At 43.1% G+C, this 511,868-nt stretch overlaps 12 protein-coding genes and 2 non-coding genes across 45 annotated transcripts; 8 read left to right on the forward strand and 6 right to left on the reverse strand.

Annotated features, from left to right (window-relative positions):
* Positions 1-15,177: 15,177 nt before the first annotated feature.
* COL6A3 (collagen type VI alpha 3 chain) lies at positions 15,178-76,562 on the reverse strand. Of its 7 annotated transcripts, none has more exons than XM_030454184.1 (45): positions 76,295-76,562; positions 68,270-68,418; positions 62,414-63,016; positions 55,878-56,480; positions 52,545-53,144; positions 50,737-51,303; positions 47,572-48,189; positions 45,837-46,436; positions 44,636-45,238; positions 43,626-44,228; positions 41,732-42,078; positions 41,252-41,330; positions 40,764-40,909; positions 39,603-39,695; positions 39,149-39,202; positions 37,938-38,009; positions 36,940-36,966; positions 36,801-36,845; positions 36,642-36,695; positions 36,399-36,461; positions 35,952-36,017; positions 35,205-35,258; positions 34,529-34,564; positions 33,963-34,025; positions 33,587-33,649; positions 32,845-32,907; positions 31,874-31,936; positions 31,549-31,599; positions 30,999-31,034; positions 30,832-30,894; positions 30,629-30,691; positions 29,947-29,979; positions 29,808-29,844; positions 29,691-29,702; positions 29,035-29,528; positions 28,314-28,413; positions 27,116-27,814; positions 25,899-26,007; positions 24,872-25,155; positions 23,379-23,639; positions 22,601-22,675; positions 20,362-20,541; positions 20,201-20,251; positions 15,965-16,135; positions 15,178-15,764 (listed from the first exon to the last, which is right to left on the reverse strand). In XM_030454184.1, the coding sequence occupies exons 2-45, from the start codon at positions 68,355-68,357 to the stop codon at positions 15,724-15,726; spliced, it is 9,033 nt and encodes a 3,010-aa protein (XP_030310044.1). In that variant the 5' UTR covers positions 68,358-68,418; positions 76,295-76,562; the 3' UTR covers positions 15,178-15,723. The 7 variants fall into 7 exon arrangements, with proteins under 7 accessions (XP_030310044.1, XP_030310043.1, XP_030310046.1 ...); XM_030454183.1 differs by having other exon boundaries at positions 20,201-20,254; XM_030454186.1 differs by lacking the exon at positions 20,362-20,541 and having other exon boundaries at positions 20,201-20,254.
* Positions 76,563-97,270: 20,708 nt separating this feature from the next.
* MLPH (melanophilin) lies at positions 97,271-123,737 on the forward strand. 8 transcript variants are annotated; one of them, XM_030454134.1, is made up of 16 exons: positions 97,271-97,529; positions 101,429-101,650; positions 101,853-101,989; positions 103,580-103,618; positions 105,659-105,750; positions 106,649-106,777; positions 108,160-108,352; positions 109,656-109,816; positions 114,114-114,197; positions 115,938-116,084; positions 119,117-119,272; positions 119,385-119,489; positions 119,926-119,991; positions 120,182-120,239; positions 121,400-121,497; positions 121,923-123,737. In XM_030454134.1, exons 1-16 carry the CDS (start codon positions 97,420-97,422, stop codon positions 121,947-121,949), a joined length of 1,824 nt encoding a protein of 607 aa, XP_030309994.1. In that variant the 5' UTR covers positions 97,271-97,419; the 3' UTR covers positions 121,950-123,737. The 8 variants fall into 8 exon arrangements, with proteins under 8 accessions (XP_030309994.1, XP_030309996.1, XP_030309998.1 ...); XM_030454136.1 differs by having other exon boundaries at positions 97,272-97,529; positions 119,385-119,477; XM_030454135.1 differs by having other exon boundaries at positions 97,382-97,529; positions 101,401-101,650.
* Positions 123,738-125,999: 2,262 nt separating this feature from the next.
* On the forward strand, positions 126,000-126,555 carry PRLH (prolactin releasing hormone). The gene is given in 3 exon segments (XM_030454668.1): positions 126,000-126,099; positions 126,388-126,512; positions 126,514-126,555. Coding segments are annotated over 3 exon segments (267 nt in total).
* An 18,417-nt stretch (positions 126,556-144,972) lies between these two features.
* On the forward strand, positions 144,973-247,426 carry LRRFIP1 (LRR binding FLII interacting protein 1). Of its 10 annotated transcripts, XM_030453910.1 has the most exons (23): positions 144,973-145,130; positions 190,752-190,838; positions 197,818-197,835; positions 201,463-201,510; positions 202,974-203,018; positions 203,519-203,569; positions 205,294-205,326; positions 209,442-209,498; positions 210,705-210,785; positions 215,853-215,930; positions 222,427-222,459; positions 223,301-223,426; positions 224,804-224,875; positions 226,929-227,099; positions 227,930-228,022; positions 228,491-228,583; positions 229,721-229,813; positions 230,295-230,436; positions 240,312-240,358; positions 241,171-241,288; positions 241,729-241,808; positions 242,448-242,552; positions 244,626-247,426. In XM_030453910.1, the coding sequence occupies exons 1-23, from the start codon at positions 145,041-145,043 to the stop codon at positions 244,734-244,736; spliced, it is 1,872 nt and encodes a 623-aa protein (XP_030309770.1). In that variant the 5' UTR covers positions 144,973-145,040; the 3' UTR covers positions 244,737-247,426. The 10 variants fall into 10 exon arrangements, with proteins under 10 accessions (XP_030309770.1, XP_030309771.1, XP_030309763.1 ...); XM_030453911.1 differs by lacking the exons at positions 241,171-241,288; positions 244,626-247,426 and having other exon boundaries at positions 242,448-242,536; XM_030453903.1 differs by lacking the exons at positions 240,312-240,358; positions 241,171-241,288; positions 241,729-241,808; positions 242,448-242,552; positions 244,626-247,426 and adding an exon at positions 232,063-235,969.
* Positions 247,427-249,948: 2,522 nt separating this feature from the next.
* RBM44 (RNA binding motif protein 44) lies at positions 249,949-259,499 on the forward strand. Its single transcript, XM_030454669.1, is given in 20 exon segments — positions 249,949-249,991; positions 249,994-250,053; positions 250,056-250,173; positions 250,175-250,216; positions 250,218-250,273; positions 250,276-250,802; positions 250,805-250,869; positions 250,871-251,417; positions 251,545-251,597; positions 252,746-252,922; positions 253,606-253,780; positions 253,864-253,889; positions 254,672-254,744; positions 255,053-255,155; positions 255,470-255,598; positions 257,361-257,434; positions 257,549-257,622; positions 257,940-258,306; positions 259,090-259,271; positions 259,376-259,499. Coding segments are annotated over 20 exon segments (3,015 nt in total).
* Positions 259,500-265,575: 6,076 nt separating this feature from the next.
* On the forward strand, positions 265,576-294,805 carry RAMP1 (receptor activity modifying protein 1). Its single transcript, XM_030454283.1, has 3 exons — positions 265,576-265,783; positions 280,052-280,190; positions 293,845-294,805. The coding sequence occupies exons 1-3, from the start codon at positions 265,744-265,746 to the stop codon at positions 294,098-294,100; spliced, it is 435 nt and encodes a 144-aa protein (XP_030310143.1). The 5' UTR covers positions 265,576-265,743; the 3' UTR covers positions 294,101-294,805.
* Positions 294,806-296,189: 1,384 nt separating this feature from the next.
* Positions 296,190-360,934, reverse strand: UBE2F (ubiquitin conjugating enzyme E2 F (putative)). Of its 4 annotated transcripts, XM_030454560.1 has the most exons (10): positions 360,812-360,926; positions 358,411-358,544; positions 353,745-353,774; positions 351,363-351,428; positions 344,448-344,515; positions 343,164-343,234; positions 337,177-337,234; positions 321,682-321,714; positions 319,295-319,357; positions 296,190-297,542 (listed from the first exon to the last, which is right to left on the reverse strand). In XM_030454560.1, the coding sequence occupies exons 2-10, from the start codon at positions 358,526-358,528 to the stop codon at positions 297,492-297,494; spliced, it is 558 nt and encodes a 185-aa protein (XP_030310420.1). In that variant the 5' UTR covers positions 358,529-358,544; positions 360,812-360,926; the 3' UTR covers positions 296,190-297,491. The 4 variants fall into 4 exon arrangements, with proteins under 4 accessions (XP_030310420.1, XP_030310421.1, XP_030310422.1 ...); XM_030454561.1 differs by lacking the exon at positions 353,745-353,774 and having other exon boundaries at positions 360,812-360,934; XM_030454562.1 differs by lacking the exon at positions 321,682-321,714 and having other exon boundaries at positions 360,812-360,927.
* Positions 360,935-372,303: 11,369 nt separating this feature from the next.
* Positions 372,304-383,663, reverse strand: ZDBF2 (zinc finger DBF-type containing 2). 2 transcript variants are annotated; one of them, XM_030454743.1, is made up of 6 exons: positions 383,594-383,663; positions 381,074-381,125; positions 380,490-380,541; positions 379,847-379,940; positions 378,958-379,085; positions 372,304-375,142 (listed from the first exon to the last, which is right to left on the reverse strand). In XM_030454743.1, exons 1-6 carry the CDS (start codon positions 383,600-383,602, stop codon positions 372,316-372,318), a joined length of 3,162 nt encoding a protein of 1,053 aa, XP_030310603.1. In that variant the 5' UTR covers positions 383,603-383,663; the 3' UTR covers positions 372,304-372,315. The 2 variants fall into 2 exon arrangements, with proteins under 2 accessions (XP_030310603.1, XP_030310604.1); XM_030454744.1 differs by having other exon boundaries at positions 378,958-379,041; positions 383,594-383,624.
* Positions 383,664-392,756: 9,093 nt separating this feature from the next.
* GPR1 (G protein-coupled receptor 1) lies at positions 392,757-402,727 on the forward strand. Its single transcript, XM_008495039.2, has 2 exons — positions 392,757-392,800; positions 401,527-402,727. Exon 2 carries the CDS (start codon positions 401,543-401,545, stop codon positions 402,593-402,595), a length of 1,053 nt encoding a protein of 350 aa, XP_008493261.1. The 5' UTR covers positions 392,757-392,800; positions 401,527-401,542; the 3' UTR covers positions 402,596-402,727.
* Positions 402,728-407,636: 4,909 nt separating this feature from the next.
* Positions 407,637-412,882, reverse strand: EEF1B2 (eukaryotic translation elongation factor 1 beta 2). Its single transcript, XM_030453871.1, has 6 exons — positions 412,685-412,882; positions 412,203-412,325; positions 410,776-410,899; positions 410,329-410,395; positions 408,344-408,469; positions 407,637-407,865 (listed from the first exon to the last, which is right to left on the reverse strand). The coding sequence occupies exons 1-6, from the start codon at positions 412,762-412,764 to the stop codon at positions 407,711-407,713; spliced, it is 675 nt and encodes a 224-aa protein (XP_030309731.1). The 5' UTR covers positions 412,765-412,882; the 3' UTR covers positions 407,637-407,710.
* LOC115598613 lies at positions 409,882-410,015 on the reverse strand. The gene has a single exon (XR_003987777.1). It is a non-coding gene; the product is annotated as a small nucleolar RNA SNORA41 (small nucleolar RNA).
* Positions 410,468-410,547, reverse strand: LOC115598610. The gene has a single exon (XR_003987774.1). It is a non-coding gene; the product is annotated as a small nucleolar RNA SNORD51 (small nucleolar RNA).
* A 48-nt stretch (positions 412,883-412,930) lies between the features above and the next one.
* NDUFS1 (NADH:ubiquinone oxidoreductase core subunit S1) lies at positions 412,931-428,907 on the forward strand. Of its 2 annotated transcripts, none has more exons than XM_030453870.1 (19): positions 412,931-413,124; positions 414,146-414,213; positions 414,486-414,577; positions 417,124-417,231; positions 418,602-418,678; positions 418,772-418,853; positions 418,961-419,091; positions 419,721-419,906; positions 420,388-420,522; positions 420,985-421,099; positions 422,065-422,210; positions 422,822-422,950; positions 424,164-424,293; positions 424,777-424,937; positions 426,172-426,326; positions 426,883-427,058; positions 427,804-427,938; positions 428,173-428,245; positions 428,566-428,907. In XM_030453870.1, the coding sequence occupies exons 2-19, from the start codon at positions 414,150-414,152 to the stop codon at positions 428,655-428,657; spliced, it is 2,187 nt and encodes a 728-aa protein (XP_030309730.1). In that variant the 5' UTR covers positions 412,931-413,124; positions 414,146-414,149; the 3' UTR covers positions 428,658-428,907. The 2 variants fall into 2 exon arrangements, with proteins under 2 accessions (XP_030309730.1, XP_030309729.1); XM_030453869.1 differs by having other exon boundaries at positions 412,967-413,433.
* A 10,349-nt stretch (positions 428,908-439,256) lies between these two features.
* On the forward strand, positions 439,257-472,709 carry INO80D (INO80 complex subunit D). Of its 5 annotated transcripts, none has more exons than XM_030454611.1 (13): positions 440,259-440,288; positions 440,917-440,986; positions 442,783-442,847; positions 448,157-448,252; positions 448,367-448,613; positions 454,634-455,388; positions 458,756-458,864; positions 463,722-463,946; positions 466,012-466,121; positions 467,954-468,087; positions 469,352-469,569; positions 469,949-470,106; positions 471,071-472,709. In XM_030454611.1, exons 5-13 carry the CDS (start codon positions 448,396-448,398, stop codon positions 472,237-472,239), a joined length of 3,096 nt encoding a protein of 1,031 aa, XP_030310471.1. In that variant the 5' UTR covers positions 440,259-440,288; positions 440,917-440,986; positions 442,783-442,847; positions 448,157-448,252; positions 448,367-448,395; the 3' UTR covers positions 472,240-472,709. The 5 variants fall into 5 exon arrangements, with proteins under 5 accessions (XP_030310472.1, XP_030310471.1, XP_030310470.1 ...); XM_030454610.1 differs by lacking the exon at positions 440,259-440,288 and adding an exon at positions 440,378-440,421; XM_030454608.1 differs by lacking the exon at positions 440,259-440,288 and having other exon boundaries at positions 440,688-440,986.
* The last annotated feature ends 39,159 nt before the right edge of the window (positions 472,710-511,868 follow it).

Consider the following 511,868-nt stretch of genomic DNA (forward strand, 5'->3'; position numbering starts at 1 on the left):
AGGATGGAGCCAGGTGGGGGTTGGTCTCTTTTCCCAGGCAACTCTCAGTAAGACAAGAGGGCATGGTCTTAAATTGTGCTGGGGGAAGTTCAGATTGGATATTAGAAAGAATTTTTTCACAGAAAGGGTGATCAGACATTGGAACGGGCTGCCTGGGGAGGTGGTGGACTCTTTGTCCCTGGAGACATTTAAAAAGCAACTCGATATGGCACTCGGTGCCATAGTCTAGTGACTGTGGCGGTAGTAGATCAAGGGTTGGACTCAATGATCTCTGAGGTCCCTTCCAACCCAGCCTATTCTATGATTCTATGAAAACTTCTGCTGGAGCTTTTCTTGTGATGTAGCAGTCTTCCCTTGTGTGTTGGGGGGAAGAGCATCATCATGTGGGCTCATCACATTGTGTGTCCTGTTGCTGCCACTCTCCTAGAAGTGACACCCTGTTGGGTGGCCAAGCACCGATGGTGTTTGGGCAGCCCTGGTAATTAATCCAGTGTGGTAGGAGAGCTCTGCCAGATTTCTTGCCCCACAACGTTGGTTTATTCATTTAATGTTAGCTGGGGCCCAGCTGTTTGCATGAAGCCAGGTTTTGGTGGGTCATGTCTGCAAGAAGAAACCCTTGTCACAGTGCCCCTTCCTTTGCATCCTTGGTGAAACTCTGCATACGGTTGTGGCCACAGAGAAGAGCAGAGCTGTGTGCTGCTGCACCCTTGGTCAGGGAAGCTGCATGTGGGCTCTGCAAGGTGACAACTTCTGTCCAGCCATGCAGCATTGCAAAGCAAAGCAGAAGTGGAATAAATTGAATATATGGCAAAAATTATCTGGTTGCCTCCTTGATGAAGTGAAGACCTAGAGGGTTGGGCTGACCTGGACTGGTCATACACATGGTTTTCCTGGTTCATATTTCTTTGAGTTTGGAGCTGCTGCAGCTGCCATTCAGACACAGCCCTACCCTGGTGTTCTTTGCTGTCCCTCACCCTCCAGAGGGATGGGGAGTTTGTGAGCTTGTTGAGGGACCATTCTTCTGTACACTGTGTCTTGTGGTTGCTTGCTTAAATGTTATGTTGTGAAGCTCAGAACAAAGCCATGTCACTTAGAAACATAGAATCACAGAATCATTTTGGTTGGAAAAGACCTTTGGGATCATCCAGTACAAGTGTTAGCCCAGAACTTCCAAGGCCACCACTAAAGGTGGTGGGTAAGGTAAGGTAAGGTAAGGTAAGGTAAGGTAAGGTAAGGTAAGGTAAGGCAAGGCAAGGAAACAGCAGCAGGGGTGTCAGGATCAACAAGGAGCACGTGACTGCTTTCACACACAGTTGTTCCACTTATTTTAAGATCAGAGATCTGGTCCCAGGAAAAAAAAATCAGTGGAGTCATTCCTGCCCATCCAACCCTGATTACTGAAGTTAGTCTATGAGTTAACATGTTTCCAGGTGTTGATAGATATGCACACACATCTATAAAGTCAGAGGGGCCCTTCAGCAGAAAAAAGGGGCAAAGTCTTGCCCTGATTCATACCATGAACATTTGCAGCCATGATAGGTGTGGAGCTGGAGGGTGGAGGATTGAGGTGCAGTGTTAGGAGGTCTGAATTTCAGCTGGATTTCAGTAGACACTGCTTCAGGTGGAGTCAGCAGCCAAACTGGAGCTTGGCTTTCACTGCTTTAAAAACAAGGGGAGTATTTTGTGTGGGGTTTTTTGGTTTTGTTTTTGGTGTTGTTTTTTTTATTATTATTCCTTATTATGTCTTTCAGAAACTGGAAAAATTACATTGAAAGCCACAGCAGTCACTAAGATTGTGGACCTGCCTGCTTTTGGCATAGAATCTTCAGGTCCAAGGTCTGCCCTGAGGCTCCAGCTCACAAGACTGGACTTGCAGAATAACTCCTGGGGAAGGACTCACAGGGAAACTTCAGTATCAAAATTCTAAGGACCCCAGAATAAGAGAAACCAAGATGACAACCAATTTTTCTTTAAAAAACATGGCTTCTAAGGTAATATCAGAATTTTCCTGAGGTTTGACTCTTTTTTTTTTTGAAGGGCTGCAGGAGGCAGAGAAGTTCTCCAGCACTGGCTGAAGCAGGGAGGGAGGATCACCCCATGCCATCGAGGCAGAGCTCAGCTCTTGATGATACAAACTTCTCAAAGTCCTTACCTGTGGATTTTACTTTTTTGTCCACTGGCCTGAAAGCTTAAGTTTTTTTGGAATCAGATGTTCCTTTTATTTAACTGAGAAAAAGGTGGAGTGGTTAATGAATGCTCTCTTGCCTGGTATAGATTCCTAGGGCAGTATCTCTGTAGCTTGTCAGCTCTGAGCTGGGATTCAGTCCAATGACTTCGAATGTGGTTGTTTTAATTTCTGTCCTTGGCCCAGGAGAAAGATAGAGCATGACTAAACTTTTCTGGCTTTGGTTCCAATGCAGTCATGTGAGAGCTTTGGGGGCTAAAGGAAATGCTGAAGAACCTTATTGGAAATGGAAGAGCTTTTTGCACATCACGCTGCAGATGAAAACGAGCAACTTTGGGCAAAATGGAGGGAAAAGATGGTTCTCTTCAGCAGGCCAGAAACCATCCAGCACTTTCCAGTAATGGCAAATGCAAAGGGAAAATGCAAAGAGCATTTGCAACCTTTCTGCTGGGGTGGCCTAGAAACCTCTGCCCTGATCCCCCAGCCCTGGCTGGCCCATCATGAGAGGGTGGGAGCCCCAAGGGATGCAGCAAGGTGGTTGTTTAAGGACTGTTGCAGAGAGGTTACATGGGCTCAGGGAAATGCCTGCTGGTTTTAAGCTGCTCAGGTCATCTGGGTGTTCTCTTAGAGCTGCTTGGTCAACAAACCCTGCAATCTGAGTTCTGCAGGAACTGCCAGGCCAGGAGCTCCCAGATGTGTCACAGCAGTGCAGGCATGGGAGGCTTCAGCAGCAACCTGGAAACGAAGAAAGGGCTGGAACTGACAGTGAAATCATGGGGATAACAAAGTAGATATCCCACTTCTGCTAGTGGCTGTAGGGATAGCTGATCAAGACACTATATAGATATATAAATTTTAAAAGTACAGCACTTACACTCCAGTCACGAACCCCAGAGGCACTGGCAGTAGTCACCCTCCCTTTGAGCAATTAACACGGGCATGGCTCAAAGCTGTCAGTAATGCTGGATTCTTCTTTGTGCTCTTGCTAATAATGCTGATTTTTGCCCTGGGTGTAATTTCACTTGCTGTATGTGTTCCCTTTTCTGTCCCAGGAGGGAAAGGGGGTGTTGCTCTTTGGTGGGAAGCACTGGAGCAGCCCAAGGCCAGTGCAGAAACCTACCTGCAGGACAAGGAGCCAAAAACCTGCAGCAGGTCAGTGCTTGGACCCAGGTGATGGACCTAACAAAATAAAGAATTTTAAATGCCCTGCTGTTTTTCTCCCTGGTGCTGCACACAGGTCAGCCTGAGAGAAGCAGAGCCACTGTCCCTTGGGCACATCGAGAGGGATGCTGGGGAATGCCAGAGCAGTAAGGTGACTGTGTCCTCATTTGCACCCTGATGGCCTTCCTAGGACTCAGGACTCCTGACCTCCTCTAGAGTCCTTTTCAAGGTAAGAGGGGGAACATGTGGTGCATGTTCACAGTCCTTGGAACCAGCCCAACACCTGCTGTCACTCCTCTCTGCCTTTTCAAGTTTTCCTTCAAACCAGTGTAAGGCCTGTAAAAATGCTGCCCTGGGGGTTTCATGTTAAACAAGGTCACACCTCTGCATCTTCCAGGGGCTTGGCTCCAGCTGAGCTCAGCACAGGTGGCAACAAATGCTGCCCAGCTTTGTTGAAAGAAAGGGAAAAAGGGGAAAATGAGGGGCCAAGCTTCACCTCATTTCCTCTTAATCCAGGGAGCTGGTCCTAAGGGGCCCAGTAAATCCATGTCATCCCACTCCTAGCTCATCCCCTGCCTCCCTGCTTAACTTATTCTCTGCTCCCAATACCTTAAAGGATGGAGGCTGAGGTGGGGGAATGTTTCTTGCCTTGCTTATCTGGTCACCACACCACCAGCAGCACTGTGGTCCTGCTGTGTCCGTAGCCAAATCTCACTACCTACCTCATGCACTGTGGTTTTCCCTTTTGGTGTCTGCATGGCTGTCAGTCATTTAAAGGAGTTATACAGCTGTCTGATAGTACCACAATCCAGCCCTGTCACCTCTCCCATCTCACTGACAGAGGGCAGGCTTTTTGTTAGTCCTGGGGCCCTGCCAGCCACCAGCCTGGCTGTCTCCGTGCCCACTTGGGGCAGCAAATAGTCCCTACTCTTGTTTGAAGCTGTTTTGACTGGAACCTGGGCAGTACTTCCATGATTACTGAGACAGACTGGGGCAGTGGGCTAACAGGGACTTGATGAAGTTCAGTGTAGAGAAGTGCAAGGTCTTGCACTTGGGAACAGGAGTGAAGTTCAGACTGAGATCCACTTGGCTAGAGAGCAGCCTTGTGGAAAGGGACATTAGGGCTTAGAAATCCTCCTTTTTGCTCTTTTCTTCCTCTTGTTGTCCCCTCTCTGGGCACAAGAGCCTGATCCTCCACCTTTGGCATGAGCAAGGGTTGCAGTGTCCCATGCTAGCAGGAAAGAAAAGGGAACCCCAAAGCACCCCACATAAGCACTGGCATTATTGTCTCCACTTGCTCAGACAAACTGTTAAAAGCCTTAATTCAGAGGCATCTCAAGGGAGAAGTTTTCAGCCAGCATATAAATCAAAAGTTCACCTGACTTTTTAGCCTCCCATTTGTACCAGTGTTTTAATTCTGTTGGATTTGGCACCCTGTGTTCATTTTCAAAATATTGAAAGACTGAATTAAATAATAAAATATTTTCCTTTGCAGACTTCATTCCCTGGTTTGTGGCCATATTCATACTGGGATAGGAGACCAGTTGCTTCTTTCAGCAAGAAAAGCACACAGCAAACAGTGAGCTAGCTTCTAGGTGATCAGCCATCCTCACTGGTACACGTTTTCTCATTCCTTGTGTGCCTAGAGAAGAATGTGCCCCAAATTTAGGGTCCCCAGTCCCAGCAGAGGGATGTGGACCACAGAGCCAGCTGCAGCATCTGAGGCATTAAATGTGGGTTGGGCCCAGGGTGTACGTCCAAGGAGTGAACTCTCCAAAGCATATAGAAAACTGACTTCTGCTTCATGTCATTTTTTATTTTTAATGGACCACTGTAGTATTTTTAATCCCCTGTAGTATTTTCACCCCATAACAGAGCTGTTTCTGAGCACAGAGGAGGTTCCTTTGTCCATTGTTCAAGGGCTCCTCTGTCACAGCAGTGAGGTGCCACATCACTGTCCCCAGCAGGGGCACAGGGAGTTCCTGCGTTACACCCATCCCCATCCCCCCCTCTGACAGCACACCCAGCCCACTCCAGCCAACCACCTCAGTGATCCACACCACCTCTCTGGGGTATTAAACTTTTATCCTGGTGAGTTTCCCCTTGCCAATATGACATCAGGCTCTTGCCCACAGAAATTAATTTCCTTTTATCGTTGCTGCTACTGATGATTGTGTCAGTGAAGATGAAGGTGTAGCTGCTGGACATACAAGAAAGCGGGATGATTAAAAGAAAATGATAAAAAGAGGCATCAGGAGGGAAACTTTGGCTCTCACATGATATTTTGAGTCAAAGCCTGATGTGTTTCAGCAAACCTAATCAGCCCTGTCTTAGTAGGTGCCCTGTGAATGTGGAGCCGAGCAGCACCTGTGTGGCTCCTCCTCTGGGGATTTTAATGAATTTTAGAGAACTTTCCTGAACCGTAGCACCTTGTTACACACTTGGTGACATTACAGCTGGGCTCAGTAAGCCTGAGTCTATCCCAAAAAGCAGAGAATGCAACCCCAGTTTTGCAGTGCTATGGCACAGGCTCTTTTGTACTGGTAGGAAGGGATGTGTGCATCGAGAGTGGTATTTAGGCATACAGTATTTAGGCTTTCACAGGGGTTTTCTTTTGCTTTTAATTTTTAGACTTGCTTTCTCCTGTCCAGAAGGTTAGAGGAAGGAGGATTGAGGATTTCAGCTTTGAATCAGTTCAGAAGTAGGACAGGGTCCTTTTTTCCAGGGCAGCCCAGCAGCGTGTGGTTACCTGCCAGCTTCACGCCCCAAGCGGCTGCCAGGAAAATCGGGCTGCTCTGCCTGCTTTTAATTTGCTGTAAAATGTTCTCCTGGACGTCTCTTTTGAAAAATGACAGGGAAAACAGCCAAATAAGAAAGCCTTTGAGGACATGTTTGCAGCCTGGCAGTCAACTCTGTGCCTCTGAGAGGTGGAGGAAGGGTTTTGGACAAGCAAAGGGTTTTGCCTTTTCTTTTAATGTGGCAAAGTCCTCAGGAAATCAGGGAGGGTAAAGTTAAAGTGAAATTCGAAGTTTTTCTCATGTTAGGAGATTAAGGTGTTACTAGAAAGCCCTGAGTTTCTTTAAACCCAACTTGAACAGTTGGTTGTTGTTTCAAGAAGATGTTTGGCCATCCCTGTAAAACACGAGCAGCCATGGTAAAGCTTTCTGCAGAAAACTGTGTAAATGAGTTAAAGGAAAAAGATACTACTTGGAGGAAAATATTTGAAATTCTGCCTTGGATCAGCTGATAGCAACCCCTGAGTTTCTGGAAATGATCAAAGCCAAGGGCTCAGAGTGCTCAATGAGTTATTGTCTTATTTTTACCTTTTTCTGAGGATTAGCCACGTTGGTAGGGCTGCAGTGTGTGTGCAGTGTGGGACTCTATCAAAGCTCAGTTAGTGCTTAATGACCAGCATGGTAGGAGCACACTGTGAGTTAAAAAAAAAAAAACGACCACATGTAATTATTGCAAATAGCTTCCCAAAAGCAGCTTCTGTCCAGGAAAAGAGACTTCTGGATAAAACGAATGGTAGCCATTGAACCACTTGGAGCTCCAACAGCCTCATATGTTTTTCTCTTTTCAAAGAGAAGTAACTTAGGGCTGCCTTGGAGAAAGGTGCATCTCGTGGGTGTCCTTGGGGTGCTGGATAGGGAGGGTCATGATTTAGGGGGGTCTGAATCCATCTGGGTCTGCATTGGCTGCACCTGAGCTGTAAGAAGTTTTCATCCCTCCCAAGCACTCATCTGTTTCCCAGCATTTTGACACCTAAAAGCTTCCCCAGAGGCCAAGAGCCCTACAAAGACCAGACACTGACTGTGCAGAAAACAGTCTAGGGCTTTGCTGCTGCCCTTTCCCCTCCAAAAAGTCAGTCTGCAGAAGCTGTAAGGATGTAGTAGGGATTTGGTAGTGAGCCTCCAGCAGCATCTGCCCTTGAAAGAAAGGGTTGTAAAATATTTTTCATTTTAGACAAAGTTCCTCCTCCAACAAGACTTCACTTTCTCTGTACTGTGAGGAGATGATCATGGACTTTCAGTGCTGCCTTGTGAACCTTTGACCCTTTCCAGAGAATAACTACCTCCATTGTCTCTATACCAAGAATATACAAAGCCATCAGCTACAAACAAAAAGCCCTCAAAATGCTTTGCCACCCAAGCAAAAGCTGCTTTTGGCATGGTGGTTGCCCTCCAAAAAAAACCCAGGCCCTGGGACCTGCCTCAGCCCCTCCACTACCAGGGAGTGGAGCCTGCAGGAGGGTGCTGAGTGTGAGTACAAACCTGTTCTGCTATTATTTCAATATACTCTGAGAAAAGTAGTTGCCTTTTTGCCCAAAGAGTGTTGGGAACTCTTTGAGGTAAAGATGTGACCAGGAGGAAGCCTGGAAGCTACCCTCTCCTTCTTTGTCCAGCCCTGCATATGTTCAGCTTCCTTGAGTTGGACCTTCAGAGGCAATTCATGACCCATGGAGAATTCCCTGTTCTTTGTGCTGTCCAGCACTGGACTGAGGATTCACGCCATGGTGTTCACTGGGAAGCTGGCTGGAAGATCCTCCTTGGGCACCATGGCATCATCTTTCCAGCTCTTCCAAAGTCCACTATGGGCCACTAGTGACATTCCAAGGGCTTTAAAACTGGGAAATAACAGTGACCTCCAGAGAGAGCCTGATGTCACAGGATTTTTCAGCTTGATTTCCAGAGCAGTGGTTTGGATATGCGTCAAACTTCTGACTGCTTTTTCCAAGTGGAATTGTTGCTTGGGATTTTTTGTCTTTTTTTTTGCCTTTCTGGACTCTCCCTTCCCCCGCACTTCGACCCTCTTGTGCAATAGATGTCCCTTTGCAGATACATCTGTGAAAAATGCAGAGATTTCCTGAGAGCAGTGCAGTGGAAATTCCTGTGACTTCTGGTGTAGACAGACATGTAGGGAGATGAGGAGGAGGAGGAGGGGGCAGCAGTTTGGGAGAAGACTTCTCTGCAGAAACCAATCCTCTCAACTCATCCTCTCCAATCTGTACCTACAAAAGGGTTATTCAACACATTTGAAACCAGACTTGTAGATAGACTCGAACACTTTTGTGCTTCTGGCAGGCTGGAGACTTGCAAGTGGGTCTTGAACCTCTCCACGTTTGGATTCAGCCAGCCCTGACCATGCATACTGCTTTCTGAATTGCAGATGTTCTCCCAAGCTTCCAAACATCCAGGTGATGGAAAAAATGAATAATTTGGGTTGGAAAAGACCTTTAAGATCAACAAGTCCAACCATTAACTTCCAAGGCCACCACTACACCATGTCCCTCAGCACCACATCTACAGCGCTTTAAAATTCCTCTAGGGATGGGGACTCCCCTGATCAGCCTGTGCCAGGGCCTGAGAACCCTTTCAGGGAAGAAATACTTCCTAACATCCAATCCAAACCTTCTGAGGCCATTTCCTCTTGTTTATCACCCGTTCCTTGGGAGAAGATTCCCTTGCATGTCTGAGAAAAGCCAAAGGAGTGAAGGCATGATGGAAGCTCATTGGCAGTCCTGGCTTTTAGTGGCACTTGGCTGCCACCACTTGTGCCAGCTTCTTTCATACAAGAAACTCACCACATGCAGCTTGTCATACGCCTGGAAGAACCCCGTGGGATGCCCAGCTGGGGTTGTGCAGCACCTAGGGGTAGTGAGGAAGGCTTTGCAAACCCATCCATGGTGAGGAGCTGCCCCTATAGAGGGAAACTCCTCTGGGAAAAGGCTTGAGCCCATGGCTTTGAGAAGAGGAGCTGGGACCATGGGCACCTGGGGGCAGCACAGAATTGGGTGGAATGTGCTTGAGTCCCCTGCAGGAAAGAGTTGAGTTCATGGAAACAGGCTGTCAAAGAAAATATGGGAGAGGGGATGTTCTCCCCATCCTTACGTGACTACCAGCATTTGGCAGCCCCACAATGGAACACAGCTGTAGGGACACTGCACAGGGCTGAGCCAAGCACAGCCTCCACTTATGCAATGCGTTTGGCTCCAGATTACTAACAAAAAATGCTTTTTCATTCCCCAAAATAAAATAAAATAAATAAATAATAAAAGAGGCAGCATTCTAGCAGCTGCCTCTTGCAGTGGCAGAAGAAGAGAAATGGGAACTAGGTGCCATTTTCAGTGAGCTCCTTTCTAATCAAGAGACACCAAAAACTGAGTTCTCAAACTGGGGGCTTCGTATGGAACAGGTGAAATGGGCCAGGGACACCTTAAAGGGATTAAAACCACTACTGAATGACACCTAACTTGGGGGAAAACACCCTCTGGAGTCTTAAATGGAGACATCCCAGTGATGATCACTGCTTCCCCATGCCATGGGTTGCTGCAAGCCTATTTGGAAACTGTCCCGATCCATTTTCCCTAGGGGGAAAGTGCTAAAAATGGGAGGGAGCCCTCAAATCAGGCTCTTTAGGCTGGTTAGTCACATCCCTGAGTCTATGCAGGCAGGCTGCCCAGCTTCCCTCCTAGCCTCTCACTTTCAGTGTGAAGTTGCTTTCCATACCAAGCACTTCAGCGCTCACTGAAATCTTCCAAACAGCAGAAATGTTTCTAGCACTAATGAGGCTTTTGCACTTGGCTGCTAAACCCAGGTGATTCACCCTGTCCTGCTGGGAAGGGGGAAAAGGGGCATTTCAGGTTGCCTTGTGAGGATGTTCTGATCAGTTCTATTCCACGAAATAACCTCCCTTGGGAGTGGAATTGCAGTTCCTCTTGCAGGAAGAATTGTCACATATTTCCTGCAGCTATGGGCAACATGCAGACACCACCTCATGTGGCTACCACCAATGCTAAGGTGCCCCAGCTGCACTTAGTCTGGGTTATACCACAGTGCAACAAGTTGTTACTGTTCCCAGAGACCTTGTGGGCTTGCCCACTGCAGTTTTTCAGGGTAGCATTTGCATTTTTAAGTTCCCCTTTGGGCAATCTGCTGCTTTTAGTCCCAGATGGACACCTACAACCTGCTCTGCATCAGCTGAAGATGCTCTTCTGCACTCCTTTGGTGCAGAACTCCAGCTTCAGAGCTCTTGGAGGTGCCTCTCTTCCCTTCTCCCTTGGCTCCTTCCAACCTCCAGAAAAAATACCATTCAATAAAAGAGCTGAGCCCAGTCCCCTGCAGGGACCCAGCACCCCAAGCAGGAGCAGGGGGCCAAGCTCGATGGCTTTTCCAAAATAATTTCTGGTTTTCTAGCAGCCTTAAAAAAATGAGCTGGGGCAAAATGCAGTGCCATGAGAGCAGCAGAGCTGTGGGTTGATGGGAATTGTCAGGCTCCCTGTATTTAATCCTCCTGCTGCAAAAATGCCTCTTTTCAACCACTGATCATCTTTTGCTTAGAAAACCATGCTTGCCACAAAATTTGACAGATTTCCGGGGGAAAAAAAGTGTGAGTACTGAGGGAACATATATAACTTTCCTGTCCAAATGGCATTTGTTTAAACTTCTTGGTTGCTAGACAGTAAGCAGTAATGCTGTCATCTGAGATTTATGTGCAGCTAAACTATGCTGTAATGGCTGGAGCAGGGGAGAAGCATCAAGCAGGGCAGGGGAGCCCAAAACATGGATACACAGAGGGGCAGCCACAGCTGCCCAGTTGGTTCTAAAACTGCATATATAGCAGTCAATCTAATGCAATACACACTTTTTTTTCATTAACTTGCAATGAAACCTCACCATCTGCAGAATTAATCACTGCTAGGACTGAGACAAGTATCACAGGAAAAAATAAAGTACTGCTTTCATCCCTAGAAACTTTTATTCTGGTTTGTCAGTGCCCACCATGCTCACAACTTTACAGATTCCATTTCCAGGCTATATATATTAATTGCTTACACTCTTAAAAATTTTCTACACTTTTTTCAAGAGTGAAAGCTTATTTGGTCTTCGCCCACTAGGATATCCTAAAATTGAGATTCTTGTGTCTCAGATGAGATTCCCAGCAGCACACAGGGGTTCCTCCACCCACCTCAGCTGGGTTTGATGGAATCAAGAGTTGTATTACTTTCCTGGGTATTTCCCTGCCTAAGAGTCTCTGGGAATTTCCATTGCTTACTTCAGGCAGTGAAACCACTCCATGAGGTTTCCCTTCAGCAGGGCCTTCCAAAAGCTGTTCATCACAAGTGGCCAGAAGATGCCTCATCCCCAGAAAGAACCTGGACAAGGCAGAGGCCATCTCTGTCCCACACATTGCTTGCTCCCTGGGTGGTAAAAATTTCCAGAAGATGGGTGCCTTGGCCTCATTCCCCCTATAACTGCTCTTCCCCAGGCCCACTTTCCTGGAGACCACAGCAAAAGCCATCTCTATATGCAACTCTTCAACCATCTGCCCAGGTTCTATCTTTATAATATCAGATTTCAATAGAGTAACAGAGTGAGGTCATTACAGGGGGGCTGCACTTTTATTTCTAAAAGGTCACTGTAGCAGCAAAGGTTGAAGCAAAACATATATTTCACCAAAGCAAATTTTCCTGGCTGCTGGGACTCATTTTTCTTTAGGAGCTGACTTTGGAAGACAGCAAAGTAGCAGGCAATAGAAATGGAACGTCTTTCTCTTTGCCCTGTCTGCTCCACCATCTCTGCAACACTCGAGATAGAAGTTGGACATCTGGTTCAGATCTGCTTTAAGCAGAGAGAGAAAGGCTGCTCTTGCTCCCTCATAAATCACTCCACAGATGGAGCAAAGTCCCAGCCATTTCCCAGGGCTCTTTCCCCTCCTATGGAGACTTTCTCCATAGGTTTTGTGTTGGGAAGGGCTGCACCACCAGCGAGCTGCCTGCTGCCATTTGGGGAGCAGTGCCCGGCTGCAGGGCTGAGGCTGTGGGTGAGTGGCAAGGGCTGAGAAATTATTGTGGTCTGAAAATTGTCTCAGGCTTAAAGCCCTGGGGATGCTGGTGTCAGTGGTAGGAACACCAGCACTTGCTTGCTGTGAGCTCCTTGCAAGATGCAGCTCCCTGGCAGCCAGCACCATCCCCCCGGGGGACTTTTGGGCAAAGAGGAGCTGTAGCATGTGGGCAGAGAGCAAACAAGCACCTACATATTCTAGCACCTTCCAAATCCCCAGATCTCAACTTGCCATCTCCTTGCTACCCAGAGGTTTCCTGCTTTTAGGGTAGGGAGATGTTTTGTTCCCATAGCAGAAGCAGGAGGTTGAACTTTCTGAACCAGCAGTAGCTGCACAGAAACCTGTGGCTGAGGAAATGCCCACACCTATGTCTCAGTTATCTAAAGGTTCTTTTCTCCAGGCTCAAATACTTCAAATTTACCTGCATCTATGCTGAAGAACTTGGATATGCTCCTAATTTCCAGGAACACCTGGTACCAAACACAACCTTTCCCTGAAAATCTTGGCCTTGCACTGACCACATGTGAAGTTCGGGCATTGCTTTGATGTGGTCCTGCTGGAAAACCCACTTTAACTGAAAGGAGTTCTGCAGGTACATGTGCACATTTACATATTTAGTCTGGCTTCTTTTACTGATGTTTTAAACTTAATACTGGCTAATAAAATCTGTGAGAACCACTTTGCCTCTCCTTGTAAAGGTTTCTCAAGAAGTTATGATTAAATGCAAAGCATTAACCAAGCATCAGATGGTGGTGCTATCCTAAATTTAAGGGTCTGGCTGCAATGGTCTGCAACATGCTGTAGTCTTCATTTGTGTGTTACCATATGTATTGAAAATGTCTGTGTTCTGGTGGTGAACCCTGTGATGTTTCACTACCAGACTCGTAGCTCACTTGCATCAAAGAGCAGCCTGTTCATCCAAGCCCCTCCAGGTTTCAATGACAGCGAGATTTGGGACTGGCTATTGCTTTCTGGGAACAGGTTAGACAAACCTTTGCAGGGCTCATGTAGGTCAGGTAGACCCTGTCTGGGACACCCACAGAAAGTCCAAGAGAGTCTTGGATTTAATGCTTTATCTTCAAGTATCAGTGCTAGTTCTGTTCCAGACAGCAAAGCCACCAGACTTTATTTTACCAGTGGCCCTTCTCACAAAGTATTTCACACTAAGGTTGCCACAACCTTACATCCCCTCCTGGCAGCCATCAGAAGATGTAGATGGGATGTCTGCGTAAGAAGTGATGCTTAGAGGACTGTGTCCTCTGGATGACAGCACATACATCTATAACTTCCGTCTTGAGTTCATAAATCCAGTGTCTGTATTTCTTTTAGGATGCTGTTAAGAAATGGTTTCACAAGGGGGTGGGAATTCTTTAGCCAGAGCTGATTTGGCTGGAAAAAAGAATAAACCACATTAGGAGGGAAACCTCCTCCACTAACAGGGTGGGGCTTGGCAACTGGAGGAATGCCAGCTGGACCCATAGCACCAAGGTGCTAATAATTGGTGGTGGGAGATGGCAAAGGCCACCCCAAAAGCAGCAGGGCACAATGTCAGGGCTGCCCATCAGCAGCCAGGAGTGGAGCATACTGCTCGAGGCTCTACTGGCCCATGCTGAGCTATTTTTATTCCTGGTCTGGTCCCGCAGCAACTCAGGCAGATGCTCTCCCAGCTGCAGATGACTTCCATGTGTAACCACTTGTGGCTGCTGGCTGGGGGCCCAGCCATAACGTGCTTCCTTAAAAGGCCTGGGAGAAGCAACTCCAACACCCACGGCCCCAGTGATGGGAGGGGATCGGGGGCCCCTCCCCAAGCCACCCGCTCCACCCAGCAGGCTCTGAAAACACCAGCTGTGCCTTCGGATCCAGAGAGCTGCACGGGCCCTCAAAAGCAGCTTTCCCAAGAAATGGAGGCAACCCTGGAATTGGGAAAATCCCTCCCATGCTGCAGAGGGGTGGGAGGCCAGAGGGAAGAATGATGTGTGGGTCACACCAACCCGACTGTAACTTTTATATGGTGTGAGAGAGGAAAAAAAGGGGACTTTGATCTGCCCCCATACACAGTGAAGTGCAGGGCAGGCAGACAGCAGAACATGGACAGTGCAAGATCTAACTATGTAGTGAAATGAGGCAATCAGGTTTTGCTAATTACAAGGTGGGAGGTGTGAGCTGAGCTTGCATTTGGAAGCTCACCTTTTATTGGCCCCCCAATCCTGCTCATGCGCAGCTGGGGTCAGCCCTAGTTGGGCACAGGTGGGCTTAACACAAGCTCACACCTCCCACCTCATAATTAGCCACACCTGATTGCCTCATTTCACTACATAACTATGATAATAAATTTTTAAGAAGTCAGCCATGCCCTCCTTTTTAATGAAGCCCTTGAAATGTACTTGAGAGGGTGCCATATAACCAGCACAGCTTCTCAAGTGAAGCTGCCCAGGCTTGGTTCAGTCCCAACCAAGCAGTGTCCCTGCCATCTCCAGCCCAGGGGAGTTGTCTTGGCACTGATGGGCATTCTGAAGAGCTGGGTGAAAGAGACACACAAAAATCACTGGGAGCTGGATGGGACCTCCAAGTGCCTTGATCCAACAGTCTGCCCAAAGTGTGGCAGCTGAGGACAGGTCACTCTGCACCATGTACAGCTGAGTTAAAATTTCTCTAGGATGGAGATTTCACTGCCAGCTCCCAAGACATCCTAGTTTCCACCTTTTTTCCAAGCTGGAAAACTCCAGGTTACCAGAAGCATCTCAGTGATGTTCCCCTAAATATCCTACTACATCCATTCTCCCCTTAAGGACCCCAATGGGATTTCCTTCCAAGTAAGTACTTTCCAGACCCTGGAAAATGACTGCACTAATGCCCACTATGGCTTAGAGAAAAAACATGAGTTTCTCAAAACCTCCATTAGATTTTATTTAAAAGATCTTTTTATAGACTTCCTCACATGGAATCCACAATAAAAATAAAATCCCCTCCCACCCACCACTGCCCCTTCCCAGATTTCTTTAATTTGTATTTTATAAAACATACAACATCAGAGGAATGCCAGGGACATCCTACACCACAATTTAAAAATTTGTTAACCGAGGCCTTGGTCCCAGCAGTGCATTTGCACTGTAAAGTTATGCTCAGTTATGAGAACAACAAAAGCAAGCATGTAACAGCTGCAGTGACATTATTAGAGGGGTTTTTTTGTCTCATTTTCATGCTGCCTTGGATAGGCAGACTGCCGGAATTGGAATGAAAGGGCACTTTGGAGATGTGTTGGGAGACAATGACAGCTGCACTTAGGTAAATATTAGGTAATGTTGAAGCTATACAATAAAACCTGGACACACGTAGCACTCAGTCCACAAACAGTTTAGCACCATGTTGATAGGTCATGCAGCAAAACACTTTCTTCAAGGTTTGCTTGGAAATTAAAAGCATGAAATAGTACAGTGCAAGGTCATCTAATACCCTTAGCTTCTATAGGGGTAAGGTGGCAACGGTGGATGCTCCTGGCTATCTCAGAGGTATATGTTGTCAGGGTGCTGGCTCTATGTTCCTATCATCGTCACCATGCCAGGCTTGATGTTACCTGAAAGGGATTGATGGAGAAAGAGAAAATAAAAGAGGTTATGCCATGCATGGGAAGCCATGAAGTTTATCAAAGGAGGATAAACGGAGTTCATTGCAATGGAGTCCGAGCCCCAGAAGCAAGCACACAACAGCCATGCCCCTGGCTGGGAGTGCCAGGGAATTGGCCAGCCCCTCTCCCACCAGGTGGGTGCTGCTTACCAGGGACACAAACTTTTTCACATTCTTTCTGTGTGTTAAATCTGTTCTCGTTGCCTCCACAGCCACCGTACCAGAACCGGGCGCAGCTCTTGGTCTTGGGATCATAGTACCATTTCAGCATAAATTCCCTGCAGGTCCCCTCATCTTTTTGCAGCTGGCAGATATCTGTGACTGTGAATAAAAGCAGGAGCAAGAAGTCAGCAGTCTCACTCCTGGCTGCAGCATGGCCTCTCTGAATGTATTTGCATGGCAAAGTGATGCCCGTGAGCAGGACTGGCATGCACTGGCATGCAAGGTGTGAAAAGGCAACCACAGCAGAGACTTTGCAAGTCTCCTATGACTGAGTCCAATCTCTTTGTTTGTAGTGAGAAGTCTGTCTTTGGAAATAGCACCCATCCACAAACCCTCATGCACATTGCTGCAGAGAGGTGCTGAGATGGCAGAAGAGCACTGCAGGTCAGTGGTTGTCTCCAGATCCCCTATATTTGCAGGAAAGGAGTTAGTAGGTCTCAGAATTGTGAGAGGACTGGGTGGGCTGCAAGGGAAAAAGTATTGGTGCCATCATTTTCCCTTTAAAAACCCTGGCTTCCTCTTGAAAAAGAAACCTTAGATGTGAAGATACTCCCAGACCTGCCACACACTGCCCCCTGGCATCCTGCATCCCTTGCTTGGTCAGCAGGCAACAAAATAACAAAATATTTGGATGGGCTAAAATGGAATTGCCAGATCAAATTTTAAAAATCAAGTGAAATCCCCTGCTATTAACAACCTGTTCACCATCAAGTCACAAAAAAGGCACCCCTTGCACACAGGGATGCAGAGGCAGCTCATGCCAGCTCTGCCCCCCACACAATTATCATCATTCATTGCTGTTTGTCCTGTTTGTTACCGTAGCCCTGAGTCAGGCAGATCCCAAAATTTTCTGGTATCAACCTCATTGCTGCCATTTAACAGTGGTACAGCTTCAAGCTGCTGGTGTCCAGCCTTGGGCATGAATAAAGACTGTAAGTAATCAGTCAAACAATGAAATCAGTAACACAACCAGCAGTGAAAAAATGAGTGGGGTCAAGGGGGAGTCACACAGACAAAGCATGGAGTTCCTCTTTGCTAGAGAGGTATTTGCAATGGGGAGCCTTTTAGTAAATTAAGAAAAAAATGTCTTTTACCTTCTTTTTTTAAATTAATTTTTTTCCAAAAGCAAAGCTAAACTAATGTATACAAAGTACACTGCTGGGGAAAATCAGGGCTTGAAGTTATCTTCTGATAATCCTATCTTAGGATCACACCTTTGTGAACCTTAGGTGCCAGAAATGGAGCTACTTAAAGGACTAACAGCCCCAAGTCTTCTGCAGTCCTCTTGTAACCACTTGGGACCCCCAGGAATAGCTCTTTGGTGACAGCAAAGATGCTTGAACTGGCTGTGAGCCTCCGAAACTCACATGGAGTCAGGATTTTCCAAAGTAGAGAGCTCAATGCTGGTAAAAAATAATATTGTATTCACTTTTCTATAATTCTGCCTGCTCCAAGCAATAAGAAAAAGCAATTAGTAACAAATTGGAAGGGGCTGAGAGATCTTAACCAGGTTTCATCCTACCAGAACCAGAGGCCCAACAAACCAGAGCCCCATTCATACTTACAAATTAATACAGGAAAGAATATAGAGGTACAGGGTAAATATGTATTAAGGTGAACTTGCACCAGGTTTGTTTGGGACCTGATGAAAGGAAAAGTATATTAAACCCTTCTAAAGTTTTTTTAAGGTTTCATGGGAAGAAGGGCACAGAGGATTATCTGTGAAATCCTCATTAGAAAGCAGAAAACAGACCCCAGGCAATAAGAGAGCCCCAGCAGGATTCACTTTGCAGGAAGTTGTGGCCGGTGCTGGAGGCTCCCAGAGCCCAGAACTGCTGCAACCGAACTGGGATGCTCCCAGGATGGACATAAAAATGCCCAAATCAGTGCCACCAACCTTGGTCCTCAGCCACAGGTGTGCAGAGCAGACCCTGCCAAACATGTCAACCTTTTTCTGCCCTCTTGCTTTAATTGTATTTTTTCCCTTCTTCTGGGTGCAGGAGTCCCCCTATGTCCTAAGCCACTGAACAGCTACTGCCAAAGCCCCTCTGTGGGCACAGAGCTCAGTCTCAAGTGGTCCAAGTGGTTATGATGGACACTGCAGGGTTAGCTGGAGCCATCAGGTTCCTGTTTAGATAGGAGGAGTTGGAGGAAGGAGGAGGAGGAGCCATGGGAGGAGCCATGTCTGAAAGGGATGCTTCTGCCCATCACCTTGCTCTAAATGCAGCGTTTCAAAGAAGATTTTCTTTTTAAACCTCCAGTTTTCCTTGGGTTTTGAAATTAATATTGACCTTCCATTTCAGCTTTGCTTTTGGGCTCCTACAGCCAAAAGCTTCCCCAGGCCTTTGGCAGGCTCTTTGCCTTTTTATATTCAGATATTGTTATTTTTTTCAAAGTCCATCTCCCTTCTTCCCTGCCTTCCAAAAGACTGGAGACCAGCAGATAGGAATTTAAGAATGCCTGAGACCTGTACAGCACTTTAGGAATCCAACCATTCATCAAAACATTCAGTTGGTGGTACAGTCATTATAGAATACAATTTTTTTTTCTGCAGAATGGGTGCCAGGCAGCCCAGCTTTCCTCCTTTCATCCTCTTTGAGAGTGGAAGCAGCCTTCAGCACCAGCAGAGGATAGTTCAGCCATCCCTTCAGAGGCAGATCTGGCTTCAGGAAAAAGTTATATGACTGTGTAGTTTGCCCTAGCATCCACCCCACGGTGGTCTGTGCTGCTATCCACTTTCAGAGCACCTTTCAACACCATCTAGTAACTCCTCTGGCTGAAACAGTGGATGGCATTTTAACTGAAACCACCTCCCCTACCAAATACCTCAAGCCCAAAACACAGCAAATGAACTAAAACTTAACCAGAAATTTCAAAGAATGAATGAAGAACAAGAACTAGGGAGCTAAAATGTGATGTAAGCTGGCTCTGGCAGGTTCAAAACATGGAGACAGCCACCATAAAGCAAGTTTTTAATTCATCCCACAGAGAAAATGTGCCTGGGTTGCCTCAGCTATGCTCATCACAGAATTGCAGAATGTTTTAGGTTGGAAGAGACCTCCAACATCATCCAGTCCAACCTTTGACTAACACCATAAGCTAACTACTAAACCATGTCCTTAAGGACTAGGTCCAAATGTCTATTAAATACTTCCAGGGATGATGACTCCACCACTGTCCTGGGTAGGACATTCCAATGCCTGACAGCCCTCTCAGTGAAAAAATGTTTCCTAACATCTTCCCTAAACCTCCCCTGGTGCAGCTGACATCCTCTGCTCCTATCCATGAAGGAGAAGAGGCTGCTCCACTGCTAGTGAGAAGAATTTCCAAGTCAAATTTACGGAGCCTAAAAATACACCTGGCGAAAATCAAATGGGTGGGAGAGGTCCTTAGCCTGCCCTTTCAAACCCTGTTATACCCCTACAGGGATTAAAATACTTCCATTAGTTTCAAAAGCTTGCTTTACTCTGAGGTTTCCTTCCCAACTCTGCAAAGAGCCCTGGAACACCACTAGAAGGAGAGGCCTGGCAAGGTTTCCCTGGAATCAAGATCCTGTCCCAGCCCTTTGCTGAACCAGCACAGATGATTGCAAAGCTCCACTTCCTTCCCAGGTCCTGAAGAGGTTTGCAAATACAAGCCCTTAATCTCAGAAACATTTTGAGGACAGTAGGTCATAGTCTTTTTTCTTTTCTTCCCCTCTTCAATCAAATAAAATTTTGATTTTTATCTTTCTTTGCACACAAGATCCAAACCCTGTGGAGTCATTTTCCATCAAATGTTTTGGTTAGAGGCATCTCAGCAAAGGCACACTGCTGAGCAGTGGAAATAGTCAGTCAGCAAGAACAGAAACTACTTTGGGAGCATGCTGTGCTCCAGTTCAGCAACTCCACAGTCCCCATGAAATGCAAAGTGTGATTTTGCCATACAGCTGTGCTGTGCACTCAGGTTCTGCAACCACAACATGTCCTGGTGTGACAACTTGCATGCAAGGTGACTTGGTCATGCAAAGCAGATGGTAGGAGCAATGTCAAGGAGCAAACAAAAACCACATCTATACTACTGGTGGCCTCATACTGGACAAGCCTGGATGCAAGATGTGAAACGGCCATTGTGAAATAACAGATTTGCTTTGGTTGGTGATTATTATTTTATTCTGGGTGTTACCTGATGATAATCTTTTCTCAAGGGGTGGCTGCTGCATGGCTTTCTCAGCTGCTGCTGAAGGAAAAAGTGTGTGGGTTTGGATTTAAAATGATGTTTTCTCTCTGATCCAAACATTATTTGACAGTAAAATACAAAAGGATTAATTCCCCAATGGTACTTACATGGTTTTAAGCATTTGCTAAGGCATTCAGCTTCAGCCTCAAATCTATTGGCATTACCACCACAGCCACCATACCAACCCTGGCTGCAGATCTTGTTTTTGTAGTCAAAGAACCACACAATCTGATAGTCCTTGCACTGCATGCCCATGTCAAAGTCCAGCAAGCAAGGGTCTGGCCAATCTGCATGGCAAAAGGTGCAAAGGTTAAGGGACTCTGAAAGGGTTAAAAGCTGAAAAAGCAAAGAGATTGAAAATAAAAAGGAAAAAAAAAGGCTGGTAAAGGTCTGGTGGCATTGCCTTGCCATGTGATTCCCTTGCTGAATGCGAACTGTCACGAGCCTCCAGCTTGCCTCTCCCCAATGTTGATTTCATTGCACATCCAAGCCCAAGTCCCTCAGCCCAGTGGTGGCAGCCCCTTCCACCTTGCTGGTACAAGAAGGATCAGGCCCTCACACAGCTTCCCCCACCAGTTTTCAAATTCATTTGTCCTGGCGGCAACTTCGGATCATTCAGTGTGTTTATTTTCTCTCTCAAGGCAAGCTGCAGCTGGTAGACTTTAAGGCTTGATGAGGATTTAAACATCTGTTCCTTCCCTTCCCAGAAATGATAGTTTGGGTCCAAATGCCAGAGGTTTTATTAGCAAAGACAGGCTGTCCATGGTAGCAACTGCTTTGCTGCAGAGTTTGTGTCTTTCTCCAAGGTCCATCAGATTTACACGTGGGTCTCTCCTGTTGTACAGAGAACTAGAGAAGACTCAACTAAACAACTCATCCCATCCCACCCCCCCTGCCCTGATTACTGTCTTTAGGCTTGAAAAACTTCAGGTTAGCATCTCTTGAGAATGTTTCCCCCTAATTGTCAGCTGCCATAAATCCTGGGGCAGGGACATTTGCTGACAAGAGGAGCTGAGACTGAGAGGTCTGCCTTGAAGCAGAGAGTGATCACACAAGCACATCCATTTTCCCTTGGGCAGATGGACCTACAAGAACCTAAACACTTTGGCACACAAGGAATTAAACAAAGCCATAGGGCTGCATGTCCCCTGGTGGGGACAAGCCAAGTGAAGTCTTCAGAGGGGACACGAGAGCCAGGGAGGGGGACTAAATGAGTGGGAATGCATAGGAAGGGTGGGATGATAAGATACGCAGCAAGGCAGATGTTAGACGGCCCTTACCAATCCCCTTGGCTGCAGCAGGTCCAGGTGGTGCCACCAGCCATGCTCATCCCTTTCAGTGTGAGCACCCAGACCCTGACAGCAGTTTTGCAACTCTTGCTGGCTGAGTGCACTGAGCAGCAGCAGCAGCTCCCCATGCTCCAGAGGAAGAAAATGAGCCAGAGTGCAAGCAAAATGCTTAAAGAAAATCATGGGAGTCATGATCTGGGGATGAATTTTGGAGACCAGGTCCATAGCTGGTTCCTGCAACAGAGGGCTATGCTACTTCATGAAAGTAATGAGATGGCACATACATATATATGCGTATATATATATATATATATATACACACAGAGATAATGGGTTATTAACACTGGGTAATGGGATTAACCACACACAGAGTAGGATCTGACAGCATTTCACTACACACACTGCTGGTGGTAGACAGACAGGGAAGGGCAGATGGATTAAACTGGAGGGAGGCTGCTAATTATCCAGATTTATGCATATGTTTGACACTAATTGCCCTGCCATCCCTGGCTGTTGGTCAAACCCTTCCTGAGAGTCATTACCTATTCTCTGCCCCAAATCAGGAGCAAGGGCACAAACAATCATGAGGTGATGTTCTACATCTACACCTCCCTCTACTTGTGCCAGAGTAGAGGCTATCCCTGGAGACCAACCAGTGCTTGGGCCTTGGCTCATGTCCCACCCTTGCAATGGAAAGGAGTCTGCTTTGAGTCCCCCATGAAGATCATAGCAACTTCAGGGGACTCCAGATCCAGCATGGGGGCAGAGACCCCAGTACTGGGCTCAGACCTGCATGACCAAGGATGCCACGGCAGGGGGGTTGGAGCTGGATGATCTTTAAGGTCCCTTCTGACCCAAACCACTTGGTTATTTCACAATGTGGGTCACGATGTTGGCTCTGCAAAGCAAAGGACTCACAGATCTTCTAATCCTAATGGAGCTGTGAGAAAGGTTTGGTTTGGTACCAGGTAGGGGAAGACTGGTGCAAACACCAAGCTCTCAGTGGGGGTCCTGGAAGTGTCCCCAGCCCAGCACTCCCACCGTGGCTCATACTCACTGCTCTCAGGCCCTTCCAGTGGCTCAGCACTGAGCATCATGTTGGCCAGGGACACCTTGGGCTGCGCCGGAGTCTCTGTGGAGAAGAAGCAGTGGGGTCAGGCAAGGGGAAGGGGATCTGCAGCAGTGCTCTGCCTACATCAAAAGTTTTGGTGATGTTTACATGTGATCTGTACACTTGGATCCCCAAAGGACTAAACTCTCTGTTTAATATCCTCTTTGTGGTTTTTTGTTTGTTTGTTTTGTTTCAATTTATATTTTTTTTTTATAAAACAGTATGTGAACCAGGTAGGTAACTGTGTAAATGGTGATTGGAAAAGCAGCTTTTCTTGTATATTTTGCAGGTCAGGCAGGACTGAATTTACTCAGTGTTAACCTAGCTTGACTTTTATTATTAATTTGACTCTTATTATTAATTATAGCAATGCTGGCTGAACCCCACCAAGACCCATTGTGCAAAGCCTCCTGCATGAACAATAAGACAGCCACCCCTGGATCTGGCTTTAGTTCTCCCACAATCTGTATTGATTTAACACCACTGAAGTGTCAACTTGCTTCTGCCAAAGAAACACATTTGCAGAATTTCATAAATGGGCCCTGCTGCTGGGCAAGAGGATGACAGACATGCAGTGACACAACTGAGCTTTGCCAATGGGATCATTGGTAACAACTGATTCCCCACCCCTTATGTGCTTTATTCCTTTTTTTTTTTTTTGGTCTATTTTACAAAAAAAAAAAAAAAAAAAAAAGTTTGTTTCTTTCCCCTTAGAAGTACTCACTTGTGCTGAATGACCCTGCATAGGTTACTTTGGGTTGGGATTTCTGGTAGCCAGTAATGACAACAAGGTATTTCTGTCCACTTCTGAGTCCTCGGATGAGAAGCTCAGTGCCAGTCAGGTTTTGCTTCTGCACCAGAGAGTGGTCGTGTGCCAAGGTGATCGTGACATCAAAAACAAAGTTGTTGTGTGACTCGGGGCTGGCCCAGTGCAGCCGGGCACTGTTCTCGGTGACATCTGTGATCTGAATGTCGTGGGCCTTTGCTGCAATGCAAAAATCAGGACAGGCATTTAGCCAGGACTTTTTAAGAGGGAAGATCTCAAGGAAGAAGTATCTCAATGCTGTAGGATCTCCTTTCCAGTCCACAGAATATCAATTTGTCTGCAGACAGTTATGGCATGGAAAAACCAGGCTGTGACTTTGCCATCTCAGATGCCCAATCCAGCACACTGCTGCAAGGCTATTTTTCATAGCCTAGATGATAGACTAAGTGGTTTATTTATTTTCTAGTAATCTGCTGCAATCAAGCAAATCAAAGCAATTTTAAAAATAATATTTACATAGCCTACAATACGATTCCCAGCAGAATTTCCCCAACAACTATAGATGTGTCCAGCCAGATCCTTCTCTAGGGTGCAATGGATTCACTAAACTGTTGCCAACCCTCAAGAAAGAGATCCAGCATGAACTTGGACAAGTGAAAGAAGCTCTCCTGCTATGGCAGAGCATTGGATGAGACCTTTATAAACACTGCTTGGAAGCAACAGTAGAACTAAAAAGAGTCAGAAATATTTGCTCCCAAAGACCTGATGAAATCACTGACTTTGCAAAGCTGACTGCTTTTATTTATTGCTTTTTATTTATTATTTACATGGACAGATGCATTCATTGACCAAGCATCCTCAGGCTTTTACATGTGATCTTTTTTACTTGCTTAGCTAGCACAGAGCTGCCTGCACTCCCTTGCAAAAACACGTGGGAAAGCTCCTTTACTTGAACCGTGCTCACATGAAACACCTTTAATGTTCCCAGAGAGACCTCAGCACAGATTCAGGGGTAATTATTGATATTAAATGATGGAGACAACCCTTTTGTATGAAGCACCATAGATAGAAGAACTCAGCCAAGGGGTATTTCTGCAAAGGAAATACAGAAGGCAAATGAGCCACACCAGGAAGTGCTCTGCAGTTGTACTACTGGGCTTGGTGGCATCTGCTGATGTATTGTCCCACGTTTAGATGCCCTGCTTGTGTTTTGCCTAAAGGCAGCCTGCCCTACACCCAGTTTTGCACCAAATTCTCAATGTAGAATTGGCAAAGCCTCAATCTCCCCCGGTGCAGATTTCCAGTTTTGCACCTAGAAGCTTGTTTCTGCAAGCACAAAGCTTGGCCACTTAGTTACATTTCCCAGAAGTATAATCCTCTCAGGGAGGAAGGAAAGCCATGACCCACTGTGTCACAGACAAGAGAAGCAAGAGGGAAATCCTTTCACTTACCACCTTGTCTTTTCCTGCCTCCTGCCACCGTCGCCACGGTGCTGTTGCTGGCACGGCCGACGGTTTTGGCATGGGCACCAGTGCTTGCTGCACGCTGGGTGGTGGCATTAACCTGGATGAGAGTGCTGGCTGAGGTCTGGTTGGTGTCTCTGGTCTGGGCTGTGGTGCTTGAGATGGTGGTTCTGGCACGTTCTGTGCTGATGCTCTCAACAGGCTTGATGCTCACGCTGACTGTTGTGCTGGTACCTAGGGTTTGGCTCACGGTCGTGTTGGGAGCCATGTACCTGTCAAAGCACAAGCAGATGATATGTGGGTTTTTCCCCTCCCAATATAAGAATAATTTTGGAAGTGGAGAGGAGCTATTATAGAAACCATTGGGCTGAGCCCCCCTGAGGTCAATAGACTTTGCTGGGTTTAGGTATGCCCTCAGCCAAGCAGTGAGAAGTGCTGTTTACTCCTGCCCATCACCTGGGGCACAATCTGTGCACCAACTTTACACACTCTGGAGGGAGTTCAGCAGTCTGATCTCAAAGGGATCAACATTCTAAAGACAGGATAGGTCTGGGCCAGCAATGAGGTACTTTTGGTGGCACAAGTTTTCACTTCTCTTCAGAAAATATTAAGATGTATTCTATGATGGATCCTGAATCACCTAGTCCAGGGCAACCCAGCCTCTCAAAGTAGTTCATTGAGTGGAAAACCCCATACTAATTAGAATTTCTGGAATTCCTGACCTGAATGGTGAAAGTACCATATACCTCCTTCATATCCTTTATACATACATCAATATGAAATAGAATACAATTTTAAAATTATATGTACACTTGACTACCCTTCTCTAGTAGATATATCTGTTGCTCTTTTGACAAAGTACTAAAGGAACTAGGAAAATTATGATAATCCTGATTGTTAGCATTGAAGTTGCCTTTTTCTTTATTTTTTCCAAACAGGGACTGGGCAGTGAAGGCTTCTCCCTGAGACAGGCTGTAAGCAAAGCTCGTTCTCTCACAGGCAAAACACTACTTACACTACTTTTTGCCCATCCTGCCTGGGGCTCTGGCTCTTGGCTTGCTGATCACTCTGGAGCCTCTCGCACTGTTTCCTTATCTCTGGAGACAGGTAGAAAGCAAACTCACCTAGAGACAGCGAGAGCCTGGCATTAGACACTGGTGTTGCAGATGGTGGTTACTTACCAACAACACATCACATACATTTCTTCTTGAGCTAAATAAACCTCTTCTTGCTTGCTCTGATCAAAGGTTTGGAGTATCTCTTGATGGTGTTGTGGTTACTGCATTATCCTGGGATGGGAGATTTGTTATTCCAATTTACAAACATGAGAGCCATAACTACAGGACCAGAGGACTGTATGTCTTAGCCTGACACATATAAACAGCTTTCTTCTAACAAGGCATTTCTAACCACATAGTTCATGTTTTTTTTCAAGAGTTAGAAGTTTCCAGGACCCCTGGAGTAAGAGGCAAATGGAAAAAGCAAACAGAAAACCTAAACATTTATTTCCAGGGAAAGATATGCTCATTTGCTCCCTGTTTAGTCCAAGACATGCCTGAATCATGGGTTTATTAGCCAAGTAGACTAATTTTCAGGATTTTTAAATAAAATTAGTTTTCCTAGAAAAGGCCCACTTTTTGTCCTTTTTATCCCGGTCTGTTTAGGATCTCTGGCAGCTGGCTCCAGCTGGAGACCCAGCCTGAAGTCTCCAGCTAAGCTAAGATGCAGATTTTCAAGGCACAATCTGCACATCCCAAACACTGGCATTGGCAGTGGCATTGTTTAACTCTGAGCAAAGAATCCCATTCATCTGTTTTTTCAATCTGCATACAGCAACTGCAGATCTCAGCCTGAGCCATCCAAATGCCTGCTAAACCTGATGCTTCTGCTGAAGTTGGGAGGAAAGAGTTGCTGGGTGTTGAGAGACCCCAGGAGTTCTGGCAGGCTGCAGAGGGCCAAGAGCCCCAGCAGGACCAGGGATGGGCTGGTGAGGCTAAGGAGAGCAAAACCCAGACATATTCAACCAGGCAGAGCTATGAGCTGCAGCAAAACTGACCAGACAGTACAGAACATATAGAGATTGCCATTCATCAGCCCCACTGCCCGAAGAAGTGGTCAGGCTACAGCCTACCCAGCTAACAAAGCAAGTAGACCAAACCTGGCAGGTTAACCCCTCTGAGATCACATCACCTCTTCCATAATATATATGAATCTGCAAGATGCTATACTTACTTCTGATAAAAGATGGCAGCAGTCTCCCAAAGCGTAGCAAGGGGTCTTCATTAAACTCTCCTGGTTTATCGACCACTTTGAAGAACACATCATTTGGCTCACTAGCTAGGCTATAGATATTCTTGGCATTCACTTTCCTGCCAATGCTGAAGATAACAAAGAAGTACCCTTTGCATTTTGCATCCATAACAACCTTCTGCAGGTGCTCCAGTTCCTGTTTATTCACTTTTCCAGTCATCATCAGAACTATGACTTTTAGATCCCGAGGGCTTGGTGCACGTTCAAAAATATGAGTTATTGTGTGTTCAATTGCACTTCCCATGGCTCTTGTGCCATGGAGCTGGGTCATTTGGTTGTGAAGGTAATTAATTATCTTCTCTTTGGATCCATAATCAGTTAGTGAAAATTCAGTTTTCACTGGTGGGAAGCTTGCGTTGGTTTCATATTCATAAGGAGCTTGCTGCAGAACTGCTACTCTTGCATGGTGCTGAGATACCTTTGGCTCAGAGCTTATTTCCAGGTTATTCACGAGGTGGGAAATGTACTTCTTCATCTCACTGAACTGCAGAGGGGTGGTGGACTCTGAGCTATCCATGATGAAGGCAATGTCAGTGTCTACATCTGTTGGCGCTGCCCTTCTGTCTCTAAATGCAGGTCTCTGACTCCCAAGACCACAGGTGGGATCAGGGTCACACACATCTAGGAAAGAAATACAGTGGGTTTCACCTGGAGAAACTGAAGACGACTCTTCCTTGTCACTGTGAAAATCTTGTGTCATATGAAATATTACTATCAAGACATGAACTCGCTCATTACTTGATACCAAAGAAATTTCATCCCAAAACACATTTTGTTAGCATTTTTATGTATTCCTTAGTCCAAAGGGATACTTCAAGTGCTCTGTCATAAATGGCAGAAGGCCTTACTTCAAAGTTCTTGGCTACCATTATTTGGGCTGTACAAATGAGAACAAGCCAAAAATGAAGTTTCTCATTACAATGTAGAGAATGCCCATAATAAACAGCCAGTCTCATTCACAATTCCAGAATCTTCTGCACAGCCTAAAAATATGAATTCTTTGTCTCCAGCAGGAGAAGGGCTGACTCCCAATTGAGCTTCCCTTCCACATCACTGACAACCAACTGCTGTACAATCGGAAGGATTTGGCACTGTCTAGAAGAGAAATTGTATGCTTTACCCAGACAAATGTGACAAGTCAAGAGCCTCCTGATAGTTTCATTCAGCTGACTGCCACTGGCTGGAAGAACAATTGCAAGCCCAACCACTGTGTTGTTGATCTGGTGAGGTGCAAAGAGAAAAATATGGTGTTAGTCACGCTGCCTTCTGTCATTTTCAGCTCAGAGAAGGAGAGGGCAATCCACAACTCTGGAAAAGGGATTCTCTATTCAGCATGCTGCATTTGTTGGATCCCCTTTGGAGGAGCCTACTGCCCCTAACATCAGTTAGTAGAACTGAGATGCAAAATCCAACAAAAGCGTCAAGCACTTGAACCAGTGCTCAGCTGCCTAATCTGGGGCGCCTTTTTTTTTTTTTTTTTTTTTTTTTTTGCTTTAAAGTTCTGTATTTCCACTCTCTCTGTACCTTCCCACCCTTTGCCTTTCTGTCTCAATCAGACCTTTCTCACTAGGGGGACAGTCTTCTTCTGCACCATGCTACACCTGGCATCCCTGGAAACTTGTTTTGGGAAACAAATGCCTTATCATAAACTCAACTGGAGTTTCACAGCATGTACCATGTTTCAGATTTCTCTCCTAACACACATGCTGGATGAGTACTCAGAGTACTTGAAAGGTCTATGAAAGTCAAACACCACCTATAGGAGCCAATGGCATCACTCTTCCCAGCAAACCAGACTAAGATCACGAGCAGGAAAGGAAAGAATTGTAAAGAACTCCAACCTCCAGGGCTCGGGTGAGAACTGGATCCTGCCTGCTGGTGAGGAACACAGGAGTGACTCCGGCATCATAGAGCTTCAGCACAGCATTGTTGAGCTGTGAGGAAGCTCTCGTTTCCCCATTGCTGAAAAAGACAGCCACCTTCCTCATAAGGAAGCCACTTCGGGCACGCTTGAAGGTATTCCTGGCCACAAAGGACATGGCGGTCTCCAGGCTGCGTGGCTTTGTGGTCAGGGTTGCCTGGAAATTTTGGATCTGCTGGAGGAGGCTTGACTTCTTCTTGGCATCAGCAAAACGTATCTCAGTGGTGACCTCATTGTTGTAGGTGACGAGGGCCACCCGGGCACCCCGAGGGCAATTGCTTTCAGCGATGGTTAAGTTGTTGACCACTCTTAGCACGGTTTGCTTCATCCTGTTGAAAACCTCCCTCACGACACCAGAGGAGGTGTCAATAGCAAAAGCCAGCTCGGTTGGAAAGACAGGACACTCCTTGGGACCTGCCAGAAATATGCATTGAGAACAAACAGTGCCCCAAGGAGTTGTCAAGGTGCGAGGAGCACGTCCTCAAAAGGGATAAGTCATTCAGACCATGTCCATGAGGAGAGAAACCATTCTGGCACATGGTCCCACTGGGGATTAAAGAACAGAAGGTGACTTACCATAGCAGCAAACTGTGATAAGATGGAAAAAAAAGCAGCTTGGTCAGTGCCATTCATATATGTTGATGGACATACAAGGGTAGTGACAGGGAATCAGCAAAGCACTGATGTACTCACGGCATTTGTCCTTGATGTTCCGCACAAGCGCACATTGCTTCAGAAAATAAAACAAAGGGGGAGAGAAAGGGGAAAAAAAGAGGTATGTGATGTGAAACAGCCAATAAAAGAGTTTTTCAAAGCAAGAGACAATACTTACATCTCTGGATTCTCCTTTATCGCCTTTGAGCCCCTGTTTAAAAAATAAAATAAAACTAAGTGCAATGTTTATTTGCAGAGTGCCCCATGAACCCAACTGGAATGACTATTTAACCACGGGTTGTGCACAAGCTAAGGGGAAACCTCCTTGGTTTTATAGTTGTATTTCCAGCAAAAGGAAAAAATGTTTTGCTCTGTGAGGAGTAAACCCAGCTGAAACCAAACAAAAGGGTTAGTTAGGATGGTCCATGTTCATGTGAAAAGCAAGCCAAGTCATCTTGGCCTTTCTAGGGTGCTCTGTGCTAGTAAAATTTGGTCATGGACCATATCCTCTGTGGACTGATAAATGCTAAAGAGCTGAGAACTTCCTAGAGGGAGTTTTAAGTGGCATATTGCCATAGGGAACTTATCCTAGTGCTTGATAAGAGCCTGTGTTTTGCCTTTTTCCTTCTTGTTGTGTATTGTGGTTTGAGCACAGGTTATCATTTATCAATGGTAAGCAGCTAGTTAGGGATTTACAATGACGCATTCCAGACAAATGAAGAGGACTTTTCCCAGGTTGAAATTAGTAGAAGATGGAGGTGGGCATATTTTTCAACCCCTAACACATTTTTCAGTGAGGCAATAAGGACGCTTTCTGGGTGGAAGTCAGAGGCTCCATCAGCAACACAGTGAACACTTACAGATGGTCCAGGGTATCCAACCTCTCCTTTCTGACCAGGTGTCCCAGGATCTCCTGCATTTCCCTAGAAAGAGAGAACGAATCAATCTTCTCCACAACCATCTGCAGGAGGACTGACATGAGCATGGGTCAGCACTTAGTGGGAAAAGATGAGCACACCTATCATGCCATTCATGGAGAGGGGAAAAACTCTGTCCCACTTACTCTGCGACCCCTGTTCCCTACAGGGCCGGGGCCTCCAGCAACACCACGGTCACCAGGTCCACCCTGGGTGAGGAAAGACACACAATGTAGCTCTTAATCTGCACAGAACAATAGGTTATGACTACATTGCTTGGAAAATGAATGCATAGCTCATGGCTGCACCATACCTTGGGCCCTGGGTATCCAATGAAGCCACGTTCTCCCTGAAACAACATAAGGTTTTATTTGAGTATAGGGTATTAGAAGATGAACCTGATACTGCAGGCAGATCTATAGCAACTTAAAGGATTAAATGATATAGAGAAAAGAGGGACTGCAAATTAATTTTGCAATTTTTTTCCTCATATAAATAACAAAAATCATACATCTACTCTCTTTAAGGTCTGATTACTCCTCTAAGGCTAATTTCAACTGTAAAGAAGCTGTCAGAGATGCTTGTATGGAGCTTTCATGGAGCTTTCTGGCTAAAAGGTACAAAAACATTCTGTCTCCTCCTCAGAGAAGCTGGTTTCCATAGACAATACCAAGACATAGGCAGAGGGGGAAGGTCTGAAAAGTCTTACCTGATTTTCTCCCCAGGGTACACATAGGGTGGATTCCTGTTCCTGTACAAAGCCTCTCTGACTTCACCCAGGCCCCTCACCCATCTGCATTTGAGACCTTGGCAACTTTCTAGTCCTTGATAACTCACATTGGCCATGCTGAGCATACCCCTACCTTTCTGCCCTTAGGACCTGGGCCACCAATTCCATCTCGTCCATCATCACCCTAAAATTGGAAAGACACATTCATTAATATGCAGCCACAGCTGAATAGCTTAAACTTCACGGGTCCAGTGACACCAATAGAAAGAATCCACTGGGAGGCCACAGGCTCTTGAGAAATCCTCCTATAGATGAAATTATCAAAAACTGGTGCTAAAACTACAAATCTAGTTTAAGACTTGCTTAGCATAGACACACAGTATGTGTATACAGGTGGAAGTGAGCAATGAGAAGCAGGTTAGGAAGAGATGCCCCAAGTCAGCCAAGGCCAAACTCACCATTTCTCCTCGTGGTCCCTGCTGTCCATTTGGCCCTTTGGGTCCTGGATTTCCAGGCTCACCCTGAAAACAGGAGCATCTGTTAAAGTATGTGCTGAAATTCCAGGTAACACTGAGCCCTTCCCACTCCATCACCACTGGTTTCTTTACTTAGACCAACCTGCAGTGCTCCTTGCAGCAAAAAGTCATGGCTGGATCTACATGGTCAGCAACACTACAAAAGTGCTTGGTGTTTAGTGGCACCTTTAGTGATTTTGTAGTGAAAGAAGGCAACCAGGTGCCAGTAATTGCCAGGTAGTGAGCGTGAGCTTGTGTTAAGCCCACCTGTGCCTGATTAGGGCGGGCCCTCACTGCGCATGAGCAGGACCAGGGGGCCAATAAAAGGGCTTAACACAAGCTCACACCCACTACCTGGCAATCAGTGGCACCTGGTTGCCTTATTTCACTACATGATTTCAAGAAACTCAGCTTTTTTAACATGGGAGAGCTTTCTTGGACACGGGAGACCAGGCAGCTCTCACTAAAGGATGGTGCTATTGGTGTTTGCTTTTTATAAGCACTGCAAAAAAACTTAGCTCCTAGGTTCTGATTTTGTCAGCGCAAATGGGCAATGAAGAAGCCATGAAAATGAAACTGTGTGAGTGAATCTGCAGAGATAAAAATATGTGTAAGGGTCTGGAGAAATTCAGCACAGTCACTTTTCCATGTGGGCATCAGCTGAGAGTCTGCCCTGAAAAATTACTTGAGAATCTAATTTACTCAAGTACTTTTGCTTCTTTGTTCAACAAAATGGTAACCAAATGAAACAACCAGAGCACAGACTTTGCTTTACTCCACCCTGTGCAATCTAGTGAAGATGAACTAATTTCACTCCAAGATGTTCATCTCCAGTATTTTTTTAAGCTCACTCTTATCTGGAAGCCTTTTATTGCAGTTGTAATTGCTGATGCCCCTTGCCTGTGAAGACATACCTTTTGTCCCAAAGGACCAATCCTGCCCCTCTCTCCTGGGGTTCCTGGTGGTCCACCACCCGCCTGGAACAGAAACAGGGAGAGAGGTATGTTGGCAACATGTCAGTAAAAATGTTTGCCAGAAACTAGGGGATGGGTGACTGTGAAATCACGTGCTACCAAGGCTGGTGCCTTTCAAACCACCTTACAGAATCCACAAGTCTAATTCATGGTTGGGGAGAGCTGAAGAACCAGGTCAGCTGAATTCAAATATCATCAGCAACCTATACTGTCTCCAGAGAAATCCCCTGGGAAAGGTGTAAGTAGGAAGGGAAAAGTCTTGCTCAGGATGGGGAAATATGTGTCTGGCTTTATGGCCATGAGTTTTGCTGGGGTATGCAGATGAGGGGAGAAAGCCATGCATGGGGGGCTCCCAGTAAGAATATGAGATAGTCATGCTCTGGCCTCAGAGACTGAGGCATCATGGAGGATGCCCTGCCAGTCATTCAGGGTTCTTCTTTAAATCTGAGACAATGCAAAATATAATGGACCAAACACTGGAGTCCTGATGCCTCTGTGCATGCTTCTAACTCCTTCTCTTTTTTAACTCCTGATCAAGTAATCTTTAGCATAAGTTGGGAAGAGGATTGTACTGAAAGAGTGAGTTGTAAGAGAGTAAAAATAGTTCGAGTCCTAGAGATGGCAACAAGAGGATACAGTAGCACTGTTGGGTCAATGACTGAGAAGCAGCAGAAGGGTTTACCCTGGGTCCAGGAACACCCTGCTCTCCTCTTATGCCTGGTGTGCCGAGCTGGCCAGGTGGACCCTGTGTGGGGAGAAAAAGAGACTCTGTCAAAGCATAAGCACATAAACACACCAGTGCTACAAGAGATCGTAAGGGTAGAAAGGCTACAGTGCCTGAGAGATGGTTTTCAAACATGTCACACCTTGGGTGGTATGAATGCAATGGTAGGCTTGATGTCCTGGGCAAGGACAGCCAGGCCACGGCGCACCCAAAAATAACCACGTCCTGACAGTCCTCACTCCTGGGACTCTTTGAGAGAGCAATTGTGATGACACAACAGCATCATGAAAGAAGACCTTTACTTTTGCCTTCTCAGGCCCATAAGCTCACTGACCTGTGGCCCTCTCATGCCTTGTTCTCCTGCTGGTCCCTCTTGACCAAGAGCGCCCTTGGTACCCTTGAAATGCAAAATAGGACAACATAGGTTAGCATGGGGGCACGTGGTCAGTACCAGGTGTGGGAAAGGAGATCTCAGGGCATGGGACACTGCTTTACTGCTGCATAAAGAGTGGGGAAGAACAGTTATGTTATTGCAGAACATTATTATAGCAGAGAATGAGCACCAAACTGGTGGGGTAATTTGCATCCTGCAATCAACAGGGACCAATCTCCTTTATGCTTTGGCCCCATTACACTTCTCCAGCAGTCCACAGAGATGAAGCAACTGAGCAAGGAATGCTGCAGAGAACAGGCAGCCCCAGGCATGTGGATGGATGAGACCAGGAAAGAGCTTACAGGGAGATGAGCCTGTGGAGGGAAATGGAAATTTGGAGGAGAGAGGAGGCAGAGAGAAAGAGCAAAGCCCATGTGTCTGTTCTCTTTGCACATTCCTCTGGATGCTGTGGCTGCCTGGCCAGCATCATAGCAGGAGCCCCAGCTGTCAAATACATCAACACTTACTTTTGGTCCTATTGGTCCCCTTCGTCCTGTCATACCCTGTGAAAAAAAGAAACAATGAGACTTGTTATGCAAGTATGCAAGGACTCATTTCTCTATTGCTTTTATATCCATGTATCACTGTTTCTCGTAGTCCAAAATTACATTTGAATAGTTTAATTTTCTCTACTTGGGAGAGAGAGAGAAAGAAAGACACATGGTTAGCTCTCTGAAATCAAACTGACATGTTTTCTCCTTCCTTGCATAACCCAACTCCCCACAACATAGGTGGACAGTTGCCTCACATATGCAGGAGCATGCCACAGCCTCTGGGCCTCATTCCCTGAGGGGGAGCAGCAGGGAAGGCACCCCCAGATTTCCCTGCAACACCAGCTCCCATTTGGTTTTGCCTTTTAAAAACCAGCAGCCAAATGAAGATGGATATGCCAGATTAGATCAGGTGTAGCTCCACTGATCTGATCACTGAGTTACTTCCATGGGAATAAATTTAGGATCAGATCTTTAAAGTCTACACAAGGCAGAAAGCCATCAGGCATTTTTTCTGTTGAGTTTCTTTTGCTTTGTTTCTTTTGTGTTGAACTCCTGGTGTTTGTGAAACAAAGCACATGGCAAGGTAGGAGGGGAAAAGTTATTGTCAATCTAAGCTCAGGTTCCACTGACTGTAAGAGTGGCAGCTCACCTTCCTCCCGACTCCACCGTCCTGGCCATCCACCCCCACTGGTCCTGGTTCTCCCTAAAGGAAAAGCAAATCTCTGGTGAGAGGCCTGAGATGGGCAGGCACTAGGAAAATAAGTTCATTTCTCACAGAATGGATCCTTTTGCCCTCTCACAAAAGTTACTCAATATTCCCACATTAGTGGAAATCCTAACGACTCATGGAGACTTTCCATCAAGTTTCTCAGATAACATAAGGTGACATTTCCAGTCTTTGGAAATGCCTTCTGACATTTTAAGGCATATTTAAGACACAGTCTGAGCTGATAAAAAACAAATGGCTTTGGAAATTTTCCAAGGAGAGTGAGGGCTTTTTTCCCAAAGGTTTCAAGTGAACCAAGACATTCAGATTTGGTATCATCTTAACTGTTTTTGGCTTTTGCATTATGACCCACAAGAACATACGAAGTTAATTTCCAAGTACAAAGTTGTTTTCAGTGACAATATCCCAAAAGGCATTGTAGGATAATAAAAATATTTTTTAAAAAACACTTCTAACACAAAACATCTTCTAAACTGATATATTCCTACAGGAAGTTTTGGTTGCAAAACAAAAGCATTTTCTAGAGGAAAAATATTTTATCTGACAAAGCACGATATGTTTAAGAAACTTTCACTTTTTTGGCAGCATCCTTTTTTCATACTTTTTTCTGTTGCATCCTATTTTAAACCCATCCAAAAACAACAAAAGAAAAAAAAAAAGACACTTTACCATTGGCCCAATTTCACCCTTTTGGCCTCTGGATCCCCGCTGAGTATTATCAGCTCCCGAATCTCCCTGAAAGCAAGAGAGCAATGAGAAACATCTAAGTGAGACTTGTAAGTCAGACATGCAAAACAGCTCTGAACCAACATTTTGGTTTTTTCTTTTTTCACAGAATTAGATGAAGAATTATGGGTGTTTTCAGACAGACACAGGTTTTTAACTGAGAAATTATTATTTTAAAGGGAAGGAGGGGAATTTTAATATAATGGAACACTGATTGGCAGGTTGGTATCAAGAGACACGTTACCCACATGTTACCTCTAAGTCCTTGCTCTATCACTGAACATGCCACTGTCAAGCTGCATTTAGTAAGCATGAGTACCTGCTTGCTTATGATCCCCAGAACTGGTGGAAGTGGGTGAAAAATCAAGAAGATGTCTTAGCTATATTTACCGGGTCCCCACGGAGCCCACGGTCACCTCGTTCTCCTCGTTCACCTTTAACTCCTTTATCACCCTGTGAAGAGACAGAGAATTAGGAAGAGCAGTCCTTGCCTGCTGAAAGCATCTCTACTGCTGCACACCTCTGCCTGGGTCTTCAGCCTCAAGGGGAACATGGTGACTTTGCTACCTCCCATGGTTCAAAGATACCTATTCCCCATGCCTTAGTCCTGCCACAAATGTGAAAAAAGCCTACCCTCCTGCCAGAGTATCCCTTCTCTCCAGAGGAGCCAGGCAGGCCCTTGTCTCCCTAAAAAATAAAAATATTTTAGAATATTTTTCAATTTCAAGGTGCTTCTTAGATACTTCACTGAAGCATCTCATCACAAAGAGAGAAGCAATCAGTATGACCGACCTCTTCTCCATCAATGCCATCCAGACCCATTTCTCCCAGTTCACCCTGCAGAAGAGAAGTGAGGGGCAAATGTTCACTGGGGCTACTGATACATCCATACACACACTTACCATCGTGGCATGAGGAAATAACTCCATACCTTCTCTCCTGGGAATCCCCGAGAGCCCTAGACAGATCAGAAAAGGGAGTTACTCTGGTTTTGACTAATTCATCTCCATGGGAAGTAGTGGGGAAGAGGAGCTGTGCTTGGTGGCAGACCCAGAGCCAGAACCAGGGGAGGACAGACCAGACAGGGCTTGCTGCACCAGGGTTTGACTGTTCCTTTTTTCTCTGATGTTAATCTTCTTCAGTTTTGAGAAGGAAGCTGATATCATGTCAAGATAAAATATGTGCATCATGGGATTTAGCCAGCTGATCCAGTGAAATAGCCTACTCCTTAGCCACAACTCTTTCTCCACTGACTTTCTTTCCTCCCTGCACCCACTTTTAAATGACTTCCAGATTCATTCTCAGTGCCTTTGTCCAAGGCCAGACAGCTTTCTGAAGAGCCTCAGTAGCTCAGCTGCAACTGATGGGCTTGGTTCATGCACTCCTCTGCTCCCTGCCAGATGTTCCTGTGGCCAAAGCAGATGGTAGGAAACATCTTCTCAGTACCACAGAGTATGCCCCGTAAATAATATGTTTCACCACCTTCTCTGGCTTGTGGCACAGCTGCTGTCCTGAACCATTTGCTCCAGGTTCCTCTTTAAAGCAGTGTCCATAGCTCACTTTTCTCCCTCCTACACAACAGCAGATTTCCATCCACATGCCCTGGCCCAAGACATGCACGCACCACTTCTTAGTGTGAAGGAAAAAATCCATCTCTTCTCACATCTTCCCCCTGGAGCCAGATTGCAGAAAATAAATCAGCCTTGTCTGCAGATTGAGCCTGGGTCACTGAGCTGCCCTTTTGCTCCTCATAGCAACACTAAAGCTGTGACGCCTGCTGAATGCCTTGGTGCTTGGCCAGGGGGACACCATCACTTCACTGTGTTTGGCAGCTGTTTTCTGAGATCCTAAAGCAGCAGGAGTTGTCCCCAGTGGACTCCCACCAGCTGGACTCTGGGTCTGCTCTGTGCAGGCTTCTTCCACACATACCTTAGTTCCTCTGTGCCCAGGGCATCCCTGGAAACCTTGTGTCCCATTCATCCCCGGTGGTCCACGCTCACCCTGTTGCATGGAGGAGAAAATGGTTTGGGTTTGCCAGGGTTTGGTTTGCCAAGTGGTTTGCCTTTGTCAAGGTTTGCCTGCTAAGCATGTTGCTTCAACTAGCTGCATACACTGAGGCCTTGAGCAACCTTGTCTCGGTGAGAGACATCCCTGCCCATGGCAGGGAGTTTGGAGTAGATGGTCTCTGGCTGGGATCCCTTCCAACCTAAGCCATTCTATGATTCCATGCATCAGTAAGTGCAGGAGGTGGCTTGGAAGTGCAGAAGAAAACAGAGCTTTCAGGTTTTGAAAGACCAACCCCTGGCCACACCACCATGTCCTGCCCACAGCCTCCCCATGCAGAGACCAACTGAAAGGCTTTGTCACTGAGAGAGAAACATCCTTTCCAAACTCTCATCTATGAAAGAGCTTTATAAAACTTCTTCAAAAATAAAATTACAAGATGAAATACTCAGCCCTGTCTAATTCCATCCTGACCTTACAGCCCCAGGAAAACTTTGCATTGCATGCAACATCTGAGAGCAGCCTTTGGTCCCTGGCCTGTGGGAAAAGCAATGAGCACTGCCACCCCCCTGGCCTCAGCTTCACCTCTGTGTGTGATGCATGAGGAGTTGTTTATTCCACGGGTGATGTGAGACAGATGAAGTAAGTGTCTGGATTAAACTTTGCTACTAAGAAGTCAGAGGACTCGTGTTGTCTTTCCCTCTGATGGAGAGAAACACCCCTTCTTGATACCATTCTTGGACTAACTCAAATCTTTCAGCTGCATTTGGTACAGATAACTCTGGCACAGCCTGCAGCTTTAACAAAGTTGGGGATTTTATTACGTTCAAAAGCACCCTGCACTGTTTGGGACCAGCTACTATCATTCCCACCTTGGAGGAATAGCACAGAGCTGGCTCACATCAAATAACAGGATTAATTCTCCCTGCCATGCCTTCTACAGCTCTCATGGAACTCCTTACTGACCTTCTCCCAGGAGCAGCTGGGAACAGCCATCAGTGGAATCACAAATTTCTGCTTGCTTTCTCATCTAATCCCCACTTATATTTCCAATATTTGTTGAAAAAGCCTCCAAATGCTTGGCTACTATGAGGTCCCTAATTTGAGCAGTACCAAGAGAGGGGGCAGTCACTTACCGGTCCTCCTTCATCACCAGGATAACCTCCATAGCCAAGATCACCTGTGGCACCCTAGAAGACAACAGAGAGGATTCTGCATCGCTTTCATAGTTCTGGGATCTCCCTCTAAATTAATATTCTAGATTTACTTAGATATGGACAAAGCAACTGTTTGGTCATCCTTGTATACAAGTTAGTGACAGAATCTCTCCCTTTGACAGCCCTAAATAGTTTCACAAGACACTTCAGCACTCCCTTCCATCCCCTTTGGTTGTGAAATAGTGAAGAAGAGCAGCTCTCAACCACTGTGCATGGTCCAGGGCCAGTTTTAAAATGGGGAGTAAGAGGAGATGATGTCCCCATTAGCATTATTCCTTACAACATATGCAGCCTGCATGTCACCCACCCATCACCACTGTGGGGAACACTCACCTTGAACAGGAACCTTTTATCCTCAGGTGAAGTGACCTACCTTTGGTCCTATGGGGCCAGGCACACCTCTGTCTCCTCCCTGCCCTGAGCACTTGCATGGGACCTTGCAGCACGTCCTCTCTGCAATGTTGTCCTGTAGAAAAACACATGACCCAAATTGGAAGTTAGGAACCTGGCAGAGCCTAAACCCCATAATTCCTGCAAGCCCTTGAGTCTGTGCAATTGCTTCTGGGCCAAGTATAACGTTGGGCTGGCAATATTTTGGGATTGTTCTGCCTTGAATCACCCACGACAGCAGGAGAAAGAGGTGTGTGTTGGCAGACTGTTTAGGTTGCATGGTTAGGAAGGAGCAGTTAACATTATCTTTTGCACATCAGAGGCAACTGTGTGGGGCAGAATTTGTAGAGCGCATTTAGTAGGAAATCTGTCCCCAGAGTGATGCCTGATGAGAGGAATCTCATCTCCAGAGAAAAAAATCCAGGTTGTGAAGCAGGCTGTGCCAAAGTCACTGCAATGAGTAGCTCACCAGCAGCCTGCAGGCTGAGAACAATTTGCAAAAACACAGGAAAAAAAAAAAAAAAGTAAAGAAAAGAAAAAAGAGATACAGAGTCAGAAAAATCACAGCTTGGTTTTGCATCATCCAAGGGAAAGAAAAAAAAAATCACTTTCTTTGCCAAGTAAATTGTTGGCTGCAAATGTTTCCTGCTAGCTTTGCACATTTCCATGTTGAAAGGATTTTCCTAGGCAGCCGAATTACTTGGGGATGGGCTGAAGACTAGCTTTCATCCCAAATACCAAGGTTCACTCTCAAGTGGCTCCACTTTCATTTGCAGAGAAGGGCCCAGCAAAGTTACCACAAGGATCAGTGGTTAAGCCAAATTTTATTGAGTCTACTGGAAAAGGAGCTTAAGGATGCTGGTAGCAGATGTGAAGTTGGGAGGAACTAGACATAGCAAATTAACTCTAGGAACTCAAGAGTGACTACATACAAAGGAGGGAACTAAATTTACTAAGAAGAAAGGTTACTCTTTCATCTGGAAAAGGCATGTCTGAAATACAGGCAGGGAATCAACATGGGGAAAAAAACCTAGAAAGCAATGCTTGTTCAAGAAATTCAGCCATGGTTCATCCCTGCAGGAGATCCAGCTGTCAGCTTTCCTCTAGCATTACAAGGCAGCACTGCCTGTGCCCAGTTACTTACAAGCTGCTCTGCCAGCTCAAAATCCAAGTCCAGCAGATTAATTCTCAGTGGCCTGTTGTAGGTGAACCCACGACCAAACTCCAGCTGCATCACTTTGTCAAAATTGCTCACTCGGTCCAGACCAACAAAGATGAGAGCATTGACACCTGAGAGGGAAGGAAGCAGAAGGGGCTGTGTAATGGGATGTTTGAGGGGTTCTGCACACCCTCTCCTGTATTGGTCATTATCTGCCCCTCTGATGGCAAACAGAGCTTATTCAAGAGAGAACAAGCATCTTCAAGCACAATCAGTGCAAGGTACCCACATGCCTACCTGCTATCAGGCCACTAAATATCACAGCAAGGCGATGTAGAACAGCAAATGCATATAGTAACTATAAAATCCTTATTCATAAGAATCCAAAGCTGGTGGATTCATAAGAGATGGTTGTAATATGGTCCACATGTTAAGATGTACTATTACCACTGCCTCGAAGAATAAAAAATTACCTTCTGTATGCAAAGCAGATGAAGCAGCCTCCAACTGATCTAATGAGTCATCTGCACCATCAGTAAAATGGATTACGACCTGGAAGAGAATCAATTTTATGTCAGGACCCAGAATACTCCAGGTGTAAAACAATCAATGTGCAAGCTGAAAGGCCTTCTTTCAAGGGACGTCTCATCTGAGATGAGATGGGGGAATTGCTATGCCCTTTCTAGGCCACAAACTGTTGGATTTCCATGCTAGATCTTGGTACACCGTACCATACAGGTGTTTGTTCCTGAAGCACAAACAGGGAAAATCTGGGAAGCAATAGTTCACAGCCAAGCAGTGTCCGTGGGCACCAGCTGCAATGAATGTATTTATTTAATGAATAAATTTATTTAATTAATTTCTCATGAATTTACAGTTGCTTGCCAATACTAGGATCCAAAGTCATTTTTCCTGGCCAACATCGTGTCAAAGTGGCTTTGGTCTTGATTTACCTTGGTGCTGCCTGAGGGCAGGGATCTGAATTTGTTCAGGTAGGACTTCAGTGTCTCCGCTGTGAGAACATAGGGCCCGCGGGTGCGCATGCCTTGGAACCTCTCAAAGAACTCAGGCTGGTACTTGGAGAAGTCCAGTCCCTCCACGGGTCCCCCCCGAGTCTGGGCCATGATGGCCACCCTGACATTGGGTGCCTGGTTGCCAGTGCAGCTGATCTTCTGCATTTGCATTATTCTGTTCAGCACAGACTCAACTCTGGACTCCAGAGCTCTCTGGGAATTAAATATATTTTGACCAGCTCCAACATCTGTGACATCAAAACCAAGGATCACATCTATGTCACAATCTGAAAGGGAAATGCAGAAAGAGAAGACCATCACTGTTCAGCACAAAGGAAAAAAAATTCCTAGTTATTCTCTTAGTTGCTAGAGATGAGACTCTGCACTGATCACTGCCACAGTTTTATACACAGAAAGCCTTGGGTTTTCTTTCATCACAGGCATAAAAATCTGAGAAAATCTGCATGTTGTTTTTTTTGTTATTTTTGTTCAATTGTTGCTTAGCATTTGGAAGAACTGATTAAACTGAATCCAATAGAAATCTGTGTTTTCATCAGGCAGCCAAAACTTCTTTCTCTCCTCTGCATGAAAACCTGTTGCAATGCTGTGCAATTACCTTCTACTTGTGCTTGAAAAATCATCCTCCAGTCCTGGGGACATAGAGGCAAAAAACAGATAACTGATGTCAAGTCCTGAAAGATGTAGCTAGGGTTTCTATGGGATAACTGGGAATTAGGGCAGAAAAAAGCACTGAAGTTGCTCAGCTCACACCTACAAGGCAATACATGGTTTGCATTTCTGCAGAGCCACCCTATAGCCCCCGAGTTGCCTGTTGGGTCTAGAGCACAGGAGACCAGGCTGCTGGCCACCTTTTGTCTGGATGTAATATCTCCTCTGCCCACACAGGCTTTCAAGCAGGGAGATGTTTGAAATGTCTTTGCTATTCATCACACTGGTGCTGCACTCAGGAACCACTAAGGGTAATGACCAGCAGTGGTTTGCTTTGCCCTGTACCCAGTTTGTTTTCATCTCAGCTGGAGCTGTTGCTCAGCTCAGAGCAGCTTTTGCTCTCCTTCAGCTTCTGCAGAGCTTTGGGAGATGCCTCTGCTCAACATCCAGAGGGCTGAGCCATGATCAGTTGTGAGTAGTTATGAGAGTAGGATTTGCCATATTGTAGTAAGTTAAACCAGCTGCAGGGAGTCTGCTCTGACGGCAATACCTTGCTCACTCACCCCAGCTACCCTTGCTTAGCTGCTGAAGTAGCCAAATCTTGGGATCTTTTCTTACGGCAATTTTACCTTAAAATGCAAGCACTCTCACCCTAGCTTTTTCTGATATACCTGACATGAGACCTTGGATGACCTGGCAGGAGAAATACTGATACTCATCACATCATGTGTGCCAGGGACTGAACAGCCATGGAGTCCAACTGGTTTGTTATAAATGCATCAGGCTTAACAAGGACCATCACTTTGGATGGTTGGCCTGCCACCACGCTACTGGCTTCAAGTGCCTACACATCTGGAGGGTGAGGTAGGTAGACTTAGTCCAAAGGCAGCTAATTAAAGCCCCCCTATTGATGTGGTAGCACAAGGTCAGTGATTTAGTGTCTGCTTGTCATATCTGAAATTCTTCCACCACATTGTCACCTCTGTAGCAATGAGGTGACACAGGCACACATCAACAGGCAGCTCTCATACCAAGGGCTTGCAGCCTTCCATGTGCTTATGGAGGAGTTCTAAGCCCATGCTGCACCTCAGGCTATGGACAACAAAAGCAGGCTGGACAAGTCCATCAGAACCCACTGGTCATATGATGAAAAGATCACACTTACCTCTTGTAATGTCTGTCGTTCCTGGGCACAGTTTCTCCTCCATAGCAGCTTCAAGTGTAACCAGGACCTGCTCATTCAGCTCAGACAGCTCCTGGGCCGTGGATGCTCTGAAACTTGTGGCACTTTCACTGGCCAGCCTGCTGACTTCCTTCAAGTCAATGTTTTTCACACCAACTGCAAACACCTTGACCCCTTTCTGTGCAATTTCTGAGGAGGCACTTGGCCCATCATCTGCAGATTTCCCACCTGTGACGATGAAGGCAATCTGGGGCACCCTCTGGTCAATTCGGCTGCCGGACTCCTTCACAAAGTGTTTTGCCTGGATGTGTTTGATGGCTGCACCAGTGTTGGCCACTAGACCACCTTTGTAGATGACTTTATTAATAGCATCTAAAATCTGAGGTTTGGTGGAATAATCCTTGAGGAAAAACTCATCAGTGACATCGGAGTTGTACTGGGCCAGTCCTACCTGGATAGAGTCGCCATCCCTATAAATGGCATCCACCACAGAGTAGACAAACTGGAGAACTTCTTGGAAGTTATCCCTCCCCAAATTGATGGAGCCATCCAGCAAAAACACAATGTCAGCCTGCTTTTTACCTCCTGAAAAGATTACAAAGAAAACACAGTTGTTAATAATTGTTTGTGGTGTCTCTAATATTAAAAATGTTTAGTGTATTGTGAAGTGGCTTTGTGTTTCCCCTCCTTTCTATCTTTTTAGTTTGTTCTGTGGCATGATTCTACATCTGTACAAGAATAAATGTTTTATAAAATGTATTTATTATACTTGACACAACATTATTTGTTTTTGTTACAGGTACCCTCATTTCAAATTTAATTTTTTCTTATGCTCAACTAGCTCTTCAAAGTCTTCTTTAAAGAAATGTGAGTAAACAGTTGGGAATAAAAAGGTGTTATTATGTTGAGCATAAGATAGAATCATTTCCACATAATTCAAATTCTATCTGTGCTCTGTCCAGAAAAGCCTCTAGGGTGAACAGCAGACTTACCAGGCCCTAAAAATCCAGGGGTTTCAGTTGTAGGTATTGGAAGCTCTTCAAGAATACTCTGCACCTTCTTTTCCAAAGATGGGAGTGCCGTGAAGTCCTGGACCACAAGCACACGCTCGGGATCATTGGTGATGATCTGCAGCTGGCTCCTGTCCACATTCCTGGCTCCAACACCCAGGGGTTTAATGCTGGTTGAAGTGATCACATTAGCAGGCCTGTTCACATCATCCTGGGACCGGTCTCCTAGGATGACAACTAGGTGCTGGGGCACTCCATCTTCTATCCTGCTTCCTGCAGACTTGATGAAGTAGTTCTTCACCACGTAGTCTAGGGCTTTGCCAGCATTCATAGGGGACCCCCCTCTATGCCTCAAGCGGCGGATGGCTTGAAGGACAGCATTTTTGGACTTGTGGGTCTTCAGGTAAAACTCCGGGAAGACATTGTTGCTGAACTGCACTACCCCGATTCGCACTTTGCTTGGCCCGACTTCCAGCTGCTGAACAATCCTGCTGATGAAATCCCGGATGTGAGCGAGTCCATCGGGCCTAACACTGTCAGAGCTGTCAATGAGGAAGACTATGTCCTTTTCATCACCAGAAATATCTGCAGGGAAGCAAGGAGAGAGGAAATCACTTGTGCGTCAAGACTTTGCCTAAGCTTTTCTGGAGGATTTCTGTTCTCTCTGCTCTCACATGGTGTAAAGCTGTGCAGTATTTTATTTGTATATTTTAGCCAACTTTAGGCATGGTGCTGCAGGGAGCCTCTCCAATAAGGCTCATGTGCAACTGTGCATGCATGTGATAACATTCTACCTAACACTCAAATCATGCGTTATTCAGGGCCTTATCTCTTCTATTCATTAATGCCCTTTGGATTTCTTAGTGTTCCCGGCTTCAAGTTGCCCCAGATTTCTGTGTCATTCCTAGAGAGCTGATAAATGGGAATAAGTGGTCATTTGACTTGAAAATCAAAATATGTAATATATTTAGGTACTTGACTTGCAAATCAAAGTAATAATGTATTTAGGTACTTGGGTATAATTTCTACATATCTTGAAGTTTTAAGAGAAAACTTTACATGTTCTACACCTTTGCTTTTAGTTAAAGAAAACCTCAATTTAGAGATGGAAAGTTATTTACATATTTGGGCAGCATTCTCTTGAATAGCAACCTAGAAGCAGCCCGTGTTGACAGTGCCTTACCTATGGGGGTTTGCACATCTCCCAGCAGACGTCTGATTTGGTCCCCAGTCAGGGTTTCAATTGGAGTCAGCAATTTTTGCTCAAGGCTGGGCAGCTCCTGGAAACTGGAGACTTGGAATACATAATCAGGACTAAGGGAAATCTGCACCATCTCCTCGGGATCCATGCTCTTTGCTACCACCAAGGGTGCCACACCTACTTGCTTGACTTGGAGTGAGGGGTTCTCTAAGTCATCATCAGACTTGCGGGAGGAGAGGATGATCAAAAACTGAGGGACCCCCTCCTCGATGCGGCTCCCGGAGGGCCGAGTGAAGATGGTTTTTGCCACAAAATCAAGGGCCTCCCCCATGTTCACCTGCTGACCACCCTGTGGCCGCAGCCGCCTCACGGCATTCTGCACCTCATCCTTGGTGGAGTGGGCATTAAGCAGGAACTCCACGTGGGGATGCTCACTGAACTGGACCACTGAAATCCGGGTGGTGTCAAAGCCCACGTCCAGGTTGTCCACTATCCTCTCAATGAGATCACGGACCAGGTAGAACTCCTGGGCGGCATAGCGGGAGCCATCAACCATGAACACAACATCCCTCTTCACACCTCCTGCAGGAAAAAAGGCAGCAATCAGAAGACACATCAGGCATTGCTTATGTAGAGCAGCTAAGCTCACCATCTACATTAGTGACCCTGGCCTTTGGCCATGGGGAAGTTATTCATCCATTTGTTCCCTGGGATATCTCCTGGAAGCCCCAGCAGGCAGCAGAGACAAGACCAGTTTTCTAGGCACATCCCCAGGCAGTGCAAGAACAACAGCTTCCAGAGCAAAGGAAGCAAGAGGGAGCAGGAGAAACCTGGAATAATAATTCCTCATGGATCTTTCCCCATAAGGAAATGTATTCTGGTGATGCTCCTTACTCAGGGCAGGTTGTCAGGCAGCTTGGGATTGTTTTATGCTCTGTACCACCCCATCTTTATTTGGCTTTGTCCTATAAGACAGCTTCTATCTTATTATTCTCTCAGCTTCTGTCTTTCCAGGATGACTTTTTTCTTCCCAGTCAAGCCTTTTTTGCAGTGGTAATTCAGGTCAGAACGTTAATTTTCACACTGAATATCACACTGATAAATGAGGATAGAGGAAAGCAGGCTTGCTCTGAAGGGAAGGAATAGAGAGAGATAGATGGTGAAATTCAAAGGGCCTGATCTGGAGTGCATACCCTTCATGCCAGGTATGCACTGCCTGTATTTCCAAAAAAGACCAGAAATGGAAGATCTGATCCTTTTCCTGATACCTGCTTCCAAGTTTCCTATCCCCAGGGTGAAGAGTGAGGGTGACAAATACAAGACACATCAGCAGGTCTTACATTTAGCAGAAAGCTGACCTTGATTTATAGTGGTGTGAAGGTGTCCCTGTCTCATTAAATGACTCAATTCCATTCCAGGAGGAATAGCATGGACTCAAAATTTATCAATTTGAAATAAGATTAATCATTCACTTTGTGGGTCTTCCATGTGGATACAACATGGACCACCTCAAGGGACTGGGCTTAAAGGTGGCTCAGCTGAATTATAGAGCTCCTGCCAACCCTAAGTACATCAAAAAAATACATCAGCAGAGAAACCAAGATGAACCTGGAGTCTTAGCTGTGACCATTCTTGCTTTTCTTAGTTTGTGCTAGAACCATGATGTAACTAAACATCATTTTTTTGGCTTTCAGTGCAGACACAAATATCTTCTCACCTGGGCTGGGTGATGCAAAAACCAGATCAGGGGCAAGTGACTGTATCTCTTTCTTGGTCAGCTGGATGACTCTGTTTGAGATGACCTGCTGCACCGTGTCCAGCTCGCTGAAATCAGGCACAGAGATAGCAAATTCTGGGAGGAAGGAAATTGTCTGCAGCTCTGTAAGGTCAGCATTTCCAATCCCAACACCAAAGGGTACCGTGCCACTCGTCTTCAGGACCACTGAGGGCCTCCTCACATCATCCTGGGACCGGTCAGCAGTCAGCAGAATCAGGAACTGAGGGACATTCTCTGCTATCCTGCTGCCACTTGACACTGTGAAAACATTCTTGATGAGATAGTCGAGGGCTGCTCCAGTGTTCAGAGGAGACCCTCCCATAACCTTCAGCTCCTGGATGGCACTGATGAGATCTGCTTTGTCTTCATGGGTGTCGAGTAAGAACTCAGGTTGTATGACATTGCTGTACTGAGCAACAGCCACACGGACCTTGTCACGACCAATATCCAGGCTTTCAACAACTCTTTGGACAAAGGTCTTCAGTAGAGGGAAACCACTTCTGACGCCATCTGAACCATCAAGTAGAAACACCACGTCCTTCTTCTCACTTCTCTCAGCTACAGTTTGAGACAAGTAAGGGAAGTAAGTGAGATTGTCTTTTGCAGTGATTATTATCCACCTAATACATTGAACCAAAGGAATACAAAATCCTGAGAAAGGGACAGCAAGCTGTCAGGATGAGTGGTTTGGTTCCTTTGTGATCAGATGCAGTCCCTGGTGAAGAGGCAGATGGGCAGAATTCAGTGGAAACCACAGTGCAACATGTGCCATGCCTTAACCACTGAACCACAGAGTCATAGACCCATAAGAAAGAGGGAGTCAAGGGACTCTGGGTGCCATCTCCTACCTGAGGCTGGGAGAAGCCATCCACTACCCAGGGCATGGGAAGCTGGAACATGGCTTTGCAATATGTAACAAGAGTCTGGGGCATTGGGTATTTTTTGCTCTCAGAGAAAACTGAGTTTCTGCAGGAAATGTCATTCTGCAAAGAGGGTGCTCACAAGGTGCTGGTGAAGAGAGAGAGAAAATCTTTTCTGAAGCATCACTAAACTCAGAAATAAACAATGCTGCACATGCTCAGACAAAATAAATATTTGCTGGCCCAGACATCCAACTGAAAATGCTGAAATGCTTTTCTAAAATGCTAGACACTGATGTTCTGGTTTTGCTGTTTTACTAACTTCAACCACAAAACAGTGCTCATTGTAACCAAATACTCTTTCTTTAAAAAAACAAAACTCTAAAATGCCAAGGATCAGAGAACTGTCCTTGTGTTCTCCTATTGAGTAACAGAACTGCAAAGCTTTGTCTCAGTCATGCAGAAAACATTCCTGCCACTCAAACACAGCAACTGATGAATGGTATCCCTAAAATTGCTGTTGGCTTTTTTATAACAGGGCCAAGTGGGACAAGCAGGTACATGATCTGTCCCTCTGAAGAAATCTGAAATATCTGCTTTTGAATGTTGGACACAGAAAGAGTTAACAAGAACAGCTGAAGCCTTAATGCAGATTTCAGATCAAGTTTATTATTTAGGAGGAATGTTGGAAACTTGTTTAGTTGATGCATAGGGCCAGAATATCAATAAAGCTTGTAGAGCAATAGAGGTAGGAAAAGGGAGTAGACATTGCCTGGTGTATCCCAGTTTCATACACTCCCTCTGAATTTCAGGGCCAGGGAAAAAGAGTACTAACAAAAGTGACTGGGTAGCAGATACAGAAGAAAAAATATGGGTACTCTTATGAGGTGGCTCTCTTCTAGCCAGGAATATTAGGAAAATTAGGTGGATGCAGCTATTGGTGAAGAGTTAGCACCGCTATTTGCAATACTTGGGGACCAAAGGGATTTAAAGTGATCTTGACAAGACAGCAAAAGTTTGAAAAGGGAGGATGCAATTCAAGAGCAAGAGTTGCTGTTGGTCTGTGTTGAGGCAGAACATGTACCAGTGCAGGAAGGGCAACAAACCCACATGGAAAGAATGAGGTAAGAGATGACCAGGGGATACCAGGGGATTGTTTTGCTCTGTCCATTTGAAGCAGGGTGATGCTGGACACACAAGGGTGAAAATGTAGAAAGCCTGCAAGATCAACAAGTGACCTGGTGACACAAGGATCAGGACAAGATGTACATGGAAAGCTTAAAGCAATTGAAGGGCTGTAACACAAACCAGAAGTATCTAGCATCTGTATCCTGGAGCTGAAATAGATGGGAAAGGCTTAAACCATGACTATGAAGGCAGAGCTTTGTCACTGAGGGAAACTGCCTATGGATGAGCCTAAAAGCAACTGAACAGATCGATCATGGAGGCTGGGCAAATCTCCACTGGAGTGTTTTCAGCCCAGACCACACCAATGTCAGCTGTTTCTGGACATGAAGATCCTGTTGGACACTAGGGTAGGTAGCAGATGGCACCCTCAGTTCCCTTCCAACCCTGTATGTTTTTTTTTAGTTTCTGTGATTCTAAGTCCATCTGCCCAGGACTTTTACAGAGAGATGACATGGATATCATTACATTTTTCCTTGTCCCCACCTGCTCTTGGGAGACAGGTTAATTCTCAAATTAAGGATGCATCAGGAAATCACACAGCTGGACACGGACTATTTACAATAAAGGAGTGTCAATTTATAATTGTGGCTGTGTGATTCTTTTTATAATTTTTAAAATTATACAATACAAATATATATACAATATAAACAATGGAGCAAGGGTGAATCCAGCCTGTTACAGTGCTGCTTACTCCCTGCCACTCCTCCAGAAAAGGGAAGATGGAAGAGGAATTGAGACAAATACTTCTATCCCTTTCCCAGTACTGCACATCAATTTATGCAAGATCTTTTTTCCTATGTTTTACACATTAGTAATAGTACCTACTGCAGCTCTTGCAGCCAGACATATGACTTTTTCCTCACTCATCTTTAAAATTCAGTTTGGACCTTAATGCTTTGCTGGATCAGTGTCTGACTAGAGGTAAATCCAAGTACAAGAGTAGTTTCTACATAATAATTTTAAACATCACCAGACACAATTGCCCCAGTTACCAAATTGAGGGAGGGCATGTAGGTGCTGTCTTTCAGCCTGTTGGGAAGCCTGGGGGTTCCTGTACCTGTTGGCTGAAGCTGGATAGTTTTCAACAGGTTGACTATGTTTGGCTGAAGCTCTGAAATCCGAGAGAGGGAGTCGACGTTCAGGATGAACTGCGGGGCATAAACTATCCTCTCGAGCTCCACAGGGTCAGCATTTCTGGCTTTGATAGCAAAGGTCACAACTCCAGCCTCCTTCAGAGCATCTGATGGTTGTTCCACATCATCAGATGATCTCCCAGCAGCAAGGAGGACTAAAAACTGAGGAACTCCTTCTTCGAGCCTGCTTCCAGCTTCCTTCACAAACAGCCTCCTTATAGCTTCATCTAGCGCAGCTCCGATGTTCAGTTGCTTCCCTGTTTTTATTTTCATCCTTTTCACTTTCAGTAGGATGTCTTGCTTAGATGGGAGTTCAGCAAAGTCAAATTCAACTTGGACAGTGTCACTGAATTGAGCCACAGCTACTCTCGTGGCATCGGGACCCACGTTCAGGTCAGAAATTACTCTGTGTAAAAAGTCCCGGACAGCAGGAAAGGTACCCAAGAGGTTGGCTGAGCCATCAATCAGGAATAAAATATCTTTCTTGCTTTCTAGAACAAATTCACAAATGGAAAGAAGGGAAAAAAGACATATGAAGGCGTTTTTCTTCTTAAACATCACCCTAGAAATTTCTTTGCAAATTAGCTGCGTTTCAATATGCAAAGCAAGTAATTTTCATTTGCCAAACTACTTAGGCCATAGGACTGAAAGTAGCTTTGATTTGTTTATCTGAGAAGGAAAGGGAAGCAAGGACAAATCTCGACTAAGACTCAATAAACTGAGGCACCATACAGTTGTATTATACATTGTATCACATCAGATTAGTCATATCATAAACTGGCTGTTTCAGACTAGGCCAGTGATGTTTGTGTTCTAGCACTGTGCCAATAATACAGGAATAAGTAAAACAGCAATGGAAGTTTCTTTCTATTTAAAAGCTTAGTAGATAACAAACAGATGTTAGTTCATACATACACAAAGCATTTTCTGTATTCTCTTAGAGTACTTCTCCCAGCTGCAACACGAGGCATCTAAATCCATAGGTAAATTAGGATTTTGAAAGGAGAAAAATCCTTTTACCTGTTTCTGTTTGATGCCCTTTAAATCTCACTGAATACCTAAGGCAAAACCAAGCACCCATATTTTTGTGTCTTAACATCTTTGATATTCATCTTTATGATCTCCTTTCCATAACAAGAAATCCTGGTTGGTTTTATGGCTTCGTATACACTTAGCTACAATAAGAGAATTATTGAGCAAATACCTGTTTAAAAATGTCTAAACTTGCCAAAAGCTTTGCAGTTTAATGTGGGAGGATATACTCTGAAAACCTGGAGTTAAATTCAGCCTGATAACAGCACTTTAGAAGAGTGGCCCTGCCACTATTAAGCCACCTGTACCTGGCTAGACCTTTGCTCCTTTATGCTCTTTGGCATAACTTCAACATTTCCACACTTTCCACAGCACTTCTTGTGCCCAAAAGTGCATGTTCAGAGGTTGTGACATGGCAACTGATTTGGAACACCTGAGCTAGTCACTGGTGTGCACAGACTCACTCAGATCCTCCTTCAGTCCTGACCTGTCAAAAGTGCTGTCTTTGAAATGTGCTAGCAATGACCTGACCAAAATTAAGAGCTGATTTTGCCAAGTCATGTATTTAAGGTTAAGTACAGCCCTAACTGCTTCGATGACTTAGGGTCTCGGGCAGATGTGAAGGTGTACATTTGGAACAAACAGTCAAGAGAAACAAAATTAACTTAATGCAGTCAACATGAAGAAAGATAGGTATTACCTGTTGGGCTGAGTGGAACCTCTTCCACACCTCCACTAACATATGTTGTTATAGGCTTATTTAATTCTTGGGGTAAAGCTGCCAGAGCACTGAAATCATCCATAAAATAAACCATTCTTGGATTAAAGGCAATCTGTTCAAGTTCTGCCTTATCCGCACTCCTAACTCCAACAGCAAAAGTCAGCACTCCGGCACGAGCTAATTCATTGGAAACTTGCAAGAAGGGATCTGCAGACCTCCCTGCTGTGACCAGGACTAGGACCTGCGGCACTTGTTCATTTATCCTGCTCCCACCGGCTTCCGTGAAGTGATTGGAAAGCACAAAGTTCAGTGCGGAGCCGGTGTTCAGCACCGACCCCCCCTTGGGCCTCAGCTGCCCCATGTGGTGGATTATGTCTGATCTGGTTTGGTAGGAGTATAGAAAGAACTCGGTTTTAGGAGTGTCACTAAATTGCACTAAGCCAACTCGGATTTTGTCAGTGCCGACATCAAAGCTGTTAACTAGGGTGGCAACAAAGTCCCGCACATAGGGGAAGTTGGCATTTCCAACGCTGAGTGATCCATCCAAAAGAAAGATGATATCCCTTTTGGTTACTTGAACTGCAGTGGAGCAGAGAAAATAACATGAAACATCACAGAAAACAAAAGTAGATTTTTTAATTTTTTTTTTTTTCATGTGTGCACGCAGCATGTGCCATACACACATGTAAACATTGTTAGGAGAAAGGGGGAAGAAAAAGAGAAGAGCATGATCAGCACAAATGTAACAAGGACCTTGCTGGAAATAACTGGGTTGGGCAGGGCACTTTTCTGCCTCTAACTGAAAAGTCTTTTAAAGGTCAGATTGATCAATAGGGCTCAGATTCTTTCACAGCAGATGTTTTCTATGGCTTCTAGTGCCAGAGTTGCATCGTCTGGGCCACATCCTCAGCTGGCAAAAGGCAGCTTCACTGGGTTTGGTGGAACACCACTTAATTATGCCTGCAGGCATCTTGCTGCTCTGCAAGTCACCACGCATCTACTTGTGACTTTCCAACAGACCTTTAGGGACACTTTCTGCTTTCTGGCACCCAAAGTGTGTACTGATACCCTGGGCTATCACCCCATTATTAAGCAATCCCCCATTCCACAGGGGTGATCCCATGCATCCTCAGATGTAGAGGAACTTTCCATGACTGTCCTGCAGCCTGGAGTGAGGCCCCACTTGCTTGGGAAAACACTTCTGCCAAGTAACCAGTTTGGTTGGTATTTTGAGTGGGTATTAAAAATAGTTTTTAATAGGCTTATAAAAGCTGATCCAGATGAGGTTACAGTGGCTGCCTGAGACACTTGCCTTTGTGATATCTGTATTTGAGGTGGAAAAATGCATTTTTATGTCAGATATTCATTTTGCAGGCTGCTGAAGAGGGTATACATTTCCCACTTCTGGTATAACCAGCCAGTTCTCAGTTCCTTTTTTGAGGTTAAATCCTTTCCAGGCTGTCTACCAGCATCTGAGTCCTGCAACATCTCCCCAAAGACACTACAGTATCAGCTCCCTGTACTTTCTGCTCTAAACATGTCATGCCCAGATGACAGACCAAAATGCCAAAACTTTAAATAATATCTCAGAGAGCTGATGAGTGGGCTCATCCAATGCATCCTCTGGATGTCTTCCTCCAAATAAGTTATTAAAAATATATATTTATGCCCATTGCTAATTCTGTTCAATAACTTTCAACTTAAAGCATTTACCTATGAATACATGGCTATATTAATCCATCTTTCCAGCTTGCCTTACCCCTGCAAGCTTGCTGTTCTATATATAAAATATATAAATACTGAAATATTAAAATCAAAAGGGAGAAAAGGACTCTTTTAAGTCCAGGCATTCCTTTCCAGTTTTACAGACTGTTTTGGCTTTCTGTGGTTCTAACTTTTCCCAGAAAAGTGCCATTCAAGACCCATTGTGAGACAATCTCTAGCTGAAATGTAACAGAATGCCCAGTGTCAAAGCCACTTATGTTACATTAGTAACATAAACCAGCCATTTTCTGGAGTAGGATAGGCTTACTAGCTTACTTTATATCTGAATAGATGTGAGTACAGTAGAGCAAAAGGAGTGGGGCAAAAAAAAAAAAAGCAGGTACATGAACGAACTTAAAAGAACAAGGCAGTTTAGAAACATTTTTAATTTACTCTGAAATATAAAAATGTCAGGCTTGGTGTATAGCCATGCAAAACTGTATTAGCTGGAAACACATTTTGAAAAATAAAGATTATTAAGTGGTAAGTCCTGTGATATTAATCTTAATTAAGGATAAGTATTGGCAAATTATTTTAAAATGTCTGCTCTTTATTTTGAGGATCCTTTAAAAAAACTCAGCTTCTTTTGTGCTTTAGTTTACAATATTAAATTACTTGGAGAAACTAGAAAAAATGTGGAGAAGGTTTGACACCCACATAAACCAGTGGGAGTCTCACTGGGAGCTGGAAAAAGCCCTATTTTTCCAAAGTTCATATGCCAGGGGACAGAAATGTAAGGCTCAGATATGATCTAGCACAGCAACAATTCAACCTCAAGCATCTCTTCTGGGAAGAAATCCTGAGAAATTGGGTACAAAATTACTATGTAGCTGGAACACATCCTGAAATGCAAGGGAAACTGCCTTAGAAGACATGACAAGTGATCGGATTGATTGCAAAGTCTATTGGTGTCAATGGCAAGACCTGGTAAAAAGAATCCATCTGCTTCACAGGGCTTTGGACCATCTTCTAGAAAGGTTAAAATAAAACCAACACTGCAATAGTCTCATGATAGGACTTGATAAGAAAACCCTGTTCTTAAAGGGTGCCTTTCAGTCCCAGTGTCTAATCTAGCTTTCTCTGAACATCTCCATGAACCAACTTGCTTATTTTCTTTACACTCAGAGGAAACTTCAAAGCTTTCTTGAGCAAATATTCACTACTGGTGATTTTCAAAGTGGGGAAGAGACTGTAATAGTGTGTTTTGTTCATAGGTTACACAAACTCTAAGTGAGAGAAAAAGACTCCACTAAATGATTTCAGTACCTAACTAGTAGAGCACTTCTTTCACATTTGGGCCTTTAAGTGCTGGAGAAAAACATTGAATGGGACTAAAATCTCCAGGAAGGAAGGACAAAGCTGTAACATCAAGCACACTACAAAATTCACTGATCTGTCCACACACATTTTGCAAATCAAAGAGAAAACACTTAGCTATGCTGACACACGTGCTTGATGCTTTTCCCTTGTTATCTCTTCATGTCATAGAATAAGAGCTGGCAAACATACAAACCATATCTCCTTAATTAGAAAAAGATAATTAATTACCTGGTGGTGTTTCTTGGATAATCATTCCTCCAGAGAGGGTCCGGATAGGTGACAGCACTTCAGAAAGAATGGCTTGCATGAACTGGAGGCGGAAGTCATTAGGATTGAATACAAAATCTCTCTCATGGGCTATTTCCTGAAGTTCTGCCATGTCAGCATTTTTTGACCCAATGGCAAGGGTCACGATCCGGTTCCTTTTCATCTCTGCTGCTGCTTCGTCAATGGCATCCCTGGACTTACCACCAGTGATGAGCACCAGCATTGGGAGAACTCCTTCCTCCATCCTGTAACCAGCAGCGTTGGTGAAGAAGTTGTTTCTCACGAAGTCGAGAGCTGAGCCGGTGTTGAGTGTCGTACCACCCATGAGTTTCATTCTCTTCACATTCGCCATCACATCCTTTTTGCTCTGGTGGGTGTTAAAATAAAACTCTGGCTTCACCGTGTCAGCATACTGTGCCACTGCAACTTGGATCAGGTCAGGCCCAACCTCCAGCTTTTGGACAATTTTGGAAACGAAATCACGGATTGCGTTAAAGGGGCCAGTCCCCAGAGCAGTTGAGCCATCTATCAGGAAGACTATATCCTTTTTGTTCACTTCAATAACTGCAAGTAACACATGAACATAGCATTCATTAGGTGAAGCCTTCACCCCACTCTGTGCATCAATTCTACAGCAACAGGTAGTCAACATTTAGGACTTCTTGTTTGTTTGAAGTGCTGCTACTCTTGATACCTCGAAAAAGATCTTGCTTTCAAACAGGATTAATTTTTAGGTTTTAGCAGATGGCTAATTAGAAATTCAATCAAATGTTTCCCCTTTCTAAAACACAAAAGAGTTTCAAGAATTGCATTGTTTATAACATTTAACACTGAAATTCACATATGTGTCAAAACAAGAAAGACAGGTAAACAACCAGGAGAAATCTTGGCACTCAGCTGGCATGTGAGATAAAATAAGCAGGTGATGCTCCCTGCCTCTGCAGAGGAGCCACCTGAATGGTGCCAGAGAGTGGTTTGGTCTCAGAAGAATTTGATTCCCAAGAGCAATGACACAAGAACAGTCCCTGCTTACTCAACACACTTGGACTTTGGGTCTTCACATCCTACATCTTATTCCTTATCTAACAAAAACTATAATTTTTCTTGGTATAGCTAAGGCAGTCATGAAAGAGTTGAATTATATTATGGTCACCACATCTTTAACAAAACAGGTCCTCTAGGTTGTAATCTCTGAAACTTCATGATTGATAATTGCAGAGGACACAGAAAGAGCACAGTTAGCTTTCGAGTTTCCTGGCTGAAGGAAGACAGTTCAGGAAAAAAAACCAAATAAAGAACTGTTGTGTGGCATTAGAACCAAATCACCATCATACTTAATGCAGCAAATTTAGATTTAACAAGAGCTGTAGCATTATAATAAAAGCATTATAGGTGATCATTATGGGAGATAATCTTAACACCATCTTTTAGACAACACTCATTTATTCTTTAAAGCAGTGAGCCATGGCCAATATTGTGAAGAATCCCATTCACACCATCACCTCCCTGGTTTCATGACATTGAAGTGAAAAGGAAACCTGTGTTGCTCCCAGGGTTCACTGGAGAATTATACATCAATATGTTATGCTGTCAGAGTTCTTAAACTGCCCACCCACATAAGAGCTCCTGAGATGGGATCAGGATCCAAGGCAGTAGATCCATCACCTCCCCAGATTGCTGCTACACCCAGCTCACAGCCTAGGGAAGGGGAGAGCCAGAATTATTGGTGTCTCACACCCTTCAGGAGCAAATGGTAGCAAACACTCACTTGTCCTGCTCCGGTGGAAAGGGGCAGTCCCTGAGCTAATCTGAGTCTTCATGCATGAAGACTATTTACTTTGGATTTGAGCAAAGAACAAAGCCTTGGCTGCAGTCCTCCTTGGCCAGACACCAGCTGGCCCTGGAAAGCAGTGCTCCCAAAGGCTGGTCTCCATCAAGTTTCTCATTAGGGGTAAGTGACAGGAGACTGAGTTACCCCAAGGAGTAAATCACTCCTGTAGATGACATCTAGATCTCAGCTGTCTCCTCTACACTTGGACCCCAAGAGATCTGCCTCCAACAGAACGTGTGAACCTTTGCAAAAACCTTTGGCAGTGTCTTGCTAGAAATTGATTAAGGACCAGTTGTCAAAATTTGAAGCTTCAAATAACCTGTTGTGGGGCTGTTGGGCACAAAATTATGAGAACCTGCATGAAGCAAATGTGGTGGTACCCTCTCCAAGACACAACCTTACATGAGCTGCCAATGTCTTGCAGCTGACTGTCCAGGCTATCAAAACAGAGTTACTCACAAAGCAACAAGGAGTTGTTTAAATTCTCCCCTTGCCAGAGCTGTGAGATTTCCAGCACTTATCCACACAACCAAGTTTTTTTCCTCATCAGTTATTTGGAGAAGGAAAGGACTGAAACCAAGAAACTTTCCAAAGGGATAACAAGGGCTGAAATCTCTGGTTTTTATCACCCAGAACAGATGTCCAATGTACCTTCGTAGCTTGTCTGCAGCTAGATACCCAAAAATGGAGACCCTAGAAACTTTTGACTTTATATAGAGGTTTGTGGGAAACACTGAACGGGCTTTGCAGACGAGGGAGTTTGGGAAGAAATAGCTCCCTCTTCTATTCATCCCTCATGTAGCTCTCAAACCCTGCTGTACGTTTCCTTGGAGAAGAGTAATGCAAGAACCAAACCAAAACCACAGGAAGCCACAGCCCATGGTGCTAATTTCATGGACACAATTAAAGCAAAAGCATTTAAGCAAGGCTGTACACAACTCATAGGGTTTGATTGCCAAGAGGGCCAATGGTATCTAGGATGCATCAGGAAAAATGTGTCCAGCAGATCTGGGGAGGTTCTTCTCTCCCTCTGCTCTGCCCTGGTGAGACCACACCTGGAATACTGTATCTTTTGGGCTCTCCAGTTCACTAGAGAAAGGGATCCAGTGGAGAGAGTTTAATGGGGAGCTATGAGGATGATTAAGGGACTTGAACATCTCTCCTATGAAGAAAGAGAGAACTGGGGCTGTTAGAGAAAAGAAGGCTGAGAGGGGATCTTATTAATGTCTATAAAAATCTGAGGGGTGGGTGTCAAGAGGATGAGGCCAAACTCTTTTCAGCAGTGCTTAGTAACAGGACAAGGAATAATGGATTTAAACTAGAACAAAGAAAGTTTCACCTCAATATGAGGAGAAACTTCTTTACTGCGAGGTGGATGGAGCACTGGAACAGGCTGCCCAGAAAAGTTGTGGAGTCTCCTTCTCTGGAAACTTTCAGAACCTGCCTGGATATGTTCCTGTGTGCCTACCCTAGGTTATACCTCTTTAGTTGAAGAGGGCTGGAGCAGCTCTCCTCTGAAGACAGACAGAGAGAGTTGGGGGTTATTCAGTCTGGAGAGAGAAGGCTCTGAGGAGACCTTATAGAGGTCTTCCAGCATCTGAAGGGGCTACAGGAAAGCTGGGGAGGGACTTTTTAGGCTGACAGGTAGTGATAGGACATGGGGGAATGGGTTCAAACTAGAGGTGGGTAGATTTAGATTGGATATTAGGAAGTTCTTCATCATGAGGGTGGTGAGACACTGGCACAGGTTGCCCAGAGAGGTGGTGGAAGCCCCATCCTTGGAAGTTTTTCAGGCCAGGCTGGATGGGGCTCTGAGCAACCTGATCCAGTGGGAGGTGTCCCTGCCCATGGCAGGGGGGTTGGAACTATATGAACTTAAAGATCCCTTCCAACCCTGAAAATTCTATGATTCTATTGAAAATTCTATCATGTCATGGTCAGTGTGCCCAAGACAAACTCTGCTCACTACACCTTCCATCAGCCCTTCCCTGTTCATAAACAGTAGGGCTAGCAGGGTACTACCCCAGGTAGGCTCACTTACCAGGTGTAACAGGAAGTTGTCATCCATACATTCCAGAAACTCCCTGGACTGCCCCCTTTCTGCTGTGTTATACTTCCAGCAGACATCTGCTGAGTTGAAGTCCCCCACAAGAACAAGGGCCAGTGAACATGAGATATCTCTGAGTTGTTGGAAAAATGTCTGCTCAGTGTCTTTATCCTGGGCAGGTGGTCTGTAGCAGGCTCCCACTAGGATATCTGCCTCACTGGCCTTCCCTTTTACCCATAAACATTCTACTTTGTTGTGCCTAACATTGTGTTCCAGGCAGCCAAAACACTCCTGAACATATAACACAACCCCACTACCCCTCTTCCTTTGCCTATCCCTTCTAAAGAGCCTGTAGCCATCCACTCCAGCCATGCGAATCATCCCACCTCGTTTCTGTGATGGCAATTACATCATGCACAACAGCTGCACAACAGTTTCTAACTCCTCCTAATCATTCCCCATGTGATGAGCATTGGCATATATGCAATTGAGCTGTGGTACAGCTATTGCCTTCAATACCTGAACACCATGCTGAGGCTTGTCCTTGACAGTCCTGAGTTCATCCCCTCCCCCTCTGATTCTAGTTAAAAGCCCTCCCTCTGAGGATCCTTATCCCATGCTGGGATAGCTGTACTCCATCTCTTGCCAGCAGACTTGGTGAGGTATAAACCAATCCATGGTCAAAGAAGCCAGACTTTTGTCAGTGGCACCAGCCCTGGAGCCAGGTATTAATCTCTGAGATTCTCCAGTTTCTTCCTTCATCACTTCCCGCACCTTGCAGGATGGAAGACAAGATTACTTGGGCTCCTGAATCCCTGATTAACCTCCCCAGCACCCTGAAGGAATTCTTGATTTCCCTTAGAGTTTTTGTAGCAATTTCCTCACTACCCACCCAAAAGATGGGTAATGCGTAGTAGTCAGGGGGGTGTGCTAGGTTAGACACCTACTGGGGTGACACCTCAACTCAGCGAGGCATCCTTCCCTCTGGGTCAGGTCTGGTCAGCAAACAGGGCCCTCCATTCCTCTGAGGAGGGAGTCACCAATGACAACTGCTCTTCCCTTTTTATTAACAGAAGATGCTGTCATGTGAGCAGGCCAACTCACCTGGGGCTGCTCCTCCATTCCAGATGGCCTATAATCTACCTTGCCAAGTTGTGGCACCCTTTCAGCAATGTCACGGATCTTTGCACCTGGGAGGCAGCAAACTTCACATGATTCTTTGTGAGGTTGGCAGGTGGGTGTCTCAGTGCCCTTTAACAGACTCCCCCTCTACAATCACCTGTTGCTCCTTTTTGTGATAACCTAGGAGTGTTTCTGGTAGAGCTTCACTACATTGTACATGTTCATGACTGTCTTGAGACTCTAAAGCATTATATCTGTTGTTGATACTGAGACTAGGGAGTGGGGGACTGCATTTGGTCTTGCTTTTGTGGGTAACCAGGGTCCAAGGTGTCTCATTGTCAGTGGTGTTTTGTAAAGTGTGAGGAATTTTGATCTGTTTTTCTATATCCACCTCAGCTCCTCTAATGCTGTGTAGGTTTTCTGTTTCTTGTTGCTCAGCCACCTGAAACAACACATCCTGATGGCAGTAGGATAGGAAACTTTTGCTTCCTGTGGAGTCTCCAACTCCTGCAGTTGCCTCAGGGATGTTAGGGTGTGGCTCCTCCATACCATCTCCCTCTCACACCCCTCAGCCTTTCTACTTCCTCTTTAAGCTCTGTAACCACATTCATCTGATCACAGCCTCACACAGGCAGTCTCTCTGCCTCCCCCACCATGAACAACAAGCTCAATCACTCACTGCAGCTGGAGACCTGGACACCTGTGTGGCACCTCCATTTGGGTCACCACATTCCTCCTGGCAGCAGCTTTCACGAGAGTGGAAACCATTATTCTCCTGGGAGAGTTACAACCACTGGTTAAGGCAGCCTCTGGAGCCAGGAAGCGCCGCGCTCCCTCAGGGATGCTCTGGTACGCGATGGAGCTGGGCCTCAGCCACTCTGACCCACGCAGGGTCAGAGCCATCCCCGATTGCTCAGGAGCTGTCTCTTCCCACTCAGGGCAAGGTTCCCTCTCCCTCTCCCTGCATATTTTTTTTTTTTTTTTTCCTGGATGCCTCAGCAGAGATCTTGTCCCCCATCACCATCCTCCATGGATCCCTCTGCTTGGGTGACTGCCAGGCTGATGCTAGCTGCACAGGTTGGTGCTACTGGTAGTGATTACTGTCTATAGCTGAGCTGGCATTTCAACTGATTTATAATGTGAGCTTACATGATGTAAGTGTTTATAAAACCGACAGTGCTGCATCTACCTCAAAGTGCGTAGACACCACAATGAGGTTATATGAGCTTTTTTATACTCTGTTCACGTTCTTTAAAACTCACGTCATGCCAGATATGTACAAAAAGAACTTCAAAATTTTCCAAAAATCACCCACTGGCCAAAAGAGTTTCTGCACGTTAGCCTCAGGACTATGTGTCTTCTCCATAATCAAACCAGAAAGATGCATTGCAAAATTAAAAAAAAAAAAAATAAAAAAAAATTAAACCTTTTTAAAGCGTGCAAAAGGTCATTCATTCATCGATTCATCCAAATGCAAGTCTAGAAAGGCATACATACCTTCAGTCACAATGGTTGGGGCCTCTAACAAAATGAGCCTTTGGGCCACTCCAACAATGTTGGGCAGTATTAATTCTCGAAGAGCATCGAGGTTACGGGTATCCAGGGCAGTAAACGCGAAGTTTCCATCAGTAGCAATCTGCTGCAGCTCTGCACTGTCAGCATTCAGGACCCCAATGCTAAATGAAAATATACTAGCTTGCTTCACCGCTAACAAGCCCTGCCGTATATCATCACTAGACTCTCCACCACTTATCAGCACTAAAATTTGAGGCACCGCTTCCTCTATCCTGCTGCCTCCCGCCTGGGTGAAGAGGTTCTCCACCACAAACTCCAGTGCTGCACCAATGTTTGCTTCCTCGCCACCGTGGAAGCTGAGTGCCCTCACGGCATCCAGAACATCCCCTTTGGTGGAGTAGCTGTTCAAAGGGAACTCGGTTCTGGGCTGGTCGCTATACTGCACCACCCCAATGTGTATCTGCTGAGCTCCAACTCTGAGGCTTTCGATCAAATTAACAAGGAAGTCACGTATGGCTTGGAAATTGACACTTCCGATGTTGTTTGATCCATCAATAAGGAAAATAAGGTCAGCAGACTCTTGAGCTTTAAAAAAAGAAATGCAAAATGTGAAAGCATTAAAATGGGTGATTACATGCTGCTCTACAGTGTTCTGATGTTTCTTGGCAAACTGGTAAGAGACACGAAAATGAGAAAACAAAACACATGTTCACTGAGCAGGTGATGTTTGCCTCTCGGTTCTGCATTCTGATTGAATATGAGTTTGACATAGACACAACCTGAGCTATTGGCCCATAAAGAGAAAACTCATTAAGATGTAATTTTTGGAATCCAAATCCATTCCATCAGTGGCCAGTACTATCCAAGTATTTAGACAGAGCCAAGAGAACTAGGTGGATTTTATTTTTAGGAAGATTTTCTCATTACCTTTTAATCTTTTTTTTTTTTTTTTTTTTTTTTTTTTTTTTTTTTTTAAAGAAAGGAAAAAGACATTTACTAGATGCAGGGAAAGTTTCAGCCTCTCTGGTGCAATTCTTCTCATTTGCTGGTTAAAAATGGTGGCTGAATATATTGGCTTCTCCCACCATGAATGATTATTATTTGTAATGTTCTTGTTAGAAACAATTGGAAATGCTTTGGTTATTATTCTTGCTCTGTAACTCTGTTACCAACTGTCCAGAATACACAAAATGGTATTTCTGCAGCAAGCTGACCAGCACAATTGTCAATCTGTGCCACATATAGATTGTTTTTCAGTTATTATTTTGCACCAAGATGCACTTGATTATTGATAAAGGGATCTGGTCTGTATTTTTCATATGGACTCTGGATATTCAATCAGGGAATGCAGAATCATGTTAAAATAGGGTGATGAAGTCAGTACGACACAATTATCCAACTCTGTTTGTTGTACCCAGATGATCACAAGTATCTGCTGAGAATATACACACACCAAACAAAACTTTTATATGGCATTAACATGATTGCTGAGCAGAAGCATTTTTGCTGTGAAACTTACCAAAGCAGACCCAAAATGCCCTGATGTCTGCTCTTAGTCCTTTTGCTCAAGTAGTTTTACCTTCCATGTGACCAAGAACTGTATGCATGCAAAAAGGGGGGGGAGAAGACCCCGAAGTATGCTGAGATGTTTCCATGCTATTACTCTCCAATCTTGTTACCAAGTCAACTTTCAGACTGTTTGCAAATGAACAAGCAATATTTGGAAATCCCACCCAGCTCCCACCTTCTGAAAGTTGAAGGCAAAACCAGTAGCAAAACTGGCATGTAGTGGAGCAACACCGGGAATAAACCTGTGGTCTTTGCTATTAACAAGTAGTGCCAATTTTTTAATTTTTTTTTTTTTTTTGAGAGGACAGGTTTTTTTCTAGTAAATGTTTTCATACATCACAATGCCACAAAGATATTCAAATAACTCTGCAATTGTACTGACAAAAGAGAAAGTCTTCAGCGAGGGCATCATCACTTCTCTCAGCCAACTCAATAGCCAGTGTAGGCTTGAAGAACATCAGCGTGGTTCAAAATTGCAAAGGGCTCCAGGATTTATTTTTCCATCATTAAGTAAAAATTTAGGGGTCCTTAGGGTTGTCTTTACTGTGCCATTTTCAGTTGGAATGTACATGTTCTGCTTCATCATACAAATGAAATCTCAAAGCAGTTATACCCAGAGCTGCTTTAGATACCCTGGACATCTTTTTTTAGGAATGAGATTTCAGACACCAGTGAGTGTCATCACAGCAGCCTGGGAGGCTCCCACAGGAGAGAAAGCAGATAGGAAACAGATGTGTTGGATAATTTGTCTTCACTGTAATAAACCTTGTATTTCAGTGCACATTTATGAACAAGCTGGTGCTGGAGAACAAATAAAAGCATGCTTGTTACACAACTAAGCAAGGAGGGTTAGATGAGACAGACAGATAAGGTTTAACAAATACATCAGGGCAAACTTGGGGCTGACTTTCATACTTAATGCTGGTCAGCCCTGGAGACTGCCACAGACCAACAGCTTTGGTACTATGTACTCTGTATACTATGGGATTGAGGGGTTTTTTTACATTTTTACTTTATTTTAGGGCTCATTTCTAGCCTAGCAGCCATGGCATTCTTAAACATTTTAATGTTACATGGAGTTATCAGATGAATTAATGACTTCTTATACTTCTATGCAGTTCTTTGTATCATTCAAGCATTTGCATACTATTATCATCTGATGCTTAGGACCTGTAACATGTTTTCCCATGTTTAATGATACTCTCTAGGTCACCCATGCAAGTCACACAGGCAAAACAATAATAGAATTGGCTTAAATTCATGTTATGGGTGGGGAAGGAAATGATTGCAAAAAATGTCTTTGAGTAGAAATGAACTTGGAATTCCCTGATATGCATGAAGCAGGAATTTGCTGTAAAAGGTTTTAAAGAAATGTCTGTGACTCCAGATGTTTATGTACTATGGGGTAAAGTGGTGGCATGCCCCAGAGGAGAACAGCCAGTCACCAAAGCACAACTTCCCAATTGATTTCCACAGGGAAGCACTGGGGTCATGCATGGTGAAGATGCTGAACAGCTGTTGCAGTGCTGTCAGCAGGTGGGGCATGACATTGATTTTCCACATATATTTACATAATGTTCTTAGAATTGATGAACATTATGTCACCTTTCTGAGGCAGCTGCTTTTCCTCCCTGTGGCTTTCACATGATCTGGATATTTGCCCTGTCAAGAACCTTGCACAATAAAAAACACATGTGAGCACAGCCTTTTGTTGTTGCTCGGTGTCATGCAGTGATGGAGAGAACCCAGTGGTGCTGGCGTGAAGGTTAATCTGACAAGACAACACAGGGGGATTAATATTTCCCTGCCTCATTACGCTGCCATTGCCTTACGTCATCCAACCAGATAGTGACCTTCAGATGGAGTCTCAGGAATACAAAAAGAAAGGTTTGATCTCTGAGGCTTCTGTTTTGAAACACAACAAAACTGCTCAGATGGCCCTTTCCACACTGAGGAGAAATTTCGCAGAGGAGGGATTCCAGGAGTTTCTTATTTATCTCAGGACAAACTGGATCTCCAGCTTGTGGCCAGAACAGATCCACCGAAGCCAAGGCAGTTTGCAAAGAAGTTTCAGTTGTAGAAAGGGTCCAGCACTCCAGCAGGTGGAAGCCATTGGCTTGTAAAGGCATTGGAATGGCATCACAAAATAAAGTTCTCCAATCACACACCTTCTCCAGGCAGATGAGGACAGAGGCTAAGGGCCATCTCAGGGAAGGGGTTTTATCAAGTTCTCCACCAAACTGCTTTTTCTGTCTTCATCCAAGCAAGTGACTTTTTTGAGCAGCACATTGCCTATCCCACCCACTAGCTGCAAGCTCAGACTCCACAGCCAGCAGCAACTTTCTTGGTCTCCACAGTATTTTGGGCAGGGGTTCAAGGAGTCCCCATCAAGGCTGGTGTGTTCATCCCCTATTTTCCTTCCTCAGGACTGATTGGGATGGGGCAATTTAATAATTTTGCAGAGCTCCCTTTGTTTGCATTTCCATGCCATAAACACAAGGGTGGTCACAAGGGGCTGCTGCCCATTCAAGGGCTACCGTGCTACCCTCCAGCACAGCCAGCAGGGATAACAACTTGGTCTGCAAGCAACTGCATTCTCAATAGCTACAAACACAGGGCTGCACACTTCAGGCCTTTGTTTTCAAACCTCTGAATGCCCATCTCAGTCTTGCCCCTACAAAGGCTTAAACCAGGGCAATGCCAGCAGATACCATGGTGATGGGAGCCATCAACAGTCAGCCAGTACCTGTGATGTCTTTAACAAGTCCTTTGGCATCAGCCTTTTCTGAAGTCATGGATGAATGGACACTCACCTCTAAATCTGACTGTAGAGAGCAGTAAAATTCTCTAGGTTGAAAAATTTGTATTGGAGGGGTTGCAAAGTATTTCATTTACCTCCCCTTCCACTGCATCCTGCATGCCAACCACAAGCGTGTTTACATGGGCAGGTTTAAGGACAGATGATGGCAGAGCCTCATCATCCTGGGACAGTCCATCTGATAACACTATAATGACCTGGGGGACACCTTCTTCGGCTCTGCTTCCAGCAGCTTTAGTAAGATGGTTCTCAATTAGGTTCTCTAATACCTTTCCATCCTTGATGCCGCCCCCCATGTAAGGCATGTTGGCAATATGGGACAGGACATCTCAGGTAGAGGGGTAGGTATTTAACTGGAGCTCTTTGTAGGGGTTTCTGCTGAGCTGGACCAAGGCAAAGTGAAAATTGTTCCCTCTCACATCAGAGGTTTTTACAACATCATACAGAAACTCTTGAACAAGTTGGGAAAGTTCCTTCCCCGTGCTCCAAGAGGAATCCACTAGAAAAACTCTATCAGCCATGGGAACCATTTTGACGGCTTTAAAAGCATAGATGGGGGTTTAGGATTTTCTATCAGTCAGCACAAGCGTGCTGCCTCCTCCTCACCCAAATGACTGACTGCCTCTTTTGCAAGGTAAAAGTGAAGTGGAGCTTCCCCTTATCAGCTGTAGCACAGTGAGAGGCATTGGAGGAAAACCAGGCAGCCATCAGTGCCCTGACACTGCACACACTGGGGGACAGAAGAGGATGGCATGTGACCTACCCTTCCTGAGGAGGGAGAGGCAAGATGCTTCTCCCATCCTGAACCCTCAGCTTTAGACTGGGTTAGACACCACCCTGAGCCAGACAAAGATACCTACAGCTTCACGTGTGAATTTAGCCTTGCTCAACTTCTAGCTGTCCATGGTTTCCTGTACATTTTTTGGAGACTCCGGGTTTTCCTGGCTCTGTGGCAGTGCTGGAGAAAGGAAGAGCTGCCCTGTGTTCTGGCATAAGTTTTTCATATTATTCTTGCTGCTAATACCCCCTGCTCCTCGTGACACCACCTCTAGTACTAACGGCATCTGTCCCTCCTCTTAAAAGAACCAAACTGTTCTGTAGGTCAGTGGCAGTGCTGCTCTCACTGCAAAAAGCCCTCCTACACATGCAAGGAGGGAAAAGCAACTCTCTCCAGGAGAAAAACCGATCAGAGCCACCCTGAGTGCATATCCCACAACCCTGTCCCCTGCAGAGCATCCCCTCAAAGGCACGCCACCACCCAGCAACATGCTCAGGGAGGTATCATGCACATTGGCCAAGGTCTGGGTCCAAAAGGACCCCCATCCAAGTGGGAGCTGAGGAGTAGAAGGTAAACCACAATCTACCATCAACATGCACGTTAAAAACCACATAGTGCAAACCAAGGGCATGTTTATATGACGATGAAGTAGGGTAAAGCAGTCTGATCTTACCTGCTTGCTGCTGGGCACGAAGTGAGCAAAAGCCTGAGAGTAGGAAGCAAAACATGGCTGCAAAAGGCAAATGTCTGGGTTTCCTCATTTTGGTCTTTTATCTGAGTTTTCCCTTTATTCTCTTTGTTTCAAAGCACCCAATGGGAGACCTAATGAAAGAAGAGAAGAACAGTGAGAAACAGCAGCAGTGCTGCCCAGGCTCAGATGAGCCATAAGATAGAAAAGCCAAATCATGTGGTTTTGCATGCTTTTGTGTCATTTTGGTGGGAAAAACTTAATTTCAGCATTGGCCAGATTCTGGATCGTAGCAAAAATTTCTTTGGAAGAGGAATCATCACTCACATATTTGGCATTTAACACCCCTCAGGCCCCTCTCCCCCCGTCTCCTCTTGTGGACTCGGATGGCTTTGTCCTTGCCTATACTGCCCCAAGTAATACCTAATACCTAGGGAAATGCCAAGGTTTCTGCCACTAACCCTCAAAATATATGGTGGTGTCTCACCTGTCCTACATGGATGACCATCTGAAGGATCCTGGCCAACACATTCTCTCCTGCTGTTGCCCTTTCTAACTTATTTTTTAAAAGCACCAGAGTAATAATTGCCCTGGAAGTCCCTCTTTGCCTCAGCTCATCTTTTCTGTTGTTCCAAACATATAAATGGAAATTTAACTACTTCAGCCCCAAGTGAGGCCCATAGTCTCTATGTACAGTAAAAAGCCCTTGGATTCCTCAAGCTCACAGCCCTGGCAGTGGAAGCGCTTGTGCCAGCTGACAAGGCTGCCTTTGGAAAGGCACCAAGAATAATATTTTACAAGTTGTAGCCAAAAATATGATTTATGCATGTTTCTTATCTGTGATCCACCTGGCAAGCCTTCTGAACCAAAATTTCCTTCAAGAAAGCTGTGTATCTGTTGCCATAGAGATGGCTAATTTATTTTTTAATCTTCATTTCCAAGAGTACAGAGGAGAAACCATTAAATCTTGCTTAATGGAGAAAATATCCTCCCAAAAGGGAGTGCATTCCCCAAAAGGAGCAGTTATTCAAATCAGCCAAAAGTGATTCAAATACATCAAGCTATTAACTGGGCCATCAGAAAAATAAATATTTTTTTAAATCTATTTTCTTATTACTATCCTGCCCAACTCCATAAATTCAGAGAGGTATGACCAGCACAAGAGCCAAAGAGAGGTAGAGAGAAGACAAATCTGCTCTTTAAGGAAAGCTGTGGTTGTTACAGAGATGTCCATGGTTGGCTGATCCAGAAGAAGAACCAAGTGTCAGAAAACAGGGAAAACTTAGAAATAAACACCAGAAAAGCTGATCCCTCTTCCACTGAAGAGACATTCCTCAGGGCTAGGAGAGTGGGACACACATGGATGGGAAAGCTGAGCTCTGCTTGCCCAGGGCTGAAGGGTTTGCCTTGGGTTTGTCCTCTGAGCACACAAATGAGGTGTCAGTCCCAGACCTGAGGTTTGGAAGAAGCATTGAGCTTGAGACAGCCCCACCAGAGCATCTCTCCTCTGGGCAAAAGAGGAAGAGCTGCAAGTTTTTTGAGATGGGCTTTCCTTGCAGCATCCCCTGGGAATAAAAATGTTGTCAGAAATGAATGAAAAATGTGAAATAAAATGCAGGCCACAGAAAAACCAGTCTGTTACTAGAATGTACACCATAAATTTGCTAGCATTTATTTTCCAAAACATAGAAGTTATGTAATCATTCTGTTTATTAGCTGCTGGAGCCCCATCCCTCTGAAGTCACAACAGCTGGGAGTGAACACAGCATCAAGGTAAACCAGTCAAACTTAATTTCTTGCCAGCAAATAAATGACAGCACCAAAGCAAACATTCCATTTGTGTATTTTTGTTTGTTTCAATGTTATGCAGCTGCAGAGTACCTTATGGGGCTGTTCAGAGCCATGAAATACAGCAGAAAAGCAAATTACCCCAGTACTACAAAGTGGCAGGCAAAGTACTGCAGTGGCAGACAACTGGACTTGACATTGTATGGGTTTTCCAGACTCAGTGGTGGATCTACATCAGCTTTGGATTGGAAGACCTGGAAGAACCACCTTGCCCATGTTCCAACAAGGAGTCTGGAAGAGAATCAAGGCTGAGCACACCTCTGTTAGGTCACTTGGGTCACAGTTCAGCCCCAGAGCCTTGCAGCAGAGAAACCATGGCCTGGATTTGATGTACCTCTATCCTTGCAAACCCAAATGGCTCCAAGTCATGAGTCAGCCCTTAGGGAACCATAACATAAGCCTGGATATCATGGTGTACTGAAAGACAGCCTCACCTTTGGTTTATTTGCCCTGGACAGCTGGGAAATACACTGCCTTTTTCAAGATCTTTTTGGTCATCTGCTTTTCTGGCTTTACCTTTATGAGGCCTCTGGATCTATCTCCATCTTTCTCTGGGACATCCATCATGGTATTTTTAGTTATATGAAAGCAGAAGGACTTGTTAGAATCACGGGGTTTTTTTGGTTGGGGGGGAAGGGCTTTTGTTACCCCTGAGTCTGGAGAACCCTGGAGCCACCGCTCCAACCTAAAAATCAGAGAGGCTGAGATGAGCCCCGAGAGGAAAGCAGCAGCCTAAGCAGAAAAGGTGGCTGGTGTCTGTGTGAGACAGAACATCATCATGCCTGCAAATGTTCAGAAATGAGGAGAATTCAACACTAACTCTTGTTCCTATCTTTTTTATAGCCCCTTGTTAGCTCAGGAGGAGGAGCTGGATGCCCACAGGAAGGGGTGGCCCAGAAGAAAAGAAGGGAGGACAGCAGTAATAAACAAGAACTCAGCTGAGGTCTGGTTGCTCTGAGCAGAGAGTGGCTGCATGGTGAGGTGAGCTCCTGGCATGGCAGAAACCTGCTCTGATCCATGCCTGATGCTTCTCTGTGTCCCAAACCACCACTGCCCAGAGCAGCTGGAGGTGGCACAAGCTTGCAGGGGGTGGAGGGTAACACTGGGGATGGTTGTCAACTTAGACTAATTCACTTTAATTCTTAATTATGGCAAGTATCTGTTTTGCAACTTTATCCTCCTGGATTGTTGTAATTTTCAATATTGCACTTTCAGTAAGGTAATTTTGTCCTGGATTATCTTTTTTATTTTTTTAATAACCACTGAAAGCTGGAAAAATATGCTGGAAAAACTGGCTACTGAGTGCCTTTATAAAAGGAAGGCATTTGCCTGAATTGTTAAGAATTAGCACGAGACCCTGGGGGACAGACTCTTAATAATTCATGTGCTAAAAGAGTAACTCATGTAGTCTTCAATAACCTGAAGTTCTTATCTCTGTCTAGAGATGATATTGTGTGGTGACCTCTTCATACTTCAGTATCTCCTGCATTTCATGAGAAGATATTAGTAACAACATCTGTTACTAATAATATTTTCAATAGACAATAATTTCTATTACTAACGCAATGAAGTGATTTCCTTAAATATTTTCCCCAGGAGCTATTTTTTTGCATATTGCATACTTCTCTGGGCATAAAGTTTGACATTTCACATATTTTTTTTATTTCAGTGGATGTTCCAAATCCACTTTCTAAGCAATCAGTTGGTTGTGTGTGTTTTTCCACTAGAGTATAGTTGAAATAAAATCTGTAAAAGTGCAAAGCAGATGAGTAGACTTTTGAAAGCACAACATAAAAGGCAGGAAAAATTATTGCAGCTGTTATATATCACTCTGATTCATCACATATGCCTGTCAGCTGGACTGGCTGGCTTTGAGAAGGAGGGAAAGTATCAAAGGCTTTGTTATGAGTAAAAATGTGATATGTGTCATGTGTAAGTGGGGATGGGTGCTATGGCAAGAAGAGGGAATAATTAATTTTGTTGTAAAATACCTCTTTAAATCTGAACTTCCAGCTGGGCAGTGCTTCAGACACTGATGTCACCTATTGCACTGGACTGTAAGAGAAACCAGAGGGGTTTTCTATACTAGTGTTTTGCAGTTGCCTGATGCTTTTCTTCAAGGCTAAAGGACTGAGTGGAGCAGAACTGACTCTTGGGGTGGGATAACCATGAAATCTGGGATTAGGGATTTATTAGTGAGATCTGTTCAGCTGTCAGTAAGAGAGTGTAAGACATTGCTGCTGCAGGGAAGTGAGCAGCCTCTGGGAAAGGACAGAGAACCCAAAGCATGGCAGGCAGAGCCATGACTTGCATGTGTTTCTGGGGACAAGTGACCTGGGTTCAGGCTTGGCCTTAGAAAGCTTGTGCAGACATACTAGGGGTACTTTGGGATGCCTCACCACTCCAGACCATGGTTCCTGTGGTCCAATTTTCCTGCCCAGCTCCAGGGGTAGTCCCCCTAAATAGCTTGAACAGAAGATTGTGAAGCAACTGTGACCCTAAATTCCATTCATACGTGGGGTGGGTCATCTTGTACTGGGAGAAAGATGTTGGTTTGCACCTAGGTTCCAAGAGGTTTTCTGCAAGGGGTACAGACAGGACAAGAGGAAGGGCAGAGCATCATTCTGTAGATGGTATGGGAGATGAGGTGCAGTGAGCATCTTCCAACTGCTCTAAAACTCTGCTCTGTGGGGATGACAGGATCAAAACCAAGGACACTCTGTCTTCATTTGCACTTGCCCTGCAGAGATCTCCCTGTGTCTCATCATCATCCTCCTTCCCAACCAAATTGCTCAGCCTGAAACCCCCTTGACTTGGCTGCTCTCTGCTATATGCATGTCCCAGCAGCGAAGCCACAAGGCTGCAGTAATACTTGCCAGCAGTTTGAAAGTGGATACCAGACACCCAGAACAACTATGTGCAGCCCCAGCAGTGGGATTTACATCCAGTTTTGGCTGTGGAGGAGAGGAGGAGGAGAAACAGGGAGGAGAAACAGCTCCCAAAATCACTGTGTGGTGCCAGGCGGGCACAGACTGCCCTCTGGAGCTAATGTGTGCTCCTTGGCTGGATGAATCCCCCCTTATATTTCTCTGCACTGCTGAAAGCTCTGAGCTTGGCAAAATATTAGCCAGAGGTCACTTCCAGAAGTGATTTGGGCACCTGTGAGGCTAAATACCAGGAATTTTTTCTCTGTAAAACAGCTCAGTTTCTTTTAGAAAAGATTGTGTCCCAAGCATCTAGACACCTGACACTCTTCATGATATGGCACCAAATCTTATGCAGCCTTCAGGGGAAAATGAGGGTAATTCTAGAGACTTGGGATGAGACACATCATTGCTCCAAGACATTGAGTGGAGCTGTGTCAGTTTGCACAAGCTCTTTTGAGGGGTTTCCATTAACATTGCTGCCATCTGGCACTGGTGGCACTGGGAAGGTGAGGGCTGTTGGGCTGAGGGCTGCTCCTGAACACATTTCTTCCTGCAAAGGTAGATCTGAGCTTTAATAGCAAAGAAGCCTAAAACAGTGGAAAATCTTCCTGCTTTTTCAAGCCACTTGAGCCCTGCTTTTGAAAACAAGCATTCATAGAGCAACAGAGTTGTGTTACACTTCTATCCTACCTGGGCATGTTCCCCAGGAGCTAGAATTTAGTATAAATAACACATCCATTTCAGTCTTTATAATCATGATGTTGGCTTAAAATCTGGATGTTTTCTTCATCTGAAGACTGAGACTAAAATAAAATAGTTAATAAGAGGAAAGGGAATATTTGCTCTAAAAAAAGAGGAAACTCCATCAAAGATCAATTACTCTTTTTGTATACTAACCTAAGCCTCCCAGTGCCTCTCCACCCAAACAAATTGGCTCCTTAAGGTTGAAAACCAATAACTTTAGAAGGTGGAAAAATTGATGGGCCCATGAAGCCGTAAGGTTGGCTGTGATTCCCATCAGGAAGCAGGGATGCAATGCCACCTGCAGCCAGCCCTGCTATCCTGCACACCCAGCATGGGGCAGGTTTGTCTCCTTGCTGCAAATCAAATGCATCCAGGCTGAGAAAATACAGTCCAAGGCTTGCAAGGCTGTGCAGTTACCAGAGTTTGCACAGTTGGAAGGAATAAGATGTTCCTTTCCCTCCTGTTCCCGGACAGGCACGTAGCAAAAGTTAGAGGAGGAACAACACTTTTTCTCTACATGTGGGAATACAGCAGGAGCTGACTGAGATCACCCTGAAACCAGGGGAAGTTAATGCATTGAATAGACAGTTGTAAAGACATTTGAAAACTGGACAGACTGCTGAAAAATGGAAAATGAATGAATGAATGAATGAATGAATGACAAGTGGTGGCAGCAAATTGTGTGCTGCCCTGTGCTCATGTCCTGGAAACAGCATTTCAGCCCTGGTCATGGTCAACCTCTCTGCAAAGACCAGGGTGGCATCTTAGTGTAAGGTCAGGGATGGAAAGTCCATTTTCCTGAGCTCTGAGAGCTGTGTAGGTATATCTCTGATACTACTAAATCAAGAAATGGCACCAGAGATATGTAGGGTTGCATCTGTGCTCTGCCACTGCTTTCCTACATGACCTTGGAGAAGTCCTCCTTCTCCCTGATACAACCTCTGGATGGAGGCATGTCCCTGGCCTCCACAAAGTCCTTAGACTGGACAGCTGTGCCCCAGAAGCAGCACTACAAAAACATAGTAATGATCCAACCATAAATACTGACTACTTCTTCTTTAAACCAGTAAATAGAATCACAGAATGGTTTGGGTTGGAAGGGACCTTAAAGATCATCCAGTTCCAACTCCCCTGCATGGGCAGGGACATCTCCCACCAGACCAGGTTGCTCAGGACCCCATCCAACCTGGCCTTAAACACGTCTTCCTTGGGCAACCTGTTCCAGTGTCTTACCACTCTCACAGGAAAGAATTTCTTCCTAATGTCTAATCTAAATCTCCCTTCTTCAAGTTTGAAACCATTTCCCCTTGTCCTCTCACTACACGCCCATGTAAAAAGCCCAACCTCAGCTTTCTTGTAGGCCCCCTTCAGATATTGGAAAGTAATAGGGTAAAGCCAGACTTTTGAAAAATGCAAGATTCCTCCCCTGAGACCAAACATGAATCATTGCAGCAACCAGAAATGAGACAAAGTTTCCCCCTCAACCCACTGGAACCAGAGCGGCTTTGGCTACCTCTGCTCCAGCCAGTTTTGGCCTCCGTGCCTGGTCAGGAAACCAATTTGGCCACAAACATTACCCTCTACAGGCTCTGTTTGGGAAGGAAGGGCTTTGCTGAGCCAAAAGGGACAGTGGTAGAGTGTCTCCATGATTAGTCATAGCCTCCCCCGTGGCAAGAGCCACCCTGGGGAGCTGAAGATGACTGGGTCTAGGGGGGGAAAGGGCTGGGAAAGGCAGGAGGCAGCGGGGATGGGGGCTGTGGAGAGGGGAGTGGCTTCATGCAAGGCTGGAGAGACATTTCCAAGAAAAGGTCTGACATTTGGCCAGTTTTCCTCTCTGGATGACCACAGGAGGATGAGGATTCTCCCTGGCACCACAACGGTGCTGGCCCACCCTGGATCAGTGGGGATGTGCCCAGCAGCAGGACCTGTCTGGGATGGACAAGCATTTCCAGACAGTTCATCCCAGCTCTCCTTGAGGCTGGAAGCTGGAGGGGTGCTGTCAAACAAGCCCCAGCCCCTGAGGAGCAGGACGGGACAGTGAGACACCCCTTTAGCAAGACCCCTTGCAGGGTCCCATTCTTGCACCCACTCCTTGTGCAGCTCCCCAAACCACTAAATGCCCTCTTTGGGGCACCCACTCCACCACTTCCCCAGACATTCCATTCTCATCCCACAAGGCTGCAAGGCACCAAAGGCAAACGCTGTTACTCAAGAGCAGGGGGAAAAAAGCCCTGCTTGGTTCTTTTGAATGAATTTCATTCCCCTGCACCAGTGGGGCCAAGAGCATCCCAGTGCTTCAGCTCGGGATGGCAGCTCCTGCAGCAAGCAACCCAGCTGCATCGCTCCGTGCTTCCAAATGTGCTGTAAACCTGGGATGCGTTTTATCCAAAATGCCTTGAAAATTCCCCAAACACCCAACCGAGGAAGGGAAACACAGCGCAACATCTGCTGAGCCTCGGCTCAGGGCTCCCGCGTGGAAAGCGACACTTACCCCTGAGTGAACCCCCGAAAGAAACTCCTTATTCTGGGATTTTCCACTCCGGAGTCCCTCTCACCCTTTCTGCATGGTGTGGAGCCGCTGCTCAGCCCTCAGGGTTCGGAGGCAGAGGATTTGTGAGTGAGCTGGAGGTGCGCTGGTCCTTGTGGAGCAGCTGCCGCGGGTCTGAGCGAGGTCGGAGGAGGCGGCGGCCACGGCAGTGCCGGGGGGCCGGGCGATCAGGAGTCGCAAATGGGATCCAGATGGTTGGTCCTGGCTCTCCCAGGGCTGAGATCAGAGCTGCTCATCACATAAAAGTCCTGGCCTCCCCTCACCCCACGCTCCAGGGGATGCCTCCAAGCTGTGTGGCTTCCCCTTCCCTCGCTGGCCCCACTGTCTCAAAAGAAAAAAAAAACCTCCTTCCTATTATCAATGAGAAAAATACTCTGAAAAAAAAAATAAAAGAAAAAAAACCCGAAAAGAAGTCCCTGCCCCTGATTTAACGATTCCTTTTGGTCAGAGAGGGCTGGGCTTGGAAGTTTGCAGGAGCCAGGACGTGCCAAGGATTGTACTAATTTATGTAGGGCTCCAGCAAAGAGCTTTTTGGATATGCTCAAGGCTGCAGAAAGCTCGGCTGCTCTCCCTGCACAGTTCCTAGCATCAGCCAAGGGGGAGAGAGTCTCTTCTAAACTCAGTTCCCTATCTACATGTAACAGGATTTGGGGGTTTTTTTATGTGCCCAGCTGGGGGGGATTATGTTATAGCATAACTTCCAAGTGAAAGTTAGTCTGTTAGGGTAAGGACAAATATCTTAGTGGAAAATTTAATGTAAAATTTTGAAAGCCCTGGCATGATTTTTAATTTTTTTTTTAAAAACCTGTGCACTGTGAAGAAAAAAACCCTTAACTGTGTATTAGGCAGAATTGGGGGGGCTGATTTTATTCCTCTGCCTTGAGCAATACATATCACTGGTCAAAGCTAAACATTTCAGTCTGGACTGGGTTGTGTTTTGTCAGAAATTACAGAAACATTAATTCTTATCTCTTGCCTTATCTCTTGCCTTTGACTACTTTTGACCAAGTAGTCAAATTCCCTTTGGTTCAAATGGGGATTTATTATGTTTGCTCTAGGTTTGGTGCTATTTGAAAGACTAGCCACATGAAGAAATATCTGGAATGCTTCAGGGAAGTGCTGAGCTCTTCAACTGATGCAGTAGCACGTTTTAGAAATGGTGCTTGGCTTGATGCTTGCAGAGCCTGAGCGCTGACCTCGCAGAGGGATCCAGCACAAGCACCCCCAGACACAGGCCCAAAAGCAAACAGGGTGTCCCCCTCCTCAAATCTGGAGAGCTGGAGCTCAAAGCCAGGGTGTTCCCAAATAATAAATTTCCTTGGCAAAAGGATGCTGCAGTTCCTTGCTGGGTGTTGGCAGGCAGCTGAGCTGGGGATGGATGAAACCAGGCCCACTGGGAAGTAATGGAAAACACTTGACAGTGGACAAGGTGGGTGAGGGAAGCTGCTAAAAGATAAAATACAATGGAGTTAGTTGCACTTTGATGACAGAAGTGTCCAAACCAAACTATTTTCTTGTATAAATTTCCCATTGTCAGGGGAAGTGCCCAATTGGAATGGTGGAGAGGCACCAGGACAATCCCATAAAGCAGCAGGACATGGCCATGGGCACCCTCAGCCTCTTGCCAGCCTACTACTGACCAGACAGGTTGCAGACCATATGCTGCCCTGCATCTTCTCCTGCCTTTCAGGCTCTCACCTCTCCTGCACATCTCAGCCCTGCTGTCACCTGTATGATGAACTCAGAATTATGTCCACAGAGTGGGGTCCAGCAATTCGGTTTGCTGCCACCAGTAGAAACCAGTATGGTTGGTCATGTGAGCTCAATAGCAACTGGGATGTGTATTGTGTTCAGATATTCAGAGTTTTCTGTGTGGCAGCGAAGGAACATGGGAAAACAGTGTTAAATGACTGCCAAAACCAAAATAATAAAACACAGGAAAGCTCCAGCCACCTCAGAACAGTTGGAGATAAATAATATAACAATTTTGGCAAAACACATATGACCTGTTCTGTGTGCCTATTGCATCTTGAAGGAGAACACATTTAACTTGGAGGTTAGAATGTAATCTTTTCACAGAGTAGAATTTGTCTTAATATGGTCTTAATATTGAAGTGACTTTTACTAAGTGCTCCAATAATTAAAAGAGACCCCAAGAGGGCTTAAATTCCCATATGAATGCCTTTAAGAACTAAGTTGAAAGTTTTTTCTTTCTAAAAAGGGGCTTTGTACATGGCACAGAGTGGGAGAGCAGCCAGGCAGGATGCTGAGTGTGTTTTGGGGTGGGGTTATGGTTTTTTTACCCCCTTCCACTCACAGTCCTTTCCAGACCTTCATTTAACAGTTCCCTGTATATTTGCATTGGTGACACCCTGTAAATCAGTCTGCAAACTCCATGGGAGCCATGTGGAGAACCTGGACACATCCCACTGCAACATCCCAGAGAGTAGCAAAAGCCCTAGGGAAGGGGTGAGATCTGCAGGGACAGACTTATTTCTGTCCCCAGGCACCAAACAAACCCTCTCTGATAATTAATACAAGACTGAATCACATCACATTGGTAATTTCTAGAAACAGATGGGACTAAGTTTAGCAGGATTCCCTCCCTGGTGTCTTAATAACTAGACATGATTAATGCTAAGTGACTCATAGGAATTCTCTTTATACTCACAGAAAAAAAGCTTTGTGTGCTCCTCGTCTGAATGCAAGAAGGACCTTGATGTCCTCATGTTCCTGGAATAAAGGTCTTGGCTTGGGGCTTTTAAACCAAATTCAGTGAAGTGGCCAGAGTGGTGTAACTTCTTCATGTAATTTTGTGTAATCTCTTCTGTATGTAGATGCACTTCAGCTGGGCCATTTCTACCCCCAGTTTAAGAAATACTCTGTGGGGTTCCCCAGTGTGATTCCCACAAGCATTCTGCAGCCAGCTCTGGGTCCTGTGCATGTGAGGACACCCAGGAGCATCCTACATTGGCTCCATCCTTGAGCACCATCTGCTGGCTTTTCTCCCAGGGACTGCTCAGGCATCCACCAAATGCAAGGTCACCATCTTCCCCTCAAATAAAATCTGGTCCTGCAAGACAGTGACACCGTTTACTCTGAAATTAGGGGGTACCCCCAAAACTGATGGTTGTTGCACTCTTTCTCCATGGCCAGCCTGTTCTTCTGTGCAGTGAGGTCTGGCCATGGCTCTCATGCTCCTGTTTCAAAGCTCACAAGCTCTTTCTCCTGCTTGTAAAGCAAAGCAGAGAGCTGCTCTGTTGAAGCAAGGGTGGGGTACAGCAGAAAAAGAAAATTTTCATTTTCCTCACGATAGATGGTTTTCATTAGTTCAAAAGGCTTTGCCATTGCTTTCGTCCAAATCCATCCCCACTACCAGCAGCCCAGTTAGGAAGTGGTCAAGGAAATATTTTCTGAAGCTTTTATTCATTCTGCTTTTCTCCTCCATTTGTCTCTCTGGCTCTGCACAAATGTCTCTCAGTGTATTTGTGTTGCTTTCAATATCACCCTTGAGCTGGGATCAGCCAGGAGGAAAAGGCAGGAGCCTCTCTAGAGCATGAAGGGCGAGTGGGGAGAAAGGGAGCTAGGCAGGGCAGGGTCATATTTAAAGCCACACTGCTCTACCTCTCCCATCTTGTAGCCCTGGCAAAGTAATTAAATTTACCCTCCAAATTACCCTCTCATCCTTGAGGACGAAGTTTTGACAGCAAATTCCAGGCAGGCTGCACTAGGAGGGGGCTTGGGAAAGCTGTAGGGATGCTCTGAGCATCCCAGCAACCTGGGTTTAAGTGCAGTCCAGGGCAGACTTCCAAATTGGCACCAGAGGAGGGAAGTTTGTGGCCCAGCACAGGTCAGTAGGTTTGGGTATTGGTGTGTTCCCAGGGCTCCTTGGGATAGTGTTGGGAACTCTGCCCTGTCTCAGCTCCTTAGCTGTCAGGGCTTTGCCTCCCTGGCTGATGTGAAGGGCCAAAAGTGGGAATCAGTTCAACTGCTGCAAGGGAAAGACCTTGGGAGGCTGGGAAAAGCAGCAGTAGGAAAAACCTTAAGAATAAATAAAAAATTTCAGCATCTTTGAGAGAACTGGGAGAAAAGCCCTCCAGGGAGGAGAAATGGTCTAGAGCCAATTAAAAAGGTGTTTCCTTCCTTTCTTCCCTTTTCCTAAGTGTTACCATGTAATACCAAAGGTGCAAGAAAAGCTTTACCTAGTCAGGCATGGTAGAAGTTATTCTTATTAGTTTAATTATTTATTCATACATATTATTATTAGAGTTACTGAAATGCACTGCATTGTGTCTCTTCTTTTTTTTTCTTTTTTTTTCTTTTTTTTCCCCAAATCAGAGCTTTCAAAAATCTCCACATATACTAGGAAACATTTTTCTTTTTATAAACCACTGATCTCTTAAAAGGATGCCTGTTAAGCTATAACATTTCTGAGGCTAATGGTGTTAATAAATCACAGCAACAGGATAGCCCCAGAAGAAGCAATAAAAGCAAAGCTACACCAGGGCCACATATATTATTGTCACAGCTTAGCACTGTGTATATATATTCTTAATCTATGGTCTGTAGGAGATATTTGAACTCAAAGGCACTTGAAGCCCTGACCACCTTCATCCTGCAGAAAGCCTTCCAGCTGGAAGGGCTTTTCAGCACCTGTGATGACAAGGAACAAACTATTGTAAAAAATGTAAATAATGCAAATATTTTCCCCTCTAACACAACATGCAGCTTGTGGGCCAGTGTGAACCATGATGCTCAACTTCTAGGAGCTGAGCTCTTGTTCTGTGTAAAAGATAAAGCAGAGAGATACACGAGATGTGTTTCAGCCAGTGCTGACATAGTCAGACATTGCTTTGGGTTACTCCAGGTTGCTTCTGTTTTCTTGCATTAGATACTTCCAGGTGATACCTTGCACAGGGGGCTAAAAAAAAAAAAGCCAGCTTTCCAAGTCTTGGCCTCCATGTCTTGTGGCAGCTTTGAAATCCTGTGCTGCCAAAAAAAAAAAAAAAAAAAAAAGAAAAAAAGAAAAGCTGTTTGAAATGGGATGAATTTCAGTGATTCAGTAAAACTTCCCATTTGCAAATGACTTACTGACTGCTGGGGAGTGGGAAGAGGTGGCAAGAGGGATGGTTAGGGCAGAGCTACAGTCAGGGAGAAGCCACAAATACTGTCCACGTGGACAGAATGAACAGCAGACAAGCCAAAGAGGAATTATAGAGAATTATTCATCCCCATGAATGAGTGCTATGTTAGTTTGGAAGACCTGAGGGTTTGCTGTAGCCAGTTCATTGGAAACCTGTGGTCATTGTGCACCAGTGGTGAAGAGAAAAAATTGTGTGCTGTGCTCAGAGGGAAAGGAAAGCACAGGAAATTTAAAGCTCTGTGCTGATGTACATCCCAGTCCCCAAGAGGTATGTTCTTGTCAGGGTTCCATATTAAAGGAATAAGAATAGGTATTTTTATCTTGCCCACATAGGTTTTTCCATGATAGATGAAGTTTTCCATGAGCAGTTCTTGCTTGTGGGTAGGGTGAAAACAAAGCCAGGGGAGCAGCAGTGCTGGAGCCTGAAACACCCCTTGGGGATGGGGACCCACACCCCAACTTCACCAGGACTGTTGCTTCTCCTGGGGGGCACCAGGTCCTTTATCAGCCCCAGCCATGGTTTCCTGCCAGGTTGAAACATCATTGCTTTTTGGTCTTCATAGCCAATGCTTAGATGAACAGGTTTAATTCAGCTGTGAAAAGTGGGGCCACTTCCCTGAATTGAAAAGAACTGCAAATTAAGAGGAAAAAAAATCCCACATTTCGCTCAAAGAGATCACATGGAACTGAGCAGGGATGAATCCCCACTACCTTTTGTATCTCTCACGTCACTCAGCTTCTTGCTTTCTTCCCTGGGCTTTGCTCCCTCACCTTCATCCCACACCTGGTAGTCCCCCTGGTGTTTCTTGGGCCTTAAATATAGGACTTTTATTCTCTTTTCTGAAGGTCTGAGTGGCTGTAGGAGCTGGCAGGGCACCAGCAGCAAAGCGTGGGGAAAGTTGTGGTGGGAAGAGGTGGCTGCTGCTCCCCAAGGCATCCCAGATCTGCTTCAACAGAGAGAGTGACACTGTATTTCCCTGTGATAACAAAAGGTACCTTTAGTTATTGAGCATCCTCACATTGCATTCATCCTGGCATTGCTGTTGCTAAAGATACTCAGGGTAGGACATGCTTGTTTGTCCTCCATGAAGGGGTCCCTCTTGTCCCCAGCTGTGTGACACCAGGCTGCTCGTGTCAGGGAGTGCCCCTAGGATTGCACAGGGATCCAGGCTGCATAATCTTGCTCTCTTCTTTATAAACATCCTTGGTGGGGAGCTAATATAAACAGCATATCCACACTGAGGCTGTGTTGTTTGTAATTAGAGTTAAAAAAAAAATCCAGGAAATGACATGGATGTATCTATCCCTCAGGGTTTTATCTGTGATTCCTACCAAACATATGGAACAAGTTGTGCTTGAGATGTTTGTGTCTGAGAGGCATCTGGAGATGCTGAATTTCTAACAAGGTGGTAAAACTGAGTTGTTTCTCCTGTGCCCCTCAGTGCTGTGGGTGGAGCTGATGAGGAATCATTTGAGAGATGCTGAATTTTCCCTTGTAAATGGCTGGAGCTTGTTTAGAAGCCAGAAAACCAAGGAGGTTTTTTGCCCAAATCAATCTGGAGACCTACCTGAAGTGTAAGTGTGATTCTGGCTGGTCAAGGCAATTTTTAGAGCAATGTATTTCTCTGCATGAGAGCTGCATCCATCCTTTGGAGAGGTTTTTCTTTAAGCAAATACCAGTTCCTCAGCACTGGCAGGTTATTCACACACAACCAAATGCAAATTAGTAATAAAATGAAAAATAACATCAGTGCCAAATGAAGGTCTCACATGTGTGGAAAAAAGGACCAAATTAATCTGGCAAATATGCACAAATGAGCAGATGTAAGCTCCTGCTTAAAACCTGACTACAAGGGTTAAAAAAAACACAAAACCCCACACATTAGCAAATTATTTTCCTGGGGAAAAGTATGCTATTTTAGTCAAGTTTGTAGGTTTGGCAAGAGAATTTGTTGTTTGTCGAGCTTTTTGCTGAGGAAGCCAAGCTGCTTTGCAGAGCCAAAGGAGAAGTTGAGTCCTATTTGCTCTGTAGCTCAGTTTTGGGGAGCAAATATTAACTGCAGAGGCTCAGAAGGTTACAGAAACATCTTCCCTCTACTGGACAAACCCAGTGGCCTGCAAATTTAGGTATCTCTTTGGAAAACTGTCTCCTCCCTCTGTGACTGAGCTGTGCTGCAGCCCCTGGGCAGGGGATGTCCTTGCCTGTTAAAAATCAACCTATCCCATTCAGGAAGAGGTGGGGATTGCTTTGCATGGTTACTGTTGCTGTTTATCACCCTTTCCAACCACTCATGGCAGAAACCATTGGAAAAAAAGCCTTCAGCACTCCTTATAAAGCTTAAAACCAGCAGGCTTGCAAGCCTGACTGATGTGTCCACTGTCAAACGTCTCATTCATTCATTCTGCAGGAGGGACATTTATAAATCACATCATTTCCTCAGGGCAGAACAATAGCACTCTTGTCCCTAAAAAATGCCCACCCTACCTAGCAGCAAGTCACCTGTCAACCACCAGCAAGCTGGAACAGGGCTAAGACCCTATGTGAGTAACAGAGGAGGAGCCAGCCTGAAAGCCAGCAAAGCCTGATAGAGTTGTTCTGGCTCCCTGTGGTACATAAGTAATGTGGCCAGGCTGTGGTGCTGCAGCATCCTTGCTCCCTCTTCACCTCCAAATCCTGGCATCAAACACCCCCAGCTAAAGGGAGAGTGCTGGGGCAGAGAGCAGCCAGCTGTGGAGCTAACCCTGAAGCATTTTTGTAGATCTGAAGCACCAGTTGAGTAATTTGACCTCCTCCTCCTCCTCTGCAATGCAGCAGGGAGGCTTTGGTGGAGCAGGAACGTGCAGTGATGTACTGAGTACAGCATGTACATTGCTCAGGCTGACAGCAGCATGTTCTCACTAATTCCCCCATCCATCTATATGCTGAAGCAAGCAAGGCTGCCACTAACAGCCTTCTCACCATGCAACAGAAGAGCAAAAGCCTCCTCAGAAAACATCTGGTCATCCAGTCCTGCCAGCTCTCTGCTCTTCAGGTCCCTGGATCAATTTATGTGCTCAATGGGCTGCATGAAAAGCCATTGTAATTGAAATAATCCCTTGCCAAGGCTCGTGTCTCCTATCAGTGCAGGCAGGAGGGGTGTCTTGAGGGTGCTGAAGTTTCCTTTTTCCCTGGAAGGGCTGACTGGCCAGTGCCTTAACAGCAGGAGGGACATTTCTGGCAAGAAGATGCAGTAACCAGACACCTGAAAGAGTAAGTATCTCCCTGCACTACAGCATCATTCTGGCAGCTGGATAAATACCCCCCAAAAGGGAAGAAGCTTACATGGTGTTCAGGGATCACCTCTGTGTCCAAAATCTCCCAAGAGCTGCTGGCTCTTGTGATGTTCTGGGGGCTTGGGGTGAATTACGTGTCTTTAAGCTGACCCATATGGCCGTAGGGATATGAGGTCCTGTATCAAGGCATGCCTCAGAGGCAGTGGCTTCCTCCAGCTGGGCATTGGTGGAGCCCACTGGTTTGGTCCAAGGTGTTGTACAAACAGAGGGCAGGAAACAGCCTTGGTCCTCAGGGTGCAAAGACAAGACCAAAGAAGTCAATGGCACAAAGAGAAGAGCAAAACACTCCTTTTCCCCCCGAACCAAGCATTTCCACATCACAGACTGGTGGCTCACAGGCATCACAACAAAGTTGGCTATAAGGTTTTTAATGGGGAGGGAAGGGGTTGTGGTGTATTTATAGGATGATGCTGCAAGGCGGTCTAGATGTACAGAAAACAAGGGTCAGCTCTTCCTTGGTCTTTAACAGCAGGAGCAATTTTTACAAAAATGACCTGAAACACTTCACAGAAATGTCGATTTGGCATATATCCAACTAGGATGAGGAATACGAGAAAGGAAAGGAGATTTGTTTTTCCCTCATAAGAGACCAGCCCTAACCAAACTTAGCCAGTCATGGGATACCAGCTGGAATTTTCCTTCTCTACCAGAAGGAGGAACAGGGAGACAAAAAAGGCAATTGTAAACTCTTCCCAAAGGTTGGAAGAACTTTCCACAGGTAAAAACAGTAATAAGAGGGACTCACCCTTAGAGATGATATTTGTTTCTTTTCCATGGTTTAAACTTTTAGGAGGACACCTTTCCACAGACAGTACCTGGCAGGAAAGCTGTGAAAAGCTTGTTTATGAAAGAGAGTTCAGTGTCTTTAGTTATAGACAAAAATGTTATAGTGACTCCATGCCCAGTCCCAAGGTGGGGCAGTGCAGCACACAGAATGTGTCCAGGCTGAGGAGCCCAGGCTGAGCTGCTCCTGGGCATCATTTTGACAGAGAGTGGGGTTTTCTGATGTTGCAAAGGGGGTTTCCATAGAGGTCCCTTAGAAAGGAGGCCCTGGATCTGCTTGATAGGAAGAAAGTGGGCTGAGGGTGGGCTGAGCTGTTTGGTGGTGTCCAATTTTGTGCATGAACACTGTGCCCCCAGCCTCAGAGCTTGTTTTTTATAGAAAGTCAGCTTGGAAGGGACCTCAAAGATCACCTGGTCCAACCCTTCTAATATTATTGCTTATATGAGATGTCTCAGCACCCCATTGAACTTAAAACTTTCCAAAGTGGGGGAATCAACTACTTCTCCTGAGAGGCCATTCCAATGTCTGTGTGTCCTCATGGTGAACAATTTACCTCTTCTGCCCAATCAGAATCTCCCCAGGGTAGTGGATCTTCTTACCCGACTCCTTGGGTTTTCTGCTAATGGTAGTTTGCACCAGGCTGGCTGCCTTTCTTCTGATTCATCTGAGCACGGGCTAGATCGAGGTCTATGCCCGCATTCTCCACCAGACATAGCAAGATGAACCTCTTTTAGGGCATGGTGCTTCAAGGTCCAACCAGGTGCTCCAGCAGAGACTCACAAATAGTGCTCTGAGCCTATAGCCCTCAGGACTGGTCAGCCTGGCTCGGTGCTACTGCTCCACCTTCAACCAACCTCTCTGCTGGCTTGCTCAGGACTGAGCTGAGCCTGTGCTTCAAGCCTCACCTTTTATTGGCCCCCTAATCCTGCTCATGTGCAGTTGGGGCCCACCCTAACCAGGCACAGGTGGGCTTAACACAAGCTCATGCCCACTGCCTGGCAATTAGTGGCACCTGGTTGCCTCATTTCACTACACCCCAGGATCAACTTGTGTCCATTGCCCCTTGTCTTATCCATGTGACTCCTTGTAAACAGGGAGTCTCCATTTTCTTTGTAGCTGTTCTTTAAGTATTGCAACATCATAATAAGGTCTCCTCTAAGCCTTCGCTTCTCAAGGCTGAACAGACCCAGTTTTCTCAGCCTCTCCTCATATAGCAGGTGCTCCAGTCCTCTGATCATCATCGTGGCTCTTCTCTGGACCCTCTCCAGCCTCTCCACATCCTTTTTGTACAGCAGGGACCACAACTGGATGCAATACTCCACATACAGTCTGAGAAGCACTGAATAGAGCAGGATGATGACTTCTTTGTCTCTGCTGGTGATGCCCCTGGTGGAACCCAGCATCCTGCTGGCTTTCTTTGCTGCTGCAGCACACTCTTCATTGTTCCAGAGGGAAGCATCAAGATGCTGATGGCCCAGAGTTGATTTCTTTAAACAGACTAAGTGGGTGGCTTCAGCATCCAGAGCTGAAGCAAACAACCTCCATCCTCAAGGTATCATTTGGGTTGCTGGGGTTAATATACCCACCAGATAGCTATTCTCACTGCTGGAATAAGTGGGAAGGCATCGGGATGTACATCAGATTTCACTCAGGGTTAATGCACGGATCAGAATCAGTGCACTCAACTTGGAATCAGTAAAAAAACCAAAAATGCTGCTTTTGCAAAGCAACATCCTTTTTGATACTCGAAGTCCCTTTTCATGTGCTGGCTTCCCCGTGCTTGCTGCCTGTATTTTTTCTGGACTCCACAAGGTGGCACAAGGAAACTGCTCTCTCCAGAGGAGCATCCCTAGAGTTTCGGGCTCCCGAACCTGCACCTTTCAGCACTGGCCCTGCCCTAACAACTGGTTGGAAGGCTTCAGCTCTAGACTGCAGCAGAACTGGAGAAGTCCTATGTGGGGGTTATTCCTTCTTAGCTGAAGCATTATTATACTGGGTGCCCAGAGAGGACATGTGGAGCAAGGTTACATGCAGCACGATGCTTTTTGTTGTTTTGGGGAGCTTGCAAAACAAGTAAGGAAGGGGACTGGTTGTATTTGGACTCATTCATCCAGGTGGAAATATCTCCCTGTCATGATAGCTGGTCACAGGGGCCCTTCTGGTACAGAAGCCCCTGGCCCTGGGTGCACCCCTGCATGAAGTCTGAATTACACCAGAAGAAGCTACAAGAAGGTGGGCCTGGCATTGTCTGGAGCTTTGTCAGAAATGACAAAGTGAAGATGGAAAAAGATGCCCCTCTTGCTGGCAATCCAAGTACTGCAGGCAAGACAGCTGTGGCTGTCCTGCTGCTTGCTGCTTTGGTTCTTTCTCATGTCTGGAGTCATTCATGTCACGGCCTGCCAAGCCTTTTGTGTCTCAAAGACCATCCTTTTCCCCTCCAGCAAAGTATTTCTGGGTGGCAATTCTCCTCTCCAGACTGAGCCAAGTCAAGCCACCAGAAATCAGACACTTCAATTTCCCATCTCCCTTTGAAAGAAAAGACACTGATTGCCATTTTGAACCATGCCACAAATGCCTTTCCTGCACAGCTCTCACCAAGGCTGTTATTCCCAGGCAAACCAGGATTGAATAGGGGGGGACAGGACTCATATGATTCACCCAAACCACACAAAAGCAGCCAGGCTGCTGGTTTCCCCTCCAACTTGCTTGGCCTGGCTCAGTAGCTGAAGGAAAAGAAAAGAAGCTTAGATTCATTTATTACTGGGTGTTGTCTACAAGAGGGTGTTGATAAGCAGATGGCTTATCCAAGCATCTCCAGCAGCCAAGTGAGATGAGCTGTATCCTGCAGAGTCATTGATGGTTTGTGGGTTTAGAGGGTTTTGCTGGGGGATGTTTCATGCCAGGTTGCTTCTGTCTCTTGCTCAGTGCTCTGCAAGTTGCTACAAACATGTTCATCCCTATGAAGCCAAGGAATGGAGTTGCTGAGGGTTGGGTTTTTTTTTTAGTTTTTTTTTAGTGACAAGGCTTGCAGAGGCTCTAGAGAGGTGTCTGGCATTTCAGACTGTGAGGCACCTAAAACTGGCAGGAGCAAAGGCCTCCTGATTTTCCCACGTGGCAAAGGTTGTACAGTGGCCATAGGTAAGGACCTGAGCTGGGAGACCTTGGTGTAGAGCTGTTGCTGGGGTGTTAGCTGGGAGCTTTGTGTGTGATGGACAGGGGGAGGATCTCTACCACTCATCCCATGCTGCAGCAGGGTGCTGATCTCAGGTATGATCCCACAGGAGCAGGAGGGGCAGGGAGAGCCCCCCACATCTCCTGCAGCTCCCTTTGCACCTATGTCATGCACAGACATCCCTGTCCCAGACAGAAATGGGATGCAGCACAGAGCCTTAGGACCCAGTGAGTCTGCAAAGATGCTATGTTGCACTGCCATTGCATCATATATATATGTATACATATATAATATATATGTAATATTGTACAATGTGTAAATCCTTCCATGATGCAAGTGACTCTGGCTCCAGCTGGGCAAGCAGCACCCCAGTGTGGTTGCCTGCAGGGGTGAGCTGTGAGCACTGGGACAAGGAAAAAGGCTGAAGTTGGCTTCATGACTTGGAGGAACAGTGGTGAAAAGCACCACATAAGGAGCTGGACCCTAGATTGAACCCACTCATCAGACATTTGTCAGATCAGCAGGGAGCAACCCTCCAGCCTGTTGCATTCCCAGGGATGGCAGATGCCAAGACTCTGGGATGCACTTGGCCTTCCCTTCATTGCACCAAGCAGCAGTAGTAAGTCAAGGCAGCACAAGGAGTGGCAGCTTTCTGTATTCAGGGAGCTGATAATTGCCAGAAGGATGTTTTCTTCACCCTTCCCCCTCTGCAGCCTCTTTGTACTTGCAAGAACAACTCTTCCCACCCCCTGCCTGCTCTAAGCTCTGGTGAGCAGCCACTTCATCCCAGCAAGGCAATGGGAGCCAGCACCACGTTCAAAAGAGGACAGGAATAATGGTGCTCTCTGGCAGTACATGGCAGAGATGGATGTGTGGAAACTCATTAGACAGCAGATCGACCAGCGTCGCTCTCCTTAGGTGACCTTGCTGGGAGCACTTCCATGGCACTGAGGCTGCCAGCTGCCTCCCACCAGTCCTTCCCATCCCCCCAGCATAGCATCTGGTGGGGAGAAAAGCAACGTGCTATGTCTCTTCTAGCTGGAAGGTGTCTTACATCTTGAACAAGAAGGGCAATAAAACACTGGGAGAGTTTCAGGAGGGACCAGGGAGCCTTCTGGAAGCTGGAGCTCCTAAACAGAGCCTAAGGCAGATCAGTGGGCTGGAACAGGCTATAGATGAAAAGAAATCCCATGGCTGGTGCCCAAGCCAGCAAAGGCTGCTGCCACCCAAGAGCCTGAGAAGACTGGTGTTGGGATGGCTGCCAAGGCAGGCATGGCCAGGAGGTGCCCTGGTCTGGGTGGCAAGGATGAAGCAGGTCTGTTTTGAGGGCAAACCATGACAGGGAGCTTCTTCAGGCTCTCTTGCTGGTCAGTCCACACCCAAGCCACAGCAGGTGTCATGTGAAATGGTACAAATATGTGTGGTTATAGAGAAGACAGTTTTTGGTTGGACATACATGGAACCGTAGGTCACAGGGTTGAGCCAAAGGCACCGCCAATCTGCTAAAATCAGCCTATGCTGGGACATCTCCATGCTCTGCATCTTTACTTCCTTGTCCATATCTGCTCCAGAGTATTCCTACCCAAACTGTCTCCAGCCCAAGCCTTGCCTTCCTGCTTGGAGGAAAGGAGGAGCCACCTCTGAATAGGACACACCTGGGCAGATCTGGGAGTGCTGAAGCACAGCCTCACAGCAGAGCAGGTTACTGGGAGGTAAAGAGAAAAAAAGATAATTATCTGCTTCTAAGTTTGTTAGAAATAAATAGAGCAATAGTCTGAAAAGATCTCCCAGTGTGGGAATGCACCTGCAGCCAGTCAGGCACAATGAGGCAACATAGACCTAACAGATTAACTCTGAACAACTTTCAGCCTCTAGAGGGGAAAAAAAAATAAGGCCAATAGGCAGGGTGAGGGAAGTAGAGTGCCAAGGTGACTGGCCCCAGTTCCTTCTCTCTGGCTCTTCCTTTCAACCCCTCCTGTATAAAATATGCTTATTTTCTACTTAATGGCTCTAGAAGTCTTGTCTCCCTCCTGGTCAAATATTAGATGGAGCTTATCTCTGCCCCTCCACTACATGACATGATGCATATCAGGGGACTGAGAAATGCTGAGTAAAATGATAAGTAAAAATGTTAAGATTTTCATCTTAGCTCTGTGTGTGGATTTGCAGCTGTCTGGATGCTGTTTCCAACATTTGAGTACTGAAGGCAAGAGGAGAGTGACTTCATTTTCAACCTGGTGCCTGGGAGCAGCCCCTGGGGAGCAGAACCCAAGCAAGCTCTAGACCTGGTTCCTGTGCACTGCAAACACCCTGTTCAGTGAGGTAAGGGCACAGGGGTTTCCAGAGGGGAAACAGAATCATGGAATAACAGAATTATTGAGGCTGGAAAAGACCTTTGAGATCATCAGGTCCAGCCTGTGACCTAACGCCACCACATCAGCAGAACCATGGCACTGTGTGCTACATCCAGCCTTCCTTTAAACACCTCCAGGGATGGGTGACTCCACCACTTCCCTGGGCAGTCCATTCCAGTTCCTGATCACCCTCTCCATGAGGAAGTGCTCTCTGATATCCAACCTAAACCTCCCCTGGTGCAGCTTCAGGCCATCACCTCTTGTCCTGTCAAACCATACCCCCTGGCCTTGAAGAGGATGTGGTTTAGTCTGTGGGGTCTGCTTTGGGATCATCTGCCTTTCAGGGGCCTCAGGCCTTTCATAGAATCATTGAATGAATCACAGGCTCATAGAATGGTTTGGGTTGGAAGGGACCTTAAAGATCACCCAGTTCCAGCCCCCCTGCATGGGCAGGGACACCTCCCACCAGACCAAGTTGCTCAGAGCCCCATCCAACCTGGCTTTGAGCACTTCCACAACTTCTTTGAGCAGCCACAACTTCCATGGGCAGCCTGTCCCAGTGTCTCACCACCCTCACAGGAAATAATTTTTTTGTAACATCTAACCTAAATCTCCCCTCTTCAAGTTTTAAATCGCTGCCCCTTGTCCTCTTGCTACACATCATTGTGGAAAATGTTGAGCCTCCTCCTGGTACTTTGCCCTGTCCACTGTCTTGGGTGGGTTAAAAAGTCCAAGCTGGCTGTGATTGTTGTTGCATGGGCAGTGATCTGAACCTCCAGGAGGGTTTCTGGTTTGGGGTTTCCCTCCGGTGGGCATTGTCTGTTCTGTTCCCAACTAAGAAGCCTTTTCCAAGCTTTTTGACACCTGTGAATTTTCACTGACCTCCAGGGACTTACCTTTGGTGTCCTTCAGACAAGTTGGAGTCCTTTGCTGTTGTCTGTTTCATTAGGCTGCCTCCCCAACATCACATCTTAACAGGCAGGCACTAGGAAAGGCGAGATATTCAGGGTCTGCTGCTTCTTTGCAGTAATATCAGCCTCTTATCATGGCAGAGACCCCTCTGGGCTCAAGAAAACTATGAATTCAGTGATGATGCCTTCAAACAGCCTGGAGCAAGCACCCGAGACAAACATAAATTGCCTTGTTTCTCAGGCTGGCTCTCTAAACCTGTGTTTGTGTAATTTTTGATCCTGCGAGCTGTCTAAACATGAAGACTGTTCAGAGGAAGTACTCTTGGCCCAGCTGATCAACTGATTGTGGTTGGGATGTATTGAACTGTTGGTGTCTGGCATAACTCCTAAATCCATGTTAAAATAGGTTATGAACTCTACCCGGATGCAAGCTCTGACCTTGAAGTTTTTTTCTTAAATCACATCTCTCAGGCTTCACGTAGGATTCATGTGGTCGGCACAGCCCAAATAGTCCAAAACAGTCTTTGGCTGTTCCAACACTTGAATTCATGTTGGTTAGGAAGGGTTTTGCTTGTTTTTTTTCAGCTACTGTTTACTTCGGTGAATCCTATGAGCTGTTGGTGATGGCCTTTACCAAGTATTTAACTTCCTGCCCAAAGGCAAATGCTTGAATTGTATTTTTTTATCACTGAAAATGACACCTTCCCACAAGACCAAGCTCACCTAGCTCACTTGGGAAGATCCTGGTCCTGTGGAAAAACTTAATTTCTGGTGGGAACTCTATGAAGCAGCTCTGTTAGGGAACAGTCTAGGTTTCTTTTTGTATTAAGAAAGTACTCAGGGAACAGAGGCTGTGGCATTTGTCCCCTTTCAAAGGTGAGATGGCAAAAGAACAGGAACTGTTTGGTCTTGCTTGATTGGTAAAACAGGTGAGGAAAGATAAAATAATTCCTCATGCATGGGAGTATAGGGCTGAGTAATATGAAGACATACAGTGAACATGGATTTGGGTTTGGTGCATAGTCGTCTCTGTAGACAATGTGAAGATGCAGCATTTCTCCAATTGACAGGAAGCTTGTGGCATAACCATCAAACTTATTAGATTCACATTTTTAAAACTGGGTTAGAGAGGAGGAAGGAGAGGACATGTATCCTGCTGTGCCCTCATCCAGATTAAAGCTCTCACATGGTTTGGAAAAATGTCCTTGCACCCTATGAATGAGATTCCACAAACTTTGTTTTCTAGTTGTCCTCGACTGTTGTTTTCTAATTGCAAAAAATATCATAGCATTGTTGTCTATGATCATTAATGTTTCATGAATGTTTTCTTTAAGAGACACTGTTTTGTTCATTCTAAAGATGTTGTCATGCCATAACATCATTAAACAGTCATATTAATAGATGAAACCTATAAGAATCCCTCACAGATCACATACAGAAATAGCATTGTTTATACCTTCCCTGTCCTGTTTGTTGGGTTCCAGCATGATGGAGAAGATAAGAAGCCTTTATAAAACTGCCAAGAAGCTGCAGGGAGAAGGAATGCCACCCCAGCCCTCACAGATCTCATGACTCAGAGATGACTGCCAGGGGGTGAGGGGAGAGGCAGAGGCACCCATGAAATTGCCTCTCCCAGTAGCAGAGGCTTGGTCAAGACCAGAGTGTTTTCAGCTGCCTGGTTTCTTGTTGCTTTTGCTGTCTTCTTGTGAGTAAGGGCCTCGTGTTCTCTCCACCCATGGCTTGCAGGTGGGCTGGAGCTGCTGGTGGTGAATGCTCCTGGTTTGACTCCACTTGGCTTTTGGAAACTCCTGCAGCTTGGCCAGGTGTTTGGAATGACCATAGGGTCATCAGAGGAGCTGATGTAAGCTAAATCAAACCACCCCCTAAGCATAATTTCAGCATCTTATAGCACTCAGTCTGCTGGTTATTGCATGCATGGAAAGACTCAGTTTTCCCTGTGTTCAAGACCAGGCTGGGTGGGACTTTGAGCAGCCTGGTGCAGTGGAGGGTGTCCCTGATGATGGCAGGGAACATACCCTGATGATCTTTGAGGTCCCTTCCAACCTAAACAATTCTCTGATTATATGATTGATGATATGAAACAAACAGCACTGGGTTTGCATGCAGGGTGGTGGGAACCTTGTGGAGGCATCTCTGCCCTCTGCAGCACTCGGGGCAGCTGTCTGGAAAATTAGACATTGTTATACTTGGAGAATTTGTGGGTTTTTTCATTTGGTTTGGCCAAGCAGGATCCTCTGCACCTGGAGGTGCTGGGCTGACAATGAGGACCAGAGACTGAGAGCATTGCCTGGTTTCACTGGAGTTGCACTTGATTGTTTTTGAGCTCTCTGAGTTGTATCTTCATCCATCAGTTTTGTTGAACTCTGATTGCAGAGGACGGGTTTACTTCCAGTTATCAGAAAAAAACACTGTAAAATGGGCAGCTGGAGAAAGCCCAGGTCATTTGTCCTACGTATCAGTTCACAGTTATCTTACAAAAGATTTCCAAGAACCACAAAGATAAAAGTTCATGTGAATACTATTTTTAACAGCAGCCATGCTTCTAGAAGGGCTTATTTCTCTGAAAGACAGTAGCAAAAAAACTCTGCTTACGATTTGGCAAGACTGAAAATCAGAAACTGAGCCAAGGCTCCAGCTGTACCTGGCTTTGCGGGGAAGGCTTAGCCTGTAATGCTTTTTTCTCCTATTTTGCCACCCAGGTGCCTGGATCCTCAGCCTTACTGGACCTGAATTGAACCCTCCAGCTTATATGACTTGCCTCATCCTTTGCCTCTTTGCTCTAAAGTTCCACCCCATGGTCACCACAGGCACTGGTGAACTTCATACAACATCATCTGGCCCTACGTGTCATAGAGTCTGTGTGAGTGTCACTGGGGTTGATTATTTTCCTTTTCATGAGGTCATAAGATTTGGGAGCTTTTTTCATGGTTGGACGATGAGGGAAAGAACTGCAGGCAGGAGGATTTAATTCCTCTCAAAGCAGAGGGTCAGTGGAAGCTGGTGGTTATGGGTCTGTGCCATTACGAAATTCAAAAAACTGCTCTGAAAGAGGAAGAAAAGTCTGTCTTTGCTGGCATATATATACTGCTGAGCTAGGAGAATAGAGCTGTCCTGAAGAAACACAGACCAGGTGGCCAAGAAAGCCAATGGCATCCTGGCCTGTATCCGGAACAGCGTCGCCAGCAGGTCCAAGGAAGTGATTCTGCCCCTGTACTCAGCGCTGGTGAGGCCACACCTTGAGTCCTGTGTCCAGTTCTGGGCCCCTCAGTTTAGGAAAGATATCGAGGTCCTGGAGCAGGTTGCCTGGAGGCAACCAGGCTGGTGAAAGGACTCGAGCACAGACCCTATGAGGAGAGGCTGAGGGAGCTGGGGCTGTTCAGCCTGGAGAAGAGGAGGCTCAGGGGAGACCTCATCGCTGTCTACAACTACCTGAAAGGAGGTTGTAACCGGGTGGATGTTGGTCTCTTTTGCCAGAGGACTTTCAACAAGACAAGAGGGCAGGGTCTTAAGTTGTGCCAGGGGAAATTTAGGTTAGATATTAGAAAGAATTTCTTTACGGAGAGAGTGATCAAGCATTGGAATGGGCTGCCCAGGGAAGTAGTGGATTATCTGTCCCTGGAGATATTTAAAAAGCGACTGGATGTGGCACTCAGTGCCATGGTCTAGCAACCGCAACGGTGGTAAAAGGGTTGGACTTGATGATCTCTGAGGTCCCTTCCAACCCAGCCAATTCTATGATTCCCAGGTAGATACACCAGTTGAAAGCTATTCAGTGGACCCGCACTTATGGCATTTCCCATGCAATGGTTTTCTGGTTAATCCAGCACTTTTTGGGGGTATTGGTGCTGCTGAGCACTTGCATGTTTCACATTTTCATTGCTTAGCACGCCTCCAGTTTTATGCAACCTCCTTTTCCTTTTAGAGGAGAAAGTATTCAGATCCAAACAGCACAATCCTGAACGCTGGAGCTCCTGACATGATTGCACTGGAACAGGGACTTGTTGTGGTGTTAATTAGTGCCTATTGACTCCTGTTTGGATGCAGTGGGGTGCACACAGGCTCTCAAATAAGCTTATGTAAAGAGTGGCTCAACTGATGCCTGGCTTCTGCCAACAAACTAATTGCTTTTGCTGGGGCAGCATCTATGCTGGAAGAGGAGCTAAAAATCAGTTTCTGGCTTCCATCGAAGATCACATGTTCCTGATATGGAGCTCAACATGGCACAAATTTCATCCCAGTATGATTCAGAATAGTTTTCTGGTTCTGTTAATGGAGTTTCATCCGTGTCTCAAATGAGTTACTGGGGTGAATAATTCCCTGTCCCCCTGGGCCAACAGCAGGGGGGCCGGTCCTACCAGGCAGGATGGTTTCCTTTTCAGTTTAGGTACCTGTCAGGGAAGAAAGTGTGGTTAGTGTCAATATTTGCTCTGGTGAAGATGAGAAACAGGTTTCTTTTAACATGGAAAGTGGAGGGAATTCCTGCTTAGAGACACAGGGAGGGTTTTTCTGGGGCAAAGAACAGCGTTGCCAGGTGGGTTATTGTAACATTTATTCCTCCAGGTATGTGATATATTTAACATTTCTCTTAAAATCCTGCCAAACCATCTTTTCTTGCTCGCTGTGGACAAGGGGAGCCCCACGTCCTAATGAAGTTGTTTGCTACAAGCAAAGCTCACCCTGATGGAGGTGAGAGCCGGGAGCTAACACGGGACGCCGGTCCCTGGTGCTGCCACACCGCTGGGGGCAAGCCCGGTGCTGCTTTTTCTTTCTTCCAAAACTGTTGACAGGGAGGGGGAAATTGTTTTAACGAGCTCGGATGCAGAAGAGCGAGCCCTGGAGTGAGCAGCAGAGGAGCAAAGGGTTTCGTTTGATTTCGAGCACCCTGCCTAAAGCAGGCGGCTCAGCTGAAAGCAAACACCTCCTCCAGCCCCAGCCAGGCAGAGGAGGTCAGGAGCTGCTGGTAGCCCGGGGCAGATCCCGGGGGAAAGGCAGAGCTGCCGCCCGGCTCTCAGCTCTCCCCGCAGCATCCAGGCGCCGGGGCAGATCCCGAGGGGAAGGCAGAGCTGCAGAGCTGCCGCCCGGCTCCCGGCTCTCGGCTCTCCCCGCAGCATCCAGGCGCCGCGCCAGCCCTGTTCGACGCCGTCTCCAGGGACAGGCTGGCCCGGCAGAACCGCTGCCAAGAACCGGCGTGCCTGCCCCTAGCCCTGCCTCTGCCCCGGTATATGGGCAGGCGCAGAGGTGGGGCTGAGATTTCCCCCCCTATCCCGCCCCCCCTTCCCATCCTGTGAGCATCCCAGGGCACGGGAGAGGCAGTGTCCCGAGTAACAGACCAGGGTTCCTTCATCTGGAGATGGGGAGGAAGCTGGACCTCTCCAAGCTGACCGATGAAGAGGCCAAGCACGTTTGGGAAGTTGTGCAACGGGATTTTGACCTGCGGAAGAAAGAGGAGGAACGGCTGGAGTGAGTATCTGCTCTGTGGAATGGGAGGCGAGCAAACCGTGAGCCTTGGATCCTTGAGTCTCCCCTTGCATAGGGGTTGTAGGGGAAAAAAGCAACGCATCGAGGAGGAACAGCCAGGATCTGGTTGTTAAGATCAAACTTGGTGGTTAATAGTTGAAGTTATCAGACAAGGTGACACGTTTGTGCTGCAAAGGTGCAGATTGGCACTGGGACATTAGCAGCAATGCAAATCAGTGTCAGGATGGCACTTTATGGGGACAAATATGCAGCCCCTGCTCACAAAATGCCTTTGTGGGGCTTGATGCTGACACTGCCCTTCCAGGGAGACTTTTTCTCAGAGCAAAGAAGGGAATTTGGCTCCCTGGCTTTTGTGTCATGTGATGGTTCTCATGTGTTTATGAGATGAGGGCTATTCAGTGAGTCATGGGAGTCCATAGACTTCTCCAAGATCCTGGAGAAATAGCTGGGAGCTGTACTAAACCAACTGTAGTAGCCTTAAGGATGCTATACAGGCATTGTGGTGTTCTGGAAAAGTTTTAAGGGGCCACAGATTGGGAAAAGATTAAAAATCACTGAAGCAGTAAATGGATGTATCTTTTAATATCTTATAAACAGGGCATTTGACAAAAGTGCTGTTTTAAAAATGCTTAGTCAGATTAGATCAAATTTTGAACACGAGAAATTGTGGAGGGTAGGCCCCCTTATTCATTAACTATGTCAGGCATTGAACTCAATAATTTATTAACTTTATTTTGAAAACCTCCAGTGTCCCTGTTCAGGGACAGGCCATGTTCTCATTAGTATCCTGACAGGCTGGCCCCATGTTCCTGGATTTGGTCAGTGCTGTGCTCCAGCAGAGCCCTCATACCCTCCTAGCTCTGAACATTGTGAGCCTGGGCTGATGCCAGTGAAACAACAATGCTCTAGGGACCTCTTACAAGATCCAAAGGGAAAATTTAGGGGTGGGAGTCATCCTGTTTCATTCTTCTTTTGGGGTATGTGCATCTCAGCTGTGGAGATATCCCCTCAAACTCTGCCATCAGGGGTTTCCACCCAAGGCTGCATGGGAGCTTCTCCATTTACACCACTGAGTAGCCTCAGGAAGCTCTCAGTCACATATTTCTGAACCTCCTGATTATTTTTTTGGCTAAGGATACCCAGCCTGTGTGGGAGGCAGAGATAATTCTATATCATATTCAACTGCCTTCCTCTGCTGGCATCTCTGAAATGTAGGACAAGGGATCAGACAAGATTGTTTTAAAATACTATCACCCTGCAAAGGGTAGATTTCTTCCTTGTGCTGGATTTTAGCTCTGCCTTTAGGAAGGAGGTGGAGACCCATGTTGCTGTGCCCTTCAGCAAAGAAGTGGGTGAGGTGAATTACTTCCCTACATGCCATTGGTGCCAGACCAGCTTATCTGGGTCTGCTCTGATGCCTAGGAGGCTCCCAAACTTAGTGCCCTTGTATGGAAGGTACAAGATAGAAGGAAGATCTTAGGATGCTTCTACCTGGCTGTTGTCTCCCTTAAGCAGTGTTCCCTCTGTCCCTGATGCCACAGCTTTTTTAACTTTTTCTTTAATTTGTGATGTAGTCCTGCCTGTTGGAGGGCTGGCATTAACCCAGTAGTGTCTGGGAATGCTCAGATCCCTAGGGCAGAGCATGTTGCCTGCTGTGAGGCTTGGCTGCCTCTCCGCTGGCTCAGCCACTTCCCAATCTTGTCCATCAGAAGTTTCTGTAATACCTGGCATAGACCAGACCACCAGTCTGGGGGAGTCTGTCATGTTCCTGCATGCCTGCATTTTCTGCCTGTAACAATCTGGGATATGAGATGAGGTTGTGGGAGACTCTGCAGCCATTCACCCCGCTGTGTTCTGACCATCCTCACTTGCTTCTTATTCAGTTGCTTTTCTATTCAACGGGCCTGTCTCAACCTGCAAACCTTGAAGAAATATTCTCCCCCCAAGCTTGGTCATTTTCTTCCTTTTCTGCTACTTCTCTGCATTTTCTTTTTGGCAGCTGCTGTTCACCCACAACAGACAAAGGCTTCAGCTGGCCAGAAACTGCATGGCCATGTGAGGGTAATGCTTTGCCTGAGAGATTAAATAATGGCCACTTTGTGGGGGCTTTCCTTGCTTCTTTCTATAAACCTCCCTGACAGCAATCCCCTCTTTTTGAGACAGCACTCCTGGAGCTCAACTAGACCAACCCCACCATAGTCTGGCATCTCAACAACACTGATTTATTCTGTTGTGAGCAGAGCAGGGAAGGGGGTGGCTTTGTCACTGTCAGCAAGAGGAGACAAGAGGCCTGCAGTCCCTGCAGGATTTTAAACTGGTTTGGCTGAAACTTGTCCTTCCGTTGGCAGAGAGGGGAGGTGAAGAGATCCAACCAGTCTCTGAGAACCAGAAAAAGCAGAAAGATGGCATCCTGCTGCAAACAACCTGAAAGCTGGAAAGCACTGAGCCCAGCCCAAGGGGTTTCTGTTTCGGGGTTTGTTTTTAGTAGCCACGTATAAATTTACTGCTAGACATTTGCTCCAGGTCACTGGAAACATTGCTAGGATGGTGCATAGCTGCACATAAAAACTAAGTGCCCAGTTCAGTCTCCATACTGGTTTTTACACCTCTCAGATCCTCAGTTAATGTAGGTTGGTATTGCTCCAGTGTGACAGTGAACACACTATGGCATGCCAGCAATGACCTGGCAGGAAGTGTCCCCCAGAAAAAAAGAGAGCTGATCCCCAGTGTGCAAACTGATTTGGTTCAACAGAGATCAGCTCCATCCACATTCCTGTCCTTCCCACCAGCAGCCACATCCCTGCTCCCATGGACTTGACAGCGCTGTATCTCCGTGGCAGCAAGGCTCCCACTCAGCATCGGGCCACCTCCCTGAGGGCTGGGGGGCACTGGGACCATCACCAGCAGCCTTGTGGTCCTTCTGAAGCTGCCTCCAGACCTGGTTACTTGAATTTTTTTGGTCCAGGCTGACTTTTGCTCTGGAAAATGCAGTTTCCTCACCCAGCCTAGACAGAAAACAACCTTCTAGGACCCTCCCTGCAAGTCAAACATTGCCTCTCAGCCATAGCCCCAAAGGCAAACATCTGAGGTAGTGTGTGGCCTGGGTAACAAACAGAAAGCCTTTGGGTAGTGCAGCAGGACCTCCTTTTTGGCAGGCTTTTAGCTGGCCCTGCCTGTCACTGAATGTGCAGCCCTGTGCAGGTACCTCCTTGCACAGGGAACTGCTCTAACAGCTGTGCCATGATGAAGTGCCAGGAGAAGGTGCTTTGAGAAAGCACTTGTGCTGTTTGGGCTTTCACAGGACCATCATGAGCATCTCCTTCATCTGCTGAACAGCCAGGACATTGTTGCAGATCACTTCTGCTCTCGGGAAAAGTCTGCTGAATTTAGCAGTGAAGGACCAGATCAAACCCCCTTCTGATCCTTTTTAATCTCAGATTGTTTAGGTTTTAAAACCGAGAATCCCAGAAGGCCTTCAATTCACAGCTGGACTTCAGGCTCAAAGATTGTTGGGATACAGCCAGAGCCTTTGAGAAGAGTATTCTCCTGAGGTTGCTAGGATTTATGATCAATACCCTATGAAGCAAGTGGGATAGATTTTGACACAACCAAAAGTAATCTTAAATTTAACAGCAGCAGACCCTAATGTATAACAACCTGCCATGAATCTGAAGCGTATTTCTTTGTTTATCTTGTTTAACTCCTGATATGTTATTTATTAGATTTGCCCTACAGCTGTTTCCACAAGCTGTGAGACTCAGGACATTCCCTGAAAAAATCATTCCTGAAATGATTGAAGCGTGGCGGGGTTTTTCCATGTGAGAATTCACAGCAAAATGCTAACAAAACCAAGTTCCTGTGCTTTGGAATGTTTTCTGCAGGGAGCTGAAATGCAAGATCGACCAGGAAAGCAGCAAGAGAGAGTTCCTGACAAATCAGTCCCACCTCAATGAAACCCACTGTGTCCACTGCCTCCAGCCCTTCAAGTTCCTGCTGAACAGCAAGAGGCAGTGCCTGGACTGCAGCTTCTACACCTGCAAGAACTGCAGTCGCTACAACAAGAAGGAACAGGGCTGGGTCTGCGATCCCTGCCGCCTCTCCAGGTACCACTCCTGTGATGGAGGGAGAGGGGTCAGGCTCAAGAAGAGTCACCCAAACTGAGCATCACTTTATGCTGGTTAGAAAACAACCAGGGTGGTCAGAAAACAGGCTGTGTTTCTGTGGCAAGGTGGTTTCTAGGTGAAGGTCTGGTCCATGAGTGCAGCTGAGCTGGCTCACCTGTGTGTGCATTCTCTCTTTGGGCAGGATCATGAAGATTGGATCCCTGGAGTGGTATTATGAACACGTGCGATCCCGTTTCAAGAGGTTTGGAAGTGCCAAAGTACTGCAGTCCCTCTGTGGCAGGCTGCAGCCAGGGCAGGGCCTGAACTCCACGTTTCTAGGTGAGGAGGAGCACCAGGGTTTCTCCTGCTCTGCTGCATCAGGGGCTGAGGAGGTGCTGGGATGCACCAAGTGAGGAACATGAGCTGCTCTGAGTACCATGTGATTTTAAGACTGTAAAACATTTTGGGGAGGAAGCAGAGGTTCAGGGTGATGCATTCATACTGGGAGCAGCAGAGCAGATGGTCTCGGTTGATTTATTTTTTTTTCTCTGTTACAGTTTAAGGTTTTACCATAGGCTCAAGAATCATAGAATCATAGAATCGGCTGGGTTGGAAGGGACCTCTGAGTCCAACCCTTGATCCACTGCCGCTGTGGTTCCCAGACCATGGTACCGAGTGCCACATCCAGTCTCTTTTTAAATATCTCCAGGGATAGAGAATCCACTACTTCCCTGGGTAGCCCATTCCAATGTCTGATCACCCTCTCCATAAAGAAATTCTTTCTAATATCCAACCTAAACCTCCCCTGGCACAACTTGAGACCGTGCCCTCTTGTCTTGAAGAATACCTTGTGTTTTAGAATTCTCCTGTCCTGCAGTGCACAAGTATGTAATAGTTGCAGCTCTTGGTTTTCTTTCTTTCTGTCGTGGGAGAGGGCTTGTGAAATAAGCCCAAGTTTAATCTGCAGGTCCAAAACATGTGGCTGACTGGATGAAGCCAGCACTTGTTTTTTCACGGGATGTAATGATTTTTACTGCCTATCAGATGATACTCAGGCACTGACAATGCTATCTCAAAATTAATGAGTTACCTGTTACCATAGCTATGTTCTTCAGAGCTTTATAGATCTTATTTCTGAGATTGTCTGATACTGCATAAACAGACATTAAAATTTGTGGTTAATGCAGTATTGTTTACTGGGTAGCTTTGAGTTGCCATCCGCACAACTGCTGCACAGCTTTGTCTGTTGTCTCAGAAAACCAATGTGTATTTAATTCTCATCTGGACAAGCCACGGAAAAGTTTGCACAAATACCACAGCTCTGAGATGATTCAACTGGTCCAATAGTTCTTTTTTCCAGACCACTCATGGCAGAAATATCAGAGAAAGTGTGGAGATCAGTGGCATTTATGGAGCATTCAGTCTGAAAATGTATCAGACTACACAGAAAGGACAAACCAAGAGAAAAGCAAACCAAGGATGAGGCTAACAGTGCTTTAAGCTTCTTTAAACTGGGATTCTGATGTCGTTTTCAAAAGGAGATGATTTTGTTATTACTTCATTAACAGCAGTGAATTGGCTTGACCTTTGAATGAGCAAGAATCTCCTTGTGGGAGAATGTATCTCTGGTTGCAGGAGGTACAGCAGAATGATGTGAGACCATTGCATTTTGCATGGCCATCTACTACTGACTGTGCCTTCCCCCCTGCTACACTCCCAGGGACTTTGCATTAGGACTGTGGAAGTGGTGGTGACAAACTCTTGGACTTTTAAAAGTCAAGTCCTGTTTTGTTCTGTCTAAAGTGGTTGTGTTTCACGATGTCGGGAAAACAAGAACTCCAGTTAAGAAGCTCTCAGGCTTATTCTCTGTGAGGTACCCAGAGAAAAAAATGTGTTTATTTTTTTTCCACTGTTTTTCTTTTCTTTTAGGTCTTCATGACAGAGTTTACAGTCTGCCAGACATTAACAGTAAGTAAATAAAGAAAATTGCAGCATGTGATTTACAGTCCAAGAGACGTTTCCAATGGTCTTTCCTATTCAAACCATCTGGCCATGGACACTCCAGTGTAGTTTGGTGTAGTGGACCAGGGAGGAAATCTGCACTAGAGGTGGGGCTGTCATGCTCTTCTCTTGCACTGCAGTAGACCTGAGGTCTCCAAGGATAGACTGAAATACAACAGTTACATGCCAAACTTGAAGCTTGAAAGTACTTGGCATCTCAGTGCACCTACATCATATGCTTAAAGCTGGCCATATTCTCAAGGAACCCACAGAATTTGGGGCTACATGTTGCATTCCCTAGGAGCCTTTGTAGGAAAGATAAACTGTACCTTGCCACTTGATACAGGGAAGAGCATTCTGCCTACCTTGACTTGGTGTGGCTTTGTGCTGTTCCCAAAGTACCGCTGGGCTTGGCAGAGGTCTGGGTACAGAGATGTGGAGCCAGAAAGGAAAGGGTCAGGGAGAGGTGATGAAAACTGGTAAAGGTGGAAACCATCAAGAGCAGAAGCAGAACCACGACGGCTCCAGCTGAAGTGCTTTCAAGCACTTGGAAGTCACCCTGAGGGTGGGCCTTAAGGTGTAGTATGTGGTGTGTAGATGCCCTTCATCCTCCTTCAGTGGTCACTTCCATATCTCTGATGGTGTGCAGCTGGAAGTGGAAGCAAGGAGCAAAACTGAGCTTTTGCAATCTCAAGTGCTTAGAGTGGGTACCTCTCTCATCCCAAAGAGCTTCTATATCCTACAGATCTTAAACCATGTTCACTGCAAGCCAGCTGCACCTCTGGGGCTAACTTGATGTATTCCCGACCCTTTTCTGGCCTTTCTCCCTTCACTTTACTTGTGTAACCTCGTGGCCATGGCATGGCATTGATGTGGTTTAGGCCCAGATGGTAACAAAGAACCATGTAGCTGCTCACTCCCTCTCCTCCCACTTTGGGATGTCAAGAAGGAAATTCACTTAAAACCTTGTGGGTCAAGATAAGGACTAGGAAGGTTTCACTCACTAGTTACGGTCATGGGCAAAATGGGTTCAACTTGGGGAAAAATCAGTGTAATTTATCATTAATCAAATCAAAACAGGGCAAAGAGAAAATAAAACCCAGAGCTTAAATAGCTTACCCAATCCCTCCCTTCTTCCCAAGACCAAATTACTTCGTTCCCAGTATCTCAACCTCCCCCCACCCAGTGGCACAGGGGGGCAGGGAGTGGGGTTTGTCACACGTTTCTGCTGCTTCTTCCTCTTCAGGGGGAAGAATTCCTGACAGTCTTCCCCATCTCAAATGTATGGTCCTTTCTGCAGGAGAGAGTCCTTCACAAACCCCTCCAGTATGAGTCCCTCCCATGAGGTACAGCCCCTCGACAGCAAACTCCCACAGAGTCACAGTACAGTCACCTGCCCTGCTCTGGGCTCCTCTACTCCTGCAGGTCCAATTCTGCTCCACCATGGTCCTTCACAGGATGCTCCATCTCCGCGGGCTGCAGGGGGGCAGCTGCCACCCCAGCACAGCCTGCAGGGGAACCTCTGCTTGGGCACCCTCTTCCCTTCATTCCTCACCAACCTTGGTATCTGCTCCAGTATTGCTCTCACCTCTGGTATTGCCCTCTCCTCTGCCCAGAGATCTTAATAGCAACTCATTTCTTGAGAGATGTTAATTCATTTCTTGAATACGTTCACCTCAGAGGTGCATCCATTGTCCCTGATGGACTCAACATTAGCCAGAGGTGGGGCTGGATTTTTGGAGCTTTCAGCAGCTTCTCACAGGACCCAGCCCGGGGGCCCTCCACCACAATAAAACCAGCACCACATCAACCCAGGACAAGTATGCAAAAAATTAAAAGAGGAAAAAAAAAAAACTATGCAGGGCTATCTAATCTAGACCTTTTCAGCCCACCCATGAAGCATGGCCTCATCTACAGCTGCATTGGTGTGACCACCACACTTGGGGTCTGATTTCCCACAGGGTGCAGGAGCTGCCCATGCACAGTGTGCCCTTATCTTCTCTCCAGGTGAATACCACCCCACCAATGGTGGCACTGGGGATGACAGTGATGATGAAGACAGTGTTCTTTGTGGAGCTGAAGCAGAGTGCTACAGCAGAGTAAGTGTTTTGGTCTGGGGCCCTTTCTGCCTCCTTCTGTGCTGTCAGCTGCTGCTGGTCTGCTTTGGGTGGTGGTGGTGGTGCTAGTAGTGGTGATGGGGGCTTTCTGTGCCACTTAAAACCAGGGTCTTGCTCTCTGTTTTTCTCTTCTGAGATGAGCCCCTCTCCCAGTTTGCAGAGAAACAACCAAGCCAGTAAAATCACAAGTACGTGTGACACTCGGGAAGTTCCTGATAAGTACAGAAGTCCCAGCTCCTACCTATGTAAGGAGAAGACATACCTGGTAGAATAGCAAAACACATCATGATCGAGATGATTCCTGGGATTTTCTGGGACTAGGTGTATCAATTGAAATGCAGATTCAGAAGGCTGAGGGGAAGTGTATTTATCCCTGCAGCATGTATGAAATCTGCTAGTGTGTTTGAAATGCTGGGACAGTTACATACGCACTGTTACATAAACACCTGGCTACAGGTATGTGCTACATTTCACACACTTGATACTTCCATTTTTAACTGCCTCATAGTTCTAAGAGGCTTGTCTAAGATGCTCCTGTCCCAAGGCAGCTGATGACCTCCCAAATATCTGGGGAGATCTGCCCAAAGAATCATTCCTCTGAAGATCTGGATCTGTCTCAGAGCTGTAACCTGGCTTTCCATAGTCCCTTCACAAACCAGGGCACAGCATCTGCTTGTGGCCACAGTCCTAATCCAGAGATGGAGGAAATCAGGAACCCACTGTGTGCTTCCAGCATAAGCACTCACTGCCCTATATTCCCCAATTTGGGCTGCGCAGACACAGGCAAACAAAGGAGACAGGGCCCTTCCTCCCCCTTTCTTCAAGGTCAACTGTGGCTCATGGTGAATTTTCCTTTCTTGCCCTCCCTATGCTGACTGAGATGCGCAAGACAAAGCGCCTGCTGTCTGTCCATCCCTTTGATTTTGAACTGGACTCAGAGTACTCTGCACAGTCTCGCCGCCAGTCTGTGCAGCTCTCTCCAGCAGCCAGCAGCCCGGATGTTTTCCAGGTATTGGGAGAGTGCTGGGGGGTTGTTTTCCTCTCTTAATCCTCCTTCCTACCTCTGCTGCCTCCTCCTTTGGCTTGTTTTGAGAGGGGACAGTGCAAATCCTCACTCCTCATAGCCCTGCTTGTTGCCTTTTCTCCCATTTTAAGTCCTTTGCCTCGGGCTGAGTCAGGAGCAGGACATCTGACTGGAGTGAGGATGAGTGATGAGACAGCAAGAGACTTTCTGCAGACTACAGTTTTCTTGTGTTGTTCCAAGGCTATGGAAAACCCCCGTTTCCATCAAGCATTTGTAGGTTTAGTACTCAAGGGATTAAATTAATCCAGACTCCCCTCCCATCATCCTGTCTGGTTTGGGGCTAGTTTTGCTGCATGGTGGCACTGGGGATGTCACTGGCTGATAGCTTCATGGAACACATTACTCTTCTAAGATTGAGAAGATGAATCCTGCAGAGCCAGCATGACTACAGGGATGGTACCTGCAGGGTAGGGGTCCCCCTCAGTCAGAGGAAGACATGGGGAGAACAAAAACTCCATGATCACCAGCTATTTCTATATAGGAAATAGCTCCTTAGTGTCAGGAGCTCCTTACCAGGAGCAGGACCCAGCAACCCTATGACAGCAGCAACTGCAGTGAGCTGCCCTCCATTTGTCCCAGCAAAGGGACATGCCCAGCTTCCAGCCCTGGGGACTGATGCAGACTGATACCAAGCAGCTGCCCTTGGTATGTCAGAAGATCTTCCAGCCTGAGATGCTTCAGGTCAGATCAGATGCTTTTTAGGCTGCTCCAGTTTGCCTTTCCTGTTGACATTTCACTTTGAAAACATTAAACAGTGCTTTCCTTCTAATGATACTGTGATACCTTAAACTGTATTCCTGGGTATAAGTGGTACGTTCTGAGATGCATGACAAAGATTTTAAAAAGAATTGCCACTGTTCCATATCAAACTGTAAGTATTTGGAGCATTTAAGGGGATTCATTCTTTATTTAAGCCCATCCTAATGCAGCAGAATATAAATTGAGTCTAGGGAGGGCTGGCCTCTGTGTAGATCATCCGAGCTGAGTTTATCTCTTGCAGGTTATCTGAGGAGCAGAAGGTGGCTTTTGTTTAAGTGAAAGGGTATTGGCTTTTAAAAGACTTGAGCCTTTTGCAGCCTGAAGGGATGCTCTCTGGTATATATCACCACTGCCACCTGGCAGTGAGGAGCAGTATTGCGCAGATCTCATCAGCAAGATAAAGGCTTTAAAATGGATCATTAGGAGCCAGCATTTATCAAAGAACTGTGTTTATGTATTGGAGGATAAAGCCAGGAGCTGTGATGGAAGGTTGGGAGAGGCAGGGAGTCTTCACAGGCAGCTGCTCAGCAGCAATCCTCGTCTTTCAGTCCTTCTCAGATTTCCCCAACTCAGTGGAAGATGCTTCCCAGGAGTCCAGGATCACAGAAGCAGGTCTGGTCTTCCACCACTTCTTGCAGGAAGAGGGAGCAGGAGTGAGCCCTCCGGAGCAGCATTTCAGCACTGAGGTTCGGCTGACTGTCAATGCACGAAGAAGGAGCCTGGAAAGAAATGCAAAACCTGGTAAGTATCTTTATCCAGGTAGACTCACACCTGAGGAAAAGTGGCTGCATGAGCTGGACCAAAATTAAAATATCTTGAATTTTTTTAGCAACTTCAAAACCACTAAAAGGCTTGGAGGGTCAAGACAAAATAGCCACCTGCACAAGTGATTTTATGTTTTTTCACAAGAGAATCATCTGAAGCTGTTTGGTAATAATGGACTAATTTTGTCCCCAATTAATGTGTTTCTAAAAGCCAAAGGGTTGTTCTTAATGTATCCAGTCCTTTCATATCTGGAAGTCTTGTCTAGAATACAAACTGGGTACCATCAAATGACACTGCTAGAAGCCAGACTAGAAACAACAGAATATGTTTCCTCCTCAGGCAGCAACAGGAATTGAACTCCTTGCCAAAGAATGTGCAGAAATTTTAGAGTTTTAAGGGGATTTCAAGTCTGAACAAGAACTGGAGGCAAGCTAAGTAACATTTTTATAGCTGGGCAGGGTGCCCTGACAGGCTGCAGGATCTGTGGTTTCATGGGGCAGTAAATATGCCAGAAATGATGGTACAGAACTTCCCTTTTTACTACTGTTTTTCCTGATGTTCTAGCAGAGCCAGGAGGGTTATGCACTGCCTTGTGCACATGCAGCTGTAGAATATATATATATATTCTTCTGTGTCTCCAACTGCTTGGTGTTATTTTAATGTGCTTGATTTTCAGGGCCCTGGGAAACCCTGGATAAACCTTACTGTGCACTGTTTAAATCCTACACTGAGCCCCTTTGGAGAGGCACAGCAGCAGGAGGACCCCTGGCTTGTTAATTCCATTTTCTCCTGTTGTTTTTGCCTCATTTGAAATTCTCATTTAAAAAGGAGAAATTCCACTCTTTTGAATGCTCTGTCCTAGGCTAGCACCTCTCTGGCCTGAGAGAAAAGTCTTTTAGAACCTGAACAATGCACGAAGGGCAATGTCCAAACCTTTGGGCCTTAACAAATGTGAGAAGGCACTAGCAGTTTTTTATGAGGAACCTGGTTGTTTGGGGCAAGAGAGAGCAAGGATGATACTCCCTGTGCCCACCCCTATCTCATCAGTGCTGTGTGGGACCCTGCTAAGCCAGGTGCTGTGCAGCCACAGTGGATGGAGCTGCAGCCTTAACCTCAGTCTCTTGAAGAGACATCTTTTTCAGAGGACAAAAAGTGTGACTTGGACTTGAAGAACCAAGGTTTATTATTTGTTTGTCTTAAGGATGGGTCTGATGTCCAGGAAATAACTCAGGGATATGTATCTCTTGCACCTTTGTGCTGAAGCCTTCTCTCTCCAAAGGCAGCCCCTGGAACGAGCAGCCCTGTGCCCGGTACTCTGCAGATGTGGACACATCTGATGAGGACATGAAGGGAGCCCAGTTCCATGCCTACCCACCTCATCACATGAAACACCAGAATAGAGCCTCTTCCCAGGAGAACGTCAGCTCCACTGGGAATCAGGTACCAAACACCTGATGAACCTGTTGGGAGACCAACTCTGTGGTCAAGCCCCTTGTGCCATAAATGCCCCGTGTTATTTGCAAGGTGCAGGGTGATGCAGGGGAGTTCAAAGGAGAAGAGAAGCAATGGTAGTAAACCAAGGGAGTCTCCCAGCCAGGATGCACAGGGGCAGCTTGGTGGCCACATGTCCCATATGTGGATGTAAGAGGAGGCAGAGTGTATCCCAGTGGATATGCACATCTCTGTAGACTAAAGATCCCTCTCTCCTCTTCAGCTCAGGAATTGAAGAAGCTGGAGGTGTAGCCACTTTACGTTACCAGTGCAACACAACGAGCCTGTGGGATGGCCTTGGAGCTGGCTCATCCAGATATCCTGTCAGGGTTGTGTGGCACCATCAAGGTGAATGCCAAGGCCATGTTCTGCCCTCCAGGTTGTGAGGAACCTGCCAAGGTGGTCATGAAGTAAGAGCAGGGCCCAGATCTGAGAAGGTGTGTTTAAGGATCCTTCTTTCATTAATGTCAGGGAAATCACACTTTTCTGTGCACCTTTAGGATGATGCAGAAGTGCTCTGGAGCTCTGTCCTTCCTCTCCCAGGCTCTCCTTCCAGCCCTTCCACTTTTACACCCATGGCAAGGAGAAAATCTGGCACTGTGCTTTACTCTGCCCATGCTACTGTCACGGTAACAAGGCTGCCTTCATTACTGTTAATTTTCCAACCTGTCCCTTACTTACCTGCAAATTGCCTGGTTTTATGTGTTCCCAAAGCAGCTTTCATCAATTGAATATGCCAGTGCTTTATGATCAGATGGAGGTCTGGAGGGGGATGTTTAATAAGTATCAAGATCTCTTTCTTCCTTTGCAGCATGTAGTGTTCCTGCCCCAGAAGGTCTGGGTCGGGACAACCTGTCACATATCTGTCCCAAATGATGGTAACACAGGAACAGTTTAGAGAATGGTGTCTCAAAAGGGCTGCGAGCTTGTGTTATAATTGTGAAGCAAGGACTTGCAGTTCCTGATGCCACCATTGTGAATGGTAGGTGGTGAAAATGGTACAGCATCCCTCAGACCTCTTGAGCAGCAAAATGCAAGGTTGTTTTTGGCTACAGATCCATGGGGAGAGACAGCTGCCAGTCTCTGTTGGCAATGTTGCATGCCCTGGACCCCCTTTGGGTAGTGCGTGGGGGGCTCTGTAATCACAGCTGTCCCTCAGCACCATTCTTCATGTGCCTGCACAGGGACACCTCTCCTTCACCTTTTGCATGTTTTAATTAGTAAATGCCATTCCTTTTTTCAGTCGGCAGTAAATGAAAAAATCCTGGCCTGGGTGTCCCTAATGAGACCATGGCACATTAGGCATGAAATGTGCACCATGCTTTGCAGCAGGGAAATGGGGTCAGGTTCAGATTACTTCCTTCATCATCCAGGCAAGCTCTCTCTTCAGGGCAGTCCAGAATGCTTTGCAGTTTGCTCTGTTTGTCTGTTTGTTACACAGACTGCTGGGCTCATTCTAATGGTTATGAGATGTCTTCTCGCTCCTCATTTAAAACCATTTGCCCTTATGCCAACATCGTTCATTAGTTTAAATAGCTTCTCATCCTTCCTGACCTTTGTGCAGCTGATGTGTTCAGGGCTAGCAACCATCCTCCCACAGAGCCTTTTCCTTTCCCAGCAGGGAGAGACCTAGCTGTGTGCTGGACCATTACCTTCAGGATGATGCCCACGTGCATTGCTGTCACTGTTGGCCAGGGAGAGGCCAGGTCTAAGCCCAAAGAAGAGAGAAGGCAAGAGCATCCAGATTTCAGTCCTAGCCAGCTCTGCTGTACTGGCAGTGCTGGAAGAGGTTCCAAAGAGGCTGGTGTCCATCCTCTGGTCCTCACACTGGAGGAGATGGAGGGGCTGAGGCCAGCAGCAGGGCAGAGGCAGGCCAGCAAGGATTTCAGACAGCAAGCAGCAGATGGCATTCTGCTGAGTAGCAAATGGAGAGCCATGGAATGGCTCTTGAACTGCTTCTAGGCACTCCCAGGGTATGTCACACAGCCTTGCCAGGGCTCCTGGGGTATCCCAACCCCTGATGAGACTTCTCAAGGGACACCAAGGATGGCTGAGTAGGATAGGTCACCTTGGTGCTCCTCTTCTCAGGTGCTGTGCCCTTTGGCAATTCAAGATGTTGACTTGCAGGGTGTCAGGTCCAGAAGCATGTTTGTTAAACCCTGTGTTAAATCCTGTAGCCTGGCCTCAAAAGAACTGTAGACACGCAGTAGACACCTTGTTAGCACCTGAAAGTTTCAAGAATACACTTTCCAGTCCCAACACAAGGAACTTTTCCAGTAACAAAAGCAGAGGGTGTTCCTAGTCCTCTGACTTCAGGAGCTCAGGGTGCTAGAACAGAATTGAGGAAAAAACCTCAGTATTAAAAAAAAAATTTAAACCCAAGGAGGCCTGAAAAGAAGCCCTGAATTGGTAACCATGCCTTTAGTTCTTTAGAAGCCAGGTAGGGAGAGGAACAAGCCATAAGGAATAGCATCAATTCACCAAGTTTCTGCACAAAACCCATTATGCTCTACCTCAAGGAAGCTCAGTGGTTCTGTATTCCTGGAGTTTTGATGCCATGTGGCTCCTCTTCTCTACATAAAGCTCCTGTTATAGGTCTTGGCTATTTGAGAGACTGGAGGCAGCCCCTCTGCTAGAGTAACCAGTTTGTCCTCCCCAGCAGAAAGCAATAATTTGCCCTAACTGATGTTCTCCTTAAGGGCTGTGTTTTAAGTCTCTTCACTTTAAATGTTGGAATACAGAGATGAATTTTCCAGCCTCTGTCATGCAGAGAGCAGTGCAGGCTGTCCCAGACCCATATGGGGATGCACATTAAAACCTTGGACTGAGTTGGAAAGGAGAGTGAAAGCTCTTCAGGTCCTCTCTTGTAGCCCATCAACACTAAGCCCTCTGACCTCTCAAAATCTCTGCATGATGGAAACAGAGTAGTACTGGCAGTGCTCACTTTGTCACCATCTTGTCCTCTGAAGCTGGGGGCCAGTCACAGGCTTCTCATTGTCACCAGGAGTGATGCAAGAGGCAGACCTTAAACAGTGCTGAGAAACCACTTAGAGATGGATGGGATTGCTTCCTGCCTGTGGGTTCAAAGCTGCCTAAAGCAGCATTCAGTTTGGGGTAGTAATTACAGCATTCTGCCCTCCAGAGTGTCAGGTTTTTATATTCATCTTCCCTTAAACAGATGCAATCTCTCCAAGCTGTTGTGAAGACCAGCAAGCACAAAAACTAAGTGAGAGGAGGGAGATGTTCTAAAGACAAAGCCAAGCCCTCGCATCTCTTTGTTGATGCATTTACTTACTGGTTTGCTGCTGGCTCTCCTTTGAATGGGAGGCAGCCACTCAGAGCAGAAGTGATGCAGGTCGTGTTTTATCTGTGTAAAATGGGCAACATTTCCCATCATTTGCATTTCATTTATTTGGATCAAAGGAGAAATCCTTTTTTGAAAAAAAAAAAAAAAAAGGAAAAAAAAACCCCAAAACCAGTTTCTAACAGCTAAAATAGAGTGTCCTTCTATGTTTTCAGTGATTTAGCCACAAAAATTTGTCTTGTCTCTTGAGCATACAAAGCAACTTCTCTGATTTTCAGAATCTTCTTTGCTCTGTACTTCCTGCCCTCTTTTCAGCTGGAAGTCAGAGAGAAAGGAGGGACAAGTGTCTCAGCAAATTAAAGAATGAAGAAGTCAGAAAATTTCAAAGTGCATTGGGACAAACGTTGAGTTTTAGTTTTTCTATGTGGCATTTTTCATGGAAAATTCTTATCTCCTTCCCCCATCCTTTTCAGCACTGTCTTGGCAGGGTGATGATGGGGTAGTAACTGCTCAAAACACATGTTAGTAGGAAGTAAAAGCTGGTTTTGCCTTGAGTTTGGGGCAGCATGCAAACGATGGCAAGATAGATGTTCCAGCCTGGTGCTTTTTTCTGGACAAAGGACACACTGGCAGCCAGCAATGGGGTTTTATGTTCACTGCATCAAAGCTGCTGGTGCTTTGGTGGAAAATGCCACATGCTGTGTACTCAGCATGGATTTGAGTGTTCCAGATTCAAGGAGAGGCTGTGCACCTCCTGGAGCTCGTTGGGGTATCCAGGGCCATATTTTAAAGACATTCTTTTTCTTTTAACTCAGCCCACAGCGGTGCTGTCGCGTCTTTCTGCTTGCTTCCTTCTGCTGGTTGCACTGTTTTCTCACTGTTCCGGCAGTGGTGGCTGGTCTGTTCTCTACTTCTTTTTTCTCTCTCTCTCCTTTCCTCCAGATTCATGAGCTCCACAAACGCATGTCCAAAATTGAACGCATGCTGAACCGCTTGGAGGAAAAAATCCTGGTGCGCTCTGACGAGGTAACCAGGCAGAGCTGGGGCACTGTCTCTGCAGCACTCTCTCTGTGCTGATCCTTCCCCTTGTTAGCAGGGGGGTGCTCGGAAACAGCTGCCCTGCAGGGAGAAAGACGTAGCAAAAGACTCAGATTTCTAGGTTTTAATCCTCTGTCTTGCCCTTGGAGGCTCTTCGCTAGCTTTAGGGGATGGAGAGCCTTAGGAAACTTTGCATGGCAGGGCAGGAACAGAAGCAAATTTAAAATGTGCACACGTGCCTCAAAAGATGTAGTGTCTTCCTTGCCCCCTGTGCAGAAAGAAAATTTGGTATCAGTTTAATACTCTATAAAAGGCTAATTTCAGTAATATTGTTAAATGGGTGTTGGCACATCCTCTGAGTGGTGACAGCTCTTTTGGCATCATGAGAGAATGAATTGGTATATGTGGGGAAGTGACCTCCCAATTGTGAATGGGAGAGCTGAGTCAAGAAGGACCTCTAAGGCTCTTCTGGGCTGCCCTTGTCTTACCATGCCAATAAGCTTAGAAGAAAAGAACTAAATTAAGTCAAAGCTGGACAGTGGTGTAGAACCTGTAAACCTGTTGCTTAACATCGATTTGGGCTTTCTAATTTTAGACTATATATTCTCCTTTTCTTTTGTGTGACTCCATCACCAGGATCTGCTCTGGTGACCGATGGTTCAGTAGAACAGCCAGTGAAGATTACAGAGAAATTCCTTAGGCATAGGTGAAACAGTGTAATTTTTTTATTTTTTTCCGAATTTTATAAGGGGGCTGTCTATGTCTGTAACCATTCAGTGTTTCTGTCAGTAAATCTGACCAAGGGAGCAGGAGATGTGTGAGTTTGCAGGTTCCCATGCTTTGTTCCTGGGTCTAGGGTAGATTGGAGTAAAGGCAACAGGTCAGAGCTGCTGTGGGACAGGTTGAGGTTAACTAGTAAGAAAAGCTTCCTAGCAGAAGGGAGAGCAGAGCCTGAGAAGAGGTTTCCTGGGAGAAAGATTGCCTGCTGCAGATGCCATTATTCAAGGTCATTAAGAATAATTAAAAAAAAACCAACAGGTAAGACACAGATAATTTTATTTCTCTCTTAACGGAAGAGGTAGAGAGTTCAGTAACTTCTGGAGATTCCTTCCTGTGCCTGGGAGTTTACAGAATTCTTCTTCTATTAGGATTGGACCTAATAACAGGGATGGATGGAAATATGCCATCTGTCCTACAAGAATATTTGCTGCAGGTTTTGTCACTGCAAACAGAGCCTAGAGGCTCTGCAAGCTACCTCAAGGAGTTACAGTGAACGTGGCTGCTTCTCTGGGCCTGGTGGACTTTGGGTAACTTCTTTGGGTAACTGCAGACTCTTGGTTTCAGAGCCACTATGGCTCCTGATGAAAATACAGTAATTTTTGTCCCCAGTTTCCCTATGCACACCTTTATAAGGATGGGGAAAAGACAGTTTCCCATGGGATAAAACAAGCAAGCTGGGGGGATGGGAGGGGAATGGATGGGAGGTTCTTTGGATCAAGAGTTTGTGTTGCTTGGTGTAGAACTGGAGCACAACTCACTGAGCTCTGCTGCTCACCTGGGTGGTCTGGCCACTCCTTGTGAAAGTGGGTGTAGAGAAGATGTACAAAGTCCCCTTGACAAGGCCCATCATTCCTCAAGCTTTTTGGTCTTGGTGAGTGTGTCTGGAGCCAGGCATACCCCACTGTCCACCACAGGAGATTCTCACACAGCTCTCTTGTTCTCCTTCAGTCTCCAGCCCCAGGGTCTCCACTTGATCTTGATGCTGAGGAGGAGGAGTTGAAGAGAAAGATGGAGGAGTTAGCCAGAAACATCAGTGACAAAGAACTATCTTCTGAAGAAGAAGACCATGAAGAAAAGAGACCAAGGAATCCTGAGGTTAGTTCATAACATGGCCAGAGATGCCCCAAAGGTAATCTGTGTCCTCCCACCCATACTGTTCTGGGCTCCATCTGCCTTTCCTTCTACTCTTGGCAGCTTATGGTTCACACAATGATAATGTGTCCTTTGTTCTGTTCCACACCTCCACCCTGATACTTCCCAGCACTTTCTGGCTCAGCTGCCTGCTTAACCAGGGTGTTGAGGGACAGGGAATTTCCAGGGTGTTGGATCTTTTAGGATCTCCCAGTAGGCTCTTACAGTTTCATCTAAGAGTCAAAAGCAAAGTCTCTCAGAGGTCTTGAAGGCTATTGCCTGTCATGGAAAAGTATAGAACCTCCACATCTATTTAGAAGGGTATTAGGAGAAGAGCTTGGTGATGATTTCAGTCCTGGCAGCATTTGTCAGGTACCTACTCCAGCTTGAAACATCACTTCCAGACCTGTCTGTGCTCCTGAGTGAGCTGCAAAATCCCTGGTCTAATCCACTCTGTTAGGTTAGCATCTCCTGTACTGACAGCACTATGATGGCTCCTGTCCCCTACTCAGTGGTGGGTGATCCATGGGGACATGGTTCAGGGAGAGGAGGAAGGAGGACAGCATCTATGCCACCTCTTTCCCATCACCCCAGTGCAAGTCTGATTTATTCCCCTGCCCACTGGGTGTGTTTCACAACCCTGCCTTTAACATGGGTGCTGAGCAAAGAGGGACAAAGCTGGGTTGCAACAGCTCGATCAGAATGAAATCTGAGAAGTGAAGCACCATTCATCTTTTTGCATTGAGACAATACTCAGAGTTAAATATCTTCATGCAGAATTGAGTTAGAAATGCCTCTGGTGATACAGGACCACCCTTGCTCAAGGGCTATGGTAGTGTGGAATTTTTTAACAGCGACTTCCCTTATGCCAGATCCAGCCTTAGGTTCTGAGTTTATTCTCATTCAAGTCTCCTCTCCAGTCAGGAGGAAGTCTTCTAACTGGGGAACACTGTGATGAAAACAGATGTTTCTAATGGAAAATGGGAAAACACTGCTCTATCGTAAAGGCACTATAAAATGATAAATACATCAGCTGAACTGTTAGCTGGTTCTCTGAAAGTTATCTTGCCTAGAAATACATGCAGTTGTAAACACAACTGTCTGTTGCAAGTGCATATATCACCCTCATCTCCTTGGTTTCTGGGCAATTACCAGTTGAGAGAGAGAGGGATTATGAGTTTCTTCAGTTTATTTTCATATGTGCTTAGTGCCTCACCAAGCTAAAACCAGCAGCACTTACAAACATTATTGCCATCAGTGCTCCTTGAGGTGGGAAGAGGGGATGTAAGTCCCCAGTTCTGGCAGTGTGGCAATATAATAATTTCATTGGGCGTGGATTTTTTTTTCCCCACAAAATTAAGAAGCTACTTGCATCCATGTTCAGGCCTGCTGAAGTGTAAAGCAATATGATGCAATTAGGCCTTAACTGCTGAGTAACTGAATGGCCTTCAGGTGGCCAAGTGCTGCTGCTGCTGTGGCACAGCTTCCAGTGAGAAACACATCCCTTGGTAACCTCTTCTATGAGCCTTTTAAATGGCTTCTTTTGTGGCAGCCATCCTCTAGAAAGCATGGACTGAGATCAAAGCTCTCAGCCACACATTAGTCTCCACTGGAGAGCCCTTCAAGCACAGCACAAGCCCTTTAATTATCACATCTTCATCTTCCTTCCGGTCCTCAAGATCTGGTGCCCCTTTCACCTGACTCACCCTGTTTTGCACACCATGTTACAATAATGTCCTTATTTTTTCCTCCTTTCCACCCTCTGCTTTGGCTGTGCTTGTTGTTTGCAGAGGTAATAGACTCGGGCTTTGAGCAAAATCATGGCCAAAGTGCTGAAAGCCATAAACACCACAGAGAAAGCAGTGTGTGAATCATTGCACAGGGAGAGCCAGTGGGATGGTGGCTGGGTCATCCCTGCAGGTAAACTTCCCAACATGGGAGATGGCAAGGAGGTGCCTGAAGCATACCACGAGCTTGAAGAAGACCTAAGGCTCATGAGAGTTTTCTGTAAGCAGGGAGAGCAGGAATAAGAATTTAGAGGATCACTCCCCAGTTTCTTGTTTGTGGGAAAGTCAGCAGTCCAAGGATGGACACCACAGAGGAATCAAAGAGTCCAGTCTTGCCTGATGGTGGCCAGGGCTATTTTAAAAGGGAGATGGCACAGCAGCAAGTGTAGGTGCTGTGTCTTGTGTCAGTCCCCAGTTTCCCCAGGCTGAGTGCCAAGGACAGAGCACAAGCACAGCCCCCAGTTTGCTGGACTTTGGCACTACTGTGCTCCAGCTGCAGCTAAACCTTTTGTCCCCTTTGTCTGTGGTTCCTCCCAAGCACTGCATTTCATCAAGGCTTTTAGGAACCAGGATAGAGTGACCTGTCTGTTCACTGGAGCTGACGGGCTTGTGTAGGTGGTAAGTTTACACCTAGAGCATAATCCTCTGCTAGGTTAGTGTGACACTGTGAAGCACTGAAAATTTCTGCATCTGCTGTAAACCCACATGAGTCGATTCCCTGTGGGAAATAGATTGCATCTGCAGTGCCATCTACCAAGCTGCAAAGGAACAGTTCAAAGATGGGGAGAAGAGCTGCATCTCCATCTGGGTGGGTAGGTTTCACTGTCAGAAACATTCTGCAAGGTTCTTACCACGTGCTCTGCAGCTCATCTCTCATCATGGAAATCTTATGTATAAAGCAGGGTGATGCTGGGAGCAGAGTGCACTCAGGAACTGCACCTCCCAGCTGTTTTCTGGCCAAATGTATTCCAAGAGGGATGATGGCATGAAGGTTTTGAGGTTCCCCCTCTCCTGGTAGATGAGGCTGGGAAGTGTGTGAACTTCAGGCTTAGTGCTGCTGCCTTGAGCAGTGGGGCAGCAGGGTGGATAGGCAATGGCCTTGGGAGCTGTGTGCTCATCCTTCTGGTCCCTTGGGGTCCCTGGCTGACTCAGTACTTCAGGAAGGTTAATTCCACAATGTGTTGTGGTTTTTTTATTCTTGTATTTCAGGTGTACCTGACCGATGGGAAGACCTACCAGTTTGAGGAGACCCTGAAGGAGCTTGAGGAAGGCACTCGGCACAGTGTCACTACTGACTCGGAGCTGTCAGAGCTGGAGGACAAAGTGGCCTCAGCAGCTTCACAGGTGCAGCAGGCAGAGAGAGAGGTGAGGCCTTGGCTCTGAGAGCTGTTTAGTCCAGACTGCCATCCAGTGATGGCAGACAAAGCTGGTGATGGATCCTCCAGCCACCAGCTCACTGTGTTTTTTCCTCCTAAAGGTATCGGACATTGAATCTCGAATTGCAGCTCTGTCTGCTGCAGGGCTGACAGTGAAGTCGATGGAAAAGGCGAAGAAGAAGTCAAGTGGGCAGGTGAGCATGGAGGTGAGTGGGAATGAGATGTGCCAGCCCTGAGGGGTACATACTGCCTGGGCTGCTGAGCTGTGCCCAGCTCCCTTGCTGTTGCCTGCCACTCTGCCCTATGGCTCCCAGAGCGGGTGTCTCACTGAGCAGTGCTGATTCCATACATGTATCAGGGGATAATTTTGTATTTGGGGTGCTCTTCCTGGGGCTGCATGGAGGGCACATAGGGCTGATGCTTGCATCACAGCCTGGACTCAACTGCTGCATTCTCACACTGATTTTTATAATTGAAGTACATCAGGCAGAGGTGCTGCCATGGCAGTGCACTGCCTCTTTTGCCCACCCTAGGATCAGACCAGGCTAAATAAACAGGCTTTGGTCTGCAAAGAAAGGCAGACCAAGTCATCTGCCTCCTCTGAAACCCCAGATAAACCTCTTTTTTTTTTTCTCCCCACAGGCTGCCTGTCTCCACTCTCCCAGTCCCACCAGCAGCAGTCTGGGAGAGTCTTCGGATGACATTAAGGTGAGTACATGTGTGACCAGCAAGGTGCCAGCCAGTGCACCTTGCTGGTGTGAATGTGGCACAACATTTAACCTGGGGACATCCAGGGTCTCCCAGGGGCTGCTTTTGAAGTGGTGGCCTCACGGGGGAACTTGGTCCTGCCATCTCCTTCCCCCCAGCAGTCTGCTTCCCTGCTTCCCTTCTCTTACAGGCAATGCCAGGCCTGCAGGGGCTCAGGAGGAAGTTCCATGGTCCCCTCGAAATCCCTGGTAAGCACCACTGCTCTGCCCACAGGAGGTGGGGTCCTGTAGGAGGATGGGCTGGGCTTTGGGGGACACTCAGTTCTCCCTTTCCATCCCCAGCTGTGTGTCTGCCTTGGAGTTACCTTCCCTGTGCTTGTGGCCTTCTGTTAGGACAGCTTCAGGGGAACCCTCTTCTGTGGTGGATATCTTAGAAAGGAAAAGGCAGGTGGTTGGAAGAGGGACAAAGATGGGAGAGCAGAAGTCAAGATGAGGTGACCAGGTGACCAGGACTTTCTCTGCAGCCTGGGCTCCTGACACCCCAGGTTCCACGGCGTTATCTACAGTGTTTCATTTATGGCATCCCATTAGGTATTAGATCTAAAAGTCTCACCTAAGCCCATCATCTCCTCTGATAGCAATTTCTTCCTCGTTTGGCCATCTTGAGGAAGGTATCCTTGAGCTTGCTGCCCACCTGCCTTGGCCACTGGTCTTTGATGGGGTTCAAGAGGCCCTCCACAGCCAATCTATGATAACCAGCAGCTTGGGAGTGCTTTGAAGTAGACTGTGATCTGAAACTTGACAGAGCAGCTTGTGTAGCAGGGGGCAATCTGTATCTGTGAGGCCCATTAGGAAATTACTTTCTTATTTCTCATCTCACCTTGTAAGCTTAAAGGCAGAAGGAATGACTCTACTATCAGGTAACGGAAGATGAAGGGAGAGAAGGGGGCAAAATCATTTAATGCAGAGAAGAAATTGCATTTCCCCTGTGAAAGCAGATGATTAATGGTCACATTTACCCAGGATAAGGCTGGTAAGTTGAGAGCATAACCCCTGTCATGCTGAAGAAGACCCATCTACTGCAAAGGACAGACAGATAAAGGCAGCCCAATGGACACAGCCCTGTGAGGAGATAGAGGGACATGCAGTCAGCACAGACATCACCAGGCAGGTCTAAGCCCCTCTGCCTGGGCTGGGGCTGGGGTGACTCAGTCTCCCAACCCCCTTCCCTGCCAGTCAATTACTGTTGTCAAAAGGGTTCCCACCACCCACCTGGAGAAAGAGGAGGAGTGATGCATTCAATACCACAGTAAGAGGAGGACAATAAAACCTAAGTGGCTTGGTGGGTCACTGAAACCTCTCATGAGGTGGATAGGGACCTGCTTTCCATCTCTCATCTCTGACTCCAGGTCTCGATGACTCCTTTGACCGCAACTCGGTTTACCGGGGCTCCCTGACGCAGAGAAACCCCAATGGGAAGAACAGAAGGGTGGAGAGGCTCTTTGCGGTATGAACCCAGTACCCAGGAGGGTTGCTGGCCAGGATTCTGCATGGACCTGTCTCCCTGGGCTTCTGCAGTGGGACCTCTACCTCCCCATGCCCTCTTTGAGCTGGCAGAGCTCCAGGCTCTCAGCGATGGTCTCACTGTGCTGGCTGTTTGAGAGCAGGCACTCCTGGGCATGGCTTCCAGAGGTCTGGGATGCCATTAGCCTCAGGGCAGGGAAACCCTACAAGATGCACATCTTTGCATTCCCACCTCCTGTGTGCTCCATAGGATGGGGTGGGTCCTCCCAGCCATGGCATGGAGTAGGTCCTCAACCCGTGCAGTGGCAGCTGGAGGGGACAAGGACTGTGCCAGCCTCATCGCCTGGGGTGAATCAGGGTGGCATGGGCACAGCAATGAACTGAGGTTTCTCCCTCTGTGCCTTGCAGAAGCCTGTGATGACCCACCTGTCCTGAGGAGAAGGGGACCCTCCTGCCACCGCATTTCATTGATGATACAAGACCTCAGCACAGACCCTCACCGCCTTCCCCCCAGTGCTTACTTTTCCTTCTTTCATGCTCATCACCCCCTGAAATCCCAGACAGGAGGGAAGTTGAAGGACACGGGCAGGGGGTCCTCCCTGGAGCTTCCAGGGAGAGGACTGGGGTGTGGACATGTGGCCAGGGGCTCTCATGAGAGGATGCAGGATGAGACCCCAGCTTTGGACAGCCAAGGGGACCATAGGGATGCAGAGCAGGAGCCACCTCCTCAGGGGATGCTGGACATCAGCATAGCTTTCCAGTGTGGGGACTTGGGAGCAGTGACATGGCCTTCACCTGGCAACAGCTGTTGCAGCCTCTTCACTGGTCTCTCCCAGACTGGTTCCAAGTGGGACAGGAGCTGATAGCAGGCACGGGATGCCCTTGGGGTACCCATAGAGCAGGGGCCAGGCACCTCAGGGAGGCAAGGCTTGTGGGAAGCAGTGGCAGGAAAGGTAGAAGAAGGCGGCTGGAGGGCTGGATGGGGATCAAATTGTTTTTCCACCTCTCAAAATATTCACTCTTGCCTGCAAGGCTCTTCAGAAGGAACCCAGCAAGCAGAGCATAGGTACTTCTCTGGAGACCACTGCTCTGCAGAGGGAATGACCCATACAGAGGGGCACTTTGTGGAAGAGCATGTTCCCTCTCCCAGTCAGTCGCAATCTCAGTCTCAGTCTCAATATCAAACTCTCTCAATCCCCACCCAATCCTTTGGAGGGGCTGTGATGGCCTTTAGGAGCTATAATGGCCCTGGGGTCCTGCCAGGTGACAGCAGCATTGGTAATTCCCTCCCCCAGAAATCCCAGACTGTTTTCCTCCAACATTTAAATCTGACCCCAGTAGACCAGAGGGCCTGGCTCTGTACCCATATTCAGGGTATCAGGGTGAGGGAAGGTTTGCTTCCTCTTGCACATCAGGTTTATGTTAAAACATTTTGCTGTGTACCTCCTGGTCCCTGTCCTTTACAGCCCCCACCTCCCTCCCTCAGCAGCAGGAGATGCAGGGAGGAGCAGGGGTGTCAGCTGCATGCTGGCAGCTTCACATCAATGGCAACCCAGACTGGACTATTTTAGGCTATTTATGTGCATCTGAACTAAAACCACTTTAATTATGAACAGTAGTGTGAATTCTCATGCAAGTAACATGTATGTTTGGTTTTGGTAGTAATAGAGGCTGCTAGAAATTGGTGCCCCAGTCATCTCAAGAGCAGTCTTGTAAGGCCATAGTCTCAGCTTCCCAGCTGGAAACAAAACCAGTTTCTTATTTTAAAGTGAAATCCTTCTGGCCTGAAGTTCCACAGGGTAAGTGCAAACTGTCTCAGACACCAGAGCCTTGCCAGGTGCAACTCTTGCTGCTCAGTTTGCCTCAGCGCTAAGATGGCAGCTCCTTGGCTGGCAAAAGGAAGCTCCACCAAGACCTGGGCAGTGCCATGGGCTTGCACCTACCCCTCTGGTATCAGAGTCAGCCTTCATCCCAGCTGCACCTCTTGGATCTCTTGCTTCAGCCATAACTCAAGTCCTTCCACACAACCACTCGAATACTTGACCCTCTGAGAAAGTCCTCACCCTATGTCTCAGCAGTGCAAACTCAAGCTCAAGCTGTAGCCACCCAGGTTGTTATTTTACAGCTCTCTGCCCCCTCTGCCTGTGTAGAGATCATATATATGTACAGTAAATCCTGCAATAAAGCCAATTTTGTAGCCAGGACCTCAGAGCCGTTTTGCAGTGTCTGTTCTTTCAAGTTCTTGTCTCTCCCCATCATCTCCTGTAAACACCTGGTGTACCTCTCACTTTGAAATCAGGCAGGTGAGACCAGTGAGGAGCCAAAACAGCAGCACTGAAGCAGGATGGGGGCAATGGTGCTGAATGGTTGGCAACTTGTGTGGTGCTGGTCAGATAGCAGTGGGTGGGATGAGTGTGGGTCAGTGGTATCCAGTGGCAAGGCCAGGTGGGCAAAGGGGATGTGAAACACAGTGCTCTGACTTGTGTGGGAACCCAGGAGCAAATCTGGTAGCTGAAGTGGCTTGAGACACAAGCCCACAACACCGAGGGATTGCTTTAAATCTGTATTAAATAATAGCAAATATTAAATAGAGTGGAGAGCGTCCAGCTGAGCCCAGGGTTTGGTGTTCCTTAGCCTGTGTTTTTTTTGTCTCCTCTGTTCAGCTTTTTCTCTGCCTTTTTCTCTGCCTCTACAGCTGTCACCCTCTGTCCCGTGCTGCTCCCAAACCTGGCTGTTCTGGGGCATTGGAGCTGACTGTGACATGAGACTGACATCTGTCCCAGGGCAATATCCCCACACAGGGGTGGCAGGCAGACCCCATTCCCCTGCCTGTGCCCCATAGCGTCTTTACACCACCAGAAATCTTTCACTGGGGGTGGTTTAATCCATATAAAACAAGAGGTTTGAGGCCCCCACAATGTGAGTACAACCCTGTCTGTGTCTCTTCTTTGCATTTAATTTTCTGATTTCCTTAAAGCAGCTTTTGGAGAGGGGGGGGTGGGGGTCAAAGAAGAAAGGGCAGTGGCACCCAGGTAACTTAAGTGGTGCAACAGGTCTGTGGCAGCAGGGCTGCAGCATTCAGGGCAGCATCACCTCCCACCCTTTAGTATACATAGGGCAAGGGGCTTCTCACAGGCAGTGTGATAGAGCAGAAAAGTTCCCCTTGTCCTGAACAACACGGCTGAGAGCAAGCATTAGCATATTTCCATGCTATTTGCCTCAGCCAGAGGAAGGTAAAATGCTGGTCCCTTCTGAGTCACAAAGATCCCTGTGCTGATTTGACGAGAGGGGACAGTGGGGAGGAGAGATGACCCAGCCTGGTCCCCCACTGGGGCTTGCCTCTGACATCAGCATGAAACCTGCCATAAAAACAGCAGTCAGATGGGGGGTCCAGCTCAGACAGTGGCTGCTCAGCTCAAGAGGACAGTACTGGGCACCTCTCCTTGTTTCCCTGCACTAAGGTAAGCACAGCCCTGGCAGTGAGCAGAGCCACTTTCCTCTCCCTCTTGTGATGCTTTTGTTGCTGGATCATCTCCCCAGTGCTGCTTTGCCTGCCCGTGAGTGTCTTTGTGCCTGTCCAGCCAGCTGGGGGGTTCCAAAAGGGGGGTGTAAAAAGTTGGTGGATGCAGCAAACCTGAGCTTTTGCTGCTAAGTGCTTTCAGGGCTCCTTTGGTGAAGCTTAACAGCTGCAGATGGGCTTCTGTCCAACAGGGTGCAAGCTTCTCCTGTGCTAAAGTCCCTGGAAATAAAGCTGCTGCTGTATCCCTTTCGTGTCCTGCTTAACCCAGCTCTCCTGCTGCTCCTTGCCTCGTTTGCACTTGCAGGTGGCTGCAAAAATCAAGCCCACTGCTCAGCCCACCCTTCCCAGTCCCACTCCTTGCCTTGGTGCCACAAAGGATGTTATGGGGTGCTATCATGTTCTCATTTCAGCAGCCAGGTCTAGGAGTGGGTGCCGAGGGTGCAGAGCTGGCTGTGGTCTATCCATCACCCTGCATCCAGCAACAAAACCCATTTGTGTCTCCAACCCCATGCTGTGGCACTGGCCTCTCTTTCCATCTCCTGGGCTAGGAGATCTTGCCACCATGGGCAGAAAAGGGTTGTTCCAGGCCTGGTCTTATGCACTAGGCTAGGACCAAGACCTATTTTAATTAACATGATGTTTGCACAGCTCATGTTTGCGGGGGAAATGTTCCTCAAGAGTTTTTAGCCCTAGCTCAAACTGCCAGCCCAGGGATGCTGTGATGGGGACGGCAGTGCCATGGCAGCAGCCATTCGGTCACCCCATTCCTTCTGTCACAGCTGTCTCCTCCTGATGGGGGGGGGGTCAACCTTTGAGCATCTAACCCAAGCAGGGTGTCTCTGCCACTGCCAAACCCCTTCACTCCCACAGTCAGACTGCTATACCACCCTTTTTGGGGCAGCATCAGGACGTGCTGGGCCTGAGAGGCTTCGGGACCAAGGCGCTGTGGGCAGAGAGAAAGAGAGATGAAGCTGGGGGCCACCTGCCTCCTCTGCCTGCTGCTCGCCTGCCTGACCCTGCCAGTCACCCACGGCTGCATTCGTGAGCGCTCCATGGAAATCAGGAGTAAGGAGAGCAGGAGTAAGGGTCTATCCCTCACCCCACCAACACCTCTCAGCCCCTTCTGCAACCCCGAGCTGAGCTTCACAGGAGGGGGTGGAGGGCTGGGGGGGGGGTCACTCTGCCAAATAAAAGGTTTGCTGTTGCAGCAGCATTTAAACACGCCTCCCACACACACACTTTTCCCTGTCCCCTGGGGTTCATCGTTCCCTTTCCATGGATGCAATGCCCCGTCCCCCTCCATGACTCTCCCTGCCACCCCCTGACTGCTGCTCTTGGCTTTTTGCCTTGCAGACCCAGACATCGACCCCTCCTGGTACACGGGCCGTGGGATCAGGCCAGTGGGGAGGTTCGGGAGGCAACAAGCCCTGGGCAAGGGTTCCTCTGGCAGGGGGGGCAGCTGGCGGGCAGCTTGTGTGTCCCCCCCACCCACAGGCCTCCCGGCTGCAGCGCAGTCCCTGAGCTGAAGCTCACAATAAAAGCTCTTTGCCTCTCAGCTCCTTGTCTATGTGCCAGCCCGTCTGCTCAGAATCTCAAAAACTCTTCACGGGGGCATTGGGGGTGGGGGGGTGACGTCAAAATTCACCAATCTTACTGTGGTTTTGCAGCCTGCCCCAGCAGAGTGTGGACTTCAGCATGTTCTGGTGTGTTTATCCCCCCCAAAAAGAACATGCTAAAATCATGCCCCTTTCCCGGGCACATTTCAGCACCCATGGGTGCTCCTGACACCTCCATCCCATTTGTCAGGGTCAGAAACACATGGGGAGTGCACAGGGCTGTCTCATGTGCTGCATGTCCCCAAATGTCCCCTGACATGTGTTGAGGGCAGTCCATTCTCCAATCTTTCCAGTCTGGGGTAAAGAAAGGCCAGAGGCAAGTGTGGTATTACCACCCCATCCCTGATCCCTGCCTGGGGTTCCTGGCCTGGCATTGGGGAGGTAGAGCTGTTTGGGAAGGGAAGGGTTAATCTCAGGAGAGAGGGAGCAGATGGGGCAACTAGCACCCTGCTTCCCAGCTGCCCTAAAGAAGGGGATATAGGCAGGAGGAGGCAGCAGGTCTGCTTCCCTCCTGGGAAGGAGCTCCTTCCCTGCCCTGGGGTGGATCAGCCCCAGGGACCCATTGCAGGTGGGTGCCCCTGAGGGAACGGGGGAATCCTCAGGGTGGAGGGCTGCCCTGGTTGTGGGCCTTTTCTCACCATGGACATCTTCAAGGGTGTCTGCTAACTGGTGGTTAAAAACAGCCTGGTATAGCCTTTTCCCAGCCTTGTTCCATGTGCTGACCTTGCCATCATGGAGTGCCTTGGGGCAGGATAAGTGCTGTCACTTGTGGCCCATAATCATGTCAGCATTGCCATGGCTCTGCTGGGAAGGGCAGTATTCCCCTGACCCAACACTGTTCTGGGGTTTTCTGGGCACCAGCTACTTTGGGGATGGAGGAGGTGACAGAGCACCTTGCCAGGTACAAGCAATGACCCTTCTCCCAACCTGGACCAGCTCCTGCTCCTGCTGTGCTGGCATTGCAGCTGGTGAGGGCTGCAGCTGCCCTGTGGCACCTCTCTGCACAGCTCTTCTAGCCAAGGCTCATTCCCTCATCATAACTCATAATTCAGAAAGGGGAGGCTCTGCAAGGCATGGGACACAGTGATGCCCGGGGTTTGCTTTGGCCCTGCTCTGCCCCCAGCTCTTATAATCAATAAACCAATGGTTTATTATGGGGGCTGGCAAGGATGAGGGGAGCACTGGCTCTGATCCTTCTGATCTTCCTGTGGTCTGCCCCTGTGGGCTGACATTCAGACCAGAAATAAAAAAAAACACCTCTAGGGCAATAGTTCCTTTATTTGCAGCCTGGGTGTAAAGCCACAGGAATGCACCTGCATCACTCCTAAAGTTAAACCCTTCCTTTTTGGATGGGAAGGGACATGGAGGACCTGATGTGAAGATGGGGCAGGGGGGACTGTCAGCTGTCAGGGCTGGAGGCAGCAGTTCTGGATGGCCATGCTCCTCTCTGGAAGCTGAAAGTCACTGGAAGATCTCCTGGGCTTTACCTCTGGGATGAAAGCAGAGCTGGAAGGCTGAAAAGGCCCTGAGCCCCAGGATGGGCTCTGACCTCACTCCAAGGGGACAGGTGTCTGGGCTGAGCTGGGCCCATGCTTCTGCATCCTCCCCTGCTTTGTCACTGCTCTTCTTGGAGACCTCATTCAGCCACTGCTGAGGTCCCAGCTGACCCTCCTCATCCTACTCTCCCCCAGGTCCACTGCTGACCAGCTGTGTGGAGACTGGGCCAATGGCTTTTCCTGTTCCCACCACAGGAGCTCTGGGGAAGGAACACAAGGCAAGAAAGGGCTCATTTCCCCTGACAGAACAGCCATTGCATCCCTAGGGGAAACACTGATGGTTGCTGACACTGTCCCATGGTAGCAGTGTTACATCTCTACTGAACAGCTATGCTGGGCACACAGCTACACCTATAGGAAAGCAAAGGAAAACTGGCTTTGGGAGAGGGTCTGACATCCATCTCTGGTGCTAGAGTACCCTGAGATGGATCTAGCTGTCCTTCTGCCTTGAGAGGTGGGACATGTTACGTTGAGACCAGGGACAACTGCAGCTGTGACCCTTTAAGGCCCCAGGTCTGGTGCAAGATGGACCAGTGGAGACCAAACCTTGGTGGCAAGAATAAACAATGAAGGGGGTTAGGTTTGAGGGGGAATAAGAAGGTGTTTGCAGCCTTGAAGCATTTTGCTGTCTAGTTACAAGACCATGGAGTGATGGGATGAGACGGGGAATGGTTTCAAATAGAAAGAGGCCAGATTTAGATGAGATGTTAAGAAGAACGTCCTACCTGTGAGGGTGGGGAGACCCTGCCACAGGCTGCTGAGAGAAGCTGTGGCTGCCCCATCCTTGGAAGTGTTCAAGGCCAGGTTGGATGGGGCTCGGATCTGAAAACCTTGAACATTTGGCTCCTCGGCTGCTCTCCCATTTATTCATTTTTTCCCCATTTCGGCTGCTAACTTCAGAACATTTACACTTGGCTTTCTAACACAATTAAAAAAGGTCTGGTTGCATATAATTTTGCCATAACAGTATTATCAACTCTTCAAGAATACTTAACTGTGAATACTCATAAAGTAATCCACTCCCCTGTTCTTTGTAGTATTTTGTTTTGCAGCCATCACCAGTTTTAGAACCTGGAAGATGAAGCGTTTGCAGACAACACATCCAGAAGCCATTGATTCACTCTCCCAAAAGACTCAGCCCTGAACCCCAAGTGGAGGCTTTTATGCACTTGCCCTGCCCCACCTCTTTTCCACAATCCCCTGGGAAAAACTAAGTTCACCTCATGCCAGTCCAAATTTATCCTAATCCCCATTCCAATTCTAATCCCAATTCTGATTCCAATCAAAACCCTGATCCCAATCCCAGTCTGGATCCTGAATGCAATCCAGATTCCAATCCCAGTCATGATCCCAATCCCTATTCCAATTCCAATCCCAGTTCTGATCCTGATCTCAATCCTGATCCAAATCCCAAGTATCTTTCATGGCCACAGCCCCCTCAGCCGAAATTGGCAACAGTGGGAGAGCTGCCGAGGGGTCAAACGTTTGAGGTTTTAGGTACTAAGAGTGACTTAGGTCACTCTTTGCATTTGAGATCTGCTGGAGAATCTTTGGAAGAAAATGGACATGTGAGCAATTCTGACTACTTAGCATTAGCCAGAGTGAGCTAAGGGCCTTGAGGTCCAGCTGCAAGGTTATTAAAAGATCAGCTACAGGCAAAAGAAAAGGGAGTTGACAGCAGAAAAGAAGAATAACAGAATGGGAAAGCATCACATAGACAGCACATAAACAATTGTATTTAACCAGTTAGATAGTGCCCTGTGGCATATGAAGAATGTGTTGTACCAGTCAGCAATATGCTTATATGATGTTATCAGCCTGACTGTGTATAAAAGGGCTACTGTTACTCTCAATAAATGGCAATACTTTGATTATATTAATCTGCGTGTTGTCCACTGCACTCTTACCGACAGAGGTCCAGGTTTGGATAGTTGGAATTTTGGAGCTGAAAATATCCAGAAGAATGTTACAAATTGGGTTTTGTGTAATCATATATTTTTTAGTTCTAGGGACTTTTTAAATTTTGAAGTCTCTCCAAGGGATATGTGACAGTGCATCATGTTTGCAACTATCTCATTTTGGCCTCCCACACAGTTAGGTAGATGTGCCTAAGCTTAAAATATTGCATACAATTAGTGTGAGGGTTTAGAAATTCATAAAGCTTACATTTCCTAAGACTTTGGGATTGAAATAGGCATGCCAGGGGAAGTATGACACTCCATCAGATTTATACCTTTCTGATTTTGGGCAGCGCCGGTGCCCAAGGTTCAGCCTAAATAACCCATATTATTATGCTCTGAACCTTGTCCCAATCACACTGCTGGAAAGTTCTGATGTGCTTTGGTGAACATTTTCTGGTTCTCTGTGTCCTGAGTTTTTTTGCAGCCCCAGGGGTAAAACTGCAGCTGTGGGCAGGGGGAATGGTGAGAGATAAGGGTGAGGGTTTAGGGTTAGGGTGTGATTTTCTGAGATGGGTTGCAGCTGAGGCTCCTTCATCCCAGGTGGGGACAATCAAGGAGAGGAGCGGTTTTGCCCAGGGGATTGGGGGAAAGAGGTGGGGCAGGACAAGTGCATATAAGCCTCCATTTGGGATTAAGGGTTCAGTCTGCTTGTGAAGAGAATTGGGGGCTTCTGGGCAAGTTGTCTGAACTCTTCGTATTCCAGATTCTAAAACTAATGCTGGCTCTAAAGTAAAATATTACAAAGAGCAGGTGAGTGGATAACTTTATAAATATGCACAGGTGTTAAATATTCTTGAAGAGATAGATAATAAAGTTACAGCAAAATATATACAACCAGACCTTATTTACTTGAGCTAGGAAGCCCAAGTGTAAATGTTCAGAAGTTAGAAGCCGAAGGGGGGAAAATATGAATAAATGGGAGAGCGGTCAAATGTGAAAGGTTTTCAGTACTAATGCAAAGCTGTTGCCAATGGTTGCTGGTGCTGTGGGTAGGGTTCCATGTGGGGGTAAGGGCCAGCAAAAGTTTTCAGCAGTGACTCTTAGAATTTTTTTTTCCAGGCCCGTTGGTGTGGAATTTTAGAGCTGTACTGAGCAACAGTGGGAGCACCAGCATGGGGTTGAATCATCAAGGATTTAGGTACAAAGAAAACACATAGCCCGATTCTTACTATTGCTGTGGATAGGGTTCCATGTGGTGACTTGTGGTGGTTTTTTTCCAGGTGTGTTGGTGTGGAATGTTAGAACCTTATTAAGCAACAGTGGGAGAGCTGCTGTGGGGTCGAATCGTCGAGGTTTTTGGTACTAAAGTAGAAGCATCGTGTGATTGTTGCTGCTGCTGTGGGTAAGGTTCCATGTGGGTGTTCGGGCCAGGGAAAGTTTTCAGTGGTGAGTCTTGGTAGTTTTTTTTTTCAGGCCTGTTGGTGTGGATTTTTGGAGCAGTATTGAGCAGTAGTGGGAGAGCCGCCACGGGGTCAAATCGTTGAGGTTTTTGGTAATAAAGCAGAGGCGTAGCGTAATTTTTGCTGGTGCTGTGCATAGGGTTCCATGTGAGGGTTAGTGCCAGCAAAAGATTTCAGTGGTGACTCTTGGCTCTTTCTTTCCAGGCCTGTTCTTGATTTTTGGAGCCATATTGAGCAACAGTGGCAGAGGCGCCGTGGGATCAAATCATCGAGGTATTTTGTACTAAAGCAGAAGCGTAGCGAGACTGGTGCTGTGGGTTGGATTTCACGTGAGGGTTAGGGCCAGAAACGTTTACAGTGGTGAGTCTTGGCGTTTTTTTTTTCCAGGCCCATTGTTATGGAATTTTGGAGCTGTATTGAGCAACAGTGAGAGAGCCGCCATGGGGTCGAATCGCCAAGGGTTTTGGTACTAAAGCAGAAGCATAGCGCAACTGGTGCTGGTGCTGTGAGTGTAGGATTCTGAATGTGGGTTAGGGAGAACAAACGTTTTCAGTGGTGACTCTTGGCAGTTTTTTTCCAGGCCGGTTAGTGTGGAATTTTGGAGCCATGTGGAGCAACAGTGGGAGAGCCACCATGTGATCGAATCGTCAAGGTTTTTGGTACTAAAGCAAATGCATAGCCCAATTCTTACTATTGCTGTGGGTAGGGCTACATGTGGCAGTTAAGGCCAGCAAAAGATTTCAGTGTTGACTCTTGGCACTTTCTTTCCAGGCCCCTTGGTGTTGAATTTTGGAGCCATAATAAGCCACAGTGGGACAGCTGCCGTGGAGTCGAAGCATCAAGGTTTTTGGTATTAAAAAAGAAGCGTGATGTGATTGTTGCTTGTGCTGTGGGTAGGGTTCCATGTGAGGGTCAGTGCCAGCAAAAGTTCCCAGTGGTGATTCTTGGTGGTTTTTTCCCGGCTTGTTGGTGTGGAGTTTTGTGGCAGTACTGAGCAACAGTGGGAGTGCCGCCATGCGGTTGAATCGTTGAGGTTCTTGGTACTAAAAAAGCGTAGTGTGACTGGTGCTGGTGCTGTGCAAAGGGTTCCATGTGAGGTTAAGGCCCGCAAAAATTTTCAGTGGTGACTTTTGGTGTGGTTTTTTTCCAGGCCCTTTGGTGTGGAATTTTGGAGCTGTATTGAGCAACAGTGGGAGCACGGCTGTGGGGTTGGATCATTGAGGTGTTTTGTACTAAAGCTGAAGTGTAGCACAATTGTTGCTGGTGCTTTGGGTAGGGTTCCATGTGAGGGTTAGGGACAGCAAAAGTTTTCAGTGGTGACTGCTGGTGTTTTTTTGCCAGTCCCATTCATTTGGAGTTTTGGGATCCCTATTGAGGAACAGTGGGAGAGTGGCCACCCCTGAGGGGTGGTATATTTGAGGGTTTTGGTAAAATGTAAACCTGTAGCTTGATTGGCCTGGGTGTGTGTGCTCTGGCATTGCTCTCCTCAGGTGTTGTCCTCTCTTCTGGTGCTCTTGTCTCTCAGTGTGTTGCTTTCTCTCACCTCCCCCTTTTGCTCTGACCTGCTCTTAAGTGAGGAGTGTGGTTGCATCCAAATTGGATGGGATGGATAGAGAAGCTGGAGTGACCTGCACAAAGATAGGGATGCACTTTGCTCAGCTCTGCTTCTGCAGTGAAGGGTTCCTTATCTTAAACTTGTAAAAACTGGGCATTGCTTTTTTTTCTAAGGTTAGGGATTGTATTTAATGTTACGGTTGCCAGATTTAATTATGCCACAAGATTCTGCATGACAGGTCTGACTGCAGGGGTGAAATGGATCCAATAGTCTATAATCTGAGCCCCTAGAACCCTGTTGTAGACCTTTCCCCACTGCTACACCTAAACCTTCTTTGATTTTTAACTCTGAAGGAAATGGTGACATTTTAGTAGGTCATAGGAATGCCAGAACAGGTCAAAATGAAACTCCTAGAGTAAACACGGAAGAATTCATTCCAAATAAGTGCACCACCCTGAGCTGAAAACGAAGACTAAAATCTCAGCTTTGTCATTGGTCTGCTCTCTGTCCATGGGGAGATAAATTTTGTCCCCTCTGACTCATTTCTTCCACTCTCTGTGGCTTGTCCACTAGGTTTATGTGTGCTGCCAGCATGCCCTATGCAGGGCAGTCTGATCTCCAGCCAAACCCTTGTGTTGATCAGAAATTAACTGCTTAGCCCCAGCTTTGGTGGTTTTGGACTTCCAGGATCCTTGAATACCAGGAAGTTGTTTCTAATGGGTCAGTTTTCATCCCAAATGCTCACGTTTCAAGAGTCTGGCTGGGGTCTCAGCAACCCTGCCCAAGATGGGCACCATTTGTACCACTTGCTTGGGCTCCTCCAGGCTCTTGTTTTCCACTCAGATGCCAGCACATCTCCAATATCTCACATTGGAACAGGTGGCTGTGACTCCAGCCACAGACTCCCTGGCATGCTCAACTGTCCATATTATACCATGAGCACTGCATCCATATCACCTCTTACTCTCTGATCAGCTGAAAGAACAAGTGGCTTTTCTTTTTTGTTTTGTTTTTTTTCTTGCTAATGTTGATGTAAGACATGGAGGAGCACAGAAAATGGGCTATTCATGCTTCAAGGGCTTTGCAAAACTTTTCTGGCCCCATTCTCTCTACAGAGATGGGGCTTGCTAGAGCTGTGATCAAGTTAAACCTGTACAGATCAAAGCTGCCACAAAAAGGGTTGAGCAGTATGACCTCAAGTAAGGCCAGTAGATGTGGTGGCTTGAAAATCCTTGTTTGCTATTTCAGAAAGCCACATATTTATACTGCATGTGCACACATATGTGGGCATTTTAGAAATTGTGAGGTGTGTATTGATAGCATCTGAATCGTGCTGTTGTCCTGTGCCACAGTGCAGTGACTTTATGGCTCTGGGCTGTGCTGAGGGCCCACAGTGGCCATGGGTCACTGCTGACCTGATGTAAACCCTCTGTTGCTGCAGATCTCTTCATATACAGGCTCTGATGAGCTGCCTCAGCATCACCAGGCTACCCCAGAGCATTGCCTCCTACTTTGCTGTTGCAAAGCCAACACTGTATCTATTGTGAGCTCTGGCTAGTGAGACAGAAATGAGGTTATGGTCAGATTTAGACAGTGCATGATGGGCATGCTGAGCCCAGAATTAATGGTCACAGAAATATGCCTTTCATTATGACCTGGCCTAAGTGATTTTGGATCTTGGAGCAGCTGTAGGACAGACAACTTGTCTCTGCCCTGTCAGCTTCAAAGGAACCAGTAACTTGCATATACATATGCCTTGCTTTTTTGGGACATAGCTATTTTGGTTTCATTGGTATTGCTGTAAGTGAGCTCACCATCAGTGTCCACTAGGGGTTGTGACCAAGCTCTTGTGGAGCTGCCCTCCTCACTGTGCTCCTTTGAGCAGGACTCTGAAATGCTAAGTGTTGGTCTGGGGAGCTTTGAGAGAGCTGGGTATGCTGTGTCTCACTGAGGAGGACAGCATGGCCCTCCTCAGCAGCCAGCAGATAGAGAACTTCATAAATAGCCTCAGGCTCTTCTATTTTTGAAGCCTATCTGTTTCAAGAAAATACATCTGAAACCACAGAAAGCAAAATGCATTCCAAATAGAGGTCACTACAAACTGTGTCCTCAGAACTGTTCACCATACCTGTGCTGTTACATGTGTAATCCTTCGTTTGCATTATGGCTTTGCTAGAGAGGCCTGGCATGGAATGGAAGTGCTTTTTCTAGGCATCCTGGTATTCGTGGTTTCTCCTTCAGTAATGCCATGAACTGCTGCAGTAAGATGAAGTACAGTTCAATTCCTGAAGCCCAAAGACCCACAGTGGCTTCAAGATGCAGGGTAGTCCAGTAGTGACCATATAGACAACATTTGTCACCACTGCAATGGAGTATTAAAAAAACCCATGTTGTCAGTTTGGAGAGGAGGAAGAGTTGTGCCTTTGTTAATGAGAAGAGATTGGGATCCCCACTGTTGCACTGATGAACAGTTAGGAAATATTTTGGTTGTTCATCATTTTGGTAATGATGAATAGATCATTTATACCAAGGCTTGAAATTGAGCCTGTCATGAACTGCTTCAGGCTTCTAAAATGATGGTCTTCCTATGTTAATTATTAACATTGCTAAAACACTCCAGAGACTGGCTCAGGAACAATAAACAAGTTTAATATTAATGGTTCCCAGATGATAAATGAGAGTGTACATTAGCACATGTTAAAGACCAAGGAGGGAAAAGAACAACTACAGTAGACATTTTAAGTATAGTGGGATCAAAGAATTTAAGTGTGAACAACAAGAAAGGCTTTCCTATAGCATTGCCAGCTACCCATCTGAAGAGACAGGTAATATTGCTTATACCTTTGAAATTACACTTGATGGGTCACACTTAAAGAGTCTTGAAGCACAGAGTTGTGCTGAGGCCAGATGCTTCTGCCACACAGCCCCTTGCTCCTGAGAGGAGCTGTGCTTCAGCTGGAGGCTGCTGCAGGCAGTTGCCTACCCACGTTGGTTACCCACTGGCCACAATCCCTTGCAATTTATAGGGGATTCCTCAAAACTTATGTTAGGGTTGCTACGAACAGTCCCTGCTGAGGGTGCTGGAGGCAGGGTGGAAAGAGGCATGGAAAGTTGTCAGTGTTCCCTCAGTGCACAGAGCTGTTCTTGCCATATGCCTAGTAAGTAAACTGCAGCTTTTGTGAAAAGTATATGTGGCTTTTTCTGGTAAAAATGCATCCATTGAACATTTTCCTTATTTCACACTTCACATTCTCTCTTACTCAGCAGGGCTTGGCCAGGAGGAGCTCCCACCATGAGTCTAGCTCACCCTGCCAAGAGAGCTGTGATGCGGAGACCTCTGGCTCTAGCTTGGGTACACAATTTCAAAGGGAGAGACAGATTCTAAAGGAAATGGAGAGAGTTCTGTGAAATAAGAGGCATCCTTATCTAAGAAGGTTCAGATTTTGCAGCATTTTACCTCATTAAAGCACTTAAGCACTCTCTTCCACAATTGGCTGCCTACCATGAGCTGCTTTTTTTGCCACCGGGAACATCACATTTGGAATGGACCTTGACCTTTCTGATAAATTAGTGGCCAGTTTGCTTCAGTTATTAGTCTGGGACCAGCACATTCCCTGAGGAAGTGAGGCTGAAAATGGCTGCAGGCTGTACCTTTCTATGCAAAGGGCTGTAGAGCAGCTCAGACAGCCAAAAGTTGCTTCCCCAGAAGTGTTTCACCTGTCTGTCACTGCAAGACAGTTGTAACGAATGCAACTAAATATGGTTTGCTGGTGCTTGGCAAAAAATATTTAAGTAATGCTGTCTAGCACAGATTTTAAAAGCTCATGCAGGTGTAAATATAATTAGCTCATCCTCTGGAGTCCCCACCCAGTTTTTGGATGTATAGTGCAGATGTTCCTAGGGTATTTTATAAAGGCTTCTGCCTCTCCAGGCTTTACAGCAGGCCAGTGGCCACATCATCATCCTGCTTTTTCAGGTCATGTCTAAATGTTCTCTACTTTTCAGTTGGTTCTCAGTCTCATGGACTGGGTGTTACAGACAGTGTTTGTAAATGTACAAAAATAGAAATTATTTCATCTGTATGATGCTGAGACACTTCTGGTAGAACAGTAAAGTAGTAATCCATGAAGAGGTGAAATGAGTCATCTGATGCCAAAAAATTACGAAAGAAAAGATGTCTCAGGGGAGGAACCATTATTTGCTGTTACCTAGAGCAACTTCTTTTATAATTGAAAAATGTATTAAAAATTATTTTGGGAATTTCTAATTAGTTGAATTGAGCCAAATAAGTTCTCATGATGTTTCAGAAACTTAAACTAGTAGCTGCCCCAAAAGAGGCCACTGTGGAGAACTCTCCTTCCTGCCTTGTTCCTCTGTCACCACAGCTACAAGGTCAGGGAAGATGAAAACTTTTGTAGAAATTAAGGTTGGGCAACAAAGGCAATGTTTCTCAATCCCTGGGGAGAGGCCTCTTTCTAACAGTGCCCAGCCCTGTGTGACTTAAGGCTAGAAAACCTGCAATAAGTAGTTATAAACTGAGTAGTTATACTTAAGGAAATAAACATCTAGGAAAGGTGGAAGGCAAAAGAAAGAAAAAAGCAGTGACCTTTCTGGTCCTGTCTCCAGCACCTGGTTCCAGCACAGTCCTTGCCAGCCATTCTGCTGACTATGGACAATGGTGGCATCAGATGGAAGCAGAGATTTTGCTTTCTGTCCTGTTTGGCATATTCAGTGTTGTGTTTATTTATTTGTTTGCTTTTATGTGCAGCTGAAAGGAAAGGGTTCTGTGGCAACTCCTTGTGCTTGGGGAAAAAAATTTTGTTTTCGGACTTTCTACAGTCAGAGGGAAGATGAAACACGTGAGAATCTGACAACATTTGCTTGTTTTGGCTCTCTGTTAATGGAGGATTGAGGAGCTAATTCCTTCACCTTCCTACAGGGAAGGATCAGAAAGGTTTTACTGCCATAATAGTTAAGGCTGTGGAAAAGCCTGCAGGCAAATGGAAGTGCATGGGAAGTGAGGCTTGGCTGGGGTGGGTGCAGGATTAGAAAAAGTTGGTTTGGGGGTGCTCAGCCAGGCACAGGGCTGGGAAGTGGCCGTAATGGGTTTTATCCCCACAGAATTTGAGTTAGGGAAGGGGGAGTGTTCTAAGGAAGAGAAGTATGCTATATTTTTAGAAGGGTCTTCTGGAAACAGGCTGGGGCTCTATTAAAACTAAGCCTGATTTACATGGCAGGAGGGAAAGGCTAAGAAGGAGAAACAGCCAGAATTGGCATTTTACTGTGGTGTTGTGACAGGCTGGGAAGAGCAGATAGGAGGACAGATGGCAAAGGACAGAGCAGAAGAGGCTGTCCCAGTAAACCAGGCACAGCAATCGGGCACTGTTCAGCAGCTTGGGATAGGTTTGTCCCCTATAACTCCAGCTGCAGTGAAGGTGGCCTCACTGTGCTACACGGGGAAACATGTCAAGCTGTGCCTTGTCTTCTGCTAATTAGATCAGCCCCACAGAGGCTGTGCTGAGTGAGTTCCCTTTTTTAGCCTGAGATGGGCAGCTTCCAGTGAGCTTGGTGAGAGTTTGCAAACTGCAGGTAAGTTCCCTACTTGGCACAGTAATGGAGAGGTTGCAAGTGTTGGTGTGGCTGAAGGTTGGTTTACATCCTCCAAACAGGAGCAGCAGTTCATAGAATCATTGAATTGGCTGGGTTGGAAGGGACCTCAGAGATCATCAAGTCCAACCCTTGATCCACTACCGCTGTGGTTCCCAGACCATGGCACTGAGTGCCACATCCAGTCTCTTTTTAAATATCTCCAGGGATGGAGAATCCACTACTTCCTGGGGCAGCCCATTCCAATGTCTGATCACCCTCTCTGTAAAGAAATTCTTTCTAATATCCAACCTAAACCTCCCCTGGCACAACTTGAGACCATGCCCTCTTGTCTTGTTGAAAGTCGTCTGGCAAAAGACACCAACCCCCCCCTGGCTCTAACTTCCTTTCAGGGAGTTGTAGAGAGTGATGAGGTCTCCTCTGAGCCTCCTCTTCTCCAGGCTGAACAGCCCCAGCTCCCTCAGCCTCTCCTCATAGGATCTGTGCTCGAGTCCCTTCACCAGCCTGGTTGCCCTCCTTTGGACCAGCTCCAGGACCTCAATCTCCTTCCTGAACTGAGGGGCCCAGAACTGGACACAGTTGGGCCAGAACAACCTCTTGAGCTGTTGCAGTGTCAGCTGTCATGGACTTTCATGTCACAAATTTAGTGGTAGGGCAGAGAGCTCACAGTGTTTGGGCTTGTGCTTGTTGAGTCAGCCAGATTTTTAGTACAGTGCTGACCACAGACCTAACATGCTTCACCCCAGATACCCAAAAACTGCTCTGGGTGCATGTCCAGACCTTGGGCAAGAATCCTCTGATTTCCAGACTACACTTCTACATGTCCTGTTTAGCTGTTTGTGCTCACTTGGCTCTAAGCTTTACACAGAATCATCCTTACCCTTTTTCTTTAAAATAGTTTATAGAAAAGAGATGGTGTTATTCTGCCTTTGGCTAGACTAGCTAACCCCTTCTCATTTCAGGCAAATCTTCATGCTGCTTATCTTTAGGAGCTTTTATAGCTATAATTATGCAAGTCTGAGTTCTTCTTAACATGGAAAAAAAGTAGGCTTGCAGACAATATTTTCAGTAAAGTCTTGTGGCTGGTTGCAGATTGGTCTAAAATATTTCCACTGTTAGACACTTAAGTGAAGTGCTCTAACATTAAATGTAATTATTTTGTGTTTGTGTTTGTGATGGTGGCACACAACCAACCTATGACCTGTTTAAAACCCCAGAACTTCCTCTTCTTCTCTTATTTACAGAGGATGAGATCACAAGTTTAGTTCTTGACCTGATATTTACTGTCTGCTTGATTTCATTCCACTTGATTCTCAAGTCCTTCTCTTCCCATTCTTGTAGGACTTTATTTTTCTTTCTTGGTGATGCTTCATAATACTGTGTCATCAGTGTTATTCCATTAATGCTGTCCTACTTGTGTCAGGGCACTAATGAAAATATGAAATTAAATCAGTTCCAAGTTTAACCTTTGAAAATCTCCCTGCAAAGGAAAAGTCTTCCTCAACCTTGAAAGGGATCCAATTCTGAGACCTTGACATCCCCAAAGTGGCATCTTCAGTGGCCTGTGAAAAATTTACAGATGAAAACATATTTCTCATTGCATGCCAGGGTGACTAGAAGAGGCCAGAAAGTCATTGAGAGTTGTTGTTAAGAAGAAGACATGAGTAAGCCCTCTTCAGAAAAAAATCACATCTTTGGTATAACAAGTAAGTTGTTTGTTAGCAAAAAGGGAACAAGTTAATCAGCTGCTGCTGTTGGGCAATTTTTTTTCCCCCAGTCCTCCTAAAGCCTGATTTGGAACCCCACCACTTCATGGACTGTATTCTCCTTGGTTAGCCCAAGCTCATCAATCTCTTTTCTGGACTGCCTGGAAAAGTAGTTGTTAGTTATGGCTTTGCTCTGAGTTTCTGTGGAACTACAAGCCCCAGGCTAGACACCATGAAGTTAAGTAAGGTTTCCAGCATGCCAGAGTTCCACTGATGCAAATAGTGACTCTGACTTGAAAAGATGAAGCAACAATAATTAATCACATCCCAAAAAAATGCATGGGCGCTACCAATCTCCTGAGCACTGTCTTGACACAGCAACAACATTTGAAAGCTTTTTCCAGAAGGTCTGGTTTCCTGAAGAAGATCATCTTGGGCTCCCTAGGAGGTCTAATAAAGTACAAGCCCTTTAGTTGCACCACTGGTTTTTTTTTCTGCAGCGTTTCAGTGCCAGCACATACTTGTCTGTGATGTAATTTTTTTCCATTTATAAATCCACAGACCATGCTGGCTACCACTGCTGTTATATTTGCAAAATGTTGCAATGCTAGTGTAGTTATGTTTGCTTCATGCATCTTTACCATGTGAAATACTGACCTTCTAAGTGTAGATTCTCCAAGGTATTTAAATGTTCCACTCTCCTTAGAGTAATGGACGTCCTGATAAAACCATCAGACTTCATTTCTGATTTGTCAGATGCTGTGATCTTATGGTGGAGCTAAGAGCTGCCCTTGTGTTTTCTTTGAACACCACCAGCTACCCTCTGTCCCAGGGCTTGCTGCTAATACGGATGTAATCACATTTTGCTGCACAGATTATAAAAACATCTATTTTATTATGTAAAAGTGGTCCATTGAGTATACCACCAGCAGCAGTTTTAACAGTGGATTGCTTGTTTGGATCCTCAAGAGTGAGGTTTGACAAGATGGCTTGGTTTAAGAGCAGCACAGAGGGCAAACTGTGTCTTTGGGGGTGTGCTCTGCATCAAACGATCTCCTTGTACACAGGATATTGAAGAATAAGGTACGTGCTACACTCTTAAAATAGAGCACTTTGAAATTGGAAAGGAGTATTCAGTCTCGTCTCAGTATCATTAATCACAGTTGTGAGGAAGAGGCAAAGTAAGCCTTGACTTTGTGTTGCTTGTTAAAATTAGGAATGTACATTTCAGTGTTTCATTTTTAGCTGCACTGACAGCACTTCATAGTGTAGCCAGAACAAACCTCCTTGAATCATTATTTCACATTTATTTTGACTAACTCTATATGTATCGCAGTTTTTTAACAAGGTGGCTTATTTAAATTATATTTAAAGAAAAAAATTAGAGTAAGTGCCTGAAATGCTAGAAAAAAAATTTCTTACAGTGTGGTTCATATTCAATGAGTGATCTGAAATCTGGCTACAGTCACCCACAGACTTCTTGTCTTCCAGTTTGGTTCATATTCAATGAGTGATCTGAAATCTGGCTACAGTCACCCACAGACTTCTTGTCTTCCAGTTTATTTCCAATTTATTTTTTAAAGTTCTTTCTTTCTGTTTAACAAAGACCTCTCAATATTAGGTTTTCAGGCATAACCTGACTAGCACAAGCCTCAGTTTGGTTGCAAGTTTTCCAGCCAGAAAAGCAAATGTCATTAGTGCAAATCTTACTGCAGCACTGAACTGGAAACTCCCTTTATGGACACAGTGATGCAGCTGCACAGGTGGCTGAAATCCCTGGGTAACATAGACCTAAAAATAAGGCAGCGCCCTACATCTTTAGCCAGAATTCCTCAAAGGGCAGGGGCAAAGGTGAGGAAAAGGGCTCGGAGAACAAGGTATGCAGAGCCTGAAAGGATGACTGTGCTAAGTCAGGTCTGGGGGAGGTGAAGATGGAGCTGTGGTGGCTGATGAAGGGTAGCCTGCAGGATACCTAGGAAAGACAGAGACAGCAAAGCTGTGTCTCCATAGCAGGGTCAGTGCTCACTTTTACAGCCCCTGTGCTGCCTTGCAGAACAGGTACTTTCTTGCCCACTGGTGTGGATTCAGGGTAATTTTGATGCCAAATCTTGGGACATAAGATGCTAAGATAGTAATTTGCTTTTTGTAACGATAAATAATCATAGGAGTGAGAAGCAGTACCGGTGCAATACTGCCAGCCAGTCATCACAAGAGCCCTGGACCCTAAAACAACCATAACACACGTGGTGAATGCACGTACAGTGCAAATGCTGACTGGAAGAAAAGATGGTGTTTGGCTGCTCTAAGAAGGTTGTAGACATTGAATGGAAGCAGAGTGGAGGAAAGGGTGGGCTTTGAGTTCCATCTTGAAAGCAAAGCTAAACAGAAGAAAACTGTCAAAATTGATGGATTCCTGTTAAAGCTTTGGATGCTAGAGCTTTGGTGAGACACTGGAACAGGTTTCCCAGATTGCTGCTGGAAGCCCCATCCCTGGAACTTTTTAAGACCAGGCTGGACAGGGCTCTGAGCAACCTGATCTACTGAGAGGTGTCCCTGCCCATGGCAGGGGGGTTGGAACTATATGATCTTAAAGGTCGCTTCCAGCCCTGAAAATTCTCTGATTCTATGGCTGAGAAACCCAGGGATGAGCTGAGGGAACCTGCCTGGTGAGGGGGCTGACGAGAAGGACTTTGTTAGGAGCACTCAGTTGCTTATCTACTATCAATAAGATGAGCCAGTGGCTGCACCTCAAAGGTCTGCACCATCTCTTGCCAAGCTTGGGGCACAGTGTGTCTGCAAGCTGTGCAGGCTGCAGAGGAGTGGGGGCATTACACTGAGCTGGTAGCTTCAGCACTGGCTATAAATAGGCACGTTGATATTACTCATACAAAAAGCAATATGTGAGAATTAAATAATTTCTGAAGAATAAGGACCAGCCTGGGTCATCTATACCCTTTAAGCAAAAGGGGTACTGCTAAAACTAGGTTTTTTTCTTTTCTTGAAACAGCACCAGTTGCTTTATATTCTGATACAGGTCCCTAGGGGAAGGGATGGTATATTAAAGTGCATGACACGGTTTTGGATTTGAGGATGACTCAAATCTCAAGTCATTGTACATGAAAACTGCCAGACAAACATTGAGCTGAACAATACAGGTGGGTGTTGCACTTTACTTTTATCAAGTTTGAATCACTGGTAAAATTAAGTCAGAAAGATTACATGCAGCTTGCTGGTCTTTGTCTGTAAGGGGGTGGGTAGGGTTTGCAGCCCTTTTCCAGTCACATGTATGTGTAGCACATTTGTTGTCCTGAGCCTGAGAAACTTAGGACTCCTAAGGGATCATTGTGAGAACTGAGGTACAAGGCCTGTGACAGGAATCCCAGACATCGCATTAATGGCTATAGGATTAAACATACATGTTTTTGTTGTAATTGTGAATCTACTTTATATAATGTATACTGGTATGAAATTACATTTTGTGAAACAATGTGCTGTATGAAATCCACATTCTTGGGTAAATAACCACAAAACTATCAGCCAACATCCTGCAGATCCTACCAACAGTAGCCCAGCCCTGCTTGTGTCTCTCCTGAGGACTCCTTTGTGGCACTAAATAATATGATATGGATTTGGGCTCATCTAAGCTCTGTCCAGGCCTTTTGCATGTAAATAGACAGCAAGCTCAGGGAGCTAAGGGTCTTGTAACTGGAAATTGGGTAAGACCAGCTAGACTTGCCCAACATGATGCATGTGTTGAAGAAATTAACGGAAGGACAATACAGGATCAAGTCCTGGAAGATGACCCCCAGTTAGAATGTAAATATTTCCAGGAAATCAGATAAATATTACAATTAGTTCCAGGAAATCTAACGTTTACTACACTGGGTTTTACACACACCTGCTATCACAATGTAAGTCATGTCTGTTGTCACTCATGTGACGCACGACTTTGAGATCTCTCTTGGGCATCCAGAGCTGCACTGAAGAATGCCTGCCTTCTAAAACTTAAAAATGTTAAAGGTTTCTTTATGATATCAGCAGTTCCTTGTCACTGTGAATTAATTAAGCACTGATGTATCTGACTCCGGAATAACTCATGCCCACTTACACTTAAAGAGAGAACTAATGGCTGAAAGGATCCCAAGGGGCTACTGGACGGGTTTGGGGCACAAGGTTTCTGGCTCATTCGCGGAAGAGAACCGCCCCGGGTACACAGCTGCTGCGGTTTCCCCCATTTCAGAGAAATTTTCCTCAGCGTTGCCAACAAGAGGGAGGCCTCGGGAAGTACGTCAGGAAAGCCGGCACTCAGGGGGGCTGTGATGATACGGCGCGGCGAGAATCCCCGCCCGCCCCGCACACCGCTGCGGGAACTGCCGTGGGGAGACAGCGTACGGCAGAACCGAGCCGAACCGAGCCGCCGCAGCCAGCTCCGCCTCAGGGGGCTGCGGATGGGCGTGAGGCGGTGGCAGAGCCGGTGCGGCCCCTTCGAGAGGGAGGTGGCGGCGCATGCGCGCTTGGGGGGGCGGTGGCTATTGGGATCGTCGGGCGGCGACGGCTGGGCCGGGACCGGGAGTGGGACCGGGACGCTGGGAGAGTGGGGCAGCGATGGGCACGCAGGGAGCTGGGAGGAAGCGGCTGCCGAACCGGGAGCGCCTGACAGCGGAGGACGATGCTCTCAATCAGATCGCCCGTGAGGTGAGTGGCGACTCCCCCGTTCGTCCCCTTCAGGCAGCGGGCACGGCGGCGGTTCAAGGGCAGGCTGATGGAGCGTGAAATGAAAGTCGCGTTCATCTTTGCCTGGCTTACGATCCAGCGGCATCGCTTCAGGCTGCAGCGGTTCTTAGTGCTTTATCTGTGAGGGAAAGGGCGGTGCGGTGCGGTGCCCGTCCCGCTGCAGCCCCGCGGCCGGGGGACGGGGATTGTCTGCTGGGGCGGCTGAGAGAGCCCTCGGGATTCCTGGGGCACCTACGAGCGAAAAGCCGTAAACCAGAAGCCTGCAGGATGACGCTAGATGTGGGCATGAGTGTACAATCTGGCTTGGGAACTGGTTGGTATTTATATTTAACGAGTGAGGTTAACACCGCGCTGTGCTTGGTCTGACTTTACGCAGCCAGGACCAGCCGGTCACCCTTTCCCTTCTGCCTCCCTATTGTTGTGCACAGTGGAGTTGGTTCTGTGGTGAATGGGATGGCGTGAATTTGCTCTTTATGTTTATGAAGTTGATATAGGTAGCTCTGCATCCTTCCCCGCACAGTCTTCCAGTGGGGGAGATGGGCAGCCCCAGCTGGAACTGTAGATGAGTGGCCCTGGGGTTGTTCTTTGACATCTCTAAGCTGATCCACTGCTTGCTGATGCTGAAGGTGGCTGTCCTCTTCCCTGCCATGGCTTGTATGCATCTGCTCCCTACCTTGTTGGTCTTGCCCCAGCAGGGGTTCAAAATAAATCACTCCTCTTCTAGAATAGGTCTGAGTCTCTCTTAGTTTCCTTTCAAGAATTGCAGTGGCACAAAATCAGATGAATGCTAACATGCAGCTTATTTTTGATGGCAGCTGTCTTGTGAGTTGTTTTAACATCATGCGCCTTGGATGCTACCAATAACGTGTTCTTGTGTACCATTCTGAAATGGTTTGTAGCATCTGTGGAATACATGCAGTAGACCAATTTCTCTGCGAGCCATTTGGATAGTGTGTTTCCAAAAGTCAAATTGTTTTGTGGTGGTATGATGAAAATACGGGAAAGTTCCCAGGGATGAGGTAGGAGGACGAGAGTGTCTCATGTCATGAATGTAAGATAGCAAATAAGAATAATTGTGCTGTCTGCTAGACTTTAAATCATAATTTTAACATCCCAGGGACTTCTTTATGATGAGGGCTGAAATTCCCCAACTGTCTTCTGGCTGTGCTGTCATTTATCAGTCAGTAACAAGGGGCCTAGGTTGTCCTCTGTTGAACATTACTCTCCTGCATTCACTTTTCTTCAGCTAATGTACTGCTTCAATGTATTGTGAAGTGGTTTGAGACCTTAAATATTGTGTTGTTTTGGGTTTTTGCTTTTGCTGGAATTTTTTTTTGTGTCCATTTGGAGGTTTTTTGTTTATTAGTTGTATCTTTTTTTTGCTCCTTGATATTGTTTAATGGACATCTCCATTTGGTGAAAAAGGCCAAGACAAACGTTTATCTTTCCCTTTGAAATGCTAGAAGTGTGAACTGCCAAGTTCAAGGTTCAGCAGTTTCCCATATTATTTTAACTGTGTTACACTGTCATGGGTTTCATGCACTTATAACAGTTTTGTGGTTGCACTGCCTGTTCTCCATACAGGGGAATCCTGCCATGTGATCTTAAGAACTCTTTAAAATGTAAAGCCTTTTGTCTTCTAATAAAGATGCTGAGAATCCTCACATGGAGGAGGGTACAAGGTTTACTGACATTTTTGGCACTTCCAGCCTTCCTTGCAGGTGTTTAGGCAAATTTGAGACACACATGTTGAATTTGTGCATGGGTTTCACTTTTCTCTCTTCTTTGGTCTTCCTTTGTTATCCAGAAGTGCTTGCAAGTTACTAACAGCTTCTAGGATGAAATTCTGCTCTGTTTAGGTGGGACCCTAAAAGAGCATCCAAACCAGATTTAATCATAGAGGTGCTTTCACCTTGGGATCTCGGGGAGTAAGTTGAAATGACCGCATCTTCTTCTGATTTTCCTCCAAATGGAGTGGGCTGCTTTGACACTTTCCAGTTGTATTTTGTAATTGTCAGAATATCTTGAAAAATGAACAGTCCTTGCAATACTGTATGCTTCTGCCATATTAATATTTTTTATTTATTTATTTTATTTTTTTTATTATTATTTGCAATCAGGACATCATGCTGTGTATGTGGAGTCTTGTGTAACCCGAAAGATCCTCTAGCAGTGAGGAGAGCATTCCTCTCCCCTGGGGGATGCCAGAGCAGACTGAAGAGGAAGAACCTCAGCAAGGGGAAGGAAATTGTTAACAGTGAGGTGTTGGGGTAGCAGCAGGCGTTTAGTAGCATATTACTTATGGTAGGCAGTAGTAGTAAGTTTAAGTGTTTGAGTTTCTGAACTAGATGAGCTGCTTATCACCTTCTCTGGGCCTGTTCAGAGAGGGAGTGGGAGGTGCATTGCTGTCAGGGATGAGTACCACCAAATCTAGCTGCTCAGTTTCTGACTTGCATGGTAATTCAATGGATAGCAAGTATGTAAATCTGGTTAACATAAAAACAGGGTGTGCCGAGTTTCTAAGGGATGCAGATGGCTGCCACTCAAGATGTGCTGTATGCACACCCTTTTTCACTGAGGTTATTTTTTTTCCTGGTGTCAGTTCTTGCAGCTGGGAGTGGAGCTCTCTAGTGATAGGCTTCTCTGCTTGCAAATGGCACTTTTGGGCCATTTTATTTCTCTTCATGAGTAGGTGCCAGCAATGTTTGCAAAATCAAGCAGTTTGATACTCCTGGAGGTGTGTGCCAGCTCAGCCAGATCTATCCTGCGTGCATTGTGCCCAGTCCTCACCCTGGCTTGGGTTAGGTGTGGTAAGTGGAAACACTGACATGGTAAATTGAAACGTTTCATGGGGAGTATTTTTTTTCCTCTAACTTCCTTTCTGCTCTTTTTTTAGCTATAGTAATAGCTCTTCGTTACACGAGAGAAAAGAATTTTGTGCATCTAATGAAGTGCTGTCACCTGTGTAAATGAGACAGTTCTCTTATAGGCAGATAATACGAATTATTATTAAAGAAACTAATGTTATGAGGATATTTAAAATACCTGGCTTGGTTGGTCAGTTTATGGACTGTAAATCTGATTGTTTCACTGGAGTTTTTTGGTTTGGGCATTGACGTACATTCTTGGATTAAAAAGTTGGGATGTTACACCCCTATGGAAAAGCAGAAAGTGTAGGTGATCAGTAATAGCTTAAAATGCAGGTAAAACCAGGCAGGTAGATTTACTGACTATGGTAAGAATGAAGTGTCTTTAAATGCCTAAGTTGGAGTTTCAGGACTAACAAAGAAGTGCAGTAGTCATTGTATGTAGACTCTAAATGCATGACTTTTGAATTGAGGGGATAATTTGGGGGGGGGGTATTTTCTGGTTTAGACAATAATTTGAGTGGGGTGCATAAATAGAGGTGGAAACAATTTGGTTAAAGTTGAAGCTAACTCAATCAAAAAGGATATATATATATGTATATATAAATATATATATACACACAGGAACACAAGCCATGTGCACTTTACTGAACTCTTAGACAAACCAGGATGTTTAAAGGAGTGAGTTCCCTAAGGATATACCAGGTAATGCTTATGTAAAATCTGTGTGCCTCCTCATTATAGTGCTGGAACTTTTTTGAGCAGTATTTGGCATTAAAGAGATGCGTGAAGACTTTTGTTAGCAAGATAAATACTCCAAGAGAAGCTCTTAGAAACACTTGGGTTTATACAACATCAGTTGCTTGGACTGAGGCTTATTTTTCATTTCATTACTTTCTGCCTTTATGAATGTTAAAATATCAGTCCAAGAGAACAAATGGTCTGCAAAAGCCTGTCTGGCTGTATGTTTTGCTTCTAGAACAGAAAGTTAAGAAAGCAAGGGATGCTTATGGAAAGCTTGGCTCAGCCCAGTTGACCTAAATACAAGAAGGAAGGAGGGCTTTGTAGGCAGTGCTTGCCAGTAGGGTGTGGAGAATAATTTAAAAATTTAGGTGACTTTATATTAGCAAATATGTTCTTCTTCATCGAACACTCATCTTTTCCTCATGTTTCTCATCTATAAATAAAACAAATTGCATTGGCTTCTCTTACAGTCCTCCCCAAAAGAAGTGTGTGAAGGAGCAGCTTAGGATGGTTTAAAAAGCGAGACAAAAATCTTCAGACCTATCTTATTTCAGTTAAATGTGTGGCTGTAACCTGTCTCCCAAAGCACCATCTGCCTCACAGTATGCCTATTGCAACTTTAAATAATTAGCTGCCTGTTTTTCTGGGCTTTTTTGTGCTTGTTCCTGGCCCAAATCCTCTTCAGCTGTTCTCTCGCTGTCTGGGGAAACAGCTGTTTAGGAACTGTGGTTCATATTTCAGTCAAGCAAGAGACTGCAGTTGGGATTAACAACCTGGGAAGCCCAGCCTTTTTTTCTTTGCAAGCCCAGATGCTGAGCTTGTCTGCAGGATGTAATACTAATCATTACCTCATCTAGAAGGATGTTTTTCCAGGCCTATTGCTGAATGAAATTGGAGCTTAAGTGTACTTGCAAGGATTTCAACACTACTCAGCTTGGTTTTGTTTTGTTTTTCCATCCTTTGGTTTCAAGGAGCAGAGCATTGTGGGCTTGTGAGACAAGGTATTTGTCCTTCCTGTCAAGGTAGTAGGTTGCCAGGGGCAGTGAATCTGTGTAGCTAGACAGAAGCACTCAGAGGCAAACCTTAAAATAGCAGCTCTGAAATATCAGCTTTTGTCTCTCTTGTGTAAAAATATTTTGGGGGGAACAAGTAGGGGAGGGGAACAGAAGTAAGGCAAAATTCCCTGCAGATTTTTGTTGTTGTTGTTAAATATAGAAGATGCTTCTGAGAGGGTGTCACGGTGGGGAAAGTGGATATAGTTGCACAGGCATTTAATCTTGGAGCTATCTGCTTATGGTGTTATCTGGGGTTCTTGGTCATCTCACAAGTCTGCTGGAGATGGATAGGTGGCCTTGCCTGTAGTTGAAAAATAGCTGTTGTTTAGGCTTTCATTATGCAGCCAAAGAAGAGGGAAGTGCTGCTTAAGGCTTCTTACGGGAAGACATCTGTTATCATCTGCTCCCCAGATGGTCTCCTTTTTACCTTATTTCAGTTAGGGAACAAGAATTAGACTGTAGAACTTCCCCACATAAAGCTGGAAAAAACAACTGAGTATGTGCATTGGAATGAGAACATTAGATCAGGCAAAAATATATTTTAAAAGCATCCATATGGGCAGCCTTGGGTCTGCAGTCTTGCAAGTTCATTTTGGCCACTTCCTGGTAAATGTGTTTTTCATGCCACAGGTAGCTGAGATGAGTTGTTATGGTGCAGATCGATGCTGTTTAAGGTAATTGCAGGATTCCAGCCTCTCACCTTCACACATAATTTTGTTTTAAACTCTTGGAAGGTGAATTGCTGCTGGTGAAAAGCTGCTGTATCCTTTGTCTTCTGCACCGCACGTATTGTAACCTCCTGTGGGAGAATGAGGCTAGCAACTGGAGTCTGTAATCTCTTAAACTGAGTGGCCTGATGTGCTGGAGCTCATTTACAGGTACTCTTAAGATACTTCGAGAACCACCAGTGTTACTGGTGGGTAGCAAGAAATATAAGGCAACTCTCAAAAGCCTGGTGGTAGAAGCTTTCACTGTTGAAATGAAATTTTAGTGTAACATGATAAATACTAAATAAGGCAACACTTCACTGGTGGGAATTAGAAGGTATTAATTGGTAGGACCTGAGGGAATGGTAGGAAGAGGTACCGGGGGAAGTTTAGGTTAGATTTTAGGAAAAAGTTTTTCACCCAGAGGGTGGTCAAGTAGTGGAACAAGCTCCCCAGGGATGTAGTTATACCACCACACCTGCCTGAGTATATAAAGTGTTTGGATGATGGTCTCAGGCACGTGGTGTGATTCTTAGGGTGCCCTACACAGGGACAGGAGTTGGACTTGGTGATCCTGATGGGTCCCTTTCCAATTTGACAGCTGCTGTGATTCTATGAATTACCTCTGACCTGATCTGGTTGCCACACAGTGCTTGCTGTGTAAATGATATCAGGTCAGTGAATGGCTGTGTGACATAACTTGGTTATAAGTGTATAGAAGTTCTGGTTAGGCTGTTTTAAATTGCTGATTTTGGAGGCTACAGAGAGGGTGTGGAAATTGTGTATTGAGAGGTAAGGGAAAAGCATGGAAGTAATGCTTTGGTGTTGGCAGGAATGTGCCCTGTTCTGACCATGGCAGCAGCTGAATGTGCCCTGCTCTGACTGTGGCACCTGAGAGCTCTTTGGGCACAGATAGAGGAGGAAATGCAAGCTAACTGGACTAATGCTGTTCCCAAAACTGAGGGTTGCTTGTTTGGGGACGTGAATGTATGCTTAAACAAGAAGATGAGCAGAAAGGGTGATTAAATGAAGCAGCATCTCCCCAAGCTGGATTTGACTTACACATCAGCATCTAGCCTGCAGTCCTGGTCTCTGCTTCCTCATCCCTTCAACATGCCACATGTTCCTGTGAGGGAATTTCTGTACCCTCTTAGGGGCTGGATTGCTGAACAGGGGATGGTGTCTTTCTTCAGATCCTTTGGAAAATGTTTGGCTTATTGTCAGCTATAAAAAAACTCAGAAGTTTTAACAAAGCCAGCTGTTTCTGGGTTAAGGAAAGATGGATATTTTTAGTATTGAGTATAATTGCATGTAAATGGCACAACTCTGGGCTAAAACTTTTAGTAGCTAATTCTGTCTTGGAAGCTCCGCTGAACAGATTGAAATAACTATTTTTTGATGTAGGGACTTAAGATACTGTTCAGTGCCAATAAAGATGAGTGTCTGAGCTAATTGCTCATTAAAAATTTCTGACCTAGAACCGGAAAGTTGACTTTTTCTTGATGTACTTTCAGTCAGGTACCCTGTGTGTGATCTGAAAGAGGTGGATTTTTTCAGTTCCATCTGCTTTGCCCTTCTGAGTGCCTGTAGCCTGTGAGCAGCAGCTTGGCATGGGCTGTGCTTTTATTCACCTACTGCAGCATTTAAGAGCTGAGCTGGAGAAAGCCAAACCCAAGCTGTGTTCCAGTGTCAGATGTGGTGAATAAGCCTCTTAATCTACTATTGCCTGCAGTTCATTGCTGATCCATTGCAGCTCTTTTCTCCTTTCTGCATGCTGCTTCAGTGCTGTATCTTTTGTAACACAGCTTAAGCCTGACACTATCCTTGCAAAAAACACCAGATGTCTTCTGGTTCTTTAATGCTTTGTGAGCTCCTGTGCTCCTTGAGAAAATATTTAGATTTTTTTTTTCTTTTTTTTTCTTTTTTTTTAAATTATATATTGCTGTACAAGGAGTCAAGAGCCTTTGATAAACCAAAACTGCCAGGTACATCACCACTGCTGTGTTCCTGGTTTTAATACCTGGTCATTAGGTAGGGCAGTGCTTGTTACCATTGGCACATGAAGAAATAGAAGAAATATGAAAAGAAATAGAAGAAATAGAAAAAGGATGGTTAAGTTTTGGAGCACCAATTTTATTTTCCTCTTAGCTGTTAGAAGGTTTGTGTGAATAAGTAGATTATACAATTGGTATTCCAATTTCTGTCAAAGGAACAAGCAAGATGTTATCTCCAGCTGCTTCTGGCTTCCTCAGAAATAGATCTCAGAGTTGTGGGTTTGTTTAGTTTGGTTTGGTTTGGTTTTTTTCTACCATAGTATCATTACTTGCAGGTTTTACTTGTAATTACTGTCAGATTGATTTATCTTTCCTGGAATGGAAAAGCTTGCAGGAAGTGAGTTCCCCAAGAGCAATTTATTAGTGTGTTTAGCAGGTTGGTCAGTGACTTGTGCTTTAATATTGTCTACAATGAAGTGATGATGCCTCTGTCCCCAGCAGTCCCACTGGTGGCTCTTAGCAGAGTGTTCTTGCACACCTACAGATGCCTTGGGCACAGAGCTCTGCACAGAAAACATAAAGGAATGGTTCTTTCCTCTTGGTCTGTGCTCTTGCATACTTGAAATTAGTATCTGATTTAAATGTAATATTTTTTTCCTTTGCCTTCCTCTTTTGAGTACTTGCTAAGCCCCAAAATATCCTTTCTTTAATCCCACATTTGAATGCCAAATTTTACGGAGTCTGCCTCTTCTGTCTGCTTTTGCCAGCCTCTTCCAGTAGGCAGAAACAGAATACAGGAGTATCTGGAATGCTAAAAGCAGGGTCAGGTCTTGAAATTTAGTCCCTCAGGTCAGATGGATTTCAGGTGTCCCCACTTGGGTCTTCTAATTGTGGAGCATTTATCAGCGACACACTAAGGGTGACAGGAGGATAAGGAAAAGCTCTTGGTGTACTTCACATGGAGAAGCATCCCCAGGCTCCAGTATCCTGTGAAACTCTTGTAGCTTCACTTTTTTCCCCTTTCTAAAACACATAGTGAATTAGATTCAAATATTTCAGATTTGGCTGATGATACTGGTGCCAGTGTATTAAGAGTCCTCACATGGAAACTTCATGTGTTTTTAGAAAACAGATAATTTTAAATTTGAATAGTTTTACAATCCCTTTGCTTTGATGTGCAACTGTGCATTGCCCCACTGCTGGTTTTTTTAGAAGTATCTGTTCTCTCATGTGAAATATGTGTGCTAGTCTTGATTTTATTGCTCTGCTGAATGTCTTGCTGAGTTCTAAGAGGATTTACATTGACAAATATGTTGAGTTAAAATCTGTTGAAAATTGAAGTGGGCTTTTGGGACATTTTTTTGTGATACCCAAGGGTCATGCTGTTCCATTGTCTATTAAATATGAAATTTAAAACTGCCCTGATGTGAAATGACTACATGAAACAGTGTTGTGACCTAACCTTTATATGAACTGTGGAGGAATCTCAGGGCTCTGGGAAATAGTCTTTTTTGTATGGGGATACAGGGGATAGTGTTGGTATATATATGGAGGATGTCAGTGTTTTATTTATAGAGGATTACACAGTGTTTTTAATAATATTTGTACATTCTTGTATAATTACCCTGGAAAAATATTATGTCATGAACTTGAGTAAACTAAGAAAGGTTCTCTGTGTGTGCTGGTGAAATGCTTTTGTATCATTGATGGAATTCAATACATTCTGCCAGACTTGAAAACAATTTTTGGGCTAGCTGAAAGGTGTCTGGCAACCCAGAACTTTAATGATGCAATCTACAGATTTATCATTAGAAAGTAAGAATCAGTGGGTTTGTGGTGACCTATGCTCTTACAGCAATTTATTCTAATTTGGGCAGGGGGGAGAAAGGGGAGTGGGGTGTGCTGGAGTTTAAACTATTAACAGAGAAAGGAGTTTGTTAGAGATCTGCTTCATGTGGAGCTGCAGATTCCCTTGTGTAGCTGCTGGTGTTAAGGCTGCTCTTTCAGTCTTTCTGCTGGTTTATCCCATTCTCTCCCTCCTTCTTGTCACATGCCATTTTTCAAACACCACTGCTGCTGACATTAAACCTACTGATTGACACAATTTGAGTGTTAAGTAGACTGTGAGCCTGAGGATAAAGTTATAATTGCATCTGCTGGATGGTAATCACTGCTAGGGAAAGGAAGAGCAACAAAGAAGGGACCTGGCCAGAGCAGGGCTGCTGCTGCATTCCTGGCAGCATTCCCTGATTTCAGGGAATCCAGTAAATAGCCATGAAGGTAATTTTTTTCATACAGCTAAACAAGGTGTGTACAGTCTGGTAGTGTGTTTCAAACTGCACCTGTGTGTTAGGACACAAATTCTCCACATAATCCCTTATATCTGGAACCCAGTTTGGAGGCAGTAATCCTGGTCCACCCCCACACAAAAGCTGTCCAATGGTTTCTTAAACAATGTTGGGTTTTTAGCTTTAATCCGAGCTGATGGATTGTGCAGTGCCATCTCCCTTGGAGCAAGGTGTCTGTAATGTCCTGGCTCTCCCTGAGAATTCATCTTCCCAGGAGGAAATGGGTTGCAGCAGGATAGCAAACATCAGAGGCTAACTCCTGTCCACTGGCCAGGTAAAAGTATCTTGTAGATTAAAAAATTCTGAATTGGTTGTAGTGGTGAGATATGGAGGACAGTGTGATTGATTGATTGATTTATTTTACCTTTTAAATTTCTTTTTTGACAAATTCCTTGAAGGGTGAATTTTAAAAATGTTTCCTCTGCAAAAGTAAAGTGTCCTCTGTGCTTTTTCTGCAAACTGGATATAGAACTTGTTTGAAGTTTGGTGTTTGTGCTTAAAGGACAGAAAATATGGGAAAGCAAGACACAGCAGCAGATGGTATCTGTATTCTGCAGCATACAGTTGTGCTAACAAGAAAACAAAATTTCACCACTAAATTTCTTTAGGTTTTTTCTCTGGATATTCTCTCACTTTTCCTTAAAACAGATTTTGCTCAAGCAGATTTTAATATTTCTTTGGTTGATGTTGCAAATCAAAAATTTCAGATTTGAAGTGCCATGACTCTTCCTTTTGTACAATCTCAAGAATTCTGTGCAACTTTTTCCTTCCTACCTGTCCTCAAACAGTTTTTACTCAGGGCTAACAAGTGAACTGGTGCTTAACTGAAGTATAAAGTAGCAGGGGGGCATGAAACCAAATGACATTTTTTACACTAGTTCTATGTGGTAAATGTGTCTGTATGTTTTATGCATAAAACAAAAGCAATCTTCTCTGATGATGGCTCTTATAGGGTTCTTCATACACTTTTGATCTTCTCTAGTATTTAAAATAACTGTCTCTGGGTCCTGTCTCTAAATTTCAGAGAGATTGAAGAGATATTGAAAGAGATATTGAAGAGATATCTCTTCATATTGAAGAGATAATGAAAAACTGTAGCTTGCAACTTGTAACCATTATACTCCAGTCTGACAAAATATCATATTGTTAACACAATAATAATAAAGCAATCTGTTATCCTTTGCTAACTCTAATCAGTCTAAAGAGCTAAGTTTAATTAAATCTGCTTGTGGATGAAAGCATTTCACCCATGGAAAGGTGCGCTAAAGGTCATCTCCAGTTTTGGATCTTAATGTTACATGTATAAAGCTTCATTTGCTTGAAGCTGTATAGAAATATAGCTTTAAGGAATTTTTAAAATTATTATTAATCTTTATTTGAAGAGGGCTGATCTCCCTGCCTTTTTGTGACAGGGAATATATCTGCACAGCCTGAGGAAATAATTTTGTGTGTTAGATGTGTGTAGTTGTAGATACCTCTTGCTTACTCTTACTGAAAGTGTTGTGTAAAGAAAGATTGAACTCTCTGTTCCCACTTGATACTTGAATGTTTATGTTTTGAACTCCCACCTACTAAAGTAATAAGCTGCAAACTGTATATTCTTTTTATATATATATCCTGAATTCTAGGTCAGCTCTTTCAAGGGAAAAAGGTTCTTAAATGAAGAAGAAGGAGAATGTCAATTTTCAAATACATGGCTGGGAAAGAAAAGTGTCACTGCATACATTTGAAAACATTCTCACTTTGTTGTCTTGGACTTGTCTTTTGATAAGGTGCTCGAGCAGTATTGAGTGTCCACATTTTTGAATGGCTTCTATGGCATCAATCCCTTGTTTAACCATTTTTCAAATTGCATTTTGGAGGTCCGTCAGCTTACATCAAGCATCACAACACACTGATTTTCCTCTTGCAGTGAATAAGATTTAGGATTAGGAATCATAGAATCATAGAGAATCATAGAATGGCTTGGGTTGGAAGGGACCTTAAAGATCATCAAGATCCAACCCCCTGCATGGGCAGGGATCTCTCCCACTAGACCAGGTGTCACAAAGCCTCATCCAACCTGACCTTAAACACTTCCCGGGAAGGGCATCAACAACTTCTCTAGGCAACCTATTCCAGTATCCTGCCACTCTCATGATGAAGAATGTTTTCCTAATATCTAACCTAAATCTATCCCCTTTCAGTTTAAAACCATTACCCCTTGTCCTGTCACTCCTCTCTCTGGTGAAAAGCCCCTCCCCAGCTTTCCTGTAGCCCCTTCATGGACTGGAAGGTTCTCTAAGGCCCCCCCAGAGCCTTCTCTTCTCCAGGCTGAACAGCCCCAACTCTCTCAGCCCATCTTCGTGGCAGAGATGCTCCAGCCCCCTGGTCAGCTGCTTCTCCATTGTGGACATGCAAAGCAGTCACCTGGAAAACAAACTGTCATGAGTGCTTGGTATAGATAACATATTCATTATTTTGACTCCCTGTCCAGTAGTACTGATATCAGCTGTTGGTATAGTGTTCACATAACTGAATTTGATTATGCAGTCTGGTGAAATAAAGCTCTGTCACGAGCTCTGTCAAATGCTTTCTTTAAAAAGCCATCCTGTGTAGCACCTTAGATGAGGACTAATGCTGTGCTATGTGGTTGGTTCTACCTGCTGCTGGATAAAGGTCTGCTGGAGCAGAGAACAGACATGCTGACAACAAGAAACATCAAAATCCTTCCCGTGTCCTTTGTCCAAAGTCTGTACAAAAAATTTTTTTCCCTTGAATTCTTGACATCAGATATTCCAAGAACATCCACCATGAGTATTGAAGGAAACCTTGCCTAACAGCCTTCCAAATGAAAGTGTCACCTTGGGACAGCCTGCAAACTTCCAGGCTGCATCCTGAGTGACTCTGTTTGTGCCTAAATGGGGAGAATCCTTAGGTGTATTTATTTCTGTTTAGGATAAACCCTACACTCTCCGATTAGTAAAGACACTAAGGTTTCTTGGATGCATTTTTAGGTATGTTGTTCTGAAAAAGAAATGGTGGGAAGATGGAGGGGAAGGAAGCAAAGGCCACCTGAGGGAAAGGTCTGAGGCAGGTGTGGAACAAGGAGGCAGCTGCCACTGCTGCTGCTGCAGCTCAGGGCAGTGGGCAGAAGCTCTCTAGGGGGGGGAAACTTGGGAATTGCATGGGTTTTGTCCATTTCTGTGCTTCAGTCTTAATTTCTACTGGTTTGAGTGACGTGCTTTATGAAATGTTTTGCTAACTTGGAGAAATTAAATAATCAAGTAGAACTGGTAGGTGTGATGAGTCTTTCCAAAGACTGGACCTTGTTTGTGTTTCTGTTCTTTGTGCACTCATGTGCCTTGAGAACATTACTCTGGGCTTTGGTCATTTGAAAGTAACTCCAAAGGCAGATTTCTTCTTTGCTTACCCAGGAGAACTTGATGTCAGTACAAGGCAGTCCGTGTTATTCAGACATACTGTACACCAGATAACAAGTTTATATATAGAAGCAACACACTTCCACTACTGTCTCTAATGTACTAAGCTTGACAGAATGCCATCTGAGGTGGAGTGAGTGGTTACTCTGTCTGGATTTGCTTCTGATTAACACTGGGGAAAAGAAGGAAAATACAGTCTAGCAAATAAGGGTAATCCAGATATTTAACATCACAGGCTGAATTGTTTCCTTCAAAATGTTGGTCTTGCTTTAGGGCTAATGCAGTAGTTACATGATTTATTTCTTTAATTATTGTCAGACTGTCTTCAGTTTGCTTTGCTTCGGTTCTTCAACAGGAATACTGGCAGTGGGTGCAATGAGATGTAATATTCCTCCTAATAGTGCCAAACCAGGGCAATTGTATAAGTGGATTTAATTTCCAATTCTGTAGCATTGCAGTGAGTTCTTTCTGAAGTGGGATCTGATTGTACAGGGAGCACCGTGGGAAGTACAAAGATGAGGTTTGGTTTTATATATCATAATGGGTTGGCAGTCTTCTTTTCTCTTAATTATCAATTAGAAATAACTTTCCTTGCATGTAAGTTTCTAAACCAAACCTATTTTTATGTACAAAAAATGCAGGGCGGAAGTTTGCAATAAATACTTTTATTCCCTAAAGCAATGGCTCTTGGCCAACTTCTGCACTATTACTCATCAGCTGCTGGTCTAAATTCTGCTGAATTCAAACTTCATCTCTGAAGAGCAGGAATAACTATTTGTTTATGATTCTTACTCCTGAGTGTTATTTCATTAATGAGATGCTGGAGTCCTTGGTTCTCAAAGGCAATTAGGAGACTTGCTACACCCCTGCCCTATCTGACACTGTGCCACTCAATTGATACACATATTGACTACAAAGTGTCCTTGTTTCTTTCTCAAGGTTATTGAAGACAGAAACCCTGGAAAGATTTTATTGCTGGTAAAGATTCGTCTGATACATTTTTTTTTCTGCAAAAAAATTAAATAACCTTTTTAGGATAAAGGTCTCTTAAATAAAAGATCTCCAAACTGAGGGCTGAGATTTCAATGTGTGGGTTTACCTCCTCATTCTGTTTTGTAGCTTGTGCTGGGAGATTATGCTAAAAAAAGATGAAATTCCAAGAAAAAAAACAAAAAACAACAAAACCAAAACCAAACAAGCAAAAAAAAAGAAGCAAACAAAACCAAAAAACCCACACCAAAAAAAAACCAAACCCACAACAGCCCCAACATACAGCTTCGTATAAGCCTTTTGAGTTTGTCATGCAGTGCTCATTTTAGAAATGGGCTGGTTCAGGAGCATGAGAAAAAATCATGGTGATACCATCAAATGCTTCAGTAGTCAGATGTCAAAGGAGTTGGCATATGTTTTGCTTGAATGCTTTTAATGCTACTGCTTTTAGAAGAGAATCAGTGCTCTGCAACTGCTTTCTCGTTTTCACACATCTGGTGATCAGGTAAGCTCTCTTCTTATGGAATATTCTAAACTCATCAAATAAAAAAAATTTTAGTCTTCTTATGATTACTTTTTAGTGAAGTGTAGAAAAGTACAAGATTTTATTCTGTCCTCTCGTGGCTTTTTCTACTATAGTGTGGCTGGAAACCCAGGGGAAAGTATTATGGCCAGAAGGCAAATGGAGAGTGAACTTTCCTCACTTGGACATTGATTCAAACCAAGAACAAAGTGATCTTGGTGGAGTACAATGGAAAAATCAATGCTTCTGGGACAGTCAAATGCCACGTTTTACTGCTGCAGTGCTTACTCAGCTAGAGGAGAAAAAGAAAAACAAGTTGGTGATCATGCAAAAAGTGGAGGAGAAAAAGGAAGGAGGCACCTTATGCCTTGACATATCTTTGAAAGCAAAGTGGTGGTGTTGATTTTAACAGCTTCATGCAAATTGTGTCACCATTAAGGATGGGCCTTGAAGCTGTAAGGCCGTTTAGTGTACCAGTAAAACAATTATTATTCTGCAAGAAGTGGGGGAAAGGCAGTGCTTCAGTCATAGAATCACTGAATCCTTTTGGCTGGGAAGACCACATCCAACCATTAACCCAACACTGCCCTGGGCAGACTTTTCCTCCAGGGCCTGATAACCCTTTTGGGGAAGAGATTGTTTCTAATACCCAATCTAAGCCTTCCTTTGCACATCTTGAGGTCACTTCCTTTTGTTCTATCACTTCTTCCTTGGACGAAGAGACTGACCACCCACCCACCCACCTACCACAACCTCCTTTCAAGTAGCCTCCTTTAAGTAGGCTGAGTAGCATAATTGTGAGGGCAGAACCCAGTTATGGTGCCTATTTATCCCCTATTTCTTAACTCCCTTTTAGTCACTTCCTTCCCCTCTGTTCCCTGCTGTCTTAGAGGTGAAGCACTGACAGCTTTATCAGGACTTTGGGTTCCACCACCTGTGGTTCAGCCAAGTAGGGTGTCACTGGGTTGAGCTTCCTTCCCTGAGGGTTCTGTCCTCTCCCCCTCCTTGCTGCTGATTCACACTTACAATCAAATGACAAAGTTAACCCCTTAAAAGAGAGAAAGTTCTTGGTAAATGCAGAACATAAGAAACTTTTTTAAGTTTGGTTTTCTTTTCTTTTCCTGTGGAGTTTGTGTTTTGGCTCAGTGTAGGGGACACGTGCTGGACAGTTCAGGATGGACAGGGTCACCACATGAAGTGCCCTCAGCCTCCCCAGCTTGGGTGCTGTGGGCAGGTGACAGGTTGTCTGGGTGAGTGTGTTGCTGGCTAATTGCTGTTCCATGCAGAAATAGAGATCTGTGACCTTTTTTTTTTTTTTTTTTTGGTCAGGGTTAGTTAGAGCACTGTGAGAAAGCCTTTTTCCTTTGTAGAAGACCTGCCTTTTCATCCCTGGATTTGGCAAGATAGGAAGCTAAAACTGAGGGATTCCTAATGAGATGAATTGACTGGTAGAATAACCTTGATGTAGCCAGTCCTACCTCGGTCTCTTTGTTAGGATGTTTTTAATGTAGTGTTGGTCTTCAGCATCTGAAATATAAGTGGTAATGTTGGATGTAATCGTGCTTTAGAGACCATAGCCTGAGTTAAACAAAAATTGCACTGGACTTGTTTATTGTGAGGATTGTGAACTCCCTAGTGCAGTAGGTGTTGTCTTATGATGCCTCTGAAGGACAAGGTGTCTCTTTAGAAGCAATATTGATTTATTAATGAAACCTAGAGAAAATGAACTTTTGTTCTGGGCCATTTTTCTGCTCCTCTACTACATTTTTTTTCCAGTACACATTTGAGAAGTTGTGCCTCCCCACCCCATCTCCCCATGTCTGATAAGTTCAAACTATATAACTTGAAATACTTATCTCAGGAATCAGTAGGATTTACGAGTTAGTGAATGAAGTGAAAGAGTAGGCAGGGCAAGCCAAGAGACTCTTAATACTTCTGTCTCCTCTTGTATATAGTGTATCTTTTATCACTGCACTTAGACTTAAGTAATTTCCTTGCATCCAAGATTTCTGGCATCCTGACTCTTCCCATGATCTGGCTGCAGAGGCTTTAGGCCATAATTCTTTAGCAGCAGTCTCAAAGAGCTTTTTGAAAAGGAGAGCTAGAAAAGCATCATGGTAAAGTTCAGAAGCCATTGGCTTTGTCTGTTCCTCCTTGTTCTTGGAGTGAGTAAGCTGTGTGTGGGAAGCATGTGCAAGCAAAGGGGGCAAGGTCACAGTTCAGCTGCTGGTGACAAAGGTGTGCAGCTCCGAATGGCCTCTGTGTACATTTGCTTCTGGTAAAAACACTAAGTGACAGTGAAAATCTAGATTAGAGCTTTGTTCTGTGATTGAGGTTGTTGTCATCCCCCCCCCCTCCCAGTGCCATGTAAGCTGAAAGCTAAGCTAATTTTATTTACAAGATTGTGTTGTAACCACTTGCCACCTGAAGCTAGAGCTTGTTAAAAAGACATTGAAAGAGACAGAAAAAACTGAAAAAACTCTCACACCTAAAAGAGGAGGGACTTCTTATGCTTGTTGTTCTTTGGATGCTTTTAAGGGCTTCTGCAGGATTCTCTGACAACACCTCCCTGCTTCACAGATGTGATCCTAACATTCCCATTCAGGGCAATACGGTATTTGGTCTGCAAGTTGAGGCTGTCAGATAATTTTGTGAAGTGTGCATGACACTTCAAATCTGTGCAAAACAACTGTAACTGGAGCAGCCTCTGTACCACCAGTTTGAGAGCTCCCAGTGGCCTCCTCTGCAGCTTCAGGTTCTGCTGTTTCTCCTCCTCTTCAGAGGTAACAGCATCCATCTACTTCTCCTTTTACCACAGTCCCCCTGTGGGCCCCTGATGCTTGCAGTCATCAAGTTGTCACTGGAAGCTGGCTCTTTAGCTAAAAACTAGACTTCCTAATTACTACAAAATATCTGCTGAGCTCCAAACACATGTGAAAGTAAGATGATTTATATAAAGCTTAAGAGTAAGTCAGTTCTTTCTGATGCTTTCTCAAAAGTCCATTTCATATCTTCAAGTGAATTATGGGATTTGATGAAACAGGAGGGGAACATAGGCTTGTATTTGGATGCTAATGTTTGTCTACAAAGTGTTTGTGTTTGTTTCAGCTACTCATTGTATTGAGTGAAGTAGCTCCATCATCCTGAGCAGTTCTCAGTATGATAGATTCTCAAATAGATTCTCTTAAAAAAAAATAAAAAATTAGTCAGAGCTTTTATTCATACTGGTATTTACTGCTGAAGACCTCTCTGACTCTTGTATAGAATATTTTCAGAATAGAAAATATGTTTGGTGTGTTTACTTATGCAAATAATCTTGAATTTCTGGAGTGTAAACAATAATATTCAGATAAACTCACCTCATCTTGGTAAAACTGTAGCTTTTTAGTGTCCTAATGTGACCATTTTTGAGAGTGAAGGCTTCATATGATTGGAAAAAGCAGGAGGTTTTAAGATCCCATATCTTCAGCTAGATTTTTTTGTGATTTACAGAGTGAGTCTTGGAAGTGATTTTCTAAACCCAAACTTTTACACAAAATTCCCTTCTCCCAGTGTGGATGTGGTACATATTTTTCCATAGATATGGACAAGCCAAGTGCCCCCCATTAAAGGGTGTTTGTAGCAGGACTGGTCAAACCACTATCTCCATTCTCTGATTGGATTTGTGAACTCTTGAAGAATAAGCTACTTACGTCACCTTGAACCTGATCCACTGTTTGCCCTTTCCCCTGTTGGAAAGGAAGGGTGAGGGCATGTTTCCCACAGTTGTTCCCTTGCAGGGAAGTGAAGAAATACGGAAGGGTTGTGTTACATGGTGTAGTTACAGGAGATATGCGAGTTGGTAACACCTGCAGCCCTTCTGCTCTAGTGTGAATGGTTTGCTTTTTGTCACACTGCTTATTTTAATGAACTCCAGCTGTAAGTAATGTAGTCCACAATGGAAAGCAGATTGCTGGGCTGGTGATGTCTGCAGGGCTGTATAGATGCTATGAGTCCTCCAGTCTGCTGAGTCGCAGGTGGAGGCTGAAGAACTGTGTAAGGCAAATTCCTGTTGGTTTAGTGCAGAAGAAGGTTCCAAAATGCTGAAATTTTGCCTGGAAAGGAAAGAGATTGTGGGGTGGGAAGATGAGGCAGCAAATGCTTGCAAAGGAGCTGACATTTTCCTGAAATGGTAGCTCTGAAATTTGTTTTTTTTTTTAGTTAAATCCCCTTTTTTTTTTTTTCCATCCAAGGTCATCATGATAGTGACTTACCATTTGGGATTTCCCTGCTATCAAAAATATCTTTTTCCCTGGAGTTTATGGTTTTATTCAGAGAGTTGGTGTAGAAGCTTAATGTCCTGTCCTTCAGGCTTTCACTGAGACAAATGTGACAAAGGAAACAGCAAATGAGGAGAATGAGTTCATTTTAAGGTAAATGCCAGCCAAAGTCAAAGCATTTTTCTTAATAAAAATTGAAATAAGAAAAATAACACAGGGATCAGAGTTTGTTAACAAGACTTAAATGAAGCTATTTTTTAGCTGCAGCTTATTCAGGTAATGTTTCTTCTGCCCAAGTCTAAATATATGAGGTATGGCATTCAAACCCATTGCTGGCTTACAGGGAATGTACGGTGTAGCATATTTTCCTCTTCTGCTGTAGTTAAATATAGATCCTCAAACAGCTTACCATACTGAAAATAAGGCTGTATAAATATCTGAGAACAGGGTAGAAGAAATCTCCTGTTACCACTACATAAGAAATTAGGAATTATTCAGTTTCAGGCATTTAGTGGGGACTCTTAAATAAGGAACAATCCTGTGAACCCAAACATCCAGGTTATGGGCAGATCTCTGGAAAGGAACAAGGCAGTGCCAGCACACATGCTGAGATGACCACTACTGAAGAGTATTTCAGAAATGTTTTTCTGACAGCATGCACTTGCAACAGCTGAAGTTTTTCAGCCAAAAGTCTATGCTAAATTAGGTAACATTTATGTTCCTTTTTTATCTCTTTGTATTCCACTTGCTCCTCCTTAGACTCCTCTGACATGGAGAATGTCTAATTTAATCTCTGATGGTCTAAATGCATACATTAGTCACCTGAGCACTTATAATAAACCAAAAATAATACTGTGGAAGGGAATTAGTGCCTGTGATGGTCATTAGTGGGATCTGTAAACTCTCATGTCTAGTTGTCATCCCCATACTGATGTTCAGGAAGATGCTGTGGCAGTTGGATGCCTGCAGAGACGATTAGGATGGGAGAGATGCAGAAGAACAACTCACCTGATAAACTTGGGATAGTTTGCTGATGGAGGTTTCTTGGTGGGAGGAATTTAGACTCTGTCTGTGCAGTTCTTGTAAGGACTTCAAGCATGTGGCCTGTTGCAGTATTCTTACTGGAATTAGAACAATCTGTCTTCCAGGCAGATCTGTGAGTAAGATGTTTGTTAGTGCTTTCCTGTTAATGAAAAGTTAAGCACCACCTTCTCACTACAAAGCCTATGGAAGCAAGGAAGAGTATTTACTCTGACATAATTAAGAAGGTGATAAAATTCTAGATAGTAAAGGTGTCTCATCCTGTTCCTTAGGTATTTCTTCAATTCAGCTAAATGTTGAGTTTAATGTCCTATTTATCACAATGCAAAATGTTCATGCCTAGATTTTAACCACCAAAAAAAATAGTTGTTGTGCTAGGCTAAGCTTGAGATTCCTTGGTCTGCAGTAGTGTCACTGTTCCTGAAGTCACTTTTCCTGTGTTTCTGTTGCATGAGGAACCAGGAAAACAGCAATCATTTCATTTTTGTACTTCTAAATTCCAGTATTTTCACAGCCCCTCTTTAACAAAACTGGAGCTTCATACTTTGATAGTTTAGTACCAGTAACTCTTCAGTTTCGAGATGGAATTCACACATCATCTGCAGGGCTAATGAGGTGATTAATAAATTGTCATCTCAGTTCTGAGCTTCCCACTTCACTTCTACCAGGGACTGCAGTGCAGTCAGTCCCAAAGAGATACCTGGATTCATGTGGTATTGAGGAAGGGCTGAGAATTAACTGCTAGTTAGTTCTTGGAGCTGATCATATCTTCTTAAGAGTCCCCACAAGTCCTGAATCTACTCTCAAGCTGGTGGGAATTATGCAGAATGTGTAAGACCTGCAATGTTGCAGAGCCTTTATAATACATCTACAGAATGGACCAGGGAGAGAAATTGAAAAATGCATTCAGGCCCTTTACATTCAGTGGAGTTGCTTGTGTCTAGTGTGACTGAGTCTCATTTCATGGAGCAAGTGAAATTTGGGCAGAAGCTGTGAATTCTTCCAGTGAAATCAAGTATACATTGCTGTGGCTCTGACAGGCTTTTTGCAGCATACATGCTTGCATTGCTTCCAGCCCTGAAGCTGAGAATAAAAACCCTCTTTCTGGTGAAATCAAGTGTTCATGAAGAATTTAGCTTGTACGAATTTTGCCTTGTGGGACTGAACTTCTTCCCCAGCTCTCAGGAGCACAGATCTTACCTTCTGCTCAGACAGTTGGATAGGAGCCTGATTTTAGGATCTAGGCTGTTTTCAGGAGCCTGTCCTTTTTCTGTTTTAATAACCAAAGGTATGGGAACACACTGCCAGTGCCAGCTGAGAAACAGAAAAACTAATGTTAAACACAGGATAACAGTTAAGGGGTTTTAGCTGGTTTAACCAGGATTTTACTGGAGAACTGTATTAGAAATTCACTATGTCATATGCTAAGGTTCCTGCCCTGTTGTATTTCCTAAAGTGTTTATAAATCTTTACAAAACTAAAATATTATTAGACTCTGCTTTGCTAATGGTGTAGCTGAGGGGTATTTTCTTTAAATATATTTTTTAAAAACAAATTTTAATGTAGGTGGTTAATGATTTTGGTTCAAGACACTGCCCATTTTAAAATACAATATTCTACAAGTACCTCTGCATTAATACAGCTTAGTAACTTTTTGGTTCATTAGGCCATCTGGAGCAGCACACTTTGATACCTGTCAGCTACAAGTGAATTAGAAATCAAAAGCCTAAGGCACGGATCCATGGAAATATTTTGTTGACTATTTAGGTCTTTGTGACTTCAAAACCACCTTGCACTTACCCTCATCTCTGTAGCTGTCTGCATTTTTTTTCTCATGGTTATGTACTGAGGGTTCAGCCTGCAGAGCTTGGGGCAGGACACTTAGTCAGGATGCCCCTCTCTGGTGCAGCTTCCCTGCATCAGGGCTTGTCTGAGCTTAGCAGACCCACCTCTTGGTTCTTACTTCCAGTAATCAAAGGTTTAATGATGAGAATATTAGATCCTAATCTTGGTTTCTCTGAATGCTTCAGGGAAATTACTTGTAGATTTGTGTCCATGAGCTTGAAAACCTAACTAAAAGTACCTAACTCCAAGGAAAAAGTTAATACCTGAAAGACTGAATCTTATAATTTCCAGCCTGAGGAATAGTTGGTGGCAGGGGTAAGGAGGAGAGAATCAGTGCTTATACTTTAAAATAACAAAAATAAGACCTTATCAACTTGTTTGTTTGTTTGTTCATGGAACTGTTTCAGTTTCTCTTTGGAACAGTTTCCTAGAAATCCCAGTAATGTGTAGATGAACCATTGCTTTGGGAGCTGGGGCTGAGGCTGTGCAGGGGCAGTGCAAGTATGAATCTGGTGGCACAATGGTCTTCTGGTGTTTCAGTGGACACAATAGAAGGATAAAAAGCTCAAGAACTGTGGTCAATGCAGAATAAAATACCCCTGTAGCATAAAAGGTTTAAATGTCACTGAAGAATAAAAGGCTTATTTAAGGATAAAATACTTTTTAATACAGCTTGTGCTTTAGAAGGAAACCAGTTGCAGACTGTCAATTCTTATGCTACTTTAAGATCAGGAATATAATATTGTACTTAGCAGAACTCTGCCTCTGAATAAACACTTGAATATCTGCTTTTATTATGAAGTTCTGCTGGATTGAGAACAGTGCTGGTGTTTTGTGTCACTGAGAGGCTACAAAGTTGGACTTCAGTGCAGTTTATACTCTGACAACATAAAGCCCACTAATGAACCCTGGCAATGAATATCTACTAGACATGAAGAAATCTAGTTTTGGAGGATGATGTATACTGTGAGGAACACTGAGCTGTGGAGAGCCCTGTTTAGGCTGTCATATCATCAGAATGGCATTTGCTAGTAGTAAATGCATTTAAGGAAAGTTACTGTAGAACTATAGGTTAGCACTTAACTTTGTTTTCTCCTTGTTAGTCTCACAATTAGATCAGATCTTAGATTTTGTAATAAACAGGACTTTGAAGTCTCATTTCTTCCCCCTCTGCCAGGTACTGTCACCCGAGTCAGAGAACACTGCTAGTATTGGTTGCACAGCCTGTGGGCTTTATAAGTCAGAATCTGTATTTTAACACTTGAATCATATTTCCAGCAATAGGGTGGTGCTTTTTTTAACTTTCTTACTCAATTTTCCTTTTGTTCCTGATCTTTTGTTTCTGTTGTTAGCAACAGAAATACTGTTGAGCAAATCAGCTATGTTGTCATGGGGGAACTACATCGCATGGGTGTGATGAGAAATGACTAATTTTTAATTTTTTTCTTTTCCTACTGAGATATCCCAGGGGAATGGGCCGAGAAATCATTTCCTTACCACCCTGCTGGGTGGTATGTGAATGGACAAGGAGTGACGGGCAGGCTGTGGTGCTGCTAGTGGGTTTGAGAGCTGAACAAAGGAGAAGGGAACTGTAATCTGTTGTCATCTAAGAGTATCCCTCGGCATCCATCAACAGCCCAACTTGATCTTTTTTTCTGAGTGCCACAGACTTGTGAGGCAGTGTATCTCCCATGGAAAGAAGCACATGGGGAGTATGCTTTAGCCATCTGTCCCTTGTCACTCATAGCCATCTAGTTAAGACCAGCACTGCTCTGGCTCCGGAGGATGGAGCTGGACGGGTGGCAGCTGCTGTGTGCCAGCAGTCTGCGTTAATGCCTTGAGGAGATTGGATCAAGTGGCGCCTGCTCATGAGCTGTGACAGCAGAATGGTGCAGGAGGTGCTGATGCAGCATGGGAGAAATGGGTGAATTCCTCACACGTAAAGGCCAAAGTTTCCACCTCGTGAATATTCAGGTTATGCAGCTGCCTCTCTGGGCTGTGTGTATGTCATTCATCCTATTCATCCTCGGGATAGGGGGTTTATCGGATTGCTAATAATCGGCCTATTTAAAGATCTTTCTGCTGTAGTAAGGTTGAGGTAAGAACATAGCAGAAGTTCAGTCCTGAAAATCATTAAGGGAAAATAAACCTTTTGTCTAGCTTGGTGGTGGTGAGGGATGGCTCTTATTTCAACTGATGCAGTATCATAGCAAAATTTAAAAGGTCAAATAGATACGTTTTCTTATGTGGAGCAAATGACACGTAACATTTACAGGACTAAGAAAAACTACACAAGGAATAAAAGATGCTAACTATTTTGTATGCACTTTAATTTCTCCAAGGAAGAGGCAGCTAGGCAGCAAGCTATATGGTGAGTTTTTTTAAGGAGTTGGGAGTATGTCTTCACAGTGGCAGAATACTTTCTTTTTCCATAGTATTTAAGCCACCTGAGGCTGCATGAAAGTGAGGAATAGCTTCTAGCAGTAGCATGCTAAAGATGTCACCTACTCCACTACCTACGTGCCATTTGGAGAACAAAACCTGAACAGCATGAAACACCTAATATAAAGCAAACAGCATGCTTAATTCTGATCAACTAAGTAATTTATTTTGATGTGGAATATGGATCAGCAAGATAAGTTTGGTGCTATTGATCTGGTAGTGGTATCAGTGTTATACTTGGTCTGCCATCATCCATCACAAGGAAGACATGGTATATAGAATAAATATTTGCACAGGTGAGTTGTGATCTCAGCTGGTCTCTGGATGCCACCAAAACATCAACAGTTTAAAGGTTGAGCAGAAATAAGAGAGCAGAACTAGATACTTATTTGTGGAAAGCAAATATTGCAACAGAACTGTAATGATCTAACCCTAGACCATTACACTTGGTCTAGATGATTTATCTTCAAAGGTGCTAAACCCAAGCCCCCTCAACAAACTAAGGGCAATTTTGGTTTGATCTTTTAAAATTAGTCAGTGGGCTTGTGCTTTTAGCAGGAATATCTTCTGTCAGAGGTAGTCCTCTCATGACAAATAATTTCTGGTTCACAGGAGAGGCAGACTTGTAATCCAACAGCGTGGATGCTCAGAGTGTCTTTTTCCTTTACAGTGATCATGCAGGTGGCTGGGCTTTGCTCTGTGCTTCTATTTAAAAGTGGCACCTCCTAGAACAGCTGCTGTTTAGAAATGTCAGAGAACAGGGGCACTCTTCCCTCCCACCCCTCAAAGGTGGGTTTAGTCTGGAAAAGAGAAGGCTGATCTTAGTAATGCTTACAAATGTCTGAAGGGTGGGTGTTAAGAAGAAGGGGTCAGTCTCTTTTCAGTGGTGCCCTGTTGATAGAACAAGGACAACAGACACAAACTGGAACACAGGAAGTTCCACCTCAACATGAGGAAAAACTTCTTGGTGATGGAGCACCTGAACAGGCTTCCCATAGAGGTTGTGAAGTCTCCTTCTCTGGAGACTTTCAAGATCCACCGGGATGCATCCCTGTGTGACCTGCCCAAGGTGATGCTGCTTTGGCAGGGTGGTTTGACTCCATGATCTCCAGAGGTCCCTTTGAACCCCTACTATTCTGTGATTCTATGAAGGCAGTATTTGGGGGGGCAGAGCCTTAATTGTGGGTTGGAGCAGAGGAACAGGACTGGGAGGAGTGGAGGTTGGTGTAGGGACCCCTGTGGCATCTGGCTATCCTGGCTGTTGTGTACCCAGTGTTCAGTGTTCATGTTCATCATACAGCCTTCCATAAAGCAGATTCTGGTAACCTGTGAAGTGTTACTCCTTCTGAATTGGACACTGCCTAAATTCTTTTAAAAAGAGGCAATTAGCTGTTTCCTCCATAGCTGTTTCCATGGGCATATCATTGTATGTAGGGTTTACTTTGGATGCTAACATGTAATTGCTTGTTTCTTAAGTAATCCATGGATGGATTTTTCTTCTGCTGCTCAGGTAAAAAATAAGGTAAGGTATTTGACACACTTAGAAATATTATTTGACAACCTAATTTCTAGCTACTAAGTGTGGCTTTGATACTAATTGCTCTGTGACCCCTCCTTGTGTATAATGTTTCCTTGTGTCTAGGTGATGCCAGGATATTGGCTGCAGTGTCTTTGTAGGTGTAGGGTGTCAATTCTGGTGATCTGGTAGATGGTCTTTAAGCATGTGAGCATCTCCAAGTAATTTGTTTCAAGAGAATTGTTACAATGGAATTTTTGTCAAAACCTGGGTGGTTTATCATGCTTGTTTCTACTGTATAGCTGGATTTACAGAAGAGCTTCTTGGATTTTAAGAGAATTAGCTTTGCTTTTCCCAGGATGCTCTGGACACTGTCAGATTTGCATTACTGTAGTTGTATGCTCCAATGTTTTTCCAGTCTTTCAGTGGAGCAGACTGCTAGCTGTAGCTCTTGTTGAGCCATTAACATAACTGGGGAATGTCCTCTGAACATTCAGTGTTGTTTTCAGATAACCTTGACATTGCTGGAATTTCAAAAGCCCTATTGAGTTAATAACAATAAAGTTCTACACCCTCTCTTCCCCCTGTATGAATGGAGCAGTAATGAGATTTTGTGCTAATGTCACCTATCACGAGGTAACAGTTTCATTAATTGTGTAGTGGTGTAAAATCCTGCAGGTTTTATTCACAGGTTTTATTCAGAGGAGATCTTAAATGTGCTACTAACTAATGCATTGTGCACTAAGGTGAATGCATTTGTATGCTGACCAGATACGCAGCATCTCAACCTTCTGTCTTTGCTTATTTAAATGTGTTTTTCAGAGTGCATCGCTCTTCGGGTTAACTTTATTTTGCTTGTTCTCTGCTAGCAGCTATATGAACAACTGGATGTGTAGCAGGAACACTACATCTGCTAGAGAGACTGATGCTTGGTGACCTCAAGCAAAACCTTTTTTGGCACTTTTATCTGTGCATATAAATAGGCACAAGTCTGCTCCTCAGCGTTTGCTAGGCCTTAGGTAGTGTGAAATGTTTTTGAGAGGTGAAAGTAGGCTTTCTCAGTTGTGGATGGAGCATATTCAAGCTATATGCTATATTTACACACTTCCCTAACAAGTTTTACTCCAGAAGACTTGCGTGATATCTGTAGTTGCTACAGAGTATTTAAATTGCATCCCTAACAGAAGTGTGCTGAATTTTAAGACAAGTCTTTTCATAATTCATTTTGTATCTAGTGACTGTCAGCATCTCTATCTTAAATTTATTTGTGCAATTTTTAAGGCAGTATTTCTATTCCTAAATCTTTTGAAGAGTTATTTAAAATGGTCAGGCGGTGCTGCTTTCTTCACTGGTGTTTGCTGTGAGTAGCTGCACGTTTGCAATTCATGCCCTTGAGTCTCAACTGATTGATTTTTTGGAATTGAGTTGGCAAGTGTCTGTTTTTATCAGCAAACTGCTTGTAGTGCAGGAGGTAGGAGTGCTTCACAGCTGCATGAAGTACACTGTCGTGATATCCTCCTGTAGCTGCCAGGAAGAGCAGGTGGACAGTCAGAGTTCTGTAAACCAAGGGATTTATCTGCATTTACAAAAGGTTATAAGGATTCTTGGTGACCTTAAAGAGTTGTTCTGCCTTTCAAACAGCATCTCTGGTTTCAAGGAGCTCTAATGCTCCTCTGGTTAATTGGTACTGTTGAGCCATGGAGATTTGCTACCTATTAAAGCATTCTTGCTTCTGGCAGCATATGGAAGGCTTCGAGGTCTTCTCTCCAAATTTTAGTTGGTTTAAACTCTTGAACTGTCTGGCTGTGTGAGCTGATATGGCTGTAAGCATCATTAAAGCTTTGGAGAATTTACTGTGAATTCATTCTGAAATACTACTATCCATGAGATGTGAACTGTTGTCAGAGCTAGGAAAATAAATAGAAGTTATTCTTGTGTATAACTTCCTGTTGTTTTGTTGCTTTTTTTTTCATGGAGTCTAAAATCCTGCCCTAGCTTTCCAAGTCTAGAAGCATGAAGAAAAAGAAACACTACATCAAAGTATTAATTAAAAAATTTTCAGCAATCTCCCCTGTCTATTGCAGTTTATAGTCAAATGTACTCTCTTTATAATTCCCAAGCTTAAATAAGAAAAGGAAATAAATTAAGAGGTCCTGAAACACCAGGCAGGGAGGTGGGAGACAAAGTGAGAGAGAGCTTCAGCCTGTTGAGTCCTCAGCTTCTGCTTTGAGCTCTGAGGTACTCCTACTTAAAAGCCATCTAACCATCAGCAAAGCACACTTCTCTTTTTTTTCTATTCTTTTACTTAAAAACACAGCTGTCATCCTTTTAAAACATCTTAGTACAATTTTTTTCTGTTGTGTTGAAGTGATGCTGAATGCAGAAAGCGTTACCTTTTGAAAGGCTGGTACTTAGCCCAGGTTTTGTAGCTCTTCAAAAGCATGGATGAAAACTAGAGTGAGGGTGCACAATACAAATTACTGGCTAAATAAAGTTAGGTAGAATTTGTGGGGGTTTTGGTGTCTAGGTGATCTAGAAACTTAACCAAACTAAATATCCCCACCCACTGTCACCTTTGTAGGTTTTCTTCTTTAGGTGGTTGAAATACATTTGGTAAGGGTCATAGTTTAAGGAAAGATGAATTACCATGTCCTTGGTAGGAATACAGAAGAGTGTATCTTCTACTGTGATTTCTTATTCTCTTTATTATCTCGAGGTCAGATTGCGAAGTGCTAAGAACTTTTCATCCACATCCTCAATGACTGAATTGCTTTGTAATTCAACATTTATTCCGAAAATCCAGGGATCCTGCTTTGTGTGATGGAAGTACTGTCTTGTTAGAAACACAGGAGATGTTTGCTTTGCTTGATTGCTGCTCCCTCTTGTGGATTTCAGGCCAGTTCAAGCAATTCTTGGTCTTTTTAGAATCAGCAGCACTCCTCTCATCAACTGGACTTGGGTTCATGCAGTGGTGTTCTGGAAGCAGGGAGGCCACAGGGGTGGCTTCTGTGAGAAGCTGCTGGAAGCTCTGCCAGTTCCAGTGCCTGCCCCAGCTCTGCCCAAGGCTGAGCAGATCAGGGAAGCTGGATGTGCCTCTGGGAGTTATATATTCAAGAGCAGGGAAATGAAGCTGCAAAAATACAAAAGAGAGATCTGTAGAGCAGAGGAGAGGAGGAGGTGAAAGAGAAATGCCAGAGAAAAGACACCAAGGTCAGTGAAGAAGGAGGGGTAAAGATGCCTAAGCAGAGATTTCCCCACAGCCCACGGTGAGATGGCAGCTGTGCCCCTGCAGCCCATGGAGGAGCACAGGGGGAGCAGATCCTGAAGAAGCACAGTGGGGCAGTCCCTGAAGGACCAAGGTGGGGTAAATGTGGATTTGTAGCTCCTGAAGTGTCACAGGTGGTAGATGTGAAGCAGCAGCCTGTGGGGGATTGCAGAGAGGGGCAGATGTGGATCTGCAGCTGTGGAGGACCCCGTGTCAGAGGAGGTGACTGTTCCCAAAGCAGCCGTGACTCTGTGGGCAGCCCGGGCTGGAGCAGTTCCTGAGGGACTGCACCTCCTGAGAGGGACTCATCTCAGAGGGGTTTGTGAAGGGCTCTCACATGAGAGGGACCCGGGGTTGGAGCAAGGGAAGGATGTGAGGAGTCCTCCCCCTGAGGAGAGCAGCTGAAACAACGTGTGGTCAGCAGACCCTTAACTCCCTGTCCCTCCTCTGAGGAGGAGGAAGGAGTGAAGTGATCAGGGCCCCAAAGAAGGAATGGGGGTGGAATGTATTAAGATCTCACTGTGTTTTCTCTTTCTGCATTTAGATTAAATTAGTTTGGTTTTTTCCTTCCCAAGTTGAACCTGGTTTTTGCCCGTTACTGTAACTAGGGAATGCAAGTCTCCCTGTCCTTGTCTCCAATTAAGGAGCCTTTGGGTGCATTTTCTCCTCCCTGTCCCACAGTGGGGATGGGGGTGACCGAGGAGAGGCCTGGTCGGTATTGGCTGGGTCTAAACTGTGACAGATACTGACCTAAAATCTTGCTTCAACCTCCAGAAATTAGAACATTCATTTATATCAAGAAGACTAAATGTGTAAGACCATTAATTCACTTTTTTTTTTTTTTTTAGACTGCTGTACTGTACTCTTGGTATATAGTTTGATTTTCTTTTTTTTTTTTTTTTTTTTTGTAAAAGCAGAGAGAATCCTATAACATACATGTGCCAGACTTGGCCAGTGCCAGCTGTGCTGGAAGTGTTACATCTATCAAATCTTCTCTCCTGTAGTCAGCGCTTCTGAGCTGCCCTTTGACACACTGCTCTGGTTTGCAGATAGCTGCTCTAGGGAGCAAGTTGCCCCTGAAAACTGAATTCATAAAAAGAGCCCTTCTTGCATGTGTACCCTTACCTGTATACCCAGTAAATACAAATGCCAAAGTTGTGCAGAAGGATATTTTTTTTCTTGTAGTTTCTTAATTGCTGTACTCACATAAAATCTCTCTATGTAACATGATGTGCTGTGTCCAAAGATTTCAAAATGCTGCTTGCTTTTGTTTTCCTCTGGAGGGAGATAAAATCTCTCTTCTCTGGGCAAGAAGCTGAAGTGCAGCTGAATTGAGAATGACTCCTAATCGGTGGTAAAGACTTGTGCAGCTTCACCAGCCAGTTCTTGGCCTAAAGCTCTTAAAAAAATTCCCATTGAAAGTCAAGAGACAAATTGCTTGGACCTATTGCAAAATGGAAAGATCTCATATTAGTGTGACACTGAAATAGCAATTCACATAATCTAATTCCAATCTTACACTATTTCACAATAATGATGTGGTTTGTCTTAGCACAGGAAGCTGTTCAGTTTCAGTCACTTAACTGACACTGAACTGTTTATACAGGAACTGGAACAGAGCTACTATGAAATCTGGGGTCCCTCAGGCTGTGACAGTTGTTTCTATGGTTTTATTAGCCTGTTTTTTTCCCTGATTTTTTACTTTCACTCGTATATTATTTCCCTGTTTTCTTTTTCTATTGCCCTCATCTGTTTAGCTATATATTTTCTGCATATTCCACTGTGTGCTTTGTTTGGTCTGCAGTATTTTCAGCACCTTTTCCCTTTGTCTTGTCTCTTTTTTTACTTTACATACCTGTTTACATAATGTCTTAATACCATTTAACCTGCATGGCCAGGAACTGGTAATTTCATTAGAGTATAACTGAGTGGCTCCAACTAGTATGTGATAAAATTTGAAATACATTACTACTGCTTCAAGAGTGAATAATCTGAGGGACTGTTCAATAGATTACCTGAAAGTTCTGATCTTCATTTACTTGGCCTTAAAAGAATAAATCAGTCTGAAACTTGCCTGGATGCAGACTGCAGTTCTGGGGAGACCAGCATACTTTCCTGTTGGAGGACACATACTTTCCTGTAAACAAATTTGTTCTTACTGTGATGCAAATAAAGTTAGGGGTTTTGTGTCTTTTTTTTTTCTTCTTCTTCTAAGGTGACTAAAGCAGAAGTCAGGTGTTCTGGATTTGAGAAAAAAAGGAGAACTAAATCTTGTATTTATGCCCTTTCTAAAGCTTTATGCCCTTTACCCTTCTCGTCACAGGGTAATCCCTAGAACAGTATGAGTAACTGCTTATGTCAAAATATATTGATGGTTTTTAATCTCTCTTTATGCTTCCCTCTTGCCTGGTAGTTTGAGCACTGTTTTACAGAGTTGTTTACCTTTGGTGGGAATAAGTGGCAGTGGACCAGCAAGACTCTGGAATAAAATTCAGCTGTCTTCTGTGGTATTGCACTAGTGTATCAAAATAGCAAGACTTATATGGTCATTAAGATGGTAACTTATTTTTAATCTTTTATATTTCACTTTATACTTCCTTTGAGCAAAAGTTACCCAGTTCTTGGTGTTACCAATTCATTTGCACTTCCTGGGTAACACGGGTGCCTGTAGTATACCAAGCATGCTGATTTTTCTCTCCAAAGGAACTCTGAATGCCAAACATACAATTTTTTAAAATAAAAAAATAAAAGTATTTAAATCCTTTTGATGTGTAACTAGGATAGACTTACTGTGAGATCTTACCTCCCTCGGGTGCCCTCTGTTTTGCATACTGCCTCTCTTTCAGCTAGATTGCTTTAAGCTCTCTGAAGTCTGTAGTGAACTCTGTGAGACTTTAGTTACAAAGGTTGTTCTGCAATCATACAGATATTTAAAAAGTACTCTGGAATTCAACCATTATGCTTGCATGTTTTGAGTTTCAGTTTTCTCTAAACCTTAAATAAGGAAAATAGTCTGCAAAACACTGCTGGTTTCTATAAAGAGGGAACTAAAAGGATCAGCGTGGTCACAGAAGAAGAGAAATTTCTCTTTTTTTATTGTAAAGAAGCTTTGTAAAGTAAATGGCAGAAACCATTAAATGCAGCTTCATGCAAATCAGTATTTCAGGAGGCAACACTGGAAAGCTTTGTGTGCTTTTCTTGTGACATTCCAGTTCACATTTGCTGGGTTTGCTGTTTATTTTTTTTTCCTCTTTATAAGGTGTCTTTATATGCTCAACAATTCTGATTCATCTACTTGAACGAGTGATCCAGCTGTTTCCAAGGTCAATATCGACTCACTCAAAACTATTTTACATGAGTAAGTGTTGACCTAAAGTATATGAGTGCATATACTTTATTATATACTTAGTCTAGGGTGTGTAAAATGTGTGGTTTTGTTCTTGAGATAACAGCTGTAGATTGGTATCCAAATTCTTTTCTGCTGGGTGCAGCCACTAAATGAAGAGCTATTTCAAGACAGAACGCCAACTGAAGAAGTGACAGAAGTCTGGTTGGTTGATACTGGGTTTGTCCTCTGCCAGATAAAATACCTGTAGAAAATTGGTCAGGGTTTAAAGCTGTTAACATGCTTCTGCAGAGCTACCAGCAACATCCTGTACTGTTCTTTCCTCCCTGGTTTGTTTTTTCAAGTGCATGGAAAGGAGTCAAGTTATTTGTTGCTAAATAGCAGTGGAAGTGGTATGCCCTGTGTATACAAACTCTGTCAGTTCATGATCCCTTTCCATTTGTAAGCAGTGATCTTCCTATTCCTCAGGCTCTGGAGCTACAGTGCCTGCAAAAATCTGTTTTTACAGGATGAGACTGTCACTCATGAGCTGTCATACTACTTCTCTTCTGAATCCTGCCTCTGAAGCTGCTTTGAACTCCGTGGTGTTTTCTCATGGAGAGGGTTTGTTTGAATTGAAGGAGCTGAATTATTTCCCCTTTCCCTCCTATCAGAATCCCAGTGCATCTTTGTCCAGTTTGCATCTGAGCTGACAGCTTAGTGTGCAAGGAGATCCTGACATTTCAAGAGAGACCACATCAGGGGCAAGCAGCTGGAGAACTTGTTGACAAGCTCTTTATACTAGTGTGCAAGTGTGTTAAGTGTGTTACCAGGTAGGAGAGGAGAAGGGACCATATCCTTCCTGAGTAACTAGTAAATTTATAAATAATACCCCTTTTAAACCCCAAGGGGGAGCGAGAGAGAAGAAAAAAAAAAACATTTACTAAGAGAATAGATACCTCTACAATATTGCCAGGACCTATGGAAATCACTCTAGAATAGCTTACGTTTAACAGTTCTAAGATCAATTCCTTGTGACAAGATTAACTTTGGTAATCCATGCAAGCTCATGACAGAATTCATTTGCTATTGGTACTATTTTTAGCAGCAGTCCCTTGTGACTGGATGGCAATACAATTTATGAAGTAGGATGCACCTCCCTAATTGTCTCTAACACTGTAGAGCTGTACATGCTGTTCACTGCAGTGATTTGCAAAATAAACATTCCTTTTTTATGGGGAAAAAAGTTTACATCAACAGGACTTTCCAGCCTCTGGTCACATGCTTGAGTTATATCTCCAAGATGGGTTTCCTGGCAAACAGATAAGCAAATATTTCTGTGAAGCAGACAATGTTCATGTGTAAAATCCTTATTAGACATGGGTCTTTTTCACTCCTCTTCATAGTCTTTGGCTCAGTATGTTAAGCAACAAGACCAAGAATGCTGAGCCCTTAAACAAAGATAACTCTCAACAGCACCATGGGCATGTCTGAGGGAGTGTTTGCCTGTTCATACTGTTCAATGTCCCTGCTCCTAGTACTTGAGAATAAATGAAGAGAAAAAGCTCTGGTATTCTGTTAAACTTTTAAAACAAAATTGAATGCCTTTGTAAGAAAAGCTTTCCATGAGAAAAAAAAAATCATTTAATCTCCCAGCAAAATTTGGTTATATAGGATTGCAACGGTGTGAATGAGTCTGATTCTCAAAAATAGGCCTAGGTTGCAGTTAGGGTGCTCATGGGAAGCATGGTAACAGTGCTTTTGGATTATTTTCTTCACTTGGTGTCCTTATTTTCCCCTGTGTATGGGAGAACTGGATTCTTCTCAAAGTGAGTTGTTTTTTGCTAAGATGTTTGGTCTTGAGATCCTTCAATCCTTGCAAAGCATCTCAAGGCACAGACATGATTGTTGTACCTTTAGGAGCCATGCTGGTTTATTCTCTGCAGTGAATACAGTAAAATATTTGGGCTGAAACCATAATTACGCTTAGCTTTAATTCTGAATTTTGGGGCTTGGCTTTTACTGTGAATTGGATGTAGGTTGCCTTTCTTTTGGTGTGTTGAGCTGAGAGAGCTAGAAGAGGTAATTCTGATGCTCCCAAGGTTTTCAAATGCTGCTTTTGTTTCCCCACCTCATGCCTCTAATGGGGGTAGGACTGAGGTGCTGAACCTCTGTGTGATATTCTTTGAAATTACTTTTGCCTTTCCAACTTGCAAAACTTGCAGTCATGGTAGAAATGGCTAATGCAGCTGCCAGCTCTGTACAGCTGAATAGATATGAGGCAGAGCCTGGGAGATGGCAAAGACTTATATTGTGGACACACCAGTAGAAAAGCAGTTTTTATATAAGTAAAAATCTCTTAGTGGATCACTTATGTATGGTTTTTTACACATATGTTTTTTTACTTAAGTTCTTGAAAGATGCTCCTAACCAAAGCTGCTTTTGCTTTTTTGATTTTTGGGGGTTTTGGGGGTTTTGTTGTTTGTTTTTTTGTTTTGGTTTGGGTTTTTTTGTTTGGGTTTTTTTTTACTACTTTGGGGTTGGTTTTTTTATTATTAAGCAATGGAGCAGAAAAGTGTAAGAGTAGGTCAGGAATTTATTGGCTTATTGGAACTATGCTTAAATCTGTCTCTTCTAAAATGGAAAGATCACGTAACTATTCATATATTCAGATTACTGATTTCTGAAGCTTTATGCTAGTATCAAGATATTATTACATTCAATCTCAAAATGCTTTTGAGTTTTGAAGTTGAATGATTCCTTGTGCTGGATGAGAACCATGCCGTGTATGGGGCTACCCAAGAGCCACCCAGCTTCCCCACTACATGATTTGGTTTCCCTGACTGCCGGGTGGTGAGAAGCACTTGTGCCTGGTTCAGCAGTTTCCTTCCTCCTTGCTTCCACACTGCCTGGGCTCACCAGAAAAATCTGTTGATACTGGCAGTACATTTTGGTGATGGGATGTGGCACTCAGTGCCATGGTCTAGCAACTGCAACGGTGGTTCAAGGGTTGGACTCGATGATCTCTGAGGTCCCTTCCAACCCAGCCAATTCTATGATTCTATGATTCTATGGGAACTGGACAGTGATTCTTAAGAATCACTCAGTTGTGTATGTTTGAATTAATTGCCTTGGTTACAGTTTACAAGGCAGTTTTGTTAACTTTGCCAGCTGAGCTGCAAGGATGCCAAGATGCCCACAGCACACAGGGACGATGAAGTGAGATTGCATGCATTCCTTCTTTTGTCTTTGTGACTTTAGGTGGGTGTCACTCCATAAACTTTTATAGACTTTCTAAAGATTAGAAGAACAAGGTTACAAATTCAAAAAAAAAATATGGCTTTAGTAACCAAATTCTTCTTTAGTTTGAAAAATTTTTCAGCCTTTTTCTCTACAAAATGAGACTTGCTTTGTCTGTTCCCAGTGTTTGGAAGACCACTAGTAAATGTGATATGGAGGGACATTACTGACATTCTAAGAGATATTACTTGATGAGAATAAAGGAAATACACAATAGGATTTATTTTTAGTTATAAAAGAAATAAGCTGAGGTTACACATGGAAGTGACAGATAGGTAGTGTTGCAAGATGGCTGCTGATACCACTTAAGAATTAATATTGGGGAGGGCTGAACTGGAGCCAGCATGCTCTACACTGTAGTTTTTTCAGTGTTTAAGCCTGTCTGTAAAGGTTTTGAACACTTCATTCTTGATTCAGTCCCTGCTTCCATCCCTCTTAAGCTACCTTGGGCTCAGCAGACCCTGAAGACAGAAACAGTGATTGGGTGCGACCTGTGTTGGAGGCTGAGCTTGCTTAGACTTTTTTTTGCAGTATCATTGATTATAACATACCTTGAAGAAGACTTTATGATCTTTCCCTTTCCTTTGATGAAACTCCTTGGTAGTTATGGGTAAAGGGTTTAGGATTCAGGGCTGAATGCCCTGTGTTAGGGCAGCATGCACTGTGTTGTGTGCAAGCATATGTTGGGGTTTTTTTGTGTATTGGCAAAGGTGAGGTGTGTTCCCCATGGAGAGATAAGGAGACTGTGTCATCAGAAACTGAGCTGCTGTCCTAAGTGCAGTAATTTTTTTCTGCTAGAAGTACTAAAATGAACTTGGAGTTAACCTGCCAGGTTTCTGAATACGTCAGCTGAATTCTTCTTCTCTTTTGTTACTTGCTTTTCTTCTGCTCAGTTGAGCATTGTACTACATGTAATACATATTTCCATTCTCCCTTGATGTCTCCCACAATTGCTGTCACTCTTGCAATCTCCAACTTCAGTCCTGTTTCTGATGGGAAATGCACAGACCCAACAACCCGTGCCCTGAGGTCAAGATATTTAGCAGAGCTTCAGATCCTTAGGGAAGCTATCTGAATACAGAGAGGTGTGACTGAATGGAAATTATCTGCTCTTGGGTTGCCCTGCAGAGGGACAGGAGTTGGACTCGATGATCCTTATGGGTCCCTTGCAACTTGACATATTCTATGATTCTATAATTCTATGTTTTTGAGGGGATAAAAAAGGAAAAGAGAGGCTAATACCTGCTTTCAGTGTTCTCTTGGTGCTGCAAGTACACCTGCTCCCCAATTACATAACAGCAGTTGGAAGGGCAAGGAGTCTGATTTGCCATCAGCTTAAGGATGCCAGATAGCTTTGGAACACAGTCAAGTAAAAAAATGAAGGAATCAATTAAAAAATGTATCACTGTCTCCCTAGACTGTGGCTCAGTACCTGTAGTTACAGAAACATTCACTTCCTTTTTATTAGCAGTGTCTGAAAAGATACAATGGAGATTGGAGCACGAGGAGGGATGAGAAAGAAAGTATACATGTAGGTGTACAGAGAATTCCTATTCTTGGGAAATCTGTCAGGATGGGGTTGGAAATGCAAAGCAGAATGGAGCTCATTACATATAAAATCAATTCTGATGTGTTTTGACTGCTGTCAGCCCAGTGTAACCAAAATATGAAATTTCACTAATATTAAAAAGACCTCCTGATTCTTGAGTTCCTACCTAGCAAGGTAGGAACATAGCAGGTCCATAGCAGTCTTTTGTGTTGTCATCTCCTGTGGTATGAAGTGCTTCCTCAGACCAAATAAAACCAAACATACTGGGTTCTATGTTGATTTAGAAAGTAATTAGAAAAATGTGTGTTGGGAGGTCCTCAGTAATTTATGCCTATTTCTGTGAGTATTTATACTGACATCTCTGGTGTATCTTCCAAGTGACAGATAGTAAAAAAAAAAACTGTACAGCTGTGCCAGTGAATGTAGGGGGAGTTTAATTCTCATTAACCAAGGAAAACAGAACAAATTGTGTGTTTTAAGCTAAGATAAAAATTTGCTTACTTCTTCATGCTGAGTTGTTCTGATGCTTCAGTCAACATCAATTCCCTTTCCTTTCTTTAGCTGTCAAAATGTGCACATACAAGGTAAGACAGTTTTTTCCTGAGGAGGAAACTTCAGTGCCTGGCCTCCAACTACCATGGGGTGAGCTGCTGTAGCCTAGAAGTGCCTTCTTCAGAGCTGGTGATGATATTTGGATTTCTGCAGTGCTTGGTACTGTTCACCATGCCAAAATTAAATGCTGAGAAGCCTCTGGAAATTTGGGCAGCACTTTATCTTGGGCTCCACAGACTGGCTTGCTCGGTGTTGCAGGATAGAGTGGAAAGGCTGCCTGCTCAGAGGCAGGATCATCCCCTGCTTGGGGGCATCTCCAGGGGCAGGAAGCACCTCTGCAGGGCATTGCAGGGGCTTCCCTCAGTTACTGGAGATTCCAGTTGTTCTTTGCTCTTGCTGATGAGAGACAAGGAAAATACAGCAGGCTAGGAACTTTTATCAGCCTTAAGTAACAGGCTTCCAGCTATGTTACGGCACCTGGATAGAAAAGCATTCCCTGATAACCTCTGGTTGGCCTGGTTCCGGACTACAGGATGGGCTGTGCTGAGGGATGAAATGGGTACCTGTTACACACAGATTTATGTTACATGTGCTCTCTGAATGTTTAACTGAATGCCCATGGAGTGTTCTGGGCAGACTATATTGACTGGCTGCCCTTTCCCCTTTCATTTCACATATCTTGCTATGCTCTACCTGTCATACCCTCCAGCCAGCAGGTTTTCCAAGAAGAAATTGAACACAAGCCTGTAGTGTATCATTGTCTCTCCAATTACAGATTTTTAGAGAATCTTATGCTTCACTCCTTCTAATTAAAAATCAATACCTTTGAGGCATGTTTCTGCTTCACGGGAAAGATACATAATTTATCTGTTAGATTTCTTTTTTTTTTTTACAGTGAAGTAGGGTCCTTTACCCTGTAGCAAAGGAAAATACAAATCAACAGAAACACCACTTGTAGGCTGAACATTTGGAGTTTAATGAAAGGTGGAAACTTTGGAGACCTTACTGCAGCTTTTCAGTACTGAAAAGGGGCTTAGAGGAATAATGGAGACTTTTAACCAGGGGATGTAGTGAGAGGACAAGGGGTAACAGTTTTAAACTGAAAGAGGGTGGATTTAAATTAGAACAAGGAAGAAATGTTTTACAATGAGGTTGGTGAGATGCTGGCCCAGTTGTTCCAAGGGAGTTGTGGCAACCCCATCCCTAGAAGTGTTCAAGGCCAGGCTGGATGGGGCTTGGGAGCAACCTGGTCTGGTGGAAGTCCCTGCCCAAGGTGGGGGGATTGGAATGAGGTCATCTTTAAGGTCACTTCCAACTCAGACCAGTTGGTGGTTCTATGACTTCCATAAACCCAGTCTGGTTTACAGATTCAAAACTTCCCCTCAAGCAAGGTTTCTCTCAGGGCCAAGGTGCAAGACAGTCATCTCTTAATGCCTTTTATTTAAAGGAAGTGTGTTGACTTTTCCAGGGACAGTAATACAAGGCTGGGGACCAGGGAATGTCAGTGAATCCAGTTGAAGTTTTGCCCTTAGAATGTCAGATAGTGCCTGTACTTACAAATTAGTTAAAATATTGTCAGCACCATGGCAGCACATGTTCTACTGGTGTGAAAAAATGGATTCTTCATACAGGGCTGGCAGATCATGGGAAAGCTGAGGTCAGCTGCTGAGTGGAGGCTTTGCAGGGTCCCCAGCCTGCAGGGGCTGACCAGAGGGAACAAGAGGCTTTGTTGCTAAGGAGCTCTGCAGCCACAGAAAATCCCATTCCAGGAAGGGGGTGACTCTCCCTGTTTTCTGTTGCTCCTGCTGAAGGATTGCAATGGATAAAATGAGCTGTTTGAGCTGCAGTAATTCTCCCTGCCCTGGTGGTTTCCTCCCTGCCCTCTTGTTCTCTGTGAAGGGGTTAGTGTGTGTGTTTTTCAGGTAGAATGGGGGGAGGGAATTAAGAGGTGGATTTGATGAAATCAGGAGGAATCAAGATGCAATACTAGTTATGATGGAGCTGAGATATCTGCTGAGAGTGTGCCTTGAATTATTCTTGAAATACTGTTCTGTTCAGTGCCATTTGAAAACACTTGTGCCCACCAATCCTTCTGTTTTTTTTTTTTAATCCATCTCATGACAAGAAACCTTTTGTACAGCCACTATTCCTGATTGCTTTTCTGCACCCTGATTCTGCTCTCAGATCCTGATTAGATGCTTTTTTTTGATGTTTTCTGCTTGATTTTCTTTTGCTGTTTTTTACTGCTTAGAGCGTATTGCTCTTTCTTAAAGTATAACATTGACACCAGCATATCCAATGTTGATCACCCATTTTGAGCTCAACTTTACCCAACTCAACACACCATACAGATACAAGTAGAGATATTGGGAATAAATTCTTCTTGTGAGAGTGGGTGAGACGATGGCCCAGGTTGCTCAGGGAAGATGTGGCTGCCTCATGGAAGTGCTCAAGGCCAGGCTGGATGGGGCTTTGAGTAACCTGGTCTGGTGGGAGGTGTCCCTCTCCATGGCAGGGGGCTTGGAAAGAGATTGATCTTTAAGGTTCCTTCTAAGCCCAATCAGTTTGTGATTCTACAATAATTGAAGAGTTGTAGTAAATTTGCAACAGTTCGACAGTTTATTTCCACGATGCAAATCTAGGTTGGTGTGAACATACGGTCTGTTCGAGTGCTTCTGCCCATTACCTTCCAGGGTGCTGGCAGCAGCAGCTGAATATACAGCCCGTGTATCCCGTTTGTTGCTGGGACTGTTTGTCCTCCTCGAGCATAAAAAAGGAGGTTTTGAGCTTTGAAACTGCTCTGAGAATCGCTTTCTCCGATACAGACCGCTTCAGAGAAGCGTATTGCCGGGGTGCGGGGGAGATTTGGGACTAGCAGAAGCTGGGAACACTCCTCAGCGGAGTCAGGCATCTTCCATTCTGCTTCGCATCTCCCCTTGCATCCATCCTGGAGCAACCCCTGGCCTCGCGGCCGGCTCCGGCAGCGCCCGCCCCCGGAGCTCGGTGGGCCGGGCCGGGCCGGAGCTGCCGGCGGCAGCGGCGCCGCAGAGGGGCGGGAGCCATGGAGGAAGCGAGCGGCTGCCTCAGCCGGGCCGCCCGGCAGCAGGTAAGGGGAGCCGGTGGGGGCTCCTGTACCGGCACCGGAGGTGCTGGGTCTCGGCCCGGGCTCCGCTCCCTGCCCCCGAACCTCAGTGGTGGGCAGGCGGCGGTCCGGCCTCACACCGGCCCCTTGTTGGGGAAATGGGCTGGTCTGCGGGCTGAGCAGGGTTTGCAGCGCTCTATAGGGGACCTCGGGGTTCGGAAAGAGCCGGGCTCAGTGGGGTTTGGCCCCGCCCGGGTCTGTGGGCTCGGCCTTTGGAGCTCAGCCCCGCTCACAGCCGGTCTGCAGAGGCTATTCTGGACAGGTTCCTGTCGCTGGCACTGCCAGCCCCACGCCTCAGGTTGGGTGCATCTTCAGAATGCACGGAGCTTTGTCAGGCTTTCTGTTAAAAAAAAAAAAAAAGAGCACTAAAAGGTAAGCTGCTCACTGCGCAGCTCCTGACGGGACCGGATAGGCCAAATGAACTCGGTAAATGTTTTTCCTAAAGTTTCCAAACAGCCTCACGTGCCCGTAAAACTTTAATGGGAGGATTGGTCATCCCTTGGCATGAGCTTTCACCCTACATGAAGGGTCGAGGAGCTGTTGGAGGAGCCTGGTGGCTTCGGTACCGAGGTATTAGGGGGGAATCCTGGTGTCTCAGTGTCAGTTCAGGTTCCTGAACACTGCCTTTTGATACTAGTTTGCATTTAAGAGAAAGGTGAGGAGGTAAGCAGGATGTGGACTGACCGAGCCCTACATGATTCATAGGCTCGTTCTTATATGAGTAGGTGGTGCAAGTTATGTTTATAACTCATGCAGAAAGCATCAGGTAAATATGTTGGTTTGACCTCTAAACTCAGAAGTCAATTATAGACACTCTTGTTTCAGTGCTAAAGAGCACATGATAACTCATGGTGACCTCCTGGAACTTACTGGTTCTGCTCACTTGTTACTCAGGTGGAGGTGGGAAAAATTCTTGCCATGGGTTAGCAATAGTTTTACCTGATAACTGTGTTGGTCAGATGTATTACAGAAATACTGAATATCAGGTACTACTTGTCTAAATAGACTTTAAATTCTGAAGAAGTAAGTACAACAACCTTACCACATTTGTTTTGTCCGATGAAGGTGACTTATCTAAATAGATAGATAATAGATGCAGAATAGATGCAGAATAGAGGAGTGGGACAGCCTCAGTCAGAATTATGCTTGCCCCAAAAGCAACTTTCTGGCTGTATCTTAAGCACATTGGCAAGTTTAAATCAGCCTGAGAATAGTTATTGCAGGAGGACTTCGTAGTAGGTGTATACAGCGAGCAGGTGCAATTTACTTCAGCAGACTTGTGCTTTAAAGGTTCTCTGACAGTGGGATCAGAAAGCTTCATGAGTGTGGTTTGGTGCTGGCAAAAGAAATGATCCTAACTTTGATTACTAGTCTTAGAAGCAGATAATTTTGTGTACACTGGAATTAAGGACTGCTTTGTATAGATTGGAAATTCTTACATATGTACCTGTGTGGCATGTCAACATAGTAATGGTTCACTGCTCGTAAAAGCAGCATGGTTTCCTGTCTCTGTTGGCAGATACTTGGGGCTTCCAAGGCAACAATGAACTCTTGGTCGTTTCATAAGGGAAAAGCTCTCAAAATGCACACCTTTAGGATGTGTGTCGTTGGCCTCTACCTAACCAAGTCACCTAAATAATTCTCTCATCAAAATGATAATTAATGTGCAGCTTCCCTGAGCCTCTGGTCAGGGCCAGGAAGCGATGTCTTCCGTAACCACTGTGCATTACATGCTGGGTGCAGCAGAGGCCAGAATTTGCCTGGGCTGGGTGATTGGTATTGAGACGGGGCGGGGGGGTTGTGGGCAACTTCTCAGCAGCTCCATTTCTCATACTCCCGCTTCTCCCTCTGCTTCATGCTGCACACAGCAGGAGATGCTTCTCACCAGTTCTAGCTGATACCCAACACCCAGCTGGGCTTTTTATTCGGATGCAGTTGTATTTTGGTTGTGAACCAGGTTATAACCTGCTTACTTTTCCCCTGACTGAAGCTGAATGTATTGAACTCCTTAAGGATGGATAAAGATCTGCTGCAGTGTTGGACTGGATTTTTATTTTAAAACAAAAGTGACCCGAAAGCATGGGTGTCCAGCTCAGAGCAAGTGGACCAACAAAAGCAACAAGTGTTTTGCAACAAGCGTTACTTACAACTTGTTTTGCAGCTTAGTGGCTGTAAAGCATTCCGGGCAACTGTAATAAAATGACAAAAATGCAGGATGTGCAGTTGGAGGATTTGAGCAAGTTACTAAAATTAAGGCAATTAGTCTCTACCTGCTGTGACTTTCCATGTTCATCTCAGGAATGTGGTTACCATCTCCCCTGGTTTTGTCCACAGAGCTTTATAGAACCCTCCTCTTGGGAGGTTTTTTTGTGTGGCATGCACAGTACAGCTGAATGTGCCAGTTCTTGTCAGATGAGCAATACTTCATAAAAGGGAAATTACAAAAGCTTTGTAATGAGTGCAATTAGGCTTCATATTTTTTATTGTTCTGTTTTTGCCAGTGATCTGTCACTTTTGATTGAGGCATGTATTGCTCACTCAGTGACTGTTGAATTTTAGATGATTTGACTATTAGTTTCTTCAGTCTTAGTGACTTTTTTCATCTGTTGAATAGTTCTTTTATGCTGGCAACTTGGGACTGTAATTTTAGCTTTTATAGTCTGAATTTCAGAAGTCTGTATGAATTTATTGGTGATTCCATGGCATTCATCTGTGTCTCTTGAAGGGTATGGTGCCTGTCTCTCTCACTGCCTTTGGAGGTGACTTGGGTCTGAGCTCTGCCAGGTGATTGGGCTGGAGGGAGGCCAAAGTCATCCAGGCAAAGCCTGTTTTGTTTTAGTCAGCACAAAAAGAAAAATTTGAAGGTAAAGCTGCTGTTTGCAGGGTATGCAAGAAATCAAGGTATTAGTAGCACAGAATATTAATGTGAAAACAGAGTCCAAGACTTCAGAGTATGGTTTGACAGACTCGGATGAGTAGAATCGTGCTGCTGCTTTTGAGGAAGAGGTCCACAGTGAATCTGACACCCTTCTTGTGTTAGTTTAGAAGTCTGTAGGTGACAGGGGAGGTCATATTATGAACATCATACCATGTGGCTCCTTCTGGCTGTAGGTGAGCTGTGCTTCTGCACAGGAAAGATTGTGTGTAATCCTTCCTGTTTTCTTGCACACTTGCTGCAGAATTTGCTGGAAGTTAGGTTGCTACCAGGCTTTTAGTTTATAAAAATCATACACAGTGTTAGGTGTGGGTTCATCCCAGCCCTGTTTGTTTTACTTCCTCTGAGCTCATGAGGGTTGTCACCAATGTCACCTACAGAATATCAGAAACATTTATTCAGGTTAAGTAACTTTATCAGTTAAAGCATGGTGCAATGGGATTATGAAGGGCACAGGTTGATCATTTAATGACCAGCCTGATGACAGCATAATACACTTCTGCTTTTCTGGAGAACAGCCTCCTCAGCTTTACTCTGAAGCTCTGGCCTATGTTTTCAGCACTGAGGCAGACTTAGAGTAGTGCTTCTTGAGGTACTAACATTAATTTTGAGATAAACAGAAACAGGTTATATCATGTTAATATTACACTTGTTCCAGTGCTGTGTTTTCTTACCTTCAAGCATAATGCTTGGAGCATGTTCACTTAGTGGGTGTCATAAATGATTCCAAATATTGCAGGTAGATCACAACTCTGGTTGGCAGGGATTCTTCCCAGTAATTGCCTAGGAGTGGGGCTGTGTGGTATTTTTAGTCAAACTGCTTCAGAAGTGCTGCAGAAGCCATGATCCCTTGAAAATGCTCATGGCAGCAATGCCTGTGCCTGGAGGCTGCCAGTGTTTGGCTCCATCAGCAGTGGAACCCTTCAGTGGTGAGAGGGGACACGTTTTGGGCACAAGCCAGGGTGACTACCTGAGCCTTTTGCTCCCTGCTGGGCTATTCTGAATGACACTGAGCAGACTGCTTGCAGTTGCACTGTACCAAGCTTGAGCTAATTTTAAATTTTTCTCTGTAAGACTAACTGGTTTTGCCTGGAATTAAAAGCAGAATATTAAAAAATGTTACTGTAGAGCATGATCTGGCACTTCAAGTTGGGGTGAAATGAGGAATCAGTGTAGGTGTCCTGAAGACCTATTACTGGCAGATTTCCACACCAGAGGGGTTTGGATTTGAATATAGATGCCTGGAGACTTGAATTGAGTTGGTACATTTTCTCATGTTCCCTATGCCCTTGCTTCCATCATTTCAGCCCTAGCTGTGCACAGTCTGTTCAGAACAGCAGTGTTTACCTGTGCCCATGTCTGTGTGTGCAGTGTCAGCAGCTATGAAAAATGACATATAATGTGTTTGCTGTTGGTCAAATAAATTCCTCAATAAAAAGTAATGTGTCACACAGGTTAAAAAAAAAAAAAAAGAGGGCAAACCCCATCTTTCTTAAATAAATCTTGTGGTTTCCCCTCTCTCTCCACACAAATAGTAATTAAATAAACTTCCCAACACCCTCTACACAGGGGTGTATTACCTGCCTGTGGAGCATAACAAGTTGTGGAAGGCAGGGCTATTATTTGCAATAGGGAATTCACTCCTACAGATGTGTTTACAGTCTTGCCAAGTCAAGTCTCCTTATTCCATGCCCTACATAACAAGCATGTTTCATGTTGAATTGTCTGGCTTTTGTTTCACTGCTCTGTTCCCATTCACAGGCTGAAGCAAGACTTGCAGCAAAGCGAGCAGCACGGGCAGAGGCACGGGAGATCCGAATGAAAGAACTGGAGAGGCAGCAGAAAGAGGTATGGTCAGGGTTCTGGGGGGGGGTGTTTTGATCACCACCTGTCCTGAGTATAGTCCAGGATACTGGCACAGAGGGTTAATCTGTATTTTGTTGAAAAATTAACAGTCTGTGCAGGGCTAATGTTGGTCGTAAGATTGCAGATAAAATAAACTGGGAAATTGCCATAGATTATGGCAAGAATTTTATCTTGGTGAAGCCAGTGTAATTATTCACAGAAAATACTGATGGTTATTTAGTAATCATTGTTTAATGTTGAGCTTTGAAGTTGCACAGCTTCTGTGTGCATTGGGGGTTGAATTCTTATAACTTCTTCAGAATGTGGAAGTCTTTACCTGGAAGCTGTTTTGTTGCTGTGAAGCTGGCATTGTGGTTGCCTCCACTTGTAAAAATGACAACTTGCTGTTGGCAGAAGGAACAATAGAATCTGAAATTGGGAGAACATTTCCTTCTCCAGAGTGTTTGTGTTGTGTGCCTGGTGGTCTCACCCAAATTCAGGAAGAATTGATTTTATACCTTCGGTAAAGTTACTGTGCCTCTGCTCATGGGAGATAATGGGCTTCCAGTGTCAGATTGTTTGTAAGGGACTATAAGGACCCAAAAGGCTTCTTCTGTTCCTGTTGTTTTTGACAAGCAGGAGCTGTACTAAATGTTATTCTCTCCAAGAACCTGAGAGCACTGTTTGTTTTGAAGCTCTGGAAGCTAGAGCAGTGCTGTTGAAACAGGGCTGCAAGCATGGATTGGCACAAGTGGACTGAACCAGCAGGGCTTAGAGCTGGTATTTGTTGATGTGCATTTAGTGAAACAGCAGAGTAGGCATAATAGGGTCAGCAGGTATTTTTCCAAACAGATCTTGAAGGAAAGAGAAGAAGTAAGGAGTTTGGGAGCAGGGTGTGGGAATATGCAATAAAAATAAGTGTACATCTTTGCTTTATGATGCAGAGAATTACTCGGTTTCAGTTCTGATCAGTGAATTGGGACGTGATAGCAGACTGGTTGTGGTGCAGGCTGCAGTAATCAGCCTGGAACAGGAGTGCTTGAGGAGTCTGCCTGTGCTCAGCTTGTGCTGGAGTATCTTACCTACCTGAGGCATGTTTGGATGTGCCTTAGCACCCTGTAGCCCCAGTGGGTTTTAGATTTCTCTGCAAGCCCACCAGGACTAAGAGTTGTGGGGGAATGTTGCTGCAAGCACAGGGCTTGTGGGAGAGAGGAGCTGTTTTCTGCTGCCGTTGCTGCCTTTTGAAGGATGTTACTTGCAACCTGGACCACAGTCAGAAGGCCTGGACTGCAGATGAGTGTTGGTACTGTCAAGTTGCCTGCTGTTGTCTACAGCCTGGGTGATGGGAGTTGCTGAGCAGCCTTTGGAAGAGCCATGGTAAACAACGACTCAAGTGCTTGTTTGGGCAGCAGACTAAATGCAGGTGTCTTGGCAGCTGGCAGTGTTGTTACTGTTAATTTGCAGATAACTTTAGAGCAGCTGATTACCTCCTTAAAGAGTATAAAAGCTGATGCTGCAATGGGTGTCCTAGTAAATGGAAATGTTGGGTTGAAAACTAAAGCTTGCGTGCGTGCTCCTGCAGTTAATAGCTAAAGAGCCAGAGATCTGAAAACTGTGAAACTGTGAAAACTTCTTTGTATAGAGAAGTCAGAGGTGGTCCGGGGTGTCACTCTGAAATACCAAATCCAGTGAAAGCAAAGCCAAATATTCACTTCAGTCTGTTTTGTAATTCACTGGCATAAATTGCATTCTGTGACTACACATTTATTTGGTATTTTGCAAACTTGGATATTTTGTAATTTTTTTCAGATAGCTTGATCTCAGTCCCCAAGATAGGGCTAGTAATGATGGCTGCAGGAAGTTTTTAATTTCCAAAAGTACAAATACAATAAAAGAAAACACAAACATAGCAAATCCCAAGCAGTGATCCATGAAGGAGATTTGGCACTTACCCCATCCTTGAAGGAGCACTGTGGGGCTGGTGTCTCTATAGCTTGTTGTCTACCATGTTCATTTGCCTTCACAAACTTCTCAGACAGATAAATAGCATATTCCCACTACTGCCATACTAAATAACCATAACTTAAACCACTTACTTTTTACAATTTCCAAAGCCTTTTTAGAGCCAGGTGTAGGAGTTAAAAAGCAATAAATAAATTTATTGCATGACATGTACTTGTTCGTGCTTAAAGCAGTGTACATGCCCTGACAGGCTTATTGTGGAGGATGGATTACTTGAGAATATATTTAAGTTTCCAGATGTTCCCATTACAAGATATACACCTGGCAATATAGCTGTTGCTGGCAGTGAAGGGGTTTTACTATTTGAATTTGGACTGGAAATCATCTCCTTTCCCACCCATTGTTTCTTAAGCTGTGTTTCATTCTCTTAATTTTAAGCTAACTGGCTGACTTTTGCATCATGTGCATACATGTGTGATTTAACTAATGTTTAGTTGCTATTCCAAAAGAAATATCAATTTGAAAGCACCAGGTATTTGAGATTTTTTTCCCTTATAGATGTTTCTGTAGATACAATGAACGTAAACCTCATTAGAAAAAAGAGAAAGACTGTGTGGTGGTTCTGTATGAAGAACCATATGTGAAGAGTGCACCAAGTATTTGGTCACAGCTGTGTAGTAAAGCTCATTGGTAAATGGTGAGTGTTACATCATATCATATGGAACTCTTCTTTTGACAGATATTATTTCATGTAGCACACGTAATTGACAGCACAAGTTGCTGCATAGTCTTTTTTTTTTTAAATTCAAAATTGCATTCATCAGCAGCCACACTCTTGATGAGCTCCTGTCCTTTCAGAAGGAGCTTGTGGCAGGCAGCTGGGCTTTAGGGGATGGTAAGGCCAGTGGACTAAGAATTCTTTAGGAAACGTAGTGTGAAGAAGCATATCACTGTAGCAGAAAAATAGGTGGAGGAATCAAATAGCAGAAATGGATGGACTTGTGAAAGCAAACACACTGAATTGCAGGGTGAGGTGTGAGAAAATTATAGTGGAAGGCTGTGGTGGGGCAGGGCTGCAGGTGTGTTCCAGAGGTGGTAACACCCCATCATGTGGCATCTTCTCTTGCCAGGCAGCAGAACCCAGAAAGAAGGGTAAGGGTGCCAATGTGGATTTTTTCCAGGGAGAGGAAGATAGGAGGAAGAGCTTGAGTGCACGTGCAATAGGAAACTATAAGCCAGGTAAATGAAAAGTGGCTTCTGAAGCTGAAGAAAGAAAATGGGCACAGGAATCATGATTTGCTGTATGTTAATTTATGAAGATAAGGGAGGTGGTCAGTCTTGAATCAGATATATGTTTATGTATTTAGTAGAGGAAGGGCTTCTTGACCTGAGACTCTAATAAAAGCACACATCTAGTAAAAGTAACTACTTGAACATTTCTAACTTCATCTATGCTGCTTTGTTGTTGTTATCCACCAAAGATGTAAATAATAAATCAGGAGATCACAGCAGGTTTTCTGATGGGGTTCCATCCATGGTAAGACAGTACAGGAGAGCTCTCAGGGGAGGCAATGCCACAGCATCTTCATAATATATGACACTTGCACCTTTGCCTGTTTCCAGGTCACTTGTACCCATCCAGCTGGTGGGAGGCAGAACTGTGATGGGTCTTGGTTTTTTTCCCATGCCATGGTGCTGTGGAGTTTAGAAACGTTGTCTTTTACAAAGTCAGTCTGTTTGGCTCTCAGTGCAGAGATGTGCTTGGTACTGAGACAAATTCTTGTGTGAATTCAGATACTTATTTTTGATTCATGTAGAAGAGCAAGTCTGGAGCTGTCAGCTCAGTTTTTTTCTGAGTAGCAAGCTAATTCTCATGGACCTACCAGGTAAAATGGAAAGAATTTTTTTGTATGTATCTTTTTTTTTTTTTCCTGAGAAGTTTGGCATAAGATATATTAAAGCTTTTTTTTCCCAAGAAATCCTTGACAGTAATATTTCAAGACACATAAAAGCTGCAGCTAATTGTAGAGAATGTTTTATGTAGGAGTACCTTCTGTGTGTTCTGCTGGCAACACTTCAAATGTCTTTTTGAGGACTGGCACTTGGAGACCACAATTTAAGCTGATATTAGTGCCAGGAGTGAAAAGAGAATGATCTCCCACTCCTTAATCTGCAGGATAAGGAGGATGAATTTTCACAGCAGATGAGCCTGTACTTTTAGTTCAAAGCAGCTACATTATGCTTGTCTCCTCACTTCATTTTTGGCTCTCACTTTAAGGGCTCAGCACAAAACTTGGCTTTGCTGTTTTGTGAATTCATTCTTTATCAGTATACTCATTTGCATGTACTTTCCCTCCTTTGGAATCATATTCTTTTGGTGTAAAATATGTTACCAGTACTTCCTGTGCTGGGTTTCTTTTTTTCTGTGTTAGTTCCTTGAGCATGTAGTGAACTTAGTAAATGTAATGAAATGTAGTGAATTTAGTAAAAAGCCAACTTAATGTGGGCCAAAGAGTTGCCAACACTCTTGAGCTGCTGACCCATCCTGTTTTGACTGGGACTTGGGCCCCTCCATCCCTTACCAGTATTTGGTGCCCCCAAGTCCAATCTGAGTCAATGTGTCTCATTGGCATCCAGGATTGTCTGAAGCCATTTAAAATCCCAGGTAGTGCAGGAAAAACAACAGAAAAGCAGAATTCTTGTGTCATGAGTGGCAGGACAAAGTCTGACAGAAAACTTGGTGCTTATACACACAGAGAGGAAATTAAGGAGGTTTGCATTGGCTGAGCTGAGTCTTTCTTATACAACTGGTGTAAAGATGCATAGAAAAATTTGGAGAGGAACAATATTGAAGGTGGCTTTAGTAGACTGAATTTCTGCCTTCCAACCATGCTTCACTGGCTTGCTGTGTCATGTTCAAAAGTTACTTCTGTGAAAAACTTTACTTTTGTAGGGAACCTAATATGATTATGAAACCAGGGAAGTAGTCTGCCACAAATACTGTGGAGAAAAAGACATTTTTAATCATATGATAGTGACAGAAAATGCTGTAGAAGGCATTTGTCTGGTGATTGGTCTCTTCACTCTGCTAAGCTCTTTGTAGGGACATACCTGCAATAGACATTACTGTTCAGAAGTGTTTGTTTTCTTCTGTAACATCGTATCTGAGGAGGACAGTACATTGATGAGAGAGCAGTCACTTTGGGGGCAAGCTGTTGTAATGCCTGTTAGCTAATAAATGACAAAAAAATTTCCAAGTTATATAAAACATTTGGACAGTCAGCATGTTGCATCTGGCTTTATCCCTGTGCCGTCCCTGACCAAGGGCCATGTTATCTGTTGGCCGTCAGGGTCCTGGACCAAGACCTCTTGTGTGTCTTGCTTTGCACCCCATGGGAAATCCTGCTACACCAAACCTGAAGCACCAGGGTTTGGAAAACAGAACTTCCATGCTGTTGTCTTGAAGTGTGGATAAGACAAGAGGCATGGGGAAGAGAGAGTTTAAAGGTTGAAGAGCTGTGTGGTAGCTGCCACATGTAAAACAGTGGTGGCTCCTGCATGTGGGTGGAAGGTGCTCAGAATGTGCAAGAGAGAAACCAAGGATCAGTCAGTGTGCCATCTAGGAGCTGTGGGAAGGTTTAGTTCATTTTACATTTCAAGGTTTTCTTAGTAAATATAAGAGAGGTGATCAGTGTGTGTGAATGTTAGCTTTAAATCTAGGTCCTGATCATCCTCCCATGCTTGTAGGAATGGGAATTAATACTTGTGGGCTATGGAGATGAATTTTGCAGTTTGCCTTTGTGAAGGGGAACTTATTTGGGCCGTGGAAACAGGGTCTGAAAGAGGAGTGCTTTGCTTCCCAGTTTTGGCATCTGGGTTCATCAGAGATGGCCCAGGAGAGCAATCGATGGCAGGATCCAGAGAATATCACAAAACAGGGATATAGGCCCTGCAGCCTGTGGACCAGCGGGCAGAATGGAGTCAGAGCAGTGATATTGTTCCTCAGGTTGAAGATCAGAGGGGCTGCTGGTGGTGTGTATTCACTATCACTGCTTTTAAGGCAGCTGAGGGCTTCCAGACCAGAGCTGTGGTAGGTAGCCTACAGTTCAAAGCTGAGTGTTCAGTAGAGAAGTGTAGAGAATGAAGCTGCAATTTCCTTCTGTCTTTGTGTAGCCAGTTAGGTGGTTTTGAACAAGAGGTGTTTATTGCTTTAGAAATGCTAGGAGATGCAAGAAAAAAAAATTCCACATTTTCTATTTTCATATATGTGGATTTATAAAGGTGATCAGTCAGGGGCAGTTCTCCATCTCAAAAAAATTCAGATGTGTTACTGTGGTTGTAATGCTTTTGTATATTATTCAAATGGCTCAAGACTGTAGAACAATTTTGTGGAGTCAACAGTGAATTTATTAGGGCCTGAAAATGGTTTGAACCTCTCTGGAAACACTGAAAAAGCAACCTGCAGAGATCTTGCAAGGGTGACTTCCAACCAGTTGAATATATGCAGTAATTTTTCAGAGGCTTGTAACAGGCTGATATCGTGCTGTACTCATTTGAAAGGTGTTTGACATGGATGCGTTTTTAGCTCTGCTGCCTCAGTTAAGGACAAAATTTGTCCATAAAAGGAAAGCAGATTTTTCTGTAGTTAATGCTGTTTGCTTCTTTGTGATTGTAGATGCACTCCTGTCTTCCCAGGTGAATGTTGAGCATCTGTTACTTTGCAGGGGGGAGGCTGGAAAACTGGGAGGTTCTTGCTGATGGCTGGATGAGGCTGAATGTGCCTCCAGGACCCTGGCAAGCACGGACACAGGGATTGGGGGGGGGGGGCTTAGCTTTTCAGGTGTAGGTAGACTAGAGTGTAAAGGCTGCTGTCGTATGGCCTAACTCCACAGTGCTGTGATGTGAACAATTTGTATCTGTGTTTTCCTATATATTTCCTTTAGACTGAGCTGTGGAGCATTGCATTATTTATTCATTCATGCTAGCTTTTTGTTTCCTTTTTTCTTCCCTTTCCCCCTAGATTTATCAAGTTCAGAAGGTAGGGCTTGCTCTCAGTCATTCTTGTTTGCATGTGTGTGTTCCCATGCATGCAAGTCCTGAAGGTCATCGTGCATGTGAACTGCTGGTACCTGGAATGCAAAATAGCCCCAAGGAGATTTTGCAGTGAGGGAGAGAGCATATATGCCTTCAAGCCTATACTTTTCTACCTGTTTTAATATTTTTTTTCTTTTTTTCTTTTTTTTTTTTTTTCTTTTTTTCTTTTCTTTTTCTTTCCTGGGATGTTTTTATTGCTTGATGAGTGATAAATGTGCTTTAAACCCACAGCCTGTTTGTTTTGTTCTGGCAAGCCAGCTGCACGTTTCACTCGCTTGACCCAGCACTGTGTGTGCTTCTTGGAAATGCTGTTCTCCTCTGGATATGCATGGAAATGCTGTTCACCTCTGGATGTGTGTGTGTGGGTGTGTGTGTGTGTGTGTAGACAGCTACTCAAATCATGTGCTCTGGTATTTAATCCTGACCCCATAAATCTGGTCACAAATGTCTCTTACTCTTGACTTTATTTGAGGAGTTGACTATGTACTGAGTGACTCAAATTGACATCTGCCCATGGATCAACAGGCTTGTTATCAATCTCCTTGATAGCACCTAATTTAATCTTCTGGTGCATACACAGCCCTGTGGGATACAAGGAGGTTGTTTACTGCTGGTGTACTGACATGGATGAGAAGATAAGTGGGTTAGGCTCAGCCTCACGACATCCCTGTGTGAGTTTGCAGGTCTAGCATTTTCACTATCACTTACTGATCTGGAATTCTCTCTCAATGGTAGAAATGTCATCAATTATTTAATTGCAATATCACTTTTCAGGGTAGAAGGCAACTTGAGTCTGGCAAAGTCTAGCTAAAGACCAAGTGAATGTATAAGCAGCATTTCTCCCTTTAACCCTTGCAGCTCCTCAAACCCAGTAGAACAGAATGGGTGGCTTGGTGAAAGAAATGGGGTGTGGATGAGGGGGCAAAACTTCTGAGGCTTCCAAGTGTTGCCTGTTGAGTCCAGCATGAAATGTGGGGTTTATAAGACTAAATTAAAAAATAGTTCTAAAATAAAAAACTAAAAATAGTTTCAGTGCAATTGCATTCATTAACTTCTCTGGTAATTCACCTGTATCAGGAATAGTGTGTGCATCAGGAGAAGGGAAGTGATGGTGCCCCTGTACTCAGCACTGCTGTGGCTGCACCTCAAGTCCTGTGTTCAGCTCTGGGCACCTCGCTGTAAGAGAGACATTGAGGTGTTGGAGAGAGCTCAGAGAAGGGCAACCAAGCTGGTGAAGGGTTTGGAAAACAAGTCCTGTGAGGAGAGGCTGAGGGAACTGGGAATGTTGAGCTTGGAGAAGGCTGAGTGGAGATGTTTCTCCTCTCTACAAAGGAAAGGAGGATGTAGCGAGGTGGATGTTGGCCTCTTCTCTTGAGTAAATCATGATAGGACTACAGGAAATGGCCTGAAGTTCTGGCATGGGAGGTTTAGGGTACATTAAGAAAAACCTCTTTACTGAGAGAGTAGTCAGGCTCTGGAACAGCCCACCCAGGTAGGTGGTGGAATCACTATCCCTGGAAGTATTCACAAAAGGTGTAGATGAGGCACTCTGTAACATGCTCTAGTGGGAGGGTGGTGTTGTGTGTTGTTTGTTGTGTTTTGTTGGTTGGTTTTGATTGTTGGTTTGGGGTTTTTTGGCTGTCTGTTTGGCTGTTTGGTTTTTGGTGTTTTTTGTTTGTTTTGTTCTTTGTTTTTTTGGGGGGGCTGCAGTTGCATGCAGTGATCTTAGAGGTCTTTTACACTATCCTGTAATTTATGTGATTCACTTTTGGGGGATATTAAGCATGTAATTAAATACTTTTAAATGGTGAAGGAAAAGACTTAAGTGGAAATTAACTTATGACATACCTCGTCTTTTAAGGGGTATTTCCACATCTCCCTTTTGCAAGACTGAATTCAGAAGTCTCTGTTAGAGCAGGAAAAGGAAGCAGCAGACCTTAAAATTACCAGCTTGTTTATGAATCCTTCCTACATGTGAGAAAGGATTCTTCATTTTCATAGTGTATATTTTCAGCTGATTTCTAGTATTAGAATGTGTTATACATCTCTTGGGGTGTGGAGGGGCAAACCTTTGTTTACTACAAAGCATGTAATTGGTATGTTCTGGTCACATATATGATCCTGAACAGAGTCCAGATAATTTTGAAGGGTCATTTTCAGGAGATGATGTCCTTAAAAGTTAATTTTACCACAGGCTGTTGTGGGTATTACACTTCTGCCTGGAAGTAACTGCCCTGAGCTCTTACAAGGAAGTGTGTAGTGCTCAAATAAATAGTGGTTCATGTCATGCACTCTAATTCAGCAAAAATTTCATATGTGTGCAATCTGACTTTGTATAGGGGTGTTACATGTACCTGAGCACACACTGAGATGCTTTGCAGGGAAAGCAGGAAATGTGATTAAAAAACTTGGTGAACTGTTGCCTCTTTTCCTTGTTACAGAGAGATGTTTGATTCCTCCTTAAGTCTGCAGCACAGTGAATAATTTAGGAAGAACCCTGAAGTGAGAACAGACTGATAACACAAAGGTGTTCTTTCTAGTTTATTAATAACAGTGAATGAGGTTTTTAAGGGTGAAAGTAAACTTACATTAGTACCATTGAATGAGTGCTAAGTGCAGAATATAATACAGAACAGGTTCTTGATTTTTTTATCATTACCTAAGTTTTGGCTGTTGATAATCTGGCCTCTTCAAGTCTCTAGGAAAGCTGGCAAGTTGAGGCATGTTTTTATTCCCCTCAAAGCACCAATTACTGTGCTTCAGGCACCCAGGAATGTTACGGTCACCATTAGAAATGAAAGTGTCCTGAGACAAGATCTGAAATGCGTATTTGGGGAGAAAGAAAAGTCCTGCTAAACTTGAGAATTTTTGAACAATTCATTGTCTGGTGGAAATGCAAGGTCATTGAGAAGTTCCCAATGTTGTGCAAAAAAATTGTGAACTGAGAAACAGTTCTGAATAGGCAGTCTACTAAGAAAAGGCATGGCATTTAGTACTGAAATGAAGAGGTTTTTCCAGCTGTGCCTACACTGATGAAGTGTGTCCTCTTCTTTTTCATTGTTACTGACACCACCACTGTCAAGAAGCGTAGGCAAAAAGCCTTGTGCTCTGAAAAGGAGATCTGAATAAAGCAAATAAGAATACAGAATTAGTTGTATTGTATTGAGCTTGTCCTCTCAGTTTGACAAATTTAAACAGTAAGCATGATTTGGCAGCATTTTTCATCCCAAAACTGCTCTGTGTTTGGATCCCTTGTAACGAGGCTTGACTTAAATGGGTCAGGAATTCAAGACTCATTATGCTCCTTGGTTCTGTCCCCACAGCATTGATCTTTTGTGCTAATGAGGAAGAAGCAGCTGCTGAGTACCCTGGCAGTACCCCCAGCCCCACTCCCCTTGCCAGGCAGTGTTTCAGGGGGCAGGGGGCTTTAGTGGCACTCAGTGTGGCTTTTCCCTGGTATTTCTGTGTGTGTGGAGCTGTGTGGTTTGGCTGAAGCCTGGCAATGCACGTCTGAATATTCTCTGTTTGCCTTTCTCATCTAAATTCTGGTTTTTCCCTTTTCTGTCTGTAGAGGTATTATGGTCTGGATACTAAATGGGGAGACATCGAGCAGTGGATGGTAGGCCTTGATCGATGTAGCTAAACAACTTTTGCATGTGGAAGTTTTGTATAGTTTATAGAATTTGGAATGTATTTGAAATGTAAATTCCACTCTTATCACAAGGATCCTCACAGCTTCATCAATACCTGAAATGTGATCTATCATCAGCTTAAAACTGGCAAGGATTTGGCTAGAGCCATCTCTTTTTACAGAGCTCTGTCTCCACCCTGTAGCTTGAAGATTACTTTAGCATCTAGAGCTGTTAAAGCCCCTTGGGGTACAAGGAATATATGTACATTTTTGTTACAGTTTTTCTTCTCAAATCTGTTCTCAGTTAAGTTTTATCCAACTGTTTTCCATGCTCTTCAGTCACCTTTGTGTTACAGCTGCTATGGCAGCTGACACTGCAGTCTTGGATTTTACAGTTTGCTAAGCTGGTGAAGTTGGTACCAGATACAGACTTGACTATTAACAGCATGACTTTTAACACCTATAAAATAAGACGAAGAATTTGCTAAAGGGCTGGAAGACATTGACTTCGAATGTCTTTCAAATGTGATTTTATAAGCTTTACCAGAGATACCAGCTGAAAACTGTTGTTCATGGCCTTGTTCTACAAGCTGAATAATGCACCCTGAAAGAAACAAAACTAAACATCTGACTTCTAGTGTGGAAGATAGCTTTTCAAACTTCCTGATTCCCTGACCCTTGATAACTGATTGGCATAAATGCTGCTTTGCCTTATGCCTTTTTGAATGCCTGCTGCCATATGGAGCAACTATCCACCCAAGATACACCAGTCTTGCAGATAAGCCATTAAGTCTCTTTAAACCCTTGCTTGGTGAGCTTAGTTCTATATTATTAGTAGTTCCCTCACTTAGAAATCAGTTCACCTGTGCGAACCAGCTAACTACAATGCTGAAACTTTTTTCCCCCATTTTCTATCACTGTTGCTAAATTCCATGTAAAAAAACCCAATGCATCCTCCAGCCTTCCTAGTGTTAGCCCAGACTGCAGAATGCAGCAGTGGTGGGTGTCACAGAGGCTGTGAGCAGAGCACAGGTGCTGTGTGTGCCCCTCTGGGTTACTCACCAGAGACAATTGCCCTACTGCCTTATTTCAAGTAGAAGATTTTTTAAAGATTTAGTTTGAAGGACTGAAGGCTGGAAAGCTTAATTACAAAAGCACTGATTCCCAGATGCAGAGAGATGCACTTGAAACAGTTTTTTGAGATACAAATAGAGACATCACTGTGTCTCTATATTTCAAAATAAAGTCAATACTTTCCTGTAGCAGAATAACAAGGAGGGAAATAAAGTTAGGGTCACAAATGAGGGAAAAAGGGAATTTCTGACTTGACAAGGTGTCACCTTCCATTATGTGGTTAAACCTCACTGACAAACGTTGCTGGGGTGCTCTATGTCCTAGAGTATCTGTCCTTTCAAGACTTCACTCTTTGTTTTTCTGTCCTGCCTTGGTAGGAAGACAGTGAGCTTTATTCCCGTAGAGCCCGGAGGAATGCCTCGGTTAGTATCTACTTTTGCATTTTCTTTATAGCTAAACATTTCAAGTTGAGAAAACAGATCTATATGATATTTCCTTTTTAAAAGAAAAGACACCCCACACGCCCTGTCCCAGCTGAGTGAAAACCCCAAAGCCACTTCCTGAGTTCTCTGCCCTGGGAGGTGTTGCAGATGTGCTTGAATAAAGGGGAAGAAGGGGTGGGAAATAACCTGCTTGCTGGTTTTAATATGTGCTTATTCAGACTATGGGCTAAGAGCACAGAGCAGGGAGTACCCAAGCAAACTTGTCATTCACCCTGTAGTACAATGCTTGACAGTATTTCTTGGGCAGGGTATAATTTAATTTAACTTCTGCTTATAGTTTATTGTAATTCTTTTTAAAGGCCATTATTCTGTAAGTCTTTTCTTTGCTTTTGTTCCATCAAAGCCATCTGCATTTCCTCACTGTCTATTACTTGTGTTCTTTTCATTGTTTTCTTGTCTTTATACTTTTTTTTTGATAGGCTTTGGATGAAGATGAGCACACGTCAATAGGTAGCCGTGGAAGCCTGAGGGTTGGTAAAATGTACAATTTAAGTGTGCATGCCTGTGTGCTCATGTTGCTGTCCCCTGTGCCACCAAGCTGGCTATAGAACTCTGATAGACTTGTCCTTCCAAGGTCTTGCCATGTCTGTGTTCAAAGCTTACGGGGTGTTGTTTTGGGTTTGTTTGGGTTTTTCTTGTCCATGTAGGTCAGTAATTCTGTCAGCTAGGGGAGCTGTCAGGTCTGGATGCACTGGAACTCCAGCAGAGCCTGTGGCTCTATAGAAACCTTCCTGTTAAATGCAATTAACTGTTACTGTTGCAGGAAATACTTTTCCAAAATGTTGGTATCTGCAGACTCCCCCCCTGTCCCCATGAATGCCTTGCACCAAATGATGGCATTTGGTGAATGGTCTTGTACAGACTGACACTTGGGCTTGCACAGGTCAAGAGTTTTGGCAGAGTTTCCTTCCCTAATTCACTTGTCCTTCAACTGTAGAAGAAAGTAAAAGAAAGAAGTAAATGTTTGCCAATCTGAGCTGAAATTTACCCTAATGTATCTTTTATGTGCTTATTCGAAAGGGATTGATAAAACATACAATGATTATTTTTCTAGTGTGGGTTTACAGTAGATGCTTTTAGTAGTTTGACCACATCTTCCTGGCTGCTTGTGAAGGTTTGGTTCTTCCTGTGGGTCTCTACAAAGCAAAAAAGTAAAAGAAAAACCAACCAAACCAACCAACCACCAAACAAAAAGCAACAACCAAGCTAAAAAATTGCCTCTGAGGATTAAAGTTCAGTTTGGCTTCTGAGATATTTTAGCATGAAGAAAGCACCAAAACCTATTGTCTTGTGTCCACAAAGAGTTTAGAAAACTAGTTGGAAAATTTTTAATTATCTTGGGTTTTTTGTTTTTTTGATATTTGAAGGCTCCTTCCATAATTGCAGGATGCTGGTGTCATTGGCCTACAAGATTTTCATTTTCTGACTGTTGATCCTGCATGTTTGGCACTTGGGTTTGTTGCACTGTGAGGGGGTGATGGTGTCAGGGGTTGCTTTTGGAAGTTACTCTGCTTTTCTCTACAGGAAGTTTTCAATGAAATGAGCCAATACCAGAAATTTATTTCTCCCCAAAACTTTACCACCATCCTAAACTGTGTGCCTTTTACTCTGGATTTTCTCCTGGAATAATTTCTAAGTGGATGTCTGAACTGCTGTGGCCTGGTGTGTTGATTCCATGCTGGGCTGAGTACATCTCTGCCTCCTGCTGGGAGATCTTCAGCTGTGAGAGTGGAGGGAGCATCTTTAGTGGTGGTTCTGTGGCTCATCCAGAACCCTTCAGACTGCCCTGTCTCTCCTGTTTTCAGGAGTTTTGCAAACTCGATTCTCTATCACACACAGATCATGGACATCATCATGTGTCATCTGAGACATTTGAGCCTCTTCAGTCTTGTTCTTTTCTACTACAGGTGTCCTTGTTTGCCCACTTCTCAGCTCTCTGTCTCTAATCTGAGACCATCCAACAAGAATTATCGTTTTATTGTTAATTACTCGTGACGGAGTTTGCACATTTTCCTTATTTTGTTTGTTCCTAATTTTTTTACATCTGGCTTTGTGCATTGTTAAAGTTCCTTAGCTGTGATTTACGTATCTGGTTTTTTTGTTTGTTTGTTTTGGAGCATTCTTTTTATTGCCATAACTTGTTTCAGTGTTTTCCTTTGTATTCTGATTTTTCTTTTCTCTAATGCCCTTACAGTCTCATCTGCAAAATGCCAACACCTACCCAGTGGTAAGAATAGTCTGCAAGTTGCAGTGTGTGTTAAAAACTAATAATGAAGAAGAAACTAACACCAGTTATGATAGCTAATGGGAGATTAGGGATGAGCTAAAATGATCCTGATGTACTTCATGGTCTGTGATGTAAAGATGCTGCTTCCCTTGCCTACTCTGCAGTTCAGATGAGAAGTGCTGAATGATCAGAGTGATCCAGGCTGGGTTTAATTCAGTAATTACCATAGGACAAAGCAGAAGAGCTTTCATTTCCCCTGAGAAACTTTCTCTGTTTGAGTATATCTGATTTGATCTTAGCATAACTCTACAGGGGAATAAAACTCTCTCAAACTCACTCTGAATGTATCTAGCAAAGGTGACAGAACAAATATACTGACTGTCAAGGCTGCAGCTTGTGTATCAAGTGGTTAACTTTGCTTTGGAGGGCAAAATCAAACTGTGCAGGCAATAAAAGTTTGAGAGCAAATATTTGCATTGAACACATTAAGATAAAACTAATTTGTGGAAAAACAGAAATGGCACAGAAGGCAGAACACAGAAGTGTTGGAACTTCAAGCTCAGTGTACAAAATTTCCTCATACTCTTAGCAGTGCTGTGTTAGGGACAGCACTGTGATGAGACTGAGGTGTCTTGGATTCTGCAGGAAGCAAACTGCAGAGAGCAGTATTATAGAGTGGCTTTTTCACTCTCCTCCATTCCCTTCCCTGTTTCGAATGAGGAAGGTGATGTATCTATTTGTGAGTGACCCACATACAGAAATAGTTAAAACACATTTGGATTTTGCATGGATGCACTGATGATGGAAGTATAGACAGCTGGAAGTTCTTTTATTGACTCAAGCCAGCAAGCATAAATGATTTTACCCATGGCTACTAAATTTAATAGCACTATTATAACTTTTAACAATATTTCTAACAATTGGTAATTTGACGTTGAGATTTGATTATTTTATTTTTTTTTAATGTGTTTACTGAGCCATGCTTTGTGGAGCTAGAGGAAAGTTGAACTGATCCTTTTGGCCACAGATGCCTGGCTGTGGATGGGTTCACATACACTCACTGTTTTATCCTGCGTTCTTACTCGCACTGCAGGCTGGATTAGAGACTATGAGCACCAAAAAGAAAAACTACTCTGAAGCAGAATGTATCTTGAGTAACTGAGAGGTTTTTCCACCTCTTGATTAAAGGACAAAGAATATGTGCAAGTATCTTATGTATAAGAGGTCACCAGTCTAATGTGAAGGACACAGCGTAACAACCAGGATTTGTTGAGTCTCCAAGAATCCTCAGGATTATTTCATCTGCAAAGTGGAGTATAATGCAAACACATCAGTATTTTACATAAAGAGCATCTTGGAAAACTCAAAGCCTAACTTAAGCTTTAACATTGCACAGAAATAGGTAAAACTATTTAAAAATATATGTAGCAAAGGCTGCATCTTTTCATAGTTCTTTATAGTATCAGGGCTTTCCTAGCACATGTACAAATAGGGCACTGCTTAGAACACTTAAAAGGCAAACCTGGGTTGAAAGTAAAGAAAAATGTACTTTCACACAGTCAAGTCTTTAGGTGAATCTCATGGGAAGCAGTTCCAGGGAGGGAAAGAGGCAAAGTGAGGTACTGCTACTGCAGAGGAAAGGCTACTTATCACAGAAAGAGGTTGTCTCATTGGGATGGGGTTCTTGAGTATAATGGAAATCAGCAGAGAATTTCCTGAGAAGTGGAAGTAGTGGGGTTGAGAAAGAAGCAGCATTAGCCACAGTCGAAGGTAAAAAATGTTTTAAGTATAAATAACCATGATGGCAGTGACAAAGTTTCTCCATCCATTCAAAGCAAGAGGACAATGCAGAGAAGAATAGGGTCAGTTGGATGCGAAGAATAAGTTGTTGTAGCCTCTCCAGTATAGAGATTTATTTATTCTTTTTTTGAGATCAGATACTTAGCATCTTAATGTCACATAGAGCAAGGGCAAGCATGGTTTGATAAACTTGACCCTGTTCTTCAAGAATTGTGTGGAGCATTTGCCTTCAAAAATATGTGCTGGAGAAATAGAGTCATAATGACAAAGGGAAATGACCTGATCTATGGGGCTTCAGTTGGAAAGATACACTGCAAACTAAACAAATACATTCTGAAGTACCTGGATTATAAAAGAGGTAACCTGGATTTGTGGAAAATGAATAGGGTCAGTTAAACTTACTTCCCTAAGGAGGGTAGTTGTAGGGCATAAAGGAAGAACTTTAGGTATGACTGTGACCTGGCTATAAGATTCTTGGCATGTCTACATGACATTAAATGAAACCCTGAGTAATATCTAGTTGTTGTGAAAGAAATGTGCACTTAGTTGAAAAATAACTCTGCTAGGAACTGAAACAGCTGGAAAGGATCTTACCTGGTCTGTTTCCATCTAAGGCAGCATCATCTGTCTTTGAAGGTGAAAGCAGTTCTGCAGGAGTCTGTCTTTACAGCTGTCCCAGCACAGGGAGTTTCATGCAAGGTTAGGTCAAAAACACTGATGATGAATAGGAGACAACTTGTCAAAACTGAAAAATAAATGAATACCACATTTGGGTAAAACGAGATCTACTGTTACAAAGGAATTCTGCACAGGAATGGTTCAGATAATGATCTGAACTCACTTTTAGTCATTGTGACAATGCTGAAAAAATGCAAACTGAATTCCTTAGTGCACAAACAAAAGGATCAGTGAGTGCAATGGGTCTGCATGATGCTGCTGAGGCTGCACCTGGAGTGTTGGCTTCAGCTTCAGCTACTGAAGATTTATTTTAACCATTCTTCAATAAAGAGCTAGAGAAACTCGAGGAACCCACAAAAAACTAGTAAAAAGTAGAAAGAAGCCAAACTGTGTGAGAAAGCTATAGAAATATTTCACACCAGTGCTTGAAAAAAGAAACTGGGTGTTTGCTCTCCATTTGTGGTGATAATACTGCATTTCAGTAGAAAGTCTAAACTTTTCCCAGAAGTTGCTTTACCAGCTTGGGTGTAAACTGATTTCTAAGTTAATTTGTTTAATTTTTGATGGAATCCACTGTATAATGTATGAGAAATATTTTGCTTGGCAGTGGTTTCAGATTTGATTTAGTGAATTTTCATTTCAAGAACACATTCAAAGTTGGACTTTAAAAACTCATTTGAATAGAAATTCTATTTCCATGGGAAAAAAAACCAAACAACAATGCACCCCAAATACAGAGTGTTTCTCATTTTTTATGTTAAAGCAGGCCTCATGAAGTGATGCCAGAATAGTGAATTGCTTGAGAAATCTGAGGTTTTTTTTTATTCCTGTCTCTGCTGCTGTAAGGACTTAAGAGCATCTCACCCTGATTGTGAATTGCTGGTTCTGAGCCTGTCTGGTTTTCCTCCTTTGAGAGAAAACACCTTCATGACAGCAAGGCAGAGCTACTGAGAATGAGGAAGGCCAGCAGAACCCACTGAAAGTTCTTACTGAAATATTATATTATAGTAATATTATAATAAAAAGATAAAAATAATTTTTGTAATAATATTAATATGAAAGTTTCATATTAGTGTCTGGACTGCCACGTGAAATACTGGAATGTGCAGATGGTCACTGGGTTTAATTTTGATGTAATTGGAGAAAGCTAAAAAGATTTCATGCATGTTTACTTAACTGAATTTCCAAATATAAACTTAGAATTAATTTTTTTTGCTACAATGTTCTGCTTTTTACTTGCTTAGTTGCTGGGAGGTCTTAGTAACTACAGTGTTGAAATTCCTTTTATTGTAGTCTCATGTACTATGTGTCCCCTTTTTGTCCTGTGTTCCCCTCCGAGAGCATTTGAAGAGGTAGGTACTATAGTGCAGAAACAATAGGGGAAGCTGAAATGTTTCTTAACAAAGGAAAAAGGGGTCAAAAAAGGCAAGCAGGAATATCCTTGACATTTTTGGCTGGCATACAGGTACTGACAGACACAAAAGTGTTCGTGTGCTTGTGTTTGAAATCATGACCTAATCCTGCACTCCTCCTGTTCCTGGTGTCTGTTTGAAAAGTTCTGTCCCTGCCTTTGGTGGGTTTTTTTGCATCAGTTTCATTCTCTCCTTTTTTTTCTTTCTCCTTTCCTTCCATAACAGGCCAGTGGTTATGAGGAAGATCTGTATGGATCATCCCAGAGTAGAAAATCTAGCAGGGTTAGTAGATAATGTATATTGCTCTAAAATCTGTTGCTCTGTTTAATGGGGTAAAGCTAATTAGCAGTTCTTTTTCCTGTGGTTAAACAGGTTTTTTCCTGTCTTGCACATTGTGGATTTTGCAGTTTTTTCAGATGTGGAGGTGCAGCAATAAGCTATTAAAAAGAAACCAAAACGCCAAAAACTTTTCAATGAGTGGAAAGAGAAAATGAAATACTGTTGCCTTAACTGTTAAGAAAACAATAGGTCCTGTTGCTGCCACTCCTGCTGAACTACTTGAAAAATTGAAGGAATTTTGTAATGTTGTACTTCTGAAAAACGATGCTCTTATTCTTTAATGATGCACTCCAGAGCTTCAAGTACTGCAGGCAGAACAAAATATCTGTAAGAAAGTAATTCAGGGAAAAAAAGTTGTTTGGTTTTCATTTATATAATTTAAATCATTGTGGTATTAAGGTTTAGTGTATGCAGAGGAGGCTTAAGGTATGTGAAGCAAAATTACATCAACGTCATTAATTCCTTGCTGTTTTTGTTGATAAATCAGATTAATCATTATTTAGAAGGGGGATAAGAGAGTTTGGGGGTGACTTGAAATAGCTGAAACTCCAAAACCAGTTGACTCCAGTCCAGTAGCATTAATCTTTAGGAATACTCTCTCCAAAAGCCCTGGACTTAAGTCTAAACGTTGCCAAAGTAATAATGAAGAACAGAGAAGAGGCAAAGTTCTTTAGGTCAGGTAGGAAGTGATGAGTCTGCTGATAAATAGTTGTTTCCAAAATAGGTATCTAGTTTTAAGTTGCAAAATGGAGTGATGTCCACATGGAGATCCAGCTTTGTACACTGTAGCTGCAAAATGTGGTCCAAGTCCCATCTAACCAGGCTCTTGTAGCATGTTGGGTGATAGCAGTGAGAATATATGAGAGAATGGGAGGAGTTTAATTCTTTTCAGTGGAAAGAACACAAAAAGGATATTTTGTGCCTAAGATGCTGTAGGGATACAGGAAAAGCCTTTTGTTTATTCAAAATATCTCAGCCTTACAAATGGGACACACAGTTTTCACACATACATCTTTGTTGACCACTTTGACTCCCTGCAATTTGTAAGCACCTGATTTAGTTTTCCCTTCCCATTTAAAGGAATTTAGAAAATCCTTCATGTTACAAAGCTGAGTTCTCAAGGGTTTTGTTTGTTTGTTATTAATGCAGGCTTCCTACTACTCTGATCTGGGTCTTCACAACAGTGGCTATGCTTCCACATCTCAACCTTCTTCCCAGAATGGAAACTGGGTCTGTGGCTTGTGGCTTTTCTGTCCGGGACTTGTTCTGTCTTCATTTGGATAATACAACCTCTTGTACTTAGGAGTGAGTTTGGACCAATTGTCAAGATTCTCTGTAGTTCTTTTCAGTAAAAATTAAAAAAACAAAACCAAAACAACAAATCAGACCTTTTAAGATTGGAGTGAGTAATGGAAAGCTGTTTTAAAACATTTTAAAATTAGAGGAACTGGTTTTCCTTGCTGTACTTCCCTTTCTCTTATTTTGTTTGCTTTTGGCTTCAATTGGTCTTGAAAAATAAGGGGATCCTAAACAACTGAAGCTTTTTATTTTGAGTTGAGGCTACTTCTTTGCTCACTGTGTGAGCGTAGCAAACTTAAGACACTCCAGTCTTTACTAAATTCAGAATCCCTCAAGAGGTTGGATTGTCCCCTGTGTGCAGTCAGGGGAGCTTGGCCAGCCTGGCACTGGCCAGGCAGAGCTCAAGCAGTGGTCTGCAGCCTGCCTGGCGTGGTGAAGCACAAGGACATCACAAGGACATCACCTTGAGGTCCCTTGAGGTGGCCAGCAACAGGAGCACTGCGGATGTGGAGGAGGGGGGTGACTTGCAGCAGGGTTTTGCCTGCACGCTCTGGGCTGGGGACCACTGCTGGAGTATGTCTTGCACTTAATTATGCCAGATACAGTGTGCAGCAATTAAAGTCTATGAGTTTAATTGCTGCATCTTGTGAATGATGATTACTAACAGCAGTCATCTGTCTTACAGTGCTCTGACAAGCTACTCCCAATTTCTCCCAGAATTATTTGGATTTTCCCTGCATTTTTGTTTCACCGTCGAATATGCTGAGTTGGAAGGGACCCATCAGGATCATAGAATCCAATTATAAAGTAGACAAAAGATGATCCTGCAGCTGTGTGAAACACTTAAAATGTGTATCTTAAAACATTTTGGTCTTAGTATGTCATAGCTCTTTTTTCTGGCTTTGGTTTAAGTGAGGAGAGACACCCTCTCTGTCTGAAGGTGTGTGAGACAATAACAATGTAACTACCTGGAATTAAATTAGAGTGTTTTACTTTTGCATAAGGCAGTATCCTCCCTTCATTGTAGGAAATGCACGTGTCTGCTTGGTATTCTTAGTAGAGAGGGAATCAAGTTCTAATGCTTCTAGGGCACAGATGATTATTAGTCGCTATACTGAGTTTCCTTCTGTTCTAGTTTAAGAAGCCTGATCTCTTACTAAGATGGTTAGTTCTGCTGTAGGCACCATTTTTGTTTCATTTTCTATACAAAACAATTTTTGTCTTCCTCAGCCCGCCTTGTACAGTGATGCCCTGCCAACCAGAAATTACAGAGTTGGTTGAAGTAATGCTCTGAACACCAATACTAAAGCTACTCATCTTCAGCCATGCATGTGTGGTTTCTGATGCAAAGGGTTCAAGCTTTCTAACACAGGAACAGTGAAATGGCCAGGCAGGATGTTTCCAGGCAGGGCATCATTAGGCAGGATACCTCTGATTTATTGCAAAGGCAAACGAGAGGTGCTGCTGATAAGGTTTAGAGAAAACCCAGACTCACATAGTTCTGGTTTGCTTCATCAGCATTTCTCACCTTAGTGCAAAAATTCAAGTCCTGGGGCTAAAAGTGCCCCGTGAACAGGATTTTGAACCTTTTTCTCAACAACCCTCACCCACGACCACCAGGAGACAGTGTGCATGTGGAAATGGGTGGAATCTTATGTTAATGTCTCGTGGGAGATGATCTGAATAACCCCACTTCTTGCATGGAAATGTAATGGATATGTATGACCTGTAAGGATAAGAGTGTAAGGGGATAACCAAGTGGTGTGTTTGTTGGGTGGATCTATCCCCTGTGCACCCAGCACAGTAATAAAGAATAAACATTACTTAATAGTCTCAATCTCTGTCACTATTGAGTTAAACCAACTTTCTCAGCTTCAACTCTTACAGCCTTTGTTGTTCCTCTTGGGTCCACTTGTTTCTCACTCTGGTGTCTGATCCATCTGCATGCATGTGTGCAGTGCTGTTTGCACAGACCTGGGCTTGCTGATCCTCCCTTTTATTCCTGTCTGTGGCACCACTGCTCATGGGGTTGTGATGCTGCCACAGGCTTCTCTCTGGATAGAGGCAGTTGTCTGCAGTTTATTTCACTACTGGAGGGTGCAGGAGCAGTCCAGAGAGGCAACATCAATTTTTTCTGGTTGTACAACAGCCAGCAAAAAACTGTGTGAAAGTTTCTGTAAGCAAATTGAACTGCTCTTGTATCAACTATCAAATGAAATTCTCAGATTTTGTTTTTCCTCAAAGCTTAAAGGTAGTTACCTACTCCCCCTGTGTTCCCTGAGCCATATATTTATATGCTGCAGACAGTCTTGAAATACGCATCTTCCATCTCTTTTACTTTATTAGTAAACTGGCCAGTAAAGGAAGTTTGTCAGGTGTGAGTTTTCCCCCAGATGGCCAGCAGTTAAGGTTGAACAGATTTCAACAGTTTAAAAATTCATGTTCTGTTGTGTTGGTAGGCAGTGCAAGCAGTTGAATTGATGACTGGGAGAATGGTCAGAAATTCTTGATTTTGTGATGAACTCAGGGTTGCCTACAGAAGGTGTGCCTGGCCTTGCACATTCTGCTCATTCCTGTGTCCTTCATGCTGCACCTTGTTAGCTTGTAATGCTCCAGACAAACCAATAACCAGGTCTGCCAGTCCTGTTCTGACTCAGTCTGTTAATTATGAGCATCTATGTATGAAAAGAGCATATACAGTGGGAGTTATTGGTATGGTGCCTCTGCTTCTCATGCTGTAAGATGTATTCTGTGTCCAGTTCTGGGCCCCTCAGTCTAGGAAGGATATCGAGGTCCTGGAGTGGGTCCAAAGGAGGGCAACCAGGCTGGTGAAGGGACTCGAGCAGAGACCCCATGAGGTGAGGCTGAGGGAGCTGGGGCTGTTCAGCCTGGAGAAGAGGCGGCTCAGAGGAGACTTCATCACTCTCTACATCTACCTGAAAGGAGGGTGTAGCCAGGGGGGTGGTTGGTCTCTTTTCCCAGACGACTTTCAACAAGACAAGAGGGCACGGTCTTAAGTTGTGCCAGGGGAAGTTTAGGTTGGATATTAGAAAGAATTTCTTTACGGAGAGGGTGATCAGACATTGGAATGGGCTGCCCAGGGAAGTAGTGGATTCTCCATCCCTGGAGATATTTAAAAAGAGACTGGATGTGGCACTCAGTGCCATGGGCTGGTAACTGCAGCGGTAGTGGATCACGGGTTGGACTTGATGATCTCTGAGGTCCCTTCCAACCCAGCCAATTCTGTGATTCTATGATTCTGCATTTCCCTGCTGTCTTGTCTCTGTCCCCCTCTGTGTGTACCAGAACACAGCCTTATGTGGGCCCAGGAACATTTAAGATGGATGTTGTGTGAGATTCATAGCCTGCTGCTGTAGGCACAACTATGAGCACCTTTTTTGTGAGCTTCTACCAAGTAATAAGCAGTGATTATTCTGCTGTTACAATGCCTGATCTCATGGAGACCATTAGCCAACAGAGCCTGGCACTAGGCACTTACCAGCCCCATGGGGAGAGGTTTTCAGCTCTGCCTTCCACTTGGTTTGCACTTGGGAAGATGGTACATAAAGTCCCTTCCTTCTCAAAGGCTTAATTCTTCTTTCAAAAATGAAGAATTATGAAGTTAAAAAACAAAATGAAAAAAACTTCCCCAGTGTTACATCATTAGTGCTTACCTGCCTGCATGAAGTAAAGGATTTTTGTGAATGTGTGACTTGCTTGGTTTTTTGTTTCTTAGATTTGTTTTCTGTAGCAATGTCTTGGGCAACTTCTGACAATGTTTTCGAAATACATGTTCCTGTGAGTGGAGTGCTCTGTCACTTGTGGGGAAAAACAGTATGAGTAATGACAATAAAAATTGCTTCATTTCAAAAAAGAGAGGCTGCAGTACTGCATTCCCATATTAGAAGGCAGGAAATGCCTTCACCTCTTTTCAGATGGGGCTTCTGTGTCATGGTGGCCATTTGTGTCAGGCAGTACATCAGCTGCTGCTGTTGTATCTGCTGGGGGGGAAAATAAGGCCAGTCTGGTTTTATTTTTAAATTCTGGTCTACGGGCCCACTGCTTATTCTGTCTTTGAACTCCTTTACTAGTTAAATAAAATAAAAAAAACACCTGAAAACAACCATATCCAATAAACCACAAACATTTTATATTCCTCTCTGTTCTAAATGTTTTAAAAATGATCTTTTATATATGCTTATATATCTTCCTCTAAACTACATCTAAATACATGATGGAGTGTAAAGCTGCTACTCTAAAATATGTGGGGGGGTAAGTCTAAAATGTGTTTCCAGAATAAGTTTTAGTTCTGTTTTCCTGACTCTTCAAATTTTCATTTCCCCTCTCTACTTCCACTGCATTATAACCTCTGGAAACAAAACAGTGTAGCTGCACATTCTTTGTCCTTGTCAGCAACAAGTCAGCCCTTTCTGTTCTGCACCACTGCCTAGATGTTTGCCTTCAAGGATTAAAACACTTTCTTTGGCAGGAAATGAGGACTGCAGGTGTTGGAAAAGCAGGATGGATAGACAGTCTTCTGAGATGGTCTCTTTCAGCTTCAGTCATCACGTTGATTGGTGTTTCTTTCTTTGCCCTGTAGAGCATTTTAAATGCTCACTATATTGGAAACATGGGGAAAAGGATCACCAGAGAACTTGAGAGGTCTTGAAGAGTAGTAGGATTGAGTCTTTTGTATTGAGACTAAAATTTGTTTTATTGTGACTGGTATATTAAGATATGTAAATAAATCATTAGTATTCTGTCATTTTAAGAATTGAATCAACACTCCATTCGTTAACTGAAATTACTGCTTGCCTTAATTTTCAGATTAACATTCAAGCTGTCTGTTCTTTGACTTTCACTGCTATTTCTCTGTCCAGCTGCATGTCACCGTTTTTGTAGTTAACTCCAGATGTAAAGCTTTAAGTGTTCTCTCACTTCCCAACTCTAATGCTTTTCTCTTTTCTCTGTTTGCTGTTCTTGGTTTTCCTGTGGCAGCCTTCTGAGTACAGCTCTTACCTTGGGTCAGGATCTCGGGCATCCTCCAGAGCCAGTTCTTCTCGGGCCAGTCCAGTGGTGAGCTCCTCTAGCTTTCTTTTTCCTAAACTGTTTAATTCTGTTCTTCAAAGTCTCTTTTGTACAAAGAGGTCACTGTCTCTTCTGATGGTTTCTTCTGGTATTAATTGGACCTCTTGGGCAATGCTTAAGACAAAAAATGGGTGAACTGAATGACGAATTACAAAACCGAAGTAATTTCTAAGCAGATGCACATGTTTTACAACAGAAGTACATGTTGGACTCACCTGGCAATGTTTAATTTTTTCTCAGTTAGGCATAAAGCACAATGGCAATGGTACAGTGAAAAAGACTGCATTTTTTGCTGCTAGAGCCAGATCTCCTTCAGTTATTAAAATCAGGAGACCCTAAACCTTACTTCAGCATTCAAGTAGTTTAGTTTCTCTCTATTCAGTAGTATTTTGTTGTCGTGCTGCAGAGCTATCCAGAGGCTGGATGTGGACATATTTGTTAGACTGCAGATGACCAGGCACTGCTGAGTTATTACCATGGTGAAGTGTTAGGATTACACAGACCCAGTGTGTTGGAGCTATCGGGAATTCCCCAGTAGTCACGGCTGAGCAAGACCCTAGTGCTAAAGGCTTTTCCAGCCCCTGTAACTATAATTGACAAGGAGATTTCCTCTGATTTTTACAAATATAAAGTATCTTTTTTTAAAAAAAAATTCTTTTTTTTATTATTATTTTTTTTCTTCTTCCCAATGGCATATTGCTGCTTTCTCTTTGTGACAGTTTACAGCTCTGAGTACCTTTCCTGACTACTTTCAGGCCAAGGCCTGATAGCATGATGACAGTAGCAAAGAGCAGTAGAATGTTTTTCAGAGGAAATGTGAAGCTTGTAGTAAACTGGTCTGTAACAAAAATTATTCTTACTCGTTCTCCTGGGACCTGTCATGTTATCCTCTACATCCCCAAGATACAAAGTGATGAGGAAGGTGATTATTAACACAGGTGCTTCCCTAGTCGTAACATTCTGTGGTCTTTGTTGCTTTGCTGAGTAGCTGAAGCTTAAATGCTGGAGTTGCTGTCCTAAGGAGTAATTAAAAAGGAGTACCTGGACAGTCAAAGAAGCTACCACAGCATGCAGCCCAGTGAGCTGTAACATGAACACTGGGAATGTTCCTCTTCAGTAAACACACACAGTCTGCCCTGAAGGGTTCTTTGTGTCTGATGTCTCCCCCATCATACTGGTTCTCCCTTCAAATGTAGTGTGTGTGTGGGGGGGTTCACCATGGTCAGAACTGTGTAGTGGGTCTGCATCACAGTGGTGAACAGGGAATCAGCCATCCACACAGGATTACTTCTTGTCATCAGGAAGGGAATAGGGGAGCCTTGTGATCATCAAGTGAGTGCTCTCCTGAGTGAGAGAGAGGAGTAAACTGGCTGGAGGAAAAGAAAATGCAATTCCTGGAACAGAGCAATGTGCTCTGAAGTATTGGTGTTTCTTAAATATAGATAGAAAAACTTTTTAAAACGATGATTTTTAAAAAAAATTAATCTCATCAGCTTATGTGTGGTAGCTGGTGAGTTAGAAGTATTTTGTTAATCCCTGAGCTATGTGGTTTTTGCAGTATATATTTTACATTGGTAATACATCATAAATAGCTTTGCAAAGTGAATTTCAAGTCTCCTTAAAGCAAAAAAATCAGAATAACCAGAGATTCCATTGAAGTTCTGTAAGTGCAAGAATTGGGTACCCATACATTGATGTTTGTTTCCGTTGTGTGGGTTTTATATGCAGTCTGAGTCATTTCATTAAGTTGTTTATGCTAATTACAAACTGCAGCTTGCTCCTCCTGGGAGATGTAAGGTGCTTTTTGTCTTTGAATTCTCTGTTTACATTTTTAACTGTTTGTAATGCAGGGGGGTGGAGATGGTTTACTATGTCAGCACTGACACTGGAGAGATGCCAAGCTGAATCTACTCTGCAAGGAGACAACAGGCCCTACATACACAATAGTATTTCTCTGAAGACAAAATAATGGAAGAGGGAATGCTTGGCTCCTCTGCAGAGAGAATCTTTCCTATTAACTCTATCTTAATAGACAGAGTTAATTAAGACTGTCTTAATCTTGTGATGTCTCAGTCAGTGGGCACAAGCAGCTATTGTATAGCCTAACGAGGCAGACTGATACCAACAGCAGTGTGATCCTACCAAGTGCAAGACTGAAAATGCAGTTGCCTCTTAGCAGTCCTAAGGTTGCACATTAATTAATGAACAGTTGTGGATAGCTTTTTTTCATTTGAAGGAGCTTATCGTGTTCTCACCAGAAATAAAATTAAGGCAATTAGACGTAATTTTCATGGAAGCACTTACCAGCATGCTCAAGCTTTGCCTTCTCTTATCTACACTCAAGAGATTTACAGTACTTTTGTATCCTGACCAGCTGCTGGACGCCTGAGGGTGCTTTTGGCCCCTCTAGAGTGTGGATTTGCTGCAATGCTAACTTGCATTTCAGAGATCAATAAGTTTGTTTAAGCAATGACGTTTGGCATAACGCTCGTTCCTGAGCAATGATACTTCTGACAAATCCACTTCAGACCTGCCAAAGTTCAGCAGAGATTTCCCTCTACTGACTTCTAAAGGCTTATTGCTAATTGCTAGTTTTAAGGTGGCTCTCACTGGAAAAACACACAGGAACCCTCTGTGTTACTTCCAATTATTAAGATTGTAGGAGGGGTTACATTGACTGCAGTACTTTTTTTTAATTCCAGATTTTGTAGGTACCATCCCATGTTCAGCACTACTTATTGCAAGAATTTTTCTTACCTGTGGGTCATATTTCCATTTCAAATTCTGCTGTACTACTTTAAGAGCAGGAAATGATGTTAATATGATTTGTCACCCAAAAAAACCCCTTGCTTTTATGAGGAAGTTGAAGTGCAAGACCTTAGGTGGAGCTGTGCAGTGACAGCCAGGCACTAAACACACTGAAGCTGGTTTTGTACCTGAGGTTTTTTTGTGGTGCTACCCAACTGCAAGCACTTCATCTTCCTCTCTAAGCAGGCTGGGAAGCTGGAAATTGTGCCTTAGTCCTGATTCCTCCATCAGTTTAAAGATATGGATAATTTTTTTCTCTTTAGTTGCAGCTGGGGTGTATTGTTTAACTACTCCAGAGTCTGTGGTCTTTTCAGTAGGTGCCTGAGAATCATCTTGTTGGATGTGCTGCTGTAGTGCTGCAGGGGCTCTTTTTTGTCCTGAACACTCACCAGAGGCAGAGAACTTCAAGAGTTAACCTACTAGCTCACTGCAGAGGAGAGAGAAATAATTTTTCAAACAGTATACTAAAATGTTTTATTATATATAAAATATAGGCAATATATTAATAGAGTAAGATGATTTTGCTTCTGTTAAGTTTCCATATGTGGTAAGCCTGACATTTTTGTAACATGATTCAGGATTTATTCCAAAATAATTGAATATATATAATAATTCTTGTCAGAAGAAGCTGAACTCTGATCCCACTGTACTTGCTTTGCAGAGAGCAACCTATTCTCCTTGCCCAGACACAGATGTGTGTGCTGGAGTTCCTTGGAAAAGGACTTCTTTTTCCTGCTTTTTTAATGCACTCAAATACAAATTGCCCAAATTGTTGGTGAAGAGGAAGGTAATGTGTGATTAGAGACAGACTATGTGGAAACTTAAAATGGCACAAAGTTGCAGAAATCAAAGGTTTAGTATCATTAGGAGAATTCCTCTTTAGATCTCCTTTTCTAGCAAGTGTTCTGTTAGTCCTTTTATTTGCACATACATTTGTAAGAAAGTCTGTGCTCATAACAGTACTGTGAAGGTGAAAAGGTGAATTTCAGTCTGTTTAATCATTCCGGTATTCTTTATTGAATGATAATACCAAAGATGAGTGTTTTGGGCAAGAATTTTGTGCTGCTTCAAAGAAAAATAAACATTTTTTTTTCCTGACCTTTCTCTGATTTCTTACTGTATCAAATGCCAGAGGCCTTGTTGGGACTGAAGAAGGCTGAAAACCTAGAGTTCCCTCTGGTGGCTGACTCCTGTTGGAAAGCACGATGCATCTTTTTAAAGGAATGATAGTATCAGTCTATCAATCCAAAGACAAGCAGAATGAAAACTATGTAACATTCATCTAAAATAGGCTTCTGTCTTTGTTACACTCTTCACATCTTTCGGTGTTAGGACTGCCACCTAACCATAAAATTATATCCAGCATTGGAATGGGCTGCCCAGGGAAGTAGTGGATTCTCCATCCCTGGAGATATTTAAAAAGAGACTGGATGTGGCACTCAGTGCCATGGTCTAGCAACCGCAATGGTGGTTCAAAGGTTGGATTCGATGATCTCTGAGGTCCCTTCCAACCCAGCCAATTCTATGATTCTATGATATGCCACTGATTTTTTGCTTAGAACAGTGATGTGTAGCAGGAGGCATTTTTGTAATGAAAGGATACTGTATTAGAATGAGGATTTTCTCAAAAGAGATTAAATTATTAGAATTTAATATTGAAGAAAATTACAATTGTAATCAATGTCAGGGCTCCAAATGGATGTGGTTACGAGAGCATCACAAGGGGAAATGAAATCTCCTCTATTTTTGGTTTTTAAACCACACCCCAATTTTAGAAGCTTCTTAACAGCTTTAGTTATTAGAGATTATGCTGCCTCAGAGAATTATTAAAGATTGTTTGGCAATGAATGTTTACCAATCTCCACAAGTGTTCTTATTCCTGCACCAAGTAGAAACGTCCATTGTGTGCATATTTCTCACCACATTGTCTTGAACTTTTCCCCCCTTGTAAGCAGCTTTTGACTCGTGATACATCATTAGAACAGTACAAAGATTTGCTCCCTCCTTTATCTTATTAAAAACTGAGGTTGTACATTTTTGTCAGAAGAACTGTGTAAATGGCTTGGGGAAAGTTATATTTTCAGTTGTGCCCTGAACCTGTAAGGTAGACTTTGAAAAAGGCTTCACAGAAATTACTGGAAATAGCTTTGGGTGAGGGTGAGCATACACTGATCTTTGTAAATACAAGAATTTACACTGGCACAGCTGTCTTAATAAACAACACCACACTGCTTGGCTGTGGTAGAATGCTAAATCTGTCACTTGGAGCTGTCTGGCATGAAGATAATAGGCTGTTTGCTAAAGTCTGTTGTGTTTAGTGGGTCTGAACTGAAGTATCTGCCTTCATGAGTGACCTCTTGTTGCACGCAAAATTAGAAATTCAGTCTTTTTAAAACTTAGTTCCATTTTAGGTGGTGATACCTATAAAAAGATTCTGTTGTGAAATGCAACCTCTTACCCCTCAATAGCAAAGTGAATAATGATGAAACACTTGAGTTTAAATTTCTGCTCCTGGGAACTGGGTGGTTCAGCACAGGATAAAGTTGTCAGGATGTTTTCTATCAAAAGAAAAAAATCTGCTCAGGTTGTATGTAGGTTTTGCTCTGTAACTTTCTCTTAAACATTTATGCTGTCTGTGGTAATTTTCTAAACTCCCTAAAGCTACTTTGGCTGTTTTTTCTCTTCTAGACTAGTTTTAGAGCAAGATCTCTCTTCTGAATTAGTACATTCCAGTGAAGCACTGAAACAATAAAAGAGCTGTTTATTTAGACTTCGAACTGGTCCCTGATAATTAGCTTGAGCATCAGTTTTTGAAGTCCCAGTCTTGGATCTTTGTAGTCACAGTCACCTTTTGTCATCAGTGGAGAATACTTAGGTTTTAAACTTGATTTGCTGAGGGGTAGGTTTCTTCTTTTTTCTTTTTTCTTTATTTTTTGTGTGTGTGTGTGTGCAGTTGGGTTTTGTTTGTTTTTTCTCCCATTCTTCTTTCCAGAGTGGTGCAGATACAGTACAGTTCTTCAAGCCTAACTTACTACCTTTCTTTTTGGAATGGGAGAGGATGTGCTGGCAGGCTTCTGAGGTAGTCTTTTTTTAGTTAGGGTCCCTAAAAAATGAAACTTCAAGAAGCTCTCTTGGTCTGGAAATCTGTTGATCTTTCGGTCAAAAGCAATAACATCTCTACTTAAAGTAAATTGCTATTTCAGTTTCATTTGGGGCATATTTTCTGTTGTTCCAAAGTAAATAAGAGTAGTTGTGTGTCAGCACAGCAGCTGTATGCTGTTTGTGTCCAGAGAATGACATCTGGGGCTTTTAAGTTCACCCCCATGTAGGTCTTTGTATTTTTACATTGATGACTCAAATGAAACACCATCTTCATACTTGAAACACAGGGTTGTAGAATATGGAAAAAAAATATTCTTCTTTCTTATTTACTAGACTAAATATCTTTTTATCAATATATTCCACTTCAATAATACTCTACAATATTCCACTTCATTTCATACTGCTTAGAAATTTGAGGTGTGCTGTGAGGTGTCAGCCAGGACACTGCTGTGTTTTGAGTAGACAGAAATTGGTAGTGAGTCTTTTACAACTTCAAGAATCCTCTTTATGTCATATTCCTGCCTTCACTTGTCCTTTACTGTATAACAATTCCTTCTAAATTTTTGTTTTACAGATTGAGGAAAGGCCAGAAAAAGACTTTGAGAAGGTAAGAAGGGTTGTCTCAGTTATTCTGCCAATAGCACTTCTTTCACATTCTGGTAGGTGAAACTCACAATGAGTGTATACAGATCTTCTTGAAAATCCACCATGGGGCAAAACTTTTGCCCCATTATTTGACCCATCTACTGCTATATTTAAGACAAACTTTGAAGCCTTTGTGATTGGTTATTCAGGGGTTAAGTAGATTACCTTCAATAACAGTTTGCTGAAATTACTTTAGGCTCAGCCATGAGAATACTGGTTTTGTTTATTAGATTTTATTGTATTACATAAAAATAAATAAATAGTATCTAAGAAGAGGCAGATACTGCAGCAGGGAGAAACTGGTTTAATACAGAACCTCCAGGCCACTAATGCAGTTAATGTGGCTACTGCTACAGAATAGATAAATATCTATGAAAAGAGAGGAGGTTGAGGCCCAGTCAAATGCATCTGCAAGATGTATTATCACAAGTTTGAAAAAATCTGGCAAGATAACGTTAGCCCCTAAAGATTTTACTAATTCAGAATTAATAGTTAGAAGCTAAACCATGCAAATTCCTATTTCAGTAGTGTTTAAATACATCTGATCAGCCTTTTCTCACTAGTTGCCCTTATTAAATCTTGATATTTTAATTTTTTACTTAGAAAGTTACATTATAATCAAATTTGCATAATTTGGAAGTGCAAGGATTGGTGTAACACGTGTATTTCTTAAAAAAAAAACTAAAGCCAAACAAAACCAACATAAGTCAAATTTTTCATTTCATATCCCAAAAAGCTAAACTACAAACCCACAATGTAACTAGAAAAAAAATATAATAGTTGTTAACTCTGTGTGATTGTAGGGAGCACGTAGTATTTCCAGTTTATCAGCAGCTACCTTAGCCTCTCTGGGAGGGACTTCTTCACGAAGAGGCAGTGGGGATACATCCATCTCAGCTGATACAGAAGCATCTATTAGAGAAATTAAGGTAAGAAATACTTGAAACAAGCATAAATGCTTAGGAATCTGTCTCTTGAATGTGGCTCTTTTCATCAGAATGTTCTTATGCCTCGCATTTGATAAATTAATAAACAAAGGTTTGCTTAAAGTAGTGCTGTTATTCCCAATATGTACTATAGAGACTGGCAGTCAGAATTGGAATGGGCAGGCTAATATCTGACTCTCCCCTGCATTATTATATAGAATAATATATCTGAAAGACATTATTAAACATGCCTAAGGCTTCTAAACACCCTTCCAAAAAAACCCTAAAAAAACAAACAAAAAACCCTCTGTCTTGTATCCCCCTTTTGGCAGTTCTGATAAAGTGAGTTGTCTTGTGTGAATGAAAGGTGAATATTTTTATGAGAGAGCTGCTGCTGGAAAGCTGGTGTGTAATGCAGGAGTTTTGGGTCAAGTCCTCCAGTATATGACAGCACATCAAACCAATTAGAATACACACATCTCATCCTAACCTAATGACATGGGAAAGGGGCACTATAGAGCGTTTTGAGGATTGAAATAATACCAGAAGCCCTGCACTTACTGAATGTTAATTTGGGGAGAGGACTGTGTTTTGTAATCTAATTCATGATTCCATTAAGTTAGACACATCTGAGTAGCAAAACCCCATGCAACTCAGTGTTTGTAAAAGTGAGTGCTGCTCTGGGTAGTCCACAGCCAAACTGCTTTTTTGTAGTCTTTGTTTTTAGTGCTCAATTCTGAAAGACTATTTTAAAATAGGGAATCTGAATTCTGTTAACTTTCATGTATATGACTTACAACTCCTGAAATGACAGCCAATGAGTACATCTGGAATTTGTATTAAGACCTCAGATAAAAGTGGATCTGTCCCAGTTTCAGCACTATAAAAGAGGTGGAAGATAGCTGTGTACTGGTGACCAAGGACAGAAGATAGACACTGAAAAAGGACTGTGGTTAAATACAGTGTGACTGTCCTTTTTTTACAGTCTCTTGTACATCTCTAGTAGAGCCTGTCTTTTGCCTGCTTTGGTAGCACTTAACTCCTAATACCAGAGTATTTCAAAGAGGGTGATAATCAGCCAAAGGGACAGAGAAGGGCTGTGTGGCTGGGACTCGTAATTTTTGGAGGCTTTGAAACTAGATCTCTGTCACATCCTTAATATTGAAGATTTCCTTTTTGCAGTCAAGAAGAGCAGAATTAGCATAAACTTCTAACCAAGAAATTTCATTGTCTAGCAACACTTCAGGCTAGGATCAGATGGCTTAACCTGTGTGGTAGAAATATTTAAGTAAGAGCTTTGGATACCTGCTTTTCCCTATCCCTGTGCTTCTGCCCATTGCTCTCAGTGGCATCATTCACCTTTCTCACCATTTCCCTCAGGATATCTATGAGTTAAAGGACCAGATTCAAGATGTAGAAGGCAAATACATGCAGGGACTGAAAGAAATTAAGGTACTGGTTTACTGCAGCCTGGAAGTGTGATCATTAACACCAACTAAACATACTGAGCCAGCGTGAGATCTAGAACTGACCTTGCATGCTTGCTTCTGGGAGAGATTGTAAACTGTGTGAAAAGCATCTCCTTACCTGGAAAAGTATCTCTTCTGACCTCAGTTGGTTACTATTGCATGTTGTCTTTGCTGTTTTGAGAAGGTAATCTTCTTGCTAGCAAATTAAAATTATTAGGGTTTTTTCATAGTTTCCTAATCCAGGAAGCCTCACAATATCTGAAGATGAACTGAAACCCATTCCCTACAGCATTATGAAAAACTGGAGTTTAAAAACCTGTATGTTTTTGTATTTGTAAGGTCCAGCATGCCTTTGGAAAGTTGTGCATGTGAGGTGGTGACTGCTGTTTTGGTTCTGTATTTAGATTACAGAAGACACCCAAACAATTCTTCTAACAAACCTTCATGTAACAAACCTGTTAAGTGAAAAACAGGCCAGCTGGCACAGAGAAAGCAACATGAGCTGTGTTTTTTGGAAAAGGCAGTCTTGCAAATATAAATGTAGGCATATATATATGCAAATATATATGTAGGCATATCCAGGCATACAATGCAATTTTTGTCAGCATTAATTGCTGACTGTGTCATCAGATCAGTGCTGTGACAGGTGAAGATGCTGCCATCTTAAGTGAGTCCTTAGTGGAAAAAAAGGACTCTTACCCTTTTTCAAACCTGTTTGTTTCCTTGATCACTGTGTAGCAAAATGACTAAAAATACAGGTAATTTGTCAGGTTATGTCCTTTCAACTGCCTTTTGTGGTGATTGGTACCTAAGCTTGCTTGATGCTGAGCAAACTAAAGGTAGCTTGCTAAAGGAGCAGTGCAGCAGCTACCTTAACGTTTTATGTGCATATACTTCCTTTCCAGCTCATTTCTGAGGTTCAATCTTAACACTATTTCCAAATCTTGGCTGGCTTCCTTTGCTTGGTATTTCTCATGCTTGGATTGAAAAGTGCACCAAACAACTGGTTTTGTTTGGAACTGGATGAATTCGTATCCTTGAAGGCAAATTCTGATTTGTCAGTAGAGATGTAATAGCATGATTCAAACTTACTTTTGTGATCATCTCACAACTACCATCTATTGACTGAATGAAAAGGGAAGTAAAAGAAACTCACCTCTGGTTTAGATGTAACTATTAAAATCACTTAGGGTCTGAGATGAATTGCTTGAACTGTAGAATAAAATGTTGAAATTAATATCCTCCTTGTTTGCATATTTGCACTGTTTTGTTTGTGTAACTTTGTTTATTTCTCTATTAAAATCAAATACTGCGAAGTTTGACTGAACAACATAGAAAATTATCCTGATTTTTAATTTGTCATCATCTGTCATTAATAAATACCTGTGTGTTATATTCAGGTCAAGTTGATAGGACGGGTTTACAGCACCATGGGAATTGTCTTACTGAGTAAATTTGTAAAGAAAGGGATGAGATGCAGGAAACATCATGAAAAATGACACATCAGGTCAAAAAAGCTGTAGCATTTTTATGGCAAATCCTAATTCCTGAGTCAGTATATTTAGTAGTTCCCATCCTGCAAGGGAAGTGCGGTGAAGTGGCTGTCAAACAGCCTTAATTTAAGACCTAAGGTTATCTGAAATGGTCTTAATTCAAGGCCAGTTTACCTTTAAAAAAAAAAAAGAAGTTGTAATCTTCAGCAGCTGCTTTGAGCTGCCAATGTGCAGGGGGGGGGGGAAGGGAGAAGGAAGAAAACTGACAAGGCAGAAGCTGAAGCAGCAGAGAACAGGAAACACTTTAGCCTGGAGGTAAGGCACCTTGCTTTGTAAACAGACATCTGGTGGGAACAGGGTGTGTGGGGGGTTTATCCTCACCTGGGAACAGTTGGTAGGTTTCTATAGTACATGATTAGCACTGGTTTCCAATAGAAGTACTCAGCATGTTTGTGGTTTAGTACGTAATTTTCTTGCTGAAGGTCTTGGTTGGCAAAGTGTCCTTTGTATCTGGCTTTGACTGTGGTTGTTACTTCTTTGCAGGACTCTCTAGCAGAAGTTGAAGAGAAATATAAAAAGGCTATGGTGTCAAATGCTCAACTAGACAATGAAAAAACAAATTTCATGTACCAAGTGGATACCCTGAAGGATGCACTCTTAGAGTTAGAAGAACAACTAGCAGAATCCAGGCGGCAATATGAAGAAAAAAGTAAAGTGTGTATATAGCTGTGGCATTTTCTTTCACAGGGAAAAATTGGGAGGGATGCAGAGATCTTTAGGCAGAGGCACTCAAATTACAAATAAGATACTGCTTTAGTTACTTGTGGTTGTGATCATACAAATGGGAATCTTCCAAAAGTTTTTATCTTGTAAAGCAATTTTTCAAGAAGAAATGTTCTATATAGCACGGATATAGTGATATTATCACATGTCCTTTATATGCCATCTTTACAGGTAATTCAGAGGGTTTATTCGTAGTGATTTTTGGAGCATTTCCCATGGGAGAGTTGTACAGTGTATTATAGTCAAGGGAGATACTTGGCTGAGAGGTCAATTTTCACATTGTTTCAGCACCTGACAGCTAGTGAGTTGGTATTAAATAATAAAGTTGTGGCTTGTCTTAGCTTTTCAGAACTGGTCTTTCAGCTTAGGGTAGTTGACTATAGTTCCTAGAAGATATGGTATGGGATTTTTGAACTCTGCAATGTATATTTAACTCTCTGTGGGAAGAGTGGGTTAAATTCCCATCTATTCACCTGTGAAGTCTGTAGGATTTGAGTGTAAAAGCTGTTCACTGCCAGTCTGCTGCTAAGTTTACAAAACTGGTTAAATTATGCCTGTCACTTCTATGTTTTATGGAGTAATGGGGTTCTTTTGGAAAATGACAAGATAAAAATTATACTCTTTTAAGGGGTTGTGATTAGAAGAATTTTCAAGAATTGCATTGCAGCAAGCATTTTCTTTGTGGTTGGGCTTATTGTCTCCTGTACATGGGATGTTACTGTTGATCAAGAAAAGTGTCACTAATATTTCTTTATTCATAGGAATTTGAGAGGGAGAAGCATGCTCACAGCATATTGCAATTTCAGTATATGGAAATCAAAGAGGCTCTGAAGCAAAGAGAAGAAATGCTTGCAGTAAGTAACTGTTTTTTAATGGCTTCTTTTATTGGTATGTTTTCAATTAGCAGTGGGACTGTAGAAAGAGAGACAGAGAGAATTTTATTTCCTACTCAAGTTTCTCATCTGAAGAAATACCACTGTTCAGAAATATTACTTTCTGAAGTATTATCTGAAGCTGGACCTCTTTTTGCATTGTTCATAATACAAAATAAGCTGTGTTTCAGACAACTGCTTGTGGAGATGCAGAGGGAACTGATGGAACTGTCTAACTTTGTTTTGTCCTCTCATTTAAGTAAGATTAAGTAAGAGAGTAAGATTGCCATCAGGGGTGTAGGTCTAGTTAAAATGTCAGAAACTGTACATGTGGATACTCCTTTACTTCAGCACCTGACTTTTTTCAGTCTTTTGCATCACTTCAGTCTTAACATTCTTTGTTAACCTGTTACCTGCATCCTCTCTTCTTGTTTTGCTCCTGTCTCTCAGGAAATCCAGCGGCTGCAACAGAAACAGCAGAGCTATGTCAGGGAAATTTCTGATCTTCAGGAGACAATAGAGTGGAAAGACAAAAAAATAGGGGTAGGACTGTCAACTCCTGAAATGTGTTTAGAGTGGCACTGTCATTCTCCAGCTGATGCTGCTTTTGCAAAACCTCATGTATAAAATCCCCCCTAGTCACTTTGCTTAGTCTGGCTGCCCTACGATATTAGTAGTGAGCTAGCAAATAGACTGTCTTTGGCCAGTATCATAAAACCCAGAAAAAACATAGCAGCTGGTCAGATTTGAAAGCCTTGGGGTAATTTATTTGCTGTGGTGTACCATTTGTATTTGCCATATTGAGAAAGGAAGTGCTATTTATAATGCAATTCCATCAGCACTGAATTTTTGCTTAGTCAGATTTGATCTGCAGATTGAGCAGAAACTGGAATGTGATACAAAAGCAATAATGCTATTTGTGGGCTCTTGGGTTGAAAGTCTTTAATTCTCCTTTGCTTTTAATCCCTTCGCACCACCCTCTATCTAAGCCAAGTAGAAACTCACTCTTAAATAAAAGCATGACTTTCCTTTTTAATGATGAGCATTGAAAGACTGTGGATATTAGAGGAGAAAGTAATGCAGCAGTTTCTCTGTGGCTGTGATGCCCAGTAGCTTGTAGTAATTTGAAACTCAGAATTTTCTGATTTTGTTTACTGTTCTATTTGTGTATTATATAGAAATATCAGGGGGGCTGATAGCAAAATATGGGAGTAGCAAAATATGCATATGCACATGGTACATCCCAGTTTAAAGATGACTTATTGGCAGTTTTCAAATTAATTGAAGTGCCCTGCACCCATTATGGTAACCCATGGAATAAAAACATTATTAAAATATGCTGGGCCTGCTTCCATGCCATTGTGTTAACACATGGGAATCTAACTATATCTTCAGTGTACATTTTGAAGTAATATGGAAATGAATTAATTTGTCTAGTAGATATGAAAGAAAATGGATCCTCATTTGAAGGATCCCTAATGAAGGGCTGGGCTCTGAGTAGCTTTAGTAGCAATCCTGGTTATCAAATACGTGTATTTCTTGAAGTTTTCCTGTGATGCTGTGAATCTCTTGAGTACCTTAAATCTGCTCATTCTTGTTTATACTTGCTTTTCATGGTCTTTACTTGTCTGTCTTCCTTTCTTTACATCTCCTCGCCCTCTGTCTGTGTTGGGAACGCAGGCATTAGAGAGGCAGAAAGATTTCTTTGATTCCATAAAGAGTGAGCGGGATGACCTTAGAGATGAAGTGGTTGTGCTGAAGGAGCAACTGAAGGTATGAATGAAAGAAACCTATGTTCAGCTGCTGACTTTCTCCTCCTGTACATTTTTGCAGAAGGTTTTATTCGAGCTTTGTAGAAAGAACTCAATTTTCATGTTGCCTGCACATTGCCATTTCTGGAATTTTCTGTATTAAGTCCTTCCTTCTAATATTGACAGTGAGCTCTTAATATTGACTTAGTATTAAGTAGTTGCTTTTTTAGGAGACACGTCTCTGAAGAACATTTTATGCAGCAGATTTATTTTTTTGGGTTGGGTTTTTTTTGTTTTTTTTTAAAAAGGCTGAGGTCACAGGCTATCATAATGGCTAAGTTGAGAACTTGTAATAAATACTCTGTGCTCTTTTCTGACTTCAGCCATTTTTAATGAAGTGACTGAAGTGACTGCGTATTCAGAATGTCAGGGACAAGAACACAGAACCTGTCCTCCCCTCTCTGAGCAGCAGGCTCTAAAGCATTTCTTTTCCTTCTCCACAGAAACATGGGATAATCCCAGACTCTGGCATAGCCACCAACGGGGAGACATCAGACATTCTTAGTAATGAAGGACATACGGATCCTTCCAAAAATGTTCCAGGCACAACTTGGACTTTAGAGACAGGAAGGGATGGGATGCTAGGTAAGTGCTATATATCTTTTCATATCTTTCTGTCTGTCTGTCCATTCATTCAACTTTGCTTGGAGTTTAGGCATTTGTTAGCGAGACATTTAACACATCACGCAGCATGCTCTTTGTTGAATTACTTCCTGTGCCTTTTTCTGCTTAATTTTTGTTATCACTTCAAGTATGTCCCGCAGTTTCCTGAAAAGGGAGACTTCATTTCCCATTCAAGGTGACAAAGGATGAGAACACAAGTATTACATTAAAGATAAGCAGCAATCATTCAGATTACTGTCTAAACATAATTTGAAAATTGTCACAGAATGATCCTACTGTTGGTCAATATTTTTCAGCACATACCTTAAAGAGTCAGGAAAAAAGCATTTTAGTTTCCTATAAAGAACTTGTTTGTTGGTTCATTTATATGCCCGAGAACTCTGTCTGATGCACAACAGTGCTAGGCACTCTTAAAACACAGAGATGTATGAATTCATTATTCCTGGTTACCTAGTACTGTTGATCAGTTCATATTAACACTACAACATTTTTACTTGCTAGAACAGGATTAACACTGTTAATTTCAAAGAAGAGAACTCAGATGCATAGCATCTGGAAGGAGAAATCTGGTTGGCAGAAATTCTTCTTAGTCTATTGTGATGAATAGCCTCTCAGAGAACTGTAACACTAGTCAAAGGAAGAGAAAGATTTTTCTGTTTGGTTTTGATCTATATGAACATACTCATAAATAGCAGCAGGCAGCCAACTGGTGCAAGTGCAAGCTATCTTGCTTTTAGCTGTTGGCTTTTTCCTCACTCAGTTTTTGTGTGGAAACAGTATGGAACACCACAACCAAGGTAAGGGTGTACTTTTAAATATAACATATTTTTTATCTCTCCTTATTCTGTTGAGGTTTCTTTGGAAATAGGTACAACATAGACCCAAACGTTAACTGCTGAAACCACAAACGTTGTTGTTCTAATACTTGTTGCTTCTAAATGTAAGTTGAAGAAAAACTGTTACAGAACACCCCCAAACCCACCAAAGTCCCCATCCCTTGGGGGGAAGAAGTGGCTGTAATGGGCACAATGTGCTTGAGCTTTGGTCTATGTTGGTAATGTTGAACAGCTGAACCATTTGCTTGCCAATCATATTTTACATTCAGTGTTTATAACATACACTGATGATGCCTGGTTATACTTAGGAGTAAAATATTACTGGATAATCCTTGATTACTTCATTATAATGATATCAAACGCACACTCTTGCATGCACAGAATGGTGTTAGGGTTAAAGTTGTAGATAATACTGCTGAGAAAAAAACAATCTTCATCTGCAAGTATTACTGTTAATTGCACTGCTTGAAACAATTGTTCTCATTTACAAAAGCTGCAGTTCACACAGCCAAGAGCATAAATCTTTTACTGCACAAACCCACAAGCCAGCACTGGAGACTCCTTGCTTTGAGAGCCTGGTGATTCACTGATCAAAAACCCTGGGCCCTTACTAATTCAGTTGCTGCTTTGCCTCACGTAACTGGCAAAAGCTCATCTTTATTAACCTATTCTCTGATTCCTTCTTTTGGGTTTTAAGTGGGGAGGTAAGTGCTATGGTGTGGTCCCTTCAACTTTCTCAATGGTCTTTTAGGCAAAGCCAATGAAGTGGATATGAAAAATGAGATTTTGGAGGATGTGGGGAAAAGAGAAATCTTGCAGAATACTGAGCATGAGGAACACAGAGAGGAGACTGAGGAGCAGGAAGTACAAACATTGCATGCTGATGAAAATGCAAAGGCAGAAAAGCTGGTTGAAGAACATGATGCCCTATCAACAATGGTTTTACCAGACAGTAGGTTTAAAAAACATTTCCAAAGCCTTAAAGAAGACGTATCAGGGAGTTCTTCTTCAAATGATGATAGTGACACAGAAAATTTAAGAAAGGAAAACACATCCACAGGTCCAGCAGTCCAGCAGCCTGTCGGTATGGAGGCTGAGCAGCAGAACTTAAACCCAAAGACAAATCAGAACTCGGAGATGGGCTCTCTGCAGGGTAATCAAATTTTTGATACTGGTGTCTTAGATACAAAGCATGAACTGGAAAAAGCTGCTCCCAAACAGGAAGAACAAGAGGATCTTAAAACTAGCCAAGTCCTGAGTGACAATGAAATGGGTCAGGAAGGCAATGTGACAAATGGGAGCTTTAAGTTGGTTTCTGACCAGGCAGGGCTACTGGAGGATACAGTATCAGGCTTGCTTAGTGAAGAGGTAAATGTGGAGAGCCAGGCTGAGGCACTGCAGCACTCAGAAGCAAGTGCTGGAAACAAGGAGACAAATGTCTCACATGAAAATCTTGCTGTAAGCAAAGACTGCACTGATGGGAGAACTGATAAAGCTGGAGGTGAAGGAGCTGAAGAAAATGAGTCTGGGAACATAGCTGAGAGTCAGAAGAGGGCAATGGAGTCTGTGGGCTTGGAGGGGGTGGAGTCATCTGGAAGTGGTGTCCCAGCAGGTGCAAGTGAAAAGGAAGATGAAGATCAGGCAGGTATCCAACCAGTTTCTTCAGAGGACAGTCCTTCAGCATCATCAGAGGAGCAAAATAACCAAGTTAAAACTGAACTTGAAAATGCTTCAGCTGAGAAGGACAGACAGAAGGAAATAGCAGTAGAAGAGTTGGAAATGTGTTCAGATTCTGCAGGCACAGCCGAGCAGGATGAGGCCCCTCTGGAGGCTGGAGGCTGTATTACTGAGATGAAAGGAAACGTGCTGCATCAGGCAGAGCCAGACACAGACACTGTGAAGCAGGTGACAACTCAGGAGACCAGGTTAGACCCAAGTCTTTTAGCCAACAAAATCTGTGAGTCAGAATTGGGCATGGGGGATGAGTCTGGGGAACAAAAGGAAAGTAGGACGGAATGGATGGAAGACTTACAGTCAAAGGTCGAAGTTCAAACAGTTCAGTGTAGTGAAGAAATGACATATGATAGAGTGGGAGAGATAAATATTCCTTTAGAAAGTGAAGAGGAGAATGTAATTAAGCCAGAGGAAGGTAAATCTAAAGAGGAGTCAACTGTAGATGTTACTGTAACTACTGAAAACAAAGTTGGTAAAGAAACACTGAAAGAAAATGAGCAAAAGTCAGAGAGTGCAGACCACCACTGTGGTGGATTTGTTTCTCAGGAAGGGGCAAACAGTTCCCTGGTACAGAAGGCTGAGCAGGAGGAAGGTACCAGTGAACAAGTCAAATTGGAGAGTCAGGCAGAGGAAAGACTGGACGATGATGGTGATGCCTTTGATTTTGATGAAGAGTCAAAACAGCTACTAGAAACTGATGAAAAATGTGATGGACCGAAAGCTGGTATAGAGAAAGAGGAGGGTGATGGAGCAAATGGTGCTGTCAGAAAAACTGCCCAAACAGATAAAGCTTTAGAAAGAACAGACAAAACAGAAATCAAAGATGCCTTTACTGAAGACAACAGCTTGCAGCATGAAGGAGATAAACCTGAAGAAACACAGTGTTTGCAAGGGGAAGTGTCCTGGAAGACTGAAGAGAATAATACGATGGAATATGAAATCAAAACATCAGATTCTAGTAAAGTACATAAAATACCAGATGAGTATGTTTTGAAACAGGATTTGGAAAGTGCTGGCAATAGCAGGGATGAAACCCAGGAAGACTGTCAGGGTGGCAGGAGGGGAAAAGGTAAATCCAGAGATGACTGTACAGTATCTTAAGCTTAGAATCTTGAGGCTACAGGAGCTACGTGCCATTTGATCAGTCCCAGTACAGAAGCATGCACTTTGCACAATACAGCAGACCTTAGGAATAGGCTTAAATTTTTTTCTTTATAGGTAACTCTTATGATAATATAAACTTATGCAAGTCTTAAGTATTCTCTCACACACCTAGGCAGAAGAAGGTGTGCGTGGGTATGGTTTTGATGTGTCTCAGGTATAAAGTTTATTACCAAAAGAGAAGGCTTCACCAATCAGGAATTCATACTGTCTTGCAAGTACTTTCAGTGTGGGTAACTGGGACTGAGGAATTTCTGTATGATTTTTTTTTAGTAGCCTGGATGATCAATATCTTGAATATACTTATGTGCATTGGATCTGTGTGAATTTATGCACATACCTGTGTGTACTTATGCATTTTAGATCTACAGTAAATATGTTATGTCATAAAGGAACTCAGTAAATCAGCAACAGTGATCTGCTGGTGAAACTTCTTTCTGAATGATTAAGACCTAGGAACCAATTTTTTTTAATTTTTTTTTTTATACTATGGAAGAAATAAAATACTCTCATTCCACTTTGTGTGTATTTCTAATAAGGTTATACACCAAAAGATAGTTAGATTACTGTACATCTGTTAGTCTAAACACTTGGAAAGAATAGTATATGAACAGTATACAATTTGAAAAAAGTGCAACATACAGGAATTAGTTTTTTAGGGAAGGACTGAATTTTTTTAAGGAAGGACTAAATGTATACATGTTTATTTTATCTAGGCACTTTATACCACAATAGGCCTTTTACACCACGTCTCCAGGTTTTTGTTGTTTGTTTTTTTTTGCCAGAGAAGGAGTCAATACACACTGTAATGTGTGTGCTTAGGTTTGCTGTCAAGTACTGTCTAGCTATGAATATATAAAAGATCTATTTTCCCAGCAGTTGGTTGGTTTTTCTTTTAATTACATTACCTGACTGCATTATTTTTTGCAACCTATGATTATGAAGTGATGTTTTTATCTCTTAAAAATTCTTACGTCTTCCTTTCTGGAAAGGAGCTATCTTTGTATGTCTTAATTCTTTTTGGATATCAGATCAAAGATGATTGTTCTGTATGCTGGCCCCTGTGCCTTTTTGAAAAGCTGGACTGCTTTGAACTGCTGCCATAAATTAGACACTTTGACTCCATCAGTGTATTACTTCTTGCATCTTTCTTGTGCTTGGGAGGAACACCTTGTTTTTGCATTACAGAATTTGAAGTTAATTTAAGCAACGAACATCCCAGGGGAACACAAGTTGGAGGAGTTGTGGGGATGGGGCTATGGCTGTATTTCTGTGGATATTACAAAGTTAATGGAGTACAAACTGCAATATTCTAAAATGTATATCAAAATGTATTGTATATAATTGAAATAAACATATTTTATACTTTAAATTGCCAGTCTAGAGCACTGTTTATAAACCTGTGTAAATATTTATGTATTTTAAAAACACATTGTTCTGCAGCTTTCACTGTTGAGTGTATTGTGTTGCACTACATAGCTAGAAGAGCTTTCTCACTAGGAATGGAAAATCTTGGTGTTTGAGGACCTTTGTGATATGATGGCACCTTAACTGTAAACCTGTAACAGGACTGTAACCCTGTGATGCTTTTCATGTGGCTTCTCTCCCAACTTACAACAGTTCCTGTGTGGTTTCTGTAAGTACTAGCAGTTGTTCTTAATAAGGGTTTACGTTAAATGCGAATCTAAAAAGTCATAGATCTTAAAAGCATCTCTTCTTAAACACTGTGTACTGGTGTTTATTTAAAGCATTGTCTCTGCCATACTCACAACTGTAATATATGATTTAATGCTGAAAGTATTTTAAATGTATTTATATTTAAATGTTGAATATACTTTAAAATATTATTAAATGTGCTTGCCAGGCTTCACCTATACTTGAGGATGGGTCTGTAAGTAACTCAATTTAAATTAGGCACATGCAGTTTTTGTATAAGTTTGTTTCTAATAGAAATACTTCTGAATGGTTGAGGGAATTAATGGTGAGGTGAGCTGATTTTAATCAATTTTTCCACTTCAGCAAAAAAAATACCTGTGAGAGAAATCCCTTTTAAAGTCTAGTTACAGAAGGAGAAATAATGGCAGCTCTAGTCTTAACTTTTAACAGTCCATATGCAGGCTTTTATCCCACAGTAACTGGCCAGCTCTCACTGAAACTAGGGTAGGACATGCAGAATGGCTGATGGGCTGGAATCCATTCCTGAACATCAGCTATTTGGTGTCTTGGTTGGCAGCAGGTCCCTGACTTGTGGAGCTGGGCAAGGACTGTGGAGGAGAAGGTGTCATAGTTTTCGTTCCCTCTTTGGTTTTTACTTGAGGATGTGCACGCTAAGAAGATCAAATGAACTTCATATCATGAAGATAAAATTAACTGCTAGATATTACAGTCCAAAATTAATATTCCATGCAAGGTAGCATTTGAGCATGTGTGCCACAAGAGAGAAGGGGACAGTGTTTCTGGAGGAGTTACCAATAAGATGCATCTTTTGTGAAGTTACTCAATTGAAAATTACTTTTGGCATTTCCTCTGGAATATCTAGCAGATAAGACAAAGTATCAAACCTGTCTCTTTGTTCTGACTTTCAAAGACAGCAGAATATCAAAATCAGTCTTTTCATGAAGTCCAACATGAAACCAAGGAATTATGAGATGAATTAAAATAAAGAATATTATTTGTTGCTATTATATTATCCATTTTGCTTAGAGCAGGGACAGTCTGCTGATGAGTGCTGCAATGAGCATCACTCATGGGACTTCTGTGTCTCAGAGTAGCTCCATAGCTCCCAATGCTCACTGGGCTTTCTGTCCCAATACCCAGTGGCACGTGTAGCCCAGGTTTGTGCATCACTATTAATTCTTTCAAGCCAGAAATTCTTCCAAAGGAGTAGCTGCATAAACCTTTTCTTTTTCTTGGTCAGCAAGTAACTGTGAAAGGCTTTGGTCAGTATTTTGTAACAGAACAGAACAGATCTCCTGCCCCCTTCAAAATAAATATTGCAAGCTGGTATCTTCTAAATCCCCTGCTTATTGACTGTCCCAACAGCCTGTACCCAGCAGTATCCCTCTTCCACAAACAAGAGGAAGGCATTCCTCAGTATTTTTTTCGTTTTGTTGTTGCTTTTTTCATGATCCAAAATAAACTGTCAGATCTGGAGAAGGAGTAATAACCAACCTGCTATTGATCTGACAGTTGGAAACAATTCTGAGTAGCAGCTTGGAGCTGTGGGTGTGATTTCATGGGATGCCTTCCCACCCTCCGAGTACAGTTTATATGTCTAATTTGCATTGATTTTAATTACTTGATGGACCATACATCATACAAATCATTCAAGTCTAAAACAACTGCTTCCCACCTCATGTTCTCTTCCAGGAGAACATCAAGGATCTGTGGCTGACAAAAGGATGTTAGGGCAAGTGTGCCACTGAGGCAGCACCCTGGTTAGCAATGCCTTGACTCAACTGTATTGCCAAGGTTATCAGAATCATCATTTAACTTTCCAACAGGCCTGTACAATAGCAGGAGACACTGCCAACCACAACCCCTGTCCTCCTCTCTCCCAGGCCTTTCTATCTCCCAGCTCCTCACATCAGACCTCTTAAATCTCTTTGCATGTGAAAGCCATGAATTGGTGAATAGCCTGGGAATCATGTTGCCAAAATTAAATGAAGAGATATTAATGTTACCCTAATGATTTATTGTATCTTCATGTGTGAAATAAGGACAATGACTATTGCAGATGAGAACTGTAAGTGGCTGCTTCATGTTTTACATCAATTGTAGATTGTTTTTTTCTCCTCACATGTTCTCAGGCTCCACAGATCCTTTATTTGTTGGAGAAATGTCTCATAAAATGCAAAAATAAGGTGTCTGTACCTATTCAAACTGAGTGTGGGGTTTTAAGATTTATAAAACATGAGACATCTATACATCTATACATGAAGAAAACATCTCTACATAAATGGCAGCTTTAGCACACTTTTTTTCTGTGCTCAAATCAATCCTGCTGCCAGCAAGTCATCCATCCCAGTGGGGTGCATGGGTGTCCGTGATGATGGAAGAAAGAACTGATGGTGAGATTAGATTTGAAAGCTCATTCCAAAATACTGGCATCCATTTTGCAGGGAAAGGGGGTTTGGGGAAAACACTAGAAACTTCTCTTCAGGCAGGCACGTTTCACACCATAGCAGTGGTTTGTGTTAATAAAAGTTGCTTAGTTGTGTGCATGACTATATTATTTCCAGGATCAGTGTGGATGGTTTGGCCCTGTTTAGGCTAATTTTGTAGTGGCCTGGCAATTTTCTTCTGCATCACTTCTTATTCTTTCCAGTCCTTGATAACTTCATTTCTTTATCTTTTCTGACCTACGACTCCTTTCTTTTATTATCTTCTTTCTTCACTGGCCTTCATTTTTCTTCCCTATCTTTCATGTTTTTACAGGATTACTGTCTTTAGCTTCCCTTTTTTGCCACACAGATATGTGAAATTGTTTTATTTGGAAGAGGTTTATACATGTACATGTTTGTTACTTGTGATAGCTTACAAAAAGTTTGTTGGTTTTGGGTACTTTGTTGTTTGGTTTTTTTTTCCTTGTCAATGCTCAGGTGTAACAATGTTGGGTTTGTTCACATGGCTAAAATAAAAGCATAGGACTTGAGAAGCAAAAAATGAATTCATAGAACTGCTGAGTGAGGATGTCACTTTAACATCTGTATTTGGGTATTGCATCAGAAGCCAAGGTAAAGTGACTGCTGGTTGTATACCCAGGATGGGAATTCCTTTATTCCTAGCTAATGGACTGTACAGAGGGACTTTCATTTGGAAACTTCAGTTTGCCCCATTATTCAGTACAGAGTCTTTATTCCCTTACTGCATATATTAATAAGAACAAAGGGGGAGCCACAAGGCTTTGGCCTATTCAAAATTTAACTATTAATAAGAACTAGTTTTGTATTTTTTAAAGCTTTTTGAAAATACTGGAGTCTAGCAACAGACTTATCTAGTAGAAGCCCACAAGCCTTTTTTCTGTAATTCATCAGTTGCTTTCTTTAAGTTGACAGAAATAAAGACCTTTTTCTTGAGTGCCCTTTGGATTTTAACTATTTAATTAACAGGCCAGACCTTAGATGAAGTTGAGCTCTGAACACCCAATGACCCAAACCTAAAAAGAACTGCAATAAACATATGCATCAGACTTGTGGAGTTAAGACCTGCCTAAGGTCAATATATCCTCTTCTAACAAGTATATCTGAATGCTCTGTTCCAGTGTACTTCTGTTGAGGTGTACCTGAACAAACTAAGGTTGTTAATTAATGAGGTAAAGTAATTTTAGTGATAAGAAAAATTGTGATCTAAGATTTGTTGCGTACGGTACCTGCTAAAATGCTTTCACATTTTGCACCCCTTAATAGGGAAGAAAAAAATAAGTGATTTGGTTACTTATTTCTAGTTCTTTTTTCCAGTTGTCTCGTTCACTTTATTAATGAATGCCGCGCATATCCAAGTGCTGATCTGCAGTACTTCCAAGTTCAGGTGTAGCACATTTGGTCCAGGTTGCTGCTCGCCCGCAAGATGTTTGACCAGGAGAATTGACTGAAGGATTAAAGAGAAAATAATGTTTTACCAGACTGTCACTTTTGAAGCAGAAGTAGTTTAATGGGCAAATGTGTTTCCGGTCATAATACTGGAGATAACAAAAAAAGCCACCTCCATATTGTTTAGGAAAAGAATTAAGGTTTAAAGTGCTGAGAATGTGCCTAGCTATGATTATAGGTTTTGACAATATTTTTGTTAAACTGTAAAGTTTTGTGAGATCTTGTGTTGCAGTTGTGTTTGACCCTAGAGTTCTTGCATGCTAACGTAATGTAGAAGATTAGCCTCTTTGCATGCAGCTGCATGCTGCTACTGCCGCGACAAGCATGTTCTGTGAGAATGACATAACCTCCCCTGGCTGCAGCCCCTTCCCAGCCCTGTCTGTGGCATCATTTCCTGTGGTAGGTGCATAACTACCTTCATTGTTACTTTCACTAACCTTAACAGTTCAGTCTTAAATCAGATGCACTCTGAAGTGTGTCAAATCAGTGTTGAACTTTCAGTTTTCTCTTTCAGACAGGCTGAAGAAACTCATTGATGAACGAGAATCTTTACTAGACCAGGTAATCACAGGAAAACCGAAATCTCTGTGTTCATTAAACAGCCCTGACACAAGGCATAGAATAGCAGTGCTGCTGCCCTCCACAACGTGTGCTGGGTTGCTCTTGCTGAGGATCTAGTGTTGCTTGCCACCATACTCTTCCTCTGAAACGTTCCTCCTGCAAGTTAACTGAGGATACAAGGGGAGAATCACCCTTTGTGACTGTCCTTGTTGCTAGCCTGTCACAGTGTCCTTGTGGTCACCTAAACTCCTCCATGACGGCTTCTGAAAAAATAAAATAGTTCAGATTTACCAAGCTGAAAGGAAAATCAAATATGATCCAGAAATTGGAGATGCAGATTTTATCTCCAAGAGTAAGACTTCCTGAGTCTGTGGAAAAGGGCCATCTGGAACAAAGAGCTGGAGAAGATGAGCAAATTGCAATCAATTATTGCTGGTACCATGATATTCCTTAGCAGATGTAGAGCAAAAAAATTAGCTCATCTGTTTCTCTGCAGGATGGTCTATGCTTTCTTTTGTGGACTGTATCTTTGGCCTTGAGATTTCACATAAAGTAAAAAACAGTTTTCAGTTTTAAAGAATGATTCCATGGATGTTCCTACAGTGCATTTATTGCTCTTAAAATAAAAGAGTCCTCTTCCACTGTTTGGTCTTATGCATAAGCAGTGATACTTAAAATATGATCAGTTCTTTGTCAAAAGAATTTCCAAGAAATTATTTTGTAATTTAAAAAAAAAAAGTTTGTTTTGTAATACTTGAATGTATTTAAGTACTGAGCCACAATTTTCCATTATTCTATTTTGTGTTACTCAGATTAAAAAATTAAAGGGACAACTGGAAGAAAAACAAAAGAACGGAAAGATGGAAAATACGCAGTCAGAATATGAAGTTCTAGAAAATGGGACAGATTTGCACATGATTGACCTCCAAAGTGAGCTACATTCTGATTTTAAGATGACTTTTGTGTCCTGCATGTAAGGGAGAAAATGTATCTGTACAATAACCACATGGCTCTAAGTAAAAAGAAGCCTCCATTCCTAAGGGAGCTTCAAACCAAGAGCCAGCCATGCACTTCTACCAGAGGTGAGGAACAATTGCCCTTTGAGCAAGATTGCAATTGGAAATCTCCTTTACAGTCCCCGAGAGAGCTGGGCTTAAGTTCCTGGTTAATTCTGCTTTATAGTGGTCAGAAGGGCATCAGGCAAGACTGGGCATAGCTCTTACCTGTTGGCACCTTTTTGGGAGAGAGCATTTCTTACTCTACTGCTGTCACAAGCGGATTCCTGTAGCATAGAAATGTTATTACAAACTTGTTAGAAAACACTGTTGACATGTGTTCTGACATCTCTGATTAATCTGTCATTCTTTTAGGAGATGCCAACAGACAGATCAGTGATCTCAAATTTAAACTAGCAAAGTCTGAGCAAGAGATAACAGCACTGGAGCAGAATGTAAGTTTTTGGGTTGTTGTGTTTGTCTGGGCATGGTGAGAATGCAAAGAGAAAGTGTACTTTATTATATGAAATCATGCTTACTATGATTTTCCCTTAGAATAAGATCCAGGAGTATTGGCCCATCAGGGCTACTTCACTTAAATCATAAAGACTGAAATACTTCATGTATGGGCAAGAATGAATGTATTATTCACCTTCACCAAAAGAAAAACACTCAAAAACAAAGGTGTATTGAGAGCATTTAGTGAACTCTTCAGAATACTTTTTTATGCCTAACTATTGACAGTGTTTAAATGGCTCATGCTGTGTAGTATATATAAATTTTATTCAAGATTACTCAATTTTGACTGTTTACCCTTGTCCAGAGTATGAGAGTGATGCTCTTGCTAAGATAAACTTAGTGTATTTTTTGTTGGTGTAAGCTCATTAAACATGGATATGAACAAAACATCTGGAGTAAGTTACTATGGCCTGGCTTCCTTGGTACATTTTTTTTCCCCCCTCAAAATATACATATTTTCATTAACGAACAGTGAGCATCTGTCTTGATTACTGTTTAACTACTAATGGAAGAGTGAAATTTCAGAGTAACTTCTTGGCACAGCCTTTAATTCAGAAAAATTGCCTTCCCTTTAGGTAATACGATTGGAAGGTCAGGTAGCCCGATACAAAACTGCTGCTGAAAATGCTGAAAAAGTAGAAGATGAACTGAAAGCAGAGAAACGCAAACTACAGAGAGAGGTAAGGCTAACCACAAACTGCTGTGGGCTAGCAGCCTGCACTGAATTATTCTGTCATGGTTTAGGAGTTTGGGAGGACAGAATTTCTATTACCACTCTCCTCTCCCCCCTTTATAGCCTCCCTAATGAAGATGGAGGGGAATAAGGATGAGAGACTTTAAATTGGAAATTAAACCTGAAACAGATTTACTAGAACAGGGGAAAGGCAGCAACACATGGGATAAGGAACAAATATATAACATATATATACACAACCCGATGTTGATGCCGGCAGGGAGAGGTGCCTGAGGGTCCCTTGGGGCAGGGCCCCCTCAGGAGGGGGCTCCACGGCTCTTCCCAGCTCCCGATGGATGTGGATTCTGCAGAGCAGGTGGGGAGCTGGGGGTAAAGGAGCGCAGGGGAACAGCAGCGCAGGAAGAGAGGAGGGGCTGCGGTCTGCAGGAGCTTTATAGGGTATGGGCAGGGAGGGGGAGGGAACAGGTCTGTCTGGTGCATTTTAGACAAGGTACTACTCTTCTTGGCAGAACAAAGAATAAATGTTTTGGTTTAGTTATTATAAATGTTTAACCACACTTCCAGTACTCCTACTGGAGTAACAGTCACAACTGTGAATACCCACTGCCATTTACAGGCTTGCAATGCTTTGATTTGTACCAGAGTTGGTTTTCTGGAGCAAACTCAAGTTCTTATTGTGCAGCTTGAATCCAAAAGCACCTTCAGATACTCAGGTCTCCATGCTGCTTTGCAGCCATGACTGTTCACCTGGCTTGACATTCATCAATACAGATTCCTATTTCTGCTTTGCTGTCCTTATCCTCTGTTGTACTTGAAGGCTCATTACCTTGCATATTGCAAAGACTTGGTCTAAAAATACAAATCACTTATCTTTCTAGAACCTGTGATTAAGAAAACACAGCAGGAGGAAGCTGGAAATCCTGCTGTAAGATTAATTCGGGTGCTTTATTAATATTTACTTATTCCTTACTAGGAATGACAATCTAAACTTTCAAGCTTACAGGTCTGAACTGAGTGCTGAATGGGCGCAAATTGTTCTTACTGTGCCTGGTTTTCTTGCTCTTCTGGTCTGTTCATGCAGAAGTTGCCCTAGTGTGCCCATTCACAGACTTTGTTTCTCTCTATTTATAAACTCTGTTTTAAAGCTGTCTGTAATTTTGACTTTGTCTTACCAAAGTTCATGTTCTCTCCAAGCAGCTGTTACAAACAGCTTCAGATTGCTTGCCAGCTTCTTTCCTGTCTACCTCCTGAGTTTTTGTTCAGCATGGCTCTTTTGTAGTGAAATGAGGCAACCAGGTGCCACTAATTGCCAGGTAGTGGGCATGAGCTTGTGTTAAGCCCACCTGTGCCTGATCAGGGCAGGCCCCAACTGCGCATGAGCAGGACCAGGGGGCCAATAAAAAGTGAGGCTCAAACTCCCAGGCTCAGCTCAGTCCTGAGCAAGCCAGCAGAGAGATCAGTTGCTCTTGGAGCAATAGCACTGATCCAGGCTAGTCAGCCCTGAGGGCTATAGACTCAGAGCACTATTCGTGAGTCTCTGCTGGAACACCTGGTTGGACCTTGGAGCGCCGTGCCCTAAAAGAGGTTCGTCTTGCTACACTCTTTGCTTTATTTAAATACTCCTCTTGTTCTGCTGCCTATAAATGTTGTTTTGCACAGTCCACCTCTCCCTGCCCTGCCCCAAGACACCAAAATCACAGCTGTGGCTGGAGCTCCAGGAACCAGAAACAAAAGTCAGGCAGCAAGACATACATGTGTCAGCCAGCAGGTATCTCTGAGCATCCATGCCTCAGACATTCAAGCCAATTCTGAGCTATTTGTTCAAGTACCATCAATTCTAAGCACTGTACTTAGAAAATCTGTGTGTGTGGCCTCCAAAGCACTTACACAACATTTACTTTTAACTGTGCTACTAGGAAATTCGAGCTGCTTTATCTTGTAATGAAGTTCCATGGATTTGGCCAGTTAGTGTTGTTAATTATAAAAACTTGCTTTACCTGTGGGAAGGGAATACACTGCAAAACTTACAGGTTGTTTTTTTTCTGCTTCCTTCATTCAGCTTCGTTCAGCATTAGATAAAACTGAAGAGCTTGAAGTCAGCAATGGTCACCTAATAAAACGCTTGGAAAAGATGAAAGCCAACCGGAGTGCTTTACTGTCTCAGCAGTAACCACCTCTTTTGGACAGAGGCTCCTACTGCTTGACAACATCAGAACAACCTTGCAGATGCCTGTCTCTTGCTGCCCAGGATCTAATGCCTTCAGAGAACAGAAAACACCAACATTTGCTACATGCCACTCAGCTGTGGTTCTCCCAAACCTCTACTGCACTATATACACAGGAGTAGCTGATCCAAATGGCTGTGCCTCTGGAGGCCCTTCTGCACCATTCTTGGGGTACCTTTTAAGTACAATAGCTGCCTACCATGTAAAAAGCACATCGGGCATCATATTAAGTTCTCATCCAGAAGGCACAGCAGCCATTTATTGCCATTTAATATGGCATTCAAAGAAAACACTTGAACTGGACTGGAATTTTGTCTTGCTGAAAATTTATAAAAAACAAACCACTGTAAGTTTTGGACTTTGTCATGATGGTATCTGCAATATAGTGACTATGGTAGAGTTATTCATAGTAGGTTTTTCATTTACAAATCACTGTGGAACCACAAGCCATTACAAAGCAAAACTCCTTCAGCGAAAACCATGAAAGAAGATGGTCTTGGAAGCAAAAGTGACCTTAAATGACTTTGCCAGTAAAACAAAGCTGTTTGGAGGGATTTTTGCACCAGTTGAATCATAAGACTGTTTTATTTCAGGGTAAATAGGCAATAGCTTCATTGAATTTTCAACTTTTATTTGTATTATTTAATCTCTAGTCTTGAAGTAAACTACTTTTAAAGGATGTAAAGTTGCATTAATAAACCAGCATAAGGCTGTGTTTTTAGAAGTGGTGGGTTTTGCACTTAGATCACTCACTTCAGTGCATTTGTCAAAGCAAGTGTCATTCACTTATGGTATATAATGGATTTTTTGCATCAGAAACTTACCTACTGGTCCATGAACTACTAGGGAAGTATGTCGCTACAAAATACTAGTATAATTTTTAAAAAAAATAACTGGTAAGTAAAGCACTTTAGAAAATATTTCTGCCTACGTTTTTTCTACAAGTATACAAGTAGCGAATTATTTCCTTTCAAAGGTCATTGTAAAGGTTTTCCACTTTTCATGAAAAGTAACAAAACCAATAAAAATGTTTCAGGTAGTTGATTATAGACAACTAGCACTGCATCTCTGGTTTATTGGAAATTATTCTGAATGTACTTCACAAAGGAGAACAGCAGTTACCTGAAGAATAAAGCTGTCCTTCCTCCTTCAGCCCTCAGAAAAGCTGGTGAGTAAGGGAGGTGACCAGTCCCTTGGGAACCTGCTCAAGCTATGAAGCAGCATCTCCTGTTTGACAGGCGTAGCCTTCTCTCAAGATTGCCTCTATAGACAGGGTTCTGTCAATCCAAACCTAGACACAGGAGACTGTATCTTACAGACTCTCTAGTCCAGATATTTCCCCAGCCTCTTCCTCACAGACTGAAAAAAGGAGTGTAAACCTCTACTATTTTAAACATAAGGGGATCACTGGTATCTTCTTAGAGCACCTTCATAATTTAAATAAACCAAAAGCAGTGTTTGAATGTGTTTCTCTGTTTGCCTAGAAAATTAACATTTTTCTCTTAATCTGAGTGCACCTGGAAGCTTAGTAATGAAGTATGGAAATTAATATTTTAGAAAAAGGATGAAGAAGAAGGGTCTTCTTGGCTGTGGGTTTGTTGAGGGTTGGTGTTTTTTGTTTTTTGTGGGTTTTTTTGTTTGGTTGGGGTTTTTGTTTTTCAGAGGAACATTCAGGTACAGAGCCAGGTTTCTCATGGAATGTGGAATACCTCAAAATCGCTGTGGACACTTATTTCCAATTTTCTGTGGTTGACTTGTGTAATTTCTGGTGTACAAAGCCTCTGAGGCCTAAAAAATGAAGTAAAGGTTTTTCAGAATGCAACAACATCTTACTAACTGATGATAAAGTGTGTGATTGCCACCAGTCATCTTTTTGTCTGTGGTAGCAGTGAAAACTCTCTTCTGGCAAGGTTCAGGAGGAACAAGCTAGCAACTACATGTTGTTCCAAAAGGCAAAAAGTACTATTTGCTCAACAAGAAATGATGTGTTTATTATTTTGAAAATAGATTGCATCTCACACCCCATAAGCATTAACCTCATGACAGAAATCAAATGTCTTTTTTAATCTGGATATGCTCTTAGTAGAAATCTTCGTGTGCGATGAAGTAGCTGAATGTTGAAGACATTTTTCCCCCCCTAACTTTAAGTAGGACTTAGCTGTAGAATAAAGGGAGAAAAAATACTGCTTGGTTTACTGCAAACTATTTTGTGTTTTCTTCTATAGAATGTACAAGTACCAGGGCTTTTAACAGTAATAATAGCACATGCCCCAGTCCTTTTAATGATCTCCAAATGGGAGATCTTCAGTACCCAGCCTGTTGGCTCAGAGCAGAGCTGAGGTGGTGGCAGCATGGCAAGAAGCAGCTCCTGGGGAACCAGGACAGGTTTTCCTAGAGTTAATATTTAAAATTGCTATCCTTTGGTTTATTTTTAAATGTTAAATAATTTTATTGTTTGCAAAGGGAATGTTACCCAAAATGTTTTGGTTTTTTTCCAGTCCAAATCTATTAGAAGATACCGATGTGGAAAAGGAAATTCATAAGCGGAACTTGACAATAAAAATGTCACTTGTTTAGTTACTTTTTATGGAGTGGTCTGTCATGACGATGTTACTGGTGAAAGTTATCTTGGAAAATACAGACTTTTTGGATTATACTGGTGTAATGGTCTCGTTTTCCTTTTTAACATACTGCTGCTGCAGGTACGCAAACATCATCAACTGCTTGTAAAAAAATACAAAGTTGGGGGCTTACGGCACCAGCCATGGATTAAGGGCACCAGCTTGAGACATACCCTCAAACATTATAAATATTACTTGCAAATGCATTTGGGGGGGGAGGGAGAGGGCACAGGGACACTGCTCCAGCAAGAGAAATCTGAACGGTATTGCTAATGAGATTAATGCTCTGCTTATATGGCGAGCACATGCTCAACCACGTTGAGACTTTCCTTGGAAGAATCTTCCACAGCAGGAAAAAACTCTTCCACAACAGGAGACAACTTGATCGATCAAAACTGAGTCAATTTTTAAATTAAATTTCATCTGACACTTCTCATGGGCGCTGCTGTTGAGATCGTCTGCATGGAATACACTGAGGAGGAGGTCAGTGCTTGTGTCTGCTTTTAAGTACTCTGAACAATGGCCTTAATGGGTTTGGGGGTTAGTGTGTCGTAAGCAGTACACTTGCTAAAAATTCTACATGTATTTGTTTGAAGGAAGGAGCAGGAGGCAGAAAACAATCTTATAACTACAACGCATAGGTTTAAAAAAGGAAACCTCCGTAGATGTCTACCAAGCGATGTTCCCCGCTTCACCGCGTTCATCCTGACTGCAGTCCGCTCCTTCAGACGGAAAGCCTTCGAGCCGCTGGGGTAGGTTTTAATGCCCATGGAATAAGAGGAGGCTGCGGTGTCCCGGGCGGGCTGCACCGAGGGCTCCCCAGCAGCGCCCGGCGAGTCCGTGAGCAGAGAACGGAGCTGCAGGCTCAGGGGCGGGGCGGCGGACAGCAGGCGGAGGGCGCATGCGCGGGGCGGGCCCCTCAGAGAGGAGGGGCGGTTGGCGGTTGGGCGGCGGTTGGGCGGGAAGAGGTCTCTGTCGCGGCTGCTGCTGAGGTGGGCGAGGGACGCTGCGGGACCGGCGCCGGTACCAGTGGAAGGGGGGCGACTTAGCTTGGGCAACAAGAGCTGTTCAGCCCCCCCCCCCCCCCCGGCCGCCGGGGTGAACGCTGTGAGCGGTCGTTCCCTGTCTGGGAGTTCCCCTTGGGCCAACGGAGGCAGCGGCGTATTGTGAGCGGCACCCTTCTTCCCGGGTGCAGGGCGGTGTGGGGCCTGTCCTTGTAACGCCAGAAACGGTTTCCAGCTAAACTGGCAGCTCTTCAACATCTGGCAGATCAGTAGTAGTAAAACTAAGGTTATTGTTATTTGTTTAGGGCATCCCTGGAGCTGGGGGGAAGATATCTTTTGTATGTGTCTGCTTTGGCAACGTTAATAGCAAGTTTTTTTATATCAGTTGTTGCTGAAAACTTCTTTTAGGAAGTTAATAGGTAGCATTAATGTGGTCAGAGTGCTAGAATTTGTGAAACGAGTAACTGGAAGGGTATAATGGAATCAAGGTGAGGTTCTTTTTTCAGAGTGACTAATGGTGATGATTTCTGTTAAATTATTTAGACTATTAAGTGACTTCAAAGTATGTCATTTTAATGGTGATCCTTAGTGGAGGAGAATCAGTGGATGCACGTGTGAGAGGTGAGCCTTTTTTTTATTCCTGTAGGAAAGAGCTACAATGAAATTGCTTCCCAGGGGTTCATTCTGCAAACCCTCCCGTGCATATATATGGTGCCTGGGTTGTACCATTTATATTCAGAGAGGACAGAGCTTGTGTGTTAATTAGGAGGAGGGTGGCTAGTAGGTCAAGAGAGGTTCTCCTCCCCCTCTACTCTGCCCTGCTGAGGCCACATCTGGAATATTGTGTCCAGTTTTGGGCCCCTCAGTTCCAGAAGGACAGGGAACTGCTTGAGAGAGTCCAGTGCAGAGCGACCAAGATGAATAAGAGAATAGAACATATCCCTTATGAGGAAAGGCTGAAGGAGTTGGGTCTCTTCAGCTTGGAGGAGAATGAGGGGTGACCTCAGCAATGTTTATAAATATATAAGGGGCGAGTGTGCCAGGAGGACAGAGTCAAGCTCTTCTCAGGGGTGACAGATAATAGATAAGGGGCAACAGTTATAAATTGAAACATAGGTGGTTCCATGTAAATAAAAGGAAGAATTTTTTCACTGTGAGAGTGACAGGGCACTGGAATAGGCTGCCCGGGGAGGTTGTGGAGTCACCTTCCCTGGAGATATTCAAAGCCCACCTGGGGGTTGGACTAGGTGTTTCGAGGTCCCTTCCAAACCCCTAACTTTCTATAATTCTTTGAGACCATACCATACAATTGTTAGCTTCCATAGTAGCATGAAGTAAGTAAAAATAAGATGGTTAGTTTAACAAAGTTTTAAATAGTAATGTTGTCTTGGATACCATGGAATATCTTGAACTTCTCTTATTTTTCTTAAGGTGAGAAATTGCTAGGAAAAAACAAGCCAGTAACTTCAAGAGATTGCACTGGAAGTGAGTTGTGTGAATTATTTCTGAGAAGAACATAAGTATACCATGGAATGAAAGAGAACAGTAATGTTAAAAGCAAAAGGAAATGCTTCAATTGCGTCTTTTTTCTTATTCTAAGGAAGCTAAGCACATGCTCATCAGAGACATTGCAGCAGGAGTAACCATTCTGGTTTTGGCCAGGCACATTCCGTCAGTGTTTCAGAATTAAAGTTGCTGGACCAACACATACCTTATTTAGATTCATCTTTAGCTGCAGATATTGAAATATATAATAAACAGAATTTGCTGTGTACAGGTAGGTGAAAGCAAGAAAGAAGCTGTTAGGAGAAGCATGTGATGGTACATGCTTTAATTGTGGGGTGTCTGATGATTGCAGAAAAGCCATTTAGGTGAAGGTACACAGTTTGAATATCTCAGTGCTCACGAGCAAGATTTTGAAGACAGAAATAGCTCCAGTACCCTTTCTGAGCAAAGGAAAACTATGGAAATTGAAACCTCAAACAGGAGAGAGAGAGTACTTGAAGTTCCAGGGAGTGCAGTGGCAAAGGAACAAAATCTTGTTGATATGTCAGAAGATTGTTCTCTTGCTTCTGAGAATGGTGTAGGTGACTGGACCTGCCTGGAATCTGCTATGCCAGAGCTTCCCCACCTGCTTCAGGACTCTGTGTATCTGCAAGATTGCAATGGCTCAGTTTTTGATGATGAAGAGCAGACAGAGTATCATAGTATTGAGTGTGGAAGCATGCTTGAAAGTCATTCTTGTGTGCGTAAAGAAAGGGTCTGTCCAAACATGTTTTTATGTGACAGGTTAGGAAACAAAGAGGTGAAAGATTTCTCAGTGATTGATAGTACACTGCCACCCGAAACAGCTACAAGAGAAGAAGTGTGTGAAAACAGTGACAGACTCACACACAGCATCTCAGCAAAGCAAGACAATCCTTTACTGTCAGCAGTGGACAGGGCCCCTGCAGTAGCTGTGCCATTTTGCAAACATGCAGAGCACTCATTTTTCTACAGTTGTGAAGAATCTGGTGTGTGCCTCTGTGGTGCCATCTGTAGTGAGTGCACTGCAAAGGATGCTGACTCCCAGTTTCCAGTCTCAGCAGCTGTCACTGATGAGAATCCCTTTTTTGAGGTGGAAGTTGCAGATAAATCCTCCCATGGAAATACCAGCTGTCTGAACTCAGAGCATCATGAAAACTTGGAAAATATTCTCAGTGACTCTACGATTAACCAGGCTGTTGATGTGAGTTCTGATTTTAGAGCTTGTTTTACAACAAGCAGAAGTACCAGTGCTCACGTTTGTGTCTCGTCCAGGGCTATCAATACAGAGATTAAATTGATGAACAAATCTCAAGCCATGAGATGGTTTTGTGAAACCTGTGCAGACGTTGCTTGTAATCCAGATGGGTCTTGTGGAGCCAGTAGTACAGAGGAAATTCTGTCACAATTTAATGACAGAATGGAAAAACACTCAGATGGCAATACTGCAACAGCTGAAAGAAGATCACAAATTCAGGTAATTAAAATAAAGCAGCCAACATCTGAATTTTGATATATAGAAGTTTGTTTTTTTTTTAACGAAGTTGCTGAGCACTTGTCTATCCAAATGCTAATCTGTAACTTTTGAAATACTTTTTGTTTAGGAACAGCAGGAATCAAACAATGAGCTTTGTAGCAGTGATATAAACACTGACAGGTGGGTCTTAAATTCTTCCTGGTTTGGAATTCTAGATGCTGGATAAGTTTTTTCATGATTGAAAGATTATCTGTGACTTAACAAAACTGAGTGACTAAATGATTGCTGAGCAGCAGCTCCTATGCTGGGGGGGTCAGGCTGTCCTTTAGAGTGACCTGGACAAGTCAGAGGGATGAGCTGAACATCTCCTGAAGTTGTAGGAAGACTAAAATGACCTAAAATGTCTACAGTTGCAAAATGGCCAGGAACAAAGCGAGTGTAAATCAGCAGTGCAGGGAAATCACATCCTGGGGTGCATTAGCAAGTGTGCAGCCAGCAGATGGAAGGAAGTGTAGGTGCTTTAATTTGGTGCTTGTGAGGTTGCATATGGAAAGGTATCTCAAGGTATGGGCCTTGTTGTGCAAGAAAGAGATTGGCAGACCAAAGAAAACCCACGGGAAGACGATGGAGATGGTGAATGGAGCTGGTAGAGCACTCGATGTGTGGAGAGAGCTGAGGGAACTGGGTTGGATCAGCCCGGAGAAGGGAAGGCTCAGAAGGTGGGGAACTTCCCTGCCATTCTTGGCAATTTGGTGGTGGGTTACTGAGAAGTTGGAGTCAGGTATTCTTTGCAGAGGTCTGTTTTGAAAGGGCAAAAGCCAAAAATTACAATGGGGGGAGTTTCAAGTTAGTGCAAGAACCATGAGAGCAGTATTGATACTGTCTCCTTTCTGGAAGATTTAAAACAAAACAAAACAAAAAAACCACCAACAAAGCTAGTTTTGAAGTTAGCCCTGCTTTGAACAGATGGTGGTACTGCTGGACTCAAGAGATCCTTTCCAACCCAAATTATTCTGGGACTGAAGCAAGGTGATTCTGTAGATCAACAGAGTTTCTGAGTTTCTTTTTGCTCTCACCACACCACTTTTTTAATGGAAATTATTATGATGCTCGTGCAGTTTCAGCTTCTCAGTTATGGATTATTATATTAAAGCTACTAAGATGTCATTTTTTCTGTGCAGTAAACAATAGGAACTGAATTTTTTTTTTTATTTATTGTTTATTTCCTTATATCAGAAAAAGGTGCTGAAAAGCTACCTGTTACAAAATAAAACAATGAATGTAAAATATTGATTTAAGGGTTTCAAGATTTTATTATTATTTTAAAGGCAGATACATGTTGACAAAGAAGCTGTGAAGAATTTTGCATCAAGTTGCTGTCAAAAAATACTGCAGAGAGCAATTGAAGCAGAACTGCAGATTCTGAACACTCATTATCAGATGTGCTATCAGCACTGCTTGAAGATTTGCAAGCCAGCTTTGGAGGAAAACACGTTTTTTATCAGGCATGTGCATGTACTTTTAAGTGAAATGGATAACTTGGTTAAAAGGCATTAATTGCTAAATATCATTGATGTAGCCTAGACATAGTTTGTAGTAGTGTTTATAGTTAAGTGTTGTGCAAAAGAGTTTGCATTGTCATAAGTTATTTTCAGCCTAAAATTTTCTGTAGCACTCTGAGGCCCAGCAACACCCAGCTTGTTTCCAGGGATGTCTTTCTATACAAAAGGAAAAGTGCAGAAGCAGTAGAGCAGAGAATGTTCAGAGTGGACAAGATGCGTAGGGGAGAGGAAGTCTCAAAGAAGAAAGAGGAGGTGCAGGATGTCTAAGAAGGCAGGAAGGGGTTGGTGATTGCAGAGTCTCTGGTTTATAAAGCACATACCCTGTAAGGAACCTCGAAGTCACCCAAGGAGCCCTGCCTCTGAACACTTTACTGTGCCACAGACAGCTCTAAACCCTCCTTACCCTGGTGTCTGCTCCACAGCTTAGGAGAGGGTCCAAGAGAACATTTAGTAGTGCTGTGAAAGTTTGGCTCTGGACAGTTTAACTCTGGGCTTTAGGGGTGAGTTCCTCTTCTTGCAGGAAGCAGAGGAATCTCTGAACACTGTATAATGTTTGAGCAGTTCTGGAAGCAGTAAGATAAATGTCTCCTTCAGTTCAACTTATTTTCTTCTACATATTTTAGCAGGCAAAATGTAAATACTGAGTTGGATTCATCTCTCATGTTGGTTTTGGAAGAGCTAAAGAAGAAATACATCAGTATGAGAAGAAAAATAAAAATGGGCGTACCTTTAGATGCACTTCCACCGCTATCAGTTGAGATGAACTTGTTCCCAGTCTCTTTTACTTATGTCCCCTCCAAGGTAGTTTACTAACTGATTTTTGGTTTTATTATAAATTGTTTTCTTCAGCAAATTAAGAGAAATATTTTCTCTTTTTTTGGCAGTTATTCAGAAAGGAGCTTTGCCATGAGTAAGTAGCCATCATTTATGGTTTTTATTGAGGCTAAAAATAAATGAGAAGTGAGTTTAAAGTTGTTAAACTTAGAATTCCTTTATTTCTGGTAATTTTCCTGGTTCCCTGCTTCTACAACAAAAATATTTTTCTTAATCCAAATGCTACCTGTCTTTAAAAAAGAAAAAAAAATAAACAAAAAATACAAAACAAAACCAACAACCACATAAAAAAAAAACAACCCTAACACCAAAACAAGACTTTGCTGCCAACAAAGATAATATTAGATGTACAAGGTGTTTCAGGTGTTCTGCTAGAATTAAAATTCCATTATGAACAATGACAGAAAAATAACTTCATATTTCAGGCAGGCAAATGTTTCTACATTTCCAAGAATGTTGAGTTACTTCAGGTAAGTGGAGATTAAAACAAACCTGGCAATAAGTTTTACTGCATCAGGTAAACAGCTAGATACCTTTTTTTCAAATTTCTTGTTAAGCATTATTGAATTTAATCAAGAACTGCATGGAGATTTCAACTTGAAAAGACACATTGAAACATCACACAAAGTCATTTAGGTGCAAAGGAAAGACAGCCCAACTTTATGTATCCCTTTGCTGTTATAAAATGCAGGTGTCAAAAAACTTTTCTTCTCATTTTAAGCTAATATGAATGAAACATGTTTTATCTATTTTACTGTGAGTCTTTGGAAACTTCTACTATCTCAGAGTACTTGGTATCATAGTAGAATTTTAAATTGTTGTGCCATATTTTATGTGTTAATCTTGCATCTGTTTTAGCTCTGTTTCAGGCACAAGTGAGGCTCGCGTCAAAGCACCAGAACTGCAAGGAAAGAAAATATCTGTCAACATGGTAAGGACTTCTTCATTAATGAGTTTCATAGATGTTAATGTTGTGAAGCAGTCTCCCTTGAGCTGTATGCAAATACAATCACAGTCTTTAGGACTCAAGCTGGGATACTCTGCCAGTAATTGCAAATGTAGCTGATGTGACTAGAATTTTGGTGGTCCTTCCAAACCAAAATAACCTGGGGGTTCTTGAAGGTAACCAGTAGGTTAACTTTAAGATTTACCTATTTAATTAATTAATATCCTGAAGCTCAGAAAAATAATGCATACTGAGGTGCCAAGTGCTGTGAAATAACTGAAACATGTTTGTAGGACAGTCCCCGGGTTATATGTGTAACTGAAGGTGGTCAGCCAGGTGATTCTATTTTCTCAAAGACTTTTAAAGAACATTGTAAAGAGGAGAATGTGGAACATGGTAAGTGATCTGTTTCCATTATTTGTTAATTAAGTTGTTGGGAAAAAAACCCAAACCCTATGTAAAGGACCTGTAGATACTCAGCTGTCCTTCCTGTGGTGGAATGTTTAATATTGTTTCAGCTCTTTCTAATGCTTTACATCTTGAAAGAAAATTTTGCTGTTTGAATCAGAAATGAAAACTAGTATGTGTCATCTCTTTGTATCAAATTATGGAGGTAGCTGGAATCCTCTTGAGCAGAAAGAAATTTGATCTGTGTTTGTATGATGTACACCAGTCTGAATTCTAACACTCTGGAATTTTCAACTCTCCAGGCTGTGTGAAAAATGAAGAAGGGAATGAAGATTGGTTTGATGCTAAAGAGGAATTGTCTGTAGCAGCTTTTTCTGTTGTATCTGAAGAAACAAAAAAACAACAAAAACAAGACACAGTTGATTTAGGAGGTGAGGTCATGTCCTTTAAGCTGCTGTACCTATTGATGGTGTGTGAGTATTCTGTTCCTTCTACAAGCATCAGTAAACTTGGAAAAAGTGGTAGCTGGATTTTCATATATATATGGTTTTTGTTGATTTTGTAGTGAATGCTTTTACAAAGTCCTTTTCATCTTTATTTTTCCTTGAAAACTCAACCTACAGTGATACTGTATTTCTCTTCCTCCTTTTTCTACTGCCTTCCCCATAGTAGCCTAAGTTCTTAAGAATTACCTGGGAATGGTGTGTGTTTGGAGACTTGGGTGCCATTGATGGGCATGGTTAGATGTCCTAGTGAGCTGAAAGCAGAGAGTTTGTATGCTCTGTGGTGGAAACTAACATTATGATGCTGTGGAATAACTGCAGTAATTCCTAGAGGTGAGGTGACTTAAGAATTAAAATCGTAGTCACATTGTAAGGGAAGTAACAGCACTGAAGCAGGTGGAATGCAGCCAATGTACAAGAGGTTCCTACCATGGCAACCCTAGGTGTTGGCAACATCAGGGGGACCTGGTGTGCTAACTTTTAAGAGAAACTGCATGGAGGTGGAGTAGAGTGGAGACACTTGCAGCCTCACTCTGTGGCAGCAGTGGATCCTGAAAGTACCAAGCAGCTGTACTTTTGATACCCTGAGTCAGTAACCTGCCACCTTTTGACAAAATGTGAATTAAGTGAATTTTTCTCCTTATGATACCAAAACACACCTTCATCCCCAAAAGCTACCCACCTCAAAGGTGAAACCACCCCTTGCTGAACATGCACTCTGAATTTTCTCTAGTCTTATACCTTTAAATGTGAAGCAAGAGAACTTTGCATCAGTCATGATAAAGGTGTGTATGAGTGGAGTCATTCAGCATCCACCTGTAAGGTAAAATAGTATAAAAAAAGCCAGCAGGGAGAAGGCTGTTGTGGAAGATACCATCACAAGGACAACCCTGACCTCTGGGACCAGTTGACAGGCTAAGCCTCTCTTCCTCTCCATCAGGGCTCCCTTGGGTAAGATTTGAACACCTGACTGGACCAAATGCCTCCCTGGGCACAGAGTCACTTTCTTTATGCATTTTTGGCCAGGCTGTATTAACTCATAACCGAGGTATTTGAACATCCTTTACAGACAGTGGATTTATCACTGGCAATCCAAAGAGCTTGTGCACTGTTGCTTCAGTAAATTACACTGTTCATTAATCTGGCTTTGAGAGATTTCATTGAACACGACCAAACTCTAAGGTGTGGCAGTAATAGTTGATGAGAAGCACGACTGGATGGATAGCATGGTAGTGCAGTAATGCCTCCAGAGCCATGATCCTGTACAAAACTGGGCATGACCAGACCATTAATGCAAGTTTGGCTGTCACTTGGAATCTAAGCCCAGCTGCACCCAGCTCCTCTAATATCTGAGGGTTAGCTGGAACACAAGGGGGCTTATTTTCTACCAAATTTCATTACTCCTTTTAACACAACAGCTGCCTATGCTTAAACACTGCTTCATGTTAGTTCAGACCACTGTTTTCTCTGATTGTGCCTCTTCTCTCTCTTTCAAACCTTAGTAAATACTCAGGGGAAAGTGTTTTCATAAACGGAACTGTTCCACATCTCAGTACGCTCATTTTTTTGTTAGAAGATACTCTTTATTCTTTAAGTTTTTTAAAGGTTTTCTATCTACACTTTGTGAAATCTACAGCTTGAACTGAAGCAAGACTACTTAGTAACAGTGCTTTCTTGCATTTATTGTTAGAAGCAAAGATAATGGAGAGTGGAAGTGCATGTTCTTTCGTTCGTGTTGGTGGCCTAAGTGCCTCAGTGTCAGAGGTATGCCTGCTCCTATCTACAGTTTACATATTTACTGCTACAGAGTAGTAGTGATGCCTCTTTTCTGACTTCTTTTGTACTAAACATTTACAACCAAATATGCTTGTTTTGTAGGATGACTTAAGATCACATTTCCAGAAGTATCAGATTTCTGACACTGTTATCTCTGTGAATTCTAGTAACTGCAGGTATATTAATATATCCGTTTTACTTGTTTCAGATTTTTTTTTCTGTCTGTGAATGAGTAATGGGTGAGAGGGGGGAGTTGTTAATTGATTTGTTTCAGTAATTAAAGTAGAAACAGCAATGCTGACAAAAAGTTGTCATTCCAGGCAACTTCTCATCTTAGAACTTAAGGAGTTTGAAATTTTTTGTTGAGTTTAATGGAGGTACAGTTAATATTCAGTAGAAGAAAACTTATCATGTTCTTACTGATATAACCTTCATACGTTCTTGTACTCAGTTAATTTTTTCTTTTCTTTTCTTTTTTAATTTTATGCCTTAGACATGTGTTTCTTTCCTTTAAAGACACTAATAAGGCCAAGTTAGCTGTGGAGGAAATGAATCACAAAAAAATAAAAGGAAAACCATTAAGTGTTGAACTTGTAAATATTTCATTGGAGAATAAACACTTTGTTCCCCAAGTTCTTGCAAATAAGCTTTGGCATGAAATCCAAACTGTTGATAACAGTCAAAGAAATTATCAAAGTAAAACACTTGCTTCAGCCTCCAAGTCTGTGAAAGGACCCGATGCCACCTTTGCTTCTGAGAAAACACATCTCCTTCCCATAACTTCTTCAGAAATTTCTTGCTTTACTCAAGTACCATCAGATACAAAGTGCCCTGATTGGAAATCCTTTACTGAGGATAAGGTATGTTTTTTTGGTTTGAGTTACTTAGAGGTAAATAATTATTGCTAAAGCTCCTTTATATGGCAGAGGAAGAGCCATAAAACTTCTTGACCCATAACATGTTACATTTAATATATGTAGAGTGATGTTAGGATAGAAAAGCATGTCATGTTAGTAGTACATTTCTGCCATGCTGCAGAAGACTGAGAGCACCATTTCACTTGCCCCTGTGTCATATAGTGATACTCCATCTCTTAATTAGTCCTAAACTAGTTGGCAACCTATTCATTTGCATTAGACTTTTCATCTTGCTTGTCTTCTCTTTTGATTTACCACATGTAACAGCTTTTCTTCATGATTGCCTTGTGATTTTATGCAGGCAAGATTTTGAGATACTGGAGGGGAAACTTCTTTTTTTTTTTAAAGAAAAATGTAGGAATCATCTATGTATATATATGTAGTATTCAGTATTCACTCGGGCTTGTTCATGGAGGATAAGGAAAAGTCAGTAATTGCTGATGTTGCTCTCATAAACTGTATAGATATGCTACCTTTGGGGAATTTTAACTTTAAACATGGTAATCCTCTGGGAAGTATAAATGAGATCTGGTTTAAAGAAGCAGGAATGTCAGCTACACATTATTGCATGTAGTAGTCTTATTTCTAATTTACAGATTGAGTAACATTGCTGGTTGTGTTAGAATATTTTATTGATCTGAATCTGTGTCTGTCACTTTGTTTTTCCATAACAGAAATATTTATTAATAGTAAAGATACGTTGTATTACTTGTACAATATGTGTAGCAAATTCACTTTTTGCTTATTTTGATGCAATTCTAGCATACTGGAGAAAATTCCTTGCAGAAAACATCTGTTCCTTTATCCACAAATTCACATGATGCCTTTATTCCACCTAATATGTTGAACTTGAGCAACTTTACCAAATTAATGAAGAAACTTCAGAAACTTCATCCAGAGGCTAGCAGGTGAGAGTATTTGGATTTCTAATTGATCCAGTATCCATGGTGACTCAGTGCTAAATATGTTGCAAAAACTGTGATGTAAATGGCTATTTCTTTTATTAATATAGAGACAGAATTGTGGATGCTCTGCTGGAGGTGAGGAAAAACAACAAAGGTATCCTAAGTGGCTTGTCCATCAGCTCCATTATGGAGAGAACATCTGTCATTCTAAGGAAATCGACCCCCAGTTGAGTGTGGGAAAATCAGTGTAAATAAGTGAGTATTCCAGCCTACAGAAATATATTAAAATAAACCCACTTGAATTTGTATCACTGTATAGCTTGACTAGACCAGTAAGTAACTTAGTCTAAAGTTCAGCAAGAAGTATCTGTCTGAATCCACTGAAACAGTGGTTTCTAAGGGTCATTATCTGTTTTGCAGAACATCCATAAATAGATTAGCTCCCTAGCTCTATGCACCCTCTGGAATTTGCTATTATGGAGTTTTTATTATGTGAACTGTTTTATTAAATGGGTGGAGAATGTCATTGTAGAAATTCTGGACAAAGGTGACACCTGATGGCCAGTCCCTGTGTAGCATGTCATAAAGAAATTGCAGCACAGGCTCAACTTTGGTTTTAAAAATTGATGATTTCTGTGTGACAAATAAGATTCAGCTCTGGACTAGAGCACCTAGCTAAGACCTAAGCAGAGTTAAGATTAATGTCTGTTAATTTTTTCCCTCCCTTACATGATGACAGCACTGGATGCTGCAGGAAGCTGCAGGTAAATGCTAAAATCACAGCCCAGAATTCAGGTTGCATTGGCACTTGTTTCAGTCCTGTAAAGCCTGGTATTCTGCTTGCTTTAGGGCCATTAGGCAATGTGCCACTGCCAAGTTTCTCACATTGTCCTGTACATTCTTAGCAGTGCTCCAGCTTCACTTTTGCCCACAAACACAATGCCCAGTTGTACAATATTTATTCTGTTGTAGCTGTTTCTTCCCAAAACTGGGTCACGTTCTTGATGCTCCGATTTTTGATTCAGCACCAGTGATATCAAGGAGTCCATGTGGGTTTGATTGATACCATCTGCTCCCAGATGAGTAGTATTTATGCTGATAGTTTTATGTGTCCAGGTATGCATAGATGTACCCATTGAATATTGCTTATCAGACAAAATTCTCCTGGCCAGATGCTGATATGTGTCACTATGGTGAGCAGGAAACCTTAGCACAGCCTTAACTTGAAGAGAATAACTGTGCAGTAGAAGTGTAACAGAAGCAGAGCCCAGTAAGACAAAGCAGAATACTGAGCTAATAAAATAAATGTACAAATAAATGCCTATAGGGTGTTCAGGTGCTGTCATTGTTCTGGGAAGTAGTGTCAGTGACCAAAAAAAGTCTTGCAGACAGACTGACTGTAGATTGTGTTAAGTATGCAGAAATACAGGATAGGATTTTACATACAGCCTAACATCAGCCCTCCCATGGTGATGGAGAGTGTGAAACAATCTCAACCACCATTACGTGTGTTTGGCTGAGTTCACTGTGAAAGGATTAGCATAACATAAATTTGTTAGTTTGGCATTCGACTGCCCTTTGAGCTTTTATAGATGCCTCTGTGAATCAAAATTTAAAAAAGACAAGTTTTCCTACTAATCATAGAATGGTTTGGGTTGGAAGGGACCTTAAAGATCATCTGATTTTAACCCCCATGCATAGATGGGGACATCTCCCACCTGATCAGGTTCCTCAAACTTTTATCTAGTCTCTTGATCACTTCTAGGAGTGAGGTGTCCACAACCTCGCTGGGCAACCTGTTCATGTGTCTCATCACCCTCACACTAAAGAATTTCTTACTTTTATATAGTATATGTCTGCCCTCTTCAAGTTTAAAACCATTTCCCCTTGTTCTGTTACTACACAACCTTGTAAAAAGTCCCTCCCCAGCTTTCCTGTAGGCCCCCTTTATATACTGAAAGGCTTCTATAAGGTCTCCTCAGAGCCTTCTCTTCTCCAGATCAAACAACCCCAACTCACTCAGCCTTCCAGATCAAACAACCCCAACTCACTCAGCCTGTCCTCATAGGAGAGGTGCTCCAGCCCCCTGATCATCTTCATGGCCTCCTCTGGACTCACTCCCAAGAGCTCTAAGTCCTTCCTGTGTTGGAGGGGCTCCAGAGCTGGACACAGCACTCCAGGTGGGATCTCACGAGAGCAGAGTAGAGGGGGAGAATCCCCTCTTGACCTACTGGTCCTGCTTCTTTTGATGGAGCCCAGGATACATTGGCTTTCTAGGCTGCAAGTTCACATTGCCAGATCACGTTTAGCAGAATTCTCATCAACCAACACCCCCAAGTCCTTCTCCCCAGGGCTGTTCTCAATCCATTTTCCGCACAACCTGTATCTCTGTTTAGGATTGCTTTGACTCAGGTGCAGGACCTTGCACTTGGCCTTGTTGAATTTAATGAGATTGGCATGGGCTCACCTCTCCAGCCTGTCAAGTTCTGGATGGATGACCTCCCTTCCCTCCAGCATGTCAACAACATTCAGCTTGGTGTTATTAGCAAACTTGCTGAGGATGCACTCAGTTCTGCTGTCCATGTCTCTGACAAAAATATGAAAGAGCACCCATCCCAGTTCTGACCCATGAGGAACACTGCTTGTCACTGGTCTCTATTTGGACATTGAGCAGTTGACCACAACTCTTTGAGAATGATTGTCCAGCCACTTCCTTATCCACAAAGTGGTCTATCCATCGAACCCATATCTTTCCAATTAGGAGACGAGGTTGTAATGCAAACAGGCTCTGCACAAGTCCAAGTAGATCATGCCACTTGCTCTCTTCCTTACCACTGATGTTGTGACCCCACTGAAAAAGGCCACCAAGTTGGTCATGCACAATTTGCCTTTGGTGAAGCCATGCTGGTTGCCACTAACCACCTCCACCTTTCCCATTGCCAGAGCAGAGCCTTCAGGAGGATCTGCTCCATAAGTTTGCTGGGCTCAGGGGCTAGACTGACTGGCCTGTAGGTCTCTGTATCTTCCTTATTTCCCTTTTTTCAGAGTGGAGATTGTTTCCCCTTTTCCAGTCAGTGAGGAGTTCCCCGGACTGCCATGGATTTTCAAATATGCACAGTGGCTTTGCAACTTCATCTGCCAGTTCCCACAGGATCTGCAGGTGGATCTCATCAGTGCAGGACTGCAGATATGGACATAAACTCATCCAAAAATACCCCATGATCTTACACTTGAACGTATTTAAAATTAGTAAGGTTTTAACAGCCACAGTTGTGTTGTGCTTTCCTTGTCAAGTGATTTTTGTATTTTTTTAATGTTGTGTAGGCTTTACGGTCATAATTGTTTCTATGAGAGTATTTTTTTCTGTTGATTTGCTGACGAGATGATGACCTATAACCATTTTTACTTCCATCACGAGGGGGAGCTGTGAAGTAGGTAAATAATTAGGCAGTAGTGGGACAAAAAAAATTTCTCATCTTTCTGTTGTAAGAAATAAGTGTGTAATATGTTTAAGAAAAGATGATCCTGTGCACAGCTCACCTGTACTAATTCTAGCATGAGAATAGTTTCAGACTTCCCTAAAGGATGAGTATCCACTGAGAAGTACCACCTTGAACCCTTACATTCTTGTAAGCTGATGAAACTTGTCAATCTGTATTACATAGTATATCAAATATAACAACTTGAATTCTGTTGTAAAGCAAAGCACAATACGATTTTGCTTTTTTCTTTGGCAGAGTTGGACATCTGAATGTTCTTAGATCTTGTGTATTTGTTAATTTTTATGGAGTAACTTAACTTAGAAGTGGGAAGTTAGGTTTTGGAATGGAAAGTCCTTTTATTACCTGAAGCTAAGCTCACTTAACCTTATTCTGTTTTCTAAACCTCCTTGTAGGCAGCAGTTAACAGGAGTCATGCTGCTATAAAAGTTCTCAAAAAAGTAAAAATGCTTGGAGTCAATGTACTCCTTGATGATGATTTGATAGCAATATTGAATTAATTTAAAAAATACTACCAGGTATGATTTGTTCCACAAACATTATATATTTTATTTTATTGTAATAATATCTTTCATGCAGTTCTGGAAACTGGGAAACCTTGCTTTTCTGTGTACTTCTGCAGTACAGAGCAAAACTGTTACAGTTTCAAGTGGGTTTCGGGAGTATTAGAACTTCTCATGTTCCTTTTATTTGAAAGTTTGAGAGTGTATATGCAAAGTTTACCTGCTTTTTTGTTTGTTTTTTGTTTTGTTGTGTGTTTGTTTTCTTTCTTTTTAATTAGATGGATTTCTGAAAATGAAGAATCGGCCATCTCCATTTGGAAGATTTTTGAAAATTCTATTACTCCTGCTTGTTCCAGTATTGTACTGTATTTCTTGTTTGATTTATTTTGGCAGATCTTAATGAAAACTCATCTAGCATCACTGTATGATATGCAGTGTTACCAAAGAGAATATAACCTGAAGGTCAGTTTGAGGTGTTTTACTTTTTAGGTAGTTAATACATGATTCTTCCCAGTTATGTTGTTCACAGTAGTCTGTTCCAGCATTTTAGCAAGTTTCCCTAGGAGAAAAAGATCACACTCAGTGTAGCAAGACTTGTCTGGCACCAGCAGGACTTTTCTAGGCTGATGGACACAACCCCTTGTTTGTGTGTGCCACTTAATTTTAAGCATGATAGCTGCTAGGATGTTATTGTAAGGGAATGTGTGCTTTCTAGATAATCTGATTCTGAATAATCTGTAGAAATTTCACCTATCCTTTGAATACCAGGCAGGCACAGAGGAGGCAGCAAGGGCTTCATTTTAAAAATCCAGGCTTCAGAGCTGGCAGTGTTGGTGGATGGAGGTGTTTAATCCCCAGCTGCAGCACTCAACTCATCTCCAATCTGGCTTGGCAGCATGGTGCAGACTCCTGAGGAGTGATAGGGACAAACAGTTCTTTCATTAAGACTTTTAATTTGAATTGTTACAGGGGGAGGAAGAAAGCTGGGAGTATCCAGTATTTTGTGTTTGTGTATGTGTTGTTACTCTACAGAAGAGGTCTAGATTTTAAATCCTCTTCTGATATACTAAGGAAAGGAAGCTTAGGTGTACATGTCTGCTCACGGGGTGAGAAGAATTATCCTTGGCTGACATGGTCAGGCTTGTGCTGTGATATTGCATTACAAGACCACACATCACTGTTGTTTGTTTCTTGTTTACTTTGTTCTAGGTCTTGGCTGCATTTGAAAATGCACTGAAAATAGCAGCCTTGCTTATCTGTGAATAAAGGTTAAAATTTCTTCTTGAAAAAGTTACAATGGTGTTCTGCTGTTTTCAGATCTCCTCTGTTTCCTCTTTCTTAGCAGACCACTGTAGGTAGGTAACTCTTTCAGCAAGAGCCCCAGGCTTGTCTTCAGCATCCAGCCCTGTATGCTTGGTCCTGAAGCTGCTGGTGAGGCCTCAGCTTTGGTTTCTTTCATGTTAGTTTCAAGATGAAAGCCACTGTAGGTGATGTTATACACCATTATTAATAGCAAATGTGTTCCCCAGGCTCAGTTCTGTGATTAGTAGGGAATTTGGTATTGACAGCTGAGAATAGAACTGACTTTCTGGCACACAGGTGGTTCTGTTTCTGTTGGGAAAGCAGAAGCAAGATACAACAGATGAAAGTTAACATGCTGTGTTGTTTATTGGAGTTTTGCTATTTTGTTTTTCTTTGAAAGGAAGCACTACCTTCAGTTGTGACAAAAGCTTTTTGTGGGCGATGACCTCCCTGCAGCTGGAGCCCTTGTCCCCCGGGATGAAGGGCTTTTAAGGGTGTGTCCTTAACCAGATGTGCTCCTGAGGAGCCCAGGTAGGCATAGTCATGTTCAGGGGAGACAAAAACTACCTTACCACCTGCAGGTGAAGCTGTACTAGCTCCGAAAGGTTTTTCCACTCAGTAAAGCCCCACAAAAAATTCTTTTTTTCTGGTAAGATTGCATTGCACTCTGTGTTCGTATTCGAAGCTGTAAAAAGAAAGTGAAGGAAAGGTTTTCGTCCTGAGGCTTGAGATTACGCATTCTGCGGAGATGGGAGGCTGAGGAAGCGGCATGAGGAAAAGGCTTTGTGTGTCTGTGCCTCTTTGCCTGGGCGCCCCTTCCTGTCCCCGGGAGGGGATGGGCATGACGCTGTCCTGCTGGGGCAGAGCAACCTGGGCTGCGGGCTGCTGGGCTCCCCATGGGGGTTACCTGTCCCCATCCTGCCTCATGTTTAGAATAAAGGGGCTGCCGCTGCGCCGTCCCCTCCAACACCGGGGCGGGGCGCAGCGGAGCCCGCGGGGGCCCGGGGTGCTGGGCTGGCCGGGTCCGTCCCTGTCGCAGGCCCTCCCCTTGCTCCCCCAGCCCCTCCTCCCCCGGGGAGCCGAGCGGAGGCGAGTTGAGGCTGGGGGAGAGTCCTGCTCCGCTCCGCGGGCCGCTGGCAGCCGCGCTGGAGGGCCGGCAGAGCAGCGAAGATGGCCCTGCTGCCGCGGCGAGTCCTCTGCTTTCTGCTGGGTGAGTGAGGGAGTGGGAGCGCGGAGCGCCGGGCGGGACTGGGGCAACACATCGGTGCCCCGGGCAGCCTTTGTATGGGGCGGGGGCTGTAGGAGAGGCTCCAGAACGGTCCCGAGCCACCCGGCTGAGGGGCGATGGGTGCGGGAGAGGTTCCCCGAGCAGCCCGGCTGCGGTGTGATGTCTGCCGGAGGGGCTTCCGGACAGCCCCAGGCTGCCCGAGCGGTAGAAATGGAAAGGAGAAGTCATTCAAGAGTGCCGGGACGTTATAAGGTATTTAACTTGGCTCCTAGTCATGTCAGATAATTACTCTAGTGGACACAGCCTATTTTGTGTGCTGTTTCCCATTTGGTAGGTGAGGTTTACGGAAATATGCCCGCTCTGGAAGATGTCTTCTGCCACTTGTTTCAAAAGTAGAAATGAATTGCTGGGTGACTGCTTTTTGGAGTCCTTCTTTTCCTATCTTTGAGCTACAGGGAAAGGACAAAAGTGCTCGTTCAAGCAAGCATTTCTAAGTAGAGGTTGGATGTTCTGGGTTTTGCACGTGATGGACTCAAAATGGGGTTGGAAATGATTGCATTGCCTGATGCTTTTCACAGGGGACAGCCTGCCGTGGTCTCTGGTGTCCCCAGCATATCAGATTCAACAGGTGGAGACTTAAGTGGTGCTTGCAACCTGTGCATCCACAGCAGCAAGTCCTTTTCATCAGAAAGTTGCATACTGGAGCTCTGTATAATGTGTGTGTTTATTTAAGCTTTAAAAAGGAAACGGTGTACCCTAGTCCTAATCCTGATCTTCCATTAAATCCAAGTGCTCTTTTAGGAAGCTTGGATTTCTTCTTTCCCTCTGTTTTCCCCTGCCAGTTTTCTCCTCCAAACTGCTGAATAATGCATTGAGCTGCAATGGGTGTAATGGTCTTATCTGTACCATGTAATTAACTATATACTACTCGTTAGTGTTCAGTTCTTCACTGAAGGAGAAGGCCATCCCATTAGGCAGTAGGACATTCAGGGAAAGGCTCCCAGGTGCCTGTCTGAGGACGTGGCAGGAAACCTGTGCCTGAGACTGCTGCCAGTGAGCATTAACTCCTGCTTAGTTAGGATTTCTCTGCTGTGCTTTCTCAGTCCCTTTCCAGACTTGTACTTCTCTCCGTTTGGGCATTCTTTGATTTTTGAAAGTGAAAGAGAGAAAAGAAAGTTGGTGATACTCCAGGCCGCTCTTTCCCATCTGCTTCTGAAGGCTCAGTCGCAGCGAGACCCCTGCTTCTGTGCAAGCCACTTAACCGTGATAGATGACAGCTAATTGTGGTGTTGAGTGGTGGATACATTTGTCTTTCGATCCATCCTCCTGCGATTTTTATTTTTAAACCACGTTTTTCACTATTTTAAAACAAACAAAAAAACCAAACCTTGTTTCTTTCTGCACACAGACTGCACTGAAATTGCAGGTGGCAAGTGAGAGAACCCAGAAGTTGGAAATTTGGAGCTGATGCTTTTGAGGAACAGGCGTTTTGAAATAAAAATAAGTTGTTTTGTTTTTTAAAAAAGCAGAAGATAAAGAGGGGAGACCTCAGCTATTCAGTATGCCAGGATCTTGCTCTAACCTTGAGCACTGAGGTGACAGACAAACCTGGGGTGCTTCTGCTCAGCACCAGGTCTGAAGTGGGGAGCTTCGTCTCTGATCCTCTGGATGGTGCCAGTCACCATTGCAGTCTCTTTGAGTAGGCAGCATATGAAGAAGATGGGTGTGAAACTGTGTGTGTGCTCTGTGCTGTGGTTACTGCTGGCTCCTGAGCCCTGCACTGCCTTGGGACGTGCTCTCGGGGACATCTGCCTTTGTCACTGAAGAATCACAGAATGGTAGGGCCCAACCCCCTGCTAGGTCACCTAGAGTGCTGCACCTGCCCTTCCACATTGTTGACAGCTCTGTGAATGATGGGTGTTGGGCAATGGTCTGCTTCTTCGCAGAGCTGTATTTCTGGAGGCATTTATGCTTCTGTAGGAAGCTCACCCTGAGCTCAGAGACTGTCACTGAGTCTGGTCCTGCCCCTGCTCCTCACTGTGGTCTGTCACTGCAACACACAGCAGGATGTAGAAGTGGCCTGAGGAGTCTGTTTTCTGTTTCAGAAGAAATAGATACCCTTTGAGATGCCTGGAGAGCAGCCAGAACAAAATAGGGGGAGTCAAGTTTAAGACTAATACTTCTTCTTTATGCCTCTGAACTGGTAATTTCTTTGTCAGGTCAATAGTGCAGCAAGTTCTGTTGGTAATTAGGAGCAGTTTCCCTGCCTTGTGACCAGAACCTCTGCAGGACTTCTTGGTGGTGGGAACCGAGTCCCTGGCCTAAAGCCATGAGAGCTCCACTGCCTGACTGGAGACCTTTCCTTGACTGCTTCAAGCTGTGTTCCTCCAGATTTCCATGTAGTCCAGCCCATGAAAGGATGATGATGATGTCTCCCTGCAACTGTAAACCCCCCCCCTCCCCAGCTGTACTGAAGGTGGGGTCCAGATCCTCTCAGGATCAGCTGGGTTTCCCTTCCATGCAAGGAAAGCCTTTCTCTTATAGCTCAAGCTTTAAGCAGTATTGCAGCTAACTGTGGAGTCCTTGAAAAGCAGTGATGATCAGGGTATTGACTGCCTAAAAATAACCCCAATCTCATGGAGTGGGCCTGAGATCGTTGTGTCCCAAGGTAACCTTTTCCATTAGGAGTGAAATTAAGCTTTTTCTGTTTTTTGGCTGCAGTTGTCTACAGAGGCTGCTTAGAGAGGATGGAATGAACCGTGCTCTTGCTCACTGGTACCAGGAGTGGTGGTGATTAGCACTGCACTGTGCAGCTTTATATTGGCCTGAGTCTCACAAGGAGATATCTTATTGCTGGTGATGATGGATGAAGCAGGATTATGGTTTGGGAGCCAGGTCAAGGTCATGCACTTAACAGCTGAATCCTGCTCTTGCTGCAAGAGCCTGGGCAGATTTGCAGAGATGGGCCCACACCAATGGCAGCTCTTTGGCTCAGCTTGCTGGAGCAAAGTGATGGGATATGCGTGCCCAGGGATGCTGGCTGGCATGAGAAGGGCTGGATGCCTCTTGGAAATGTGCTGGAGGGCAGCTGGAGATCCCATGGACACTGGTGGTCCCCATGCTGGTGCTGTCTTTCTGTTCCTTTGCCTGTTTCAGGTTGCATGCAGTGCTGTGTGCTGTGCTACTTTGATTTCTTTTGGGGTTAGATAGCTGTGTTATTGAAGGTGTTAAGAGGGAATTGCAAATAAAACCAGTAAAGCATTAAAATCTTGTTGACTAACTACAGCTTCTGTATGTGCTGAACAGCATTCTGTTGCATACTGTGCTCTCCTAAGAAACAAAACACTTATTAACACTACTTATGATCTCTCCTGGAAAATATGAAGTTACAAATGGCTTTATATAATCTGTTCAGCTGCTAGAACCCTGGAGTCAGAAGAAAAGGTAGCAACATAAAACCTTTAGAGTTCCTCAGAGTGGCTTAAATTGCCTTAACTGCATGTATAAATATAATGACTTTGATCCTTGGACTTTGCTTCAAGATGCCTCGAGGAAATGAGGGAATAGTTGATAGGAGATAGTTTGGGTTTTCCTGATGTTACCTGAGTGCCTGAGTTCCCTTTGACCTATAACCAATCCTTAAGCTGTTACACCCTGTACCTGGATACTATCAGACTGTAGTCTGCTGGCCACCTGAATTTCCTGGAGTATTTCTAAGGACTCAAAAATAATAAGCATAAAAAAAGATTTATGCTAAAGGTAACAAGGAAGGGAAACCTCTGCCTGGCAGTGAGTGCAGCTTTAAGAGTCAGGCAGCTGCATTGCTACTGCAAAACTTTGCGGTTCATTAGGATTATTTTTGTCTTCCTTCCCCTTAAAGCATGGGCAGCATTGCCTGTGTGTTATGTAAGCTTGAGCTTCTCTTTTAGATAAATGTGCTTTAAAGACTAATTGAAGGCTCCCATGTGTCTGGGAAAATCCTCCTAAATATTTAGAGGATTGTTTGTGTTATAAATCCCTAACAATAAAGCATAATGTTACTCCTTTCAGAGCATCTTTGAGATTGAAAGGACTCAGGCCTTCCCATACATTAAAAGAAAAGGATGAGGCTAATGAAAAAGAAATTATTGTACTGTTTAATTTCACATACTTCTCCCATAAGTGCCAGTTCTGCTCCTATAGAAATTGGTGGCAAGTGGGTTTGGTTGGCTGGATGAAGGCTGTTTTATTTGGTCAGGAGGTCACTTAGCTTTGAGAAATCAAATTGCACTTAATAACTCTGAAGTGCTGTTGAATTAAACAGCCATTAAGTACTGACACTATAATCTTGTATTTGCAAAGACCCTGGAGATTGCAGGGTAATGAAAATATAAATGCCAGGGCCTAAAATTATATTTGAGACCTCATAATCACTAAAAATGAGGTTGGCATCCTTCATGTTTGCAAAGGGCTGGAAATCCATATCGGATCATTACAGAGTTGAGGGAGGTCTTCAAAACCTGCAGGTGGAAATCCAGAGTTCCTGCTCTGCACTAGCAAGTTCCTTCTGCCTCCATCACTGGCTGAAAAGTCTGCTGGACACGCTTGATGGTGGTTTTGGCCCTGGAACAGTTATTGTCATCACAGCCCTTGCCAGCACCTGCACCATACTGAGTGGGGACTGAAAACACCGTGGGGCAGCACTGGATTCAGGAAAGAGAGAGAGGAGCATTAAAACTACTTACACAGGTATACAGCCATTCCAGCTTGGTCAAGGAGCTGTTACTGTCTAAAAATTGTCTAAAAGAAAATCATGGTGAGCAAATTTGCTGAGCAAATTCCTGCTGTGCATGGGTTAGTGCCAGGGAATCCTGAGCCATGCTGCTGCTGTGGATGCTGCTGACAAACACTCTGCTTTTAATCAACAAATGAATAATGAACGTGTGTAATGGTTTCAGTCCCTTGTCTCTGCACTTCCACAGCTTGAGCTCTTCAGGATTTAAAACCACAGCCCTGCACCCTGAGGAAGCATTCCAGCAGGGCTCTGCACCAGGGAATGGGCAGCAGACTGGGTGAAAACTGGCAGTATTGGATTTCAGCCAAGGGTGGGGTGTAATTCCTCTGGGCTTCCTTATATTCTTTAGGTAACATTTGTTGGGAAAAATGGATCTGCTCTGTGTGGGTGAGTTGCAGAGAATTGCCATCTCTGCCCATTTCTTATCTGCAAGGAAAGAAAAACTGCATATAGAAACATCTATAAAAAGGAAAATAAATTGTGCTGCTCACATGGCTCAGCAACAGATTTCAGTCTGAAGACTGTATTAAAAGTATTGAGTCAAGCTGCTCTTGCATGCTGCCTGTGATGAACACACCAGTAAGACGGTGTGTTCTATTTATTTTTATTTTCTCCCCAATGAATTTTTATATTTATGTACTATGTGTTTCTTTATAGGCAGTCGTTTAAGTGAGTAGTATTTCCCCAGGAACCAAATTTTTAATCTGAACTGTTCATTAAAATGGTTTGTAGTCCCACAGACCAGAATAATCTGTGTTCAAGGCACACAAGCCCTTTAAAACCTGAACCAAGGATTGGAGTGTGTTGTCTCCAAACTGATGCTAGGCCCTTTTAACCTTTGTGTTAGTTTCCATGTCCTCATTAGAGCCTCAACCAACAGAAATAGCTGAAAGGAAAAAATAGTGCAGGGGCGGCAGTAAAAGAGTGTGTCTGCCTTTAGCACATGCCTCAGGTCTCCAGGGTGGTGACCACTCATTTCTCTCTGCCTTTTTGCAACAAGACCAGCCCAGCTTTGAGACCCAGCTGGCATCTGGCCTCTTTTGGCATCCCATGCTTTGTTGATGTTTTAAAAATAACTCTCAAGCATGGACCTAGTGCTGTGTTGGGATGATGATGCTGGAAACTCTCGGCCTCCCCCTGGAAGGCAGGGGAGAAGAACCTGGTTCCTGGGGGTGGCTTCCCCTGGAAGGTGCTGCCAGCTGCACAGGCTGTTTGCAAAAGGTGGGCATGCAGAATTAAATGGGGAGCCCTGGTTCCACTCAGCTGGGTCAGCCAGTGAGTATTTGATGGTGGTAATGGCCAGGCCTGGTTTGAACTAGGGATAGGGGACACCAGTGAAGTCAGGGCTGTACCATTCCATACCTCCAGTGTCTGTCTAAAACCTGTGGTTTTCCTCTATTAATTTAATCATGGTGAATTATTTTTTTTTAAGATCCTGCTGTTCATTAAGGATGTAATTATCTTTGTAACTAGCTGCTCACGGCATATTTTTCCCTCTTCCAATTTGCGGTTGGCCAGCAGCTAATTTTAAGCATGCCTGGGTTTTGAGTCACCTTCTACTTCCTCCCTTCTCAGATGGTTTTGATTTAATTTACTTAGCAAATGAGTATTTTGGGGGAAAGAAAAGTATTTGTCATTCTGTCCTCTGCAGAGTCAAATCAAGGGACTTGTAAGATAAATCTCATTCCTAGAAATGTGCTTGGCAGCCTCTGGTGAGTAACAAGGATATATAATACCTTGTGCTGATGCATCTTCTGAACTTAGCAAAGGACAGGCACTGGACTAGGCTCTTGCCTCTTTCAACAGCCTGTTTCTCAGAGTATTTAATAGTTGGTATTATTTACCAGCAATACTGTATGGCAAAATTGAATCCACTGTGACCCAGGTAAGTAGGATTGCCGTGCACTGGGCCATGTGTTGCAAAGTACCAGTGTTTATTTTGCATTTTAATTTTAATAAAACACTCTGCATCTTACAGGAGCCATTACATGGCAACCTGTATTAGAATGATGTTAAATCATCCTTCAGTTGAGGAGGGCTCAGCTGTTATGATGTAGGGTGCAGGAAAGATGCTTTCTGAAGTGCCCCATGGTATATTGAACTTGGAAGAGGAATAACATACAGCAGCTGTATCTGTGCTACCTGTGCCCTTCCTGAGCATGGCAGGGATTCAGCAGAGGGGCTGGGGAAACAAATTTCTGTGGGCTTGTTAAGGCAGTCACTTGGTAGTTTTGTGAGTTGCTGTATCTTGCAGTAATTTAATGCTTTGGAAGCCTTACACCATCCCAAAACACTTCCATGTTTCTTCAGTCCCTCAAATCCTCAGAAATTTTCATATTTAGGAGAACTGGACTTGTTGTTTCCACACATATTTATTAATGTAGTGTAGAAGGGGCTTCATTCAGTGAGGCCCAGCTCCTGAGGTGGTAATTCCTCTTCATTTGATTACATAAAGAAAAACAAATAGAGAGCTTCTCTTTTCCCAGCCAGCACTAATGAGATATTCTGCATACAGCTAAACATTATGAAACCCACAAGGACATCCAAGGTTTTATTTCTGGATTCTTGTTGTGCCTGTGAAGGAATGTAGTGACCTATCTTGAGTCTGATACCACTGAGTACTGGTACTACCGAGCTGGTACTTTGATTTGTTGCCATTTAGTGTTTGCTGGGATGGGGATGTTTGAGTTTTTGCTGTCTTTTTCTGGCTATCCCAAGCATGACAACAGCCTAAAAAAGAACTGCCAGTGAATTACCTGTTGAAGGTGAAATCCCTGTTATTATGTGGTCCCTTTGGTAGGCAGCAAGAACCAGGAAGCTTTGCACTGGGAAGAGATGAGCAGAAAGGACTCGCAGCACGTGTGCTGGGCAGCTGTGTTTAGCTGCCACTCACAAAGCAGCCCTAGTTAGAGACCTAATTAGCTGATGGAGCTGATTTCTGGTCACGGTGAAGCATATTGCAGCCCTGCTCCTTGGGCTGCAGAGCCAGGATGGGTTGGCAGGTCTGGGAGCAGGGACCAGAGCTGCTCCACTCATCTCCTGTCACGGCCAGGGCAAAGCAACTGCAGGTTGGAAGGGGTGCCTGACATTGCTTGAGAGCAATCATGGGCTGTGTGTTTATAGAACAAACATTGGACTACCAAAAAAATAGGTAGGGATGCAGTCCTGAGCAGAAACAGTAGCACTTCAGTGCCCTCTTTGGAGATATGAGGAGGAGAGCAGGAAATGCAGCATTTGGGCTGACTTTGGTGCCAAGAGCCACGTCCGCCCATGTTCAGCTGAGTGGGAGCTGACACTTAATTCGTGATCTGCTTGTTTCCGTTTGACCTTCTCCTGTTACTGCCTTTTACCATAAATAACTCTTCATGCCCAGTGATGTTTATCCCCTAAAGAGTTTCTGGAACATCATCACTGAATCACAGAATTCTCAGGATTGGAAGGGACCTTAAAGGTGGTCTTATGGGCAGGGCACCCCCCACTAGATCATGTTGCTCAGAGCCCCGTCCAGCCTGGCCTTAAAAACTTCCAAGGATGGGGCTTCTACCACCTCTCTGGGCAACCTGTGCCATTGTCTCACCGTCCTCATGGTGAAGAACTTCTTCCTGACCATCTACATTTAAATCTCCCTTCCTCTAGTTTGAATCCATTCTCCCATGTCCTATCGCTACCTGACAGCCTAAAAAAGTCCCTCACCAGCTTTCTTGTAGCTCTGCTCTCAGCCTGGCTTTCACGAGGCACAGCCCTTGTGCTGGCTCTGCTCCTGTGCTCTTCCAGGCCACATCTCTCCAGAAATGGGACTTCTGGAGAAGGGGTGCTCCTCTGGAAGCAGTGGTGAGACAGTGCTGGCAGGACTGCTGCATGCTTTTCAGACCCACCACATGTTATGCTTTGTTCCTTGAGATGAGAAAGCCTCTTTGGTGAGCAGCTGCTTCCCAAACTTTCTGCGTGACCAGGTCCCTAGCAGGGGACTGTCCCCAGCTTGTCTGAGCAGGGAGTGACTCTGCCAGTTCTGCATTCAGGTGTCAGTGTCTTCCTAGACAAAAAGGTTAAAACACTGCTCCTTGCCATTGCACACACCCCTGGCACAGCACTTGTGTGTAGTTGGCACAGCGCTCTCATTTGCACAAGCAAAACCACAACCACGTACATGCTTTGAGGGGAGGGATTATCTGATTTCCTAAAATGGAGTTTTCCTACCCTTGTCTCTTTCCATTTAACATTTTTCTCTGCCATGAGAATTCTGCCTGCACTTCCTGTCCTCACAGCCTTCTCTGTCATCCAGGTTTCCCAAGCCCTTCAGTCCTTTGAAAGGCTTCACAGCAGTGAAGCTGTCAGACAGGTAAAGCAGGAGGTGAGCCCTCCATCTGCAGACCTTGCTGAGGAGCTCCAGCTGTGCTTTATAGCCATGTCTCTGCTGTGTTCTGTTCAAGTAGAAACCAGATAGTTTCTTTCTGCTGCTCCATCTGCACCCCCTGGGGCAGAGGGGATGGGGGGAGGCTCCTTTTCTTTTCCAAAGTAAGATTTGTTGCCATTTAGTGTTTGCTGGGATGGGGTTTTGCTGTCTTTTTCTAGTTATCCCAAGCATGACAAAGGGGCACAAAATAAATGGCCTAAAAATAACTGCCAGTGAATAATTTGTTGAAAGTGAAATCCCTGTTATTATGTGGTCCCTTTGGTAGGCAGCAAAAAGCAGGACACCACAGTGGGATGTCGCTTGGTTTTGTCCCCAGGACAAGTGGCCTGGCAGGGGTGGCTGTGAGTCTGCCGTGGTTGGTGGATGTTGGCCATGAGTGAGCAGGGCAAAACCAGGTTTAGGATCAGCCACAATGTTTGTCTCCTTCTCAGAATTGTTCCCAGCTGACAGGTGCCCAGTCTGGCAGTGTGTGGCCCAGTTCTCCCGCTGGGCTTTCCTGGGTTTAGTTGCTGGGCTGTACCTGCCAGAGCAGGATGCATCCCACTGGGGTGGGATGAGGCAGCAGCAGGGCTCAGGGCACTCTCAGCACATGGGCTCCAGATTTCCAGATCTTGTTGAGATTTATTTTGTAAATAGGTCCAAGCCACAAGGCTTGTCCTCAATACAACTGTACAAACAAAAACCCCAGACTTTTAATCTGGGGCTTGTTTAGAGGGTGGATCATTTCCCAGGGTGGGTAGCAACATTTGGTAGAAGCCCAGGAGAAGATATCAGGGTTTTTGTTCTTTGAGCCCAGAGCTTTGTTGGTGCTGGAGTTTAACTACGTGGTTTTTGTTTATTGCTAGCCCTGCTGTTAGTGTCATTTTGCAATTATCTGCGATTTGGGGGTTTAATGAGACCTATAAGCTTTTAGATTAATAGCTGGCTATTTTCTGCTCTTTGCTATGAAGATCTGAGTGTTTTCCACCAAAAATACACCTGCTGGTCCATCTATAGCTTGGATGGTCTGGCACTACTCTGCACGTGTAGTCAAATAGTTACCTTCTTCACGCAGCACCATTAAGGAGTGCTGTGGACTTGAGGGACAAGTTGCCCCATTTGCAGAATTTTAGTGAGCTGCAGCTGTGCTGGGTGGTTCTGATAGTCCCTCCAACAGCATTCAGTGGGTCCCATTGAAAGGGTTCACAGATGAGGCTGTGTCTCATTCCCATCCTAGATAAGAGCATTCAGTAAATGCTTTCTTCTTGCGTGAGACTGCAAATGGTGGGCACAGTCTGGGTTATGGGCAAGGAGCTTTCACCTGCAGGAGCCATGTGGCTGATGGCTCGGGGCTGCTTGGCTGCATCTCCCCAAAAATGAGATTGCTTTGCTTGGGCAAACTCTCCATGTATTCCCAGCACACATCTGCCATGGTCAGAGGGCCAGGGTGGTGAGGCTTGCAAAAAATGGCAAACGCACTCTGTTATGTTGCCTGGGAACTGGGTCTGTCAACACTGGGATCACACTGGCCCACTATGCCAAATGCCCATCTTCTCAGGTGCTGTGGTCCTCCCTGCTGCCACCTCCCCTGGTGTCACTGCATGTCTCAGCAAGACCAGCCCAAGAGTTCCCATAAAACTGGGGATAAAGTGTCCAGTGACCACAGAACCACGCAGAGATGGAGATGTGAAATGCTAAACCTCTCTAGCAGAGAAATGTCGGGGGCTCTCTGCTAGTCAGGCATCCCCATGGCACATGTGCAGGCTCTGCTGTGCTGGCAGAAGCAGGGGGAAGTCACATCTACCAAGTTGTTTCCTGGAGGTGTGAGCCCAGAGCTTGTGGCTGAAACCACAGCTCTGAGTGCAACTGAAGGAAGTCCAGTTATTTTTCTGAAATTTTTATAACGGTTCAGGGCCAGCACTGGTTTTCTACTGAAACACAAATGACTTGTTTTTTTAAAGCTAACCCTCAATAAGCTGAATGATGGTAGGTGTTTGTTGGGATGCACCAGGACATCAGTCCTGGGGTAATCAAAAGGATCTGGGTTGCCTGAAAAAGCCTTCCCTCCATAATTTCCTCACCAGAGCTCTCCAGATATTCCTTGTGAGGAGACAAATTAAGGATTCTTCAAGTTACATCTTTGAAGAAGCAATCAGTGCTGCTGTCATCAGGGGAGGGTGTCCAGCAACAGTTCTGTGGGTTCTTATGCTGGGATAGAACCAGCCTTGGATGGTGCCTCCTTCCAGCAGAAAATACCTTTGCATCCAGCAGGCAGTGCACGTGTGCTTCAAGGATGAATTTTGGATGTATGGATGCACTGTCTGGGGCGACATGGGAAGATGGAAATAACCCCTTGCTTCATGTCTAGGTGGCACCTAAGGGCTGAGGAGGACTTTGGCTCTGGTGGGATGCTCCCAGGGGACCACGGTATTCCCTGTACAGCTCCCTGCAGCTCACTTACACCAACTTCATCAGCAGGGCTTCTGCAGTGAGAGCCAGGACATACAGAACTCCCTCCCTGCTTTTACCCACCCCTGTTGTTACAAACCCTGAGCCTGTCCCAGCCTGACATATCAATAAACGTGGGTTTGGGGGAAATGTGGGAAGCAGCAGAGAAATACCCATGAGTTTAAGTAGGGACCGTGTAGAAATGTGGCAGGAGCTTCTCCTGGCTTTGACTTTAAACTGTGCAGTTAAACTACAGCAAATTCCCACTGGCCAGCTGAAAACAGAAGAGCTTTTCAGCCTCTCCGTGCCCAGCTCTGTCCTCACATCATTTCCACACTGGACTCTGTTGAGCCTTATTCCTCTTGGATGCTCTTCACCATGTTAAAATTTGAATGCCCTGCAGTTCCTCAGTCACCAGCTGACTGGTCTGGTTTCCTCAGTCCCCTGGGAGAAAGGATTTGCATACAGACCCTATAGGCAGGTCTGAGAGATGTGGTGAGGACGATGTCTTCTGTGTGCAGGGGTCTCTGCAGGACTCTGGTGGGTTTCTAGGCAAAGCTTTCACTGTTGGCACCTGCATCATTCCCCACTGCAGAAGGGAAGTGATTCTCAGCTGCTTTGCCCCATGGTTTATGTAATGTTTCTCCTCTCCCCTTCCATGGTGGAGCTTCCTGTTAAGGTGTTTTCCTCCAGCTGCAGGAGCAGCTGTGCCATTGCTAGGAAATCTCTGGGCATCTTTACAAGGACTGTTTTTTTTTGGTACAAGGGATGGCTTGTCTTGCCAGCCAAGGGATGGTCATCCTTGATAATTGGGATGCTTCTCTTCCTTCTCATGCTGTATTGCTCTTGAATTTCTCAAACTGGCTTTTTCTTCCTGAGTTTCTCTCTGTATTCTGCATGTCTTGCTCCTTTCTGCCTGGCTCCATTTCCTCCTTTGCTTCCTGATCCCCCTGGCTGCTTGTCCAGGTGATTTTTAGTCTGTTCACCTGTCCTACTTTCCTTTCTCCCCCTGTGCATCTATTACCTGTTCCTCACTCAGTGTGGTTGCCAGCACCACTTTCTTCAAGCTTCTTGTCCAGCCACATGATGGGTGTATTGTTTGCAGTGTGCTTGTCCTTTGCCACTCAGGGCATGGTCCTCACTGTGGGGTAACCCCAAGGGCTGGCACCTCAACCTGCCGTGGGCTCTGGTGCTCGCTCAGCTGGGTCACTGCTTCCCTTGGTTTCATCCAGATTTGAAGGGGCTGAAAAAGCCTCCCTGAACCTGCCTAGGGATTTGCAGTCCAGCTCTCACATCCACTTACTGCACCTTCCCTCCTCCCCCTCTTCCTCCTCCTCACTTGGCCCTTTGCTGCAGCATCCAAGCCCTTCCCATTTCAGAGCTAGGCCTGTCTCTGGCTGAGGTGGTGGTGTGCAGGGACTGCTGGATCATCCCTTGGATGATATCAGCAGGGAAGAGCTTTAAATGCTGACAAATTCAGCCTTATTGCTGCAGTCTGAGGGTTCAGTGCTCTTTATGTCCCTTCCCTTGGCTTGATAACTCACCTTGCCTCATCCCAAGCCAGGCCGCAGCAGCTGTCATGGTGGAAGACAGCTTGGGAAAATTGCAGCCATCCAGAAACCACACACAAGGGTTGGAGGTGCCCTTGACACCCAAATGGATCCCGAGTTCCCACCCATTGCCATAGGATGCTGCTGCTTCCATGCTTTGAGGGATGGAGAGGGACTGCTGAAGAAGGGCATTCCTCCATACAGGAGCCACTGGCAGTGTCCCATGGCTTTCACATGCAGACTGCTCAATAAGTAGCTAAATTTGTTAGAAAACAAGATAAAAATAAAGCCTCTCTCCTTTTTGAGGAGCTGTTTACACACAGCAAAATACAGAGCTGGTATGTGATGTCAGCCTGTGAAATGCTGCAGGAGCTGCAAAGACAACTCTGGGACCACGGGAAAGGTATTATTTATATCCAGCCTCAGTAAATCATTCCTCCAAAGGTTCTTTTTTCCTTACAGCCTGCTCCTCTGTAGTATTTTCCTTTCTCTTTGTGCCCAGAGGGGAGTTAAATCAGCACCCTGCAGCTAAGGATGGATTCCACTGTGCCTATCCCTGCACCTCATCTGAAATAGGTGTTTGCTCCCACGTTTGGCACCATGTGGATGATTTTTAAAGGAAAGGGTCTTTGCCCAGCCCCAGGGACCTGTCTGGGAGCTGTGGGGCTGCAGCTCCACCCCCAGCCCTTACCTGTTTTGTAAATCAAAAAACTGGGAATGTACAATGCAAAGATGTGTGAAGTGATCAGCAGAGAATAAATCTGCATCCTTAGTGATTTCTGACTGACCTGGCATATTTTGAATAATGGATTTATCTCACATCAGGCAGTTGAGAGGGTATTGGAGGATGATGCTGTGGGGGCAGAGGGATGTGAAGAGGGAAATGAAAACCTGAGGAGGAGGTTTTGAGGTAGCTGGTGGAGAGCAGAGTTGCTTTTCTGTCGATGTTTGCTTTGGCACCTATTGGCACCTTTGTTTTTTTCACCTTTGGGGTGAAAAGCCCCCAAGAGATCTGTCCCTGGGCCCACCCCTCCTGCCCATGGCAGGGCCTGACCCCTAATGCTTGCTCCTCACCTGTCTTCCAGCCCATCATTTCATCACAGCCACAGCGTGCCAGGAGGCTGAGTACAGCTGGATGATCCAGCACTACTGCCTGAAGCAGTTCCAGCTCACCATGGAGGGCATTGGACAGAGGCTCTGGTGTGACTGGGATGAGACCGTGGGGTAAGTGAGGTCCCTCTGCTCACCTCTCCCTTCCCAGTATTTGACTACCTCCTATACCCATCTTTTTTGGGGTGTAAGGAGGTCAGTGGTGGGTTTTCTTTCATGTGGGGTGAGGAAATGCGCCATTTCACTCCATTTTGCAAGTGCTGCTGATGCCCTGGTTCCAACCCTGCTGGGATCAGCTGAAGGGGCACCCCCACCCCAGTCACTTGTGGAAGGGCCACGGGTGGGCTTTTAGAGCAGTGGAAGTTGTCCACCCAGATTTCACTGAGGCTCTTGACACCATCTCCCCTGAGATCCTCCCAGGGAAACTGGTGAAGTGTGGGCAGCAGGTAGAAGGAGATGATCCTTTCCTTCTGCTCAGCACTTGTGGGCCACTCCAGAGTGCTGGGCTTAATTCCATAGACTTGCTGGAGAGAGTCCAGTAAAAGGCTATGAAGATGATGAAGGATCTGGAGCACCTTTCCTATGAGTAAGGGCTGAGAGATCTTGGGCTGTCCAGCCTGGAGAAAAGAAAGGTCCAGAAGATCTTATTAAGGCATATAAATATGTGAGGGGAGGGTGCAAAGAGGATGGAGCCAGGCTTTTTTCAGTGGTGTCCAGTGACAGGACAAGAAGCTAAGGGCAAAAAAGCACAGGAGGCTCCCTCTGAACATGGGGAACTCGCCGTGAGTGTCTGAGCACTGGCCCAGGTTGACCAAGGAGGCTGTGGACTCTTCATGCTTGGAGATACTCAAAAGCTGTCTGGACAGAGACCTGGGCAACCAATTCTAGGTGGCCCTGCTTGAGCAGGGGGTTGGCAAGGTGATAGGGACCTCCAGAGGTGCCCTTCAACCTCAGTCATTCTGTGATAACAAGGGTTTTAAAGGACCCAAACCTAAGCAGCATTTGGAAATTAGGATGATGGTCTTGTTCAGTTATGGACATGTGGAGAAACCACACACCCCAGTGGTAGAGCTTCAGCAGGAGAAGACTACTCTTTGTATGGGAGTAGATTGGGATCCCTGTCATGCCTCCCTTACCTTTTCTGGTGACTTACTTCTCAATGGACATATTTGCTAGATTTGTATTTCCCAGCACTCAGGTTTTCCAGGCAAAATGCCCTAGCCCAGCTTGAAAATGCCACAACCCACTGAGATGCTGTCCCACCAGATGTGCTGGCACACCCATTACTTCGAAAAGTTTCCTGTTGATTTATCTTAGCAGACAGGGACAGTGGCTGGCATGGTATGGCCTGGCAGTCTTCTGCTGTGCCTCCTGTTTGTAATCAGTGTCAGGAAATTAGTGGTGATTTATGACTGAGAAGCAGAGATGCAATCTGTGTTCCTGCTGGAGAGCTCTGTGGCATCCTTGAGGGATTAATGAGGGGGATAAGGGACCCCACATTCATGCAGCACCTTCAGGGAGAAAGGGATGTTCCATTTAGGAACAGGACTGCTCTATGAGTTTGGTTTGGCTTTTTCTTTTGGGTTCTTTTTATTGCAAACCACCTGAAAGATGCTTTCTTTGGATTAGCTCTTTGCTGTTTAAAATGAGCAGAGGTTAATTTTCTGGTACCACCACCATGCTGTAATTCATTCTCTTGGCCAGATGGTTTTGATTAAAGTTTGCAAAGACTGTTTGGGGTGTCCATGTGTTGGAGCCTGACAAGAGAAAATAAAACCCCATTGCTCAGTCTGGGCTGGCTTTCCACATTGTACAGGACTGTAGTGCCACCATGGGCTTTCTCTGGGAAAACAAAGCCGGTGACTCAACCTGAGCACTGAGGTTTTTTTAGAAATGGTGATCAGATGTTGCTGTATGTCATCAGTAGTTTGAACAAAAAGCAGAGTTTTTGTAAGATTTGGTTGATTTACTGTTTCATGACCCTTTCTTCTGTGCCAAATTAAAATCTATATATGTGTGTGTGTAGGTAAACATATATGTATATCTTTTGTAAGGGTATCTTGGATTTTCCTTCCCCTTTATTGGTGATAAAATGAAGGGGAAGAAAAGAGTGGAAAGACTGTGGGAGGTTTTCTGTTTCTGAGAAACTTCATCTTGTCCTCGAACATGTCCAGAACTGCTGCTCTTGCTCTGGCCCCCAGCTGCCTCGGGGGTCTCTGTGGGACTTGTACCCCTCTGTCAGCATCTTTGGGGGAGCATCCAGATGTAGTCCAGATATAGTGAGTATCGGGGAAAGGGGATAACCACCTCTCTGGGTCTGTCAGCTGTGCTAGGGGTGAACTCCCACCCCTGGGGCCATCCCAGAAGAGCTGTCCCTGACCTGTGCTGTCTCCATGCAGGGCCTGAGTTCAGTGTTATCTGCAAGCTTGATGAGGTACAATCCATCTCTTCTTCCAGACTTTTGGTGAAGCCATTGCACAGGAAGCAGAGGTGTATTAAAGAACAACTTCTTTATTTCTGTTTTTCTTCTAGCTATCTTCTACTAAACTTGTTATCCTCAAGGCACATGGAGGAAATGTCGATAAACTTGCAGTGTTTAATTTGATTGTGTGAGGCCATTTGCTCCCTGCAAACACAAGGCTTGGGTTATTTATGAGATTACATTCTTCTGATCCCCCTGTGCCCTCAGGACACTGGGAAAATCAGGTAGCAATAGCTCAGCTACTGCTGTAGATGAGCTGTTCTATGGGTGTGTGGGTTTTGGGTGGCCACTGTCACGGTTTAACACTGGCCCAGCAATTAAACCAAATAACAGATGCTCTGTATTAATCCACCTCATCCCTGATAAAGAAAGGAGAGAGGATAAGGGAGAGAGACTTATGGGCTGGAAACTAAACTACACAGCTTTAATGCAACAGTAATGATAAATAGGAAAAATTACTAAATATATACAAATATACAGGAAAATTGATACCACGTTTCTCCCTCCCTCCCCCCAACAACTCTCACGTCACCACTGAGGCTGCAGGGCAGCCCTGGGAAGGTCCAGGCTGGACTCCTGGAGTTGGCAGCAGTTGGGAGCTGGAGGCAGGAACACACAGATATGGGCTGGCACGGATCAGGACCACAGGCAGACGAACGGATGGAATCCTCCCAGGATGCCTAAGCAAACAGGAAAAGGTGAAGAAGGGAAGCAGGAAGGGCAGGAAGGGGTTTGACCCTTGTGATCCCTCAAATTTATACTGAGTATGAGGTGTATGGGATGGAATACTCTGTTTGGTCAATTCTGGCATCTATCTTGTCCGGTCCTCCCCAAAGGAGGGCTGCAGGTGGGGCCTCTTTATTCCTTCTGGAGCATAAGATGTTCCTCAGAGCTGAGCAGTGCCCTTGGCTCTGCACACCAGTCTCTAGCTGTAACTATAAACATCAAGTGTTATCAGTCCTAGAAGCAGACACTGAGAAACTTGCTGTTAATTTTAGCAAGTGCAGCTATTTGCAAGAGACTTAGCTGAAAGCAAAAGTACAAGACAGAAAATCACCTTTATCCTGGCCCAAACCAGGACAGCCACCTTGCTTCAGACCCCACTGTTCCCTGGGCATGTGTGGGACTTGCCATCCCCTTTTAGGAGAAAAAGTGCTGCTAGGAGGTGCCCTAGCAGGGCTGGGCAGGTGGTGGCATAGGCTGGCTCGGAGCCCCTCTGGCTTTAGGGGTAAGGCTTGATTTCTACCAGGTGTGAGACAAAGAAATGGAAATAAACACCTGCTTAGAACCTTGTCTCACCTCTGTCTTCCTCCAAACCAAGGAATTTTGATGCCTGAAACCTGCCCCAAACAACAATGAAAAATACTTGAAGGTTTTACCTCTGACAGGCCCCACACCATCAGCAGCATCAGGTTTGGAGCTGTGACTTCTCCTATGTGGCATTTAGTGAAGAAATGCCATGTTATGCTCAATTGAGAATAATACGATGGGAACATCTGGATAAATGAACTCAGCAAGGTTTGTAATTGCAGTTTATTGGACCTGTTGAAAGGCTGCAGATTGTCCTCCCCTCTCACCCTCAGCAGTATTGAACAGGCTCTTGCATTGCTGGTACCACTGCATTCAGATGTGCTGTGGAGGGGTGTCTGTGGACCAGGAGTATACTGAGAAAGCTTATCCAACACCACTGAGCTTTTTGGGCTTTCCTAGCCTCTGCTTATTTGGGGAAAGTCAGTGTGTTTTGGCCATGCACAGTTGTATACCAGGGGAGCCAAGCACCTGTTGTTCAGTCTTGCAGCCTCTTAAAGCTGGAGCTGCATGGTGGTCTCCTCTGTCATGGTGGTGGCTGAGCTGCTTTGACTGTGCATGACTTATGATCCCAGAGATTAGCTTGGCTGCTTTGATTTCAGATCCAGATTCACCTGTGCAGTCTGGGGTCTCCCTCAGAGCACCTGTTTTGGGGATGTAGAATGCTGCTGGCAGAGCTGGAGCTTTTGGAAGGGTCAGGCTGCTGGCCGCTCACCTGCAGATGCACCAGCAGCAGCCAGTGACTTGTAGAGGATTTTCCTGCACAGTTTTAGCTTGCCAGAGGGTTGTGGCCAGAGGAGGGCTTGGCATGGCAGTTTGTGCAGTGTTGCTGCATCATTCCACAGCAAGTGGGATGGGAGGATGCTGTAGTGCTGAGCAGTGCTGAAGCTGCAGGTGCCACTCCAACCAAGTGCCTTCATCCCAAATATATCCACCCCATGGCATGGCTAAAATCTCCAGGGAATGTTGTCCCATTGCTGTGGGCATCCTGCAGAGAAGGAGCTCACCGGTGTGGTTTCTGTCTATCTGGCAGCTGTAGCCAGGCCCAGACCTGACCATGCTGACAGCTCTGGCATGGCTGGAAGCTGCCCTGTGCCTGACCCACCACGGGGCTGCTCTCACAGCAAGGAATGTGCTCAGGTCACTTATCCATTACCTTTATTGTTCAGCCTGGAGAAGAGGAGGCTCAGGGGAGACCTCATCACTCTCTACAACTCCCTGAAAGGAGGTTGGAGCCAGGGGGGGGTTGGTCTCTTCTCCCAGGCAGATATCAGTAAGACAAGAGGGCATGGACTTAAGATCTGGCAGGGGAGGTTTGGGTTGGATATTAGGAAGAAATTCTTTCCAGAGAGGGTGATCAGACTTTGGAATGGGCTGCCCAGGGAGGTGGTGGATTCTCTGTCCCTGGAGGTTTTTAGGAAGAGACTGAATGTGGCATTTGATGCCATGGTCTGGTAACCAGTGGTAGTGGATCAAGGTTTGGACTTGATCTCAGAGGTCCTTTCCAACCCAGCTGATTCTGTGATTCTATGATCTTGTAGACAACACACTGATCCATTCTCTCATTATCTATATATTTACCTTTATGTTGCCAGGTCCCTTCTGGATACCCCTCTGCATCTTGCAGAGGAAGAAATGAATTCTTTATTTTAACTTACAAATCCAAAGGAAAGTCTTGTTATATATATTTTTTTTTTCCTTCTGAAGCAAGGGATTTGGGAAGGAGAGGAAAGCATCCTGATACTCATGGCAAAGGGGAGAGCTGGTGATCCTGTGAACCCTGCAGTGTGTTTGTAGTGTAACACCATCTGCACTGAGGGACTGGCAAGGAATAAATGGCAGATCAAATTCCAGTCTTGAAATCAGTTAGCTGAGGACTTCCCACCAGAGGCCCAGCCCCATGCCCCCTGGACAGGTATGTAAGTTCATCCCACGTGGTCCCCATGGTGCTCAGCCTCCTCCTGCTGCAGCATCATTTAGACCCAAACTGTTCCTATAGCAACAAACAAAACAGTTTTAATTGCACTTTATATCAGGAAGAGGAAAAAATATTAAGAGCTGTGCAAACCCATCCTTTTCAGAGCAGGCTGCCTGTTTCTCTGCCCACAGGCTGTGGAGATAGGGTGTCTTGGGAAACCCCCTCTCCTCCCATTCCTAGTGCTATCGTGCATTGGCTCACAGTTTTTTGGTTTGTTTTTTTTTTAGTAATTAAAGCTGGCATTTTAAGGTGTTTTTAAGGATGTTAAAATAAGATGCTGGTATTTAAGACAAAAGCAAGGAGTGGGGTAGGCAAGAGAAGGAGGTGGTGTGAGCACAAACTGCTCCTCCTTTCCCTCTCTCCTGAACGTCTGGTGGTCTCTGGGGACACATGGACCATCCCAGGGAGCTAAGGACACTCTCCATGCTCATCCCTCCTCCAGCCGTGCTCATCCCTCCACCCCAAAGTCCAGGCAAGTCCCTGCCATTCCCAGGGAAGCACTTGTTGGGCTGCAGGCAAGTTTTGGCACCAGGGATGGTCCCAGGGAAGTGCAAGCCTGATTGGGAAAAGAGAGCATGACTTGGGAATTCTTTGCTTTAGAGCTACTGAGCTTTCCTTGAGTTTGTGGAAAATGGGATCAGCCTGAATGCTCTGATGGCTTTTTCCTGCAGATAAAACTGGACAGTCCTTGTGAGAGGCAGGAAGAGATTTCAGATACCTTCCTGTGGAGGCAGCTGATGGAAAGGCATCCTCTGATTCCAAATACCATCTTGTTCTTGTTGAGAGAAAAGGTTTTAACTAAAAATCAGTCCATTTCCACCTAGGCTCTGAAGCCTGGATTTCCTTACCCAGCCCCATGCTCGTTGTTATCAAGAGTAGCTTAGCCTTGGGCTGCAGCAGCTGTTCATAGCACCTGCCAAACAGGGTTCAAAACACCCAATCCTTTGGTTCCTTCTTGCTTCTGGGCAGGTTGGGAAGTTGGGGACAACCATCCTTAGATGCTGGGGTGTGGGGCTGCAGCCCCAGGCTACTCTGCAGAGCTGTGGGGACCTCATACAGTGCAGCTCAATGGCCCAGTGGCTTCTCCACTGCCTGTACTGAACTGAGCTGTCGTGGAGATGGTTGGAAGCCCAGCCAGGGCTCCCACAGGATGAACCAAAGGCTCCCACATAATGAACCATGTGCCAATTGGTTCATCCCCCTGCTCTCAGTGGCTCAGCTGGTTTTAGGGGGCAGCCAACCCCTGCTCTGTGGAGTGAGGGAGAAGATGCAGGGCCTGATTGGAGTGTTCTCTGCACACCCTCACCTTCTGTCTGATTTTGGCATTCAGGTCTCTTTAGGGCCTCTAAAAAGAATCATCTGGGTGTTCTGTCAGACATGGTAATTCCCAGACACCTCTGATGCTGCCAGCTTGGGTTTCTAACCTCACCATCATCTCCAGGGTGGTTCTCCTCCACCCAGGGACTCCCTAAACACTCAGCCCCTCTCCTCCCCCTCCGACCTGCCTTGGCAGTGGTAATAGTCTGAGCCCACCTTACAGGGCTCAACCCCAGGGGTGTGCCCTGCATGGCACATGGCCCTGCATAGCATGGGATGTGGGGCTGAGATTTGGTGGTGCCTTTCTTCTGCTTGTAAGGGTGTCATCTCTGGAGGTTTTGTTTTGGAAGCTCTGTGCCTTCTCTCAGCCAGTGTTTGATGGTGTTTTGAGAGCTGGAGACTTGCAAAGGAGCTTGAGGGTTGTGTGAGAGCCAAAGGCTTGACACTGCCTTCTCTGCAAAGAAGAGTTCTTACTCTCTGCAACTCTGGACACCAGAAATTATGTCATTATCCCTGTGGCTCTGGGAGCTTGGTTCAGCTTTGCCTGGCTGAGCATGGCAGGGGGATGTGAGCTCCTGGTCTGGCCTGTGGCAAGGGGAGGGCAGAGCAGGCAAGCTGGGAAGGAAAACAACCTCCTGAGATGCTTCACTATCAACATGGGCTGAATACCCTGGTGAGACCATGCTGTTATGGTGCTAATGTAGTAAAAAATGGTTCTGCTTGTGGGTAGAGAACCTGGTGCTGCAGTGGAGCTGCAGCAGGATGAGTGCTGAGCAGGGAGGAGCACATCCAGCCCTCAGCCCTGGCCTCAGCACTGCTGCTCTCTGGTGGTGCTGTGATCCCTTCAGGTTTGCAAGGGCATTGCAAGCAGCAGCCTTGCCTGACATATCCTTATCCCTGCAAATGGATCCCTTTGGGAGTCTTCTACTGCAGCTGGTGGTGCACATTCAAGGAGGAGGTCCTTGATGCCACTTGTCTTGGTGCTCTGCATGTGTGGACAGAAGTTGGACAGAGTCTTGCAGGAGCCAAACTCTGTAAGACACAGCACCTCAGGACTTGTGAAGCTGGCAGGGATGGACTTGGTCAGTGATTGCCAGCATGTGTCTATGGGTGGCCAAAGATATTTATGAGATAAAGTGGAGAAATTAAAGCACTCAGATGCAGTTCATTGTTCAGCTTTGGTTTTTGTTGGCTATTCATAAAACCTCGATGGTCAGATAGTGCTTTGTGTAAACCACAGAAAATTATCCCTGAAGATCATCCAGATCAGGTTTCCCTTGGCCAAGAACTCAGCAGCCTCCACTGTCACTTCCCACACTTGTAGCTGTTGCTGAAAATGTTTTCTTTTCCCTCCAGGCCCCTCCAGCTCACTCCCTGCTGGGCTCTGGTGGTGCCTGGGCCTGGCAGGTGGCAGTGCCTGTGATGCCATCTGACTCCTGCTAGGGACACATTCCCATCCAGAGCAGGGTGGCTATAAACAAAGACAGAGGACGTGGAAATACAAGGGACAAGAGCCTTGGGGTGAACTAACCCACAGCTGCAAAGTGCATCAGGATGGGAGGACCATGCATGGCCAGAGAGCTGCAGCCCCACGGCTGCCTCCTGGCCCCTGTGCTGCCTGTGGCTGCTCAGCTCCTCTCCCCAGGTCCATCCACTCCCAGGCTGCTGTGCTCAAAGCCAGATCAGCTCTGAAATACAGATGCTGCCCAAGTGCAAAGTGTAATTACTATTTATCCTTGCATTTACTGACACTGTTTTGCTCTGGTTACTTGCATGTCTTCATGTATAATGACAGGAGCAGCTACTTACCAGCACAAAAGTGCAGTCTGAGCTGGGAAAGACTAAGCCAGCAGCTGTGCTGCCCTTCTGTGTTAAAAATAGCTTTTATTCACTTCTCTGTTAACTCTTCCCCTCTGGTTCCTGAAGATGCTCCAGCTCCTGAGAGATCTCCTAAGGAATGAGGGTGAATAGGAGATGGTAATGTTCCACTTCAAGATGCTGAGCAGAAGCTGATTTTAGCATCTCCAGGTGCCCACATTAATAAAATCATCAGACTCAATGCTGGATCCATTGGTCACCAGTGCAGGTGAGCTCACTAGGGATCTCAAGGCTGGAGGCAACTCTGGTGGCATTCACAGTACGAATCAGTCAAGGAGCACAGGCAGAACCCTGAAGTTCAGAAAAGCAAACTTGCAGCTCTTCAAGGAGTTAGTCAAGAGGGCACCCTGGAAAACAGTGCTCAGAGACAAAGGAGCAGAACAGAGCTGGCAGATCTTTAAGGACACTGTCCATGGAATGCAAGAGATCTTGATCCCCAGGCATAAGAAATCTAGCAAGGAAGGGAAGAAGCCAGGTTAAAGAAAACATACCACCCCTGTGAGCAAGTCTGGTGAGCTGGTAACAACAGATGAGGAGAAAGCTGAGGTTCTCAAGAACTTTTTTTCCTCAGTCTTCACTGACAACTTTTCTCTCAGCACCTCTCAAGTTAAATAAACCACAGAATGTGGGCCATTCCCACTGCCTGTGAAGATCAGGAACCTGAACATACATAAGTCTATGGGACCTGATGAGGTGCATCCCGGAATCCCAAAAGAATGGCAGATGTAGTTGCCAAGCCACTCCCCATGATCTTTAAGAAGTAATGGCAGTCAGTGGTGACTGGAAGAAAGGACACTTAACACCCATTTTTAAAAAGGGTAGTAAGGACTCTGGGAACTACCAGCCTGTCAGCCTCACCTCTGTGCCTGGGAAGATCATGGAGCAGATTCTCCCAGAAGGTCTGATAAGGCCCATGGTGGACAGGAAGGTGATCCAAGACAGACAGCATTGTAGTGAAATGAGGCAACCAGGTGCCACTAATTGCCAGGCAGTGGGCATGAGCTTGTGTTAAGCCCACCTGTGCCTGATTAGGGCGGGTCCCAACTGCGCATGAGCAGGACCAGGGGCCAATAAAAGGTGAGGCTCACAGGCTCAGCTCATGCTGGAACTCACAACCTCGGCATGCTTGGCTTTAACTGCTTCTTTCAGCACTGAGGCTTTGAGGAGTCTCGAACCCACAGCCTCACCCTGATGGCAACGAGCTCTAGTGGAGCAATGAAGGTAGTGAGTGCAGTGCTGAAAGAAGCACTTAAAGCCAAGCGTGCCAAGGTTGTGAGTTCCAGCATGAGCTGAGCCTGTGCTTCAAGCCTCACCTTTTATTGGCCCCCTAATCCTGCTCATGCGCAATGGGGGCCCGCCCTAATCAGGCACAGGTGGGCTTAACACAAGCTCATGCCCACTGCCTGGCAATTAGTGGCACCTGGTTGCCTCATTTCACTACACAGCATGGCTTCACTTAGGACAAATCCTGCCTGACAAACCCAGTGGCTTTCTATGGTAGGGTAACTACATCAGTGGACAAAGGGCAACCTATGGATGTGATCTGTTTGGACTTCTGCAAGGCCTTTGACACGGCCCCCCACAATTTCTTATGGACTTGGAAAGATGCAAATTTGATGAGTGGACTGTTCAGAGGATAAGGAATGGGCTGGATGGATGCATCCAGTGGGTAGTGGTCAACAGCTCAAAGTCCAGATGGAGACCAGTGACAAGTGGTGTCCCTCAGGTGTAGAGAAGCATTGTCAACCAGGTGCCTTGAGCTGCCAAAGAGTGGGTGTGAGTCCACCTGTGCCTGATTAGGACAGGCCCCTATTGGGCATGAGCAAGACCAGGGGGCCAATAAAGGTGGGACACACACCCACAGAAGGCACCTCAGCTCACTCTGGTGCAAGGCATGGAGAGGCCAGCAGCTCGTCGAGCCTCTGGAGCAAGAAAGGCTCTTCCCGCTACACTTCTACCCTGGAAGTGCTGTGTGGTGGCTGGAGTCCTGGAAGAGACCAGCAGCTCGTCGAGCTTCAGGAGCAAGAATGGCTCCTCCCGCTACACTCAGGGGTCTGTTCTGGGGCCTGTACTGTTAAATATTTTTATGAACAATATAGACAGCAGGATCGAGTGCACCATCAGCAAGTTTGCAGAGAGGTGCTGTCAATAAGCCAGAGGGATGGGATGTGATCCAGAAGGACATGGACAAAATGGAGAGGTGGGCCCAGGTGAACCTCATGAAGTTCAGCAAGACCAAGTGCAGGGTCCTGTACCTGGGTCAGGACAATCTGCACTATCAGTACAGGATGGGGGATGAAGTTTTAGAAAGCAGCCCTGCAGAAAAGGACTTTGGGGTGCTGGTGGATGAGAAGCTGGACATGAGCCAGTGGGCACACTTGCAGCCCAGAAGGCAAATCACATCCTGGGCTGCATCAAATGAAGCGTGGCCAGGAGATGGAGAGAGGTGATTCTGGCACTTGGCTCTGCTCTGGTAAGGCCTCACCTGGAGTGTTGCATCCAAAATGGAGCCCTCGGTGTAGGGAGGACGTGGATCTGATGGAGTGGGTCCAGAATAAGGTCACAAAAATGATCAGGGGGCTGGAACACCTCTCCTATGAAGCCAGGCTGAGGGAGCTGGGGTTGTTCAGCCTGGAGAGAAAAGAAGGCTACAGGGAGACCTAAAAGTGACCTTCCAGTGTCTGACTGGGGCCTTCAGGAAGGCTGGAGAGGGAGTGTTTGCAAAGGTCTGTAATGAGAGGATGAGGGGCAATGGTTTTGAATTAGAGAACAGTAGATTTAGGTTGAATGTTAGGGAAAAGTTGTTTACCATGAGGGTAGTGGAAAAATGGAACAGGTTGCCCAGGGGAAGGCAGTTGAGGCATCATCCCTGGAGATATTCAAGATGAGGCTTGAGAAGGCTCTGAGCAGCCTGACCTAGTTGAGGGTGTCCCTCAGGGGGGTTGGACTGGATGACCCTTGACGTTACCTTCCAACCCAAATTATTCCATGATTCTCTGACTCTGCAGGGCCTCCTTCCAGTGCTGTTGTGTGCCAATGAGCACAGCAAGGGAACCACCACCTGCTCCAGAACCCAGCTGGAACATGCAGAGAGGGTGGAGCAAGTAGCTGGGAAGCTGCTTATAAAATACTTCTTCCTTCAGGTGGATTTTGGTTTGCTGTCACAGTTCAACACTGGGCTTGCAATAAACCAAATGACAGATGCTCTCTATTAGTCCCCCTCCCTGATAGAGAAAGGAGAGAGAATAAGGGAGAGAGACTTACGGGTTGGAAACTAAACTACACAGCTTTAATGAAACAGTCATGATAAAAAGGAAAAATTATTAAATATATACAAATATACAGAAAAATGATACCATGTTCCTCCCATTTCCCCCAGTAATATTCACTGCAGAGCAGCCCTGGGAAGCAAACAGAGACAGAGGCAAAGAAGGGGAAGGGGCTTGGCCCTCAGGATCCCTCAAATTTATTCCAAGTATGATGCATATGGGATGGAATACTCTGTTTTGTCAATTTTGGTCATTTGTCTTGTCCACTTCTCCCTAAAGGAGGGTTGGAGGTGTGACCCCTTTACTCCCTTTCTCTTTCTGGAGCATAAGATACTCCTCAAAACTGAGCAGTGGCCTTGGTTCTGCACACCAGCCTCTTGCTGTAACTATAAACATGGAGTGTTATCAGTCCTAGAAGCAGACACTGACTGAGAAACTTGCTGTTAATTTCAGCAAGTGCAGCTACTTACCAGAGATTTAGCTGAAAGCAAAGTTGTAAGACAGAAAATTAACTCTATCCTGGCGCAAACCAGAACATCAGTTCTGCTTCTCTAGGATTAGATGAGAGTAACTGAGGTGAAAGGGGAAAATTAAATGTACACATTTTTTTTTTTGTAGGAATTTTTTAAGCAGTTAGGATTTGAAACCACCCAGCACGGGGTGGCTGGCTGGACCAGCACAGGGACTGTCCTCTCTCTGCAGTGCCAGTTCTTGCTCAGGGCTGCTCCTTGTTTTCAAAATACTTGGAAAAAAAACCAAACTACAAACCACAAAAAGGACAACAAAATAACCCTGAAAAAACCACAGGGACTTGCTGGATGTTGAGAGGTTGCAAGGACCAGGTCATGGTCCTGCAAACGTGGAAAGCAGAGTTCTGTGAGTGACAGAGAGATGAGGTTCCAGAAGCATGCTGTTGGTTGAAAAAAGGGGATTGAAAACTGAAATAGAATTAATGGAAATCTGAAAGGAAGTTTGATTTAACTTATTTCTATTCCCTTTTGGCTGAACCTGCACAAGTTAAGGCATGGTGCCCTGAAGGCCAGCAGTAGGGTGAGCTGCTTCATGGCTCAGGACAGGTTTCCTGAAGATCTTTGCCTAAAGATGCTAGAAGGTTGCCTCTGGGGCTGAGCAGTATTTCCTGATAGCCCTAGCCCAGCCCTGAAATTCCTCAGTAATTCACACAAAACCACACAAAAGCTTGCTTCTAGTTATTTCTGTATTATTTCTGTTTTCATTTACTTCTGTAAGTGAAACCCTTATGTGCTCTTGGCTGTGGGTCAGCACTTAAAAGTGTGATCCAACTGGCCAACCCCGAAGGGAATTTTTAAAAAGCAGATATTTAATTTTACACCTATCTACCTACACTCTCAGAAAAATACCTAACAGTTTCAAGTAACAAACCTCAAATAGCAAAACCACGTACCTCTGTACTTCACACTCCGTGGTGAGGGAGCTGGTGTGCTCGTGGCTGGGTCCTGGTTCCGAGCAGCATCAGCTCCTCTCGTTATTTCTCTCCGTGCCCCTTCTGTGTTGCAGCACCTACGGGGAGCTCACCAACTGCACGGCGCTGATCGCCGAGAGGCTCGACTGCTACTGGCCCAACCACCTGGTGGACGAGTTCTTCGTGGCCATCCACAAGCAATACTTCAGGAACTGCTCGCCCTCCGGCCGGGCCCTGCGTGACCCCCCCAGCGGGGTCCTCTGCCCCTTCATCTTCCTGCCCATCCTCATCACCCTGCTGATGACTGCACTGGTAGTGTGGAGGAGCAAACGCAGCGAGGGCATCATGTAGGGGCAGTGCTGCTGCTGGTGCAGGGGAGGGGTGGCAGGACCCTCCCTGGAACGTGCCCATTTATTTTTTTTATTTTTGGAAGCCCCTGGCAGAGGAGCATCACTGGGGGTACCAAGCCCCAGAGGCAGAGAGGTCAGTGGCACTGCTCCTCCCTCATCGGTACCCTCTGGCAGTTCACCAGCAGTTTCCAAATAAATATGAGATTTAGGACTCAGTTGTTGGCTGATCTAGGATGCCCGTGGCCATCTGGGGCTGCCTGGTGGTGGGGTACCAGGGAGCAGGATTTGCCCTGGGCATTGGCACAGTCACTGCTTTGGCTCTGCTCAGCACTTCCCAGATGCTTCCCCCCCCAGCACCACGTGCCAAGAGAGGAAAAATTATAAAGGAAAAAAAATAAAATAAAAAAAAAGGGTGGAGGCCCCACAGTACCGGAGGTGTTGGCAGGCATCACTGCAAGCCTGTTGTGTTTGGGCACAAATCTGGACATGAAACCACCACAGCTTTCTCTTCCTGGCTTTTTTTTTCCCCCCCCCCCATGCCAGGAAAGGTATCTTCTACCCCAGCACAAGAACAAAGCCTGGGAAATGGGGAGCAGTGGATGAAGGTTGGCAGCAAAAGCTGATGGCAGCAGTGGTGGACTTGGCAGTGCCCTGGGGCTCACAAGCAACAGGAATAAGGTGCTTTTCCTACCTAAATAAATATAAACCAGGTGCCTGTCTCAGGTGTGGATCCTCAGCGTTTGCCCCCTCCATGAAGGCTGGGGTCTCCATGGACTGAGTCCCATCCCACCCTCCCTTCCCCCCCCAGACACCCCCATTTCTGCCCTTTCTGGACTCTGTGGTCCCAGGAACCCCCCCAGTAGTCCCAGGGGTGGGCTGGGGGGGCTGACTGAGCAATGTCTGCCCCTCCAAAGCAGTGGGAGCCCTGAGGGTCCCTGGGTAGGGGTGGGCAGGTCAGGGGCCCTCCCTTTCACGAGAGTCTGAGAGTGAGATTGGTCCCTCAGTGGGGAACACTCAGCCCTCTGCCCAGCCCACCCTGAGTCCTGCCCAGTCCTGGCTCCTGTTGCTCTTCCACAACACTGCAGCACTTTTCTCCTTTGCCATTTGATATTTGGGGCCTTCTTTTTGGGAACAGTTGAATAACTAATAAAAAGCAAATAAATAAAAATCAGAACCCAGGGCTCCAGAGACTGGCTCCCTACAGCCAGGAAGAGCTGAAGAGGCTTTCTGGAAGTTGGCTTCCTGCCCAGGATAAAAACGTATGAACAAAAAACCCATGAAAAAAGCAGCAGGTTGTTCCTAAGGCTGCATGGGAGTTATCAAAGCCCATTTGTGCAGAAGCACTGTTTGCTTATGTGCCTCCAGCCACTGCCCATCCAGAAGGGAAGGGGACACTGAGTGGCCTTCTGACACTGCAGGGGTCCATGGGGTTGCAGATGGCAGTGAGCTCCCTGTCAGATTCTGGCTGTCTGTAACCCCCAGAGGGCCCTGGCTTAGGGCTCTGATGATCAGTGGAAACTGAGGGTGGCTGACAGAATATGGATTAACTGCATCTATACAATTATACATAAATATACAAATATACACATTTTAAAAATATATACATATATATACACACACACACAAAAACTGGGCATACTTTCCAAGCTTTCTTTTTTGTAAGTGATTTATTCCTTACTTTCCCTGACATTGCTATTTTGGCAGCAGAGATGCCTCAACTGCAGTTGCCTGCTTAAAATAACATGCTGATCTATGTTTCATTTTAAATAGACACAGTGGCAACACTATCTAAAGAAGCTCACAGTAGGGCTCTGTCCTGCATGCCAGTCTCAGAATTTTGTTTCCCTGCTTTCCTAGAGCTCCAGTAATGCTTACAGATGCCTGGGATTCTGTAAGGGAAAAGGCAACAGTGAAACCTTACGAAGCAAGGCTGCACAGTGCTTAAAATTTGCAACTCTGCTCTGCCACAGCGATGGAGAAAATTTTGATTTCCTTCAGTGTTTGCAGAGGAACAGCAGGAAAGAATAAATCACAATCATTCAGGGGGATAAAGAATCAACAACCAACACCTAAGCATTACACACGCTTGCTCTGTATATGAAACCACACGTACTTTTATTTCTATGGTTGATCTATTTGTAAAAGCTTGAAATGGTTCCATTGCACCTCCTCTGCATGATCCCATCAGTGAAATGTGTCTCAGTCTTTGGGGCTACACCACTGCCTCCTGCTTGGCATCCCCAGGCACAGGGGCACGACGGGCAGCAGACTCCTGATGGCATTTGCTCTGAAGTGGTTTGTGAGGTACATGCTACTCTCCTCTGAAGGATCTCTGCTTGCACACACAGCTTGATACACAGCTACTTACAGGAAAGGCAATTAGAGAATCACATCCTTCAAAAAAATCAAGGCGTGCACGAGTGTTTGAAAGAGGGGGCAGTGTGTTATTCTCCTCAGCTGTGTCATCAGTCGTTCCCTTCCAGTGCAGAAGTTTGAAGAACACCATGAGATATTCTCCAGGTAACAGTGCTTGAATTTACCTTCATCAGATCGAAGGGTCTGATGCTCCCTCATCACATCCCAGATTGGAAAGCCAAAGGCAGATATCTTCTTACAAGAAAAATCTTCCTTTCATTACATTTTTACAGAAATATGTATTATAGATATATAATTTTACTAATACTACACACTTATTGAAGTTATGAATTAGCTGGTATTTCTTTTAGCTATTTCACACAATTAATAGAAACAAAAAATACTGTAGCCCAAACAGAAGCTGAAAATAACAATGTAAACATTCCAAACATGTGACAAAAACATACTTACATTAAGTATCAATAATTTCAATGCTAGAATTAGAATTTCATTTAGCACTTGCATTCTGTCAAGCTCTAAGCATTAGTCGAATGACTCACGGAAAAAGTATTGTTTCTGCTCATCAAAGGCAACACTATTGTGATTTGGTTCACAGGAGACCATTTTATTGCCAACTTGAAGTGTTCCAAAAACACAGTAACTCTTCTGTTTGGTTGGTTGATTTTTCTTTCCCCCCTCCAAACGAGGCAAGAGTTAAAAAAAGTGTAATGACATTTTCAATAGTGATTTCTTTTATATTCTCAAGTATATCTCATCAATAGGATATACAGTTCAGTACAGTTCAGAAGAGTAAACATTTTTTAAAGTAAGCAAACAACTTTTTCAACCAACATATACAATTTCTTGCTGTATTTATGCTGAACTCTCCTTTTACCTTGGACAAGTTATGAAGTTAGGTTTTTTTCTTCGGTACAACATGGACACAGGACTAGTACAATCCAGGCTGGTTTGGTTGTTGTTGAAGTTGAGAACAACTCTCGTGTGGAAGCCATGGTCCTGCCATCCATTTCCCTTCATCATCTTGCATAGTGCCTAATGTAATCTTCAACTTTATTTCGAAAGTCCTCCTAGAGGGAAGCACAGTCAGAATTATCCCAAGTGCCAGAGAGGGACTCACCCAGCACTAAAGCAGTGGGGAACTCCCACGTCAGCCCCCTGGGGGTCACATTTCCATCAAGGGTGAGGCTGCCTCTCTCCCTGAGACCCCAGCACACATTTCCAACACCACGTGTGAGGGCTGAGGTGACAGCTCAAGTTCTTGCAAGCAGATGTCCGTGCTCTACCAGTCCCTCTGCACTGAAAAAATGAATTTGCCATCACCACCTCCCAACACAGGCACAGAGAGGGCTGGAGGAGGGGTCCCAGAAGAGGCACAGCAAACCCCCAGCCATGGTTTCAGAGCAGGAAGGGAAGTGGCCTCACTGGATGTAAGAGCCAAAGCTGTGACAGGAGCTGTTACAAAAACTTTGTGCCTTCAACAGCTCTGTCTCAAATACTCATTCTGCTCTCCCCAGTAACTGCACAGTATCACAGCCAGCACATGATTAACTACACAATGAATCATTTGACATTTATTGTGGCCTAGAGAATAATAAAAAAAAAATTACTACTTAAGTCAATCATTTCTTAAAGGGATTCAAGGAGAACCTTTTTACACCCATAGCCCTCCACAGAAAAGTAGTTTAAAAAGCACAGAGACACTGAGCAAGAGCAATTCTGACATACTTTCCTCATTTGATACTTTTCCAGCTGGGATGCCAGGCAGATGCCACATTCCTGTAATGTTATCCTGAGTCTGAACCTTGCCTCATGCATTTACAGTCTGTTACTAAATATGTTCAACACAAACACATCAAGTGGCCTGTGCTCCAGATTTAAATGGGGGTTCACAGCAAAGTGCTTTTTGCTTGATTTCCAGCTCTGAGTTTTGGAAGCTGGCTAGAATATAAAAACCATATACATACAACAGATTAAGAGGGTTTGAATGCCACATCCTGGTGTGTAGAGCTGCCCAGAGACCACAGGAGCTCTGAAATCCTGTGCCCAACAAGTCAAGGCTCTTCTTTTACCAGGAAGGACACAACATCTCATTGCCATGACCTGGGGTAGTGCAACAAGGTGCAGTCCTGCTTTAAACAACATACCCTGCCAGAGAGAGAGGCACCAGGTCTGCCAGTACATAAACATTGCCCCTTGAATCCACTCTGAATGTTCTGGTACAGCCCACTCAGCAAGGAGCTAAATAAAATGAAATTTACAGACAGAGCAGCAGGTCCTGAATTTAAAATAATAGCTGTTTATATTAGGTTTTTTTACTTATTAACAGCAGATAAAGCTGAGCCCAACAATATGCACCATGACTTTGTGCTGGTACTGCTAAAAAAGTCTGAAAAGTGGTGAGTAGTCATTATTAACTGTAAAGCTTGTTTTAAAACCAGGAAGAGAGTTGTCTTCCCTTGCAGAGGCACGGAGTAACTCACCATATATTTCATATTACAGAATAAGATACTTAAAAATGGAACAGAAATCATCTGAGCTAAAATGTCCCCTCTCCAACCTAACTTTGCCTGCTGCTAGCTTGACTTCATCAGCTGTGTGTCCCTCTTCCTTAAAATGGGGAAGGAAAATCTGGATTTCCCTCGTGCCTTCATAAGCATTTAGCATTCCACTGCCATTTAAGACTATTACCTATCATATCAGACCAGAATAAAGCAGCAATACAGCCTTTTGCTACTGCAAGCCTTAGAATGCATTTACATTTCCTTGGCCCCAACACCACACTTTAAACACTTCCTGATCAGCTCCCTTTATGATGGATTCATTTCTTCTAGTGAGCTTATCAGCAAAAGGATACAGGTTATCTCATGGCTAAAGTCACAAACCAAAGGATCAAAGAAGAACCACAGTCCATCAGCAATGTTAACTGTGACTTCTTTTTCCACTTGCAAAAGTGCATCCCAGAGATGTCCACAAACTACATGCAAAGTGCTCTGAATCTCGAAGAAGTCAAATCTCAAAGAAAAAACAGTTACCAGCCAAAAATATCATAGCTGTGGAAATATATGTATATATATTTTAATAATTAAACACCACTAATGGCTCTTCTCAGGAAAGGTACAGATTTGTGCTTTGGAAGAAGCAAAAGCAGAGAGCATAAATTACAGGCATCCATTACAGGAAATTGTTGTAAGATCCATAACACTCGGCACTGGGCAGTGGAGCTCAAGTGAGGAGCACTGACTGCTAACAGAAACCAACTCTTCAGGGCTACAGAAATCCCTTTCCTCCTCAAAGTCAGGCTACCTGAACTTCTTAGGAGGAAGGAGCAGCTTCTTAGGCACAATACAGCACCTGCTAAAGGCAATACTCTTGTGTAGTGACTTAGTTCTACAAGCACACTCGTTTCCATGCTTATGCAACAAACTGCATGCTAAGAAAGTAATGCTACAGAGTGAATCCTGTCTTAATTTTAACTCAAATTTGAGATACCAGGCAACTTCAATCCTTTGGTGACAGATATGATAGCTGAGTATCACATTAAAGTGTTTTTGCAGTAACTACTTATAAACACCATTAAAGTGTAAAACAGTATTAAAGTGTTGCCCAGATTTCAGGCTACCTCTGGCAAGAAAAATCTCTAGGTACCTTGAGTGTTTTAACATACCACACAAAATTAAGCCTTTTTAATTTGTTTTCAGCTCTGATATCTTGATGCAAACTATAACAATTACTCATAATGGCAAATAATGCCAGAAACCTCTCACTTACTGGTTATGATGGTTATTTACAGTATTATGGACTGATCACTTGCAGCAGTAACACTTGCTGTCAGCCTGCTCTTAGGCACTCAAAACATTAGAGAGTATCAGTCACAACCCTGCATCAGATCCACAGAACATTCTGGACCCTCCTCCTCTTGTGGCCCTCTAGGAGACAGGTCACTAGAAGAAGCTGGGCAAATACCCCAGGACATGGAATAGGGCCAGCCACAACTTCAGTGTATCTATAGTATCCAGGTGAAGTATGGGCAGCTCAGAGCATCCTCCACTGTTTCACCCATACCTTTATGAAGTTTTAAAATGGGAAGACAAGCTCTCAACACTGACTTAACAGAAGAAGGACCTCAGTGGAGAAGGAGTGCTCCAGAAATCCATGCCATCACTTAAGCTGATTTGCCAGATGATGGAACTGACATCGTTGGCAAGAATCATTGACAGGATACATGTTGCATGTGAACTTGGCTGCTGAACAGGAGGTTCTCATCCCATAGCTGTAATACTCTATCCTCACATGCCATATGGCTTAACATTTCCTTATTAACAAAGTGCACTTTTCTGTGTGCACTGTTTACTTGCAGTACTGAATAATTAGAAGGAGAAAAATTAATTAGAGCAGGACATACTCTGCACTTTGAAGAGAGGCATATGAAATTACACTTGGAAAGAAGAGGGACTCATTTCACAGGGAGGGGAGCTGGAGATGCATTTTTCACCTGCATGGATCCTATCATCCCATAGTGGGTACCTGCCCTCATACTCCCTAGGACATCAAGCAATGCAGCTTTACCGTCTTTTAACTTTCCTTTGAAGAAAGATCCTAAGTGCAGGACTACTAGAAAGATGGCTAGAAGGAATGTTGTGCAAAACACCAGCTCATGCTAAAAGAAACAAACTACCCACTTGAATGGAGGTTCTTTCTCAGATTCTTCCTGTGGAAAACTCCAAGGAACTGTACCCAACCCCAACTCTGTATTAGTGCCCTGAGCCCCAACCATCCTTTGATGCCAAGGCAGACACTGGTGAGAAAAAGTTTATCACATGCCACGGTTTCCTTCTTGAGAAGGAGAGCCAGTGGTTCACCTGATTTCCTGCTTCCCTTCCTTCACCTGGCATTCTGGAAGGATTCCGCCTGTTCCTCTGCCTGTGGTCCTGATCCGTGCCAGCCCATATCTGTGTGTTCCTGCTTCCAGTTCCTGACTGCTGCTGACTCCAGGAGTCCAGCCTAGACTTTCCCAAGGCTGCCCTGCAGCCTTGGTGGTGATGTAAGAGTTGTTGGGGGAGAAGGGGGTAGGAATGTGGTTTCCATTTTCCTGTATATTTGTATATATTTAGTAATTTTTCCTATTTATCATTACTGTTTCATTACAGTTGTGTAGTTTAGTTTCCAACCCATAAGTCTGTCTCCCTTATTCTCTCTCCTTTCTTTATCAAGGAGGAGAGAGAGATTAATAGAGAGCGTCTGTTACTCGGTTTAATTGCCAGGCCAGTGTTAAACCATGACAGGGTGAGGCTTGAGTGGCAAAGCCGGCTAACATGCAGTAACAGACAAACCCGAGCAATGCCGAGGCTGCGGGTTCGAGACTCCTCAAAGCCTCACCCTGTCGGCGATGAGCTCTAGTGGAGCAATGAAGGTAGTGCGGTGCTGAAAGAAGCAGTTAAAGCCAAGCAAGCCGAGGTTGTGAGTTCCAGCGTGAGCTGAGGTTGTGAGTTTGAGCCTTACCTTCTGATGGTATTCTGCTCGGAGGTCACGTTCGACTGACCATTAGCAGTGGCAAGGAGCACAAGCAACGTGAGGAAGCCAGCAAATGCAGCAGCGCTCCGGCCATGGGCGCCTGCTCCACACAATGCCATCCCCCACCACCACCACTGCTGCCACCACCAGCCCTCCGCACCGCTGCCTGAAGAGCACGGCTGGACTGGCAGCGCTTTCCCCGCAGCGCTGCCCTGTGCGGCGGCGGCCCCGGCCCCCAGCATGGGGGCCGCCACGGTGTGCCGGAGCGTTGCTGCGTTCGCCGGCTTCCTCACGTTGCTCGTGCTCCTCGCCACTGCTAATGGTCAGTCGAAGGTGACCTCCGAGCAGAAAACCATCAGTGGTCCTTCGAGCCAGAAACGAACCAGCGACTTAAGGCCCAGGACATCTTTGGTTGCTTTGGCATCGGGATTGTTTGCCACACAGGTCAGGCAGTTGCTGACATACCTCTCCCTTACAGCTGACAAGAGTCATTTCCATGGGCTAGTAGTTCCAGAGTCAAGAGGTTTACTGCTGGAAATTCATATCAATGGCCATTTGTGTGTCTGCCAGTACACTCATCCAGCTGATGGTGGTGCTTGCTTTGCCCAGAGGGGCTTCTGCCATATCCAGCTGGACCTGGATCACATCCCACTGTGAGCTTGGCCAGAAGCACAGCTGCCTGCCTCTAGGCTGAGGTAGTTTCCTATGTCATCAGTCATCAGGGCAAAGACAGATGATGAAGGAGTAGAGAGCTGACTGCTACTGTGACCTTTTATTACAGAGACACTGATTCTGTAACACATGAAATGTCATCAGAAACCCAGCCAGCCATTAAGCCCTGCCAGGCCATCAGTGAGTGCTGGAAATAGACCCAGAAGAGCTGTTCAAAGGGAATACTAATTTTAAAGTACCATCACTTGATCTTCACCAACCCCACTGTACAGTATGAGCTTCACAAATTTCAAGACAGAAGAGAGATGGACCAAGAGGCAAACAAAACTCTGGAGATGTGGTAAGGAGGAATGAGCCTTGGGTTTCTGTCCAGAAGGACCTGATGCCTTTTCTTGTCCAGGGCAGAAGAAAACACAGATGTGACTGGAGAGGTCTGTGCCTGGTGCTAAGCCAGGAGACAGACTCCTCTGTGCCAAATGGAGTGGTGTGATTTAGAGACCTAACTTAGACACTGGTCTTGTAGGAAGTACAGGAAACTGAAGCTCAGACAACACCAGCTTCCCCTTAGCACAGTGGCCATATCATCACACAGGATGGACAATACAAGTATCAGATTATACAATTCAACAAACGTCTTAAAAAAAAAAAAAAAGGTATTTCATGATCAGCAAATGTAAGCAAATAAACAAAGCAAAGCATCATAACTCTAAGTATACTACAGAAGAGCACAACAGGCCCTCTCCCAGCTCCAGCCAGGTACAAGAGGTACAGATGAGCCCAGACTCAGCTCTGCTGAGACCAAGGACCCCAATACCCTGCCCCTCATGTCATCCCTAGAGCCCCCAGGCTGCAGCATGTCCCCGTCCCCACCTCCAGTCCCTGACCTATCCCAGTCCTCACCCTGGATAAGCAAGAATCTGACTGAAGTTCAACTTTGAAGGTGCTCAGTTCTCAAACCCAGGTTTGAGAAGAAACCACCTAAAGCAGAAGAATTTCTATAATTTTGGAGCAGACCCAAAGCAGTTTTGCTGTGACCTATGGGAGGTGAGAGGGCCAGAAGAGTGATGTGTGAGTAGCCCTGTGGGAAGTAGTGGACCAAGGCAGAGCAACAGATGTCATCTACCAGGACCTGTGCAAAACATTTGACACTGTCCCATGTGACACTCTGATCTCTAAACTGGAACAGTATGAATTCAATGGATGAACCATTCTTTGGAGAAGGAACTGGATGGGTGGCTGCACCCAAAGAGTTGTGATCAATGGCTCAATGTCCAATGTGTTCCAGCTCAATGTCTGCCCAAATACATCAAATTCAAGCAACTTAAATGATTTCATGGTTTTCCTGTGTATTGTGTGTTCTTATAAGACAGTGTATGTGCAGTGATTTGCATTATGAAAATATTAGAAAGCAAATCTGTACCTAATTAACTTTAGATTAAAAACTGCTGACTAAAGTAAAATTAAAACAATTCCCTTAATTCCCATCTGATGAGCTTCTTGTCTTAAAAACACCACACCGAAATGAGATTTAAAAATACAACAGACTATAAGAAGTTGTTACTACAAGATATTTTACACTGAAGGCCTTAACAACCCCAGTACCTGGCCAGAGTGGTAATTCATCACAAAATATGTATCTGAGCACTTGGGAGAGGGCATGTAGACAATTATGGAAACAGAAGGAAAAAAACCCACAAAACCCCAGAAGAAAATCATGGTCTGCAATCTGTAAAAGCATATTGAGGCACGCACTCAAGAATTAAATACCAAAAACTGGGGTTTGATCAGATTTGGCATCTCTAAAATAGAGAGCTTTATTTCTTCAATAATTTATACTACACAGAGTTATACTGACTGTCTATTATTGTTTATTATTGAGCTTTTAATGTGAAAAAGAAAGACCTGCTCAGTTTTTGTATGAAAAGGCAAAAGAGTAAACCACCTCAATCATGACTACAACAACACAGCTACTAAGACAAACTCTTTCTGATCCACTTGCATGCTTAGATTTAAAATTCTGTAAAATTCAAATGGGGAAAAAAGGTAAAAATCCTCAATTGCTCCTGCTCTTCCCTCTTTTGTTTTGAAGAAAATAACAACATGATAATAAAAAAGGACTATTCTTACAGAATACTATTTTAGTTCAAAGTTTATCAGCAAGGTTAAACTCTAAACAATTTCTGCCTGGACCTTATTCATGGTTTTGCTTAAAAGGTTTGCAAAAGGCATCTTCCAAGCACCAGGAGCCAAGCAATATTCAGATGACATTACTCATCTCCAGTCAAAGATTTAGGAGGAGGATATAATAACCCAGTCAATTTATACATTAGCCCTGTGAACTGTATTTAAAGCACCCTTTTCTGCCTTCTCTATCTTGCAGGAAATAATGAGCACTCACACCCATCAATCCCCCACACCCACTGCCATTTAAAAAGGAGTTGAATGAGACTTTTGAGTGATACAAAAATCTCAAGTATAAGGTGTTTTTCCAATTCAAGTTCCCACTTTGCTATAATTTCCCTGTCATTGTTTTATTTAGCTCAGCCTCTACACAATTTGAAGAAATGTCCAAGCTCTGTAATTAAATTTTACTTCCATTTAGAAAGAAGCAGGTGGGGGATGAAAAACCTACCTACAGAGGTATCTCCTACAGCCTCCTGTGCCTGGCAGATGCAGTCAAAACTGCAGTGATTTTCACAGCCCATCTTCTGCACTTCAGATTTTAAACACTGTTTCTAGACATCAAGCAATTATGATATTGCCAAATGATCAGAAAATACTTTAGTAGATCTCTTTGGTAGCTAAGTCCTAAGGGGAAAAAATGGTGACATCTTTCTGTGAGGAGAATACAGTCCCAACAGCATCCCAATTGCCTGCCACCCACCCACCCCCCAATCCCTTCCATAAAACACTGCACTGGTTTTACTGTGACTATTTGAAAAACAGTGACACTGTGGGGAAGAAGGAAAACACTAAGTTTTGGACCTTTTTTCCCAAAAAATTGTCCCCCTACATTTAGGTAGGTTGCAGAATTGATGTGATCCCTGCTCTGGGCAGGAGTTGAAGATGCACTGTGAATACAGAGCACAACATCATCACACTGAACACAAAGCAGCACATCCATTTGCTGCAGATGCTCAGACATTCAGTAAGAACCAGATCCCTCACATTTCTACAAACTTTTTACAGCTTGCCAATGAAGCACAGATGAAAAAAAAAAAAAGCAGTCTCTGAAGTTATTGCATGAAGAAAGGGCTACTGATAATGAGGCAGTGTGAAAGCTGTCAGGGTAGCCCCAGATAACTACATCTAAATCCCATTTTTGCAAAGGTGAGGGGACTGAGTCTGCTGAAAAGGGCAAAGCAGCTTCCCTGGATCATTGCTCCCTGGATGAAATAGAGTGTGGGTGTCAACACTCTTGACACATCTGCCTTTTAGCTTAAGGAGCAACTTGGCTGGAGGCAGACCATGGAGACTTTTGTGAGTCCTCTGGTCCTACAGCCACGGTGCCAAGTGACTCAAGTTTTGCCCTGGCTCTGACCAGTTGTCTTATTAACATCTATGATTTTGACCAGGTTGCTGAAAACAAAGCAAACCTCCTGGGAATTAAACCAGGAAGCAGGGAGATAGCTCTGTCACTGAGGCTGGTGTCAGGCACAGCAGTCACCTTGTCAGCACAGATGCTGGAAAGGGTTATAAGGAGTCCTTTAAGAAAATTACCTGAAACATCTCAATTACACTGATATTAACTTTCCCTCTGCTGCAAGTGCACTTCTACCCATGAAGATGCCACTTGCTCTCCAGAGAGGGTATGTCCTCGGGATCTGAGACCTTAATGGATAAATTATAAGTGCAGAGGAAATGGGAGCTGCCTGAATCTGGCAAGTGGGTTTTGACAAGTCATCCTCTACTGCAGTCAAATGATGTTCAAATGACCCTGACTGGGCAGGTCAAAATATAGGGACCTCAGATCAGAGAGGACAGACTCCTTGTTTGCATTCAACAGTCCTCCCCTATGTTTTCATTTTAAAGCCATGAATTTTTCTGAAGAACGCAAAGCAAAAGCTTTCCTTTCAAGCCACTAATTGACATCTGCATTTCTTCCATATTTCTATCATTACCTAAGCAAGTCAAACCATCTGCAAAAGCTTAATCAACTTTGTTGAACCTAAAAGAAGCTGCATACAAAAAAATGTTATGAAAGATGTATACTGATTTCTATAAATATTTTTAGCATGACAGAAGTAATGTTTTCCCTATTTACATCTGTTAGTACAATTAGCAGCTGTGCTGTTGCTCATTTGCATGCATCATTTAATGTGAAAAAGCTTTGAAGGCTGTAACATGGAACATAAAATGGGAAGGCAATCCAAGAAAAAACCCTGCATAGTTCTCTACATTCAAGAAAACTGCAGAAAACCAAAGTATGTATTCTACTGTGGCTGCCACAATTGCAGTGAGAACAACAAACACCAAACAGGGTGGCTGGGTGTGGAGAGGAAGTGTTTACTGCAATAAACATGGAGATAAATAAATGAAATGAGTCACAGGGCAAATTCTTATGAAAAGATGTTTTTGGACTGGAATGGTACTGCTGATCTTAACAAGACAGTTAAGCTGTAATCACAGTAATAAAACCCCATAGTAAAAACTAAACAAAACCAAAAAAAACCCCCACACATCCAGTTTGAAATTCTTTTAGGCTAAATTCTTCTGTAGTGTGGTAAAAGCTTGAAAAAACAAGGTTAATGCAATAGGTTAAGCTCTTCCCCCAAGAAGCTCCTTCTGCTGCTTACCCACATAAACCATGCATGTGGCACCCACAACCACTCAATGCAGACTGGAGACCTCTGGTTTGAAACAAATGGCTTGAAAAGGCTTTTAGGGCAATGAAGATGCTGAGGCTCTGGCTTAGGTTTCTTCCCTGCCTTTCCAATCCAGAGCTTTGGAGTTCTAGGAAAAGCAAAGGCAGTGACATACACACTGTTGGCTATTGCCCTGCTGGTGTTTTGATGTGTCACAGAGATATGCATGAAATCAAATCAGTGCATGGAGCAGATGACACCTGAGAAGTAGCAATTTATGTCAGGAAAATGAGGCTGATCCAAGTTCTGGATCAGTTATGAGTACTGCAAGATCCCTTACAAATAAGGAAAAATGTTTTCTAACTCAGAGATGACAGGTTTGTCTGGTCAAGGGTGAACATGTACTTCACCTCATAAGACACTTTGTGGATACTTTTAATTAGACCAATTCTTCTCTGTTTAGGTTAGGGTTATCAGGGAATAAGGTACTTGATTCAGTATCTAGGAATAAATGTGACTATTTTATTTGAAGAACATGAAACAAACCCTCACACTTTCATCATGTCACAATTTTGTACTGTTAGAAATAAAAATCACTGCTCTTGAACATGTTCAGAAACAGCTACTTCCTAGTAGGAGAAGAGACTTCAGAATGTCAAGTGCTGCTGCAGGAATATCAGTCTGAACAAGGGAATAAGGTTAAGTGGGAAACTTTGTACCAGACACAGACAAAGCCAGATCCCAGACCATGAGAAAGTCAACATGATTAAGTGAAACAGCACAGTGAGGACAAGACTATGCTAATTCAAGCAACATGTTTACTCAAATATTCTACAATGCAAACAAGCTAAAAAACAAGAGCCTGATAAAGCCAGCCTGAAGCAAACATAATGAGGGGAAGATAGGGGCATGCCACCTCATGTCAGCTCTAATGATATTCCTCTCCTGACAAGTACTAAACAGCCTTTCTCGTGCCTTCCTTGAGCTAAGAGCCAGCTGCATCAACCAAGCTGACAAAGTCCAGAACTAACAAGCTGAAGATGAAAACATATAAATTTATATCTTAAATTTTTGAACCCCAATCACAAATCAAAAGCCTGTGGAGACCCCAGAGGTGCAGATTTATCCTGGTAGCTCAGAGTCTCTCTGGAAGATCAGTGGCAGGAAATGCACAAAGAATGGGTCAAGGATGGAGACAACTGTCCTGGGTGTATAAATCTGCTGTGTGCTTACAGTACAAAAGGTAGCACTTAAAAGAAAGTTGAGGTTGGCATTCCAGGCTGGAATGCTTAAAGAGACTGTAATGATGACACAGCAAAGCGGTGACATACTTCTAGTATTACGTCCCAGTGTTAAAGGCTCTGGGACAACCATTTGAGATAGCTGGTAAAATAATAACAACAAACAAAGTAAAGAACAGAGAAAGGTAGTAAAGGCATCCAGTTATAGCTTACCTTTGTGTCCTTGCACATTTGTTTTGCAGAGACTAACTGGACCATCCCATACAATGAACTGTCTGAACAACTGTTCTGAAAACTGACCTACTGCAACTACAGATGAGGCACCAGGAAACCCAGCAAAGATCCAAAGATTCCCACAGTACTGCAGCAGTCACCACATTTGGCAAAATATTTCTTATGCCAATAAAACCAATACTGTTTCTCTAGATACAGAAGTAGTATTGCCTCCAACTCTTTTTTGCTCTAAGCCTGCATCCCACAGCAACTCTTGAGAACTTTCTTTTTCACTATAACTTCTTGGCAAGACAGTGACTGCACATCCTTGACAACAGAATAAGATTATATGGAAGAGTGAAAGTAGAAAAGGAGAAATCCTGTTTACAGATAATGAGGTAAACCCATGAGATGTTCAAATGCTACAAAAATGATAGCAGCAGAGCAGTGAGTATGATACAATACACAATTCTACAGTGGGTTTTATAATGCCCATTTCTGTAAGCCTTAAGAATTAATATTGCAAGACAAAGGAGCAGTAGCTTCAAAGTCTTGACCTCATTTACTTCTTAAACTACCTTTTTACCCTCTCCTGGGGTAGGAAAAGAATGATAATTGTTCCAGTTCTTCTCTTTCTTTTCTTAAAAAGCTTTCTCCTGGGGGTGATTCATTGAAGACCTGTTTTCCCTGTATTTTCTCCCACTATTAACTTCTTCCTAAGACTCCTTCCAGCGTGGTGTTATTTTCCCTGAAATAAACCACTGTAATTCCTTTAAAGCATAAAGCTGGTTACTTTTGCAGTTTGTAGGACTGACATGCTCAGTGGCTTATACTTCCTCACAAACAAAATATAAAATAGTAACAGTAACAGACCATGACAATGGGGAGACTGGGATAAGGGAAGGGGACAGATACGGCATCACTGCATAAGGCTTACTCCTTTACAAACAAAAACAAAAAAAAACCAACACCAAAAAAACCCCAAAAAACAAAAAAAACCCCAAACCCACTAAAAAGCTAAGTAATTGCTAGGGGTTCATTCAGTGGAGCTCCAAGACAAACAGTTAGGTGTGGACCAGAGAACTTGACTGTGAGGTGGGCTGAACCAGCTGAACTGCTGGGCTCAGGGTGTTGTGATCAGTCCTAGAACAGTACTCAAGGGGCTGGCAGTGGGGCCAATAGTGTTTAAACTCTTCATTAATGACATGAATGAAGGGGATGAATTTGAAATGTTATAAAACTGGGAGAAGTGGCTGACACACCACACAGGTGGCCTGCCACACAGAAGGACCTCAAAAAGCTTAAGAATTGGACAGAGAAGAACCTCATGAAGTTCAACAAGGAGAAATGCAAAGTCTTGCCCAAACATAACCCCATCCTGGTGACCACTGAGCTGACCATCAAAAGCCAGTGGCATCCTGGGCTCTCCTTATGAAGAGCACTGGTAGCAGGTCAAGGAAGGCAATCCTTTCACTCCACTCAGGCCTGACGAGACACATCTGAAGTGCTGCACCCAGATCCAGGCTCCCAGGACTGGAGAGACAAGGATTTTATCCATCATTTTGTATTTGTTCAAGTTATTCTGCTGTTGTTACAGGAATATGGGACTGACTGATTTCAAAATAATATCCAACTTTACGCAGAGAAATGAAAAGACAGAAAGCCTTCAAAAACTATAGTGGTACTGAGGTTGACACATTTGTGCATACCAGTAATGCAGCAAACACAGGAACGTTTTGCTAAAATGATGTTTCTTCCTCTATTTTTCAAGACTTAAAATTCTCAGGATCGTCAGCTGAATAAATCCTTTACTCTCAGCTCCACAGAACCTCTTTAGCTCAAGATGTAATTACCATTACCTCATACTCCAGTACGTTCAAGACCAGACTGCTATATAAAAAACAGCTTGTAAAATATGGGTGGATTCCATTTATTCTCCTACCCAATTACAGCCTAGGGAACTTTAATAGAAAAATTAAACCTGAAGTACCCTGCCACTCTGCATCTCTCCTGGCTTATAATGCATTACACTAACATTAATCATGTTAAACCAACTGCAAAAACTTTTTCCTTTTCATGTGTTTCACTAGCTCTTTGTCCTATACTGCCTTGTTTAGAAAATTATCCTCCTGATGGCAGCCTTTTCTTTTTAAAAAGATGGCCACCAACCTAAATCACACATGGGTGATAATTTCCTTTCAGACAAGGAGCCTGTGGCTCCTGTAGAATATAGAAAGATCACAGCTCAGAAATCACTCATCATAAGGGGAGAAAATGGCATGGAGCCACTGCCAAGCCATTAAGAGCAACTCTGAGCAGCCCAAGGAGAATGGATTCTGGAACCCTGATGAAGCCTCTGTCAATCTTGCGCAGTGCCAAAGAGGAATTCCTCAAGAGAGGATGCCACATCTGAACTAGTTCAGACACAAGAGTTAGTCAGGGACTCAATCTTAAGACTAGCACTGATTTCCCTGCCAAAGGTTATCTGCTCTATCACAAATATGGGCTGATTGTAGGACTGAATTTTCTAAGATGTAAGAGAGAAAACCTCTGGAAAACCTCAGCTGTGATTTTAGTCAGTGCAGCGCAGCAATGATTCAAACCATAGTCCTGTAACAATTCTGAAAACCATATAAAGCATTTATTTTGCAGTCAGATAAATGCAGAATGTCAAGCTTAGATTACAAAATTGGCTGCTTCTTCCTTTGTGAATTTTAGATTTTCTATATAGTAAAAAAGTTTGAAGCCTAAAAGTAAGAAGGGCAGCACAGCAGAGAGAAGTGGTCAGACTTGAACTGAACTTGTCAGAGCTGAGAAAAATTAGGTGAGAAAAGTTGTCTCTATAGGAACATTACAGAAACACTGAGACACATTCAATTCAAATTTAAAGAAAGGATAAGAAACAGAATACAACTTAAATGCCAAGGTATAAATACACTTAGTTATGCCCACACCCCCAGTGATTTACTGTCCTATACAGGGCAAACTAGTTCCTCCTTTTGCCACTACATTCCTGCCTGCAAAGTAGCAAAAAGGAGATGAGCTCCCCATCAGTGTGCTTTGTTTCTACTTATGAAATGCCATAAATAAGATCTAGACATTGTATCTCAAAATTAGCAGTGACTGAAAATGAGCTGAGAATGCTCCCTGCTATGTAGGCAGTGAGAGGAGGTAACTGCGTCCTCATCTGCTTCAGGGCTCCAGCAATTTGAGTAACTTAACTGTGTAAGTCCTGTCTACAAGAAACTATCCTCAAAATTGCCATGGTGGATGATCAAACTAAATTTATAGACATCACACCCTATTCTCTTCACACAAAAATATGTGTCAAAAGTATCTCCAAATTCTACTGAAAACCAAAATTAACCAGCTTCATTATATTGATAGTAAAAAAAAAAACAACCCAAACTTTTCTTTAAATCTGTTTCTGCAGTTTATTACTAAAGATCAAAAGGAAATCACTTACAATTCCTAGTAAGTATTATGAGAAAAATCAAGACAAGGTGAAAAGCTTAGCATGACTGCAGCCAGGGGAGAAAAAAAAATCGCAGTGCTCAAACATAATTTTTCATTCCTGATGAAGAATCTTAAACCACAGGATCATCTTTGTTGTTGTCTGTTAAATCTTTCTTTAAAAGAAATCTTTACGCTTTGCAGACAGATGTGTTACTTTTCAGACCATATGACATGTACAGAATACTCAAAACATGTCTAAATCTGGTTTTCTACCTCTTCCTCCTATTAAAAGTAATTCCTGTTTATTTTTCAAGAGGAGCTTTAGCTCACTGATTTACATGCTCAATGATAATAAAGACTCAAAAGCAGGTGTTTTTTTCTACAGAAGTGCTGTAAGTACTTTGAAGCTATAAAGAACTCATATTTAGTTGAGTGATACCCTAATACACCAGCAGTGTTAGACCTGTGCTCACTGAGGTAATGCAAAAAATTAGCCACCTGCAGCTACAGTCAGTGTCAGGTACCTTGTCCCTAGAGACTCCACTGCTGGTGAGTATGGACTGCATCAGGTTCTTCTGTCCAGATGCACCATGAAAAGTTGCTTTTGTTGTCACAGCTAAATAAAACACAGTAAAAGAAATTGCCCAATCTTCTTGGAAAATAGCTGTAATATGTATGAAATTAGAGTGCCTGACATAGTGGAAAGTACTAGCTAATCAGAGTAGTCATCATGTATGTAACAACCAACATCCTTGTGATATCCTCAGATGAGAAAATCTGGTGAGATCCTTGATTAAAGGGCTCTGGTTACACACAGCTGATGAGCCCTTCATGTATGTGTTCCTGGGTTTTTTTTCCCCCATGCTAAAGAAACAGTACAAAATCTGCTGAAATTGATGTCACTACCAGCAACTGTTAACTCCAATGGAGAGGGCTGGTCACAGAACTGTCTACCTAGAGGAATGGCACCTATGCTCAATCCATACACCCAGCAGAAGGCCCTGGGCTCAAAAGTAACTTACACTCTATTGCTAAGTAACAAATTAAGTTATACATGGAAACTAATTTACAGATTACGTGCAAATACAGCTCTTTCTGGACACAAGATTTATATTCTGTTATTCACACTACTGACAAGGCAGCCAGAACATGACAAGCTGAATTTTTTAGATCATTTCCTCCCAAGTCTGCCAACACAGGGATGAAATCCACAGGAAAGACCTACTCTTTGATAACACTTCATTTGGCATTTGTAACCAACCCACTTTTCATTTTCTTTGCCAAAATGAATGAGAGGCTGAACAAGGGAATATTTGAAATCAGGCCCAGCACAGTGCTGCAAAGAGATTACAGCTTAAATTGTTTATTGCTGATCTATTACTTCCTTGTATCACATTCAGCAGGTCACCACATGAAATTTCAGCCTATTCTGACAAACACATCAGCAGTATGCTTGACTGGCAGGTATGCAGACTTGACTGCTATGTTCTTAGCAACAAAACCAAGATGCTGTCAGACACCATCTCTTCATGATGTGTCAAGTGAGTCACCATCCCCAGAAGTGCTGCCAGAGGGTCCTGCTGTGGACATGGCAAGAGTGTGAGGAACTCTGCCTTTAATCAAGAAACAGCCAGCACCACCAGGTGCTCTGAAAAAGGTGAAGGATGTTGCTTGACTCCACTTTTTGACAGTTTCATACCAAAATTCTCAGGTGTTGCTTCTGCACAGTGGGTGGACATGCACCTATCTCTCCTCAAGCTGTTTTAGAGCAGGAAACAACTACATCTCAGTAAGGTACAAAATAAATAAGATGAATGCAGAAATTCAAACAAGCAGCACAGAGCTGTCAGTCGTGAATCTGAAGTTACTGACAAGCAGGCAGCATGAAAAAGGCTGGTAAAATGCCATGTCAGATCTCATAGATCTCTGCACAATTAGCAAAATAACAGGCTACCTACATCACCCTGGATCTGGGTATTATACTATAATCACATCCTTCCAGTAAGAGGAAGATTTCATTTTGCTTTTATCCTTATTCCTTTATGCAAAATTACATTAGGGTAATGTTAAATCAGCAACTCAATAGCAGTTTGCAATCCCTCTCCACACTGCAATTACCCTTTGTTCCCACACACAAGAGACTGGAATGAACAGCAGGCAAGCTGTATTTGCACTTCATTACACCCAGGAGTCTTGTAGGAATAGTTAATATATTTTCATGTGCCATGCTGAAATTGAGAAAGGAGAGTTGGGTAATGGTATTTTGTGGAACAGATGCCACAAGATAAATCCTGAAAAACTCTGAATGTTCTCAGCTCTTTTTTTAATTGAAGGAGAAATTAAGGGCATGCAGCACTTAGCATATTTAGATGTACAGCAACACTTACCAGTGTTTTCCAGGTACCATGGAGTGTCAAACTCCTATCTGGTCATTCTGCCCTGCCAGTTATTGATAGAGATGTATTCTCAAGTATTCTGAAGAAGCTGTCAAACAATGCTTTGATGATCCACATTCTCCATTTGTTTGATTGACACATAAAAGCACAGGTTTATTATTAAAACATTCAGTTTTCATTTTTTTATACCCCTTCATGTTTCTGGATTTAGGGAACAAACTTTGAAAAGGATACATGAGTGTGCCTATTTTTTAACCCTTAAAAATAATTTAATAAAATTTCAAAGCAACTAACAGTTGGATTGCTTTCAGTGAGGGACTACAGGACATAGCCTGGCACTCAACTTGGAAAAAGACAAGAAAGATGTCTTGATAGATGGACTCCAATGTATTCTAAGCTGCACAGGTAAGCTTGTAAATCTGGAAGAAGGACTACAAAACCATTCTGAACTTCTAAATCCCCACTGATGTCCCACAAGTAGGAAAAGCCTGGAGAGGCAATAGCTGTAGACTCTGAACTCAGAGCCCACCACTTGCAAACATGCAGCCTGTACTGATGATTTCTAGACTAAGATGCTTTCTTCTAAACATGAGTACCTAGTCAGATGTTTCCACAACACCCAGTGGGCTTCACTTAGAATGTGTATGCAGGAGATGCTGCTTAGTGTAAAACGAAGCAAGTACAATGCAGAATAGGAGCACTAGTGCTAGCCAAGCTACAGCCTCAAAAGTTTTTTGCTTTAATCAAAAGCATTTCCACTCGACCGTCATGCTTATTACAGTGAAGCGGTAAAGAGATAATTCAGTAAGAATGTAAAACCTGACAAAAGGACTGAAGACCCTCCTACATCAAAGAAAGAAGAACTGTGATGTCTACATAGATCTATTGCTTTACTGAGGCAACTCTTCCAGGGGCTGCAGTGGGGGCAGGGTACTACCAGGTCTGGGGAAACTGTGACTCTCTGCTCCCCCCCATGACTTGAAGCCTCAGGAAAGCAATACAGAGAAGTCCAGCACACTACCTTCAAAAACAAAGTACAGGTTTTCCCTCTGTGCCATTACTTACCATGAAAACACAAGTGACTTTGCACACTCCATCACTTCCCCCGACCATGTGCTCCTGCAGTTAACACAGGCAGGGTGCAGCTGAGAAACTGATGCTCCTCATCACTTAAAAGCAGCTACCAACACCTGACCTCATGCATGGTTGCTCCTTCAGCACCAGCTCAAACATACTGATAGTAATAAAACACATTCTTTAAAGACCACCCAAAATAAATTTCATTTTCAAAATAATGTCTCTGTTCTGAGGCTAATTTCCCAGCTGTCTTGAGGCATTGCTAAACTTTAGCCATCTCAACATAAAAAATTAAAAATTACTATGATCAGAATTCTTCAAATATCAACACTGTTTGGATATAAAATTTCATAGGAATATGTTTGCAAAACTGGAAAAGTTTAATGAAGTGCATGGCTTTGATGGGAAACTGTGGGCGAGGGCAAAGAGTTTGGCAAAGAGAACTGGGCTAAAAATAACACACTAATGAATTAAATGAGAAATATTTGTTACAGATTCTGTGGGAAGGCATTAGAAAAAACAATTTGACAGCAAAATCTTTTGGAGTTCATTGTCCAGAGCTAATCCAATAAAGGAACAATTATGCAGATAGAAACAGGATAGAAACTTGGGTAATACAGAGGTGGCATTTGAGTTTTGACTTATCCATATGGTTTTGACTACTTTGCAAGATAAAACCGTTTCAACTGCTTTCCATTTCTTCTAGGAACATTAACCATTAAAGGAACAGAACTATTTCACATGATTCATGATTATTTGGAAAATAAAATCCTTATTTAGCACTATTTCAAGTGAGATTTTTATGCCAAATGGTATTTCCTCCGAAATGTACAGTAACAGGATGCAACATCCATGAACCACAAAATTTTATTTACAATTTTTGTATAGTCTAAATGCTTTGTACTGCAATGCCTTTTACAGAATTTTGGCAAGTACTATTCCAAACAAACTGCTTTGCACTCAAATTCAGTCATTAAAGATCAGTGGATAATATTTCTAATTACAAGATATTTAATTGCAAACTATAAAATCTACTGAGCAGAAAACCCAGTAACGAACATCAATAGGAAAGCTTTAGTTGTCAGTCACAAAATCCCCATTTAACTCAAAAGCTGGAATAAATCTTCTTCCAGGCCATTCAGTCTTCACTGATGGAAGAGGTGAACCAACTCAAATGCTTTAAGCAAGAAAAATTAATGCACTAAATTATGCATTCCTGAAAATGGTCACAGTATCTCTGCTCTTGGGCTCTGAAGCATAAGAACTAAGTCACTCTGCCCTTGAGATTTACATAAAGCTCCATCTAAAAACCAAAAGCTTGGGAGTCTAAGCAGGTTAAAGGTAAGGAAAAAAACCAGTTTTCTTAGAATCCTCCTGCAGATGATTCATTCATTTCACAGCTAACACAGATGTCAGTGACTGTCTTGACTGAAGGGCAGCAGTTCACATTATTCTGTTGTTTCTGTAAGCAAAGGTACTGAGCTGCACTGAAGATGTCAGCCTGTAAAGGAGCCCACACCAGCTGGCAACCACTGCCAGCTGCTCCTTCTGCTTCTGTGAAGTTCAGGATGGTTCTGAAGAAGAGGCAAGGGAAAAGACCTCCTCTCTTCTGAACAGGAAGAATCCCCGCAGAAGCTGAGTGAGCTATGTACTCAAATGTTTACTGAAATGCCTTTGATATAAAAATGATGAAAAAAAAGAGAGGTATGACACAAACAGAGAAGTTACTCTAAGATTAGTTAATGTAGTAATTTTAAGACAGAAGAACTGTGGAAGAAATACAGATAATGAATATTTTTTTCAAACTTTAATGTCCTCCCCAGAATACGGCCCAGGCGATGCTGTTTCTTGCCAAGTTGCCAAAGGATTTGAGAAACTAAGATTGTTCTGTAAAACATCTAAAATGTTGCTATGTAAGGACTCAAAAAAACTGCATAGAATTATGAAAGGTTATAAACATTCCCAAGTGAAATACGTAGTCAAGCTATTGTTTCTAATTATCAATGGAATTTATGTTGGAATTAATGCTTCCATTTGTACAGACAAGAAGACTGTACTCAAGTAATTCAAAAAACATATTCATCCCAGGAGACTCATTAGAACAACCTCCAAAGACTGCAAGCCATTTCAAGGAGAGCCTCAAAACACTAAAAACAAGGTGTGTAGCCTCAGGTACAAACGGCCCTGGCAAGGTATGAGAGAATAATTCAATCAAACAATACAAAGAAAATTATTCAGCCTACTTCACTACACTGGCTTTGTTTCTCATGCTGTATTTCCTCTGTGACTCCTTTAAGTGGTTTTAAGTCCCATAAGGCTTGGAAGATTTCCTGGCAGTCTTTGGCAAAATGATATAACAAAACCATCTAAACAAAAATCTTCCAATATTGGGGTTTACAAAATTTTCCTAGACAAGTACCAGAATAGCTGCAAGATCTCAAACAACAAAAGTGCTAGAAAGATGAATTTGCAATCCTGATGTTTCCTCTTGAAAAAAAGAGAAACGTAGTGCAGTGCCTGACTTCAAATTATCTGAATTATCACCAAAGATTTGGTGAGAGGTTGGTTACTTTGGAGACATCTAAGTATGATCTAGAAGGTATCAGGGCTTCTCAAAAGGTGGCCCAGGTGAGGTGCATCTACACTAATGCAGGCAGCATGGGTAACAAGCAGGAGCTGGAGGCCACTGTGCAGATGGAAAACTATGATATGGTTGCCATCACAGAAATGTGGTGGGATAACTCACCCAGTTGGAATACTGCAATTGATGGCTGCCAACTTTTCAAAAGAAATAGGCAAGGAAGGAGAGGCTGTGGGGTTGGCCCTGTATGTTAAGGAGAGATATGATTGTGTAGAAATTAATGATGGTGATGACAAGGTTGAGAGCTTATGGGTTAGAATCAAGGGAAAGGACAGTAAGACAGACACCATCATAGGAGCCTGCTACAGGCCACCCAGCCAGGATGAAGAAGTGGATAAAGTACTTGGGGACAAGGTTTAGTGGTGGGTCATCTAGAAAAGAGCAATAGGGCTAGGATAAGGCTGGGCTCAATGATCTTGGAAGGTCTTTTCCAGCCTCAGCAATTCTATGAAGGATGAGATCTTTCTGCATGCCTTTTAAGACTACTCACGTAACTGCCCCAGACCATTCTGCTATTATTTGCTGCATAGATTACGGGAAAAACTCAGAAACAAGAAGGAGAAGATCATCTGTTTTGGGGATATGACTACATCATGGTAAACAATTCTAGCATACAGTGAACAACACCATGTTGAGTTTACTTCCCCAGATAAAGCACATTTTATTTGGATATCTGGCTGCTAATAGAATGAATCACTTGACTGCCTGAAGTACCAGCTTGAATGCTTTAAAAGGACTGGGAATCACTGAGTACCATATGTGTATTTTTTTTAGGAACAATGTGCTGTAAGTAAACCACTGACTCACCTTGTCACGCAAATGATGCTCTGCAGCCTCAATATTCAAAGGATCGTCAAAATTCAAAAGATCCTGGAAAAAAAGCAGAGAACATTACAGTTCCCATTCATTGCATCCCACAAGGAAACCAAAGCCCTAATGGCCTCAGATATTATCTTTCAGCAAGATAATGAAATGAAGCAAACAAGACCAGGCAAGTCTAGTGCCATTTTCTCACTTCCTTGATCCCTGCCAAAGGTAGATCCACGTGAGTTTGATGATTGCAAACCAAATAACAAGCAAGGCATTCAACCCTATCTGGTGTCATGCCACTCACAGCCCTGTGACACTTCTCTTTGGCAGTGACACATTTCTATAAGAAAACTCTAACAGATTTAAACCAAATTCTGAAGGAACATTGGAAGTTTCAGAAGGCATAACTCATGTTAACTTTTGTTCACAGATAAACACTTAAAAAACCCCAGCAAACAGCAAGGTAATAAAACAGGAAGAAGTTCCTTAATACGATCTCCATAGAAAGTCAAGGTAACTCCCTCTTGTGAACCTAGAGCCTAACAGAGAGGAAAGTTTTAATGCAATGGGAAAAACAGGGCTGAGAGGAAAGGGGGTGCAAAGACCCTGAGAGCTACAGACACATGGGGTGGTCAGGTAGCAGAAATAATAAAAACCTCAGGTCTAGCAGTTTAATCTCAATAAATATTACCTGGATAAGGAGAAAGGGTCTAGGGTTAAAACTAGGGAAACCAAGATGCTGATAAAAGACTAACGACCATAAAAAGTAACACTGAATCCTAAAAAAACCCTATTCTGACTACATAGACTGGCTGCTTAGACTTCCCCCAGCCCAACGTTAGCCTGTGACAGCACTGCAATGCCATCATTTCACAAGTGTGAAAGGTTTGTATCAGCCCCTACCTTGTTTTTAAGCAGCAAACTTCCCATTTCATTCAATCCAGGACACCGATCCACCTCATTTTCACTCACTTTTTCACTTTTTTTCAACAAAACCCCAAAAGCATCTTGCAAGGACAGTACAATGCAATACCAGCTTTTCAAAGCCTGATTATCTTTAAGCTGGATGTGACAAATCCATGAGGCAAGCTAGGAAGCATGGCTCTTACCAGCCATAGCAAATCCCCATGGTCTCCACTGCATGACCTTTGCAGCTGATTATTTTTATGTGCAGTTCTGCCTCTGAAGCCTTCCTTCATACCTTCAGTGGATTTTATGTTCTTTCAGTTACTTAGTATGCAGTGGGAGAGTGTGAAAGCAATTACTCTTTGCTGACAAGCCAAATGGTCTACAGTCTTCTAGATCAATTTCTCAAGTTGTACCAAAGAAACAAGTGAAGTCTTCAGATGCCAGGAAACCTCATGACAGTAGCCAGTAGCTCATTTGGTCTATGCCAGCAGTTTTAGAAACACATCATGGTTGCGGCAGTGCTGGGGACAGAGTCACTGCTCTGCCTCTCTTCGTGCAGGTAGCAGTGGAAGGAATTCCTTTCTCTGAAAAGAGAGTGGGGCTGGCAAAGCCTGCATCAATGCTCCTCATCCAAAGCTTTTCACAGCCTCCTGTACCTCCTGGAGTGACTCAGATAATTCTCTCCCGACTCAATGACAAATGTGGTGACCAAGTCAGTGCCTTTCTTTGCTTTCTCCTAACCTTCCTACCAAGCAGCAACAGCCCTGGAAGGGGACCATAATCCTGGACTCCCTAAAAAAGGATGTTTTTGTACAGTAAACAAATGGCACCTCTTCAGTTTCAGGGCAAAAGCAGCTGTTGGATCCTGCTTGTCTCTTGCAGCTTCTTGCCCTCTCCTCCATTTTCAAATTGCTCCTGTAATTATAAGCCACAGGTTTCTTGCTTCTGTCAATCTAAGGAAAAGGGGGAAAATGGGACCCCTGAAAAAAATCCTGTAATTTCTGTGACAACTTGGGGTCTATGCAAATTTTGCAGGTGGGTACTAAGGCCCTTGAACAGGAATGTAAGTGTTCAAAACAGGAATAAGGCTGCAAAGCAGACATGAATTCCTAAAAATAATTTTAAAAAAACAGAACACCACAGTTTCTTCTCAGAGCAGCGAATTTGTTCCCTGCAAACCACTGGAAGAAATTTCATACTGTGTGGAAGATCCCAAGTAACTTGTTACCAAAATAGCCCATAATGGATTTGTAAAATTAAAAATGATGTATGAAAAAGCTGATATTTCTGTATGTCTTGCATTTACACAAACAAAAAGCACAAACTGATTTCATATTTGTACAACACCCACCAAAGCCAAAGGAAATAATGACCTCGAGTTTAAGAGGCAACAGATGGGTTTCACATTAGGTAATGCTGAAACTAAACCAGGCAGGAAAAAGGAAAGTGAATATCCAAAATATTCATTTACTTACAGTAAATAAAGAGTTTAAGCCCCAGACAACATCCTGCAAAGGAAAAGCACAGTCAGGTAGGCATGCATTGAAAGATGTTTTTAACAAGTTTGCATACTTTACTTTTAATAGATTGAATCCATTACAGGAAAGCAAATCTAGATTAAAGATGATGTTTTCCTAATTAAAATCAAAATACCAAAAAAAGCTTTCCCATTTCAAGGATGCTTGGTATTGAAAAGTCATCAAAACGCAAATGCTGTGTATTCTAATAGTATCTTTCTGTGTATATAGGAACATTATTCTGTTGATTCTCTGATCAAGGAGAGTCATAATACTTTAATATATACCAGTGACTGCACTGCTTAGTTGAAAGGGTGGGTTTAAAACTTAATCCAGTAATCCATTCTTAAAATTAAAAATGTAAAATGGTGTCAGACAAATACTTGAAACTGTGTCAAAACAACAGAGAAAAGAGATACAGCTATAGTATGAGCATGCAGAAATATCATTCTTATGAGCATATGCCTCAAATAACTTTACTGCCTTTAAGCATGTTTAAATGCAGCTGAATAGCACGGGTCTGCAATTCCTGCAAGCAGAAAGCTTCAGGGTATCATCAAACACAGTTTATTTTGGGCTGCACTCTACTAAGAGTCTACATCCTTCATTACAACCTTCAGAGAATACAAAAGTGCACAAGATTCAAATATTACAGGAAGAGATTTAGGAGCATCACCAACACCGAGACTAAGCTTCCCTACCTAAAGCAAAGTCTATTTTTTAAGTAGCAGAGTAACTAAGCTACCCTACTGCTAAATCCCACTGAAATCTGGGCACTGGAGCTCCCACCTTCCAGCCAGGTAAGATGAAACATTGCACCTCCTGCCCTTACAGCCTGCTAGCACTTGACTGCTTACCCATGAAATCCACACTGCCTGGTTTCCAGGAGTGAGACAAACACTGACCAGAAATCAGGTCATAGCTAAAATGTACCTTTCACAATTAAGATAAAGCCTCAAAGTAAAAAATTCCTACCCGTGGCAAAGAATTTCACTACATGAGTGCATTTCAGTTTATTCCCTCTTCTGGAACCTCCACTAAGAGTGGTGGACCACAGAAATCCCTATCCCTGAGGAAAGTTATCCAATTATGCCCTAACAAAAAAGACAGAATGTCACCATTATCCAGACAACAGCCTACCACCATCCAGTTTTCCTTTCATCTCGCACAACCAACCTACTCTGTTTATCTGCTTTTAATAACGTGAGCCTGCCCAGCAAAGCTGATATTGTCAGACAATTTTCAATTTCAGCATCTTCTCCTAATGGAGCTTTTGAAATCATCAGGTGTGGTAAGGACAGAAACTCTTTCAAATGCACTCAGCATCTCCAGTGGCAGCGCAGACATAAACTGCAAGAAAGGAGACACCCAAGACACCCAAGAACCACAGTTCTCTACATTTTAAGGCTATAGTGCTGAGCAGTCATCCCACGCTCAAACGGCTGTACTGTCAGTTCTTTGGCAAGTATGAGAAAATATGAGAAATTTAAAACTATTTCAAGTAACAGATTAAAAGTCACTGCTTTGCCCTTTTGTGCTTGTTCAACTACTGTCACACAAACTGAGCCTAGCAAGGGTGTGCAAATGTGGCATTAAGGAACGCAGCATTAAGCAGTTCCAGGAATAAACTAATTGTAGAGTACAGTGGTGCTAGAGAAAAAATAAGCTGAAGTCACTGATTAAAGGAGAATTTCAGTAGTGTGAAGAGTCTGGAGAGTAGGAACAGACATGAAGGTCCTGGCCCCCACTTTCCAGTGCTTACTCACAAGGGTGCACAGCACAGCCCAGGCTGCCACAGCCCCATCACTCTCAGGCTCTTCTCTGAGCACCCACCCTGTGGATGCTGCAAGCAGCATGGAAGCAGCCCCAGGGCTGTCAGTATCCCCAGCCTGCTGCTGTCCCCAGAGACTGTGCCACCCTTCAAGGAGACAAAGGGAAGGTCTTGAGAGCATTAAGAATTTCTTCCATTAGATTTTAACCCACTCTGTTCCTCCTACAAGCTTTGATAACAGGACCTCTAGCAAAGCATGGTAATTTGCTTTCTTCTGCTTGAAGCAGCAGGAATAAATTAACTTTTAAAGGGTCACTATGTAACAACAGACCGTAGCTGGAGAATTTGATGCAAAATCACAGTGCTGAGTGTCAAAAAACATTTTAAAAAAGTATGAGGAGCTCACATCACCACACTGGCTCACTTCTAAATCCTGCCTGAACACCAAAAGGGCATCACTGACATTCAGAGGGCTGCAACCTGTTCACACTGTTCAACCTTTCACCAGCATGGCTAAAGAGAAATAAAAGTGTAACTCAGTCACCTTGATTCTGAAATTCTAAAGTGCTTGCCTTCTCTTTACATTTAACAGTGCTGAAACCCCCAGACTCCCAGAAACTTCCCACCAGGACATGTGCAGTGTCCCTCCAGACAAAACAGCTTCTTCTCCAATACCAGCAGCAACAAGCTGTACCTCATAATTGTAAATGTAAATGTTGTAACCCAAAACAGAAATGTAAATTATAAACAATTATTTTTGCACATCATTCTGTAAACATCTCTTTTCAAAGTTTACCTAAATTGCTACAAACTCTCATTTGTTGCTCCCTGGTTTTAAGACTCTGGGACACTTGGCTCATTATTTAATCCAGGATGGCTTTGCAGAGAGTTCTGTCAAAATAACCCCAAAGCCCCCCAGCAAAGACCTCTGTAAGGTTTTGAGTTGTCAGTCTGCTGTATTGTCCTGGTTTGGGCCAGGATAAAGGTGGTTTTCTGTTTCTGTACTTTTGCTTTTAGCTAAGTCTCTTGTAAGTAGTTGCACTTGCTGAAATTAACAGCAAGTTTCTCAGACAGTGTGTGTGCTTTTAGGACTGATAACACTTGATGTTTATAGTTACTGCTAGAGACTGGTGTGCAGAGCCAAGGACACAGAGGCCCCACCTGAACCCTCCTTTAGGGAGGAACGGACAAGATAGATGCCAGAATTGACCAAACAGAGTATTCCATCCCATATACGTCACACTCAGTATAAATTTGAGGCATCACGTGGGCCGAGCCAGATCTTTTCCTGATTTCCTGCTTCCCTTCCTTCACCCGACATCCTGGAAGGATCCTGTCTGTTCATCTGCCTGTGGTCCTGATCCGTGCCAGCCCATATCTGTGTGTTCCTGCCTCTGGTTCCCAACTGCTGCCGACTCCAGGAGTCCAGCCTGGACTTTCCCAGGGCTGCCCTACAGCCTCGGTGGTGACGTGAGAGTTATTGGGGGAAAGGAGGGAGGAATGTGGTTTCCATTTTCCTGTATATTTGTATATATTTAGTAATTTTACCTATTTATCACTACTGTTTCATTAAAGTTGTGTAGTTTAGTTTCCAACCCATAAGTCTCTCTTCCTTATTCTCTCTCCTTTCTCTATCAAGGAGAGACAGATTAATAGAGAGCGTCTGTTATTCGGTTTAATTGCCAGGCCAGTGTTAAACCGTGACATGTATATTTTCATAGCCACCCTGGACACCAAAAAGTATAAAAGAATTATTATTACTGAATAACTTGTGAAATTCTTAATATTGTTTTTGATCTGTTTCCACCTATTCAAGTTTTATAATTTGCTGGATTCATTTTATACCTTTGCATGGCTTCATAAACATAATGCTGAATTACTACCAGAGGGCAACACCTTCCATAAGTTTGAGGTTAGCCTGGATTTATATCTCCGATATTGAGAAAGGGAAGTGAGATGGAACGAAGCAAGATGGAACAGATGAGCAACAGCAAAGCAAGTATTTAATATTTGAAAAGCTTGACACTGTTGCATTGCAAAAATAACCACTTAGCATTACTGACTTCAGCAGAGCTGCTTGTTGCATGCTGATAAGCACTTGCCAAAAGACTTGCTTCACTTTTTTTTTTTTGCCTAAATGAAAAGATTTTCAAGCAAACAAAGAACAGATCCTGACAGATTGAATGGTTTAAAAACTTCAGTTTTAATGGCAGCAACTCAACATCATGCTTAGCTAACATTTACTAAACTTCTGGCTTAAATAATCTGAAAGCAGGAAAGCTAACCCTATGGACAAAATTTTTAAAGGCTGTCTTCATATGTAGAAGCAGGTCAGATGCTGCCTTACATTACTAATGCACACCTTGATTGCTGCTGCATTTCAAGGAGACAAGCACACAAGGGGAACTTGACACAATGCCTGACAAGGTTCTTCCCTTTAAAAAGCTGCTTTTTTGTTAACTTTCTCATACACACTTAACATTGAAGTTACAGAGTAAAAGTACACCCACACTGAGCAGTATCCTCAGAGCAAAACAGAAACAGAGGACTTTTCATAACAAAAGCAGCACAGTCTGCTTGGGACTGACCCTGCAGAAAAGGCTGCAGAATTCCCCAACCCATTTCTTCTGGTTTCTGCTCCAGCTGTGCCCAGACAGGCCCTCTCCCTGTCCCCCAGAGGCTTTGAATCTGCACAGATGTCACCCACAAAGTTAGATGCCTTCACAAGCCAGCAGCAGGTCTCAGGTATACAAGAGTTTTTAATTCTCCTCCATTATGTTAGTTCAGGTGACTCAAGTGTGATACCTGAAGTAAAGAGCTGAGGTTTCCAAGCAAAGCAGTACCTGGATAAATTCACAGAAGGTAAGTGGAAGAGGTTTAATGAAGGAAACATACTCTGTTCCACAGCACTGTCACCATTATAAGCTCAAGCACAGGGAAGTCAACAAAAGCAAGTCAGGAGACTCAACACATTGCTATTTATAACTGTTTATAATCACCCCTTTTTTCATTCTCATGTACTTTTGTGTTACACCTGAGTAACAAGTTAGATTGAAGCCCCTTATTTATTGCACACCAAATGAGGGGTAAAAAGAGAATGTGCCAGTGCAGCAGTGTTTGAAGCTCAAGAGCAATGACTCAAAATCCTAGGTGTGATACTGTAAAATTCAGGCACTGAAAGAACCCTTTAACACTACTCTTTAAGTTTTAGAAGGCAGGCATTCTTTAGTGCAGCACTGGGTGCACAAGAGATAGTTCTCAAAGTCATGTATGCCATAAGTGATAACAGACAAGACTTACATACTATGCTACTAGATACATATTTATGAAACCGATTGTAATATACATCAGATTTCCTATTGTAATATTTGCATTCTTAGGTGGAGGGTCTTCTGTGGTCTTCCAGGAAGTTCTTCTGCATAATATTGGGTGGCAACTCTAGAGGGTCTTAGCCAATTTCCATCTGCAAGGCCCTTAGTTCCTTGAGCTTGCTATTTACATGCAAAAGGCCTGGACACTGCTTAGATGAACCCAAATCAACCTCCAGTTGTTTAGTGTCAGAAGAGCCTTCAGGAGTTTCACAAGCACAGTGGACTACTTCTATCTCAATCTACAGGATGCTGGCTGATAGTTTTGTCAGTCATTTAGCCAAGAATGTGGATTTCACAAAGAAGAATCTCATTTCAATATCTTTCTATAATAATATAACCCAGTCAGCAAGCATTCAGCTTTATCAGTGGATTATCTGAAGTAAATTCATAATTCCCACAGAAATATATTAAGTTTAATTTTATCTTGATATACATTTTTATTAAATCTAATAAAGAATGTTCTATAGCCATCAAAAGGCAAGGAGCAGCAATCATTTAGACAAGCAGACGTCTCAACTAACTTTTACAAACTAAAGCAGTAACTCCAATAAAACGAGTGCTAAGCTTTGTACACCACGGGTTGGAAAAGGGCTTGAAATTTCATATTAAAACTCAGCATGCTGAAAGTTCAGGCCATTGCCTGGCTGTCTCCTGGGGCAGCTCTCTGCTATCTTGTCTGCTGACACACCAAGATGGTTTTCACTACCATTCACTTTCTTCCATCAAGCTCAGCTTCTTTCTCTAGGAAACCAAGTGTCCTTCACCTCACCCAGCCTCAGCTTCCCCAGGCTCTGCTGGACACCTTACACCTTATCAATATGTCTCCAAAAACATTTCCAGTTTCTCCCCATGGACTAACCACCTGTCTGCAACCACTGCCATGTTACTGTCTGAACAAAACTTATCATTGGTCCAAGAGGTTAAGAAAAAAAAAAAAAAAAGAAAAAAAGAAAAAGTATGTTTTCATGACAGGAATGGTAGAAAGTTTTTAGCTTAGGAAGAAACTGCTTCCCTCCTAAGCAGTCCTCTCTCAAAATGTTCTCTCTCTGCATTTCCTCTCCCCATCCTACTCCTCTATAATATTGCAGGTACCACTGCTACACAGTACCTTGCAAAACTCCTGTGGCAGATAAAAAATAATTAGTTCCACCTGGAAAAAATGTGATTAATAATGCATCAACTTTCTTAAATCAACCACAAAGGCCATCTTAATTCTCATGTGCCTGCAATCCCAGCTCCTGCTTCCCACCCTAACACAAGACAGTAGCTTCCTCTGAGGGCTCTGGGCAATTTAAATGGCATTAACTGCTCCAGTTAGCAAACACAAAGGAAGGAAGAAAGCTGGAAAACTTTTTTTTCTGTGCTCAGATATATACTAAAGGGAAGAAAATAGGAACAATTCAAATCTGTTCCCCTCTCAGAACAAGACAGTTGTGACTTGCCAAGTATGCAGAAGCACTCTTCTAAAATCTCTTACTTTTGTTACTGACTCCTTAAAATGTCCCCAAGGTTTCCTCAGTCACCTCACAGAAAGCAGATATTTTATAAATTGTTCCCAGAGGAATTCTGTAATAGCTTCTTAATGAGCTACACCACAGTGATTAAGAACACTAAAGTGATAGCCCTCCAGAGACCAGTCTGTTCAATTGATTAAAGTTGACACAAGTTGTGTATTGAGAAATCCACAATTTGGGGGAAACAAGCATGGTTTAATAAGACTTAGTAATGTTTTGCACTGTTCTGACACATCACTCTTTAAAAACATCTAGTAATATCAGCTACTGTATTTAAAACAAATATTTGGCTTTGCCAGAAGCAATTTGAGAGAAAACCAGAACTTTTGCAAATCTTTTACGAAGGGTTATTAAAAACACATTGATTTGTCTCAGTATTTTCACAGCCTAGGCATGTACAAAGAAAAAAAAAATAACTTTACAAAACTCATAAAGCCATTTTCTAAAAATCAAAACTCAAGATGACATATACCTGCAGAAAAATTTCCTGAAGTTTATTCTTTTCTTACTATCAGATCTACATAAAAGATTGTACTCAGTGTCTTCTAAGTTCTCTTTACCAAATACTGGGTCTAGAGGTTTTTTGTCTGCTGCTTATTCAATTTTTAGAGCTGGAGAAGGCAGGCAAAGAAATGACAGCTGTAACAATAGGCATTTTAAGCACTTTACAGGAGCAAAGGTATTAAAAGATACGCATGTATTTCATATGGCATTTTTTTCTTTATATTCATTTTACAGGGGAAGCCTTCGACCACAGAAGGGTATCCTATGGTAAAGCTCTGCCTTTAACCACAATGTTCAGAAACGCTATTGGTTTTGAGCAGTAAATCTCCCCCCACAATGCCTTTTGCTGAGCTCAAGCAAGCCCTCCCCAGCCCCTGGTGCTGATCAGAGCCACTCCAGGCCAGATGCCAGCACCACAAGCAGACCCTGATGAGCGGGGGGTCCCTGTTCACTTCAGAGCAGCAGTACCATCTTAAAGCAGGATCCCCTCCTGTCCCTGGGTCTATGGGGTCAGAGCAGTTCTGGTGTTTGCAAAGTAAACTTCTGGCTATAGTCAGGCCAGATGTCCTACTGCAGATGGGTATCAGGTGGGTTTCAGCACCTGGCAGGGATGTAAACTGGACACCACCCTCCAACCCATTCCGAAACAGTGGCTCTGAGGCAATAGGAATTCCTAAAACACCTTTAAATACTTCTTACATTATGGAAAAAGACAAGTGGTACATGTCATTTCATGTCCAGAGACAGCCAGCAGTTCTCAGGTAGTTGTGACTCTATTGTCCTTCCCTGCATACCCATTTACAGGTTCCAAACCTTTCTTCTGTACCTGCTTCTATCCTCTGCTGCCATTTCCTACATTCTTTCTAAATTACTGTTTCTTCTGTATGTACTTCATGCTTCCTTTGAGATAGCTTCTGCAATGCCAGTATCCCAGTAAATAAAAACACATGCAACTTAGGCCCTGAGAGAGGGACACTAAATCTGAGCTGCAAAGGTTTGAGGGGTCAAACCACCAGGAACCAGTCATCTCATGACCGCCACAAAGGATCAGGAAAACCAGAGGACAGTCACAAATGAAAGAGGAAACCCCCTGCTCTCAAGCCACAGGACAACTGCATTCTGGGGAGGCTGACAAAAACCACCACAATTTAGAGGACTGGAAACAGATCTCAGTTGAGAGTGCACTATAAAGCTTCTTCATTACTGTTTTTCTATGCCCCAAGATCACTAGGCTGGAGACCTTCTGCTGTGCTGGCAAAAACAGATCACAGCTTTCAAAGAACTTTAAAGTTAACTTGCATCATAAAACAGTTTACAGCAGATCAGTGCCCAAACCTTGAGGAACATGCAATGGCCACCACACTTGCTTTTCTCTCCTTTGGAGATTCTTTTGATCAAGACCCACAGTGCTCACTCAAACCCTTCCAGCAAACAAAGACTAAGCCTTCAGGTAATAGAGGATAAGACTAAACACTTTCACTGACCTGTTTCTACTAAGCTATGAGGAGAAGACAATGTGCTATGCAGTGCTAGGAGCCTCTACGAGATCAACATACAGAGCTGGACCTCTAAGTGCTCTCTGCATACAGGGAAGGCAGATGAAGACCTCTCCAAATGAAGGTGAGCTTGGGTATGACCCCAGAGGGAGTTCTAAGAGCAAGGAGGAACAGTCCTCCTCTGAACAGCCCAAAAGTCACCCATAAAATCTAGATCCAGCCATCTTCACAGCTGAGAAAGTGAAGACTACCAGAAATTTATTCTGCATGTCTTGCTCCTCAGAGTCCCTGGGTGTTAGCTTGTTCTGGGAGTCCTTCTGGAATAGCTTCCAGACACGGAGTTAAATTTAGCCCTCTCCTCCTTTCCATCCCTTCCTCCCACTGTGCTGAGCACTGATCTGGCAGGCAGCAGGTGTGGGTGAGAGGCACCACTGTACCTCCTGGAAACAGCACAAGCAGGAATGAGGTGGTGTCAGTCTTCAGTGGGCAGAAGGCACAGACACACTGGCTGAGACAACATCCACCTGAATCCACTCTTGTCTGACACCAGAGAAGACTGGTGAGGACACCACAAAAAAACAAAACAAACAAACCAAACCACAAAACAAACACAAACACCATCAAAAAAACCAAAACCAAAACCCACCATCTGTTCTGCTTAACATAGGATGTGAAACTTGTAGTCACTGAAAAACTGCAACCACACGTGGGTCAATTTGTTCTTCCCAGTACCCTAAGGTTCAGACACCTTGATAGAGTCCATTTGCCTGGTGAGATGGCACACACAATTTCTTAGGTATTTGGTTTTGTAACCTTAGTGAAAATGACTGGGAAGAACTCAGGAGATGGATGTAAAACTAATCAAGAATTCAATCTCCTTGCTAAGCCCTGCTTGACTTCCCAGTAATTTCTCCTCCAGGCATCTGTGCTCCCTGCCACTGCCATGAAGCTTGAAGCTTTGCTCTTTTGGTGACTTTCTCCTTTCCCAGTGGAAGGGAGAAACAGACTCCATCCAGGGCAGCAGCTTTTACAAGCACATGGTCTGGAATTCCTACATACAAGACAAAGACCTATTCCAAAACAGAATCAGAATACATCTGTAGCAAAACAATGACTGAGAAAAGAACAGTATCAGAGGCAAGAATTAATAAGAGTAATGCAGAACGTGCAGGTTTACATTTTTTTCTTTGTTCTGAAGGCAGTGACAGCTTTTGCTGATACAACCCTGCACTAATCACACACATCTTTGACAGCAGATCACCTGTTTTCATTAAGATGAATATAAGTTTTGTGCTTATCTTGAAGTTTTTAAAAATTTCTCAGACTTATGCTTAAACCTTGAGGTAAAGGTACTGGAAAAATTAAATCAATACCCTCTGATTTGTTATTCCAAGAAATCACAACTTGACATTTGCATGGTTTCAGCTAAAGTAATTTTCCTGTATGGAAACAACAGCAAAACAAATAAGGGATATTTTCCCACTGAGTATTAAATAAGCAACTGTCCTATGGATAAACTCCAAATAGTAACGGTCTAGTGTAAACAAGTCTTAATTCCTTTTAGATTAGGTTAATAACACAGGTATTTCTTAAAATCTGAAGTTATGGAAAGGAATGCCTCAAAAAATGCTGTTTTCCTATAAGTAGGTATGAAAAACTCTCTGTATATCTGTAGTTTAAGACTATCTCGGTATTTTCCATTCCTGCTTACTCTTCTGAATGCAGTAACATGAAAATGACAAAAACCAGATCTTTGTAGTATCTCAAAGAAGAAATTAAATGTATATACACACTATAGGTAAAGATGAAGATTGTACAGTAAATAGTTCTCTAACCATCTGAAACCCACTATAGCTTCACCAAGGTTACACAAAAAAAAAGACCAAATATTCCTTGTGAGCATTCATCTTAAGTTTTAAAAATGCTGCTTTTAATGTCAGTATGCTCAACCCTCCAGAGTCAATCAGCAGAGATGCACAGGTGTGCATTAGTAATTTTTTTATGGTTCAAAATCAGTCACTGACCAGTTTCCACTTGCAGTTTGCTAGAAACAATTGCATCAGGAACAGTTTGACTTTTAGAATCAATTAGGTGATCTCAACACACAGATGCCAATATTTATTTTTTTAAAAATCAGTCACCTGAGATAATTTTACAGCAAACTTGAAGCAAGTATTATAGAGAAACCTGATAAATACTAGGGAGCCTTCTCTTTACCAGGCAGATGATACTCCTGGCAACATGGAAGTGCCTGTTGAGAACTAAAACGAGCTACTGAAACACGTCTGAGTTTTAAATTGGAATTACTGAGGAGGAAAAAATAGTGTATTAGAACAACAGGAATAGTGTTATTTCATACTATTTAAAAGGTACTATCTTCAGTGACAAAAATCTGAGAACAGAATAGAATTAAAATCAGCTATTTGATTTCCACCTGGGTAACTTCAGTTTTGATCAAATATTCACCTAGAAGGTGAAAAGCAAGCTCAGACTGTTTGAGCAGAGGACCAGAACAACTTCAGCAACTCTTTGTTTTATGAATACTCTGTTTTAGAAAGTATGATGCAATAAAAGGATGCAGAACATAAAATGGAGATAAAAAGCTAGCTATAACTAAGTGAAAGATAACAAAGATGAATTAGAAAGCATTGCATCACTTTTAAACAATCCATAAGCAAACTGCTATAGGAAATTATCTAGAAATTTAGGATTCAGGTGTGTTTCTATGGATAAAAAAAACATTTACAATCAATTAAAAGATCATATATAGATCTGTTTCATAGTTAAAGCTCAACTGTCTTCATAACCTGATGTTTTAAATTATCTAATAAAGGAACTCAGTGAAGCATATTCTTTAATGCCTTCACTGGTACATAAGCTACTGTTCAGTGGTTCATGGAAATGTGTTCCACAGCAAGAAAAAGTGGAAAAAAAAGATAATGCTCAACACTTAGTAACTTAGAGAATTCAGTCACGGTTAAAATGACACCAAGTGCACCAAAATGCTAGGAAATAAAATTGACTTAGCTTTCTTCCCCCTCAAGAATTCTCTACAATCTTAAAACACATTTTATCAGACGAATTTTCAAGTGTATTAGAGATTTTTTTTTTATTTCAGAACATTAAAAGGCATAATTTAAAAGCCTCTTTAAGTTTCTACCCACTTGAGGCTGAAGAAAGTGTTAAACTCACAGCAGTTTGTTTTGAAGCAATTTTCATGTGAGAGCTCTGCTGCCACCACAAGGACACAGAAGGTCAGACAATCTAAAACTTCTAAAACTTATCCTTCTAAAAAGTTAAGCAGGTAACAACTCCATGCAGTAGCACACAGCAGAGCTGGTCTGGGCAGGGGTTTTGAGGTTGTGTTATGTAAAACAGTGTTTTTACTCATGCACTCAGAATGGCTGCATTAGTAATATTTGCCAATTTTTGTCACTAATACAGTGCACAAATCCTCATTCTCAAAATTCAGCATTTTAGCAGTGTTTTACAGTGTTTTATTGGACAAATTTGGGTATTATACCTCCAGATAACTACGCTGCCTTCATATTATTGATAAGTGGAATATGAAATATTGAGTTTTAAGTCCATCATTGGCCAAGACCACATACTATCCATAGCACTACTTCCAAACTGACACAATATACCATTTGAGGAGATGAGCAGGTTCTCAAACCATGGTGTACAAATGTTGGAAACAAAGGGTTTAGGAATGCTGGATTAGTGGTTCATGTGGCATGTTAAGAGATAAAAGCAACCTGGTCACATCTCATGGCTCTTGTTTACTACTGGACATTCACTGTCTCATGTAATTCTGTAGAGTGAGATTAATACATACTACAACAATTAAAGAACACTGACTTGTGACACTTAAAGTAACTTGACTGTGAGGCCATACTGTCAATAAACCAGCAAAATTCCTTATTTTCCATCTCAAAAGTTTCTGTAGCCTGGACACTAATCAAGGTTCAAAACAGGAAAGCACATGAAGCTTCACAGGTGACAGTCAGCCAAACATCTGAAAGAGCATCCTATAGAGCAACCATCAGGAACCCTGGCTCTGATTCAGACCCACCCTTCCCATCTTCATTAGTCCTCTCAAAAGGCACGCTTGGAGTGGATGACAAAGAAAAGAGGCACTTGAGATGTAGTTATCATCTAACTACAACCTATATCCCAAGCTAAAACTGTTAGGGGAACACTTGCAGCTTATGTGCCCAAGGGCTATTTTGGCAAAAGTAACAACATTTCTACAGAGACACCAGTTGTAAGTTAGGACCAACATGTGGTACTTGTTTTTTGTGATGACACCATTCACATGAAGTGACAATATGTCAAGTGAAAGAGCACTTACTGAAACTACACTTTTATTTCAAATAGAGGCTCTGATGACAAAAAGTAAGGAATGAAAACTCTGCAGTTTGGCATCTTTTTCTTTTAAAGCTATAAAAGAGGAACTTGCAGCTGTGGTGCTTCAACCAGAATCTAAGTGGGATGCTGGATTTATTTTTTCCTTTTTAGCATTAAGCTACTTCCTCCTTTTCTCTAGCTGAATATTTTATTTCAGCACCCATAGACAACATTTCTTAATTTTTGTTTGGAATTGTGGAGGTTTTTTTCCCCTATAGCTTACTGAAGATAAAAATACCCTAAAATGTTTCTTAATATTCCTTTGATTTTAGTCTCCTTGTAGCTGAGATTCCAGGATTCTTCATCTAGGAATCAACTGCATGCAATTAGCACACTGATGCAAGAATAAAATGGAAAAGACTAATACACATCTTCCATCTTCACTGAGGACAGTAAGTGAAGTACACAATGTCAACAGCTATTCCCACCCAAGTCTTCACATGCAGCAGGCTGTATTTTTATCTCTGTAAGACACCATGAACAAAGCTAAGTGTAAATAAAAATGTATGTACATTCTTGTCTGGTTGAAATATTGGTGTACTAATTTTCTAAAGGCTGAAGCACAAAACTTGGAGTCAGAAAACTTTCACTGGCAATGATATACAGGGGTACAAACAGAATCAGTTAACTTAATTACCCAGTGTCTTCATTTAAGATAAGAAAAAAACAGAAACAAGGGTAAAACAAAAACATAGCACAATGTAATCATTTAGCTTGGGAAAAACCTTTAATACCATTAATACCATCAAGTCCAAGTGTTAATTCAGAACTACCACAGCACCACTAAACCATGTCCCTCAGCACCACATCTACACAGCTTTTAAATCCCTCTAGGGATGGTGACTCCAGCACTGCCCTGGGCAGCCTGTTGCAGGCTATGACAAACCTTTTGGTGAAGGAATTGTTCCTAATATCCAATCTACGCCTCCCCTGCCACCAGTTCAGACCATTGCCTCTTATTCTACCTCTCGTTACTTGAGAGAAGAGATCAACCAACATCCCCCTCCAGCTCCAGCCTCCTTTCAGAGAGTTGTAGAGAGAAGGTGTTCCCTCAACCTCCTTTTCTCCTGACTGAATACCCCCAGTTTCCTCAGCTGCTCCTCATAAGACTTATGCTCCAGAACCTTCTTCAGCTTTAATGCCTTTCCCTGGGCACACACCAGCCCATCCATGTCCTTCTTGTAGTGAGGGCCCCAAAGAAAACCATACTAACTGATAAAAAATAGGGAAAGGATTTTAAAGAAACCTACAACACACCACACAGTAATTCTTCACTTTCAAGAAACCTGGAAGCTCATGAAGGGATTTTACAGATGAAGTCACAGATCTTATTCCTAGTGCCAAAAAGGAAATCAAATATTAGATAAAACTCATTCTCATTTGCCTTTTGAAAAGAAAAAAACACCCAATATCTGTACCCTTCATCTTCCTCATGTAGCTCATGTTCTTTAAGACCCAGTTCTGGCAGGGTTCCTGGCAAAAGCAAAGAGGAGATGAACATGCTCCACAATACTCTCTCCTGGCAAAAAGGCCTCAAAACAGTAAATGGAAAACCCACCACTTCTTGTAGCAAGGCAAGAGCAGTCACTGCACTGAGGCACACACCCTTTGTGACAGTCTCCTTAAGAATATTTCCTACAAGAACCATGACTCTGAATTTGTTGACGCTGCCCAGTGGTGGTGGGACCAACCTCTGAAGTCATTTTGCAACCACAGTGACACAGTTACCAGGAATTTTACAGGAGCCAGATTTCAGTTACATTTAATGACTTGGATAAAATGGGATTTGAGGCAAGGCTAAAGGTAAGAGGCAGTTAGTTTCTCCTGCTGGAGTGACTAAACCAGCCAAAGGTGCCCTGCTTTATGCATTTATGCTTTATGTATTAGTTAAGTGCAGATGCACTACTCCCCTCTTTGAACATGGGGCATGAAACAAAATTCCAGACATTGCAGCAACTACACCCTGATTCTGTTCCACTTTGTGTGTCTCTCAAGTGCATCTTGCCTTTCATTTTCCCAAGTTCCTCAGAGGAACCTGGAGTGAGAAAGACTATTGATTTATCTGGAATGTCAACACAATGGAAGTCACAAAGGTTATGGATTACTGTTTGTCCTGCTCACATCATGCTCTAAAATTTGCTGCCCAAGTTACAAAATGAATAAAAAAAAGTGAACTGCAGTCAGACCTTTTGCAAAACCTTTTATCAGTCAAAAGAGTATTTGTGCAGCTAGACTAACACTAGCAAACATTTCTAGAATCACTTAGCACTGTACTTGTTTCAGTATTAACAGTCAGTTGTTGGAAGATAAGAAAAATTAGTTCTAGTTAAGTCCATAAAACTATTCTGAAAGACAGCTTGATGTATGGATCAAAAAGGAAGCTGTACCTTTAATGTTCTAGTTGGAGCCCAGCCAGTGCCATCAATTGAGTGTTCTCTCAATAAACTGGAAAAAAAGACACATATATTATACAGTGCAACTTCTGGTTAAATAACCTTTGTCAGAAATCTTCTAAGAAAACACAAAGAAATTAGGAAGTAACTGGAGCAGAATTATTGACCTCTTGTACTATATCTGGAAACAGGATTTTAATGCACAAATATTGGCATGTCTTCCTGAAATTATAGTCTATACAGTGTCATTATATAGTTCTCTATCTGTGCTCAACCTTTGTCAAAGAGCTATTTTCATGAAAGTGTGACAGAAATCCTTATGACAGTCTCAACATTGAAACTTCATTTTCCCTTCATCAGAATTCTACAGCTTAAAACCTTTGGAAAAGAAACCATCTTGCAGAATGACCTGTCTCCCACCAAATGTGGCACATTTCAATAAAAAAAAAAAAAAAAAGGATACTTTTGGTGGAATATCTAATTAGGAATCAAGAGGATTATTGTACTCTTTTTCTGTGAAAGGACTTCAGCACCTTTAGAAGCAGGGACATAAAAGTTAAGTAAGTTTCAGTCTGTCTGCTCGGGGAGGTTCTGCACCAGCATCTCAAGCCTCCAGGGACACAAGTTCAGGACAAGCAGCAGGGTCTCACAGCCCCCTTCCTGCAGGTGAGCTACACTGCAAGCTGAATTTTTTAAGGCTTTACATGCAAATTCAGCATCACACATCCCCAAGTGGAAATCATGATGAAGACTACTCTGAGTAAGAGAGACTATTTACAGGAGGAAAAAGCTCCTTATAGACTGTAATACACACTTCTGTATTTTAACAAATATAACTAAGATATAGACTTCCCTATCTATACACATGACCTGCAGGTTGAAACCATTGAGATGTAGTCAGTTAAGGCATTCCTGAACCTTTCAGGTCAAAACATCAGCAATAATGAGTAGAAAAAATCCTTTAGATGAGGCCATAATTTAGAAATGAGCTTAAGTCTCACATTCGTGAAAGCAAAAGTAATAATCTGAATGAGAAAGTCTGGAAAACTCCTTGAAGAATCATTTCACAGTCATGCCAAAGTAGTCTAAACCTAAAAACTTGTGGAACAAAGTAGCAAAGTAGCAAACTGCAAAACTTTACCACCAGTAGCTTCTGCTACCAGAATGACAGGGTTAAAGCAAAAATGTTGAGGCATCAGGTTTTACTAACTCCCAGGTTATACTTAACATGTATTAAGTAATTTTAAAATTACAGTAAATGTTTAGATCACATAGGCTACCCATATAGTTACTTATTGAATGCATTGAGCTTTTTATCCAAGGAGATGAACTATGACTGCTGTTACTCCTTGTTCAGTGTCGAGGCTAGGAAAAGGATGGCCATACTGGAGCAGATTATTCCATCTTGACTGTGCTGCTAATCATATTCCCATACTTTTTTAATAACATAAAATATGCCATTACCATTAGTGCAGCTCAAAACTAATTTCAAGAATATTAAAAATAGCATCTTGTAGATTTGATCTTTTTCCTATTGCAAAAGTAGAAGTAAAATAAAAAATGTTGAACATGCAAGAGCCAGGATATTCAGGTTTGAGAAAATAACAGGCTTTTTAGCTTGCTTTCTGTCTGTTCCTCATAAAAATATGCTACAGAACTCCCCCCTTTGCCTCTTTGTATATCTCACTGTGAACTTGAGACTGCAGATGAAGTTAACACACAATAAAAGCATAAAATTTCCACTGATAGAGCTCAAAGTGCCTGAGCGTATCAGCCAAGCCTCATTAACACCCTTCCAGCTTCCCAAAGGCCCAGAGCTCTCAGCACATTTCCAACTGGGGACACCAGCAGCCAGAATTTGGCAGAGAAGCATTGAAGATTCTTTTTTGAAATGTACCTTTGTCTCATCTTTCTCATTTGCTGATGCAATTCATTTTTAAAACAGCATCTTCTTTCTTCCTACAGATTGGGAATGATCATTAGGCCCCTAATTAAAACTTCTTTGCAGCACAGGATGTCTAGAGAAACTCCATCCGGCATTCTCCACAGATATGACCTAGATACAGCATTTTGGAGCACCTAGATACAGCATTGCAACATTTGGTGGTCTGCTCTCAGAGCACCATACACACAGCAGAATGAACACCTAAATGGAGCAGAAATACACTAAATATATAATATGCTAGTTTAGTGGAGGAACAAGCATCCACATACAGCTTCTGTACAAAGATCTCTCACCCACAGGTCCTGCTGTCATAGTGGAGCTGGGCCACTAGGAAGTTCAGGAATGGTACAACCAGCAGTTTTTCCTCACCTAGTTACTGCTTCAAGAAGCTGCCTGCAATGACCTACCAGACACTCCACAAAAGCCACCTGCACTACAAGGATTTCAGGACACCTGAGGGACAGAAAAATCTGTTTACTTGAAGCAACTATGCTGAAGTGTCAGGACTTGACTGCCTCATACAGGAGTACCAGAAAACCCATCTGTTATTACTTACATTCAATAGCCATACATAAGTTTCCCTTTCGATGTCTGAGAACAGATTTGCAAAAGAAAAGAGAGGGTGAACCAACAGTGCAATTGCTGAGGTTTGTCCAGTTACTGAAGGTGATGAGCAAGTGCACTGATGAAGCAGCTGGGCTAACAGCAGGGCAAGTGCTGTGGTATGAGCAGGAGTCTGTCAGGCAGGGAACTTCATCAGCAACAGGGAAGGGCAGAAAACACCAATTATGTTTGCTTTGTCTACAGCTATAGCAGGATCTGAGAAAAGCCAAGCCTGACCTCAACTGGTAACTGCACCTCAATGTTTGGTGTTTGTATCCAAGGAAACTTCCCAGAATATGTTTTAAATTCTTGTATCAGAGTTCCTATGGGAAGACTGTACAACTACTATTTTTGAACTTATAGTAACCAAAATAGCCACTGATGTAACCAACCAGCTATTCAGCTTTCATTTCCACAAATATTCTCATTCTAGAAATAATTCCTGTATAGAAAAAAGCTTTGAGGATTTTTTCTTTTTAAATATGCGTACTGAAGAAACTTTGCAAAAACATCTACTGAAATAGTTCTGAAACTCCAGCTAACATGACTTACAGCTTCAGCCTTCATTTTGCCAAAAGAAAATATAAATCAAGGTAAGTTTGAATGAAAAAGCATTAAATCCACTTCAGAAACCCTCCACTGGCAGGAACACGTTACTCTCTCATCCACCTCCCTGCTCAACTCATCTCTACCAGCACAACCACTCTGGAGACCACTCTACAGACTGGAGGAGAGAGGGGTGGTGGGGTACTGCTATATGTTAACGAGTGTTTTGACTGCCTAGAACACAATGTTAGGCACACCAAGGTGCAATGTTTATGGGTAAGGATAAAAGGGAAGGCCAGTGAGGCAGATATAGTGGGAGTCTGCTACAGACCACCTGCCCAGGATAAAGACACTGTGCAGACATTTTTCCAAGATGAAAATGTGACTCAGATGTCTCATGTTCACTGGCCCTTGTTCTTGTGGGAGACTTCAACTCAGCAGATGTCTGCTGGAAGTACAACACAGCAGAAAGGGGGCAGTCCAGGAAGTTTCTGAAATGAGCCTACCAGGGGTAGTGCCCTGCTAGACCTACAGAGAAGGGCTGCTGGAAGATGTGGTGTTTGGTGCTTCTCAGGCACAGCGACTGTGACATGACAGAATTTTCAATACATGGTGAAGTTCGGAGGGTTGTCACCAAAACCTCTGCCTTGGACTTTCAGAGGGCTGACTTTGGTGTATTCAGGATGCTGGTTCAGACAGTCACTTGGGAAGTAGCCCTCAAAAACAAAGGGGTGCAGGAAGGTTGAGATTACTCTAAGAATGAAATGATGAAGGTGGAATGATGAAGGCTGTCCCCATGTGCCAAAAAATAAGCCAGAGGAGAAAACCAGCCTGCTTGAGCAGAGGAGCTTTTTCATGAACTCAAATAAAACAAGAGTATCAAGTCTGGAAAAAGGGGCAGGTGAACCAGGAAATGGTTAAGGATATTGTAAGGTCATGTAGAAAGAGAATTAGAGATGCAAAAGCTCAGTTAGAATTTAACCTGGCCATATCTGTTAAGGATAATAAAAATGTTATAAATTCATTAATAACAAAAAGAGGGTCAGGGAAAATCTCCATTCCCTATTGGATGAGGGGGAGAATACGTTAAGACAAGGAAAAGGCTGAGGTACTTAGCACCTTCTCTGCCTCAGTCTTTAACAAAAAGCCTGGCTAGCCTCAGGACAACTGAGCTCCTGAGCTGGCAGACAGGGATGGGGAGCAAAATACCCCTCCTGTAATCCAGGAGGAGGTAGTGACCTGCAGTGCCACTTAGATCCCAACAAGTCTATGGTGCCAGATGGGTCTCATCCTATAGTGCTGAGAAATATGGCAGAAGAAGTGACTAAGCCACTCTCCATCATTTCTCACCAGTCCTGGCTAAACAGGGAGGTCCCAGGTGACTGGAGGTTGGCCAATGTGACACTCATCCACAAGGAGGGCCAAAAGGAGGATCTGGGGAACTACAGGCCTGTCAGCCTGACCACAGTGCCTGGCAAGGTTATGGAGCAGATGACCCTGAGTGCCATCAAGTGGCATGTACAAGACAACCAGGGCAACAGGCCCAGCCAACATGGGTTTAGGAAAGAAAGGTCTTGCCTGACCAATCCCATAGTCATAGGGATATGACTGGGTGAACCTCCTAGGGGATGAGGGGAAGGCTGTGGATGTCATCTGCCTCGACTTCAGCAAAGCTTTTGACACAGTCTCCCACAGCATCTTCCTGGAAAAGCTGTCAGTCCCTGGCTTGGGCAGATGCACCCCTTCACTGAGTTGAACTGATTGGATGTAAGCTCACTACTTATAAGTGGCTACATAAAATGAGTTCTCCATTATAATAAGCATAAGAAATCAGAATTATTTTAGTTTTTCCATCTGAACAATAAAGACATTTCAAAGTTTGAATAAATAAATGTATCTGACAATCAAAGCTGGTATTTTCAGTGCAGCCTCCTGATCTCTATCAGCTGCTCAGAAGCACAGAGCTGCTAAAAGCACTGACTGACATGCCCATGAAGTGCAACAGATTATCATGTGAAAACTTCATTTTCACCAGGACCTTGAACACAGCATTAAAATTCTTTCTAAATCTGGAGGGAAATGTTGCTTTTTTTTCAAAGAACCAGTTTTCTACATGTTGCCAGCCATTCAGGATTTTCAAAACAGTTTTTAATCTCACTTATATTCATTGCTTCTGCTTCATCTACTTTCTTTCATGCCCCATTAACTTGAAAAATTACAGTCATGCTTCTCACTTTTGTTTATGTTTGGTTTCTGGCCAATTTCACCATTAGGTCCTCAAGATGAAACACTGAAGCTACAAAATTCCAGAAACTAATTTTGAAGAGGAAACATTTACTATCAAACAAAACCATCCAGCAACATAAGGCTCTCACTTTGGCAAAGCCTTTGGGCCCTGTATCTTGACTTGGACTCCCTCGAGTCCATTTTAACTGGCATATGTGTCTTTTAGGAGCAATCAAATATTAAAATAAACCAATGACAAATACAGAATAGCTAGTGTCAAAATTTAAGGAACACTTTTACCTTCCTTTTTGAAATATAAATGGTTTTCAAGCACTTAACACACTTGGGTATTAAACCAGTCTTAAGCCTGAGAACTATTAATTTATGGAGAGAGAAAAAAAACAACTAAGTTTTGTTTATTTTGGAGCTGACATTTTTACCCTAAGTAGAACAAAACTAAGTCTTAAGCTTAAGAGTCAGGCTCTGAATGGTGCCTAAAACACAGCAAGAACAATACTTTCAGCAAATTTCTGAACTCCTAAGGGTCACGTGCCACTGATTTGTAGAATCTGTTGAAAAAATACTGGCATGAGAATTATATACAATGCTTTATCACAAAGAAAAAACTCTCAGGTTAAATAAACCTGAGTGCTGTTGCTACCTTAGGCAGATTTCTCCCATCTCTGTGATGTTTGGATGCCAGATTCTTGTCAAGCATTTTACCTTTGGAGGCTGAAAAAAGAAAAAACAACTTAAAATGTTATCCTTTAATATAAAACTGTATCACTGTTAAAAGCAACATAACCTAGTTTTGTATGTTAAAGACACTGATAAAAAAAACCTACACCAGCTTTCTCTACCCTTTTCACTTCTCAGCTCCTGCCAAAAGCTGGGATGGTATTTATTGACTTCTATCTCCTTTGGGGGAAATAAAATATTCCATGTCACTCAGGTTCTTAACACCTAACCAGTAAGGCAATTCAAAACAGAAAGCTACTAAATATTTTCACCCAAAGCATATTCAAGACAGGAGGTTCATTAAAAACCCACAGAGGATGCAATGCTAACTGCATTAAGAGTAGTACAAAAGTAGTAGTAGTACTCCAGTAGTACTCCAAAAGAGTAACTTTTAAACCACACTTTCCTGCCCACAATTGATTCAGGCTATCCAGGGAGGTGGCATTTAGAAGACTGATGATTTGGTGCTTAGGAATACGGTTTAGCCCAGGACTTGGTAGAGTTGGGTTAATGGTTAACTTGATGACCTTAAAGGTCTTTTCCCACTGGAACTATTCTGTGAAGATGATATATCAAAAGCAGCATCAAGAAGGCATGAGACACTAAAAAGCCACCAAACTTCAGGCAATTTAATCAGATTTCCAAATACCATAGTGGGTTTTGAAAAATATTATCATCTGCTCTAGTTTTGTAAAGTAAATAAAGAGCAGTCATATAAATTCTGGTAGTTTAACAACAGCATGCTGCTCAATACATGCTCTCCAAACTACAATTTGCAGAGCTCAATCAAGCATATGATATCATAGTAAGTGTAATTGGAATGCATCAGCACAGATCAGGACCTTTCAAATTTTCAATTAAATCACGTATTATAGACATGAAACTTTTTCTCCACTGCTTCAGTCAACAAAAACACCTCCAACTATTGCATTTGCACAGCAGCATGATGTGTTTTGTCTCATCACAGGGTACCAAACTACCACTAACACACCTTTCCAACACTAGAAGAAAAAGGACCTATCACCACAATAATCTGCAATTTACAGTGCAGATGTTTCTTCCAGACAATTTTTTTCTACAATCCCATGGTACTTTTATTACAGACTGAATATATTTTCTTAGTGTCAATGCCAAGTTTCCTATGAAGTCCTCTTACCTGGAAAAGAAATCTGAAGGGACAACTACTAGGTTAATGACAAATACTCACCACCATATTGTAAGCTTCAGGAACTTCAATTTCAAACTGAAACTTTCCACCCTGGTAGTAACCTTCATCTAGCAAAGAAAAACCAACAAAAATAGGTTAAATAAGAGAAAATAATGGATGCCAAGTAGTACAAAATACCTGTCATAATCAAAATAAAATAACGTCACAGAGTTATCTTCAAGTATTTAACTTAGGCACACCATACCACTAGCTCTATGGTAGTCCAACAAGAGTGTCAATGTCGTATCTTGTGTCACTCCCAACACCCTTACAGCAGAAATTTAAGTCAGAACAGTCAACAGTCCCAGAACGATCCTGAAAAAACCACCTTCCAGATCAGAGTACCAGGGAATACCAAGCCAGAGAAGCCTTTGATGTACTTTCTCATGCCTGTATGAAAATTCTGCCACACATCAGCCACATGGCATACAGTACCAAAACACAGCCCCTTGGAGTGAGCTGGGTACAATATTTGACTGCAAGTATATGCCTCAGAGTATACAATTGTACTGGTTTGGGCCAGGATAGAGCTCATTTTCTGCCTTGCAATTTTGCTTTAAGCTATATCTCTCGTAAGTAGCTGTACTTGCTGAAATTAACAGCAAGTTTCTTACTGAGTGTCTGCTTCTAGGACTGATAACACTCCATGTTTATAGTTACAGCCAGAGAATGCTACGCAGAACCAAGGCCACTGCTCAGTTCTGAGGAACATTTTGTGCTCTAGAAAGAGAAAGGGAGTAAAGGGGTCACACCTCCACCCCTCCTTTAGGGAGGAGTGGACAAGACAGATGACAAAAACCGACCAGAGTATTCCATCCCATACACATCACATTCAGTATAAATTTGAGGGATAATGAAGGTCAAGTCCCTTCACCCTTCTCTTCATCCTTTGCCTGTTCCTATTTGTTTCAGCATCCTGGGAGGATTCAATCCCTTCATCTGCCAGCCTGAATCTGTGTGATCCTGCCTCCAGCTCCCTACTGCTGCTGACCTCAAGAGTCCAGCTTGGACTTTCCCAGGGCTGCCCTGCAGCTTCGGTGGTGACATAAGAGTTACTGGGAGAAAGGGAGCAGGAACGTGGTATCATTTGTCTATATATCTGTATATATTTAATAATTTTTCCTTTTAAATCAGTACTGTTTCATTAAGGGTGAGAGACAAACTGGAAGCAAAACTACACAGCTTTATTCTCTCTCTCTTCTTTATCGCGGAGGGGGATTAATAGAGAACATCTGTCATACAGTTAACTGCCAGCCCAGTATTAAACCATGACAACAATATGAGCAAGTTTCTCTTTTATTGTAGTTATCTTAATATATCAGTTAGGAAAACCTGCCTCCCTCTGTCAACTGAATTATTAAAATAGCAAAATTTCAAGATATGAAATCTGAAAATATCTAGCTGCATTTAACCAGACATATGACTACAGGCAGCCTGCTGTGCTTGGTAGGTGAAAGGCTTACAAGAGACCTGAAATGCATCTGTCTGACATTGCCATTAAGTGTTTTTCATTAGCAAAAGGAAACAGACAGTGCACACTGGGTGTCTGGGGCTCCTGAGGAATGCTCAGAGGCAAACCACCTTGAGTACTCAAGCTCTCTATCACCCAGTACAACCATGGGGAAGGTTTAAAGGTCAGGAAGGCTGGTTATTGTAGTGCAACATCACTTTTTTGTATTATTTTTAAAACAAACATTTCAAAGGAAAGCTCTGTACAGCAATACATATTTTTAAAGTTTTATCATCTTGCTTGTTCCATAACACACATACAAAAAAAAATTTAGATCCTCTATGTCTCATCCAAATCCTCTTCCAGGATGGTGTCTTCTGGACATGTTGCCTTTCCAGTGCCTACACAGATGTGAAGCAGCCTCCTATTTTGTCCTGCCAACCCATGCACCACATTCACCTGCACAGGTTTCATTCCATGTAATAGTCTCACTACGCACAAGCTGGTAGGTGCCACGATGACAAGAGAGCAGTCAGCTCCTACCCTTCTCCCCTTATCTTTTATCAGCTGCCTCACTGAAGAAGAGACAGTATCACCCTGTTATCAGATACAAGTCTCTCTTCAGACTTAAACTATGCCACTATGCTTCACCAGAAAATAAATGCACATGCACTGATTCCTGTGGGGAAAAAGAAAAAAAGAAAGCAAGACAAAAGCATTTATGTTTTGCTTTCAAGTATGCTGAGATACCTAATCAGTAAAGCAAGGCATTTCTAAAGAACATGATGTAAAGAGTTATGCTGATATCCTTTTGATAACACTGCTCCCTGTCAAGCGTGCAAAGCATTCAAAGTGAGACACTGGACTATTCCAGGAATGAATTATCAGAGAAATGGTCCAATATGCCCCTGGAGGTTAAAACAGCTCAAGCACCCCCAAGACACCCTACAGTACACAGCTAACTGTACTTGTTCTACCACTTAGCTCATTGTAATAGATTTTTAACCAAGTGTCATGAATCCTCATTATTTCCAAGTATGCCATTCCTTGAAAAAAGCACAGTTAATCTCAGGTCTTTAGTGTTCATACTAATACAAATAAGTAACACCATACAGGAATTTAGTGTTAATTATAGTGCAAACTGTGTACACCAACATCTTCCATGAGCCTCCCTTACTCCCCTTTGCCTAACACTTCCCAAGCTATCACTTCTCAACACACACAAACCCATGAAACGCACACGTTTCCACATGTGTTGTCCAGCAAGGTAAAAAACAGAAACACCACTGTTAAGCTTGCTCAGGAGATGAAACCAACAGAAAATCGTTTCCCTTAATTTTCAAATTTCCTTAACTTTACTTATATTTCAATAGTTCCTTTATTATGTGGACTTGGAGCAAAGAACATAGCAGCTCTTGTATTCCACTCTTGCTAAGGTGAAATAGATACCTGTTGACAGAAGTATGTATATATGTTTTAAGTTAAAAAAAAAAAAAAAAAATCAGATTTAATCTCCCTCTATCCTTTGTCCCAAAGAAACATTCAAGAATGGCCTCCAAGGAAGAAAGATGACCAGAAGACTCAGATTCCTGGTAGTCAAGCAGCAAGAGAAAAGCCATTCTTCATGTCTCTCTGCAGACTGTAAGCACCAGGCTTACAGCATCTGCAGCAGGACCTAATGTAGGTAGGTCCTTGACTGTCATCTTGTTAAATTGATGCCATGGAGAAAAAAGCTTAAGTTGTTCTCCATTTTCCCTGCTCTTCCCCACCACACAGACCCTAGCTCAGGACAACTCCACTTCCTCCCAGATATGGAAAAAAACTCCCAGAGTCGATGTGCATGACAGAAATCAGCCAAGGTCAGTTCATCTGGAGAGGACAAGACCAGCTAAGCCTCTCTGCCTCTATAAAACCATCTCTGCTAGAGGAGTGCACAGCTGCCTACAGGATTACTGAGATGAACTGATGTGCAGGGGTGCAATATTATCACCAGTGTCAGCAGGAAAGTGGAGGGACCAGACTCTGAAAGAACACTTTATCATGGCAAAAACATGTTTTAGGTTAGCTCAGGCACTTTCTAAATACATATTAACACCTCCAGAGGCTGTAAGATTCCTTGTGTATTAATTCAGCTTTTCTTACTGTGTTCTTTGTAAGCCTGAGAAAACTCTAGAAGAATTAGAACACTTCAGACATTATACCTCACACCGCAGGTCACTTCCACATATTTCCATAATTGAGTGTCCCTCATGGAAAATGAACACTCATCACTGTCTTGCATTGCAACTTCTCTTTTTATATTTCAAGTTTGCCTTTGCAAGAAGCCTTAAGAGCTACATGTACAAGCAGGATTTCCAGAAGTCACACAGCACCTCAATGCATAAAGCACTTCCATGCAGGAGGAAGAAAACTGAGTCTTCCTCCAGACTGTCAAGATTCATGTAATATTCACTGTTTATTCATGTAATATTCATATTCACTGTTTAAACACTGCAAAAATAGTTGCTTCAAGTAAAGATTTTAGCCAATTTGTGCAAGAAAAATTCTGTCAAAGTCACTTAGCTGTCTCTCCGCTACCCCACAGAAAAGTAAGATTTAGCACACTCTAAAGCAAAACCTCAATAAGGAAGGGTATCAAAAAGCTACAAAGACTTTCTTGGTATGCATTATGCTCTGCCTTCAGAGAGCTGTGTTAAGCTGTAGCTGATGACAAGATTCTGCACCTTAATTATGCACAGCTGAAAATAAATGTTTACTTCAATCAGCCTGCAACTGCAGAGACTTCAGCTGTGCAGCTATATTTAGAATATTAAAATTATCTCATTCCCAAGACCATTTCAGCAACAAAGCTAGCACAAAAACCACGCTCTGTATTCAACTGTCTTCAACCAATGTCTTCTCACTGCAACATCATGCTGCAGAGCAGTTAAAAAAAAATACTATACATTTAGACACCTCAGAATTAGTATGAAGAAGATACCATCACATCACATTCAAGACATCCCTAAGTTGCTCGGCCACGATTTCGGAAAGTCAAGTGATTTCTGAAATAGAGTCAAGCAGCATCATTCAAACTGCAGGGCCTGTGGTGTGGTGCCAGCAGACTGACACTGCCCAGGTACACATAAAATCACAGAACTGGCTGGGTTGGAAGGGACCTCAGAGATCATCAAGTCCAACCCTTGATCCACTCCCACTGCAGTTACCAGCCCATGGCACTGAGTGCCACATCCAGTCTCTTTTTAAATATCTCCAGGGATGGAGAATCCACTACTTCCCTGGGCAGCCCATTCCAATGCCTGATCACCCTTTCTGTAAAGAAATTCTTTCTAATGTCCAACCTAAACCTCCCCCGGGAGGTGATGATGATGAACACATTTCCCGCACAGGATGAGCAGGCAATGCCTCTAGAACGGCACCCACATTCACTTCCGATGCCACATCCTACAGGAGAGTGCGGACCCCCCGCTCTCCCCACCTCCCCAGCGGTCCCATCGGTGCCTCGGGACCAGGGGACACCCCGGGCCGCCCGCACCGCGACTGCCGCCGCGCGGGGCCAATCAACAGCGACACCTAGCGGCCGCACGGGGGCAGCGCCCTGGATCGGGCGCTGGCAGGGGCGGTGCAGCACTCCCGGGAGCCAGGCACGCATCCTGCCGGACACCAGCGCCTGCGGGAAACAGGCACCTGCTACAACCAGCCGCAGGCAGATTTGCCCCTGTACTTAGCGCTAGTGAGGCAACACCTCGAGTACTGTGTCCAGTTCTGGGCCCCTCAGTTCAGGAAGGAGATTGAGGTCCAGGAGCAGGTCCAAAGGAGGGCAACCAGGCTGGTGAAGGGACTCGAGCACAGACCCTATGAGGAGGGGCTGAGGGAGCTGGGGCTGTTCAGCCTGGAGAAGAGGAGGCTCAGAGGAGACCTCATCACTCTCTACAACTCCCTGAAAGGAGGTTGGAGCCGGGTGGGGGTTGGTCTCTTTTCCCAGACGACTTTCAACAAGACAAGAGGGCATGGTCTTAAATTGTGCCGGGGGAGGTTTAGGTTGGATATTAGAAAGAATTTCTTTACAGAGAGGGTGATCAGACATTGGAATGGGCTGCCCAGGGAAGTAGTGGATTCTCCATCCCTGGAGATATTTAAAAAGAGACTGGATGTGGCACTCAGTGCCATGGTCTAGCAACCGCAATGGTGGTTCAAGGGTTGGACTTGATGATCTCTGAGGTCCCTTCCAACACAGCCAATTCTATGATTCTATGATCACTGCACATCTATGCCAAATAATTCCATGTAGGTAACACGCCAGATCTCCCGCTTGAAAGAGTTGGGAGAGTCTCAAAGGTAAAAGTGGCAAAAATAATTGCATCTGAAGTTTAAGTGATTTTCCATGCCTACTCATCCATAAAACAAACACAACTTTCTATTTTAAGATAGATGGCCATTTTGGTTAGGACAAAGTAATTTCAGGTAGCTAGTAAGAAACCCACCTGGAAGGAAATTCTGAAATTCTGGTGTTGGGGAAACAGTTCAGAAATATCCAGGTTGTGAGCAATCCTGACTTACTTCAACTTAGGCTACATTGGGTTAATACTTATTGAGGCCTAGTTAGAGGCCTGAGAATAAGCTACTGGGAAAGAGATAACTTAATTGGCAACAGAAGAGGAAAATAATTATGTGAGAAGAATCTTTCCGTGAGAATGGTATGTGTAATTGGAATACAAAGCCACCTGCATGATAAGATGGTGTAAACAAGGCTTCTCTATATAAAGTGAGTGCAAGTTGCGAATAAACGATTTTCCTGCAATCATATTGATGCGTACATGGAATCCTTAAGCCTCCGCAGATTGCTTTCCCACATTCTGGTATTCTGAAAACATAGTCATGAGGTTTCGGTTTCTATCAATTTGTCAGCAGAAGCTCTGCAGTGTGATGTTAAGTTTTATTATTACTAAAGAACTTAATTTTCACATACTTGAATGTTCAATGATAAGAGCCTGCTTTCTACTTGTTAAGCATCATGCACAATTTTGAAGATGTGTTTTATTTTATTTTCCAGATTTAATTTTGATTTATTTGCAGTTTTCCATAGAGTAACATCTGCCTTTTCAACTCTGCAGACTCAATCATTGGAAAGGAATGAAAAGGCAACAGGGCTGTAACTGAGTAACTTCTCTAGACTTAAGTCCAAGATTTTTACCAGCAAATAAAGTAAGGTGGTTTGAAACTCTCTGAAAGAAAAAAAAAAGTGAGCGAACAAGACCTGGATATTTCCTAAACTTGCTCAGTTCTGATGGCCTTTTTACTAGAATCAAGTTCCCAAAATCCACCCCAGTTACTCCACTGCCTCTATCAAATAACCACTGCATTATAACCAGTATTTCTTTGGTACAATGTCCCTGGGTAAACTTCTGGAATTACATTCATAAGCATCAACACACAGTAACAAAAGTAACATGCTTAAAAATTACCTGGGATTACAGTTAGCTGAAAGTAATGAAGCTTGTTTGGGTCAGCAAAATTCACTTTACATGTACCTGCAAAATGAAAGAGTAAATTACATCAGAAAATTGTTTCTCCACTGTTGGGAAAGCAAGTGTATCATCCTCCATGCTCTCCAGATTTACTCCCTGATTAATCCCTACTTTTCAGTCAAGTGATTGCCTCTTTCACTAAGCTCCTCTTCCCTATACCTTTATAAGTTCACGTGAAGTGATGGAACTTCACATCTTTGAGCTGTGAGAAAGGAAGTTACTTCCTTTCAGTAAAACATGTCTCGTGCCAAAGGATTTGGTCTCCTGCACAGCTACGAGCTACTTAAGGCATAAAAAATGAGCATCTCATAAGTTCTTTCAGAGCAAGGTGTGTAACATCTGATGGTGAGCTGCAGTCTGCAGGAAGTTACACCACCACAGCTGTGTGCTAACAAAGCTTTATGTCTGCCTGGAGGGCATAATGAGATACAGTATTTACTGGAAGCCTCATCTAAAAGGCAGTGAAGTCTCCCTTTAGCTCATTGAGCAAGTCCATTCCCCGTAGCCAATTATGTGCTAAGGTTGTGGAGCCTCATTACAAACCAAAGTGTTATCTTTTTATTCCAAGACTAGATGAACTACGGTGAAAAATGAGAAGGTAGGCCAAGTGTGGAAAAAAAGATAAAACATAAATCTGATTAAACTAGTCAGAGGTTTCAGTTCAACAGATCCAAGTTCACACCATAAAAGCCCTTTGTCTACATTTGATGACAAAATAAGTTGCTGCCCTTGCACAAAACTGACCTTTCTTGCCTACAAGAGAGAACAGCTGTCAAGCTGTCATTAGAAGATGATTAAATTAAAGATCCATACCAAGCAGCCTTTAGCTTCTTCCCACATCAAACTGACTGCTCTTTTTCTGTAGTCAAGAAGCTAAATTATATTAGACAGATCCTTTTTGCCTAGAAAAAAATAACTAGAACTGTACACAAACCCTAGTATTGTAGTAACTGGAAACCATTATACAATTTTCTCAGGTGTTTGTTATCCTTTAGAGAAGTCCACACAAAAGAGTTTAAAAAAAACTAAAATGATGCTGTAAAATGCCTCTAATTGCCTTAGAGAAAGAACATACAGAAAGGAAGTATCAAATAATGCCTCTTCCTGTCTTCCCTTTTTGGTGTTTCTGGTTTCTTTTTTTTCCTTCTCTTGTAATCCCTCCCATCAGGCAGTCTGTACACTGAAAAGCCCTGAGCAATTGCTCTGCATTTAGAATCGTTAGCAAACAGAAGATGCTTATCAAAAGCAGCACTCAGAACACTAACCTGGAGACAAAAAAATATGGTCAATACTCCGCTTAAAGGGGGAAAGACTAGAAACACCACAGCTACCTGAGAGCATGAGCAGAAAGCATATTCACTGCTTTTCTTTGCAGGCTGAGCATATGGGCAGAGCAGTGAGAACACAGCAGAGTAACAACCCCTTCTTTCCCTGCAGGGATTGGGTTTACTCTGAAAGAGGAATGTGCACCACAAGATGCTACTGAGAGTGATCCATGGGCTCTGAATGTACCTCTGAGCTTACCAGGCAATAGCTTATTGAGCTATTGTGAGACTTGAAGGGAAAGGGATCTCAGCAACAATTCCATTTCTCTGACAGCACTCACCCTTAGCAACAAATACTGAGCAGCAGAAACTTTATTCCCCTTTATGTAAGGGCTTTATGTTTTGCTGTCCATTGCAGAACTAGGATTTCTAAAGCTAAGGAGGAAAAAACTTTTTACTTGTAACTATCCTCAACTTTAGAAGCAACAAGTCATTTACTAAAGTGGCTATTAATAGTTTCAGCTTTTAGCATAACATACATGTAACAGCTAAAACCATTCTATCTTGTGGAGTTGTTTTTTTTTTAGGGAATATGGATCACTTTTTTAAAAAACATTTTTCATTACACTATTTTTCACTATTAGCAAATACATCTGGCTACAGCTAGTATGTGAAATTAAAAAATCACTAGGCAGACTTAATATGTTTGAGTTTTTTGCTCCTGTTTTGAAAATGAGAATTGAGGAAAAACTCTTCAGTTACAGGTTCCTTTTCTGTGTTTTATGAGGGAAGCTCCTACCTACTCTTACAGCGATCAAATCCTAGAGCCAAATGATCAATACCACTTCCAACAGACACTAAGAAGGGATCCACCTCTGCAAAACCCCTTAAAAAGGAGCAACACAGAAAACCTGTTCAAACCTGAGTGGCCAAATTTTTCCCAGCTTTTTCAAGAGCTAAGAATAAAAATCATTAGTGTTCATACTTCAGTCAAAGCATTCAGTTGAATGGTTCTTTTCCCTTTAAAATGCATACCATTAAATGCTATACTTACAAGGTAAATTAGCTTCAAGTTCTGCAACCTCTGTTGAAAGACAAAAAAAAAAAAAAGCCACCTGTTATTTATGCAAGCATAAATTCATTCTGTAAGTCTAAATTGGCAGATCTAATTAAAGCCAACCTGTACCAAAATTCACTTAAAAATACAATATATCTGCCCTGAAGTTTACCTTGAAATCTCTTTTTAAGCTATGCAATTAATTACTGTAAACATCCATCTGTCCTACATACAATGCAAATATATGTTATTGTAATTAGGGCACTCAGCTCTGCCAAGATTGAAGTGCCAGGGCTTCTAAAACACAGAGCACTGGCAGTTCTAAAGATGGTATTATCCAAGATTCCAAACCTGTCAACATAGGGCACTAAAATACAGAAAGCCAAAACTCCACAGCCAGCAAAACAAAACAGAAAAACCTTGAGAACCAAGGTGCCAGTCCATGAAAAGCAGGACTGCATCTACACAAGCCTGCCTATGCACCACCACTCTCCAGCACCTAATTGGAAACACCATCATTTTCCACAGGAAAACAGTACTTAGTGCCCACTCAGCACTGGCTTAGCAGAGGTGCAGACACTGTGGAGCACTGGAATTCCTCTCTCCCAGTCAAGAGGGCTGATTGCCAAGAAGCAGCAAACCCAGCAGCACTGCAAGGCCCTGCCCCCATGCTGACAAGTCACCCTGGGAAGGTCTGACAGGCTGGAAGTGCAGACAGAAGCCAGATCTTCCACAGGCAAAAAACCTCAGGTGCAGTCACCCCAGACCCAGACTGGCTCCCTACCAGCCAGCCTGGTGTTCTTGAAGTCCTGGGAGATGTGGTGCAGAAGCACACCCAAGTGGCAGCTATATTTGCAGAGTCCTGCTCTTGTTCCCACAAACACTTGTGGGAACAGTTCTAAATCCTATTCTAAACTATAAAGAGGAAAAAAAGGTTAAAAAAACCACCACAGACTTTGGAAGAGTTGAATGCAGACCGATGATGCCTCAGAAACAGGTTAGGAACTTTAAAAAGCAGAGGAAAGCTAAGCCTAACACAAGCAAGCAGTGCTATTTATAAATTATTTCACAATCAATAACTCTCCCTATCTACAAAATTTTTCAGGATGCAAATAAGAACACACACATGGTTTGAGCCACCATGAAATGTTATCTTCAGCAACATACAGACTATAATCTCCTTGCTCCACACCCTCACTTCAACAATGGAAGTGCTCTGTTTACTAGCCTTGACACCACATGCTTCCCTCTGGAGTTTGTTTTGAATTACAGAAAATAAAAGCCTTTTTTTTTCCCCAAGTGAATTCCATGTACTTATCCACAGCAATACCTCTCTCGTTTTGCCCAAAAAGCCTCCCTTTCCTCTTTAGGTCCCCAATTTAATGTGCATCTTTAAGAATGCTACAGATTAAATGCCTTGACATTCTAACAAAACCTCAATTTTCTAGGTGTAAGTTCTAGCAGAATAATGCTGCTTGCCTCCTAATACTATTCATCTATCTTTATAGCTTTTCTTAGTTAGCTCCTCTTACTTCCACCCATCACTAAAGCCAAGAACAGCACCTGGTGACACTCTGGTGATAGCTCACATATTGCCAATTTCAGTAAAAATATTCCAAAACACTAATTGCCAACTTTTCTCCTCATTTATGTGGTGCAAATATTTAAAAATCATACCTAAACTACTTTTTTTCTCTACTTAGTTAATATTAGTTAGGAGACACATGTAGTTTGTCTACACCAAATTTTTAGAAGTTTGTAAGCATCATCTACACTTCAGAGTGTCTGGAGTCACAGCCATCTACCCCATAATAATAATGGCCTTGATCTACTTACCAGTGTAAGCAATACATTTGAGGACTGCAGGGTTATCAGTGTGACAATACCTGCCTTCAAAGACATCCTATACCATCTTCCTATGACAGACTCTACCAACACAAACAAGGCAGTCTTTTATTTACTTCCAGATAAAAAAGCCAGACACTATGTCTGGGCAATACCTCAAGAAAACCTGGCAAACATCTGTCTGCAGAATTTGTTAGACTATCAGCAGAGTATCTTTCCAGCACATTATCATCACTGTATCAGAAAACCAGCCATCTGTCTTTGATTCATACACTATCACCAGCTCCCAGGGCCAGGTAGGATTTAGTGTTCTGTGCCCCAAATCTCCCTTAGCTAAGCTTCCAGAGCAGCTCTAAGCTGTGTCTAAGCTGCTCTGGAAAACACTGCACAGAGCAGTTGTCTGCTGTTTATTGACTCAAACTATATTGTTTCTGATTTGAGGCTTAAATGGATCCAGGTGTGCTACAGAAAAACCAAGCTATCACTGAGCTAACTTAACCTGACCACAGCTCATTCTTCCTCCTCAGAGGCTTTCAACAGTAGAATAACACTCCTAATACTACTAAAAGGTGTAACTGAACATGCACTCACTTGAGCACAGCTGCTAAGGAAAACAAAGACAGAACAACATGAGCTTGTTCTCATCTCCTCCTTTCTGATGGCCAGCACTTTTCTTTTTTTGCCTAAGAGATTTTTTAATACAGACTGGCCTGATGGAGCCTTTCACCCATTCTGCACCCATTCTGTCATTCATTTGGTAACTTCAGCATAAACAAAGAGCAGTAACAGCTTCTACTAACAAGGACTCTGCTCCTGATCCCTATCAATCTCATTCCTGCAGATCCAGACAACATGACCTAAAAAACTGTCAACATCAGAAGACTTGTAGATATTGTAGATTCTGTTTCAGCTGAACTAGCTTAAATATCTGGAGCAAGTTCTAGAAACATTTGCAACTGAATGGCCTACATTTGTTTAATGTGTAGCTTAAGATAATGTGCCAACAAGTCTTTCACATAAACTAGATTTTTCCCCTCACTTTCAATGCAGTTATACCAAAGTGATCCATTTCTACTTTTACATCCCTGCTCAGGCCTGAAACCATTCTAACCAGATTGACAGCCACTTGCCTACAGGTCTTCCACTTGCCTACAGCTCTTTTTGGAGAGCCACATGATACAACTTTCACACACAATCAGATCATGACCCAACACTCACACTTGCCAGAAGGATGCTGGCAGTGACCTGCTTTTAACATTTGTCAGTATGAGATTCTACTTGCTCTGTGTGCTGGTTTGCTAATGGTGGCCATAGCAATTACAATGTCAATATTAATTCTCTACAGCTTACATAATTTTTGTCCCCTTCAGACTTAGGCAAGGTTCCAGTCATATAAGTAAAAAACACAACTGCTCTTTCTTGGGGTACACTAACATTTTTTAAGGCATTTCACACATTGCAGCTGAAGTGTGTTACCTGGTTAAAGAGCTTATTCCTCCTGCCTGATATCCTTCCCTGTCAGAATTTCCAATCTGAAAGGCTAAAGCAAGCTCTTCAAAAGACTTATCTCATCAGATAAAATGATTATCAGATAAACTCCTTGTCCTTAGAACAAAAAAGAAAACTGTGAACAGAATGTTCCCATAGTCTAGCTAAGGCACCTCCCAGTGCACTGAGGCAGCACCATTTGCAGAGGAATCTTGCTCTAGCATGCAGCTACACAGCAGGATCTGCCCTAAGCAAAAAACAAAAAAAACCCCAAAAACCCAAAAACCATGATATAATGCTAATTAGATAATATCATTAAGACAAAAACACCAGTGTCAGTCTCAAGTCACTTTGAAATAAGACCAGGAAACAAGTGTTTCATTTGACTGGCATGAATCTTGACCATGACAGCTTAGACATCAGTATTAAAATGTTCACTATCAATCAATTTTGGCAGATACATCAATGTAAACCATGTATTTCTTGCCACTAGATCAAGCTGCACAACCAGAGTTTAAGTGCACAATGACTGCAAAGTGCCAGCACCTAGGGATTGTTAAAGATTGTCTGTGCTACTGAAAAATTGAAAAGTAAGAGTTGTCCCCAGTTTTAGTAAAATATAGCATAATTATTGTCTCACAAACCACCTTATTTACCCAGAACTGCCACAAAGTAAAAGTTAGGGCTTTCCTCTCCCAATAGAGAACTGGCTAGTAACAACCTAGTGCACATAGTAGCCTTTCCAGAATAGACCACTTGTTGCTGCCAAAGTAGTGTTGGGTTTTTATTTGCTGCTTCATGCTCAACTTCCAGTGGGACCAGAACTATGAAAAACATCTCTCTATATTGCTTTAAGCTTTTTAAAGTTTATTGCCTCTGACCTATGCCATTAGAGACCTACAGAAGACTGATACTACTTTTAGGGCTTTTCTTTCCTGTCACAGGCAGTTACAGCTTTGCTCAAAAAACACCAACTTCTATCAAATCAAATCTGATATTCTCCTCTTATATATTCAGTGGCACTGATAATAATTTTCTGTGACAATGTTTTAATCAATCACAGTTCCAAACAATGGACTAATTTTTAAACAGAGTAAGGAAGAAGCTTTTTGTTTCACACTCTTAAACTAAAGTAGGTGTCCCAGAGGCAAAGACCTGCTGGAGATGCAATGCACACCAATACACACTGAACAGCATAAATAAGGAGGTACATCACAAGCAATTCAAAAATTACTTCTGGAAATCACTTTATGCACAATTTAATGTTGAATATTTGCACCACACTTGCAAACTGTAATTCACAAAATATTTAAACATAAATTCCTTTCACCTTTAACAAGTAACTTATCTCGAACAGACACCCTCCGAGTTGAATCAGCAGCTGGATTGGATGCACGGGGTCCTCTGACACCATCATCCCGCTTTAGCTTGCTTGCCAGAGTTAGCATTACTGCTGCTTTCAATCTAGACAGCAATTAGAACAAAGTCTATTAGCAGAACTGAAGTACTATGAAGGGGGGGAGAGTGGGGTGGTGAGGGAGGGGGAAGGAGGACAAAACCAAGTAGGGTTAATTCTTTATTTAACAGGTGTCATCATTGTCTTAACAGTGAAACAAAGAATCCATTCCATGCAGTTACCATGACAGTGATGGAAGAGGAGGGTGGCCTAAAGCACTTGAAGAGGGCAGGGTCTCAAGTTGTGCCAGGGGAAGTTTAGGTTGGATATTAGAAAGAACTTCTTTACAGAAAGGGTGATCAGGCATTGGAATGGGCTGCCCAGGGAAGTAGTGGATTCTCCATCCCTGGAGATATTTAAAAAGAGACTGGATGTGGCACTCAGTGCCATGGTCTGGTAACTGCAGCAGTAGTGGATCAAGGGCTGGAATTGATGATCTCTGAGGTCCCTTCCAACCCAGCCAATTCTATGATTCTATGAATGAGTTCTGTGCAGATGTGAATCCCGAGTTACAGGATGTTAGGCCAAGAGGATGTTCAGTTGTGATGGAGAAATGTCAGGCTTTCATCTCCATTTACAACCCAATTTCACTGCATCTTCTGCCACTGCTTGATCATTGCTCCTTCAAACAAATTGCTGTGGAAATGCCCCTGCCAGACAACCTGCTAGGACCATTCCCATCCACTCCTGAACTGCAATATTGAGAGCTACATTATGTCTGGCCACCACAAAAAAAAGTGAAAAGGAGAGGGGTTACTGAAACAATTCTCTAAGAGTTGGAAGTGAGCCTTGAGTCAGCTACCAGGACAGAGGAAAGCAAACAAATTTACACTGCCCAGAGTGGAAGTTTCTCTGCAGCTGTACAACAGTAACTCACCACAGTGAAGAGTTACAGATTTGGTAACCCAAATTAAGAGATTTTTTGCTGCACCAGTCCTCCACCATAGGAGCTGCACCACTAAATAAATTACAACAAAAGGGGGACAGAATGTCAAAGTCATAAAACCAGACCATCCAGTCTGTCACGGACTGGCATGAAATACATTTTGTCACTACTCCTAATTCAGTTCTTCTCACTCTGAACAGTCTGGACAAACCCCACATAATATTGACAAGATTCATACCCCCTAGAACTTCTTCTCCTCCACAAAATGGCAGGAGAAATGTTCACCCTTTATTTCACTGGGTTAACTTGTATTACTAAAGGCAGAAAAACCTGCAGAAAGTCAGCAAAGTGTCTTTACATGAACCAGTTTGCATAGAAGACTAGACAGGTATGATGTTTGTATGACCATACTGCCTTCCAAAGGCTGTAAGAAGGCTGACAAAACCAAAATATCTGTGATGGGGCAAGAAGGAGAAATTAAACAACTGACATGACACTTGAGTCTTGAGAAGAACATAACAAATAAGTGCATAACCAGGCTTAAAACAAAAAAGGTATATATTTCACAGTAGTACCTAACAGTGTAGAACTCTAAGATGTACAAGAAGGCCAAGTTCTCTGAAGCTCACAGGCACGTATGGCAACACCAAAATCCAATTTTTTTTTTTTTTAAAAAGGGAAAATTCGGGGCAAAGGTAAATTAAAGCTGCTCAACCAAAACATTTACTAGGGTTTTTTTCTCCTCCCTCTAATAAACAGAGCAAACAGTCGTTTTCTCTTCGGAGAAGAGAAAGATAGCTCGCTTAAAATAAATAAATAAAAGGGTGAAGGGAGTTGGGGAGTCTGGGAAGTAGTGATGCAGGATTCTGAAAGAGGGAAAAAAAAAAAGTCCCAAGTCCAGAGGAAATCAACCACAAGGGGAACTAAACGCCTAAATACCTTTATAGACCTGTTTCCTCTCTGCTTATTCGAAAAACACAGGAAATCGTAGACCTAAGGGTGACCAGTGGCGAAATAAAAGCAATTCGCTGCAGGACAGGGGAGCCCCGGGACTCCTCCTGACCCTGAGAGCCGAGGCCTTGGGGCCGAGAGCGGAGGGACCGCCCTGCCCGGCCCACACCACCGGGAAGCCCCTCCGCAGCCCCTCCGCCCTCCGCAGAGTCACTGAGGGTGGCCTGGCCCCTGCGTTAGGGGCACAACCCTGCCGTGAGGAAGGTGGTCCCGGGGGCCCAGTTGGGTTCTGCCCCCTCCCCAGGGTCGCCGGGGCCCTGAGACCCGGCCATCCCGGGAGGAGAGGGGACGGGGGGGAGGAGTAGGAAAGAAGCCGCACCTGAGCCGCGGCAGCCCCAGTCCCGGATGCAAAGTGGGGCGGGGGAAGGACGCACTTACCCGAGCGCGGCGTCAAGGCCCGGCAGCCGCTGCCAACACCATCCCGGAGCTCCCGGGACAGCGCCGCGGCTCCACCCCTCCCTCCCTCCGCCACGGAAGTGAACGGCGCCGGCACCGGAAGTTGAACAGCGCCAGGGGCGGGGCGAGGCGGGGCGAGGCGGGGCGAGGCGGGGCGAGGCGGGGCGAGGCGGGGCGAGGCGGGGCGAGGCGGGGCGAGGCGGGGCGGGGCGAGGCGGGGCGAGGCGGGGAGAGGCGGGGAGAGGCGGGGAGAGGCGGGGCGGGGAGGGGCGGGAGCAGCGACTTTACCGCCGTGCGCGGGGAATCTCGCGAGAGTTGGAGGGGCGGGAAACGTGAGCACCTTGAGCTGAGCGGGGTTCGGGAGGGTTCCGGGAGGGCCCCGTCCCGCTCCGCCCCGTCCCGCTCCGCCCCACTCCAGGCTGGGAGGTGCGGTTTGGCATAACTTAAAGAGTGTCCTGTCTTGTGGTATTTTTTAATGGGTAAGGGGAGCAAAGCAAACACCCAGAGAAGGACCCAAGGCAAAGCTGTAGAGCAGGCACAAGGGAGGTTCGGCGGACAGCCGGTGAGATCCCGGCTCCATCCTAAACACCGGGACATACAGCACAGCTTTGCCGAGGTGGTAACGTGGTAAGGATCTGACTCTAGGATGCACTTGAATGCAGTCAGGTTTCCGCTCTGTATCTTAACTTAACCCAACCCAGTCCGAGCCCGACAAGCTTCTCCTTTGCCCTGACTTTCCTCTGGGGCCTCAGGGCTCTTGGAGATCACAGAATGACAGAATGTTTAGGTTGGAAGAGACCCCCCAAGATCATCCAGTCCAACCTCTGACCAACACCATAAGCTAACTACTAAACCATGTCCCTAAAGACCAGGTCCAGACACCTTTTAAATACCCGCAGGGATGGTGACTCCACCACTGTCCTGGGCCATTCCAATGCCTGACAACCCTCTCAGTGAAAAAATGTTTCCTAACATCTTGCCTAAACCTCCCCTGGTGCAGCTGACATCCGTTCCCTCTGCTCCTGTCACAGTCACTAAGGAGCAGAGGCTGTTCCCCTCCTCACTCCAACCTCTCTTGAGGCAGCTCAGGAGAGCTATAAAGTCTCCTTCAGCCTCCTCTTCTCCAGACTGAACAACCCCATCTCCCTCAAGTTTGTGAAACAGCCTTCTATAAACTCATGCTGACTGGGCCTGAACCCCCGGTGTATCCTGCCCAAGCTGTATAATAGTACTCGGGATGATCTGCTCTGGAACTGCAGTCAAACTGACAGGTCTGTAACTTCCTGGATCATCCTTCCATCCCTTCTTATATACAAGTGTCGTGCTGACTGACTTCCAATCCGTTGGTGTCTCCTTGGGCAGCCAGGATGGGGGGAGCTTTTGTGTGTTTGTGGGGACTGTTTGAGCTGTGGGACTCTACTTAAATGTCAGTGCTTGTGTGTCTGCCTTCTGGGAAGGTGCAGGGTAACAACTCACTGTCCAGGAAGATCTTTCCTGGTAGCACCACAGAAAGAGAGTTGTTTGTGGGTGATTTTAGTGACATTAGTGTGAGGATGTTTTGGAGAGTGTTTTTACAGTACCTGGTGTACAATGGGAAGTGATAGCAAACACCAGATTGTGGAGCTGTCAGCTGGCGAGCAGGTGACCCAGGCTCTGTGTCCCACAGGACTGCATCTTCCTAAGTGTTACCCAGAGGTGTGCTGGGGGTTGTGTCCAGCTGTGCCGGCTGTTGTGCACAGCCACCTTCTCCTGGAGAGGGGGCAAGAGGAGGTAGCAGTGTAAAGGAAATACTATGGTGTGGCTAGGTGTGAAGAAACCCTTTGAATAACACTCACTTATTTTGTCCTTCAGCACTGGAACAACTGCACATCTTTGGGATGCAGGGCTTGACTGATGGGCAGCAAAAGAGTGAAATAAAAACATTCATTGTCTCCCTTTTTCCCTGTTGTGTAGGTGCCTCGCCAGCTGTGAGAGCAGAGGAGGAGGAAGATGCTGACTCTCCCTGGAATTCTCCCTGGGATTCTGAGGTACTTTCTGTGAAGGACAGGTAGGAACCATGGGCTGGGGAGGATAGAAGTAAGATCCAGAAGCCTCGGCCTGACCATTGCTAATTTCCTTGTCTCCTTCTTCTGCCACATGTCTGGCAGGGGGCCCTTGGACATCCTTCTGCTACAGACCAGCTGTTCATCTGGGGCTGGAATGAAGTCTTCTCAGGAGAGTGACTTGGGCCTCATGGCAGCTGGCCCTTGAGTTTGATTTCTGGTCTGTGTGTGCAGCTTTTATCTGTGAAGATTTACTGCTGTTTAGTAAAATTCACAGTGTGGTGGCTGAAAGTTGGAATCAAGTTGGAGAAGGAAGCCAGTGATTTTCCTTGGAGCAAAGCAGGGGAAAAGAAGGAAGGAGTGTGTTTGGAAGTGGTGTAACTGAAATGAATCTGGGCTGACATGAGGAAGTGCTTCTCAGGGGCTGTGCAGAAGCAGAGGTGAAACTTAGGACATTAGGCATTCCTTTCTGCTCCTACAGATTTCCAGGGAAAAACTGAAGGCCTTGTAAGACAATCCAATAAAAGGAGTTTGGAAAGTAAGTAATACTGCTTTCCTTGAGTATTGTGAGTAATACAGCCTGGTCACAAACACATAAAGAAAGGGAATATGTGAAGATTTACACTATTCCCAGGGAGATATCCAGCAGAGTCGAGTGTTTAAATCTTACCCAAAGGCATCCTGATCAGGAGGAAGAGAGGATCAGCCTGGTGACTGGGCCCAGAGGTCAGAGGTGTGGGGTTGTCCCTGCCATGGTATCTTCCCTGGCATCCTTCCCCTCTCTACCTACTTTTCTACTATTTTACCTGCAGGTGGAGCTTGAGTGACTCTAGTCATACACACCTTTATCATGACTGGTGCAAAGTTCTCTCTCTTTGCATCTAAAGCTATAGACTAGAGGAAACTCAGAGCACAAGCTTAGGGAGTGGTGATCACACCCTGGAAGCGGGTAACTTTTGGGGATGGAGATGTGTTTTGGTATTATGATGAGATTATATAGTTCACCTAAAGGACAGCATTTTGTCAAAAGGTGGCAGGTTATTGGCCTAGGGTAGCAAAAGTGCAGCTGGTTGGTCCCACAGTACTTTCTAACCCTGTTGTTTCACAGAACCTGGCCATGGTTTCTCCACTCCACCCTCCACACAATGTCTCTTAGTCAGCACATCAAGTTCCTCTGATGCTGCCAACATCTAGGGTTGCCTAGGGAACTGTAATGGTATGAACTTGTCATGGCTTAATGCTGGGCCAGCAATTAACCAAATGACAGATGCTCTCTATTAATCCCCTTCCCCTCCCTGGTAAAGAAAGGAGAGAGAATAAGGGAGAGAGACAAATTGGAAACTAAACTACACAGCTTTAATGAAATGGTAATGATAAACAAAAGGAACAATAATTAAATATATACAAATATACAGAAAAACAATACCATATTCCTCCCCCCTTCCCCCAGTAATGCTCACATCACCACTGAGGCTGCAGAGCAGTCCTGGAAAAGTCTAGGCTGGACTCCTGGAGTAAGCAGCAGTTGAGAGCTGGAGACATGGATTCAGGCTGGCATTTATCAGGACCACAGGCAGAAGAGTGGATGGAATCCTCCCAGAATGCTGAAGCAAACAGGAACAGGTGAAGAAGGGCTGAAGGGAAGGTTGAAGAAGAAAAAAGAGGAAGGGGCTTGACCCTTGTGATCCCTCAAATTTATACAGACTGTGACAGGTATGGGATGGAATACTCTGGTCAATTTTGGTCACCTGTCTTGTCCACTCCTCCCTAAAGGAGTATTGCAGGTGTGACCCCTTCACTCCTTTTCTCTTTCCCAAGCACAAAATGTTCCTCAGAACCAAGCAGTGGCCTTGGTTCTGCATAACATTCTCTAGATGTAACTATAAACATGGAGTGTTATCAGTCCTAGAAGCAGACACTGACTGAGAAACTTGCTGTTAATTTCAGCAAATACAGCCACTTACAAGAGACTACTTAGCTGAAAGGAAAATTACAAGACAGAAAATGAGCTCTATCCTGGCCCAAATCAGGACAGAACTTGTTGCACATTAGCTCCATTCCACCCTGCTTCAGTGCTGTACCTTTCCTTAAAATGGGAATGTAAGTTCAATTTCTAAGTAACCTCCAGCAATTATACTGCATAATCCACCCCATGACTGTAGTCATTCAAGCTTCACCATGTTTGGGATGAATGGGGAACATCACACCCAGTCTCTTTCCAAGGATTATTGATTGCATCAGCATTTTGTGAAAGTGCTAGGTGAGCAAAGAATTTTCCAAGTCTAAAATACAGTGGTTGTCAAAATGAAACACAACATCATGAGCATCAGCAAAACAACAACAGAATGTAACATCTTGTTAAAGAGTCCTGTAGCAGTTTGGGACCATCCAGAAAGGGTGTCCTTACCATTTGTGTTCTCCATCTCTCTTTACTCTTTCCAGCATTCAATGTATCCCCTCTGGATCACAACGGACTTTAAGTCTTTTGTCCATTTTCTTGTACTTTCTTCAGCAATCACTTCAGGTCCTTTGCATCGAATCCCCCAAAAACTCACCCTAAAATGCTCCTTATGGATGTCCCTCCCCCCTAAAAAAAGATAGGCAGGGTCCCATGATGCCACATCCTTTGAGGAGGGCATCACCATGACACATTTTCCTGTTTTGCCTTACTTACAAAAAAAACATGAAGATGCTCAAACAACTATTAAACTTAAAATATTGGATGGGAAATGAAATGGTTTCTGAGCTGATGACATTTTATCATGCACAAGCTGAAGAAGCATCGTTGGTGGGGTGGAGCTTGGAAAATGGGGTGAGTTTGACCACCTCCCTTCATTTTTGGTGATGCCTGAGCTGGATCTGGTTATGACAGATGAGATCTAATTTCCAGTAAAAACTCATCTTGCACTGGGAGCAGCTTTAGGGATGTTCAGAAGCATGGGGGCATTGATGGGTATTCAAGTTGGAGCATTGCCTGAAGCTCTTACAGCAGTGGGGACATGTGTAGGGTCTCTCTCTCTCCCATGTGGATGATGAGCATACTGCTCCTGACAAAGCCCTTCCCACAGCTGAGACACTTGTAGGGATGTTTGCCTGTATGGAGTGTAGGTGACAGGTGAGACTGGAGATGCCTGTGAAGCCTTTCTCACACTGGGGACACTGGTAGGGTTTTTCCCCAGTGTGGACACGCTGGTGATGCATCCAGGAGCTGCTATTGTTGAAGCCTTTCCTGCAAGGAGTGCACTTACAGAGCTTCTCTCCTGTATGGATGCAACAATGATTTGGAAGGGTGGGGAAGATCCTTCACACACTCCAAACACATAATAGGGTTTCTTTGAATGAAGCAGTGTTCTGATAGTGTGGAACTATGTGAAAAATCCTTCCTGTGACCTGGGCACTTCCTGGGCTTCTCACCCATATGGATCTGCTGATGCTGGACTGTGTGCAGTCTCCTGAGAAAGTCTCCCCTGCAGTCATGGCAGGTGTAGGACACAGTGCCTGTGTGATGGTGTCACCACTGGACTCGGTCTGAGCTGTTGCTAAAATATCTCCTGCAGTCAGGATACCTACAGGGTCTCTCATCCTGATGGATTCTCCCATGGCAGAGATGGGCCAAGCAGATCCTAAACGTTTTCCCGCGTTCCTTGCTGATGTCAAGATTTTCTCCCGGATGGATTAGATGACATTTCACCAGTGAATCATAGAATCATAGAATTGGCTGGGTTGGAAGGGACCTCCAGCTGGGCTGCCATGTGCTCATCAGAGCCCATATCTATTGGGTTGTGTATAGATATTATATATATTTTTGTTTGTTTGTTTCTTTTCAAAAAATATATATTTTATATATATATATGTTTGTTTTCAGTTTCCAATTACAGTCTCTGGTCTCTATTCCCCTTTTATCTTCCCTTTGGGGGGATAGGGAAGAATAGGGAGTAATGCTTCTGCACTTCAAGAAGATAATTATGATGTCCAGGACTACAGAAACAGAGTATTTTTGTGCATCAAACCACTAATAAATTAACCCAAAGTCAACTAAACCCACACTAATAATTTCATCGTAACTCTCCAATATTCCAGCTTCATCTGGACCTCCATTGTACTTGACACTCTCGAAGCATATTAATTGCTTAAGTTTCCCATGAAAGATGCAACCACCAGACTTAAAATTTGGTTATACTTTGTAACTAAATATTTAGATGGTTGAACAATATGTTGTGTCTTTAATGACAGACAGCACAGTAATAACTTCATTCAGCCAACTACATAATACATGGCTACCTTCAAATAGGGGTTGAAAACTGTAAACCATGTCCTGACATTTTAAGATGTATTGAAGCCTCAGCAGACAATATGCCTGCGCCTTTCAGCTGTTTATTGGTCCAAACTGACACATCCGTGTGAATTGCCCATGCAAAAAATCATGCTTGGTTAAACATACACAAAAAGCAAACTATTACTGAATTTAAGGATCAGGGTATTCTATGCAGAGTATTCTATTGTTCAAGGTATCCCAGTATTCGATTTACCAGAAAAAACCTCAGGTATTTTTGCACACAGCTTTGAAGACAGTTTTGCATACAATGTAAAATCATCATTAGGACTGACTTGATTACAGAGAAGACAACCCATTTTGCATAAAGCAGAGAGATACTTGGCATTATGATAACCAATGAGGGCAGGGGCTTGAAGGAAGTGCACATTCTGAAAAAAACTAAGTTCTGCAGGGATCTGGCTTGCCATGTGGTTAGTGCTTCTTTATTTACTGCTGCTAGCATGCAATCAGACTTCTCAAATACATCTGGTGCTTTTTTGATGCCATCCTAGGATGCAATTGCTTCAGCTGCCACAGGACAAGATGAATCTTGGTTTCAGTGAAGTCAACAAAAGACCTGACTGGGTCAGTTCTGAAATTGTGCACAGATGCTTAGATTATGATTGGCCTTTTTGAAAGTAGTAGCTTCTTCCCTAGCATTCTGTGTCAGTCTTTCCACAAATTCTAGCAAATAATTTCAATAATAATTTCAAGAGAAACTCTAAGAATAAATAAACTCCAAAACCACACATTCAGTCTTTATTTTATTAAAACAAGATTTGTTCTGCTGAAAGAATACATCTGTAATGGCAAAACATTAGCAAGCAAGGAACAAAACCTTTGCTCCTGTGCATGCTCAGCCCTATGCTACTACAAAGTTTCATTGAAGAGATTATCAGGAATGCTGTAACTCATAGCATATAAATCATTAAAGACAACAAAAAATCTGGGATTTTAATTGCATTAGCAAATGAGATACATTTTACTTTTGTGTTCCCAAAACATCAACAGTTGAAACATATCTATTTCAAAGTAAGTATGAATTCAGATTACTCCATTCTCAAGCAGAGTTGCCCTAGGGGAAAAGAGAAAGGAAGATAGCTAAAGAAAACAAGAATCATCATCCTACTCCTGTTTTGTAGGACTTGGTGAAGTCAGGAGACACGCAGGCACATTTACCAGTTTGTCCTCTGCACTTCAGAACCAGACACCATTCACTTGTATTGCCTGTCACTGATTCACTGCCAAACAAAAGATCCTGTCTCATAATTTAGCTCTTCACAACATTAAAAAAAATCCAGATGCATGACAGATGAAAGGCACGGAAGCAATAAAACTGAAGTTAAATGAGCTGAAGATAAAAAGAACATCCAGCAATAGCACTGGACAAGCTTGTAGTATCACTGTACGCTGACAAAGCCACATTGTGTCTAAATGAGCACAGAGACAGAGAAGCAAGAAAAAAACTACAGCATCACATAAGAGTGCTGCAGAATACACTGCCAGTTACCAGAACATGAAACTACAAAAACAGGTGGCCTCATTTGGGCACAAATTTCTCATGAAACTTAAACACAACTTCAGATTAAATCATAGCCTCATTATAAATATAACTAAATACTTCATTTTATCCAAGTCCCAGAGGACCACTTTCATACTACAATAACACAAGATGCAAACTTGCCAGAAAGAACTAGAAAGCAAAAAAAACTATCAGAAAAGGAACTGAAGAACTACTAGGTGTATCAGATACTTAAAGGCTTGGGGACTTGCTGTTCTGTGTTTGGTTTGTATTTGGTACAGTCTGGCTCACACTCAAGGTTCACAATGCAAGTAAAGAATAAAAATCAAGTTGCTTATAATGAGATTGTTTTAAAAAGCTGAATGAGTACCTTGTGAATTTTTAAATTCTGAATCATGAAATTCATATTTTTAATTTAAAATAATGCCATTTATAAGAAACATAAGTATGAATTTTAAAAGATAAAAATTACACCTGCATTGATGAAATAACTTCTTATACAGATAATATATAGACACAAAGCTATAAAATAACCTGCATCTAACTGCAGCCAATTAGATTCAAACAGTGTGACTTCATTTCTCTTTAATACAATTACCTTTGCTTGCATCCCTAGATTGAGAGATGCAGCCATACTGACAAACATCTTTTTCCACCAACTTCACAAAAAACCAAACACAGACAGCCCCAGACTTCCCAACAATTTCAGTGAGCAAGTATTTCAGCTTTCAGGTTTTCCACTGGTGCAGATCCCATCATGTTTTGAAGTTTCAGCCAATGTGCTATTCAATAATGGGAGCAGAATGGATATAATTTATCTGATAGAAAAATGTTTGACTAATTCTTGAAGGCTCTGGAAATCTACTTGCACCTCGTATTTGGAGTGCTTCTGCAATTTTTTTTTCCAATTTTATAATATCTCTTTCCCAAATAAATTTCTGTATTTACTTCTCATCTCTCAATCTCCCCTCCTCTTCCTAGTAGTCACTAAGCATGCATAGAAGAGGTTTCAAAACAGTTATAAGTGAGGTAGAGAATAACATCCAAGCTTACAGTAATTCTTACTTTTGACACTGTCAAACACAGAAACATTTTCAGACTTGAGCTACAAGCCTTATTTTTTTAAAAAAATCATTACATTTCATTTTAAGGAAATATATAGCTACTTTCATTTTTATTTAAATATATTTTTCTTTTTTAAAAAAAGACCCTGGCAAGGGGATCTATAATTTACCACCACCACCAAAAAAAAAAAAGGAAAAAAAAAAAAAAAAAAAAAGACATTACAGACTAAAAATATTAATTGTTCTATAGTCCTGAAGGTATTTTCATTACTGAATACTTCAAGGAAGAGTGTAGTGGAGAAACACAAGCTTGCAATGAATGAGTATGGAGAACAGTATTTTTGGTTGTAAAAAAAAAAAAAGCACTAATGATCTTAAACCTTATTCACACACAAAACCATGCTCTTTATGTGTACAATATTGTGAACAATCAGATGGAAAAATTTAGATAGGAAAACATTCTTTAAAGCTTTACTTTAAAAAAACCTATCTAAAAAATCTTCTTTTGCTCTACCTAAAAATCAGCCTTTCTATAAAAACCATTCCTTTAAAACTTTGCTTTAAAAAAATCAGTTTTATATTAGATAAAATATTAAATTATGCAGGCACAATTAGTTAAGAGGTCTAGAAGAACTCATAACCCTTCATTTTGCAATGACTTGCAACAGTCATAAAATTCTGTATCTACTGACAGCCATAGGAAAATTTATCCATATAAATCAACTGTCATTTAAAAAATAATTTAAAGAAAAAAAAAATCAGAACTCTATCAGGTCATGTTTGACTTGTAAAGGTGCTTAGTTTCCAGCTGGCTTAAGTACATGTACATCTTTTACTTATCCTGGCAAATATGCATGTACACTGAAAAAAATCCCAAAAATATTTCTTCAACAAGTAGTTCATGTTGGCAGCTTTTCTGTTTCATTCGGATACAGATATTAAAGTAAAACAGTTCAAGGTCCACCCTTATCTCAGTCCAAACCAGTGATCCTTGACACTTCAGAAAATTACTCAATTTTTTATTTATTTTCCAGAAGGAAATGCACAGGTATGTTCAATGGCAAAGAGAGGAGTCTGGTCTTTTCTATGTTTATCTTGCATTCTGTAGGATGTATTGTACAACTATAGCGTTTGCCAAGATCTTTAAATTAAGATGATATTAAATACCAAATTGCAGATTCACAGACCAGAACCCTGACCGTGATGATGTTTAACTAGATGCTTAACTTAATAGAAATGAACAATTAATCTTGCTTTTCTAAAGCATAGAAACATCTGCAAGACTGGGATTTATGTCTCCTAAATAAGCTGTCACCATTATAACTAATAAAAAAATATCAAAACACTACAGTGTTTTTTTGCCATAAAATCACAGTAGTTGGAGCAGCAGTGGCAAAATATTAACCATTATTGAATATAATTTTAATTCAACAAGATATTTTAAATAGTCATATATCTGTTTAAATTTATATTTGAACTCCAATACATTTACATGGATGCTCCTTTAGGTTTATTAAAATATTTTACTTAAAGTTTATAAAGAATGTTGCAAATATGGTACATAAAAATGTAACCACCAATACACCAAATTAAAATAGAGAAAGCACAGAAACTCAAATTTAAGGTTAAAATTCTAGAATAACTCTCTGCTATTTGTTTCTACTGTAACTTTTCCATCACTCTACTGAGGATTGTGAAATACACCTATAAACTCAATCAAAAAGCTATTTTAAAAACAAACAATCTAAACCCTGTATTTACTTCAGAAGTGGAGATTTCACTTCAGCCACCCTCATTTGAACAATGCCCTAGAGAGACATATTTCCTTCCCAGCATGGTCCATTATTGCTTGATGAGAACCCAAAGTGACTTCTTCTCCAAAGCTCTGTATATAGCTTTAGGAAAAATGTCAATATAAAACCATGTACAATTATATTTACTTTCAAGAAAGATCTGAATTTCTCTGAATTGTATCATACTGTATTAATTTTAATGCCACTGCTTAGGCAAAAATGTACTACATGTTGAAAGAGGGGTGCATGTACACAAACACAAAATACATAGAATTCAGCCCAGATCAATGTATCTTCATTTACAACCAAGCCATTTTTTTGCATTTTGGAACTATGTGGAAAAATGAGAATAGGTACAATTAATTAATACAGCTTCTAATTTATTATAGTGCACTATTATGCACTGATAATACCATAGAAATGTTACTATTCAAGCTAATTTTTCTGATGTGCAGGTGAAGTCTAGTTGAATAGTATTCCAAGTGCTTTTCAACTCAACTGCACAACTTCTGCAGCTTTATAGAGTAGAACAGTGCAATACATCATCTTTCCACATTCCAGGAAAAAGAGCTGAGTTTACAGTTGCACTTCTTTCACAGTGGACTGGTTTTCAACTGCTTCAGCTGATTTCCTGATTTCCTCAATCTTGTCCCAAATGACAGCTATTAACAACAACAACAAAAAAAAAAAAAAAAAAAAAAAAAAAAAGAAAAGAAAAAGAAAAAAGAAAATAAAAAGTTCTTTTGGTACCTAACTCTCACCTGGTAGAACAAGACATTTTTGAAGTAATGGTACAGTAGAAGTACTTCTAGAAGGTTGGTTCACAGTACCAGGGTGACTCTGATCTCCGCTTACTTCCCAGTTCCTGACTTTAGAAGCTCCCTCTGGCTCCTTGGGGAAAGATTCTGATGTGACTTTCTGCCTCTTATCAAGAATCCCAGTGACAGCTGTTGAGTTCAGAAAGGTCCTTTTTGGTTTTTTCCTCACCATCAATTTTTTAGCATCAGGCTTTTCTTTCTTAAGGTGCTTTCCTACCGTAGTTTTCCTTGTCTGGCACCTACGGATGGAGAAAACAGATGATTTCTGGGAATGAGGACAGCATTTCCTACTTTTCCCCTCTTTTTGCTGTTTTGTAGTTCTGGATGTTTGTTTGCCTGTGGTAACTCTGTTTCCTCTCCTTCCTGTACATCTGACAGACATAGCTCCTGCAGCCTTTCTGGAAAAAAAAGATTCTTTATTAGTGCCTTCTTTCCTCTTGCATATTGCCTTTGGATTCTCCCTCTCTAGCCGCTCACTCTTGAGGAAGGTTAGAGGATTTTTGACAACTTTACTGCTAAATGGAGTTAATCTATAATCTCCTTCTACCATAGACTGGTGCGAGTTCAAAGGTGAAATGGTCAGGTGTTTAAAAAAGTTCTCAGAGTGACCAGATACCAGATGATCTGTTTTTTCTGTGCAAAGAGAAGATCCATCTGCTTTTTGACTTGAGGCTGCATCATTCCCTTTCCCTGGATCTGTTAAGAAAGATGCTGAAGCTGAGCTACAGAAGTCTGACCAATCAAGTGACTTGGATGGCATGCTTTCTCTTTGTGCATCTGCTTCTTTCCTCTTGTTTGCATCCAAGCTGAGACTTTTGAAAAGCTGTCGAACATGGGAGTTCTTTTTGACTTTTTCTCCAATTGTGCTCTTTGGTGGAGTTTTGAGGATTCGATTGGTCAGTGGGTCGTAATACTTAAAAGAACACTGTTTGTATTTGTACCTCACAGAGTCTTTGCTATCTGTAGAGCTCCGGTTTTTTCTCATTTGGGGAGTATCTATAGGTTTACCTTTAGGTTTGATCTCTGGGCATGAAAGTACATACACCACTGTCTTGGGCTGTATGGGACTCATAATCTTGCTATAGGACTCAGGAAGTTTAAGGGCACATAGTCTAGTTTTCATGTTTGGAGTTTTTTCATTTTCTGGCCACACAATGCTTGCTTTCTGATCAGCTGGATTAGATTCTCTTCTAGACATCTTTCTTTTTGCTACAGGGTAGTTCAACAGACTTGTCTGGGTGCCATGGCTAACTTTAACCACCTGGCATCTTGAAGCCAGGCGCCATGTCCTTTTCCGAGGCATTTTGAGAATCTGTGGGCTGCACAGTGTATCCGAGGCTAAAGATGGGTTACCAAAATCAGAGTCACCACCTAAAGCATCGTTAAATTCTGGCAGTGGTTTAATTGATGCACTTTCTGTTCTATTGCCCTCAACAATATTTTTCTTTTTTTCATGATTCTGAGGTTTTTTCTTCATTCTCTTCCATGTACGGTTGGCTGAGGATTCACTGTCAAAGTAGCAGTGAAAACGACCTTCCCTGAAATCACGCACAAGTTCTTCAATTTTTATATCATCTTCATACATTATTTGAGACCAAGTCTTTCCCACAAAAGAAGGAGGCACATGAGGCAGAGCTGGAAGGACTGGTTCTTCAGTACGAACGAAGAAATCCTGTTTCGCTGCTTCCGTTTTCTCTCCTGACTCACTTTTTAAAACAGAACAGAGTTGTGTTTGATAGTCTTTATCTTGCAAACTTATTTGCACCTCTTTCAGGTATTCTATATCCGTTGCAGCTGCCTTGGGTAAGTCTGTTTGTGAATTAATAGGTGCATCACAGTCAAAACTCATTTCAGAACCCTCTAAATGAGCATGGTTAAGAAGTGATGAAAAAGTTAAACAAGGATTATTCTCTTCTTTGCAGTATATTTCTTCAGATGCAGCTCCGTGACAGTATTTCAAAATAACATCTTCAATAGTTTCATCCACTGAACTTTCATCATTTCTATTCATCTTCATATTTTTGCATCTTGCTAATTGTGGGGTTGTCCCAAGGCGTAAGGAGCTGCTGATACCCACAGTATCCCTGAGATGGGTATCAGACACCCACGTTTCATCCTGAGTTTGCACACCACCTCGTTTTGAGAGGGACTGACCTGAGGTAATAGATACAGAACTGCTGTGGCTGCACGTAAGATTCTGATGCGAACCCGAAGGGCATTTTGGGTGATTCAGTGGCAGGGCAGGATTCAGGCATGGGTTCAGTAACACATTGCTGTTGCACACTTCTGTCCCTTTTTTATCACATCCACCATATGGCCTCCTACTTGCTGCTGCCAAATTCCTAACATTTTTTTCTGTTTTAGGATTAACAGAACTGTGGGTTAAAGGACTGACAGAAAAATGCTGAGGTACAGGGCTTACAGCTGTAAACTGGCCTTTGTGGCTATGATTTGCAGTTTGAGCATCTTTCAGGGTATCCCATTTCTCTTTGCTACAAATGCCTGTAGGCTGCTGAGATATTCTTATAACATCTTGCCGGCCTCCTTTTTTTTTAATACATGCTTGTGTTGCAGAAGCTTTCTTTGTGCCCTCGTGAGACAGGCACGGAGTAGAAGAGAGTACTTCCCCAGACTCCTGCTCTTTCCTGGAAATTTCCTGTCCATCTCTGTTCTTCTTTTTCTCCCTCTCATCTAAGGATGGGCAAGCAATTCTAGCAGCCTCTTGAGTCATGGGGAGTGGCATGTCATCATAGCTTGGCCTAAAGGGAAGAAAAAACAAAAAAACACCTTATATAAATACTGTAAATATGCTGAAGATTTTTTTTTTAAAAGAGCAATAACCTAGAGTGGATCACACCTAATGAACAAATTCAAGACACCATCTCTGTTACTTTAGCACAGATACTCCATTCCAAAAAACGGTGGAGGGGTGAATGTTCCACAGACCTAAAGAGAACAATTCAGGCATTAGCTTGTTAGCCACTTATGAACCCACCAATTAACAATGGCCAAAAATACATTCAAATCATTTTATAAAGAGAGCAAAGCTCTCAAAGCTTTGTTTGAAGCTGTGATCTTATAAAGAGGTTATTTCATCAGTAAAATTATCATTAATTAATATTGAGCTTTTGTAGCAAAATGGAACATAATAATACAGCACAGTAAAAAAAATACTATCGAGTAAAAATGCTCCTTCCCCTACAAGATGTGGCTGCCTGATACAAACTCCACACATTTTGACAAGGAATCCCACGTTTACTGTTTCTCACACACATACCACAGCTTCTGACCCATTTCTATAAGAAGCCAAATTATGATTGTCCAGCCTCAAGGTGACAACAGCAGATTTGTATATATTCTGTAACTGGCAGTTTTGTCTTTAGGACTGCCTCAAATACAAGTGTTTATGTTCTGCAGAATTCACAGAACAGACACATGGAATGATAAGGCTTCAATATGTAACAGCTTGGCAAATCAAACAAGGTATTTTTTAAAAAAAGTAAATATAACTTGACACAGAATATTATTCTTCATCTGAAAGTTAAAACCAGACCTGATAAAACCAGACCTTGTGAGACCCAAATAGATGCTGACTTTCACAAATAGCAGACAGTTATGTGTCTGTTATAGTGCATTCATCTGGTAACAGAAGCACTGTAAATATATTTTATTCTACAGTCATTTCCTTTCTTATAAACATATAGCATCCACCTTTATTGAAAGTTTAAAATCTCTCAGGAGCAAACAGAACTGGCAATGCTTAATAAATAATCAACATGTGCATAAGTCCTTGAAGGATGCAGACATGAGTCATTAATAAAGCCAGCTGATACCAAGCAAACTTGTAGTAATTATTTCTCACTAGGTACTCCACACTGAGGAACTATCTCAAGAGCACTTATTTGAATAAAGCTGTGTGTCAGCCCTTCACTCAGACATGACAGATAAAAGAATTTTCTGCTTGAAAAATTATTATGGTTGAAAAAATAGCACAGGTTTGGCCAATGTTTCAAAGAACAATTTTATTGAAAACTGACATTTGAACTACAGATAACAAGATTTAGTCCAGAAAAGCTTACTTACTTCATAGGATCACAAGCAAAACAAAGAGATAAAACTCCCTAACATATCCCCACACCCCAGTAACTCATTTGAAAGAAACCATTTCAAACCTCAAGAGAGGGCTCAATGATGAGGCTCATGATCCACCATTAGATTTTGTTTGCTCCCTCTCTAAGCCACTATCAATTAGGAAAACAGTTTTCCAGCCAGCTACATATTCATGTCATCATTATTTAACCTCCAATCATGTTTTCCTTGGCTTGCTTATAAACCTCATACATGAACATGCCAGTGCTAGGCTTTTAAGTGATGGCATGATAGATATGACAAGATAAATTTCCTCTATTGATGAGGTCTGTCAAAGACCTTCTTACCCTGTCAAAGAAAGAAATCAGGATGGCCTGATGTGTCTTTTTTTTCTTGACCAAATCAGCAGTAACCATTACTCATCCCTTCATTGTCTTCTAGATTCTTTTATGCAGTTTGCATAATAATTCAGTTTTTAGGGAAATACTGGAATTGAAGCAAAGTCTGGAAGCAGATCTTCTCTTTGCCCCTACTTATAATTGACAATCACTACATTTGTTTTTTCCCTGTTCTCCTGAAATATCATACATTCTTCATGGCCTCTCAAAAGTAACTACTAACAGCTCCCAGATTACTTCACTGAGTACTAAGGATCATGAGTGCTGAGGTCATGTGAGGAGAACTACAGGGCCACTAACATTCATGAACAGAACAACTTTTCTATGCAAAACAGCATGGAAATTGAAGTTATCAGAAGACAAAGTTTCACAAGGTATTTCATAGTGCAGAGACTGAAGCACTGCCCATACTACACTTCACTGAAGTGAGGCACATATGAAATAATAACTACCAACACTTGATTCATATTAATGGTGTAAGTTTTAAGAACACACAACCCCAAAAAATATGTAATTCCAGACTCACTACCTACGGTAAGGGTGAGTCCAGGTTTTTCTTGAGACAAAACACTAAATGCTGAAAATACAGGTTGCATAAGTTTACCCTTGTTTACCTTCCAGAAGTTAGAAGATAAAGGCCACCATGCCTATCAAATCTGTTATAATTTTATACAGTATTCAAAAGCACATGCAAAGACACACATGTACCCATGTCTGTAAAAGCTGTGGGGGGGAGTGTGTGTATGTAGGAGTGAAGTATGTGTAAATGCATATATGCTTATATATTGTAATAATACACAATATAAGTGAAAGTAAGGAAACTGACGTGTTGGCTGGCATTGCTGCCATATAGCAGAAGAAGGAATCTTACAGGAGACATGGTTGTCTTGGTCAAAAGAAATAACAAAACAAAAACTGACATAAAAAATTGTCTTTCCTCCTTACAGTGAAAGATGTTTAGTTGATACCTGCCACAGATCTTGGTTTTATTCTGGGTAATGCATTTGGAAAGGGAATGCCCTCCACTTCAGGCTAGGTTTTATGACTCACTTGCCCCTTCCAATATTTTTGAAAAATATTAAAATTTTCAAATTACAAGGAAGTGCTTGAAGAGTCCTCTGAATAATTTAAGGAACACAATAGGGATATTCAGTCAAATTTTGATAAACAAGTGATAAAACCTAGGACACACATGAACCTAGCAAGCCACACTGATTCACCAAGAGCAATATGTAACTCCTCTCTGCTCAACACATTACTTGAAAAGAAAATGAAAAAAATTTTATACACAAGCTGCAACATTCCTTGTGTACTCCAAAATGCAATGTTTTTATCAGTCAAAGGTGTATCATCTTTTATGATACAACAGAATGCTGGTTATCCAAGAAAAGGCGATAGAACTCATCAGTGTTCAGATTAAGGCTTATTTGACAGACTAAGCCAAAAGGATAAACTGGACATAAAGAACCATTAAAAGAGAGGATTATTTCTACTATCACATGAATTCAATGTAATCAAATGCATCAATCAAACAGTGCCTGTCAGCTGCACTACTGTGTCCTACTGCTGAATGCATTCTTGTCCACCTCTTCTGAGATAAGAGCACCTGTGTTTGAACTTCCAAATTCTTACAATTCAAAATTAGACCTAAACGGCCAATGTTAGCAGTAATAATCTTTTAACTTTCTCACTTCAGAGCCCTTCCACCACTACATGAGCTACTTGGCAACTGGATGCTGCTGGAAGACTGAATATAGGACTGAATGGATTTGGTATGGATAAGCTATAGAAAATTCTTAGGCTTCTAGCTCACTCAGTAGCCTATATTCAATTTTCAAAAATTACTCACAAGTAAATGTCTCTGAGGTAGAGGGACTACAGTTCTTCACTGTGAGGAACTTCTGACAGTTTTGCTAAAAATTACCCTTCTAAATATACTCCCTTCTGAACTGTCTTCAAAGAAAAAGTTCCACCTCAAACGGGCAAAATTTATAGCTCAGCATTGTATCAGAAGTAAGAACTCTAGCAGATATATTCTACAAACACATCTTTTTTTTTTTAAAAATAGCCAGCTATATATATTGTACCTGTTGTCGTGGTATCTGTGGGGATGATGCTGTAAAACATCTTTCAGGAAACGCTCCATCAGGCTACTGGTGCCCAGACGATTCCTGCAGTAAGTGGTAAAATGTCTGTGCTGAGAGCTGAAAATATGCTGGTGAAAGATAAAACAGATGACCAATGTAACACTGCTATTAACACACTGGCCCAGTTCAAAAAATTAGTACTCAGGTTAAACATTGTTAGGAAAATATTTGAATAAAAACAAGACTCTTCAGGCTTTTCTACTTTAAGTCTTGATTCAATTAGGTTTTTAAGCATGCTTAGGGAGTCCCAGGTAATACTAAAATGTACATCTTTCTGAGTTAGAACCTAAGTTAAGTAGCTCTGACTGCTTCTCACAAACCTCTTGTAACTAGTACATATCCTCTAATTGCATCTATGTATTACTATTGAAATATTCTTGAACTCTGTATGAGTGAACATCCTGTAATTTACACAAATTAAGGAGAATTTTCATATGCACAAAACGATAGACTTCTGCTTTCTAGTTTTGTAAGTCTAAAAGACAGGAGACTGACAAAGAACAGAAAATAGTTGATCAAATGTCTTCAGTCTTGATATCTAACATATTAACCCTCATATTTTACAACAAAGAGATCTCACAATTAAAGCCACAGAAATACACATTGCCACCTCAGAAAAGCAGACTGCAGTAGCCACGCCACTCCACCAGCATCTTTTTAATAGGAACAGACAAAAAGGGTATCTTCTTCTCAGTCAGTACATTGTACAATTCATAAGTTTATTATTTTTCATTCAGTATTGGTTGCTCTGTGTAGAGACTGATATTTTCTAAGCTGATAAAATCTTTTGGTACTTCTCACTATCTGAAGTATGCAGAAGCCTTCTCACCTGTTCCAGACTACTGTAGTGTATGTGGCAACAGCTGCAGTATCCTCGTCTCTTTTGCACAATGGATACTCCAGACCCAAGATGTTCTTGCCCTCTTGTGTGTAAAGATAAAGAAGCAGGTAATATTACCAAATTAAAAAAAAAAAAAAAAAAAAAAGAAATGTTGGGTTAATTCAGTTTTTTAACATGGAAATTCTAAGTACTATCTTACTGAAGATCTAGAACAAACTCACAAGGTGAGCATTTCTATTTCAGAATGCTAATGATATCCCACTGAAGAAAATTTTTCCTAAATGCAGACCAAAGGATAACAGGTTGAAAGCACAGCTAACAAAATATTAATTTCACTTGAAGAGAACTCTCTCCCCAGAAAAAGGCAAAGTCATCTTTTCATTCTTATTACTTTTAGCGATTTGAAATTAAAAGACAAAAATCTTGAAATCAACACATGAACTTTGGGCATTACAATGCATGTTCCCCATGGTTTTTAACAGTGTATGGGTACAAGATAAAAAGAACCCACAGACTTGATCTAGAATGAATCACTGTCATCCATTACACAAAATAAGGCTGAAAACCAGATTATTCCTAGTTTTGTCTGTGTAAGTGGTAAGCTAGATGCCAGTCAAATCACCTAACTTACCTGTTATTGCTGTCCTGTTGCACAGAGCCTTCAAAACCATGTCTTTTAATTCCTACAGAAAATAAAACCAAACCAAACAAAACAACAAACGTCCAAATCAAAACAGAGTATCAAAGAGATGGAATAGAGTTTTATCTGCAGTTAGTTACTTCTCTTGCACTGCATTTATCAAAACAACTATTTTAAAGGAAGATTAAAAGTTCAGAAAGTTCAAGAAAGCATGGAGAGTGAGATCCTTTTGTCCTCAAATCTCCTTTAAGAGCCTCATAAAAAAAGCTTTAGTCTTTCACAGCTGAGGTTAAGATAATTTTTCTACTGGTTTGTCTGGGATCAAGACCAGGCAATCTACATTACACTGCTGCATCTGTGACCACTGAGATAAAATGCAGTATGTCTTGAACAGCATATTACAGGACAAATAAACTACATCTGCATTGAAACTCCGTAGATGATTCATAAGTAATTTCTTTGATCTAAGTTCCATAATGAAAGTATAAATTTGAAACTACCAGGTGAACTAATACTGCTACTGTTAATTAAAAAAGGAATAACTTCAACAAAAACATGTCTTTTAAACTTCTCACCCAGTGCCAAAGATGCAGAAGCTTCACCAGATGCTTTGATTCTGTCAAACATCTGTAAGTAAAAAAAAAAAAATAACTGAGAATGAAAAATTTAAAATAACCCATCTTGAGTTCATCCTTCAGCCCAAACTCCAAGCTATCCAGAAGCACTACATTGTTTCAGTTACAGAGGAAGACTTCACTTAAACAAAGTTGCATTGTAAAGGTAAATTTTTGCTTTACTAATATGTAAAAATGTTGTTCTGATGTTAGTTCTGATAGAAGGGCCTAATTTCTGGTCTAATTAATGAATTCAAATACTATATCGATGAATAGCTTATACTCTATCAAATTCATCTAATTACTTGATTTACCCTTTAATAAAAATTGAAAACAAAATCTTCAATATTAACCAAATAAAAATGAATCTATTTTGAGCATCATTCATTAACTTGGTCAGAAAAACAACATTTTGTTTTGCTTATGTTACATGAACTACTTAGATATTGCAGTAATACATTAACTGGAAATTTCACAATAAATTGGATGTTCAAAGTATTTCATAAATTAATTATAATATACTCAGTGAAGTATTATCATCAGCATTACACACCAGAAAACAGAAAGGCCACAATAATTTGCATAATCACTATCACCAGCAACACAGTAAAAGTATCACATCCTGTCTCAAAACTTGGGACTTAACCAGATGATAGATATGCTCTTGGCTTAACATTTATATGATGGTGTGATGACAAAATTTCACATCAAGCACTTTCATCCTTTATAAACTCATTATACACTAATCATTCCTTTCCTGTCTTGTCAATTTAGAAAAGATGCTTCTTTATAACGCTGCATACTAATAGGCTTGACAGCTGTGTGCTCTGTTTTCTTTAAATCTGTTTTGCTCTTTCCCAGACTATGCCCTACTCATGTTGGGGCATAACTACTACGATGATTCCTTACTTCCTTATTTCAATGAATAATTTCAACAGTGATGCACTACTGAAAGTTCCCTTCAATACAGTTCTGCAAGTAGGTTGAGACAGAGTCATAAACGTTTAAACTGAACTAGGAGCATAGTAAATTTAAATAGCACAGGACTCTGAAAATAACCATACTGAGTTACTCCAGTCTGGATCTCTTTATCATCTTTCTCCAGTTCAGGATGATCTGATGGACCAGATTTTATCACTAGAGGAGGGGCATGATAGGTAAAACCTGTAAAAGCCTGGCTACTGCTCAGTAACCAAGATTAAAAAACTGACATCACAGGAGCATCTCTCAGAGACACTTACATACAAAGCTGACAAGAAAGGAAAACCTATTTTCTTTCTGTCAATGTTTTATAAGAACATCAGTGTACAAGACAAAGAAAAAAAGTCTGAACTCAAACTAGACCTTGCTTACCATCTGAAGTCAAGCTTAAGCCACAGTTTATTAATATAAAGGAAATCTGCTATGTAGGTGACTTACTTGTCAAAATCCAGACAGCCTAACTGCAATCCTTGCTTTATCAAAAGAAGAAACTACAGATGTCCATGCAAAGTCTGCAAAATTCTAGCTTAGTTAAGATGCTTCCAAGTGTAAATATCTTAAACTGCTGGATTTAAAGAGTAAATTATAAATGTACAAGCTTTAGTTGTAAATGTTGCAAATGCTGTAAATGCTAACAAACCTAAAAGCAAATGCCTACTCACAGAAATGTTTGATATGGTAAATTTCTAACCAGCTGTCTCTAACAACATGGCTTATTTTTAGTTTTATGAGAGTACTCTGTCTACAGCAACCTTAGACAGTCCAATTTAACATTAGAAAACCATAAAGAGGCAACCAAGGCATGAAATGTACATATGTAAAAAATCAGTGGTGCATTCTGGTAGTATGGGAGTGTCAAGGGTACCAAAGAAACTCTCCAGACAGCGTCACTCTTGTACAGCAACAAGTTAGCTATAAAGGGATAGAAATGCCAATCAAAATACCATCCCCAAAACCATCTCCCTTCTAATTTCTCTTCACCTAAGAAGGTCTGTGCTGGAAAGACAGAGGAAAAACAAGGGGACCATTGCCTTAAACAAAGTTCTCTCTTCCAACAGCATTAACAAGAGAAGCGAGGCGGTTCCAGGAGCAGCTTTTGTCCCATCCCCACACGCCACAGCTCCGGGTCCCGTTCCCCCCTTGACAGCGGCGTGTTCCCCCTCCTCCCCTCGCCCCATCCCACTGCCCGGCCGCCACCGCTCCGGGCGGAGCCGCAGGCAGCTCCCAGCCCCGCCGGTAGCCGGGACAGGCAGGGTCTGGGCTGCTTTAAAGGGACGCGCAGCCGAGGCGCCCATCCCTGCTGCAGGGGCTTCCCGCCGCCAAGGGGCTGAGGGGACGCAGCCGGCACCCGAAGCCCGTAGCGCCCACCCGCAGGGCTCTCGCTGAGCACCGACCCGACCAGACCCGGCCCGACCCCAACGCCGCTGCCCTTCCCGCCCAGCACTGCGGCGCCCATTGCCGCCTCTCCCGCCGCCCGACTCCCTCCCTGCCGTCTGTCACCTCCATCATTCCCCCGTGAGCTTTTTCGTGCCAGGTTGGGGTCAAGTGACGCCATTCCCTACTTCCTGCTCCGGGTTGGCGCGGCGGGGCGGAGCATGAGGCTGCGCTGTGGCAGGGGAAGAGCGGGAACTGCTGTTTCCTACATCGCTGCTTCCTGCGGGACAACCCGCTTCCTGCAGGGTGCATCCCTGCCTCCTCAGGCTCCTGCTTTCCTGTGTTCATAGAATCACACAGAATCACAGAATTATCCGGGTTGGAAAGGACCTCTGAGATCCAACACTTAAGTCCAACACTTAATCCAGTATCACTGTTGTTACCAGACCATGGCACTGAGTGCCACGTTCAGTCTCTTCTTAAAAATCTCCAGGGGCTGAGAATCTACCACCTCCTTGGGCAGCCCATTCCAAAGTCTGATCACCCTCTCTGTAAAGAGTTTTTTTCTAATATCCAACCTAAACCTCTCCTGGCAGAGCTTAAGTCCATGCCCTCTTGTCTTACTGATATCTGCCTGGGAGAAGAGACCGACCACCGCCCCTGGCTCCAACCTCCTTTCAGGGAGTTGTAGAGAGTGATGAGGTCTCCCCTGAGCCTCCTCTTCTCCAGGCTGAACAGCCCCAGCTCCCTCAGCCCTTCCTCACAGGACTTGTGCTGGATCCCTTCACAGCCTCCTTGCTCTTCTCTGGACCTGCTCCAGCACCTCAATCTCCTTCCTGAGCTGAGGGGCCCAGAACTGGACACAGTACTTGTGGTGCAGCCTCACCAGCACTGAGTACAGGTGAAGACTCCCTTCCCTGGACCTGCTGGCCATGCTGTTCCTGATACAGGCCAGGATGCCATTGGCCTTCTTGGCCACCTGGGCACACTGCTGGCTCATGTTCAGCTTCCTGTCAATCCAGACTCCCAGGTCCCTTTCTGCCTGGCTGCTCTCAGCCACTCTGTGCCCAGCCTGGAGCTCCCCATGGGGTTGTTGTGGCCAAAGTGCAGGACCCGGCACTTGGCTGTGTTGAACCTCATCCCACTGGAATCAGCCCAACTCTCCAACCTGTCCAGGTCTCTCTGCAGAGCCCTCCTGCCTTCCAGCTGATCAACATTTCACCCCCATCTTAGTGTCATCTGCAACTTTGCTAATTGTGGACTCAATGCCCTCATCTAAATAATCTATAAAGATAATAAACAGAACTGGACTCAACACCAATCCCTAGGAGACACCACTGGTGAGTGGCCACCAGTTGGATCAGCACCATTCAGCACCACTCTGGGGGCCTCCAGCAGTTCCTAACCCAGCACAGGGTGCTCCTGTCCAAGCTGTGGGCTGACAGCTTTTTCAGGAGGATGCTGTGGGAGACGGTGTCAAAGGCCTTGCTGAAGTCCAGGTAGACTCCATCCACAGCCTTTTCCTCATCCACCAGTCGGGTCACCTGATCATAAAAGGAGATCAGGTTGGTCAGACAGGACCTGCCCTTCCTAACCCCGTGCTGGCTGGGTCTGATCCCCTGTCCCTCCTGTAGGTGCTGTGTGTTTGCCCCCAGGATGATCTGCTCCATAACCCTGCTAGGCACTGAGGTCGGGCTGACAGGCCTAGAGTTTCCTGGGTCCTCCTTTCGTCCCTTTTTGTGGATTGCTGTGACATTCACCAACCTCCAATCACCTGGGACCTCCCCAGTGAGCCAGGACTGTTGGTAAATGATGGAGAGTGGCTTGGAGAGCTCCTCCACCAGCTCCCTCATCACTCTGGGATGGATCCCATCTGGTCCCATAGGCTTGTGAGGATACAAGTGGCTCACCAGGTGTACATGCACTACAGCTGGGCTGCTGACTTCACTCTTAACTTGAGCTTTCCACCCTTAGGCTCATCTCTGGAGAGCCTGGTTTCAATCCCCTCCCCCCTCAAACCCAATTTAAAACCCTCCTGATCAGCCCCACCAACTTACAGGCTATAGTCCTTTTGCCCCTGCTACACAGATCAAGCCCCTCTGGTTTGAGGACATAAGATACCATGGAATTTGCCCCATGGTCATAAAAGAAAAATTCTGCCAGTGGCACCAATCTTTTAGCCACCTATTGATAAAATGTGTTTTCCTAGTCCTCTCCTCATTCATCCCTGCTACTGCAGGAACTGAGGCAAACCCCACCTGTGCTCCTGTCCCATTAACTAATCGACCCTGCACCTTGAAATCCTTTTTAATAGCCCTGGTACTTCTTTCACTAATGTCATGGCTGGCAGCCTGGACTACCAACAGTGGATAATAATCTGAGGGATGAGTTAGCTCAGGGCGTCTACTTCCGATATCCCTTACCCGGGAAGGCAGCAGACCTCCCTGTGGGATGGGTCTGGTGGGCATATAGGGCCCTCACTTCCCCTCAGAAGGGAGTCACCAAATACAACTGCCCCGCTTTTTATCTTTATAGCTGTGGTTGTAATCCGTCTGGTAGACGGGGTGCAACCAGGAGACCCTCCAGACAGCTCTTCCTCTTGACTCTTCTCTACTCGATTCTCTGGGTCCGAGGCCCCATCCCTGTTCTTTAAGGGCACCCGAGGGAGTGATGAGTAAAGCCGGGAGGGGATTCTTTTACCTCTCCGGTAAGGGACCTGTTTCCATTTCCCCCCCATTTACTTGGTGTGCTCCATCAGCCTGATGGCAGGAGGGGCAGGGCTTCCTCTTTTCTTGCTTCACTTCTTTGGGGGGCCAAAGGGTGCGACTCCACCACTCAATTTCCCTCTCACTTTCCCTAAGGGGGAAAAGTTCCGGGCCGGCCACGCCTGCTCCAGAGGATCCGCGGCAGAGCCGCCGTCTGAGCCCGGGATCCGCTCCTTTCCTGGCGCCACGGGCTATGGGAGGGGAGGCAGCCGGGTCTCGGGTCCAAAACCCGAGGGAAGCGGAGACCGGCGAAGCCTTTCTCCCCTTCTTTCTCCCCTTCTTTCTCCCCTTCTTTCTCCCCTTCTTTCTCCCCTTCTTTCTCCCCTTCTTTCTCCCCTTCTTTCTCCCCTTCTTTCTCCCCTTCTTTCTCCCCTTCTTTCTCCCCTTCGGCTCCAGCAGGTTCTTTTCCTCGCTCTCTGCCTGCGCCAACTGAGCCCGAAAAGTCTCCAGCCCAAGGCGCAGGAAAACTGCTCGCAACATAATCGGGATGTTGCGCCTTTTTTTTTGTCAGCTCCGCTTGTGATTTTTCTGGTTTGGAAGTTGATGTCTCTGATAAGTTGTGTTTCAACGACTGCGCTAGTTGCTTTCTCCCTCAAAACATGTTATATTACACCCTTAAGAGCAGACTACACGGTTGAAACTTAATTTCCTGGTCTTAAAAATATTTCGGTATTCATGGTGTACGTTGTTTTTTTAAGATTTTTTTCTGAAAATGAAAGGTCTTGGTTTGTCTTTTTGTTTTTCCCCTCAGAAATGGGTTTAATAATGTGAACTTTGTTCATGTTCTTTTGTCATCAATTGTAGATTTTTAACGCTTATCCTCCCACGGGAAGCAGCTATTGTGTATTTCTCATGCTGAAGCAGCAGGATTTTTAAAGCAATCTGGGCAGACAGAAAGGTAATTAATGCCCTTTATGTGTTAAGACAGGTGCAGATGCAAGGTTGGATTGTGCAATGGGGGAAAAAAAGTCTTGAATAATTAATTAAAAAAAAAATAGAGGCAGTTGTAAAAAGGCACAGTTCCGTGATTATGAAACCAGAGCTTAACATCCACCCACGCTGAACAAGTAACTGAACACATACCTCAAGTGGAAGAACAGCAGGAGAAGGGTTTCTTTAGGAGGTAACTGCCTTATTTTTAAAAAATTCTTTTGATACGTGCCTAGATATATGTTTTTATTGCCAAAAAATAAGTACTTAAAAACTAAAGTTGCCTGGTGATATTTTGTTGCCGAGTAGAATACAGAACTTGGCAAACTTATTAAAAAAAAAAAAGGGGGGGTGGGGTGGAAAGATATAACTTTTTAGTTGTTATTTGCAGTGTAATGTTTGTGTCTTTTAAGGCTGAGAGGATCCCCGAACCTCATTTTATTCTACTTTTATGTTGCATAAGTTAACTATGAGATGATAGCTGAGTTGAGGCATCTTAGCAGATAAAAGATTTAAATACAATAGGTGAGAGAATCAGTCATTTTGGAACATGGAAATTATTTAATTCAGTGATGGACAAGTCAAAGCCTAGTTTCAGCTGGAATCCTATGAGTAGGACTGGAAATTTCTAAGCATTAATAAACTTCTGCAGATGCAGTAATTTGCATGCTAGCAGATTTTGAATGGAAAAATTGTTTTGATTTGCCATTAGCCTAAATTAACACATTTCAGGAAATTCTAAAAGAAAATAAATCAGTTGTTGGGATGTTTGTATGCCATGCCTCTAACACTGCATGAAATCTTTCTGGACTGGTCCAAGATTAACTACACTCTACCTAAGAAAACATGCAGAAATTGTGGTTTTGGTGTCCCAACAGGCATCTTGTGGACCTCAATAAAATTCACTTGAGTTAATGCAAAGGGAAAACTGATTTTTAGATCCCTTTTCCCATTTGTATCCTGAAAGAACACTCTGCTTACAGAGAACATGTCTTCCACAATAAAATGTCAAATAGTTCACTGTTACATTTATAATAATTTCTTTTTTGTATTAATGATTTGTTCTGTCGGTTCATGTCTCTAAAATCACTATGCATATTTTTTAGGGAAGTGACACAAAGAGAAGGCCTAGGTCAGGAGAAAGTCTGGGGGCTGCATGTAGGTGACTGCTTATAAATTGCAGGATATTCTTTGACCATGTTGTATGTGGAATTTTTTTTCTTTAAAGATAAGAGTCCCTTAGAATTCCTTAATTCCATTTGCTATTGTGTCATATTTACTTTAAAAAAAAAAATTGCAATACTTAATAGATCAGCCTTTGAGAGTTGGTAAAGTTTTTGAGTATTCAAGTTCATTCTCAAATTGCTTGAAAATATGTGATAATTTCTGACATGTATGTGCTAGAAAATGTAGTAAAAAGTTGTAAAGTGATTCCATTTCCCCATGCTGAAGACAGCTCTACAGCTTTCAACTATGAAGGGAACAGAAAGACCAATAGGTTTGTATTAATCACAGTCAGATAACACGACTGAAATACATACACTTGGAACATCATTATTCTCATCTGCATGACAAAATGTTTTGAGTAGAATATTTAAAACCATTGGGTTTGTTATTATAAATATGGTACAAAATTATTTGGATTTTTAATAAGATGTTAATCTGAGAGCCTTGAAATATTTTAAATAAGTATAGTAGACATTATATATAATATAAATAATAAAATAGTACATAACTATTACTCCCTGCTAGCCTACCTCACATTCTGTCATAGTAGGAACTGCAAGGCCTTTTTGCAAAAGTAAATATTAGATCCCATTATTCTGAGAATAAAATATGAGTGATACAAAGAGGTAATTTTTTCAAAGCTTCTTGGAGGGTTATTGACTCTTTTGTTAAGAATTCTGAAGCTCCCAGTGATTTAATGTTTGTTAATGTTAATTAAATGTTTATATCCATCAATTTCAAACTGTGCTGGTTTTAAATAGATGCAGATGAATATAAGACAATCCTGAATGTAAAATGTAGGGTAGTTTTTAGGAGTTAGAGCATTCCAAATATATCTACTATTATGTTGACTCACTGGATGTTCTGCAGTCAGTTTAAGGAGGGGTTAAAATGTATTCCCAAGCTACTTCAGTCCTGCACTGGCTGTTGTAAATCATCTGATTTTTTAAAATGGAACTACAGTAGTAAACTAAGTCATATTTTCTAACATCCAAGAGCAAACAGGCACTTCACCCTGGGAAAAATTTTAACAAAGATTTCCTTATCCTATTCAGGAAAAATACCTAGAGGGTTAAAAAAGAAAAGTTTTGCTTTTCTTCCGAAGACAAAACTTAATTTTAAACTTGGGATGATGATAAGTAAAACCATCAACTTTTTAAAGAAACTTCTGTCTTTCATAGTTTGAAAATAGAGGCTTATTAATGAAAAAAATTAAAAGAAAAATAATTTTTGAGTAAAAATTCTTTTCTTCAGCATTTCACATACTGTAACTACTACAAAGTAGTTCTTTGGATCAGAGCTTATTGTGTCTTTTTTCTGGTCCATCACTAAAACGTGGAGTCTCTCCCACGTTTTTGGATGGTCTGTGCTTCTAATACTGAGGTCATCAGAGTTCAGATTCTGGTTTGCACCCAAACTACATTCAAGTGTTATGGCCCTTTGAATAGTTTCTCATCTTGAAATGGAGGAGTGGCTGTTCCCTTCCCCACAAGCTCCCATCTCTTCTTTTGAAAAGAAGAGAGCCTTATTGTATTTTTAAGTATCATTTACAGTAAATGCCATAATTCTAGTCAATATAGAATTCCATATTCAAGTTCATACTGAATTTGGGGTACATGGTCTTCCTAAAAAATATTGCAAAGCAAGAAATGATTTAAAATTAATCTTTTTGTGTGTTGTGATACAACTTAAGGAATAAAACTAGAATGGATAAATAAATATTGGGAGTTTGTCACAGTTTAACACTGGGCTGGCAATTCACTGAGTGGCAGATACTCTCTTTTAATTGCCCTCCCCTCCATGATAAAGAAAGGAGAGAAAATAAGGGAGAGACTTATGGGTTGGAAACTGAACTACACAGCTGCAAAGAAACAGTAATGATAAAAAAGGAAAAATTATTAAATGTATACAGATATACAGAAAAATGATACCACATTCCTCCCATTTCCCCCAGTAACACTCACATCACCTCTGAAGCTGCAGGGCAGCCCTGGAAAAATCCAGGCCGGACTCCTGGGGTCAGCAGCAGTCGGGAGCTGGAGGCAGGAACACACAGGTTCAGGCTGGCACGGATCAGGACCACAGGCAGAGAAATGGATGGAATCCTCCCAGGATGCTGAAGCAAACAGGACCAGGTGAAGAAGGGCAAAGGGTGAAAAGGAAGGCTGAAGGGGAAGGGGCTTGACCCTCAGGATCCCTCAAATTTGTACCAAGTATGACGTGTATGGGATGGAATACTCTGTTTGGTCAATTTTGGTCATTTATCTTGTCTGCTCCTCCCTAAAGGAGGGTTACAGGTGGGACCCTTTTACTCCCTTTCTCCTTCCCAAGCATAAGATGTTCCTCAGAACTGAGCAGTGGCCTTGGTTCTGCATAACATTCTCTAGCTGTAACTATAAACATGGAGTGTTATCAGTCACAGAAGCAGACACTGACTGAGAAACTTGCTGTTAATTTCAGCAAGTGCAGCTACTTATGAGAGACTTAGCTGAAAGGAAAATTGTAAAACAGAAAATTAGCTCTATCCTGGCCCAAACCAGGACATTCTTCCCCTTATTTCATATTATTTGCATCATGCTCCAGTCATTACTCTCTTATCCCTAAATACACCTATACACAAATTATTACTATCTCTCTATAGTAAACCCCACTAAATTAATTTGGTCTGTGACTGCAGATGTTCATCTATTGTAGCAGACTCTTAAAGCAAAGAATGATTGCCACAGTTCATGTCCACGGTCCACAAGTTTCAGGTTACAGACACCAACTTCGAGGAAGTTACTGGGTGCTAGACGATGAGCCTAGTTCTGATTTCATCACCGTGAGATTATCCAGAGAAACACTCACAGAACACTGTTAGTTTATGCAGCAGTTCACATAATAGCAATTATCATAGGGCTTGAATCCATGACCCCCAAAATTCCATGCTTTAGGGACTGAGTCAATCCCCAGATCTTATAATTTAAATGGCAGATAGCATCTTAGTTCTCTGGAAGAACAGGTGTGGAAAGCTGTGCTGGTACCTTGGATTCTGAATGAGTGAAGGCATCTTAATTCCTGAAGAGGTGCAGCTCAGGTTCATCTCTGTGCTCTGTGTTTCTTTGGACCTAGGCTGGGCAGCTTTTGAGACATCTGACTCAATCCATATGTTCTAAATTAGATGCATACCACTACATTCTGGTGTCTGTTTTGAGCACTTCTAAGACTTTTCTAAGTGACTGTATTTCCTGGTAATTTATGTGAGGTGAAAAACTCTAAGTTAGTTAACCCCTACAGCAGTAATAAAGATTGTGAAATATGTTGTGAAACAACTATAGTTTTCGTAGCCTTGTTTTTAATTCTGTAATCTCTGCAGTTTGGTCTGAGATTATTTTCCCAAACACTGGCATTCCTTTGTATGGGAGGCAGAACTTTGACTAAAATGGAAAAATATTGCTGTCAGGTTGGCTATTTAGCTATTCAATAACTATAATCTGTAGCACTCAATATATCAGAAGGTTTACTGTTAGGACACCCTCTGAGAATTCAGTGGATTTTGAGTGTTATCTGAGTGGCAGGAATCATCTCTTATTTTATTGTCACGTGAATATGAAATTTGAATAACTGTAGTCTGAAAATCCTGTAGAAAATATTTACTGTTTATTTGTGGAAAATGAGGAAAGGCACAAATATGAAAGTAAAATCTATAGGAAACAAAGGCTATTTGTAATAGTATTTTTCCAGGTATCATTATTCATAATTAAAGAATATATGTATCTTTTTATTTTCCTTCCTCATTCCACAGTTAAATATTCTCCAATATTTATGATTTCATGGAATGGAACACCCTGCTGACTTTGCGTGAGTTACATCAAATGCTGCTTTTAAAGACCCTGCTCAAACTTGTATCTAAATAGATATATAGATATATACATACACTTACAAAAACTCATATGCTTGTGTATTTTGGCCTGATTAAAGTAGTAGATAAACACTTTTGCTTTTTGCAGAATTACTGAATTTCTTCAACATGTTATAACTTCAAAATCTTCAGCTTTCTAATAGCATAGAAAGAGGGTGTGCACCTGCCTAAATGAACCAAAACTTCCTTCATCAAGTGGTTTGGTTTAAATTCATTCCTGGAAAATGTTGTTATAGTTGCTGACAATAGTGTATAGTGGGCAGTTAAACCAGAAGTAAACATTGCAGCATTATAGCTTTACCAGAAGGGATGAATACTCATCAGTTTCACAGGGAGATAGAAAATTATCCTTTTTCTTATGTGTCAGCTACTTCAACTTTGTCTTTTCAGAGTGGATTGTAATCAATGAGGTGTTAATTCAAGCAGTGAGGACAACACAATAATGTATCATTAGAATAAATAAATAAAATTAAAGAAAAACTGAACTGTAAAAGGCTGGATCTTCAAAAGGTAAGTGATTTATTTCTTGTGTTTTTCAGCTTGAATTAACCCCAAGAAAAACCTAAATATCTTTTGTTTGACCTAATTTGCAAACTAATGATTGGTACAACTTAATTGAATTAGTGCCCATCGAATTAAGTCTCTTAGACTGATTGTAGCCCTGAGAGATTATCTTCATATACTAATAGGAAGCTTGATAAGATACAGTGGTTCCATCAGTGGGAAATAAGTATCAGAACTGTGAGGCATTTGTTGGTAATCTGGGTAAATAAAAGCTACTTTATTTTTGTTTAGTGCTTTGCAATTTGTGCTTTGGGTGATACTGAGAAAGTCTTTCTGAAGCCTTCTCTGCTCTTCCCCCTCCCATACATCCCCTTCCCTACTTTTGTTTATATTGTTAAAAAAAAAAGCAAATTGCTTTTAAAACTCATTGCTTTTCAATAGTTCTGGTTTATTCACTGCTGGGCAATCCAATATCTATTATTTGTATGAAAATGCTCTTCTTTCTTCTTTTTCCATCTAGTATAAAGTAGCATTTCTCTGCAGTGCACAGAGGATGTTCATGACTGCATGTACCTCTTCAGTATAGCTCTGGCATGTTGCTATATTTAATATAGAGTGAAAACTCCAAGACTTCTTTCACTCACCCTTTTGTGTTGAAAAGGCACAAATGATATGGGTAAATAAAATATGATTATCATGTAGAAAAAATGAGAAGAATTGAAAGCAAACAAGGTGCCTTTTTTTCCACTGGTAATTTTCTTCCAAGAATAGAACTTTCACAGAATTATCGGAAAATATCACACTCATAAAATCATGCCAATGGTTAATGGGTTGCATGGAAGTTAATATTAAAATGCCATGTAATATGGGACTCGGTGTTTCAGTTTTACTGTCTGACCATAGAAGGAACTACAACAAGGAAAGGCTTGAAGCCTAAGCTTACATTCTTCAGGGATAAGATTCCCACTGTGGTTAATCAAAACTGTAGAATAAAGTGCTGTCTTTAGCCTTGAACATAAAGCAAGCAGAACAAAATCCTTTCAGATTAAATGCACTTTTGTCTGTAAAGTTCTGTGTTCCTTTTTTCTCCCAGGTACATTACATATGCTGGTTCTACTGTGCAAATGTGGTAATTGCACATCAGAGCAAAAGTCCCTTTCAGTTGTAAAGGAGCAAATGTAGGTAGGACACACTAGTTGAAAAAAATCCTTTAAATGCAGTAATCTTGAAAAATAAATCTCATTTTCTATGAAAACTTGACTCCACAAAATATTTTCTGGCTTCCTAGCTGCTGTGATTTCATATTAGGCACAGTGACAGGAAGGGTGAGGAAAATTGCTGAGTGAGGTTTAGTCCTACCTTGCTTCTGAAGGAGTAGTTCCAAGCCTGCTTTAGTTTATGAGGAAGAAAACAATTCCTTAAGGACACTTCCTCACTATCTTAACACTGCTAGAATCAATTGCCCTCTCCAGAATGGTCCCTGCAATGTGAAGGTGAAGAACATTACCCAAATGTGTAATTTTCTTTTAGTGTATGAGGGTTTGCTTTTTTACTGTAGATCATGTATGAGGGTTATCTACCCAGAAATTTCCTGTGCCTACTGAGCAAGTCCTTGAATTTATTGCCTCCCAATAACTGGATCTGGCAAGATGCCTTCATTCACTCTGGATCCAAGTGACCAGCATAGCTGCCCACACTTATTCTTTCAAAAAGCAAAAACACTTAAAGGTGCCTACATTTACCCTATTTGAATATCTACAAAAGAACTGCTATTAAAAGAGCTTTTATCAGTGAAGGTTCACCAGTTACCTAGAGAAAACAGGAAATCCTAAAAATGCAAGAAAAACTAGTTAGGTGCCTAAAGATGAGGTCTTTGATTCTATCCATAGTATTTTCCTCAGCCAGCTCCCCTGTTTGTCTCCTATACCATATATTCACAGGAATAGTGCCCCCCTGTCCTTCCCTCATGGTCCAGGGCTTCTGCATCCAACTATAGCATAATCTCCATCCTCCTTTCATTCATAGCTTTTCCCTCTCATGTACAAGCTATTGATATTTTAAGATCCATTGGCAGAACAGGAAGAGGTAAAACAAAACAGGGCAGTTTTGCTGGAATGAGTTTTTATTCCTGTTAAAAGAATCTGTGATCTGTGGACCATAAGAGACCAGTGCTTAACACTGACAACCTTGCTAACCAGATGCTGAAATTCCAGTTTTGCTGCTTCTCACTAAGCACTTTCCTCTTCTGTGGCTGGTGGTTTTGTTTTGGTTTTTGTTAGCTTGTTCATTTGTTGTTTCTGATTTTCAATAGAATCAACAGAGTGGATATCTGGAAAACTTAGAACTGACTAGGTTCAGTCAGTGTTGAATATTTTACATGTTTTGCATTGATGACAGAGGAGAACCACAGTGAGATTGTTGCTTCCACTAGAAAAATTGCTTTTTTGGGAGGCTAGACTGACACATGCTCAGCTGATTTAAATGATATGGTGAGTGCAGTACCACCAGAATCAGGTGAAGCTGTGGTATGTAGGTACTAGTGGAATAATATTCCTATTTTACTAGTTGAGAAACTAAGTGACATGGAAATCATGAGGCCTGGCCACAAAAACTCAAGAGACTCTTTACAGAGGAGGAAATCAAGCCAAGTATCCTAAATCCCAGTTGAAATTTCTGACTAGTATTGAGCTGACTGACAGACACACTAATTACTGATGCTTTGAGAGAGTCTTAGACACAAAAGGAGGTTGATCTACCAATCATAAATATAAAATTAATGTGTCTCACCATACAGTTAAAAACTGTTTTCAGAGTGACTTTTTAAGGATCTTTCTGGTCATTTAACATTATTTCTGTAAACCAGAGTACTTACAAAGAAATACTGTTCACCTTCTCTGCATAACAAAAAGCAGGCTACCACTGTAAGGTCTCTTTTCAGCCACCACATCTCTTGCTTGCTTGGGCACTGAGCAGAATTATTTATTCACATGCCTAGCATTTATTTTTGGTGACATACTGGGATTATACATAAAGGCAGTAGTTCAAAATTGGATCTAAAAAACCACGGGAAGTTGGAAAGAACTTCCTCAGCTGAAAACAAACACAGCATTATATCATCTGCAGCTTTATTAGAAGGAATGAAGTAGCCAAGTGAAGCAGCTGGAATAACACTGAAGTCACTCTGAACTCTACAGTTACTTCATTCTTCATTCTGCTACAGAGCTCACATCCTTGATTTACAGTGCATTTCATTCCAAACAACTAAACCAGGTAGGTCTTATACTTTAAAGCTTTGTCACCCTTCTTTCCAAATAGTGTGTTTGTACAGCTACAACAACACTTGCAGGCAAATTCTGTTAAGGTAATGCAGCATATACTGGAAAAGACCTTTTTGGAAGAAAGAATGTGATACTTATTTATTTCAAAGATTACTTTGACCCGCCTCTGAAGCAAGAAAAGATATGACAGGTTGTGTGAATTTAATTTTTAATGACTTTTGAATGCTCTTCAAGGAGTCTTTTATCCTGTCAGGGAATGGTAAGTGATCTTGACTTAAATGTCTCTCTCTCTCTCTCTTTCCCCTTATATGTTGGTTTACATTTTTTCTATTTGCTTAGGGATAGTGTGTCTCCTATAGCTATAGCAATTCTCAGTATTATTAGAAATAAGTACATAATTGCTGATCTACACAGATTCTATAACAGAAACTGGAAAACATTTCCACTTAAGTAGAAGATTAACAAAACAATTCTGCAGAATTAAAAAGGCTTTTATGACATGAGCTGGAAGGTGTGTGTGTGCAAAAGTAATATGGGAAGCCTATAAAGTCAGTATGTCCAAGCTTATAATTTAACACCTTAATCATTGGGGTCCTCTGTTCTTATCAGTGCTTATCTTAACATTCAGTCAGAGTGTTCCCATTGCCCTGTAAGGAAGATAGATAAATATTCAGGCCTCCTGAAACTGTTTTAACAATATGAACTTTTCAGTTTTGCAGGAATACAGGCAGTGATTATTTTAAACTTGATCTCAAAGCAAATAACTTTGTATGAGCAGGACTAGTAGACTAACTCTGATACAGAAGCAGACACCCTTTATCTGCTGTACACAGTGATCCTGCATATTAACTGTGAGGACAAAATAAAGTATGTTATCAGCTGGAATGTTTCAATTATGTATTAACAATATTTTGTAATTTGTTCTGATATGCCCGTGCAAGAGCTTTTTTTCAAGAGTAATATAACCATAGCAATATTACAAGAAGAAATTTCTAGTTGCTAAATGTAATGAGCATAGAATAAACTTAGATCAATTGAGAGGGCAGTACAAAGACAAGCATACTCTTAGATGTGACTGGGAAATTAATATGTGAAATGGAATAGGATATAAGAAGACATTGGAGGAATGAGTTGTACTGCTCATTTTCCGAGTTTAGCTCCTAATTTTTCTTGGTAAGAGAACTATAGTCTGTAACTATTACAGACTATTAGCTATTTTTTATCTGTTATTCAATAGAGGGTTTGTATCTTGCTGGAGAGGGTTTGGTGTTTTTTGTTATGTATTGACCTGCAGTCACTTTGCAATACCTGTTGTATGTTTAAAATTTGCCCTAATCCCTCTACTTAGACAGCTGCAGAACATAAAAAGATACCTACACTTGCTTTGTTCCCTGCTATCTCTTTGATACTTCCTGCTGGGAGGGAATTATGGTTAAAACGTATTTACTGAAGGAGTACAACCATCTAAAAAACTCAAAATACTCAAAGCTGTGTGATCATTTAGTGATCATATCAACACTAGCCAAAATCTTCTTTCATGAGAAATATATGAGCCAAATAAAAATTGCAAATAATTTTTGCATGAAAAGCATCAAAAGCAATGATTGGTTAGAATTATCAGTCCCAGACACTGTGAATTATAATTTCCAGGCACCTAAAAACTTTAAATTGGTTATCTCAGTTTTGTGTCTTATAGCCAAAGAGAATATTGCTGGCATTGTGGAGTTATAGAAACCACATGAAACTTCCCTGGAACAGTACTTCATTAGTCAGGGTGTCTTACAGCCCAAGGAGACAGCCAGTGCAATTTATGGTGTACCTGCTGGGCTTTGTCATCTTAGACGTGTTGCTCATGGTCTCTAAGGTATGTCCAGGGCCTTCAGAGACAGATTAATGTATTTGACAAGCAAATGGTGGAGATCCAGGTTCCTTTTCAGCATAGAGAAAACAAACCAGATTCTGCATGGGCTGCCCAGGCAGGTGCTGGCTCCTTCCAAGGCACTGGGCATGTTAGCACAGGGAAGAGCCTCTGTGGAAAGAGAAGGTTTCCCAGAGGTGAAGCTGTGGTTTCTCTGCACCATCATATTGAAGGGGGATGGTGTTATGTTTAAGGAAGGAGGTTAAGGCTGTGGTTAAACCACTAAGGGACTCTAGGTTTAGCATCTTGTTTGATCAGAGGCTTCTTGTAGGTCATTCTCAGCCTTGTCTGTAAACCAGAGATGCTTTTGACCTTACAACAGGAACTGACTCCTGACAAAAAACTGCTGAGTGTACTCTTTACAGAGGCTATTTACTGCTTAAAAAAAAATAATTACAAAGGCAGGAAACTTCCTATATTATAAAGCATGCTTATGTGTCTAAACTTGACTATATTCATTCACAGGCAATACTAGACTGTTCTGTAACCTGTGACTGACCCCAAGTCCTATTGCCAGGCTTCTAACTTCACTTCCCTGTTTATTGAAAAAAATGTCCTCCATCTGGCTCCTTCTTGCATCCCTGGACCAGCAGGGACTGAGCCAGCAAATTGCACCAAAATTCTCTTACCCTTTCTAGCTGTTGTGGAAGCTGCTGGCATGAAGCCTTGTTTTCTCTAGTAAGCCTCTGTTTGCAGGAAGGTTAATGAGAATTTTTCTAGCCTGGAAATTAGGCCATCATACAGGAAAAAGCTCATAAAGAACAAGAGTTAGATTTCTTCACTTTCAAGACCCAGACTTGAACTGCAAGTTCTAACTCTGAAAGTTTATTTATTAATAAAAACTAAACTCGTATGTGAGGCTATGTGTGCTTCAAGAACACCAAGAAACATCTCTGCTGAATGGTGGTTAAATCAGAAGAAAAAAAAACCTGTGTCCTTACTGATGTAAACCACCAGAACTCCACTGAAGATCCCCTACTGCTTACCTTCCTCTGGGCAGTGTCCTGGTACAGAATACACATAGATGTGTGTGGCAGAGGAAGAGTTTCTGGGCTTAGCAAATGGAATTGTCAGTCTTTGCTGCACCCCAGCCACAGGGTCTGGTTGCATGGGGAGCAATGGTAAGCAATGCTTTTTTGACCCCCTTCATTGCAATTTACTGAATTGGAAGGTTAGGAATTAGAGATAAGGAAACTTACAAGCTTGGAGGGAAAAATTACATTCGAGAGATACACTCTTTTAAAAGAGGATTTTGAACTAAAAGAGGTTTGCTAAATATTTGGTGTTTATTTAGGTATGTTTTCTTTCTACTGCTATACACAGTCTCTGAACTTCTGAATTTAAAATTAACATTTAGCAGTTGGCAAATGTTTTGTTGTCATTATGGGTGTTTTTTCACCATTAGAAAAAAAAAAAAGCTTTGGGGATTATGCATATAGGGAGGAAAAGTTTGAATCTGAATGTTGTTGTGTTGTGCTAGCTCTTGAGAAACTTAAAAGCAGTGACTGGAACACAGAATGTTAATCACCAAGAGTCTGAAAAATTTGCTTAAGTTTTTTTTTAATGGCATAAATTTGATTTGCAGCTATAATCCTGTAAATAGTGAAAGATACTTAAAGATCCAATCTTAACTGTGCTCTGAAACTGTCAAAATGCAATGTTTTTTCCAAATGTTAGTGGCACTGCTCCTTGTTTATACCATTTCCCAGCAGCTGTTAAGCTATTAGAAAAAATTACTCAGATGGGTGGTTACTGGTATTTGATGAAGAATCTACCCCAAAGGAGCATATAATTAAATAAATACAGCCCAATAAGTATAAATTTATCAGGACAGCAAACGAAATAACATTCCTTCAGCCTGACATAAATGACAAACAGCAAATGCTATCATAGCCTCTTGACAGACAGGTTTTTTTCTTTTGATAAGAGCCTGTATTGACTCCTACTACATGTTTTTTTAATTAATTTTTACAGAATTACACAACTCTATTTTTCCCCACCTTGTCTGTCCATCCATCACCCATGAATGAGAAATCTAATCCTTCTAATGTGTGTGCACATGCGTAGCTTCACTTCTGTGAGTAATATTTACAATTTAAGAAGCAAGCTACTTTTTTGGAGAAGAAGCATGTACATGAATACAAGCTGGCAGATGTGGTTCTTCAGGCAATGTTCTCAGGAGACTCTGCTCCTGCTGTTGTCAACAGCCTAAAATGAATGGAGTTACAGAAATGGAGGGCTGGATCCCAAAAGCTTGAGCTGAATTTCAGTTTCTGAATGGATCTACTGCTCCCAAGTGTGCTGGTGAGCTCATCCATGGTACAGCTAAAGGGATGGTCATATCCTGCTCTCAGGGGCAGGTTTTTAGTGAAAGTCCAGCCAGAAAAGATAGTTTTAAATTATAACAGAATTTAGCAAAATGCTTGTTTTGACCATGACAGATAACTTTTGTCAGACTGTGGCCGTTCAGTGCTGTGGCTTTGTACTGTGGGATGAACACAACTTCAGAGTACTTTTTCCTGTTCAGCCTCTGTTTGTTATCTGTTTTCTGATTAATTTATTTTTTTCTACATTTAAATTTTGGTTCATATTCTCCTTCCCCCCTGCTTCTCTCCCTCGCATGCTCCTTTCTTTTAGAAGTTTTTGAAGAAAATTCCTATGTGGAAAACCATGTCATACTTGTAAGTTCCAGAAATTTTTGCAGCACAAGAAAACTAAGCCCTTTATTCTGCCTTTTAAAAAAAGGAGACACACACGTTTTCCTTTATAGCTATTACAGTGTCTTGTTCTCCTGGGCAGCTTTCTTTTCTTACATCTGTTATTTGTCTCACCTCACTAGTGGAAGAATACTGCATTTGTACATATTGTCACCAAAATGTGTTCTGTATGTTTCTTTCTCCAAATCCCTTGCTGATATAAGGAAATGTAATACATTGGATGTGTCTGAAAGTCAGCAGTCTTTGATACAAAGATAAAGACATGATAAAACTCCTGAACTTTCAGTTGCTGGAGAAATAGTTATTTATGATTTTGATAACTACAGTTTGAGGTGTGTGTGTGTGTGGTAATTTTATAAAAGTTGTCCTTCTGGCCTATTAACTTTTGCCTGCACAGATGCCTGATGCTTCTCTGTTTTTTGAAAGATATAATCCATAAAACTTGCTTCACATAGGAACAGGGCAGCAAAATACAAAACCTGAGTAGAAAAGAATAGAAAAATCACATCTCAGTAAAACTTAGCAGCTGTTCTCACGGAAACTGACCGGTGATACTGTGCTCAGTGATATCCATTAAGAAATAAATGCAACTAAAGTAGTTCCTGAAAATTTCAAGTTTGTCTTGATTTGAGCATTTCTTGAAATACCTGTGACTGAAATACTGCACAGGCCTTGTCCTAACAACTGACAGCTAAAATTAAGTAGGTGAACCAAGTCATTTTTTTGGGTTTAAGTCCAAGAACTTAAAGGACTTACAGGCTACTGTTTGCAGTGCAGTAAAACCTTTCTCCTTTGACTGTTCAATTTTTTTTTCCCCAGAAAGCAACTGTGCAACATGACATTTGAAGATTTTGAGAACTACTCTTACTTCTACGACCTGTCTGAGGAAGATGAATCACCCCAGTCCTCCCTCAGCATTACCCATATGATTTCCCTTTCTTTTTACAGTGTGGCATTTCTGCTGGGAGTACCAGGTAATGCCATAGTCATCTGGTTTATGGGCTTTAAGTGGGATAAATCTGTTTCCACACTCTGGTTCCTCAATCTGGCCATTGCAGATTTCATTTTTGTTCTCTTCCTGCCCTTCTATATTACCTACGTGGCAATGGGCTTCCACTGGCCTTTTGGGAAGTGGCTCTGCAAAATGAACTCATTTATTGCACTACTTAACATGTTTGCCAGTGTTTTCTTCCTGACATTCATCAGCCTTGACCGCTACATCCGCCTAGTCCACCCCTTTTTTTCCTACAAATATCGGACTGTAAGGAACACCCTCATTCTTAGTGGGATCATTTGGATGTCAGCTGCAATTATTGGTGGCCCTGCCTTGTATTTTCGAGACACAGCTACAGTTCTCAACAATGTCACCATTTGCTACAACAACTTCCACGTGCATGACAGAGAACTTATTTTGCTGACACATCACATTCTCATTTGGGTGAGGCTTGCATTTGGTTACCTCTTTCCTTTAGTGACAATGGTCATTTGCTACTCATTGCTGATTATCAAAGTGAAGAGGCGAACTGTCTTGACTTCCAGCAGGCTTTTCTGGACCATCATTGCTGTCGTTGTGGCTTTTTTTGTCTGCTGGACACCATACCACATATTCAGCATTGTGGAGCTGTCGGCTCACCACAACGACAACTTGCACGGCTTACTGCAGGATGGCATTCCCCTTTCCACTGGCCTTGCTTTCATCAACAGTTGCTTCAATCCCATCCTCTATGTTCTGATTAGCAAAAAGTTCCAGGCCCAAGTCAAGACAACAGTCTCTGAAGTACTAAAATTGGCACTGTGGGAGATGAGCCGCTCAGGCACTGCCAACGAGCAGCTGTGGAGTTCAGACAACACCCATGCGGCTGTGAACTGCTGTGAAACTGCTCAGTGACTCCTCTTTTCACCATCCCTCTCCAAAACACCCGACTGAAGATTTGGAGGTGTTCTTGACTTCACACCTGCCAGCCAGATATGCATCTTTGCATATACAGTTTTATGTAAACAGCTGCCTCAATTGCACTTACTGCTTTTTCTCAAAAGGTTATTAGAAGACAGAGGATCTGGGTGTGGTGCACTGCAGTGCACACACATCCTGAACTGAAAGTTGTCAGCATAATTGGAATTGCTCTAACTGGGTTTTTGATCAGGAATGCTGTTGGAATCCTGCTGGTTTGTTGTAATTCCATATCTCAGAAAAACATGTAATAAGATAACTCCTCCTTGCCATCACTGGGAACGCTCTTGTGGCCATACCTCAACAGGCCATGAGTCTCCTGGTTGTCTTGTATTACCTTAAAGTGGAATTACCTGGCAGCATTCCAGCCAAGTGAAGTTATTTGTGCTCCACTCTGCAGCTGGAGAAGAATTCCAAGATAGAGAGCACCGAATAGCTGTCTTGTGTCAAAAAATATGGAAATAAAACCTGTTTTCTCCTCGTGCTCAATTACCTTATACTCAAAACGAAGACAGGAGGATCCTGTGTTTTCTGGTCACTTACTCTTGTGCTTTAGCACCAGTTGGGGCAAAATACTGAGCAGATGTTTCATGTAGGTATTAGGTTCATTTGAATTATGCAAGGAATTAGTGAAAGTTTTTCTTACAGAAATTGAGACTAATGGCCTCCTGCCACACTTTTCTTTTTCTGTTTCAACTTCAAGGCTTAAAGTGGTTTACAGTTATCAGTTCCTTTTTATTGCTTGGTCAAACAAAGGTAAAGAAATAATATAGCATTTAATTTGCATTACTGTCAGTCTTCTAAAATTGGGCAGAGTGAATTCAACAATATTCTCTTAACAAGTCTGTAGCCAAATTTGGACTTCTGTGCCAAATGAGAGGCAAGACTACACCCAGGAAATAGAGTCCACTCCCACAAGAAATATGGAGTAATCCCAGTTATGCTGTAATGTGTTCCAGCTTGTTGCTTGCTGTAGAGTCACACATGCACCAATGTATGTGGTGGAGTGTATGTAAGTGGAGCGGACCCATTTCTGACAGAATACCATTTAACAGAAAAGTTGCTTCTAGGATAAAACTCCACTAAAAGAAGGATAACATTTTGGGTAAATTGGAAGCATTTTTTTCCTTATTATTGGCCTAGGTATATAGAATAAAACTGTTTTTCAGGTAATCTACGTAGTTTCTATGCCCTGCCAACACACTTAAGTAGCATTTGCACTGTAAACGAGGCCTTATATGTAAATATATTTGGTTTTGTGTAATACATTCATGCATGCATGAGCACATCCAATGTTGATAGCTGTACAAATAGAAACAGTCTGACTGTGGTAACTGTTTCTTTGGGTTCTGGTTTCAGAGTTTGGGAGAGTTGGGCAGGGTAACTGGATTCCAATGTGTTTAGCTTTGGGCTGAAAGGCTGGGTAGCAGCACTCCTTCCGTAAGTCATTTGCTGCCTGGTACATAGTGACGCAGAACATTCTGGCATTGCTGCAGAATGTGTGTGCCTAAATCAAACATTTTGCACTTCTTCTTCAGTGATACCTTTCTAAGAATGATATATTGGTACTACTCTCCTGCCTGTACTCAAAAATAGTATAATAAATTTTTGCTGTTGCCAATGAATGTATTCATTTGCTTTTCTCAGCCATAAAGTGCAGTGACTGTCCATTCTTAGAGCAGCTCCATCCCAGAGATTTTGGATTATGAAAGCAAGCCATCAACCTTCCTTCTACAGGAATTCTGCTTTCTGTCAGCTTTCCTCTTGCATGTCAGATACGTGAGTACACATAATGCTATATACAGTAGAGCTTGATTTTAAAAAGGGGGGGACAGACACATTGTCATGCATAAGCTCTCAGAAAGCCTCTTCTGAAGCAGACAGTAGATATACACAATAGAATAGGCCAAGGTCAGCCTTATGGAAATCAGTAGGCTCAGATTTTGCAATGTAACTGCTGTTCATTCACTCCAGGAGCGGTTACAGAATTATCTCCAAATCGTTTCTGCGAAAGTAACAAAGATACCAAAACAAAACCGGTGATAGAGTTCCAAGTGTCTGTTTCCAATTAGTGTTCAAAGAGATACTGCTTTTAGTGCCAAGTTACATGTTGCTTGGACTGAGGAACACTCTTTCAACCCACCATGTGGAAAAATAAGGCAGATGAAGGGGATCTACCTTGTCATGCTGAAGGATACTATAGAAAAACACTTCATGGGAAATACCACTGTGATCAACCATTAATTGAAGAACAGGTATTGATAAATTTCGTAATAGACAGGTTTTATTTACTCTTACCTGCTTCCTAAACAGTTTGCATTTCTGAAGGTTTTTATCTAGATTAGTTTGTGACTAATACTTTTGCTGAAACTGCTTTCCCAGTATTCCTATTTAAGTTATGGAATTTTCTGCTAATCTTTAGTGTTACGGGGCCACTTGGGATAGAAATGTCTCATCTGCTCTTAAGATTCTGATTGTCCACAGGCACGACACAGTAATATATCAGCAGAAACACATGTACCTTTAAATCAAAAGCCTCTAATACAAAAACCTCTAAAGCAGTTATATGTGGAATCTGTGGAATCCTCTTAATTGAATCATAGAACGATAGACTGCCAGGTTGGAAGGAACATCAAGGATCACCTAGTCCAACCTTTCTAGGTAAAAATATCAGCTAGATGAGGTGGTCCAGCACCCTGTCAAGCTGAGTGTTAAAGTTCCCCATTGCAGGGGAATTCACCACTTCCCTTGGGAGATTTGCCCAATGTATAATTGTTCTCATGGTGTGAAGTTTTCTTCTGGAGTCCAATTGGAATCTCCCCAGAAGTAACTTGTACCCCTTGTCTTTAACATATGACTTGTAAAAAGGGAGCCTCCATCTTCTTGGTAGCCACTTTTTATACACACTGGTACTTATTAATAAGGTCTCCCCTAAGCCTTCTCTTCTCAAGGCTGAAAAACCCCAGTTCTCAGCCTTTCCCCACATGGCAGGTCCTCCAGTCCTCTGCTCAACCTCAGGGCCCTTCTCTGAACCCTTTCCAGCCTGTCTGCATCTTTTTTATACAGCATTTAGTATAGCATCTTTTTTATATTCTCTTGCCCATGTACCTCTCTGGGTACTGGGAAGATTACATTCTAAAGCTTTTTTTGTATTGTTCCTGTACAGCAATGTAAGGGAGGAGAAAAAGAAAAGGAAAAAAAATTAAAAAACACAACCCACAAAAGAAATTTCAACCAAAGTTTTTAAGTGCATGTTTAACCTAAATGAAATGCACACAAGCACAAATCCAGTCTGGCAGGTCAGAAGGATGACTCGTACAGAAAAGTTAAGTCTACAAATCAAACAATTTTATCCACTGAGAGCTTTAATATCAAAGTCAAGGAAAGAGCATAATGGTAATAAGCATAATTAATGGGAGGTCAGAAACAGTGGCAGCCAAGGATAATAAAAATTGCATCTCTGTTGATGATTTTTTTTCTGATGTGGTATTTGCAAAGTCTTGCTTTTAACAGCACTGTAACAGAATTGCTAAAACTAAGCTACATCACTTAGTAGAAGCAACAGCTAGAGAATTCCCACTGAAGGGTACTGTGCATTCATTCCACACGAGACTCCTTGTCCTTTAGGATTTCAGTTTATGGGAATGAAGACTGTAATTATGCTTCCCTGAAATTCTTTAATAATGTTTAAAACCTCTCTCAGGCAGTTTGGGGTTTTTTTGTCCAAGACAAATTATAGAACAAAGTTAACGTAATCTGAAGCTTAGAGCCACAGGACCTCCTGTTCCACATAACCATAGAGGTGCCCTGTGAAAAAAGAACTTCAGGTTATTTTAGCTGCTGCTGTCAGGCTTTAGCACTGAGCATCTTCATCTCAGTGACCAGCATGACATACAAAGTGCTTCCACTTCACAATCAGAATGATTTCTCAATCTTAGTCCTCCAGAACACCTAGAAACATAATTTGGAGTGGAAGCATGAGAACTTTGACAGCTTTTACATTTGCATCACTCCTATGGATAGTTTTTGGAAAACCATGTAATTCTGGTATGTTCTTCAATCTTTGAATGTCAAAATCGGTCTAGAATTGGTCTGCAGCCATGTCAACAGCTCACACTGGTGTTAATCATTATACTTTACATTTTAACTGCATTTTTGATTGGTTTAGCCCGAAGCATGCTTTAAGTAAATTCACCTGCATTAGCTGCAACACAGGTGACTGCATCATGACCCCCAGCCCTGCTCTTCAGGGGGGGGAAGAAAGGGGAGGTGACACCCGAGGGTGGCAGAAGCCCCTGCTCAAGGCAGGCACTGCGCCCTGGTGGCCGCTGAGCTGGTAGCGCCTTGGCTCTGCCGGGCTCTGCCCTGAACAGGAGAGCAGGAGCTCCAGAACCAAGTTATTTGCTGAATTAATTAAAAAGCCCCAAAACAGATGCAAAAAACAAAGTAATTTCACTGCAGACGTTTTCACCTCGAAGGAAAAGGGCTCTGAATCACCACACCAGAAGAGAAGGTTACCACGGCAGGATCAGGTCAGGTGAAGTCTGTTACACCCCACTCCATCTCCAGTGAGCTGCAGGCACATTCCCTGATGCTTCTGCCCTCAGTGATGGCAGCTGGAGCTTCCAACAAAAAAGGGTATTTGGCTTCTCACCACCCTTATTAAACAAAATTAATTCATATTACTGCCCAACAACCCAAGAAGTTACTTGCACTTTGCCCCAGTCTTGTACTTTTTACCTTACAGCAATCCCTCCTCTTCCAGAGCAAATACAGAAATCAAAAGATGCAATTTCCTCCAAAGCAGAGCAAACAGCATTTCAGATTTCTAATATATATGGACTGATGGTAAATACAAATTTTCCATTCCCTCTGCTCATACTTTTGGGTGCTACCAGCAGGGGGTTGGAGCAACCCTGAAATTCAGTTTTACCTTTAACTTTACACATCAAAAAAATAATTTACATTTATGAGTTGGATTACACCCTGATTTTTAATTAACCATGAACAGCCCAATTTTTGCAATTGCATTTATTCTAGATATATCAAGACTTAAATCTTATTGAAAGCAGCTACATCCATTGATTGTACATAATCTTCAAAAGCTGTAATTCTCTCTTCCAGCATATCTGTTCCAACTTTGTCATCTTCAACAACACACTGGATCTGAAGCTTTTTGATACCATAGCCAACTGGTACTAGCTTGGCTGAAAAAAAAATTAACATATGTTAATGGGATCTCTTAGAAACACAGATCTAAGATTGACCTTAAAGTAGTTTGCAAGCATACATAACATAATTTGCTCCACACTATAAACTGAATTCAGCAAAACAGCACTCACTACAAAATGGTAGAGAAACTGCATTTGTGGAAGGTTTTTTTGTTTTTTACCCCTCCCCCCCACAACCAGTGATGTGAGCAGATGGGAGTTTGCTTGCTGCATCAGAAACGTGCAAGATGTAGGACAGCAGAGATGAAGTTTTAAAACTGTTAAAACCTGTATTTGAATATTAACAACTGTTGTAACACACCTTTTTGACTGCCAAGATGTTCTGTGGTACTGTAACTCCTGCATACAGCTACCAACATTTTCACAGACTAGCAAACAGCAACCACAAGACCTGTTCCCTGCTATCTTAAGAGATCTTCCCTCTCTCCCTGCTTTGAAGTTTTCTCCTACTTACATGATCCCCAGACCAAGCCATCTGCTTGGATGCTTCGAACACACTCCTCGAGTTTGGCCATGTCTGTCTCATCATCCCAAGGTTTCACATCAAGCAAGATTGATGACTTTGCAACAACAGCTGGTTCTGAGGCAAGAAAATAATTTTGAGAGGTTAGGAATTTTTCAAAATTACATTGACATATTTGCAAACAAGCTTTGAGGTAACAACTTCCCCAACTTCATGGACAAGATACTCCTCACATAGCTGTGCCAGGCCTCTTGTACCAACATACATTTCAGAAGTGATTCAGCTAAGCATGTCTGCCAAGGGCAGGAAGAGAAGGAAGAGAATCCAGGGAACTCCAGGCCTGTCAGCCTCACCTGCATGCCCAGAAAAACTACAGATGTTCATACAGAGTGCACTCACCTAGCAAGTACAGGAGAGCAAGGGGATCAGCAGGTGCTCAGGAAAGGCAAGTCCTGCTTGAACAACCTCATCTCATTCTATGCTGACACACTCAATGGAGAAGGGGAAGGCTGAGGACATGGACTGCCTGGATTTTAGTAAAACCTTTGACAAAATCTTCTGCAGCATTCTCCCAGAGAAGCTGCTGCCTCACAGCATAGAGAGGTGTACTCTCTCCTGGGCTAAAAACTGACCGTACAGCCAGGTCCAGGGAGCTGTAGTCAATGGAATTAAATGCAGTTGGCAGCCAGCCATCAGGGTTCAGTTTGGGGGTTAGTCTTACTCAGTATCTTTGTTAACAATCTAGATGAGGGGACTGAGTGCTTGCTCAGCAAGCTTGCAGATGACACCAAGTTGGGTGGGAATGTTGATCTGCTTGAGGCTCTGCAAAGGGATCTGGACAGGCTGAATCAATGAGCAAGGCCAAGAAAGCAAACAGCATCCCACAGAATCAGGAATATGTGGCCTACAGAAGGGAAGTGATGGTGCCCCTGTACTCAGCACTGTGAGTCTGCACCTTGACTCCTGTGTTCAGTTATGGGCTCCTCACTATACAGACATTATGTTACCGGAGCAAGTTCAGAGGAGGGCAACCAAGCTGGTGAAGGGCCTGGAGAAGGGTCCTGTGAGAAGAGGCTGAGGTTATTGGGAATGTTTAGTTTGGAGGAGGCTGAGAGAAGACTTCATCCCCCTCCAACTCCCTGAAAGGAGGTTGTAGGGAAGCTGAGAATTGGCCTCGGCTCTAAAGTAAATAACAGGACTACATGAAATGGCTCCAAGTTGCACCAGGGGAGGCTTAGACTAAATATTGGGAAGAATTTCTTTACTGAAAGAGTTGTCAGGTGCTAGAATGGGCTGCCCAGGGAGGTGGTGGAGCCAGCATCCTTGGAGGTGTAGACTTCAGGACATGCTCCCATGGGGTGGTGATTTATTTTGGTGGGTGGTTGGGAGCAGAGTGTGACTGATGGATGCAGTGATCTTAGAGGTCTTTTCCAACCATGACACTTTTGTGGTTCTGTGATTCCAACAGTCAAAATGTAGAGTCATGTTCTTGACAAAGACTCACAAGAAAAAGCAGATTAAGAAGCCGACAATGTTTGTTACATAGAAAGTCCTTTTCAGAGTATCTGAGAAGGAGCTTAATACTGTGTAACAGTTAATTTTCCACAGATGGAATCCTGCAACTGCTACAGTTATCAACAGTTCCAGACCAGTAGCTGTGGAGGCCACTTTTCTGAATGTTGAAAGAAAATCCTCCATTTATATAGAGAATTACCTCCATTTATATAGAGAATTACCTCCAGCCTCTGAATAAGAAAACAGTGTATTCAGCACAACAAAAGCTATGTTCAAGTTCCTATTTGCTATGGGAAAGGATAAGCTTATGGGCAACTATGTGAAGCTAATTACTCCTGTCTCATTCCAATCATGTATATATATATATTACAGTTAGTAATATAGCCATACTGTTCAAATGCCTGAAAATTAACTCGTAAAAAATTAAGCATAAAAGATTAAATAGTTGTTGGCAGACATACTTTTGGACTTCTTGGACTCATACTGGGCCAGACGTTCTTCCCTCAGTTTCTTTGCTTCTTCACTTTCCTGAAAGGGAAATCCAGTATCAGAGCAAAGCACCAAAACCCCACAACTTTAAAGCATTACCAAACTGACTGGCATCTACTCAGACAAAAACAAATCATCACAACTGTCAGCCGAAAGATGGTGATTTTTTGTTTTATTCATCATGTAACCAGTCCAAGTTAAAAGACAGTTCACTCCTTTGCAAGACATTCCTTTGGAACTCCTGTTATGCACATTTAGGAATGCCAAGAACCTGGCACACAGGTCACAAATTTAAGTAGCTTAAACCAGCAAGGGTGAAAATCTCTATCTGCTATTCCTAAAAAAAAACAACAAACCCAAAACAAAACAAACAAAACCAGCAAACCAAACCAATTTTAATACAAAAAAGTCACAAATACCTCCTCATCATCGGATCCAAAAAGATCAATGTCATCATCATCTTTGCTGTCTGCAGCTGCACCTGTAGTGTCCTCCACATCAGCAGGACCATACTTCCCCAAAGCCTTCTTTACTCCTGGCAAGCTGAAAGAAAACAGCCAGTATGAGGAACCTACTCAAACATCAGCACAGACACTGACAACTTGTCAACCAATGCATTCAAGGTAAAAATGCTGTGTTAAAATCAAAAAATCACTAATTCTGCCACTTGAGAACAGAACCTCCCCAAAGACAGCCTCCAATGCTCCTGACATGCTAGTTGAGACTACAGCATATCCCATACCCAAGACTGATCCTGCCCAACACTGTTGCTCCACCGAAGTAGATGGATAGAAAGATTTCTTGTTGGAATCACTCATCTGTATTATATTCAGTGTGGGAAGAGTTACCAGCTTACTGTTTGTGCTTCCCTAGAAGTATTTTCATTTAGTTTAAAAACTAAGGGCAACAGAAAACACATTGTTGCAAAGTAACCAATCCTGTGACTCTGGAAGCCTCAGTGAGTGTTTAACACTGCAAGATAGCTCTTGATAGCACCAGAGGGATGGGATCCCACTGTATTAATTCACCTATAATTCCTATATAGTTCTGTTGCCTTAGAATAAGCTTGTATTTGTCTAGTTACTGTGAACTGCAGATATGAGACTTTTCAGGACCTAGAAGTAGCTTCCACAGACTGGACTTTGCAAAGCAACTTTGTAGCCTCAGTCCCCTTCAGCCTTTCTAAAGCTTTGAAAATGCACTCCAGACTCAACCACACAACTTTCCAAGAGCTCCCTCATTGACAGGACTGAGGCTGACAGGAGGCCGTGTAGCATTACTGACTCCACCTATGTTGTAACATTTTAGAGGTCTACCATCTCCACGGATTTCAAAACAGCCCCTTTCATAAACACTAAAATCACTGAAAAGAAAAAAAAATTCCCATTTCCCCTTTTTCACACACGCTTCTGCATTGCAAGTAATTGCCTTTTATCTTCCGTGGCTAAAAACATGAACAAAACCACTTTCTTTACTAACCACCTACATATACTGTGTATTTATCTTTAAAGACTTCTGTAACACTTTTTAATCCATTTTGGTGTCACCTTTATGGGGTCAATACCAGTTACTTCCAGCTTTCAGCAGTTATCTCTGTAAATGGCAGAGACAAAGCTCAAACCCCTCATCTAAGCTCTAGCAGACAGTCAGTAATTGAGCAGCTGACATCCTAAGAAGTGTAATGTACTCAGAGAATGGGTCTGCTCTGCTTCTAGAGCTGCTCCTGTTCCAGTGCCAACACAAATCCAAACACGGTACGAGGCAAAAACACCGTTTTGTTCGAATTTGTTTAAACAAACGCAACACTTGATAGGCGAGTTTACGCATATTTGCAATTTAACCATACCTGGCCTTTTGCTTTTCATACGACTTAATATGATTGTACCAACGAAGAGCATGAAATAAGTCTGCAGGAGGTGGGGCACCGACTGCTTCAAAGACTGCTATATCAGCCTGAGAAGGGACGTACCTGCAGAGAACAAGCCGAAGTTAGCCCCCTTCCTCGGTGTACGCAGGAAGATGTGACGCTGTAAGGCAAAAGCCTCTGAGCACATGCGAGTAACACGCAGCGTCAGCTCGGTGCGTCCGCCAAGCTTCTACCCAGCGCGGCGACCCAAGTAAGAGCTTACGGCAGCAGCCAGCAGAGACTCAGGCACCCCTGTGGCTCAAGGCCCCCCCGCGCTGCCCAGTCCCAGTCCCAGCCCCCGCCACAGCCTCCACTCCCCCCCCCCCCCCCCGCTGGTTCCCGCCAGGCCAGCAGAGGCCTCACCGCGCCTCGTCCCAGCCGGGCCTCCCCCGAGCCCCAGCGCTCCCGCATCCGCCTCTCACCCTTCGATATAGCTCCTGTCAGCCAGAAAGTCATTGAGGACCCGGAGGCCAGCGGGGGACTTAAGGTCCCCGAAGCCCATGGCGGCAGCGGCGCGGCAGACGAGCGCCGAGCGGACCCAGAGACCGAGCGCCGCGCAAGAGGCCCTGCGCCCCCTGCGCCGCCTTTATATAGCGGGGGGTTCATGGAATGAGTTTGCGTGCGTATCCTTCCGCAAGAATGCGCTGCGAAGTAGTCCCTAACGGGCTGGCTGCTGCAGCGCAGACCGTGCTGCGGGCGGGGCATCAGGGGTCCGGGGAAGAGCGGAGGTGAAGTTAGCGATAAAGCTGAGGAATCTCTTCAGCGTTTGGAGGGAACTGTAACGTTCCCTGTGCTGCCTCCCCGCCCCTTCCCCTCCGCGGGCACCAGCGGAAGTTGCCGGCGTTGGACGAAGAAAGCAACGGTAAAGGACGGGAATTGCTGTGGGTGACGTATCGGACGGTGGCCGAGAGGGTGCCGGCGGGCTGGCGGAAATTGCCGATATCAGCCGATAAGCTGAGAGAAACCCCCGAAGCGGCGTTCCGGAGATTGCCGAACATTCCCGCAGACAGCGGCATTGGTCGCTGGGGCTGCGCGCTCCGAAGATTCCCGAAGGAGGCTCCGGGGAAAGGCGGAAAGCGCCGAGGCCGCCGCCACCGGAGGCCGCGGCGGGGGTCAGCCCGTGCATTAGCTGAGGAAGGTCGTGGCGCAGCTGCTGCCCGCCCCGCGCCAGGTATCGGCGGACACCGCGTCAGAGACGGTGGCGGCAGCGGCTCCGTGACGGGCGCCGTCTTCTCGTCGCCGCTCCCGATGCCCTTGACAGGCTCGGCGGCGGGCTGGGGGCTGCCCCAGCGGCGCCTCCAAGGTGACCCCGGTGCCGGGCGGCACCGCCGCGGGCTGTGCCCTCCTTCCGGAGCCTGACAGGCCCGCCTGGGAGCCCCGCGGGCAGGCAAGGAGAAGCCGGAGCGGAGATCGAGCTGCGCCGTCCGGCAGGGCCCTGGCGAGGGCCCTGTGAGAGCTGGGCTCGGGGGAAGCTTCTCCTCGGTGCAGGCGGAGACCCTGCGGGGTTCCGGGCCGGAGCCGCCTCTGTGGAGGGCGGGGAAGCTTCGTGTGTGTGTGTGTGAAGCACGGAGCTGTTCGCTGTGAAGCTGCCGGCTGCTCTTCCTTTGTCCCTGTTGCTGGCAGTTCTTTCAGAGTTACCTGCTAAAGCTCGGCTACCAGCTGTAGTTCCTCATCCTTAGTCACTGTTTTTTATTCTGAAGTGACGCGTATGGGTATGAAGTATAGAGAACCGCGGCTTGCAGCTTAAGAAAGTAATCTTACTATAACTCTGCGCACACACACTTTTTTGCTACCGATACAGGAATATTTACTTGACCTCTAAAGCCCGTCAGCAAACATCTGAACGCGTAAAAGCTCAAGTGCTGTTTTCTCTCTTCCCAAAGCAAGATGCTTCGGCTCCGTGCAGCCCGCAGGACCTTGGCTGGCATTGCCCAGTCCTCCAGGGTGTGTGGTAAGTGTCTCTAGTTCATGCGGATGTGTATGATGATAAAATTCATGTATGTGTGACTGCCTTGTAATCGACTTTGAGCGGAAATTATTCTATGATTTTGTGAATTATTGAAGGACACATTTACGAACTTCCGTTGCAGCTCTGTGTGGTGCTGCTTCTATAATTAGGATTTTTTCAGTACTGTATTTATAGTAAGAGAAGGTTGGTGGGTTCTGACAGTTCGCATCTCGCAGTAACAAAGCTTTTGGGTTTTCTTTTTCTTTGCCTCTCAGGGCGTACAACTGCAACAGCAGCCGGAAACCAAATAGAGGTGTTTGTGGATGGTCATCCTGTCTTGGTAAACCCAGGAACCACAGTACTTCAGGTGTGAGCAGTGGCATGTCCCCATCTCGCTTCTTGGCAGTGTGTTCTACTCTGTATACCAAAAAAACCCCCAAACCACCAAGCAAAAAAAACCAAACAAGCCTTTACATTGTATCTTGCAGTTCTTTAGGGGTGTGTTCACTGCCTGTGATGCCATTTCGATCTCTACAACTCCCTGAAAGGAGGTTGTAGCCGGGTGGGGGTTGGTCTCTTTTCCCAGACGACTTTCAACAAGACAAGAGGGCATGGTCTCAAGTTGTGCCAGGGGAGGTTTAGGTTGGATATTAGAAAGAATTTCTTTCTGGAGAGGGTGATCAGACATTGGAATGGGCTGCCCAGGGAAGTAGTGGATTCTCCATCCCTGGAGATATTTCAAAAGAGACTGGATGTGGCACTCAGTGCCATGGTCTGGTAACTGCAGTGGTAGTGGATCAAGGGTTGGACTTGATGATCTCTGAGGTCCCTCCCAACCCAGCCAATTCTATGATTCCATGATTTCATGTGGCAGAAATCCTTTGGGGAATTTGGTGTCTGAAAAAGAAGCATGCGCTGATTACTTGAAAGAAGATGCATGCAGCATGAACCTCAGCTGCAGAAAGTTATGTAATGCAGCATCAGGCTTTGACAAATTTTGATTGAAATTCTTACTCAAGACTCCATGTGACCTGATAGCCATTCAGATCCTGTTAGTTTTGTATGTTATTCAAGTTGTGTCTTGGCTACATGAGTGTTTGCATCCTTTTGGTTATTAGCTATTAAGATGCAAAATGCTGATCCTTTGCTGCTTTTAATCTTCTTGATGTGGAAACAAATGGAACCTGGATCTTCCAGCATTGTTGCTTTTCAGGCCGATTTCAAAATTTCAAGTAGATCTTTTTCCCATTTAGTGTTTCTGAAGAAGCCATTAAGTGGGGAAGTGATACGATGAGTGGAACATTAAAGTGTAAAGCACTTATTTCACAATACATCCTTTGTTCTTTGAGAACAACTTACTGATTTATTGAGGCATTAGAATGACCCCAGCAGGAGTGTGGTGTAAAACTGTATTAAATGCTATTAAATGCTATTTTGTTAGCTTTTTAGTTTTGCCTACATGGGATATTTTTTGGTAGAAACCATCAGAAAAATCAGATTCTGTTAGTTCTTTTTTATTGAATTCAGTGGTATTTCACCTGGCAGACATAACTAGCACTATATAGCATAGGTACCATCAGCAGTGGGGATTGTCTGCAGGAGAGGCTGTCTGTATCTGTTCTCTGATAATGTCTTATCTCTGTCCTCCTGTCTCTTTAGACATAGCATGGAACAATGTTTCTTGTGTGTTTGGGGTTCTATAGAAGTAGAAGATTGACTCTGCTCCAGTACCTTTGTAGAGAGTATCCATGTTATTGAATTGCCAGAAATCATTATGCTTATTGTTGTTTCCTTTAAATGTTTTAAATTTTCCTTTTATGCATTTTTCTTTAAATAGTGCATGTCTTCTTTAAAAAGTTATTTGTATTGCTGGTGTCATATATATTAGAGATAATTCTCTCTGTTCTTGGAGGAAAGAAGGAAAGAGAGATCAGCTCTCACTTAGAATCATAGAATCATAGAATTGGCTGGGTTGGAAGGGACCTCAGAGATCATTGAGTCCAACCCTTGAACCACCATTGTGGTTGCTAGACCATGGCACTGAGTGCCACATCCAGTCTCTTCATAAAAATCTCCAGGGATGGAGAATCCACTACTTCCCTGGGCAGCTCATTCCAATGCCTGATCACTCTCTCTGTAAAGAAATTCTTTCTAATATCCAACCTAAACTTCCCCTGGCACAACTTAAGACTGTGCCCTCTTGTCTTGTTGAAAGTCGTTTGGCAAAAGAGCCCAACCCCCACCTGGCTACACCCTCCTTTCAAGGAGCTGTAGAGAGTGATGAGGTCTCCCCTGAGCCTCCTCTTCTCCAGGCTGAACAGCCCCAGCTCCCTCAGCCTCTCCTCATAGGATCTGTGCTCGAGTCCCTTCACCAGCCCAGTTGCCCTCCTTTGGACCTGCTCCAGCACCTCAATCTCCTTCCTGAACTGGGGGGCCCAGAACTGGACACAGTACTCGAGGTGTGGCCTCACCAGCACTGAGTACAGGGGCAGAATCACTTCCCTGGACCTGCTGGCCACGCTGTTCCTGATCCAGGCCAGGATGCCATTGGCCTTCTTGGCCACCTGGGCACACTGCTGGCTCATGTTCAGCTTCCTGTCAATCCAGACTCCCAGGTCCCTTTCTGCCTGGCTGCTCTCAGCCACTCTGTGCCCAGCCTGGAGCTCCCCATGGGGTTGTTGTGGCCAAAGTGCAGGGAAGTTCCTCAGCCAGTTAAAATTTTGGAAAAATATATTTGTAATATTTCTGCTTTATCACATTTTTAAAATTTCTGGTCAGTTCTCAGTATGAAGGGTCGAATGCACTATATTCCTCACTACTAACACTGTTATCCTTTGAAAAACTTAGTTCTATTTTATGAGGTGAAATTGCAAGGCCTAACTAAAAGTTATTTTTCTTTCTTATTCTTTATAGGCCTGTGAAAAGGCTGGCATTCAGATACCCAGGTTTTGTTATCACGATCGTCTCTCTGTTGCTGGAAATTGCAGGATGTGCCTTGTGGAAATAGAGAAAGCTCCAAAGGTATTTTATGAGTTTCATAGGAATGGCAATTTTCTGCTGTGCTTAGGGACTGATTTAAATCTTGTCAATAATTGTTTGTGCAGTCATTAGCACACAAATTGTCATTCAGGTGCTTGAAGCAGTTTTTTCCCTTCTTGCTGCTGGCCCGCAGTGATTGTCTATGGATCAAACTCAGTTCTCAAGTTTTTGTAGATTATCTTGCTCCTGGACACGAGCATTTGGTAACTGCATTTTCAGCCATAGTTTTATGTAATTCAGGCTTTAGCCACTTATTTTCAGCTGATCTTACACAGTAAACTTCAGATTCTGTACTGTAGTGGGAGGAGCCTTTCTTGCTCCTGAGGCTTGACGAGCTGCTGACCTCTCCATTGCCTCGCACCAGAGTGAGCTCTACTCTGTGGGTGTGTGTCCCACCTTTATTGGCCCCCTGGTCTTGCTCATGCCCAATAGGGGCCTGTCCTGATCAGGCACAGGTGGACTCACACCCACTCTTTGGCAACTCGAGGCACCTGGTTTATCTTGTTTCTCTACACTGTACAAATTCAGCTGCAGGATTCATGTCTGCAGGTTTTTATAGATAAGTAGAGATGGCAGCTACTTATTAGTTCGTAGTTTAATGCATTATGTACCAGTGATGTCTACTGGAAAATAGTAGTTGGCTTCAGGATTGAACCCTGTCTTCAGTGGTAGTAAGAAATCTATGCAGATAGTTGAGGTGTTTTTTTAAAGTTCAGTCATGGATTACACGTTTATATTCACATATAAAACTGCAGCTCACTGCACCTTGAATTCCATAGTTTGAGCTTTGCATCTCTGGAAATGTTGGGTTGTCACTAAAGATGGAAGTCATCATGGTCTGATGTGACTGAAAGAAAAGTAGGATGCATTCATTTTCTGAGCAGGAGTTTTTTGATAATCTTGCAGTAATATTGTGAACATTTTTATTCCAATACTCTGTGTCTAGGCTTTGTCCAAATAAATGTCTTGGAAGTGATGCATACTCTGAACTTCAGTTCTAGAGGTTTTCCAGGTCTCTGATGAATCTTCCATTTGCATTACATCTATCACAAGTGACTTTCTTCTTGCTGTGACTACTTGAGTTGGAACCCAGAAGTGTAAAATTTCAACTCTAAGTTATGATTTATTTATTTTTAACCTTTTTATAAATATGATTATTAATAAATGTGGTTTCTAGTGACTTTAGTGGTTAGAGTTTCTTTTTTTTTCTTTGCAGATACCTTCTTATTTCTACATGTTAAATTAATAGTGGATGTCTGTGTAAGAATTTGGGAGGAGAGAGAGGTTGGGGTTTGTGCCCATATTGATAAGAAATGCGTTGTGTTCACACTTGTTTTTTATGGTGTTTGCAGCCAGTTGCTGCTTGTGCTATGCCAGTTATGAAGGGCTGGAATATACTGACAAACTCTGAGAAGTCCAGGAAGGCAAGGTACCTTTCTTTTAGTCTTTTATGGCTGATTAGTTGTACTGTCTGCTAAGTAATGTGAAGCTGACATTAACTTTTAATTCCTGAACCCAACAGAGAGGGTGTAATGGAATTTCTGCTGGCAAATCACCCACTGGACTGTCCTATCTGTGATCAGGGTGGAGAATGTGATCTACAGGTACAATGTCCAATTAAATTGTGTTGGCTTACGTGTTAATACACATCTTAGGTGAAACTGTGCTTTCCAGTATCCTGAATGAGTCTGTTTTCTGTTGTCTGTTCTAGGATCAATCAATGATGTTTGGGAGTGATAGGAGTAGATTTAGAGAGGGCAAACGTGCTGTGGAGGACAAGAACATTGGCCCATTAGTCAAAACAGTCATGACTCGGTGTATTCAGTGCACACGATGCATCAGGTAATGCCCTTTATTCTTCACTGTAGGCAGCCATATTTATACCAGTTTGCTCCTTTTGAAAGAAACACCATGGGGCAGTCAGTTTTTTATTTCTTTTCTGACTGTACTTAAGAATTTTATTTCTGGTGGGGACTGGTTTTCCAGAGCTCCCAGACAGCTGTCATGCAGGAAGTAGAGAGAGATGGCCAAAACATGGAAGTGAAATCAGAACTCTGCAGGGCAGAACTGGTCCACTGGTGTTAGTGCCAGAATAGATTTTAAAACAATAAGTGACTCCCTTAGCTGCAGTTACAAGATCTATTTATGCTTGACTGCCTGTGGTATATATATTTATTCTCTTCTGTAGTCCTGAAATTCAGTAGCAGACTTGACCCAGGTGGAAAAAAATACAACATACCCACCTAGTTTAGCTCCACATGGCTTGTGTAGGCCCATCTGAGTGATATCCTGTAGATGCATAGTCCTGCATTTGATGGCACAGCCAATGCATGCAAACAATTGTTTGCTTCTTTCAGGTGAATGGACTCAGGCTAATGTTTTATCTTAAGAAAATGCAATAAGGGTTGAAAATTGTGCTATGTTGCTGTCATACACTCAGATTTGGTTTTTGTTCTTTTTGCATACACCAGGTTTGCTAGTGAGGTTGCAGGGGTAGATGACTTAGGAACAACTGGAAGAGGAAATGATATGCAAGTTGGTACTTATGTTGAAAAAATGTTCATGTCTGAGTTATCAGGAAATATTATTGACATCTGCCCAGTTGGTGCTCTGACCTCCAAGCCATATGCCTTCACTGCACGCCCATGGGAGACAAGGTTTGTGTCTTAACTCATACTGAAGATACAGCTTTCTTTCTTCCTGTCATACACTTTCACTCAGAATATGTCCATCTATGATATCAAGTGTTTTCTCTGTTTTTTTTTCCTCTGTGTTTCTGTTGTAGACTTTTCTACAGACTGAGTCCAACACAAATTCTCTTATTTACTCACAGCTCAGTCAAGAAAAGGAAGAATTTTAGAGTTTGTAGACTGTTTCCCCCTTACTTTTACCCTAAAATGATTTGTACTTGTAGATTGTGCTGATTGCTCAGTTAAAAAAAAGTGTATAAAGGAAAGTTCAAATTAATTAACTCAGTAATTGTTGAGGATATTATTTGGAATACCTCATGAAACTAAGTTTTTATATGTGTATCTCAAGAAAATACAACAGCAATTTTTGTTTTGTTTTCATGGAAACAGCAGCTGTTGCTGCTTGTACCTAGAACATGGCAAATGGTTTATTTGTTCTTCTGAACAGGAAGGTAGAGTCAGTTGATGTTCTTGATGCAGTTGGAAGCAACATTGTAGTGAGCACAAGAACTGGAGAAGTGATGAGAATTTTGCCAAGGCTGCATGAAGATATCAATGAGGAATGGATATCGGACAAAACCAGGTATGTGGGAGGTTTTGGAACCCATGTCCATGTTTATTTACATGTTAAAAGCACACTTTGCAGAACCAGAAATGTGGACAGTGCCACTGACTTCTGCATCCCACTGTTAGTATTGTAAAGCTGTAGTGAAGAATAATTGGTAATACTATAATTGAAGATTATAATACTTAATTGAAGATACTGAATACTATATAATTGAAGATTTTTAATACTATAATTGAAGATACTGAATTTTCCAACGTTTCAATTTTTGTAGCTTTTTTTCTCAGTAAATTTTAATTGCATCACAGGTGGTTTTTTTGCTTGTTTTTGAGAAGAAGAACAAAACTTCTATGGAATGTACATATTGTGCTTCTCTTTCTAATCATTACAAGCTGTTAGAAAATTCAGTCTTAGAAAGCACTTAGTATACACAATTATCTTTGTTTTTGCTCTTCAGTAATATTAGTGTTGCTCACTTAGGTTTGCCTATGATGGCCTGAAACGTCAGAGACTTACTCAGCCAATGATAAAAAATGAAAAAGGACTCTTTGTTCATGCCTCATGGGAGGATGTATTAGCTCGTGTTGCTGGTGTGGTAAGAACAATTTTCAACATATGTAGTGTGAAATTAATTTCTAAAGCTGGACATAGTGCAATGATCAATATTTAAACAGTTATATAAAAAAAAATTCAAGTTTGAGGTGAGCATTTGGCTTCTAATCCATTCTAATTGTACTTAAATTTCCTCTTTTGAGTATTATTTCCTGTTTCATGGATTAGACCATCTGAAGAATTTACCATAATTTCATTTGGGATATTTGGAAAGAAATTACTCTTATTGAAACAGGAAACTAAATTGTTCCTTCAGAAATTTAGGAGGAAGCAACTTTCCAGAATTAATCTGATCTATCCAAAGACTTTTAAAAATTTCTTTTAGACTGTGCTATTCCCACTTTTGCCATCAAAGCCATTAATTCTGTATTATTGATACCTGAATTGTGCTTGCCTCAGTGCTACTCTGTGTGGTGATTGATTCTACTGCTGAAATTAAATGCTCCATAACTGCTCTGGATTTTGATTAAAAAATTTATGTGGGATGAAGTAGCATTTAATAACTATATAATAGGGCTTTCCTCAAGGATGCCTGTTCCCACTGTGTGATAGCAACATTTGTTACTGAAAACTGTTGCTTCTGAGCTCCTGTTATGGAACTTTCTGTGGTGTGTGTATTGTAGCTTCATTAAAATTAAAGCATTCACCAGTCTTCCTCTCCTTACCACACCAAATGAGAATTAGGAACATCTGAGCAGTAACTCCAGACTCCAGCTGGAGAGACCTGCACAGCACACAGGGAGCTCTTCTTTGCTTATCATGAGTTCTGAAGGAGCTGGAGTTGCTGCTTTGCTGGGGTCAAACACTGCTGGTCAGTTTTTGCTACTCCAGGTCAGCAGCTGCACTGCTGGCTTTGGCTTGTCCTCGGGTAACAAACATTTACTTGGGCCAAGTGGGAAATTATTTGGTGGTATTTTTTGCTGATGTTTGTACTTTCTCTCTTTCCAGCTACATGCTGTCAAAGGTAATGAAGTAGCAGCAATCGTGGGAGGCCTGGTGGATGCAGAAGCACTAATTGCTCTGAAAGACTTACTGAATAGAGTAAATTGTGATGTGCTCTGCACTGAAGAGGTCTTCCCTACTGATGGAGCTGGGTAAGAGTTCAAGCAAAGTTTGTCTGTAATTAATATGTTAATAAACTTTCCAGTCTGCAGAACCTCTTCTGGTAAGATTTTTGAAGTGACCAAGGATAACAGTTGCTGATCTGTTAGCAGGTTTTGTTTGAAATTACAGCATCAATTTTGTAGAGAGTATTTATGAATTCTGAGTTGATAAATAATCTGCTGCAGGAAGGGTTGCACACTTTCCTGTGTGTTGAGGCTGCTGCAGTTCAACAGTAGGCTACTGACAGCCAGTTAGTCTGTTATAAGCTGGATAATTTAGCCTGGTTTTATTTGTCTTGTGAAAACTACAGTACAATTATAACCTTGTAAACTGTCTAATACCACATCAAGTTAGTGAAGGGTGACAATAACTGTAAGTGTAGGGAATATCCACGTTGTAATTCCATAAATGGTTTGCTGTCTCTGATACTCTTGAAAGACAGGTCTTTTGTTTTATTTGGGTTGGCAGTTCAGATTGAGAAATCTTTCTCCACCTGAGATTAAAAAATACTTTGAACATCTAAAATCTTTACCATATTTTCATTCCTCCCCTTAACTGACTTCTCATCCTCTTTTTTTTTTCTTGCATCTTTTTGTTATAGCACAGACCTACGCTCTAACTACCTGCTTAATAGCAAGATTGTTGGAGTGGAGGATGCAGATGTCCTGCTCCTGGTTGGCACTAATCCACGCTTTGAGGCACCACTTTTTAATGCCAGAATTAGAAAGAGGTTTGTATTCTTTGATGGTGAGTAAGCATGCAAATCCCTCTGGAACTGATAAAATGCTCAGGTGGAGCCTCAGGCAGTAAGTTGAAAGCATTCATCCAGGCAGACTCCCTGGATTTAGTTCACCTTTTAGTAAAGGGAATGCTGATCCATGTGTAGAAAAAGGAGAGGTGTCTTCTCTCTGTAGTGAATAGCTGTCTTTTGTTTATATTCTCTTTGACATTTTGCCTAACTTCATGCATTTTACATAAACATAGACACTTATTCCTTTGTTACATTACACGGACCTCAGATTTTTTCTTACAAAATTTTGTTAAAAAATATTCCTTGAAGAATTACTTTCAGCATTGCTTTACAGCTTTTTATATTCTTGTGACAAGATTTGCTGATTTTAGAAGCAGTCATTCAAGTTTAACATTCTCTTTGGCAAGTAATGGGACTTTCTGATACTTTTGAACATAGGTTATACAACTTTAACAAGATATGTCAGCAGGAGACAAATGAGGTTTATAAAAGCCCTGTCCTTCCTAATGCTGGGATCTTCCAAAATACATTAAGCAGTAGTGGCCTTAAAATTTTAAGAGGAAGAAATCAAATTATATATTTTTGTGTCTGTACTGTGAGAAGCTGCAAAAAAGAAAAAAATTCTAAACAACCAAGTTCTTCTGTTTATCTAAGAAATACGTAAATTTCTAAAACCATCAACACTGCCAAATTCAGAATTCTTTCCTCCTACAAATTACTTTAACTTCAATTCTGACATAACTATGAGTTAGTCAAGCTAAATAACCTTAATAGTAGCTGTAGGTGTGGGTTTTAAAATTTTTGTTTGGTTTTCGCTAGCACTGGAGAAGTTGGTTTAAAGTTTTGTGGTCTTTTTTTTTTTTTTTTTTTTTTACACTGAATAGGCAAGAGTTTGAGGGGAGGAGGGAAATTAGTTTGAACACTAAGGTGTTTTGCTGCACTGCCCCCAGAATATACAGAGACATAGTCCTTCTAGGAAAATCTTAAGCTAAAAAAAAAAACCAACTATAAAATAAAAAAGCTATAAAATCTTAAGTGTAACAGTCAGAGTAATGCTAAGCTGCATGCTACCAAAACAATGAATATAATCTAAATTCCTTTGAAAGAATTTGCATCCTATGTCAAGTTACTGCTAAAATTATAAGTGGTTTTGAGCAAAACTCTTTGATTTTTATGTTTTCTGTATTTTCAGCTGGCTTCACAATGACTTACAAGTGGCCCTTGTTGGCTCTCCTGTGAATTTGACCTACACGTATGATCATCTGGGAGAGTCCCCACAGATACTCCAGGACATTGCTTCTGGAAAACATGCCTTCTGCAAGGTATGCACATCTTAAGAGTGTGACTGTGAAGTTTCAGATGTACTGAAGAATAATCTGAATTCCTCACAGAGAGAGATCTGAAGAGAAGTACCATGGTCCATATGGAGCTGTTTGCTTTTAATCAAACAAAGGGATGAGGCAATGATTTGTGTGCACCAGGTATTTGTGAACTGTTTAATATATTCAGGTGTGTAAAATTTTGCAGTGTAGGAAAAGTCCTGGAATATTTATTGGTGTAGACCGGGCTGTTTCAGCTGCTGATGTTGCCACTTAAATGTCTGATTATCAATAGCATAGTTTTATATTAACAGGGTAGTTTACTGCTTACAGCAGTTTCTCTTGGATTCATCTCTAAATGAGCATTTCAGAACTGTAGCTTGGCATGGAAGATTTGTGTAGAAATCATGGGATTTCTTATGCTTTCTGCACCAAGAATTGTCTTCAGAGCCTTGGAATGAATTTCTTGATTCTTTGCTTGCACAGATCCTCGACCAGGCTAAGAAGCCAATGGTGGTGGTGGGTAGTGCAGCACTGCAGCGTGCTGATGGAGGAGCTATTCATGCTGCTGTTTCCACCATTGCACAAAATGCCAGGACGAAGAGTGGTGTTGATTCTGATTGGAAAGTCTTGAACATCCTCCACAGGTTTGCTTTAAAGCTTTTTTGGGAATCATAGGCTGAGCCTATGGAAGTTACCATATGTGTGCAGATTTCTTTCTGTACACACAAGCAGCTTGTCAAGTTAGAATCTGTAGGCAGTATGAAAAAACAAGTACAAACTAGCACATAGTTTTTAATAGAAATGGGTTCCTTGACCAGACAAAATCCCACTGCTGCCACCAAAGGCCCACTTACACCCTTTTGGGTCTTTGAAAGTCTATACCAAGGATGCACGGAACATCTGGGACAGTCACTATATGCTGGGTCTCCCAGTCATTTCTGGTCAGGCTCATTTCAGCTTCCACTGTAGTCAGTTCTTGAGACCCTCCTGTGACTCCAGAGATGGTAACAGAGTCTGCTCCTTTGTGATTTGATGGTAGCAAAGTGCACTGTGCTACCAGGGCTCTGTATCTCTGTGGTTCTGTTGTGCCAGGCCACTGAATCCACACTGTCCAGTAAACTCATTTATCCCTCTGCTCCACCTTGTTGGAGGCAGAGCCCCTCTACTGCTGAGTGCAGCACCCACACTGAACAGAAGGGTTTGTGTGGCAAACTGGACTCTCACTGTTACTTCCTTGACTCACAGTTGGATTGGAGACCCATCTGCTGGGGGCAGCAATGGGTGGTTCTTGGGAGATTGGAGCAATCATCCTTCTGGAAACACTACCAGTGATACTACCTGCAGCTCCTGTACTCTTGCATGCAGGGTAGGGGTGGGTTTACCATCCCATATACTTGATGTTTTCACCAAGGTTACGTAGGGTTGATGACCACAGAGAGAACTCCCTGTCGAGTTCTGCCCACCCTGAGCTGCCCTCCTGGGGAAATGCCCATTTTTAGCAGCTGATCCATGAACCCATTGAGGAGAACAACAAGTGTTACTCTCACAAAGTGAACTTTGATGTCCCAGATGACAAGTGAGGGACCTGCCACTAGGCCTTGACCTGGAATGTCTGCCTTTATTTTGTTGTCTTTTCTTAAATAGGCGAGATGGCTGTGGAAACTTCAAATGGCATCAGTTTGTCAAAATGCAAAACCAACCTGATACTCTGTCAAATACTGTCAGAATTTATGTTTCATTTTTTTCCTGCTACTGTTAGAGACCTCTTTTGTCCCTCTTAATATTTTAGTAAAAAAAAAAAAAAAGTTAGGTCAGTTCCAATGGGAGAATGGGAATTCTGAAATAACTTGAAAGTCATAATGTGTTTTTTTCCTACAGGGTTGCAAGCCAAGTAGCTGCTTTGGATCTTGGTTTCAAACCAGGAGTGGAGGCTATTAGGAAAAATCCTCCCAAAGTATTGTATCTTTTGGGAGCAGATGAGGGTTGTATAACACGTCAGGATTTGCCACCGGACTGTTTTATCATCTACCAAGGTAATTAGTATATGTAAATTAAGAAATGTTTCTATCTAATAGCTGAAGTAAACAGTGGCATATTCTTAAAAACATATCTGATCCTTTGAGAAATTCCAGCCTTTTTTTTTGTCAAGAAGTTGAATTTCAACATCTAGCTGAGATATGGGTTACTGCTTTATTTTGGTGAATAATAAAGGAATAAAATCCATTTAGTCTTCTGGAGTGTAGCTTCAAACTGGCAGAAAAAAATTACATTGGTTTCTAGCTGTTCTATCATGCCAAAACAGTTTCACCTTCATTCACTAAGCATCCTTGGATCCTTGCTCCTGGAAAAGAGCACCCCAACCCAAAGCTGAGTGGCTGTAAAGACTGAACTAACACTAACTACTGGTTGTAGTCTGTTCATTCTCCCCAAAGTATAAGGCAAGCAAGACCTCAGAGCAATATTTATGCTTTATATTTATTACTGGTTAAGCAAACTTTTGAAGCCACTTCTTTCTGTGGACACAAAAATTCTGTAGAGCATTTCTTGTTGTTTTGACTTACATACCGTTTCCTCTTTCCGTATATTTAGGACATCATGGGGATGTGGGAGCTCCCATGGCTGATGTTATTCTCCCTGGAGCAGCATACACAGAGAAGACAGCCACATATGTGAATACTGAGGGCAGGGCCCAGCAGACAAGAGTAGCAGTAACACCTCCTGGCATGGCAAGGGAAGACTGGAAAATTATTAGAGCTGTCTCTGAGGTACTGTTGCTGTTATAAATTGCTTCTGTAAAAGTTTAGTGAGAGGTTAAGTTCCTTTTTTATTGAAAAGTGTTTCCAAAAAAAGAGGTGCATTTTCAGGGAAATAGATGACTGTTGTCTAAAGAAGCAATGGTTTGTGTTGAATCCTTTGTTCATCCTGTGAGTCAAATCATACTGTTTCCCTTTTGAGGATAGGACTAATACTACAACTCCTGTATGCTATTGGAATACATAATGTGTGAAGCTTTGTCTGCAGATTCTGCTGATCCTCATGAAGTGTTTTAGAGGAAACTGGTAGGAGGGTGGTTTCTTGTTTTTTAGAAAGAAAACAGTATGAACTCTACAGACAGGACCTGATGTCATAAGGAAAGGTCATATGCTTCCTGGTCACTGGGAATAAGATGCGTTGATAATTGCATTAAGTTTTGTCACATGTAGAAGTAAGCTGTGGAAAGTACAAGTGATAATCTGTGTGTAAGGAGAGAAGTTGTCTTTTTGTCTTTTTTTTCCCTTTTTATAGCTAACAGGACAGCCTATTTTTTTAACTTGGGGACGTCTTAACTGTAGGCACCAGAAGTCCAACCGAGTGCTGTTACTTTGCTTTAGTTTGTACATTAAACTGCCTGTGTTTTCAGGAGTGTAGATTTTTCCTGATTTTACTCTAGGTGTGTTAATGGGTTTGTAATCTGAAACACCATGTATGAAACCCTTAGACTTCATGGCATTTCTTCCTGTGAATCCTTAGCTGGCTGGTATGACCTTGCCTTATGAGAACCTTGATCAAATACGGAAGCGTTTAGAACAAGTGTCTCCTAATCTGGTCCGATACGATGATGTGGAAGAGGCCAACTACTTCAGCCAGGCAAATGAATTGTCAAAGGTAACCAAGACTGAAGCATCTGGGCATGATTTAGTGCTTTTACATAGCTTGATCCTTTTTAAAGAAATTGGCCTCCTTTTTAAAGAAATGGGCCTCCTTTTTAAAGAAATGGGCCTCCTTCATATGCAGTACTGCAAACATTCTTTGACCCTAACTGCATGCAGTATTCACTAAACAAATGCTTTGTTAATGAATTCCTATCATAAAGCTTTTGTTTTTCCTTTCCTGCCACAGTTAGTAAAGCAACAGCTCCTTGCTGATCCTCTTGTTCCACCTCAGATCACAATAAAAGACTTCTATATGACAGGTATGTGTAGTGTGGTCTTCCCATTCTGAAATCAGCAATACATTTTACTTAGCTTTACATTAAGATTCTTATGAGGCATTTAAAGCTTTCCACTAAGATATGTAGGATTTGAGTCTTTTGAAGAAACAAAATTTTCCAGTAAAATTATTTGGAATTTGCATAAAATACAGACTATTGGACTGTATTTTCAACTAAGCAATTTTTTTAAATCCTCTCTTTATGCAGTTGTGTACTAAGTTTCTTTCATATTGTATCTGTGTATAATTTTGAAAATGAACAGTTACAACACACTGACATCTTTGCCTTTTTTTTTTTTTCAGATTCCATCAGTAGAGCATCTCAGACAATGGCTAAGTGTGTAAAAGCTGTTGTTGAAGGTGCTTCTGCAGTAGAAGAGCCAACCATCTGCTAGAGACTAACTAGACTGTTCCCACCTACACCCAAGTATTTGTTGCAGCTAGCTGCTGTGACTGATTTTTTTTTTTTTCAAAATCTATTTGCTAGGTTGTTACATTTTTCTTCACATTTCCATCAGCTCAGATAGTCCCATAACGTTATAGGACTTGTTGTGTCAGAGAGAACATGCAGCACTCAACTTCCTGTACCCAGAGGCAGAGTACATGACGATTGTGTACAAATAAATTATAATGCCAAACCATTCATTACCTGTGTAATTCATACAGCTTAAGCTGCTTGTAGGAAACAACGTGGTAAGTAACTCAGAGTCAGCATCTCTTGGTTTGCTAGGAACAAAGCTACATGGCAAAAACAGTAGATGGTAATCTTTCAGAGTATCCAGGTATCTTAATTTTAAGCACTGTGAGAGTGAGAACATGCTGTTTTTGTAATGTGCTTTTAGAGCATGTTTTCTGTCTTTTGAGCCAAACACACCTGGTTTATGCCAGTGTTCACACATGCTGCTGCTCTAGATATTTGTACATTTCTCTGTTTTGTTTCAGTTGAGGAACTGCTCATGGAGGAAATAATTTTTATGTGGGGGAAAAAAGTAGTTTTTAAACAGCTTCCTCATATTGAACTAATTGAAAAATTTTGCAAAAAGGTAAAGGCCTTTAACTACATCACATTATGTTACATTTACATTACATTTTCCAACCTGAAAGATTCTATGATCAGTTCAAATACATAAAAGAGGTCAGAATCAGTCTCTGCACTGATTGTTTTCTTGTGAAGTGGGGGAAGGGGTTGTATGTGGTGGGTTTTGGTTTGGTTTATTTTTAAGCTTTAGAATGACTTGAGAACAGTGACTATCATGTTAGCTAACGTATGTTTGGAATAAAGACACCTTCCTCTTCAGCACACTACTAGGGTAATAAGGTTTAGAGTAATCCTAGGAATCATTCAAATATTCCCAGTTTCATAAAGCAAACTTTATGTAAAAAAAAAAGGTGCTAATTTTGCATGAGGCAAAGCTGTGTTTTTTAGTGTAGAATAATACTGTTGCAGAAGACTTAGCTTTATAAAATTTTTTTTTTTTCTTTCCATGCTTGAAATTTTTCAGTAACAACCAAGTGATTTTTAAACATTTGTTTACTTCTGTCCAGGAAAAAAACGCTTCTTGGTTTCCTGGTATACCCCAGTATCCTTACACTAGCTGACCAAGTCCTAAATGTTTGACATAGTTTGACTCTGCCTGTGATCTTCTGGTTACCCACAGGGTCAGTTCTCTTGGTGGTACAACAAAGACAACTATCTGCTTTATTCCAAGACAACACCATGCATGTTGAAGAGACATCTAGAAATACTGCAGTCTGGTTTTAATATGGAAGTTCACAAGATCAGGTAGTGTGTATGTCCATATATGTGACCAGGTACAGTGTAGTGAAATGAGGCAACCAGGTGCCACTAATTGCCAGGGAGTGAGCATGAGCTTGTGTTTCAGGACTCACCTTTTATTGCCCCCCTAATCCTGCTCATGCACAGTGGGGGCCCGCCCTAATGAGGCACAGGTGGGCTTAACACAAGCTCATGGCCACTACCTGGTAATCAGTGGCACCTGGTTGCCTCATTTCACTACAGTACAGCACAAAACCTTTCTGTTGTCCTTGTGTGACATAACTTCTTTAGGAGGAAGAGAGGTTTATGGCAGGGATATAGCAGAAGAACATTGTGTGTGAGAACATATGCAAAAAGCAGGAGAGTTGGCTCTTCTCACAGATGGTATGTTTAAGAGGAATGAGTAGTTGAAATCCTTTATACAGTAAAACTTTTTTTTTATGCTCCTAGGATGAAAGCTGTATTTTTTTTTCCTGAAAATTCATGTTGTACCAGCACATAGGAGTAATTTCAGCTGTGCAGCAAGTCAGTTACCCCTTCTTCAAAATTTATCAAGGTTCAAAACCTTGCCTTGTTTTTTTTCCCCATAAATGTTATTGCATTATTTAATTATGGGAGCTCTGGCACACATTATTTTTGGTTTTTTGAAAGCTCTGCATCCTTCACTTAGTGTGTACAAGAGATCCTTATTTCTACTCAAAAAGTGTCCAGCCCCTATCCTGAAAGGCAAAAAGGAAAAATGCATGTGATTGTTGTCTGTCCTCCCAGTCACCCAGTACAGAACCTCTCAGCCAGCCCTGATAATAGCAACAAGGCTCTCTGCAAATTTGACTGTTGAAAACTACATAGTAAAGAGAAATCTAAATTAGGATTCTTATCAACTGAGTTTACAGTGTAGCCATTATCTCTTTTGTTTGTTCTGACAATTTTCCAGTCTGCAAATGTGGACTTTTGCCAAGTAGCAGTGAGAGGATAGGAAGGGTCTGCAAAGGAATGGAGGTGCTGTAGTCTGGGCAAAGTACTGGAACAGAAGTCTACAGAAACAGGGCTATTAATGCAACTTCCTTACTTCCTTCTGTTTATTAAAAAAAACAAAAAAACAAAAAAACAAAAAAAAAAGAAAAACAAAAGAATTAACAGTTAGTGCTACTGCTTGCTGGTTCTGAAGCTGCAGCCTCAGATTAAAGCATGAGAAGTGCTGGGATGATGGGAGATGAAAATACTCAAAATATTACCTAGATGCTGTGTTGTCTGAAGGGTCAGTTCTGCTGATGCAGCTAATGCATCAAATGCAGTGTTGGTGGGTGCATTTATCCAGAGTCTGTTGGAGGTGGGCAGGGTGTTAATTATACTGTATTTTAAATCTTAAGACCAGAAATGAAGGAGTTTTAATTCTTCTGATGCAGGCCTACTACCACCTGGTGGCCAACTGGCAGAATGTCTCATTGATTGCTTTGCCAATTGAGGTCCAGTAGCCTTCACCTCACTTCTTCCTGTGCACTCCTGCTTCACAGGCAGCACGAAAAAGAACCACTGTATGTCTGGGAGAGAGAGGGATCAGGTTAGTCATTAAATGTCCTCTCAACACTGTGTGAACACAGTTCTTACAGGCCAGAAATGAATGTCAGACATGGCTTAGATTAAACCTTGCCTTTATGTAGTCTTAGCTTCAGCAGAAGGTTGTGAAGAAGGAAGGAAAAGAGTGTAAAAGTTCAAAGTAAAGCCATACTAAACGTAGATTTCTAAGCAAGTTTATGCCAGGTTAACACCAGAAATCAATGAGAAACTAATTGTTGTCTCTGTCAAAATACTGCAGGCAGATTTAAGCATCCAAGCTTAAAGTTATTTTAAAACAAGCAAACAAAGCCCTGTTCAATAGCCACCTTCCTGGAAGCAGCATCATGAGTACATGTACTCTCATGAGTCCAGCCTCATAGTTCAGAGGGGCACTGCTCTCAATCCAGTGCAATTCAGTGAGCTGCTGTAATAAAAAGAATGTGGTTCCTCCCAAAGGAAAAGTCATCCAGCTGAGGTATGTTCCCAGCTAGACTCTGAAACAGCCATTCATAAAAAACAAAACTAGACCATTCATACAAGTAGTTGTAACTGAGTTTTAATGTATTTTGAAACATAACTCAAGCCAGAAAAGGAAGTGTCTGTAGCACTTCCCCAGGAAGTAAATATTTGGGATCAATGCCTCTTTGGGGCTGATAGATGCATGCATGACAGTGGCTGCTATCAGCCTGGCTGGAGGATGTATCTTACTCTTGGGGAATGTGCCGTTGAGGCCAATAGAAAAGCAGCTCAGATTCAGAGAGCTGAAGAAAAATCAGAGCAGCAGCTTGGCACCAGGCTTAATCCAAAGCAAAAAGGTAACAAAACCCTATCTTATCCCTGTCCCCACACACCTCCTCCTTGTGAACACCCCAAACTGGAACATTCTCTCCCAAAACAATACTGTCTTTTACTAATGATTTGTTTTGTTCTCCTTCAAATATGCAATTAGATGAAATCTCCTTCAGAGATGAAAAGTTGAACAAGATGCTGACAGGACATGAACAGCAAAAGTGCTAACAAGCAAACTGATAGAAGGCTTAATACTGTGATAGAAAAAAAAGCCCTAGCAATAAGTAAGTGGGTCATTATGGAGAGCACCTTAAGTTAAGGACTTCACTGACAACTTACGTAAGTTAAGCTTTTTATCAGGAGTACAAGAACACATTCTATGGGGCAAGTTCTCCCAGACTCACCTGAGAAGTTGCTTTGCTCAAGAAACAGTTTTAAAATTCTTATTAAAAAAAACCAAGAAAACCACCAAGCCCCCAACACTCATGTTAATTTTTAAATAGATATTAACAGATATTTTTTATTATTCATAAAGTTTCAAGTGGGCACTGTTAAAGAGTCACAAAGAAAGCTTTCTTCAGAAACACTTAATCATTTGGGGAGGGGGGGCTAATACAAATCATGGTCTTCTTTGTTATGCAGAGTTCTATCCAAAAGACACTTCACAGTAAGGCACTAGCTGATGCTAGGAATGTGTCCCCAAAGCACCTGAGTATCCCCAGCTCCCCACAGCTGAGCACAACAGAGGAACAGCACCGAGTCACAGGTGACATGTATAAAACCTTGGGATTAAAACAGACTGACTCCAGGATCAGCAAAGTCTGCTATGCTCAACACTCCTAACAAGTGTCTGGCTACCTGCAAGCATCCATTCACACTACACTGAGCTGAGAAGCCTACTGAGATTTAGAGGCCCCTCTGTGTAGTAAGACATAATAGCTGCTAGGGACTCTGATGCTAATACTGAATTACAAATATAGTTAATATTTCAAGGAAATAGATTTATTTCTTCTTTTCACTTTTGTACACCTGCATCTGTGTTTGAAATGTATCGGAGATTACAACCATGTATCAAAAAAGAAAAGCAAAAAGCTTCACTATAACAAACTAGACCCTAGACACTAATTAAGCCTCATGCTTTGATGTTACCCCATCTTCAACTATTTTTGAAAAATCTTGTCTTGTGTGCTTTTCATTTCTGAATTATCCATCACAGAATATTCCATGCCTTTGTCTGAAGCATCTTATATTGGCTGCTCTCAGAAACAGCTGATGTGGTCCAGAGCAGGAATTCTCATCTTTTTAATTTGCAGTGATGACCAAGAGCCACTCTAATGTGAAGGTAAATGAATAACTGAACTAATAGCAGAAACAAGGACTGATCATAGAATGTGTAGCTTATTACCTGCTACAGTTACAGTTAATGAAATATCAATAGACAAAAGCAGATAGGAAAAATACCATCGTATATTCTGAATTAACAGTGCACTTCCCAGGCAAATAGGACTGCACAAAAGCATTCTGCTCTTACAGTTTATTCCATTTGTTTGTCCTCTGTTAAAAGAAGTCTCCACAGGTGCCAGACATGTACGCTGGACAACTCTCCCACAATCAGTAGTTTTGCTATTTTGACTTTGCTGAGCTTTAGGAAGCAAAATCCCCAACAAAATTCTCATTGCTCCAAGAAGCTTTAGTGTAGACCTTGAGACTCAAGAAAACAAGGCCAGTCATCTGTATTTTGTGTTGCTTTGCTAGAACTTAGGGCTTTAAATGAGGTAAAGCAAAGTTACTCCGTTCTACATGTTTTATCCTATACTTTCTGCTGTGTTGTCACATAGGAGTGCACTAGAATATGGGTTAGAGGTTATTTAGCAGCTGAATTAAAAAGCTGAATTTACACCATAACTTGGGTTTATTTGCTAAAGAAAAATCCTCAGACTAGGTATTTTTTTTAGTATAGGGACTCTCTGGTGTTTGGAAAAGTGTCAAAAAGCTCACTGGTTATCAAATACACACTGCTGCAGCAGACATGGAAATTGAAATTCAGATACACTAGAGACAACCACTGCTGTAAAATTTCCATCTGAAAGAACTGCTGAAAAAGAATAAACATTTTAATAATAATAATATGCTGGGCTTTAAGGGTTAGCCTTATCCCAGAACATAGCACAATTAAATTAATACTACATAAAACTGACAGACATTGCTTAGAATAATTATGTAATCATAATTTTGTTCTTTATTTAATTTGTCATCTTCTATATGAACGTGGCTCTCTATATGAAAGTCCCTAACGAACCTCTACACACTTAAGAGTTGTTCCTCCCCTTTCCAATATTCTCCTGCTTTTTAAATACATTGCTGATCCCTTTCACAAGCATCTGAAGACATCTGGACTGTTTCCTTGGAATGTGTCTTTAAAGAAATAATATCAAGACACTGTAACTGTAACACTGCTGAAAACCCCAGACTCTTCATCACATGCTGAATGCTGTCATACTCCCGAAACTCCTGAGGTCTGCAGCTGGGCTGCATGCAAGCTTGGGAGAGAGTCAGGATTCATTTCTTGAAGCAGCTACCTTCAGTAACTGGCATACAGCCTAAAGCATCTATTCCATTGTTTTTATTAGACTCACAAAGCTTATTCATGATGTCACTGCCCTCTGTCTCACTATGAATACCAGTGAGACACCTGAGCCAGGTAAGCTTCATTAGCCAGAAACCAGGGAGGGATTGTGGGACCACTCTGTGCTCCAGAGTACGATGAGTTTCCTGGCTGGAGAGGTTTGTCCAGGGATGTGAGCACTTTGAAGTCAAGGCAGACAGACCTATTCTATAATGAAGAAATGGAATTTCCAGAATACAATTCTTCGTTCTGTACATGGGATGGTTCTTGCTTTACACACCATCCCTGTTCAGGAGTTCTGGATTCCAATTTGTTCTCCAACATGATTACAGAGTACTGCTCTACTCTATCAAAATTATGCATCTCCCAACTTCAAAGCCCATAAATTTAAACAATTATTTTTTTGAACTCTTTTAATTCCACATAAATAATGATGTAGACTTTGCTCCCTGTGGGTGTTACTGTCTAACATTTTGTTGTGAACAAAACAGTTAAAATAATACAATTTTTTAGTGATTACTGAAAAGCAAATACTTTTAATAGACTCAGGTAAATAAACAATGTTGTGTTAAATAAATTCCTCCATCCATAAAGTACAGTTTAATTTCTCTGTTGAGTGATTACGCAACTGTCCCTGTAACTAAGATCTAGTGAACTTTTCCTCTTTTACTTGGTCCTCCTATCACATTTTGGTTTTCCTATTCAAAACTAGATTCAAAATGTTTCCCCTTTCCCTTAGCATTAAGTTTCTTGCTTTGCAATTAACACAGATCAAGTAGACCTCAGGATGTCACCAAAATGTGTAATGCTGCTATAATGCGTGTTTAAATTTAGGCATGCAAGAAATCCAGCTGAATTCAGAGTCTGCAAAGTCAAGCACATAAGCCAAAGAAAGGGTTTAATGTTGGTTTTGTGTTCAGATTTTCATAGCCATTTCTCTTAATGTGTATCATCTACATCCCATTTAAAAGAAAATACTGATAGACCTCAATGTGCTGCATGGAGCAAGAGCACCACAGAAAGACAGTATATACCAGTTGTTCATGATATGCCTCTCTTCCTGTAATACAAAAAATGTCTTAATAGTGCAAGAAGGAGAAGTAACTTGGGTTACAGTTGAATTATACTGAACTACTCAATAACAGGTTGAAGTAGCAATTCTCCTAACAGTGCCAGATACAATACTTAGTGCAAAGACTTGAATTTAGTACTCCAGTAAAACTCCACTGACTTGGTAAGATTTTCATGCAAGGAAGTATCAAATAGTTCTTCAAAACCTTCTGAATTATTAATCAGGTCTGCAAGCACTTGCAAAACTGGGGTCTGAAAATTTGGTCCTTAATATATTTATAACAAAAGAAAACAAGTGAACAAGTCTGTGGGATCTGATGGGATTCACCCACATCTCCTGGAAGAACTGGTGGATGAAGCTGCAAAGCCACTGCCCAGCACATCTGAGAAGTTGTGGCACTCTGGTGAAGTTCCTGCTGACTGGAAAAGGGGAAATATAATCCCCATTTTCAAAAATGGAAAAAAAGAAGACCCAGGGAACTCTGGGCCAGTCAGTCTCACCTCTGCCTGGCAAGATCATGGAGCAGATCCTCCTGAAGGCTCTGCTAAGGAAAGCAGATAACAAAGGGGGGTTGGTGACAGCCAACACGGCTTCACTAAGAGCAAGTCCTGCCTGACTGATTTGGTGCCTTTTTGAGGGAGTCACAGCTCTGGTGGACCAAGGCAGAGCAACAGATGTCATCTGCCTGGACACGTGCAGAGCATTGGACACTGTCCCACATGACACTCTGATCTCTAACCTGGAACAGTATGAATTCAATGGATGGGCCACTCGCTGGATAAGGAACTGGATGGGTCTTGTGACCAGTGGCTCAGTGCCCAAATGGAGATGTGGATTCCTCAATGGTCAGTACTCAGAGCAGAGCTGTTTAAAAGCTTTGTAAGTGACAGTGGAATCAAATGCACCCTCAGCAAGTTCGCTGATGACACCAAACTGTGGTGAAGTCAACACACTGGAGGGAAGGGATGGCATCCAGAGGGACCTGGACAGGTTCGTGAGGTGGGTTCGTGCAAACTGCATGAAGTTCAATAAGGTTGAGTGCAAGGTTCTGCACCTGGCCCAAAGGAATCCCATGTATGAACACAGGTTGGGAGAAGACAGGATTGAGGACAGCTCTGAAGAGAAGGACTTGGAGGTGATGGTGGACCAGAAGCTTAACATGAGCCATCAATGTGCTCTTGCAGCCCAGAAAGCCACCTGTGTCTTGGGCTGCATCAAAAGAAGCACAGAAAGTTGGTGAAGGGAGGGGATTCTCCCCCTCTGTACTCTGATCTTGTGAGACCCCACCTGGAATCATTATACTTTATGCTCCAAAGCACACAATAATGACTGGTAAGATTAAGCAGTCCCCTATCTATCACATGATTTCTATACAGAATACTAAGTCTTCTAAAATACAATACAGGAGCAACATATTTGATTTTTTTTTTGTTTTTCTGTCAGAACATTTAATGGATTAATAATCTAATACAGAAAACCACCTCCTGTACTCCACAGAATGCAACACCTGGATTACTAAAACGTGCTAGGTAAACTAACAATAATTTTAAAAAATCTTGCTGGAAAAAATAAATAGTTTGACACAAAGAGCAGCTTACTTTTAATTGTACTTTACTTCAAATTAATTTAGCTAAATTAAAAACCCACTATAAGCACACAAAAGAGAATGTATCTAAACTAAGGATTAGTTGCTTTTTTTTTTTTTAAAGTAACTAAACTAAAACATATTTCAGACAGAGAGAGGTTGATAACATCCTAAGGAATCCAACACCTTCATTCATAAGACCTGAGTCTGGACTGCTGCTCAATGAGCCTGTACCAGGTGAGTAATTTTTAAACTGAAAAAAATTAATGAGCTATACATAAAAAAAAAAATTTATTTACTTTTCTAATTATTTCCCCTTCCTTCATGACAATAAAAAGGCATCTGTGCAGTTCATCTCTGAACAGGGCTGTGCATAATTCTACTGCAAGAAACATTATCCTAGGGCTGCTGAAAAAAGTGTCTTCACCTACAGAGATACCCAGAGCATCTCCCAGTGTTTTGACAGCATTTAATACATTTTTCACAATCTAATAAAAACATCTGCAACGAAGAAAAACACTGCTCTTTTACAAGATACCGTAGTATAAATTAATAGCATTTCTCAACTCTGTGAAGAAGTCAGAAATAAAAGTGTTCATAAATATCAAGGACAGAGCCCCCAAATAAAGAGTTACTTAAAAAGAACCAAAGCAGATTTTAGAAGGCTGCCAAGAGCTTTGAAAACACTAGAAACAAAACTCAACTACTGCCTTCAAATTTCTTGCTGTATGCTTCATTTTTTCCACATCTTATCCTGAAGGGCAGGCAACCCTAAATTTATGACAGATTAGCAGATTCTCTCAGATGCGTTTCATAGGTTCCACTCCCATTAAATCCTTACAGCTTCTCTACCTGGCCTACTCTAGAAAACAAAACAAAACAAAACCAAAACAGAAAAATAGTTTTCCCCTCTACTTGTATTATTTTTTTTTACATACTATTCAGTTTTATTTAGAATGCCTAGAGAAAGACACAGTAGTACTGTTAAAGCCAAAGTATCCCACATCCATCTCAGCTGTTCTACTGAGAGTACGAGTACCAAAAATAAAAAAGGTAAAGGTTACATTCACAATTACATTGAATTTTAGAACTATCACACACCAACAAAAAAAGTTATCAACTTCATAAATTACAGGAACAAAACACGCATTTTTATTTTTAACGGAAAATAAAGTTACTAAAAATTTTTTACCGTACCTTTTTATTTTTTTTCCAGAAAGCTGATCTTAACAGGTTATAAAGAAAAGTATTTCTTCAGCCACATGCCTTTGTGTTTTGTTTTTATTTAAAATAAAAAGTCGCATAAATGATAAAAAATTTTGTTTTGTCCATCTGGCTCCCTCCCCCCAATTGCCACTTTATAAATACCTTCTGTACTTTTTTTCCTCCTCCCTCTCTCCTACCTCCAAGATGGTAGGAAAGTTGTTGTTTTGGAGGGTAGAGGAGCCGCTCTCTGATGTTATGTCCTCTCAGTGCCTGTAGTGGTGCTGTAGGAGGCTGCTGGCTCTCTTCTTGAGCAGCCCCAGCAGCCCTGCCTTCTTTGCTGGAGAATATATTCAGGGATTCCCCTTAATAATCACCTACCCTCTGAGCACTTTGTAGTTTTAAAATAATAAAGAGCCCCCAAAGCTTCCTCCCCACAAAAAGCAGGATTTTCTCAGAGCCGGGGGGGCAGCAGCAGCTCCTCAGCACAGAGCCTGAGCCCATTCCCAGTCCCTCTGCTGGGGAGGAAACTCTGATCTGTCAGCCCAACAGAGGGAAAGGGGGGAGAGGAGAGAGAGGAGGAAAAAAAAAAGCAGCTGGAAAGGTAAGCCAGGCCCGGCCTGCATCCCCGGGCTCGCGTAGCGTGGCAGGCGGTGCGAAGGGTACAGGGCGGGCGGGGAGGCGGGCTACGCGAGACCGGGGATCGGCCGAGGCGGTGTAGGCCGCAGCGGGGGGTGAGGGAGCCGGGGGTTGCGTAGAGGCTTTCGGGCGCCGACAGGAGTGCCGAAGGGGGAGTGCGACGGTCGCCGGGGCCCAGCGGGAGGGTCGAGGCGCGGCGCCGCGGCGCATTTGACCGGGAGGTGAAGGACGGCGGGGGAGAACGGGGGCTGGAGGGCGCTAGGCCTCAGTGCGGCGCGGCCCGCTAGCTCCGCTCCCCGCCCCGCCGGGCCCCCCGCGCCGTGCCCCGGGTCCAAAGCAGGCATTGTCCCACCGCCAGCGGAGCTTTGCGGCTTGGGGGAGGCAGCGGGGGCGCCTCGGCCGGGGCAGCTTCCCCCTCAACCCCCTCCCCCCACCCCGGAGGGGGCAACATGGCGAGGGGGGCAACATGGCGAGGGGGGCCGCGGGACGGGACGGGGCCGGGGGCGGCATTAATTTGCCGAAATGACTTTTAATGAGCGACCGTGGCCGGGGAACACGGGGGGGGAACTTAGAGGGGGGGGGGCAAAGAGGGGGGGGGGTGTGCCTTTCGCCCCTTCCCCAGCCCGGTCCGGAACCGCCGCGGCGGAGGCGGTGCCGGTCCCGCGGGCCACGGAGGACCGGACCGGCCGCGGCCTGGAAAGTTTTGCGGCGATTTTAGGGTGCTTCCCCCCCTCGCCGCCGCCGCCCGCCCCGCGGCCGTGGGGACGGTGCAGGCGGAGTACGGGCGCCACGAAACACAGCGGCCGCCTCCCCCCCCCCCTCCCCGCCTGTCTCATCTACACCCCCCCACCTCACCCCCCGTCCCCTCCCCTCCCCGCCGGTGCCCCCTCGGCAGCCCCGGCAGCGGCGGGGTGATTCGCTTTACAACTTTTTCGGAGGGTGGCGGGGGGCGGTTTTGAGGGTGTGAGGAGGCCGTCAGTACCCCGCCTCCCTCCTACCCCCTTAACTTGCCGGCACATGAGGACCCCGGCCTCGACGCGGAAGCCGGGAGTGAGGGAAAGGGGAGTGGGGCCGGTCCGGCCCGGCCTCAGCTTCGCGCCGTGCCGGGGCTGGCACCCCCCCTATCCCCAGCGGGGCCGGGGTCCCTCAGCCTCCCCCGCTTGCCCCGGGTCCGGCTGGCGTCTGCGGGACAGGGGCAGCAGCCTGCTGGCACCGCAACCCACGGGGAGGGATTGAGTGCCTTAGCGGCCCCCCCAGCAATGTCCGCGTCGGGACTTGGGCCCAAGCCCTCTCTTATGTTCCCTCTGGGGGGACCCAATCTGTGCTCCTCGACCCCCTGGGGCAAAGGGTTCCTGTGAGGGGCTGCTGCCCCCCGGGACTGAAAATGAAAGGATCTTTTTTTTCAGGGGTAACAGCACCTTGGTAGTTGTGAAGTGAGCCCACTGGAAAGCCCACCAACGCGCTTCACCCCCACAGGTGAAATAGCTCCATTTTCTAAAGCAGGAGGTGCCTACTTTGGGTCAAGTGTTCCTTAGTATGTTCTTTAGCTCAAAACACTAATGGTACTGGTAACCTCAAAATGATAGTAGCACAACTTAAAGCCTTATGCCATCTGATTCAAATATGTCAAACTAACTTTGCTACTTAACAACATGCCACAAAGTTTTGTTTTAAGGGTGTTTTAGTTTTTAGGGTATCAGTAGTCTGAAAGAGAAAACTGGCAAATTGAAGGCAATGCATCATTCCCTGCCAGTTGAGTGTCCTCTCTTAGGGGCACTCCTGTCCTGCCAGTGCTCTAAGCCAGGGCTGGATGCACCAGGTACTGCTGCTGACTGATGAACCAGAGCACCTGTGCTTCACATGATGCTCTCATGTACAACCTGGTCAGATTTTCACAGCTGTCTTCAGCTGTTTATGTGATTTGTTTGCAATCTGTACGTACATAGGACAAGCTTTATTAATTGAAAAGGTGAGTTATCAGCAGAAAGCAATCCAGAATTTGCTTAGTGGGAGTTATTTTGATGTTTCAGTGTTTTTATGATGAGTGAATGAGTTTATACAAAGGGCCTTGTCCTACAGAGTTGCGTGTTCTCATAGTATGGTAAATCCTGAGGAGGTAAAAATGTATTGTAATAACATATTGAAACTTTGATAGCTTATAACTGCTAAGAGGGTGCTCTGTGAGGAACTCTATTACTTTATTTTATTTATTAAGTGTTCCCACTGAAGCAAGAATGATATTCCTGTATCGTGTGAAAATAAGCTTGTTTGTCTTTGCAGTACTGGGACTAAAAATAAGACTGAGGTGTTTTACTTAACCTCATATGCAAGTGCATGTTGTCTCTTATTTGAATAAATAAAAGACTTGGATTTACAGACCCTTTTTTTCTTTTTTTTTTTTGGTTGGTCAACTACAACTGCAAGGAATGCTGTAGTTTTAGTTTCTGCTTTCTCTCAGGGTCAAGGTTTTGATACTTTGAGACAATTTAAAGCACATTTCTGCAATGTTGCAGTCCCCTATATGTTCCAATTGTTGCTGCATCTGAAGGATGCTTTCCTGCAGCCTCACTCATTCCAGCAAACCTGGGCTAGTTTATAGCCACATAGAAATAAATTTGCTTCTATGCAAGCATGAGAATCTGCCTGTGCAGATGCTATTGCAGGATTTGGGCCTTAGACCTTCTGTTCAAATATAGAAATTGTTGTTCAAGTGACTTCCAAAGGAACAGAGCCTGTTTTGAGCCCAGGTGGAATAGTTATGTGTAGGAAATTACTTTATTGAAATCTGTAGTAGTGTGCTCTTAGCAGCATGCGTCTTCCTACTTAACATCTTCTGTCTATTGACATTTTTTGAAGTTTCTAAAATTTCTATAATCTTACATGTCTGTTTTTTAGGCTTTGGGCTATCTTTGTCATGTTTTCTTTAAGGTACTATTTACCAGTTGAGTGAATCAGGTGAAATTAAAATTCTTGCTCAAGTTCATTTTGTGTAAGAATACAAAAAGAAGAACCTGTTTAGTTTTTGAACAAAAAAGAGTGATTTTCCTTCCTTTTATGTTTTCTCCTGTTGCTTGAAACTTTTTGCAAGTCTCAAAGTTTTCTAGCCATTTTTGTTAGGAATACTTTAATTCTGCATTGCATTATATTCTGAAGCATATATTGATATATTCAGCATATATTTGGATTTACATTTCAGTACTGCCTCAAATATGTCACTGCTTTTCTGTCAATATATTGGATATCCTTATGCAATATAAACTGTCTTTTTGCAGAGCTGAAGTAATAAGCTTTCTGAAAAGGCAGAATGAGGACAATCTTGCTACTTCTATCATTCTAGGTAACTTTTAACACAAGGAAAAAATTAGTTTAAAAGATGATTCCATGTAGTATCTAAATGTGTGTAGTAAGATCTTTGAGTGCCTTGATCTGTCAGGGTCCTTGCATGTGTGTGCAATACCTTGTCTTGTCTGGGGCTCTTCAGAGGACTTACTCAATATATATATTGTGCTCTAATTACCAAAAGTGTTCCTTACAGGATTTGATTGTTCCCAGTGTTTTCTGTCTCAAATTGGATGCTTCTACTAATAAAAAGACTTATGTTTCCAGAATTACAGCAGGCTTGGTTGGGTAGCTGAGTGTGGTACATGAGCAGAACTAAGGCAAAGTTATGGTTAGATCACAGAAGGCTCAGAAATTAGAACTTTGTGGTGTTGGTGTCAACCACAATTAGATGTGGTGGAGAGCACTTCAGAGAGAGATACTGGTTACCTAAGGCCTCTTAGTGTGAAACAGAAAAAAAAGGAATGTTTGTGCTTTTTCTCTAATAACATAGTTTTTGCTAATAGTGACTGAAAAGTTTTACTGTAAGGTAACTTTAAATGTGTGCCTCTTTGCAGTGATTTTTATGTTCATCTCTGAGTGGATGAAATTCCATGTTGCCCAAACATTGTCAAATCTGTGTATTTACTGTTAGTCTCAGCAAAAGGATCAAATAGGGGCAGCACAGGGAACTGGTTTTTTTTCTTGGTCAAGTTGAGGACTCAATAAAAGTACAATTTCTGCTGTTTGTATATAAACTAAGGTTCTTGGAGAGCCATGTTCCACTTGCCTCAAGCTGGTGGTTCTGGAGGCATACGTAGGTGATCATACCTTGCCTGTTAGATGTCATGAACACACCAACAAGTTTAACATGAAGTCTGTGCTAATATTAGCAAATGCAAACCAACACAGTTAAGGCACCATGGCTTTTGTTTGGATGCAATGTGTGAAAGTCTAAGCTCAGTCCTCTCAGGTATACATCTTTTAATTACTGACATATAATTGCCTTGAAATTTGGAGATTCTGTTGCCTAACTGGATCATGTGTACATCGAATGTCAAGTTCTGAGCATATGTTTAAAAATGTATCCAGCCCACAGGATTTAAAATATCCTAATATTTTTAGGATGGTGCTTTCTCAAAATTGTTAATGGTGGGGCTATAATGTGTTGGGCTTTCTAATAGTGACGGGGCCACTAGTGTCTCAGTAGACTGCAGATGGTGTTAGGTACCGAGTTTCTGTATGACAGAGTGCTGAGTATTCAGTATGGTCTAGCAAAGATTCCTCCTCCAAAGTTTGCTGCTACATTTTCTCCCAGCCTCTCTGAAGGACTTTTTGACTGTTTTGGGACAGTGTATGTGGGATGCAGAGCTACAGCTTTGTTGTCCTGGAGCTGATGTGGGCTGTTGTGGGACTGACTATGCCTGCTCACCAGTACTAAAAGCAGTAGGGAGCTGGCTTCTTCCTATATGTGACAGCAGGTGCTGATAGTTGTACAGGTGTCTGTCTGTATGTCAGTCTTTAATTTTGCCTTTTACAGTCACTTTTCAAATCATTATCTGATATTTTACAGACCACCAGTGGCAGTGCTCAGTGGAACAAGTAGCTCTGCTCAAAATGATGGAGTTGCAGAGTGTGGTTTTGCTGCCTGTCCTTCCTATGAAGCCCTGCTGGGATTCTAAGTTTCTTGCTCTACATGTGAGCTTTTACCAGAGGGAGGAGATTTTCTTCCAGTCAGCTGCTCAGGAATAAAAAAAGGGGAGAAGGGGAAAAATGAATGTTACCAAATTACAGATGCTGGTGGTGACCTCACAAGAACAAAAGAAATACTCTGCTGTGTTGGATCAGGGGTTGATCCAACCTACTGTGCTGTCTTGGGCAATAGGGAGAGCATGAACCCCCTGCCACTTTTTAGTGTCCTACCTCAGCCGTGGCCATGGCACACATTTTTGGGTTCTCTTTTGTTCTTTGCCCTGTGGCCTCTGACCAGCTGAAAATCTTAGAAGCAGTTGTTTGAGGAAATTCTAGGTTCCTCAAGAAGCAGCCTCTGATTTCTAATTCATGGGTTGTAGCAAAAGCCAGCTTGACTATAGAGAGGCATAAATTCTATTTCTGTTGAATGTTTCTACAGTTTCAGTATATAAATGCAAACCCCTACATAGCTTCCAGAAAGTTTTGTACCCTGATTTTTTTCTCAGTGAAGTACAGCTGCTTAAGCATTTGATTTCTCCAGGGGAAGTCCATGTTTCCGTCATCTCTTACTAAATCCTGTGGGACAAAAATAATTTCTCCCCCACCCACTATTTAGCTAAGTGTCGTTTCAGTTCTCCTCACTTAAGTGACATATGCCTATTCCATGCTTGTGCTACTTTTAATATAGCAGCAAAACGTTCTATCAAGAACTCCTGTATGCATTTTTTTCAAAATAAAATGCTGCATCAGATTAAATGATGATCAACAGAATTAAAAATCTTTGAAGTAAAAAGAAAAAAAATCTCTTCTTAGATTAAGAACAACTTCAGTCTCTGATCCTTGTAGTGTGTCCAACTAGTGCCACTGTCTTACAGAAAGTCTGTGTAGAAATCTACTAATAAAGATACAGTTGCAAGTTTGGGAGCATAGTGTTTGCTGTAGGGTTTGTTTTTTATATAAAATGGGTTGCTAGGTATTTTAGCTGTCTTTTCATTCATTATACTGTAGTGGTGCTAATCAATTACTATCCCTTTTTTTTTTTAGCATGGTTGTATTTGCAAGAGCTTCTCTGATTGTATGTATAGACCTCAAAATTCCTGTCCAAGCTTATTGGTTTCCCTGAGGATTATTGTCTTTAAGCATTTAAGCCATGTTTTTGCTTAAATGTTTCATAAAGAATTGTACTTGAGCCCCAGACAAGCAAGAGGCCAGCCTTGGCACAGTTAAGTGCAAAAATAAGACTTAATTATGAGTTAAATCCAAAAATAAGACTGGGTGCAAAGGAATAAATCAAGGATTATGGTGTCTGGGAACTGCTGAGCAGTTTCTTTGCAGAAGCTTAACTGAGGCATGCTAGGTATGCATTTCTTGGTCTATTGCATGATAACCCACAGAAGGGAAATGGAAAAGAGGAGGAGGTCCTTGATCTGTCAAAGCTCAGCAAAGCATGGTAGTGGCTGCTTAAAAGAGGGTGGTAAATAAAACAGGAAGTAGAGGGCAGCCTGTGAGTTACCCAACTGCAAGATGCCATTTTTCTTCCAAGTTTTTTCATCCTGTCCAGTACACCACATCTAGAGAAGCAAACTCCAGAGCAAAAGGCTTTCTGCCACGTATAAGATGCAGTTAGTTAAGACTCCTTTAATTACTTTTTGTGTCCTAATAATGAAAGAAGCTGTCTCTCAAACATGTGGTACCCAAGCCCAGGTCACAGCTCTCATACTGGACATGTCACTTTTGGATTTATTTTTTCCTTTCGCTTTGTTGATGGATAATATTGAAGAGTATGTCAGTATCTGCTTTAATAAAGCTGTCTGAAATTTATTTTAATGTTATGTTGTTCTCAGCGTGCTAAAGAAGAATTTGTTTCCTTTTCCTATTTTTGCATTTTTGAAGGGCACAGCCAGCAATGAACTGTTCATAAGACTGATGCGTTGTGAAGGGTCATATTCCAGTGATTAATTTTCAATATATATTGTACATGCTCTGTACTTTCATGTGCTTCCATACATTGAGAGGAGTTGGGAAAGGTGGCTGGAACTGGATTAGATGCCCCTGGTTGTGTTGTGGCTATTTAGTGTAAACAAAGTGTAAGGCTCCTGCACCTTGAGAATGTGGGGTGTGCTTGCATGTGTGCATGGAAAGGCAACACGTGAAAGGAAATATTACATGTTCCTTGTTGTCAAATGATTGATCAGCTTGCTTGTACTTGTGCTAGTTATGTTTAGTAGTGCACATATCTATTCTGGATCTTAGTATGCTACACAAGTTCATATATAACTATTTCAAGAGTTTTAAGTGTGTTTCTTTATTTTTCTTAGTCTTCTGTCCTGCTTCTGCAGCTAGATGTATGCTAGTGAAATGCCTTTATTCATCATAGTGAAATGATTTATTCAGTTTACATTTAGAGGTGTGAAAAGGTGTTTTGTTTTGCCCAAGTGACTTCAGGTTGCTCTTCTAAATGCCAGTGTGCCAAAGCGCTCTTCATTTTCTCAAGGTTCCCACTCCAGGTGGGAAGTGAAGGCTTGTACCTTCACAAGAGGAAACTGCATCTGTCTACAGAGTCTGTGTAGGCTTCTTCCTTCCAAGTGTATTCTTGCCATTTTGATGCAAGAAGTAAGTTTGGGAAGAAGAACTTACTTCTTTTGGGAAGAAGTAAGTTGATTGAGGTGATAATCTGCACGTTTGTTGCGTGCCTCTAATTTATTGTGTATTTCCTGAATAACATGTCTATGTACATTCCTTTGTTTGGTGTACAGCATATGAAACTGAACTGAGTACTGAATATACTGTGTTCAGAAGAGTTTATTTCAGTGCTTTAGGATGGCCTTTCTGAATGAAAGCTGCCTTTTGCAGACTAATGTGAGTGAAGCAGTTTGCTGCAGAATATGTGTACTGTTAATAATTTTATTAGAAGCTGCTTTGGGGTGATTTGATGGATTTTTTTGTGTTGTTTTTTTTTGGTTGGTTGGTTTTTGGGTTTTTTTGTTGTTTTGTTTTGTTTTTTAAAATTATTCCCAAGGACTCCATCGTCTTAAGACTATAAAAAGTAGACTCTAAAAGTACCTTATAATTGCATGGATTTGTTGCACTGTAGGAATCTATTTTAGAGCTAAAAAAATCCTAGCCACTTGCTCAAATGACATTTCAGCACTGCTGGCATTGATGGGAATACTGCCTCTGACATTATTAATGCCCACATTTACTTAAAATAAGTATAATAAGGTAGGAAAAGTTCATCACTGAAGAACTGTGATGACCTTAGGAAGGACTGCATATTGATGCTTCCTGTGGGTAACTGTAAGACATTAAGACTGCTTGTCGGGTATGGTAAATAAAGCTTTTTAAAAAATAAAAAAACCTTGCTTAACCTTTTACAACTTAGCTTCTAATAACTTTCTGGTAAATGAGTGGAGTTTTGTTTCACAAGTTTAAGACCTGTGACAGTAGATTTTGGGTTTTCCCCCAATAATTTCACCATTTCCAAAGACCTGGGACTACTGGTTGGAAACTGTTGTGCTCTTGGATTTGGCTTTCTGGATGCTATCTGAATCATGGGTTCAGGGGCTACATCTGGCCAGTTATTTATAATATCTGTTTTATTCTGACTGACGTTGACCTTTTTGATATTTTCCTTAGACAATCTGCATCACCTTGCTTCATCATCATTCCAGAATAGTTGTGTCCTTGGGCCTTTCTCTTAACATTGATATGGTACAGAAGATTTAAAATCAGGTATTGTTTTGGGTCCCTCTTCTTTGCCTAAACGAAACGCGCAACGAGTGCGTTATTTGGTTTGGGTTTTTTTTTCCCTTACGTGATTTGTTTTACTATTTTTTGTCCTTTCAGCTGATGTTCACAAGGAATAGAGTCACGTGATGTATGAAGGCAAACACATACACTTCTCTGAGGTTGACAACAAGCCTTTGTGCTCCTACAGCCCCAAACTGTGCAAGCAGAGGCGACTCAACGGCTACGCCTTCTGTATCAGACACGTTCTGGAGGACAAGACTGCCCCCTTCAAGCAATGTGAATATGTGGCCAAGTACAACAGCCAGCGCTGCACCAACCCCATCCCCAAGTCTGAGGACCGTAGGTGCGTTGTGGTTGCCCCTCTGCAAACTGGGAAGTCTCTGGGACCTAGGCATGAGTTGTCTTTTGAGGTGCTGCCTGGTTGCAGGATGAGGGAGGGACTGGCCTGAGTGGATCGAATTCCAGGATGTTCCTTAAGACCAATAAACTTTGTCTTGTTTTCTGTGGGAGTCTCCTACTCAGAAAGTGGGCAATACCCAACTCCCAAAAAAGTTTTTGGGAGAGTTTATTGCTTCTTTTAAACTCACTATAAATTCACTTTAAATTCACTTTAAAATCATTTTAAATTCCCCAAGTCTGAGGACTGTAGGTGCATTGTGGTTACCCCTCTGCAAACGGGGAAGTCTCTGGGACCTAGGCATGAGTTGTCTTTTGAGGTGCTGCCTGGTTGCAGGATGAGGGAGGGACTGGCCTGAGTGGCTCGAATTCCAGGGTGTTCCTTAAGACCAGTAAGCTTGGTTTATTTTCTATGGGAGTCACCTACTCAGAAAGTGGGAAGTACCTGACTCTCAAGGAAGTTTTTGGGAGAGTTTATTGCTTCTTTTAAATTCACTTTAAATTCACTTTAAATTCACTTTAAATTCACTTTAAATTCACTTTAAATTCCCCAAGTCTGAGGACTGTAGGTGCGTTGTGGTTACCCCTCTGCAAACGGGGAAGTCTCTGGGACATAGGCATGAGTTGTCTTTTGAGATGCTGCCTGGTTGCAGGATGAGGGAGGGACTGGCCTGAGTGGCTCGAATTCCAGGATGTTCCTTAAGACCAGTAAGCTTGGTTTATTTTCTATGGGAGTCACCTACTCAGAAAGTGGGAAGTACCTGACTCCCAAGGAAGTTTTTGGGAGAGTTTATTGCTTCTTTTAAATCCACTATAAATTGTGGATTAAGCCTGCTACTCAATACCTGCTCTTCTAACTAATTTACTTTGTTGGTCACAGTACATGCTCTTGGAAAGCTCTTCTTGTTTGGCTAGCTGTGTCAAAAGCACACTTCCATCTAATTTTTCAGGACAAACAGTAGTGACACATAGAGATGAATACAAATACAAATTACAATTCAGTGTTTGACATTTGGTACTTATCTGTAGTATGGAATTATTGGAATAAAATAACTATTATTTGATAAGAGATGAGCTATCTGGGAAAGTGCTGTCCACTCCCTTTCTTCTCTGCTTTCCCTCTTCCTTTCTCTCTCCCTTCCCACATGAAGATGGCCAAGGTGCCCCAGGTATTAAATGCCTTGTGAGAGAGGGAACTTGAGGTTGTTGGAGAGCTGGGAATTCAAACTGGATCTCCTGAATTGCAGCTCTTCCTGTAACCACAAGGACATTCTTCCTTGCTGTAAAAGTTCCTGAACACCAAACACTCTCACTGTTGTTGCTTGGGCTGATATAGCAGAATTTGCCTAATCTTGGCTGCCAGGTACATATGACTTCAATTTTTCGGAGTTAATGTTGCAGGTTTTGTCAGTAACACAGTATTTAATTGGTATGTGTTAATTATCTGAGGCTTGTTCTGTTGGAAACTATCTTTTAACATAAAATTTAAACAAAATATCCCAAAAAATAATCAAGCCACTACTCACTGACCTTTCACAGTATAAGCTGCCATTCCCTAACCTTTTGCATTATTAGCAATGTTCACACTGTGCCCTGCATGTAATTTCCTTCTGGGCTCACAGCTCCCTCTCTTGTCTAAAGCAACAGTAGGACTGTGCTCTAAATTAACTTGCACTTCACCTGCCATTTCAGTCGAGGAAGACTGGTGAAGTGAGAAAAACCCAGGAATGTTTGTCAAAAGCTATAGAGCAAGTGCTTAAGTGGAACAAGATTAGTAACTTTAAGCTGTAATTGGACAGGTGATGAGTGTCTCTTTGCTACTCTGCAGTTGAAACTCTTTGGAAATAAGTGTGCAGAAATGCTCCTGGAAATTGTTAGCCTGGCTGGCATGCTGTGATTTCAGATGCAAGAGCTGACTGAGCCAGAGTTGCTATTTACCAGAGGTCATACTTAAAAACAATAGTAATTCTTAATGACACTTCTTTAGGTCTCATATGGAATTTGAAAATTTTCTTTACACCTTTGAATTGATTTCAAACTTTATTCTTTTTGATTTTTCTCAAGTTAAAATGAAGTGTGGTCATGACATCTGGTGCACGTTATATTAGAATAATTCAGTTACATGTCGAGTGTCACATTACATAACTTGAAGAGGACAGCAGGTGTCTGAAGGAGAAAATAAACTTTTAATTTCAAATGAGGATGTGATAATTTGAAAGAATATTTTAAAAGACTTCTTCTAAGGACAGAGTTTAATTTTAACAGTAAAATTCAATGAATGCCTCTGATAAGGCTGTGCCTGCTCTAAATTGCTTTTTGGTAGGCAAACCTGTATCTATTTCTTAAGAGACTTTTTTCACACTCTGTTTGCTATAAAGATCTTTGCTACATCCAAGATTTTCATTTAGCTTTTAATTTTTGATGTCCACAATTGCTGTCAGGTGGTCACTTTTTCACAGTTTAAGACATGTACATGACCAGAAGCAGGCTCTATGAGGCTCTGACAACTAATAGGCTTTTAAACATAAAAAAAATTCTTACCAAGATGCATGCATTATGTGCCCAAAGCTTCACAGTCTGTCCACAGATAATTAAAAAAAAAACCTACTTGACTCCAGACAAATGAGATGCTACCAGGCACAAAGATGTGTAATATGTTACTATATTATTAGATTTCTTATTAACTATAAACATTCTACAAATTAAATCTAGTAACAGTACATGATTTCATTGCCTTATTTGAGGCCCAGTTTCTCTATTCAACTATTCGCTATTTTTTTTTAAAAGAATATATATGGGATAATACAGACATAAGTTCTGTATCTGTATTTAGTATAAATACACATCTCCTAATTTTTTCTTACCCAAATGCACACATAGATAATGAGGTTCCACTTTATTTTTAAGAATAGGGTTATTACAGTTTAGCTGGATTTAAAATTAATTTTTTTCTCTAATTTCTCTCTTCCAAGAGAATTGTTAAGTACTCTGTTAATATGCAAGATGCTCTCAGTTTATTTGGATATTTAAGTGACAGAACTTGATAGCAGTCTGGGATGTACTGGAAAGCAGACTGCAGTTGGAGGTGTAAAACCTTGGTGTTTGGAACCTTGCTGTCCTATTGATGGAGCATATTGTCTAACTAAAGCCTTTGGAGCTTGTCACCTTCTGTGTTTCATGTCTCTATAGTTTTAATGGATATATATCAGCCCACTTCTTTTGCTGTCTATGTTGGCTGCACTTGCCTCACTTGCACAGAGTAAGTGCCTTTGGCACTGAGTAAAGAAGAGGGGGAAGAACATCTATTAGATGCTGAATATGATACTGGCAGCTGAGAATAACTCACAGGCAGGTGTAAAGATGATGAATTGTGCCACTAAGGCACATCAGAATTGACTCTTGCAGGCCAGATTGACTCCCACGAGTTTTGTTCTTGTAGCCATTCTATTTGCTGATGCTGTTTGAGTCTTCCCAATAATCTGTCTTCAACGGAGCATCAACTGCTGATGCCTTCCTTGATTTATCTTAACTCAGCTGGTTATAGTCTGGTTCCAGCTCTGTTAGTTAATGTCTGCACCATGCTCTGCAGAATCATGTGTAATCAGAGCCAGTTTGGGCCAGGGACAATTAATAAGATGTCCTGGAACACGAAGGACAGGGAAGTGAGATGTGTGTGCCCACCTGGGACCAGCTAGAGTCTGGCATGGCCAGGGTTGGGTTCCTGCTCCTAAATTGTGCTTAGACACAATTGCCTGCATGTGCTTTTTTCTACCCAGACAAGACTTAAATGCTCTTCTCGTCTGCTTCTTGCTCCTTTCAGTCCAGTGGACAAGGTGTGTCAGCCTTGGTTATCCTGGAAGACCAAGAGCTGATAGACAAAACTTGAAGCACAGAGACAGCTCAATGTGTACTGGAGTCTGCAAGTGCAGCCTTTAGTATGGTGTAGCCTGATAGCCACAGGTTTGTGTCCAGAGGTGATGCCTGTCAAAGATCTTGTTGGCTTTCCAGTGATGCAAGATGGTCTATTTTAAGAGCCAAAGTTTTATTCTCTGCCATATAAAAAAAAATGCTGTTAGTGTTAAATAATGTGTGTGTTAGTGTAATATCCTAAAATTCAGAGAATGTTAGCAAGCTCATTTATTTGCATATTCTGTTTTTTTTTCTTTCTCTTTGTTTTTTTCACAATGAAAACAGACCAATCAGTTTTACCACCTCACTCCTGTACAAGCACAATGTGTCACTATTTAAGTTCTGAAGAATATAAAGGAATCATCTACATTGAACAAAATTCTTTTTATTGGACTAAAATTTCTATTTTGTTTGTTTTGGCTGTTTCTTGTTTTTTCTTCTGTCATACTAAAAGTGCTGTTCTAATTGATCTCATCAGTTCTGTTAAAATACTTCAAAAGTGCTTAATTTTAATTATGGGAACAGTGTTGACTTTAAGGAAAGCATTACTGATCCCTCATTATATAATTTTTTTAGAAGTGCATCTCTCAGTATAAATTTACAGTATGCCAGTGTATTATGGTAGGGACTCCATACCTTGCTGCCTTTCAGCTTGTCTCATTTAGATTTATTTATTGCATACATATTCATATGATAAAGAACTTATTTAGACAATTATAAATAGCAGTACTTTTCAGCCCTTTTTGATTTGTGGATTTCCATAGGTGTAGATTCCTTAATAATTTACATGTATGGAGAACATTAATTAGCACAACTATGAATCTGCTTTTTACTTTTTACCTGTTATGGATTCTTCAGAAGTAGTGTACATATTGCTTCTTTAGGGGTGCAACAGCAAGTTGAAAGTTACTAAACTGAAATGTTAAGCCTTTTGGGGGGTTTTGGTTTGGGGTTTTCTCTTATTTTTACTCTGTGCATAAAGACCAGGGAAATTTTAATTTTAACATATTTGTTCACAAAATGTACTTTTCTCAGATTCATACTGATCAGATTTTATACTTTCATGGTGTATTTCTTTATCTTGTTTCTTTATCTTATTCATACCCATGAATACCATAATTAATTAAGCTTCTTCATTAATAGTTTGTATCTTCTTACCTTTGTTTTTGTCTATAAAGCTGCAGGTTATATATGGGAACCTGCAAGGGCAGAAGTCTGATTGCTGGTCACTTTCTAAAGAGGCAGGAGAGCCTGCCTGTGTGAAACAGAAAAAGTATCAGTTCATGGTTCCTACATTCCTATCACCTTCTTGTTTTAATCAAACAAAAAGTAATGGTTTACTGTGGCCATAAATTGCAATTCTTCTTTTGTTTTTTCATTACAATCTTTTGGAGAGGATTTTCTTTTCTTTTTTTATAACATAAATTTATTTTTTTTTCTGTGTTAGAAGAGCTTAAAGTCCATGTTTGTGGATTGTGTGTTTACATACTCCTAGTATTGTGTAAGCATATTCTAGCAGCAGAGAATTTCTTTTAAGCTAGATTTTTGTTTGGAAAACATGCAGCTAATCCTCTGGCTACAAAATTCATCATGTTAAACTTCTAAAACAGTACTTAAATATTTATACTATTTGGAAGTAATCTTCAATTAACTTTTCCTTGGGAGCTTTTGAAATTACTAGAATTAATGGTCTCAAAACCATTGACTGAGACTTGAGATTTTAGTTTTATGTATCAGACATTCCATTAGCTTTATGAGTATTTACCCTACTAGAGAGTAAATACTTTGAGTGGTTGTGTGTGAATCTCCCTTGAACAATAACATGAGACTTCTGTACCCTAAGATTACAGAATATCACTTGTTTTTGGGTTTTGTTAGGGTTGGGAACACCACAGTTGTGTTAGAAGCAGTTGTGTTTGCTTCTTATCAAACCTCTTGTGTTTAGGTCTAAATTCGTGTGAGATGTGTGTGTGTTTCTTTCCCTTTAATGATGTCAGTTTTCTTCAGATTTTACTTAAAAGAGTTCAGTTAATAACTGACTGCTTTTCCTTTTCGAAGGTACTGCAACAGCCACCTGCAGGTACTTGGCTTTATACCGAAAAAGGAGAGGAAGAAAAAGAATGATCCCATAGAAGAGGTAAAGGTCAGGCACCAGATGGATGCGACAGCCTTCGGCCTGACCGTGCCCACTGTGGCCTTGAAGATGCCCAATGGAGTGGATGGGATGTCTCTCTCCCCTCCAGGGGCAAGGCTTCCTCTCCACTATCTGGAGGCAGAATTAGAAGACCCCTTTGCTTTCAACGAGGAGGATGATGACCTGAAAAAAGGGGCAACAGTTAGGAAAAAGCTGCAGAGCAAGTTGGCTCAAAACCGACAGCGCCAGAGAGAGACAGAGATTTTAAAAGTTCGCCAAGAGCACTTTAGCCCCCTCCCTGCACCTTTGCAGCAGCAGCCTCTGCAGCAGCAGCAGCAGCACTCCCATCTACCACCTTCATCAGCTTCATTAAAGCCAACAGGGCTACCACAGGGCATTGGCTGCAAGTCACCTCAGCCTCTGAACACCAGCCTACCAGTGCAGGGAGCAGCATACACCACACACACTATAGCACAAGCCCGGCAGTTGTCTGGCAAGAGACCTCTGCCTCTCCTGCCACCTCCTAGGGCTCCTGTCACAGACCCTCCAAGGACTGATCGGGTCCTCATGAAAGCCACAGCCTTTTCTCCACACTCATCCTGCATGAGCCAGTTACAGAGGCTGGTGAAACTGTGCACTCGAAAACAGCAGCTGGACACTGATCTGTTTCCACATTTAGGTGAGTAGATAATTGTGGGAAGTGGTGAAAATGGTATGAGACTGACAGATCACTGCCTCAGTGAATCTGGGTCTGTGCCTTAATACACCACAAATAATGTATGCATTGTCTGCTTAATTTTTGTCCTGAACAAAAGACAACAGGACAATATCTTCGTAGCCCTGTCCTGCATTAATATGTGGTCCTTACAAAATAACCCTGAACTAGGTAATCTCTTGGTGTTTTCTTTTGCTTGTTCTCTATGAAGGGAATGCCTGGACTCATTGCATATTATTTATGGGATTTTAGTTGTTTATTCTTCTTAATCTCCTGTTAACAACTTGAGAAATCAAACTGAGGTGTAGAAAGCATTGTCTGGATGATACAGACATCATACTGTAGGTTTGCCGCTGGAGTAGTAGTCGTGGCCCAGCTGTACCTGTATGAGTGCCTGTTCTGTGCAGTTCCAAATTTCAGTTAACTTGACTGGGAATGCTGGAACATAAAAGCATTTTTCTTGACTGGGCCCATTCTGGGCTTGCACAGAGTGTAGATGAACAGGAGGAGAAGATAACTGCAGGAAGGCAGCACCATTACAGAAGGTAATTGGAGGGGTGGTGTATTGGCTGCATAGCAATGCAGGAATAATCTCCTCCTTACATACTATCTAGAAACTTTAATAAACTGCTTCTTGTGAAAATGTAACTAAATGTAACCAACTTGCTGCTATGCCAGTAGTGCTCTACAAAGCTTTAGAAAAGGAGCTGGCTTTGTGGCTTTTAATGTCTGGTTATGAATACACACACCTAGGTACTCCCAGCTGCTTCATCCTCCAAAGTTACCTTACTTTTCCACTTGGTTTTAGACTGTACTTTTCTAACAAGTAAAATATTGACAGGGAAAGGGGAAACAGGAGTCAGTGTGTAATACTACAGCTAGAATGCCATTTATGACATTAAAAAAAAAAAGACTTCAGAAAAATCTGGATGTTCTCATGTAACATTATTTAATTGCAAACATCTATTTATGCTATTATTCAATTAACCTTTTTTTAATTTGTTGTGAAGATCTGCCCTTTGGCAGTCATGGGGTAGCTTGACTATTTGTTCAGAAGATAATTAGCATCCCATAGCGTGTCTCCAAGGGATGATGTTAAGAAAACCCCTTTGATGGTCCTGCATATAATACAGGTCTTGTGAGGAATGGCAGCTCCAGAGCACTTCTGAGTGTCACAGACCCTAAGAGCTTAGAAAGTGACTTGCATTTTGAAAGACAGTAGAAATGTCACTTTCTGTGTTTTATGTTCTACATCCCCAAGTGGTAAAAAGAATGAATTTTCTTTTAAAAAAGACATAGTAAAAAATTTGTTAGATCTATTAATGTACAGTCACACAGGTGCATAACTGTGTGTGTGGGCAATTTGAACGTTTTATATTTGGCAAAGTAACAGAATTCACCTATTTATTATGTGAGAGTGGAAAATATATTTATTATTTATTCATAGTATATCTTAAAATTAAAAACTAGTTATGCCAGTTGAGAGAATTTTAGGATTTCTTTACAACAGAGTGGCACTAGAGATGACTGCACAGAATCTTTAAAAAGATGCAGCCAGTTTTATGTGTACTAACATCAGAGTCATGTAGTTGGATATTAATGCAGCTTCAGTTTTCAGTGTGAGTATAACTGAATCTGGATTAAATTTAATTCCATAATTTCTGCAGTGCCCATTAGAAGCAAAACAATTCAACCACTGATTTGGGTTTTAAACTTTGGGTAAATAATTTGTTACATGGTATTGATTGTTGAATCCTTATCTGATGATTAAGTTGTTTTTTCCTTTCTTTATGGAAGGAGTGAGAGAAGGAAAACATTTAGTTGAAAGAATAATTCTGGCATTTTTTCTGATGTCTTTAGATATTTAAATTGGTTCAAATGCAGATCATAAATTAGGAGGAAGAATAGAATTTTCAGAGTGCTGGAGTTCCTGCCAAAGAGGCTTTCTGATACTTCTGGTTTATGTTAAAGTGTTGATTCTAAATTATGAAAGTGCTCCTGATAAGTGTATGCCAAGTGTGAATGTGTGTGTCTAACTCTGAAAGTAGGTGACCAAGTGCTGATGCATTTCCCAAGTTCAGAATGTCTGACTTCCACATAATCTCAGATATGGTACTTCAGTTTATTTTTAGCAAAAATAAAGTGCTTCTTAACTCTGGCCCAACTGCTGCTCTGTTTTCAAGGAACACACAAGAAAATGAAAAACTGATGATGCTGGTTTATAAATGCAGCTATGGGATTTTATCCCACCTGCTGCAAGGAACTGGCAAGAATTCCACGCTGGATGTGGGAGAGATAGGAAAAAACTGGAAAAGATAAAGCTTTACTTGAGAGCTTACTGGACACTGTTTCTGGGTGTTGTGTTTGTCTTGAGAAACTGAGGTTATTGATGTGTACAATAAATTGATCATACTGCATCAACAGCAAGTGAAATTATGCTGCTTAGTATAAGTGCAGGAATATTTTTATCTCTCTTTTTAGCTCTCTTCATTTTAATGTATGTGTTTGGCAGGCAATTACAGAGACTGAGCAGAGAAACATGCTGTCTGTCTATCCCTGTCCATGCTGCTTTGTCTGATATTTTTTTCTATTTTCCTCTTGTTCTGGAACAGAGCAGGGGTCAGAATATAAACACAAGTGAACGTGGCCTATTTAGATCAGATAGTAGTAAAAATTGCCAGGCAGTCAGTTCTTCATGGCAGGGACTTCTCTCTTACCCTGTCTCTAAAGGTTCCATGGGCTTGGTATGAAAACTTATGATACTTTTCTGTGAGTAAGAAAGCTGCTGATCTTTCTTCCACTGCATATGGTTAAAGAAGACAATGATTTTGAAGGAAACACAAATTTGACAGAAAATCAATGCATGCTATTTGCACACCATAATTGAGAGATTATTGTAACTTTACTGTGTAATTGAGAATATTATGTGATTTAATCAAACATAATTATGTGAGAGGGATTAGGGGTAACAGGCACAAGCTGGAACATAGGAAGTTCCATTCAAGTATAAGGAAAACCCCATCTTTACTACGAGGGTAACAAAGCACTGGCACAGGCTGCCCAGGGAGGTTGTGGAGTCCCCTTCTCTGGAGATACTCAAAATGTGCCTGGATGCAGTTCTGTGCAATGTACCCTGGGTGATCCTGCTTTAGTGGCAGAGTTGGACTAGATGATCTCTGGAGGTCCCTTCTGACTCTGATAATTCTGTAATTCTGTGATAATTATGCTTGCAAGTATTCTACACATTGATCTTTTGTGTCACGGGCTGCTCAGAGATTTATATGAGGTGGGTACACTCTTCATCCAGCTTTCATGTTTTCAATTCCCTTAGGGCTGGATTGGTCTGAAGATAGTGGAGAAGAATTGGATGATTCAGAGCAAACCTCTCCTTACCAGGTTGCGTGGTCTATCCGAGAAAGCCTTGGCTATGAGAGACATGAGTGAGTATCATTCTTCAGCATTCATGCTGGCCTTGCTGGAATAAATCATGTAAATGTGAGCTTCAGTTCAAGTGGAGTCAGTGGAAACTCAGCACTTGTTCAAGTGCTTTGCTGAAACAAAGGGTTGTTTGAGCTCATTTGTTTGTAAGAGCTATGAAACATCTTGTTGCCTTCTGTCCCAGTTTCCACCTAACTTAAAGACCTTTGTGCAGCCTGCTATCAGAAGGATGCATCAGGAAAGAATTGAAGCTTATTTGCCTAAATTTAATTGAGCTGAGTGGGATTTATTAATGAACTTTTGTGCCTTGCTGAGTAGAGGTATTTCCTGAATTAGAACCAAATGAAATGAATTGTCATTGCTTTCTTGTCTTTCTTACTATTTGTGAATAACTTTGTTACTGAACTTGTTACATTTTACTGATTATTCCTTATGGTAATTGTGCAGGATGTTGTTTTAATGTGTTTTTAAAGGGCATGGCATTTTCATAATTAAGTTTTGAATAAACCTCTGTCTGTTGGAAGCACTGAAAAAACGTTATGTGATTGAAGGCATCAGCAGAGCAGGTGTTTGCTTCTGGTGCAGACAGGCTTACAGTGTTCTCCATACTCTGCAGAGTCATGAACCTGGACTTAGAGCAGGACATGATAATATATATCTATTATTGTAAATTTTAAGGTGCAAAGTTAAAGCAAAGAATCCCAAGCATAACGAAAGGAAATTGGGGTATCAGTAAAGTTTGATTGTAGTTTCTATAATTTGATTTTCTTCCACTATGCAACTGGACTTTTTGATATTACAACTCTCTCCCATTTATTTTTATTTTTAAAAGTCACAGCTACAGTAATGATGTTAGTGAAACATTGTTTTCTTGTTATGTGGGAAATTCTGAAACCTAACAGAACTCTACCATCTCTTAAGATTGTCCACAAGGTGAACAGCAAAGCCATGACTGTCATCAGGACAGGCAGCAGGATACTAAATACTGAGAGTCTTCAGCCAAGCAAAGCTTAATTGCAGTGTGTAGACTGCTTATAAAAAGGTTTCTCTTCTGTTATGAGTGAGCAGTGTTTTCTAGGGCCTCAGCAGTCAGAGAGGGTGAGCTTACACAAACATTAGTTTTAGCTTTAAAAGGAACTTTTAAATAAACTATTTTGGGAAAACATGAACAGACTTTGAGATTTCTAAATCACGTGTAATTTTCAAAGCAGATATATCTATTAAAATAACTTGCTTACACTCTTCTCTCTTTGGCATTTGATGTGGTTCTTCCATAGATCCATGTTTTTTTTGTCAGCTTGTCAAAGTTATCTCTGAGTGTTTTGCCTTCTGTTTGTCTTAACTTCCTTTGGATTCTTCCTATTCTTTTCACACATGGAGGGAAAATAATACCTTGTATTGACATTTACATTTTCTGTTCCATTTTAGCGTTTTATGCACTTCAGTTAAACACTGTCTTAGGTAAATCATGATGGATTAATTTTTTATATGGAATTGACTGCTTTCATATTTCTATCACCCTTCCAGAATTAGCTCTTTAACAACTGTTTAATTTTGTTCATAGATAAGCATTGATACATTGACTTGATATTAGCCTTTTAAAATTTTAATTCCTGTTCTGCAAATTTCTGTATAGGTTTTTATGACTGAAGTGTTCCAGTTTGACACTTTTGCAATATGGCCTGTCTGCTGCTGTAGATAAAGGAGTTCAGATTATTTCTTTGGTGATACAATTTGTCAAAATGACACTGTCTTGCTAAACTGGCAGTGCAGTAATACATTTTGGAGTTCAATTTGCTTCTTGCCTTTTAATCTGTTAAATGCAAATTGTTGCAGTCGTCTGTGGAAACACAGGCCAAATGTTTGCTTTTATTATTCTGTCCTTTAATTTTGAAAAACTGGGCTCCTGTGGTTGCAGGATTCCAGGATGCAGGGCTTCTAGGCAGGTACAAATGTCTGAGTTCAAGCAGGAGTGCAGGAGTTGGCATGGGGCACAGTGATGACAGGAGATTTGCTGTGGGAGCAGGGATTCTCTTGGAAAACAGGGGCTGATACTGCTGCAGATCAGTGAAGCATCCCCCTAGATGATTAGATTACTGGGTGTTGTAGCTTAAAAAGCACTGGAAAACAAATTACTTTAAACTGAAGTAGTCTTTCATTTCTTGTGCTGAAATATAAAGTGAGCGTTTCAAGCAATGGGTCTAAAAAGGGAGCATGGGAATTGCAGTCTCTCCTCATACCAGTTCATTCAAAGGAGTCAGCGTCTGCACTCTATTGTCAAAGTTGGATTTAATAACTCCCAATAAGCAGGAGAGAATGGAAAGTTCTTCAAATCCCTCCTTACAGAGGATTTTGAACTACAGTTCAAATCTCTCAGATTAGAGAGCTTGTTCTCCTGGTCCCCTAATGGTGCCTGGTTGCATGCAGTACCCCTTTGCTTTTTCTGGTGCTTCAGGCTGCTTTTGTTTTCATCATGAACCCTCTGCAGTAGTTCCCATGATGTTTCTGTGTGAGAACTTTGAAAGGAAGGATTGGGAAGAAGCATATTGGATTATCAAATGGTTTGTGTGCACTTTGAGAAATCTTTTGCAAAATGAAACAGTGCACATTAAGTTGAACTTTAGAAGTTATAGATACAGCTTGGGAGAATGAGATAAATGGAAGTTGGTAAACTGTTTATGAAAGGACAAAAATAAAAATACCTTTCTGTTTCAGTACTTGCCAAGTGAAAAAAAAAATACATTTTTGTGGTATCTTTAGTTTTCTTTGAGCATACAAATATTTTTTGGTTCTCAGTATCCTAGAAACAAAAACAAAATTCAGAATAAGCTTTTAGAAACTGTTTGCTTGATATAAGACCTTGTCCACTGCAGGCATGATTTCTTTCTATGTCTTGTGTGTATGTATTCATACACTTTAAAAATAAAAATCTCAAACTGCATTTCAAAGTATTTTAACATACCATAACTTTTTCAGTCTGTTGCAATAGGAAAGGAGAAGACTTAAATACAGAGATATGTGGCTTAAAAAGACAGTCTTTCCATCCAAAAACCCCACTTTTTTCCTCCCCAAGGAATGTTCTTCTCTTTCCTACAGTTAATGTGTAACTATATTTAAAATTAAATCAGTATGTATGCAATTTTGTTAGAAATCTTGCCCCCTATATCTAACTGATCCCATCCATATATACTTGTTTTATATTAATATATTGGAAAAAAGAAAATCTATACTAAATAGTGCACAATTAAATTTTTCTAAGGAGATTGATTTTCCCAGCAGGCATTCTTTTTCAAGAGTTCTTAAAAGTATATTTTCTTTTAATCTTCAATGTGAAAATGGTTTAAACTTTACAGATGTTATGTGTTTTTGTCAGGCTGTATTTGCCATTTGGCATTTAATTGCACAGGTTAATTACTTGTAATTTGTCCTTCTAGAAAATAATCTTTACCTGTTTTAACAAACAGAGTATATAGAATGTTTGGCTTTACATACTTCACAACTTTATAAAAATGAGCCTTTGTGTCAAGGCAGTGTTTGCTTCTGCAGAGATCGATGCAGTCTCTCATATTTAGCCTGCGTGTGAATGGAATAAGATTTTCCTGAAAGGAAAGTAGGTCTTAGTCATATTACCTTTCAGAGACAGCTATTCTGCCTGCATTTCTGGATCTCACTTTATTTAGTAAATATCATGGCTGCTGTAGCACATCTGTCATCAGCCAGTTGTGGTCCACTTGGCTTTGTGCAGGTTTGAATGTCAGCTCGTTCAGTCTCTCTGGCCAAGCTCTGCGGGATGAACCTTGGGAACTTTTCATCTGCTTCCTTTGTTTGCTCTTGTTTTCCTCCCCATGGCTTTGCTCTTTTTTACAGATAGCAAAGTTTTCTCTGTTCTATAAGGAAAAACTAACCAAGTTTGCTTTGCATAGATCCAGTACTCTTTCTTGCACTGTGAACAATCAAAACATTCTGCAAGCTAGTGCTTGTTGAGGAGGACTTCTGGGTAGCTTGTTAAAACAAGTCCTAATGATGATTTTATTATGTTTTAGGGTTTTTATGTCATTTAACTGAATGTGTTGTCATTTGATACTCTTGTTGATGTCTGCCTGGACATTCAGAAAGCCAAGATAAATGGGAAGGCTTTCTTAAGGGAAGGCTTTCTTTGCTTCCTTAGGCAAACAAAGAGTTGGATCAGTCATTCATCTGGTCGTTATTTAGACCTGATCAGATTTTTTTCCTCAGTACCCTTAGAGCTATGAATGTCTTCTCCATGGCTGTACTGTAACTCAACTCTGCAACAAAGGGAAAGCATTATCAGCTGCTAGCACTGTATTTTGGTTTAGGAAGGAAAACACCACTTGGCAGAGTAAAAGGAATTGGAAAAGGTCAGCGGTTTTGGTACTTGTAAGAATTTGACTACATTCTCCTGCATGACCTTTCTTCAATAAATTTCCACTATGTAGTTCCCCACCCTTGTCTTTTCCATTAATTGCACCTTGATCTAAGAGTTTGTCTCATTTGCTGAGACATTCACAGTAAATAAAGGTTAACAGTATAGATTTTTTTTTGAACAGCAGGATCCAGACTTTTAAACGTGTCAGACTTGGTGATAAATTGGTGTAATCTCTAATAATGACATACTTAGAAGGGTGAATACCTTTAGAATTCAAAAGGGCTCATACTCTTACCAATCCTCCAGCATCCCTGCCCAATTTCAGCTTTTCAGTGTTTGTGTGTGGGGTTAGAAGACGAATGCCAGCATCAAAAGTTCAAATTAAAAGGCCAAAATTAGCTTCCTTGGGGAAAAAAACCCAACAAAACAAAACCAACTTAAAGCCAATTTGTTTTTCTTTTCCCTTCTTCAGGTCTGATGATGACTTTGCAGATGACAGGAGTTCCAGGGTGACCAGACTTTGCACTTACTTTCAGCATAAATACAAGCACCTCTGCCGCCTGGAGCGGGCAGAATCCCGTCAGAAGAAGTGCCGGCACGCGCTCCGGAAAGCCTTGCTGCAGGCAGCCAGCAGAGAGCCAGAGCGTGCTGGGAAACTGATCCAGGAACTCCGAAGAGCTACGTGTGCTCGTACCAGGTTAGACCTTCCCTGAGACTGCAGTGACCTGGGATCTGGACAGGGTGGCAATGGGCAGAGGGGGGAGTATCCAGCAGCTGAAACGCTGAACTCTTGAAACCGGTCAGCAGAAAAAACAAGGCTATAGAAATGCTTGTCAGGGGAGTAAAGTAAAGGTGGCACACAGTGTTTTCCCTGAAGACTGGCATTCTCTAGATTTGTGGTTTAAAAAATATGGATTGTTTGTTCAGCTGTACCCAGGCCTGGTTTCTTAGATGCCACAAAAGCTGTTAGTGGCCTGATAAAATTTATTCTTATTAATTAATCTCTGTATTTTGACTGCCTTCAAATATCTGGTACTGTACTAAGCACAGAATGTGTGCAGTCTGGTCTGAAGTTTGCTGCAGTTTGCTTTTAATTCAGATTTCTTTTCTCAGACAGCTTTTTTGACAGCTTTTTTTTTTTTCTTTTTAAGTCTGCACCTCATAATTCTCTTTGCAGCAAATCAAACTTAATCTCATGCTTTTTGTTAGATTTAACTCAATCTAACATCAAATGAAACTTCGCAACAAAACAAATACCTTGTAACAACTCATAAGGTTACCTTCTATGGGAATTCTTTCTAGTTAATGTCAACATCCCTCCAGCTCTCACCATACTGAGAGTTGGTTGATCCATACTTGTACAGAAACAGTAACTCTGAACCCAGGTGTTATGACTTGGATGTCTGCAGCATCCTTCTGCGGTTGTGATTTTGCTTCAGTGCATGTGTGACTGTGAGGGGTAGGGAGGGCTAACATGAGAGCCAGGCTGGAGCAATGTACTGAGAGTATATTCTAGTAATGGGATGCTTTTTTCCCTGGAGAGTGGGCTGTCATTCCTGACAGTTGGAGGGTTTATTGTTGGGTAGGTGGAATGATGCTGAAGAGCTGCTCAGAGGTGTAACACAGAGGGACATTACTAGTTTATGAAGCTGTGTAAATGTCTCCAAACTTAAACTACAAGAAAACCTTGCCAGAACTGGCAAGCTCTTGCCGCTTTGTTTTATTTAATTAATTATTTTTAATTTTTCTCTCCATTATTTTTGGCTTTTATTACATGAAAAAGACTACATTCTTTTGGGTAGACTGGCAAAGCTAGGTAAGCATGTCACCACAGCTCTGGTTAGTTTAAGTAACTACAGAGTCTTTTCAATGGCAGAATTTTTCAGAGGATTTATATTGCTAACTTAAGTTTTACCCAGTCAAAGTGCAGTTGATGACAGAAATTGCTGAAGGAACAGTTAGGTTACAGACAATTTCTTGTCAACCTAGAAAGCAACGTGTACAGAGATGAAATTCAGCCCTGGAATTGCCAACATTACCTACATGAAGGTGACAAATGCCTCAAGATCAGGCCAGCACTGAGCTAGCTGTGTAGCACTTGCAGTACTCATCCACACTGCTGTCTGGTTGCCTGCTTGCAGCTCAGGCTCAAAGGACTGAGGCTGTGCTGAGGAAGCATTCAGCTCTGGGCACCTGCTGATGGATTGGGCTGTAGCACATTGTGGAAGGAGAGCTTTTACCCATGTTGAGCACACTCAGGCTTTGCCACTCCAGAGCTCAGTCTTAAGTTTGTCTGAGCACATGCTTGCATGTAAGCTCTGGGGTTGCTCGGCATGTTTTGATTTATGAACAGGCTTGGAGTTGCACTTGAGTGCCCCTGGAGGCATACCCAGGACATTGTATCCTAAAGACAGACCTAATTTTAAGGGTCACCTGTGTTGTACACTCACCTACTGCTGTCCTTGGCTCTTTTACAGGATGCTGTAATATTTACATGATGGTAGCACACAACACCTATCATTACAATTAAGGCCCTGTGAAATAAACAGTAATCCTGTTACTGCAGTCACACCTTCACCTGTGATTGACATCTGTTTTGTATCCCTGTGTAGAGTCTGGTAGTAGTATGCACCTGTTTGGATCATGACACACACGTTCTAATTTTTCATCCTACTGTGCCACATTTGGTTCACTAAGTAACCACATGAAACTGGGATTTTTGTCTCTAAACTCATATGCTTTTTTTTATTTTTATTTTTCAGCACAAGCCAAGTGAGGCAGAGAGATGCAGAACCAACAACGTGTTGTGGGACTTCAAAGGGAGAGCAGTGCACTAACAAGGCCCTTCCATTCACCAGGCATTGTTTTCAGCGTATCCTCTTAACTTGGTTTGGGACTTGCATTCAGGTGTGGAAGCTGTTCTGTTTCAGGGAGTTTTCGTGTTGGTTGGTTTTTTTGCATTGACAAATAAGTTTTCATGAGGAAATACCTATTTGTTAGTGTCTTACCAACTACTTCACTTTTAGTTTGTCTGTGTGATTTGGATCTGTAGACAGTGAAGATTAGTACTTTGGTATCTATCATAGCCACTTTGGTTTGTTTTCTAAGCTGTATTTTGTGGGTGCAAGAAGCCTTTACAACAATTACCATCTTTCATGGGTAAGTTGGCACAAACCATGTGGCTTTCATATGGCTCTTGATAGGTAAACTACCTACCTACCTACCTACCTATGAAAGGCCTATAAGAACAAGTTTTCATTTTTTACTGCACTGGGAGGATGGAAATCTGATACGTGACATTTTTTTGGAGAAGCAGACTAGAAGAATCACAGAATCCAAAATCTAGATCAGGAAGAATTTCCAGTGGTTGGGATGCTAAGAGTCAGTTCATGAAGATCGCAGAAAAGAGGAAGCACATTAGATGTGAGGTTTGATTCTGAGGGTTATAAACAGACAAACTAGCAGTATTCTGACCTGGAATACTTAAGAATTTATAGACTTTTTTTTTTTTTTAGCTGAAGAATTGTTGGTGCCTTTGTTGAAGTGACTCCCTTTGTTTGAGCTTTTGGTTTTGGTATTTTAAGTAAGTAGTGCTGATATGTTTCAGTTGCTATTGGTCTGCAGCACCTTTTCAGTCTTTCTGGTTTGCAGATGCCTTGGTTTTCTTGGTTGATGTTTTACAGGCCCCTTAAAAGTAGCCTGTGGAGCATTTCAAAGCCTCTAGGAGAAGAGCTTCATGGTGCACAGCTGTGTTTGGGATTAGCCTCATGACTGTGGTTTTTTTGTGGGTTGTTTTTTTCTTTTTAAGTTTTTTTAAAAATTTACATGGTGTTGCTTGTTGGTGTGCATAGAGCAGAGAAATCCAGACTAGCCATTTTGCATTTGTGCCCATTTTTTCCTCTCTGCATTTTTTTGCAATGGAAACACTCTCTTAAAATGAGCATGCTCTTGGTTCTGACCCATCTGTCCAAGTCTGCATTTGTACTATTCTGCAGATTTTTCAGTTTCTTTGTCCTTTCTGTTGTGTTTTAACATTTTCTGAACATGCATAGTGATGCTGAAGTCTGAGAACTGTTCAAGATGGAAGGATACATCTAATGTTTGAAAAAACACAATGAAATCTCTGTTTGATTTGCTCTAAGTCTGGAAACATTTTCACTCCTGCAGGGAATTTTTCTGAAGGAAATCTCAGCAAGCTTACATTTGGATTTACTTGACCTTTCTGTCTGATTGCACATCTTTTCTTCAAAGGAGCAGAAAGGATCTTGAAACTTCTTTCTACTCTAAAGATAAAAGCCAAAAATGTACCTTAAAAGACTAAATTAAAAAATACTCTTTCTGTAATACTACAGGATGGATTGTCATTAGCCTGTAAGGAAATAGTCCTGTTGACTACTACACTGTTCCAACTGCTGCTATTCATATATTGATTAAGACACCAGGAAAGGCTTCTTTTTGCTAAGAACTCTTTAAAGAAATGGCTGCTTCCATAAAAATATCTCAATATATAATACAATTGTTAGAGATGCTGCATGAATGCAGTTTTTCACTTTAAAAGTTGGGTTTGGGACTTACCTTTGAACTTGAATAACAAACTGCAGGTACTCTTTAGAGTTGAAGGCTCTGATCTTCATCAAATTGATAAATCAAAGGGCATTCCTCCATCATTGCTTCATGTGTTATTCCTGATGCAGAAATGTACAGATATCATGTTAAACCGTTCTCAGCAGCTCTTCTCAAGTTGCACAGCCAAGTTTGCAGATGGTCAACAGTGCTCTGTGCCAGTTTTTGACATTACACATCAGACACCTCTGTGTGAAGAACATGCCAAAAAAATGGTAAGTAAAAAGCCAAAAATGTAACTGTTCATGTATTGAGATTACTGAGAGTTTTAGCCCCACTCTTTCTATGAACTCTTGCTTGACAGTGAGCAAGTTTATGAACTTAAGAACTCATTTCCTTTTATTTTTCTTAAGAAGGTAAAAACATGTCAAACATACCCAATTAGTATAAAGCATTTTGTGAAAGTATTTTACATACTTTTGAGATATAATAAAGTGCATATGAGAATATCCTTCACTGGAAGAAACTTATCCCAAGAATTGAAAAATCATTGTGAGAGATACTGTGATCATTTTATTTGGGCTCACTCCTAAGATCCAGCCTCTGGATCTGAATGTAGTATGAGTGTGGTATGGTAAGAACACTGCATCTCAAATAGCACAGGGAGTCCAAATTATTTTCTAGAGGAAGTGTAAACTGTAATTAGAAGCATACAGGTTTTGGTACTTTATTGACCTTCAGGTGACTGTTAGAATTTATCTTTAACCTCCTTCAGGTTTAACAGTGTCCTCTGGTCTCCTTTTATGCCTCTCATCTTTCAAAACAAAACTTTTAGGATAGTTCACAAACCCACTTCTTTGTTGCCCCTCCTTCAAGTATTTAGCCAAAAAAGTTCCCTTGTTGGGTTGTTACGGGGTTATTGTTACTGGTTTTGTCCAGCCTCTCCAGTACTTGTGAATTATGGAGTTTCCTGGATTAAAATGTGAGGGTCTATGCTACATCAATTTGTAGGCCATTTTTCCCCTCTCCCAGGCAATCTTCAGTGTGTGATGTTTGATGTTTGAAAGCAATGATACTTAGTTGTTTACCCACATCCTTACCCTAGCCCTAGACTATTAATTCCATTTCCTCAGTGCTGTCCCTCTTCTATGGCACTTGAGGATGCTGGCTTCAGCTTCAGCTGCTTCACACTGTTGTGATTATCACCACCTTACACTAGTGTTCTGTCTTTAATACCAACAGGAATAATGGTGAGGGCTACAGTTTTGGACTCGTTTAGGTAGGGTTTGCAATAATGATTTTTAAAGTGACACCTGTGCTATCTCTTATTTAGCATAGCTCATCATTTGGTCTAGGGTATTTTTGCCATTGGACTCGATGAGGAAGGAAAGAGTTTAATTTTTGTAACCTTCCCTAGTGAAAGCCATCAGTCTGTCTTGCATTACATAGGAATGTCTGTAGAATAGCAGAGGAGAAAAAAGCCAGGAAAGTAATACTTTTTCTTAATATGCTCCCATTGCTATTATTTTATTCCCAAAGGACAATTTCTTGAGAGGGGACAGCTCTCGTAAAGTTCAGCACCAGCAGCAGAGGAAACCCAGGAAAAAAACGAAGCCACCTGCACTTACCAAAAAACACAAGAAGAAGAGAAGGCGAGGTCCACGCCGTCCCCAGAAACCCATTCCTCCTGCAGTGCCCCAAGGGAACCTCACCATGCCTGCCAGTGTCTCACTGCCAGCAGAGATACCCCACATACGGTCAGTCCTGGACCTTGCCCCTGTTTCCCCACTGCTAGCTTTAAAATTGTCAGTGACCACTGTAGAAAGGTGTGATGCTGCTGTGCTGATCAGCATCTGGAGTGGGGCTAGAAAGTGCATCTCTTGGAAAAAAAAAATTAAGAGTAGATTTGAGTAATTTTGGACTTTGGTGAATACAATGTCATCTGCTGGTGTATATCTGATTTAATCAGTAGGCTAAGTGTGAGCTTCCTAAAGAAACTTTCTAAAGGCGTTTTTTTCCTAGATGCTAGGGGGTAAAAAAGGTATTGGGGACACCTGTTATAGGTGGATATGCATTCATAGTTGTTGTTTGGAGGAGCCAGTTGAATACCCTGGACTAACAAAACTTTCTGTCCAGGAGCCCCTCCACACCAGAGCTGAGTGCTGATGAGCTGCCTGATGATATCGCCAATGAAATCACAGACATTCCACATGACTTAGAATTGAATCAGGAAGACTTCTCTGATGTCCTGCCACGGCTGCCTGATGACTTGCAAGATTTTGATTTCTTTGAAGGTACCATTTTGTTTTGTTCTATGCTAACAGGAGCACTGTCAGAGAGCTGAAGAAGTGTTTTTAAAATGCACTTTGAGGGTTCACTTGCTTTCCTACAGAGACAATAACTTCTAAATAATGAGGTGTGCATTTGCTTTATTGTTTGTTAGTGAGCTCTGAAGTAAAGCAGCCTTTAAGAAGACTTGTGTGTGTAGTTCTCTGCTTGCTCTTATAATTACTCCTCTGAAAATCCTTATCTGTTTAGTATTTTAATAATTCATTTTATGTTTTAACTGCCTGTCAGTGTTGTGGTTTAATCAAAAGCATTCTCAGTAATGGCATCTTTCTGCCATTGAGTGGGGCTGGAATCACAGTCAATGTTGGCCTTTGATAAAAGGAGAAGAGAGTGAGAATAAAGTGTTTAAACACATTTTTGAAACTAGCTCTTGATCAGAACTGTGCCTGACTTTCTGGATTCTAAAGCTCAGTATCTATCACAGATAACAAAGAAATCAGAACAGCTCAGAGCTGGGGCCTGTGATTTCTTTGGTCATTTTCTGTTATGATATGACTTCATACTGTGTTTGAGTTGGAATTAACCTACATTATACTAGCTGCCTAAGTTTTAGGTCCAGGCTGTAATGTGGTAAGTAGAAGGGGGTTTGTGGACTACTTGTGTTATTGCAGCATTGAAGAAAATTTAATTTAAGAGTTTTTACTTCAAATCTAGTTTGGGAGGCATCTTGTATTGTAGTATATGGAAGAGGAGGGCATAGAGAAAGCAATTTCACTGATGACGAAGGTAGAGTTTCTTGTTTTTCTTACCTTGCTTACACAGTGAACACTGGTGAAGGAAATGTTCTGGCTACCACAAGCCACCCTTGAAGGTTTCACACTGCAGCTCTGTACATCTGCATACATAGAGTGCCAGTGCCAGGCTCACCTGGGAGGAGCATGCTAACTTCTGGTGTCCTTGTTTCTGCAGGTAAAAACGGAGATCTCCTTCCAACTACAGAAGAGGCTGAAGAACTGGAACGGGCCCTACAGGCTGTAACTTCTCTCGAGTGCCTGAGTACCATTGGAGTACTTACACAGACAGATGGTGTGCCAGTTCAGGAGCTGTCAGATAGAGGGATAGGGGTGTTCTCTACAGGTGCTGGAGCTCCAGGAATACAGTCCTTGAGTCGAGAGGTTAACACAGATCTGGGGGAGCTGTTGAATGGGCGTATAGTACACGATAATTTCTCTAGTCTGGAGCTGGATGAGAATTTGCTCCGTTCTGCTACCTTGTCCAACCCACCCACGCCCCTGGCAGGGCAGATCCAGGGGCAGTTCTCAGCCCCAGCCAACGTCGGCCTTAGTTCCGCCACTCTCATAAGCCAGAGTGGCCTTGGGGAGAGAGCCTTCCCTGGACAATTTCATGGACTTCATGATGGCAGCCATGCCTCCCAGAGGCCCCACCCTGCCCAGCTGCTGAGCAAGGCAGATGACCTGATCACCTCACGACAGCAATACAGCAGTGACCATTCACACTCCTCACCCCATGGAAGCCATTATGATAGCGAGCATGTGCCGTCTCCCTACAGTGACCATATCACATCCCCTCACACCACATCCTTTTCTGGTGATAACTTGGCAGCTACCTTCTCAGCAGAGATGCCCATGATGGCACAGCACTTGCTCCCAACTCAGCTGGATGTGCCACTTAGCGGGGTGGTCAACCCCAGAACTCACTGGGGAAATCTTCCTGTCAATCTTGGGGACCCCTCTCCATTTAGCAACCTTCTTGGTGCAGATGGACACCTCCTGTCCACCTCCCTGTCCACACCACCTACCACCTCGCACTCAGAGACCACCCAGCCTGCCTTCGCCACTGTGACCCCCAACAGCTCCACCGTGCTTCCGGGGTTACCGCAGACCAGTTTTAGTGGAATGGGTCCTGCCTCCTCTGAACTCATGGCCTCCACCTCCCCCAAACAGCAGCTCCCTCAGTTCAGCGCCGCCTTTGGGCACCAGCTGAGCTCCCACAGTGGCATCCCCAAGGACCTGCAGCCCAGCCACAGCTCCATAGCTCCTCCCACGGGCTTCGCAGTGACTGGTGCCACCACCACTACTACTAATAACGCATCGGTGCCCTTCACCACCTCCAACTGAGCTTGTCTGCCTGGCTCTCTGCAGGTAGATGGGGGACCTGTGTTTTCTATCTTTCCTTTTTTCCTTTTTCCTTTATTTTTTCTGTCCTCCCTTCCCTATTTTTAAAGAGAGGGTTGAGAAGAAAACCCCTGCTTCAGTACTGACCAGGGCTAGCCCTCTGTGAACCTTGCTGTAGCGTACACATGTGCTTGTTGTTATGCACCGGTGCTCATTTATTGCAGGCAGGTTCACCATTCCCCAGTAATTCCTTAAGGATGCAGCACAGTTACTGGATGTAATTGATCTTAGCAGTAAGACCTGGAAATGGGAAGATACCTCAGATTACTGATGCATGTTACTGTTTCCTAGGGTTCAGATCAGTGCTTGCCATCCCATTAGCATCTGGTAGTAAGTTTTCCAGTGGGCAGAAGTCTCTGATTTCCTTTTTTCCTTTTTTCCTTTTTCCTTTTTCCTTTTTTCCTTTTTTCCTTTTTTCCTTTTTTCCTTTTTTCCTTTTTTCCTTTTTTCCTTTTTTCCTTTTTCCTTTTTCCTTTTTCCTTTTTTCCTTTTTTCCTTTTTCCCTTTTCCCTCTCTCCTCTCTCCCTCTCTCCCTCTCTCCCTCTCTCCCTCTCTCCCTTCTCCCTCTCTCCCTCTCTCCCTCTCTCCCTCTCTCCCTCTCTCCCTCTCTCCCTCTCTCCCTCTCTCTCCTCTCTCCCTCTCTCCCTCTCTCCCTCTCTCCCTCTCTCCTCTCCTCTCTCCCTCTCTCCCTCTCTCCCTCTCTCCCTCTCTCCCTCTCTCCCTCTCTCCCTCTCTCCTCTCCCTCTCTGCCTCTCTCCCTCTCTCCTTTTTTCCCTTTTTTGTCTTCCCTTTTCCAATTTTTTTGTGCTAATTTGTGCTATTTTATGCTATTCTGGCCTAGCCTATTCTATCCTATTCTATCCTATCCTGTTCTATTTTTTTTTTTTTTCCAAGGGTAGCATTTGGCATGGAAAACTTGGCTGCACACATTGATTTCAGAATGGTGCACTGAAAACCTAAATCAAGATAATGGTTCAAGGATGAGTTTGGCATTTTCTTAAAGTAGTGTCTTGACCTTCTCTGTGTGCGTGTGAGTGTTTAAGAGTGCAAGGAGCAGCAGTTCCTTTTCTTCTTCTTCTGAAGAAGTGGGATTGCCCCCTTCCAGAACTTGTCACTGTTCTTACTGCATGCTGGTTTTTGTTTCTTTATTATGATGATTTTAGTTCATTGAGCAGCAAGGTGATCAGTTGACTGGTTGCCCAGAATCTGAAAGCTGATCAAAAGTTAGCCCAAGGAAAAAAAAGAAAAACAGAAGGATTGAAATAGATCGTGGATTAGTACAGAAATTCCCCTCTTTGCTGAGTTACTGTGGCCTTGTAGCATTGACGATTTGCCTTTTCAAGTGTGGCTTTGTCCAGAACTCTTTGTCTGACAGGCTGATAGGTATTTCCCAACTGAAACTGGAAGAATTTGGTTGATATTCTGCCCATACACACAAGTCTAGGTCAGACCCCTTGCTAAGTTTCAAGTGGATGCATTTCTCTATGCCTAGTTACTGAGATTTTCTTCAATAGTTTTGTTTTGTTTTGGTTTTTCCCCCTGGGAGCCATATAGTTCTTTTGACACTTGTAGGGTTTGAAGCTCTGTATGGGAAGCTGAATGTATGTAAAGAACTAGGAGGTATGTATCAGTCATAGCTAACTATAAGATAAGATAAATCACTGAAGCAAAATAGATAAGAATTCCTTCTGTCTGCAGTACAGTTTTGCTTTTACTGCCCATCTGCTAATATAGTATTCAGACTCTTTGGTAGTACTTTCAGTTCTTAAAGGAGTCCACGAGCTTTTAGGGTATTTTAATTTTTTTTTTAATCAAAGAGATAAGGGCAGGAGAAATTCTGAGGTGTTGAGTTGTATCTCTTTATCAGGAAGGAAAAAAGGAATTTACTTGTGACTTTATAGGGCTCAAAACTTGCTACTGTACTCTGACTTCAAAAAAGTAGTACTTTTAAAAATAGTACTCCTTCTTATTGCAACAAGTCTCAGTTTTCATAGTTTGTTTCTGAGATGCAGGTGAGATTGAACATTAAATCCAACATTTCACTGTCTTACTATCGAGGACAGATTTCCTTCTACCTTACAGTAAAAATGTCCTATTTGCATGTTACCTAGTCCAGTTCAGGAAATTAAGAGATACAAGCACATGAAGTAGGGAGGCATAATAAATTATTTGAGCAAGGAATCATTAAACAAAGTTTAGTTGCCATAGAAATTAATTTTCTTAGCATTCAGACCCACACCACAGTTTCTCATTCAAACCTCTCCTTCCATCTTGCTAAGGAACAGAATTTGAACAGGATAGGTCTTGTGTCTTCTTGGTATTGTAGTAACCACACTGTCCCTCTTTTCTTGAAAGATTTTTATTCCTTGGGTATAAAGGAGTATGATGATACATATGTCTGTTCTGAAATTGCAAGTGTATGTGGGTGGAGGAAACAAAAATAATTTTCATGCTTCTGTTGTTATGGAGTTCTTATTTCATACTTGGTAAAATAGATCTTAATAATATGACGCATATTTTTAAGCGGTGATTTAAATATGTTTGTAACATTTAAATGTTTTTAAATGATGTAAAAAGTTGAATTGAAGCCTATGAAATCCTGCTTGTGATTGTCCTGCTGACTGAGGAATGCCCAGTGGTATTGTGAAATGAGGCAAGTCTGACAAGGCATTTATTTATTTTTTGTATTATGTTCCCCATACTTTGTCAAGGAGACGACTGTTTGGTTTGCAAATCATTTTTGTTGTGTCCATTATACCTTCTTCAATGTTTTGGATGACTGGCTGAAAACTAGTGGAGAACTAGTGTACCAAATGGTTAATTCTTCAATCTGCTTGTGTGCTCATGTCATTTTAGAGGATGTTCATTTCTATAAATTGGTTTCAGGACTTTGGTCTTGAAATCATTCTTGTGCCCATCAAACTCGTTAATTAAGCTGCAGCTCTTGCAGAGTATATACACCCTACAGCACATTTCTCTTTCTTAGCAAATGCCAGGGAGAAGGGAGGAGAGGAACTGAGAGCCAAGTTCTGCTTGCTTGAGTTGGTATAAACTATGGAGAAGCTCTTTGTTCTAAGGCCTGTGAGTTTGTACTGGTCTAACTCAGAATATAAACCAGCTCCTAATCCGAGCATTGATTTAGACAGGGAATTAAAAAAGCTGTCAAAGCTACGCCAGGTCCATAATTCCCATTTGAAATCAATGGCAGCTATGCACCTGCATTATTTTAAGACAGCCTAGGATATCAACTCTGCCCTCACTTAGGCTTCAATTTTTGTGTATTCCTTGGTGACTCTTCTTGCATAAGTGTCTACATAACATTTTTCAGTGAGCAAACTTAAGTTTGCAATAAAGCCGTGCTTTTAAAAATTTCACTTGGGTTTGTATACATTTGAAATAGGAATCCCTCTGTCCTGTCTGACACAGAGTTCTGAAATGGCCAAAACTCTTGCCTTTTCCTGGTTCACCTCCCAGTTTTTCACTGCCACCAATTTCACGGGTACAGCCTATCAAGCAGTTACGGGTCATGATCTTAGCTTTACAAGGTGAATAGTTTGAGGTGAGCTTCTACACCCACAAACCCTGTTGATTTCTGTTAATTAGTGGCTTACTGTTGGATGTCAGAGATTTAGTCTGAGAGGTATATATAGCCAGAGATGTTTCACACCTCTTCCTCTGGGAAATACTGCAGGTCTGGTTAAGCTTGTCCTCCAGGTTGTTATTTTTGTGGTTCTTGAGTAGAATCCATGCTGTCACACAAAGGTTTCTGATTTTCACCTCCTTGTAAAGCAATTAACACTCTAATCATCCTTTCACCAAAGAGCCAATGTAGCAAATTCAGTCCATTGATCTGAGATGGTCAAAACCTGTCATGCCCTTTAGTATGTTAACAAATGGAATAAAGCTAGTTGAACCCATAGGTTAATTTCTTTATGTAAGATATGAGTTTTAAGAAATTGGACTTAGAAGAAAATACCTGTAACACCATTTTTTTTTTGATAATAGCACCCCAATTAGTCTTTGTGTGAAGGTACTTATCACTGACTGTGTACAGAGGCTCATCAGGAACAGCCTCAGGCTGACCTGCTGTGTAAGGCATTCTGTAAGAGGTTTTGGTGTTTTGTTTCACTTATGCCAACTTTGAGGGGACCCATATGCACTTCAAAGCTTGATACCTCAAAGTTGATTTGTTCTTTGGCCTTGTTATTACTATGATACAAGGAGATGTATGTATGATGTAAGAAGACAGAAAAGATTAATCTTTTATCTCCTCCTGCCGTGCAGTTTCTCCAGGTGCTTGCTTAGTTCCCTTTCCTTTACTAGCATGCTTCTCTCTATGGTTGGGCATAAGGGCTTTAAATTGATAACACTGGGAGGTAGGATATTTGCAGATCTGCAGGCATGGTAAATGACAACAGGTAGATTCCCCACTTTGTTCAGCAGGGTGGTGAAATGGGTATTTGCAGTTCTCACTGGGAAAGCGTTGAAAGGCCCCGAGAAGCTTATCACTGCTAGGCAAAAAATCAGAGATGGTATTGGAAATAAAATGTAAGGAAAAAATCTGTCAAAGGGAAGTCATACATAATAGCAAAGAGAAGCCAAGGGAACCCATTTTTTAGGGGAAGATGGGTATTTGTTGAATAATTGGGAAGTTCTTTTGTGATCTGTCAGGCACAATGTGATGCCACTGGCTTCAGAGGCACAACCAAAGTGAAGAGTCTAGTACTGAGCCTGCAAAACAGTAGCCAAATTCATTTTGAAACTTCATTTTCTGGTAACCATAACTAAACACAGTCTGGAATTGAATCTGAGAAGTACAGTAAACAGTACTTCCCTGATTCACTAGCCCTGGTGGTTACATACACCTGTGGTTAGCCCACTTCTGATCCAGCTCCTGCCTGAACTCCTGCAGCATCCTGGCTGCTGTCTTTATCTCGAGGCATCAGAGGGACTTGTGTAAAGCTCAAGGGGCACTGCTACCCATGTTTGTGCTGCAGCAAGCTGAATCCACTGGTGAATTCTCAACAGTATGAGTCCTTAGGCAGGAAGAAAGGAAGCATTTTTAGACGATCCAGCTATCTGCCATTGAACCTTTCAAGAATTGTAGGGTACAGTATAGTGGCAGGAGGTTCTTTTAGCAGACAAACAATAGAAAACTTAACCTGCAGTGATCTTTTGCAGTGGTTGGGTGCCTGGGCAGCTTCCCTTGGATTTTTCATTTTGCTTTGGTGTTTTTGCCATTACATATGAAGGAGTCTCCTATGCAGGCCTGTTACAAAGTCCAGTGGTTGTGGAAACATTACTGAAAAAACAGTTCTTGTTCATATGCTGACCAGATCTCTGGGTCTGATCTCTTGGGTAACATTTAATGATGAGGTAATATGGGCTGCTTCTCATACCTCCTTTATTTTCTTCCTTTCTACATTCTTCTTTGTTCTTTCTTTTATTCTCCCACTCTCAGATAGTTTTCCAAAGTAAGTGATACCGACTGGTAAGTCTTCCATGGTCTTGAGTGAATCTGACTAAAATGAAAAGAAGGGGAGATTCCTGCAATTCATAGCATACATTTTCAGTGCTAGACAGTGCACTAGATCAGAATATTTGTCAGATCAGTGAATAAGATTGCTTCGCAATACACTAATATGAAATAAATGCTGAAGGTACAGCATTGATCATGGGAGTGCACACGCTAGCTGTGAATGTGCAGGGGTTTTGAGCAAGAGGTTACCTTCTCACAGGTTTCTCTGTTTTTGAGAAATGCATCAGTAGAAAGTCACAAAGAAAATATTGAATTATTCTTTTTAATACCTGCAAGCCCATATAGAAGTAAGGAGGGTTGGTGGGAAAAAAAAAACAATCCTACATTTTTGGTTCCTTGGACTTCAGGAGAGATCTGGTCATGAGAGACCTTAGCTCTATCAGGTAAACTTTTGGTTTTGTCTTTTAAGACTGGACGGTTATTGAGAAAGAAAATTTTGGTAGAGGAGAAGGAGTTAAAAAAAGATACGTCTTAGAAAAAATTTCTCATGTCTTCAGCCATCTTAAAAAATAAAACAACAGTGACTGGTTTGGGGAGCTTTTCCCTTTGCTGTTCTGCTACTTCTCATGGTTTTTGGGTTCTTTGCTTTTTCCTATTTTATGGGCACTGCTATGAGATAAGGTAGTGGAAGCATTAAAGGAGAAAGTTGGTGTGGCTGTAGACTGACAGCAATAGCTGGAGAGGACTTTCTTTTTCTCCTTCAAGTAAGTTTAGATGCCTTTTCAGTCTGGTCTGGCTCAGAGAATTCAGTTTGGAAGTGAAGAGGATGAAACTTGGGCTTTTGACCTTAAAACTGTACTTCCTGGATGCAGGAAAATGCATTCTTCCCACTTCTTCCCCTTGCCAGTCCCCCAAACACACACAGTGAGACATTCAGAGTACTTGCATATCCACTGCATACAGATGTTAAACTTTTTCCAGGAATGCTAATCTGTTTTTTAAACTTCTTTCTGTTGTCATTGGGTGCCCATGGAGGTGAACTCCAGATAGGTAACATTCCCAGATATCCTCTGGAAAACTTTTAACTTTGGTGCAGATTGCTCTGATGCATTGGCTTCTGCCTTAGATTGGAATCATTTACCCTGACCTGACTCTGTAACCTGCCTCTTAAAACAGTGTAGTTGGTTCTGGTGCAAACAGATTCATTCTGAACTGGTGGAGAGTTGGACTCACATGCAGAATAGCTCAGAAGGGGCTGAACCAGTTTTCTGAACAGTGATGACCTTTGCTGTACAGTTTTGGGTATGTCTCAGGGATTCCTTGTGGAAATAAGGGCAGTTAACAAACAAACAAAAGTAAATAGTTTTAAAAGTAAATAATAATTTAAGGTGGAGCATCACCTAAGTGAGAGCACAAGAAGGAGAAATCTTTGTTCATTTTTGTAGTCCACCGTGTCTGGTTTAGGGACTCTTTCTCTTCTCGGGGCTCTCAAGTTCAACATTCAGAATCTTTTTCATCATGCTCAGCTTTAAACTTCTTATTTAAAGATACCCTTCCCCAATGAGATTTCAGAATACTTATTGTAGATTTTAAGATAAATGGTATATTAATTTATGCTATTAACATCACCTCATAAATTATAAGTTTTATACTAAAGCTGTATTGAGTGTAATGAATTACGTTGCATATGTGTTTTTAATAGCTATAAAATTATAGACAAGCTTTTTTGGAAAAACAGAACTAGTGAAGCACCTTTTTACACTGGATCTTTGCCGTGTCAAGGTGTACAGCTATTCTTTGCTACCTTGCAGATATCTATATCTATATATAGATATATATATATATAAATAAAATAAAATGGTATCATGTATCAACAAAGCATAGAACTCTTTAACCCTTTGTTACTGTTCCTATTACTGTTTTTAAATTTTATTTTGAGTGTTACATTCTGCAATAATTTATCTGTGGTTTGTACCTATGATTAGAAATTTAGTTACAGGGTAAATAGAACCAATTTTAAAAGTCCAACTACTGTAGCTGGAAGTTGTGAACCAAGTTTGTAAGATCTTTTCTGTTTTAAAAAAAATGTATTTATTTCCAGTTAGCTCTGTGAGTTGGAATTTGAGAAGTCAGAACATTAGAAATCTACAGTGTCATATTCAGGAATCTTTCCCCTACTTTTCCTCACAAAGGAATTCCCACTGTGACTTTATAAATAGAATTAGACTGCTTGTGTGCATGTATGTATTATATATACACACAGAAAATATGCATTGGGGGGGACGTGTGTGTGATACGAATGTGTATATTGTATGTAGGTCATAGTTTTGTAAAGAGAAAAGTAGTTGAGAGGTGATGGAATGTATTGTAGAAATATGATTAGTAGGGGGTTACGTCCTCACTGTTATGTCAAGAACTGAAACTCTCTACTACATGGTCTTCTGTTATAAGGCTAATTCTGGTATCATGTCAATTTTAACTGTTTTTTAAATGAGTCTCATTGAGCCCTGTTTAAAATGCCATGAAAATACTGAAGTCCCAAAGACAGCCTTGGGATAAATAGGAGAGAAGAAGAGATGGGAAAAATGAGTTTTCAGGAGAAATTAAAATAGGAAGGTCTGCATTTGGTGGGATGGAGAGACATGGGAATTGCTTCATCTTTGCAAATTAATGCCTGAATCTCCAATGGTCTGACTTGGAAAAAATGTTGTCAATCAGTGTACTTGTGCTTTCAAATTAGGTCATAAGGGGCACTGTTTGTGGGGTGACCTCCATTCTGTAAAAGGTTCTTTTCTTTCCTGAGGATCTCAGTGGATTATAAATTTTCCCCCAATATTGCTGCTGTGGGATTGCAGAACAAAATATGATTTCAATCCAGGGAGTTTCACTTGTTGCTGTGAAATTTTATTTTTATTTTTGTTTCATAATTATGAGAAGGAAGCGTTCTTTATGGGAGTTCTCACTAGAAACTGTGAGAAATCAGACACATTCTTACAGATTTGCTCACTCTTCATACTGCTCTGTTTAGGCTGGAGAAAGTAACCTAGTTGTTTATTCATACAGTATCAGTTTGAATGATTATGATCCTGGTGACTTAAAAAAAACTACTTAGAAAAACAGCTTTCAGTATTGCACAGACATCTGAATTTTTGAAGGCTTTTTTAAAGCAGTTGCAAATCCAATCTTAATTTCAAAATATTTTTTTATATGTTTCCCTTCCTATCAGTATGTTGATAACCCCCAGGCATCCCTGCCTCTATTTGTTTCTGGCACATATGCATACATGTGAAAGGGCAGAGAGGTGGAAGTTGTCAGAGGCCATTCCTTCTGCTTATTTGGTGGTAAAGGGGAGCTGGCAGTATAAATATTTATGCCTTTATGGGGAAGAATAGACCCATTTCTGTGTATACCTGTACAGAGAGATGTATCTGTATATGATGTTGGTAGCACTTTGCTGAATGTGGACTTGCCCTCATGATGTTCAATAAATTCATATGAATGCAATCAATTAAACCTATATAGACATGCATACAGATGTGTAGATGGAATAAATGTTGTATCACACATATGTACATTAGTTGTATGTAATGTGAGTAAGCGTGTGAGCTAAAGAGAGCGACTATCCACATACCATATGTATAACAGGTAAGCATTTGTGCCAAACAAGCTGGTTTTAATTATTCTGAGGGATTTGGATGACATCAGTGACTGATGTGAGCTCGGTCATCATTGATTTGTGTTACCTTGGCCCTCACAGTGGAGTTTCCTGGGTACTTCTCTGCTTTGATTTGTTCTGTATGAATACTTTTTGAGGCCTCTTGCAAATGCCAACCTCTTCTGCTCCTGTACTCCATCCATTGCCTCCATTCCAGCTCCTCATTGTCCTTGCATCCCTACAGCTTCAGTTTGCTATAATGGCTCAATCTGGCTTTGCTTGTGCATTAAGGAAATTCACTTGGTGTCTGACTTGGGTTCGGAGCACTTGCTTGAGCTTCTGCAGCTGTATTGAACAGCTTCCCAGCTACTCAATGGTGCTTCAGTATGGGTGGGGCTGATTCACAAACTTAGAACCTGATGCAAAGCTTCCTAGCATATTAAAAGATTAACTCAGCATTTCATTTTAGAGGTAGTGCTAAAAATGAGAAAAATGCACCCACCAAAAAATAGCATCGATTTGCAGCCTCCGGGGAGAAAAAGGTTTGTGTTTCCTGTCATGCAGGAGGCAGCCCTGTACCCTGTTCTGAGCAGTGGGATTGTCATCAAACACACCAAGGGAAACACAGCTAGTTATTCTTTACTATTAAACAGATTTTAAAACTTGCTGCAGAGTTGACTATTAACATGCTAGCACTTTGCATCTAATTTTCTATTGAATGATCCTGCTTATGCAATAAATTGTAGTTTCAGTATTTTCTGTTTTCTGGCTCAATGGAACTTCTGCACCCTTTTAGCAGAAAGCAGCTGACAGAAACCTGCTCAGTCACATTTAAACTCTGTTGAAACTCCTGACTAACTTAGGCTTCTATTTCAATGGAGAATGCTGCTCCAGTTCTGTCACTGACCTGTGCTGCATTCCATTTTTTCCAGGATGGATATGGCACGATTTTTCCTGGCCACAATTCAGATACAAAATTTTGTCTTCCTTACATTTCTCTCAAAAGAAGGGAGCTGGTGTACTGTTCCATCTGAGCTTTCATGCAGTCATACACAAAGATTCCTGTAACTCATATCTTGGGGCGTGTGTTTGGGCATGTCTGTATGCTGGGAGTGTATAAAACATACTTATACACACACATATATTAACCTATTTCAGTTTATGTATGTGGAGAAGGTACCTGTTGGTTTTCTCCTGATATATACTCATGCATACATATATTAAATATGTATATAGAGTGTAGGTGTCCTGCATATACATGTGTGTATGTTATGAAACTTGGTTGGCAGATATTTTCCACTTCTTGCAAATTGCTGTCCCTTTTGACATATTTTCACTGGAGCTGCATTATATAGAAGAAATTGAGAAATCTTGTTATCCAAGTTTTCTTTTAAAAAGGAGACTTAATTATCTACAGCCATTTGTAATTGTGTTTTGAATTTTTACTCGAAGGTTTGTTATTTAAAAGAAAAAGTGAATAAGAAAACCAAAGCAAGCAGACAAGCCCTCACTCCCACCATCACTTAAGCAGACAGAAGAAAGAAGTGGAAACACAAGTTTCTGAGCATTTCTTTCCTTCAGGGGTTTCTGAGGGATGCTGTACTCACATTCTGTCCCATCCCCCCATTTGCCCAATCATAGATAATGATTCGTGGTTCCTTTTACACAGCTTTTTTCCTCACAATGTTACTTTTGTAAAGCATTGTTCACCTCCTACTTCAATATACTGGTATCACTAAGGAGATGATATATCCTGTCCTTTTCAGGAAAAATACCAGTGCATCAGTGTTCTGTAACATTTTGACATACTTGTGGAGGATGGATGTTTTTCTTGAAGATGTCAGTCCCTTCCAACCCCAGCCATTCTATGATTCTATGTCTGTAACAAGTCTTTCACTTATTTTATGTGAGAAGCCTTCATTGGGATCTATCATATGTTTCCAACAAGTTTCTGCAACTTATTTTTTCACCAACAAGTAGTTCCCTTCTTACTTGATGTCTGGGACTTCAGGGTTTGAGTTTATTGTTGTGTGTTTGTTTTGTGGTTTGGTTCCTCCCCCCTCTTAAATTCCCCAAAATGTTTATCTGCAAAACATATGTCAGAATCTCAACCAATGTCCTTTTGGATTAAAGGGTAAATACCTTTATTCTAGATGTCATGAAAAGAAGGTGGCAAATTCACAATCCTAAGTGCTGAGAGGGATTGCACACTCTTTTCGAAGGCTGTCTCAGAGAAGTTTGTGTTTGGTGTCATTTTAAAGGTAGTTTGATCACACTTTTTGGTATCAGAAACAGCCTCACAACGAAGAGCCTTGCACAGCTGTTTGGTGAAAACTACAGGTTTTAACTATAGGTTAAAATGTAAACAAGTTGCAGTGGGAAAGCAAAGGTGAGGCAGTGTATTTTGAGCCAGTGAGTAGTAGCTTGCAAACGTATCTGATTTTGAATTAACTGCATGGTAGCAAGGATTAGCAGTCTCTTACACCCCTTCCTTCTTCCTTCTCCCCAACACACGTGTTCAGCATACCGTACATTGGGAAAATCAAACAACTGACTCCAGCAAAGCTCAATCCACTTAATGATTGCTTAAAGGGAACATACAAACTTGCACTGCTCCATCCCATCTCATGATATTAGCTTGCAGACTGGCTAATACGCACAAAAAGCCACGTCCAGGTTGCTTCTGTGGATGATTTGCTTTCCAGAGAGTGGGGTGCATGGGGCACCCTAAGAGTGGCAGGGATAGCAACTCCCGTGACTGCTTCTGGTGCTGGAGGCTCACAGGCAGCATTCCAGGGGCAGGAAGAAAAGCTCATGTTTGTACTTTCCCTTTAAATAGGAGAGGTTGGCTCACATGTTCCTCATACTTCTCAATGAATGTACTGTATTACTATTAAAAAAAAAAAAAAAAAAAAAATCAACGAAATTATGATAGATTGGTCTCCTTTTGTTATCTGGTCCTTGTTTAATTTGTTTAAGGGTTTTTGTATACAAAAGTTTACATTTTTATGTATATTTTTCTTGTGTAAAAAATGATGTAATATGTGTATAAAACACTGTATGTATTATCTGTATATAGTGTGACAAAATGATCTTTCTTTTTTTGGATGTATTAATAAATCTTGCTGTGAAGTAGCTGTGTTTATAATGATGAAACCCTCTTGTTCAAGCCATCTTGGTAAGTCTGTGATATATGCATATTGCCCGGGCTGAAATGTGTTTTGTTTTTTTTTTATTTAAAAAACAACCAACCAACCCCTCCCAGAAACATATCCTAAGTGCAGTTATTAAACTATACTTTGCTTAGATAGCTGTAGAGTCTGATTCTGCTCTTGCTTGTTCTCTATTGCTTTCTAATAACATTTGCTAATTAGTTTTGCAAACAAAACGAGGCCTTCATTCTCAGTTCTGATTCTAATTATAGTCCTTTCTAGCCTGGGGACCACATTCTCTTCATTCTCTTTTCTGTTTTGAGTTGCAAAACTTGTAATATAATCCAAGGGGTATAGAATGGAATTTTGTCTTGCATGTTGTTGAAGTTTTCTGAGTTTTAAAACACACACACCAGCTCCATCACCAAAAATGGTCAGATGGAGTTTGGTGTTATTTGTTATATGAGGATGAGCATGGATGAGAACTGATGTTTGCTGAGGAGCTGTTGGTCTCCAGTGAGCTCTGGGGCAGGACTGCGAAGCCAGAAGCTGGGGATCACCACTGCCTTGTTCCGACCCAGAGTGCTGCTGCCATGCCTGACATTGCTGCCTCTGCTCTGCACTGCCTGGCAATAACCTTCCAGAGCCAGATTTGCTCTCTGAGAGCAACTTCTCCACAGCAGCTTGAAGGACGTCTCCTCTTCAGGTAGAACGACGCCTTGGATACTTCGGAGTAAGTAGATGGCTGAAGCATTTTCCTCTCACTATTTGGTTTGTGAAGTCTTCTTTGCTTGCTGACATAAGGGTATGTGCTACACCTGGTGCTGGTTTTGGTAGACTCCATCTCCAAAATGTTTGAAGCTGTGACTTGCAAGGGAGAAAAGTGGTTGTGTCCTAGGTGAGACTGTCTTCCAGGTTCTGTTTTTCATAAGCAGTGTCACTCAATGCCACCGTGGTCATAGGGGTAACTATCAGCAGAGATTGATGAGAAGGGGATTCAGTAATTTCACTGTTCTTTTAAGGAATCATGGCCCAGACATTGTAATTAGAGCTGCATTTCACAGTGCCTCATAATAATTTGGGTTAAGGGATAAGCAGTGCCAGGGAATGATGTGCTTCTGTGCTAACACACACTGCAAAGGTTTTGCAACAAAGGGTAGAACTGGTTTGTGCTTCAATGTCTTATCTTCTTGGGAGACAGGAGTACACTGGAAGTGCCACACCCAGACATCTGTCAAGATGAAGTAATGACAGAAAAGATCAGAGATTTAAACAAAAGGAAAAGTCCAGCAGCGTAAGTTCAGTCCAATGTGACTGGAAAAAATCTACCCCCATCTTGTCCATTGCAGGGAGTATTCAAGGTTATGGGCCTGAGGCCCATTTGGATGTTACAGGAGCAATGGTGAAGAGGCAGCTCCTATTGATGCAGCTCTGGCTGTTGCAGAGCGAATCCTTTGAAATGCTTGTATCTCAATTAGTACTCAAAATGGCAAGGGGTGAAGAATTGATTCTTAGGAAGAAAATAGTTGAAAGCCTGCTTATAACAAACCAACAAAACTAAGCTACTGTTTGATGTAGGATTTGATGATACAATGAGGAATAAGGTGGTGTCACATCCCATGTCCTGACCCAGTTGACAGCCAAAGGAGATTTGGACTGGACACCCTTGCTTTCTGGTCTCTCTTTCAGAGAGGAGCTTACATGTGGCTGGATCCAATCCCCCTCCCAGGTCTGAGTTTCCCTTTGAGGGTAACCAATGAAGGTCCCATCAGATCATCCAAATATCCCTTGATCAGATTACGGCAAAAATGTTGCACAAGCTCTGCTTCTCTACAAACAAAATAGAAATTTCCTTGCTCTAAAGGTGATTTTGGAGCGATGCTTCAGGAAAACAAATCACCCACAAATGTGTATATATACATATAAAGGGGAAGCAAAAATAGAAAGGTGAGGGGTAGGAAAAGAGAGAAAGAAAATCAGCAGCCCAGGATCCAAGCATTGAGCCAGCCAGCGGGGCAGGGTTGGTGTTGGTGGTGCACCTGAAGGCCACCAATGCTGTCCCTCATTCTATGGGTTTCTCTCTTGTGTTTCATAACCACTAAGCATAGTTGAGTCCTCTCAACCAGGCAATTAGAATGGACTTCAGTCCCTTCTGCTCCTCAGAAGAGTTGGTTCAATTCTATTAAAGTGCTCACTGGGTTTGGTGGGGGGGAATTACAATGGTTCCCCCATTGGATTCCTTAGAGGTGGGAATGAGGAAGATGGGGGGGGACAGGACTTCCCTGGGGTGACTCCTGGCAGAAGCAGAGTTGCCTGGTCTGCTCCCAAGCTGTGTGTTCTTCACTCTCTGCTTGTGAGAGATGGGTTGAGACTCCCCTGCTGACTTGAGGCAGAGACAAACTGAATCAGGTTTTTTCCCCCAGCATTTCCATGAACAACAAGGAAATGCTGCTCTTAGAAAATGGTTGCGTGGCTCACTCTGAAACTTTACAAAAACAATTGGACATTGTTCTGGTGCCCCCTTTCAAAACACAAATAGGTTGTTTGAAGTGTCAGTTCAGGAAGAATGTGGCACATCTTTCTTTGTATTTTGACAGTCCTGTCAAGCTCCAACAGCAGCCTTTTAATACTCAGCAATTCTTTCCTCAGCAAAGCTCATTTAGTTTGCACTTGAAATGCAAGTGTCATTTTGTTACAAGAGCAAGTGTTGCTCTCGTATTCTCTGAAGCACTGAGGAGAAGAAATCTTTATTAAATTGGGTGCATGCAGAGGTGAAGACAACATCTGTCTCTCCCTGCATGATCACGGACAGTTGTCCCATCTGCAGGAAATACGGGACCATCTTCCCCACTGGCCCCTGGAGCACAGGGCTTGTACTCTGCAGCTGTCAGATCTAACTTGGAGATACTGATGCTTATTTTAAGGGGCTAAGAGGTGGTGGTTGTGTTGACTGGCATGAGATACATGCTCAGGAATGGCTGCCTTGGTTTTCTGCTATTGCTAATTTATGACTTGTAGAAGGTGCCAATGAAGAGTCTTGATACTGCTGAATCTAGTAAGAAAATAGAAGTGGTATGCTAAAAATGTCCCTGAAAGCAAAGGAGCTTTCATGTTCAGGTGTATTCTTGAGCTTCTACAGGGGAGCTTTGGTACAAACCTTATGCACCTGAACAACTCATTTGAGAGACATCTTTAGGACCAGGGTGTCCTGTTTACATCTCCTATCTCCCTTGCCATGGTTGCCAGTGTGTGGAGGGGACTCCTGCAAGGGGAGCTCAGTCTGGCTCTGCTGCCTGTTTCTGCTCAGCTTGTGCTTCAGGTTCCTGATTGCTAAAATGTAAAACGTGAAGCCTTCGCTTCCGTGCTGTGCAGCTCTTGGTGGAAGTGGCCCCTTGTATTGAGACTGCACCTATTCCAGGGGTTTCTTGGGAATCTCCTCTGTGCAGGTCCCTATGTACTGAGGTGCCTACCAGAAGACTGGGGCTGGGTGGGCTGCTGGTACAGATGTACATTCTGTCATGCTGACCAATATTACCTCACAGCTCTCTTGTGTGCTGCAAATCCATGGTTCCTGGGGGGATGCCATGGGCTCCATCCAGCTTCCCTGCTGCAGCCCTGTTGGATGCAATGGCCTTCACAGCAGGACACAGCTCTTGGGTGAGAGGGAGGGAAGAGGGTCTGGGGAGCTGCAGAGCCCACACTGCAACCTCAGGGAGAGCAGTAAGACTTGAGAGGAGCACAACTGGCACCTGGGGTGTTACCCTCCCTCGACTCTACAGTCTTTCATCACAGCATCTCTGTGGTACCTGGTAAAACAAGGTAAGGCTCATGCTAAAAAGAATTTTACAGGTAAAAAAAAAACATCTTTATTTCTCTCTATTTCTAAGTGTGTTAGAGCATTTCTCTTCAGAGGATGAGTTTCTTGCACTGAGGCTTTTCATGTGCTGAGAGCAGCAGTGGTCCTGAAGAAATACACTGGGCCCAAAGAGCAGCTGATGGTGTAGCATCAGCATTGCCTCAGCTAGTGACAAAGTATCAGCAAGGTTCAAGAGCCTGATTAATGTCAGATTTGGGCCAGTACTTTGCCGAAGTTGGACTTTGAGCTGAGTTTCAGTTACAATACTGCCACTCTGGCAGAAGGTGCTCATGCTTGTGCAGAACTGGATCCTGAGAGTGTTTCTGATTATTTCCCAAAGTGACTGGTGTTACCACTTTATATGGGGCACAGGGTGCCCAGATACATCTTCCCTGTGTCTCTCTATGGCCAGCTGGATGGTGCTGGTCCCTTCCAGTGCTGGGAGAGCCAGATTATTCCAGGGAGCTTGAAGCTGCTAAGAGTTTTTGGCAGGTCTGCAAAATAATGCCTTTTTCAGATTTTATTTTCCATGTGCTAGTAAAAAATATTGTTCACCATCACCCCATTGGGAATGAACCCAAATGGGATGGGCAGCAGGGTTTAAGGAGTGATTCTTCAAGTGCCTAGAAGGATACGAATGGGTTAAATCCAAGACACACAAGGTATCTGGTGTTCTCTGAACATTCCTGCTGCCTATTAGTGCAGAATTTTAAACTTGCTGCCTGAATCAAGAGACGTATATTAACCTCAGCAGAGGATATCAACTGAAGTGTGTAGTCTTCTATAATTTGTGCTCTCAGCAATTTTAATGCATTTGCTAACAACTCCTTTTCCAGCACAGCTGGTAGTTCTGAGTTGCTCTCCACAGTCACCTGAAAGGAGGTTGTAGGGAGGTGGGTGGTGGCCTCTTCTCTCACATAAATGAGGGTAAGCCTAGAGGAAATGGTCTGAAGTTGTGCCAGGGGAGGTTTAGACTAGATAATAGCAAAAATTTCTTTACTGAGAGAGCAGTCAGATGCTGGAATGGGCTGCCAGGGAGGTGGTGCAGTCATCATCCCTGGAGATATTTAAAAGCTGTGTGGATGAGACAGTTCAGGACATGCTCCAGTGGGCATGGTAGAGGGTTTTTTGTTTTTTTATTTTTGTGGGGGGAAAGGGGTGATGGTTGGTGATCTTAGAGGTCTTTTTCAACCATGATAATGCTGTGATTCTGTGTGATCCTGTGAAGTCAGCACAACCACTTATATCTGAGAGAACTTGGATGTTGGGGTTCTGGGGTTTCTTTTGACCCAACCAGTTTAATGCCTTCTTTAATCCTTCAGAATTTATTTTTTCTGCTAATCTAGTGCCTAGTAGAACCAGTAAGATTCCTCTGTTATTAATCTACTTATTTCTGTGGTCTCCTGAGTCCTAATGTTTAATATACCTTTTCATTTTTATTTCTCCCCTTCCTGCTCCTCTCCCCCCCCCCCCCCCCCCAGCTCTCCCCTATATTTTTGCCTATTCTATGCAATGTTTTTGTCTTATTTTCTCCATTTCTTTTCCCTTCAGACTGCAACTAAAATTGATACTGAAGAGATTCTGGTAAGCAAAATTAGATTCCCAGAACTCAGAACTGTTACTTGTCTGACCTCATCCTCTTGGCACTTTAACCTCTACCAGCTCTGCTCAGGTACAAGTCCGTGCTTGGCAGAGCTACTCCTAATACCCTGATTAAGAAATCAAAATTAGTCAAGATCTCATGCAAATATATATGAATATATATGTTGTCTGAGCTAGGCCCTTTCAAAGATGATGGAGACGAGAATCTTGACAAAGAATCTCTCTTAGGAAGACTCAGCCAAGCTGCTGGTAGCAATAATTTGCATGCCTTGCAAAGTTGGCTGCTGGTAGCACATTTTTGGTCACGACATGTCAGAGAGATGATGCCATTATCAGATATTGTTCCCAGTGAAAAATGCTTAGAAAGCCAGAAGTCCTGCTCAGCTTGGCTTCTGGTTTGCTGTGAAGTCAGCTGCTTCCACACAGGTTTGTGCTGCAGGGAGCAGAGTGTTTCTTGAAGCCAGTGCACTGTGTCTCTGAGAATGTCCCTGCTTTGGGGCAGACTTTGAGCACAAGCAGCTTAACTTTTACTCCAGTAATTGAATACTTACAGGCACTCTTTTCCTTCATTTCCCCCCAGTGACACAGAATGTTTAGCTACAACTTTCTGCCTGTCTCTTCCTGGATTTCATTAATCTCAACCAATGCCAGAATCTGCACTGGGCTGCTCTAAATTGAGTCTTTAAGAAAAAAGCAACACACGGATCTTCTAGTGGCTCTAAATGTAATTTGAGTTGCACAGAAAATGATCGAGGGTGTCAGCAGGAAAGGGCAAGTGACTCAATGTGACTGCATCTCTTCAGCATCAGTGAGCGACACAAAAAGACCCTGTCCTTATCTGTCAGTTCTGATGCCTCCATGCATTCTGGAAGCTCATCTCACATGCTGTCTATTGCTCCTTGCACCCCACTATCCCTGTGACACCTGACAGCACCTTGCAGATGCTTTGCTCTGCATCTCCCTCCTTGTCTCCGTGCTGCCCAGCATCTGTCTTCTCTGGTGGGCACTTTGCAGATTTTGTTTTCTTACACCCTAACATGTTCCAGTGGATCCAAGCTCTTGCTAGCAGCTCTTGTTGGTCTGATTATGTTTCTTGTTTTATTAGCTCACCCAGCCCATGTTGCTCACCCTGGTCTATGGGCAGCCATCCAGCTGTGAGACTCCCTGGCTGGAAAACTGCTGATTTTCCATCATCACATCTCTTCTGTGTTACTCTCTGGTTCTGTGACTGAATATGGCCTGTGATGCATAATTCTTACATACATCAAAACTATTAAAAAAAAAAAAAATCCTCTTTTTACTTTGGTCATCTTTAATGCTATATAAATAATTCCACTCATTAACATAATTCAGCCTTGTTTTCCCTCTGCATTTTTCCACCAGCTGTTTGGGACCTAATTTGCAGTGGAAGATGCTCCCTAGTGGGAGGGATGCACCAATGAGAGCAAACAACTTCAACCTCTTGCACTCAGAGTATTAAGTTTCAGCATTTTCCCAGTGCTATAAAACCAACAAGTCCTAGTTTATTTTTTATTTTGGGCATAATTCTGCTTATTTTTCTTCTAATGTTTTATACCAAGATAAGCATTCTCAGAGGTTTTTGTTTACTCTGGGGAAGTGGCTTGGCAAAGGGAAGTATTACTGTGCAGGGCCTGCATTGTGAAATTGGTTTATGGCCATAATTTTTATGTAAAAGATGCCAGACTGCTAGCAAATGAGAATCAAAAGTTTTCCACGTCTGTTTTCCAACAGGTAATTTGCTAATTATTTATCTAGGGATTTGCCCAAACCAGGACAAATCCCTGTGTTAAACCGTGATAGGATTATTCCTTGCTATTAACCTGGCTGACTTCATGTCATACTTCTAATAATCCTAATAATAATGATTGATGCAGGAGATAAACACTGTTCCTGGTGTAGAAGTGAAGAAGTGGGGCAGTGTTCTGAGCACTGCCCTGCCCTCCTAATAAGTCACCTGTCCAGCAGGCAGTGCTCAGCACAGACCCATTCTCTCACAGAACATGAGCTAATGCCAGTGCTGATGCTGTTTACCACTGTTTGTCCCAGTAGGACCCAGTGGGTGCCTACTGGCTTGCTCTCTGGGTGGGAGCATCCTGCTCATGGCCACACAAATGTACAGTGATGAAAGGATGTTGTAATCACAGATTCAAATACAGCTAAAGCAGGACTGTACTGTAGCCTTGCTTGAGATTCAGGCTATTTTTTATAACCCCAAACTGGGACCTGAGAGCCATGTCTTTCAATTATTTTATTTTATTTTATTTTATTTTATTTTTTCCAACTATAGCCTGCATTTAGTCTCAGACAGCACCAAGATAGCCTCCCATCAAACTCACTCCCTGCTGGCAAGGCCTCTTGTTTGGATCAGAAAGTTTCAGATCAAAAGGTTAGGATTTTCCTTTTTTCTTGATAGATAACAAAAATTCCTGGCAGTGTGACACAAACTCCCCTCTTTATCCCCTCCCGGGTCTGAACTCAAATGGAGCCACATCCTCCAGACCAAGGCTGGTGTCAACACTCCTGCCTCCCATATGCCAGCCTGGCAGAGCTGTTTGAATGGACCCCACTCAGTCAGAAGTGGGGTTCCCAGCAAGTGTGTGGGGACAGCTTGTCAGGCCCTGGGCAGGAGCAAGCAGTGACAACCCAGGCAGATGCCAAAATGCTGGGGAGGTGCTGGAGCTTGCTGCACCAAGTGCCTTGACCTACCTGCTCCATCAGCTTTATTTTGGTATTCCTGGTTTTATTTCATTGAAATTTACTTCATTTACCCAGACACTTCAATGAGCAGCAGACCACTCTAAGAGGTTTTTGTAGCAAAAGTATCACCTGAGTTTTTAACAACCAATCTGAAGTTATTCCTGATTTGTTCTAGGTTTACTCCAGAGCATCCTTGCTAGGGCTGCCAGTCCCGTGAGAGCTGAGCAGGATGACAGTGGTGATGGGTGAGCTGGGGCTGTGCAGGTGCTGTGTGGTGGTTGCTGAGGAGCAGAACTGGTCCCTCAGTTTCAATTATTCTTTTTCAAACTCAGAAATTACATCCTGAAATACACGGATGGTATGTGCAGAACCTATGCTCCCCAAGCTTGGTGAGATAAAGGAAAGTGTAGGGAAATGGAATATCTTTATTACTTTTTCAAGGGCAGATTCACTTTTCATTTCCTTTTGTGTTTTCTTACTGTATTTGTGCTTTAACATTAGGTTTGATTCTGTCTTGATAATATTCAAGTGAAGGCTTATGTATTTCATTCAGATTCTCTGTCTGGTTTTCAGGATTGAAAGTTCCAGACAATATGAAGCAGTCACAGCTGCAGACACATCTGGAGTCCTCTCATCCTCTCCAGACAGGCACTTTTTAAAATTCCTATTTACCCTCATTACTTAATTTCCTAAAGAGACTGCAACTCTTTAGTGCCTGAGTGACGTATGTCAAAATGTCTCTCTAGGCTCTTCCACTATGTGACAATGCAGTATATTATCTTTCCAGAGCTGGAGAAATACATTTCCATCACTTTAGCTCATTACTCCTTAGGAAATTGCTTTTCTTCAGTTATCCTGACAACCTGCATTGTGACAAGCCTTGACTTGCTGGAGCTCCCGCAGCCTTTGCAAAGGTTTTTTATTTCCTTGTGACCTCTCTGTCATTTATCATGTCCTTTTTAGGGACTTTTCTTACCTCTGCCAATGGAGGCTGGATGTCAGGACACAATTTACGATGCTGGTCCTGTAGGTTTACAAAAAACTGTTTTAGCAGCCCCTGTCCAACAAGGTAACCGTGTGTTGCATTGCAGGCTCATGGAGATCTCCATAGGTGAACTCGTATCACCCAATTTCTGTGCTAATGTAACTTTTTTGACCAAGATTTATAAAAAGAGCCATCACTTCCATTGAGTGGAATAGGATCTTAAAGAAGGCATTAGCAAAGATAAACTACAGGGAATGCTCCTCAGCACCTTTCTAATCCAAGGGCCACTTAACCTATCTGGAGGAAAAAAAACCACAGATTATCTTGCAGAGAGCTGTCTTGAGAGCCTGTGGAAACTCTGAACCCTCCCCTGTGAGGCTGCTGGGGCAAGGGAACAGAGGAATTTCCCAGAGAAATGGAAATACTGTATTTTGAATCCAAAACGAGGTTTTGGGCACCTCCTCTGCCAGGCTGCTTTATGGGTGACTGGAAAGTCAAAGGCTCATGGTAGCATTCTGCCTACCAGCAGACTCAGGGGGATGGTTGCCCCCAGGGCTCAGGGCAGGGGCTGGCAGCGTGCAGGACCAGTGTTGTCTCCTCAGTGTTATGGAGCACAATAAACAGCAAATCCCAATTTTCATAGAATCATAGAATTGGACATGTTGGAAGGGACCTCAGAGATCATCAAGTCCAACCCATGAACCACCGTTGCGGTTGCTAGACCATGGCACTGAGTGCCACATCCAGTCTCTTTTTAAATATCTCCAGGGATGGAGAATCCACTGCTTCCCTGGGCAGCCCATTCCAATGCCTGGTCGCCCTCTCCGTAAAGAAGTTCTTTCTAATATCCAACCTAAACCTCCCCCGGCACAACTTAAGACCATGCCCTCTTGTCTTGTTGAAAGTCATCTGGGAGAAGAGACCAACCCCCACCCCGCTACAACCTCCTTTCAGGGAGTTGTAGAGAGTGATGAAGTCTCCTCTGAGCCGCCTCTTCTCCAGGCTGAACAGCCCCAGCTCCCTCAGCCTCTCCTCATAGGATCTGTGCTCAAGTCCCTTCACCAGCCTGGTTGCCCTCCTTTGGACCTGCTCCAGGACCTCGATATCCTTCCTGAACTGAGGGGCTCAGAACTGGACACAGGACTCGAGGTGTGGCCTCACCAGCACTGAGTACAGGGGCAGAATCACTTCCTTGGACCTGCTGGCCACGCTGTTCCTGATCCAGGCCAGGATGCCATTGGCCTTCTTGGCCACCTGGGCACACTGCTGGCTCATGTTCAGCTTCCTGTCAATCCAGACTCCCAGGTCCCTTTCTGCCTGGCTGCTCTCCAGCCACTCTGTGCCCAGCCTGGAGCTCCCCATGGGGTTGTTGTTGCCAAAGTGCAGGACCCAGCACTTGGCCTTGTTGAACCTCATCCCATTGGAATCAGCCCAACTCTCCAGTTTGTCCAGGTCCCTCTGCAGAGCCCTCCTGCCTTCCAGCTGATCCACACTCCCCCCCATCTTAGTGTCATCTCTGAATTTGCTGATGGTGGACTCAATCCCTTCATCTATGAAGATACTAAGCAGAACTGGGTGTAGTGAAATGAGGCAACCAGGTGCCACTAATTGCCAGGTAGGGGGCGTGAGCTTGTGTTAAGCCCACCTGTGCCTGATTAGGGTGGGCCCCCACTGCGCATGAGCAGGACCGGGGGCCAATAAAAGGTAAGGCTCAAACTCACAAGCTCAGCTCACGCTGGAACTCACAACCTCGGCATGCTTGGCTTTAACTGCTTCTTTCAGCACTGCACTACCTTCATTGCTCCACTAGAGCTCATTGCTGTCAGGGTGAGGCTTTGAGGAGTCTTGAACTCGGGTAGTGTGTATACCAGCGTGCTTATCCGGCTGCGCCACTCAAGCCTCACCCTCGCTCAAGCCTCACCCTGGCGTGTGCGAGTCAGGGGCCGTTGCGAAAGCCCACGGCACAATGAAGGTGAGGGCCGGCGCGTACCAGCTGAGGTGGGATCCCGGGGCGCGTCAGCGTGAGACTGGGCGCCCAGGGTCCGCGGCGATGTCGGCAACCCACCCGACCTGTCTTGAAACACGGACCAAGGAGTCTAGCACGTGCGCAGTGGGGGCCCACCCTAATCAGGCACAGGTGGGCTTAACACCAGCTCACGCCAACTACCTGGCAATTAGTGGCACCTGGTTGCCTCATTTCACTACAACTGGGCCCAACACTGATCCCTGGGGGACACCACTGGTGACCAGCTGCCAACTGGATGCAGCCCCGTTCAGCACCACTCTCTGGGCCCGGCCCTCCAGCCATTTCTTAACCCAGCACAGGGTGCTCCTGTCCAGGCTGTGGGCTGACAGCTTTTTCACAAGGATGCTGTGGAAGATGGTGTCAAATGCTTTGCTGAAGTCCAGGTAGACAATTTTAATTCTAACCTTTGGTTGCTGGAGCAGCTTCTCAAACCCTGAGCTCCCCTTGCCCTCCCTCCCTTTGGGCTATGGCTGCAGTTCCTCCTGCAGCTGAGCCTGCGGATGTGTCCCCAGCAGAGCAGCCCTGTTCTTGGCCTCTGGATGACAGCTGCCCTCTTTCTCCTGCCCTGGCTTTATCAACTCTCAGAAAGGTCTGAGGCTCCTCTGTGGAACTCTGCAAGGCCAGCACTCACAGCCTCATGGATTGGCCCTTGCTCTGGATGAGAAGGAAACAGGCTTCTGAAGCTGAATTGCTGAGAAAACACCTGGCTTGAGAGCAGGGGTGGGACAGACAGAAGAAGCTGCCATGAAGATGGCTGTCCCACAGGAGAGATGGACAGTGTGAAGTCTTCAAAGAGGTGAGTGAGCTGTGATGGAATGGAGCAGAATGACCTGCAACAAATGTAAAAAATCAAAGCGTGTTGGGGAAAGCGGGGAAACGGAAGGGATAAAGAGCTCAGCTTTAGCCTCCTCTTGGGAAGAATATCAGGGCAGTAATACTTGCCAGGGCTTTGATTTCTAGTTAATGCTTATGACATGAGCAATTTTTTTCACTGCTGGCAGATTTTATTGGGGTTGAGGAGACCAGGGGGAGAAGCCCACACTTGTTGGCTCTCTCCAGATAAGGAACTGTTAGATGTTGTGGCACCTCTGCTGTCAGGGCAGGAGAGCTGATGGGGCCAGCAGCATGGAAGGCCCTTATTACTGCTTAGTAATGTTATTGTAATTATTATTATTATCATCACTATTATTTGTTATTATGGACACCTGCCAAGACACACAGCCCGTTTTTTCTGCTTTCCTAAATGCCAGCATCTAGTTTTTTAGCCATGAATCTCTAGATGTGTATCTGGGCAAGCCACATGCTACCCTGCCTGTGTGCTGATGTAGGAGGGGCTCACAGGGGGCTTCTTGGCATAATCTGTGCCAGGTGTGTGAGTGTGTGTGTGCACAGACACAGCCTAACTTTAAGACAGGCTGTAATTTCTCAATGTTCTTGCCCTTTCCTTCACACTCTCTTACTCAGACCAGGTACAATCCAGTTCCACTACATGGAAAAAAATATATTTCTCTGTATCCTTTTGGATGCCCAAGCCTTAGTGTCTCACAGGGATGTGGAGTGGATGTGTTTGTGTAAAGTTTCTGTTACCTCTGTGAAAGGTCAGAGATAAAAGACACTAAAATGGTGATGTTTTCAGGTGCAGAAAAACTAAAGACTGTTTGGCATCCTCTGTGTGGAACTCCTGCCCTGCAGCTTCAAAGGCAGTTTGGGAATCAATGCTCCTCACAGGGAATGCCAATGTACACTTACACCCACACCCCAGATCACATAGACAAGGGTAGCAGGGGCCAGGGCCCCTTAAAAGCCAGGCAAGACATCGCAGTAGCTCAGCTGGCGTGGGGTTGAGCCTCAGACTGGGAGAACTGTGTGGCTAATGGGATCCTTGATACAACCTCCATGGAGCAAAGCCAGAGGCAATGCTGCTGCAGCAGGCAGGCAGGCAGGAGCACTGTTGGGAAGCTCTTGCAGACCCTGATCGCCACTTGCTGTGTCTTTCCTGGCATAAAAGTGCTTGGAGGAGGTGGGTGATGTCTGGCTTCAATTGAGTCAGAAGGTGGAAGCAGGCAGCCAGGGGCTCTGCAGCACCTGGGGTCTGTGTGCTGCTGCAGCCCCTGCTTGCTCAGCCATCAGCCCTGCTTGGACCCTTTCCAGGTGCTTGCAGTGTGTAACATCAGCTCTGGAATACACCTTGTGCAGCAGCAGAAACACTGAAAAACTGTAGGAAAGCCTAGGTGGGTGACTGATGAGGCTGTTGTTAATGTTCTTTCAGTCATCTTAATGTAAAAGTTCTTAGGAGAAAACTCTGGCTTGGTATCAGCTCAAGCAGAAAAATGCTGATGACTGCTAATGTCATCAGCTGCCTGTGGGCCAGGCTGGCCCGGAACTTACAAGGAGCAATGGAGAATAAAAAACCACAGAGGCTGGTTGCATCTCTTCATTCTGCAGGACACAGAGCCTCTCTGCTGCCTGCTCTTCTAGCAGCTGAACTTTCCCTAAAGTTTCAGCAAAAAACTCTGCAGGATCATCTCTCTGAGAAAGGACAGAAGTGTCCAATCTCCTGCCTGCACAGAAAAAAACCCCAAAACCTCACAAATCTTTTGTGATGCTTCAACTTGTGTTGCTTCAACTTTTTAGTGCACAGCTTGAGTGCAATAGCAACCCAGCTATTCCAGGTTGGAACCTTGCTTCTTGAAGCTCTGGTAGATGCTGGGGGAAGGAGACCCAACCAGAAGGAGAGCTGACCCATCACTGACCACTTGGAACATGGGCTTGCAGCACCATCTGGGCAGAAGGTTTGGACAGCAGCTCCTCTCATGCCATGCAAAGCGTGCACAGGAGCACAAAATCCAGCAGCCCTTGGACAAGTAGTAAAGGCAGGAGGAACTGGCTAACCTTTCCTCTCTGATGGGAGGGACATATTGATTCTCCATGGGGAACAGGGTGCAAGGCTCAAACCTTGTGATTGTCACCTGAGAGAATGTCACCTGAGCCTTGCTTCTGTCTTGGTCCCTTCTCCAAGTCTACAGAAAATACGATCTTTTTTAGTTCAGGGAACTAAGACCTGCAGAACCAACAGAATGCAAGTAACTTATAAACTCATGGAGATAGCCTGTGAACATTCCCATCTGTGTTTTAGAGAGGAATCTTTGAAAGAAAGGTAGGAGCTGGGAAAAAGAGACTCAAGGAGTGATTGCCAAAGGCTGCAGCTGGCCATCGGTGCTGACTTTCTGTCACTGAAGTGCTGGGGCTTAGGAAGGAGGGAAGATGCTCACATTCCTCACCCGACCAGATCCCCTGGCCAGACTCAAACCCTGGGACTTGCTGGCTCTGCCCAAGGCACAGGAGCCACCTGGGTTGGTGTCCTTGGACTTTACAACAGCAGCTTTGATGTCAGCTCCTGGGGTGTGTTGCCAGAGGTCAGTGTCGTGTTTGTGGGTGCTCTGTTGAGGTTCTTCCTTCTCTGGCCGTGTGCGCAGAGATGTGTGCAGGCACCTCCCTGCCTGAGTTGCCCTGATATACCTGTATTTATGGAGTCACCTTAGAGATTAAAGCCCCAAATTCTTTGCCTTGTCCCGGTCTCATTTTCACAGATTTGGTCCAGGGCTCGGTGTCGGGGAGGTCTGGATGTGGGCCGGGACAGATCCTGGCAGAAGCAGCAACAGTGTCCAATTGACACCTGTTCAGTCCCTCAGTTTCCAGGAGGACTTCTCGAGGGGGTTCCGGCTGCCTCCTGTGTCCCTCGGCTCTGCCCAGACCGGTCCGGTCCCTCCAGGACCCGCTAGATGGAGCTCGGGGCTCACGCACCGGCCCGCGGTCCCAGTGTGTCCCTGCTGGAGTTCGTCAGCTGCTGCCCAACCCAACCCGCCCGGCCCGGCCCGGCCTTCCCTCTGCCCCCCACCTCCTCAGAGCAGAGCCATGGGGCAGGGGGGGCTCTGTGCAATCCCTGCCCCGCACCCCCCGTGCATCTCCGGCAGGGAGGATGGGCTGAGCACTGGTGCTGCCCTGACCGGGCTGGCACTGACCCTGGCACTGCCTGCTGGGACCCCTGCCAGGGCTGGGGGTGCCCAGGCTGACCACCCATCTGGGGTGCCTGCGAGGATGTCCAGCAGAACCCAGACAGACCCTGCTCTGAGGATGTAAGGATGGAAGAGTGCAGTTGGGGTGGCAGCCACCAAGGGCTGGGGATAAAATGTGTGTCAGGAGAGCAGAGGAAGTGATGCAGTGGTGAAGGTTAGTGTGAAATCTGTCACCCTGGTTGTCAGCCACTGCCACGTCTTCGAGGCAGAGATGAGTTTTAAGGAGCAGTTCAAAGGCACACAGAGAGGTGGCCTTGTGGACATCAAAGCCCTGATCTGTGGATGTAGGAGGAAAGAGAAAAGCTTTGCTAGAAATCTTGCTTTTTAAATGGATAATTTAATCGGTGACACTAAGTTGTCCCAATTATTCCTTGCCATAGGTGCTGCCTAATTGTTAATTTACTTTGCATAAAGCCATCAAGCCGTTGCCATTCAGCAAGTAAACAGAAGGACCCCAGAGTTTTGATGGAACCACATAAAAGTAATAAAGGAGGTTAATTATTGCTGTTAATTATTTGCTTTGCAGACTCAGTTGCACACAGGGATACCTCTTGCCCTTAGTGCCTGGCAAGTCAGGGAACTGGGGCTGGGGTGACAGCAGCAGCAGGGACAGAGGGCAGGGAAGCCAGGACACTCGTGGAGGGATGGACAGTTGGGTATCAGTATGTCCAGGCTGGGACAAGGAGGTTTTGTGGAAGTCTCTGGACACCAGTGGTGTGACCAGGAATGTGTTCCCTCACCTTCCAGAGGGATTTGCTTGATCAGCCCTGGCTTCCTCTTCCTTTGGGGTAGCACACCTGATGGGCTGCCAGGGGAAAGAAAAAGGTTCAGAGGCTGGAAAACCTTTCCTATAGGAAGCCATGAAGGAGGTTTAAGCTAATTCAGCATAACAGATGAAAGGTTAAGAGGTGACTGGATCAATAATCTCTAAATACTTTTCTAGGAGTGAAACTTCTAGGCACAGAGGGCTATTTAATCTGGAGAATAAAGGTGTAAAAACATACAATGCCTGATGGATGAAAGGCAAAAACAGGGGAATCTCATTTGTTATCTGCTGATGTACTCAGGAGTGGTAGTTTCTATCCTTCAATGTCTTTAAATCCAGGTTGAAGATCTTTCTAAAAGACATGCTTGGGGTCAGACAGAAATTATGGACTTGTGATTCCGTGGCCCGTGTCTTGCAGGAGTTCATATTAAATTATTTCATCTGATCCTTTGGCTTTAAGATCCATACATCTCCTTGCCATAGCTAACAGCTGCCACAAACCTTCTAATCCCATCTGGTAATCTGTAGATGACTGTGATGTGATACACTTTGTGTCTGTCACATCCCAAAACATGGTCCTGGTGTACAGCTGGGACTGCTGGGCTGCTGCAGACACCCAGGCATCCCTTGAATCTCAGATCCTCAAATGGATTTCAGTGGTGCAGCATTTTCTCCACACTAATTTTCTGTCCAGGGATGGCTGAAGACTTGCAGCTCCGTAGTTTGATGAAAACATATTTCATGGCCTGGGCTCTGCTGTTGGCTCAGGGCTACTGAGTACATCATCTACTGATGCTATATGGTTTTATTTCTGCTGAGCTCTGGCTGAAAAGTGGCTGTCACTGAAATATTGAGAATCAATACCTGTTTTTCCAGAAAACTTTACAGTTTGGGAGCAGGAGTCCTCTCTTGCTCCAAAGAAATATTCAGGTTTCTGTTGGTCAAGTCCAAATTTGCCTGAGGGGGGCATAAACCTGAAGATCTCAGCTGCCAAATCCTCCTGATTTATGGCTGCTGGGTGGTTTGAATTCCTTCTCCTTGAAGTCCTTGCCGTGCTCAGCTGAGCATCGTGCTGATGCTGAGCTTTGAACTTGGTGTTCCTCCCCTGAATTCCTATGCTCTGTTGCCCATGTGGTAGTTCCTCAGCTGATGTAAAGCAGTTTAGCTCTGCTGTCTTTGCTCCTCTCTCACATGTCCCCACATGTGATCTCCCCATAGCCTGGTGCCCCCAGGGCAGCCACTACAGAAACCTTGCTTGCCCACATGGACTCTGGCTAGGAAGGTGAGGTTCAGCTGAAGATGTCAGGAGGCTGGGGCAGAGACTGGGCTCTTGTATCTCTCATCCTCTTTAAAAGGTAGGTGAAGCATTGCTTTTTATCAGCACCCTCAGAGGTGGTGGTGGGGAGGATTCACCCCAGTGAGCGTTGCCATGATCAGTACCTAAGAAGGCAGCATCCCTGCCCTCAGTCCTTGACTTCAGGAGACTTCCTGGTAGATTCAGACTTCCTGCATGACTCAGAGTATTCCAGTGTATCCTTAAGATAACATCTTCTGCTTGCCAACATGCGGGTTGTCTGCCAAAGGTGGGGGAGTAGATGTGTTGTGGGTCTTTTTGATGTGCTCATAGTAAGTAGATTAATGCCAACACCAGTAATTGAAGGAAAGGAAGAAGTACTCACCCGTGGTCTGCCCCAAGCCACTGTCCCACACTGCTTGGTTCCTCAGGTGCTCACAGCCACCCACTGCTGCTGCAGCCAGCAAGTACCCCATCAACAACGGGGTTGGGATCCAGTTGTGGCAGTGTGGTTTGAGATCTCTGACCCAATGGGGATCAGGATGTTTTCCCACTCTCTGCTGGGATGTACTGCTGGGTGAGGGATGTGCTGGTTATGGGTTAAAGGGACTGTAGTGCAGCAAGACAAAGTGACATAGGGCCACTGGGACCTTGTCCTGCAGAGCTGAGCAGTGTGCTAGCCCAGCTCATCCTTATCTCATACCCATGGTCCTTTGCTTACTTGCAAAACCCCAGGACAGTATCAGTTTTTTATCTGCTCCCTATCTGCAAAACCATTAGCTTTTTCAGTTTAAGCACTTAATACCATGGCCTTATTTTGAAGACTGCCAGCTGAGCTGCCTCTGCTTAGGACTATGATTTCCAACCATTCTTTGGCAAGATGCTTTCTCAAACGACTTAAAAAGAAAATAAACAAGCTTGTAACCACACCTGTGGCTGGCTTTACCTCTGGGAGCAGGGAAAATTAGCTCAGAGGCCATTAGGTACCTTCTGAAATGGAAGTCGTCTTCTGCAGGTGGCACAGCTCGCGGCAGTGGAAAGACCAGGCTTTAATGTGCCTCTCACTGAAATTTTTGGCAGTGATGTTTTGTGGCCAAGTGAAAAAAAGTAGCCCGAAGTCACCTGATTTAGGCTGTTATCCTAGATTAAGTGTGGGATCTCTTTATGCACACTATCCAGCAGGTGCTGATGTATTGGCAAGCTGACCAAGTAGGGAGATCTATAGTGTCAGTGAGTGATTTTTACTTAAGTGCTTCTCTTTTTCTATTAGTTCTTCCTAGACTGCATTATTGGTCCTCCACCCTTTCCTAGCACAGCTAGCAGAGCAGGAAGAAACACAAATTTTTGCATCAGTGGAAAAGAACAGCAAAGGTACAAGGCAGATCTGGAGCCATTCTCCTGTGCTTATTCCTGGATGCCCCATCAGACCATGTTGTACACTGGTGTTGAAAAAACCACCTCAAAGGCATATCAATGAAGTTTAGCTGGTTTACTGTAGCTGAAGCTCTGTCCCCATCATCTCTAGGAAAAGTTGATTAGGTTCAGTGGATTGATGACTTCTTTCACGAAGAAGCTGTAAAAAGTTCTTTTCTTTTGCTACTGCTTCTCCCCAGGGAGTTGTTGGCAGAATGAAGTGAGTCTCTCAGCAATAATACATTTCAAAGTTATTATGCCAGCAGAAAAGAAACACAAGGATTTGAACTTGGTATTATATTTTTTTTATGACAGGCCAGAATACTGAAGGGAACGACCCTCATACTGTGCAGATCTCCCCAGGTCCACAGGACGCCTGTGTTGCTGGATGATGGTTGCTGTGACAGGGACCCTGTTTCAGGGCTGATTCCACAGTAGGTCATAAATCTGCCTCTTGGTTTTGATGGCTTGGTGCTGCCCCAGAGGCAGCTCCTGCCCTGGTTGGGAGGGACAGAGATTTGGAAGGAACCTGCTTGGCATCCATGCTTGTACCTTCTTCTGGCTCCCAGACAGACAAGGTCACCTTCATCCTCCACCCCCCTGCTACAACAAACCTACTGATCATGGTGACGCATGCAGGTAGTGAAAGATACAGCTGAGCCTGAATCTTTGTGCTGCTGTGGTAATAATCATGCTCTCACACAGGAAATGAGTGAATTGTCAGCTGAGACTTCCTCTTTTTGTAATTATTAACCCTCCACTAATGATTTGATATAATATTTGGAGAAGGTGAGTGCTGCAATATTGATGTTTAATGTGGTGCTAAGCAAGGGCTCAGGAAGCCATAAAAATGTACTCCAGCTAATGTATGAGGACTGGGTTGTCCCTGGGGCCCATGCTAGAAGATGGCCTGGTGTGTTCGTCATGGTGTGGCAGCCTTGCCTAACAGAAACTTAATTTCTGGCTAATAATTTAATGAAGGCTTTGCTTTCTTTCCAACCACTGGCAAAAGACATGATTCCGTTTTGCTACCTATTATAAAATCAGCCTTTCATACTCCACAGAACCAGGGGACAGCACCTTGTCCCTCTCTGTGAACCCTTCATCAGTCCTACAGCAAAACCTGCCTTTCCCCTGCCACGTTTGAGGCTGTACAGAGGTGCTGCCCATGGGGCTGGGTCGTGGCTTCCAAACAGAGGAAGACAGGAGAAAGCAAAGCATTGCACAGGGGCACCTTCCCAGCCTTAGGACCCTTCTTGCCCCACGCACAGCTGGGGTAGACGGAGCTGGTACAGGCTGGCTCCACATATAAGGTGGTGTCAAAAGAAAACTTGGAAGGACAGATTGCTGGGAGTATTGATTCCTCCAGCTGCTTGCAGAGGGATTTCATTTAGCAACACTGCCAATGCCATTATGTGCAGGATCTTGTCCATGGCAGGTTCGGTGGCATTAAGAGAATTACTTTAGCCTAATGAATAGGAATAAGAATATTTCAATCTCCTCCCTGGAAAGTAATGGTGGCTCATCCAGTGTGCAGCCAAGTTCAGGTCAAGTCACTTGCCAAGTGAATGCAAATTAAAGATTGTTTTATTTAATGGACACCATGGTTTGTTGGCCAAAACTGTTGTCTTTTTTCTGTGGGTGGGTTTCTCCCTGCTCCTGCTTCTAAATCAAACTTTGACTCTGCTTCTGACTGGCTTTTTTTTTTTTTTTTCCCCAAGCAGAAGAGATTTTTGTGCACTCCTGCACAGAAATCTGCCTGTAGATTGCAGCAGAATTCCTAAATCAGCTGCACTGTGTGCTGTGCCATGGGAGGAGCAGGAGCTGCTGTGCTCATGCTGGGCATCACCAGCCTGCAGTGGAGACAAGAGCCCTTTCTTCTTTTGTCTTGGAGCTGGTGAGATATCACTGATGATAAACATCCCTGCTGCCCCATCCCACTGAGACCAAGGGGACTTTTCATCAGGCCCTTGGCTAGCATGGCTGCTTGGGAATACCTGGGCTGCAAAGCCCTTGGGTTTGGACAACCCACTGGCAGCACATCGGTACCACTGATGTTCAGGTGCCCCTCAGCATGGTGCCCATCTGCCACTGTCCTCCAAAACCTAATCCTCCTCCTCCTCCTGCACACCCTGCAGATGTGCTGCTTCCCTGAGCCATTGCTCTTGACCAAAAGTCTGCAGGGGTAAAAGCCAGAGCAAAGAGCCAGCCCCTTCACTGCCCTAAACACACACAGCCCCAGTGCCAGGAGGTGTCCCGGGCTGCAGGGTTTGGGTGCTGCAGAAGCAAGGATGAACTCCCAGCCCACCAAGGGTGCTGGGGCAGGGTCCCATCTGATTGAGTCCTTAATTTATGCTGCACTTACAGCAACTCATTCAGCTCCTCAAAGACAGGCCTGGCCTTGCCATGGCTCACAGGCTGGACCAGTGTGAGACAAGGTTCTTAGCATCATGAACAAGCATTTTCAGATGGGCTTTGTACAACAGTAATGGTTTGTAACAGCCATGGCTGAGGGTGGTTTTTCCCCTGTTCTTTTGTAATAAGCAGAAAGTGTTAAGAAAGTGCTAGCAAAGGAAACTCTGACATTTCAGCTACAGACCGGTCACCTTTCAAATGAAATGGCCATTAATCCTTTCATGGAGATTTTTGTTTAAAGAGCTGGAGGGAGGTGGAGTTTTTATTTATTTGTTCAGAATCAGGTGGGCTTTTTTTTTCCCCTAATTATTTTTTTTAATTGACAGGGAGAACAGGCTTCTGCTTTGATTTGCCAAGTGTTTAGATGTAGGAGCAGAGATGTCACCCGGGATGTGTGTTTGCAAAAGAGGCTGATGGGAAAGATCAAAACTGATTTGTTACATTTGCAGAGAAAAAAAAGGCTCCATACCTGCAAAACAGAGCAGGGAGTGAGTAGAGGCCCCAGACACTGGCATCTCTGAGCTGGAATTCTGGCTGTAATCTGGTGACCCCATTAACCTTGCAGAAGCCATGATTTCATGCCAGGTCTTTAACTAGTCCTGGTCCCCTCTCCCAGTCCCAGCCTCTGACAATGTAATTCAGCCCGTATCTGGGTCCTTTTCCTGTGGGATGTGCCCAAGGGCTTCTCCAGCTCCAAGGCTTGGCAGAGCAGGGGCTGATGGGCATTTTGGGAAAGAGCTGTGCTGGGAGAGATCCTAGGCAAGCCCCCAGCCATTTGCAAACAAGCTGCAAAGATGCTGACCATAGGCCTTTTGCCTGGAACCATACCTGGAAAATGTGTTTCCCAAGCAAGGACTTCAGCAGTTGTGAATCCCTGATTGATACAGTATTGATAGATGTTTGCTTTCTGGGCATGGCAGCATGGCTTTGAGGACCCTCAAGGCCATGGGTACTGTGTGGGGAGCTCCCTGTTCCACTCTGCTTATTGCTGAGGATATTTCCCTTCAGGGACAGGCAGCAGCTGTGAACTGACACAGTCCTTCCTGAGCCATCCCACCTTGTTTCTGACAGGTCTGTAACAGCACAGCCTTCCTGGACTGATTCTTGTCCATAGCAACACCATGGCTGGGCTGGTTGGTGCTGTCTGAGGTGCTTCAGCCAAGGTGCACAAACGTGGGTCTGGGTGCTCTCATCTTGCCAAAGAGCTACAACGCCATATCCTGACATTGGCTCCTGTGCCTGGTGAGTTCAGAGGATGTTTTTACACAATAGGGGCTGAGAAGGATTGAAGAGGTTTCCTTTTTTTTCCTCTTTTTAAACAACAAGTAATGGCAAAATCCATCTCCTGCCTCTTTTTAAAACAGCTCCTTTTCCTGAGGGATGCATAGACATAAAGAAACTCTCAAAGTCATAAATCTGCTGTGACTTTATTACCTGCATCTGTTGGAGATGATGTGAAGAGCGCTTCATACAGAGAGGACTCTTGAAAGGTTACAAAGGGAACCAGCAGTCTTCAGAAAATCTTCATCTAGAGAGAACAGCCAAGAAAACCCACCTAGAAAAAAAGCACTTGAGCTGGATGAGCAGGAGTCAGAGCTGAACGTGAGCGAATTCCGCAGCAGGGCACTTTGCCGGGAATTCCAGCCAAAGCTGCTCCCCTGTGTCTGGAGCTGTGCTGGGGCAGATGCCAACATTTGGCTGCTGTGCAGAGCCCTCAGCACCAGCACTGGTGTGCAAGGGGCTGGCTCAGTCCCCCTGCACACCCAAAGGGGTGCACTGGCAAAGGGGAGGCACAAGCAGTGACAGTGTTATAGCAGAAAGCAGAGCCCAAATGAGCTCTTGCTCTTTAATTTGACTGCTGGTGAATGTGTTACCATTTCTGCCTCTGCCCCAGGGCAGGGAATCTGTTGAGAGTCAACCCTGAGGCTCAGCCCCTGCCTCAGGCTGCTGGTTTTGCCAATTGGTGGAATGATGGCACGTGGAAGCCTCAGTGCATCCCATGGGTGATGGGATGCCACTCCTGGGGAGCAGGAGGTGGTGGGTGGCAGGGGAAGAGTGCAGGAAATCACCACAGAAAATAACTTTTTTAAGCTGGTGAGTGAGGATCTGAGTGGCTTCCGTGTGAGCTGGCAGCCACTCTAAGCTTGGTGTAGAGTTTTGGCCCAGGGACAGGCAAAATTTTGGAAAGATCCCTGTGATTCCTGAACAAGGTGGCCATTTCTCAGCTGGGGCAGGCACCTGGTCAGTGTGGCTATGGCCAAGAAAGCAGCAGGTAAACGAGGATGTCTCAGCCCCTGCCTCCTCCCGGGGCCAATCCTGGTGCTGTCAGGGTGTTGTGGTTGCCAGACAGCAGACTGTGATTGCCAGATGTTATGAAAATGGGCTGGAGATGCTGCTGGAAATGCAGCCTGCTCCCAGAACCCACCGAGCTGTTGTGCAAGGTCATGTCTGCAGTGTGATGCAATGATGTCTTCATGATGCTAAGCTGGCAGCTATTTTAGTGGCAAAGAATGAGGCTCAAACCTTTCTCTGCCCAGGAGGGGGAAGATAAAAGGAGGAGCTTTGCTTGCTGGCTTTCCTGCACAAAGTTGCCTCTGCTCTTACTGGCACCCACCCTGTCTGAGCCAGGAAGGCAACTCAGAAAGCAGAGCTGCAAGCTGGGAGAGAGACATCATCTTTAAGCTGTGATCGTTGAAGAATATTAACTGATCTCAGGCTTTCTGACTGCCAAAAAATGATGCTTGAGCAATGTTGTGCCAGGAATCCTGAAGTCACTTTTGTAGCCATGGAAAATGCAGCTGCTTTAGGGTTTCAGCCTAAGATGGCTGTTATTATCCACTGTGTAGAATTAAGCTTCTGTTGGGAGCTTTTACAAAAGCCATCAGTCTTCCCAAATTGTTGTTTTTATCACCTGGCAGTAACCACACTCTCTGGTCCTTTTAATATCAGAGCATGTTCCCAAAGCGAGACCAGGAAACTCATTTAGGGTTCAGCCCCTCCTAGGCAAATGGCATAAAATATTCTGCCAGCTAGCCCTTACCATCATGAAAATGGGCACAGTTCACCTGATAAAAACCTTGCTGACAGACATGACCTCCTGGAGGTGTATTCTAAGCCCTTTCTTGCAGAGCAGCATATATTATGACTGAAATACGTGCCAGGCAGCAATCCTAATGCATGCAGTGCCTCTGCTGTAATTGATTCACAGGCAGGACAAATACCCAGCTGAGAGTGCAAGGGGCTCTTCCTACTCTCCTGCCTAAACTGATATAATAGTGTGTGAAATGGGATTGCTGAATTCTGTGGGGCTCCACCCGGGCTTCAGTTCAGACAGAGATGCATTAAAGAGCAGATCAAAATTTATTACTCTTGCCAATAATGTGTGTGCAGCATCACATGCACACTTGACATCCATTTTGGGGCCAATGCTGAGCTTTCCTGTTCCCTCAGGTAGTGGCTGAAAGAGGAAAGGCCTTACCCCTTTGCTTGTTTTGGTTGGTAGATGCAGTGGGTGCCCTGCCTGGTCCACCAGGACCCAAGTGTCTTGACTCCCACTCCCATGGATAAGGTGAGTGTTGGGGCTGATGCTCCTTAAAACCACAAGGAGTTGTGAATTTTAGGAATGGCTGGGGTTGATGGTGATGGCTCAGTGTGGCACTGTGGTTTCTCCCCCATTCTGTACAGCACAGGGGTCTCTGGGCACAGCCAAGTCCATCACACTGGGAAATGGTGCTACATTTTGTCACTCACCTGGCATTTCCTATGTGCGGGTGGGGACATCTGCGGTGCTGCCTTCCCATCACTCAGGGATTGGGAGATGTGGAGTGTGGAGGTGCCTGGAGAGGTGTGAAACCTCACCAGATACCCCTAAGCAACCTCTCCCAGAATGTGGGCTGGCTGGGTGAGTGGGAGGCAGGGAAAGGCTGCTGAATCCCAGCAAGCTGCTTAATTTCCTTGGTTGCACAGTTCTGCTGCTCCTTGCTTCCCCCCACACAGGATCAGGCAGAATTAGAGACTTGATCCTTGGGAGGTGTCAGGGGAAATGTCTCACAGTGTGAAGCCAGAGGAGCTCAGTCTATTAGCTTATTAAAAAGAAGATCAAGAGGTGACTTAATTGTGTTATGTGAGGTGCCTTCACAGGAAGAGAAAGGCAGGTATTAAAGGGCTGTTTAATCTAGAGAAGAAAGGCATCACATGAACCCATGCCTGGAAGCTGAAGCCAGACAAATTCAAATTTGGAATCAAAGTGTTAATAAAGATTAAACTACCCAGAGAGCAGTGCATTCCCTTGCCTTTGATGTGTTTAGACCCAGACAGGATACATTTCTGTGCCATACACTTTAGCCAAGCAGGAGTTACAGGACACAGTACAGGAGTAATTGGATTCCATACTCAGCCCTGCATCAGAGGGAGGTCAGGAGAGATGATCTAATGGTGTCTGCAAACCATTGGTCCTCCTGCACCCAGTGGCCTTGATTTGTGTGCCTGTGGCCAGCAGGCTGCCAAGGACATGGCTATGCTAAGGAAAAGCAGAGGGAAAACACAAGGACCATGGCACTGGGGACAAGAAGAAGACTAGGGAAGGCTGACAGGCATGTAGGGAGAGTCAAAATATTGGAAAGGAAAGGCTTTTAGCCTAAAAATGACTTTTTATGAAAAGAACAAGAGATTAAGTCTGTGAACATTAGCAGGTATGTAATTTTTTTTTCCATAGCCAGCCCTAATTTTTCCCACAATTCCTTAAAAAATAAAACCACATTTCTGGTTTTATTTCAGCCAGAAAACCAAGGTTTTAATAAGAAAATCTCGCTTGGGGAAAGAGAAAGACAAACCACATTCCATTATCAGGTGGTACAGTGAAGTGATATCTGAAATCCTCAGTGACAGTTGGGAGAGGCTGGGAAACCACTGCTCACTTGACAGTGCTGAAGTATGTTGCAAATTTCTTTTCTACTTTATTTTTATGAGCCAGTCCTGAGTGTGGCTGTGAAGAGGAGCTGCCTCGGGTTACCCCTTGTCATTTTTAATCTAGTATTAATGAAGACCAGAAGGGCTCCCACCCCCCTAGGGTTGTATCAGTGTGCTCAGCTGGCTCCCTGAAATGCCTGTGCACCATGCAGACAGCATGGGAAATAAACAGGAGGAGTTAGAAATCTAACTGTAGTGCTAAGGCTTGGACAACAGGCCCAAGTCAGAGCTGCCTTGTATGGAAATTGCAAAAGTAATTGAAATTGCAACCTTGTATTAATCATTAAGAATATCATTTATCAAAAATAATTGACTTGCTGTTTCTGCTAGAGTATGTTAAAGAAGCCCTGCCAACCACACTCTGGACTCTGGCCCAGTCCTGGTCATGGCTGGTCAGGAGATGAACCAGATGTTTCCACATAAGGTAATATGCAAAGTCATCCTCACTTGCTGGTTTTTTTTTGTTTTTTTTTAATATAAAAGGCTGAACCCTCTTGCAGCAGCTTTGGATGCCTCACCTATGGGTGGATGCACTGCATAGGATCTCCAAATCCTTGCTGCAACCGGGGCTCCCCGGATCTGGGTGATGGGAACGTATGCAAGTGGTGATGGATCTCAATCACTTTCCTTTCTCTTATGTAGTAATGATTTGATGCATTACCCTGTGTATTTTCTCTCTGTCTGCTTTAGGTAATTTGTTCTGAGTTTTTCTTACTTGGTTGTATTATTTGGCTATCACCTGTACAACACATCTCCTCTTTTCACTCAGGTGTCCAAGTCTCATTACCATCCTCAATTGGCAAAACATGAAGGAGTTACCATCTGATGACAATTACAGAGACATGGTGGGGCAGCTCACATCACTGGAATGTGGTCATAGGTGGCTATGTCATTTTCAGGAAAGGCAGGTAAAAAAAGACAAGGTGGTGGAGTTACTCCTTATGAGAGAGAGAGCAACTATAATGTATTGAGTTCTGTCCAGGGGGGGATGAGGAGTGCGTGTAGAGTTTGTGGCTGCAGATTAAGGGTCAGGTTGGGATGGGTGATACTGTTGTGGGTGTCTATTACAGGCCACCTGATAGGGATGAGGAAGTTGTTGAGGCTTTCCACAAGCAGCTGGAAGCAGCCTTGCAATTGCAGGTTCTGGTTCTCATGGGGGGTTTGAAC

The sequence above is a fragment of the Calypte anna genome, chromosome 7 (assembly GCF_003957555.1).
Source record: "Calypte anna isolate BGI_N300 chromosome 7, bCalAnn1_v1.p, whole genome shotgun sequence".
Taxonomy (NCBI): Eukaryota; Metazoa; Chordata; class Aves; order Apodiformes; family Trochilidae; genus Calypte; species Calypte anna.

Excerpts from the sequence above, each read along its gene's own strand:
- COL6A3 (XM_030454183.1), bottom strand. The coding sequence starts at position 68,357 with ATGAGGAAACCCAGACATTTGCCTTTTGCAGCCATGTTTTGCTTCCTA. Across the intron at positions 44,229-44,635 it reads CCCTGGATTTTTAGGGCCTG|GAGGTAAAAAGCAGGCTGAC; the intron begins GTAAGTCTGCTG and ends TAATCTTTTCAG. Across the intron at positions 29,980-30,628 it reads TTGGATACCCTGGACCATCT|GGGCTCAAAGGCGATAAAGG; the intron begins GTAAGTGTTCAC and ends TTTTTTAAACAG.
- MLPH (XM_030454134.1), top strand. The coding sequence starts at position 97,420 with ATGGGGAGGAAGCTGGACCTCTCCAAGCTGACCGATGAAGAGGCCAAG. Across the intron at positions 101,651-101,852 it reads GATCCCTGCCGCCTCTCCAG|GATCATGAAGATTGGATCCC; the intron begins GTACCACTCCTG and ends CTCTTTGGGCAG. Across the intron at positions 103,619-105,658 it reads CAGTCTGCCAGACATTAACA|GTGAATACCACCCCACCAAT; the intron begins GTAAGTAAATAA and ends TCTTCTCTCCAG.
- LRRFIP1 (XM_030453903.1), top strand. The coding sequence starts at position 145,041 with ATGGGCACGCAGGGAGCTGGGAGGAAGCGGCTGCCGAACCGGGAGCGC. Across the intron at positions 203,019-203,518 it reads GAGCCCGGAGGAATGCCTCG|GCTTTGGATGAAGATGAGCA; the intron begins GTTAGTATCTAC and ends TTTTTTTGATAG. Across the intron at positions 224,876-226,928 it reads AGGGACTGAAAGAAATTAAG|GACTCTCTAGCAGAAGTTGA; the intron begins GTACTGGTTTAC and ends ACTTCTTTGCAG.
- RAMP1 (XM_030454283.1), top strand. The coding sequence starts at position 265,744 with ATGGCCCTGCTGCCGCGGCGAGTCCTCTGCTTTCTGCTGG. Across the intron at positions 265,784-280,051 it reads AGTCCTCTGCTTTCTGCTGG|CCCATCATTTCATCACAGCC; the intron begins GTGAGTGAGGGA and ends CCTGTCTTCCAG. Across the intron at positions 280,191-293,844 it reads GACTGGGATGAGACCGTGGG|CACCTACGGGGAGCTCACCA; the intron begins GTAAGTGAGGTC and ends TCTGTGTTGCAG.
- UBE2F (XM_030454560.1), bottom strand. The coding sequence starts at position 358,528 with ATGCTAACTCTGGCAAGCAAGCTAAAGCGGGATGATGGTGTCAGAGGA. Across the intron at positions 351,429-353,744 it reads ACTTGAAGCTAATTTACCTT|GTACATGTAAAGTGAATTTT; the intron begins GTAAGTATAGCA and ends TTCATTTTGCAG. Across the intron at positions 337,235-343,163 it reads ATGGGAGAAATCTGCCTAAG|TTTATTGAGAGAACACTCAA; the intron begins GTAGCAACAGCA and ends CTTTTTTTCCAG.
- ZDBF2 (XM_030454743.1), bottom strand. Across the intron at positions 380,542-381,073 it reads TTCTGCATCTTTGGCACTGG|GAATTAAAAGACATGGTTTT; the intron begins GTGAGAAGTTTA and ends TATTTTCTGTAG. Across the intron at positions 379,941-380,489 it reads CAACAGGACAGCAATAACAG|AGGGCAAGAACATCTTGGGT; the intron begins GTAAGTTAGGTG and ends TTTACACACAAG.
- GPR1 (XM_008495039.2), top strand. The coding sequence starts at position 401,543 with ATGACATTTGAAGATTTTGAGAACTACTCTTACTTCTACGACCTGTCT.
- EEF1B2 (XM_030453871.1), bottom strand. The coding sequence starts at position 412,764 with ATGGGCTTCGGGGACCTTAAGTCCCCCGCTGGCCTCCGGGTCCTCAAT. Across the intron at positions 410,396-410,775 it reads TTGGATCCGATGATGAGGAG|GAAAGTGAAGAAGCAAAGAA; the intron begins GTATTTGTGACT and ends TTTCCCTTTCAG. Across the intron at positions 407,866-408,343 it reads TGGCTTGGTCTGGGGATCAT|CCAAGCTAGTACCAGTTGGC; the intron begins GTAAGTAGGAGA and ends TTTTTTTTTCAG.
- NDUFS1 (XM_030453870.1), top strand. The coding sequence starts at position 414,150 with ATGCTTCGGCTCCGTGCAGCCCGCAGGACCTTGGCTGGCATTGCCCAG. Across the intron at positions 414,214-414,485 it reads CCAGTCCTCCAGGGTGTGTG|GGCGTACAACTGCAACAGCA; the intron begins GTAAGTGTCTCT and ends TTTGCCTCTCAG. Across the intron at positions 424,938-426,171 it reads GTCTTGAACATCCTCCACAG|GGTTGCAAGCCAAGTAGCTG; the intron begins GTTTGCTTTAAA and ends TTTTTCCTACAG.
- INO80D (XM_030454612.1), top strand. The coding sequence starts at position 448,396 with ATGTATGAAGGCAAACACATACACTTCTCTGAGGTTGACAACAAGCCT. Across the intron at positions 458,865-463,721 it reads CTTGGCTATGAGAGACATGA|GTCTGATGATGACTTTGCAG; the intron begins GTGAGTATCATT and ends TCCCTTCTTCAG. Across the intron at positions 466,122-467,953 it reads CACCAGGCATTGTTTTCAGC|ATATCATGTTAAACCGTTCT; the intron begins GTATCCTCTTAA and ends AGAAATGTACAG.